At 41.3% G+C, this 540,152-nt stretch overlaps 5 protein-coding genes across 10 annotated transcripts; 3 read left to right on the forward strand and 2 right to left on the reverse strand.

Annotated features, from left to right (window-relative positions):
• Positions 1-849: 849 nt before the first annotated feature.
• Positions 850-283,176, reverse strand: CHCHD6 (coiled-coil-helix-coiled-coil-helix domain containing 6). Of its 4 annotated transcripts, XM_089521307.1 has the most exons (10): positions 282,993-283,176; positions 271,781-271,904; positions 268,952-269,021; positions 268,299-268,443; positions 186,376-186,396; positions 177,593-177,676; positions 153,588-153,659; positions 126,359-126,429; positions 90,069-90,204; positions 850-1,485 (listed from the first exon to the last, which is right to left on the reverse strand). In XM_089521307.1, the coding sequence occupies exons 1-10, from the start codon at positions 283,080-283,082 to the stop codon at positions 1,462-1,464; spliced, it is 837 nt and encodes a 278-aa protein (XP_089377433.1). In that variant the 5' UTR covers positions 283,083-283,176; the 3' UTR covers positions 850-1,461. The 4 variants fall into 4 exon arrangements, with proteins under 4 accessions (XP_089377433.1, XP_089377440.1, XP_089377446.1 ...); XM_089521314.1 differs by lacking the exon at positions 186,376-186,396 and having other exon boundaries at positions 282,993-283,174; XM_089521320.1 differs by lacking the exon at positions 153,588-153,659 and having other exon boundaries at positions 282,993-283,166.
• A 5,237-nt stretch (positions 283,177-288,413) lies between these two features.
• Positions 288,414-325,690, reverse strand: TPRA1 (transmembrane protein adipocyte associated 1). The gene is made up of 11 exons (XM_089521341.1): positions 325,401-325,690; positions 313,428-313,636; positions 313,175-313,307; positions 307,570-307,656; positions 306,246-306,318; positions 304,872-304,951; positions 300,542-300,652; positions 300,323-300,383; positions 298,277-298,379; positions 295,723-295,803; positions 288,414-291,811 (listed from the first exon to the last, which is right to left on the reverse strand). Exons 2-11 carry the CDS (start codon positions 313,622-313,624, stop codon positions 291,577-291,579), a joined length of 1,161 nt encoding a protein of 386 aa, XP_089377467.1. The 5' UTR covers positions 313,625-313,636; positions 325,401-325,690; the 3' UTR covers positions 288,414-291,576.
• Positions 325,691-327,295: 1,605 nt separating this feature from the next.
• Positions 327,296-356,487, forward strand: MCM2 (minichromosome maintenance complex component 2). Its single transcript, XM_089521354.1, has 16 exons — positions 327,296-327,372; positions 331,161-331,348; positions 333,076-333,251; positions 333,821-334,084; positions 335,230-335,449; positions 336,722-336,929; positions 337,876-338,010; positions 338,705-338,896; positions 341,648-341,741; positions 342,392-342,642; positions 344,009-344,135; positions 344,541-344,653; positions 345,003-345,245; positions 346,121-346,303; positions 353,077-353,232; positions 355,571-356,487. Exons 1-16 carry the CDS (start codon positions 327,367-327,369, stop codon positions 355,679-355,681), a joined length of 2,667 nt encoding a protein of 888 aa, XP_089377480.1. The 5' UTR covers positions 327,296-327,366; the 3' UTR covers positions 355,682-356,487.
• A 22,742-nt stretch (positions 356,488-379,229) lies between these two features.
• PODXL2 (podocalyxin like 2) lies at positions 379,230-444,841 on the forward strand. 2 transcript variants are annotated; one of them, XM_089521368.1, is made up of 8 exons: positions 379,230-379,315; positions 409,744-410,028; positions 424,790-425,730; positions 428,503-428,577; positions 434,903-435,059; positions 439,685-439,746; positions 442,558-442,737; positions 442,875-444,841. In XM_089521368.1, exons 1-8 carry the CDS (start codon positions 379,270-379,272, stop codon positions 443,082-443,084), a joined length of 1,956 nt encoding a protein of 651 aa, XP_089377494.1. In that variant the 5' UTR covers positions 379,230-379,269; the 3' UTR covers positions 443,085-444,841. The 2 variants fall into 2 exon arrangements, with proteins under 2 accessions (XP_089377494.1, XP_089377502.1); XM_089521376.1 differs by lacking the exon at positions 379,230-379,315 and adding an exon at positions 414,116-414,275 and having other exon boundaries at positions 409,986-410,028.
• A 13,451-nt stretch (positions 444,842-458,292) lies between these two features.
• On the forward strand, positions 458,293-512,451 carry ABTB1 (ankyrin repeat and BTB domain containing 1). 2 transcript variants are annotated; one of them, XM_089521388.1, is made up of 12 exons: positions 458,293-458,459; positions 463,391-463,453; positions 466,061-466,116; positions 469,462-469,606; positions 470,605-470,764; positions 473,309-473,354; positions 475,252-475,368; positions 482,530-482,645; positions 488,083-488,181; positions 489,204-489,371; positions 494,323-494,523; positions 508,442-512,451. In XM_089521388.1, exons 1-12 carry the CDS (start codon positions 458,404-458,406, stop codon positions 508,646-508,648), a joined length of 1,434 nt encoding a protein of 477 aa, XP_089377514.1. In that variant the 5' UTR covers positions 458,293-458,403; the 3' UTR covers positions 508,649-512,451. The 2 variants fall into 2 exon arrangements, with proteins under 2 accessions (XP_089377514.1, XP_089377523.1); XM_089521397.1 differs by lacking the exon at positions 489,204-489,371.
• Positions 512,452-540,152: the final 27,701 nt, after the last annotated feature.

Here is a 540,152-nt window from a genome sequence, read left to right on the forward strand (position 1 = left end):
GACAGCAGTCTATCAAGCAGCTGGCCTGTTAAGTCTTGGGTGTGAAAGCACTGCATTCTGCTTACTCAAATGTCAAATCCCTTGAAGTAGGAAAATGTTTTGAGGAGAATCATTTTGTTACATGTGTAACTGCAATGAGACCATATTTATGAATATATATAGTGTGTCATGAAATCATTGTATCTGTTCGTATTCTAATAGTTTGGAATTTGTGTATATACCCAAATTCAGCTATTTCTCTTCCCAATTTTCCTTTGATTTTTTTTGTTCTGTTCCAGAATAGCTGCTAGTGCGTCAGAGACTGAATGTTCAGGAAGGCTGAAATGCTCTGAACCAGGTTTTTGGTTCAAAGGTCAAATTTGTGTCTTATTTGTACAGATACTGTCCTTTTTGTCCAATGTAGAGTGTAGAGGGGCACTGCTGACAGGGGATGGCATATATCACATTGCTCATTGGAAGATGAGCAAGTGAAAAGCACCTCTGATGTTGTGAGTGACATTATTAGGACCTGCAAGGTTGTTGCCAGAGTATATCGTGTTCTTTACATCAGGGGTTCCCAACCTTTTTGACTCACGGAGCCATTTTTAGAATCAATTTCTATGGCAGAGCCCCTAAGAGGCCTACCCTATGTCTATCAAATTAATGGTGTTTATGATTAGTGTTTCTTATTGTTTAATTTCATTCAATGTTTATTTATTTCATTTTCCTGGAGCAGTTGCAGAGCACCTGGGAAGTGCACACAGAGCCCTAAGGGCTTTGCGGAGCACAGGTTGGGTGTTGTCTCAACAATGAGACAAGGAGAGTCTTCCTAAGTTCATGTTGGAAATAGAAAACACTAGGTTACAGATATTGACCATTAAACACTCTTTATTGTTCTTAGGAAGAAGCTTTGGAGGGGAAGTGGAGGAACTCTCTTTCTTTCCAAACAAGATGAACTCTAAACCAGTGGGGCTCTAGCATTGTCCCATGTATTTCAGATGCCTTGTTTGAAAGAACGTGAACACAGGCAACATTTCTTAGACATATCCAAACACACTGGATAATACTGAAACAAAGGATTTCACAGACTTCTTTTTTGAAAAAATTGAGGCTTCTGACTTACCAGCCAATTTTTTTTTTTTTTTGGGGGGGGGGGGGGCGATCTGTTTGTGGAAATTCATCTCTCAATGACAGAAGAATAATAATGATGGTGACTTACATTTTGAAGACCTATGCTTCCCCAGGCATAAAGCCCTTCACTTCCCCCCCCTCCCCAGTCCAAATTCATCAATTAAGACTGACACATAGAGGCATCTGGATATGGATTCATGATGCTTTTGTGAACCACTACAGAGAGAAGGCACTCATTGCATCAGCATGAATTTGGAGGATGCTGGGCTTCTAAGAGCTTCTGTGGTCCCCTGTATTCTGCACTTTGCTTCTGTGGTCCCCTGAATTCTGCACTTTGCTGGCAGCTGGGCTTTAATCGAAATGGACCAACAATTCCTAAGAGAGATAAAAAGAGAAGAGATGGTCATTGCTTGATTAAGCTGCAGAGCTGGCAATGTAACACGGAATGCAGCAAGAACTGACTTGTACCAAAACTTGAAAAGAAAAGCACATCCTCTATATCCTGAGTAGCATCTCTTTTCTATAGCGAAAATTAATTTGAAATGTTGAAAATTATGAAGCTTATTATTTCTATCATATTTATTTACATAGCACTATCAATATAGGGGCCTAAATACCCTAAAGGCATCAGATCCTGCCTAATCTTGGAAGCTAAGCAGATTCAGCCCTGGTTAATAATTGGATGGGATGCTGCCAATGAATAGCATGTGCTGTGGGTTACATTTCAGAGGAAGCAATGACACCCTTTTCTGAATATTTCTTGCCTAAGAAAACTGTATGAAATTGATGGGGCTGCCATAGGTGAACAGGCAACATGAAGGCACATGTGCACACGTACACTTAGAGAGCCAGCATCATTAATACACCCAAAACCTCTATGCTGTATACTTGGTTTCATAGGCGCGTTACAGACCGCCCCTTTGGGGCGGCCTGTAGGCGCACCTTTCCCCACCGGATTGGGGCCTCAGCGGCCAGAGCGGCAGCCGCTGAAGCCCCGATCCGCCGCTTTCCGGGCTGCGGGGAAGCGGCAAAAGGCCCCTTCCCTGCAGCCTGGAAAGGGGTGTCCTTGGGGCTTCAAGCCCCAAGGACACCCCGCGGCGGCAGGGAGAAGGAGAAAGCGGCCGTTTGGCCACTTTCTCCTTTGGTCCGCTGGGCGCAGCTGTCTAAAGGCTGCGCCCAGCGGACCAAACCAAGAAAGAGCTCCGAAACGGAGCTCCTTCCGGGGTTGCGGAAAGGGCGCCCTAGGCGCCCTGCCGCAACCCCAATACGTCACAACCGCGCGCCTCGTTTGGAGGCGGTGCGGCCGTAATGTATCGATGACGGTGGCCGTGTGGAACGGCCGCTGCTATTTTGTGCGTGCACAGCGCGCACTAGGGTTAGGGTGGTGCGGAAGCACCGCCCCACCTTAACCCTAGTACGTGCTCTGCGCGTACTTTTAAGCCTGTGTGTAACGGGCCATAATTTCTTATTGTGACATCTGGAGCCAGCCATGTTTTAAGATATCATTATGACCTTTGGAACACTATGAAGTTTCATGTGGGAAAAGCACATTGACCCAAAGACATGCAGAGAGTCTAGATAATACAATAATAAATGCAGAATGAGTTGCTAACCACTCTGCCCTCCCTCCAGGCTTTCCACATATCCTCTTGCACTGGAGACAAAGGAGGTCCCATTGCACTAAGGTGAGTAAGCCCATTTCTCCTACCTACCTTGTGCTGTGTTCCCAGCCAACTTCCTTTACTATCTATCTTGAGGTTGGCCCATATCTAATCAATGTTTTGCTAATATGGAATTAAGACCATCAATCAAAACTGCTCTTTTTGTCAATTCCATTGGAAAACAATCCAATTCTTTGTACTTTGTGTAGGCATGTTAAGTATCCCTTGAGGATACATAATAGGATATAAATATCCACTCCAAACATGTCCAGTTTGTGAACAGTGAAGCTCTGTCCAAGAGTCCAGAGCTTCCTTCTTCTATATCACCCTCAGACGCTGTCTGAACCACACACTGCTTTCTGTGGATTCTTCTTTAGGAGTTGGAAAGGTTACCCTCTCTAAACTCTATTTATTTATTTCCAAAATTTATATCCTGTTTTTCTCCCGCAGTGGAACTCAGGTCAAAACATATCAAAAAATACAAGGCTAAAACATTGAATACAAAAGTTAAAATAAACACTACTAACAACTAAAACATAGATAAAAACAGTCTAAATCAAAAAATAATAATAATCATAAAACATTAAACATTAAAACAGCATTTAAATAGAATCTAGCCATCAAACTCTTGCCTGAATAAAAATGTCTTCAGTTGCAAACCTGTACTTTGATTAGCCTTGTAAGGTGCTTCTGACTGAATTGAAATTTGTATGATTGTTTGCATTCTTGCATATTCCTAAATAAAACTTTCTTCATTCACGAAATCTGAAGTCGTCCCACAGTTAATACTGGTATACATAGGTGAAACAATTACCCAAGTTGCTGATCTCTCTCAAGCCTCCTTTAAGCTAAGTAGTTCCCCCAATATTTAAGTTAGACACTGACACAATTGGTGGAGTTCCCAAGTCCCTCTCACCCCTTTTTGGATAACAGTGTAGTATACTGATTTGGCTAGGAATCTGGAGACTAGGGTTGGATTAGCCATGGAAACCCACTGGGTGACTTTGGGCAAGTCACACCCTGTCAGCCTCAGAGGACGGCGAAGGCAAAGGCAATCCTCCCTGAACAACGTTGGCCAAGAAAACCCCATGATAAATTCACCTTAGGGCCACCATAAATCAGAAATGACTTGAAATCACACACATTACTGCCACCAATATGCTCTATATACTTCCCCTCATGTAGAAAAATAGGGTGGAGGTTGAAAGCTAAGAGGAATTTTGAAAGTATGGTGTTTGTACTTCCCTTAGTTGCAAACTAGAAGTCAGTGTAGTTCTACAGAATGAAGTAACAAGCTCCTTCCTGTCCTGAATCCCATGCTTACAACCATTGCAGTTCCAAGCATCACAGTGTTGCCAACTACTATTATTTACTTGGACATTTTAAGCCACCTTTCCACTACAAATTCCCTCAAAGCAGCTCTAGGAAATACAAAACTGAAAAATAAAGAACACAGACTAAAAAAAGGAATCTCTGGCGTGTTACAGACTGCCCCTTTGGGGCGGCCTGTAGGCGCTCCTCTCCCCGCTGGATTGGGGCCTCAGCTGCCAGAACAGCAGCCTCTAGGGCCCCAATCCGCCGCTTTCCAGGCCGCGGGGAAGTGGCAAAAGGCCGCTTCCCCACGGCCTGGAAAGGGGTGTCATTGGGGCTTCATGTCCCAAGGACACCCGGTGTCGGCGGGGAGGAGGAGAAAGGGGCCGCTCGGCCCCTTTCTCCTTTGTGTCGCTGGCGCAGCTGTCTAAAGGCTGCGCCAGCGATGCAAATTGCGGAAGGAGCTCCGTTTCAGAGCTCCTTCTAGCGCCATGGAAAGGGCGCTCTATGCGCTCTTGCACGGCGCAAAGTCTTCACGTCCGCGCTGCCCCGTTTGGAGGTGGCGTATTCGTGACGTCATAATGGCGGCCCTTGTGTGGAACGGGTGCCGCCATTTTGGATGAGCAGAACGCGTATTAGGGTTGGGGGCGTCCGGAAAGGACGCCCCTTTCTAACCCTAGTACGCGCTCCTTGCGTACTAGGATGCCTGTCTGTAACGGGCCTCTGACTCTGAATACTATTAAAAGATCAAACAGGATTGACTTAGTGTGACATCTCAAAGTTAGCTGCAGTGCTACTAGATGAGTGGATCTAGGAGCTACCACCCCACAGAAGGCCCTTTTTCCACAGCTATTCCCATTAACATCCAGAGGTGAGAGAAATGCAGCAGGGCCCAGAAGAAAATCTCAACAGATGGGTAGGATCATGTAGAAGAAGACTTTCAAGCAGGGAAAGAAGATTCTGAGTACTGTTTAAGGAGTACTGCTCCTTAAGCCTGATGCCACCTCATTCTCTAATGCTTTTATCACTCCTACCTTCATTCCTGCTAGTAGCTCTCAAGAGCTAGAAATTTACTTCCTTTATTTTGGGCTTTTCCAAGCAGCCTTCTCTTACTTTTATTCTCATCCTTCATTGTGCTCTGCCTCCTATCTTTCATTTCTTTAATGCCTAAACAGTTCTGTGAAATTTCCCCAGTTTTCAGTTTCAGCTTTTCACACAGCCCTGAAGCTGGTTCTACGCTCATGCTTTATGAGCTGGTCATAGTTTCAAACTTCTGATTCCTTTCTTCCTCGCTGGGGCTATCTTGGCAGAAAGAGTCAAGCTATGTATTTCCTGATGGGAAAAGTTCAGGTTTCACTCTTGCCTGCTTTTGCTCAATTCTAGCAAAAAGATTCTGAAGACACAAAGTAAACCTCCAGCATCAAAAGAGCTTATTATTACTCTGAAGACCTCTGCTTAAAAACACCACCATTACGTTGACTCCCATTTAGCCACTGAGCAGCTACATACACACTTCTTTGAGAACCATCCCCAGCAATAGCTCCTGGTTCAGTCCTCCTTCTCCTACTGATCAAGGTGAGCCCTAGAACACAGCAGGTGAGAGGTAAGAGGAAAGGACAGATAAAATGCTGTTGGTCTATCTGTATCTGATGAAGCAGACTGAGTCAATGAAAGCTGATGCCGTGAGCTAGTCTCAAAGGTTAGTCTCTTTCTCCCAGTTAGTCTCAAAGGTGCTACAAGACTTCTTTGTATGCTGACTAAAACAACCATATCTTGAATACTGTCTTAAGACGGAGTTATCCTCCCGGCAACAGAGCTGTAAGCATTCCTTTTGCTGTTAGGTTATGGCAAGTTGTGAGCCCCAAAAGGATCAGGGACTGATTTACTTTGACTTGGCAATTGCATCACTTCTTAGAAGTACTGAATCTTACAGAAAAAGCCATCAGAGACAAGAGAGTCTTCTTATAAGGATATATTCTTCATAGGCCAGAGCCAAAGAGACTATCTGCTGAAGGATAATCCAGTATTCACTGCATAACTTTCAGTTTTTAAACCTGATATTGTCATGTAAGGAACTATAATATTATTCATCTTTGGAAAATCTGGGATTTTTGGTTTTCCTCTTGAGAGATTTTGTCTTTAAATTTGCTAAACAATCTGTGTTCCTCTATTTTTAGATGTTGGGCCAAAGAGTATCAACTGGCGCATCTCTGCAAATCTCACTGACAACTGTCTGAACAGATCTACTGAGGAGAGATGTTAAGGCTTACATATCAATTGGATAAACAAAAATTCCATCACAAAATTATCAGATAACAAGCACCAGTCCCTAAAGAGGACTGAAAACAGGGCCAGCCACCGGCTTCTTAATCTGTATCTTATGTCCCAAAAGGTTTCTTCAAACAAAAGCTGCAGTTGATGGTACAATCAATCAGAAGATGCTGCTCCCAATGGAAACATGGCAAAATTATTCCTATGAGCAGCATGTTGTGGATGGAAGGACTAATTGCCATTTCCCCCTCAGAAATGTGTTGGGCTGATGAAGGTTATGCAAGTGGCACTGTTTTGAAAATGAAATGCTTTCAATGTGAGGCTCATTAAACACTGCAAAACTATCACAGCCATGTCTTCTATGGCTGCATGGTGTGAGGGTTCAGACCCATGGGTGGCTGATGTTTTTCATGTCAGCGGATTTATGAATTCAGATTTTAGTCTGAATTTTCAGGGAGCTAGCTAAAGTGCTGAATCCTATACCTCAAACAGATCCAGCAACTGGCATAATTCCTTCAAAGTTCATATTAGAATCCAGAGCAGATTCACCACCCCACTGATGATGGAGCCACCAGTAGTCATTGCCCAGATACATGAATTTGTCTGCATTAGATTTTTCTGATCCTTGGAAGATTGGGCTAAGCCTCCACTTTGTAGTCAACTGCTTTTCTTAATTCCTAAAGCAGCCAAGATCTCTTTCTCCTTCAGGATCTTCAAAAGATTACATAATAGGACAATATCCCCAATCCTCTTTGCCCCAAAGAAGCACAATGTAGTGTTGCATGGGCAAGGCCGCTCCTTCTCACTTTTACAGAACTTTTCTTATTGTCCATTCACAAATGCAAAAACTTTGTTTTTAAAATTTTCTCAGACTTTGAAAATGTAGCTTCAATCCTACTTAAAGTTCTATACTGGTTTTATGATTTTTCATTTATTGCATTTTCCACCTGTACTCCTTTTACTCTTTCTGTAGACAGTCCCAGTAATATTATATTTATACTAAGTAAATAAGCAGCAGGCAGACCATTTCTCTTGCAGTTTCACTGGCTGCACATAATTTGCCCTTTGCTATTTCTTCTGTGCACAACAGATACAACTGGACACCTTGACAAGCTGGTCATCATTCCAATTTAAACCACTGTCACTTGCTAGTAAATGTGTGTCAAGTAGCAGAGACTTCACACAAATCTTCTACACCAGTGAAGAATTGCTGCCCTCAGAACAGTATTATCTAAAATATGCTCCAGAGGTTGTATCCATTATACACGTAAATAACTGTAAGATTGCAATGCCACTCATCACTGTACTTTCAACTCCTCTATTTTCTCTCAGCCTTTTGAGGACATGCGTTAGTGCCAAAAAGTTCAGGAACAGTAGGGTGAATTGCCTAAGAGTCAGCATAGCATAGTGGTTTGAGTGTTGGACTAGGGCTCCAGAAGGCCATGTTTCAAATCTCCAATCAGCCACAGAATTCTACAGGCTGATACTGGATAAGGGTACTCCATGGTACCTTGATCAAACAAACAGTGAGCTAACCAGCAAGACACTGTCACTTTTTCCATAGTGGTAGAATTGAAAGCTATAGCAATCTTAGTCTGTAGAATCAGTATGTACAGAGATCTTGTAGCACCTTTGAGACTAACTGAAATAAAGAAGTTGGCAGCATGAGCTTATATAGACTTCAGCCTACTTCCTCAGATGCATAGGCAAGCTTCTCCTTTAAATCAGCACAACTGATGCTACTTTTTAAAGAAGGATTTCCCCAGGCTATATTTGATCAGTAGAAAAATAACCTTCTCCTCTCCAGTGCTGCAAATCTCCAAGACACTAGAAACACTCAAGACCTTTACTAACTGAAACAACAATGTGGATGAGTAACAAGACAGTGTGGGAGCCACCTGCTTTAAAAAAAAACAACTGTTGTCCATTACATGCATCTGAGCTTTATTCCACCTTATTCTCTGTCCTTCAACCATGACTACCAGATTGACAATTAAGTTTATCACAGTGGCCCTGGAACGGGCCTGTAGCTTTCCAAAAGGGAACGTTCTGGGGACGCTCAGTGGCAGGGAACGGATTTTGCCGCACAGCGGGAATGCTGCAGCCACCACCAAGCATCCCCATCCCATTCCAGATGTGTTCCCCAGGAGGCGATTTCCGGGAACGCTTCTCAAGAGTTTGCGAAAATCGCCCCCTCTGGGACGCATCTGGAACAGGATGGGGATGCTCAGAAGTGGTGGCAGCATTCCCGCTATGCGGTAAAATCCTTTCCCCACCACTGAGTGTCCCCAGAATGTTCCCTTTTAGAACGCTACAGACCCATCCCAGGGCCACTGCGATAAACTTCATAGTCATTACAATCACTGAGACTTTTGATGCAAAGGGATGTCTGCAAGGTGGCTACGTAGTCTCAACCTTCTACATTTGCCTGGCATTACCGGCTTGCTTCTAGGTCTTGTCAGGATGCCAGCTTTGGCCATGCTGTTCTTTTTTAAATTCTGCAGTGACCTTCCCATCTGCCATAGGTAAGCTTTTTAGTCACCCTATTGTGTGAGGCACAGAGACCACAAAGAAGAACAGATTGCTTACCTGTAACTGTGGTTCTTCAAGTGGTCATCTGTGCCCTCACACAAACCCGCCCTACTTCCCCTCAGTCAAGTCCCTGCTGATTTTTTCTTTGTGGCAGTTTTGAATGAAGGTGGTGCTAGATTGGCGGGATTGGGCATGCTTAGAACATGGGAGAGGGTGGGGCCTCATGCCAATCTGCTCAGCTTTTTAGCTTCCAAACGGGATCTCTGCGCAGGTGCAAACCCCTATTGTGTGAGGGCACAGAGACCATGAAGAAGAAGGGATATTTAATCCTCCTCCCGCCAAAGCTATTTGCCTGCTCAATATTATCCATTCTAGCTGCTTTTTGCTCTGCAAAGGAAAAAGTGCAGTTATTCCCAAACTAAGGAGAAAAGCAGCTGGGAGAGGTGCTTTATTAGGAAACTGCTTGAGAAAAAAGGGTTAAGGGCAGGAAAAGGGGTTGCCAATGTCAGGATTTTGCTTGGAGACTCTGGTTTTGGGCTCCATTCTCTGGGTCTCAGGCATTGAGATGCTTTTGACCTGGCAACCTTATGTTTGAGGGTTATTCATATGCTCTCAGGTCCTGTCCTTCAAGACATATTCAGAAGCACCCTTATCTTTTATTATTTTGCATGCTTGAGCAGCTACTCAAACTCACATATCAACAACTCTGCTATTTTTCCCTTGCTTTTGCTGCAAGCATCCTGGATGAATGATCCAAATGTAGCATTCATTTAGCAATTTGAATGCTGTGGAGTACAGCCTAAGGAAGAACCATGACTTATGGACCATAATTTAAAAGAGAAATTATGTCTTGCAAGCACAGATCCCTTTCTAGCTGCTACTGGAGAGCACCTCTGTCTGAGATTTGCTCAGGTGAGCCATCCTATCATGTGTAACGTAGGACATTTCTGGATGCTACTGCAACTTCCACACTTCATGGAACAATTCCACATTGCAGTGGCCTAGGCAATCTTTTGATGGCTTCTTTTACAGTGACATCTGCTGTGAGATAACATCTAGCCCTATTGTATCTAAATAATTCCTTTATAAAGATGCATGAACTACAGTTGGCCCTCCACATTTGCAGCTTTGACTTTTGCATATTTGATTATTCACAGATTTGATTAATATGTTCTCTCTAGGAATCTCTAGGTCCTCCAGCATGACTCTGTTGTCAACTTCTGCCAAAAGTCACTTTGTAGGATCTAGAGATTCCTAGAGAGAACACTTCTCCAGGCATTTGTAGGTCCTCCAACACAATTTCATGGTCAACATCTGGCAGATCTTGACCAAAGAATTGCCCTCGAGGACCTAAAGACTCCTGGGGACGTGTTCTCTCAGGTTTAAAAAAAACCCCACAGTGTTCTTAATTTGCCGTTTTTCCACATTCACTGAAGTTCTGTGCCTGTAAACCCAGTGAATGTGGAGGGTCCACGGAATTTAACACTTAGTACAACACCTTTAGGAGTATTTCTTTTATATACAGTCAGCCCATCTTATACATGGATTTTTTATACACGGATTCAAGCATCCATAGTTGGAAAATGTTCCAAAAAAGTATAAATTTCAAATATCAAAACTTGATTTTCCATTTTTTATAAGGGACACCATTTTGCTATGTCATTATATTAAATGGGACTTGAGCATCCAAAGATTTTGTGATACACGGAGGATCTTGGAACCAAACCCCAGCGTATAACAAGGGTCCACTGTATGTTAAGTTTTTAAAAGATGCTTCTCTCTTTTAAAACATTCAAGGTTGAAAAAAGTCTTAAGAACAGCAATAGTGTTAAATGAAACAAACTTTTTTTCATTGTTAAATACTGAGCTTGTATGAATTTCTTTGGCAAAACACACACACACACACACACACCAAGTAGTAATCATCACAAATACAGTCCAGCTTTTCATATTCATGATCTGAGTAGGGCTTATACACTCAGCCAGAGTCAGAAACCTGCAAAAAATAACAAAAGGAAATACAGGTACTCTGAGGATTAGAAGAGAGTTGAGCAGAATTCAGGCTTGTGAGATCCAATTCATTTTTTCATTAGAAAAACCCAGGCACTGGTACAAAAAGACACATATACAGAATTGCAATGCTGGTTTCAGGAATTTGAATACCAAAATTGAATGAAATCCTTCCATACAAAAATCCACTCCTATTAACTCTGTGTTTTTCATTTCAGCAAAATAGAGTGGGCCCATGATATCCACTGGGGTTTGGTTACAGGACCCTCTGTGGATACCAAAATTATTATTATTATTATTATTATTATTATTATTAAGCTTTATTTATATAGCGCTGTAAATTTACACAGCACTGTACATACAATCTCAGGCTTACAGACTAAGAAGACATGACACAAAAGGAGAAGGGAATGGTTGTGGGGAAGGGGATCAGGTCCTGGAGTTCATCTCTCCCTGGACCAAGGCATAGTTTACCATAGTAAACTGGCATAATAAAATGGCATTTTAAGTCAAGGTTTACTTTTTGGAATTTTAAAAATATTTTCAAGCCATGGATGACTGAATATGTGGACAATGAATCCATGGATATGGAGTGCCAACTATCAATCAGATTTTTAAAACTGGTGGTGGGGAGACAGAAATACTTGCTGCAGATCACTCAGTAATCTAATGGTAAATTCAAATTTATTTTTGGTCCATCATCAGTTTAGGAAATGGGATCCTGCTGACCTAGGGCCCCATTCACACTACTAAAATAATCTGGGATGAATCTGGGTTGAATCCTTGTTCACAAACATCCCGAATGCACTCAATACACTTAGGAGTGGGGGTGGCAAAAAACCCACTTAACCCGGGATATTCAATACCAGGTTTCCCCCCTACTTTTCCTGAAAGATCCGCATCGTCAGCAGTGTGAATAATCTTCTGAATCAATTAACATCAGTCTGTATCATTCAAAGGAAGGGAGGCAGCTCCATTTAATTCTGAAACAATGGCCTGTGTGAATAACACAGGAGTTACTACAAAATGGGAACAACAAACCCGATATGCATCCCTGTGACGATCCGCATTTCCTCGAGACAAAAAAATGAGTATGAATGCTCCCTTAGATAGACAGTGCCCCAGCCGAGCCCCTATTGGTAGTCTGCTTGAGATTAAATGCTCCCTCGCTTGCTTTTCATATTTTTTTAAAAAAATAATTTTAAAAACTGCTTGTAATGTGTGGTCTGGTCCTGAGAACCAGGCCAGAGAGGACTCTGAAAGAAATATAGATTACTTGAATCACAGAACTGAACCAAGCAAGAGATGTAATACACAAAAGATCTTTGTTTTGCTCTGTAAAGCCTGGATAACTCTGAAGACTTGTTTTTTTTGTTTTGCCTGGGGTAACAGCCATTTGGATGTCTGGAGGCAATCTTATGTGAAAAATCAACCTGTTAATATACCCTAATAGTTGTTTGCATAGTGTACATGTTTCAGCAAATATGCATTCTACTATCACCATGCCTCTCTCATCCCTGAGGACGGTGCTTTACTTGACTTCTCTGAAGTCTGTGAACTGATTTCTATTCTCACAACAATTTCCTTTTCCAAACTGAGAGGGGACATGATAGCCATCTTTAAATATCTGAAGGGATATCATGTAGAAGCTGGAGCAAAACTGTTTTCTGCTGCTTCAGAGACTAGGACATGAACTGATGGATTCAAACAGGAAAAGAATTCACCTAAACTTTATAAAGAACTTCCTGATGATAAGAACTGTTTAATAGTGGAATGGACTACCTTAGAGGGTGGTTGATTCTCCTTCACTGGAGGTCTTCAAAAGCGTGGATGACTGCTCCTCAGAAGTGTTTAACATGTATTACTGCATGGCAGAGGGCTTTCAACTCTATGATTCTATGATCCCCCAACACATCCAGTCCAAAATAGGTACCCAAATAACTTCATGGAGCATGTTAGTGGGCTACTGTGCTTAGTTAAATTTCTTATCTAAGAATTTGTATCCCACCCTGATTGTTCTCAGAGGGGCAGGATACAAATAAATATCATCATCATCATCATCATCATCATCATGAACTAAGTGCCTAAAAGATAGTCAGTGCACCTTAACCACTGGTTATATCAATGAATCACGATAGACCTCAAGTTTATAGGGAGAATCCTCCATCTTAATACTTCCACTTTCCCATGGGAAAGAGGAAAGAAATAAAAAAACTAGAATACAGCTACACCTCCTTGCACCTGTACTCTACAGAATAATTCACATCATCTACTAATCTCTCCCTATTCTAAACCTTATCTGTTTGTTCATGCATTACAACATATTGATTTCTGAAGGACAATTGCTCTGATCATCATTATCACCCAGAAAGAGACTAAATCATTACCCCATTCACAGAAAGGTTTTTTCCCCCCAAAAATCTGTTTGAAAGCCTCCACAATTTCCAGAAAGCTGTTAAAGACTGACACCCTGGACCCCTATCACCTCCCAAAGCAGCCTCCTCCCATGACTCACTGCAGGGAACAAAACCTCTATTATGGTCGCAAGCTGGGAAGCACTGGGGGAAAGGAAAAAATGAACATAATTCTGCCTTGGGTCTCTACTGTGATGATGACTGCTAATTAACAGTGGCATCTATATGGAGACTGCTTTTGCTAAATTAATGTTAACTGTATTTAATCTTGTTTCCACCATTAAAAAAGCTCTACAAGGCTAGAATGATGTTTGTTGTGTTTGGTGTTTCCCCACCCGTCTACTAGTGAATATTTTAAAAGGCTATAAAATGTTTCATCTGTAAATACATGTCGCCTTTTCTTAAAACCTGTGTTTAAAAATTACCAAAGCCTTATTTATCAGGGATATAACAATTTATAGCAAGGTATTTTACAATGATAGTTTTTGTGGGTCTTTCAGGCTATGAGGCTGTGTTCTAGAAGAAGAGTTTATTCCTGACATTTCGCCAGCAGCTGTGGCTGGCATCTTTGTCTGAAGATGCCAGTCACAGCTGCTGGCGAAACGTCAGGAATAAACTCTTCTTCTAGAACACAGCCTCATAGCCCAAAAAACCCACAAAAAAACTAAGGATACCGGCCGTCAAAGCCTTCAACTTCATATTTTACAATGGTTATGCCAGTAATTACTGCAACAACCCTGTAAGATGCTATTGTTCTTATAGTGCAGATACAAGATCTGCACTATAAGATACAATGTAAAATGCCTAATGCCAAATGAAGCTAAGAATGCCCCCATCCCCATCCCTGGTTAAAGTCTCATCCTGCTGTTTAGTGGATGACAATGGTCACTAACAAAGACAACATGTTGCTGAATACTTACTTAATCAGATGTAAGGTGACTTATTCCTGAGTAACTCCACATAGGATTGTAGCTGTACTGCCCAACCTCATGCATATATACTTGGAAATAGTTCAATAGGGTTTAGTGCTAGGTAACTGGGTACACAGACAATAGTGTATAAATGGTAGAAGCATCATTTCCTTGATGGAAAGCTACTGTCACCTATGGCCAAATGTATCTTGAGGAGCTTTAAAACAAGCCAGAAAAAAGCAAGGCAAGGAATGCACACTAGGAGCAGCTATTCTCCCCTCAAACTGCCTTCAATCGTCAGAGATGACAGAGATTACTACACACAGCTTTTAAACCATGATTACACCCAAAAAAAAGCGGCTTTGGTGATGCTTCTTGCACAACAACAGCACCGAACCATAGCTGCTCTATCCCCAACCCGTCCCTTTTCATTGATGGAGCAAACTCATCAATGACCTCACAATCGTGCTAGTCCCCAGTGAAACATCACTGCTGGGGCAGTTGTGGGATTGCAGGATTGCCAGTCACATGGTGTCAATGTCCCCTCCTCCCCCTGCCCTGCCTCACAATTCCCAAGCTGTCTGAATGCCTTTATTTTTTTCTATTTCTAAAAACTTAACTGACAGTAACACACAGTAGCAGAGCTCCAGAATTGTGTGGAAAAAAGTGAGAAAAAATTAAAATTTAAAGGTAACAAAAAGGCATGCTAGACAGGGCATAAGGCAGGGAGACAGAGTTAAGGGAGAGTCAGGAAGAGAGTGCAATGGGGGCAGCAGCCTTAATCCTGACACTGAGAAGAAGTGCAGTGGTGCCTGCTTCGAAAAATATATGTTTTCACTTTAAAAAAACCTAATGTGACAGCGGCAAGATTGGGGCTCAAGTGGTAAGGCCTGAAGAAAGGACCCTACCATATGGCTTCGGATACAGCATGCCACCAGTGGGGCCAAAGAATCTGCCCTCTACACCTACAACAGAGTACAACTGAGAAGGAATGACACCTTGGATCTCCTACAAATTCATCGAACACCCAATTATTTTTGCAACAGTTTTCTAGCTGTAGGCAGTGGGGTTGTAACATCTACTGACATGTTTTACCTTGTCTCTGGTGGTCTGAATTGGTTCCACTACTACATGCCAAGTTTCCTTCAAAATGCAGCTGTCTTTTTCCATTTTTACAGCACATAGAATGATTCCATACCCCACTATAAATTCACTAAATTAAACACAAGCACTACCACCTATTTCACAAGGCATAAAGAGTTTATAAAGCAGCGGAAGGAACTTTGACTACTCCATCCTGGTGCAATTGGATTAACCCCCACTGTTCTCCTAGTCCCCTTAGACCCCAGGAGGGATAAAGGAATCCAGTTGGTACATGATGTTTTCTAAAGTGGAATAATGAAAACCTGCACAGATTCCACTCTAGTTTTAAGGGGATTAAAAGAGGCTTTAGAAGAATTTATGACTAAGACCTCTGCTAGCGGCAACAATGGAAGGAATACCCTCTTTTTAAAAGGTAAAAAGGAAAAGAAAAATGAACTAGGGATGCAACACAACTTTTTTATACACAATGCAAACCCCAAAAGGTTACAGAACAGATGACAAGTAAATGTTGAGAATATTTCTTGCATTGAAATCTAGATATTCAACACTCCTGAATGTGTGCATGTGTTACTGTATACATGTCCACATGCATTTGCAGCTTGCAAAAATGGAGGTTGGGGAAAAGTGACTTTTCTAAAGCTACTGAGTAAGACACTGTATCTGTATCTAAATATGGAGAGAGAACTTCTGATGCAGAGGACTCTGTGGGGCATGCAAATACTCCAGAGATTCATTATTAAGGAGAAGTTGTGTGTATGCATGTTCATGTACACATCTGTGTGTGTGCATACAAGTGTGGTTGTCCATGGCTGCTCCCTCCTCCAGTGCCTCTTCTTGTAGTAGTAGCAATGGAACAAGGCACAATGGCACCAATCTTCCCTTCATCACCCTGATGTCCCTGATAGTAATGGTACTCAATGTTATAACATGTATAGAAGGTAAAACCACCCCCAGATCTTTGACACTAAGACTGCATCTTCACTATACAGCAGAAGATGTGGAAACAATTATCAGCACTTCAATAAAAACAAATCTGTTTTCCCTAGAAGATTTTAGTTGGTGCCCAAACAAGAAGTGTGTGTTTACTGGTACTGCTACCCAGCTCACTTTCTTTCTATTTAAATATATCTCTGAATGTCTTGTTTGTTTCATTTCTTGGCTGCTGCTTGGTTGACATTTTGAAACCAGGAGCAAGAATAACCACTTTTGCACTTCAGACTCGTACAGTGAAAGCAGCAGAGGGCAGGCAGGGGGTGTCTCAAAGAGGAATATCCTTGGATGGTGCCGCTAATTCTATTTCTGCTCAGTGATATAGTGAAATTCACCCAGAAGTATTATGAGCTTGAGTGCCTTTATTTGTTTAACAGTTCACATTTTCATTAAGCCGTTGCCATTCGGCAGCCAGTAATTTTATTTGTATGATAGCTGTATTCATCTCGTGCCTACAGGTGCCAATGTTGCTCTCTCTTCTCCTGGGCAGGAAAACAGTGTGTCAGCAGAGGTGGAAGCAATGAAAACCGGAGAAGGTACACTCTGAGGAGCATCTATCTGTACATATGTAAGAGGGACTACCATCAATATTAGCAAGCTTGCAGGTAGAGACAGCGCCCTAATGGGCAAATTTACATTCTCTATGAAAGGAGGTAATTCAGCTAGACAAAACAAGGCCTTCAGAAGAAAGGCATTCTTTTTGAGCTAGGATAATGCTATCAGGCTGCTTCCTAAAATCTTCACTCAGCTACAAATTGAGCTACGGGGGTGGGGGTGGGGGCACATGTATGTATCCTGCTTATATTTCAGCTATCCCAAATATACATGAGCTTCAAGAAGAGAGGAAAAGGAAAACAAGTCAGACAGCCCCTTCTGCCATGCTCTAAGCTCCTGCCTGATGGGTCCTGGGAGAACAGAGCCAGCCAAGGACAGGAGTACAGCAGACTGGTGCTGTCAGGATTATGATGTGAACAAGATGACAAACTGAGTTACTGCTAAGATTAAACTCTTCTTGCATATGAAGAAACACACAAGCTACACTTCTGAAATGGCAGTCTCTCTGGAAAGATTCTGACATTTAGGGTTGCTTTTTTGTGGAGATGGGTAAGCTATGGAAAGTCACACCTCATGTCCGGAGATGTCTGACTTACCAAATGGGAAAACTACCATCCACAGATTTGTCTTTGAAAGTTGCTTTCTGGACACTAGAGCTGGCTTTAGAGTTTATTTCACTGCTCTTTTTTTAGAGCAGGGGTGGGCATGCTCTGGGCCCCTACAGGTTACTCTCCTCTCAAAATATTTTCCCCTACATTTCTTCCCAAAACTTTGAAGTGATTTGTCTGCAAAAACTGCAGGAAACACATACACACAAACATCACCTTACCCCAATTAATACAAAGATAGATCATGGCTCTTATGCTTTTCCTTGATATAACTGCTACTTATAAAAATTCCTTGGAGCATAGATTCACATTTTTGACCACTTTTTTATGGGTGGTGGCACCTGAGAAGTGCTCAGAATCTATAAAAATGGCCTTGGGTCCAATATGCACCCTGTGGGCAACATGGTTCCCACCTCATCTCTGAGAAGGAAATTTGTATTTGTGCATACTTTCAGGAAAAGACATGATTCAATTATAAAAATTATCAGCATAATTATAATCCACAATCTTTTGCACAGATTCTAGCCACATACAGAACAAATAATTTCATTTTTGTACTGGTGCAAATTTCTTTTTGTTTTGGGGGTGAATAGCCAACCACTTATATACAATACAGTTAAATACAATAATGGAGCTTGTGAGACAGAGAGAGTTAGCCTTGAAACAAAATGCTAAACATAAAAAAGAGAAAGCAGTACCAAACCAAAAGCAACACAACCATTTTTCAATCTTTTTTTGCTTGAGCCAGAATCATTGAAGAGTCCGAGTCTCTTGCTACAATTAAAACCTTTGTTTTTACATTCTAATATTCTACCCCTAATTTTGCAGTGCCCTGTGTTTTTTGGCTGTTGAGATGGATAATGCAGACATCAATAAGCCATAAACATCTCCGCTTTTTTTTTTTTAACCTTCTAATTAGAGTGGTATGGCTTGGTACAAACAAGAAGGCATTAGTTTAGCATCAGTCTTTTTAGAAACACAATCTGTGGTGAACTGTATAACTCAAACCCCTTAAAATATACAAAGCAAGGTTTTTTGTTTTTATTTTAAACAGACTTAATAAATGTGCTGCATTTGTATCTGCTGGACATGGCTTCAGCCAAAAAAAAAATCTTCCTGTGTTTTTTTGACAAATGATACTAGCTGGTTTTTGTAATTCACTTCACTGTGCAGTGTACGTCTGTTTGTGATAGATACCAGCACAACTGCTTGGGTGTCCAGTTATCTGCCAGAAAAGTATTGTCTATTTGGAACAAAGTTATATTGAAGCAGGAGCCCCAGAGGCAGAGAGAAGGACAGGAGACAAGCAAGTTGTCAATTGGGAATATATCAGTGCTCCTGATGTAAAAAGTCTCTAGGGGGAAAAAGGCTCCACAGTTAGTTTTATAGTTATCCTTTCCTCAGTTCTTCCCATTCTTAATGTACTGCTTTCTTAGAGTGTTTAATATTTCCCAGCTCACATTTCTACAGAGCATTTTAATAATGCAAAACTTGTGACACAGGCCTCTCTTAAGAGGCATGGGAAATCACTTCAAGCTCTATGGGGCAATCACACATAGCTGCTGCTTGCACAAGGATACCTTTTGCTGTGGAAGGGAGGTGTCTCAAAGAAATACACCAAGACGCACAGTTGGAAGGAAAAGTCCACAACTTTATTGAGTACAGCTAACAGGTAGGGTTGGCCCAAATGCATGAGGTCTGGATCTACCATTGACTACTGCCTGTTGATCGATGAATCAAGTTTCCTGGTCACGGCCAGGTCCTGAGATGACAAAAGGGGTAACAGACTGATAGCACGTTCGCATCTCCACCCCTTGTCACTGGGGATGCTGATCCGGAGTTTCCTCAACATTCCAATAACATTTCAACAATTGGGGGTCCCTGAGGGATTCCCGATTCAGTGCTCCAGAGCACCAGAAGCCACACTCACCAGATCCACAACTCATGCAACCGACACAAAAGCTCCCCCAGAGTGGGGCCCCACCTTCTGCCAAGGTACACTATCCCTGACAGCTACACTACCCCTGACAGCTACACTACCACCCAACAAGGGGGCCCATCCCAGCAGTTCTCACAGCTGCCCTGCGCAAAAGTCCAGACCTGAGCGGACATAACCAGCAAAGCCCCAGGCTTCCATTTGTCCATTCTTTTTATGGAATCCATGGGCAGGCCACATCCTGTCGCGGTAGTAGCCACCCCTATGCAGAATGTATGTCCTCCAAAGTCCTCTGCTGGCAGCCCAGCTTGCTGCAAAGCCTGATGAAGCACCGACACTAGTTGGAACTGCGTAAGTGGAGTCATGAGTTAAAAGAGGGGTCTTCAGTCAGGGGACAGGATGCCAGATACTTGCACAAAGTCAGAACAGGGCACAGCTGGTAGCCACAGAGCCTGTGAAGTTCTATGGTGAACCCATTCCCCAACTAGTCACACTTAGATCTGCGAAGAACTAACAATACAGCGTTTCCCACAAAAGAGACATCCTCCCTCTGAGGAGAACGCTTAGCCCCATCTGCCTTGGAAGATGGGACAAGCTCACCCATTCTCAGTGCACCAAAGAAGGTAGTTACAAAGGTGGCTCGGAAAAGGTGAGCCTCAGCTCTGAAATGGTACACCCTTTTTAAATGATGCGAGAGCCTGGACAGGAGATTGAAGCAATTGAGTCTCCTCCCATCCAACTGCCTGAGGGATGTCCTCTCCCAACCTTTAATGGACTTCCCAAGAGAATAATGTAGGACGAACGAGGGAAGCCCTTTAACATCTTTGTCCCCCCTCCAGCCCCAGTCCAACTCAGTGTGGGCAGTGGCCCATAAAGCCTTGGGCTCCTCATTCCCAGCAATGGACTTGCCAGGAGGAGAATGTAGGATGAGCAAGGGAGGCCCTTTAACATCTTCAGGCCCCCCTCCAGCCTCGGACCAACCCAGCGTGGGCGGTGGCCCATATAGCCTCAAGCGATACTAAGAATATTATTTTGTTGCTAATGTTTAGTCTCCCCCCCCCTTTTAGGGTGTTAGATTGTAATCTTTTAATTGTAACTTTTTAACTGTTATCTTGAAAATTGCTATGCTGTATTTGTTTTATTATTTCATTGTTTATTGGCATTTGCTTCGTTATTTTTTGAATGAGGGGCTGGAAATGGGGATTTCCTTTTGATAATTATTGATTTGAATGTAATCTTTTGTGTTATCCTTTGTTGTTATTGAATTGTTATGAAATTATTATTATTATTATTTACTATGTATTGCTATGTTATATTGTTTTATTATTTTCATGTTTATTGTTATTGCTTTCTATTTTCCGCACTGTTGTAAGCCACCCGGATTCCCAGTGATTGGGCGGGATATAAATAAATCCTATTATTATTATTATTATTATTATTATCATCTATTATATTCTAATGATAAAGGGCACACAAGGGTCCTGGAACCCTGCGGCCTTGGAAAAGAAGGAAATACTGGCAAGGTGGACCGACATGGTGCGTGGTGCAATTCTAGTCTCCTGCAACCAACTATTATTATTATTATTATTATTATTATTATTATTATTAAGTTAATATAATAATATTATATTATTATATTAATAATAATTAATTGGAGAAGGCTATCGGTGCCATCGGGCTAGCCTGAAGAAAGAGGCTTCTCCCTCCCTAACTGTCATCTTTCACCCTCTGAGGGAGAGAGAAGGCTGGCCCAGTGCCATCGGGCTAGCCTGAAGAGAGAGGCTCCTCCCTCCCTGTCATCTTTCGGCCTCTGAGGGAGAGAGAAGGCTGGCCCAGTGCCATCGGGCTAGCCTGAAGAGAGAGGCTCCTCCCTCCCTAACTGTCACCATTCCCTTCTCCTTTTGTGTCGTGTCTTTTAGATTGTAAGCCTGTGGGCAGGGAACTGTCTGTTATCCCCTCTATTGTAAACCGCTCGGATTCCCAGTGATTGGGCGGTATATAAATAAAACCTATTATTATTATTATTATTATTATTATTATTATTATTATTAAGGCACCTATTGGATTTAAAAACCACTGTATTAGAAAGACTCTCCTACACATTTGGTGTAACTATAAACAGCGATCTTTTCCTAAGATAATATTACCTATTTCACCACAGGAAGCACAGGAAGCCTTTTTTTTTTTTTTTTTTTTTGAAAAAAGGAAAGAATTGGTTAAAAATTGGAGATGGTTGTTCTATGGCGTTCTTTTGTATTTTGATCAAGATAGCTGGAAGTTTAAATCAAGAGAGATTATTATTAATGAATGTGGGGCCATAACAGACCAGCAAAAACTCTGGCTTCAGGACGGTGTGAGGGCATGGTGTACACACGGGGCATGCCCCGGTGCTGCCCCCAAGCCGGCGCCATGCACAAGGGGCACCTTTTTTCCACCCGAAAAAGGAGGAGCATTTTACTGCTTCTTTTTGGGGTGGAAAAACATCAGATTGGGGCTGCAGCATGTAGTTGCCCCAGCCCTGATCCGGCGCTCAAAGAGCCACCCTTTTATGGCTGTCTGTCTTCGGGTTTGCTTATATGCAACTTAAGGACAGATTTAATCAAGACAAGAGAAATGCAAGCATGGACATTAGAGAAAATGAGTTTTATAGTTGTGTAGAGATGTTGACCATATAATTTAAAGAGTGTAAAAATAGCTACTTAAACTAGAGACAGAAGATGAACCTGTGAAGGAGTACTTGATAAGGTGGACTCAAATTTTGGGCATAATGTCCTTGTGGATGTATGGCAGGAAATGTGGTCCAAAGATATACTTTGTTCCATAATTTAAAAGAAAACCTGTATAAATTGATATATAGACAGTATCATAAGGAAAATGGAGTGGGAGAAGACAAGAGTTGGAAGGGAAAAGAAGGATTAAGATAGGTGGAACAACATGCAAAGTACTATCAGAGAGAGAAAGAAGGGGAAGTAATAGAATGTAACAGAATGGAGGGAAACTTGATCCAAAAACTGCCTTGATTAAAGGTAATATGAGCGAGGCAGGCTATAGGAGGGTTAGGGGTGGGAAAGGATATGAATAGGAGGGAATGTTTAAATGAGACAATTTTAGTATATTTGCTGACATTGAGAAATGGGTTGTAATTTGTATTATGTACTGTGGTACAGTAGGTTGTATTGTATTATTATTTGCATTTTAATTTATTTGTACCAATTAGTTGTTTTGTCTGTTGTTTGTCTGTTTTGTTAATTTTGAATGTTAATAAAAACTCAATTAAAAAAAAGAAGAAAAGATATATAGATGGTATCTAACTCCAAATAAGCTGTTGAAAACAGCCCAGAACATTTCAAATCAATGTTGAGGATATCAAGATAACGAAGACTTCTTTTTTCATATGTGGTCAACTTGTAAGAAAGCAAAAAGATATTAGTGTGTGCCCGTGTCATATGCAGGCGTGCTTTACGCGGCTTTCAGCATATGCTGAAAGCCGCATGGGGAGAAAGGGGTGGCACGTCTCATAGGGACGAATGGGGCATGTGCCTGTGACGCACGCGCGCTGCCGCGTCACCGCATGCACGAGCCCCATTCATTTAAATGGGGCTCGAGCACACACATTATTTGTTTTACGCGGGGGAGTCCGGAACAGATCCCCCACGTAAACAAAGAGCACACTGTAGTCTAGGATTTATATGTTAATTCAAAAAATTATAAAGGCAGATTTTATAACGTTACCAGAAATGTTCCTTTTCGGCATTACAGCTAGAGAACTGGATAGCAAATATGGATCATTTCTTTGATATATGACAACAGCAGTGAAATTACTGTTTGTTCAAACTTGGAAATGAAGCACCGATGACAGAAGAATGGATTGTTAAGACTGCTGAAATGGCCAAATTAATGTGAGTTCTAAAAGATAAGCCAATTGAAGACTTTTTGAAATACTGGCAACTGTTTATTAATTTTTTGAGCAATAAGAAATCTAACAATGTAATAATCTGTGGTTATGGTTTTTAGTAATTTTTTTAGGATTATCGTATATACTCGACTATAAGTCAACCTCATGTATAAGTCAAGGGCAGGTTTATTATGAATTTTGATATGACCTTTGGATAAGTCGAGGGTAATAATTAGGGCATATAACAAAGGACCTGAAGAAAGAAACAAAGCAAAACAATGTCAAAGAATTTACAAAATTCCAGCAGACATAAATCTTTGTGCTCACTCCTTAAGGCTGGATGGATGAGAGAGTAGAGGGGGTCAGTGTTTCCAAGACAGATTATACTCTTTCATTTCACCAGGGGATGGTTCCTTCTTTTAAATAAGAGATAAGATGCAGTACTTCCATTGACCCATGGATAAGTCAATTCAGGTTTTTTGGGTCAATTCTCTGACCTAAATTTCTAGACTTATACATGAGTATATACTGTACTTAGTTGGAGCTGTCCTGATACTAATTTTTTTCTTTTTTATTATCTTTATTGAAATTTTCCATTAAAAACATAAATATACTTTTCAACAATAGATCTTATATTCTGATGTATAGTGTGTTGGTTTTGGTCACTTTCACTTGTTAGGTTAGGTTTTTTTTTTCCTGTACACTTTCTGCTCCCTCCTTTCCCCTTTTTGAACATCGTCTGTGTAAGATTTCTTAACTCTGTAAATCAACCAAAGTTTTCAATTACTTGTATCTCGTAATTAATTTATATTGTAGATGATACTTATTGCCCTATCCTCTACACTTATCATAATACTGTACACGACATTTACCTTTGGTATCCTTTAACTAGGAAAGCTTTCTTAAATCAAAATAGAGTGTAAATCAACTTCTGAACATACTCTTTTCTAATAGTGTCCTGCTTAGTTCATTATATTCTTTCTTTAAATAACTCCTTCTTAACCCCCCAAACTTCTTTCCTGTAATCTACTATAGGAAGCCATTCTTTTTCAAATGTTTCCATAGCTAAATTTTTATTTTGTGGGACATCTTATCCATTTCTCTTAATTCATGTAGTTTTTGGAGCCAATTTTCAATTTCTGGTGTCTCTTCTTTTTTCCAATTTTTGGCTGATAAATCCAGCGGCTGTTATTAGATGTAGTAGAATCTGCGAGTATCTTTTTTCTTCTGGACCATTCATCGTGGAAGTCATGTTGAGTAGGTATATTTCTGATTTGAAACTGGGTTTTAAACATTTTTTGAATTATTTTGTGTATCCTTCCTGGTATTCTTCTATTTTCTCAGATGACCACCACATATGTTAGAGTGTCCCCGCAGCTTTCCTACATCTCCAGCATCTGTCTTCTTTTAGACTGTAATTTTTAAAAAATTACTGGAGTGTAGTACCATCCGTTGAAGATTTTCAAAATATTTTCTTTAAGGTCTTGAGAAACTGTGAATCCATGTGTCTTTTTCTAGGCTTTCCCCCAGCTTTCTAGATTGATTGTATGGCCCACATCTTGGGCCCATCTGATCATACAATCCTTAATTGTTTCCTTTTCCTTTCCCCTTCCCAATAAGGTTTTATATAAGTTTGCTATTTTCTTAGTATCTGGTTTCCATAGTATTTAATCCATTTCATTTTTTCTGTTCTTTTCGCATAACTTCCAGATATTTGCCTTTAATTTGCATATAACTGACCCAATGTAGTTTTTTTTTCTCCTTGTCTAGTTCTTCTCTTTCTTTTAGTTTTAGATTCCCTTGTTCATCCTTTTTTTATTAATTTTTTTATGTTAGCCATTCTTGATTTTCATTCCACCATCTGTAGAAAGCTTCCTGGGTTGATGTACACATCAGTCCAGTGGTTCCCAACCTGTGGGTCGGGACTCCTTTGGGGGTCGAATGACCCTTTCATGGGGGTCGCCTAAGACCATTTGAAAACACCTATTTAATTACAGTTATGAAGTAGCAACTAAAATAATTTCATAGGTTTGGGTCACCACAACATGAGGAACTGTATTAAAGGGTTGCGGCATTAGGAACGTTGGGAACCACTGCATCAGTCTTTTATTATAGAATTTTTCCTTTACTTGCTGCCATTCTTCAGAAGGGCTTTTCTGATAGGGTGGTTATTAAAATCACTAAGATTTTTTGATATCATAAATAAGCATGTCACCCATATCGAAAGAAAGGACACGAAATTCACAATTCAGAAAGGATGTTGACAAGCTACAGCATGTCCAAAGGAGGGCAACCAAAATAGTGAAGGGTCTGGAAACCATGGCCTATGAGGAGAGACTTAAGGAGCTGGGTAAGTTTAGCCTGGAGAAGCGAAGGTTAAGAGATGATATGATAGCCCTGTTTAAATATTTGAAGGGATGTCATATTGAGGAGGGAGCAAGCTTGTTTTCTGCTGCTCCAGTGAACAGGACCCGGAGCAGTGGATTCAAACTACAAAAAGGGGATTCCACCTCAACATTAGGAAGAACTTCTTCACAGTAAGAGCTGCTCAACAGTGGAACTCACTTCTGTAGAGGGTGGTGGAGTCTCCTTCTTGGGAAGTCTTTAAACAGAGGCTGGATGGCCATCTGTCAGGAATGCTTTGATTGAAATTTCTTGCATGGCAGGGGGTTGGACTGGATGGCCCCTGTGGTCTCTTCCAACACTATGATTCTAGATTGTTTGTAGTAAAAAGTAATAAACAATTAATCTTAAATAAGTGCCATGAATAAATTTAGGGATGAGAAATGCAACTCCCATATCGATTATGTTTTGGAGTTTCTGAAAAACTCCCTCTTTACAGCTACCTCACCCCCTTGTGAAGAATAGAGAATAATCTCTAAAATACGTTGGATGCAGTTATTTTGCAGACTTGAGAATGTTTGAAATCTGCTATGGAAATACCTTTTAGAAGTATTGAATGCCTGTTTGTTTCTTCTTCTTCTTTCTTTTAAAGCCACTTATGCTGACCTTTCAGTCTTTGCTATGAGGGGTGTAGATATGTAGGCTTCAAAATAACCTCATAAGTCCTGATGGATAAAATGAAGGCAGGATAATTCATCTCATTGAGAAACAAACAGTTTGAACCTGGGGCAGAATTATTAGATGACTTTTCTTTATCTCTAAGATCAGGTGCCTATATTAACTTACGTAACTACTGCCTTTATCAAGGAGAAAAAGCACCTGGAAATACCTGCTCCTTTTCTAAAGACTAATGATAGTACTAGTTACATTCCCAAAGTTAAACAAGGCAAAGTGTTCAGAAGTGTATGTTTCTATTCGCTACTATTAAAAGCAGTACTGTGTGTGTAGAAAGAAATTTCCATAGCCCATTTCCCATTCATACCAGTGACATGACATGGGGAATGTTAACTCCCACGCAAAAGAACAAAGCAAGCATGTGGCTTCAAAATACCTATTGTTTTGAAAGATCTAATTTTGTGTTAATTCAGGAGTTCATTAATCATTAAATGAGGCAAAAATTACCCTTGTTAACTAATGGGGGGGGGGGGGGACCTGTCTCTTCAAGTAAGCTTTTATCTCTGGAAGACCCAATTTCCTCCTGCATTGCCATCTAGCCACAACCATAATGTTAACAACTTATTGTGTAATATTAAAAAGCTCTGCTAAACGAAGTGTGGCACATGTGTATCTATATCAATGTTCATCTACATATTGCCAGAAGATTTCCTCCTATGTACATATTCCTCACCTAAAATAGATCTCATTCACCCACCTCTCAGCCAACTGAGTGTGCAAGAGCCAGCAATGTACAGCAGGAATGTTGAAATAAATCCAAGCTTTGCTGGGCAGCAAGCCACTCAGCCATAGCTCCCTGTTTGTAAAAACGGAAATCAACATGATGTAAGGAGTGTATGGCACTTTGCACATCAGCAGTATCAGAACATTTCATGTGTATCCCTGTATTTACAGTGGGTCTTCCCAAATGTAGCAGAAATCACTCCGGAAAGGGACGTATGTCATGCTGTTGGGTTTGTAACACAGCCAAATGCTCCCTTCCCCACAATACTTGTCTATGCATGCAGTTTCACAGATGGCCTTGAATGAATCATCTTTGTTTCAAACCCATCCTGCTAAAGGTGTTACTAACTAGGAGCTCTCAGCAAGAGCCCTTGAATTACAGCAGTCAAGGCTGACAGGACTGAAATAAGCCAGTCTCTGCTTTTTCATTGGTCTGCAAAGAAAGTAATCAAAACGCCGTCACTCTCCTTGCAAAACCAACCTACCAAAACAAAGAGGACAAGGCACTTATTTGATTTGTAGAAAGCTTTTCCATTTGTCCCACTCCACTTACTGTGGCATAAGTCCAGACAACTTGCTCCCCCTTTTCAGGAGCTCTGCACTGGCCATTTCTCTAAAATTGCCCATCGTTTCCTTATGAAGCAGGAAAAATGACGGAGTGCTAGAGACACCGTTCAGCCATACTGAGATTTCACTCTCTCAGTGGGCTGTAAATGCCCCTATAATGTTGGCTTTTAAAATCTTGTGTTATTATTACCTGCAGCTGCTATTCAATCTGTGGAGAATAAAGCACCAGGGCTTTCAAGGCCCACACAATAGCACTGTGCATTTGCCAGCGATTGGGCAAACAATGCCATTGTGTTTCAACTACATTGGAAACCTTTACATTGTAGGCGCCTAGCTGTGTACATCCATGTGGGCATGAAATACAGGTAGGTGGGTAATAGTTCCTATGAATGTAGCAGTTATTTTAGGAATGTGTTCCTTGGTATCTGGCTGAGTGAGTGTATATTATAATGAATACTGCTGTGGGTGGTCATATCCACATGTGTATCTACATACACCCATACCTTTAGTCTGCATCTTTTCAGAAGCATAATCAGCAAAGGAGACACCTCTTGATCTACAAATCCAGCTATCAGTCTTTTGGTATATCAAGCAAAACAAGCTCTACTCAGACGTCATTCAGGTTGGATACCAGCAGGATTGTAGTCTTTTTGGGTCCAGTCCAAATTGGATGATAGTAACATGCCTGCTCTCTAATACCAGGTTCAGAGGCAGATATATGCAGTTCCAATACAGCCTTCCCTAGTATAATATCCTCGTGTTATGTTACATTCCACCATCACCACACAACCAGTAGTCATGCTAGCTAGTGAGTGTTGTAGTCTAAGTACCCAACACAGCTGAATGGCTTCACATTGAGGAATGCTGCTCCTGCATATGAACATTCTCACATAGAGACTTCCAAAGGTATTCTGCTCAGGAGTTCAAGCCAGCATAACAAAAAGTCATGGATTGTGGGAGTTACAGTCCAAGAACACTGGCAGAGCCACAGTTTGGTCTTTATAAGGAAACAGTATTGTGAGGTACACAATTGCTCATGTTGTGTCATAGAAAAGATATACTCGAGGGTGTTGTGTGTCTCTTAGGGTTCATTTCTGCAAAATAAAGAAAGATGTAATCTATGCTAAAGACCTTGGTGAAGTGGCAACGGTGGGATACAAAAAGCCTCATCTACTCCTACAACTGAAACAGATCACTCCAAAGATAAGGTATGACACAATCTTTCACTGGTATGAAAGTCTGTAAAATTGAGAAGGACTGGAAGAGACTTTAAAGTTTCTGGCTGGAGTATCTTCCTCACATATTCTATACAAAGTAACCAATGTCACCTGAGTTGGTCTCCCCATTATTATACTCAAACTTTATGTCAAAGCCACAATTTGCTCTCTAGTCTATCATAGAGAAACGTACCTAGCCCTAAGTAGAAGCAACAGCAATAGTTCCTTAGGAAAGGACACAAAACATATGCCCAGTTAGTTTTCTTGATGCTTCAGATATACTGACAGAATAATGCACTGCTAACCTCCGTGTAGCAACCACCATTTTAAAAAGAACTCTTTAATTGCTTTTACAAAACAGGAATAAACGCATCCTTTCAAAATTTACTGTTGAAGGTACTGGTACTGAACCATATATAAATATGATGTCAAGCTAGAAATTAATGGACTATTTTAAAGTCAAAAATCAAGTCAGAGGTGAACTGATTTTCCCAGGATGAAACAGTAAATCAGACCTAGTAAGTGCTTCAATCCAGATCTCTTCACATCTTTGTTTCTGCTTCAACCACAAGGATTATCCTTTGTTTTACAGTATGTCCTTCCTTCCTTCCTCCCTTTTCATCCATCCACCCTTCCTTCCCCATATTACACACTCTTTCCAAACTCCCTTCTGCTCCCAATGCAGATCAAATAGAATCTTTTTCTTGCTATACTGTTCAAAGCTCTGTGATAAAAGCTTCCAATGTGTCAATTAATTAACAACAGAAGTGGCACTGTGCATCTACACCTCATTAGTAGCCACACTTTCTGGGCACCTTGAGACCTCTTTCTCTCACCAACCCACCAGTATCCCTAGTTCCTCCATCAATTTATAATATACCTTATGTCACACTCTTTTTACCCAGAAAATGGCGCTTTGGGTTTTTTTTTAAAGAAAAAGTTAACAGCAACTGGGAGAACGATACTTTGCACAGGAGTATTGCAAACATGTCTCTCAGGCAATGCCTTGTAAAAAAGTAAGTCATGGCGAGGGAGAACTGCATTTGGATTAACTACAATTAAACCAATGTGTTGCATCCAAAAATCAAGCCATTTATAAAAAGAGAGATGCTAGGGATTAAGCTCATAACAAACAATGTCCTCTCTGGAATGGGCACAGATGTATCTTTAATTCTACATTTTAAATACCTGTGTTGAATTTTTAAAAATATAAATGGAAAAAAGGGGGGAATGTTAGTTAGATAAACAAACATCATGACTTGGTATAAAGCAACTTCTGATGTAACAAAGGCTCAAAGGGGAAATAAATACAGGACAAACATGGGCTTTGATATTCTTATTATTTGTTATTATGGAAAGACATATGTGCAGAAATTACCCCCCTCCTATAGTTCAGGTGCAAAATCAGCAGCAGATCGTACAAATCTTTGCCAGCCTGGACCCACCCTGGGAATGTACACATTTGCTATTTTCCCCATCCACAACATCATATTTATATTAGGGCAAAATTCAGTAAAGCTAATTGAACTTTGAGAAAAAGCCACATTCATAACTACCATGCCTGTTCAAAATATAGATGCATGCACATAGCCTTTGGGACTGGGTCTTTTAATGAGCACTCGGTACTTATCTTGGTCTTTTTGTCTCTTCTACAAGATTCTAAACTTGTCCCTAACCTCTTGCTGAAGAAAAGCTGTACATGCACAGTATAAATGGCTGCAAAATCCAAACCTAAATTCCTAAAAAAATTGAATTTATCAAGTGTATACATTTGAGATATTAAATTTAATAACATGTTACCCAAGTCTATCCAACTTCCAATAACAAAAAACAGGATACATTGGGTGGTATCCTTTTAGTAACATATGTGTTCATAAGTGTGATTTTTGTATGCATATGTCTTGGTGCCATGGGTGCTATTCTCTAGCCCTTTTTGCTCTGCCCAAACCTTCTAGTTCCAGCAGCTGTCAAACTCTGGGAAGAGTTGTTACCACTGGTGCTTATCAGTGAGAAGGGAAGGGAAGGGAAGGGAAGGGAGGAGGCAATTCAGATCATGAAAATGTAGTTGCTTTGGGCTCCAAAGGGAAGGAAAAGAAGGGTAGACCCCCATCTGTGAGTGCACCATCACTTCCCCCTCCAAGCTAAGACCAGCTGTATGGTAAAATGATCCCTTTAAGGTTCATGAATGGAGACTTTTAGTAGATTGAACACTGCAGTTTATTTAGACAGACACTGCACTGAGCAGGACCTAGCATGCATGCTTAGAGTCTACTGGTTACTAAGCAGTTAAACCAAACTTAATATAGAATTCTTACAAAATCATGTACTGGCCTCAACTGAACAACAAAAGTGTTTGATAGCCATAGAAATGTATGAGTAATGAGCAAGCATTATTTCCAAACTGTGTGCATCACACTTGTTATTTGTACCTTATTCCAGTCTTCTAACTGGTATTTTTATCATCAGAATGCTTCCAGATGTTAAGGGATACAGTTCAGGATGCCTTGTACAAATCTGACATAACTTGAGATCTCTCATAGCTGACAACTTTTTAAAGTAGATTTTTTTCTCCAACATAGCTCTATCTTGCTTCAGCTTTATGGTCACTCAGCCCTTTCCTTTTCAGGCCCCTCCTGGGGTATGACAGCTGCCAGGGCAGGGGGAGGACATAAAAGTCTGATTGCTCAATCAATGTAGGATCTCTGCCAAAATCTCTAAATAGAGTATACCATGACAAAGAGCTTTAAGATGGGATGTTACCACAGCAGTTAAAGAACTACAGTGGACCCTTGTTATACGCTGGGGTTTGGTTCCAAGATCCCCCGTGTATAACAAAATCCGTGTATGCTCAAGTCCCATTAAATATAATGACATAACAAAATGGTGTCCCTTATAAAAAATGGAAAATCAAGGTAAATTTATACTTTTTTGGAACATTTTCAAACTGTGGATGCTTAAATCCATGTATAAAAATCCATGTATAAGAAGGGCCGACTGTATAATTGTTTAGTGTAAACCAATTTTGAAGCCTTTGAATTCAGAATCCCTTCAGGAAGAGGACTGTACTCTGCCAGTGTGGTGCAGTACTTTGAGTGTTGGCCTACAACTCTGGAAATCAGGCTTGATGCTCATCTCGGCCACAAAACTCACTGGGTGACCTTGGGCAAGTCACATGCTCTCAGTCTCAGGGGAAGGCAATGGCACACCTCCTCTGAAGAAATCTGGCCAATAAAACCCCAGGGCAAGCCTTGGGGTTCCCAGAAGTTGAGTATGACTTGGAAGGCACATAACAAAAACTGACACCTGGCCATCCTGTAGTATAGGTTCCATCTGATTGTGTTAGCATTTGGCACATGCTTTTGTGTATACGATCATTGTCATCAATGAACAAGACAAAACATTGAACTACAAAGAGAATACAAGGTATTAAGAGCCAAGACCTTGACTACTGCATGTGTTTGCAACAACATATAGAAAATAAACCTTTTTTTATTTTAAAAAAGTGGGTGTATAACACTGTGACAAAAGGTTTTGATGCTCTTGCTAATAAATCAAGTTTTGCAAATACTTCAATTATTTTCCTGTAAGAGAGGGAAGAGTAATTTGGGTGGGACCAGGGATCAATTGTGCTTCCTGGGGACATACTGTTTGCAACCAGAACCCTTGCAAAACAGCAGGCTTTTAATTTTTTTAAGAATTACTATGAGCAGAAGTGTCTAAATCAAAGTTGTTAATCCACAAGTAGAGTTGACTCAATGAATCAGTGAGATTTACTGAAGAGGACTTGCCATGCAGCTGTTGATTCAGCGGGCCTACTAAAATTATGACAAACAATGAGATTTAGGTTCGCTGTTTTTTTAAATGATTAAAAAAAAAAACAGAGAGGCTGAGACAGCCCCATCCTTGTTCTCCTTCTGTTGGAAGGTCAAAACATTTTTGTGCCATCCGGTTTTTACAAACTGAGTATGGTTGGGCTTCGCTGTGTAGTGCTGATTTTAACGTTTGCATATAGTCTTCTAATGAACTTTAATATTTTTTTTATTTTTAATGCTTTAACTTAATTGTTTTTAAATCTTATATATACCCTTTTATTAATGCTTTTGTATTGTCTTAAATTTGAATTGTTTTAAACATGTTGTTAGCCTCTTTGAGCCCCATTATTGGGAGAAAGGACAGATATATGTGAAGAAAACAAGCAAACAAAGAAACCTATTTGGGACTTTTGCTTTTGTCTTTAACACTTTTTAAGTTGATTTGGCATATAGGAATGTGTCATATAATATTTGAAAGTCACACACAAAATACAGGGATCTCATACACAGAGCTGGCAGACTACATCAACCCCAAGTAGCCTTGGCTATTAAATATCACGTTCAATCCATGCACACTATTTTATTAATAACGTGTCTGAGTCAAAGATCTACAATAAAGTACTCAGTGTGAATAATAAAACATCAGCGAAACAACCATGAAGAATCCAACAGACTACACATATGCACACACAGCAGACCAAACTATTAGCAGATGATTTTAAAATAAAACCATGCAGGACTTTGAATTTTCCCACAAAAACTCAGAATAAATAGCATAAAGATTCAAGCAGGCAATACAAGGCGTATCATGTGAGAATAACAGGGGCTTGAGGTGGCACTATATGTTGACAAGCCTCACCACTGTAAAGGGCAGGAGGACAGCTTTATTGCCTTGCCTTAATGAAAGGAAGTATGGGAGAAAGCATTCTGCAGGTAGCAGAAGTTTCAACTTCAACTTGCAAATGAAAGACTGATGCTTCTGTTCAGATAGTTCTTTAAGGAAATACAAATACAAATGTATTTGTTGCAAATATATGCAGTACAGTAAAATGTATTTCTATCAACAGCCAATGTACGCAACCTTTGTAGCTGTGAGCTGCTTGGTTGGGAGCATGTGAATATAGACACAATGCATTCAGGACCACTGAAGTGGTAGGAAGGCTTAGGCATGCCATTACCCAAGGGATCCTACTAAAGACACTGAGGTTGGGGAGGCTATTTTGGGTTCACTTAGGGAGAGGGAAGTTCAAGCTTTCTGATGCCCCAGCCCCTTGCTTACGACTGGAACTGCAGAATTCCCAGGCATAGAAGCAGCAATCCTATCCCTAGCAATAATTGGTGGTGGAGCTTTTCGGTGTTGTCAGCGGCAGGGATTAGCAGGGGCAACAGATAAGGCCTTGGGGGCTGCGTGCAGCCCATAGATTAGACTCATTGAATCACAGAGTTAGAAGAGACCTCAAGGGCCAGCCAGTCCAACCCCATCCTGCCATGCAGGAACTCACAATCAAAGTACCCTTGATAGATCACCAAACAGCCTCTGTTTAAAAACCTCCAAAGAAGGAGACTCCACCATTCCCCAAGGTAGTGTGTTCCACTATCGAACAGCTCTTACTGTCATGAAGTTCTTCCTAAAGTTGAGGTGGAATATCTTTTCCTGTAGCTTGACCCCATTGCTCCATGTCCTAGTCTCTGCAGTAGCAGAAAACAAACTTGCTCCATCCTCAATATGACATCCCTTCAAATATTTAAACAAGGCTATCACGTCACCCCTTTAACCTCCAGGCTAAACATATCCATCTCCCTAAGTCGCTCTTCATAGAGCATGGTTTCCAGACTTTTTACCATTTTGGTTGACCTCCTCTGGACACTCCAGTTTGTTAATAAACTTTTTGAATTATGGTACCCAGAACTGGACACATTATTCTAGGTGAGACTTAAGCAAAGCAGAATAGAGTGGCACTATTACTTCTCTTGATGTAGATTCTAATGGGGTAGGCAACCTTTCTGAGCCGGGGGCTGGGTTGCTGTCCCTCAGACAACTGGGGGTCTGAAGCCAAAAAATAAATAATTAAATAATTTTTTAAAAAAATTAAATAAATAAACAATTCCTACATACACTGCACACATCATATTTTGAAGTAAAAAACAAAACCGGTTTCAGGTGTCTTGCACCAACTATACTTCTCAGAAGTGTGTACTAGGTCAAAGTACTTTGGTTTTTCTTCACTGCGCATGAGTTTGGCCATGCCTCAGAAGCTGGCTGATATCAATATCATCATCATCATCATCATTGTTAAAGCAGACCTTTTAGCATTAAAATCACCGAAAATACACAGAAATGCACTTTGGAAAATCACACTGTCTTGCCTTAAGAAAGAGTGAGCACATGCCTCAGAAACTGACTGATATCATCATCACCACCATCATCATTATCACTATCCAAGGCAGACCTGTTAGCATTAAAAGCTCCAAAAATACACAGAAAGCACACTTTGGAAAGTCACACTGTCTCGCCTTCAGAAAGAGTGCATGCCTCAGAAACTGACTGATACCATCATCATCACCATCACCATCACCCTCATCATCATCATCATCATCATCACCACCACCACCACCACTATCATTGTTAAAACAAAGCAGACCTGTACAAATGGAATGGAAATCCTCCTCCTCTTCCTCTTCTTCTTCTTCTTCCTCCTCCTCCTCTTCCCCCACCCCTTCCTTACCTCCTCGTGGCTGCCAGGCAGCCGTGGGAAGGGAGGGAAAGGGCAGGAGGACCCCCGCCCCTTCCTGCCCTGCCCGCGGCTGTCAGGCAGCTGCAGGAAAGAGGAGGAGGACCCCTGCCCCTTCCTGCCCTGCCCGAGGAGGAGCTCCTCCTCTTGAGGCTGGCTGGCCAATGGGGGCAGGCTGGAGCTCCAACAGCCCGCCCCCTGCCAGCAGCCATTGGCCAGCCAGCCCCAGGAGGAGAAACTCCTCCTATTTAGCCCTGCAGGCACGCGCAGGGCTACAGGAAGCCACCGGCTGGTGGTGGCACACTGTCTGCAGCTTGCCCTCCTCAGCACCACCGGCGCCGCGGTACCACCTGCGGCAATTGGCGGCAGGACCGGGCTGAGGCCGGTCCTGCCCCCTCGGTGAGCCGGATGTGGCCCGCTGATCTAGATACTACCGTTATTGATGTAGCCTAGAATTACAATGGCTTTTAAAGCTACCACATCACACTGTTGGCTTGTGCACACATGTACAGCTTATGGTCTACCAAGAATCCCAGATCCCTTGCACATGTACTGTTGTCAAGCCAGGTATCCCCCATCCTATACCTGTGCATTTAATTTTTTCTGCCTAAGTGTAGTACTTGACATTTTTCCCTGTTGAAGTTCTTCTTGTTAGTTTTGGCCCGGCTTTCTAATCTATTCAGGACATTTTGAATTCTGATCCTGTCTAATGGAGCTACACCTCCTAATTTAGTGTCACCTGCAAATTTGATAAGTATGCCCTCTATTCCAGTGGTTCTCAACCTTCCTAATGCCGCGACCCTTTAATACAGTTTCCCATGTTGTGGTGACCCCCAACCGATGGTCTTGGTTCCTAAGACCATCGGAAATATGTGTTTTCCAATGGTCTTAGGTGACCCCTGTGAAAGGCAACGGACCCACAAGTTGAGAACCGCTGCCCTATTCCCTTAGCCAAATGATTGATAAAGATGTTGAATAGAACTGGTCCCAGGACAGAACCCTGGGTCACTTCTCTTGGATGAAGAGGAGCCATTGTTGAACACCGTTTGGGTTCAGTCAGTCGACCAATTGCAAATCCACTCAACTGTCACATTGTCTAGATCACTGTGTACAAGCTTGGTTGTCCATGTCTATTCTGGATGTTTCCAATGCCTGGCCACTGCCCATAAAGAGTAGCTAAGGGTCAAATGTTGACCCTTGGTCATCTTTAAAAAGAAACTGGTGCAAATACCACTTCCCACTATGCTTTGGATACTGCTCCCACCAAAAGTCAATGGGCTCTTAGTAGTTCTGAGTTCCTGGAATGCAATCTTTTCATTTAGAAATGAATAAAAGGGAGAATGCTGAACTTGTTCAAGGTCACTAGGCAAGCATGTAGCAGAGCCAGGAATCTCTAAACAGCCTGATAACTCTCTCCCCTTGAATCACAAACACAGAAGTTTAAACTGCTTATCCAGGTGTGCAGAGCCTGCTGAATTCCATCCAGCTTCAGTGAACAGCAATTATTCTCGCTGCTGGCTCATTTGTGCTAAAAGGTATAAAAACCAAAAGCCTTCACAGTGCAAATGCTTTCAGCGAGATGCAAATAGGGACAGGGATTTCACATCTGGGTTAAGTCACCACCTTCCACACATCCCATTTTGTCTGTCAACTTCTAAATTACCCAGAATCCATTGACAATTTTAGTCTCTTCCCCCAAGAGACAGAGATTAAGTAGGAATCGCTATGCAGAAATGCTGTCTTGTCTGTGTGCCTGCTCTCCAGGAAGAGGAGCCTCAAGACTGCCTCCCTCCCCCATCTGTTTAAGAACCAAGGTGGGTTTTGAAAGTGGCTTTTACTAAAAGCAAGGTTGGGGAAGGGGGAGAGCTGGGAGGATGTGGCAAAGGAAGGAACGGGAAAGAAGAAACATGTCAAGCGTGTAGGTACTGCAAGGCAGGAAGCTTATCTAGAATGGCTTTCAATTCCATACCGCAAACCAAGCTGTGTCTTTTATTGAACTAATTTTGTGCCTGGAGAATGGAGACGTGCACTCTGGGTCCATGCATTAATGCAAATGAGAATTTCTGGGAGAAGGGGGAACATACACATACACACACACTGAAGCTAGTATGTAAATATTAATTTAACAATCTACTTGACAATGCTTCAGCTGATTCTATAAATAGCTGCTTTATTAAAAAGGTGATGCTCAAGGCAGCTAAACCTGATTCCTGTTCCCACAATTCCCTGTGCCATCACGTTTCCACTGTCCCCAGAGACACAGGCTCTCACTGCATCCTGTTTGCACTCCGCTCCCAGCACCTGCAGATTCAAGAGCTCATACCTACAGTAGAATACACACTGATGGAGCCTTTTACAAGATAAAAATCCTGAGATGCTATGCAGACAATGGCTCAATGCTCAATTAAGGAGCATATACTGGGATGAGGGGGGAAAACAAGACCACCACACATTCTAGTTTAAAAATGCTACTAGCAAGGGAAGTATCTGTCTGATGCAGAAAGGCAGTCAATAATAAATTTGGCATGCTACTCATTCAAAAGCTATGCTGGCAAACTAAATCCTGGCAAGATACAATAAAAAATAACAATCAAAGGAAATAGTTCTGAAACTACAGTTGGGCATAGTTAGGCAAAGTATGAAAAGCCTGCTCATATGACCACATTATTCTTCCTGGTCACGACCAGAATCAATAGCAAAGAGGAGCCCAGGATTACTGGATGAGACGGATTATCTTCTTCCTTTTCAACATGATTGCAGGTCTCCTTATGGAAGAGAAACAGCTTTGGTCACTGAAGGGAAATTTCTTTCCCCTGAGACTAGGGAGTTGCATTCATCCCTCCACATTCTCTGGGGTTAGCGACCTTGGTGAAAGTGGAAAAACTGTGAATTAACTCTAGGCTCCCAACTGCAGATTCAACTCACCTTGGATGCCTTTGAGGTGGCTGGGTTCCTTTCCAAGGCTGAAGGAGACAGCTGACAGGGCTTCCTGCCACCTCCACTGCTGCTCTATGCCATTTTAAATAGGGGCTTACAAGCCTTCTTCTCATGTTTCTCAGTCTTGTGAGACTTGAAGTTCCTATTACAAACAGCACAGAGTAGCAGTGGAAGTGGCTGCAAATAACCCATGAATAATTAAATCTGTAAAAGGGAAACCCGCAAATATGGAGGGCTAACTATAGAAGACCAGGCCTTTAAATCAAGAATCCAATTTTATTTAGGGAAAGAAATGCATTTCTGCCTCAAACCATGGCAGATCACAATCTGGTGAGAACTGGAATCCTGAGCCCTGCACTCTTACATTTGAATATAGGCCTGTTCCGCACGGACCTCTGCGCCGCCCCCGTCACATGCTAGGGGTTGGCCGAGGACCTAGCGTCCATACCAGCCTCACTCCTAGCATGTGCCGGGGGCGTAAAAATGGTGGCGCCCTATACACACGGGTGCCACCATTTTTATGTGCCAGGTGCTTAGCATCCGCACGTCCCCCTTGCCTTGTGACGTCACATTTGCGCACTCGTGCGTCACAAGCGCGGCACGAAAAGAAGCCACTTTTTGCAGCTTCTTTTTCCGCCACCGGGAAGCCTCCCCGTTTGGAGGCTGCAGCTTCCTGGCGGCAGAAATGGAGGCGGCAGCAGACCGCCCGTTCTGGGTGGTCTGTAACGCACCATGGTTTGCCAAGGTTGCCAAGTCTCTACTACACTGTGCGTGTGATGGGAAAATTCTATGAATCTAATGAATTCAGTGTCACTTCACAGAATCATAAAGGTGGAAGGCGCCAACTGGTCCAACCCCCACTCAATGCAAGATATTCAGCTAGAGTATCCCCAGCAGCTAGCTGTCCAGCCTCTTTTGGAAGACACCCAAATAAGGAGACCTCTCTAGGCAACTGATTTCCTTGTTGAACCGTTCTCACTCTCAAGCAGTTCCCTTCTAATGTTCAATCAAAATTTACCCTCCTATAACCTAAAACCATTAGGCCTGATCTTACCCTTTGGGGCAGCAGAGAATAAGCCTGCCCTCTTCTCTCTGTGACAGTCCTTGAGGTATTTAAAGAATACAACATGTCATCCCTCAGTATTCTCTTCACCAAACTGAACACACCCAACCTCTTCAACTTCTCTCCTCATGCGTTTTGTTCTCTGTATCTTATCATCTTTGTTGCCATTCTCTGAACTTGCTCCAAGTTGTCTGTGGCCTAAATGTAGAATTTTGCTTTTGTCTCAATTTAATTTCATTTTATTAATTTTAGCCCAGTTATCTAGTTTATCAAGGTCTTTTTGAATTCTGTTCTTATCCTCCAATGGGTTGGCTACTCCTCCCAGTTTTGTATAATCTGCAAACCTGAAAAGGATTCCCTCCATCTATCACTTCAATCATTGATAAAAATATTGAAGAGTATCAGCCCAAGGACAGAGATTTCCTTCCAATGTGAAGCACTGCCACTGATGACAACTCTTTGAGCATGGTTCAATGTTGACCATGGATAGATCCAACCAATTATGGGTTGATCTGATGGTGTTTCCATCTATTCCATATTTAGTCAGTTTGCTAATCAAACTATCATGGGGGGAGGGGGGCTAGCAAATGCTTTGTTAAAATCCAGATAAATGACATTCCCATTCCCATCTTCTACACTAGTGAACTGATTAAAAAAAAGTTACAAGACTAGTTTGACAGGATTTGTTTATTTGTCATGTACAGTCTCCTCTAAGGTAAACAATCATTTCCCAGTCTCTTGGCATCACAGGGAACAAAGTATGCTATGTAACCTTCACAGTGTTCATTTGTTATTTTAGAAGAATTTCCCTAGCACCAGGGCACACAAATAAAAGAGAAGCAAGCATTTTTAGATTAGCATATGTGAAACCATTTTAGGATCCCCTTCATATTCTTCCCTTTTTCAGTTCAAAGACCTGAAACCCAGTCCACCTGTAACAACTAATTCATTTCAGATCTCATCAAAAGCTTGTTGCCTTAAGGTCTTGTTGTTTGTAGAAAACTACCAACATCTGTCTCACTTCGGTTGACGTTAACTAGTCAGCAGTTCTTTTTATAAATAGATTTCCACATATAAGGCATACATTAATATTTGCAAACAGTACTACTATAATAACTACGTATATAAGTAATTTTATGACATTTCTAATGGCAATACCCACTAGCCCCCCCCCCCCCCCCCCCCCCCCCCCCCCCCCCCCCCGGTAAGGTAACTAGTCAAATCAATTTCCTGGAGGATGTTTCCTAATAGCCTCTTTGGCTTTTTGGTCTATCAGTTATATTAATTGGTCTCTTGGTGGATTATCTTTGCCAGGAACCAAATGGAGGAGTAGACCCATATTATTTCTGCTAGACCTCTTAGTCGTTTTCAGTCCCATAGACCATGGAAGTATCCTTCTGAGTTGATTTGCTGGACTGGTGCCTGAAGGCCCTATTTTACAGTTGCTCCATTCTTTCCTAGAGGGAAGCGCCCAGAAGGCAGTGATGGGAAATTCCTTATTGACTTGGCATATGGAATTCCCGGGGATATGCTTTGTCCCCCACACTATTTAACATATACCTGAGAGTTCTGGGAGATGTTGACTAGAGGCCTGGGTATACTGCTGATACTCAACCTGACTTCTCTTTTCCAGTGAATTCCAAGAAAATTGGCTTGGTTTTAAACCAGTATGTCTGGTATTAGTAATGGACTGGATAAAGGTGAACAAATTAAAGTTTAATTCAGATAGGACAATGGTGCTCCTGATCACTAGAAAGATAGATCAGGAAACAGGGGTTCATCTTATACTGGATGAGACTACACTCTCCTGAACACAATTTTGCAGTTTGGAGATACACCTGGCTTTCATTGTGACCCTGGATGTCCAAGCTTCTACAATGGCCAGGAGTGGAGCATAACTTAACCTGTTCCTAGAGTAGTCAGATCTGGCCACAATGATGTATGTCTTATTTATAGCATGTTTGGATTACCATAACACATTCTATGCGGGACTCCCTTTGAAGAGTGTTTGGAAAGGTTGGCACAAAGAGTAGCCAAACTGTTAACTGGGGTTGTTTGCAGGGTGCACATGATTCCTGTGTTTGAACACTTCCTCTGGCTGCTGGCCTGTTTCTGGGCACAGTTTACAACTGTTTTTCATCTATAAAACCCTATGTGAGTGAGATCCATGCTCTGTGATGGACTGTATTATTTTACACAACGCTGAGCAGGTCCTGAGTTTTTTGGGAGAGGCCCTTCTCTCAGTCTTTCCATCCTCACAGGCATGTCTGGTGTGAATATGAGATAGGATATTTTCAGTAGCAAACCTTGCAAGTACTTGGGTTTTCTTCCTGGGAAATACTGAATAGCTCCTTTATGTCCTTCTTGTCAGCGCAACTGCTGGGGTCCAACAACCACTATCAGCAACTCAAACGAGTCCTGGGGTTAAATCAGACCCTTGTAGCAGAGCTGGCATTTTCCAGAAGCTGAAGCGTGGCTCCAAAGTCCAATTGGGATGACAGCAACTGGATGTCTTCCAGGAACTGCAGCAATGCAGGAACCTCCGGGGACACACACAGCAAACTGATGCTGTAGCTTCTTCTGATAAACCACCAGAGAAACAAAGTCCCCAAAGTGCTCTTTATTAACAGTGCTATAATACAAAACCAGATCTCTAAAACTCCAAACCATACCAATCCAACTCCTACTTCAAACCCACAAGCTATCCCTTGCAACCCCTGGGTTTATATAGTCTCCAGACCATGTGGTCTCCCAAACCCAGTGAGTTCAGGTGTGTAACCATGTCATGTGTCTCCTGTGCAATCCAGACACATGGTTTCATCATCCATGGCTACGTGCACTTGGACACTGAAGTGTCCTTGAGCCAATGAGCTTCAGCTGTACTGATCAGCCTTGCCATTCTGCTGAATGCTCATGGCCAAACACACACACATCAAGCATTTCCCTGTGTGCTGTGTTTTAACCCTTCAAATCCCTGACACTTCTGTCATCAGAGAAAGATTTGTTTTTAATTTGGACACACTTCTGGAAACTGATAATTAGGGAAAAATTTAATACACTGCTGTCTTCCTCTTAACTGCTTTTTTGTTCTTTTAAATGTATTTTAAAATTGTTTTGAATTTTACTGAATTCTTAATTACAGTTTAATGTTAAGCATATGTTTTTAATTATATTGTATATGTTTTAATTTGTAACAACCTAAACTACTCAGGTGTATCAGCCTTCTCTTAATCTTAAAACTGTCTAAATTGGCAGCTAAAACCTCACCTTCTAGTCAATTTAACATAACAAAATAAAACAGAAAAAAAATTTTTTGGAAGTTAACAGAATTTGCCAGTTACTAGCACATGAAAATGAACATGGGATGGCAAGACTCATTTTTCAGAGAAAAGCGGAGTGGTTAAAATGGAGCCTCAGTTGAATTAATCATTTACATTATGGCATGGCACAATGAAAAAGGGATCTCTGTCCAGGAACTGATGCTAGAGAATCAGTTGGGCACATCAGGTCATATTTAAAAAGTAAGATAGCTCACAAGACAGACACAGACCAAAGAAGGCTGATCTAACAGCAGTGCAAACTTTATAGAATCAGGGAAGGCAGGATGGTGTAGTGGTTTGAGTATTGGACTACAACTCTGAAGATCAGGGTTTGAATTCCTGCTTGAGCATAAAAACTCAGTGGCTCACCTTGGACAAGTCACACTCTCAGTCTCAGAAGATGGCAATAGCAAACTCCTTCTGAAGAAACTTGCCAAGAAACACCTATGACAGGTTTGCCTTAGGGTCGCTATAGGTCAAAAATGACTTGGAGGCACACAACAAGGATGGGATCAAGGTGTTAACATAGAAAAAAGAGAAAGTCAAGCAGAAATTAAAAGGAAAACTACATGTTGATAGGAAATGCAGAAAGAGTTGATATACAGTTGGCCCTTCTTATACAAGGAGCCCTGGTGGCGCAGTGGTTAAATGCCTGTACTGCAGCCACTCACTCAAAAAACCATAAGGTTGCGAGTTCAAGACCAGCAAAAGGGCTCAGGCTCGACTCAGGCTTGCATCCTTCCAAGGTCGCTAAAATGAGTACCCAGATTGATGTGGGCAAATTAGCTTACAGTTGTAAACCACTTAGACACTGCTTAGGCGGTATGAAGCGGTATATAAATGAAGCTTGTTTGTTACACGGATTTCTTACACACGGATTCAAGCATCCAGGGTTTGAAAACGTTCCCAAAAAGTATAAATTTCAAATATCAAACCTTGATTTTCCATTTTTTATAAGGGACACCATTTTGCTATGTCATTATATTTAATGGGACCTGAACATACACGTATTTTGTTATACACAGGGGATCTTGGAACCAAACCCCAGCATATAACAAGGGTCCACTGGACCTGGTCTGTTAATGGGGGGTAGGAGAGATGAGCTGAGCAACTGCCACCAAGTTTGATTAATGTCAATATATCTGGAAAGGTTCTAGAACAGATAATTAAACAGTCAATCTGTGCAGACCTGGGAAAGAATGTTGTGACTACTAAGAGCCAGAATGGATTCTCAAAAACCAATCTTGCCAAATTAATCATATCTCTTTGTTTTTATATGGAGTTACAAGCTTGGTATATCAGGGGAATGCTGTGCATGTAATATAGCTTGAGTTCAATTAGGCAGATCCTGTAATCAGCTGATGGACTAAACCCAGAAAGTGCTCACCAATTTTTGCTCTTCATCCTGGAGAGAAGTGGATGGTAGTGGTTCTGTCCTGGGCCTACCGTATATATTCGCGATAAGTCGAGGGCAGTTTTTAGGGCCAAAATCATGGATTTTGATATGACCCATGGATAAGTCAGGGGTCAAACAATGGCGCATGTTACAAAAGATCTAAAGGGGAAAACAAAGCACTCCTTCCTACATTTCCCTCTCTGGACCTCTTCCAAGGGTCACAGTCTTGGCATGGAAAAGGGGAAACAAACCTCGGCACATAAACTCTTTTTCTCTCTCTTTTCTCTTTACCAAAAGCATCTCCAAAGCTCATGACTTGCAAAATGGGATAGAAACCTCTCTCTCTGTGCCCTTCATCCCCAGGATTTCCAAGGCTTATGGCTTGCAAAAGGGGGGGACAGACCAGGGCCGGCTCACCCATACAGGCAACCTAGGCAGCTGCCTAGGGCAGCAAAAGTTTAGGGATGGCACTGGCACGGCAGGTGAGGCCGAGAGAGAGTGCGTGCACAGCCCAGGCAATCCCTGGGGCACCCTTCACTCTCCACTGGCCCTGCGCTTTTGCTCTTTGCAAAGAGCAAAAAGGAGCAGGGTCAGCAGGAGTGCGAGTGGCATCCCGGGGATTGCCCAGTGTCTGCACACGCGCGCCCCAGCCAGGCGCCCTTCGCTGTCCCCTGGCCCTGCTGCTGTTCCTGTTCTTGCTGCTGCCTGCAAAGAAAAAAAAGCAGCAGAGAGGGGAGAGCTTGGAGGAATCCATAAATTATATATGGGACAATATTAACTTATTACCCATGATTTTGGAGTCCATTTTGGGGCATAAACTTTTCAACTTATAGTCAAGTATATTGGTAGTCTTGTTTAAAATCATTTTTATACATTACTTAGATGTTATAATAGAAGGTATGTTTAACACATCTGAAGATGACATCAAATTGGGAGGAAGGTAGCTATTATCCAGAGGTTAATATGTTTAATCCTGTTTTAAAGGGGGGGGGGGGGGATTTGGGACACAAGGTTGTAAATGTGGATTTTAATGTGCTGTGAGCCGCTTTGATTATTTATTTATTTATTTATTTATTTATTTATTTATTTATTTTTTACTGTTCTGTGCCTTCAAGTGATTTCCAACTATTGGAGACCTGAAGACTAACCTATCATGGGCTTTTCTTGGCAAGATTTGTTCAAGGGAGCCTTTGCTCTTCTTTGAGACTGAGAATTATTGATCTGTCCAAGGTTATCCAGCAGGTTTCCATGGCTGAGAGGGAATTCAAATTTTGGTCCCCAGAATCATACTTTGGTCCCCAACACTCAAACCACTGCACTACATTGGCTCTCAATATCCAGGGTCTGAATTTAAAATGACCTTGACAGATTGGAGCAGGGATAGGCAACCTGCGGCCCGGCGAGGCCTTGGGACCGGCCCCAGCCCGGTCCTGCCGCCAATTGCCACTGGGGCCTTTGGGGGGGTAATTGTCTATAGAAGCCTCAGAAACATGTACTTATATTAACATTTTTTTAAAAATCAGCAAATTTTTTCACATGTCCTCCATTATTTTTAAACAAAGTGCCCTCCATTTGAAAATTTTGTCCTACATTTGTCCCGGTTTATTTATATATTTAATTTTTAAAAAAATCATTTAATTATTTATTTTTTTACTTTGGCCCACCAGTTGTCTGAGGGACAGCAACCCGGCCCCCGGCTCAAAAAGGTTGCCTACCCCTGGATTGGAGACCCTGGGCCAAAACTAACCAAATGAATTTCAACAGGGATAAATGTAAGGTACTATATCTAGGCAGGAAAATGAAATGCACAAATACAGAATGAGTGACACTTGGCTTGAAAGCAATATATATGAAAAGGATCTGCTGCATCACACTGTTGACTCATGTTTAGCTAGTAGACTAGAAACTAAACATGAGCCAACAATGTGATGCAGCAGCCCAAAGAGCCAACACAATTATTGGCTGCATCAACAGCTGTACAATGTCCAGATCTATGAGGAATATTTTAAAATATTTGAGGGAGTAAAAATAGTCAGACTCCACAGGGATAAACTCTACTGTAACTACGAACTGTGCTGTCTGCCCCAAAGAGTTTCCAATTTACTACTTTCAAAATCAAAAAGGTAAGCTGACAAGGGTGGAGGAGATGAACATAGGGTATGATATCCTAAAAACCCAGACAGAGTAACAGAACAAAAATTGTGCAAAACTGTAATTTACTGTACCAACAACACTTCCAGGATAGCAAGTTCCAAGCTGAACACAACTCATAAATGGAATTAAGATGGGATTTATAGCACTGTGTGGACTCCAACAATATAGCTAGCTCCAGCTGCCTGCCTGAAGAAGAAAAGCCCTCCCTTCAGCCACCATCTTGTGAGGAGAGAGGCAGGCTAGCTCCAGCTGCCTGCCTGAAGAAGAAAAGCCCTCCCTTCAGCCACCATCTTGTGGGGAGAGAGGCAGGCTAGCTCCAGCTGCCTGCCTGTAAGAAGAAAAGCCCTCCCTCCAGCCACCATCTTGGGGTCAGAGAGGCAGGCTAGCGCCAGCTGCCTGCCTCTAAGAGGAAAAGCCCTCCCTCCAGCCACCATCATGTGGGGAGAGAGGCAGGCTAACGCCAGCTGCCTGCCTGTAAGAGGAAAAGCCCTCCCTCCAGCCACCATCTTGTGGGGAGAGAGGCAGGCTAGCGCTAGCTGCCTGCCTATAAGAGGAAAAGCCCTCCCTCCAGCCACCATCTTGTGGGGAGAGAGGCAGGCTAGCGCTAGCTGCCTGCCTGTAAGAGGAAAAGCCCTCCCTCCAGCCACCATCTTGGGGTCAGAGAGGCAGGCTAGCGCCAGCTGCCTGCCTCTAAGAGGAAAAGCCCTCCCTCCAGCCACCATCTTGTGGGGAGAGAGGCAGGCTAGCGCCAGCTGCCTGCCTGTAAGAGGAAAAGCCCTCCCTCCAGCCACCATCTTGTGGGGAGAGAGGCAGGCTAGCGCCAGCTGCCTGCCTGTAAGAGGAAAAGCCCTCCCTCCAGCCACCATCTTGTGGGGAGAGAGGCAGGCTAGCGCCAGCTGCCTGCCTGTAAGAGGAAAAGCCCTCCCTCCAGCCACCATCTTGTGGGGAGAGAGGCAGGCTAGCGCCAGCTGCCTCCCTGTAAGAGGAAAAGCCCTCCCTCCAGCCACCATCTTGTGGGGAGAGAGGCAGGCAAGCGCCAGCTGCCTGCCTCTAAGAGGAAAAGCCCTCCCTCCGGCCACCATCTTGTGGGGAGAGAGGCAGGCAAGCGCCAGCTGCCTGCCTGTAAGAAGAAAAGCCCTCCCTCCGGCCACCATCTTGTGGGGAGAGAGGCAGGCAAGCGCCAGCTGCCTGCCTGTAAGAAGAAAAGCCCTCCCTCCGGCCACCATCTTGGGGTCAGAGAGGCAGGCAAGCGCCAGCTGCCTGCCTGTAAGAAGAAAAGCCCTCCCTCCGGCCACCATCTTGGGGTCAGAGAGGCAGGCAAGCGCCAGCTGCCTGCCTGTAAGAAGAAAAGCCCTCCCTCCGGCCACCATCTTGGGGTCAGAGAGGCAGGCAAGCGCCAGCTGCCCACCTGTAAGAAAAGCCCTCCCTCCGGCCACCATCTTGGGGTCAGAGAGGCAGGCAAGCGCCAGCTGCCCGCCTGTAAGAAGAAAAGCCCTCCCTCCGGCCACCATCTTGGGGTCAGAGAGGCAGGCAAGCGCCAGCTGCCCGCCTGTAAGAAGAAAAAGCCCTCCCTCCGGCCACCATCTTGGGGTCGGAGAGGCAGGCAAGCGCCAGCTGCCCGCCTGTAAGAAGAAAAAGCCCTCCCTCCGGCCACCATCTTGGGGTCGGAGAGGCAGGCAAGCGCCAGCTGCCCGCCTGTAAGAAGAAAAAGCCCTCCCTCCGGCCACCATCTTGGGGGGGGAGAGGCAGGCAAGCGCCAGCTGCCCGCCTGTAAGAAGAAAAAGCCCTCCTTCCGGCCACCATCTTGGGGGGGGGAGAGGCAGGCAAGCGCCAGCTGCCCGCCTGTAAGAAGAAAAAGCCCTCCTTCCGGCCACCATCTTGGGGGGGGAGAGGCAGGCAAGCGCCAGCTGCCCGCCTGTAAGAAGAAAAAGCCCTCCTTCCGGCCACCATCTTGGGGGGGGGGAGAGGCAGGCAAGCGCCAGCTGCCCGCCTGTAAGAAGAAAAAGCCCTCCTTCCGGCCACCATCTTGAGGGGGAGAGAGGCCTGTTATGTTTTATTTTAACTTTGTATTGTACTTCCTTGTTGTACACCGCTTTGATCTAATTTGGAAAAGTGGTATATAAATGAACATTATTATTATTATTATTATTATTATTATTATTATTATTATTATTATAGCTAGCAGGATGTATACTGACTGACATTATAGGTTGTGATGCAGCATGTAAATAGAAGTGAAAGCTGAGCAGTTGACTAGGCAAATCAGTATCTGCAAATGACCTTGCTTGTGTTTTGCATTATTTATGCAATGGGAGCTGGAGTTTTGCCAAGCAAGATAAAAACAAAAAGCAGAATAGTGGGAAATTCTGAGGACTTTAGCATGCAGCAGAATCCTGCAGGTATCCCAGATAGGTCTATAATTTTTATCACATTAAAATAAAAAAAAGATCAATTATTCTCAAAAGCAAAAGCAAGAAGTAATACACTTTGCTGTTATGTTTACTGTGCTACTTGTTTCAATAAAAATTTTCTAAAGCAAACAGTAATAGACTTCAGCTACAGCAAGGAAACCACTACAGGAGCTCTGCAATTAAGACAGTGCAAGTGACTGAACAAGTTGCCAAGACAATGACTTTTCTCTAGAAAGACTGCATTAACAATACAACCCTATTCATGTTTATTCAGCAGTAAATCCCAATGTGTTAATGGGACTTACTTCTAGGTAAGCAAGTCTAGGATTGCACCCTTCTGCTAATGGTACAGTCTTAGGAAGGATCTACGCAAATCCTAAACCAAACACTTTTGCAATGATTCTGCCCAGTTTAGTGGATGTTTGAATACTCTCCTCCCATCTTGTTATTTCACTATATGTATCTTTCATTGTATGGATGGATGGATGGTGCTTACTGATTGTGTTCACTCTTCTATAATTCCAAGAGTCTTGGATAGTAAGACTAGGAAGTTTTTAAAAGTTTGCATTACTCAAGTTTCTTAAATAAAACTGGACCCAGCTTTTGCTCAGGTGGAGTAATTTCTTTAACTTTCAACATGGTTAGCAGTCAAACCCAGAACACCAGCCTTCTTTGTAGTCTGCAGACTCTGCTGTGCTATACAGAGCAAAGCCAAGACAGGCCCACATCATATGTCAGTCAAGACAAGGCTGAAATCTTTCAGCGCTGGTATGGAAAGATCAAAGTACCAGATGGGCTCTGTTCCCTCAATGAATGTGCTGACTTTTATCAATGGAAAAACCAATTAAAGCTGATAAAGACATATTCTCCGCCAATTTTCTTACTGCCCACTGCTCTGTGCTAAAATAATGGATAGTATTCTGCCTATGGGTGTATTTTTCTAAGATCTGTCAGTGCTGACAGCATTTTGGCACCTGAATAACTCAAGATTTATGCCAAGGGTCTAGGAACACACCATTTCTCAGTAGATGATGGGTACATTTTTCAGCAGGGCTTCCCTAATTAAAGAAATAGAGAGAGATAGAGATCAGATTGATAGGGTTTGCAGTCAGATATTTCACGCTCAATTTGATGAAATATAAATCACTCACAGAACATCTCTTAGCACACACAAGTGGAAGAAAAGTCATACTGCAAGTAACTGAGGGTGCAGAAATATAGCAGTGGGGTCCAAACAGACTGTCACAGCAACTTGTTTTTAACTTTTATCTGCAGAAAGTTCTGGGCAAGAGATGCTTGGACAGCTGGTTTGCCATAAGAGTTAAAAATAATGCCCAAGTAGAAATAATGGGCTGCAGGTGACATGGCCCAAGAAATTTACTTTGGCCTGGCTGGTATAGTGCGACCTTGGAAATTGCAGGAATGCTAGGAAAAGCAAAAAATGTTATGTCTTAGAACTCTTCTGACAGATTAAGGGACATATTTTAGGCAATATGGAATTGCACAAGGGGACACAGGTGCTGCGTGGTTAACCATAAACATATATAATGTGTATGATTCAGTATAGAGCACTTTGTTTTTAGTGCACCACTGTATTGTCCCAGTATGCCCCTTAATCTGTCGGATTTGTGTGCTATAACTTAGACATAAAGCCATATCTCCCTTTCTGCATCCATCACACAGCTATACCTCACAGTAGTATGGGCCACCCTGCAGATTGGCCAAGCTGTTCCTGAGTTTCAAATCTTGGCATTATCTCTTTGTTACTCAATGAGACACCAGTCATCATGGCAGGAGCAAAAAAAAAAAAAAAAAAGATTGCCATGCTCTTTACTAATCATTACACGGTTGGGAGTCCAGTTTCATTGGGTTCTACACTGAAGTATAGTTAGCATAATAGTTAATTTAACCTAGGGGTGGATGTATACATTAGCTCTATTTGTCACTAATTAGCTACTGCTTTAATTGTGCAAGGAAGCTAGGTCAAGACCTGTCCTTAATGCCGACTGTTAAAATACTTAGGCAATAATACCACCTGATGGGAAAACTAGGGTACAGCTGAGTACCAAGACCAGAAATGCTGCCCAAATTCTTCTGAAACAACTTAAGTGGCTGAATTTGGATATTTTAATTTACAGTATTTCTTACCTATTACCTCTCTTGAAATGGAATATTAAATATCTATCTAGCTATCTATCTATGAATCAGCGACATTGTACAAAAAAGCATAACATCTGCATAGAACCAAACCATTCAACAGATGATCATAGCTCAAAGGCCATTTTTGGGAAATGTGTGTTTGCATTTCTTTCTGATGATTAAATAAAATTTGATATTCTGCACTTGTTCAAGGTGGAACCATTAGAGATAACGCCCTGCTATCAAGTGATCTGTAAGAGAAGAGACTTACATGCATCCACTTGTTTTCTGATTATCGTTTTTAACATTTTGAGCTACAGTTAATTACACCCTTGGGGTTTTTTTTTTGGGGGGGGGTTGTTGGTGTAAAATGGAGCAGACATTCTCCATTAGCCCTTATGACTTTATAGGATGGTAGCTTAAATAAATATTCACAGAACCAATAATCTGTTGAATTTGACAGTCGATTTGTTTAACTATAGAAAGGTGAGTCTGACATGACCACAGAACTCTGGAAGTCAAGCACACGATTATTACATGTCTTTAACATTGTACAAGGTTGACATAGTGCCCAGTGCTTCAGTTTCTCATACTGATCTTGAAAGCAACATCAGCAATAATAACCTAATGGTACCTGTTCTACAATACCAACCTTGGTTTTCACAGAATCATAAGGTTGGAAGGGACCCCAAGGGCCATCCAGTCCAACACCATCCTCCACCACTCTCTGAGGGAGTGTGTTCCATTGTCAAACAGCTCTTACTGTCAGGAAGTGCCTCCCAATGTTGAGGTGGAATCTCTTCCTGTAGCTTGCATCCATTATTCCAGGTCCTATTCTCTGGAGCAACAGAAAACAAGCTTGCTCCATCCTCAATATGATACTCCTTCAAATACTTATACATGGTTATCATATCACCTCTTAAAGGTCTCTTCTCCAGACTAAATATACCCAGCTCCCTAAGTCTTGCCTTATAAGCCATGGTTTCCAGACCATAAAGCTTTTGACCACCTAAAAAGCTCAGGTGGATTAGACAGGATAGGGAGATTCTTTTGCTGTCATCTCCACAATGGATTAGGATTTCTAATAAACTCTAAAACAGATTTGTACCATCCCTCAACATCTGTCCAGATTTGTTAAATCATGGGAAGAACTGAAAACTGGCCTAGGACTTTATGAGGAAAGACTGAATGAACTCGGTATATCCAGGTGGGAGAAAAGGAGACTGGGGGTGGGGTGGGGGCAAGATAGTACTCTTCTGAAGATTTGGTCATGTAGAAAGGATCAAAGACCTCCGTTGCCCCTGAAAACAGGATTTAGATCTCACAGGCTTAAATTACAGAAGAATAATTAGGTGAAATGTCTTAATGATAGAAGCTGTTTGAAGATGGAAACAATTACCTAAGAGGCAGAGAGATATCCCTCCCTGGGGGACTTTATGGACAGGTGTCTGTTTTGGATACTCTAGCATTTGTTTCCATGCATTGTGTAAGAAATAATGTCCTAAAAACCCTCTTCAACTCTATGATTCTCTCTCTCTATAGGCTCCTTTCCAAGTGTAATCTAAATAACTGACCTCCCTCAGCCTTTAGTGGACAGAGGTCTTGTCACAATCAGATAATTAAGAGTGCCCTGATACAAATCTGGAGGTGTTCTAATGCATTGCTTCTAAAGTTATGTGATTTGGGGAACTTTTCCCCAAGTACCATATTAGTGCTCATTGACTACAATTATTTTTCACCTGGAAATTAGTTGTGGATTGACAGCCAATAGCTGTCACCAATCCATGAACCACCTCACTGTATCACTGTTCTAATGGATACCTCACATATAATGAGCACCCCATGGCTATTTAGCTTCACGCACACACACCACAACTGAGTACCATTTCTAAGGATATGTGTACTTGTCATGTTAAATTTGTGGTGCGAGAACCACTGGAGCAAAGCTGTAGTTCAAGCAAAAAAAGTATTGCCAGAATCCCTGAGTTGTGCTGGAGATTCCATACTTGCTTTGCCTGTTTCCAACTGGGACAGCAGTGTCCTGGCAATAGAGGTGTAGCATGAATAGCTAAGTCCCTTATAGTCAGAGGTCAGGAACAAGCCACACTGTGGCAACTGCAAATGCATTATCAAGACAGGAACAGAGGGAAACACCCAGGTGTTCTGAGAAGACAGAATCTTACGTGTCTTCTTTTGTACAAGGCAACAAAACTCATAAAAAGAAGAAGACTGTGTCAAGTGGTTCTCATTTTCTACAAACCATGGCCACACAACTTTTTCTTCTTTCCTCTAGAGATACCAAAAAACAAAGCAGAGGGTTCTTTTGGAAGCATAGGGAGGGGGACAATTTCTGTCCAGATGTCTTCTCTTCATCCATTTTCTCTTTCAGTTCATCAAATGAAATCACATTGTAAACTGTCTAAAGATATTTTCAAATATATCATCTGTCCAAACATTTTACATCTAGGAAAATTAGAAATGTGAAACAAACATCCTTTACGCTGAGATCAGAATTGTCAGCACCCTAATCTGTGCTCAGAGAGACCACCGACAAGGCAGAGAGAGAAATACACAATATAATTCTCTAGGGAAGAGGGATAAAAAAATACTCTTGAGTGCTATAAAAATGAAATGGAACAATTATAATGCAGACCAATGGGGATGGGAAAAGCACTAAGCTTTCAGACACGGAGAGGTTAAAACAATTATTTGAACAGCTGGGAAAATTAAAATGGTAAAATAATAGCTACCCTTCGAAATGCTACAGATGCAAAGAGACTCTTCAATGAATAACTGATAAAGGGGAAAAACATTTTAAAGGAAAACCATTTCATGCATGAAGGTCGTACAAGTAACAGTTTTTTCTGATGTACCTGGATTTTCAGACTTTCCACTTTCTTTCTAGAATTTACATGACATGCAAGATCAAAAGGTATACCTTAAACCTCTGCAGACCTTGGGTTAGCAATGGGAATTATGTGGCCCTCCAGATGTTGTTCAGCTGAAACTCCCACCATTTCTCATTATTGGTTATACTGGCTAGAGCTACTAGGAGATTATGTTTAACACCATCTGGATGTATGTGATTCTCACCTGTACCTTCGGTCAATCACATAAAATCTACAGCACAGAAAAGCTATTCCAGTAGAGATGGAATATTTTACTTTAAATCAAGAGGAAATAACTCTAGGACTAGGATCCTCTAAACCCACTGGGGAGCTCACCTTACTGTCACTGCAGTGCCTTTGAAATTTGATGGTACTACAGCAGCAAAACAGCAATTTCCCCTTGAAACATGATGTGGAGGAAGTATGTGCCTCGTTTTCAGGCTGAATTGTATTGTCCCTTAAGTGTGATATACTGTAGTGTGAAAATATGGTGCACACTTCCTTTATGCCTCGTTTTAAGTGAAAATAGCTGGAGGGGGGGGGGGTTACCACAACCCTCTGAATTTCACCTTGTTTTTAAAGGAAAATTGCTCTAAAGCATCCAAATATAGGCTCTGTGCTCCACAGTGAAATCATGGAAATGGAATGATACAGTCCAGCAAACAGACCCAGGTCATTATCAGAAAGCAACCCAAATGACAATGTTGTTGAAGCTAGGCAGAGTTTGGTCCAATCTCTCTCTCTCTCTCTCTCTCTCTGTGTGTGTGTGTGTGTGTGTGTGTGTTTTCAAGTCGGTTGTTGACTTATAGCAACTCCAATGAATTTCATAGTCAATACAACCTTATGAACACTGTTGCCTTGAGTTCCATGATGGAAGAAAGGTGGAATAAAAGATAACTATATATAATTTTACAGTAATTTCTTTCTCTGATCTCACAGCAAGCGAATGATAGCTACCTTGTATTCCTACTAAGAGAGACTATTGAGAATCTGATAATGAGCTTCTAAGCCTGTCGCACAAGTATGCTAGAAGTGCATCATATTACTGTTTTTCTCAAAACCAACAGAATCACTGGAAAGGAAATCTTGAAACCCTCTTTACTATTAAGGCTCCTGCCACACACTTTATAAGAGTCAAAACCCTGATGTTCTGCCAAGTGGCCATTTCGACATTTGCATTAACCAAATGAAAACCATTCTTACATTTTCATGTAATGCAGGCAAGTATTTTTAATTTCCTGTTGTAAAATGTTCCCACAACCGACATGAACTGCTATAGCTCCCGAACCCAGTCTGTTACAGCATACAGTGTTTCATCCTTTAAACCTAGCTGCACAATACACAATTTGTCATACAAGGAACCTAATTTATTTCCTGTGCATGGTTTGGGGGGCATCTATCAAGATGGTGGAGCCCAGGGCCTTTTCTTGTTGGCAAGACTAGTTCTCCTTTCAATGCCATGGCTTCACCTCAGTTTGTCAATCCCATGCTCCAGCGTGCCCTCTGTAGCTATGGGGAGCATGGAAAGATCCTTGATTTTCTGAGAGCTTATGGGCAATTAAGTAGGCTGCAAAACTGATGGAATGTGAATGGCTCATGAAATGCTCTTGATATACCTTGAGTCCCTATATTGGAAGAAAGGCAGGATATAATAAAATATAATAATAATAAATAGAATAAGAATATAATTACCAGTGAGAATATCTAACTATTTCAACTACAGTGGCACTGAAGGTTTATTTCTTTCTCTTATTTGCAACCTTGAAGCATAAACAGCATTCTGAATAGCTGTTCCCAGACTGTGGGACTCCAAGTGAACTTGAGTTGGACTCCATCTTCTTGAATGTCTGCTAGCAGGCAAACACCTTTCTATTCAGACAACTTTGGCAACTGACTGGCTGCCGAAAAAGGGGCTTTTTCATCTTGGGTGCTGCTGTTGTATTTCCCCCCTGCTCTGAATAAAATATGTAATTTACATCAGATGGATGCCATTTTAACTTTCAGGGCATCACCTTAAGGAATATTGGGATCTGTAGTTTGCTGAGGTACTTATAGGGTTGAGGTACTTCATCCATATAGGTGAACCAGGCAGCCGCCTAGGGCGGCACAATTGAGGGGCAGCTTGGCGGCTTTTTTGTACAGTATGCCCTGTTTTTACATGGGGGATCCATTCCGGACCCACCCCCGCGTAAAAAAAAAGCATATGCTGGAGACCCAGTGAAAGTAATGGGGCTTGTGCATGTGGTGACAGCGGCGCGGCGGCTCTAAATGGGATGCACTGCCCTGTGTGGCTTTCAGCATATGCTGAAAGCCGCATATGACATGGGCGCACTGTATAAGTTTTTGCGTAATTAAACAATATTAAAGTGAAAATTCATTACAGCAAGTGACATAAAAGCAAACTACCGTATGACCGTTTCTTTGTACAATGGCCAAAACATAAATGTGCACATACACCCTGTATTAATGGTACAGACACATGGTACATCATCTGCCTTCCGCATGCGCCTTGAATATAACCTCAAGGTCAACAGTCCCCTCTCCTCTTACCACCCACCCGCCTTACCCTTGGTGCCACAACACGGAATGCTAGTCGCCAGTTGTCTTGAGTTTACTGTTTACAACAAACAAACTAGTCTGTTTTTGTGTTCTGCATGTTTGGTAGTGATCATGCAATAGTGTTTCAGTGTTTGTATTTGATTTTGAATGTTTGCCTAATACGTCTAATACTGTGTTGCATTTTTACAACAAGTTTTAAACTAAGTAAAGAGGAAGCTTTAGTTGTTTAGGTGAGTACCATTAGGGTTTTAAGCCTTATTGCTCAATTTCTGGTAAAAATAATTTTTTAGGGGTCATAACCATCTGTTGATATATTGTTTTTTATGGTTTTGCATTAAAAACACCATTTTCCTGTGTTTCTGTGTTTTTTTTAATTGAAACTCCATTCCAAATGTCAAAACAAAAAAGTTTTTAACCTGTAAAAATCTAATTGGCTTCTTGACTAATTCTCAATACTATGACGAGAGATTGGAACCTAAGTTTTGTGTCATGTTTACCTTTAACAAACGAAACAGTGGAAATCAAGGGATGAAAATAATTATGAGGGGCAACCCGGGGGGGGGGGGGCAAAATATTTCTCGCCTAGGATGGCCAAATACCTAGAGCCGGCCCTGGGTACTTAAAATTCTCAACTCATGTCAGGACACTACAGCTCTCCAGCAAGGAATGCTAAGTACCTCAACAAACTACAAATTCCACAGTTTCACAGGAGCCATGACAGTTAAAATAGTATCAAACTGCAATAACTGTATAACATAGATGCAGTCTTGTTTTTAAATTGTTTTAAATTTGATTGTTGTTTTAAATTATCTGTCTAATTGCAATTTAATATTAGAACATACTGTATTTTATCTGCATGTAATTATTTTGTGAGCTGCCTTGCATCCCACTATCATGGGAAAGGCAGAATACACATAAACTGAATCAATCAGTAAAATAAAAAGATAACTTCCCAACAGAGATGTTTTTGGGTGGTAAACAAGCTGGGAATATCCAATTTAAGCAGGAACCTGATGTCAGAGTTGTCCAAAGCACTTTCAACAGCAAAGGTACTCATATGTTTCAAACTTGGTGCCCCATTTGAGACAGGCCCAGCAGAGATGTTCAGAGCACTGGTCAGAGGTTATGGACGACTTTCAATTATTGCAGCTGGAGGATGTGAAGAGTCCACTTGCAGGAGTCACTCAATAGATGCCTTAGCAACCATTTTCCATGATAGATATTAAGATCTAGCCAGGATGGACTGACTGGGTGAATTCAAGGAAGGCCTCAGTAAAGAAGGCACACTTCAGCCACTACAATGAAAGAAGTGGTGGCACATCTGTTTCAAAAGAGGACCTCCCTGGACACAAAGGTATTTTAAAACTATTTCTCAAATATCACTATCTAGACAAGAAGACCATGTAGTGGGTCCATTGCTTGTGAGTGCTCCTGAATACTGAGCTGATCATCTTAGTAATATGTTGGATAACTATTGCCATTCCTGGACTGAGCTAGTTTGGCTGCAGTAGTCCATACTTTAATGACTTGGACTACTGCACCTGAAGACAGTTTGGAGTCTGTAGCTAGTGCAGCATGTAACTGCCATGTAGTTATCTAGATCAGCAAGGAAGGCCAGTGTTAATTTAATTTTAAAAGTTCTACGCTACTTGCTAGTGCTATCAGGCTCATCATCATCATCATCATCATCATCATCATTTTGTATTGGTTTATAAAGCATCACATCACTAGTTCCTTTCCCAGTTCATGTACTAAGAACTGTAGAATATATCCTGCTAGTAGGTTCACTTACAGAGGTGAAGCCTAAGACAGAGATTTATCTGTGGATGCTCTAACTTCATGGAAATTCCTCTTGATTGAGATTCAGTTACCCTTGGCACTGGTGATCTTTTGACATTATCTTAAAACACTATTATTTTACCAGACCTTTCATAGTTAGTGCTGCTGATAAAGAAGGCAATGGTAATTTCTTCTGTAAATCTATTTTGATTATAAATATATGGGTTTTAACTATGAATATAAAAACCAAAGAACTGTAAATATTATAGTGCATTTTTGTATTATTGTGTGCTGTTTTGGGCTCTGATTAGGATGACAGATGGGATATCAGAAAAACAAACAAATATATAAATTAGCAGTGTGGCTGCCAGCCATCAGGGTACATACTTCCTTTTTCTTCATTGAGTGAGAAGATAGCACAAGTATAACACAATGATTTTAACTTTCCAATTGTAGGAGCATTTATAAATGTTTTTAAATTCAGTTACAAGGGCTAGAAATTTGCTTCTTTAGACACCTGTGTGTCCAATATGCCCTCATTTCTATTAGTATGTTATTATATTATTATATGTTATTATATGTGAAAGAGGGCAGTCTTAGCAGAAACCTAATCAATTCTTTATTTTCTACATGGGAATGAAAACTGTGCCCCTGTTCCTACAATTTTTTTCAGTGCAACGACAGAAATAAATAACTGTGTTAAACAAAGTTAAATAGTATGCTTGGACACTGAGGTAGAGGGCAGAGACCCACATGTATCAAACCAATTTGCTTATTGATCATGAAGATGAAGAAATTCTTCTAGAATTTTGCATACACAATGTTGTCCTCTTAGGGGAAAAAAACATAACATGCCAGGGGCTGGTTTTCCAAGACAAACAAAAAAAAGGTCATATAGCCATTTAAGGTACATTTAAGATGGTAGGGTAATCCAGGACTGTAGAGGCAATGAAGGCAATAAACAAGGTGGTGTCTTTTCTTTCTTTCTTTGCAAACTTCACCTAGTTTTTCCATATTACTACATGAATGTAGACACATATCTCAGCCACAGCATCAATAACCATAGTGATCTATCTTACAGCTTATATGGATACAACCAGGTAATGCACATGAATTACCTGCCTTGAATCCCATTATTGGAGAAAGATGGGATATAAATCCTTGAAATAAATAAAATAAAATAAAGTGCTTTGACTACTTGAAAGTGTTAGATAGGTCAGTGGTTCTCAAACGCTGCTCCTCCGAGTATTTTGGACTTTAACTCCCAGAAGTTCTCATCAACTTGGACAATGACCAGAGATTCTGGGAGTTGAAGTCAAAAACATCTGGAGGACCACTGATGTAAGGATTTTTATTATGGATAATAATAACTGAAATGCTTACAATACTGCCAACAATAATACAATTATTATTTAATCTTCCTTCTGTGTGTTCAAAAAAGGCATAGAGGGAATACAAAAGTATATCCCGTGTTCTCCTCACTGCCAGAAGATTTCCTTCCTTCTCATATCAGCCATATTTCAGTATGAATATTTAAATAAAAACTGGTCCTGCAGCTCCTCTGAATCCCTTAGGTAGCCTCCTATATTTAAACTATCAGGTCTGTCCCAGTTCCAAAGTCAGCTTCTATGCAGTTATAACATTAACATACAAACAAACAAAAGGTAGGGGAGATGAGTAAAGGTAGAAAAGGCAGGGTGGAAAGATTAAGAACAGATGTAGAAACGTAAAACATAGGATAGTGGAGGCATAGACCAACAGATATGTCGAAGAACTGTGCACTGTCCTTGAAAATAAGTTGATCAATCCCCAGTGCAGAAGGAAAATAAATGACTTTGAGGAAAAAATAAAGGCCATTAAACTAGTGGTCCATCTTAGCACTCTAATAAAATTCTGCAACATCAAGAGAAAGGAAGGCCTAGAATTGCAATCAGTTGCTTTTAAATTACTATTGGGCTAAGGTATATAGTACCTTTCCCTAGGTTTTATAGAATTATGATAGTCTTTACAATATGTAGCTTTCTAGAGTTGCAAGTGAGGGATATTTGGGCACTCCTCACTTAGGAGTCATCCATTTGAGCATACTAGATTCTTCTCCTTCACTGGAAAGAGCAGTTCATTTATCTGTATTGTTAAAGAGAAAACTGATGATAATACTCCTCATTCCACGTGTGTAGGTACCATTAAAGATAGGTTTAGGAAGATATGTCTCCCTTTTCCCCTCCCCAGCCCCCAAGTCATGGATTGTCTTGGTTGAACAATGTGTCTCCACAACAAACCATTAAGAAGCTGACAGCTAACCGTGAATCCTGCTGATCAGCAGGAAAAGGTGCTCTGTCCTCCTACAATCAGCAGCTCCATTGGTTACTTCTGGTTCTGAATGCTTACATTGCCCAAGCATGAAATAATAAGACTGGACACCCTACCAAGGGCATAGGGAGCAATATCAGAAACTGCTTTCAAACCACTGTCATCTTTCCTTTTAACACAAGGAACACTGACAGGGTGATTTATTCTTAATAACAGCTACTAAGGTCTGTTTATGGAAAGAATGGTGACAGCATACTCATCAGGAAATGCATAAAGCAGCCATTTAAAAAAATCCAGATTTTGGAAAAAGAAGAGACACAAGTTTCCACTTTTGAAAAAAGAAAAACTGTGGCAAATAGATGTAAAATCTTTCCCTTGTGCACACAAAATCTGTATTTCACTACTCCATTGATTTTAATTTATCTGGTGGCCACAAAGATTTATCTTGCTTGAGCTATACCAGGTAAGATGTAAGCCAGTGATTCCCAAAGTGGGCGATACGTCCCTGAGGGGTGGTGGTGGTAGTGGAAAGATACAGGGAGTGGCAGGGGGGCCTTGAGTCAAAGTTGTGCAAGGAAGACAAGGGGAACCAGCAGCATTTAGGACCATAGTGTTGCATGAGAGTTGCATGAAACTTCTCTTCAGGGTCCCTTAAAACCACAATGCAGCCTTGCTGATCATTTAATGTGGTGGTGTCTCCCACTCTTTGCCTGCCTACACGAGCCTTAGCTGCATATTTCACTGGTGGGCGGCGGCAGCTGGGAAACTCTTGCAAGGCTTGGGCACAGGATATCACTTCTATGTCCCACAATGGTGCTGTTCTGACTGAGCAAGGTATTAAGAGCACATGGCAGTGGGGAGAATTGGTGGGAAAAGGAGCTTTTGCATTTTGGACCCTGTTTAAAGCTTTGGTGGGACTTTGTCAACAAGTTAGAACTACTCTGCTTTGCCTGTTTTCTTTCCTAGGACAGGCTGAGAGAAGAGGTACGGTAATAAAAGAAATGATGTATGGGTATGTGTGTAGGAGCACTTGAAGATATGTGGGGAAGACATGTCTCTAGGGAAGGAGTATCAGGGGCTGAGTCTTCAAAAGAGTCCTTTTCCTCTCTCAGACTGAGAGAAAAGTGGGAAGCTGGCTGTGCCCCTCTCTGCCATGGCAAAGACGGACTGAGAGTCCTTGCTCACTTGGAAGCAGCAACTGAGCAGCTGGCTTAAAAGCAAGGGAGAAGCCTCACTCATATTGGCCTTTGCTCACTCAATTGGGTGAGAGGCTTCTCAGTCACTGCTCTGCCAGCTGCTTGGTTGTTGCTCCCAAAATGACGGGGTGCAAAGGGAACAGTGACCCAGATTGGTTGTTTTGAATTTGCAGTATAATAGTAGTCCTAATATCCAGAAATACACATGTGGAGGGGGGGCAATAGGGTCATCGCCCAAGACAAAAAGGGGCGGTTTGGAGAACACTGATGTAAGCAATAGTAATGATAGTGGGGCAGAAAACATGGGGGTTCCTAGCTTGAAAGTGGTGAATTATGTATTTACCCCCATTCAGAACCTTATGTTAAGAGATGGGGTCATATATACCACAAAAGCCCCAGGGGGAAAAATTCAAAAAATCTGTGTTGGTCTTGCTCCAGGTATTTCACTATTTACAATACAGTGGAACTTTGTTATACGCTGGGGTTTGGTTCCAAGATCCCCCGTGTATAACAAAATACGTGTATGCTCAAGTCCCATTAAATATGACATAGCAAAATGGTGTCCCTTATAAAAAATGGAAAATCAAGGTTTGATATTTGAAATTTATACTTTTTTGAACATTTTCAAACCGTGTATGCTTGAATCCGTGTAAAAAAATCTGTGTATAAGAAGAGCCAACTGTACATGTGAACTTCCATGTGGTACTTCTGAGACCTCCTCCTGTCCATTTAAATCTAGAGAGACAAACAATATTATTATTCTTAGATGTTTAGGGTTCAGTTTTATCCCTAAGTAAGATAATTGAAAAATTATTCCCATAATTTGGGGTCAAAATGACATTAACATAATGCTGTTTATATTCTTTACTCTTCAAATCTACCAATGTTGACTGTATATACTCATGCATAAGCCTAGAAATTTTAGTTAAAAAATTGACCCCAAAAAAGTGAGTCAACTTATCTACAGCTCAATGTAAGTACTGTACTGTGCTCTTATTTTAAAAAAGGAATAATACCCTGGTGAAAGGCAAGAGTGTAATCTGTCCTAGAAACACTGATCTCCCATCTACTTTCTCATCCATCCATCCTTAGGGTGAGCCCAAACAGTTGTCTGCTGGAACTTTGTAGGTTCTTTAGCACCATTTCCCTTTGTTTCATCCTTTATATCCTTTGTTACATGCCCCTAAATTTTACTTATCCATGGGCCATATCAAAATCCATAATTTTGGCCCCTAAACCTGCCGTTGACTTATATATCAGGTCGGTTTTTCTTTTTTAGACTTTTGTAATTAAATTTTCAATTAAAAAAAATCAGGTCAATTTATAGTCTAATATACAGTATATGGCAGTCCACCATTTGTTATGTTTTTTGTGAGAAAGGAGTACAGGGGATGATGTGGAGTGTTTGCATCTACCTCCATTACAAATACATTACTCACTTTCCTTAAAATTATTTATTTATTTGTATTTATTTTATTTATACTCCACTCCCCCCCCCCCCCATGGGATTTAAAGAGACTCAATATATGAATAACTATTACGGATTATCAAGTGTAAAGGCATACCATTAAATATCAAAGTCTGAATCATACAGGTTATAGTATTTTGATTTGCTATGTATGATTTTGAAAGCTGACAGGAAAAAATCAACTCATTTGAAGTGTGGCACTGAAAAAAAGTTCATGGACTAAGATTATGTACAGCCAGAAAAGAAAAAAGGAATTAATTTTCAAGCAACACAAGCCTGAAGTCACTAGAAGAAAAGATGGCTAATCTGAGGCTCTTATACTTTGGACATATTATGAGACAATGTGACTTACAGGAAAATATGATGCTGCTTGGTAAAGTAGAAGGCAGTAGTAAAAGTGGGAGATTGCACTATGTTTTTACCTAAGAGAACACCTCTCTAGGAATCTCTGGGTCCTCCAGTGCAATTTTTAGTTAAAGTTGACCATACAGTTGCACTGGAGGTACCTATATATTATATTCCCAGAGAGAAGATATTAATAAAATCCATGAATAATCAAATCCACAAAAGTCTAAGCCACAAATGTGGAGAGACGTGTGTAGTTTAATTGCAATGTAGCAATAGACGTTTGTATGTTTTTACCTATGTCTTTGCATGTGCTTTTAATCTCTGTTTAAATTTCACAAGTTCCCTTTTGTCTTGGGGTGAAAGGCATAATATATATGAAAAAATAATGATATTTATGTTTCATGCAACAAGATGGGACATTTTAGTACCCACTTTCTCTTTACAGAAAATAAGTCACACTATGTAGACATTGTCTCCTGAACAGCTGTAAGTAATTTCTCATACAAAACCCCCCATAAAACCTATTGCTTTTTTATACTTAGGTGGTGTGTTTTTTTGGCGGGGGATTGGTCCTAACCAATGTGATGGGTTGAAACAAATAAGGTCTCATGTCATTTTTTGTTAAACCATGATGCAGCAAAGCAGAAGTGATATGCTTTTGGTGTCAGTAGGTTGGTTTCATTCAAAGGACACTGGAACTCTCATTGGAATCAGAAAATAGCTTTCTGCTCACTCAGTGCAGGGAATTTGTGTAGTTGTTCTTATTTATACCTCGCCCCTTCCTCAAAACTGGGGCTCAAGGTAGAGGTGGTTGTCTTGGTTTTATGTGATGCATTAGCCTTTCCAGTGATGAGCTGACCTTACTTTACTTTCTTATATACCCTGACTACCAATAGTGTCAGGCCTCAGCAGAGTGATTTACTGTCACACCAAGGGAGTGTCACCTACCACTCTACAAGAATATTACAGCCTTTCAAGCATCTACTATAACCAAACAATTAAAAAAAAAACAGAACCAGAACCAGATGAATAAAAGAATTAACGACAAATTCAGCTGAAATGAGTATAAAGCTTAGTACAGTATATACTATACCCATTGTAGGTGAATGGATAATTCAGTTTTCTCTGTCTTCTTCCATCTGTCTGAATAGAGATACTACAGTGGCTACAGCCAAATTATTTGTGTAGCTGCTGTTTGCACTGGATTGTGTTCTTGGGGCCATTTCAATGGGCAATTTCTTCATTTCTGTGCACTTATGTGATATCTGACATTAAGCTGCTGCTGTATACTTTCACTATGGCTCTCCCATCCTTCCACAATTAGTAGGGAAATGTAGGATACTGTCTTTGAAAAGTGGATTCTCCACATAGTTATTTTGGGCCTAGGAGAACACAAATAGATACTCTATATTCTGAAACCATTGGTATTGCTTTTTTTAAATGGTGGTTCTCTTGAGATAAGAAAGGAAACATTTGCCACTGGAAATTGAAGCAATAATGGAATGTGAATGAATACTGACTTGTGCAGTACAAATACTACATTTGTATTATATATACTATAAATCTGGTGTAAGTTGAAGCAGTAAAACAAACGATAAAGCATTCATGATAAATCAGGCACAACAAATAGAAGAAACAATGTGTTATGTGTATGTAGATCAGCAAACATGAGAATTTCCATGTTTCTATATATGAATTTTCTGTGTCTAGAATAGCCCAATAACTCCCTTCCTTTGGGAAAAGTCACCTTCTACTTGCTGAAATGGGTATGGTAGCTTGTTCCACAAGAGACTTATTATGTCATAAACTTTAATCTACAGCTCACTTTTACCCCTTTCCTCTAAAACTATACACAGGAACAAACGTATGCTTTACTTACTTACTTACTTACTTTATTTATTTATAAAGTAAATAAAAAAATAAATTTATTTATGGTCTTTTAGTCATTCCATATAGGGGACATTTGTTAAAGATTGGATTGAACAAAAAAAGCAGCTTCTAATTTGTTTAAAATGCTGGCCTTGCAAGTACTAATTGTCTATACTGTCTTGCTTTCATACTTCTTGTATGAAGGATGGAGAATCTATGGACCTTCAAACATTGACAAATTGCTGCTACCATCATTCCTCACAATTGGCCAGGCTGTCTGCTGGGACTGATGGAACTGGGAGTTCAACATCTAAAGTATCACAGTTGCTCAGCTCAGATATATACACTTGTTTGGACTTTGGCTTGCTTGCTTGCTCTGAAGTATCTCTACTTAACTTCTGAAATATATTACTGGAGCAAAATAAATACTGTGACATTTTCTCAGGAGATATAACACATGTTCACACACATTTCCTCCACACAGAAATAATTTAATGCAGGAGAATGGCTATGTATGAAGTAGCCTTTGGACCTATTATGAGTGTGATGTTTCTGTGTATACAGAAAAATAATTCCTTAACAAACTGGTATTCTTTCTCAAGTTCACTCTATGTTTCTTCTCAGAATTCTTCCATGAAGAGCTTGAAATGTAATGTGAAGTGGAAATGTGTAACAAACATAAAAGCACAGAAATTGCTTAATAAAAAAAAATAATGATTTTATTTTGTTGAATGCTCATTGTGGAGGCTCTGACAAGTAGGGAAAAGACAAACATGGTGTGTAAAATTATACAACATCTCCATGAACCCTTTTTCTGGGCTTGGGTCCTGCTCTACTTATGCTCATATTGGGTTAACCCATGCTACTCTAGATACTGATTGCTTTTTTGCATGCTATATAATGGACATAAAGATCACTACTGTGACAACCATACAATAATTACAATAATCCTGAAACCCAGACTTTCCCTGGTAGTGATTCTCTTAGGCAGATAATACTGTCAAAAACCAAAAAAGTAAAAATAAAAAATGCCTCCCGCCCAAAAGCCCCAAACATACACACACAGAGAGATACACATACAAAAACTGCAATATTTATCTGAGCAGGGTTTAAACTGTTCAGATAATATCCTCACAATGCTCATTTGATGCATTCAGGACTGCTGAGAAGCTCACTATATTTCCACAAATGGGTCAAAAAATGGTGTATGATTCTGTGAGTGTGGAATATGACAGAACCAGAGTCGTACATCCCACATATGAAAGACAGTCTTTTGTGATAGGACAGCTGCCTGCATTTCTAGTACCCTATGATACTTTTAAAAAGAAGCACATAAAATGGGATGACACTCTTCTGGGCTGGAAAGAAGGGAAAGGGAATTAAAGAGAATTAAAACACATGCTAGCTAGGTTATTTTGACTTAAGGAAGCACAGCATGTCAGAGGCAGTTAACATCTTTTTATTTTTGAACTTGCATTTTATTCACTTTGCCTATGTTTTTTTCCACAGAGAACATTTAAATCTCTGGAAAGGGAAATGGGACGCTCAGCAGGCTGGTAAGGATACAAGCATCTGAAACCCATTAATTCACTGGAAGGAACTGACTGGAGATCATTCATTTTTGACAGCTATGGAAGGCCAAGAGAGAAGTGAATGGGTGGGCTCAACCTGGAAATCTAGCTGCAAGTATCACCAAGGATAATCCCCAAATGGACAACAGAGACAAGAGATTTTATTTCCTAGTTAAGTCAATCCTGCAGGTCAGCTCAGAACTGAAGCTCATGCTGAGCCTTGTAGGGAACTAAAGAGACTATGAAATCTCAGCAATCATGGACCACTTTCTATCACAGCTGAGTTCAGTTTTTAAGAGATACTGCAATTGTGTTCATTTGATTAAAACAGTCTCAAAAACATCCAAGGCTGACTAGTAATTTGAAAGATATGGAGACATCTAGTAGCACAGGATATCTCATTGATAAGAAAAATAAAAACTACCTAACAACTGCAAAAATCAATTTCACTGTTTTGGGTCAGGGCTTTTGTGGCAGGGCCTGCTATTTTGGGTTATGTGACCCAGTAGATGATCAGCTTGGTGAACTAAACTGACTCACTCCATGGGGACAAGAGAACGGATTGATAGTTAAAGTGGAAAAATTCACAGGCAGATGGGCAGAAGGTAATTCTAGTGACAGAAAGATAAGCTGGTAGAGAAAAGGAAAGATAAGCTGGCAGAGGAAGAGCTTCTAGAAGAAAAACCTATCACAATTTTATATCAATAAAAACACAGATTTTAATTAAAAACAGAAAAAAGCCAAGGAGAAGTTTTAATGACTTCCCAGTTTTATCTAGAGAGCCACTGTAGGTAGATAATTCTGGACATCTGTCACACTTTCCTCAACAAATTAGTTTAGGAATGTCAACAAAAACCACTTTGCATTGTGGTTTACACTTTACAGACTATAGCAAAGCATTTGACTTAAAGACATGGGAATGCCAACACATCTGATAGTTCTGATGAGGAATCTGTACTCAGGCAAAAGGCTGTCAGAATAGAACACAGAGAAACAGAATGATTCCCAACTGGTGTCCTTTCACCCTATCTGTTCAACCTGTACGCAGAACATATTATAAGAAACACAGGCTTGGACACAGAAGAAGGAGGAGTGAAAATAGAAGGAAGGAATATCAACAATCTATGAAATGCAGATGACACCATAGTAATAGCAGAAAACCTCACAGACCTGGAACACCTACTAAGGAAGATCAAAGAAGAAAGTGCAAAGGCAGGCTTAATGTGGAATGAATGAATGAATGAATGAATGAATATATATATATATATATATATATATATGTAAAATAGTGACCACTGAGGACCTTCAGAAGTTCAACCTAGACAATGAAGAAAGAAATCTCATGGCTGGGATCAAATATTGATAGAAATGGGGACTGCAGTCAGGAAATCAGAAGAAGATTAAGAATGAGGAGGGCAGCCATCAAAGAACTAGAAAAGATTTTAAAATGTAAAGATATATTAATAGGCGAAAAGTTAGAATCATACAAGCCATCGTATTCCCTACTACCATGTATGGATGTGAGAGTTGGACAGTTAAGAAAGATGATAGGGAAAAAAAATCCATTCCTTTGAGATGTGGTGCTGGAGAAGAGTGTTGAGGATCCTGTGGACAGCCAAAGGGACAAACAAATGGATCCTAGAGCAGATCAAGTCAGAAATCTCCCTGGAAGCCAAGATGACTAAATGTACTTCAGACACATCATGAGAAGGGAGGACTCAATGGAAAAGACAATAATGCTCAGAAAGATGGAGGTAAGCAGGAAGAGAGGAAGGCCACATTCCAGATGGATGGACTCTATTAAGGAGGTTACAGGTATGAGTTTGCAGGAATTAAGCAGAGCAGTGGAAGACAGGGGGTCTTAGAGATGTCTCATCTATGGGGTCGCCATGAGTCGCGATCGACTCGAGTGCAATTAACAACAAAATAGGGTACACCAAGAAAGAATACCTTATCTATATATGACTATCTTCTTTGCATTTCTCTCCATTCCAAAATCTATAGGTAGAAAAATACCTCTTTACAAAGGCATCAAGTATTAATTTACTAAAAGCTTTGCATTAGAAGTTTGATTTCTATTATGAAAGGTATTAAGTTCAAATGCTAGCATGTGGGCTGAGTCACAAGTAAATTCTAAGAACACTCTGCATTCATTAAGATCCTTTCACAGATCCAAAAAACACTCTAAAGATGTAGAAACAGTACTATAAGTACCTTAGTAAAGGCTACAGAGAGGTAAGGGAGCCAACGCCAGCCTTTAGAAACCTATTACTTACCTCAAATCTTTTTATACTTGCATTTGAAAATGTCTAACATTCATTAGAAGAATGTTATTTAGGGTAATCCAAGATGATACAGGTATGACTAACAGCATGAATCTACTTTGGTAAAGGTCAGAGGATTGTTAGGAAATACCTCCTGCTCAGTAGATTTTTTGGGGGAGGTGAACAGATCCATGAAATGGTGGAGGATTCCATTACAGGGATGTAAAATATCTAACTATCACTGTACATTTGGGTTATTCTTTTTACAAAAAGAGAGTATCACTAAACAGTACCACTCTATAAGAGAAAAATACTCATAACAAACATTTAAAAGAATAAGTTGAAATAATGACCTATAGAGAAGGAGGCTAAATCTGGGAATCTATCTGGGATGGCTAAAGGAATTACAGACAATTCACTCTCAAACACTAGTACAGCCCGCCAAAACCAAAACCAAAAAAATGTAATGATGTCCATTAATTTAAATGAACATTTTCTGAATGGTCTAATAACAAAAAATGCCGAATAACAAAAGAGTTAGGGAAGCTAAGGCTCTCCAGATGTTGCTGGACTCCAGTTTCTATCAACCTCAGCCAGACTGGCCAATGGTGAGGGATCATGGGGGCAGTAGTTCATTAACATATAATAATATAACATATCTAGCTGCTTGAAACCACAATATTTAAATGCAAGTGAAAATCAAGAGCCATATTTCAGCAGACTATTTTCTACAGGACTCTTGGGAAACGAACAAAGAATCTAGCATATTTTCAGTTTCTTATGGTCTGTTTCTTATGTTCTGCTTCTTGATGCCACTTTCTGAACCTACAGTAGAATATATCCTCATTTTTCAAGAACAATAATAACAATTTGTTGAACATTTCAAAACTGTGTTCAGATTCAAGGAAGGTTAATGCCATTTGGACATTGAACTTGTTTAGTTGATGCCAGCAACTATTTTGGAATAGCCTCACATTTTCCCTTAAGGATGGATGATTAGGGAAACATCACAGAGCTTCCACAGGTGGATTTTAAGTAAAAAGGGAGGAAAAAAAGCCAAAATGAGCAGCAGATAAGAAAATGAAGATTTTCTCTGTCACATCTTATATTCTACAACCAATAAAAAGTCCATGGTGAACCGTCTACCTGTCTATAACAACAGAATCAAATAACTGGAAAATGTGGGATTGAGATTAATAACTACCAGCTTTCACAAAAATGATGAACTCATGGAGATGAACCAACTTTGGAGACAGGGATCTGAATGGGCTTCCAGATAGTTCTGAAATATTATTTTGAGGTTTTTTTTAATGTAGCTAACGTGACTGATGATTCTGTTAGTTAACCTCTGGAACAAGAGGTTTAAATGGTCATATTAAATAAAGTCTGAGAAACAGAGAGGCCTTCTAGGACATCTAGTACAATCATTGCTTGCAGCAAGAAATCCAGTATTAGAGGGTACCAAATAGATGCTGGGAAAGGGGAAAATATAAAATCAGAGACTTTCTGTTAAACTGTCAGATAGGGTCAGTGAGCCATGGAAATAGAGGCTGGGACAGGGGCATGCGATATGACTCATCAGGAACAGAGGAACTGATAAATTCTGAAGAAGGAAGTTTGGTTTAGTGGAAGCTAAGAGTGTTAAAAGATCTCAAGGAGAAATGTTTACATATCCAGCATAATATGAAACATTTAATTTACTTGTTATACAATAAACCTTTATAGTCATTATTTTCTACATCTCCATCTCTAGATGCTTTCATTTAAGAATAGATAGTAAGGACTGGCCATGCACTACCATGGTGAAATCAATGATCACCACATCTCCTCTTCTACTGTTTTAGCTTGATACCTGAGACCCAAACCCAGGAAGGGAATTTAAAGAGGAAAGAGCAGGGCAAGTGATAGAAGCCCAAGGGTTGACACTTCCAGACCCACCTGGATAAGGGATTCTATCACAGATGCCTGCTTGAGAACTTCCAGGAAGGCAGAGCCCACCGCCTCTCTAGGTGATTGGTTCTATTATCAGACTGCTCTTTCCTCCTGTAACATAAATCTGTTAGATCTAGGCCTGCCCTGTGGCATCAGAGACCAGGCCTTTGAGAGTCTGAAGAGAATGCTGTGGATATAGTATATCTTGATTTCAGTAAGGCCTTTGACAAGGTTTCCCATGACATTCTTGCAAACAAGCTTGTAAAATGTGGGCTAGACAAAGTAACTGTTACATGGATTTGTAACTGGTTGACCAGCCAAACCCAAAGGATGCTCAACAATAGCTCCTTTTCATCCTGGAGGGAAGTGACCAGTGGGGTCCCACAGGGCTCTGTCCTGGGCCCAGTGCTATTCAACATCTTTATCAATGACTTGGATGACAGAATTGGGGGCATACTTATCAAATTTGCAGATGACACCAAATTAGGAGGAATAGCTAATACTCCAGAGGACAGGATCAACATTCAAAATGACCTGAATAGACTAGAAAGCTGGGCCAAAGCTAACAAAATGAAATTCAACACGGAGAAATGTAAGGTACTGCACTTAGGGCAGAAAAATGAAATGCACAGATATAGGATGGGGGACACCTGGATGAATGAAACTACATGTGAAAGGGATCTGGGAGTCCAAGTAGACCACAAGTTGAACATGAGTCAACAGTGCGATGCGGCAGCTAAAAAGGCCAATGCAATTTTAGGCTGCATCAATAAAAGTATAGTGTCTAGATCAAGAGAAGTAATAGTGCCACTGTATTCTGCTTTGGTCAGGCCCCACCTGGAATATTGTGTCCAGTTCTGGGCACCACAATTTAAAAAGGATGTTGAGAAACTGGAGCGTGTCCAAAGGAGGGTGACTAAAATGGTGAAAGGTCTGGAAACCTTGCCCTATGAGGAACGACTCAGGGAGCTGGGGATGTTTAGCCTGGAGAAGAGAAGGTTAAGAGGTGATATAATAGCCCTGTTTAAATATTTGAAAGGATGTCATATTGAAGAGGGAGCAAGCTTGTTTTCTGCTGCTCCAGAGAACAGGACCCGGAACAATGGATGCAAGCTACAGGAAAAGAGATTGCACCTCAACATTAGGAGGAACGTCCTGACAGTAAGGGCTGTCCGCCGGTGGAACACACTCCCTCAGAGTGTAGTGGAGTCTCCTTCCTTTGAGGTCTTTAAGTAGAGGGTAGATGGTCATCTGTCGGGAATGCTTTGATTTGGATTTCCTGCATGGCAGGGGGCTGGACTGGATGGCCAGTGTGGTCTCTTCCAACTCTATGATTCTATGAGTGTTATCACACTTTTTTGGGAAATGTAAGAGATAGTACCGGATCTCTTAAGCAAACTGGCAAAAGAGAAGCTGAGCAATGTTGAGTCCCATGCCCCCAAGGTCTATCAGCAATAACAACTTCTGCATAATCATAAACATGGTCTAATAGAAGAGCGAGAAAAGAAAAAAAAACTTTCTGTTTTTCATTTTATTGTTCTTTTAATGTTGTGAGTCACAGTTAGGGTTGCCATTTCACAGCAACAGGCGGGATTGGCACACCTTCTGGGGGCGGGCACGGTCCCTTCCCACCCTCCTCCAGTTCCCGGGTGGCTGCCCGACTCAGGACTACCAGCCCTGCTGCCTCCCTTTTAAACTGTGCTGAGCCCAGCAGGGAGTGCAGCACCAGCAGCAGGGCTGGAGCTGGCAGGGGGTGGGGTCTGCTGGTCTGCCCTGCCTCCTATTGGCCAGCCCTCTCAAGAAGCCAGCCCTCTGCTTCCTTATTTGGGCATGCTCCAACTTCCAAGCCGGCATGGAAGAGCAAGAGTGAGGAGGGGTGGGCATCTGGTAGGCTGCTGGGGGGAAGGAAAGGGGCCTTATTCATGGCTCCCCATGGGACCATTTTGGACCTTTTTGGTCTCTGGGGCAGCCTGGCCTAGGGGTGGTGGTGGTAGAACAGGAAAGGACCCTTTCCAAACTTACCTGGTGCCATGTGACTGTTTGTTTTGTTTGCTAAAGGGGCTTGGATTTGGGAAGTCTAGTTCGCAAGGGCACTGACTGCAGAGATTTCTTCTATTTGGAATCCTAAAGGGGTTTGCATTTGGGAAGTCTAGTTTGCAAGGGCACTGGCAAAACACCTTGACATGTTCAATATGCATAGCCATGTTAACCCATGTTTAGTGTTGAACCCAAAGGGTTTGGTTATGGAATAAGCCTCTGAAATATGCAAGAGATTGCCATGTTAAATGCTCATGTGTGTTTTGGAATTGTGTGTGGGGGGGTTGTTTGGCCAGAAAGGTAAGTACATTTCTGCCATCTGTCTAGGAATAATGCCTAAATGCCCTCCATTTTGATCATACCTAAGAAACATGCATTTATATTAACAATTTTAAAAAATCATCCCATTTTTTTGCATGTCCTCCATTTTAAAAAATGTGCCCTACATTTGAAAAATGTTGTCCTACATTTGTCCCAGTTTGGAGGTCCTGACTTATGGCAACCCTAGTCACAGTGGGTCCCAGTTCCGGGAAAAGAGTGGGATGATAATAATAATAATAATAATAATAATAATAATAATAATAATAATAATAGCAGCTTCTAGTTAGAGTGATGCAGAAAGAGAGAGGATGGGGTGGGGGGAACCCTAACAAACAAGAAGTTACCTGTTTAGATTGTGCTTAGATTGTGACTACAGATATACAAAGGTTGCTAACATGCTCCCTTCCTCACTATTTTCTGAATCTTCCTAATATCTTCAACTTTGTCATCATACTGTTTGCCTTCTAAACCCGTGATAATAACATCTACGCATTCTCTCCTGACTGCCAGCATTCAGTCCTCCTTGAGGTTTAGTAAAGAGGTTTAGGGCAGGGGTAGGCAACCTTTTTGAGCCGGGGGCTGGGTTGCTGTCCCTGAGACAACTGGGGGGCCGAAAGGGGGGGGAGCTTCCACCCTCCGGGGGCAGGGCCGCATGCCGGGGGTGGAGCTTCCACCCTCCGGGGGCGGGGCCACATGCCGGGGGCGGAGCTTCCACCCTCCAGGGTGGGGCTGTGTGCCGGGGGTGGAGCTTCCACCCTCTGGGGGTGGGGCTGCATGCCAGGGGCGGAGCTTCCACCCTCTGGGGGCAGGGCTTTCTCTGCTCCCTTTCCCAACCTCCTGCTGTCTGAGAGACAGCTAGAAGGGGATTGGGAGAGGGGGTGACAGGCGCGCGCCTGCTCCTCCTGCCCTTCTGTGGCCCCCAGCTGCCTCTCAGAGGGGCAGGAGCAACAGGCGCGCGGCCCCAGCTCCTGTCCTCGGGGCTTTGCCAGGCCTGAGGTGTCCTCCGAAAGACACCTCAGGGCTGCCAAAGCCCCGCGGGGAGGAGGAGGCATGTGCCTGCCCTCTCCTCCTTCGCCCCTTCTTTCAGCCGAAAGGGCTCCAAGGGGCCCTTTCAGCCGAAGGGGAAGGCCGAAACCACTCTCACTGTTAAAGCAGGCCTTTTAGCATTGAAAGCACTGAAAATACACAGAAATGCACTTTGGAAAGTCACACTGTCTCACCTTCAGAAAGACTGCATGTCCCACAAACTGACATATCACCATCACTACCACTCTCATTGTAAAAGCACACCTTGCAGCATTGAAAGCACTGAAAATACACAGAAATGCACTTTGGAAAGTCACACTGTCTCACCTTCAGAAAGACTGCATGTCCCACAAACTGACATATCACCATCACTACCACTCTCATTGTAAAAGCACACCTTGCAGCATTGAAAGCACTGAAAATACACAGAAATGCACTTTGGAAAGTCACACTGTCTCACCTTCAGAAAGACTGCATGTCCCACAAACTGACATATCACCATCTCTACCACTCTCCTTGTAAAAGCACACCTTGCAGCATTGAAAGCACTGAAAATACACAGAAATGCACTTTGGAAAGTCACACTGTCTCACCTTCAGAAAGACTGCATGTCCCACAAACTGACATATCACCATCTCTACCACTCTCCTTGTAAAAGCACACCTTGCAGCATTGAAAGCACTGAAAATACACAGAAATGCACTTTGGAAAGTCACACTGTCTCACCTTCAGAAAGACTGCATGTCCCACAAACTGACATATCACCATCACTACCACTCTCCTTGTAAAAGCACACCTTTCAGCATTGAAAGCACTGAAAATACATAGAAATGCACTTTGGAAAGTCACACTGTCTCACCTTCAGAAAGACTGCATGTCCCACAAACTGACATATCACCATCACTACCACTCTCATTGTAAAAGCACACCTTTCAGCATTGAAAGCACTGAAAATACACCGAAATGCACTTTGGAAAGTCACACTGTCTCACCTTCAGAAAGACTGCATGTCCCACAAACTGACATATCACCATCACTACCACTCTCCTTGTAAAAGCACACCTTTCAGCATTGAAAGCACTGAAAATACACAGAAATGCACTTTGGAAAGTCACACTGTCTCACCTTCAGAAAGACTGCATGTCTTCATCTTCCTCCTCCTCCCCCTCCTCCCTCCCTCCTCCTGCTCCTTCCTTCCTTCCTTCCTCCTTCTTCCTCCTCTTCTTCATCCTCCCTCCCTCTCTCCTCCTCTTGCTCCTTCCTTCCTTCCTCCTTCCTCCTCTTCTTCATCCTCCTTCCCTCCCTCCCTCCTCCTCTTGCTCCTTCTCTCCTTCCTTCCTCCTTCTTCCTCTTCTTCTTCATCCTCCCTCCCTCCCTCCTCATCTTGCTCCTTCCTTCCTTCCTCCTTCTTCCTCCTCTTCTTCATCCTCCCTCCTACTCCTGCTCCTTCCTTCCTTCCTCCTTCTTCCTCCTCTTCTTCATCCTCCCTCCCTCCCTCCTCCTCCTGCTCCTTCCTTCCTTCCTTCCTCCTTCTTCCTCCTCTTCTTCATCCTTCCTCTTCCCTTCCTCCCTCCTCCTCCTCCATTCCTCCTTCTTCCCCAGCGCTTGCCCCCGCCCCCTGGGAGCCCAGAGGCCATCCCAGGGGGCGGAGAAACAGAGCGCTCGGCGGCCCCAGCACTTGCCCCCGCCCCCTGGGAGCCCAGAGGCCATCCCAGGGGGCGGGGGGAAGGAGCGCTCCGGCAGCCCTAGCGCTTGCCCCCGCCCCCTGGGAGCCCAGAGGCCATCCCAGGGGGTGGGGGGAAGGAGCGCTCCGGCGGCCCTAGCGCTTGCCCGCCAGGAGCGCTCCTTCCCCCCACCCCCTGGGATGGCCTCAGGGCCTCCCAGGGGGCGAGGGGACAAGCGCTCGGGCTGCCCGGCAGCGCTCCTTCCCCCCGCCCCCTGGGAGGCCTCCTGGAGGACGCTCCCGGGCGGCGGGGGCAAGTGCTGGGGCCGCCGAGCGCTCTGTTTCTCGCCCCCTGGGCTGGCCTCTGGGCCTCCCAGTGGTTTAGGGCAATGAGACAGCTTGGATGAATGCAGGTGAGGAAAAGGCATGATGAGTCATGACTAAACATGGCTTAGAACTCATTAGAAGGCCTATTCCATGGTGGAGATGGCAGCAAATAAAACTTACTTCTCTGCTATCATAACAATCATACAACATCATCCAGCTGAGTTTTTTCAGTTGATCAAGACCATGTGAGGACGCTCTGCAGAATAACCCTCAGGATGTTTTTACTGAAGTCTTTGCTTCAAAAGCCCAGCATGGGAAACTGAAGCACCTGGGCACTACATAGATTGTATGATACATATGTGGAAGACTTGAAAATGAAGAATTTATGCCTCCAGCTTCATAAATGCTGGGTGAATGCAGCAACCATTTCCATTTTAAGTAGGCTAGCATTTTACTCTTGGACATGCCTCATATATTAAGATGGCACTTTATGTCCTTACAGGTAGCTCCATATTTTTAGTTTACCCACCAATGAATGTTAGAGCATACAAAAAGCTTTTGCATATGGACTGATTGGAGATGTTTTGGAACAGGAAAATCTGTACCATAGGGAACTACCAGTAACCCATCTCTAGCTTTCTGTCCTTTGCAATTAGAAGCACAATGTGGATTATTTTCACCTCTACAAACATGCCATGAGAACGCCTGGGTACAGTTAATCCAGTAATACACTCCTCGGTGTTTATGACTAAATAAACAGCAGCTGCTTGCTGCTTGCGGCCTCTTCACTCATTCCCTTGTGGGGGGCCATTTATTGAGTCATAAACTCCTCCAGTAGTGTTATCACTACAGCAGTTTGCCCAGATATAAAGTGGAAAAAATATGGATTAAAAAACTAACCCAAACCACAGCAACCTAGAATCTAAGTAAGCTAGGAACTTAATCAGCATAAAAATGCTGTAATATATATAAAGAATCAATAAGACCTACTAAACAGGCAGCTCATGGTTCAAAAGAAATTACAATAGAGACTAAAAAGGCAATTTTTAATGAAAGCATTTTTGTTTACCTTTCTTGTGATGCACAGAATAAATATATGTCTATATCTGTATCTATCCTGAAGGCACCAGATCCTATCTGATCTTGGAAACTATGCAGGGTCAGCTCTGGTTAGTACTTGGCTGGAAAACTGCCAACAAATACCAGGTGCTATAGGCTATATTTCAGGGGAAGGAATTGTCAAAACCACATCTCAATATTTCTTCCCTTAGAAAACCCTATGAAATTAATGAGGTTGGCTTAAGTTGACGAACAACTTGCAGGCAGGCAGGCAGACACACACACACATACACATGTAGGTTACTGTGAAACTGTTTAACCACATTTTCACAAAATCACTTAAAAATACCAGTGGGTAAGTAAGTCATCACATAAGTAAGGTACAGAAATCTTCCCAGAATGACTTTTGTATAAAGAAGGTCTCAAGTTCACTTCCTAGCATCTGCCATTCAAAGGATGCCAGGAAGCAGTGAATGTAAAAGCCTTTTGCCTGAGGCTCTGCCAAAGTGCTGCTAGTCAGAGTAGCCTAGGTCAGGGTCAGTCCTCCAGATGCTGTTGCACTGCACCTCCTGGCATTTCTTACCACTAGCTATGCTTGAAGCCCCCAAACATCAGGAGACCTGCACTTTGCCCACCCCTAGGTTACACAGACAAATCTGATACAAGACAGTTTTGTTGTTCATTATGTGCCAGTCTTTCTGTTTCCATATTGACCAAGAAACATCCAGTCTGAGATTTGCAGATCCTTTAGTTGAGAAACTTTACCATAGCTACTTTAGCAGAGTAACTGAAATTTGGCTTGATAAAGAAGCATCAACATTTATTCTTATTTAGAGGGGGAAAGCACTAAAGACCAGAGCTTGGGAATAATTAATTAAAATGCATGTGTTACCCCTAATGTGTTAATATTTTCAACAAAGGTTTAAAAATAACTGTTTTAATTGTGAAATGCCAAAAATTTTTGATTTCTTGGTGGTCCATGTGCTGAAGGTATATCCTTACTGTAGAGGAGAAATGGTGAACAGATTTCTATAAAACCATCTTCCTTTATATCTTCTCTAGCCAATTACAAATGGTAACTTAATTTTTAAGATAAAGCTGCTGACCAGACTCTGTGCAGCCAAACTCTTACTGTGAGAGATCTTAAAAGATTTTCCAAAATTTTGCAATTTCCATCTAGGCAACTCCCAGTAATAGAGAGATAGGATTTTTATACAAATGCTTTTCATGTTCACTATCGAAGATAGAGAAGAGTAGTAGTAATAAGTCAACTGCAGTTCTGGAATAGTACTTTTGACACAAAGGTTCATTTTTTAAAAAGAAATCCAAGAGTTGTATCTGAACTTAATGTAAACATGCTAAGTGGTAGATGTAAGACTCTGATAGTTAATTGTATTAAATTAACAATTTTTGGGTGATGGTGTTTGTTTGTAAATATACTTAAAAGCTAAATTAAAAAGCAATGAAGAAAAAACTAAATTAACAAGAGTGACAATGAACCATTATTGTTAACTAAGGGGTGAAACAGATGGCCCCGAAGGCAGATTGGAGCTGTGGCAACCGCACACCATGACCCCAATCAGCCTTGAAACTGGCCGAAAAAGGAGCGGCAAAGAGCATGCAAACGCCACGCCACCGGAGTGTCCAGAAGCCGGACCATGTCTGGGCAGCAGGGCGGCTTGAAGCCAGCTTCTGGGCATCTTGGGGCATGCATCATCTGTATGCAACACCCCCAAGCCGGCTGAAAGCCAGCTTTTTATGCTGGTCTGTTTTGCCCCTCAGTTTGTTATCAGTGTTTTGGTCATTTTAAATGACATATTTAATGATTTAACAAACTGTTTAACAAAATCATTCTATAACTTTCTTAATGTATTCCTTAACATTAACATAATACCACTAACAGTAACATTTTCAAGCTCTCTTAATGACTTCAACTGCACAATATTCTCTTAATGACTTCAACTGCACAATATTTTCTATATGAAAACTGCTTTGATTTAAGAAAATGCATTAAAATCCCATGTAAAGCATCACACCTGATAATCATATAGTGTACTGGAATATTTCACTTCATAGATTTGCACAGATAAGCTGTACCTAATCACAGCCTGGCAGAGCATGTACACATTACATACATCCTTAAATACAACCAAAAGTTATGAGCTAGGTGATCCTATCTGTCCTATCTGGTGGAGCATTTTCATATTAAAACTTTTGAAGAAGCTATAGCAGTCAAGATAAACCACCACATTGTAGTTGTGTTAACCCTCTGCAGTAAGATTGTTGTTGTTGTTAGATGCCACTGGGTCAACTTCAACGCACGGTGACCCTGTGTATGAGACATCTCCAAGCCTCCTCATTCTCCACTGCTCTGCTTAAGTCTTGTAGATTCAGGCCTCTGACCCCCCTGATTGAGTCCATCCATCTGGTGTGTGGTCTTCCTCTCTTTCTGCTGCCTTCTGCCTTTCCTAACATTATTGTCTTTCCAGTGACTCATTCCTTCTCATGATCTGGCCAAAGTACGACAGCTTCAATTTAATCATCTTTCAGGCTTGATCTGTTCAAGGGCCCAATTGTTTGTCTTTCAGCTGTCCACGGATTGTCAGTACCCTTCTCCAGCATCACATCTCAAATAAATTGATTTTCTTCTTATCCACTTTCATTACTGTCCAGCTCTCACATCTGTATATGTGATGGTAAAGACATACCATCACCATGTACAGTGGTGCTATCTCTTTATATTACATGGTAAGGAGATACTGGTGAGATTTTCTAACCAAAGATTATACTAACCATTGATTCAAAGTTGCTGAGTGTTTATCTTTACTTTCATTTAGTTCAACTTCATTTTAATCTTGTTGTTAGTATAAAACTTTTTAAATCACAACTTTTTGTATGTTTTAACGCTATGTGTTTCTGTTTGAAATGCTCTCTGCAAGCTGCTGTAAGTCCAGTTTGGTGGAAAGGCCAGGTATAAAAAAAAGGATGAGTAGATGGATCTTGAGGAATGTGATTTCAGAGCAAAATTAAAATCTGATGGCATGAATTATTTTAAAGCAAGGACTAGCTATTGATCACCTAGACCCTCAGAATGCAAGGATTTAGATATGAGTTCAGGCTCCAATGTTTAGAACTCACAATCCCTATGATTCTGCTTAATTTTTAAAACAAATTTCAAGTGACTTAGTATGCAGAAACCATTTTTACAACATTTTTTAAAATAACCTATCTCGGTTAAACAGGTTACATCTCCCCCCACCCCGCCCCAAGAACTGGGGAGTTGGTGATGATCACTGTTTTATTTGGAATGTGTCAAATGGCTGCCCATCAGACCTACTTCTACATTTCATTAAGTCTAACCAAGTAGGGAAGTTGTTTGTGGAATTCTGGTGTCAGCAGACAACCTTGGGTCAAAGCAGAAGAGAAATGCCTTAAAAAAAAACAACCTCACTTTCAGAGAGCAAAATTATTGTGCAGAGCCATCCTTCCTAGTCAGATAGAACAGAAAGTCACAAATTTTACAACAAACAAAACTGCAGCTGTGCAAATTATGCAAATATGCAAATTTTAATAAAATCCATTCAAGTCTGCCCAATCTGCATAATTTAATAGAACAGCGTATTTGGGGCTCTAGTTACAGAATTTGTGATTTTAGAGCAGTTCTTGAAGAGCCTTTATCAACAATCTGGGCCATTATACAAAAATAATCTACCTTTTTCTGCAAAGCGTGGGTGTTGTCATTCATGGTGTTAAAAGTTTATGTTCAAATAAGCTGCAAATTAGATGTATACATTCCAGTGAAGACAGGAAGAAATGGAAACCAAAAAATGTATCTCCAAATATGAAGTTATATTAAAAATGTTATCAATTCTGCATTTCAAAAGGTGGAACAGTAAATCTGGATATGGGGAAAATAGCTCTCTGAGCTTTTAAAAGATCCACACTGATGCAAATGGATTTATGTTTTAGGGCCATATGCTAAAGGAGTATTCCATACAATCAACATGTATGGATTCAAGTGAGGGAAGATGGAATTAATGTTTGCTCTTTTCAAATAAAAGCTGATTAGGTATGCATGCCAGCTCAGGAGGAGAGCCAATGCAAAAAATTTGGGGCAGGGGGTAGGTTTGCCATAATTCTCTACTAAAAACCGGGACAAAATGTAGGATAAAATTTTAGCCCAAAATGTAGGACATTTAAGGTCCTCCATTTTTTCTTAAATGTCCTACATTTTGGGCTAAATTTTATCCTACAATTATCCTATATTTTGGTCTAAATTTTGTCCTACATTTTGTCCCGGTTTTTAGTAGAAAATTATGGCAACCCTAGCAGGGGGTGAAGTCCACCAATGCATTTGGAAAGTCTTGGGGGTGATGTAAGGATACAAACAAAACTGCAAGTAGAAGGAACAATGTCTTGAGAAGCCCCTTGCGCAAGCATTTTAGCTAGCCTTAATGCCTAAAACAAGACAAAACTAACAAGATTTTCCAGGAGACTTAAGGGACAACTTGAAGAGATACTAACTAATAAGAAAGAGGAAGAGAATATCAGAGAGCAGACAGACAGACAGACTTGGATCAGAACTACAGCACTGCGCTAGGACTGAATCCCTTCCTTACATGCTTGTATTACCGATTTAAACCTCCTCTCTCCACACTATTTGCCCTATACAGTGAAAATATACAGACAGCACAATGGAGATGACAGGGAAATTATCTTACAGCAAAGTCCCCCATTCCCTGCTGGCAAAAAGACCACAGACCCACTTCCATTCATAAGAGAAACCCCTGCACGGCTGGCATGGATCATGGTAACAGCATTTTTAGCACTAACATGTTTCGTGCATTTCCCTATGGTCTGGAATGGCTGTAGCAGCAAGTTCTTAGGATCAAGTGTTAGAAGAATGTATAACTGCCACTATTTTTGAAGGCACTACTGTTATGGTTTGTTGTTGTTCTTTCTTGTTAGTTGTTGGGTGATTTAATTTTCAACTGTGCAACTTGAAATGGAACGCTGGCTCAAAATATAAATACAGATTAAAAAACCTATTTCATTTAATTTTCTAATTAAGGGGGGATGCAAACGGCAGAAAAGGGCAATTGAGACGCCACTCCTTTTTCCCCGCGATTGTTGCCATGCGTCTTTCCTAGGGATCGTTGCCGCACATTGTGGCAATGATCTACGATGAAAACAGAGCAGCAAAATGCAGCTCCTTTCTCTGCTGCTGCTGAGGCACCATTAGTGCCCTGGAGTAGCGCGGTGACGTCCCTTGCACACCATGATGTTTGGATGCAGCGCATGAGGCATTTCATCAGTGAACACGCCATGTGAATGCAAAATTGCACCTGGACAGCGTGGTAGGGTTTGGGAGCATGTGGACACTCTGCTCTCCTGAGCCCTAAAGACCTAAGATTTTTTTTTAAATATATTTTTATTGAGTATTCAAATTAAAACATAATACATTTATACATTCAAAACCCTCCACCATCATCATATTTCTATTACAATCTCATATATTTCTTTAGAATTATAGTTACCTTATATTTGTGTACTGGGCCTAAGATTTTAATTTGTTGCTGCTGTTGCTATTTACCATCAAGTCAACTTCAAACAAGGCCCTATGAAAGAGAGATCTCCAAGACTTTTTATCAGCTGACCTGCTCAGGTCTTACAAGCTCAGAGCCATGGCTTCCTTGCTTGAATCTATCCTCCTGTAGTATAGCCTTCCTCTTTTACTACAGCTTCCTACTTTGCCAAGCATTATCTTTCCCAGTGAGTCACATCATCTTATGATATGTCCAAGGTAAAACAGTCTCAGTTTAGTCATCTTTGTTGCTATTAAGAGTTCAGGACTGATTTGCTTTAACTTCCATTCATTTATCTTTTAAGCAGTGCATGATATCTGTAGAACTCTTCTCCAGCACCACATTTTAAATGAGATTATTTTCCTCCTGTCAGCTTCTTCACAGCCATATATAGAAATCAGAAATACTATGGCCTGGATGAATCTGCCTTTGGAATTTAATGCTATAATATTAATACTTTACATTTGAATACTTAAGATTTTAATAGTTTATCTCATACCTTGGTGTGTGTATTTTATTCTATCAGGATAACTTGCACTGAGTCTTCATACTGAATAGTAGAGACTAACTTGTAACTATGAGAAGTGCTGGCTGATTATTTATTCGTTGGGCGAGAAATCAAGCAAGTACGTGTGCAAATGTGCATGATTCATAAAGTAAAACATCCACACTCCCCAACAATTACTCCTTATATTTCTACTTACAGCTACCAATATCAAACCATTCTAATTGCTGGGGGGGGGGGGTAGGGATGAAGAAGCATGTAGACCACTGTTCTCCAAACTGTGCTCTTTAAGAGATTTTGGACTTCAGCTCCCAGACGCCTCAGCCATGTTGGCCAATAATCTGGGATTCTTGGAGCTGAAGTCCAAAATCCCTTAAAGAGCACAGTTTGGGGACCACTGGTGTAGACCTTTATTATTTACCTAAGACCCCAACTTTTCTCTTTCTTGTAACCAAGGATCGCATTAAACAAAATTTTGATGCTCCCATTGGCAAGGAAGAAAATACTGGTGGAAGACTGCAGCATCAACTTTCTATCCTAATTGCCTACAAGCTGTGGTAGACTCCCAATAAATCTTGCAGCCGATAAACTACAGATAATTTGAAAAGCCGCAATAGAAGCAGCCCCTCCTACAGCTGCACTATTATCTCAGCTTTTATTTAGACCTAAAAGCGGCAATTTTTGTGCTCTTGTCTGAAACTCTGCAGCAATATGAAACCAAACCCCAAAGATAACAAAGGATCCCAAAGAAAACATCTAAGTCGGTTGACACATTTCTCTCTCAATGAGGCAACGGCATACTCATATACTTGGTGAGATGCATACTGCAGGCATTAATAATACTGTAAAAGCAGATGAAAACCAGTGATATGAGACCAGTTCATGCAAAGTTTCACATGTGTAAAACAGAATCATGTCCATCATTTCTAGCCCCCTACCATCATGTCTTTAGCCTAATCTCAGGGCCCATTCACACTACCTTTTAAACCGGTTTTGAAACCGATTCTTCCACGTGAAGTTCATATTGGGCTGATTCTGTCACAATCCATGTCGAGGCTCACACAAGGAAATGCCCCTTAGTGTGGGGTAATGAGATTCGGGCTAAAATCCGTCTTTTCTGAAAAGACCCGGGTTCCGCGAAATATGAACTTGCCCTCGATCATGATCGGGGCAAATTCAAGGAGGGATTAAGGTCAGAGGGCGGGCAGACATCAGAGCATTCCCTCCCCTCATCGGAGGGGAGGAGAGGAGGAAAGAGCCAAAGGAAAAAGGGGAATCTGGAGGCAAAGGGTGACAGGAAGCAAAAAGGGGTTGACTGACGGGGTCAATTCAGGGCAGGGCAGGGGGCCACAGCAAGCCAAGCCTCTACTGTCCAGGAGGGACCTTTTCCCTTTGATTTTGATTTTTTAAATTATTTTTGGCAAAAAATGTGCATGTTTTTGGCAATAGATATATAGATAGAACGTGAGGAGGAAGGAAGGGTCAATTCAGGGCAGGTCGGGGGGGGGGGGGGCAGAGCAAGCCAAGCCTCTGCTATCCATCAGGGATCTTTTCCCTTTTATTTTTTATTATTATTTTTCTCTGTCTATGCACATATTTTTTGTAATGGGTAGATCTATATTTAGATCTGGCTTACTCAGGAGCCCTTTGCAAGAAGAGTACTTTGCAAAAACCTTTTTTTCCTTTGGAATGAATGCTGCAATGCGAATGAATGTTACAATTTGAATGTAATATTTCTCTTTGCAATTAGGCAAATTGGCAAATTGATACAGTTTTTGCTACTGTCTCTAAAGAATTCAGGGGTAGCCTAGGGAAAGAAAAAAATGCATCCTTTTCTGGAATTCCGAGGTGAGGAATTATTATTATTATTATTATTATAATAATTATTATTATTACCTGTGTATGAGGCATTCTGGGGTGGCAAGGGAGTGGGATACAGGATACAGAGATGGCACTAGCTTGCATTTTGGGATTGAAAATGGGGCCAAGGGCAGATCATAACCTGCACTGACCCACATGCCCACAACACACACACACACCCCAGAGGTTTTTAAATTTGACAAGTGGTGCCTGCTCCTTTTTAAAAAAGGAGGGGCGGAAAGCACACTTCTGATGCCCCAATGAGTGCTGCAAACGTCACCGATGACCATCACGGAACTAATTTGACTGACAGTCAGGCACCTTCACCTTAAACCCGATTTCTCCCAAGAGGGCATTCGGGTTAAAATGCCCGACTGGTAGTCAGCACTTGCTTCCAGAGGGATCTGGGGAGGGAGAGACCGAAACTTCCCAGTTCCTTCCAGCGCAATGGTGCCAGTGAGAATGGCCCCCCAGAATGCAGTCTGTGTGCACAGATTTAAACTGGGTGATCATTCCTCAAAAGTGGAGGGGCGGGGATGGGAGGACAGGACCATGAACAAGGCCTAGGGTCTTTGGATTCAGTCTGTCTAAGCTTCGTTGTAAGATCTACTTCATACTCAGAAATCTGAATTGCCTGAAAATAGCCTAATGAAAAACAGACTTCATATTTCATGATTTATTTATTGGTTATTCATCTGAATCTAAATTGAAGCTCCCAAAGAAATATGAATTATGATGTGGCAAAATCTGATTCACCAACGATATTCTCCCAATTTCCCCTTCATCATCTTATTATGATGACTACAGGTACTATCTCAAACTCTACATAGCAAGGCCATTCTGGCATATAGCTGTGACAAAGCCAGAAGTTCCCACACTGTAGGTAATAACTAATTTCTGTTTCTCCAAAGCTGGTATTTCTTTTGAGCCCCGCCTTAAAATTAAATATCTTCATGGGAATCTTAAATTCTTAATTTTAATAGCCAAGCCTAGGATCCTAGGTATTGGACTTAGATCAACGCTACCACATTTGAAGCCTGTGCTACTAGCTTATTATTTTATTTACACAAATGAAATAATTGTTACCCTTGACAGGCAGATAATGGATAAGAAAATTCATCTTGTGAGGGAGGCTTCTGCAGACCCAACATAACCACTAGGACAAAACATTGGCTAAGGCTCCTTATTTCTTTGGCCAGTAGACCAGTTTCAGTTGTCCATCTGTACCCTTTTGATCTCCCTCAACCTCTGCTGGGAAAGACTGCTTAAACCAGTTATACTAACCCATGTGATGGAGGCACTAACAACCTCTTGTTTCTTTTTCTTCTTCTGTTCTGTTTCTTACCACTTATGTGATACTGAAACAATATTATCTGATACCACACAACAATAGGAAATGCTACAAACACTCTGGGGATTTTTGAGCTATTTCAATTGAGTCAAAACCAGGGAAAATGTGTCTTACTGATGACAAAGATGAAATGCCTCTTTCTTGCTAGATCTACCTATTTACAGCAAAGTCTGCTAATGCCAGATTACAAATATGTGTTGAGGTGGGGGAGGGAGAAGGACTCAAAGAGGACTCTTGCTGCTATATCTTCTTCTTCCTTCTCACTCCACCATCTTGACAGATTTTGCTGCCCCCAAACCTATCTTCACAGATGGTGGATGGCACAGGAAACCTGCCACAAGTTTTTGACTTGTAGAAGGAAAAAAAAATCACAGCGTATTTTTGGCTTTCTGAAATGACAGCTTTTGTGTTCAACTCTGAATCTTGCAATCTTTCATGGCATCCCTGCTGAGCATCTATCTGATCTCACAGCTACCTGTTCAGTGGGAAATAGCAAAAGAAGAAGAAAGTAAATTTAAAAAATATGTTCCTGCCATCTTACTGTCCCTTCTTGCAGATCAATGGTCTTCAGTGTAGCATCCAGCTTATTTATTTGATATCTCTCCTTTCACTCAGAGCTAACACTCAAGGTGGCATACAAAATTAAAACAAATACAATATGGATAAACTGTCTACTAATCCTGTGGAAAAATCTCCAGCACAGCTTATAGATGATGGTATGTCCTTGTGAACTATCCTGACCCAGGAACCGATTTAAAAAGTAGAAAGACATCTTGAAGTTAATAAGATCTTTCAGTGGCCTCTACTGTTACCAGTCACTCAGTTTCTTATTTCCTCTACAATTCAGTAATGGCAGGTTGGGGTTTTGGCTGGCAGTGTCCCAGCTTCCTTCCTCAAGCACAAATATGCAGAAATTTAATGCAATCCGTCTTCTTTGGTAATCACATTCCTTTAGCACTGTGTGCTATAAAGATGCATTGGTAAACACATTTACTAAAGATATACTTCCAGAAAGAAAGAAGGAGAACGAGAGGGAGAGGAAGAAGACTACAAGCCTGAATACAGGAGGCATAAGGGAAGGCTTGCATATCACAGGCTGGCAAGAGATGAGGCATGTTCTGTAAAGAACTACTTGGGGGGAAAGGCTTGTGCAACGGTGAGGCAAGGTCTGCTTTACTTTAAAGATAAGGCTGAAAAAAGCAAAGGACACATTTTGGGAGCTGGAGACTTCAAAAGATACCAGAGAAAAGCCCTTTCCCTGGCAGCCCGAACCTTGCTGATTTGCAGATGTACAAAGACCTCCTTTGTAAACAGAAAGGGGAAAAATCCACCAGGACCGGGAACAACATTTGAGCTAATATATCCTGACAATTTCCCCATCTCCTTCTGTCGAGGCTTCTTCTGGGAGTTGGCGGGCAGTTTGTTTCATGTTATACTTAAATCAAGCATACAGCTTTCCCCTCACAATATTAATGGGAAGGAAAAAGGCTCTCTTACACACCCTCAGATTCTCCCCAATTCACATAACACTCCACCCAGTGAAATCACCTCAGCTTCCATGTCCTATATTCACATTTCATTCCTTTCTAAATTTGAAGTTCCACAATCCATGACAGACTCCAAGGAAATGCATTGTCAGCCAGGAATTGTGTATAGAATCAGATGATGCTATAGACAGTGATTCTTCTGCACACTAGAAACTTTGCAGGATATTTTCAATCTTTTACCAGCCTGACATTACTTTTGTGTTCAGAGGGGATCCATTCTGTAATCCCAGTTGGCACCGTCAAAATTGTCCTGAGTAAGGTCAATTTCACGCTAACCCAGCCAATACACTATCTAGAGCAGGAGTGGGTGAAGTGCAGCTCAAAGTGAGGCTGCATGTGGGCCCCAGAGTGTTTTTTTTTTTTTTTTTAGAAAGGGAGAAGTAATTTTTTGCCCAAAAGTGTTTTTGCTCTAAAATGCCCCAAAATGGAGATGCCACCATGTCTAGAAGCTGCCCAGGCCCCCAGGGTTCAAAAACATTATGTACTTTTTCTTTCAAGGAAACTTTTTTTTTGCCCAAAGGTCCCTCCAGGATACATGGGAGGCATTTCCACATTTTCGTGGGTCCCTGGACCAATTTAGGCCCCAGAGGTCTCTAAAAAAAAACATGATGTAAAGAGATAACTTTTGCTCACTTCCTGTTGTTAAAAAAGCACCAATGCTAGACCTGGCAATAATGGGAACTGAAAGACGCAAATCATTTAGTCTATTAAAAGAAACAAAGTGGTTATCCCAACAACAACAAAAATCCTATTCAGAGTTGTGGGGTACTTTTCAGTAATGCCATGCAAGAAACAAGGTTATGTTCTATTGAAAAAAGTAGGTAGCTGTGCACCTGAGGGAATGAAGGACATACTAAAGAAAGCAAATATCTACACAAAACACAATGGAAGTGAATTACACTGCCTTGGATAGCAACTTAAATCCTTCCTAACAGGACAAATCCATTCAAAGCAGTGATTATACATTTAAAAAGACAGGTACATATGAGAAGAAAGAAACCTTCAGATAACTCAATCCCCAGCCCTTTAGGGCTTTTAAGGTTAATCTTAGCACTTTGAACTGGGTCTGGAAACAGGCTGGACACCAAGGTAGATCACAATGCATTGGTGTAAGATAGCTGTTAAAGGCCAGTCCTTGCTAACAATCTTGCTGGCCTGTTTTGAACTTCTGAAGGTTCTCAGTGGTTGTCAAAGGCAGCCCCATATAAAGGTGCATTACACTAATAGAGAGAAGAGGGTACTAGCATCTGGAAACTGTTAGCAAGACTAGTTCTGTCCAGACTGGGCCATTGCTAACATATTTATGCTGTTTATCAAGCTCAAGGTCATAAAAGGTGCTCTGCACCACCAAGATTGCAAGTGCCTCCAGTGACAATGCTGGTTATACTAGCATACCCTAACTATGAACCTGATCTTTCAGGAAGTGTGTTATTAGGTTTTTGTAAGATAAACAAACTAGAACATGTAAAGCCTGCCCATGTTGCAAAAATAAATAATAATACAAATGTGTTATCAGAAATTTTAGCTTTCTTCATGACTGAAAGTGCCTGTGATAGCCAGTTCATGCAAACTAGTTTTTTCAATGTATCAGTCAACCCTCCAGTTGTGTGATTTGAGCAGCAGAGGTATTAATATAAAAGCAGGACCTTGTGACTGAATTGCAAATCATCAGGAACGTCAGTAAACAGAGCAGAACATTAAGTTGGTGTAAAGCAAAAGTGAATTTGGTAGAAAATCAACAGCTACCTTTTGTGCTAGCCTAACACAACGCTGATATTCCTTGACCAGCTCTGAGCAGTTGAGCACTTGGTGTTTGTTTTCATTGTAGCATGTTAGGATAGCTTCTTGCAAATTTGCACATATAGGTTGTGTGTTCCTCCGCCTGTAGGGACAAAAAAAAAGAAGAACCTTGTCATTGTCTCAATTCTCACTTATTCCATCAATGTTACCAAGGGGATTGGCTATGCCAGTGCCCATGGGTTTTGGCCCACAGTAGTCACAACACAGTACTCCTCTTTCTAGGTCACTGTAACTCCCTTAGCAAGGCCTCAGCTTCAGATGTGGAGGTAGCAAGTTAAACCTTGAAGTACCCCACACATCCACTTATCACAGGCTTTATGATGATGCATCCTCATACAGCTAAACTGGTTTGGGGGGGGCTCAACATTGGCACATATGATTTGCAATGTAGACAGAGTTAGGTTCAATTCTAGCATCTCCAGTTAAGAGGTGGTTTAATTATCAGTGCTAGTGAGATAGGGGAGGGGGGGAGCTTTCTGCCTCAAATGGGGTTAGGCAGACATTTGATTACAGCAAACCCCTGGAAAGGGTTTTTGATTTATCATTTCATAATACATCAACTGAATTGTACTGATAAAAAGAAGAAAGCTTATGGTAAACATGAGTAATACTTTATGAGGCAGGATAATGAGCTATATTTAGTTCAATATTCAAAACAGATTCATGGGCTCCGAATATTTTTAATTCCAAATGTATCTCTTGTATACCAGGCTCTGTTTGGTGGATCTTGAGATCTTGATAAAAAGCATAGTAGATCTCACAAACCTGAAGTTTCTCAATCTTGCAACCATGCACAACATACAATTTTAGGGTTGGATGGAACCAATGGTCTCTAATTCAATATAAAGCTGTTTCATATGTTCTTGTACATAAGATTAGGAAATCTTAATCAACTCCCTTGATAAACAAGGGGAACCCTTAAAAACATTCTAGCAACTAAAGGAATGTAGGATTTACCACTTACTTATCCAGTTACTTTCTTCATGTGGTGACAGGAAAGCAGATTGACTCAACAAACTGAATATACAATGGTTTTAGTCTCACTTCAGTAGAATTCTGGGACAGAAGTACAAGCCATAGAATCATAGAGTTGCAAGAGACTGTAAGGGCCATCCAATCCAACCCCCTGCCATGCAGGAAATGTAAATCAAAGCATCCCTGACAGATGGTCATCCAACCTCTGTTTAAAGACCTCTAAGGAAGGAGACTCTACTACACTCCGAGGGAGTGTGTTCCACCGGCGGACAGCCCTTACTGTCAGGATGTTCCTCCTGATGTTAAGGTGGAATCTCTTTTCCTGTAGCTTGCACCCATTGTTCTGGGTCCTAGTCTCTGGAGCAGCAAAAAACAATATGACATCTCTTCAAGTATTTAAATAGGGCTATCATATCACCAGAACTGGACACAATATTCCAGGTGGGGCCTGACCAAAGGAGAATAGAGTGGCACTATTACTTCCCTTGATCTAGACCAGGCGTCGACAACCTACAGCCCACGGGCCTGATCCGGCCCTCTGAGGCCTTCCCGCTGGTCCCTGCGCAGTCCTGCAGCCAATTGCCCCCGTTTTTGCGCCGCTCCGGGCGCCATTTTGTTTTTCAAAATGGCGGCCAAAGTCTCGCGTGACCTCAGGATGGCAAAGGTCACGCAAGGCTTCACCGCCATTTTGAAAAACAAAATGGTGGCGGCCCTCTGGGAGGCCTGGTGCGGCCCCTGGAGCACTCCAACAGGGCTCCAGGGGCTGCAGCGGGCCTGCAGTGGGCTCCACCTCGCCCTCTGCCCTCCTCCTCCTCCCTAAGAGCGGGGAAAGGAGGAGGAGGCAGAAGGAGTACAGAGTGAGGGAGAAAGGGAGCCAGAGCCGCAGCCACAGCCAGGCGAGAGGTTGGTTCATGGGGGTGGGGGGGTGAGCTGAAGCTACACCAACTACTTCTGGCTTTCTGGGTGGAAACAGTGCATGCTTTCTGCCTGTTATTTTGAATTGCATTTTAGTAATTTCCATGCTTGTAACATTATTATTATTATTATTATTATTATTATTATTATTATTATTATTTTTACTTGCCCTGGGTGTTCTTTGTGCAAAATCCCCTTTCAGCACCTTGTGCTTTTCTGGGTTGAAACAGTGCATGCTTTCTGCCTTTTATTTTGAATTGCATTTTAGTAGTTTCCATGCTTGTATTATTATTATTATTATTATTATTATTATTTTCACTTGCCCTGGGTGTTCTATGTGCAAAATCCCCTCTCAATGTGAAAGAGGAGGAGGAGGAGGAGAAGGAGGAGGAGGAGGAGAAGGATGAGAAAAAGGAGGAGGAGGAGGATGAGAAAGAGGAGGAGGAGGAGGAGGTGGAAAGGTAAGTCATTTCAGGTCTGCCTTGGTTTTTTCCCATTAATTTTTAAAAATATATAACACTTATTTTTGTTTTTTTATTTCATTATTTTTATTATTGCTTTTTATTGTATCTCATTATTTTTATTATTGCTTTTTATTTTATTTCATTATTTTTATTATTTATGAAGGTGAGACAGTGTGACTTTCCAAAGTGCTGTAACAAAGGTCTGCTGTAACAATGATAGTGGTGATAATGATGATGATGATGATATCAGTCAGTTTCTGAGACATGCACTCACTCTTTCTGAAGTTGAGACAGTATGACTTTCCAAAGTGCATTTCTGTGTATTTTTGGTGCATTTATTGCTGAAAGATCTGCTGTAACAATGGTAGTAGTGATGATGATGATGATGCTTTGGTGGAAGCTCCGCCCCCGGCATGTGGCTCCGCCCCCAGAGGGTGGAAGCTCCACCCCACGGCTTCGGCCCTCTAGTTGTCTGAGGGACAGCAACCTGGCCCCCGGCTCAAAAAGGTTGCCTACCCCTGATCTAGACACTATACTTCTATTGATGCAGCCTAAAATTGCATTGGCCTTGTTAGCTGTCGCATCACACTGTTGACTCATGTTCAATTTGTGGTCTACTTGGTCTCCCAAATCCCTTTCACATGTATTCTCGTTCAGCCAGGTGTCGCCCATCCTATATCTGTGAATTTAATTTTTTTCACCCTAAGTGCAGTACCTTACATTTCTCTGTGTTGAAATTTATTTTGTTAGCTTTGGCCCAGCTTTCTAATCTCTTAAGGTCATTTTGAATTTTGGTCCTGTCCTCTGGGGTATTAGCTACTCCTCCTAATTTGGTGTCACCTGCAAATTTGATAACTATGCCTCAAATAGATTACTAGATCCCCCCCCCCCCCCCCCCCAAAGATCAGAGAGTGAAGGGAAAGACTTTGGCATTTATCCACATAAAACATTTCATTTGAAGACTCAACATTATCAGCAATACAACTATTTTGCCGAGCAACAATCAAAAGGCTTCATTTCTCTGGGCTTCTCAGAAACTCACATCTTGGGCAGGAGGTCACCCCTAACAGCAGTTGCAAGAACTGGGGGGAGACGTTGTTTCACAGAGATAAAATCTTATGAAATACTTTGCAGAACTTTGGAACAGGAAAGAACTTAACGGGGAGCTTTAGAAATTCATAAGGTTGGCATTTTGTTCTGTCGCTGCAATTTTAATATCACTCTAATAATTTGAATGAACCCCTTGGAAACAATACCAAATAGAGCTAGGTCAGGAAATACCACAAAATCCCTCAATTCATTGCAAAAGTTAAGACCCTTAAAATTAGGTTTTTAACTCTGAAAGTTTATTTTAAAAATCTAGCAGAACACTTTGTAACTTCAAGGGAAGCTGAAAATGTGTTTAGTAGGAAGGTCAATGACATGGCCCCCATACTATAACTGCTTGGTTTGTAATCTCATGATTTCTAAGAGACAAATGGATCTCTTTATAGCCTCAGTTTGGGTTCCATCTGCCTGCTCACTATGCAGAGAGAACTTAGGTTAGGAAATAAATCTTCATCCTAATTGTTAGTGTGAGGGCTCCTTGATTTAGAATATCCACCCAAAGGAACAGGGCTTGTGGTTCAAGCACTTGTAGACTCAGGTGGGTGGCTAAAGCCTAGAATGCCTTTGATCAGCTTTACCCACTTAGTCACATTTGACATTTTGTGGGAAGCTGAGACTTCACTTTCATCATCCTTAGTTCTGTAGCGCTACGGACAGACTGTGACTATACACAGTAGGTGGTTATATGTAGTGAAAGTATACATGGCTGGTAAAGCTGGCAGCATTATGTAACTTTATATTATTATTATAACTGCAGAATAACTCCAAATTAGCAAGGGTAACAATAGTGATTCGATAAGCTACGATGGCAAAATGGATAAGGAATGGACTTGTTCTGGTCTTGACTTTGAAATGCCACTCCTATCAACACCAACTCTCTATAACTGTAGGTCCCAGACTTGTGGACTTGTAGCTATTGCAAGCATGAAAGCTACTAATTTGTTTTTCTTTGGGCTGCAAACAGATTCTATCAGTTAGGAAATCTCAGTAAGGAAGACCCAAGAACTCCTCTGACTCAAGCTTGATGCTATTTTCATAATATCCAGTTAAGGAAGTATCCAATGAATATGTAGTCCATTATCTAGATTCAAGATCTACTTAATATGCTCTAATGCTTCTTGTACTGATGTACCCTGTCCCATGATACTCAACATGAGCAGGTACAGTATATTGGCACCATCAAGCCAAGTATTGTTAACTAATGCCCAGACACCTACTCACATGTACCAGTTAGTAGTTCAGACCTGGAGACAGGCCCCACTTTTCTAAGCCTCCACCCCGCCTGCACTGGGTCACCTTGACAGAATGTTGGCATCTTGCGCCAATTAAAAGTGCTGCCAAAATTCCATTAGCATTCTGGGATTAAAGATTTTTGCCATGTAGTTCATGGCTCCTTAAGAGTCATGGGAGAGTCTTTGGTGCTGACCATCTTCCAGCCAGTGGCTCTAGCACTGCGAGTGTTCAGTCCTTCACTATTTCCTTAAAAAGCACCCCACTAATGGCACACATGACCCAGTCGTCAGACTACTTCAGAAAATGTCAAAATTGGAAATGCAGGTTGGTGATGGCCCAAGGGCTATCCAGTCCAACCCTCTACCATGCTGGAACACACAATCAAAGCACCAATGACAGATGGCCATCCAGCCTCTGTTTAAAAGCCTCCAAAGAAGGAGACTCCACCACTCGGAGGGCACGTGTTCCACTGTCAAACAGTTCTACTGCTGAGGTGGAATCTCGTTTCTAGTAGTTTGCATCTATTGCTCTGTGTCCTAGTCTCTGCAGCAGTAGAAAACAAGCTTGCTGAGAATGACATCCTTTCAAATATTTAAATAGGGCTATCGTATCGCCTCTTAATCTTCTCTTAAGTTGCATGGGTATAATTTCCAAGATCCCCCGTGTATAACAAAATCCGTGTATGCTCAAGTCCCATTAAATATAATGATATAGCGAAAATGGTGTCCCTAATAAAAAATGGAAAATCAAGGTGAATTTATACTTTTTTGGAACATTTTCAAACCGTGTATGCTTGAATCCGTGTATAAAAAATCAGTGTATAAGAAGGGCCGACCATACTGCATTTTGTCCTAAGATGTTTTAAGACAGTAAGCCACCACTGTGGCTACAAAGTAGTTTTGGAAGTAGGTTCAAATTCCTAATCAGCAATGAATCTCACTGAATACATTTAGGCAAGTCTTTATCTAACTCTTACTGTTACAAAGGTCTCCTTCCATCAGCTATCTCCTGATATAAGCAAAGAACAAAAAAAAAAATGTTTTGATACACTAAGAGTTACCAAATTCTGAAATCCCCCGTCTACTTCTCCATGTCCCTTTATTTAATAAACGAAATCTCATCAACTTATCCTTCTTCTATTATCACTGCTGACATCAATCTGATAATATTGGCTTGGTGCGGAATCATGCTATTATATGTCCTCCTGATATTTAATTTAAGAGAAATGTCTGCAGTGGGGTGAATATGTGAAGCAAGCTTTTTATTACTGGCAGCAGTAAGGACAGTGGGAGTGAATTAGACATTCATCTTAGTCAGGGCCAATGTAGTAGCTCAGGAGAGCTTCTTTCTTTAACTCTTTCCTGACAGCTTAACAGTGACAGGTAATAGCTGCTTTAGCCCAAGGCTGCATTCATGTTTCTCAGAAAAATTGTCTTCCTGCCTAAGTTTAAAAGGCAGGGAGAAAGTATCATGTGTTGCAGAAGTTGAAGCAAGAATCCACATAATCATTTCCCAACAAATGAACCTTTAGAATTGCACATGTGACAGTTCACTCAATCAAGAACATACTGTTTCACCCCAACATAGACAGAGCTAGCTTGTATTTGGCATTTAGTGGCATCCACAATTTAGAAAGAGAAGACCTAAGATGCCATCTACAAGGCAGATCAGCCATTGCTTGCTAGCAGTTCAGCAAACTGTGCCTGGCAGTGTATGTTCTGTGGAAAAGATATCATAATAATAATAATAATAATAATAATAATAATAATAATAATATGTTTTATTTATAGACCGCTATTCCGCGATGATCATAGCGGTGTACAGTAAAATCGTTAATACAATAAAAATACAGTTAAAGGAGGGAGAAGTCTCATCCTTCAGGCAGTCCAAGATGTTGCTGGTCTGCCTGATGGCTCCCTCTGAGGCCGAGATGACAGTTGAGGAGGGAGGGGCCTCTTCCTTCAGGCAGTCCAAGATGTTGCTGGTCTGCCTGATGGCTCCCTCTGAGGCCGAGATGACAGTTGAGGAGGGAGGGGCCTCTTCCTTCAGGCAGTCCAAGATGTTGCTGGTCTGCCTGATGGCTCCCTCTGAGGCCGAGATGACAGTTGAGGAGGGAGGGGCCTCTTCCTTCAGGCAGTCCAAGATGTTGCTGGTCTGCCTGATGGCTCCCTCTGAGGCCGAGATGACAGTTGAGGAGGGAGGGGCCTCTTCCTTCAGGCAGTCCAAGATGTTGCTGGTCTGCTTGATGGCTCCCTCTGAGGCCGAGATGACAGTTGAGGAGGGAGGGGCCTCTTCCTTCAGACAGTCCCCGATGTTGCTGGGTCTGCCTGATGGCTCCCTCTGAGGCCGAGATGACAGTTGAGGAGGGAGGGGCCTCTTCCTTCAGGCAGTCCCTGATGTTGCTGGGTCTGCCTGATGGCTCCCTCTGAGGCCGAGATGACAGTTGAGGAGGGAGGGGCCTCTTCCTTCAGGCAGTCCAAGATGTTGCTGGGTCTGCCTGATGGCTCCCTCTGAGGCCGAGATGACAGTTGAGGAGGGAGGGGCCTCTTCCTTCAGGCAGTCCCCGATGTTGCTGGGTCTGCCTGATGGCTCCCTCTGAGGCCGAGATGACAGTTGAGGAGGGAGGGGCCTCTTCCTTCAGGCAGTCCCCGATGTTGCTGGGTCTGCCTGATGGCTCCCTCTGAGGCCGAGATGACAGTTGAGGAGGGAGGGGCCTCTTCCTTCAGGCAGTCCCCGATGTTGCTGGGGAATGAATTTGGATATCAGAGACAGAGAGGGGAAACAATTGTGCTCCATCAGGTATTAACAGCCCAACATGTTCAGCACAAGAGGAGGGATATGTTGAAAGAACACCTAACAAAGAGTTTTAAATTAGATTTCTGGAAAGGTAGGCAAAATAAGTCCTCATTCAATTATGAATGAAGAATGCAGAATTTTGACAAATCTCTAAGGAAGAGAATTCACATGATGCACAAGCCATGTGGGGTGACAACTTAGTGCTTGCAACAAATATGGGTGGATGTCTCAGCACTGGAAGGATAACTCCTCAGTATCTCCATGTACTATCCCTCTTAATGCCTAGAGGTTAGACAGTGATCTGACATCTCTCTGTGTGACCTGCTTTTGTATGCCAGAACTCTCTCTCTCAGCATACTTCATACTTTGGTTTAGTTAGAGGTCTGAAACAGAATGGCTGCTTTAGCCAACTTCAAGCTGTCTTGGGAGCATGGCATTTACACACGCCGCCACCCCCAAGTCACCTGGAAGTCGTATCAGCAATTACATGCTGGGCGTCCTCTGGGTGACTTGGGGGACTGGGTGAAAAGCCAGCTCCAGAGGCAAAGGGGAGGCTTTTTTCCACTCCTATTTGGGGCAGAAGGTGGCTGGATTGGGACCATGTGTCCAGCCAAGCTGCCTCATAGGGGCTCATCTCCGTTTCTAAGCCAAAGAGCTAGCATTGTCCGAGGACTGCTCTGGTGGTCATGTGGCCAGCATGACTGCACCAAACACTGTTACTTTTCCACTGAGAAGTGGTACCTATCTATCTACTTGCATTTGCATGCTTTCGAACTGCTAGATTGGCAGAAAGATTAATCTACAGAGCCTCATATGAAGTGTGAGTGATAGGAACAGGGTAGAGATGTGCACACAATTCGTACAGCGGCAAGCATTTACAAATTATGGGCCAAGTGGAGACTCTCCTCTGTAGCATCCTTTGTGTTCTGACTCTTAAATAACTGAGATATTAGGTGAAGGTTTCTTTGAGCCTGACTTTGCCTACTGAGCAGACTGCTTTATATCAAGAGCACCTACTGGAAGGTATCACTGTGATATATAAAAAGTGTGTGTATACTGTTAGTGCATGACAAATGCTTAAGAGTTGAGTTTGCCATGTGGTGAAAGCTGTGATTATTGATGGAATCCTGCCACAGACTCACATAGAAAAAAAATAGACATATACATTTGTGACACATTACAGTGTACAGATGGTAAGCAGACTGCTTCCCAACACATAAAAGAAGTGATATCTGTGTGACAGGTGACCCTCAATGGTAAAGGAAGAAAGATTATCCTATATTATGACTGCAAAAATGTATTGGGGCAGGAGTTTATACTAAAAACAGGTTTCAGGTAAATCTTTGTGGAATCTTAGCTCATTTTAGCCTGGCAAATAAGATCATCTTAAAGGGTTTCAGTAGATGGAATGAGAAAATCAAATACTTTGCATGAAGTGCAAATTGTTGCAAAGTCCAGCATTAAAGCAATGGGTACTTTATGGCAGGGATAGACAAACTTCAGACTTTGTGTTTTACTAAAAAACCTCAAATCCACCAACCAAAGCCAGGGCCAAAAGATTTACACTTAGAATTAAACTCAAGGAACATTGAGTACCAGTACTGAATGGAGCATGACTTGAATGACAGAATTGGGGGAATACTTGTCAAATTTGCAGGTGACACCAAATTAGGAGGAGTAGCAAATACCCCAGAGGACAAGATCAAACTTCAAAATGACCTTAGTAGATTAGAAAGCTGGGCCAAAGCTAACAAAATGAAATTCAATAAGGAGAAATGTAAGGTACTGCACTTAGGGCGGAAAAATGAAATGCACAGATATAAGATGGGAAACACCTGGCTGAATGAAACTACGTGTGAAAGGGATCTAGAAGTCCAAGTAGACCACAAGTTGAACGTGAGTCAGCAGTGTAATGCGGCAGCTAAAAAGGCCAATGCAATTTTAGGCTGCATCAATAAAAGTATAGTGTCTGGATCAAGAGAAGTAATAGTGCCACTATATTCAGCTCTGGTCAGGCCCCACCTGGAATATTGTGTCCACTTCTGGGCACCACAATTCAAAAAGGATGTTGAGAAACTGGAGCGTGTGCAAAGGAGGGTGACAAAAATGGTGAAGGGTTTAGGGAGCTGGGAATGTTTAGCCTGGAGAAGAGACGGTTACGAGGTGATATGATAGCCCTCTTTAAATTTTTTGAAGGGATGTCATATTGAGGAGGGAGCAAGCTAGTTTTCTGCTGCTCCAGAGAACAGGACCCGGAGCATTGGATGCAAGAGATTCCAGCTCAACATTAGGAGGAACTTCCTGACAGTAAGGGCTGTTTGACAGTGGAACACACTCCCTCAGAGTGTAGTGGAGTCTCCTTCCCTGGAGGTCTTTAAGCAGAGGCTGGATGGCCATCTGTTGGGGATGCTTTGATTGAGAGTTCCTGCATGGCAGAATGGGGCTGGGCTGGATGGCCCTTGTGGGCTCTTCCAACTCTACGATTCTATGATTCAAATACACTTCTTGTTACTGCCACCTAGCTTTCTTCATTACAGTGTATGATTGTGTTGCTGATATTAAGCAAGTGAGAGTCAGAAATCTTAGTCTATCTGCTTAAAACCACCTAGAGACATATCAGTAGATCCTGATTTATTTCTACCACTACCCTTACTTCATGGCATTATAGATCCAGTATGACACTTCATGCTGAAGATGGCTCTGCAGAAATGATTAAGAAATCTGCTCTTTGTATATCATCTCATGAGACTATGTTAACTGGGAAATAAATGCAAATGGGGAAACAAAAAATTCAGCAGATGCTCAAGGAAGGAAGCATTCCTAAGAAACCGATGGTTTATAGCTCTTCTTGGTTCAGCAGAGGCTGCAACAGACCCTGTCTTAATTCTTGACAAACACTATTGAGTAACTTTTGTTCCATATCAGGCAAAGCTCAAGAGCCATGGAATTTCAGCACCCTTCATCTTAAGAGTCTCCCAACCAGATAAAAGGATTCCATTGGCAATCACAGCTGATAAAAAAAGGCAAAGCTGAATGTCGTGAAGAAATATTTACTTTACAGAAGTTAAATACCTAGCTGTAAAAATTCCTGTTGAAAGGTGGCAAAGTTCCTATTCTTCAGAGGAAAAGAAAATAGGCATTTGTTCACTTCCATACCATACCATGGTAGAGTTAAGAAATGAAATCTCATGCCTACAATCACCACATGCCTTTTAAGCCGAAGACAGTAAGCCCCTAAAGTTGCCTAGCAAAGGTTAAAAAAATATGTAAAGTTGAGCTCTAACTACACTCAAGACTAAACAAGAATGAGACAAAATCTTGGTCTTAGAGACAGCAGTAAATCACAATTGTAAGGTGGCTAAAATTCCACATGCTAAAGAGACGAAGCACAATATACATAAGCAAGGAAACAAACAGTGGTGGTATCTTTTTTGTTATGGCTTAAATTTTCTTTTTAGAACTCCTTCAGCAGTTCTGTAATCTTATTTGTGAAGGTGGTACATACACCCCCATATGCATAGGCTGAAGGCTAAACTTACACAATTATCAAATGAAAGGGAGCTTGGGTGCAATACAAGGTCCACAGTGAGAGCATATACAGATAAATCAACTATTGGTTAGGTGGAACAAGGCAAGCAGTGATGGCAGCTATAACACTGAACACAGTCCTACAAATGCAATTAAGCAAAGCTTCTGCTCTCCTACCCTAACAATGCACATGCAGTAATGAAATGTGTAACCTGAAGACTGATGCTGTCTAGGTTTTCTTACTGCTTTCAATGGGATGCACATTTGGATCTTCATCTCCAGAAGGTGGAGGGTGTGACATCTGGATGAGCATACCACTTATGAAGAGCATCAACTGTTTCCTCCATATTTTCATATACCCATCATATTTAAGCGATGGCTCCTGATCAAGTAAAATTATAGATGTGAAGAAGCCCACTTCTGTACAACAGTCCCCTTACTTGAATTAACTGCACTGTACTAGTAGATTAACTACCTTCCAGCAAAGGCTAGCAAGACAGATATATTTACTTGATTGTTTTGACCTATGAATTAGTCTGTGTATTTTCTCTTCTTACCCTCCATGCAGAGTAAAAAACAATGTGAGTGTTTCATCTGCCTTCAGGGATGTCACCACATACTAAAATCTGACTGGCTGGAATCATACTGACAATCAGAATAACTTTTTTGTTTTGTTTTTAAATTACCTAAAGTACTTGACAGGAGGCACAGTAAAAAGGTGTGAAAATATTTATTGAATATTTTCCCTCCCTCTGCCCCTAGTAATCTTTTAACCAAAAAAAGGGGAAAAACACCCCTCATTCCTGACAATTCACTGAAGTATACAACCTGACAAAAATAATTCTTGGAATCAAAAGATGTTGATGCTGCTTTGGGACTATTACTACTTTCTGTGTGCCTGTTTTGCTCCAGTGTTCTCCTCTCAAAAGAAAACTGGCATTGAAAAAAACAAAGAATCCCATGAACTGAGGGAACAGAAGACTAAAAAAATTCAAAGAAGAAAACTCCATTTTGAAATAGATTTGTTAAAGAGTGTCAGAATCAATGTAAGGTACTTTTTCTTTCTTTCTGTCAACAGTAATATTTACAATCAAATTCAGTCCACACAAGACACCAACTCTATTTCTCTCTGTATGTGCCTTCAAGTCGCCTGTCAACGTATAGCAATGCCATTAATTAAATTAAAGGATATCAAAGAAGAGTACATTCCTGTATTTTAGAAAGTCTTTTGCATTTCAGTTTTGCCAGTTTAGACCAGGTACAAGACAATGTGCATGTCTTGCAAACAAGTGGCATTTTCCCAAATCAAGGGCTGAAAAGAACAGGTTGCTCACCTGTAACTGTGTTTCTTCGAGTGGTCATCTGCGAATTCACACAAATGGGTTTATTCTGCGCCTGCGCAGCAATCCTCGGAAACTTCTAGAATCTCTAGGCAGAAAGCAATGTATCTTTCTGCAACTTTTTGGCGGTAGCTCCGCCCACCCATATATAAGGCCCCTGGTGGCCCGCTCCTCTTCAGTTCTGAATGAGCCGCTAATCAGCACGGCAACAAGCGGACACTGCGGGGATGGATGGGCGGGTTTGTGTGAATTCGCAGATGACCACTCGAAGAAACACAGTTACAGGTGAGCAACCTGTTCTTCTTCTTCGTGGTCTCTGCAAATCACACAAATGGGTTTAGACTAGCGAGCTATAGTCTGTGGAGGAGGGAGTGTCAATACCAAATAGTCAAATGACAATAAATATGTAAACCAAATACCTGAGTGATTTATTCACAGTACACATGTTAGTGCATGGCAGAAAGTAACACTGCCCTCCCAAAGGCTGCATCGTGCCTGGCCCTTGCGTCCAGCCTGTAATGTCTAATGAATGTCAATGGCTGGGACCAGACAGCTGCCTTGCACACATCCTCAAGGGGAATCCCCGTCAAAAAAGCTGAGGCTGCGGCTACAGCCCTAGTTGCATGGGCTCTAACCCGACCTGGTAGAGGCTTTCCTGCCAGTTCGTAGCAGAGGTGGATGGTGTTGGCCACCCACTTGGAGAACCTCTGCGGTGACACCGGCAGCCCCTTCTTGGCTTCGGAGTAGCACACAAAAAGTCTCTCAGAACGCCTGGAAGCAGATGTCCTGTCCAGATAGAACGCCAGCGCCCTGCGGACATCCAGGGCATGGAGCTGACGCTCAGAGTCTGTGGTCGGATTAGGAACCAGAGTCGGCAAAACAATGTCCTGGTTGATGTGAAAGGCAGACACCACCTTAGGCAAAAAAGTGATGTCTGTACGGAGCACCACCTTGTCCTTATGGAAACGGAGGAAGGGCTGGTCCATCCTCAGGGCACACAATTCACCAGCTCGGCGGGCTGACGTGATAGCTACCAGGAAGGCCGTCTTCCAAGTCAGGAGTCTCAGGTCCGTGGTAGCTAAGGGCTCAAAGGGCTTAGACACCAAATGTGCCAGGACAGTGTCTAGACTCCACTGTGGTGTAGGGTCTAGAATCGGTGGATGCAAATTGTTAAATTCCTTAAGGAACCTCTTTATGAGAGGATCCCCAAACAGAGAAGGCTTGTCCTGAAATAGGTAGTGAGACGAAATGGCAGACAGGTAGCACTTGATAGAACTCAAGGAGAGGCCTGCGTCTGCTAAAGTCATAAGAAAGTCCAGGACTACAGGGATGGAGACACGGGATGGTGGAATGTCCTTTGCTTGTAGAAAGGTTATGAACCTATCCCATTTGTAGGCATAGGACCTCTGTGTGGACAGTCTCTGTGCTGCCTTGATAATATCCTGTACACCGGATGGAAGTGTCCTCAGGATCGAATCCTCCATGCTACCAATGGGAGAGATTGCATCTCGGGATGGTGAAATCGTCCGCCGTGGAGCGAGAGCAGGTCGGGCCGGTGCTCCAAGTGGAGATGGTCCTGCGCTCATTGTAGGAGCGGAGCAAACCAAGGCTGCCTTGGCCACCACAGAGTTATCAGGATTGCATCCGTATGGTCGGCCAGCATCTTCGAGAGGACCCGTGTGATCAGAGGAAACGGAGGAAAGGCATACAGGAGGCCTTGAGTCCATTTGAGCTGGAAGGCGTCCCCTTCCGATCTTGGCTCTCTGTACCGTGAACAGAATCTTGTGGCATGGGCGTTCAGCCGGGAGGCAAACAGGTCGAGGAGGGGGGTTTCCCAGCGATTGAAGAGTTGGGTCACCACCTCTGGATGCAGCCTCCACTCGTGGCAAGTGGAGGATGACCTGCTGAGTTGGTCTGCAAGGTCGTTCTGGTCGCCGGGCAGATGGATGCACTGTAGCAGAATCTTGTGTCCTATGCACCATTCCCAGATGCGGATGGTGACTGACAACAGAGTCCTCGACTATGTACCCCCTTGTTTGTTGAGGTAGTACATAACGGTGGTGTTGTCGGTAAGGAGAAGCACCACCTTGTCTGCAAGGACCGACTGAAAGGCTCTGAGCGCTTTCTCCACGGCAAGCATCTCCAAAACGTTGATGTGGAGAGTAGCTTCTGCCGGTGACCATTTGTCCTTTATTGTAAGGTCCAGTGTGTGGGCGCCCCATCCTTGCAGGGAGGCGTCCATAGTTAGAGAGATATCTGGCTGAGGGGTTAGAAATGGCATCCCCACACAGACGTTGTCGGATTGGAGCCACCATCGTAAGCACTTCTGTACAGTCCTCGGGATGGTGAGCAGCTTGGTAGATGTGTCTCGGACGGGGTCGAACACGGAGAGGAACCAAGATTGAATGGGCCTGAGGCGCAGTCTGGCCCACGGTGTGACGAAGGTGGTGGAGGCCAGATGTCCCATGGCGACCTGCACTGCACGGGCCGGAAGGCACCTTTGGCGAAGGCAGGGCTGTAGAGATGGACAGAGAGTTTGGAACCTTGTCTCTGGAAGGTATGCCCTCATCTGTACAGAGTCCAGCGTTGTTCCTATAAAGTCTATCCGCTTGGTAGGAGTCAAGTTGGACTTGTCGAAGTTGACCTGTAGTCCCACTGCTTGCAGCAGGGACAGGGCAAATTCCAGCTGCTTGAGTAGAGTGTCCTTTGAGGATGCTGCGAAGAGCCAGTCGTCCAGGTATGGGAAGACTGTGATTCCCCTTTGACGCAGGTATGCCACCACGGGTGCCATGCACTTGGTGAAAACCCTTGGGGCTGTTGAAAGGCCAAAAGGAAGGACCTTGTACTGATAGGCCTGGTGGCCGACGGCGAAGGCGAGGAACCTGCGGTGGTCCTCCAGGATCGCTATGTGGAAATAGGCATCCTTCAAGTCCAGTGTCACGAACCAGTAGCCTTCCTGCAGGAGTGGTAAGATAGAAGCAAGGGTTACCATCCTGAACTTCTTATAAACAATAAAGTCATTGAGGGCCCGAAGATACATTATGGGTCTAAGGCCAGAGTCTTTCTTCGGTACAGTGAAGTACCTGGAAAAGAAGCAGCGCTTGAACTCACAGGGGGAGACGGGTTCAATAGCGCCCTTATCTAGAAGAGTGCGCACTTTGTCAAGAAGGGTGTCCGAGGGGACAGTTAAAATAAAAGCTCCAGTAGGTGGGAGCTCAGAGAACTCAAAGGCATAGCCCCTGCGGACGATGTTAAGTGCCCAAGAGTCCGTGGTGATGGCGGCCCAGGTGTTGAAGAAAGGGCTCAACCTGTTGGAGGTGACGAGGTGTGCGGGGGCACATCAGAACCTTTTCTTCCCTCTGCCGTCTTTCTTCCTATAACCCTGCTGGTATCTAGGTTGGGAAGACTGGCGCTTGTCAGCTGATGGGGCAGGCGACCGGGAGGATCGGACTTGAGGCTGAGTGTCCTGATGGAAAGGACGATCTTGGGGCTGGAAGCGGTACTGGCCACCTGGTTGCCAAAGGCGCTGACTAGGGTACCTCTGGCGTGAGGACTTGGACGCAGTGGATGACATACCGTGCTTTCTGGCCGTGGTCTTCATCCTATAACGGAAGCTGAGCTTCTCGTCTGTGTCCCGGTGGAACAAGCCCGAGTTGTCGAAGGGCATGTCCTCTATAGCTGCCTTTGCTTGCGGGGTGAGATCCGAAGATCGGAGCCATGCGTAGCGGCGGAGAGCTATAGAACCAGAGAGGACCTTTGACGCACAGTCCGTCCAGTGCCTGGCAGAGATGATCTGCTGTCCGCCTATCAGGTGAATCTCATTCCTGAGTGCAGACATCATGCGCCTCCTGTCGTCCGGCAGGTCAGCGATGGTAGGGTCCATCTTTTCTACGAGGTACTGCACGTAGGCTCCCATGCAGGCCGCGTAGTTGGCCACTTTCAAGTCCAGGGCCACTGAGGCATAGAACTTCTTGGCCAATCCGTCCAGCTTCTTACTGTCCTTGTCAATCGGGGAGGACGAGGACTTCGGAGCAAAGGTGGACTGGGCTCCTTCCACGATAGTCGAGTTCAGCTTAGGGTGGTTGGAAAGCCAAGATGGAGCAGAAGGAGTGACCCGATAGAGGTTCTCGATCCTACGGGACGTCGACGGGATGGTGGCCGGTGCGTCCCATGAGCTTAGCAATCTTCTCCAGTGACGGCAGATATGCTAAGGCTGGTGGAGCTGGGGCGGAACCGTGGATCCTCCTCTCTACAGGATCGAGGGCATCGTCCTCTGGATGGGCCACTTCCAACTTCAGGACATCTGCCATCAGGATAACCCTGTCAGCGAAAGACCTGACGTCTGTGGGCGACGGGACTGACGGTCCCTCCGGGACGAACGGAGCCTCGTCGTCTTCGGAGAGGGGCGATGCGGAACGCGGGGACCTTGACCTGGACCTTGAGGGCGATCTACTGCGCCTTCTGGGCGAAGGGTCAGTGGCGCCCAGATCATCCAGCCCGTGGGAAGCGCCAGTCTGGCGATGGTCCTGTGTTTAGGCCCGGATGTTGTGCCGCAGGCGGGACGGGTCCACGGGGATCAGGTACTGACCCGTACGGTGGTCAAACACCAGGTCCGGAAAGGCGTCGAACAGGTCCAGGTCGCGCTCCATGGAGCCTGAACGGCCTGACTTCAGGGCAGCATCTGCCTCGGCTCCCAGTGCGGCCCGATCCTTCCTCGGAGGGGAACGAGGACGCTCTCTATCCCGTGGTGCGAGTTGTGGCCTTGCCTCAGGGGAAGGAGAACGAGTTCTGATCCTCTGAGGAGACAAGGGGGCATCCGAGTTGTGGAGCTCCCCTTCGGACTCGTCCACGTCCACAATCTGTAGGGCGTCCGCCGGTGCAGACAGGTGGCTGGCGAGCAGGACTCTGGGCTCGAGAGGCAGCATCCGGGAGGCAACCGGTACAGGAGTCGGGGTCTTTGCCAGCTCGGTGACCGGAGATGTAGATGGTACTGGCCTCGACTCAGGCGGAGGCACTGAGACTGTGCTCGGAGGTCCCTTGCGACAACTCTTAGCGGGCAGCTTCTTGTCACAGTCAGCGTGTTTGTCTCCTTTCCTCTTGGGGGCTTTGGGGGCGTCCGCATCCCCAGAAGCTCCAGAACCGCTAGGCTGGCTCAGGACCTTTTTGTAGAGCGCAGCCTTGAGTGTCCGGTCCCTATTTTAGAGGGCCTGGGCAGACGTTGCCTTACAATGGGGGCAGTTGCCCAGAATGTGAGACTCCCCCAGGCAAAGGACACATCTCTCGTGGCCATCGGCCCTGGGGATTTTCACCCCACACTTAGTGCACTGCTTGAACGAGGCCATGGTAAACAAATCCGTTACCGGTCCGAGGTCAAGCCGTAAGATCAGAGAGGAAGTCAAGCCGATTAGGGAAAGTCCGAAGAATGGTCAAGTGAAAGTCCAAAGGTCAAGCCGAGATTCCAGTACATAAGAGCAAGCAGAACGCTAGCGAAGTTCCTCGAGCTGCTTAACGCGGCGGAATGAAGGAACTGAAGAGGAGCGGGCCTGTAACTGTGTTTCTTCGAGTGGTCATCTGCGAATTCACACAAACCCGCCCATCCATCCCCGCAGTGTCCGCTTGTTGCCGTGCTGATTAGCGGCTCATTCAGAACTGAAGAGGAGCGGGCCACCAGGGGCCTTTTATATGGGTGGGCGGAGCTACCGCCAAAAAGTTGCAGAAAGATACATTGCTTTCTGCCTAGAGATTCTAGAAGTTTCCGAGGATTGCTGCGCAGGCGCAGAATAAACCCATTTGTGTGATTCGCAGAGACCACGAAGAAGAAGATTAATACAAATTCTATAGACTTGATGGCATACTGACATAAGATTGAAACAGAGGAAGAGTGGTGGAAATCAAGAACTATAGATTATACAGTTGGCCCTCCGTTTTCACAAGGGATCCTTTCCTGACCCCCTCCCCCCATGTGAAAATGGAGGCTCATGCATATTCAAGCCTCATAGGCTTGAATGAGGCGCTCCCCCATGCATGCGGCCCGGGTGCATGTGTCATTGGAAATAGTGCAGGTTGCCGCTCCATAAATATTTGAGGTCATAGATCTCAGATCCACCAGTTAGGAAGGGCGTCTGTACTTTATTTGATTTGGCAGGAGGCAAGAATCCCAGAAACTGTTTGCTAACTCTCTTAAAAACTTGCTAATAACATCTAGAGTTTTATTTTATTTTTAAATTTTCCTTTGTGTGTGTGCATGTGGTGTTGGGGTTAAAGAAGAGCTATAAATTAGGACTGCCTTCAACAAAATGTGGACTTGGTGCTTTGAAATCTGAATTATACTTTCAGGTCTCATTGGCTGGAGGAACCTTGATGGTTGACTGGGAGCAGCAGTAGTTCAGGGGACCAAGATAGTCTTTTCCTTTACAAGTAAAGATGAACACAGCATGAATACAGTTCTGCAAGGAAGTTTCTTCACAAGGCCTTGCCTACATGTTTTCAGTGACACCATCCAAAACATTATGATTTCTGTCTTGCAAAAGACTTCAGAAATTAAAAGCTTCATGACTTAGCCTTAATCTCCTGTCCTGTTCAAACCTTCACCCTCTGAGAAATTTTCACTTTCCATAATAGAAGTATCACACATGCACACAGTGTATAATTGAAAATCATGAATACCATTACTATTCAAAGTAGCAAACAATGCCCTTGAAATCAGTTGTTGCTGAATTAATGACCAGATTGTTAAAAATGTTACCTCAGCTTTGCCTTGGGCTGCTAATTAACCAACAGGCCATTAATTCACAGGTAACAAGAGGTTTCTCAGGCCTTATTGCTTTTGACATATTTAATTTTGCCATTCTTTTTGGAAAATATTCCCAGATGATTCCAGGCAGCGGGAGGGGATGTCCTTTGGGACAAGTGGGGCAGAGGGTAATAATAATAATAATAATAATAATAATAATAATAATAATAATAACATAATTTATTTCTATACCGCTATTCCACAACAAGCAAACAAGCAAACAAAAACAATTAAAACATCATAACCCAATTCCCCAACATACACAATATCCAATTACAAAAAACAATAAAACAGTTAATAATTAAAAACAGTTAAAAACAGTTAAAACCATGCAAAACAACCCCGTAAAAATGGCTGGATAGATGGAATCCACCAATTACATTGCCAGGGGAGGAAGAAAGATGCCAGCAGGCTCATGGGGGAAAAGCCTGGCGGAATAAAAAGGACTTCAGGTTCTTCTTAAAACCATCAAGGGTGGTGACTGTACGGAGCTCATGGGGGAGAGAGTTCCAGAGCTGAGGGGCTGAAACTGAGAATGCCCTCCGGGATGAATTAAGTCGAGCATCTGGAACTCCTAAAAGATGTTTCCCACCCGACCTGAGTGTGCGGGGCGGACTGTATGGGGAGAGGCGGTCCTCCAAGTACCCTGGGCCCAAGCCATTTAGGGCTTTATAGGTAATAACCAACACCTTGTATTCAGCCTGGAAGCGAATAGGCAGCCAATGGAGATCTTTCAATACTGGTGTTATATGGCTGGCCCTGGAACATCCAGTAACCAGCCTAGCAGCCATATTCTGCACTAATTGAAGCTTCCGGGTCTGGTACAAGGGTTGCCCCATGTAAAGCGCATTACAGAAATCCAATCGAGAGGTTACCAGAGCGTGTACCACGGTTTCAAGGTCCTCCTGGCCCAGGAAGGGACGCAGCTGGCGTATCAGCCGAAGCTGATAACAAGTGCTCCTGACCGTCGCATCCACCTGAGAGCTAAGGTGAAGCAACGAGTCTAGGAGCACCCCCAGACTGCGAACCGAGTCCTTCACAGGGAGCGTGACGCCATTCAGGACAGGTGGAAAAATTTCCTTACCCGGGCCAGGAGAGCCTATCACCAGTACTTCCATTTTCTCTGGATTCAGGCTAAGTCTGTTTTCCCTCATCCAGCCCATTACCGACTCCAAGCAGGCATTTAGAGGAGAGATGCCATCCCTAGTCACTGCATCAGTCGGAGACACAGAGAAAACTATTTGGGTGTCATCAGCGTACTGATAACACCGCGCCCCGTGTCTCCGGATGATCTCACCCAGTGGCTTCATGTAAATGTTAAATAGCATGGGGGACAAAATCGAGTAGGACATCTAATGGTTGACAGAGCCAAAGGAGGAGCGTAAGTGGAGCCACACACTGAGGCATGCTAGTTCATGACAAGCTTATGAGTTCAAAGCATAGAGCTGAGCTGCGGGAAGTCCTATAACACATATGACAACATAAAAGCAGCCCTTTGGATTCACATGTGTCTGCTACAGTAGCCACCTGATGCACGTAAATTGCTACTGAACCATGTAGGGTTGCCATAATTCTCTACTAAAAACTGGGCCAAAATGTAGGACAAAATTTAGACTAAAATACAGGGCAATTGTAGGATAAAATTTAGCCCAAAATGTAGGACATTTAAGGTCCTCCATTTTTCTTAAATGTCCTACATTTTGGTCTAAATGTTATCCTACAATTGTCCTATATACTGGTCTAAATTTTGTCCTACATTTTGTCCCGGTTTTTAGTAGAGAATTATGGCAAACATATACTGAAGCAACTTAATTCCAGAATGAGTGCAAAGGGGAGGATGTGGGGGGCTCCTCTAAAACAATCTGCTTTCTCATATTCTCTTGAATATAATCCTCAATGTTGTTTTGCTAGTTCACATGCTCTTTCCAACATCCTTGCACACATACCCTGACATACTTTCTCTTGTATTCACTCCCAGCACATACATTCCCTGTTTTTCTCTAGCTCCCTCACATACATTCCCTCCACACACACTCTTTCACAAGCACTACAAACATACACACACTTTTGCACACTCTACCTCTTTTTTTGTTTTGTTTTGCACATTTTGCATCTCTGCCTTTCCCATGCACTTCTCAGTTCTCTAGCTGTCAGGCACATATTCTCCCTCAGTCTTTCTTGCATGTTCTTCCTGGTGGCACCAACTCTCTCAACCCACTGTCAAAAACTTAAGCTGGGAGGATCCAGAAACAGAAAAATACCCCCTCTCTCTCACACAAACTGCCACTGCATAGTCCAATCAACCCAAAAATACCCCTCTGCTCAAGGTACAAGAATATGCCCCAATCAATGAAATCAATTAATCAGAAATAAAACAGACACACACAATACAGTGCCAGCAATAAAGAAACCAGAGGGAGACCAATCGCACCCATTTTAATAAGGAAATATATTACCACAACTGTCCAGTAAGATTTCTTTGAAAGCGGGAAATATCAAATGTAGCAAAAAATTAAATTATCTCTCTGAACACATTGTTAAAAGTAATGATAAAATTGCTGGTGCAATCAGAACAATTTCTATAACTGTCAAAGGAAAAGCAAATGAAATAAGTACTTTTAGCTCTTAAAATCCTGAAGTTGACGAATTCAGGGACCTAGCTTTGCCTTCTGGTATATGCACATACAAGCAAAAATAGTCACTTCTAAAAAAAATTGTTTCAAATAAACTGAAAGAAACTGGTGCTGTTGTCACTGGCCTGCTGCTTGCAGAGTGCTCACAAGTGGCCTCATTGACTTACTCATAATGCTCAAAAAAAGATGTCACTTCCTGTACATATGCCCAGCAAGAGGATAAGTATCAATGACTGATTGTATGAGCAGCTGTGTCACTCCCCATCCCTCCTGCCTTTCCTGTGGAAGAGACTCCCAAAAGAATCACTAGACACTTGTCTATCTCCCACTGCTCCTAGGACATTCAGTGGCTCCAGCACTTGAATTCTGCCTAATGTGAGTCCCCACTAGAATAGACCTAGTAAACAAAGTTAGGTAGCCCACAATAATTTAATGGCTCTACTCTGGATGGAAATCTAATAAGTAGATTTAGCTCATTTATACTGTGTGTGTGTGCGCGCTTGCGCACGTGTGTGTGTGTGTGTGTGTTGTGTGCCTTTAAGTTGTTTCCGACTTATGGTGACCCTAGGATGAACCTATCATGGGGTTTTCTTGGCAAGATTTGTTCAGAGGAGGTTTACCAATGCCTTCCCCTGACACAATGTTTATTTCTACATCAGAAGACTTTAAAGATCTACCAAGCCATCTCCAGACTGACTTCAGACCAGAGCTGCAGTAGCAAAAAGGATGTAGAATAGTTACTACACTCTTTGCCACTCTACAGATCTCCCCTTTAACCAAAATAAAATCAATAATGTAAACACTTTGAGGGCAATACTCAATAATCTTGGAAAATTGTTCACAACAGTAACAGGTGTTAGGACATGTAGTAGCGTGGGATGAAAAATCCGGCAGTTTAATAGAAGCATGCTTTCTAGAAACATTTCATTATGTCAGTGCCTGTTTAAAGATGAAGAATTATTGAGAAGAGTGACTAGATTATTTTTAGTAGAATGGCTAAGACAGGATTTTTTTCCACCAAATACACATTTCAAGTTAAAAGCAGAAAACTTCATATAACAATCAAAACATTTCTTGATATTGATCTTCTTCACATTTACTCCGATTCTAAAATAAATGAATTTTAATTTTTATACTTTTAACTTATAAATGTTCTTTACACTAAGAAGTGTCTCTAAGATCCCAACAGAATTAGATGGCAAATTTAAATTGAATGGACAGAGTCAAAACACACAAAACAAGAAGAGTGCATGTCCACAGTGCAATATAAAATCCTGTAGCAAATTGTTAAATATACATGCAAGCAGTTCAGTGGAAAATGTTAAACTGTCTCTGATTGAAAATGATCTGAATCTGATACTGTCTCGGAAAATTATTTTCTATCCATCACCGAACTAAAATTAATAACCTAAAAATAAGCTTGCAAATTTCTTGGTTATGTGTGTAAATAGATACTGTATGTGACATAAATTGATTTATGAGACATAAATATAATCATGCTCTAGTGGGTATTTTATAGATATACCTTAACTGGAAACCTGGATTTTTTTCCTTGTTCATGACATAAGATCCTTTTGTGGAATATATAAGGGCAATGGTTATTCAGGTCAAATTATCCATAGGAACAGTTAATATTATATAGAGAGAGCACTGTAGATTTACAACAGTTCCTTCATGGTAGTATACTGAGTATTTTTGCCATGTAGTCACCATGTTTGCTGTGATTCATGCAGATACACACAAACACACACACACACACACAGTGGATCCTCCCCTATTCACTGGGTTTAGGGGTACAGGAAAAATCACAAATAAAAAACACTAATTCTATGAATCCCTAGGTTTTTCAGGGCAATTCTATGGTCAATATCTGCCAGAAATTGACCATAAAATTTTCCAGGACGTGCAAATGCCTAGAGGAGTGTTCTCTCTAGGAATCTCTAGGTCCTGCAATGCTGCTTTTAGTGGAAGTTGATCATGGAGTTACACTGGATCACCTAGAGATTCCTAGAGAGAACACATTAACCAAATCAGCAAATAATCAAATCTGCAAAAATCAAAGCCACCAATGTGGAGGCCTAACTGTATATATTTTCGTCAATGGGGTGCTCCCACATGGGTTTCATATGGGTTTTCTTGGCTATAGTTCAGCCACTATAACAGACTGACCAAGACTGTGGCAAGTGCAAGCTTTACTAAAACTGACATCTGAATATAAAAATAAAAAATAAAAACATGCCACTCAGGTTATTGTTTTCTTTCCTTGGGGGCTAGTACAAAGTAGTCCCAGGTTGGTGGCTGGGAAATACCACACTAGTCCATTTCAGTAAGTCAGGAGTGGGGAGTATGTGGTAGCTCCAGGTGTTGTGGGATTGCAGTTTGCATCAACTTAAGTCAGCATAGCTAGTGATGAAGAATCGTGGGAGCTACAGTTCAACAACATATGGAGGCCCATAGGTTCTCCATCCTTGAACTAGATTATATCACCTTCTCTGTCCAAATCTGGTTATCATTCTGTTCCAAAGTGCGAAAGAGATCTTTTGAATACCCCAAAGGAACTTCTTCAGTACTTTAACTTCCATTTTGCCCTTCAACAATAGTTCAATGCAACAATATAACAACAATAACAACAACAATACAATAATATGTATTTTAAAAGGTACAGGCAGAGAAAGGAGAGAACTGTCTTGGTCTTAAATGGCCACTGTTGAGGCATGTATTACAGTTTACAAAACAAGTGTTACAGCATTAATTGGATATTACCATTTGATCACTTGATTGCCCATAACTGCCTAAAATATCATTGGAAAAGAAAAATCTACTTAACTTTCCATCAGATTATCAGACACCTGACAAATACTTTCTTCTTTCATCTTGTTGGATACTTGAAGTCAATATGTCTAACATCCTGGCAGATTCCAAATCCACAGGGCTTAAGTCTCCCATTCAACAGAGCTTTGCAGTCCATCATTATCTCCAATTTGGTAGCAGACACAGGTAGCGGTTCACATGCAAAAATGGACTAAGTTTTCCTCCTCCACAGCAAGGCCCCTTAAAACTTAACCTTCTATTTCAAGCAAGATACTTAGTCTTTGAAAATAATGTTTTAGTGTGAGCATCACAGAACTGAGAGCCAGCGTGTGTCATAGTTTGAGCACTGTATTGGATCTCTGGAGATCAGGATTTGGTTCCTGGCTCAGCCAAGGAAACCCACTGGGTGACCATGGGCGAGTCACTCTCAGTCCCAGAAAAACTCATGATAGAGTCTCCTTAGAGTCACCATAAATTGGAAATGACTTGAAGTCACACAACAAGCACAAATTACAGAATTGTAATCAGCAGTAGGCAGAAATCTCATTTGGTATGGGGTCTAGCCTTTGCATCTGTTCTCAGTGTTTGGTTCTACTAATATATTTGATGTTGCTCCATTAAATTTCACATTTGTTTAGTGCCAACAGTCCTCTAGCTACAGTACAAAATCCATTTAAATAACAACACATGTTGGAAAACATCGTCCCTGCCCAACATTTCTCTGGATTTCAGCCAGCCAACCACACCCTTCTTCAGCAAGCCACTGCAATCCCCCCTCATACTTACGCCATGTTTTCTGGTTTTCTTTTCCATCTGAAAGGCAATAATGGTTATGGAATATCTTCTCTTCTCACTAGGTTATTTGTTTTCTTCTGAAGTTTGGCTCCTTTTGTACTTCTGCACATCTCAGGATTTCCTTAAGTAAACTGCTATCCCCTTATTGTTTGTCCCCAAGGCACATTTGGGCTACAATCGTGTCAGCACTTACCACATGAATGTCCTGTTAGAATAATGTATTCTGCTAAATCCAATGTTAAGTCCTACCTGCAGCACACCCATTGAAACCCGTGGGACTTAAGTTGTGATTAACTTCCCATTCATTTAATTGGATTTACTCTAGGTAGGATTAACATTGGATTTTGTCCCATATCAATTACATCAGCATCTCCTCTCACAACTGTTTCATAAGATACAGACTGTACAAGGGAAGAGAGCATTCTAACTACAAACAGCAAATGCAAAGTCATTCTGAAGACTAAGGGCCTGAACAGACAGGCCAAATGAAGTGGCTTTGGACCACTTTGGAGGTGTGCTGTTTAAATGATGTGTCCGAAGGACTGGAGTGCAGCTTTGGTGCAGCTTTTGAACTCTTAAGATTCATGTGTCATTTAAACAGCACACCTCCAAAGTAGCCCCAAGCCATTTCATTTGGCCTGTTTGTTCAGGCTCAATATAAATTTACTACCAAAAGCTTCTTCAGATTAGAATTTACTTTGTCCCTGCCTACAACATATGCATTGCATTTGTATGCATCTCCATAGTGTTTGATAAAACAAATATTGTAGTGTTTCATAGTACTTCTTTCTGTCTCTGGAAAAGGCAGAAACTAGCCCTTGAAAGTATAATCGCCATCACTTTGTAATAAATGCCTTTATATTTTGATGTGATTCCCATTGGTACCTACTGGATACTAGAATGACAAAAAATACATGTCCCACATTCTTAATGCACTTTTAATCTGTCTTTAGCTGAAAGTATGAGTGCCTAGGATTTGTAATAGATTATTTGTTCAATGCTTAGTTTTTAAGCATTACAGAAACAGAAACAAACCATGGTTATCATGGTTTACTGTTCACTCACCCCAAAGAAGAGAAAGTGTGTAATGTGTGCATGTACATATGTCTATCTGTTCCTTCCCAGTCAGTGCCCCATTACTTCAACAAAAATGTCTTGTATTTCAATATCCAGTTTTCCTTGAACACTGCCAGAAGATACTTCTGCTACAATGTTTAGTGAATTTTATTTGTGATTCAAGACAACTGCTGCAAGTCATGATTTATATTTATACAGTACCTTTGTTGCTCTATGAAACTTTCACACTGAATTACAGTCTTATTCTCCTTCCAGTACCTTGTGCAAGTGCACACACACCTGAGGAGGAGGAGGAGGAGGAGGCGGCACAGTATAAAATCAATATTCCAATACTTTTTACACCAATCCTGCACCCCAAAAAAAACTATTTGGCAATATATTGCTAGACAAGAAATATAAAGCTGTTTTCTTAGAACCCTAGCATGTTTGGAAACTGTCAGATCCCAAAGAAAAGAAATTATATTGTTTTCTTTTAACCCATTGGAGAGGTGTAACAGTGTATGAAGTCGAAGGCTTTCATGGCCAGCATCCATAGTTTTGTGTGGGTTTTTGGGCTATGTGGCCATGTTCTAGAAGAGTTTCTTCCTGATGTTTTGCCAGCATCTGTGGCTGGCATCTCCAGATGCTGGCGAAACATCAGGAAAAAACTCTTCTAGAACATGGCCACATAGCCCGAAAAAAACACAAAAAACTATGTAACAGGGTACCTTTTCAGTTGTAGAAATTATCCATAATTCACTGTTTCCACTTCAGAGACTACCAAAAAGTCTTTTATCTTATGTTAAAGTCTGTATGGTTTTCCTTTCTCTAACAGAGCCCATGGGGATACATACCACTTGTCAGTTTCTCCAGTGTAATAACTTTAAATACTGCTGCCCATTAAGTTTAAAGATCCTACAATCATTAAATGGAACTCACAGATATGTGGTCCCATGTGGAGTAAATCTCTCTGGCAGCTTATCCATTGGAACAGTGCCTTGGATTCAGTGCTGATTTCTAGGGGGACAATAAGATAAAGAGCATCCTTTAAATGAACACTGATAAAAAGTGCACAGAGAGAGTAGTAGCCTCCTCAGACAGTCATGCAAACAATGGAGCCCTTGGTAAGCAAGCTTCAGAAGCTCATAAAAACGAGGCAGGCCTCTGCGGAAATATTGACTTCACAGCAGTTTTATCTTTTAACAACTTCTTAATCCGCCAAACACCATCATGCTTGTGCAGCTTTACAAAGAAGGTGTCAGGTGTCCACTTTCATCTTGCTGCTTCCAAATATTATAATGATGGTGGTGGTGGTTGTGAAGAAGAAGAAGAAGAAGAAGAAGAAGAAGAAGAAGAAGAAGAAGAAGAAAGACAGACAGACAGACAGATAAAATTTTACACGAAAAATAATATTTTCAGTAGCCTTTAGAGAATACATTAGGAACACCTGCACTAAGCCAGAGCATCTTTACGGATTTTCTCCTCCCTCTTTTCCACCCCCTAACAGATTCAGAAACTGCAAAAACATTTAATCCGCAAAAGCTAATCTAAATGTAACACTCAAAAGAAGACAAAGAGGATGCAGAAAGGGAGGAGGGAATTGGCCACTGCCTTTTGGGAGTCTTGCTTTATCCCAGGAGCGAGCGCATTAATAGAACTTGGAATGAAATGCTATTTTATTCTCTGTAGCTAGGAGGGGATTAACAAGTTGTCTTCTCTAAACCTAGCCTGCGTCATGGCTCTCTGAGCAGCGAGAAAAGGACAGGGAGTGAAGTAAAAGGTGGGGAGAACTGGCTTTCTATTTACATGCAGCTTCTTTTGTTGGTGATCGTTGATGTGAAGAGTTTGCTAAACAGCAGAATGTGTGAGAGAGATTGAGAGAGAGAGAGTTTAGATCTAAGTCTCCAGCCTTTAATTCCACTGGTTAACACATACACACACAAAATGATACAGCTATTGTAGTAAAATCAAACAGACAATATATTTCATGGCAACTCTCCAGACCAACACAGCATGCACGCAATGAGGGCACATCAAGGAAGGTGGGGGAAAAGCTGCTACTCCTCCAAACGCTGATCAGTAGGTGCCTGTTGCTAGGTGTCTCTTTGTTAGGAAAAAGAGACTAGAGAACATCCAAACCAAAAAGAAGTGAAAATGTGTTAGGGAAGAAATGTCTTAAGAAGTTGTACAAGAACATGGATGTAAGATATCCAGGTGTTAAACAGAACCAGTCATATTGGATCTGGTTACCTGCAGGTCAAGAGTGATACTCTCCTGTGATAATGGGTCTTCTCATTGTCTGGGCAGCACAGCTGGGAAAATAATCTTCCCTTCAGGTAACAAACAGTTTATGATGTGATGAGATTAAGTTACATTTTTATTGCAGGGTCAGTCAGAAATATATCAGAGATCATGAGAGTCAACTGACAAGCAAGATGGCCAACCTGGGAGAAGTTTTCAGACCTTCCAAGGAAATTAACAAATGCCTCAGGTGACTACAAGGTGACGAAAATCTAACAAAGATTATTTGAAAACTGGAGGTCTGTCCCACCTGTGTGGGGTGAACTCCAGACTCTTGAGTACCCTAATGAACATCCAGGACTCATGATTCTACTGCAAGTAAAATAGGAAATGTATTTAACTAGTCATGTCAGGGCTTGCTAAACCATGGCTGAAATGATTTAGACTATTCTGTAATTTGTAACTTTACTAAGTGTGCCTAAAGGGAGGTGCCTTCATGTCGCAGATAACTTTTTGCTAATGTTTCTTGTGCAGAACAAATCCTTCCTTTAAAAGTACTGCTCCTCTTCTATATTCCTTTCACGTGCCTTTTGCTCTGTAGTAATTTCTCCACAGGGGTGGGATGTTAGTCTCTGAAGGGTCAGAGATGGAAAGTGCAAGTGGAATCACAGGAACATCTTATTGTGTTGCTATGCAAGTGGTGGCAATTAAGATAGATGGCCTCTGGAGGTCCCAACCACCTCAGGCAGATGTAAGAAGGGATTTTGAGACCTTCACACCTCTTTTCAGCTGTTGCCACAGGTTAATATACCTGTCATTTGATTGTTGCAGATGCTTTGGCACAAGCCAATTATTGTCCTTTCTGTACAACCCCCCCCCTCCGGCCACTGTCTTAAAGAAAGAGCGTGACTCGTCCTCCACACACACACACCCCAAAAAAACCATTGTTTTTTATCATGTAGACTTGTTAGAGGAGTTTTGAATGACACTCTGGACTGGTGAAGTGCTGTCATAAATACCAGTTAGCATTATTCATCCAGAGAAAATAAAAAGCCCTTTAATGCACTAGGCCACTTGTGCCAGAGCTGCAGATGGTCGAGAGGACGAGAAAATGAATGGAAAGGGATGCTACAGAAGCTTAGCAATGCCAAAGAAGCAGCCTCCATAATCCGTGCCTCTTCTACTCAGGCTGCCATTTGGTTTCTAAAAAATAGGAGCTGCCACTGGCTGCTGAGGAAATTCTGTTTATAGTTTATCCAAGTGCAGTAAATGGGACATATAAAAGATGGTGCCAGGCAGAAGGTGACAAAAACAGAAGGAGGTGTGTGTGTGGGAAAGAAATAGCCTCATACTTGTAATTCACCATGAGAAATGGCAAGTGAGTGGTAACTTTAGAACTAAAGAGTAGGAAAATCCTATTTCCTATCACAGTTTTAAGAGGGAAAAACAGCTGTGTTTATATATGAACTGAACAAAAGGGCTAGGGGCTAAATCCAATTGCTCTGTTGAACAGAAAACAAAAAGAGGGCAATTCAGTAACCCACATACTAGTGCAGCAAAGGGGTCAATCGGTTTTATTTTATTTCAAAGCATTTATATACTGCTTTACTACACAATGTGTAAAAATATAAAGCTGTAAAAATAAAAAATGATAAAATCAGTTGAAAACAATTCATTGGAAATCAGAGGTAACTTGCAATGTTAATACCCAACAAAATGATAAGGACAATGCATTGTTAAATAGATCATTAACTGACAGCAGAAATATACAATGCTGAAAGCCATGGTATATGGGGAGATTATTCCACATGGTGTTGCCACAACACAGAAGACCCTCCTCTGCACTACAGTCAAACAAAAGCCTCCTTAGGCTGTGATGTAGTAAAGATAGCTGTCTCCCCTCAAAACATAAAGACCCCAGCATCTGTAATGGAGAAGGTAGTGTGTCAGATCGTTGGTTCGGAGCCTTGTAAGCCAGAAGTAACACCATCCCTATGGCTAATATAGGATGCAGGAGGCATTTCGAGTAGCAAATAAAAAGTCCGGGTCAGGAACATGGAAGAGGGGACAGTCTTTTGAGGTCTAGTGGAGGGTGCATACTATCCGTGGACTTTTGGTAGCTGCCCAACACAGCTCTAAATAAGCTGTAAAGTAGTATACCTTAATCTACCCTGGACTGGAATATCATGCCTAAACAATTCTAAATACAGACACAACTCTGAGCATATAAAATAATTCTCCTACATTCCATCTGAAAAAATTAGTAGATTGGCCATATTTATCTGTGGCTTAATCACTCCTGTTCAGTCTTCTGTAATCTATAGTTTAAACAGCATTATTAGACTGAGACTGCAATTAATGTTGAGTCTTCCACTACATTAGTACTGTCTACATTTAGTGGTGTATGTGAAAAGATAAGAAAGGATACTTATCAACAGGGCTTCAGAAATAATGAACAGGACCAAACATCCCAAGAAGCTGTGCCTATCAAGTCCTACTGATTTCAATCATAGAATTTCACTAAGGATAAAGAGAGAAAGGGCCCAAGCTCAACTCAGGCTTGCATCCTTCCAAGGTCGCTAAAATGAGTAACCAGACTGTTGAGGGCAAATTAGCTTACTTGCTAATTAGCTTACTTGCTAATTAGCTTACTTGCTGTTCACCGCTATGATCTTTGGAATAGCGGTATATAAATAAAACAAATTATTATTAATTATTAGAAAGATGCTCACTTGTTGCCTATCTAAACCATGCAAAATAGATATGTGCCACTCCATGAAAAATTAGGATTGCCAATCCCAGCACAACTGGATAATACTAATATTAAAACTGAGGTAACACTTTGCATGGTCAAATCACTTCATCTACACTAGCCCTGTAATGATAGCTTGTTACTATCACTTCCATATTGTATATGGTGAGCTGAGGCAAGTATGTGAGATTTGCTCAATGAAGCTACCTATGCACTCCATGGTCACTTTGAACCAGGGTCTTTCTTGCTTCTGGCTCACAGCTCAGAGACATTATAGCATCTTAGATTAGCACTACCTAGACTTTTCCTTTTACATTTTTCCTCAGATGTATAATATACATTCTCCTACAAACAGTAGAAGACACCTCCCATATCAGCTGCAACTCTATGCAGCTTTAGGACACAGTTCTGCCAAGTTATCAGTTTTAGTTGAGTAAGTATGATATGACAGGCCAGTGAGATCCCAAAACATGTAATTTGTTGTTGTTCTGAGTCTTCAAGTCATTTCCAACTTATCTAGAGGCAAGCCTATCATGGGGTTTTCTTGGCAAAATTTGTTCAGAGGATGTTTGTCATTGTTTCAAAGGAGATTTGTCATTGCCTTCCCCTGAAGCTGAGAACATGTGACTTGCCCAAGGTCACCCAGTGGGCTTCATGGCCACATGGGGAAGAACCCTGGTTTCCAGAGTTGTAGTCCAGCACTCAAACTATAACAACAACAACAACAACAACTTTATTTCTTACAATATATAATACATGGCTCACAACGTATAATACAATGGTATTTTAAAATGTGTAGGCAGTGAGAAATAAGGAAGTTGAATTGATAATGATACTGTACTAGATGAAATCTGATACTGCTAACAGAAAATACTGTCATAATTGCTGAGGTATAAACAAGGGGAAGGTGGAGAATTCTTTCTAAAACTGTACTTGACCTAGTCTTGCTAAAATAATCAGGAAGCCATTGACAACAATCTTAATTTTGAGCAATGCCTCCCTATTCAAGTTAGCATAATAAAGAAAATGTGGATAGCTCAGATAATGCCTCAAATGGAATGTGCTAAAAGTATTCACACAGACAATTCACACATTGCCTTGACACAATAAACAATAGCAAATTGAAGACACAACCTCATATATTAATCTTTTCACTTTACTGTTTATTGTAGGAAATCCTGAACAATCTCTGTATTTCTAATTGTTTTCTTGGCAACTAGAAACAGTTCGTGAGACATATTTGGCATCAATATCATGAGTTCAAAGATTGAAGACAACTGGTGAAAAGGCCTTCATAACTTAATGACTGCTTTCCAATGTTTAAAATATTTACTATAAGAACTTATTTTTGAGAGTGCACACTTCAAAAATGTATGTAATATGTTAGCAACTTTGGTTCTATGGGTGTGATTTTGCTTTCTGTCACTTTTTTGGAAGATTGGCATGTCCTGCCTGATTGCTCCATTGTCCAAGCAACTCTAGCAATCCAAAAACAATGTGCCATTGATTGATTGATTGATTGATTGATTGTTAAACCACTTTGAGTCAGGAATAAAATGGGGTACAAATTAATTAATTAATTAAACTTAAAAATAAATAAATAAAAGTATAATGGAAACAGCCGTCAACATTATTGTTGCCTTTATAGGATGCCCAGCACTTATGAAAAACACTGTCTGAAGTGAAGTCGAAGGCTTTCATGGCAGGCATCCCTAGTTTTTTGTGGGTTTTTTCGGGCTATGTGGCCATGTTCTAGAAGAGTTTATTCCTGACATTTTGCCAGCACCTGGGGCTGGCATCTTCAGAGAATGCCGGCCCAGAAGAGAGCTGGATATGGACAGGTTGCTCACCTGTAATGGTATTTCTTCGAGTGGTCATCTGCGAATTCACACAAAGACTGCTGCTTCCACTGATGTAGGGATATGAAAAAGTTTCAGTCTTGATTTCACTGGGTTTCTCCAAACTCATCTGCACTTTTATTCTAACCTTGCTTCATGTCAGCTTGTGAAACATTGTTGGTTTTTTTCTTTCTCACATACCAATCTGTATGCATTTTCTCTACCCATTTTCCATAGTGTACACATTTATTTATGTATGTTTCTTAAAATACACATTTTTGTAGATGTTGGTGTGCACTTGTGCAGATTTTACAAATGTACATATTTTAGCCATTTGTGTTTTGTAAATGTAGGCAGAATATCACAGAATACCACAAGGATCACAGATATGCAAATTTTTGAGGTAAGATGTGGATTTGGTAATTTGGACAAAAATACTGAAACCACTGAGATGCTTTTCCATTGCCACCCTGATGTCACCAGCAGCAGCAACTGGTCTCTGGAAGGAGAATGGCTTTGAGCTGGAGTTCTATGCAGATGGAATTTATTGTATATTTAATTATTTTTTTATTCAAATGTTTATATGTTTTTATCTATATGTGTTTTCTATCTGTATCTATTTTAATTTCTGTAATATGCTTTGACTCCCAGTTCTATTTGAAAAGGCAGGATATATAAAAACAGTAACAATAACAACTCTATGCATATAATTATTATAAAATTCTTGTGGCTAACATTTAAGAATCTAAATAGACCTCTTTATTTTGCCCTCAATTCCAAACTGTATTTCTTTATAGCCAGCTGCTTAGTAAATGCAATATGGCTTATCATGATTTTAAAGTGTGATTTTAATATGGATTGTCACGATCTTACAAGTATAACTGCTCAGACACTGTAAGAGCTTTCAATTGGGATGATATATTTTCTTATTAAAACACTGCAACTGCTGTCTTCGACATTGTCACCACCATATAAATAGGCTTAAAATATGAAACATACATCACCATATAAACAGACATAGAATATGAAACACATATTAAGTGACAAAAAGATGGAACAAAGTAACAAAAGCCATCTCGGTGTGAAGATAAATACAATATTTTGAGAAAAGTAGTTTGTGTTCTTTTAATTAACACCTAATGTCTAATTTGTCACCATTTATTTGTCTATCACTCCACCTGCCCCACGTTCTTTAAATTGTCTACTTGATATTACCACTCTGAGGGTTACTGCAGACTATGGCTGAGATCCTCTTTGAGGATAAGGATAAGGTTCACTGGTGTACTCACATAGGAATCTGGGATGGCAACTGCTGCCATGAAGGTGGCAGGCACAAATGGAGACATTTTGGGCACCTCCCTGGCCAATCAATGGCAGTTTGGCCCTGGGGTTCAAAGCTGTATACAGCACCACCTGGTCGCCACCACACAGCCAGGATGAAATCATGGCCCAAGGATAGACTGAAATGATTTAGGATACCTGAGCTCAAATTGCCCTCCTTAAATTGGAAGAGGGGGAAGACAGGGACTCTCAAAAACCTTGTAGGGGAAGAAGACTGCATCAGAGCACCAAAGTGAGGGACCGCAGGAATTAAAAAGAAAATGAATGGTTACCAAACTGATTCTCACCACAAACGCAAGCGAGAAACATGCATATTTCTCTGGATGCAATCAATTACTTTCCTCATACTACAACAATAAAATACCATTATTTCTCATTTGTGCTCCAGCAAACTTTGGAAGAGTGAGGTATAAGGCAAGATCAAAGCCAGGCCAAGGTAAAATAGACATCTAAGTAGATCCCATGTGAAAAAGAGGCTGAACCAAAATTGAACTTCATTCACCCTGATCAAGCAGATTTCCTATGTTATGCTGCAGAATCCTCTTGCTTCCAAAATAAATGAGTACATGTATGCTACAAACTTTGTAAGAGGAGTAGGCAAGAAAGATGCATGCCCAGCTGTCTTTATGTCACCCCAAGGTCCTTGAGAGCTTTGCTACAGTGCTGTCACTGAAAGCAACCCACCCCACTCCCAACAAGCAACATACCTGCTTTTAAACAAACTGCTTCCATGTCAAAGGAAGTCATGCAGAGTGAAGCAAGTGGTATTCCTGTAAACTTTCTGGAAGTACTAACCCACGCCCAGCAAGGCATGTGCTCCCTTGCTCAACTTGTAGATGTACTGTGGAAAAGGTAAATGGAGGCCCTTTTTTCCTGGTAGTATAAACTGAGGGATTCAGCCTCACTGGGTTGGTGGTTACCCCCTCCCACCCCCAGTTCCCAGCAGTAACCCAATATTGCTTTGCAGCAATGAATTCTACTTCAGAGGTGTTTTGGGAATGTGTAGGAAAAGAAAGACTGAAAGTATCAGCACATTTTAAATTAAAACTCTTACCTCCAGTAACCAAGGCTTAATTGGTAGTACTAAAAATGTCAAGCTAAAATAGTTACTAAGCCTTAGGAGAAACATTTCAATCTTTAAAAATAAGAAAGCTTCTAATTCAAAAACTGGGATACCACAATGACACCATGGTGTCATAGAAAAGGGGGTATAGTTTTCTGGAGAATCTTTGAGGAATAGATTCAGCTCAGGAGCTTGTGGTCCTTACTTTATAAAGATTAGAGAGAAATACATTATTATCTATTCTGGTCTGGTCTTTTGTTAGCTTTCTTTGCTGATTTTACCATAGTGCCCTACTTTGAACAGTACTGGCTGGTGGCCCACCATGTAGATGGAAAGGTTGGTCCTTATTTTTACACATCTAGACCATGAGTGGGAATAATACAGGACTTTGAATCATGCTGGACTAGAAGTCCCAGCAGCTCTAGCCAGTGTAGCTAATGGTGAAGAATACTGGGAGGTGCAGTTCAACAACATCTGGAGAGCCATATAAATCCTATCCCTGGACTAGACAATATTTTTAAGCATGAAGAGCAAGGTTAGAAATTGGTTTCTTACCTAATCTGATCTTCTGCATTGGTAACTGCATCACTGTACTGAGCCAAAGTCATCTTGTAGATTTCAGAATTCTGAAAATCAAGAAAAGCATCAGTCAGCATAAAAAAGTTTCTAAAAATTCACAGTCCAGTACTACAATTCTTAAATAATTTTTAAAAATGGAGCCATCATAGATTAATGGATTTATTCGTGAAGTCAGTTTTCACCAAACTGGTGCCCTTCAACAGTCCCTAACTTTGGCCATGCTGTCTAGAACAGAAGGGAATTGTTCAAAACATCTAGATGGAGGGGAACAAGTTAGGAAACACTGTACCAGGGCACCAAAAGGACCCCCAGAATGAAAAAGCCCATCAAAACAAACAATTACCAAACTGATTTACATTACAACCAATCAGTCTGCATCTGTATAGCTGATATGTGTCCATAGTATGAAATAGCATGAGAATAATCCCATCCATGCTTATTACATTCAGTATTAAAGGATAAATTAGTCACACACACACACAAAAACAAATGAACTGTGAAGGGAAAAGTCAGTATTTTCCCTAACAACTGTCTGTCCCTTCCTGGGAAGTATAGTTTATGTGAAGTAAAACCCATGAGTCTTAGGAACCACATGACCAGTAATTTATGAGTAAAGCTAAAGACCACAATAAGCACATTAAAAGCATCATATACAACACAGGTGAACTGAAAGAAAAATTAGCATCAATAATGTAAAAGCCCAGACAGATTTCTTACAAGTGATTCTTTGAAAGTATACCATTTTTATTTTCATTAAATACCACATAAACTTAAGATACCACAGCAATTTTGCCAGCATGACAACTTCATTGTATAAAGTAAAACCATGCAAAGAAATCCTGCCTATATTGGGAAGAAGGAGCTCATTTCTAGTTGACTAGATAGCAAACAACATGCAAGTTATACCGCATCCCAAACTAACAAAACAATTATGATTGAGCTTAAGGAAAGTGAGAGGGTCTACTTACTGGCTTGTCTTGTGATCTTTAATTATGTCATACGCTGTTTTACTGCCTCCGTGTTTATCTCTTGTATTATAGGCCTCAAGACAATTACATCCAGATGCTCACATTGTGGGAACTTTGCCCCAAACACAGTTATCACATAAAGCAAGGATCCCCAAACTTGGGTCCCAAGATGTTGCAGCACTAAAACATCCAGAAGCTCTAGCTGGCACTGTCAATGGTCAGGGCCCCTAAGAGCTGTAACAGAGCAACGTGGGAACAAAGGCCCCATTCACACTATGAAATAACCTAGTGTGGAACCCAGGTTATTTCGCTGGAGTTCATACTGGCCCCAATTGCAGTCAGTGCAGTTTGCGTGGCGGGGGAGCAGGGCACAAAAACACCAATTTAACCTGGTTTGGCACCGGGTCCCTTACCGCACCTTTTGGTTGATCCCGCAACGATCCGGATCTTTTGGTTGTGAGAACACACAACCGGATCTTTTGGTTGTGAGAACACACTACCAGATCGATCAGGATTGCACAGGACTCTCAAATGCTATCCTCCCTTCTCCTCCTCCCTGCTCTCCATATCGCAGCGGTGCCACTTTCCTCCTCCTTTCTCTCCTCACTTCAACATGGAGGACATTTAGGAATTCCTCCTCTAGACAGGAGGAAGTGGAAATGGCCTTCAGTTTCCCCTTCAGACCCACATACTTAGAAAGAGTGAGGGCTACTCATTTCCCCAACAGAGCTGTAGTGGTTTGTGTGTTGGACTATGGCGGGATACAGACCGCCCAAGTTTGCTGCGCAAGGGAGCCGCAGCGGACAAACCGTGCAGCTCCACAGCGCAACAAAAAGAAGCCGCAAATAGCGGCTTCTTTCTGCGCTGCCATTATGATGCTGCAAGACGCCAATGGTGCACTTGCAGTGCCATGAAGGCGCCGAGATGTGCGGACACTAGGCGTCTGTCACGTCAAAATGGCAGCGCCCATGTGTATAGGGCGCCGCCATTTTTTCACCCCCGTCACATGCGAGGGGCGTTTGAAAGTGCTGCCCCTCACACGTGGTGGGGGTGCCTCATAGCGCCCGTTTAAATCGGGCCTGTGACTCTGAAGACCAGGGTTCATGTTCCCCTACCCCGCCATGTAAACCTTGGGGACAATCACACTCTCTCAACCCCAGGGGGGGATAACCATGATAGGTTCACCTCAGGGTTGTTCCCATTAGTCTGAAGTGAGTTGAAGGGCCTCTCAGCATCCTGGAACTGGCAGTGGAGCCCCTTCTGGAGCAGCAGCCCGTGCTCCTGTTGCCTCAGCTGTTGAACAACGGCCGCCCTCTCCACTCCCTGAGACTGAGAAACCAAGTGCAGGTGAGTCAGAGGGGAAGAAGCCCAAGTGCCGGCTTACGGGCATTTGGGGCACAAGGCTGTTTTTCTTCTCATCCGCTCCACTCCCTGGTTTCTCTTTTAGCAACAGTTGAGAGGAGAGCGCCCCACAGACAGGGGTGACCAGGTATCCTCCTTTCCCAGGACCTGTCCTACATTCCCCACTCCTATCCAACAGTAGTGTCACGGGGGGTGCGGGCCATACCGGGTGACACCACCAAAGGCAGGTGACACCCAGTGGAGAACCCAGTGTCCCCAGTTCCTGCCCTGCAAGGCTGGGAAGTCAAGCCTCGCAGGGGGTAGGAGCCTGCCAGAAGGCATTGGGTGATGGTTGCTCTTTTGATGCCACCCTCAAGCTCTACCCCAGGAAAGCCAACCCCCCCACACTAGGTCTCACCCAGGCTGGGAACGCCACTGCTATCCAAGTGTCCTCCATTTTGAGCACAGCTAAGAAGCATTGGATTTGTCTGATTCCTTGCTGGGCCATGAAACCCACTGGGTGACCTCGGGCAAGTCACACTCTCTCAGCCTCAGGGGAAGGCAATGGCAAACCTGTTCTGAACAAACCCTGCCATGAAAAGTCCATGATAGCTTCACCTTAGGGTCGTCATAAGTCAGAAACGAGGCAAATCTTCTGAGGCTGAGTGTGGCCACTGCCTGACATTGCCTCTTCTTCCTCCCTCTTCCTCCTCCTTCTCCTCTCTTCCTGAGATGACACATCCCTGCTCTCCTTCCTCCGTCTTCCTCCTTTCTCCTCTTCCTCCTGGCCCCTCCAACCACTGCTGCCACTGCCGCTGCTGTTCAAGTGTGAATGGTAACAGAAAATTCGATTGTGGTAAACATAGTGAGAACTATGATCTCAATCAATGTGGGATGGCATCGCCGAAGAGACCCGGATCTTCTTGGTACAAAATCATAAGTATGAATGGGCCCTAACTTTGAGAACCACTGACATAGTGTGGAATGTGATTCTTCTCCAGTTCATCTACATTAACAGTAACAAATATTACATGGATACATTTTCTCTGTAACTTACTGTTTTAATGGTGACAGGCTAAATAGATTTACACAAATTAAATAATCCATTCAGAGTGTGTGGGGTGGATTAAACACAGTATGACAGATAAGAAATACATTTACAGCCAACCCTTCAGATCCACGGATTCAAGCTTCCATAGATTAGAAAAAATATTCCAAAAAGATGAAAATTCCCAAAAGCAAACCTTATTTTTTGCTATTTTATATAAGGGACATCATTTTACTATCCATTGTATTTAATGGGTCCTGAGCATCCAAGAATTTTGGTATCCACGGCAGTTCCTGGAACCAAACCACAGCAGATATCAAGGGGCCACTGTACATTTTCTTTCTGCATTCTTGCATGTCCTTTACAGATTTTATCATGATTATTTCAAGTTTTATTTTCTCTCCGAGTTCTCCTTGCCATGGCCACTCAGATAAAATTTTCCTACTGTGTTTATTCTTACTTTCTTGCAATGTCTTGCCAATATTTAAGGGGAAAAAACCAGGACTGAACACAGAAAGGTCACTAATTCTTTTTGTAGGTCTGCCTCTCCTAGATACATTTGTATTCTATGTTTCTTCCTACCACTTTTCTTGCAGAGTTCATAAATTAACAGGTTTATATAAGCATGCTTTGATATTCTTTTCAAACCTGTTATATGAAAGCATTATTGTTAAATATATTGTTATGTATTATGGAAAGAAACCACAGTAGGGAATCATTTTCACAGATTTTGACTTCTTTTTTTTACTGTTTCTCAGGAACTGACAAATCATAGATGAGTACTCACCTCAAAATGCATTTTGGCAGTGAACTACTAAGTGATTTTATTGGTGTTTTTGTTATATAATAGTCATTTTTTTTAAAAAAAATGTTCCCTACACACACCTGTTAAAAATTTGGAGCTCAGAGATTTTAACGGCACCTTTTTTCACTGTCCTGCAGTTCCTTTCTACAGTATCTCTTACTTGAGACTCAGAAAAAACCAAAGACCTTTGATCCATTAATTAAAACTGCCATTAAAAATTAAATATTGCGAATAAGTAGGTGCAAGCATTATCTCCATGGGTTTCATAAGTCTCACTGTTTCTCCAATTACATTTCAAGCAATTTTCATATTTCATCCAGTCTGATTTCTCCCAGGACCTGGATTTGCAAGATCAAAAAGATGACAAAAAGACAGAAAAGGAAGCAGGAGTGGAAGGTACCCTAATGAAATATTTTGCAGGAGTCCCATCAGATACCATTAGCCAACAGCAATCTGCAATGAAACAGCAGCAGGAAAGGGAAACAGGAACAAATATGTTGTACATGAATCTCAGCATGAAGCTGACATTTAACCTACCAAGGACAGAAAAAAGAATAGAAAAGAAAAGCAGCCAACAGGCTTGTTCCCAGGCAAGAGTGTTCTTTATGTTGGTTGTAGAAGGAATTTTTACCTCCAGAAAACAGAGGGTACAAGAATATGGTTCTCTAATCATGTTGAAAGGATAGAAAAGGCTATTAGCATGTATTTATCCACCTTATTTCTCAGCTACCTTTCCATGGGGTTCTCAAGGCAATACATCATTTTTAAAAATAACTTTCAAATACAACACAAATGAAGAAACAGCAATAAAATCACACCAATTAAAAGAAGCTAGTTAAAAAAACGCCAAAAAGTATCTAGATTGGAATGGCTTTTAAAAACAAAAAGGTCTTTACCCTCTAGTGTAGGAAGGTACCCTATGGAAATATACCTGCAGCTGTTTCAAATGTTGGAGTGTAATTCTCATAATCCCTAGCTAATGCTGAGGAATAATGGGCACTGCAATTCAGCAACATCTAAAAAACCACAAGCTGCCCATTCCTGCTACAGTGGAATAAAAATAATTATGGGTTTCATTCAATATCATGTGAGCAGACTGCTGTTTATTCATGGGAACTTCCCACCTTCTACCACCACTACAAACCCTGAGCTATGACTCTACGACAGATACTGCCTGGCCCATGCATATTAATCTCCAGTCCACTTTACTACAAAGGCATACAATATTGAACTATCATTCAAAAGAGTCCACAGACTTAAAGAATGTAGCATAATGAAGACAGACCGCTCACTGGAAGTTGACATTTTTCAAGATGATAGTCCAGGGCTGCATTAACTGCACTGGTAACCAGTCAATTGCCAGGCCAAATTCAAAGTGCTCAGGTTGATTTTAAGGCTTTCGTTTTTTAATAGCACTTCTCTGGATGCTACAATTCATTATGGTGTAATGAGCAGCTCTTTTTTGTAGTGGTCCCCCATGGAAGAAATATGTCTTTCCCTGTTGTCCTCACTATGTCCATTTAGATGATAATCTAAGATCTTCTCTTCAGGCAGGCATTTAGTGTTTTCATTGGTTGCTTGTATTAACAGTTTTATTGCTAGCTTTTTAATATCTTAATATGTTAGTCAGCTGTATCATTGTTTATTTTTATCTTGGGGTTTGTTTACTGTAAACTGTCCAAATGGTACATGCTGGTAGGAGGATACACACATTTGATAAGTAATTCTGAATTAAATCTGCTTCAGAGGGTCACCCAAGTCTCTGCAGCACGCTTAAGGGCCCTGTGAAAAACAGCAGGGAGATGGAGAGTCCATTGGCTCAGCAATAACAATTTTGCTGGGAAATGGACAAAACCCTATGACTGGCAAATTCTTGCAGGAGTGTTCCATGATGTGGGTGCCACTACCAAAAATTCCTTGCTCCATGCAGAAGTACATTATGCAATCCTAATGAATATCACGTGGAACATATTTTCATCCTTGGGTCCAAGAGTTGAAATTACAATTTATAAATGAAGGTCTTTGTTTTGTGTGTGTGTGTGTTTTTAATTAAATTTTTATTGAGTTTTTACAATGAAATGTACAGAGTCCATAGAACAATGACAAAAACAACAACAACAACAATTGATAACACGGGTCAAGGGTATGTAAGGTATTTGTTTTATATTATCACCTTTCCCAATTTCTTTTATGCCACCCCCCTATTAATATTGAGTAGCTTTGCCCTATCTATCAAACGAAGCCCCTCATTTTCATTTCTCCTCAAAGCCTACCTCTCCTACAAAACTCTACTGAAGCAAATGAGCCTCACCTTTACAGCATTTGACAATTATCAGTTATGCTTCCATTTAGAACCAGTGACTGCAACAAAACATAGTCCCTGCCCAAAGGACTTGAGATAAGCTAGGATGTAAACTATGTGATAAAGAATGGAATAAAATTTGGGAACAAAGACACTTGAAAAATCTATCGGTACGGATTAAAGAAAATTATTATAAATTGGTTTGGAAATGGTATTTGACACCAACATTTGGGGGAAAAGTGATATTAGAAATAGAAAATATTATGAATATAAAAATAGATAGACAACTAAATATAGTTTTGTTATCATTATATAATTCTGGGGAATGGAAAAAAGAGGGAAAAGATTTGGTAACAAATTTGTTTACAGCAGCAAGATTAATCATCGCAAGATATTGGAAAATGAAAATAAATGTAGAATTGGAGGATTGGTATAAAGAAGTATGGAAATCAGCGATTAATGACAAATTAACATGTAAACTGAAAGTGAAAAAAGGATTATGGAAAAGAAATGACTGATGAAATATAGAAAAAAATTATTGAAAAAGCACTGAGAAAAGAAGACAGGAAATTACCTTCATAAGAGGAGCTGAAATTTTGGATGGAATATAAGGATGGGAATGGAGAGCCCTGAGGTGGTAAATTAAAGGTATTTAGATATAATGTATTAGAACATAAGATTTGTGTGTGTGTGTGTGTGTGTGTGTGTGTGTGTGTGTTATGTATGGTATAAGTTTAAGAATATTAAATTTAAAAAAATTGGGGGGAAAAAGGACTTGTGATAGGCACAAGCCATCAGGAGAAGGGGGCAGAAAGAGACCAGGGCTTGATGAAGATGCTCTCGGGTGCAGTGTTGAGGCACAGACAGTTTGATGAAGTGCTGTCTCAAAGAAAGAGAGCAGGAACAAAATGAGAAAATGCAGTTGAGGTCAAAGTTTCCTCATTGGATCCTAAAGGGTAGACATACATATCTATTCAATATAAAATACCCTTTTCCATGGCTCAATATATCTTTATTTGGATTTAATAATTTATGTCCATCTATTTGATTTCCTTCTGACTTGGGAGTACAGTCTTCAAGCATGGTTAGTTGCTCATTAACTTTACTAATCTCTTCTTGAAGCCTAGGAGACAACTGTGTAATAAATTGGGAGATTCAAGATGAAACCAGTTGATTCTACAAGTCAAAGCTCTTTCAGAATAAGGCCTGAAGCCTGAGGATATTACAGGCATTTGTGTTCTTGATTTTATGTGCTTTGGCTACATTTGCTTTCTATTAAGTAACAGTCCGTTCTAAAGAGTAGCATTAGATTAAGTGAGCATACCCTTATGGTTTTGATATCTAGCATTTGACAGCACAGAAAATCCAAACACGTTCTAAATTTTAGAGTTAGCCAAGGTCCTGCTATCATATGTCCTCTGGCTTTTATCTTGACTTTGTCCGCCATGGCATGATTTTGTTTACTGTATATACTCACATATACATCTAGAAATTTTAGTCAAAAATTGACCTCAAAAAAACCAAGTTGACTTATCCACAGATCAGCATAAGTACTATACTTTAACTCTTTTATTTAAAAAAAGTAAGCATCCCCTGGTGAAAGGCAAGAGTGTAATCTGTCCTGGAAGCACTGACGCCTCTACACTCTCATCTACCTGGCCTTTAGGAAATGTTGGAATGTTCTAAGTCCTTTGGCATTGTTTTCCTTTTCTTCATCCTTTAGATTCTTGGATTTACCTTCGACTTATCTGTGAGTGATATCAAAATCCATAATTTTGGGCCCAAAACCTACCCTCAACTTACACATGAGTTCGACTTATAGTCAGTTATATACAGTACTTTCTCTGGACTTGACTGGCTTTGTTCCCTGGTGAACTTCAAATACCTTTGAAACAGTATAGTAGGGTGAACACCTCAAACACACCATCTTTGGAAGGATGAACCTTTTCAATTCCATTTTATGGGAAGGAGCTCTTAATCACAGTGTTCAAATTAATGCAAAAAATGGGCCAGTGAATAGAACTTGTTTCTCACCCATTTTAGGCAAAATCTGATCCCCTACTTCAAAATGAAACAGGAAATATGTGAAACTGTTTTTTCAACTCATGATAAAGGTTGTTTCATTTTATTTCCATAAGAGACACACTGTGCTAGGTGAAATATGGGGAAGAGATTTGACTGGAAAAAGAGCAAGACAAATCAGAAATCAATCTTTTAAAGAAAAGGTGCTTTTCTAATATTAAAGCAACAGCAGGAGATGACAAGGGTACCTGAACAACATTGACAGTGTAGTACACATTTATCCATTAGGTTAAGAATGAGGTCATGGATCAGAGGCTCTTTGGATTAAAAAATAGAAAAGAATGAAATAGCTAAAGTTATATCAAGGTATTTTGACACACCAGCATACAAAACCTTGTCAGTGGTCATGGCGCTTAAAGATACAAAGAGGATTAATGGCTGTTGAAATGTTGCCATACCAGATGAATGGTAGCGATCCCTGTGATGAAACAGAGCAGGCCAACAGAGGCCTTGACAAATGCTGCAGACGACAGCTGCAGGATTACATGCTGCAATCTGCCTAGCACCTGACAGGCACATCACTTAGAATGCCTCCTCCCTTGTTGTGAGTTCTCGCTTCTGTTCAGAATTGGACCCCACATCTAGCTGAAAAGCATGCATATCTTTCAACGTGCACAAAAGGCAAGAATACCACACTGTTTTGTAGAAGGTAACAAAACAAATGAGAAAAGGCAACAAAACCAGGGGTAATTAAGCACCAGCTTACTTCTGCTCTTCCATCCACTGTAAGGCTTTTCAGGGGCTAACCAGGGTTATTTAAATTGGAGATTAAGGCCCCTTGCAACCTCATACAGCTGCTGTTCCCTTTCAATTTTATGCGAAAACTAGTGGCATAATTGTAACAGTTATTCAGAAAGCACAAAAATCATCCATAGAAAAGCAACACGAGGACAAAACTCCAGCAACAGCAAATGCAGAATGCAGCTGTCATTATCTCCCAGGGGTGCCTTCTACAGCAAGCATTATATGCCCAAATTCCAGAAGACTACCCGGGCTTACCAATTTATTTCAAAATACAACTTGCCTCTTATAATAATATTTTTTTTAAAAAATCAGCATGGAACACTTCATAGGTATTTGAAACCTTCCTGGTGCTTTTCAATTAATCAGTTAAGATGTGCAAGATAACTACTCCCAATATGTAGCTTTCTGAAGAAAGGATTCTTCAGAATAATTTCCTGTATTCACTATTTTTTTAAGACAGCAATGCCGTTTCTTGAATATTTGAGCACAAGGGAACATCCAACTATTTAGAATATATTTGTAATTCTGTTGATTTTATATTGAAGGAATGTGCAAATAAATATTCCAAAACTGTAAAGTAGGTCTCTCCAGGCAACTGTTATGGGTATTAAGCATAATTTATGCTGACTAGCTTCTCAAGGTAGCTATTATTAGCATCAACAGTAATTCATCCAGAGTTGTTAATGCACGAAATGTTTACAATCCATATTTCATTGATATCTTCCTAGCAAATCTGTAAGGGCAGATTACAGTCATTCTCAATTTACATCTAAGGCACTGGGATAACAATTATGCTGGCATATCCACTGAACTCAGGTTTACCACTCAACTCAGGCCTAGTAAACATGACCTACCAAGTATATATTGTGGCTTACCAGATGCTGAATATCTCTCTACTCCATTTATGCAATCCCAGGCAAGCAAAAATAGGTTTACCAAGCCACTGGCCAAGTGATTTGATGGGTCACAAATTAAGACAATTCTACCCTAACAATTTTTCAGTTGTATGGTATTGTACACATCTATATTGATTTCCTTTTTTCTTTTTGGACAACTGCTTTCTTTTACACATGGCCTTCATGCTGGAACCCATTCCAAAGACCCCAGAATGAAAAATCCAATTTCTTCTGCACTGGGAGACAACTATAATGAATGGAACAAACTGGAGTGAAAACAGAGAGGAAATATTGCAGGGTTAGGATGGCAAGCCTAGGAACTGCTATAGACAGGAAGGTGAAAGCTAAGAAAAATCACTTAAAATGAATCAGTTACCCTTTAATGCCCTTTAACCACACAGTCATGTAATCAGGAAATTTAAAACATAGCTAATGAGTGGATTTTCCAGACCATTTGATGCATTTAAAGGAGTCCGGAGGTTAGTGATTATTATGGATTAGTGAGGCTAAACTAAAAAGCACATGTCTGTATGTATGTGGCACAACATGGAGCATTTACTGATAAGTTTGAGACAATCACTACCTGGCACAGGAGAATCTGACACTATGGCAGATGATAGAACTGAGTAGACTGGCTGCTATTTAATGAGACTTCTAAAATGAACTCTTGACATCATCTGTCAAGGATGGGCTCATCTATTCTCATTCAGCATCAGAATGGATCTGCAATTCCAGGGAGAAAAAAGGGGATAAATTTAACTAGCCAATGTTACTTTGAAAGTAATTCTTAATTGACCCTTTCCACATTTCCAGGCTTCTGGCAGGGCACAATGGCAGAATAGGACCATTTCAGTATGGGCAGTCCTAGCAAGGGGGCCACCACAGCTCTCCAGCACATGGATTAATCAGTATAGAAGAACAACATCTACAATTTAACATCTAAATTAAATCCATGGTTAAATCCAGCCAGTATGGTGCCCTGGTTGAGTGCTGTGCTGACTGCTAGGGGAGATCAAGGTTTTAGTTCCCAGTGAGCCATGAAAGCCTTTGCACTACATCACAAGCAGTGTCAAGGAGACATCTCAGCCTGAGGAAATCCAGTGAGATTCTTTTGCTCAGGACCCGCTGCTCCATTAAATGCATCCTTAATCTCACCATAAGCAGTGTGCATGTGAAAATGATAGTTAATACCTACACAGTCCTCTCAGCATGTAAGCTGTTTATATTACTTTGATTTAACTTTATATTACTTAGGTTATTGATTTATCCTGTTAGAAAGGCCAGAAGTAAACTCGTGGTTTCCTGAGGCACATCATACTAGTAAACCCTCTGATGGACTAGCTTTCTTCACAGGGCACTCCTGAAGATGAAATGAAATGTGAAACACCACATTTGTTGCTTTAGTTTCCTAGCTGAAGGGTAGCATAAAATATTACACAAAAATTTGACAGGGCTACCTGCTAGGCCTATGACACTGACACTGACATAGAGTTTACCCATTTGAAATAAAAAGCAGAATGCTCTTTTCATATATATTCATCAGAACTGTATCTCTGCTTTCTAAAATAAAATCCAACCCAAACCAAGCTAGACCAGAGGTTTACTTGTGACGTAGTCAAAGGATGGAGCGTAATGTTCCCATAGCAAGTTGCCATGACTCTGGTCTGGCTTTCTTGGCCCTATGCTATATGAGCTATCAAAACAAAGGGCCATTTAGAGTTAGGCAGTTTGGCCAGTCATACACACTATATAAATTAAGAGTGCCTTGCTATTTATCACTAAAGAAAGTAGCAACTTACTCTTTTAAAAGAAACCGAGAACAGTTCAATGAAAAATGGAGAGAAGGATCCAGTTTTAGTCATTTTCAAAAGCAACTACGTAAAGTGTAGGGTGAAGGAATAACTCTTTTACAGTCATTCTCAGGGATAGAAACAACACTAGTGGTACAAATCTACAAAATATCCAGAACTGTAATTTATGTAAAACACAACTGGATTTCAATAGGCTGTATTAGATTTTTCCCACAGGAATTCATATTTCAATATAATCCTATGAAAAGATAGGTGGAGAGATTTTGTAGCACATTTGAGACCAACCGAAAGAATGAAAGCACGAGCTTTCGTAGACTTCAGTCTACTTCCTCAGATGCATTTGAGGAATGATTCTACAGACTAACATGGCTATTATCTTTGAATTATACCCCTATGAAAAAGATCACTCTTAGCTCTAACTAAAATCTGTCAACAAATTAGGGGGGATGGCCCACAGACTGGAAATTCTCAATATACATTCTAGGCTCCAGAAAGGAAACACCAGGGATTGCAATAGCCCCAGAACCATTGCATTAATTTCCCAGGCAAGCAAAATGATGCTCAAAATTCCAGAACAAGGACTTTTACCATACATAGAGCTAAAAATACCAGATATCCATGCTGGGCTCAGGAAAAGAAAAAGCACTAGGGATCATATTGCAAACACATATTGGATAATGGAGCACTCCAAACAATTTTAGAAGAAAATCAGCTTGTACTTTATAGATCCTTTGTGTACATCATGAAACTATGGAGCGCTTTTAAAGAAACAGGTGTGCTACAACATTTGACTGCCCTGATCTGTAATCTGTACTTAGGGCAAGAGGCTACTAAGTCATACTGTACTTAGGACAAAACAGAATATCGAGAAATGAATGGTTTCCAAAAGGCAAGAGGGTCAGGCAAGGCTGTATTTTATCACTATATTTTTAGCTTGTAAACTGAATATATTATACATAAAGCAGAATTATACTTGGAGGAAGGAGGTGTGAAAATTGGAGGAAGGAACACCAACAATTTAAGGTATACAGATGACACCATACTACTAGCAGAAAATGCAAAAACTTGGAATGGTTACTGAAGATAGTCATGAAAGAAAGTGCAAAGGCAGGTTTAAAAGCTAAACATTAAGAAAACAAAAATAATGATCACAGATTATTTACATAATTTTAAAGCAGATTATGAAGACATTGAAATAGTTCAAGATCTTCTATACCTTAGCTCAGTCATTAATCAGATGAGAGGCTATAGTCAAGAAATCAGAGAAGACTAGGACTTTGAAAGGCAGTTATAAAGGAACTAGACAAGAACTTGAAGTGTCCAGATATATCACTGAATACTAAAGGTAGGATTGTCCAAGCCATTGTGTTTCCGATTTCTATGTAGTTATGAAAGCTGGACAGTTAAGAAAGCTGATATGAAGAAAATCAACTCATTTGAAATGTGGTGCTGGAGAAGAGTTCTACAGATACCGCAAACTGCTAAAAAGATAAAGAAATGAAGTAAATCAAGCCTGAACTCTCTCCAATTGCAGAGATGATTAAATGGAGGATGTTGTATTTTTAATGTATCATGGAGAACACCCACTTCACTAGATAAGACAATAATGCTTGATAAGGTAGAAGGCAGTAGGAAAAGAGGAAGACCATATTACCAATGGATGGACTCAATCGAGGAAGCCACTGACCTTTTATATAAAATAATATATAATCTATATAATCTGCTATATGCAATCAGTAATCAGTGATGGTTCTGTCGTTATCTAGAGGACTAGAGATTCCTATTCAGCTCCACATCTGTTAAGATCTGGGATTCCATTTTATACCCCCCTTAAAAAGGTAAAGGTATTTCCCATTGACAAGGTTGTCAAATCGTGTCCAGCCGTGCTCATCTCTATTACTAAGCCTCAAGGCAGGTCACAGGTTTGAGAGCCAACTTTAACAGGAAAAAAAAAGGTGGTAAAGTATTGGGGGGTGGGGGTGGAGTTTCAGTAACTAGAAAATCAAGACATGCACCAAGAAAGGTAAAAGAAATTCTCAGAAGGGAGCAGCAAACAAATTAGGCAACTGGCTTGAAGCAGAAGGATCTTTCTAAAGCTTTTCAAACACTTTAGAAGGCTCCAACAATTTGCAGTAAGGAAAAGCTGCTGGGCAGATTTCAAGCCTTACATCAAGCCCGCTGCTGTTTCTGGATGAAGTTGGGCCAGATTTCTGTAATGCGCTCTACACGGGGCTACCTTTGTACCACATTCGGAAGCTTCAACTGGTTCAAAATGCATCTAGGTCGGACCATATAACACCGGTGTTAAAATTCCTTCACTGGCTGCCAATTAGCTTCCAGGCACAGTACACAGTGTTGGTTATCACCTTTAAAGCCCTACATGGCTTGGGTCCAAGTTACTTGAGGGAATGCCTCCCCCTACACAATCCGCCCCACACGCTCAGAACATCTGGGAAGAATTTATTAGAACATTCAATGACCAGGTTAACAACAACTTCCCACAGAGCATTCACTGCCATAGCCCCCAAGCTATGGAACAGCTTGCCAGACGAGATCCATCTTATTACCACCTTAGATGCCTTTAAGAAGTCACTTAAGATGGATCTCTTCTGGTGGGCCTATCCACCTGATTTTTTATAAGAGAGTCTCTAAGAAAACATCCCACTTCTGGTTATAATTATGCATTTTAGATGATGATTTGTTTATTGTATTGAATTAAGAGCAATGTTATTATTTTATTCTATGTATTTTATATGGTATTGCTGTTTTTATTGTTGTAATCAAGCTTCGAGCCGTATGGAGAGGCGCGAAACATAAATAAAAATTTATTATGATATTATTATTATTATAACAAGATTGTCACTAAAAATATACAAGCCCCAAGTTGAGCCAGTGTATCATTTAATGCCAAGTTGAGTCCACGTGAAGTCATCAAAGAGACTTGAGTCCAAGTCAATTGACTCACATCTACATCACTGGTTGAGTTCTGGGCTATACATTTTAAGAAGGATATAGACAAGTTGGAGTAGGTTCACAGAAGGGCAATGTAGATGATAAGAGGAATGGAGAACAAAACATATGAGGAAGCATTGAAGGAGCTGGGCTTGTTCAGCTTGCTGAAGAGAAGACTGAGGGATGACACAATTGCATTTGTTAAATACCTCAAGGACTGTCACAGAGAGGAGGTGACAGGCCTGTTCTCTACGAGGGTAGAACCAGGTTTAATGGTTTGAAGTTACAGGTGAGTAAGTTTCAATTTAACATTAGAAGGAATTTCTTGATAGTAGGAGTGATTTGGCAATGGTACTAATTGCTTAGAAAGGTGGTGGAATCTCCTTCTTTGGACGTCTTCAAAAAGAGGCTGGATAGCTACCTGTTGGGAATGTTTTAGCTGAAGATCCTGCATTGAGCAGGGGGTCCGTCTCAATAGGCCATGAGGCTCCTTCAAACTCTATGATCCTATGACTCTATGAGGAAATACATGAAAAACTTCTAAAGCCAATCCTAGGAATGCTATCCACCCTCTCATTAATGTTATTGTCCAACAGACTGCAACTGCTTCCCATGTAGCATTGAACTAATCATGCATTGCTTAATAACCCTGGCACATGCAGGGCTAGGAATCAGCCAGACAACAAGGAAATGTCCCAGAAATGATTAAAGGAAATGCAGTACACCTCCCAGGTTAGACATCCAGCCTGTTATAGTTTCCCCTCAATACATCAGCAAAGCGGCAAGCACTGCTCCTAAAACTTCTGATATTCAAAGGCTCATTTAGTTGACAGGAAGCCTGTGGGTTAGTGGACAGATTGTCACACAAACTGTCAGGTTTTTAGAGAAATGATCAGACCCTCCTTTGCTTGTGTTTCAGAGCACATCAAAGGCATAGAAGGCAAACCAGGCAGAGACTGAACAGATCTGACTGAGAGGTAGGTGTACACATTCACGGCAGGGGAGCATGCAATGGGGGGGGGGGGGTGAGGGGGTTGGAAAATAAAGTGTTTTGAGGGTCCTTCATAAAAAATGTGAGTAAAAAAGGAATGAAAGTTCGAGGAACTTGACAGACTCTGGCAGCCACTCCCTTTTATATACACAAACATATATATTTATATATACATATAGGAGAAACAATTCTATACTAAGGCAAGCTTGGAGAAGAATAAAATTATACAGTGGGCTCTCCACATTCACCAAGGTTAGGAGAAAATATATATATGTGGGAATAATAATTCTATGCTAAAGACAAGCTTGGAGAAGAATAAAATTCTACAGTGAGCCCTCCACATTCACTTGGGTTAGGGGAACAGGACTCCCATGAAAGTAGGAAAACTGCAAATAAAAAAAAAAAGAGTTCTTCCTGAGAGAATAGCACTCTAAGAATCTCTAGGTCCTCCAGCACAATTCTATGGTCCACATCCACCAGAAATGGACCACAGAATCATGCCAGAGGACCCAGAAATGCTTAGAGACGTGTTTTCTATAGGAACCTCTAGGTCTTCTAATGTGACTCTATGGTAACTTCCAGCAGAGTGACTCCAGAGGAACTACAGATTCCTAGACAGATCCTATTCATCTACCTATTAATAACCAAATCCACAAAAGCCAAAGCTGCAAATGTGGAGAATTGACTGTAAATGTAGCAATTAAATTTTTGTTCCTACTTTACTCCTTTCAGTTATTTGGGGTGATGACTCCTATCAGGTATAAGCATCCCCTTTCCCAGAAAGCCTTAAGCTCCTTTTCCAATTCAATGTGCTGTGAAAGAGTGTGGCCTAGAACAGTGGTTCCACTAGTGATCTCATCTTCTCAGTGGACCACAGTTTGCAGCATAAGGCAAGACCACAGAGGAGGAGGCACTCAAAGAATGCCTTTGCTAAGCTGGGGCAGAACTGGAAGTAGGATCTAGCAAAGAACAAAAAGCCAATTAATCACAGATGTATAAGGCAAAATTCCGGGAATACTCCTCCAGTAATGGGAGCATAAGCCATTTGTGCATAAAACAGCTGCTATATCACATGTTTTCAACTTCATCTCCCAGTATCTGAGATCACTGGCCATAATCACCTCGGAAAAGCGGTATAAAAATAAAGCATATTATTTATTATTATTATTATTATTATTATTATTATTATTATTATAATGGCTCAGGTTTCTACACAAAACATGTAAGGAAAACATGCAGCTCAAGTGCAAAACATATAGAGGGGAAAAGCAGAAGGAACCGGAAACATCCAATAAACCAGACGTGAAAGAGAAACTGAGTCTTTGAGTTTCCAATGCATTTCATCCAATGCATTTCATCCAAAAAATATTTGTATGGCCTTCTTCAAGGGCTTTAAAAGAAAAAGAGGGAGGACAATAAATACTGGTATGCATCACCAATTATAAAAGGCAAGGCATAAAGATAAAATACAAATAAAATCTAAATGTATACATATTTCTTATATGAACCTGCATCTACAGTATCATCATTAAGAAATATATTGGACCAGTTAAAACTGGACGAGTGTAAAACAAATCTCCCTAAATCAGGGGTGGGCAACTGCCAAGGGCTAGAAGAAGCTGCACAGTCTTTGCAGGAGACCTGGGAGGGGTTCTTTGCTATGCGATACGTAAGAGCCATAGATGTTTTTTCTAAGTATGACTGATTCAAAGGACAACTGATAACATAGATCACAGAGAAGGTGTTACAAGCAGGAAATTTTTTGAAAGTGTATATGCTTTCAGTACTAGGGATTATAATACTCAAAAGAAGATTTTCTGTCTGAAAACCACTGTACTATATAGAAGCCATTTTAAGATTGCTTGCTGTGAGAATTGCTTTGATAAAGCCAAACCATTCATGAGCAGCAGACTGGGTTGTGGTTGTACAATCTTCTCTGTGCTACAGCAAAATTTTAAGGCAATTGGGGGGGAGGGAGGGTTAGGTAACTTATATGCATACAGACCTCCCTACCTTCATACAGAGAGACTGCTGCCTCATGAAAGAATACAGAATTGGACTCTACATTGCAAGAACTTGGGCTCTGTCTTCTTATCCTTAGAAATTCTAACTTGCTACAACTTTCCAGTCCTGAATACAAAGAAACTTCATCAACAAGAGGATAGAAGTTGCTTGAGCAATGTACAAATACAATATTCTCCGTAACAAATGACTGCTAGGTTCCAAGAAAATGAAAGAATGAAAAAAAAAACCCACAACAGTTATTGTCCAGTTTTAATTTAAATCTGAAGAGTTAAACGCCCTGCTCCAATTATGCTCTTGAGAATATTATAAGACTGTGCAGTGAACTAGAAGAGCTTTGATTGGAGCTTTATGAGGAGGTCACTTGGCTGCAAAAGAATGCAACTGAAAGATCAAGAGGGTAGTTTGTGAAGGAGGGAGCAAGTGCAGCTGAGAAGTCTAAATAACCACCGGTTCTGCTTCTAAATGCCCTTGAGACAATTTGGAAATCAACAACTTTGACCCAAGCCGTTTTTATAAGCATTTAACAACTCTGAGAGCAAAATGTATGGATATCACCATGAATATAAAAAGATTTTTGTCATTTAAATTCTGAGATAAGCTCCTGACTAAATCAGCACACCTGCTCTGTGTGTACACAAAAACAAATGGATGGCTCTAAAAAAAACTAAAATGGATGAGCTTGTCTTTTCCTCCACAAGCTATTGGCTCAAGGCCATGGCAAATGTAAAAAGGCTGGGTTAAAGTGTTAAAGAGGATGGTGAGCAAGGCAGGAGGTGTAACATGTTGTTTCATAGTGCATTTCCACTTCTCCATTTTGCAGTATGTAGAGAATCTACTACAGATTGGCTACTGGCCCAAGGACACTGTTTTAGACATACTGGAACTGTGCAGACTTAATATATTCTGCACACATGGACAGAGAAAGACTATCTTCTCAGTATTAACTGAAGCAAGAATTTGGGCTCCGTTTTTCCTACCAAATTAGGCCACTGTATCAGAGAAATGCTCTCTTGAAAGTGTTGTTCTCAGGCTTTGAATACCAAAGTGTATACACTATAAGCGCTGAAAGCTTTTTGCAATTGGTTGGTTTGCAAAAAAGTGAGGGCCAAAATAAAATTAATGGGGAGGATATTTTTACAGTGACAAGTTAACAAAGCCTAAAATTCTAATGTCAGTTGTTAAGGCAACAAAACATTTGTTCTTGAACACGAGACATTATTCCATTTATTGATTTTAGTATTCATTTTATTTTGACTGAAATAGTGAAAAATAAATAGGCAAGAAATTAGTTAAAACAGCTTTTTATTGGGAATTTTTGAAAATGATATAGAAAAAAATATGGAAATGTACTTTTTTATATGACTTTTAGTCCAAAAATGGAAAACGAAGGATATCCATCCCAAGTAAAGATGATTGGATAATGAAATTATTAAAAATAATAGAAATGGATACATTGACACAAATTTTAAAAAATAAAACAACAGGGAAAATTAAGGAAGACTAGCGTCCAGTTTGTGAATATATGAAGGAGTAATGGGGTAATATTTTTATAGTAGAGTATGAGTAGAAATAGACTGACTAAGAACCATACAAGGTACATATTGTAGAAAATGAAGCATTCACATTAGAGGACAAATTTATAAGATAAGCTGGGTTAACAAAAAAATAGAGTATTATGATATTGAGACATCTTCTTTATAAACTCAACGTACATGAATATAAAACATATAGAGAAACTCTTTAAAGATTTTGATAAAAGAGATGCAAAACAAAAAAAACAGATAAACAAGAGAGGAAGGAAGTCAGAAGTATGTAGAATTAGGAAGATGGAAGATATAAAGATAGTGAGGATTTGGTCATTTGTACAATCTACTTTCCTTATCTAGCTCCTTATCTAACACACATTTCATTTTTCCTGTGTTGCTACCTACTGGATCAGGTTAGAATAGCTGGCCTTGGATGTGGGTGCATGAGGTTTGTATGTTCATTTCCTTCCAGCAGTCTTTTTTAAATTAGCAAATAATTCAGCTCAAATGGGTTTATTTCAAGCAATATAGATAGGACTGAGCTAATGCATCACCAAAACATCATGTAAAAAAATAAGATTTTTACTTGTGTATTTATTTCTGTGAATAGTTACGTAAGTGCAGAAAGATCTGTTTTGGATGGCAGATTGCCAGCTTTTTAGACTCCCCTCTTCCCCTACCAGTCTGGCCAATGATTAGGGATTGTCAGAGTTTAAATCTGAAGCACTGAAGATCTACTTGGTGACCACCCATGGCAACAGTTGTCAAACCTGGAAAAATGGCAAGTCGCATGCTCTCAGCCTGGGGGGATGGAAATGGCAAATCCGCTCTGAAAAAACTTGCCAAAAAAAAACCACCCCTCATGAATCTTAGAGTCACCATAAATCAGAAATCAGATGAAGGCACACCACACCAAGATTTATCACAATCCCCAAATGTCCTTTGGAATCGTCCCAAGGAAGCAGCATATTTAGAATGTAGACCAATCTGTTGCAGATACAGCAAACAAGACTGTTGTCACGCTGAAATACTGTTTCAGCAACTGACTTTGTATAATTTATATTATGGAATAAATGAAGCTATGATTGAAGCAGGCATACATATAACATCTGCATTATGAATAACAGAAAGGAGGGGCATTCTAATGATTTTTTTTTTGAAAAAAGGTTAATTTGGATCAAAAAATCATTGCTTAAAAGTAATTATTTTCAGGGCTTGACTTTCTACATTTAGATTCTTTCTGTGTTTCAAAGCTGTTTCCTGCTTTTCTTCTATGTAATGCCTATGTTGTAACCAACATAATCTAATGGAAATGAAGCAAAGATGTGTTTTGTTGCTGACACAAAGCATAAAAATTCTAACTCAATAAGCCAATAAAGGACTATCAGCAGCCTATCAGATCACATATATGCATAGATGTAATGGGGCTATTAAGATGTAAACCACATGGAGATTATGCAAATCAGGCACCCACAGCTGGAGCACAGGGAATTGCATAACTGAAGAGGAAATCCACAATCATGCACTGAAGCTGAGGCAATTCCATCACTGAACATTGTTACTGGCAATTTTGGTGCAGGATATCATCACTCATCATGGGTGCTTTGGGTTTATCACATATTCTGTTTTCCGTAAGGAAAAAATGCAGGGCAATTTAACTACAGCCTAGTAGGATGCCTCTGAGCATAAACAGCTTAACTATCCTTTATATTTTAATGTTTTTAAACAGGAAATTCCTATAGAGATGGGGGGGGAACCCTCATTTCCAAAGACATCCTAGAGGCATGAACAGAAGGTGACAATGGACACATTTATAACAAACACACAAATAAAAGCTAAACACACTGTCCTATGAAGAGTGTAAGTCTTTCTAGATACTCGGAAGCTTCCTCTCCATAAAAAAGGGGCACTTTATCAAGCCAACAACTGAACTCAGCCCTAAAGTGACAGAAACATGAAGCTATGAAAAACACTTGCTGATTAAAAAAAAATACATTTTAGCTAATAAACATTTAGGGAAGGATTTTTTAAAAAAAATATGGAGGAATCATCCAGGTTGCCAATAGTGGGTGTGAGGCAGCCAAGGTATACTGAATCAGATGCAACCTAAGAGGGACAAGGAAGAAGAGTGAAGATAATGGCAGCTTCAAAAAGGCACTCATTTCATAGGGGCAGTACTGACTGCCCCGATAGGGCGGGCTGGACTCGCCCATTTTACCTGCAGAAGGACACCACAACCACCAAACCGCACAGTATCCCTGTGCAGTAAAAAGAACCTGGTTCTTCTGGGTTCTTTTTGCGGCACCTGACTTATGTCACGAGTGCACCATTGGCAAATCAGACACCCATTGGTGCACTCATGATGTAAGCAACATGCAGCGACGTGCAGATGCTGCATGGCGGCGACATCATCATGGCAGAGTCCGTGTGGACGGGACACCACCATGAAGCCGTTGCCATGACATGCTAGGCTTAGAGATCGTGCGGTTGGTGTTTGGTCCCTAACCCTAGAACCACCACCGCCACAAAGTGCCCGTCTGTATCGGACCATACACTGCTATTTGCTGTAGTGAAACTCAGCTTACAGTGAAACCTTTATTAAGTCATTATGTGCAGAGAAACGATAACAAACAACAACAGTAGCACCACTGCAAACACTTGTTAATACAGCACAGGAGGAGGCAATGTAAGCCCTTTTTGAATGTCTTTGAACATAAAAACCCAATGAAGAGACAATCCAACCCCTGAATTCACCCTAGATGCCATGCAGACTAAACTAAAATGACTAAGCTGAGACTATCATGCCTTGAGCATATCATGGGAAGACATGGCTCTCTAGAAAAAAAAATGATAATCCTTTGTAAGGCTGTAGGAAAAGAGGAAGAGCAAATTGCAGATGAAAAGACTTAAGAAAGCCACATCCCTTAGACTACAAGACCTGAGCAGGGCTGCTGCTGATAAGGTAAGGTGGAAGTCTCCAATTCACAGGGCTGCCATCAGTCAAAGTCAGTGACAGCAGTTATCAACAGCAGGGGTACATGTGCAAGAGCTCTGCTGGTGGAAGGATGCTATTGGCTACCATTCCATATTTGTTCATATTTGTGTGTTAAAAACTGAAGGAGGAATTATATAAAAAAAGAACACAGTTAGGACATGTGTATCTTGCAAATAAGAATAATAGTAATGGTAGACTTTCGGGGGCGAAGGCAAGCGAGTAGGAGCACGGAGTACGAACTTGTCCCGCTCTGCTTAGCGGCTAACCTCAACAAACGGACCTTCGGGAACAAAACTGAGGTCTACTTCACCGGATAAGGTGCAGTATAGTGGGGCCTGTTGCAGGTCGATAGTACCTCTATAACCTTCCAGAAGCCTCAACAGGTGATGGGGGGCAAAAAGGGCCAAGAAACCACAGAGCAGGCAGTGCCGCTGACAGTAGCCTGAAGGCACCAACTTGCCAGTAATCCTTTAATTACATCCATAAGAAGCGAAAGCGAAATTTATCCTTTTGAAGATACAAAATATAAAAGTATAAAGACAAAGACAGAGGCGTATATGAATTGAGGACTGTGTAATAGCTTACTGCTGTGAGAGTGATGGCAGGAAAGAAAGAGGAGAAGCTGTGGCAGAGAACAGCTGAGAAGGGGACGGGGGAAAGAAGGACTGGCCAAGGCAGAGAACACTGGAGAACAGCAGAGAAGGAGACAGAGGGAGGAAGGAACTGGCGGGGGAAAGAAGGACTGGCCGAGGCAGAGAACAGAGGAGAAGGAGACGGAGGAAAGAAACGCCAACGCGGGAGAGAAGGAGCAGGCCAAGGCAGAGAACAGTGGAGAAGGAGATGGAGGAGAGAAACAACAACACGGGATAGAAAGAGTGGGCTGAGGCGGAGAACAGCGAAGAAGGAGACGGAGGAAAGAAACACCGATGCGGGAGAGAAGGAGCGGGCCAAGGCAGAGAACAGCAGAGAACAGTGGAGAAGGAGACGCAGGAGAAAAACGCTGACGCGGGAGAGAAGGAGCGGGCGGAGGCGGAGAACAGCAGAGGAGGAGACGGAGGAGAAACGCGGAGGCAGAGAAGGATTAAATAATTTGAGATAGAGACAAGAGATCAGGAAAAAAAGACAAGAAGAAAATGGCATATAGCACAAAGTTAAGATCACATACTCAGCCAAATCCACAAGGAGTAACTAGCTCTAGAGGAGGATTAATAGAATCAAAACAAACAAATATAAATGTCATAATATTACAAGAATTAAGGCAGTTCAAAAAAGACTTTAAGAAGGAATTTAGGAAAGAGATGAGACAGGAACTAAAAGACAATAGAGAAGAAATAAGATCAGATTTACAGAAGGGCCTGTCTAAAAAGATAGATAAATTGACCAGTGAAATGACAGGAATAAAGACAGATGTAGAAGAATTGACAGTTAAAACAAAAGAGCTAGAAAACAGAACAGAATGGATTATAAGAGAACAACAGATAGAACATTAGAACAACCTCGTACAAGATAGTAGAAATATAGAAAGTAGAAATATAGAAAGATGTATTAAGTTAAGAGGAGTGATGGAAGTACAAAATGAACAATTATTAGAAAGGATGATACCAATATTGGCACAATATGTGGATATGCCAGATGAAATGATAGATCTACAGATAGAAAAAAATCTTCAGAATTAATTCTAAGTGAGCTAAGGAAAGAAAAATCCCAAGAGATATTGCCATTTGCTTCACAAATGCTAGAATAAGAAATAAAATATGCCAACAAAGCTACTCTCACATTGTGATGATTGAGGAAAAAAAGATTGAAATATTTAATAATAATAATAAATTTTATTTGTATACCGCTTTTCCACAGATCAAAGCGGTTTACAGCCGTAGAAAACCATTACTCCATAAAAAACCGTTACAAAACACCTCTAGATAAAAACCAATTATACAAAATTTAAAACACTGTCATACAGCAAGGTAAGGCAGGGAATCAATGGCATCAACATACACAACTTCATTTATCAGGGGGGAAGGCTTGACAAAAAAGGAAGGTTTTAAGCCTTTTTTTAAATGTTTCTAGGGGGGTCGTCAAACGGAGCTCCTCGGGAAGGCTATTCCAGATTCGCGGGGCCACCACTGAAAAGGCCATCTGGGATGTAGAAACATATTTGGAAGGTGGAATTTCCATAAGATTCTTCCCGGATGTTCTGAGTGTGCGGGGCGGATTATATGGGGAGAAGCGGTCCCTCAAGTAACTCGGGCCCAAGCCATGTAGGGCTTTATAGGTAATAACCAACACCTTGTATTGCGCTCGGAAGCAAATAGGCAGCCAGTGAAGATCTTTTAAAATAGGTCTTATATGGTCAAACCTAGATGTACTGGTGACCAGTCTGGCTGCCATATTTTGTACTAACTGAAGCTTCCAGGCTTGGTACAAGGGTAGCCCCATGTAGAGCGCATTACAGAAATCTAGACAAGAGGTGATCAGAGCATGTACCACAGTTTGAAGGTCCATTTGGCCCAGGTAAGGTCGCAGTTGGCATATCAACCGAAGTTGATAGCAAGCACTTCTGACCGTCGCATCTACTTGAGATGACAATTGCAGGGACGAGTCCAGAAGTACTCCTAGACTGCGAACTTCATCCTTCAGGGGAAATGTGACTCCGTTCAGGACAGGTGGACAAATTTCCTTCCCCATGCCTGGGGAACCTATCACCAGTACTTCTGTTTTCTCTGGATTCAGACTGAGTTTGTTTTCCCTCATCCAGCCCATTACCGACTCCAGGCAGGCATTCAGAGGAGAGATGCCATCCTTAGTCACTGCATTAGTCGGAGACACAGAGAAACATATTTGGGTGTCATCAGCGTACTGATAACATCACGCCCCGTGTCTCCAGATGATCTCTCCCAGTGGTTTCATGTAAATGTTGAACAAAGTGGGGACAAAATAGCTCCCTGAGGGACCCCAGATGTTAGTTCCCTCTTAGAGGAGCAAGTGTCCCCCAACTGCACCATCTGGAATCTGCCCGAGAGATAGGATCAGAACCACTGGAGCGCAGTGCCCCCGATACCCAGTTCCCTCGAGTGTTCCAGAAGGATACCATGGTCTATGGTATCAAAAGCCGCTGAGATGTCCAAAAGCACCAACCAAGTCACACTTCCCCTGTCGATGCCCAGATGGAGATCATCGACTAAGGTGACCATGGCAGTCTCAACTCCATATCCTGCTCTGAAGCCAGTTTGAAATGGGTCCAGATAATCAGTTTCATCCAAGACTGCTTGGAGTTGGAAGGCGACCGCTCTCTCGATCACCTTACCCAGAATTGGTAACAATGAGACCGGTCTATAGTTATTCCTTACCAGGGGGTCTAGGGAGGGTTTTTAGCAACGATTTAACTTAATTTAAAGACACATCCCTCCAAATTTTGCAAAAAAGACGAGAATATAAATTTCTCACAGTAATATTACAAAAGAATGACAAAAGATATAGATGAGGGAAAATAAAAGGCATGACAGTAGCATATAAACAAAGGAAATACAGAATAGACAGTATAGACAAAGCTAAAGATTTTCTCAGAAAATAAAAAGTAGGAAAAAGGATTTAGGCGAAGGAGAAGGAGAAAAAGATGAAGGAAAAAGGAACGCTGGGGGAAAAGACCCAATAAACCTGGAGGAAGGAGAAGTACAACTGTTAGAAAGAGAGGAAGGATCGGATACAAGTAATACAGATCGAGAAGAAGAAGAGAGTTAGCTAGAAAAGGATCTAGAGAGGGCGGGAGTGTGTGAAAAATGAAACTTAAAATAGGACCACTAAATGTTAGAGGACTAAATAAGACTCGTAAAAGGAAAATAATATTTCATTACTAATAATATTAATAATAAGTGAAAACAATGGGACAAAGAAGAAGAATATAGTAGCATGAATGTTGTGAAATTTGTTATCTGTAACAACCACAATGATGAGATGTCAGCAATATAGTTCTATTCTCCAATATCCATTTCTCATATTCCCACAAAAAAAGGGAAAATGCAACCAGAAAGAAGCTAAACCGAGTCTACTTATTTTCTAGCTGGAAGCATTAAGATTACAAGACATGCATTCACTCCTCTAGGAATTCATGCTGGCATAAAACTGACACTCCAACAGAGACTGAATATCAAGGGAGGACAACAAAGTCACAGCTAATACTTGGATGTCCAAGGCAGTGAGAGCTCATTTGCATGAGAGAAAACAGGCTAATAATTAAAAGTTGAAGGAGATTAAGACCTAAAACTTGTTCTGGGGAATTTAGCAACAAAAGGAGAAAATGAGAAGCAATAAAACAAAGTGAATCACTGGACACCATGTATTAGGAATGTAGTATGAAAGGCTGTCAGGGGTTAAAGTCAGCACACTGGGAAATGCTTAGATGTGTGTGTGTGTCTGACCATGAGCATCCAGCACTGGAAGGACAAGGCTGATCAAGCACAGCTGATGCTCATAGCCTCAAGGACACTCTGGTGCCTGCATGCACTAAGCCTGGATGATGAAACACCTAGCTGGATTGCACAGGGGGACACTTTAGAATGTAACACAGGAAGTCACTGGGTTTGGGAGACCGCATGGTCTGAAGGCTATATAAACTCAGGAGCTTCCAGTGACTGCTTTGTGGGTTGTAGTAGGAGAGTTGGTATTCGTGTGTGATCTGTATTATAGCACTGTAAATAAAGCACTTCGGGAGACTTGGCTTGCCTGGTTGTTTATCAGCTGAAGCCTGGCATCAGTTGCTGAGAGTCCCCGGAGGTTCCTGCATTTCTTCAGTTCCTGGAAGACATCCAGTTGCTGTTATCTCAACTGAGGACTGAGAACCACGTTTCTGAATTTGCCAGTTTACTCTGCCGTATGCCAGCATTGGCTACAGGGCTCAGATGAGTTGCTGACAAAGGCCACCACTTTTCACAACACTGCGATGAGGAAGTCATGAAGTCAAAACACACTAAACACTACCAAAGCATACAATATCTTAGAAACAGATTTTAAAAAATAATATCAGAATTCATGATAGTTATGACAGCTGTTCCCCCTTCCTACCAGTGAAAACTGACAACTAATGGCCTGAACAGACAGGCCAAAATAAAGGTTGCTTCAGGTCATTTTGGAGGTACAGTATGCTGTTTAAATGATGCATATGTCCTAAGAAGCCGGAGGCCATGCCAAAGCCACACTCCAGTCCTAAGGACTAGAGCACAGCTTTGGCCCAGCTTCTGGCCTCTTAAGATGTTTGTGTCATTTAAACAGCATACCTCCAAAGGGACCCAAGGCATTTTTATTTTGGCCTGTATGTTCAGGCCCTAAGTTAAACAAAAAACTGTCCCTTAATTTTATTATATGTCTTTACATTCACTAGAAATGAAATAAATTAGGAAATATCTGGTAAAAATGTTAGCTTCTACTGCTGTTAAGGGAATCATAGAATCCTAGAGTTGGAAGCAACCCCAATGGCCAGCCACCCAACCCCCTGCCATGCAGGATTACACAATCAAAGTACCCCCTGAAAGACAGCCATCCAGCCTCTGCTTTAAAACCTTCAAAGAAGGAGACTCCATCACATTCTGAGGTGGTGTACTCCCCTTTATTTTAAAGCAAATAAATGCTGGAAAATATGGAATAACAGAGTCAAGAAGCTTCAACTGAGTTAAAAACAGCATCTAATTAGCAAATGGGGTAAGTGCACCATTTAGTGGACTATGAACTCTATTTTTATAAACTACAGTCTCCCCTCCAAGTCCGCAGACTTGAGATGGGCAGATTTGAAAATCCGTGGAGGGCCAACCACCATTAATGCCAATGGGACACGTGCATTCAAGCCTATGGGGTTTGAATAAGCACAGTTTTTGGAACTCACAGGGGGGTGTCCAGAATGGATCCCCCACGATTTCCAAGGGTCAGCTGTACTCTAAAATGGGAATAAACACTATCGTATCATCTCACAGCTAATAAAAAGAAACCGAAAAGATACAACCCATTTTACAACACATCCTGAATTAATTTCTTGTTTTTACATTTGGTCCTTGGACAACTAGTCGTTTTTCACTTCACAGTGGCAGGAGAACTAAGGTATTTGCACCATTATCACCAGGAACAGGAGCAATAGCATTTCAGATGCCACCAAGTAAGACTCTGTGTGGCAATAGGACAGCTTAAAGGAATACAGTCTACCTTCCACATTCATGGGGATTAGGGGCGCAAAGACCCTCACGAATACAGGGAAAAACCCAGGAGGGAGTGCATGCACACCCTTCCCAGCTGTGCAAACTTGTGAATAATTTAAACCACAAATGTTAAATCTGTGAATGTGGAGGAACAACTGTACATACTTAGTTTAGTTGCAGTGGTCCTCAAACAATGCCCTTTAAAAAATGTTGGACTTCAGCTCCCAGAAAGCACAGCCATGTTGATGAATAGTCGGGGATTCAGGGAGCTGAAGTCCAAAATCCCTTAAAGAGAACAGTTTGGGGACCACTGGGTTAGAAGACCATGTTGCAGAATCCCAGGTTTATTGCCCCTGGTGTATTTGAAGCACTGTTTATAGAAAACTGGATAATTCAAAGGGAAAGTACAGGCAAAAATAGGAGGATTGCAAGGTTAAAAACTGGAGAGGGCTCTGCACCTTTAAAGGATACACAAAAGAGAGAATATCAGCAGGTGATGCTTGTCATACAACCAGGTAACAAGCAACACCTGTGAAAATTCTCTTTTCTGCACAACCATTAAAGGTACAGACACCCTCTCCAGTTTTCAGCCAGGTAACCCTAGCAATAACCCTTTATCAAATGCTAAATGAACACGGCATAAAAACAGGAGTAGGCCTTGCCACTGAAGTGCTGCTATTCCCCTGTCCTCTGTACTTTAATTGAGTTCTGTTTGAAAGTCTGAGAAAGGGTTCAGTATTTCAAACCTGAATAACTAAGAATGGAGCATACATGACTGTGTGGGCTGCATTTTTGTGCCATTATACTCTGAGGCAATATAGTGCACCTGCAGTTAATCCATCTCCACCAGGTGATTTGAAAGTAAGACAGTGATTGGCCACTACTTTCTCATGAATAATGCTTTTGATACAGTGATCCCTAGGTTAACTTCTTTGGACTGAAAATATTCTTTAATGGGACATTTGGAGCTACTTCTGTTTAAATGAGGAACAACTACAAGTACCAAATTGCTGCTCTGACCTGTTCCTCTGCTCATTACTCAGTTCTGACCTTTAGTTTACACCTCTGATGCTGCTGCCACTTGGTTTGCTACCAGTCTTATTCACAAATTGTGCACAGCTACCAGGACAGGACATTTTGCCAGAAGTTCTGCCTTTGGACTTAGACCTGGGAGCTTATTGCACACGCTTTTGTCTCCGTTCTGGGCATGGGGAGGGAATATGCATGGCTGAGTGAAAAGTGAGTTTATCACATGCTAAGCTGTCAGCAAGGTGTTCCCATACCATTGCCGATCCTAACCCATCCCCTAGCTGGGCTGAGGCGTGTGAATTTTGTTCAGCTGGAAAGGTTTCTTGCTCAGCCAGAATCTTTCCAGCGGAGCAGAATTCACGCACCTCACCTGATTCAGGGACAGGTTAGGGTCGGCGATGGCATGGGGATGCCTTGCCATGCACATTTCCTGCTCATGCCCAGAACGGAGACAAAAGTGTATGCAATAAGCTCCCTAATCCTTTTCAGAAACTAGTGCTTTGCTTTGAATAAAGGTATGGGTTCAAAAAATAAGGAAGGAGGTGGGAAAGGACCATAAATAAAGTTAATAACAGCATTCAGTGCATGATTTTTCCATCCTCATCCTCATAGTATTTATAATATTTGTTACTGTAACTTCAGTGTTGTCTGCTCCTCAGCCACCACAGCCATTTCACTGTGTTTTGTAAGGTAGTTGTATGTCATCATGTTTGTTTTTTTAAACAGGTGTTTTCTATGTAGTATACTTCAACAGCCATCATTGTAAGGTACATACTCACCTCTGAGTTTTAAAATGGAGTAAATGCTGGAATTGTCTATCGTTTCAGGCAATACAAAGTTCTAGCTACTTTGGGCTGGCTCTGTTTCGGGGGAAATATGAAAGCAAGACTTCTTGTACTTGCCATATTTCTAGGGTTGCCATAAGTCTGGACCTCCAAACCAGGACAAATGTAGGACAAGTGTAGGACAAAATTTTCAAATGTAGGGCACGTTTTTTAAAAATGGAGGACACACAGCAAAAAATGATGGTTTTAAAAAAATGTTAATATAAATATATGTTTCTTAGGCATGATCAAAATGGAGGACATTTGGGTATTATTCCTAGACAGATGACAGAAATGTACTTTCCCTTTCTGGCCACCCCCCTCCCCCCATTCCAAACAGCACATTTGGGCATTGAACATGGCTTTACTTAACATGGCAATCTCTTGCATATTTCAGAGGCTTATTCCATAACCAAACTCTTTGGGTTTCACACTGAATATGTCAAGGTGGTTTAACAAGAAGTTGGTTTGCCCTCGGATTCAACTGTACTTCTCAGAAGTGTGTACTTGGTCAAGGGACTTTGGTTTTTCTTCACTGCGCATGAGTTTGTAAAAATCAGAGCAACTTACATTGGTCGTGCCTCAGAAGCTGGCTGATATCATCATCATCACTATTCTCTTCCTCCTCCTCCTCCTCCTCTTCTTCCTCCTTGTCCTTCCTTCCTCCCCCTCCCTCCTTCCTTCCTCCCTCCTCCTCCTCCTCCCTTCCTTCTTCCCTCCTTCCTCCCTTCCTCCCCTTTCCTCCTTCCTTCCTCCCTCCTCCTCCTCCCTTCCTTCTTCCCTCCTTCCTCCCCTTTCCTCCTTCCTCCTGCTTTCCTCCCTTTTTCCTTCCTTCCTTCCTGCCTCCTCCTCCTCCCTTCCTTCTTCCCTCCTTCCTCCCCTTTTCTCCTTCTTCCTTCTTTCCTCCCTCTTCTTCCTCCCTTCCCTCCTTCCTCCCCCTTCCTCCTTCCTCCTTCTTTCCTCCCTCCTCCTCCTCTGCCTCCCAGCCCAGGCCCAAGCGGAGGAGGAGGTGGGTGGCTGCCTTGGCGCGTTCTCCCCCCGCCCACGTGCCAAGGCAGGAGGCAGGCAGCCACCCACCTCCGCCTCAGCCTCCACCTCCCGGGCCCAAGGAAGTGCCCAGCATGGAGGCGCGCCAGGCAGAGGAGGCGGTGGGTGGCTGCCTGCCAGTGCCTGCTGCCACAGGGAGCGCCAAGCCAGGCAGGCACCTCTGCCTCCTCCTCCGCTTGGCGCGGCCTGCAACGGAGGAGGAGGAGGTGCGCCTCCTGTGTGCGCCCGCGCCACCCTCCCCTGCCTCCCCGCGCACCGCCTCCTCCTTCGCTTCCTCCACATGGCCGCACGGCCTGGAACGGAGGAGGAGGAGGAGGTGGGTGGCGTGGCCGCGCAGGGAGGCAGGGGAAGGTGGGTTGGTGCCGCGTGGGCCCCGAACCGGGGGCTGGGGGCCAAACCGGACCGGGACCGGGAGGGGCCCCCCAAAAGCGGGCTTGTTACGGGGGCTGCCGGTTTATGTCATCCCTACATATTTCAAAAGGCCACTGTGACTGTGGCCTGATTCACTCAGCTGGTACATGTATAGCACTGTAGTGAGTCCATCTGTGAAATAAATCATAGAAAATATCTGTTTTATTTTATTTTAACCTCATAGAACAACTCTCCCTGGTGATCTAATATGAATGAATACATAAATCTTTAAGTTCTATGAATTAGAAAAAAAATTTAGTAGCAATTTGTAATCAACTATTTTGGTACATAACAATATCTAACTTTCATTCATTATTAACTGCCCTTGGGTCAACCTCAATGCATGGGGACCTTGTAGATGAGACATCTACAAGATCCCCTGTCCTCAATTGCTCTGCTCAGGTCCTGCAGGCTCAGGCCCATCACCTCACTGATCAAGTTTAACCATCTGGTGTGTGGTCTTCCTTTCTTTGTACTGCCTCCTACTGTACCTTTCTGTCACATTCTCTGCTAAACAAGCTCTCCCCTCACCAATAACCAAGCTCTAGATTTTTTCTCAGAATGGATTTATTGAAGAAAAGAGGACATAGAATAACGGGCACTTAATGACATTAGAAAACTGTCAGCTCTAAAGCACATTTATACAGTTATTTTGGGGATCCCACCCCCAAACTCAAACAACAGCGATCATTGGTCAGTTTAATTTAGAGGTTCTTGCTCAAGTAAACTTTTTACCACATTCATGTTGTTTTTACAGTGCTACCTCGGGTTACGAATTTAATTTGTTCCGCGGCGCCGTTCGTAACCCGATACATTTCGCAACCCGAAAAGCCGCTGGAAAGCCGCTAGCCGCTAGCCGCGCTTTGAATTTCGCGCCGAAAAGATTTTCGTAACCCGCAAAATCCTTCGTAACCCGGAACAGTTTTTTTAAATCTAACTTTTTCGTACCCCGGAAATTTCGTAACGCGGTGAATTCGTATCCCGGGGTACCACTGTATTATAATTCCCAAACATTCCATTCTTTCACATAGGACAATCAAGCTGTTTTCACTTCTCCCATCTCTTCAAGACAGGGCACTAGAATGGCACACTGAGGATGAGGTAGTAAAAGAAGCCATGATTAAATGGGCACAGAACTGTGGTAAAACAATTCAATTGGACCAATGGGAGAGAGCATGGAACAAAAGATTAAGATACTCACAATCACAATATGTTAAAGAAAATTACTACAAGATCTTATATAGGTGGCACTTATCCCCAGAAAAAATAGCCAAAATCTACAAAACGGGTAAAAGGAAATGCTGGAAATGCCACAGAGAGATAGGAACTTACTTCCACTTATGGTGGACGTGTGACAAAGCTAAATTGTTCTGGAAACAAATGCAAGAAGAAGTCTATAATATTTTGGGGATTAAGTTAGAGTTGAAACCTGAAATTTGGTTATTGTGTATGTTGAATGATGATGTAGAAGCAAAATATGGAAAAATCTTTTTTTACATGTTGACAGCCGCCAGATTAATTTACGCTAGATTTTGGAAAAGTGATAAAGAAATATATATAGAGGACTGGCGTGTAAAAATATATGAAATGATGGAAACTGATCTGTTATCATCCAAACTGAAAAACGAGGATAATACTAAATGGAAGAAAGAATGGGAAAAAAACCATGTTATATATGGAGACGAAATGGGGAAAAATAGCAAACATGTTTTCTAATAGAGATATATTGATTTAATGTGTAAATATTTTGGTATTGTTAAATTGACACTGACGTTACAATGTGACTTTATAAGAGCTCAATACAATACGGATTAACAAGACAGTAAGACATTGTTTAGAGCTTGTAAAACGGACGGATCAAATTTAAGGAGGGATCTGGATAACAAGTACAAGTATTGAGAATACTGTTGTAAGGAGAAACTCCGTTTGTTTTATTTTCATTTAAGAATTAGGTTGTTACAAAGGAGGGAGAATATTAAGATTTCTGATTATAGAAGTAGATCTCTCTCTAAATCCATAGATTAGTATGTAATAATAAGCGTATTATAGCGTGGGAGGGAACTAAAATATATATATAAAAAATTCTAAATGGAAGATAAGAGTCACATGAAGCACAAAAAGTAGAAACAGGTATTAGAGAAAAAACTCCAGTTACTAATGGGAAAGGAAGTGTGTTAAAGAAACGATAAAGAGTTAAATTTTAATATGAAATGAAAAGAAGGGTTGTGGGGCTTTATTATAATTTCTTTAAGGAAAAGTGTTAATGATGTATGATATAGAAGGTATTGCATTGTGGAAATACTTTAATAAAAATAAATTAAAAAAAAAAAGACAGGGCAGCATCCACATGGACAGAACCATAAACATGTCCCTCATCTCACAGTGATAGCTCCACACTTGACTCTCTCACAAACAATCCCACATCCTTTTTTTAATGAATTACATCTCTTTTTTATTAATAATAATATTCCATGTACAATAAGTTATAAATCACATAAACTATCTATTCTTAATTAATTTATCTAATCCTTATTCATATTAAACCACTTAATATTAACTAAACCAATAATTAAAAAATACATAAAATTATTATTGATATCTTCAATCTTATTTCTATCTTTTTTAACATGTACTATTCATAATTCCACTAAAATGTAAAACTATTACTTTATCTCTAATTAATTTATCTTTATAATCAAGTGCTCCCCATCACCAGAGCCTAATATCTTCATGTATTCTACCCTCCAAAATTGTAACTCTTCCTGCTCAGGTAAACCACCTTCCTCTTTTACTAAAACCTTTTTTACAAATATTTTCCATATTGCTTCAAAATCATTCCTCTTCATCGTTCCTTTTTTACCTTAATTTCATATGTTAACTTATCATTATTTGCCATTTGCCATACTTCTTTATACCATTCTTGTATTTGCAGCTCTTCCTGAACTTTCCATTTTTTGCTATAATTAGTCTTGCTGCTGTCAGTAAATTTGTAATTAAGTCCTTCATAGCCTGGGTGCAGTTGATCTTATCGTATATAGACAATAATGCTACCTTTGGGCATATTTCTAACTCTATTTCTGTTATCTTTTTCATCTCTTTAAATACTAATTGCCCAAATTTCTTTACAGATCTACAACCCCACCACGTATGAATATAAGTACCAATTTCTTAATCCCACGTTCTTACAAACAACCCCCTCCCATCCCAGCCTGCACTGGGTTGCACTGTTATACTGGTATAGCACACAATAAACCTTCTAGCAAACTCTATAATATAATCTAGCACTGATCCTCTGATGAACATTATCACAATATATATCTACTTCATACACTCTCTTCCCCCCCACATACTATGGGGTTGACTCCTTTCATTATACATACAATCGACTTCTCTTTATATAGGCAGGCATCCATTTTAGCTAGCATTCAAAAGGCAATTAATTCACCACTGCAACATCAAGCAACTAAAGCAAATAATATCCTTATGACTGGTAGATTCCCATACACACTTTATAACAACTAGGTTGGACACTGGGTGTTATGCCACTTGCAATGTATACCATCTATGCACTCCCAATTATATTCCTAAAGTTCTCTTATCCAGTTCTTTCATAGCTGCCCTTTCCAGTCCTAGGTCCTGTGGAAACCGACCATTAAGGCCAGGCTGGGGTTGGAGTTAGGGTATAGTGCCTACACGACGCATGCCCCGGCTCGGCCCCCAGAGCACCGTAATGCTGTGCACCACACAGCGTGACAACACTCCTCTGGCACTGCATCCACAAGATGCAGTGCTAAAGGAGCATCTTCAAGCCATGGCGCCGCAGCTATTGCACCCTTTTTGCTGCTCCTTTTTGCATCCTGGAAAGGCCAGATTGAGGCCGCAGTTTGTGGTTGCCGTGGCCCTGATCCAGAGAACCTGAAGGCAGCTGCAGGCTGCCTATTAGGGCCGGTCTGCACAGTCCCCTAGTCGTCTTCTTATTTCTTGACTGCAGTCTCCAGTCTGGTCAATATTTGATTCAGTATATGGGAACTCTTCAACTATTTCAATTTTCCTATTATCTAGGATGAATCCTTGTAGATGGTCATTATTTTTGCTTTCTTAATGTTCAGTGTTATGCCTACCTTGGTGCTTTCCTCCTTAACCTTCTTCAGTAATTGTTCCAAGTCTTTGTTTTCTGCTAGTAGCATCATGTTATCTGCATCTTATAGGTTCTTAATGTTCCTTCCTCTGATCTTCACTCCTGCCTCTGAATCTAAGTCTGCTGTGCGTACAATATTTTCTGCATACTGGTAAAATAAATAGGGTGATAGTGTGTAGCCTTGCCTGACCTCTTTGCCAGATTTAGGCACAGGTGATTTGAGTGTTGGATTGTGACTCTTGATTCCCAGCTAGCCATGAAACCCACTTGGTGACCTTGGGTAAGTCATATGCTCTCAGCCTCAGGGGAAGGCAATTGCAAACCTCCTCTGAACAAATCCTGCCAAGAACACCCCACGACAGGTTCACCTTAGGGTTGCCATAATTGGGGGGAGGGATGAAAGTACACCACACACACACCACACACACACAAGTATACTCATGTTTAGGGCTTGATTTTAAAGCACACACAAACACACACAGACACATCCATCTTTTGGTTATTGTCTTCTCTTAAAATTTACATTGCTTGCACCTTCTTATTTCTTAATCTGACCTTACTCTGAAGTGCTAACAAACACCAAAGCACAGAGCTACTGTGCTTCACAACTCAGGTTGTCAGACTGGAAGCTGGAAGAGGACTCCTATTTACCTTTGATGGCTGTGCTGAAATTACCTCTTCTACACCTTGCAACGGGCCTTTTCCATCTCAGCCCCAAGAATATGGAACAATCTCCCTGATGAGCTCCGCTCCACTACGTCTTTAGACCTTTTTAAGAAGAATCTTAAAACCTTCTTCTTTTCCCAAGCTTTCCCCCCATGAGATGTGACTTTGGTTATTTTCCCCTCTATCTTGGTATCGACTGTGACATGTTTCTGGATTCCCCCACTCAGCTGGCTGAGTATTAGTTTTTTATATGCTGTTTTTATATATTGTTTTATTGATTGTACTGATTATTATGTATTTTATATGAATTTGTACGCCGCTTTGATCAAATTGGAAAAGTGGGATAGAAATAAACTTTATTATTATTATTATTATTATTATTATTATTACACAACATTAAAGGTACATGAGCCCCCCTCATTTTTCAGTGTGGCAATTCCACTCACAACATACAATAGACTGGCTACTCTGCAATAATTCAAAAATTATTGCACACATACAGTATATATTTGCAATTGCTTGGTTTGTGGAGGGCAACGCATCCCCCCAGTTTTATTCTTGCCTTCAATAGAAGAACAAACACAGGCTCAGGCAATTTTCCCTTCAGCACAAGAGTTCCAAACACATCCCTACAATAATCACATGGACGAAAAGGGAAGCAAACACTTTAGCTGTTGTTTGCATAGAAATCGTTTGTAATTTGATGTAATGCGCTGTACATCAGTCAACACAGTACTTAATACTGTGCGGGCACACACACATGCCAGGCAGGCAGCAATGACATCTAGCGCATTTTATTTACCCTAATATAAATGCTCTTTGAATTCATCAAATTACCAATCAATTTCACTCATCTTTGAAAGCAGGTGCACTGAGGTATATTAACAACTAAACTTTACAAGCTTTTAGTGAAACAGCCATTAATGGGGAAATCAAGCAGAGAGCTCTGAAAGCCACAGCAAAAGCCGAGGCAATGACAGAACGCAACAGTCTTTCCCAGCAGACATGCAGACTGAGTGGTGTGTGGGGGAGAATTAGAAGTACCTAATACAGCTGTCCTGAACACTAATGCAACATACAGTATACAACTAATGTGTAAGAGACTGTCATGCATAGCAAATAATAACAATAATAATAGTGGAGATAAAAAAGAGCTGAGGAATGTATGTGTATGTCCTTATGTTGCCTGTTGATTTATGGCCACCCTAGGAATTTCATAGGGTTTGGTTGGGCAGAGAATCCTCAGAAGTGGTTTTGCCAGTTACTTCCTCTCTGGTTGAAAATTCTAAATGCCCCTTCCTAAATTACAAATCTTAGGATTCCCACAGTGTGGAACCATAGCACTACAACTCTTCAGTGTACAAAATCCCTGATCAGAAAGTGAGTGGGATTGCTCTCAGCTTCAGCAAACAGGAGTATTGTTTCTTCGCTGTTGCTGATTTTATGGTCAATCATGTCAGACCAACAAGCAGGAAAAGAACTCAAATATATGTTATTCATGGAGGCACAGGAGTGACTCTATACTTCAGATATTTCTCACACATGATTTAAACCATGAAAATGTTATTCCTTGCAATACTGAAATGATCATACTACCAATTTGTGTTGTTTATTTTTTGTGGAGGAGTTGTTTTGAAAAAGGTACAAGGAGAAGACTGATGGGAAATGGTTCTGCTGCAACATTTTTGGGGGGAATGGAGAATCCTGCATTCAGTAGTTGCAAAATGTAGCAAAACTTGCACAGCCAATCTTTCTCTTCCCTCCCCTTCAGCAGCCCCCAACAGCATGTGCAATGTCGCAAGGAAATACAAGGGGATGAAATAATTGTCCAAAACTGGGTTCAGGACCTTTCTACAATGATCTACTCTCCTAAAATGCCCAGATCTACATAAGTATTTCTGACTGGCTTCAAATAAATAAATCCAACATTTCATAGAGGAGAAAAAAAACTTCACTTTGAGAAAAGCTAAGACTTTTACAAATGCACTCATGTTCTACAAAGCATGGAAGTTAAGATTTCAGCATCAGCTTGTACACTATATGAACAATGCAAGATGTTAGTAGATATTGTGCTTAGTTTCCACCCATTCACACTTGGTCTTTCAACCGCAATCTTCTTTCTCTAAAGGATTTAGAGGGTTCAGGAAATCTCTCTCTCTTTCTCTTTTTCTTTCTTTCTCTCTCTCTCTCTCTCACACACACACACACACACTCAGATGAGACTGACTCTTAATGCCCTCTAAGACCATTATGGCTAGATCCACTATCTCTCCATTCAGGCATAATGATAGGTCTTTTTTTTTTTTAAACCAGGTACTTTCCAGTTCTTGGGGGGGGGGGGTACCTCAAGTCTTTTTTTAGGGGGAGCCTGGAAAAATTGTTCCCTCTTCCTTTTTAGAGGGCACAAGGAGCTTTTTCATAGAATCATAGAATAATAGAGTTGGAAGAGAGCGCAAAGGCCATCGAATCCACCCTCCTGCCATGCAGAAAATCTAAATCAAAGCATCCCCAACAGATGGCCATCCAGCCTCTGTTTAAAGACCTCCAAGGAGGGAGATTCCACTACACTCCAAGGGAGTGTGTTCCACTGTCGGACAGCCTCACTCTATGTAACCTCTCCCAGAGATGTGCGCCTAACAGCCTGTTTAAAAACCTCCAAAGAAGGAGACTCAACCACACTCCGAGGGAGTGTGCTCCACTGTCTAACAGCTCTTACTGTTAGCAGGTTCCTCCTAATGATTAGGTGGAATCCCTTTTCATGTAGCTTGCATTCATTGCTCAGTGTCCCATTCTCTGGAGCAGCAGAGAACAAGCTTGCACCATCCTCAATGTGCTATCTCTTCAAATACTTAAACAGGGCTATCGTATCACTTCTTAACCATCTCGTCACCAGGCTAAACATCCCCAGCTCCCTAAGTCTCTCCTCTTAGGGCTTTATGATTTTCATACCTTTCACGTATCTTGGTTACATCCCATTTGGACTACTGCAACACTCTGTATGTGGGGCTGTCATTAGAAACTGTTTGGGAAACTTCAGTAGGCCCAAACTGGTGCAGCCAGACTGTTGACAAGGGCTGCTATAAGGATAATGTGACCTCCCCGCATCTCACCCCCCCCCCCCCACAAAACAGCTGCATCGGCTACTGGTCTGTTCAGGGGGGAAGAATTCAGATAGCTGGTTTTGGCCTTTAAAGCCCTTGGGTCCAGACTATGTGAAAGACCATATATAAGCCTGGGCATGTGTTTTCACAGTTCTTCACCCTGACAGGTGTGGTTGGTGAGGATGTGTGAGAGATTCTTCTCCCTGGCTGCTCCCGGGCTGTGGAAATCCCTCCCATGGGACATCCACACATTCTAATTTAGGCAGCCCTTTTGAATTTTAATTATGGAGTTGTAGTCTGTGTGTAATGTGGTGTGCTATACAGTGCGCCTTTTCTTTACGCGGGGAATCCATTCCGGACCCCTCGCATAAGGCAAATAGTGTGTATGCTTGAGCCTCATTGGACATAATGGGGCTCATGCATGACGTGCAGTGTGGCGCATGCACCATACATTTCCCATTGCATGGCTTTTAGCATAAGCTGAAAGCTGCATAAAAGGTGCGCACGTATGATACGGGCGCACTGTATTTTTAAAACATTTAATCTTTAAATAAAATGACCATATGTTTTATTGTAAATATGTTTAAAGTGTTTCTAATTGCTTTAACCATTTTTATAATAATATTGTTATTTAATTATCTTTTAACCTTTGTAATCAATGTTTTCACTGTTATTGTTTCTTAAGCTATAGTAAGCCACCCTGGATCCCATTTTGGGAGAAAGGCAGGTTATAAGTGCATTAACTAAATAAATACAGAGAGACATACAGAGAGCAAGAAATCTTCATCCCTTCCCAGACCCTAGTTCCAAGATGCAAGAGACAAATTTGGGTTCTGATTTCTGTGAATACTCTGACTAAGCACTGTATTTATCTGTGTTAGATGCCAAGGTTTGACATTTCAGGACTTCTTGCAAAAAACAAAACAAAACATGGGCATCAAGTATCTCATAATCCATCTTGGATTCTAAAAATTAATTTTCAACATTTATGCACTCTTCTTAAAATACAATTACTTTCTAAGGCAGTTTACAAAACAAATTAAGACTAACAAGCAAAAAAGCCTGAATAAAAATCTATAAAATGAAACCAAGTTATTAAATAAGTCATTTGGATCAGCTACTATAGATTTTCTTATTTGATACCTCTTCCAGGAAAAGCAAGATGTGTATGATAAACAGCCATCAAAACTCAGCTAAATGTGTCCTGCAGTACCTTTCTTATCTTTTTTCTACATTAATGGACCCTAAAAAAGAAAATCAGCATGCACTTTATAGACTATAGCAAAGCCTTCAATTGCATAGGTCATGAAAAGCTATGGATGCTCTTAAAGACAAGGGAGTGCTAATGAGGAATCTGTACTCTGGACAAGAGGCTACTGTTAGAACAGAACACAGAGAAACAGAATGGTTCCCAGTTGGCAAAGGGGTCAGGCAAGGCTGAATTCTTTGACCCTACCTGTTCAAGTTAGATGCAGAACTTATTATACAGAAAGCAGGCTTGGAGAAGTGAAAAGAAAGAAGGAATATCAACAATTTATGTGATGTCCTGCCAGGACTGATTGAATTTCCCCTGCATTTTCTTTCATGTTGGTTCAGGCCATAGAATATTTTAGTGTAGGAAAGTTCATTGTATTAGTTGTGGGAAGAGCTATAGGATCCCCTGCATTATTTCCAGGTTTGGTTTGCCCTTTCTCAGCATGCTCTTTTGTAGCTGGAAGCTTTTAGTTTGGAGCAGTCTTTGCTGTGAGCAGGCAGAGAGCTGTCTTTTGGTGGCAAACAGGCCCAGACAGCCGGAAAGGGCATTTCTTACACTTTAGCCAAATCAGTTACCAGGTCTCAGCCAAATTAGTTACCATCAGCAAGCGAATAAAGGAATTCAGGAGCTGAAAGACCCTGCACCATTGAGTGAGGAGAGCAAACCAACATCAGACCCAGAAAGATGACATCCGGAAGATTGCTGAAACTGTAAAGTATCTTTTATTTAGAGCTGGGGAGGAGAAAACTCTTTATTTTTGTCCTTTAAATTAAAATTTCCCCCTTTTGAACTTTACATTCAGCTTCAGAGCCTTTTTGGGTAAAAGAGTTTGATCTCACCAGGGTACCGGCGTTGCACACCCAAACCTGCCACCACCTTTAGTTAGGTGTGACTTCACAATGTAAGATATGCAGACGACACCATATTACTAGCAGAAAACATCACAGACCTAGAGCAACTACTAAAGAAAGCCAAGGAAAAAAGTGCAAAGGCAGGCTTACAACTGAACATAAAGAAAACAAAAATAATGACTATGGAGGATCTACACAAATTCAACCTAGACAATGAAGAAATAGAACTAGTAAAAGAGATCTCATACCTAGGATCAAATATTGACCAGAATGGGGACTGCAGTCAGGAAATCAGAAAAAGACTAAGAATGGTGAGGGCAGCTATGAAAGAACTATTGTAAGCCACTGTATTCCCTATTACTATGTATGTGTTTGTGTATCCATGTATGAATGCGAGAGCTGGACAGTTAAGAAATTGGATAGAAAGAAAATCAATTCATTTGAGATGTGGTGCTGGAGAAGAGTGCTGAGGATACTGTGGATGGCCAAAAAGACAAGCAAATGGGTCCTTGAACAGATCATGCCGGAAATCTCCTTGGAAGCCAAGATGATTAGGCTGAGGCTGTTGTACTTTAGCCACATCATGAAAAGGCACAACTCATTGAAAAAAACAATAATGCTAGGAAAGATGGAGGGGCGTAAAAAGAGAGGAAAGCTGCATGCTAGACGGATGGTCAAGTATCACTTACTGAATTCTGTATGTCATACAGCTGGCAAGACATAAAAATGATGATGAGAGGACACATTAGCAACCCTAGTCACTAGTGGACCTGTATAAAGAATACAACTCCCTAAAAATTAATGCAACCGACCCTCCATATCCATGACAACTGCACCTACAGATTCAACCATCCACAGCTTGGGGGGAAAATAATTTAAAAAGCAAACCTTGATTTTTCAATTTTATATAAGGAACACTCTTTTACTACCCCACTTATATAAAGGACCAGAGTATCCACTAATCCTGATATCCATGGCAGGTGTGTGTGTTTGTCCTGGAACCAAGCTGCAGCAGATATGAAGGGCCCACTGTAATATAAATTATCCAGGCTATGCAGTTAACCCAGATGTCCATAGCATGATTTTTACCTGAAAAGGACCTCAATGATCCAAAACACACTGAAGAAATAATCCAGTTTGAGACTGCTTTAACTGCTCTAGCTCAATGCTAGGGAATTCTAGTAACTAGTTTTGTGAGACGTTTAGCCTTCTCTGTCAGACAGCTTTGGTGCCACAATAAACTAAAATTTCCCAGGACTCCCTAGCACTGAGTCAGGGCAGTTAAAGTGGTCTCAAACTGGATTGTTTCTGCAGTGTTTTTTGGACCCATGTTACCATAAAAGTAACTCCTAAGTCTTTTTCATGACCTGTCGAAAAATTTACATTCTAAAAAGGCAACGACTCCTTGAAAATATAAAACAATACATTCTAAAAAGGCAACGACTCTTTGAAAATATAAAACAATACTAACAGATATCACTTTGTACAAATTAAGAGTGTCTTTTAGTGCCTAGAGAAAATTCTTCCTAAGATTTTCTGGGAAAAACAGGTAAGATACACAGCAAGAGGTGTATTGAATAATACACTTTTGTCTAGTTCCTGAGTAATACACCTTCGTCTAGTTACTGAGTCAGCTTGTTGATCAGATCATAGAATCATAGAGTTGGAAGAGACCACAAGGGCCATCCAGTCCAACCCCCTGCCCCCCCAAAAAAAGGTCCTACATTTGAAAATTTTGTCCTACATTTGTCCCGGTTTGGAGGTCTGGACTAATGGCAACCCTACTCCTAATGTTGAGGTGCAATCTCTTTTCCTGGTGCTTGCATCCATTGTTCCAGGTCCTGTTCTCTGGAGCAGCAGAAAACAACCTTGCTCACTCAATATGACATCCCTTCAAATATTTAATCAGGGCTATCATATTACCTCTTAACCTTCTCTTCTCCAGGCTAAACATCCCCAGCACCCTAAGTCGTTTCTCATAGGACATGGTTTCCAGACCCTTCACTATTTTAGTCGCCCTCCTTTGGACACGCTCAGTGGACAGCCACTGTAAAACAGTATCCAAAGTGTCTAATTAGCATTGGTTCTATTTTTTAAAATGCGTATTTTTTTAAAACGGTAATGTGCATTTGCCTTCACAAACTTCTAGTTTGTATCTTACTAAAAGGGTTCAACTTTTTCTTAAAAGTGCAACCATTTGAAAAAACAAATAATAGTAAACTTTAAAGTGTATTCATATTTAGAGCTAGAAGCTGTTTTCAACACCTGAAATAAATGAACCAATAATAAAGGAAACTATTTAGAGATATGTGCCAAGTAAAAATCCTTCTTTAAGTAATAACAGCTTTCTGCTCGTGCACAGTCCTCCTGGGATACTTGAAGCCTGGTACCGACCACTGAGAACTTAGCAGCATATCTAAAGGATGAAGCAAAGCAAAACAATATCAAAGAACTTACAAAATTCCAGCAGACATAACTCTTTGTGCTTACTCTTAAAGCTGGATGAATGAGAGAGTAGAGGGGGTAAGTGCTTCCAGGATATATTATACTTCTGAATTTCACCAGGGAATGATTCCTTCGTTTAAATAAGAGTTAATACAGTTCTTACAGACCCACGGATAAGTCGTCTCAGGTTTTTTGGGTCAATTTTTGACCTACATTTCTAGACATACATGAGTATATACAGTAATTCAGAAAGGTCTGCAGCCACAAAATTATTCCTTAAAGATCTATTTATCCATATTGTTGGTTTTAAAAAATCAGCAGTTGCCTTGTAAAAAGAAAAATTAATTTCTCAAGTGATATAAAAAGTGCACCAGATATGTGTAAATTTACATCTGAGAGCCTCCAAGAAATTTAGAGGCCCTCTAAATATCACATACTTGGTTTGTTCAAACACGCAACCCTGCAGAGGTATCAATTTGGAATGGAATGGAATGGAATGCTAAACTTCTAGATTCAAGAATGTAAGAGCACTCAACTCTACTTGCAATGCTATTTCAGCAAACTATTTAGCTCCTCAAGAGATACAGCTTTTGCTCTGTATGTTATGTGCTTTTCCTCCTCATAAATTAATTAGTTGCTTTTAATGTATATGCTTTTTTTCATCAAACATGAAAATGTACCTGCTTTTAGGCAGTATACATTTTATGCTAATTATGTGATGATTAGGGCTTCCCAGTAGTAATCAACCTGTTAACAATGTCACCTTGGCATTTGTTAATTGAATTTAAGTTTATCCAATGTCACATCCTTCAGCACTTTCTCAATAGCCACATTTGGTCTTGACAGTTCCAAAATAAAGACTGGAAACAGCACACATAACTCTCTCATCCCACCAACAATGAAAAATAGATAAATCAGGGAGTACAAAGTTTGTTTTTAAAAATATTCTGCTTAACCTGGAGGTATATTTAGTTGTTTTGCTTGTGTGTTGTGTGCCTTCAAGTCATTATGACTACCCTAAGGCTAAGAGAGTGTGACTTGCCCAAGGTCACCCACTGGGTTTCATGGCTGATCTGGGAATCAAATCCTGGTCTTCAGAGTTGTAGACCAACACTCAAACCACTACGCCATGCTGGTTTACATATTTAGTTCACATATTTATAAGTGTAGCATATTTAGTTACGCTTAATTAATTTAAGCCATTTATATAGCACAATTTCTTAATATTTATCTTGGGCAGTAAGGTCTACCAATCTTAAACAGCAATTATAGATCCTGAATGTAAACAAGTTAATTCCAGAGGTAGAATGCAGTATTAGTGAAAATTGGTTATATGAATGCTATTGTTCCTTTACCACTATGAAAGCATCTTTTATCATGAAAACATAATGCTCCACACCCAATGGCAGCTGTAAGAATACACAAGATTCCAGAACCCATAAATTACTTTTTTATAAGAAATAAATAGTCACCATTACAGTTCCAAGCCCCCAAAATTATTTAGTTGGCATTTATCACTCAAATTCCATGAAGTATTTCACTTTCCCCCATTTGTTATCCAAATTCAGTACTAGAAGTGTTGTGATGTCACCTCTAGTTGTGCTGGGAGTGACTGTGGCAACCCTCTTCAGTTGCCCATCATAGTGTACGAAATGCAGACGCTCAAACATCACAAGGCATTTACTTAAGAAGCTAACTAACACAAAGAAAGGTTTTTGGTCCAACAGCTTTAGAAATCCAAGCTTATTTCTGAAAACAGTCCCAAAGAAATTCTCTCTATGGACATAAAATTGTACAGTTATTCATAATATGAGATGCTTCCAGATAAAATCCTTCCACTGACAAAGTAAAATCAGTCTCTCTAGCAGCATTTCTCAGCAGGCCCCTCTCTGAAGTACATCTGCTTTTTTGTTTGCAGCAGAATGTGGCTAGCAGTAAGTGGGCTTTGGAAGAGCAGACAACTAAATGATATCTGTTCTTGAAAGCCCTTACTCTATAAGACCATTGGAGGGCTCCATAAAGCAAGTACCTCAGCTGGTAACAAAGATTCTCATCCCTGACACAGAGTCTGGCAGATCAATGAAGTACAGCATTATAGGTTCACAGTGCGATTCAAGTCCTTGAAAAGGAAGCAAATGCCTCACTGACCATCAGCACCAAGAATCAGCTAAAGGCAGAAGGAACATAAAAATCACACTTCATAAGGATGACACTGGAAAATAGATGACATCTGTAACAACTAAGTGCGCCTGCACTTCCATACCTGTGAGGTGGAACAAGCCATAATCTGTAGCCTATTTCTCCAATATATAAACCACTGTTATTGATACCTTTAATAACTGTCATGTCGTGCATACATGAACATGCAGGCTGTTATGGAGAAGGATGCATTTTCAGAGCATTTTAAACACTGTAACAACTAGGCTAGCACAGCCAACATGCAGATGGAGCCAACCATCAGACTAGACAAGAAACTCATTATTAATTTCCATTTGCAACTCAGTACTGTAAAGAAAATCAAGATGAGAGATGTTCAGAAATAGCCAGTTGTTTTGTTTTTGGTTTTTGTTTTTTTTTTAAAAACAACAACAAACCATTACTATATGTTTTGTGAGCTGCTTTGAGTCCAATTTAGGATAAAGGGGGCATAATAAATAAATAAATAACAACCCCTAAAAAAAACTAGGGGGAAACTAACAATAAAATAACAGGAAACTATTATTCATCTGCCTGCTCTACCTTGGAAAGGACTGCCTCTCAGTTTCTAAATTATAGCACCTGATGAATGTACTAAGCTGATTTCTGAACAATCTTAAGAAATTCATCTCCTTTGGCCAAGCATTCCAATAGCCTCTTAAACACACAGCAGTTTTCCCTAGAAAACAAACAGGTCTCCCACATTAATCAGAACTGTTAAGGACTGGAATTTTATTCAGTATTGAATTTTATTGATCTACTGATCTATTGTATTTGTATTGATTATTATTATTTTAACAGAAGCTATAAATTTTATTTTATGAGGTGCTTAGTACATGTAATAAAAAATAACCAAACCAAAAAAGCACATTCTCAACAGAATCATCAGCCATGACTTATGTCAAAATAACATCCACTGAAATCAATAAGACTTGTAGTTTACAACGGGAGGACAGTGCTGATAATCCATGTGGTCAGGGACCAAACCATATCCATGCCTTTACCAAAAAAAAAAAAAAAAAAAGCACAGATGCGGAAGGAGTGAGACTCTTCCCTTCAAAAATTATTTTGCCCTCTTGTTTCTATTCTGAATCACCACCTTGCATTTCACCCCCTCTCAAACTTCCACAAATGCCCCAAAGAGCCTAGCTTTCTAATTCCAGAACATCCATCCGTGACAATCTAGCCAAACAACAGCTGTTCAGAAGTTTCCCCTTCAACTTGTCTCTCACTGAGCCTCATTTTTAAAAAAATGGATTTAAAAGTTCCAAAGCAGTAACCACAAAGGCAAAAAAAAGGTTTGTGTGTATTCAACAAATGAAAGAATTATATAAAAGCAGCAAGTAATATAAAAGATTGTTCAGTGCTGCATTTTCCATCTTTCCAACCATTATAGGAATAAAATTATCCATGAAGAAGATCGAAAATCTTTTTCAAAACTAATACAATTAAGCTTTATTACACTGTTTCAAGTACATTTCTCTCATCTTTTGGCCCCCTCCATCTCTGGCTCTAATCTATGTTCGCTTTATAACCGTTGAAGGCATTCTTCTATTTTATTGCCAGAAAAATGCTGGTGTTTAAGGGTGAGAAAACTATCTAATGCCATAAAGTGTGGAAACAAAACCTGCCCTTAATATTGACTTGCCATTGTGCAAAGAATACTGGGGACAAGGAAGAAAATATCTGTCAACAACATGCAATGAGCCTGATGGTTTTCTGTATCCACTTCAGGATGAATCTCATGTAGCTAAAGAAAATATATTAAAAATCTATTAATCTTATTTTAAAAGCCTCTTTATAACCCAATCCTATGCATGTTTCCTCAAAGCTAAGCCACACAATGGGATTTACTCCCTGTAGGATTGCAGCTTTCAATTTGAAAAGGAAGCTAAAAAAGCCAAGTGGGAACATGAAGATATGATATCTATGTTCAGGGGAAAAACTACACAACACCAAACAATAATTCTATGGGAAAGGGGCAGTCCTTGACACACTTTCTCAATAAGCAATGAATGCTTGGTGCATATATAAATATTATCAGTCCCTTTCACGCTAGAAAATACAAATCTAGAAAGAAGCATTAAAAAGAGGCAGTGTGAGAAAAAAACCTCACTTTCCTGTGAACATATGGACAACTGTGATAATTAGAGTGATGATTGGTGGAGTGCTTGAAATTTCATTCCACCATCTCGATTAAACATTAAATCCAAGCCAGCAGCATTGGCCAGCTTTAATTGTTCATTTTTAAAAATTAACCACACAGATTAGATGTAGGTAAGTGTACTGTGTGAACCTGCTTGTGAAAATGTTTTACACAAAATAAAAACTATGGCTTACATATAGAAAAGACACCAGTGAATCTGCCCCTTTTCTACAAATACCAATATAGTATGATTACTAGCTGCTAGGAACATGAGAAAGTGGCTTTAAATCAGGTCATGCTGTTTTTTCCATCTAGCCCACTATAATTTACATCGGGGCAGGGAACATGTGCCTCTCATGGCAGTTTTGTATCCTTCAAGTCTCCACCATACATTTGTCAGCGAACCAGGAAACCCCCCATTCAAAAACCTCTATTGCTGGGAATAGCAAAACATTTCCTGCTTATTTTCCAGTTTATTGAAAAAAAATCTAGAAGCATGGTCCAGCTCTAAATTTCAGGGTTGTAGCAGCGCCAAGAGATGCAGGCTGTAGTGGGTCTAGTCATCTGGACCTTCCAAGCTAGCTCTGGTCTGAGCTGAGTTCTGGGCACCACAATTTTAAAAGGATGTGGAAAAACTGGAGCATGTCCAAAGGAGAGCAACTAAAATGGTGAAGGGTCTGGAAGCCATGCCCTAGGAGGAACGATTAAGGGAGCTGAGGATGTTCAGCCGGGAGAAGAGAAGGTTAAGAGGTGATATGATAGCCCATTTTAAATATTTGAAGGGATGAGCAAGCTTCTTTTCTGCTGCTCCAGAGACTAGGAACCGGAACAATGGATGCAAGCTACATCTCAACATTAGGAAAAACTTCCTGACAGTAAGGGCTGTCCGACAGTGGAACACACTCCCTCAGAGTGTAGTGGAGCCTCCTTCCTTAGAGGTCTTTAAACAGAGGCTGGATGGCCATCCATCGGGGATGCTTTGATTTGGATTTCCTGCATGGCAGGGGGTTGGACTGGCTGGCCCTCATGGTCTCTTCCAACTCTATTATTCTATGATTCTATGATGCTATGATTGTATGACTGGCCGCAGCTCTCCAGTGTCTCTGACAGATCTCTTTCCCACCATCTACTACCCTGAGAACCTTTTTACTGGAGATGCAAGAGACAGAACCTAGCACTGAGCTACATCCTCTCTCCTAATATGGTGGTTGTTCTCATGGAAACATTTTTATCTAAAGCATGGGTGAGCAACTTGCAGCATAGGTGCCATAAATTGTTCAGATAATACCAATCTGTGATCTACTTCAACGACACCAAGGTGTAAGAGGATAGCAAAACACCATCCACAGCTGGGATTAGAACAACACTTCCATTTACTTGATTTGTAGCACTTAAAGTGGGACAAGGGAGGCTTTGATCTTCTACACATATAGCCTATATCTCAAATTAGGTCCACCCAGCATGTCCCCTGGTAAACAACTATGGGTCAAAACCTCTGGGGTGTCAAAGATTTCCCAACTCTTACAACAAAGATGTTTGGCTATTATATTCAAATATATCCCATTCCCTTCAAATAAACGCAGCAGCTCCACTAGGAATCAGATGCACAAACCCTGTCAAGAAGTCTAATTGCTTTCAAGTTGTGGAATATTATTCTTCACACATTTATTAAAAACCAAGCTAACGAACAAGAAACAAAATCTTCTGTGAACATTGCTTCATTTAGCCAGGAAATGAAAGGAACACATTAGTTCCTAAGGAATAGCGTGGTTGTTCCAATTCTTATGCCATTAATATTTAAAAACTCATCATGGTAAACAATTAAACAGAGAAGCAAACGCCACATTCAAGGGAGAGATTCAAATCCCTAAATGGATTTCCAAAGGTCATTTCAGGCTGAAAAGATGCTTGATAGTATCTCTTTAAATCATGTTCATTTCAAAGGCTTATCTAGCAAAGAAGCAGACAGCAGTCTGCAGCAACACACTTTGATCCATTGGTTTCCCCAGAGATAAATTAATAATAACAACTTTAATTCATATGTATAAAATGATCTGAGGTTACTTTCACAGTTTTTTTAAGCTACAGATTTTATAACAAAGGGAATTTTAAAAAGGTAACTTTGCTTTCAACCTAGCCTCACAGTGGTGTGGGGGATGGAGGGTGGACACTATGAATTATAAACCAGCATTTAAAAAAATTCATCCAGTTAAAAACCAATTATCTTTTAAATGCAAGTTGTTTAAAAGGTTTGGCTTGTGAAGTAGTTTAACAGTGTGTGATGAGGAAGAGGGCCTCAAGGGATACATAATAGAACCTGACAGTTCCAAGTTTCAGCACAATGGTTCTCATTTCTCTTTTCTCCTGATCCACTCAGATTGACATCTGATCCTGTTAGCATTCAGCAACTGCAAGTAACAGACAACACAACCTCACCTTCTTCTCAATGTGGGCCAACTGCTCCTTATAGAAGGTGTCTCTGCGCTTCAGCTCTTCATCCTTAAACTGTAGCTCCTTGGACTAGGAGAAAATACAAAAAAAAGATGTTAACAGAAGAGAAAGCCAAACCAGGAACATTAAGAAAGGAAGTGCACAGGGAGGAGGAAGGCAGGGCACAGATACAGGCTACACTACACCAGGCTGTTGAGAAGAAAAATAAACTCTTTTTAGAATGAAGGTTTCAGGTCAACAATTCCATTTAACACCTTTATCTTGAAAAGGTTGGCAAGATAAGAGTCTGAGATACTCTGACTTGGACTGATTGCATGTCTGTTCTACAAGGCTGGACTATCAGTGGTGTAACTGAAGAAAATGTTCCAGGTGGCTAGCTATTACGTATTCACAAGCATCATGGAGCTGTGTGATGCGGCCAAGAAAGAAATGGGCAAGGGAGAAACAAAGCGCAGATGTCTTTTCTCTTTATCTCTCCTAAGTTTGGTAATATTTAGTCTCTTCTAATCCCCATCTCCCAGGTGTGACATGAGAGCAAAAGAGGGTGGTGAATTGGTGTTGCTGCCTCTGAGACCCCAGCCTCGGTCATGCCAGCTGGGATGGAGACATGAGGATGCCACTCAGGGTTGACAGGGCTGCTCTGATCCTAGAGAGGGCTCCTCTTGACCTGTCACCACCATTAAGCCTGATTCACCAGCAAAACCAAGCTGCCAACAAAAGAGCTCCCATATGTACACCTCCCTTTTGGAAGTGATCCAGGGCCCCAGCTACCCCAAGTCACTCTTGTTCTATAGTGTTCACCAGGTAAACTTTTACAATCAGCCCCCGGCGAAAACGGAAACTCGCAGATATTCAAGCCCCATAATCTTGAACAGGGGTGCATGCCCATGAGTGGCCTCGGGCGTGCACCCCATTTTAACCCTCTCCTTTTGCTCCTCACGAATATGCGAAGTTGCAGATCTGAAGTCAGTGAAAACAGAGGGGGAGCTGTACATCAATGTGGGAAGCAGAAAGAAAGTATCCCATTGTAACCCATTAAGAGGATGCCAGATAGCATCTAAAAATACTAACTGCAAATAATTTTCTTCAACCTTCTCTCTAATGATAAACAATAGCATCACCAAGGATAGGTATTTCTCTAGTCTCTCTCCTCCCACCACGGGTGTTTGGACTTCAACTCCCAAAAGCCCTAGCCAACTTGGCTAGCAGTCAGGGATTCTGGGTGCTGAAGTCTCAAACATCTGGAAGAACAACGTTTGGGAACCTCTGGCTTAGGTAAATCTTTTTCATCAGGGAGCATTCTGAACAGTGGCATCACTAGAGTAGGTGTTATCCGGTGTGGTGACTCATGGTGTCACCCTCTACCCCCTCATTGACCTCCTCCCAGACTACACCATACAGAATCCTTAGTAATATTTATTTTTGTACTAATGTTATCCATAAATCATAATTCCCATATATCACCGAATGTAATCGTAATAGTTGTGACATAAACAAGCAAAATTAAAATGATACCTTTAAATGACAATATCATAAACACAGAATAAATGTATTTGCATATGCATAGTTTCATATGGTTAAAGTGAAAATTTGATAAAGGTAATGTTTTTAAAGAAAATTAAAAATTATTTTTTTAATTATGTATTTTAAATTTTGAAATTTATTTTTAAAAAATGGGGGCTTCTCCTTTCTCCCCTCACTGACCTTCACCCTACTAATATTTTCAGCACTTTTAAAGAGACAAAGGCAATTGCCACAGCATATTTTTGCCAGAATGCATGTTTGAGAAGCAGTGGTGTCACCCCCTCTTTGGGTGTCACTTGGTGCGGTCCAAACCCTCCACTCTCCCTGGTGACGCCACTGATTCTGAACATGTAAAGGACCACAAGCTCATAATGTATCACCTTTTTGGTAGCACCAGACCCTCCGAACCTTAGTTCATATGCAATACACACCACAATTCCATCAAGATACTGTTTACAAAAAGTTTTTAAAAGCAAACAGATAGAGTCATAGGCTTACCATCTGACTACTTCTTTGCTAGCTAATAGGCCCTTCCAAAGTCAATTAAAATTAGGCTAGCAAATTCTTATTACTGCAAAATAACTGTTTCAGTCTCACTAGTTTCCAATTTAAGTCAAGCAAACTATTTCCAGACTGAGTAATTAAAATGTATGTCCCAGGCAGTCTGGTATAATACAGTGATGGGGAATGTCTAAGCCTCCAGATGCTGGACCCCAAATTCCATCCTCCCTCAACACTGAATGTTCTGGATAGGACCAATAGGAGTTTCAGTCCAAGAACATCTAGTGCAATAGATAGCAATTTTATACTTCTGATTTTGACCATACTTCTGGTTTTTATTCCAGCTAGTGTGGGAAGAAAGTGCATCCCCATCCATGAGAAAGAGATGGTATGAAAGACGAATATGATTTCTTTACATAATAATCACAGCTTTTCCTCAAGATTTCATGACGCAACAAGAGACTACCATCAAATGCAAAGTTTCCCTTCTAGAGCAATGAAGATCTAAAACTAAGAATCTGGAAGGATAGAAGTATTTACACAACTATGCTGACAAATCTCTTGAACTGTCTTCTCACCAACTCCACAGTATGGCTTACATTATACATTAGAGGGGGAGTTTTTACTTGCCAACTTGTTCTCAATAACTTGTTCATTTTAAAATGATCCTTGTGGGAAAGCTATGGAAGAAAGGGAAATTAACTGCATGATATTCTATTCAGCTTTAAAATATGCTTTGAGGTTCTTTTTTCTTTCTTTTTTTACTTTACCTTCAGCTGTTATTCCTGAGAAGTAAAATATATGATCTTGTTGTTTTTGTTGTGATGCTTAAAATATGTACGGTACAGCTAGAGAGGGTGTCATTTGAAAAATTCACCATATCAAACATTACAAAACTGGGTCAGGCAACCAGGGACATTTTGTATGAATACAGGATATCTATTAAGCGCCCCCCTCTATTCTGATACTTATTCCCTACCTAAAGTGAGAAGTCTGTGATGTCCCAGAACAAACTGACGGCTGCAGAAATTACAATTTCAGACACCACAGATGGACACCACAGATAACCAACAAAGTTTCAGATTTTTTTTCTTCATGTAAAAGGCCTATACCAGCAGGGGGGGAAAGGATATTTTGATAGAAAAATATTATATCCTGATTTTTATTTAAAAGTCTGAGTTGCAGTTCTGTTGATGCAAGGCCAACATGGACATGAACATTATGCATTTGATATTCTAAACACTACACAATGTGAGAAACTCCACTTGGCTGAGAAAGCTTTCCAGATTTCCTGGTCCAAATCCTTAATGTGATAATGATAACTACCATTCCTAACCTCTTTGCTAATGATCAAGTACACCGATCTTTGCTGATTTATTCCTTGATTTCCTCACCCCACAAATGCTATAAGTATAACAAATGGAAAAGAAAACTAACAAGATGCTCAGAGCTGGCTACCACAGCAACACCCCAACAATAAGAAAAAAGGAGGTGATAAAATAATTGACTGATGTACTTAAGAGCCAAAAAGATCTGAATTAAAACAAGACATGTGATTTCTTAACCACAATTAACTGCTAAACAAGTAGTAAAAATCTTCTATCTGAGCTTTAACTTTTCTTCTCAGGAAGACCAAGAGGTTTGAGACATTTAAAACTTACAGTAAGGACACTTGGGAACAAATAGAACGGTGAAACTGAAACACGGAAGCAATCATGCACCTGCTTTTAAAGCTTCACAAAGCAATTCCTTCCTCCTCCTGAAAGTACTGTCAGCTCAAAAGCTTGTTATACATTACTATGAATTCGTTTAACCAATTAATGTTACCATCTGAACACTTCTGTATTGCCTGCATCTTCAAAATCAGCACATTAATCACTCTTGTGGCTCACATAAATATCAAGTCAAGTCAATTCCATAACACGAACTACAGCCATTATTCCTGTAACAATGGGGATTCAATGAGGATTAATGTGAAGGGCTGCAATTCCATTCTAAAGAAAGAAGAGTCCTTAAGTGAAAGCCATTTTGCTCCTCCAAGAGCAACTCTTATCATCTTCCTTCTCCTAAATCCAGAAGCAACAGCTTGACCTAAGAGGACTTCACATATTCCATTGTGATAAATTTTGTGAATAGAAGATGCAAGTGATTTGGAAGATAATATTTCCGAACAACCACAAAATTAATGCCCAGCTATGTGTCATTTATTAAAGTGTTCATCAGCTAGGGACAGTATTTAACTCTTCAGAGAAACAGAACATAGATAAGGGGATTATTCCCAGACAATGGGAGTGACAGAAATATATGGGTGAACATTTGATGTATTTGAAATGATTTAAATTAACTCCAATTATTATACATGGACACTTACATCTGTCCAGAATTTAAACAATCTGACACTAATTCTCTAATAAGAAGGTTTTTGTTTGTTTTTTTACATTATTTCAGATCTTATGGTAGACAGAAGTACAATTCTATGTTTTGTTTTCTTCAATAAGGCACCCAAAACCGGTGTCACAATTTTACAGAACATTTATGGCAAGAAACATAAATTATTTGAACTTCTTGTGTGGTGCCAAAATTAGTGTGTCATACAATGAAATGCATAGTTCTATAGCAAGATAATCAAGCTCCAGACTTCTAAAAAGAGTGGGTGGCAGAATCTGTATTTCTGAGACAGTGATAATCAGCCCTACTACCTCACTCTATAACACTGCAGAAGAAGAAACAAAGAGAATCAGAAAAAGATTCCTAGAAGCCTGTACTGAAAGGAGCACCATATCTTAATATGCTGCCAAGTTGTGTTACAAAACACTGGTGTGGCAGGCAAATACCATATATACCCACTATAAGTTGACTTCCTGTATAAGTCAAGGGCAGGTTGGGGGCCAAAATTATGGATTTTGCCATGACCCATGGATAAGTCGAGGGTAAAACTTGGAAGCTCTTTCATTGTGTGTATGTGTGCACATAATAATAATAATATGGCAAAAGGGACTCTAATTGAGGCTTTTTGCTTCAGCGTTTCATTTTTTGTTTTAGCCTTCATTGCCCAGACAGCGAGGTGTGTGGGCGGGAGTGGGACTCTTAAACAAACCGCAATATCCATCACTCACCCAGGACGCTTTCTGCTTGGCTCAAAAGAGAAAGAAACTGCTCTCCTGAATGCATGGGGAAATCTGAAAGAGCAGCTATCACATTACCATACTGACCTGTAAATAAGTTGACCTGGGATTTGGGGGTCAATTTTTGGGCATAACTTTTTTGACTTATAGATGAGTATATACGGTAAGCTGTATCTTTACTGTGGTTCCACCAGCCATTGTGCTTCAGCAAAACTGAGTTGGGAAACAGAATAGTCCTAGCCCAACTGGAAGGAGCCCAATCAGGGACAATCCTAGTACACTCATACTTCTTGACCCCTTTCTGATCCTTACGACTTTTTAGTCCCAGCTTCCACTTCCTTCTGATTCCACAAACTGCTACTCAGTGCAAGCAGGCTTGCATGTCATCAAAATACAAAACCCCAACATCAATTCATAAATTAGCCATGAAATTATCAAACCATTTTTCTTTTTTAAAAAATGGACTGTGAGAGTGTGCATATAGAAAAAACAAGGAAACAAGTGCCCAAAGAAGAGGGAAATATGTAGGGGAGCTGGGATCATGCCATACAGGGGTTGGGGGGAAGCAAGAGGAGAACAGAGACACCACCTTCTGTTTTGCAGTTGATGATGATGATGATATTTATTTCTTACCTACCTATCCCTGTGGATCAAGGCAGGGAAGAACAAAGAATACATCACATATAAAACCATATACCTGTATCTTTACTGGTTTTATACGTGGTTTTATAAATATAAAAATATATAAAAACGTATAAAACAAATACCTATTGAAATCCATAGAATAATAAAAATATGTATTGACTTTCCCTATATTCAACAGAGGACAAAAAGGAGCTTCATTTTTCAAAAATTATTCACATAACCCAGATATTTCATACAGTGGACCCTTGTTATACGCTGAGGTTTGGTTCCAAGATCCCCCATGGATAACAAAATCTATGTATGCTCAAGTCCCATTAAATATAATGACATAGCAAAATGGTGTCCCTTTTAAAAAATGGAAAATCAAGGTTTGATATTTGAAATTTATACTTTTTTTGAACATTTTCAAACCATGTACGCTTGAATCCATGTATAAAAATCTGTATATAAGAAGGGCCAACTGTATTTCTATACTCAGATTGCTCAGAAAGAAAGGAGAGGATCTTACCCACCTCTAATGTAAATGTACATGCCAGCAAGTTAAGAGAGAAAAAGACAAGAGAGAGGGGGGCTGGACAGACCTCCCCAAAAGGGTGGGCTGGAGCCACCCATTTTTGTTCCCGAGGGACGCCGCAGCAGCCAAACTCCGCGGCATCCCTCCGCACCAAAAAGAACCCAGAAAAAATGAATTCTTTTAAGTCCATGAAGCGGACGTCACAAGTGCGCCATTGGCGCACTGTGGCGCATCAGTGATGTAAGCGACATGCAGCAATGTCTGTACACTACGTGTCGCTTACGTCATGATGGCGGCACCATCATGGGGCCGCTGTTATGTGCTAGGGTTCGGGAGCGTGCGGTTGGTATGCGCTCCCAACCCTAGAAGTGGCACCAGCACGCTGCTTCCTGCCTGTCTGTCTCGGGTCAGAGTTCTTCCATAGGAAACCAACATAAAAGCAAGATTTTTCAAATTAATACCCATCAAGTTATTTGCTTGCTCTTCTTACAGCTGGCTATAAATAATGCTGGTGTCTGTGAACAAGCATTGAAATGACTTCTTTTTCCCTGCTCCCTCCAGCCATGTTATTGGAAAGAAAGTTCACTGTATATCGTGTGAATTCTTTCATAAGACATGGGGTTTTCTGCACCAATGTACTTCACTTTAGCTTAATTTACTCTCAAGACTCACTCTATATGAGAATCTCCTACATTCCTGTATCACCAAGCACAAGAACAGGCAGCTGGTAGAAATACAAATATGACAACAGGAGAGTCTTTTTTGGTCCTGTTCATGGTTACTTGGTAGCTAATACTAATGGATTTTGTGGAACTACTTTCTAAGCGCATAGGCATACAATTGGACTGTTAAGAACAAAACTTTTGGTGAAATACAACTGAGGGGGAAGGACATCTGGTAGATATGGACTGTATGTGGAACACAAGGGCTTTCTGAATAATCAAACTGACAAAGTCACAAGAACATTAATAAACAGCAAATACACATGGAAAAATAGCTGAAATTATAGTGATAGATTTTTGAAATAATTCATTTACATTAATCATGTACAGGCTGCATCTGCACTGCAAAAATAATCCAGTTTGTCACCAATTTAACTGCCATGGCTCAGTGCTATGGAATTCTGGGAATTGTAGTTTGTTCTGGCCCCAGAACTCTCTGACAGAGAAGGCTAAATGTCTCACAAAACTACAGTTTCCAGAATTCCATAGGGCTGAACCAAGGCAGTTAAAGGAGTATCAAACTGCATTATCTCTGCAGCTGTAGAGAGTTGTTTTTCATCACTATTGATGACTGTTTTCCTCTTGTCTATGAAATTTATCGCACCGGGGTTAAAACGTTCCCCGGTGCATTCTAATGTGCCCAGGCAGGGGCGCGCACGGAGCGTGATGGGAACACGATGGGGCCCAGAACGCCATTTTACCACACACTGGAACGTTGCCTTTGCCGCCGGGTGTTCCCATTGCGTTTCCGTTGCATTCCAGAGGGCACCATTTCTGAGGACACTTTGAAACAGTTCCCAGAAATTCTGCCCTCTGGAACGTAACGGGAACACGATGGGAATGCCCAGCAGCAAAGGCAGCGTTCCGGTGTGCGGTAAAATGGCATTCTGGGCCCCATCGCATTCCCGTCATGCTCCATGCGTGCCCCCACACGGGCACGTTACAACGCACCAGGGGACGTTTTAACCCCGGTGCGATAAACTTCATAATCTTTTAACAGCAGGAATATTTGTCAGCTACTGATGCTTGATACATAATTCTAGACTGAGACCTTACACCTGGCTGTTAAGAAGTAATAAACAGCTACTGATCCAAACCTACATCCAATCTGCAAATACTTGTTAGGTTAGTAACTTTCTTCTGCAAATGAACTCCATGCTTGCAGAGTAGAAAACATAAATATAGTTCTTGGCGCACAGGTCTGAAATAATGGAGAGGACTACAAATGATAACTGCATTTCATTAACTTTTTGCCTGTTAGAAGTATTTAATAGGGTTCTCGCTTATTATTCTTCCAGACTTCTCATCCCTGCCAAGTCATTCTGAAGTTTTTTGTCTCCTCCTCTACTTCCTATCAGTGTAATTCATTCAGGATGCCAACCCTGCACTTCATGTTGAAGGAAATTAAAAATATATATTATTACAGTTGTGAAAAACTAGTATTAAAGATATCTTTACTCATTCCATCCATCCACTCACCTGTGGGTTTGGTCAATAAACTCACCAAGCCAAGCTTGGTTTTAACAGTTGTTAAGCATCATGAAGAATATTTTATAAAGTTTTACACCTTAACATCTTTTAAAACATAATGACCAAAATTCTGCCACGATGATTATAGTGACTGTATTTGTCTAGTAGCAGCACAAATAAATGAAACAATTGTATATCTAATAAAATGACCGCTAACAAAGTGTAGCATAGAGAGAGTACATGCAAGTAGAGACAAGAAGAGCTTACCCAGGCATCTAAATCTGCAGGCTTGGCAACAAGAAGAGAAAAGAAAAGGAAAGGTTAGTGATTTATGGAGAGCACCAGCAATTAATATGATTTACATGAAGATGCAGGAAAACAGCTTTTTAAAAATGAAGAGCATTTTTAACTATGAAGTTAAGTTTCCCACCAGCTAATATTCTTAAGGCAAGGAGCATAAAAAGGAGTGGTATTGTAAGCCGAGGTAGGGGGGTAGGGATATAGCTGCCAGAGTTTGACTCTGTAAAGTGCTGTACAATGCTACAGTGACTTATAACTAACAGCATATAAAATATATGGCATATGTGATAAGAAAGAAAAGACCAGAGGACATGCTGTTGCTCCCTGAGAAGAACCAGCCTGAGATTAGCCTTTCTCAACCTTTTTACTCTGGAGGAAGCCTTGAAATAAATAATAATAATAATAATACTTTATTTATATACCGCTTTTCCAATGATCAAAGCGGTGTACATCAAGAATATAATTACATTCAGTTAAATATATATATATCTTCAAATACAGTATTAAAATACATAAAAACACAGTCAAAAATCTATCAGTAATAAAATGCAATTCTATCAAGAATAATAATATAATAATAATAATAATAATAATAATAATAATAATATTTATTTATATACCGCCCTGTGGCAAACCAATCCGGGCGGTTAACAACAGTAAAATATAAAATATAACAATTAAAAACACTTTATCCCTCCCCCCCTTAAGACAATATTAAACAGTATAACATATTAAAAACACAATATCAGCATAAAAACAGCAATTAAAACTAAAAACCCTGATATCCCTCTGTTGATCCTCGACCATCACTAAGATGGGGCCACGGGAGGAATGAGGGCATCAGGGAACCTGGGCCGGGATGGTTAGTCTGGAAAGAATAGTGACTACAGAGAGTCAGATGGGTATGCTAATCGAAATAAATATGTCTTCAGAGCCTTCTTGAAGGCATCCAAAGTAGGACAGACTCGAATTTCGTCAGGAAGATTGTTCCTGAGAGTCGGTGCTGTTGATGTATATGATCTCTTGTGAGTTATTGACAATCTCACTCTCGGACATTCTAATAGATGTTTTCCTGATGTTCTGAGAGTGTGGGGCGGATTGTGTGGGAGGAGGCGCTCCTTCAAGTAGCTCGGGCCCAAGCCATGTAGGGAAATAAGGTTTGGGTCTCAGGGATTCCTTGCATAAATATTATTTTATCTTCAACACAAAACAAGTTTGTTTTTGGGGGGGGGGTTTCAGTCTCTCATGGAACCCCTAGTAACCTTTCACAGGACTGCAGGGCTCCAGGGAGCCTTGGTTGATAAACTCTGCTTTAGATGAACAAAGTTATTTGGCTATTAACCCACCCACCCTTCCTGGTGCTAGACAAGAGCTTCCAAAGCCTCTCTGGACTACAAAGCCCCATAAGTTTGAATACATTTTCTTAAATCTTATCTAAATACAGTATAATGCACTACAACTTGAATGTATCAATTTGTGCCTTTGATTTTTGGTAAACACCTACTTTCCCAGTGCTCTGCAGCACCCTTTTGTAGAAATTGTGCCTGGCCTTTCTCTTCCTGCTCAAAACTCCCTAAATGGCCAGCTCACATTCTCAAGAGATGGTACAATTACACAACCACACAAAGACCTGCAATGGAAGGAGCTGTATGTCCTTTTTCAAGCACCCGTGACAATGGAAATGGCAGCCAGCTTCCCACAGTTCATCCCTATCTTTCTCCAAGTGATCAAGCTGGTGTATCCATGAACACAAAAAAAGGAGAGCTGTTCAAAGTGCCCCCAAATAAACAGCCAGTTGTTTCTCCATTTTGCTTCCTAAAAGTTTGCCGGGCTCTTTTGAATGAACAGAGTGATCCTTGTTCTAGCAGCTCTAGCTAGACAGTTGTTGTACAGTCAGACCAATGCCAAGCTGTCTTTCTTCTTTCCTTTTCTTAGCAAGCTGATTATTTAAAGCCTTCATAGTGAAGCCACTAAGACTGCAGGGAGTCCTGTCTGCTCACAAAAATAAATCGCTACACACACACACAATTTTATTATTATTTTTGACTTAAGCAATAACCCAGCAGCAGCAGTAGAGTAAGTACAAGACAATAAACATCCTTCATGCCCATAAACATCCTGGCTTGAGACCGAGGTGTTTATGAGGAAGCCAGAGTCCTCATTTGTCGTCAAGGGCTGCTGAGTCTCCCATTCTTCTTGGGGCTACTCTGGTTTGGCAGCCTACTCGGTAAGCGCAACTTCTTCTTGAGGGCTGGCCTTTATTATTACAATGATTTATCAGAGGGGGACCGGTGAGGTGGGACAAATGTTCTTGCTGGCCATAGTTCAGTTCAGCACTGGAGCTGACAGAAAGGCACAAAACAACTCACTGTTTCTGTCTTTCTAAACAGCACGGAGAAGCAACCAAAAGTAAGGATTCTGTGAAATTGGCTGCCTGACACCTGACACTATCCGGGATGAAATTAAATGCTTGCCGGTCAAGTGGATGAGCTAATTTCCTCCCACCCCAAGGAGCAAAAAACCCACAAAACTACCTTTAGCTCGCATCACCTTCTACACAGATCAGTTCTCGGGCAGTCAATAACTTCATTGTGACAACAATCTGATTCAAACAATTTGTTTTCCCTCTACGTGAATTTGTAGTCTACATATATACAAGATACACAAAATACACTATACAGTGGGCCCTTGGTATCCGCTGGGTTTTGGTTCCAGGACCCCTCATGTATAAACTAAAACCCATGGATGCTCAAGTCCCAAAAATACAATGGCATAGTGAAGTGGTGTCCCCTATATAAAATAACAAAATCAAGATTTGGCTTTTGCAATTCATTATTATTATTATTATTATTATTATTATTATTATTATTTTCAAGCCATGGATGTTGGAATCCATGGATAAAAAAATCCATGGATATGAAGGGCCAACTGTATTAATTTGAATCACATCACAACAAGGGACAATGTAGCTACAGATGTTGGGAAAGAGGATGAAAGAAGAATATGCTCTGAAAGGATAATTAAAAAATGAAAGTGTGGGACTCGCTTAATACATAGCATTAATCTTAATGTAAGTTGAATATAGGTAGCCATTTACTAAGTGGGAAACACAGCATACCTATGACCATTCAGCAAACCAGTCACATATCATCCCACCAAAATGACAAAGAGAACAGTAACACACGTCACCTCATCAGAAATAAAGGGAAACAGAAATGTTCTCTGCATTCCCTATAAGGGTGTTGCAATAAAAGACCTTACCAAGTGGTTATACTCATGACACAGTAAGCTACATTCACCCGAGTTTGCTACATACAGATGTCATTCTAGGGGATCTACATCAACTACTTATCCATCCCCACAATTTATTTTGTGCAAATAGTCTTTCCATAGCTCAGAAAATGAAAAAGTCAGCCCTCTTAAAAAACAAACAGTCCAAGAATAGAATCTCTGTCAATTATCCAAGAAATGAAGCAATTCGTGCTCTTCTTTTCTTTTAGTGTATTACACAGATACTAAAGCCTCATCTTTGGGGGCTATAGGTTCATTCCTTCCAGAGGGAATAAAATTAAAGGGTAATACAACTGGAGAAACTTTATGAAAGAGATTAGGTGAAAAGAATATGATATAGCTGTGAAAACAGCCAGAAGAGTCTGATTAGGGAACTATTTAAGAAGGTAGAGAGACATTACAGAGAGGTTTCATTACTATTTTCATTTGGCAGACAATGTCCAAGCTGCATTGACTAATATTGACTGACAACACATTCAGTATGCCATCTATTGGTTTTCAAACTTAAGGTCGCTTGGCTAAGAGTCAAACCTTATTTTTTTCTTTTATTATTTGGCCAAACAGGCACAGCTTTTAGCTCTGCCAGTACTTGAGCTGTATAATAAGTCTTGGCTAAACACTGCTATATCTCTATGCTAAAGTAAATGGTACCAAATAAGCTCTCAAATAAAAACCCTAAGGATGTGTTACAGCAAAATATATTGGGTGGAGGGTTATTCCTTTTTGCTTAAAGAGGACAAATAACCCCAACAAAATTTCACTCTAGATGCAAAAGATCTACTCTGTCTGAGGCACACTGCAACCTTCCAGATGTCGCTGGATTGCAACCCTCTTTGCCCATTCCTCATCTACATTTATTAAAACTTCCAGTGTGGCATTTTGGACCATACCATTGGAATTTTCAAACAATTTTGGAATACTATGTTACACAGAGAGAACTCCACAGAAAGTACACTGCAACAAGTCTAGGTTGGGTATGAGTGATCAGGGCTAGATCTTTCCTGTCCCAGAGAGGATACAAATCATCTATCACCTAAGCTGCTTTGTTTTGGGGGTTTTTTAAAAAAAAAATCTTGCCCACAATATAAGCTAAGCACCAAGGAAGAGGGTTAGATAAAAGATCACTCCCTAGTTGAAGCCCTAATCCATTAAGGAAGGATACAGCTCCATTCAGAACTAATTTACACTCACCCTTCCATATTTGCGGCTTTGATATTTGTGGATTTGATTATTCACGGATTTGATTGATATGTTCTCTTTAGGAATATCTAGGTCCTCCAGTGCAACTCTATGGTCAACTTTAACTCAAAGTTGCACTGAAAGACCCAGAGATTCCTAGACAGAATACTCTACTAGGCATTTGTAGCTCCTCCAGTGCAATTCTGTAGTCAATGTCTGGCAGATATTGACCACGGAGTTGCACTGGAGGACCTAGAGATTCCTAAAGAAAACACCAGGTAAAAACATGGTGTTTTTGTTATTTACAGTTTTCCCATATTCACGGGGGTCTTGTGCCCCTAACTCTAGCGAATATGGAGAGACAAGTGTATTTCCAAATGTTTTGCCAACCATCAGCATCTGCACCATTTCTAGATAAATGTATTCACTATCAGTCAGGTCACAACTGGTATCAAGACTCTACCTACCACACTTTAACTTAAAAAAAAATCTCCACCACAGTTTTAGGTGTATGTTAAATAATACAGAGAACAAGATGGAACACAGAGGCATTCTATTGGCCAATGTCCCAAAACAGAGCAGATACAGTATTTCTCTGCCCATCCTGGAAACTGTTTGTTGGGAAGAACTAAACCACCACTATAGAGTTCTATTTGAACAAGTAACTTTAGAAAGTTGTCACAGTTAAATTATTGGTTATTAGTAAAAAAAATCTAGGAGAATCAGTGGAATTTCACATCACCTACAGTCCCATTATAGGTCATATACCAGAACCATGAAAAGCAGTTAATTTCAAAGTGGTGATCTAAGTAACACAAAGGGCCTCAGCCTGTGTGTCACTGTAGCAAAGGATCATCCACACCTGACAATGAAGCTTCCTTATATCAACAGAAAGCACAATGCATGGAATATTCCCTGAGCACTTCAAACGTTCCTGTGTGAAATTTGCTTACTGGTCTCATATTATCATGTTGGCTGGTGATCACCAATGGTATTCCTCTGCCCTTGTCTCCCTCTGCCTTCAGTTTCAATAGAAGCCAGGGAGAACAACTCAGGGGGGAAAAGACAGACAGATAAAGAGACCTCAGAGATGAGACTTAACAAGATACTTCTTGAAGGAGATCTCCCAAGCAGGTGTTCACCTCACCCCCAAAAATATTTCTTCGCGTTCCTTTCATGACTCCAAAAGACTAAGCACAGTACATGGGACAATGTAATTCCCAAAAATGAACTCCTGGACTTGTTTTTGTAGTGTGCCAACATCAAACTGATTTCCAACATTTCTATGGCACGATTCACTGATCTAATCTATATATGACTAACCTCTTTGGTAGAAATAAGAATCCCCATCATAAGTTTCTTTACCTCTTACTAAGAAGTAGGACTCACAGTGTGAGCTGGGACCATTACTCAGTGAGCTTCCTCATCCTGGACCCAATGGCAGCATCTGGTGGGGCAGCTATAACTTGTGGCAAGAAACCTTGTGAGGCATCTCATAAGAGGGAGGCGAATTCTATAGCAAAAGTAACATTGACAATTCAGTTTGAGATAAGGATTCAGTATGAGAGATAAGAAGGTGCATCTAGCACAGAGGAAAGTGTCAAGAGCAGACAAACTGAACAGTGTGCACTCAACTGGGACAGATATAGAAGAACAGGGGGAAGTTTACAATATTCCCCAAGTAGCTCCCAACAGCTCTTCAGTAAAAGGGATGTGCATCACACCAGACTATCTGTGGGCCAGACCTTGTTTCCTAAACGGAGAAAGATTTGATAGCTTTTTCTTTGTGAAGAATCCACACGGCCCAAGGTGTTTCTATGGTGATGTGTATTAGAGAACATCAAGGCTGTGACTGGGCCCTTATTTTCTATATAGTCAATTCTTTTCCTTTCCCCCCCTCAAACACTTTCATTGTAATGAAAGAGTGAAGCCAGTGCTGGTATTAAATGTAATGAGAGGTAGAGATGCAGCCAGCTGACAAGAGGAAGAAGCAGGGAAAGAAGAAGCTGACTGTACTAGGATCAATTTTGAAGAAAGGCTCTGGTAAAATTGCCCATTCTAATATATCCGAACTTATACATTTTTACAAACACTGAAGATGGAAGGCCTGGCTCCCCTTTGTGATTCAAGGACAACAGCACTTTCAGTACTTCTGGAGCAGCTGCAAATTGGCTTGCCTTGCACAATGCTAAAACGTTCACAGTGAATAGTGTAAACTCTATACAAAATTCTGAAATAAAGCAGATCTTCACATATTTCTTTGAACATTTAAACACACACAAACATTTAAAGGGCCTCCCTTTCTCTACCTTTAACAGAAGGTTGTCAGAGCCAGGAAAAAAATTAAAGGCCTAGAAACCTCAGAAGAAAGTGAAGGAGCAGGAAATAGACAATATTATCTACATCTTTCTGTTCACCAGAGCAACTGCACTGAAAATTCAATGTAATTATTCATTCAGTTTCCTCTACAGTTTTCTTATATATACTGCACCTTCTGGGTCACTTCTTCAGGGCCATGGAGTTGCCTTCCACTGTACGAGAAGAACAACCTGCACTTTTCTTAAAGATGGCATCTTTAAGCCTATTTCATGTTTGAAACCCTGAATAAAAGGTATCCTAACAATGCAAGCTAAGGAGGTTTTTCGCCCCTTCTTCTCAATTTATGCCTAATACTTAAGAACTTTTACCTCTAAGGAATCTTTGCAGGGACCCTGGAATTATTTTTCGGGGAGAGGGGTTCAATATTGGCAGGCATGTCATTATTCATTTTGCCTATTTACAGATGCCTTTGCAAAATAAGAACACAAATTGCATTGCATTAAAATAGCAACAATAAAAAACTGAAAGAGGTAACCCTCAGACTAGCATGAAAGCTGTGGTAAAAAATAAATGAAATATACAAACCTGCATAAATAAAAATGAACAAACACAATATGTCAAGTAAAGAGGGAAATATATAAGAGCATATTAAATAATGTAGTGTATATGCCTATAACATCTTCTTTCTCCCCAGTGCCCTTTTCCCAGCTTCCATCTGTCTTAGAGAGGCAGCTGGAAGCCGGGAGAAAGCAGAGAGGAGGAGCCAGAGGCGTGTGCCTGAAGCTCCTTCTCCCCAGCGCCATTTTCCAGCTTCCAGCTTTCTCTGAGAGATAGCTGAAGGACGGGAAACAGCAGGGAAGAGAAGCAATGGGCACACACCTATTCCTCCTCCTCCCTGACCTGTGTCAGGCAAAATGGCATTGTGTGCCACCTGTGGAACTCATGCTATACGTTAGCCACCATGGCATTAGTGGATCCATTTACACATTATCAGTAAAAAAGAGAATATACAAGGAATGAGGGGAAGAGGAAGAAAGCATGAGTGAGAAAGAGAGAGAAAGGACACCCATTACCAAAACAGATAAACAAGGAGATATATATGTGTATGCTTATTTATACATATAGATAAAAACTGAATATACGGTGGGCCCTTCCCTTATGTGGGGGATCTGTTTCGGATCCCCCCCTTGTAGGGGGAATTCCACATATGCTTGCACCCCATTGAAAACAATGGTGTGTGTGCTTGCACACCATATATTTTACTGTCACGTGGCTTCAGTGTAAGCTTGAAGCCTTATATAGTGTGCCTGCATAGAGCATGGGCTCACTGTAATAACTATACTTTGAATAGAAATACTGTACATATTGGAGGAAACTGATCAAGTGATTTCTGTGCCTGTGTCTGCTTTGTTCAAATATCATCGTCAAGACCACTGTGCTATCTTCTTATCCATAAACTGAACCTTGATTATACAGCACTTCAAATTGTGGACTAACCTGTCTAAAGAAGGACACACATGCACAGAAATAGCTGAATAATTAGGAATATAGGAAGTTGCCAGAGGCTGAGCATGACTTCATCTAGCTCTGCAAAGTCTTCAGGGTTCTGGACAGTCTTTCCAAGCCAAAGCTGGAAATACCAGATACAGAATCAAGGACCACAGTGATAAGGTCCTTCTCCCAGTTAATTTAGGATTTCTAAAAGACTACAACAGCATTAGGTAAGCTTTATTTATTTATTTATAATATTACTTCCAGCCCACTTTTTTTTCAGACTGGGATCAAACCACACACACACACACACACACACACACACACACACACACTTAAAAAAACAAACACAGAGAGGCACAACAATAAGCAATATTACAATTACATCTTACAATTGTGTAACATGGCCTTATGTAGTCACTCATCAAATGCTATCAGAATAGAAAAGTCTTTGCTTGTCTGCAAAAAGAAAGCAGGGATGATACCAGTCTAACTTCTCTGAGAGAGGTCCACAGCCTGGGGGCAGACATGGAAAAGGCCCACTTCCATGTTCCCATCAGATGTTCCTGTCAGGGTGGCAGGACAGAGAGAAGGGCCTCCCCAGCAGATCTCAGTGCTGGGGATGGTTTGTAAGAGAAAATATGATCCCTCACATAACCTGGACCTGGGCTGTGTAGGGCTTTAAAGGTCATACCCAGCTCTTTGAATTGTGCCCTTAAATGGACTAGCAGCCAGTGGAGCTGTTGCAATAAGGCAGTTATTTGCTATCTATAGCCAGCACCCATTAGTAATCTGGCTGCAGCTCTTTCAATCAGTTGAAGTTTCCAAACACTCTTCAAAGGCAGCCCCATGTAGAGCGCATTACAACCATGGATGTAACTAAGGCTTGTGTCACCATGGTCAGATCTGACATCTTAAGGAACAGATGGCACACAAGCTTTAACTGTGCAAATGTACTGATAGCTACCAGTGAAACCTAAGCTTCCAGACTCAGAGTTGAATCCAGGAGCACACCCAGGCTATGAACCTGCATCTTCAGAGGGAGTGTAATCCTATTCAACACAGGCTGAATCATTAATTCCTGAGTTGTCAGCTCTCATACAGTCCATTACTGGTAACAGGCATAGGTCTGAACCAAAATAGCTTCCTTGGCATGTGCTGGAAAGGTGTGATAGACCTAAGTGTCATCTGTATTCGGTTGGCACTGAACCCCAAAACTCTGGGCAACCTCTCCCAGCAGTTTCATGTACATGTTAACTAGCATGAGGACATAATTTTATTATTTTTTATATGTGATGTATTTTGGATTTTATTGTCTGTATTGTTGTTTGAAATTTTATACTGTAAGCCGCCCTGATCGAAGGAAGGTGCGGGATATAAATAAAAACATTATTATTATTATTATTATTATTATTATTATTATAATTGATCCCTGAGGGACCTCACAGGCCAGTGCCCAAGGGGTTGAACAGAAGCCCCTCAACACAACCTGCACAGAAGTAGCAGAAGGAACAAAGCCATTGTAAAACAGTGCCCCCATGTCCCATCCCAACAAAGTGACCCAGAAGGATACCATGGTAAATGATATCAAAAGCTGCCAAGAGGTCCAGCAAAGCCAATAGGGAGACATCTCGCTCCTGGTGTAAGTCATCCACCAAAGTGACCAAAGTCATCTCTGCCTCATAACAAGGTCTGAAGCCAGATTGAAATGGATCTAGATAATCTGTTTCATCTACAAACCTAAGAGCTGGGAGGCCACCACACGCTTCAGAACCTTGCCTAAAAATGGGATGTTAGAGACTGGCTAATAATTATCCACAATGGTGGGATCCAGAGATGGCTTTTTAAGCCATTGTTTTATTGCAGCCTTCTTCAGGCAAGCTGGAATTCTGTCGTGCTTTATTGAGGCATTCACAACGCCCTGGACCGACTCAACCAGCTCCCCTCTCACTTTTTTTAATAATCCAGGAAAGGCAAGGCTCTAGAACACAAATAATGGCTGTCACCTGTTCAAGAATCCTGTCCACAAATTTAAAAAATATCACTTGTCACTGGACAAACAGGGACCAGAGTTACATCCACTGGATCTATATCAATTTTAATTAAACAATGTACTTGGGGATTCTACTGATTCAGCAATGTCTTTATTTAACTCCACTCTTTCCTCGACTCTTGACAACTTTGCCCCTGTCTCTGTACACACTTCTTCCTCTATGACTAGGCCTCAGCCCTGGCTTACCACCATTGTTAAGTTTCTCCGGTCATGCTCTAGAGCAGCCGAACGTCTTTGGAGAAAGTCCAAACAGTGGGCTGATTTTATTCATTACAAATTTGTTCTTTCTTCCTCCTCATGCGCCCTGTCTATGGCAAAACAGAATTATTACAAATCATTGATCTCCACCAATGAGAGGCACCTGCAGCGTTTGTTTTCCACCTTCAACACTCTGCTTAAACCTCCCTCTCCTCCTGTCTCTTCATCATTCTCTCCTAATGACTTCACTAATTATTTCATCTCAAAGATTACCACTATTCGCTCTGAGATACTCCCTCCCGACTCTTCTTCTGCTCATAATCTTCTATTGCCCTCGCCTGAAAAAATTTCTGTGTTTCCTCCTGCTTCTTTGGATGAACTCTCTACACTTCTGAACTCTTCCAAACCTGCAACTTGTTCTCTTGATCCAATTCCTACTCGTCTTCTAATTTCCATAGCTCTGTCTTTTCTGCCCTCGCTTCTCCAATCTCTCTCTCTCTCTCTACAGGCTCCTTCCCGTCGGACTTCAAACATGCTCTCATTTCCCCAATTCTGAAAAAACCTTCTCTTGACCCCTCCTCTTTGTCTAGCTATCGTCCGATTTCTCTTCTTCCCTTTCTTTCTAAAGTTTTGGAATGAGTTGTTTATTCTTGCTATCTTGAGTTTCTTGAAGCCAACTCCATTCTCGATCCCTTTCAGTCTGGTTTCCGCCCACGGCATTCTACTGAGACAGTTCTCACTAAGATCTCAAATGACCTTTTACGGGCCAAGGCTAATGGCCTTTACTCTGTTCTCATCCTTCTTGATTTGTTTGCAGCCTTTGACACCGTTGATCACTGTCTTCTAGTTGATATACTTTCTGACCTTAGATTCTCAGATTCTGTTCTCGACTGGTTTAGATCTTACTTGTCTGGCAGATCTTTTGCAGTGGTCACAGGGGATCAGACTTCATCCTCTGTTCCTTTATCTGTTGGAGTTCCCCAGGGCTCTGTTCTGGGTCCCCTTCTGTTTTCTCTCTACACACTGTCCTTAGGTAAACTCATTAGCTCTTTTGGTTTTTCCTACCATCTGTATGCCGATGACACCCAGTTGTATCTTTCCACCCCTGACCTTTCTCCAAGGCTTGAACAGCAAGTTTTGTCTTGTCTCACAGCTGTCTCGCAGTGGATGCGCCATCGGCGTTTGAAGCTCAACATGTCCAAGACGGAGCTTCTTGTCTTTTCTCCTAAGTCCACCCTTCAACACTCCTTTTCTGTCTCTGTGGACAACATTTCTATTCAACCAGTCCAGCAAGCCCGCAGTCTTGGTTTTATCTTTGATTCTTCTCTGTTGTGTATCCCTTAGATCCAGACCACAGCCAAGAGTTGTAGATTCTTTTTGTACAATATTGCCAAAATCCGACCTTATCTCTCCGCCTCTACTGCCAAGATTCTGGTCCATGCCCTAGTGGTCTCACAACTTGATTACTGTAACATCCTCCTGGCTGGGCTTCCTCTTTCTCACCTCCATTTCTGTCCAGCATTCAGCTGCACACATTATCACATCTGCCTACCACTCTAACCATATCTCTCCTTTGTTGGCATCCCGTCACTGGCTCCCCCTCCCTTTCCGTATTCCGTATAAGCTCCTGCTGTCGATGTTTAAAGCCCTCCATGGGCTGGCCCCTCCTTATTTATCAGACCTTCTTCCTCCTCACCTTCTCACTCAGGCCCTCCATTCTGGTAGTCAGGGTCGGCTGTCCCAGCCCAGGATTTTCTCTGCCCCATCTCAGATTCGCCTCTTTTCACTTCCTGCCCCTCACTCCTGGAACTTTCTTCCTCCACGAGCAAGGGCCATCACTTCTTTAACCAGCTTCAAAATGGAGTTGAAGACCATCCTGTTCAGAGAAGCGTTCCCAAGCATCGCATGATTATCATTTGCTATTTGATGCTCTTTTTTGTTGCCTGTTTTATTGAACCATTTCCTGTATTGCTATGTATTTTATACGTATTATCCTATTATTAATTAGATTGTACGCCAGAGGCAGGTTTACTCTTATATATTTATTGTTTTTATGTACAGGGCTGTGCAAATCTACAGCGCTAAATAAATAAATAAATAAATAATACTGTGGAACTGAGCAATTTTATGTACAAAGCACCAGGCATGTAAGAACCAGTGGGCTGCCATGTGATCTGGATTTTCCATTCTTGAGCCTGTGTGTAAAGGACCCCTGACCACTTGAAACAGCTCTGCTGGCCAGCTCTCTACATATACAACAGAGGAGAGAAGGAAAAAAAATTGCTGCCTCTATTACTGCAGAATAAGCCCTAAGATAAGCTTTAGCCTGTGTTCAATCAGATGTATTCCATGATTTGTGCCAATACCACTTTAGTTGCCTTCGCACTTGTTTAATCACCACCAGCTCTGTGGAGAACCGGGGGGTGGTGCTGGCTGGGCTCCACGCTGTGAGAGGGGACATGAGACTGAACATGTCCACCACTCTGACTATTTCTCCATTTCGGAGATCAGCCAGAACTTCAACAGGATCACCTATCAAGGCAGCAGGAAATTCCCCAAGAGCCATTAGGAAGCCATCTGGATCCATAAGCCTCCTGAGGCAGACCATCTTATTGGAACCCTCTCCCCTACCCTTATAGAGGTTCTCAGTTCCAGCAAGTCAAAACACCACCAGGAGTTGATCTGTCCATCACCCATCCCATTCAACCCACCCGCAACAGAAAACTTGGTCCAAAGTGTGCCCAGAAGCATGAGGAGAGCCAGATACCACTTGGGACAGAGCCATGGTTACTGTACTGGCATGAACTGGAATGTAAGAAGCCTCTCTCCTCTTCCATTCATTCATCTTCTCACCACCACCATTCTCTCTCTTGCGCGCGCGCGCACGCACGCACACACACACCTTCCAATGCAGCATTATAAAATTGCTGTTTTTCTCTTCAGGTACTGTACTTCAGTTCCCAAGCCCAAGACTCTAGAGCAGGAAGCCCAATGGTATAATCCACTTCAACAAATCCTACGTTCCTGCCAAACTAGCTATCATAAGATTAGAAATCTAATTTCTCTTCATTTATGAGGCTTCTCACAAGCACTCTTGGGGTCTGAAGGGAATGCACTTAGCTCTGGGGCTACAGTTTAATAAAGGCCAATATGGTTTTATTATCTGCACTGCCTGGGTACGGAAATCCCACGAAATCTTCAGAAATCATGGCTTTGCATTCCTTCTTGCTCTGTGTAGTTGTTATCTCCTGTTCTGCTGCAAGGTCACATTGCAGACTGAATGTTTTCTTTCTTACTACACACACATATCATAGCTCTGATTTCTCAGAACCAATGAATACTGTCTTTTTCTTCTTGCTTTCCAGCTTGTCTTCAGCTACAGACAAGCATACACAGCCATTAATGTCTGGAGGCCAGAAGGCTGAACTCCAGTGGGAAGCACTTGGGTAATCACATCCAGCCAGTCAATCCTTTCCAGCTGGCTTTCTGGGCCTCTATGTTCCTCCTCTTCCACTGCCTGCACAGCACACTCTCTTCTGTTTAACATGGCTACTGGCATCATGGCCATGCTGTGTTACAAGACTGTCCATATACTTGTACAGTCATCCCTCCATATCCATGGATTTTTTTATCCACGGATTCAAGCATTCATGACTTGAAAATGTTTTTAAAATATATAAATTCCAAAATGAAAACCTTGATTTTGCTATTTTATATAAGAGACACCATTTTACTATGCCACTGTATTTAATGGGACTTGAGCATCCACAGATGTTGGCATTCACAGAGGGTCCTGGAACCAAACTCCAGCGGACACCAAGAGAACACTACCATACTTACATTAAAGTACAGATGGTACAGCTGTGTGGTCACAGACAATGTTATAATAAATAAATAATAAAAAAAATTTATATCCCGCCCCTTTGAGGTCAATCAGGGCGGCTAGACAAATAGACAAATGTTAGACAAATAGCTAACTGAAACAAACTAAGAAAAATTAAACTAATGAAAAAGCCATCAATAAAAATGTCTAAGTGTGAATAAGGTAACCAATAGTAAATTGGGGATCAGAGGTTCATGACAGAAAGACAGTGCTTCAAATGGAGGCAGAACAGTTTAGGTAATGTTAGGAATGAGCACCAAGGGCATAAGGGCAGGCTTCCCACAAAAGATACACAACTCTAAAAATGTCCTCAAAATGGATATGCACACAGCCCATTTCTGTCTGTCACAGAAACCACAAAGTAGTGTTCCTTCCCACAGCAATGCTATTTCCCTGTTTATAAACATACATTTTCTTTTCTTAATGCTCACAGCTTTGAGTGCCAAGATAGTTTATGCAGAATATATCAATAAATTACTAGTGTTTACCCTCTCCAGAATAAGCATTTCTGGTTTTGCTGTTGTATACTTGTTAAAACAAACAAGGGACACAACTGCTGCCCCCCACTCTCCACCCCCCAAAAGCAAGAGGAAATCTACCTAAGTACACAATAATCTCTACCCGCAGTAACACTATCATATTTACATCCACACACAATTCTGTAATGTGTAACAAATATGCCACTCTTCACATTCTAACAGCCTTAATACTACACACTGCAGATCCTTCTGCTGCAGCACTTCAAATCTACACCATAAACACTACAGGGAACGTCTGTGACTTCACTGCTAATGCCGCTTCTTCAATGGTCTAGCTGAACCCAAACATGCAATTTTCTAGCCTTTATTTCTACAATCATTCCTCATTCTTGACCTTTAGTGCTCCAAAATAGCCGTTAGTATTTCTACCAATACAATGTGGTTTTCTCTTCTAGTCAAGTAACTGCTCAATAGGGACTTGGATTGTTGCATCTGGGATTTTGCTTCCGACTGTGCATTTTCTAGACAGTGAGTGTCTTGGTTCTTGGCTGACTGCATTATCAACTCTCTGCTAACCTCCAATCGTAAGGAAGTGCTGCAAGGAAACATCTTTTAATGAAGCTAAATGTATCCTAATGAAGTCACAATGAGTGTAGATGCAGCAAGGAGAGAATTTCAAGCAATTGTACAGCCAGCCTTATTTTTACAATGTAAATCTCCAGGGCATGCTTGCATCAAGGAAAAAAAAACTTGCTAATCTATGTCACTGCCAGCAAAATTTTGATTTCCATTTGATAGCACAATTTGAAAACAGCAATTTTCCATGTTATGTGACTTCTTAACATTTTTTAACAGCTACAAGCATTTGATCCCAATTTATGTTTGTTAGTAGATGGACAATTTTTCCTGTAGACAGCACAGATTAGAGTCTTAGAAATGTGGGTTGAGACAACTGCAAATGAAATTGCTCTGTGGAAAGAATCAACAGTAATAACAAGCAATCATAACCAGTAATGAGTCCCAAATAGCCAATTATTAGTTTCACTAGTTAAAGAAAAAAGGTTATTGACCACTTAGCTCCAAATCACCAACTGGATTTACTCCCAAATCAAAGTAGCATCCTGCTGAAATCTAAATATACATGTAGGTAGACTCAGGAAAAACATACAGATTGTGGTTCTGTGCTAAATACAGTGCATTGGATATTAACAAAAATTATGTGAAAACAGAAATATACAGTAGTAGTTAGAAAATCTAAAAGAGGAAGGGCTCTTGATTGCAGCTTTTCTTTTTCAGGAAGTCAATTCAATTCTAAACATGATATGAAAGCTCAAATTCAACCTCTACAATTATTATAGTAGGTGTTATTTATAAACATACCTGCAGAGTTGCTCGCTAATTATAGCTATGGCTGCTATTGCTCCCTTCCTATGAACTCCTTCTGTTCCTTATAGTTTTAGTTCCTTTTATTCTCATCCTGTTGTTAAAAGCCCCTCCAGGAGCATACTAATTAATGTATACTTGAAAGACATACACCAATGTCTTGACATACAAGAATCCAATCTTCAAAAGTACAAGGATCCAACCTTCAAAATGGCTCCATACACTTTCCTTCCTGTTCCCATCACTAATAAGGAAACCTTCAACAAAAGCCATTCCCACATGCCTTTAACCACTGAAGACAACACTTTGCATTTTACAACCACAGCCACAATCCCACTGAACTACTTATAGGATATGCGAGTATGTGCATGTGCATGCACCTTCAAGTTGCCTGTTGACTTATGGCGACTCCATGAATTTCACAGGGCTATCTTAGGCAAAGAACTGATTTTGCTGGTTCCTTCCTCTGAAATATACCCACAGCACCTGGTGTTCTTTGGTGGTCTCCCATTCAAATACTAACAAGAGCCGACCATGCTTAGATTCATGATCAGACAGGATCTGGTGCCTTTAGAGTACAACTGGGAAGTATCTACTCGAGCATCCCAAGGTGAGACTAACAACTACTCACCAAAGAGCATTTACGGCCATGGTCCCTACGCACTGGAACAATCTTGCAGAAGAGATCCGACTTATATCTCCCCTAGATGACTTCAAGAAGGCCCTGAAAACTCACCTTGTCCAATTAGCATACCCCCGACTCTCTATAATAGAATATCATTCCCAAAAAGGAGCCTACCTCAAGATGCTAATTAGGATTGCATATTGCATGTTTTTAGACAGATGTTTGTTTTTATACTTTGTTTTTAATAATTGTTACTGGAATTGTTTGTAATTGCATTTGTATCTTTATTGTTGTACTATATATCCTGATTGTAATCCCACTTCAATCCATCGGGAGAAGCGGGAAAATACAAATAAAACGTATTATTATTATTATTATTATTATTATTAGAGTATTTAAGCCACAGCTCAAAAATAAATTATCTGGGCCACACAATATGTTGAGGAAGGTGCTTAGCAGAGAAAAAGGAGAGAAAGTGGATACTTCATTTTTTCCCACTGTGAACTAATTTTTTATATTCAGTCAGGAGAGTCTACACTGAAGAAGATAAAATCCAAAGAAAAGAACTGTGTAGTCTGATACTAGACCCAGGTCTTCATTCATCTCTGTTCACACAGGAAACTATGACCCTCAAAGAGATCCCATTTCAGAGCATTCACATAACAACTTACAGTCATAGCTAGGAGCAACCACAAATCTGTGTCTGTTACAAGTACACTAGATGAGATCCCCATCTGATCTCCTAGTTCTGGAGAGTGTATCTTTTCCATGTGCTTCCACATTCTGGTTCACATCCTGAGAAGCACATGAGAACATAACTGTGCTCCACAAATGACACCCATAGCAAGAATAATCTTGATTAATATCTTGAGCAAGGAATCAGAAGCATATGTAATCCTCACATCTGGAAACTCTGTTTCAACGCAATGCCAAAACAAATTCCTGTGTCATAATCCAGGCTTACAGTTTATAGAAAGCAGCAATAGAGACAAAGCACTCAATGGCAGTGAAGCAAGACAAAAGTAAATGAGGCTCTGCAGGATATGCACCACACATTACTCTAGTAAAGGAGTCTGTTTCATTTTTAGATTCAGCCTTAACTACTGAATGAATAACACTATTTCTAGATGAGATATTAGAGGGTGTGGGGAATCTCTTATGAAGATCATTCAGTTTTTTTCTGCACAAATCACAGAGCCTGAAGAGAGCAGGTCTAGATGTCAAAGATAATGTGGAAGTAAGTTTAAAAAGAAAAAAAATCACCCACATATTAATCAAGAAGCCATGAAACTAAGTAGCCGAGAACTGAGAAAAGGATAAATCCATCAAAACAAATCTCTGTTGTAATCAATTGTACTAAGTTCTTTATGTCAAGTGTACAATATTTGTTATTGAGTGTGAAAGGTGAACTTCCTCTTTAGGACAAATGACAAGTGTATGCTGTTCACAAGAATCCTACAAACCTTGCTTGAATCACCCTCAGTATGACATTACACTTGCCTCTAAATAATAGCATAAATGACAGAGTATATGGAAGACTAATTAGTCAGTTTAGCCTCAGGTCATTAGTGACTAAATTGTTACCATATGATAACTGTTGTGTGGTCTCTTCAAAGGAAATAGGAAGATTTATTTTGTTTTGTTGTGAACAGGTACCCACATCAAAACAACCATTACCACATCAGAAACCTCCACGAACAACCCCATGGAACCTACGCTCACTGGCAAACGTGTTTTAACTTGACTTTCAACAAATGAAGCACGACAGCTCTATTTCCCAAAACTGAAGACAACCTAATCTCAGTCCCAGAAGCAAGCAGTTTATGTCATTCAGATACATGCTGTATCATGCAGCCAAATGGGTGGAAATTTAGTTCAAGAAAGTTTTTTTAAAATATTGCCATCCTCAGCTTGGCTGAGGAAAGCTGGCATAGAGAATAATTTTCACCTCCCATCAGTTGGCTTCCACAGCTTTAATTTTTCTATGGTATCACCCTGAATGTACCTGATCATATCTGATTTTGGAAGCTGACCCTGGTCGGGCGTGGTTAGTACACTGAAGGAAGACCACCAAGATACAGATGCAAGGAATCTACTAGGATCTGGAAAAAGTCTTGAAAGGGCCTGACACCCCAGAAAGCTGCTGCAAGTCAGAGTTGACAGTGCTGATCTAGATGAACCAAGGGTCTCCCCCCACCCATCCCCCAGTATAAGGCAATTTCCCCTACTCCAATGTTTCCTGAATGGCTGACCGTCTATCTAACAAAGTGATTCCCAAAGTGGGTGGTATGTCCCCCCTCCAGGGGCGGTAGAAGGTTCCAGGTGAGCAGTGAGAGAAAAGTGGGGCAGTAAGGGGGCAGTGAAGGGAAAGGGAGTGGCAGGGAGGCCTTCAGTCAAAGTGGGTAAGAAAAAGAAGGGGCCTTTAGGACCATGGTGGGGATGAGGATTGAATGAAACCTCTTTTCAGGGTTCTCAAAAAATGACCACACAGTCTCTCTGATCATTTTGTGAGGTGCTATCTCCCGCTGAGAGAAGAGGTAGCGGAAAAAACCATTTTTTGACGGAGAGTGGACACTTGAAGCTGTGTGGGGAAGACATGTCTTCTCTGAAAACATTTCTAAAGAATGGGGTATAAATACAATTATTATTATTAACAGTAATAATAATATCTCTAGGGAATGAGTATCCATGCTCCATTATTGGAAAGAGTCCTTTGTTTTGGAGTGGTTCCTGTAATTAAAATCTCTCCCTTTCCTAGTCCAGACCAGTCTCCAGCTCAGAGCATGTGGCCTCTGTAAACCCTCTACATATGTACTGGCTGTGCCTTTCTCTGCTCCAATGAAGGATTGAGAGTCCCTCCTCTCTAAGGAGAAGCTTCTCCCTTGCACCTGGTCACCCTGGCAGCAGCAATACAGCAGCTGGCTGAGCAGCAAACGAGAGACCCCTTGTCTACACTGGCCTTTGCTGTAAGGCTGGCATGCGTGGGAGACTTCTAAGTCACTGCTTAGCCATCTGCTCAGTTGTTGCTCCCAGGATGACAGAGTGCAAAGGGAGCAGCAACCAAAAAGACTCTTACCTGTGCCAGCATTTGCTGCAAGTCTGGCACAAGGAAGAAGCTTCTCAGTTGCTGCTCCGCCAACTGCTCAGTTGCTGCTCCCAAGGTGACTTGGTGCAAATGGAGCAGTGACTGAGATTGGCTGTTTTGAATTTGTAGTAGAACAGTAGACCTAAAAAGAAAAATATGCCTGGGGGGGGCTAGGTTGTTGCCCAAGAGCAAACGGGAGAGTAGCACAGTCTTCTCCAGTGGCGTCCCCACCCCTGGTGTCACCTGATGTGTTGGGGGACTGCTGGAAGATAGCCAAAAGGGTGCACTTGGCTGTCCTCTTTGCTGCTGTGGTGGTGATCTCCTCAAGAGGAGGTCTCCGCTGCAGGAAGGACAGCAGAGAAGCACTTGACCCTCTGCTTTGCCACAGCAGCAGTGGTCTCCTCATGAGGAAGCCTCCACTAGTGCAGCAAACCAGCAGAGCCTGACTGTCACCCCTCTTCTGGGCTGCACCCCTTGCATCCACTTGAGTGACATTACTAGTCTTCACTGGACTGTGTTTAGGACTGATACCTGAGAGCTTTCTTTTCTAAATATTTTATCTACTTATGCAAACTTTGAGGTTTTACAGATGCTGATTAACTCCCCCCTGTGAATGGATCATGTTATTTTTGCTATATAATAAATAATAATAATAATAAAAACTTTATTTATAGCCCGCCTTTCCAAAGATCAAGTTGGGTTACAGCACTTAGACCAGGGGTAGGCAACCTTTTTGAGCCAGGGGCCAGGTTGCTGTCCCTCAGACTACTGGGGGGCCGAAGCCAAAAAATATGTCTCCAAACCAGGACAGATGTAGGACATTTTTCCAAATGTAGGATATATTTTTTAAATGAAGGACATGCGAAAAAAGTTGCTGCTTTTTTTAGGCATGATCAAAATGGAGGACATTTTGGCATTATTCCTAGACAGATGGCAGAAATGTACTTCCCTTTCTGGCCAAACCACCCCCCCTCCTCATTCCAAAACACACATGACAGCACATCTGAGCATTTCACATGGCTTTATTTACCATGGGTTCTTGTAAATTTCATAGAATCATAAAATCACAGAGTCGGAAGAGACACAAGGGCCATCCAGTCCAACCTCCTGCCATGCAGGAATTCTCAATCAAAGCATCCCTGACAGAGAAGCTTATTGCATAACCAAACCCTTTGGGTTTAATATTTAACATGGGGTAACAAGGCTATGCATACTGAACATGCCAACGTGGTTTAACAAGAAGTGAATTTGCCCTTGGTTAATAAGAATACAGAAAAGGGAAAATAAATGCACACAGATGGGGCCAAGAACCCACTCAACCACAACCACAACAACAATACACAGGGCAGGAAAATAAAAAGGCACACACACAGATGGGGCCAAAACCCCACTCAGCCACAACCACAACAACAATACACAGGGCAGGGAAATAAAAAGGCACACACACAGATGGGGCCAAGAACCCACTCAACCACAACCACAACAACAATACACAGGGCAGGGAAATAAAAAGGCACACACACAGATGGGGCCAAGAACCCACTCAACCACAACCACAACAACAGTACACAGGGCAGGAAAAGAAAAAGGCACACACAGATGGGGCCAAGAACAATACAGGATACATGTTGGAAATGGCTACCTACCTCCTCCTTTTTTTTTTCATTTTCGGCGCCAAACAGCACCCGGAAATGGCCCTTTTCCCTCCCGCTCGCCCAGGAGAGGCTTGAGCTCAGTGCTCCTCCTCTTTCTCCTCCTCCTGGGAAGCCATACCTTCCCATTGAGGCTGGCTAATGGTCAACTGGGGCTGGAAACAGCCCCGTCCCCAGCCTTTTCCTATTGGCCGGCCAGCCTCAAGGGAAGGAGCTGCTCTTTGTGAGCCACGTGCATGCGTGCGCACACAAGCTCGGCAGGCTGTGGAGGCGGGTGGATGGCTGGCCACATAAGCAGCCAAAGGTGCCACTGCAGTTATGGCGGCGGCAGGACTGGCCTGGGGCCGGTCCGAAGGCCTCAGCGGGCCTGATCCGGCCCGCGGGCCGTAGGTTGCCGATGCCTGACTTAGACCATCCAGCAGTACAATCCACAAAATACATTGAAAACATCAATCAATATTAACATCAGTTAAAACATACTACAATAGAAATAACTATCCAAACTAGCACAATAGTGCAACAGTGAGGGGAGAGAAGGGGTTATCACGGGGGTATTAGGGGTATGCCTGCTGGAAAAAGTGTGTTTTGAGCCCCTTTTTAAATTGGTCCAGAGAGGCGGCCGAGCAGAGCTCACCGGGAAGCGAGTTCCAGAGCTTGGGGGCCGAGGTGGAAAAGGCCCTCTGTGTGGTGGTAGAATATCTTGCTTCTGGAACTCTTAGCAATTGCTTCCCAGCCGATCTGAGTGTGCGGGGCGGATTGTATGTATATAACTAAGAGTAGAGATCTGAGGTTGCTATTTCAACATTTCAGAGCTGGGAGGGATGAAGAAATGCACCTAGTGCAACCCACAGCTGATCAGGAAATCTGCAGAGACAGCATGACAGTGGCCATCCAGCTTCTGGTTAGTCACATCTAACAACTGATAGTCCACCACCATCCAAGGCAACCTTGTTCCACTGACCTTCAGAAAGCTGCCCTTAAAATGTTGTAGAAGTCCTTCTTGTTACTGAAAACTTTGGTCCAAAACACACTGCAGAAATAATCCAGTTTGAGACCACTTCAACTGCTCTGGCTCAATGCTAGGAAGTTCTGGGAACTGTAGTTTTGTGAGACATTTAGCCTTCTCTGTGAAGAGAGCTCTGGAGCCACAATAAATTACAATTCCCAGGATTCCCTAGCACTTATGGACTTATGGACCAAGAAAATATTATGATGATTCACAGAACTGCCTCAAATAACCACTTCTCTAGAAAATTCCTTAAAATTAGTAATAGAGACAAGGGGAGAGCTGGAGGATGGGAACACAACTCAGTTGTGGACAATAAATGTGAAGCATGGCAGATTGCTTTTGAAGACCAAAATTCACAGTTTACTAATTAGTAAGGATCATTATTTTTTGTCTATGCAACTCCCCAGACTCTTTAAAGAGGGCATGTCTGACATATCAGAACTACCTTTAAACTAAATGGCTTTGAAGGCTGACTCACCTCCCTCCCTCTCTAAATATACAAGATCAAAAGCGAAATCCACTTAAAGAATTAAATGATCTGATGTTCCACTTTCTGTCTATCGCTGAAGTTTCCTCCCTACACAAACAACCTTACTCCTTGCCTGAAGAAACTAAGCTTTGCCTCATAATTAGCAACCCCTTCAGGTTGCCCTATATGCTTTCTATCCCTTCATAGCCGCCCTAGTGAATCAATTCTTGACAACTTCTGGCATAATTCTAGGCTCTGTCCCCTCCCATCCAGCTCTTCTCCCCTCACTAATTTTGTGTGTTCAGAACTGTGAAGCACAAAATTAGACAATTCAAATTAAGAGATGGGATGGGGGGTAGGAGAGAGAGGAAAGAAAGAAAATGAGGGAACCTTATTAAATCAACATTAGCACTAACAGAATGCTTTCAGAAATGAAACTTGGTCACAAAATATTACTTGCTTCTGCAGTGCACTTTTATTGCTGGCATAAGGGAGAGAAAATGAAACTTAAAGCACTCATAATAGAGCATGAAAGGACAAGCTACTGTAATACAGACAAATGCAACCAGTAGGGATCCATTCAACCAACATCTACCACCATTTTACATGCACGTGAAAGGTTTCCTTCTTGACTACTTCCTGCACTGAGACGTGCTTCAGAGGACTAGGAGCGAATCTATTCTTCTCAAACATAAAAATCCTATTGGTTTGCACAAATGGTCTAGCTAACCCAATCTTCCCTCAGATGTTTGACTGAAGACTCCATCATCCTTGTCTATCCTGACTGAATATAGTAAGAGCTGTACTCCAAAACATCCAAACTGGGATTCAGGTTGGCTTTAAACAAGTATTCTGTTTCCAGCAGCAGACAGACAGCCACCTCTATGAAGCTCACAGGCAGGGCTTGGAGGCAGAAGTCCTGTCTTCATTCCCCACAACTAGTATTCTCTAGACATCAAGGTTCCATTCAGATATTCTGGCTAATAGCCATAATTCCTCCTTAAATTTATCCACTCCAGATGGTGTCCTGCTCCACATCATACAAGTGTTCAGGGACAGCATCAGATCCTTCTAAAGAACAAGAAAGCAAAAATGTTGGCTTTTTGGCATTTAACTGCTCCAGCCAAGAGACAGCATTTTGACTGTTGGTTACTACTACAGGAACAATATATTACAGGCACTAAATGCAATATGGTGTCAGACATTGCACTGTTGTGCCATTGTAGTGAATACCCTCTTGCCAGTGAAGCAGAAGAAGTCATACTTGCTTTGGGGATACTGAGGATCATTCTTGAGTGGCTTATTTCTAAATGAGATGTACAGTGAGACCCTGATTAACATGGATTCATTTACTGCCATTTCAGTTAGTCATGAAGACCCCTCATACACTTCGTGTTGTTCATGCTATCTCATATTCAGCATTGATTGGCTGTATGCTACCTGTATGCTGTTCTGTGTTGATTTGTGATACACTGAGAGCCAACATGGCATAGTGATTTGAGTGTTTGTATTATGACTCTGGAGGCCACAGTTCAATGCCCCGCTCAGCCATGAAACCCACTAGGTGACCTTGGGCAAGTCACATGCTCTCAGACTCAGAGGATGACAACAGCAAACCTCTTCTGAACAAATCTTGCCAAGAAAAATCTATGATAGTTTTGCCCTAAGGTCATCATAAGTCAGAAATGACTTGGAGGAACACAACGACGACGACAACAACAACAACCATCAACCCATTCGCTGTTTGTGCTGGTACAATAGAGTGCTCATGATGGTGCCAGTACAGCACTTGTGTTGTTCAATTATGGGCCTAAAGTAAAAGACTGGTGATGCCAGATAAAGCACTTCCTTTCACTGAGAAAGTGAAAATTCTTGACTTATTAAGGAATGAATTTTTAAAAATGTATGCTGAGATTGCTAAAATCTATAGTAAGAATGATGCTTCTATCCATGAAATTGTGAAGGGGGCGGGATCATGGTTTTGCTATTACACATGAAACTGCAAAAGGGACATCTAGAGTGTGTGATAGGTACATAGGAAAATGGGAAAGGCCTTAAATTTGTGGGTGGATGACATGAACAGAAAACATGTTCACATTAATGACATGTTGTGCCACAAAACATGTGCCTATACAAAGACTTCCGAAGGCCTGCCACCAAGCAACCTAATGCAAATAAGGGATGGTTGCACAGATTTAGGGATACTGTAGGTATGAACGTAAAAATTTAAAGCCAACTGGAGCGGCTATGCCTGCCAATGAAGAAGCTGCTGCCGCATTTCCATATGAGTTTAAGAAGATGGTTGAGGAGAAAGGATACTATCCAAAACAGGTGTTCAATTGCAATTAAATTTTTTGGAGAAAAAATGACCACTAGAACCAACATTCAAAAAATTTGCAAAGACAGCACCAGAACATAAAGCATGGAAGGACAGATTATCTGGTCCTATGTGGAAACTCTGCAGGACATATGTCAAAACCAGTGCAATAGAGACAGACATACAAATTGACTGGTTGATGGACAGGTGGGATATAAGATAACAAGCCATATTCTGGGTGTGAAATTTTCTAAATTTCCTGCTTTCAACGTAATTTCAAGAGTCTCTTTCTTTTTTTATTTTGCAAAGCACATGCATTCACACAACTCAATATTCACAATAAACAGGCAGCAAGTTTAAGAAAACAAATATATATTGAAATATACAGCACATCTCACATGCTACTGAGTATAACGGTTTGGGGAAAGAACAATTTGTCTTTGAGTCAATAAAGCTTAAATGTCAAGTAGACAAAAGAATTGGACGGCTCACCTAATAAAGCACTATGTTTTCAGCCATAATGCAGTCCTCTGAACTACGTACAGTATGGTCTGTAACCATAATTAATTTAAAGGCATAAAATGAACTAAGCACCTGTATCTTTAGCGACTAAAACGGTGAAAGGTCTGGAAGCCATGCCCTACGAGGAACAACTTAGGGAGCTGGGGATGTTTAGCCTGGAGAAGAGAAGGTTAAGAGCTGATATGATAGCCCTGTTTAAATATTTGAAAGGATGTCATATTGAGGAGGGAGCAAGCTTGTTTTCTGCTGCTCCAGAGACTAGGACCCGGAACAATGGATGCAAGCTACAGCAAATGAGATTCCACCTCAGCATTAGGAAGAACTTCCTGACAATAAGGGCTGTTCAACAGTGGAACACACTCCCTCGGAGTGTAGTGGAGTCTCCTTCCTTAGAGGTCTTTAAACAGAGGCCAGATGGCCATCTGTCGGGGATGCTTTGATTGAGATTTCCTGCATGGCAGGGGGTTGGACTGGATGGCCCTTGCAGTCTCTTCCAACTCTATGATTCTATCTTGTGAGAAGCTCAGTTGAAAATGACAATTAAAAATTATTTTATCACTTTCAGCAAAAACTGCTTTTATAGGGATCCATATGCTTTTTCAGCCTTTATTTAAACATATATTCACTAACATCTCAGCCAAGTACTGTGAAGAATTATATTGTATTTACCAGTATAGCCCACTCTATCAGATGAACAGGGAACACTATTGTGTGGATATCTTACTATGGTCAGTTTAACCCAGGGGTAGGCAACCTGCGGCCCGCCGAGCCGTTGGGACCAGCCCCTGCTCGGTCCTGCCGCCGATTGCCGCCGCCAAAGGCCCCACGGGGCAGCCGCACAGGGCCTTGAGCCTCTCGCGCAGGCCCCTCAGAAGCCGGGAAGGAGCCTGCGAGGACGCACGTGCGGGTGTCCTCCACCTCCTTCCTGGCCTCTGAGGGGCTTGGAGGCCCCTCAGAAGCCGGGAAAGAGCCAGCGAGGACCCCCGCGCAGGCGTCCTCCGCCTCCTTCCCGGCCTCTGAGGGGCTTGGAGGCCCCTCAGAAGCCGGGAAAGAGCCGGCGAGGACCCCCGCGCGGGCGTCCTCCACCTCCTTCCCAGCCTCTGAGGGGCTTGGAGGCCCCTCAGAAGCCGGGAAAGAGCCAGCGAGGACCCCCGCGCAGGCGTCCTCCACCTCCTTCCTGGCCTCTGAGGGACCTCCCCTCATTTTACAGCAGGAGGGGCAGAGAGAGAGAGAGGAGTTGTGTGTTTGTATGTGTAAGAGCAGTGTGTATGTAAGAGAGAGAGGTGTGTTTTGTGTGTGTGAGAGAGCAAACGAGTTGTGTATGTGTGTGTGTGTGAGAGAGAGAGGGGGGGAAGTGGGTTGTGTGTGTGAGAGTGGGTTGTGTGAGAGGGTGTGTGAGAAGGCGAGGTTGTATGTGAGAGAGAAATGTGTTGTGTATGTGTGTATGAGAGAAAAGTGAGTTGTGTGTGAGAGGGAGAGATAAAAGTGGGTTGTGTGTGAGAGAGAGAGTGGGTTGTGTGAGAGAGAAGGAGGTTGTGTGTGTGAGAGAGAGATGGGTTTTGTGTGTGTGTATGTGTGAGACACACACAGAGAGAGAAGTGGGTTGTTTATGTGAGAGAGGGGGTGGTTGTGTGTGTTAAGACAGGGTTTGGTGTGTGTGTGAGAGAGAGAGAAGTGGGTTGTGTGTGTGAGAGGGCAAGTTGTGTGAGAGAGGGTGTATGTGAGAGACAGGGGGAGGTTGTGTGTGTGAGAGACAGGCGTTGTGTGTGTGTGTGTGTGCAAAATCCCCTCTCAGCACCTTGTGCCTTTCTGGGTTGAGACAGTGTGCATGCTTTCTTCTTCTTTTTTTTTTTTTTTTTTTTTTTTTTTTTTTTTTTTGAATTGCTTTGTAGTAGTTTCCATGCTTGGAACTATTATTATTATTGTTATCACTCTGGGGGCGGAGCATGTGGCCCCACCCCTGGAGTGTGGAAGCTCCACCCCCAGCATGCAGCCCCGCCCCCAGAGGGTGGAAATTCCACCCCCCGGCTTCGGCCCCCCAGTTGTCTGAGGGACAGCAACCCGGCCCCCGGCTCAAAAAGGTTGCCTACCCCTGGTTTAACCTTAATGGTACTGTAGGGCAATACAGATTAACATTGTGGATCCAAATTGGTCTATGACCACTAGACATACTAAATGTCTACTCACCCTATCAGTGTACTTTTTCATATGCTATAATCCATAGGTGTACTGGCAAATTGGATCAATGCGAAACCCTGTGGTGACCTGTTACTGTGTGGTCATAACTGCATCGAGGAAGGAAAATAAAACCATCGATGCTATTGTCCATATCTCATACACCTGACCAAAATATGTATGAAAAAGCTCTGAAATTGAAGTAATGTTGCATGACTGCTGCAAACATATGGGCACATTGCCCATCTATACCCACCACTGCGTGCCAACTAGATGGAACAGACAGATGTAGCCTCCAACTCAGCAGGACCACAGCAATAAAAAGTGGCTCCCACATGGCTGTGCACAAATCGCACTGAAGATGCAGATCCTCTTTCAATAGCTTGCTGACTTTATGTTTGCTATACATCTCTAGGATCTACTCAGAAGAGACAGACAAAACATAGGCCTGTTACAGACTGCCAAAATAAAGCTGCTTCGGGTCTCTTTGGAGGTATGCTATTTAAATGATGCATGGGTCCTAAGAGTCCGGAGGTCGCACCAAAGCCACACTCCATTCCTAAGCACTGGAGGGCAGCTTTGGTGCAGCTTCTGGATTCTTCGGATGCATGCATCATTTAAACAGCATACCTTCAAAGAGACCCGAAGCAGCTTTATTTTGGCAGTCTGTAACAGGCCCTTGTTACATTACTTGGAGATGGTAATGATGTTAATAAACCAGAAAGCGACACAGTTTAAACTGAAATGTTTTCAGAAATGGCAGGTACACACCTCAACCATTCTCTAAGCTACAAAATGTGTGAGAATGGTAACATGCCATATGATAACCAACATTCACATATCATATCACATATGCACACTGAATGAATTCACATTTTGGAAAGAAGACTCTCTGAAATATCTTCTCATTGTATTGCATTATGTGTTTGAGTAAGCTGGAAGTTGCAATAGTTTAAGAAATTTCATTGACCCTCAAAATAGCTTCTGAAGGAAGACACATCACTCCATGTCCAAGGTACTGGAAAAAGTTATCAATGCAAAATAGAAAGGAAGAGACCGCTGAGTTTCCACAAAAAAAATGGAAACAGAATTTTTCCAATTCCAACATCATCCAGCCTTGTTTCTTGCACACCATCTGCCACAGTTGCTTGCATAGGTACTTCCATAAAATTTGTTCTCATATACAACTGCCCAAGGGTAGAAGGGATAATGCTGCCACAAACAAGAACATGGCATAACAAAGTTTTAGAAATACACTGACTCTTCTGAGTAGATCCTAGAGATGTATAGCAAACATAAAGTCATTGATTTCTAAAAGGCATTTATACTTAAACTACCTTTAATTATCTTGGGAGGGGAATAGTAATCCAAAAAAGTTGATGTATTATATGCAACATTTTCTGCCTTAAAAGTTACTGCTGACTGCAATGGGCTTTCTAAAAGGATGGGGTGCATCATCATCTCCTTCAGAGTCCTTCCTCTTTGCAAATAGTTAACCACAGCATAAAGCTGAGAAAGGGAAAAGGATGCTCACTGTCACTTTAAAAAGCCCATAGCTATCAGCAGATGTGTCCCTACATATCTCTTAACTCTGAGACTGGATGACAACACAGAAATTGTAAGAGGAGAATGTGATTCTTTTAAGATAGTAGAAGCACTGATTTGGGGAAAGCTAACCACTCTTTCTAGGTAGTCTGTCTGATTTTGGCAGAAAGGTCAATGAAAGAAGTTTCAATTGGGAGAGAAACGAGAGGATCTTGAGAAGTATACAGATAAGACTAAAAAAATTAGGAGTATAGCACAAGAAGAATTCATCATGCTCAGCCTTTCTTTGCAAGCTTATATTTTGCTGGTATCCCTGAAGTGGGAGAAGCCCAGCAGTCTAACAGCCCTTCATTTTGTTTAGTTCTTCAGGCAGCAAATCGGGAATTAATGTTCACGAGTTCTGATGAGTGACATAATTGCAATTTAAAAAGGGCAATTAATCATCAGCCATGCTGCTGGCTGCCTTGTCAGACTGGAATATTCTCTCCTTCTGTGAATGTTGAAACAAACGGACTCCTCTCTCTCTCTCTCTCTCTCTCTCTCTCTCTCTTTAAACCAGTGAAGAAAAAGGGATGCCTTTCTTCCACAACCCAGTTGCACTGCCACAATACAGAATATTTTGATAAGACAAAGCATTCTTTCTTGTTTCTGTTTTTCTCCTGAGCCTGCCAGTGTAGGAGCTTCATACCTAAATGCAAACCAACTATGTTGGGAGATAACTGACACAGCCTTGCAAATAAATCCACAAAGACTATTGGCTTTTACCAGTATACCACCACACATATATTTGTCTAAGTAATTTGATAGCCAATGCAGTGTAGTGGTTTCAGTGGTGGACTACGACTCTGGAGGCCAGGGTTTGAATCCCCACTCAAGCATGGAAACCAACGAGGTGACCTTGCACAAGGCACACACTCTGAACCTCAGGGGAAAGCAAAGGCAAAACTCACTTTGAACAAATCTTATCAAGAAAACTTTGTGATAGGTTCACTTTAGAGTTGCCAAAGGAAACCATCTGAAGGCACACGACAACAAAATAATCTGCAATGGCCTGGGGGCTATTATTTCATGTAGGTGACCAGACAAGCGGCTGTTTACAAATCCTTAATCCTTACTGAGGACTTAATCCTTACAAAAGGACTAAAAGGAGACCATACCCTACAGCAGGGGTAGGCAACCTTTTTGAGTCGGGGGCCAGGTTGCTGTCCCTCAGACAACTGGGGGGCCGAAGCCAGGGGGTGGAGCTTCCACCCTCCAGGGGTGGAGCCACATGCTGGGGGCGGAGCCACATGCCAGGGTGGAGCTTCCACCCTCCAGGGGCGGAGCCACACACTGGGGGTGGAGCTTCCACCGAAGCATCATCATCATCACCACCACTATCATTGTTACAGCAGACCTTTGTTACAGCACTTTGGAAAGTCACACTGTCTCACCTTCATAAATAATAAAAATAATGAAATGAAATAAAAAGCAATAATAAAAATAATGAAATACAATAAAAAGCAATAATAAAAATAATGAAATAAAAAAAACAAAAATAAGTGTTATATATTTTTAAAAATTAATGGAAAAAACCCAAGGCAGACCTGAAATGACTCACCTTTCCACCTCCTCCACCTCTTTCTCCTCCTCCTCCTCCTCCTCCTCCTCTTTCTCATTGAAAGGGCATTTTGCAGAAAGAACACCCAGGGGAAGTAGTAATAATAATAATACTAATAAAGTTACAAGCAAGGAAATTACTAAAATGCAATTGAAAATAAACTGCAGCAAGCATGCAGACTGTGTCAACTTTTTTTCCTTTTTTCAACTTTTTTCTTCTTCAACTGTTTTTACTTCAGCTCACCCCCTCCCCAATGAACCTTACCAACCGGAGCGGCGCGAAAACGGGGGAAATCGGCGGCAATCGGCAGCAGGACTGCGCAGGGGCTGGCAGGAAGGCCTTGGCGGGCCGAATCCGGCCCGCGGGCCGCAGGTTGCCGACCCCTGCCCTACAGTATTCAACCCATGGTCTTCTCAATAGTAGTATCATAGAATCATAGAAACATAGAATTGTAGAGTTGGAAGAGACCACAAGGGCCATCACCCATCCTAATGGGTTTGCAGTTTTCTGTGTTGCTTTCAAAAAGCAACAACCTCTTCACATCTTCACTAGTAACAGAGGTGAGATTAAAAGTATGTATATTTACCAGGGAAAGAGAAGCCTCTCCAAAGCTATTTAAAACTGAAAATCTATTGTCTTACTGTCTACATGCTGAACAAATTAAGGCAGGGAAGGGAGGGAGTCTTAAAAGTGCAGTTTTAGCATTTAAAATGTTGAAATTGTTATTTTGTGGAGTTGAAGCAATCCCAAAGACAGCCCAACAACAACTAAAGTATCCCTTTCAGATGAACACACCACCTCCAGTGGTACCATTCTTCATGACCATCTGTTCTGTCAGTATATTTTTGCCCCAGGCTGTGTAAAATGTCTCAGATGTATGCAATGGGTTAAAGAGGAAATGCTGACTCAGAGGAAGCTGATGCAATTTGAGCATGGAGATGAGTCATAGCAGTTCCAAACTGCACTGTCACTGTGGCTACATGACAGGAAGCTGATGAAACACTAGCAGGGGGTTGGATCAGAATCCTAGTTGTGTTTGTGTATATAAGGATGAATGCTCCAGTACACAGTGTAGTGGTGTGGATGTCTGTTGGTTACAGAGCATTATGCTGGTTCATGTAAATATCGCTGTATCGTGATTGTAAATATTTGCTGCAACTAAGATTAAAAGCCTCTTCAGAAGAACCTCAGCAGTGAACTACTTCCAGACTCAAGTGTGGTGTTCATCTTCCTGGCTGGCAGTCTCCTGCGTGTGGACATGGTTGTACCACAGCACTAACATGTTCAACAAATGAATCCCTTTTACTATGACAGGGGCTCTTGCTGATGTTTAGTTGAAACCTTCTCCCCTGACATCAGTGTTCAAGTCCTATACTTTGGAGAAGCAGTAAAACAAGCTTGCTTCATCTTCTACATGCTAACACTTTAAACTTTTGAAGATAGTTACCATCTCACCTCACAGTCTTCTCCTCTGTGTTCCAGTGCATTACCCCTTTACCAGATAACTTGGTACCAGAATCAGAAATAACATGACAAGAATGGGTATAGGTTCCTACACCACAAACAAGAAGAGCAGTTCAACATGCTTTAACAGACATTTTATTAAAAACTAACACTATACGCACGTGAAATCAAACAACCAAGTCAGGTAAACCTTGCATAAGTACAAAAAAAATATTTTGAACCTTCTGTAGAGCACCTGAAGGCATCTTTTTTCTTTCAGCAGCCCCACATTACTTAGGATTTTGTTAATTGAGATATGCCTGTATAATGGAGGACTGGGTCTGTTTTCCCTGCTCTGCTGCAACAGGTGTCAGCAGCTGAAAAACATTACCCTGGACTGCTATGTACCTTTTTCGTGGATTTCCAGATCCATTTGTGGCAGACTATGTGGCTTCTCTGCAAAGCTGAGAACCCTCTTATAAAAGGGGCACAGACAGGAAAAAGAGATAGAATTGCATTTATGGCTGAAAACACAAAGCATTTTCTCTGTGTATGAACTACTTTGAACATGATGCATAGTGCAAAATGTAACATATAAATATATCATTGGCTATGACTAAGGAAACAGAACATTCACAAGGTGTAAAACAAAATAATCTACTCCTTTTCTTCCTTGAAAAAGAAGGAGGGACAGTGGTCTCCCAACCCTTGGTGTCACCTACTGGGGGGGGGGGGCTGCCAGGGAGGCTGGGGCAGCCAAAATGGTGCACTCAGCCCTCTCCTTTGCCTTCGCTGATGGGGTGAAGCCAGGAGTGGCATGCTCAGCCCTCCTCATCCTACAGTGGGAGGGCTCCCAACAGGGTGTCACCCTCTTCTGGGGTATCACCCAGTGCAGACCATACACCATGCACCCCTACTGATTCCACTGAGGAGGGAATACTTGTGATCTAATCTGCATTGCAAAGTTAATGCATTTTAACACTGCTTTAACTATGGCTAAATACTGTGGACATCTGGGATTTGTACTTTTGTGAAATATTTAGCCTTCTCTGTCAGAAAGCTCTGGTGCCACAACAAACTACAAATTCTAGAATTCTACAGCATCAAGCCATGACAGTTAAAGTGGTGTTAAATTTCATTATTTCTGCAATGCAGAGTAGACCTTGTGCCACCCGTTTCTACCTCTCAGGCAAGTACTGATAAGAATTCAGTGTCACCGGAGTCAAAACTAGAACTTGCAAAATGGAAACTCCTAAGGTGATGCCAGTGCATTCCTACTTCCTTAGCAAGCATTTCAGTGAAGAATTGGGTCTGGGGTTAGACTTAACACCATTCTATTTGAAGAGTGCTTCAGTTCTGGCATCTGAAGTCACTTGACATTATTCACATTAATTAAATTAATTAATATATACATTAAATTAATTAATTGTTTAGTTTCGAAATATTTACATTCCTGTCTCTCCATACTGTATTCACATCCACTCAAAGTGGCAACAAAAAGACAAAGCTTTATAAAAGTATCATGCATGAGGTAGAGTGGGGAGAGGAAGAAAAGACCAAGAGAGGCAGGTTCACCTCTGTGTTATTTCTTCAAGTTCTTTGTCTCACAAAGCTTTAGAAGTAAGTCTGATTTGTTGGTCTCCTGGGTTTTTCTAAGCAGTCAAAAAGATACTGCACCCAGATGGAGTGACTCAAGCTGACAGCTGTGCTAAATGTCAAGGTTAGCTATTGGCCAATCAGTCTGGAAGTTTTTAAAAACAACAACAAAAATCTGCTGCCTGGGTTTTCAAAAGAGAAAAGAAATCCTAGCAGTAGATTCATACTTGACAAGCACCCTTGATATCCATCCCCTCCATCATTTGTGGTATCACAGAGTACTAAGTGTTTTTTATGTGTACTATAGAGATTTGTATAAATGTTTAGAAACATTATTTTCCATTTGGCAATCTAAAACTGCTTTACAAGAGATTCAAAGGGTTAGTGCTTCTGATGATCATCCTTATTTTACAGACAGTGGGGAAAAATGGCATCAACTTGGTTCAAGTTATAAAAATACTCAGAAGCAAAGGAAAGATTAAAAAACATGGTTGCTGAATGGGGGATGACAATACTGGAAATACAAAACATTTTCCTACACTCTAGACAGAGGGACTCATACAGTCATCATTCATTCCCTACTTCCAGATTCATCACAGTCCCCCTTCTTTTTTAATAAAGACATTTCAGTATAACCTTTCACCCCTAACAAAGGCATCCAATAAGGTTTACAAAGCACAATAAAAAAATAACAGAATGAAAGTTAAGCACCAAGGCTAAGTCAAGTTAAAACTCTATTAAAATTTAAAGTTCAAGCCACATTAAAATAAAAAGTATTATGAGTTAAGAATAATATCAATGTTGTTTAATTCCTTTCTTTAAAAATTATCAATGATGGCACCAGTTCATCCTCTTTTGAGTGGGAATACCATAAATGGGATGCTATCACAGAAAGCCACAAGATCCACTTACCTGGGACTGATTTGCAGGCAAGGAAGAACAGAGGGGCCATCCCCACTTCTGACACAGCATCTTCTTCCCAGGTCCCCTGCATCATTTTGCAGGAAGAATCAGCCAACCAGCAGCTACACGAGCAGCTACTTCCCAGTTACGGGACCTTGAATCAGACCTTGAGTTAGGTCTGCCTGGAAAATACCTATGCATAGCAAGCCTACTTGGCAAGGCATTCCAACATGGGCTGTCTTCCTATCCTCCCATCCTAGATTTATATGGTTGCTGGAGTATGGCTTATGCTTGCTCCTATGTGTTACGCTGTCCCAACTTTGACAGTGTGGCATGAAGCAGGGTGCAATTTGTGGCAAGAGCTGGGATTCAAACTTCTCTTTCCCACAGGAGGAATTCCCTTGTGAGCACTGGGGAGGAGGCATACTGGCTAACATCCAGATGGAAGATTGTGACTTGCCCAAGTCCAGGCAACAAAGGAACATCCGAGTAACTTCCTGGTTGCCTTTGCCTTGCTGTCTCCTACCCCTAATCAGGAGGCCAGGTCAAGTCAAAAGCTCTGGGTCTTTCAAGGCCTGGTTCCATCTTGGATCCAGGCCTCATGCCTTGACAACCTGTGCATCTGTAATATCGATAAAAACTTGAGACCATTTCACTTCCAACCCAGTTGTCTATGTATTATTTGCTATGGTCCTTGGCTCCTTCTTCCCCACACCTAAGTCAGGGCTAGGCCCACAAAGGCCCTGCCTGTCCCCCTATCCAAGTACAGTGGATCCTTGGTATCCTCTGGAATTTGGTTCCAAGACCCTCCATGGATACCAAAATTCATGGATGTTCAAGTCCCATTAAATATAATGGCACAGTAAAATGGTGTCCCTTATATAAAATAGGGAAATCAAGGTTTACCATTTGGATTTTTTAAAAGTATTTTCAAGCCATGGATGGTTGAATCCATGGATAAAGGATGTGTGGATACAGAGGGACGATGGTAAGTTTTTGGTGATTAAGTACTTAAAAGATCATTGCAACTTACAGACCAGCTCAGAAGCAAATAAATAGTCTTTAAAATATTCTGCTCTTATATGTTTAGGGCTTAATGGGCAAGCACTAGCCCTTTTAACTGAACTCCAGAAATAAATCAGATGTCAAAGGAATTGACAGAAGGCAGGTTGAATATGTTCTGAGTTGAAAGTAGTATGCAAGAAAACATCCTGGCCATTGTTATCACTGTTAGCATTTGGCACCAGGTACAATTTCTAAAAACTCTTCAATGGCAGCCTCATGTAAAGAACCTTGCAGCAACCTAATTGGAAGATCACCAAAGCATGTATCTCTGTGGCAACAGCAGTCTTTTCCCAGAAGCAGCACAGCTGGCAAACCCATTGAAGCTGGGCAAAAAGCATTCCTGGCTACAGCAGCCACAGTAGATCAGGAGCAATGCCAGGTCCTAAAGCACTTCCAAACTGCCACACAATCCTTTTAAGGGAATGCAATCCTTTCAGTACAGACAGGAATCCCCATTCCTGAAATAGTGACTAGTAGCAGGAAGATCACAAAGTTTGGACAAGCTGCTTTGCTTCTCCTCTCCTTCACTTCCTACCCCACAACTATGGCCTTGGCCTTGGGACCTGTAAATGAGCAACAAGTTAGCTGTATATTCCTTCGCCATGGGGAAGTGGTACTTAATACCTCAGGAAAGGGTCTGTCTTGTGCAAATGACTTCAGAAAGGGTTTATTAACACAGAGAAAACATATTTAGGGGTAGCCTTACAGCAAATACATAAACATCTAAAATCCACAAAATAGTGATACCCTTACTGGGACAACCAAAAATGCACAAAATACATTATGCAAACTGTCAACTCTCCACTGGGTTTTTCATCAGGCAAAGGTGTTAAAAACCATACAGAAGAAAAAACAATGGCAATGTTAGAGTCACAGGCCTACTTTTCATCAAGATGATGTTTTTGATGTTCTCCAGATGGCCTGGAGGGCTATACATATATGCAAAGGCCACTCCTCTTTTTGGCCATGTGTGTTCTGGCAGACAAAGAGTCATAAAATCCAGGCAACAAAATTTAAACTCCATTAGCAGCAGAAAAAGAAACTCCTTCAGATCCAAGTTACTTCTGTCCTGGGTGAGATTACCTACCCCTTCCTTAGGCAGAGAACACTGAATTTCTCAAGAAGCCTCTGGACTACTACATCTGGAAACACCGTTATGTGCTGTATTAGTAAAACCACCAAATGCAACCCCAATGAGAATGTTTTGCCTTTGTTGGAAGTAGAACCCAGAAAGAACTAAGTCCCAGTCCCTTGACTCCCACAAATTAATTCTGTACAGAACTATGAAGCACGGGATGCACTGTGGAAGTTCTCCAAGTACCATCAATATTCTCAGATTTTCAGGGGAAAGATGCACATGTAGTATATATAATACAGAATAGCTGATCACATTATCACTGTCAACAATGAGGCCAGCTGACATGATCCCAATTATATCCTCTCCATTTATTTAGTCATCTGCACAGGTCAAGAATAATGCCCACACTCACTAACTAGTCTTGGATTTGCACCAGCTCAGTAGGGTAAAGCCTGAATGGCTTCACTGCAGTTCATAAGAAAAAAAATATATCTCCAGTTATTTAAGGAGTTTTAATTTATTAATAGCACACCTCTCAGCATGAAACATACTCCAAAGTGATTATCACTGTGAAAACAAATACCGTATATACTCAACTATAAGTTGACCTCATGTATAAGTCAAGGGCAGGTTTTGGGGCCAAAATTATGGATTTTTATATGACCCATGGATATGTTGAGGGTAAAACTTAGGGGCATGTAACAAAGGTTCAAAATGATGAAGCAAAAGAAAACAATGCCAAAGAACTTACAAAATTCCAGCAGACATAACTTTGTGCTTACTTTAAAGGCTGGATGGATGAGAGAATAGAGGGAGGTCGGTGCTTCCAGAACAAATTACACTCTTTCCTTTCACTAGGGGATGGTTCCCTTTTAAAAAAATAAGAGTTAAAATACAATACCTACATTGACTCATGGAAGTCTACTCAGGTTTTTGGGGTCAATTTTTTTACCTAAATTTCTAGACTTATACATGAGTATATGTCTATGTGTATATACAGTAGTTTTAAACACATAACCCAATATGATCAGAGAGCAAGAGCTAAAATCCAGAACACTAAAACAATGTCCAAAGTTCTACGAAAATCTTTGCTCTGAGGAAATGGATGTCTTCATAGCAGCTTGCCTATTGTGCCCACTACATTTTCAAACATCCCTCTGGAAGCAGTAGAACTGGTTGGAAAATCATTTTTCAGTGTTGCTACTGTCTGACCGTCTCCCAATTTCTGTAACTTCAATCTCTTTTTCTAATGTAATATCTCTGCCACTTTCTAACTGCCTTCTGCAGTGCTGTTCAATAAATATTCTCCCTTGCCCTTTCCTAACCCTTCTTCATTCCGTGCTGCATTAGTAGTGTTAACATGAGACCCTCCCAGTTGCCTGTGTGCATTAACCAACAACTGACTAGGAATTCAGGTAAAATCCAAAGTGTGGCGGTGTTGTAGCATGCTTATCTCTGCTGAAACATCCTGCACAAAGACAAATCTTCCTCAAGGGGTTGCGCTACTATGTGATAATTAAAGCAGAACGAGCATTGTCGCTGTTGATAATTATGCAGTACTGAAATTACTTAATCGAATTTTTTTTTCAACCATTTCATTTTAAAAAGAGGATTTAGTATTTATTCCAAGTGGCAGGCTAACAATCTGAAAAAACTCATAGAAGTACTCATTTTGAAGAAACTTCTATTACACCTCCAAATCCAAATGAATACAGAAGAGATGCAGCTTGTGGGAAAAGAGTTATGCCCTGACAGCCGTTTACATTTTGGTCCTCCAAAACATGATGAAGATCTACTCTGTATTTAACTAATTTTGTTCATATTAATGATAAAGTGAGATTTAAAGTGCAAGATATCTATTTAAAAAAAAAAAAGCTTATATTACTCTTGTTGATAGCCTTTGTTAGTAATACCTCTGCACTCCCTCTTTCCTGAGTGTGCCTTCAAACTGCCTGTTGACTTATAGCCCTTTTGCTCACTCATAAATAAAAAGGAATGCACAAGAAATAGATAACACATTATGAGAATAAAGCTAAGTGTTGATATCATATTCTTTTGAAGTGTAAAATAGTATTAGGTCCCATGATCCTGGTGCAGGGAGTAAATTCACACCACCAAGTTATGCTGGTGGCTGTATTTCCCTGGTCACTCTTTTTGACTTAATAAAGTAGATCACTATCTACAGACTGAAATAGACCAAATAAGTACTACTGGCTTTTCAATATATAATTGGATGCCTGTGCAACAAACCACCTCCTGATAACACATATGACAATTCTTGTGTTCATTTCTGTCAGTTAGTTTTTGCCTAATTACCCTTCCTGCATCCCACCGCATGCCAGTGATGTAATATCAGGAAGAAAACAAGAATGAACATTTTGGATTCAGTCTTTACTATATCATACAATATGCCACCATTTAGTGACATGAGTTTACCACAAACCAAGTTTGAGTAGTGTTCAGCATAATCTGTTGCATGTGTGTAGATTTCCATCAGCTATTGAGAAATGAAAGAGGGACTATCCCTTCTTAACCCTCATAAGCAACACAGATATACATTCCAATGCAGAATGCATGGGACTGGAAGTGTTTTTGATTACATATTTATTTATTTTATTTTATTGGATTTTAAAATATCTTATTTGCATATACGTACATATTGAGGTATCTTGGAGATGGGACCCGTCTAAAGATAAAATTAATTTATGTTTCGTAGACACCTTATAGACATACCCTGAAAGTAATTTTATACAATATTTTAATCATTTTGTGCATGAAACAAAGTTTATGTATGTTGAATCATCAGAAAGCAAAGGTGCCACTATCTCAGACACCTATGAAAAAAAATTGCGTTTTGGAATATGTTGAATTTTGGAATTCAAGGTAAGGGCAGCTCAACCTATAGTAGTTGAACAAATCAACAGAGCATACTGATTTGGGGTAGAACCAAGATCCCTTGAGGATACCATCAAACTGAAATTGATTTAATAAAACAACAGAAAAAAGTTATTTACAGGAGTACAGCATTTCTCTCAGTCTCAGTGTTGTGGGTATAATGATCTACTTTAATATGATATGTATTTTGCTGCTTGATAGAAATCTTATGCCCCTTTAGGATGAAAGGGAGACTAAAAACAAGCAATGGATAACATGCAGATGCTTTGAGCCTTCTCTGCCATCAAATCCCTGAAAGTTCTTCTCTTTCCCAAAATAATCACACCTGATCTTGCCCCTTTTCCCTTTTGCTCTCATCAAGATCAGCTCTCAACAGGGTTTGCCTGCTTGTTAAAATGAGGACTCTCAAGGTCAGTCAGAATTTATAAAGCAGCCATTTCATCTTTCCTGACTCTCTGGCTAGTTTCCTCCATAAAAGCTGCTGAATGCTAGAGAGTCTGTTGGGCTTGAAAGGCCTGCCAACACTAAGGCCAATTAAGAGTTTTTAGGATGCTGCACATTAGGGTTATTATAGGTGACAGTTATGCAGCCAGAATTAATCTTAGCTAAACCTTTAAAGTGGTTTCTCTAACTCTGGTTTCCTTTTCTAGCCAAAGAGACAGACAATATGGGATATAGCTCTTCCCCAAGGAACCCACAGCCACTCAAGCAAATCAACAAAATCACCCTCGTCTTATGATCTTGATAGGAGTATATTGTTCAGAGCAGCCAGATCATATGAAAGGGCTTTTTTTTTTAAAGGTAGCTATTTTATGTCAGTCTAGGTCAAGATATTTCAGTATTCACTGTATATCACTGCACCCAGTCGTTGATTCACAATGTAGGCTCTTTACCCAGCCACATCAACCTCCTTGATCTCAATGAATGAAGCTTCTGTTGCAAGTCATTACCACCACTGGGAATAAGTAAATTTTAAATAGGATCCCCAAGGGAGGAAGAGACTATGGACACTATACATGTGCCACTAAAATCTTTATCTCTGCTTATTCATTTCCTCGCTCTTTTGCCAACTGCAGCCTCCTGAATTTATAAAATGTCTCTAGCATTGTGGATTGTTGGTCTACCATCTTTCCATCTAACTTTCAATGGAAAGGACACAATTTGAACCCTATCACCTCTAGTTAGGAAGACTATCGATAACTGGGCTGAAAAGACCTCTGCCAAAAAGCCTAGAGAGCTGTTCTCACTCAAAGAAGACAATATAGGTTTAGAGACAACAATGGTATACACTAAATTTGTAATGCACTCCAAAAGCCTCTATGTTGCCATATCTATATAGAGCCACCGGAGACTATAACATCTGGCTATAGCATTTACAGTAGCCAAATGACGTGGAATGTCTCCATATCAACGACAGTACTGTAGCGGGAATGCAGTCAGAAACATTTATGACTTACTTGGGTTATTTTCTTTATTTCTTCTTCTCAATTTTCTGTTTAAGCTTGATTTTATTCTGCTTTTGTTCCCTTCCTTCCTTGAATTTCCAGATGCTTGTAATCAATTTTTCCTCCAATGCTCATTCTTCACTAGCTCATTTCACTATTTAGAAAATCCACTGCTCCTTTTATTTTATTTTTTTACTTTGGTTGTTGATCCTTACTTAGTCATGGAACCCCACTGGGGGACCTTGGGCTAGTCACAATCTCTCAGCCTTACCAGAAGGCAAAGGCAAACCCCCTCTGATCAATTCCTGCCAAGAAAATTCTGTGATAGGGTTGCTGTATGGATGCTGTAAGTCAGAAATTACTTGAATGCACACAACAACAACAACAACAACAACAACAACAACAAAACAATCAAGCAATCAATCCTCTTTTACCATCCAAGAGTGCAAGACTAACAAGAACACTGGGGATTTTCTCAGCATACATTACAAACAGGTTATTTGGCATAGACAGAAAACAGTGATATCAGAGAATCAGAAACTGAGGTGTGGGTCAAATTCAGCATATAAGAATTGAAGATATAGAGACTCTTGACCAGTGGCAAAATGAAGAAGAAGGAAGCTTACAACTAGCCAAAAAGGGCATAGAAATCAGATATATGCTTGAGAACTGACCTAATGACAAGGCAGGGACAACCTAAATAACTCAAGACAGCTGCCAGGAAAGGCTCAAGGTTCAAGGTTCTTCCTGACTCTCACAAGATTCCCTATTTGATTTCCTAGGATCAGGAGGCAAAATGGCAACCTAACCTCCCACCCCTAGCCAATTAAAACAGTGCAAGAGAATGCCGGATTCATTTCTTAGATTGTCTGTTGTGAGGATCTTTAAGAGAACCTCCTTTTGCCACTTTTCGCTCTGAAGAACCTCTCCCTTTTAGCACTGACTCCACCAAATTTTATTTGTTTTTTGTTTGTTTATTTACTGTTTACAGCAGGCTCAGAAGACATTCAACCTTCAAGAAGAAACCAGATCTCTATTCTGTCTTATTTTTCTAGGAATCTTTTAACACTCTATTTTTAATGTAAGAGATTCACCATAAAGTTTAAGAATACCTTAGCAAATAAGGTAGATAAATGCCATTAATAGCCTTAACTGATCACAATATTTTCTGTTGTACCTGCAATTCTCCTTCTTACTCCCAGGTATGCTAGCATCATGTTCCATGAATGCAAACTGAAAGACCTCTGCATCGAAATTCAACATGGTAACATTTAAAACCAAACAAACCCGCTTTCCATATACATTCTAAAACGGCCATTCTGAAGATGGATGGGTAAAGGGCCCAAGACCAGCAAGAAAGGTCAACACTCAAGAAAATGTATTTAAGTTAACAAACAAAGAAAATCTAATGTTACAGGAAATCAGCTTATTTTCTTAAGGTGAAAAACTGAAAAGGTTAATTAATGCTCTATTGTTTGTTTAGTTATTTCTCCCCTGTCCCCAAGGTTTGTGGCAGGATACAACATAGACAAAAGTGTCTGGGCAATCTAAACATATGACTAAAACCCATTCATTGTTGTTAACCACCCCCAAGTCAATCTCGACTCAAGGTGACCCTGTGGATGAGACATCTCCAAGACTCCCTGTCTTCCACTAATTTTTCTAGTTCTTTCAAGTCCCTTGGCCAGTTATGAAATTGATCCCAACTTTTCCCAATAATCCATGTGAGTTTCTTTTGTTTTATTTTATTTATTTATTTGATTTCTATGCCACCTTTCTCCCAGAAAGGGCCCCGTTTTGACAAATCATACAGCATGGCAGCAGGGACACTGCTGGCCTGAGTAGAGCTTGCAGATCAGGACACCAATAAACCTATGCCAATAAGTGTAAAACTGCACAAGAGAAAGATGGATTGTCAGAACTGTACAAGAGGCCTCCATTTGGATGAAAAATACAACATACTTTACAGCACCAGAAGCCCTAGAGAACCTAACACCAGACAAGACTTTGAGGTGGTTCATTGGTATGCAAAAGGATTTAAGATGTCATTCAGATGCTTTGCTTGGAAAGATAAGTTCCAGGTTAGAATTCTACTGCCACCCAGTGGAATATATCACACAATTGGCAAAACAAAAAATGTTCTGAAGACAAGAAAACGGATCAGCCTAGGAAGAGGTACATCCATCACTAATGAAAGATTTGTCAAATCCTTTCACATGAAACAAAACAAATAAAAATCAAAAAAGTGCTACAGCCAGAAAGAAATGCATTTCAATTATATCTAGGAAGCTTGCACAGAAGCCTTATGTTCAGAAGACTGAAACTGCAATGTTTATCTTACAGGAAAGGCATTCTGCATATTCAAAACCTAGTACATCAGGCAACCAAATCAATTACCTGAAATTCAATGTGGAATTTAGGCACTGCCTACTGTGAAATCTAGACAATATAAGAATCCAGTATTTTGCACAAAGGGAGCCGGCATGGTGCAGTGATTTGAGCGTGGGACTACAACTCTGGAGACCAGGGTTCAAATCTCATCTCGGCAATGGAAGCCCACTGGGTGACACTTGCTCAGTCTCAGAGGATAGCAATGGCAAACTCCCTCTGAAGAAACCTGCCAAGAAAACCCCATGATATGGCCGTAAATCAGAAACAACTTGAAGGCACACAATAACAATAACAACAACAAATCTTGCATAAAGTGGTCAATGGAGACAAACCTAGCCTCAACTAACCAGCCCAAGAGGTTCTTCACTAGAGGCCCCTCAAATGTTTCAAACTGTCTTAGGGAAGGCATCACAAATTTAGCCATGTTAACATGGTGTCCTTGTTTTGACACTCTGACTATGTGAAGCCCTGCTATGAAATTCAACTGGAACCAGCATTATATTATTTTCAGTGTCAGGTCAAAACCTATTTTTTGGCTCAGGCCTTGTAACTTGGTTTAAGAGAACTGGTGGTGAGGTAACTAGAACCACAGAGTCGGAAGATACCCCAAGCGTAATCTAGTTTAATCTCCTGCCATCCCGGAATACACTGCTGAAGTTCTCCTAAGAGGTGGCTGGGGTTTCAGGTTTGTTTTTGTATTTTCTACGTCCAGTTATAATTTGATACGGTCGCATTATGAGTTTTAAAATAACATTTCCTAAACTGGCTAGTATCTTAAAACAAAGGGCGATATTTTAAAGGATGAAAGTCAACATGGTATAGTGGTTTGAAAGCTGTAGTCTGGGAGACCAGGGTCTGAATCCCTGCTCAGCCATGGAAACCCACTGGTGATCTTAGACAAGTCACACTCTCTGAGCACTGGAGGAAGGCAATGGCAAACCTTGTCTGGTTAAATCTGGCCAAGAAAACTGCTGAATAGGTCAGACTCAGCTTAAAGTCACATAACCACAACAGTACATAAATATTCTTTTTAAATAAACTGACATATGTTTGAAGACCACAGTTGTTTTCCTGCATGGAGAAAAGCACATTGGTAGATGATCAACTGTGAAGTGAAGCATTCTAGTTTATTTTATTGTGTGCACAAAAGACAAGCAATTACTGAGCAGATGAGAAGACTCATGTACTAGAAGGAAAATAAAACACTTCACAAATCATTATGTGGAAATTGTTCCGCCTATATAGGAAAAGCATAATGTATCAAGCACCCTACAAAGTGTCAAAGGTTTATTTGTCCATACCGGTGTCTGAAGATATAAACAAGATGTGAATTTCAAAAGTAAGTGCTCACTCTCTGGACTACTGGTAAGGAATGACTGTTAGCCTCAAATTCCAGCCCAGTTTTGCAGCCTTTATTTTAAAAAAGGAAATACAGTAGCTAAACTCTGAATGTGAACACCACAGCTCAAGGGCAACACCTGCAGGACAATTTAGAAAAGTAGCATTATTGAGTTTTCATTGACTACTAGTCAAATTCTGCTTTTGTTGTGATAGGATGATTTATGACTAGAAAGCTTACATTTATGACACTTATGTTCACAAATTATAAGAAACACAGTGTCCCTATACCTTCAATAGCTGTAGAAAAGATAGAATTTCAGTGTGAAAAAGGGTAAAATGTATCTTTTCTGTAAACCATTTTAAAAGTACAGAATTTTTCTTTTGTATCTTATGATATGTGTGGCAGCATAAAAATACCACCTAAGACCACGTTAGTTCCAATGTCCACAAGTACAGGCTTCTATAAACATGATTCCACACACATTCAACTATGACTGCAATCTGACCAGGAAACTAGAAACATTTACCATATTAATTCAGGCCATGTGAATCAACTGCACAATAATCTATGGTAAGGCTCATAGTTCACTGGTAGACCATGTTTTACATACAGAGCATCCCAAGTTCAAGCCCTGGCATTTCCAGTTAAAGGATCTCCGATGGTAAAGTTTAGAAAGACCATGATCAGCGGGCTTTCTACATCAGGCTTTCTATCAAAATAAGCAATACTGAACTAGATAAGCTTTATATAAAGCCATTTCTTGTGTTCTTCATATTATCCAGAAAACCTTTCCTGAATTCTCAGCTGTTCCTCTTAAAACTTCTTTGAAGGATACCCTAAGGCCTCCATGTAGCACTGGAATATAACCAGGTAACCTTTTTTCAGGCTCCAAACAAAGGAATCCAAGACTATTAACATTTCCTTCCCTGGAGGCACTTTAACAGATTTCTCATTAACACCAGAAAAAGAACCTGTAATGACAAACTTATTTTAATATTGCAGCAGGGATATGGCTAATGGTGTTGCTTTAATTGGGACATGGAAGAAGTTACTCTTTCTGCTGGAATCATTACCATGAAAATTAAGCATTCAACTTCAAATTTCTGGACTTTGCCTCAGATGTGTAAAGCATGGCTGCCTACGAAAATTACTTATAAATCTCTTTGAAGAAAATAATGGGTCAGGATAGCTCAGTTGGCTACAAATGGGATCAAGAGCTCTGCATCTTTAAATCACCAGTTCTAATCTGGGTGAAGTCCAGAGGGACTGAAAGTCATTACACATGAACAACTTGGAGTATTCTGCTCAAGAGGGATTAGTAAACTCCTCCCCCCCTCAATTATCAGGGAATAGCAGCCACCTCTTACTAGAAACCTTCATATCAACCGATACTGTTGATCATGAAAACAGAATTCTGCCATTCAGTATTCGTAGTGTCATTTGACTACCATTCACTACTGAACTACATAACAGCTCATATTATATAGCAGGTGCTTCCTGATCTTCTACTTTATATCTTTATACAGTCATCCCTTCATATCCATGGATTCAGGAGAAACCAATTCCACCATCCACAGTTTGAAAAAAATAATTTTTTTTTTAATTTCAAAGAGCAAACCTTGATTTTATAAGGAACACCATTTTATTACATCACTTTATATTATGGGACTGGAGCATCCACAGGTTTTTGTATCCACAGAGGGTCCTGGAACCAAACCTAAGCAGATAACAAGTGCCTACTGTATAAAAAGAGAGGGAGACAGAGAGACCATAAAGTATGATTGGCTGCCTGTGCCATAGCTCCGCAGTCATGAAATCCAACTACCTGAAACTGAGTGCTTACCAAGGAGACCTTGGAATGAGAAGCAGGTACAGAAGTTGCCAGTGGGCGATATAACAATAAATAAGCCATCGTGTCTTAATGAAAGCAACATTATATCTTTGAAGTATATTAGCATTGATATTTGAAAATATGAACAGTATTTCAGTATGAACAGTATGAACCGAACAAGCAATAGGTCTGAAATAAATGCAAGACACATTTCCACATTTTCTAACCAAATATATCAAAAGCGATTGAAGACAAAAGATAGGATTCAACAGCAGGAATATTCACGAGTATAGCTGGAACATTTTCCCCTCTCTCTGGAACCATTTCTTAAAAGCCATCATATTCTGCAGGGAGAACTGACACTGGAAAGTGTGTGTGTGTGAAATCTGCTACAGAAGATCAGACAAGAAAGTGTTTCAGTTCTCACCACTTTCCATGATCAGCCACTGTTCATGTTTTCCACATCTGGATTTTGCTTCAATTCTCTGAAGAAACATAATGTTACTTTGTACTTATCTAAACCCTCTTTCGTTCTGGTCACTATCTATTCTTCACCTATTATCAGAGATTTTATAAAATTCCACAAAGATATTAATTTACTGGCCGGCTTCCCAAAAACTGCAGTGGGAACAACCACATCTGTACCCAAAAAAAACCCCTTTAACAATTACTACCAGTACAATGAGGAACAAAATTAAAATGAAAGAAATGTGGCCCATTCCCCAAAAAATGCTTAGTACTACACACTGTTAGAATAACCAGCAGTGTTATGAGTAAAATGTATGTTTCATTTCCTCAGAGACCTATAGAATGAGTTTCTGGAACTTATCATTCATAGAAGTTCTACTAATAAGATAATTCTACTGCATAAAAATATATATATTATGCATATCTTGTATATTGGACCACATCCTGATATATTCCAGACAGATATCCTACCCATGTCCTCCCCAATGCACACAACCTTTCTGGGAATTCATTCAAGTCATTTTCACAGCTATTCATACAGTGATTTCTGAGTGATTTTTTTAAATTCTAGAATACTTACATACAAGTCTACCAAAGCATGCAAATACAATTAGTCAGAAAATAAGCTGGCTGAGATGAAATGTTTTGAAAACCACCCAACCAACAAAGAGTTAAACATTCATTTCTCATGGAAACCTCCTCTAAGAAGGTTAAGCACACAATAGACTATCTAAAGCAAGAGCTAGAGAGACTGCTTGAAATTCTACACATGTGCCTCAGCAATGTATTTCTATTAATGTCCAGTGTGTGTCAGCATGAAGATAAGGCACCAACATCATGTCCAACCAGTCTGCTAGAGAATGGGATGCTGTGTAAAACATGGTCTGATACTTAGAATCTCACAGAACGGTACTGTTCAGAATCTCATCCTCCATTTGACCACCCACCCCCTTGCATGCCTGATAATACCACCAATGGGGGTGGGCCAGAATCACTCAAGTAAGCCATGGAGGTGAACAGAAATTGAGGGAGGTAGGAGACAAGACATTATGAAGGGAAAAAACTTGATCAGCAAACAAGTGCAGGTATCTGAAATCAGCTGTAGCAGCTGTACCAGAATGATAGTCTGTGCTTAAAATTAACTGTGAGAAACGTCTAAAGTGGGATTTTCTTCTCAAATCAACTTACTTTGATCTCTTCTACTAGCCCTCCACATACGCTTCATATCCTTGGTTTGATAGAGGAAAGTTATTCCCATTGCAAGCATGGAGTAATTGCTATCATCTGTTGCAGATCCTTGGCAACTTACAAGCAGAGCTTGCTGGAAAGATTTGGCTTTATCCCCCTCAGGTGGTGGGGAAACTTGGCTGTAAATAAGATTAAATCTAAAGCCTATGAAGGAGGAAACACCATAGATTATAGCACCAAAGATTCAAGACTTTGACAAAAAGCAAATGCATATACTATAAACACACTAGACTTACAAAGAGCTTGGAAGAAATATGTACAGGGATCAAGCTATGTTAAAAAAAGACAAAATCCAATGTGTCCTTCTCTTCAGTCTTGAAAACCTGAGAACTCCTTTGGTGAAGCTACAGGTTTTTCCTCCAAGTAGAGCTGGACCATCCAACAGAACATACAGGACAACTGAGAGAAAACAATAAATGGTCTCTTCAGGCATTATAATTTTGTATGTTTACACTGAAGCACACAGTGAGAAAAGTGTGAATGGAACACACTCTCTCACATACACAGTTCACCTCCATGCATCAAATAGGTAAGTTCATCAGGAAGCTCTTTCTAACTGTGCTGCTGTTTCATGTGTAAAACATGCATAAACAAGGTTGTTAATCAGAGGAAATAGTAAGAATGAATCAGCACACCAAAGAAAAAATTGTGACTGTATACCTAATTAGACACAAACTTTGGACATTGACACAATAGACATCAAAAGCAGTAGCTACATTGCAAAAGTGACCTGAACAGGACTGGAAGGCATATATAGGAGACAAGGGCTGCATCTTCACTGCACAATTATAGCTGTTTGATACCATTTTAATTGTTGTGGTGCCATCGTATAGTATTCCAAGGTCTGTAATTTGGTGCGATACTTGGAATTCCCTCATGGACCCCCTTCAATTACAGCGCTAAAGCTTTCTGGCAAAGAATTATAAGTGTCTCACAAATCACAAGATGCCATAGGATGTCATATTGACAATTAAAGGGTTATCAAAGTTCTATAATAATGTAATGCATGTATATGCATGAAAAAGATCAAGATTCTTTTGCACAGCTCCATTTCCAGATCACTAAGACACAGTATCCCTGCCTATATATAATCCTATAAAACAACAAATTTACTCAGAGGCATAAGTATAAAAGCCTATACAGAAGCTTGTTCAACCAGTAGGTTAATAAAAAGACATACTATTTTAGAGGTGAGGGCTGATCTGAAAACACATCGTTGTGACAATCCAAAAAAAAAAAAAAATGGCCAGTTTAAAGGAAAAGCCAGCTGTATATAATACTGACTAGCTGCCACTTTTGCAATCACTGCCAAAATGCTCCCCACACCCAACTCATAGGTCACCTTCTCTCCCTCCACTTTTAAGAGTGCCATTGGTTGGTTTGTCTTGGGGGGAAATGGACTGACAGATACAGTGCACCAACAATCAGGAATTACATTCAAATATTAAAGAAATGGCGAGCAAGCCCACTTGAGGCCTGAAAACAAGAGCCAAACTGCCAGCTGAGCCACCATCCAATCTGCTGGTATGCACATCTGTTAACCACGTGAATCTGAGAAGAAACCAGGCTCACCCTCTAGTAGGAAGACACATGGAGGGCAAAAATACACCCCAATGTTAAATTGAAGCTGCTTTTTAACAGTATGGTTTTTATTGGCAAAATAACAGTCATGGGGAAGAGGCAACTGTAAGCAGGATTGGGACCACAGCACGTTGGGTAAAGAATCAATCATTCACCTACATCACATAACCAATGAACAACACACAGTTGGCATTACACCAAGAACCAGAACTTCTATTAGAACTAATGGAAATTTCCTTGTGAAACATTATTTTATTTTATTTATTTCATTTGTATGCTGCCTTTCTCCCAGAAGGGACCCAAGGCATCTCACAGGCACCTTCAATGGTGAGAGGTTGTTCACTGGTTAAACCTTTTCCCTGCCATGTTAATCTTGCTTCCTTGCACCCACTACTACCACCACCACCACCTTAATATTTTGGTAGTAAAGAACAGCTATGGCCCAAACACACAGGAACTCTTTCTTCGTACCTGCAGATTCAACCTGCAAATTAAACACCCAACGAACCCAAAAGTCTTTATTATTATGAGATGAGCCATATTAGCAAAGAGATTCTTCAGAGAAGTGCCAAGTTAGATATAAACTGCATCATACTTTCTACAAAAAACCTGTTTGGTTATAGCTTTAAAATGCAGCTCCACAGATGGCAAGCCACAGGCCACATTCATACAGAACAGTAAACCAGGATACTGTACTAGAGAATCCTGACTTGCTTTTAATATGCTACATGCTGGCATACATAGACCATTTACTTCTGCTTGGCTTTTCCCCTAATTGAACCAAATAATAAACCAAAAGAGATTTGTTCAGATTGTGGGTTGAACCCAGGATCCCAGATTGTTTTCTTTTCACAAGTGAGAATCATAAACCAGGATTCATTCTTTTCTTGCAACATCCTGTCTGTTAAAGAGAGCAACAAGCCAAGATTCCAGGTCCAGGAAACAAGAAAATAATTAATTTCTGTGTGTATGTGTGTTTTAAGTCAGTTACTTGAGCAGAAGCCAAGCAGAAGCAATCAGGCTGTATACATTAGCACACATGTCATTTACAATGTATAGTATGGTATATAGAAAGCTCATCATGAACCTGGCTTATCATTGTCTGCATTGCATCTATAGTATTAAATGCTGCAGAATTTCATTGTTAGATGCAATAATGCTCTCTATAAGAAACGGTTAAAGTAAACTGAAGCCTTCCCAACTTACCATACACACCCCACAAATGAATTGAGTGTGCCTATAATAGTATAAATTAATAGCAGGTCACATATATAGAGAAACATGGAGAAGGCAGACTTAAAGCAAAGGCAGTGGAAATGAGACAGCTGCACAGACAGTTTGTTCCAGTCCTATGATTATTTAAAGAAGGGGCGGGAGAGAGGCCCAGTGATAACATCCTCCAGCCTAGGCAGCTACAAAAATTGGAAGCTCACGAGACCATCAGCTGCTGAAATCTGCACAAACCCTCCAAACACAAATTAACCTTCAGAGTCAGGAGATAAAAGGAGATGAGAGCAGCAGAACTCGGAAGATTTTTTTTTCAAGGCAAAGAAGAAAGATTGCTACAGATGTCTGACAAATCACACTCTTCATAGCTGGGAAAATTAAAAGCACAGAGGCAGTTGGAGTGGCAGCCTCTTATCCTCAGCCTGATAATGCCTTTGCTTTCCCCAGGGCCAGAGAGAAAAATGCTGAGTTTTTAATTTTTCAGGTTCATTGTGTGGCATATTAAGTTTCCGTTTCAGCCCAGTAGACCCCCCTACCCAAGCTCAATTCCCCTTCCCAGCGGTTCTGCCTTTGACAATCAAGCCATTTTTTCTGAATTTTGAGTCGTTCACTACCATCCTTTGCTTGAGCCCTCTAATAATGAGGGCTGACAGCACCACACTTGCACTAAAGCAAAGCCTGCTGTAGCATGCTCGTTTAACACTGCCTGAACACTTTTCATCCTAATGGACCCCTTAAATGTTTAAGAGGCTGCATACAAAGAACACTAAAATGTGCCCAACTCCCCTGGCAGAAACAGGCAACCACAAAGATAGCTCATTAGTGTGGGAATGGAAAGAAACAGCTTCTTCACCGTTATCACGCAATTAATCCTGCTCTTCCATGTCCTCCACTCAGCAAAAATAACCTTCTTCTTGCTCACTCCCATGTGCTACAATCATGGTGCATTATTGCAGGGATATACACAGGATACTCACCTGGTTGTCTCTGGCAAAAAAAAACACAACAAATTACTTCCAAGCAACCAGTTTGGAAAGCCTTTTCAAACTGGAAGAAATGTGGACTTGCTGGTTATGTCAGTGCTTAGTGTGACTACTGTATGTAGTCATGTGTAAGTCTAGAAATTTTAGTCAAAAAATTGACCCAGAAAATCTGAGTAGACTTATCCATGGGTCAATGTAAGTACTGTACTTTAAATCTCATAAAAACAGAAACCATCCCCTGGTGAAATACAAGAGTGTAATCTGTCCTGGAAGCACTGACCTCCCTCTACTCTTTCATCCATCCTTCAGTGCGAACACAGTTATGTCTCCTGAAGTTTTGTAAGTTCTTTGGCATCATTTTCCTTTGTTTCATCCTTTGGATCCTTTGTTACATGACTTATCCCTGGCTCATATCAAAATCCATAATTTTGGCTCCCAAACCTGTTCTCGACTTATACATGAGACCGACTCATAGTCAAGTATATACGATAACTTTGGTATGCATAGGCAGGTGGGTTATGAAATGTGAAAACCTACTTGCAATGCTGCAGAGCCTGGAATGTTACCTTTTCAGAAGGTCTATTTACAGTGGGCCCTCCTTATACGCAGACTTGCCATGTGCAGATTTGAGCATACGCAGATGGCAAGCCCGTGGGGGGTGGGCAGGAGGAGAAGAAGAGAAAGGAACACAAGCAGTGCAGCAAAAGAGAGGAGGAGGAGGAGGAAAATGTGGAGGTAGAGGTGGGAGTGGGAAAAGGAAAAGGAGCAGGGAGGAAGAAGAGGCAGCAGTAGAGGAGGAGGAGGCCACCCAGGAGGCCACCCAGGAGACAGCCGGTCCGGAGCCGAAACAGACCACGAGGTCATCCAGCCAGGCTCCAGAGCACCCCCAGGAATGGGGACTCTGGAGTGCCTCTCTCGGAGTTTCCATCCAGGTCCCTTGCTTCCAGCAAGAGAGGCCCAAGCCTCACGGTTCCTGCTGGTTCCATCAGGCCTGGGTGAGCGCCTCCAACTCTGTCCCAGTGGTCACACACTTGCCCAGGCCTAACGCTGGGGCAGCAGGAACCTTGAGGCTTAAGCCTCCCTTGCTGGAAGGAAGGGACCTGAAAGGAAAGCAGCTCCAAGGGCAGCGTTTCGGCCAGCGGGCCTCAAAGCACCCCCAGGAAGGAGCACTTGGCAGCACTGCCCTCGGAGCTTCCTTCCAGGCTTTCCACCAGGCTTGTGATAGGAGGGCGAAGAAGAATTGGAAGAGGAGGAAAGGAAGGCAAGGTAGGCTTCGGGTGGCTAGGAGGCAAAGTCCCTTTGTTCCCAATGGTGGCACAGCCATGTGGCTGTGCCACCACTGAAGTCAATGGGACTTGAGCATACATGGATTTTCCCATACGTGGGGGGTTCCGGAACGGATCCCCCGTGTATAGCGAGGGCGGACTGTATATTAATCAGTAGGTCATTATTTTGCTACTGTTGTTGCAGTCCAGAAAGGTGCTCTCTGTATTACCAGTTACCAACACCTGTTAATCTCTGGTTCTCCTCTGAGCTTCATAATTTTAAATGGGTTATTTATTCTGTCTTTATTTTTTATTCATTTATTTATTTTATTTCTCTCGTGCCTTTCTCCCCAAAGTGACTCACAATATAAAACACATTAAAACAATATGTTTAAAAACAATTAAAATAACCTAATTAAAAACACTAGGTTAAAATTTAAAACATGTAAAAGTTAAAAAATATAGTCTGGGATGGTGGCAGGACCAAGAGAAAGCCTTCTCCTGATGATCTTAGGGCTCTAGCTGGTTCATATGGGGAGATACGGTTTCTCAAATAGTCTGGACCTAAACCATGTATGGCTTTATAGGTCATGACCAGCACTTTGAATTGTGCTCAGAAACGAGCCAGTGAAGCTGTTTCAAATACAGGAGTCATATGCTCCCTATAACTGGCTCCAGTCAGCATTTTAGCTGGGGTGTTGTGAACCCGCTGAAGTTTTCAAACAGTTTCCAAAGGCAGCCCCACATAGCGTGCATTGCAGTATTCAAACGGGATGTAATCAAATCATGTGTCACTGTAGGCATGTGTCACTGACATCTCAAGGAATGGGTGCAGATGGCTCACTAGTTTTAATTGTGCACATGCACTCCTGGCCACTGCTGAAACCTTAGCATCCAGGCTTAGAGTGAAGTCCAGGAGAACACCAAAGCTGCGAGCCTGAGATTTCAGCACAGGTAAAGCCCCAGTTCCCTGATCTGCCTTACGACTCACCAAGAGCACCTCTGCCGTGTCTGGATTACACTTCAATTTGTTTGACCTCATCCAGTCCAGACACTGGTTTACCACAGAGACAACTTCCCTGGAGTCAGGTGGAAAGGAGAGATAGAGTTGGGAGTCATCCGCATACTGATGACACCACATCCCAAAGCTCCAGCTGACCTCTCCCAGTGGTTTCATGTATATGTTAAATAACGCGGGAGACAACACAGAACCCTGTGGGACCCCACAGGCCAGTGGCCAAGGAGTCGTACAGAAGTCCCACAACAGCACCTTTCCCTCCAAGAAAGCAGTGCCCCCAAGTCCCATCCCAGAAAGGCAGCTCAGAAGGATACCATGTTTGATGGTATCAAAAGCTGCTGAGAGATTTAGCAGGATCAACAGGGACACACTCCCCCTGTCCAGTTCCCTGTGTAGGTCATCCACCAAGGCAACCAAAGCTGTCTCTGTGCCATAGCCAGGTCTGAAGCCAGATTGAAATGGATCTAGATAATTTGTTTCATCCGGAAACTCCTGAAGCTGGGAGGCCACCAGAACCTTGCCCAAGAATGGAATGTTAGAGACTGGCCAATAGGTGTCCAGAATGGTGGGATCCTGGGAGGTCTTTTTCAGTAACAGCCTCACCACAGCCTCCTTTAGGCAGGATGGAAATTTGCCTTGCTTCAGTGGTGCATTCACCACTCTCTTTACCCACTCAGCCAGTCCCCCTCTAACTGATTTCAGAAGCCAGGAAGGGCAAGGTTCCAGTATGCACGTGGTGTCCCTCACTTCTCCAAGGATCCTGTTCACATCCTCAGGTTGCACAAATTGAAACTTATCCAATAATATGGGACAAGCAGGCATTAAGATTACATCCACTGGACCTGTCTCAAATACAGCATCCAAGTCAGAGCGAATCAGAATGATTTGACTGCAAAGTGTCTTGTGAATTCTTCACAGCGAGTTGTCGAGTGGTCTTTGTTTCCTTCTTGGGGGCCAGAATGTAAAACGCTCCTGGCAACTCCGCTGGACGATACTGTGCAGATGCAATGGTGGCAGAGAAGTATAGTTTCTTTGCTGCCACCACTACCACTAGGCTTTCCAGTGAGCTCTAGCCCATGTTTGGTCAGATTCACTCTGAGTCTTCCACCATCATCGCTCTTGTCTCCGTCCCACTTGTTTCATCACCATCAGCTCCCTGGTAAACCAGGGGTGCACATCTGGCTCCACTTCGTGGGAGGGAATGTTTAGGGGAAATCGTGTCCACTGCCCTGGCCATTTCCCTATTCCAGAGATCACCCAGGGCTTTGACAGGATCATCTGCCAAGGCAGCAGGAAACTCCTCAAAAGCCATCAGGAATCCATCCAGATCTATAAGCCTTCTGGGGTGGACCATCTTAATTGGCCCCCAACCCTTGCAGAGGCTCTTGAGTCCCAGTGCGTCTAAACCCTACCAGGTAGTAATTGCTCCATGACCGTGGAATTACAGAGAGTTCCTCCACTCCCAGATCACTATCATCCTGCCCTGAACATAAAATCAGGTCCAGCGTGTGTCCCGCTACATGAGTGGTCCCAGATATTAGTTAGGACAGACATGAAGCCCCGAACTGCTCCTGACAGTGTAGTCTCTGCATGAATCATAGAATCATAGAGTTGGAAGAGACCACAAGGGTCATCCAATCCAACCCCCTGCCATGCAGGAAATCCAAATCAAAGCATCCCCGACAGATGGCCATCCAGCCTCCATTTGAAGACCTCCAAGGAGGGAGACTCCACTACACTCCGGGGGAGTGTGTTCCACTGTCGAACAGCCCTTACTGTCAGGAAATTCCTCCTAATGTTGAGGTGGAATCTCTTTTCCTGCAGCTTGCATCCATTGCTCCGGGTCCTAGTCTCTCGAGCAGCAGAAAACAAGCTTGCTCCCTCCTCAATATGACATCCCTTCAAATATTTAAACAGAGCTATCATATCACCTCTTAACCTTCTCTTCTCCAGGGTAAACATCCCCAGTTCCCTGAGTCTTCAACTCCGTTTTGAAGCTGGTTAAAGAAGTGATGGCTCTTGCTCGCGGGGGAAGAAGGTTCCAGGAGTGAGAGGCAGCGAGTGAAATGGGGCGAATCCGAGATGGGGCAGAGGAAATCCTGGGCTGGGACAGCAGACCTTGACTACCAGAACGGAGGGCCATAGTGGGAAGGTGAGGAGAAATAAGGTAGAAAGAAAATAATCTCATTTGAGATGTGCTGAAGAACAGTGCTGAGGATACCATGGATAACCAAAAAGACAAACAAATGGATCCCAGAACAGATCAAGCCTGAATTCTCCCTAGAAGCCAAGATGACTAAATTCAGGTTATCATACTTCAGCCACATCATGAGAAGGTATGACTCACCAGAAAAGACAATAATGCAGGGAAAAGTAAAAGGTAGTAGAAAGAGAGGAATGCCACATGCCAGATGGTTAAACTCAATCGGGAGGTCACAGGCCTGAACCTGCAGGATCTGTGTAGAGCAGTTGAGACAGGAGAACTTAAAAATATCTCATTCACAAGGTCACCACAAGCTGAAGTTGACTTGATGGCAGTTAACAACAACATAACAGCTCCTAACACAGCCTGCTCTACACTACATTACTTTAAGAACAAAAGCTGTGGAGATATGTTAGAAGACACAGACCTGCACATACAATATTAGCAAAAGAAAACACAAAATGTTTATCTACCAAGCTTGAGGTATCGAAACTTTCTTGATGCAGTATCTGCAATTATGGGTATATAGTAAGGTGTTCATATTTGCTGTTTATAGTTATTTTGAGTGACGTAACAAAAAGTGACTATAAAGAGCTCCAAAAGCACCACTCTAAATAGGGAGACAATACTATAAAATGATAAATGAAAATTCAATAAAACAATGTTTTAGCATACTGGGAGAAAAGATTCCAACTTCAGATATACACTGGTAGGATCTACATTGGCAGGAACTGACCAAGGCATCTAGTAGTCATGGGTGATATCTCTTTGAAAATGTTTGTGGCTGCTGCTGTTGTCTTTTAAAGGGAAGGAGAGCAAATTCTAAGATGGACATAATTAGAAAGGGAATCAGAAATAATACTACCAATAACATACTACCCTTATACAAATCCATTATGCAATCATAACTTGAATACTATGGAGAAGTCTGATCAATACACTTAAAAAGGATGTTACAGAGATTAAAACTGCAGCCTAAATATCCTGAAGGCAATAGATCCTGTCTGTTCTTCGAAACTAAGCAGAGGCAGCTCTGGTCAGATGAGAGACTGCCAACGAATACCCATTTCAGAGGAGGGAACTGGCAAACCACTTCTGAGTATTCCTTGCCTAAGTGAACCCTAAGAAATCCATGGGGTCACCCTACGTCAACAGGCAACTGGAAAGCAAACAGAGAAAGAGATGGAAAATGTACAGAAAAGAGTAATTAAAATACCCCAAAGAGGGAGCAACTCAGATTTCAGTGTTTATAACTATTTTGAAAAAATAAAATTGGGAAAGTTCTGCAGGGTTTAAAATCAACCTTAAAAATAAACTGAAAAGTAGAAAATATACAAATATATGCTTATGAAGAAGCACAGTTTTGAGGGAGAGTGAATGAGCAGCAAAAGAGGGCCATCCCTTTTCTGGGTTAAGTCCCACACATCTTAATGAAAACAAATTAAAATCCATAAAGAGCCTCCCCCCCCCAAAAAAAAGGCAACTCTACATCTGGGTTCCATCTTAATATAAAGCTGTTGCAATCTTTGGTTCTGTTAGGAGTTTGTCACAGTTAAAGACTGCTTCTGTGGTAATTGATCAGGCTATTACAGTAACTACAAACCCAAAAATGTAGTTTATATTTTACAGACACAAAAGGCTTATGTGATTAATATACAGTACAGTCTTCCTCTGTCTCTATTATGCACAAAGTCACTTGGACAACTGCTTTAGAAAGTGGCAGACACTCCTGCACTAAAAAGTGCAGAGGTTGGAAGGCCACTGCTCAGAAAAGCTTTGCTATGGATTCCTTCCCCAGCAGAAATTAGACTAGATGACCCTTCGGATTCCTTCCAATTCTGTGACTGAGATCTAAGCCATCAATGTCCCAACACCCTGAAGTATTAAGAGAAGGTAGACCCTTTCAGCCATTGTCACCACCGCTTCACTGAACAGCACATTCACACAGCAGCCTCAGATTTCAGAAGGGAATTGGTGACAACAGTAACAACTGCTGTTGTTCCCCACTCCCAATATCCCAGGCTGTTTTGTGTATATTCACAGGGCAACTTCAGACTTCAGGAGGGGGGTGGAGGCCATGGTGATTGTTGGTGCTCCCTCCTCCCGAAGCTGGAGACTGTTGTGTTGATGTCCCACAGCAGACCCGGCCTTCAGGAGGGGGGCAACAGTTGCAGAGGAGCGGTGGCAAACCTATGAACAGTCAAATCCATGGATATAAAACCAGTGAATGTACAGAACTAACTGTACTTAGAAATCCTCTCCATATGTTCAGTGTAACTTATTTCCAAGTAAGTGTTCATAAGATAAGCTGCTTGCATTTTGTATGTGTACATTTAGTATACCTTCCGATTGATAACTGTCACCTACATAGTAGTCTTGATGATCCAATTTTGCCTAATCATTTCAGATGGAGATGAGTCCCATCCCACTCCGAGGGGGGGGGGGCGCTATTCCAAGGACCATGTATCCTGAATCTCATACAACTTAAATAATCTTTAGACAATCTTTGGAACCACTTTAGAAAATCAATTTCTTTCTGTGGCTTGGCTCAAGATGTGTCTTACAGGTAACAGAGAAGGAAAGCAAATTAAAGAGGAACTCAACTTACCATGGATACAGTATGTGCATAACAGATATAGTTGTACAGTTATTGTTTTGTATTGTTACTTTATTGTTTCCCTTCCATGCCCATGCAGCCTTTCTCCCATAAAGTGTTCGATATTCATGCAGGAGTTTTAAAATGGGCTGTTCTTAGAAAACATCCCCTATGAATAGTATACACTGTGCTCCTCTCTGAGGACAGACCAACAGACAAACACACCTACAACCACCTCAACCTGCACATTTGGGTTGTGGGCTGCTTACCTATTAAGCTAACAAGCAGTTCTGACCTGCTCAAAATAACAGAGCAACCAGCAAGTAAATTTTGTCTCTTAGAATGGCCCTGGTCTGAAAAATGATTTATTGAATCAATCAACAGCCAAATTATTACTGCCAGGGTGGGTCCAGCAATTGCCCAGGGCACTCTCTCCTCATTAACTGGGATAACATAGAGGGGAGCATGTCACTACCAGCCAGAGTGCCAAGGGCCGGCACAGGAGCAACTGCAGCCCTCATACAGTGGCTATAATTACAGTAAGCATGAGTTCATTCTACCTGCCTTCATTCTCACATAGCCTAAGGCTGGCAGCTTCTTCAGGCCCTCCACACTACGCTTCAAATAATATATGAACCATTAATCAGGAAAAATGCTACAGTCGCCCATTTGCCTAACCATGTCAGCAGTTTATAAGAAATTGGGGTTTGCATCAGCAACTTAAACAATGCTACATGATCATTAGCAATTCTGTTCTCCACACCAAAAGAGTGCTACATAATGGAGAAACTTCTTGCTAAATGGATGTCAATGTTATATTTCTTACATTAATGCAAAATGCATATCCCCCATTAATTTATGCAGAGCAGAAATTCTTCATTTTTATTCCAGCATCAACAATGCTTTTCTCAATGGAAATGGATTACAATTATTCATAATACCAATACAACCAATAATAATTTAAGAGGTAAGTACAAGGGAATCATTATTTGGAGCAGAAAGAAAACTTTTTCCTTAGTTAGTGCAATAGTAGCTCCAATTCTTATATATGAGATTCCAACCAATTTAACTGTGGATGGGGAGTGGAGGCATTGGAGGCAGATGAGAAGCTTGGGAATGTCCCCTGACCTGTTGTTCTTTCAATGCCAATGTGGTATTCAGATGGCTAGAGGCACATATGCCTACACACATACTTATTTTATTGTACAAGCCAAAGGCCATAGCAAAATTAACATTCACAAACACAAGTAGCTAAAAAACTGAAAATTTATAGACTATAGTGTAGACCTTTTGCACCAGATTTCCCAGCATACTAAAAATGCTTGCTCTGGCTTTCTTTGCTGATAATGCAAAGGCAGATTCTCTACAAATAGTCCAGGCCTATCGGTAACAGGCAGCTTCTGCATCTGAAAGAAATCTTTGAGGTTCTACCATTTATATTTTGATGCCAATGAAGAACAGACATTTCAAAAAGTTAATGCACCAAATTCTCAATCTGATATAGACAGATTGGACACACCTACCAGTCTCAGGGCACCTGCTATTCCATTACAAAACCTCTTCAGAAAGTTGATCAATTGGTCTCACTGATCTATTGGCTAAGCACTAACATAGGCCATCTGTATAAATTGCTGGGATGACCAAGCTAGGATGCTCTCATGAAACCTCAGTCTGCAACAACTAACTTTTTCAATAATATAGGGGTGGGATATGAAGCAAGCCTACTGAAATCTCTCTGGATTAATTCCAAGGCACAGTTAAGAAGTCTATGAGATCTCAGAAAACTAGGAAGAGAATGCTTACCAGTTTCTTCCCTTCTTGCTTCCAAAATCATGGGGCAGCAGTAAAGCCTTTGGATAAAAATGTCAAAGGCCACTCTAACAAGGACAAAAAGAAGGGAAATCCTTAAGCTGAATGATGGGAATAGCCATCAGTCCTACTTCACTTTCAAAGATGACCCCTTGTATATTGCAAATAACACTGCAGTTCAAATCTCCTCTTGTCTATAACATGTTTTAGTAGCTGAGTTTAAGTTGGAACAGCAGCAAATGCTGAGAATGTTACAAGGAAAATCACATAATTTGGAAACACAACTGGATCCTTGGAATGTGACAACACTGGACCACCTAACATTGGGGACCTGAATCAACAGTTGCTTCCAGGTGGATGAACAGTTGCTTTCAGATCAACAGCTTTAATCACTAAAAATCATGGCTGTTTTATAAGCTATAAACAAATTTGCACCTGTAGTTTTTTGTGGGTGTCTTGGGCTATGTGGCCACGTTCTAGAAGAGTTTCTTCCTGATGTTTTGCCAGCATCTGTGGCTGGCATCTTCAGAGAATGTTTGCCTGGAAAAAGTTGGGTGTATATATACTGTGAGCGCCTGGGAATGCAGGAGTGATTTGCATGTGTATTGTTCTGTTGCTGATGGCAGGCCTCAGGCTGGAAGGCTAATGCAAGAGAGGATTAGTATCTGCTAATTGGTGATCATTATCTGCTGGGAAAGCCCCTGACTCTGAGTGGTTTCCCATTTGCATTTGCTGAGTCCTTATTTTGCTATTCCTCAGGACTGGTAACCAAATTTTGTTCACTTTAAGGGTTTCTTGTTTCCAGTTGAAATTATCCAGATGTTTGTGAATTTCAATGGCTTCCCTGTGCATCCTGACATGGTAGTGGTTGGCATGGTCCAGAATTTCAGTGTTTTCAAACAGTATTTTATGACCAGGATGGTTTGTGGCATGTTCTGCTACTGCTGATTTTTCTGGCTGGCCCAGTCTGCAGTGTCTCTTGTGTTCCTTGATTCTTGTTTGCACACTGCGTTTGGTCGTCCCTCTGGTCCTTGGCTGAGCGAAGCATTTGCTGGATTTTCTTCGTCAGTTTGTAAACCATTTAAAGGTTGTGCTTCCTCACCACTTTGCCTATTCTGTCTGTGACTCCTTTGATGTATGGTAAAATACCTTCCCTTTTGGTGGATGTTTGTCTTCACTTCTCTGGGTTTTGCACTTTACACTTGATTTTTTACACTATCAGGGAATACAGTACTGTACTTTTTGTATAGTCATTCCAGTAAATTGTCCACCTCAACTGCTCTAGTACTACTCTTCTGTATTTCTAAAACAGAGTGGGAATCATGTGCCCAACCCCCGATACTGTACAACTCGCAGCACTCCTCCACTGGTAACTCAAGCTGCTGGGAGCTGGAGTACAACATCCTATGAAGGTCTGCATGATTTCCAACCCTGTTCTTAGGAGACACAGGTTTGATGTGGACAGCAATTTCTCAGGCAGCTGTACCTATCATACTTCAGTAAGTGTACTTTAAAAACCAGTTAAAAATAAAAAGCAAGAGATTACATGTTAATAATATGGTACATGCCACAAACATTATAATGAATGTGCACTGAGCTATGATAGGTTCTCCTGATGTATAGTCAATGACAATGTAAAAACCTCAACTTCTTTCAATTCAAGAACATGAAAGAACAGCTCTAAGGCTGTATATACCTGTGGAGACTGCATTATTTTTCTTTCTCAAAGAAATCAGAACTCAAAGAAGAAAGAAACATAGGAGGATTAAAAAATAATGATGACATTGTCTGGAACCCTGTGAAATGTGGGTGAAAAAGCCATGGCAATTCCACACTAAGGGTCTTATCCAGAAGCAGCCAATGTATGCTGACATCCAACTTGATGCTTCCTTTTTCCCTTCCAGTTTTAACTAAAGCGGATTTCACAAAATAATCCAAGATGATGAATGAAAGTACCACCTTCCACAGCAAAGCTCTTAAGGATCCTCTAGCGGGAAACAATCTGTAACACGGGTGCTTTGACACTTTCTGCGTTTGCAGCAGTGACAGTAGCAACTTCAGGAAGAAGAAGTAGCTGTCTCCAAGTCACATATTCCTTGAATGCTTGGCTTCAGAATGGGCTGTCCTCTGAGTCAGGATGCTCTGGGAGGAACAGGCTGGACGATACCTTTCCCATGACCCGAATGCCTCTCCAATGCTTCTCTGACTGACTTGATCCTAAGGGTCTGATCTACAATCCAGACACTCAAGGAAAAGGCAACTTGAAGGTGATCTGTCACCATAGAATCATAGAATCATAGAGTTGGAAGAGACCGCAAGGGTCATCCAGTCCAACCCCCTGCCATGCAGGAAATCCAAATAAAAGCATCCCTGACAGATGGCCATCCAACCTCTGTTTGAAGACCTCCAAGGAAGGAGACTCTATCACCCTCCGAGGGAGTACATTCCACTGTCGAACAGCCCTTACTGTCAGGAAGTTCCTCCTAATGTTCAGGTGGAATCTCTTTTCCTGTATCTTGCATCCATTGTTCCAGGTCCTGTTCTCTGGAGCAGCAGAAAACAAGCTTGCTCCCTCTTCAACATGACATCCTTTCAAATATTTAAACAGGGCTATCATATCACCTCTTAACCTTCTTTTCTCCAGGCTAAACATCCCCAGCTCCCTAAGTCGTTCCTCATAGGGCATGGTTTCCAGACCCTTCACCATTTTTGTCGCCCTCCTTTGGACACGCACCAGTTTCTCAATGTCCTTTCTGAATTGTGGCGCCCAGAACTGGACACAATATTCTAGGTGGGGCCTGACCAAACCAGAATACAGTGGCACTATTACTTCTCTTGATCTAGACACTATACTTTTATTGATGCAGCCTAAAATTGCATTGGCCTTTTTAGCTGCCGCATCACACAGTTCACTCATGTTCAACTTGTGGTCTACTTGGACTCCTAGATCCCTTTCACACGTAGTTTCATTCAGCCAGGTGTCACCCATCCTATATCTCTGCATTTTATTTTTCCGCCCTAAGTGCAATACCTTACATTTCTCCGTGTTGAATTTCATTTTGTTAGCTTTGGCCCAGCTTTCTAGTCTATTCAGGTCATTTTGGATCTTGATCCTGTCCTCTGGGGTATTAGCTATTCCTCCTAATTTGGTGTCATCTGCAAATTTGATAAGTATGCTCCCAATTCTGTCATCCAGGTCACTGATAAAGATGTTGAATAGCACTGGGCCCAGGACAGAGCCCTGTGGGACTCCACTGGTCACTTCTCTCCAGGATGAAAAGGAGCCATTGTTGAGCACCCTTTGGGTTCGGGCGGACAACCAGTTACAAATCCATGTAACAGTTACCTTGTCTAGTCCACATTTTACAAGCTTGTTTGCAAGAATGTCATGGGAAACTTTGTCAAAGGCCTTACTGAAATCAAGATATATTATATCCACAGCATTCCCTTCATCTACCAAGCTGGTAATTTTATCAAAGAAAGAGATTAGATTTGTCTGGCATGACTTCTTTCTCTGAAACCCATGTTGAGTTTTTGTGATTATGGAATTGCCATCTAGATGTTCACAGACTCTTTGTTTAATTATCTGCTCCAGAATCTTTCCTAGAACTGATGTCAGACTAACTGGACGATAATTGTTGGGATCCTCTTTTTTCCCCTTTTTGAAGATGGGGACAACGTTTGCCCTTCGCCAGTCTGCTGGGATTTCTCCTGTTTTCCAGGAGTTTTCAAAGATTATTGCCAATGGCTCCGATATTACATTTGCCAGTTCTTTTAATACCCTTGGATGGAGTTCATCTGGTCCCGGAGACTTAAATTCATTTAGATTAACAAGGTGTTCCTCTACTATCTCTTTACTTATTCTGTGCTGAAATTCCCCTATTCTGTCCTCTGCTCCATTATCCTCAGGTTGAGCACCCTTTGCCTTTTCTGAGAAGACTGAGGCAAAGAAGGTGTTGAGTAATTCTGCCTTTTCTCTGTCCCCTATTAACATTTTGCCATCCTCTCGACGCAGTGGCCCTACCATTTCCTTCTTCTTACTTTTGCTGCGGACATATCCAAAAAAGCCCTTTTGTTGTTCTTAACCTCTCTAGCAAGTCTGAGTTCATTCTTCTTTTCCTTATCACTAGTGGGGATCTTTTTCTTTTTGTCACCACCTTCACTATCACGTTCTCCTCTGCCTCCGCAGGTATAACTATGCTTGCAGAGGAATAGGGCCACAACCTAGGTTTTGAATAAAAGGTGCTTGAGAAAGAACACAAACATTATGAATAGGGTATGAAAAATGATCAGACTATAAATCCATCACATAAAATTTACAACATCAATTTTTGCACCCAGGATATTCTGCCCACAGGAAATAAGATGCTGTTGTGTTATTCCACTTGTTGAAGAACTCTATATAGCACTAGAGTTTATATACTTCTTGACCAACTGAAAGTGAACCAATACAAGGCATCAATTGTCTGCTCAATGGTCCACATAGCGATAGCAGGGATAGCTTTAAGACAAACACCAATTTGACTGCAATTGAAATGGTGCCAAATGAACTTAATTCTAAAAACACAGCCACAACCCAATTTCTGGGACAACTAACGAGGACTAGAGACAACACCTGAAGTACCACAAGAGAGATTCTGCCCAAAAATAAGGCAGCCTGCAAACCACAGATGAAGAAAGGAAAAAGAAGTTACTTCCATAATAATTAAAGGTACTGTTTTCCCCTTGCAACGCCACAGCTCTGCTTCAGTCTAATTGCTTTTTACAGGTAACCCTATGTCCTCTTTACCTTAGGACAATTATGAAATTTGTCCAGTACCCAAATTAATTTTTTTGGAAAGTGAAAAAAGGGAGGCAATAGATATTAGAGGAGTTCCTTGGTCAATACAATCTGACAAAGCCATTATCCTGGGAGGATTAAATGAGATAAGAACTTCAGAGCTTTGCACAAATCACATTAGCCCAATTCCTAAATATGGGTAATGCTTCTTTTCAGGGTATTAATTTCATTTATTCTATTTGCTCTCCCTCCATCCTTATAATAGTGGCATGCACACGCCCCTCCCTAAATGAGATCTCCCTATTTTATAGGCTATAATCCTTCCTTTCTAGAGTTGTAATGAGATGCCTTTGCTTAATCGCATTTATTTCTCCTCCTTCCCAGTTCTCCCACTGATTTGTTTCAAAGGTTTTACTTAAACCCATTAGGTCTCAGAAATTGATGATGATGCTGGCGACGACACAGAAGCCATGGACATGCTCAGCATCCAAGTGTAATTTAGGGACAGGGAAGGAAGCCTAAGATGCTGGACTGAAGTAAAACAAAGATTTTCATGAACAGCAAACTGAAAGGCAGCATTTGGACAAATAAAAGATTTACAGTACAGTCAACTGTTGATGTTCACAGGAGTTAGGGGCACAAGACCCCCATGAAAGTCAAAATTCATGAATAAAGCTGGAGGGGTGATAGCAGTGCACGCACCCATCTCCCTTTCAAAGCCTCAAATAGCTCTAGCAAGCTCTCTGCAATGCTGGAGGGGCAGGGGTGTGCAGTTCCCTCCTTCCCTGCCAAGGCTTCAGGGAGCTCTGGAGAGCTTTCTGAAGCCTTGGAATGGCAGGAAGGAGGACGCATTCGCTTTCTCCAAACGCCTTCCCAAGGCAAGAGAAATGTCTTTCCTCAGGCAGCTCCCTGTCTTGGAAAAGGGTGAGGGAGAGGCAGCTCTCCATACTGGAAAGGAACAGGATTGGCGCACGAACTCTTTCCAGCTTCTCCCTCCTGGGCTTTTTCCTTCCCCAGGAGAAAGGCCTGGGAAGGATAAGGAGGAGGAGTGCGTGCACTGCAGCCTTGACCTCACAAATAATCGAAACCGCGAATGTCAAATCCGCAAATGTCAAGGGACGACTGTAAATGGAAAATATGAAAAACAACTTCTGTTGTATTTCTTCTAAACTAATCTGCAAGCTTCACAAATTTAAAAAAGTGTACATAAAGAATCTTCCCATGAGACTATTCTCTAATTTTTCAGAAATTAAGGTTTTGGACAATAAAGTTTTGAGAAGCAAAACTAATGGAAATATAGAATTATATATATATATATATATATATTAAAAAATGGTACCAGGGTATATATTCTTTTAAAAATGGTACAATTCTGGAGACCAGGGTTCGATTCCCAGCTCGGCCATGAAACACACTAGGTGTCCTTGGGCAAGTCACATGCTTTCAGCCCTTGGAGAAGGCAATAGCAAACTTCCTCTGAACAAATCTTGCCAAGATAACCTCATGATACAGTTGCCTTAGAAGTCAGAAATGACTTGAAAGCATGCAAAACACATACACACAAAAGTAACATTTTATAAAGCTCCTATCTGAGAATAACAAAGCAATTAATGATCTGAAATATTTGTCATTGGACCTTTACTGTAAAAAGCTCCTATAGAAGTCATGCAATTCTTTGCCTTCTTTTGTGATTTCAGTCACAAAGAGGTACCACAAGTATTATTTAGGTTTACTTTAGCAAATAACAGAAGCTGAAAAAGATGATACATGTAGGGAAAAAAAAACGCTTTTTAATGGATGATGACCAGGAGCTGGCTTTTCATTTTCTTTGCCATTATTTTTTGTTTTTCATACTTGTTTCCATTTACTCGTCTGTAAAATGACTTAGGATCTTTGATATTTGAAATTAGGTATACAATCAGCCCTCTGTTTTCACGGGGGATCCGTTCCACCCCCCACAAAAACAGAGACTCACACTTATTCAAGCCCCATATACTTGAATGGGGCGCACTCTATTGAGGATAATGGAGGTCACCCCTCCGTGAATAATCAAGAACGCAGATCTCAAATCCATGAGAAAGGAGGGGCGACTGTATGTATATTTCATTTTATTTCAGTACAAAGAATGACACATTCCTCTGATAGCCTCAGGATAAGATGAACAATAAAAAAAGTTCACTGTTGTCAGGATGGGCAAAGGGGCTCCATGGTGGCCCAACGCTGTATCCCAGGACCTCTCAAAATACCATGCCAGTATTCTCAATGTCATTTCATTCTGCCCCACCCCTTCTGCCAGGTTTCACAGAGCTACTGGATGATTCCATAAGTGAGAGGATTTGTCAACATGACCTTAGAGCTCTTTGGGCACCATGCTAGGGGGTGGCTTTGCCCATCAGATTCTGTGGATCTCCTGGATGAGGAAGGTCAGGAGGTCCCAGAAGCTCTCAGGACAACATAATTTTCCAAGCCCCCTTTGTCCATAGACAGAAGAATGTGAAAGGAAGAGAACTTTCTCCCTCTGCCCACCCTTTATCACTCTCCTGGTGATTTCCTTGTGGGATGATGATGATGATATTTATTTATATAATGCCTTTCTCCCAAAATTCGGATTCATGGTAGCTTACAATTTTAGAAAACTATACAGCTCAGTCTATCTTTATACTTGTTTTTAACTTGTTATTTTTGAAGTACCCTGGTTCTATGATGTTAAAAAAAACAGAACCCTTCTTACAGGCTTAAAATTTAGCACTTACCAGAATTTTTCAGCAAAGAATACTGGTGTTTCTAACCCTCACGTTCATGAAGAATAGAAAGATGTGAAAATCCAGAAGCCAGGCATGCCTTTCTATTTTTCTTCTATGATCTCTGTTCTTGGTGCTAAAATAACCTTTATGGGCTATCCAAATGTAACCAGTCTACCCTGTCATTACTTAGGAGGTTTCACAACTTTTCAAAACCTCGGGAACAGAGTAAAATTATCCAAATGAAATGTAAGTAGATTATGTACTTAAATCTGGCCACCAACTTGGATGGCTTTAACAGGAGATTAGACAAATTCACAGAGGATAAGGTTGTCTTAGCTATTATGCCTATGCATTACATCCTGCATCAGTACTACCTCCAGCTGATGCAGAACATGAGTGGAAGTAAGTGCTGTTGCCCTCTTGCCTGCTTCTGGACTTCCCTGAGGCATATGGTTGAATCAGCTTGAACCTGGTTGACTTCTGTGGGAACAAAAAATGAACTATTCAAAATAAAAACACCTTATGTTCTTCAATGCATAATATTGAACATTTCGTCAAGTAAGACCATCAATACTGATCACAACACTCTGGAAAGGTGGACCTTTCAGTTGTGCTATCCCTATTTACCTATCATTTTTCTTCTTGTTGTGATCAGTCTTTTTGGTAGGAAAGATGAGGAACCCAGCTGTAAAATCATCTCATCCAGTGAAACACTCCCCATGCCTCCTGTATTTAAGCCAAGCATCCTTGGCTTTGTGAGTGTAGCAAGATTAGTACTATCAGAGACAGTGAGCAGGAGTTGTGTGTCATCAGTTTCATTTTAATTTCTGTATGTATTAAGATTTGAGTTTGTTGTTAACTGCCTTAAAATTGAGTTCAATTTACCTGCGAATGAGAGATCTCCAAGTCACCCTGTTATCAACAGTCCTTGACTGAGTCCATCTATCTGGAATGCAGTCTTCCTCTTTTCCTTCTACCTATCAAGCATTATTGTCTTTTTTTAGTGTGCCATGTCTTCTCATGATCTGTCCAAAGTATGACAGTCTCAATTTATTCATCTCAGCTTCTAGGCAGAGTTTAAGCTTGATTTGCTCTAGGACCCTCTTATTTGTCTTTTTGGCAGGGTACAATATTGGTAGAATTCTTCTCCAAAACCACATTTCAAATGAGTTCATTTTCTTCCTATCAGCTTTCTTCACTTTCACAACCATACAAAGAAATCTGAAATACAATGACGTGGACAATCCTAACTTTAGTATTCAACAATATATCTTTACACTGTATCCTGTCTAGTTCCTTCATAGCTGCCCTTCTAAGTCCTAATCTTCTTCTGATTTCTTGACAGCTGTCTCCCTTCTGATTAATGACTGAGCCAATATATGGAAAATCTTAAACTATTTCAGTGTCTTCATCATCTGCTTTAAATTTACATAAATCACCTGTGGTCATTATTTTTGTTTTCTTAATATTTAACTTTAAACCTGCCTTTTCACTTTCTTCCTTGATAATATTCAGTAACTATTCTAAGTCATTGCTGTTTTCTATTTTCCACAAGTGTTGACAGATTTTGGCTAGAACTTAAGTAGATATGGTCTCTGTAACTTTAAGCAGCTCTATAGGTATGCCATCTGTTCACTGTCATGTTATTTCTCTCATGTGCCCCGAGTGCAGCTTTCATTTCACTTTCTAAAATTGAACATTCATTTTCAAATGCTTCTTCATTGAATTAATCTGCCATCCTTTCATCTTTTTTACATAGTTCTTCAGTGTATTGTTTCCACCATCTTTCCTTGCTACTTGGTCAGGTAATGTGTTCCCCTGCTGGTTGCAGAGCATTCCCACCCTTGGTTTAAACTTCCCTTTGATTTCTTAGATCTTGTGGAAGAGGTCTCTTGTTATTCCTTTTTTTATTACCATCGTCTATTATTGTGCATTGATCATTATAGTAGTATTCTTTTTCCTTGCACACAAGTTGCTAAATGGTTGCATTCAGAGTTTTGACCCGATTTCTGTCCACATTTACTTTTTATTGTCTTCTGTCCTTAATTGCTTTAAAAGCTTCATTTGTCATCTACTGGAGATAGAAGAGAACCCTAAAGTACCTACATTTCTGGTTCATCCAAAATAAGAGGTGAATCTGAAATATAGAGCACCCTTAATATAATCTTGATGCTTCTCTGATTTACAAGCTATCTTACTTCTCAGCCTCTTTGTTGAGCAAGGACCTCTTGTGAAATAAGTAATTCATTATCTTCAGAAGACTGATGGGTTTTGGTTTGTAGTCAATTATCCAATCCCAGGGAAGCAAACTGGATAATAAGACTGAACCATCCCCTTTGTACAGATACTAATAATAATAAAAGTCAGTGGATGAAAACCATAAAGAACACAGATTAAACACCAAATGGCTTTCAGTGCAATCAAAGCAAAATCGTTTTTAAAATACAGCCATTGTATTCAGATTTATGGTCTGTTGAGTTGAAAAGTGAAGGAAGAATATTGCTGTTCTAGCTGCAGTGCCTGTTTGAGGAAAGTGTATTAATGATTGAATTACTGGTACAACTAAGGCACAGGGTATGTGCAGGTGACCTTTCCAATGATACATCGCATGACCTTCAACTGCGAATAGCTCAGGAGAAGCTACTCTACTCTACACAATTATTTTTCTGGTGCACCATAATGCACAGGGTACTCAAAGGCCTACTGCCTCTATCTTATTTATTATAGTAACTGAGATCTACGTTATAAATTCTTCCAAATCCTTTAGCATCCCAATCACTAAGCAACCTGTATTCATTGATCAATTACTGAACACACCAAGCTAGTAGCAGCTCAGGCTAATTCAAGGCCACTGGACTCACTCTCCTTATAAGCAGACTATTGCTAAGGTAAAGTGGGTGAGAAGGTGAAAAGTATTTGGGCATCTATTCTAGCCTGAGGCTTCCCAAAAAGCACAGTGAAACTCATAAAACTCACTGGGCCTACTAGGAACTGACTCCCCATAGTACAATACCGAGAAAGAAAAATAATCAAGGAGAGCAGATGGATATATAACATATATGTTGTTCCCTTGACTAATGGCTTTTCTTATTGGGGTTGTTGAATAGATTATGGAAGAACTATCTTGTGTATGCTTACAGCTGCTACGTTACACTCAGCCCTTCATATTCGTGGGGGTTAAGAGCACAAGACCCCCACAAATGTGGAAAAATAGTGAATAACTCTCTCTCTCTCACACACACACACACACACACAGAAGCTGGTTAAAGGGATGGGTAGATAAGGAAGAGGAGCAGTTACATGCACTCCTCTTTTTTCCCTGCCCTCCCTTCCCTTTAACTGGCTCCCCACCCCTTGCCTGAGTGGACAGGAGCCTGACTTGCCCAGGCAACCATCCACCTGAGAAAGATCCTTGGGCCTGTTACAGACAGCCAAAATAAAGCTGCTTCGAGTCACAGTAGAGATATGGTGTTTCAATGATGCATGTGTCCTAAGAGTCCAGAAGTTGCACCAAAGCCATACTCCAGCCCTAAGGACTGGAGCATGGCTTTGGTGTGGCTTCTGGACTCTTAGGATGCATGCATCATTGAAACACCATACCTCCACTGTGACTCGAAGCAGCTTTATTTTGGCTGTCTGTAACAGGCCTTGAAGAGGATGGACCCCTCCTCTCCTCTTTCCTAGGTGGATTGATGCTCGCCTTGCCCAGGCAACCATCCACCCAAGAAAGGGTCGGGGTTGACGCATGCATGCTTCCCGACTTCCTGGGCTTTTTCCCTTTATAGGAAAAGCCTGGGAGGGGGGAGGAAGAGTGCGCAAGCAGTCGGCCTTGATATGATGAATAATCAAAATCACAAGTGTCAAGGTAGCGAATGTAGAAAGATATTGATATCCCTTCAGAGGAAGAATCATTGATAAATCTGAGATAGATTAGTTGACAAATTTGATTAGAGAGTGGTCTTTTTTAAAGAGTGGGAATTGATAGTTGATTTTAGGAGAAAACATTGGGGGACAACAGCAATTTTAGGATTTGATTATTAGCAGAATGGAGTAACATGTAAAAGTATATCCTACATACGTATTTACAGGAATTAGAATAATTTGATAACTGTAACCATCAGCTATTAAGTCGGAAATCATATTATTCGCCCTTTTTACTTAATTTTATTGTTATTTTGTGTAGTAACTTAGTTTGTGTAGTTAGCTGTGCAGTTTATATGTGTATTGTGTAGTTAGTTGTATAGCTTGTATGTATATGTGTTTTGTATTATTAAAAGTTTTGTGTTACTAAAAATATTTTAAAGAAAGAACAGACTAAGATGCCATTTTCAGGGAGAGAGCTGTGTTAATCTGTTTAAGTATAAAAAGAGGGATGAAGTCTTGCAGCATTAATTTATTTCAAAATAATCTTTCATCAACTCCATTCCATTTCTTGACATGTATCTTAAGGGATGAACTGAAGTACATGAAAGCTTTTGGTGAAATAAATTCATCTTAAAAGGTGCCACAAAATTTCTTCCTTGACTGTAGATGAAGATGTTGATTACCATTGGACTACAGTGACACGATTGCCGTCTAAAATCTGCTTCAGTATAACTGGATATGATTCCATACAGATAACTCCCATTACTCAGTATCTACATTTTTAAAGAATTATCCTGTGGAATACCCCCAGCAACATCAGCAACTTCAAGGAGATGTACGGTAATTCTATATCTGTGTTAGAAACTCAACACCAGTCGTGAAATTCAAAAGAATATGTAAAGCTGACTTGATAACAATACAGGCCGCCATAATTATAGTCTCATAATTACAGTTATTCATTTATTTATTTTCAAAAGCATCATCAATTTTCATGTATCTCTCCCATATACTAGAATAAATAATTTACTTTAAAAAGTATGCAAAGGGATCTTGTAAACTAACTGAAAGAAAGATGTTGGCAACTAATGTAATCTCAGAGCCACTATCAATAATCTGTTAGAATTCCTGGAGAACAGGAAGTCTCAGCAGACTGGGAGTGAGCAAATGTTGTCCACATTTTCAAAAAGAGAAAAAAGAAGACCAAAATAATTATGACTCAGTCAGTTTGACATCATTAGCATAAAAGATTATAGACCAGATCATTAAACATACAGACTGTAAGCATTTAGGATGGAATAATGTAATCATTAAAAATTAATGTGGTTTCTCTCTCTTTTTTTCTCAAGAACAAGTCATACCAGACTAATCTGATCAGTTTTTTTTTTATAGAGGCACAAACTTGGTAGAAGAAGGGAATACTGTGGATGTAGCATATCTCAATTTCAGTAAGGCCTGTAACAAGATCCCCCATGGTGGAAGAATTCAAAGATATAGCCTTGTTAGTCTGTAGAATCAGTATGTAGAGAGATCTTATAACAACTTTGAGGCTAACTGAAAGAATGAAATTGGCAGTCTGAGCTTTCATAGACTTCAGTTTACTTGTAGATTGAAGTCTATGAAAGCTCATGCTGCCAACTTCTTTTTTTCAGATAGTCTCAAAAGTGCTACAAGATCCCCCACAATATTCTTGCAAAAAAGCTAGTAAAATGTGAGGTAGACAATGCTACTGTTAGGTGGGTCTGTAACTGATTGATCAACCTAACCCAAAATGTGCTCACCAACGCCTCCTCTTCATCCTGGAGAGAAGTGACTAGCAAGGTGCCACAGGGTTCTGTCCTGGCCCCAGTGCTATTATACATCTTTATCAATGACTTGGATGATGGAATAGAGGGTACACTTATCAAATTTTCAGATTACATGAAATTAGGAGGGGTAGCCAATACCCCAGAGGACAGGATCAAAATTAAAGATGACTTTAATAGATTAGAAAGCTGGGCCAAAACTAACAAAATGAATTTCAACACAGATAAATGTAAGATACCACATTTAGACAGGAAAAAAATGAAATGCACAGATATAGGGTGGGGGACACCTGGCTTGACAACAGTACATGTGAAAGGGGTCTAGGAATCTTAGTAGACCACAATGTCTGGGAAAGCTGCCAATGGAGAGCTGATAAGAGGGTGCCAGGCAAAGGTAAACAGAAACATGGATTCACAGCAGCAAAGAAACAGTTCCGAAAGCACAATATCAGTACAGTGTCCGATAGAGCAAAACCAAAAGCGAGTCCAGGGTTCCAGAGGGCAGTACCACAAGTCCAGTGCAGGGTCAAGAGTGCCAGACAGTAGGTCAACGAGTCCGGTCCAAGGTCAAGAGGTCTACGTCTATCAGAGGTCTAGGAAGTAAGGAGTCTCTGAGGGAGTCAGAGAGAGCAGCTTTCACAAAGGAATGCAGATAGACTCTGACAAAGAGGCTCAGCATCTGCCAGGTGTTCATATTAGACCAGCTCCTTCGCATCTGCTGAGTGATTAATGAGCGTTTCTCAGCTAACTTTCGGGAACACAGAAGGCACGCCCTTTCAGTCCTTCTTTGGCTGATGGCAGGTACCTCAGTATCTTGCTCCTCTATGTCTCCCAGGCCTGGAACCTCTTCTAGGGAAAGGCTGGGCTGCTGAGCCACAAGGTCCATTGGGGGTGATACAACAGGGCTAGGGCCTGGCTGAGCCAACTCTCCAGGAGCTGGGACCTGGAAGGTCACAGCTGGGGCCTGGCTCAGGTTCCCCCTGCACCTGAGGGACAAGTCCTTGTCATCATCCTCCAAATCCTCCTCGTGACTGGCCATGACACACAAGGTGAACATGGGTCAACAGTGTGCTGCAACAGCTAAAAAAGCCAATGCGATTCTAAGCTACATCAATAAAAGTATAGTCTCTAGATTGAGGGAAGTAATAATACCATTCTATTCTGCTTTGGTCAGGCCTCACCTGGAATACTGTGTCCAGTTCTGGGCACCACAATTCAAAAAGGATGTTGACAAGCTGAAGTGTATCCAGAGAAGGGTGGCCAAAATGATAAAAAGTCTGGAAACCATGCCTTATGAGGAGAGACTGAGGGAGTTGGTTATGTTTAGCCTGGAGAAGAGAAGGTTAAGAGGTGATATGACAGCACTGTATAAGTATTTGAAAAGATGTCATACTGAAGATGGAGCAAGTTTGTTTTCTGCAGCTCCAGAGAACAGGATTCAAACTATAGGAAAAGAGATTCCACCTCAACATTAGGAGCAACCTCCTGACAGTAGGAGCTATTTGACAGTGAAACATGTTTCTTCGGAGGGTGGTGGCCTAAGATATACAAGCCTTAAAAAGGAGACTCCAGAGGCAAAATGTTCTATAGCACATCTCCAGCTGGCGTAGAAGGCACCAATGGCTTTTTGGGGATTAAAAAAAATCACCTCTATAAGGCTGTGGGGACTCTCAGGAGAATATGCAGCCATGCAAAGAGGGGTGCAGTATACTTTGCCAACCTTGTTCTACAGAGTAAAGTTTGAACTGCTGTAAACGCCTGCAAAACCCTGCTTCATTAACCACCATGGAGGTTATACACACAAAACCTCCAACAACCTGAAAAGCTACAGCCGCTATTATAAACCTAATGTATGACTACTGTTTGAACAATATTAGCACTAGTTTTTGTGAATAATGTATGCACCTAGTGTTCATTAATTTCCATGTTACTTTCTTAATACTGTCCCAATACAATGAAGTATTTGTGGACTCTCTTTAGTAAGGATTAAAACACTTTTTTCTGAGTCAGGCTAAAACCTATTTGATTTGTATTTGAAATCCTTTCATAGGAGAACTGTTAAATCCATTAGTCCTTCTGGATTACAGTTAATGCTGTAGTTAATACAGATTAAATTAACATACTTTTCAACACTAGCAAGCAAGTGGCTTTTCACTTTATAGCTCCTGTGTCTCTTGCTCAAAATACACATGCAGACCCTCTAGGTCTCCTTGGGGAGGAATGAGCTAATTTAAATACATTTGAAATGCAGAACTATATTATTTGAGTGAAGGTAGATTTCATTGTCCATTTGCCATTATTTACTTATAGTGAGAACCAGTGTAGTGTAGTGGTTTGAGCATTGGACTATGACTATGGAGATCAAGGTTTGATTCCTTGCTCATCCACAGAAACCCACCAGGTGACCATGGCCAAGTGACACACTCTCAGCCCCAGAAAACACTGTGATAAGTTGGAAACAATTTGAAGGCAAGCAACAACAATTTACGTAACATATATGTGGCATTCTGCATAGAGAGGGCTGCTCCCCTGCTCCAAGGGAGCTGCAATACAGCATTCCAGCATACATCTTAATGACTTAGCACATTCTTCCTAATGATGACTGGAACACAAGTTTCTTACAATTTCCTCTCGCTGTAAGCATATTTCCTCTAGCTGCAGGCATATACTGAATTTCAACATCCTACTAGAGGTTATTTGTCATCTCTGCCACCTTACTTATTTGTTGTTGTTGATGTTGTGTGACTTCAAGTCATTTCCAATTTATGGCAACCATATATAACACCCTAAGATGGTATAGGTGAAACATTTTCAATAGTAAAAAGCAGTACACAAATAATATTATTGTAACTAGCACTGAGTCTGAAAATCCTGCCAGGTATTTAGTAGTTGAAATTATGCAAATTTACAACTTAAGTATGTAAAACTGTCTTTGGGCTAGGAGAAAGTTTGTAGTATGTAGCAGAATGTTTTAAAATTCTGTGTGAGAATATGCTACTACTTACCATAATTCACTTGTTTGGCTTAACTTTTATACTGTGAACTCATTGTTCAATTATGTCATCTAGCTTCTTCCACAAAATCTTAAAAGGTATATTGCCACAAGTCTCCATTTTGCTGATCCTTAATAGCAAAGTGTATGCGCATGCCCTCAAATTGCCTGCTGACTTAGAGCAACCGCATGAATTTCATAGGGCTTTCTTTGGCAAGGAATCCTGCGAGGTGGTTTTATCAGTTCCTTCCTCTGAAATATAGCCTACAGCACCTGGTACTCATTGGTGGTCTCTCATCCAGGTACTAACCAGGGTTGACCCTGCTTAGCTTCCAAGCTCATATGGAACCTGGTGCCTTTAGGGTATTTAGGCACCCCTGCTTCTAGTTTTTTTTCCCAAAACCCAAGAAGATGAGTGTGTGTATATTTGACACTTCTCAAACCCTTTTGCAATTTTAGCATGGATAGCAATGAGAAGCTCATCTGCCTTCAAGATAAACTTTGGTACCAGCCACTGAGGTTCTTGCTTGGCTCAGCAATTCTCATAAAACTGGGCTTGGCCACATTGCTTAATAACCCTCTCTCTCCCCAAATCTGAGGCAATAAAATCATCTGACGCATCATGGCCCTATCCTGCCCTAGATTCAGAGCATCTTTCCTTATTGTGTAGTTTGTGCTGCCATTTTAATGTCAGGACTAGTTCCTGGCCCAGTGGTTTTTCCCTCTTCCCTCAGTAGTGCCACCACCAGTGGCTTGCAGCAGAACCAGTACTGCCCACAGAGGAGGAAGAAAACCATTTGGGTTGGAAACTGGCCCAGACAAGGTTTGAAGGGGCGATGGGGATGGGGAGGGGGGCTACAGGAGCATCAACTCCATAGGGGCAGTCAGGTAGTGTAGACAATATAACTGATAGTTTTTTGTGGGTTTTTCGGGCTATGTGGCCATGTTCTAGAAGTTTCTTCCTGACGTTTCGCCAGCATCTGTGGCTGGCATCTTCAGAAAATGTTTGCCTGGAAAGGACTTGGGTATATATATTGTGTGACCTGGAAAGGCCGGAGTGATTTGCATGTATATTGTTTTGTTGCTAATGGCAGGCCTCAGGGTGTTAGGGTCTGCAAAAGAGGATTAGTGTCTGCTTGATAGTGCTCATTGTCTGCTGGGAGATTTCTCATTTGCATTTGTTGAGTCTTTATCTTGCTATCTTTCAGGACTGGTAGCCAAACCTTGTTTGCTTTAAGGGTTTCCTCTTTTCTGTTGAAATTGTCCAGGTGTTTGTGGATTTCAATGGTTTCCCTGTGCATCCTGACATGGTAGTGTTTGGCATGGTCCAGAACGTCAGTGTTTTCAAACAGTATTTTATGCCCAGGATGGTTTGTGGCATGTTCTGCTACTGCTGATTTTTCTGGCTGGCCCAGTCTGCAGTGTCTCTTGTGTTCCTTGATTCTTGTTTGCACACTGCGTTTGGTGGTCCCTATATAGACTTGTCCGCAGCTGCATGGTATGCAGTAAACTCCTGCGGCTGTGAGAGGGTCTCTCTGGTCCTTGGCTGAGCAAAGCATTTGCTGGATTTTCTTCATCAGTTTGTAAACCATTTGCAGGTTGTGCTTCCTCACCACTTTGCCTATTCTGTCTGTGACTGCTTTGATGTATGGTAAAAAATACCTTCCCTTTGGGTGGCAGCTTGTCTTCACTCCTCTGGGTTATCCTGGGCCTGACAGCCCTTCTGATGTCTGAGTTGGAATAACCATTAGCCTGTAGAGCTCAGTCCAGGTGCTTCAGTTCATCTTCCAAGAAGTGGGGTTCGCGGATGCATTTTGCTCAGTCTACCAGTGTTTTGATTGTGCTTCTTTGTTGTCCTGGGTGATGGACACAATATATATACCCAAGTCCTTTCCAGGCAAACATTCTCTGAAGATGCCAGCCACAGATGCTGGCGAAACCTCAGGAAGAAACTAGAACATGGCCACATAGCCTGAAAAACCCACAAAAAACTATAGATGCCGGCCATGAAAGCCTTCGACTTCACAATATAACTGATGTCCCTGTGGATAAAAAAGATGTGCATGGTGGCTCTGGGGTGGGTGCAGGGGGAGGAGTCCATTCAGACATTTGTCCCTAGCACAGACTAGCTCCTTGTCGGATGTAGATATTTGTCACTTCAGCCTGAACCCTCTTTTCATTACCTTTTAGAGAAAGTCTTCCATAAGCAAGAAGCAAACAGTATCATTCCTTGGTTTGTTGAGCCTAACCTGTGAACCAAATCTCTGAAGTAAGCTTATTCTGTAGCTCGAGAAATAATTCACTCATTTCCCCCATCCCTCTGAGAAGCTGATAATTATATTCAAGAAAGAAAGAAAGAAAGAAAGTTACCATCTTCATAGTGGTAACGTAATTAATGATGAAGCCACCAAGCGTGATGTCTCAGTCACCTTCCAAGTGCCTCAAACATTTGCTCCTTTTTTCCTATTTTAACTTTCCATTTCCAATTTCTCTCTTTACTGCACCTGCCTGAAATCCCCAGTAACATAACCAACACTTGCTGATACAACACATGTCAGATTAGACAGAGTGGTATAATAACTGTCTTCTTCAAGCTTTAAATTCTTTTTTAAGAGGTCATATTAATCAGAGAAAAGCTAGGAAATAAGCCTCCAAAACTTAATTTAAAAACATTTTGATTGACCAAATATATCCCCAATTAAACAGACAGCAGATTTTATTATTTTAATACATGCACTGGTAATTTAATACATGCAGTGATAATTAATAATTGTACTGATAACAATCTGCAGATGGAAATGTCATATTAAAAGGCATTTTTCCTATGTGAGAAAATGAGGTACTCTTTTTAAAAAGAAAAAAAAGAAAAAGACATGATACCTGACGTGATGATATATCACATACATACCAACCTTTCCAGGATTCTGTTTAATGAAACTAACAATAGGATGTGCTGCTGGATTTATCTAATCAGGCCACAGACCTATTGTGAAACTTCTGACAATTTTGACTGTTCACTGTCACTGGTTTTATATTTTTAAAAAAGTTCTCCTTCAGTTTTTCATCCAAATTAGGTGACACACCCACAAAGGCCAAAAACACATTGCAGAAATAATCCAGTTTGAGACAGCTTTAACTGCCCTGGCTCAATGCTAGAAAATTTTGGGAAGTGTGGTTTTGAGAGGCATTTAGCCTTCTCTGTCACAGAGCTCTGTGCCACAATAAACTACAATTCCCAGGATTCCCTAGCACTGAGCCAAGGCACTTAAAGCAGCCTCAAACTGGATTATTTCTGCAGTGTGTTTTGGCCCAAAGTGCCCAAGTCAGTTCTAAGATGTTTTCAAAATCCACTTCTTCAATAACAGAAAAGCAATGTGAAAACATAAAATCCACTTCTTCAATAGCAGAAAAGCAATGTGAAAACATAAAATACACTTCTTCAACAGCAGAAAAGCAATGTGAAAACATAATAGTAAACTTATCAAACACTTATGGTCTGCTGCACTGTAGCACCATAGGGGGAAATGAAAAGGAAGTGATTTGCTTTTTAGTGATCATATTTAGAAAATAAAGCATACACAGGACATGCGTGTGTCAAAAGTAAATTGCTTACACTATAGACTGCCGCAGTAGTTAGCTTCAATTTCTAACACACATACACACACACATAAACACAAACACACACACACACACAAAGCTAGAAGACAAGATTATGCTTAGCATAGGATCCATTTTACATCATTTCTGTATGCCTTTAAAACAGAGTCCAGCAATGGAAAAAAAGGGGAACAGCTTAGAAGATAGAAGACTGTGATAGAAGGGCAGTCTTTCATTTGGAAGAACTCTGGGTAAGTATGCCAGTTGCCATTGCCAAGTAAGACACATAAGCAAAACATGAAATGGAAATGACAACGCATTTACTTACACAAAAATAGGCTGTAAGAGAATGGAAGAGAGGGTAAGGATGACCAGCGCTATAATAAATTCCAGAAGGAAGGTAAGGCAGGAAGAAAAGAGTGGGATTGCAGTGGTGTTGTGATACTCACCAACTGGGTTGTTTTCTGCTTCTCTTCACTGGTGTTACTCCGCTCCCGCTGAAGAGTTACATTTAGACTCTCATTGGCTGCCTCCCGTTCCCTTTTGGCCAGTCGAAGAAGCTCTTCTTGGACAATTGCCTGCTCTTGTTCATACCTGTTAAAAAAAGAAAGAGATCACCAATCATTTATGTAAATGTTCCCAAATTAGGATGCAGCTCCCCTGGCCATATTGGAATCATAGCAAGCAGAGATGAAAGCTCTCTTGTACTGTTACCAGTTCAGAGCACCAAATCAGCATTGCATTTTCTGAAGTACAATAGGTTTTAATAATATTTCTGCAATAGGAAATCTATCAGAAGGTGACCAACTTAAGTTGGACAATGATAATTGTCCCATGTTCAGTTGTTCAATGATCTCACAAGAAGGAGATGTAATAAGCCATGTTCATACCAACCCAAGTGCTCATGTAGTCCATAATGTCTGAGAAATAACATCATTGTCCTAAAAGCAACAGAGGACATGCTCCTCAAAGCAGCCATTTCACAGCAACAGAACTCAGCCCACTGTGCTTTTCATCACTTAACAGCAGCAATACACATAGCATGTGTAATACCAAAATCAGAGATATCTAGATGATAGCCTGTGATGGAAGAATATCCCACCTCTTGTACAGATCTTCCTCTGCCTCAGAGGGCTTTCGACCCAAACTGTCTGGTGTAGGTGGATGGATCCCTCGAAAAAAGAGAAGAAAATAATTACTGTGGAAGGACAAGTTGCACATCTCTTTCATTTATAAGAATATAAGACATATATTCATCTCATTCATGAGAACATAAGATAGAGAAGCAAGAACTTAATGATTTGCTGAGCTAAATTAAAGGTAATATGTGTTAAGAGAAAAACTTTCTTTACAACAAGCTATTAAGAGAAGATATTTCAGTGAAATCTAACATCAAGGCTGAATAAATTGCTCCTGTTAAATTCTCTATAAGGCAAGTGGGAGTTGTGTAGAGTTAACTCTCACAGCAACATTCTGGAAACTCTGCCAATAGATTTTAAGAAGATATACCTATCCATTCATTTTAACCACACTTTGTTTAGAACAGAGCATACGTTCTCTAAACCACTAATCATTCTGGATCCTGTAAAATAATAAGATTAAGGATCCTGAGGGGACAACTGACAGATGAGCCAAGAATGCACATTTGGGCCCTGTTGGTGAAAATCAAGAACCAGCTGACGTAGATAAGCAAACCACTCACAAGAGACAGATCTCTGCAACAAGCCATTAAGCAGAGAATGAAACAGCTGAGCTCCCTCAGAATTCTTCCACTTTTTTCTCCCTAGAAACATCTGGAACTGGACTATCCAGGACCTCACCAGGTGCTTATGGTACATTCTTCACACACCAAGAAGCAAGTAGCTCACCTCCATTCTTCTAAATTGATACTAGTCACAAACAGTGCTTTTCTCTGTTTATAGTTGCTTTCCCTAAATGCTGCACAAAATATTATAATTGTCTTCTGAACACACAAAGAGCAAGTAGTATTGGGGGAGAGGGAGAAAACAAAGACTGACAGAATATATCAATGGTCTTCAACAAACAACCTACCTGCAATCTCACTCTTCTACATACGAATAACTTTTTTAAAAAAACATATACATTCATCTTTACATTTCCCTCCCGCTACCAACAACTCCACCCCACCCCTCGCAACTCTTTAAAAAAATGTAGCAGCCTACTGTAGGCTGCCCTGCAAACTCAGCCAGGGGCCTAAGCTACAAATTCAACACCAACCAGTTAGAAGATCTGCCCCAAACTCTAAAGTGATAATTACTACCCTAGCTTCTACCAGTGAAAAAGTAATTTGCCCTTTCAGAACAATACTACAGGCATTCATTGAAGGGTTGGTTGGTCAGTATAATCATATATACTTGACTACAGCTTGATGTCGTGTATAAGTCAAGGGCAGGTTTTAGAGCCAAAATTAGGGATTTTGATATGACCTGAGGATAAGGCGAGGGTACACCTTTTTCCCCCTCTGCAGCACCCAGATGTCACTTTGGAGGACAGCCGGAGGACAGCCAGACTGAGGAAAGGAGGGGAGCAAACATTTCCCTCCAAAGCCTTTCCTCAGCCCAGCTGTCCCTTCAGAGGCCATCCAGAGGACAGCCCGGCTGAGGAAGGAAAAGCAAACATTTGCCTCCCAAGCCTTTCCTCAGCCTGGCTCTTTCTTCGGGAGACAGCCTGGCTACGGAAGACGCTTGAGGGGCAAGCCTTATTACCATATTGCCTCGTGTATACGTCAACCCAGGTTTTTTGGGTAACTTTTGGGGCATAAATTTCTCAACTTATAATTGAGTATATACGGTATTTCCACATGACAGATAAGTGTTTCATGATAACAATACATCTAGCATAGGGCTGGGCAAGATAGATTCCTCCAAATCTTGTTGGACTGCATCAGCTCTAGGCAGCATAGCCAATAATAAGGAAGGCAGGAGGATGCAATCCTAACAACATCTGGACAACATCTGGAGGGCTAGAAGATTTGCCCATCCACCGCAAGCAAGAGGTATTCTTGAAAATGAATACCTGGCATTGGACAAATGCTTTGCTTCGCTTTGAAGTGCACTATTCCAGTCTAAAAAGAAGAACAAACCACTGCCTAACAAACTGTGAGATGGCAATGACAGCACTGGAAGGCAGCATGTGTTAGGTAAGTCAGAGTAGAGTATGCAAGCGAGGAAGCGATGACAGACAGGATATGTTTGATCTGTGTGTTTCACCTTTTGTTTGTGTGTTTTTGCTGGTACTGTTTGCATTTTGTGAGGGTAAAAATATGCTTTAGCATACTGGCGTCTGATCCAGACTCTGCTTTGTACACACCCACATGATTTTCAGCCTCACCACTTGACATTCTGTGAAATTGGTGTTTTTTTTTAATTACATTCCCACCAAAACAACAATTTTGCATATGGGCACATAATTTTGTCAGTCATTGTGTGAGCCATTTTATTTATCCACAATACACACACAAAACTCCAAATGTATCCACTTGCCTCAAAAGGCTGTGAATCCCCGTAGAAAATCAAATGGGAAAGTGAGAGGAAGTATCTAGTAGCTGATTTGAGACAAACAAAATCAAATCTCAAACCCCCTTCTCTGTCCTGTTCCTTTTTATGCTGCAACAGTTATCTCCTTAAACTGAAGCAAACTAGAGGCAACAGCAAACCGAGAATTTATTTGATACAAACATTTGATTCAAATCAGTAGACATCTAAAGACAATCATCTTCAGAATCTGAGCAAGATAATAAAACAATCTCTGCATGTGCATGCAGTCATCCAAGTGGAAGCAGTATGTAGTAAGGCAGCTGATTTCTCAAAACTGCCTATAGCTTAATTGAATACACTGCAAAATGGAGTGCCAGACAATATGTCATTCATATGGATGCTTTGAAAACCTAGTTCTAGATGACATGAAATACCTGTTAACACTTTAGATTTCCTTTCTGCAGGTTGTGATGCTGGTGGAGGACAGGTGGGTGGTGCTCGTTGATCCCTTTTAGGCTGGCGAGGCTCTTTCATTCGGTTCACCACATCTTCAGAAAGCTAACACAAATTTTAAAACGCACGAGGAGAAAGAGTTCGTGGAATTAGACTTTCTGTATCTCACAGTAAGGATGAACTCCCAAACTATCTTTTTTGAAGTCAAAAAACCATAACATAATGCTGCTTACATATTTCTCAATGAGAAAGAGATGCAACAACTTACTCAGTAACAAAACAATGAGAAATAATTGACAAATAAGTTTGCCACATATTTTTTTCACCACTGTTTACTTAAAACACAATGAACAAAACAAAATACATTTACAGACAAAAATAAAAGAAATTGCCTTGGAGAATTTTGAATCAATTTAGAAAAATATTTAAAATCTTTAGAATGCTAATTCCAAATTTACTTGATTTCTATGGCTTCCAGTGAGTTTTCAACAATTCAAACATACATTTTACATGTTTTATTTTAAAAGCTGAAGCTGAGATCTAGACCTACACACCTACATATTAAATTTGTATAGGAACTGCATCTGCATACTGCTGCTCTAGTTAATCATATTCAATTTTTACTTTATAAATTGCTGTGAGGTTTCCACCATTAATGGTGCTATAAAGCTATTTAAAACAATTCTAAACAAAATTTAAATAAAGTAAACAAAACATAAAACAAGTATACCAATTAATAATTGGTTTGTTCATTGTTCATTGGTTTGTTTTGTTCATTGTGCAGTACAGGCATATTTCAAATAACAAAGCTTCTCCCATGTGCATTTCTTTTTACAAACTCTTTTTAGCCTGTCTAGCCCCATTTTTCATTCTAATCCTCTTTCTAGCTGAACATTTTTAGCAGCATTGGTATGTGATGATGATTAAGGAGGGCTGGAGAAACATAGACTTTCAATGTCGGTCACAGAGGTGTGGCTGTAGAAAGCAAGGTAATACAACTTGAGCTGAGAAAGAATGGGATTCTGCTCTAATGAATTCTACTGTAGCTGTTATGTGCCTGCTTGTAACAGGCCAAGTAAACAGCAGCTGCCTCCAGAATCTCTTACTTGAGCATGTGTGAACAGCAAAACACATAGAAAAGGGGAAAGCAGATAAGCCTGCCACACCAGCTATCTCCAGCATGTTTTTAAAAAAGCATAGGTCTGTTTGCTTGGCAGCAAAATGGAAATCATATGGGTGGAGAGTGATAAAAGAAAAAAATAATTCCTGGATCTATTTAACACAAAGCTTTCAAGTGGTCTCTGGAAAGCTCAAAATATTTTTGATTACTTATGCAAGGCTTACCCCACCTGGTTGTTTTATTTCACATGTGCATATTACTAGTTTTGAATAAAAAGGTTGCTGGAAAAGATTGAACTACTCTGTGAAATCAAAGGCTTTCACGGCCAGCAAAACATCAGGAATAAACTCTACTAGAACTCAGCCTCATAGCCCCCAAAAAACAAAAAACTACTGAACTGCTCTTCTTCTTTGTGGTATAGGAACCCTATTCTTTCCACATTATTTCTGCCTCTGGTACCAAAGATTATATTAAAGAAGCAACGCCCAGGAACATATCTGCTTCATTAACTAGAGTACTGTTGTTGTGTGCCTTCAAGTCATTTCCAACTTAAGGCAACCCTATCATGGGGTTTTCTAGGCAAGATTTGTTCAAGGAGGTCTGCCATTTACTTTCCCTGAGGCTGAGAGCATGTGACTTGCCCAAGGTCACCAAGTGCGTTTCATGGCCAATCTGGGAATCTAGCCATGGTCTCCAAAGTCATAGTCCAGCACTCAAACCACTAGAGTATGGCTCAACTAGAGTATATTTGTATAATGTGAAAAGGACAAGAAGCTGCTCAAGCCTATTCCATGTAGGCAAGCCTAAAGTAACAAGAACAAGACTATCAAGCTCTTTTTCAAGCCATGGCCCATATTTTGTAAGGAGGAAAAAAGTTAATTTCAGCATTTAAACCAGAAGCCCTGCATTCTTCTAAAGTGTATTAAACTGCATCGTCTTTGCTATTAGTATATACCATGCACACTCACCACTGGTTTATAGGAGACTTCATGACCAAGGGCATCCACATATTAAAAACAGTTAAGACATTAAGCACTAAAAAAAGTAGTTTTAGTGCTTGAAAGCAGTAGTTTTAGTACTTAAACTATGAAAATGTACGCTCTGTTGAGAACAATATTGGCACTCTGAGGGCCAAAACATTATAAGCTCCAAACTACATGTTAAACACAGACATCTGTTGGAGTATTTATTTTCTATGGAACAGGAGATTTAGAAGGGGAAAAATTGGACAGAAATATAGGGAAAGGGTTTTTTACCTCTTCTCACACCAAACACGGGGAGAGAGAGCTTTCATGCTGTAACTCTTCCCCCTCAACCCAACCTCTCCCCATGTCTGAAACCCTTGGTACAAGAAGCAGCTAGAAGAGACTGCAGCCAGAAAACAACTAGCAGGAAAAAAGACAATAGGAAAAAAGGAAGACCGTGAGTGACCAGATGTCATAACTGCAAAGAAGGTCAAGGCTCCATAAAATGTAGGTCATTCAAGAAAAATGTGGGATATTACAAAATAAAAGCTAAAAACACTAGTAACTATAAATTCATGCTTCTTAGGAGCAAAACAGCCTGCGCCAAAGGAGTGGCTCCGCACCACCACTTTCAGCACTGGATCGGGGCTGCGGCAACCACACGCCACGGTCCTGATCCGGCACTTTGCCAGCTCTAAAAGAAACAACAAAATGCAGCTCCTTTTAGAGCAGGCAAAAAGGCTCCCTTACCACCACAGCAGCCCTTTTTGGTGCTCCTTTTGGTATGCATCATATAAATGCTGCACCAAAGGAGCACTGGGATACCATGCGGGCAGGTAGGTGGCGTGTTCCCAGCGTGGAAGCAGCATCAGGGTGTGCGCCATCCAAACGTCCCTATGCTGCCCCCACGCTGGTGTTTCAAGCCAGTCTGTACAGCCCCTTGGTCATTCTCAGAATGGAGGAAATTTTTGAATTCCTCCTGGACAGAAGTTTGAAATGTAGGGCATATCCTGGAAAAGAAGGATGTCTGGTGACTCTGGAAAGACCACTATATAGGTGGATACTCCATCAAAGAAGCCAAAGTTCTGGATCTGTAAGACCTAAGCAAGGCTGTTGGTACCAGGGTGACCTGGAGATCTCTAAATCATAGGGTCGCTATAACCCAAAATCAACTTGACAGCAAGCAACATCAAAAACTCTGGCCCACATTGACCTCTTCCAGAGATGCTGTTCCCTAAACTAAGAGTGGACCCTTTTTTTTTTCTGTTGAAGGCCACATCACCACAGAGCAATCTCTTGGGGATTTCTGCTCAGCAACAGGAAGGGCTGAATTCAGTGATTTGGATGGAGAGAGTTACAAGCAGAAAACTTTTTTTTTCTCTTTTTGCCACCTTCTCTCTTCCTTTCTCTTTTAACCATCCCATTCTCTCTCCTTTTCTCTCTTGCATCCCTTTCCTCCCTACTTGACAGGTTATGTGGAAGGGATAGATGACTTTTTCAGAGGCCTGAACTCTTCACCTACAGATGGCATTTACAGTTAGGTCAAGGGCAGCATGTAGCCTTAAGACCACAGTTTGCTCACCCTGCCCCATACAGAGCAACAATTGGAGCTTTAATTCCTATGTTTGCATCTAGCAGACTACCCTGAAACAGGGATGGGAACTGTGCAGCTGTCCAGGTGTTGCTGGAATGCAATTCCCAGCATTCTTCACCATTGACTATAACACTGGGCCACTGAGAGTTCCTGTCCAACAATATCTGGAGGTCTACATGTGTCCCACCCTTGCTATAAAAAGACACTTGAAACTTTGCATTTTATGCCACTTTCTTTCTCTAATAATTTCAAAGTATCTTACACCTTAAAATATACATCTAAGCCATGATCAATGACCTGGATGAAAGGATTGGGAGCATACTTATCAAATTTGCAGATGACACCAAATTAGGAGGAATAGCTAATACTTCAGAGGACAGGATCAAAATTCAAAATGACCTGAATAGACTAGAAAGCTGGGCCACAGCTAACAAAATGACATTCAGCACGGAGAAATGTAAGGTACTGCACTTAGGGCAGAAAAATAAAATGCATAGATATTGGATGGGGGACACCTGGCTGAATGAAACTACATGTGAAAGGGATCTGGGAGTCCAAGTGGACCACAAGTTGAACATGAGTGAACAATGCGATGCGGCAGCTAAAAAGGCCAATGCAATTTTAGGCTGCATCAATCAAAGTATAGTGTCTAGATCAAGAGAAGTAATAGTGCCACTGTATTCTGCTTTGGTCAGGCCCCACCTGGAATATTGTGTCCAGTTCTGGGCACCACAATTTAAAAAGGATGTTGAGAAACTGGAGCGTGTCCAAAGGAGGGCGACTAAAATGGTGAAAGGTCTGGAAACAATGCCCTATGAGGAACGACTCAGGGAGCTGGTGATGTTTAGCCTGGAGAAAAGAAGGTTAAGAGGTGATATGATAGCCTTGTTTAAATATTTGAAAGGATGTCATATTGAGGAGGGAGCAAGCTTGTCTTCTGCTGCTCCAGAGACTAGGACCTGGAACAATGGATGCATGCTCCAGTAAAAGAGATTCCACCTGAACATTAGGAGGAACTTCCTGACAGTGAGGGCTATTTGACAGTGGAACGCACTCCCTTGGAGTGTAGTGGAGTCTCCTTCCTTGGAGGTCTTTAAGCAGAGGCTAGATGGCCATCTATTGAGGATGCTTTGATTGGATTTCCTGCATGGCAGGGGGTTGGACTGGATGGCCCTTGCGGTCTCTTCCAACTCTATGATTCTATGATCAAAAACCAAATCCTTTCTAGACCATGTCCTCTACCACTGCCCTCTTATGTATTCTAAAGGCTTTTGCCAACAATAGGATATAGTACTTACCTTCTCATATATAGCTTTGTTTAACTAGAGTCTTATTCCTCCTAATCAAAGACAGTGATGTACTTGCCTCTACATTACAGAAGGGAACAGGCTCACACTGGCAGAAACTATAGCCCGTTACAAACGGGCAGGAAAGTACGTGCTCAGCACGTACTAGGGTTAGAAAGGGGCGTTTCTTCCAGATGCCCCTAACCCAGTACTTCTCAAATAGTGGGGCGGGCCCCCCGGGGGGGCGCAAGGCTCCATAAAGGGGGGCGCGAGGCTCAGGATACAGTGTTATACAGAGGTGTACTTATAACAATTTTATAGACAAATGATACTATTTACAGTCGCGCGGGGGGCACAAAATGTTTTCTTCTTCCTAGGGGGGGCATGACAGAAAATAATTGAGAAGCACTGCCCTAACCCTAGTACGGACTGAGTCCGTATGAATTGGTGGTGGCCATTCCACATGGCTGCCGCCATCTTGACGTAGCGGACGCAGTGCGTCCGCACGTTGCACCCCAAAAATGATGCCATGAGTGCGCGCTTCTGCACTTGTGGCATCTCTTGTGGGGCGCAGGAAGGAGCGCGATTTTCACGCTCCTTCTTTGCAGCATCTGGGAACCACGCCGTTTGGCTGCTGCGGTTCCTGGATGCTGCAACCGGCGGCGGCAGCAGACCGCCACTTTTCGGCGGTCTGTAACCTGCCTTCAAGTCTGTAAATGTGGTTGCAAGGTCAACCACATAGGCTTTAGAGAATACCTTTAAAAATTATTTATTTTGCACAGGTGTGCAGAGGCATGCATGTCTGCTGAGCTCTCTGACAGTGGCTGATTATAATTCAGGATCTGAAGTGTGTGTGTTGTGTGCCTTCAAGTCATTTCTGACTTATAGCAACACTAAAGTGAACCTATCCTGGGGTTTTCTTGGCAAGATTTATTCATTGCATTCCCCTGAGGCTGAGAGCATGTGACTTGCCTAAAATTACCCATGAGTACCAATCCACAATTCATACTTCTTTATGCTGGCTTTCACCCAGAAAGGAACCCAAAGTGGCTCACAGATAAAATCATTTTAATAATTGTAAAAACAATTAAAACCATCAGCTAAAAACAGTATAAAATGATATAAAACATAACAAAAGTTGGTTTTAACTTTTGTATGTTTTATACCTTTTTATACTGTTTTAACTAGATGATTTTAACTGTTTTTACAATTATAAAAAATTAAAAAGTTTGCTTTTAACTTTTGTATATTTTTATGTAAGTTTATACTGTATTTAGATTATTTTAATTGTTTTAAATTTTATTGTAATTTTAAAAAAATGTTTTTATCTGTGAGCCACCTTGGGTCCCTTCTGGAAGAAAGGCAGCATACAAATGAAATAAATAAATAAAATAATAAATACAGACATTTTTAAAATATCTAAACCACACATAACAACAGTGGAAGGAAGCCTATTTCCCTTAAGTTCTGCCTGTAGACCTCCACTAAGTATCTAATTGGCCATTGCAGGAATAGTGATGCTGGGCTACACAATCCTTTGTGCATCTTTGGCACATAAGGCAGTTTGGGCAGAATATGAGATTTAGGAACAATCATGCTGTACAAGTCACTTCTTCATTGTAGACAGTATTCAGATCTTTGATAGCACTGTTAATCTTGAACACAGAAAAGTCACACTGAGTTGTGAGGAATCCCTCAGATCTACCATGTATTTCTGAGAACAAACCATCGTATATTTGTATAGGAGTCCTTTTGAATCTAAATCCTCTTGCAAATCAAAATCCTATCTAAAATTTTATTAATGCTAGTATCTAACAAAAAACTCTTTTTTAATAAGTTCTGTCACTGTTTTCACTCCTCTTTTCTCTCCTTTTGATTTCTCTTTTATCTTTGTCTTATATTATTTAAGATACCACATTGATTAGCTCTCATGCCAGAAATGCTTGCAGCATGAGAATAGCTAAAAGAATCTACATTTTCACCTCCAAGTCGTGTACTGTATCCTGGGAGTTGACTAACCTTTTAAAAATTCCCTTAGTGCTGAGGGGAAACAAGATACTAATCAATTAACTCCAATATAAATAATATTGCTGAAGTCTGAATCAGTGTTTTTCATGTACTCGCACATTTGAACTGGTAACCCTTGCAATGATCAGCAGAGGTGCATATCTCTACTTGGTGCATATCTCTGTTTATGCTGTTGGCAGAGTAGTTGGCACTTTTTAAAATGGAAACTATAGAAAAGGTAATATAGTTGTTTGGGGCATTCAAGTTGTTTCCAGTTTACGATAACCCAAAGTTGAACATACCACAGGATTTTCTTGGTAAGATTTGTTCAGAAGGGGCCTTGCTTTTGCCCTACTCTGAGGCTGAGAGTGTGTGACTTGCCCAAGTTCACACAGACACAATGGGTTTCCATGGCCAGGCAGAAATTTGAACCCTGAAGCTCAACCCACTACAACACACTGGCTGTTTTTCATCAATTCCATGCATTAGAAACACAAGGTCTTCCCATGTATATCTTTGCATTCTTGCTCCAGTGTGCACTGGATATGAATTTGTTTTTCTTAGTTTATAACCATCTAGCTGCTTTTCTGAAATTATACTGCCTTTCCCCAGCCCCAGATACACAGTATTTATTGTTCTGGTAGCATATGTGTTTTTATTACATGTTTTTGTTCTTGTTGCTGTGTGCCTTCAAGTCATTTCTGACTTATGGAGGCCTTAAGATGAGCCTATTGTAGTTTTCTTGGCAAGATTTAATAATAATAATAATAATTTGTTTTATTTATATACCGCTATTCCAAAGATCATAGCGGTGAACAGCAAGTAAGCTAATTAGCAAGTAAGCTAATTTGCCCCCAACAGTCTGGGTACTCATTTTAGCGACCTCGGAAGGATGCAAGCCTGAGTCGAGCTTGGGCCCTTTTGCTGGTCTTGTTTGTTCAGAGGGACTTTGTCATTGCCATCCCCTTCCACCCTGAGGCTGAGAGACTTTGACTTCCCCAAGGTCATCCAGTGGGTTTCAGGCCTGAGCTGAGAACTGAACCTTGGTCTCCAGAGTTGTAGTCCAACACTCAAACCACTGCACCATGCTGTCTCTCTAATTATATGAACCATAAGAACATAGCACAACTTTTCCTAACATGCACAGAGAAAGAGAGAGAGTCCCAAATCCTTTTCAGAACTTTTACTGACTAGAGAACCATGGAACTTCTATTACCAGGGAAACACACTTCATACCTAATTGGGGAAACGCATTTTTACTTAATTGCCATGTAATATTAACAGAGAATGTTGGGTATTTAATTCAGTTCTTCATTCACATTGCCAGCAAGGCGGCAGAATTCAAAGCCATAGCTGGGTTAGCCTGGACCAGTATGCTAAGGGCTCATGTAGTACCTTTGAGACTAACTGTGTAATGTTCCATCCCTGGCTTGACATCCCTAGACGATGTAGAGCAACAGCCAAAGGTCAGGATCAGGCTGCCCAGATGCTGATCCGGTGGATCCAGCCCAACACTGGCCTAACCAGCTCTTATCTTGGTCTAAAAAAAGGTGAGCTGTTTTGCAGGGGTGTTTCCTAGAAACTTTGCTACAAGAGCCAGGAAACCAGAGGCATCCCACCGCCATTCTCTGTGAAGGTCCCTGCTGCAGCCTGTGATGGTGGCAGAAGGCACCTGGCCTTGTGGGTGAAGGCAGGCTCCCAGTTTCTGTACTTATGGGCCGTAGCAGAGGCCTTCATAGAGAACAGTGGTGGCAGGCAAGGTAGCAGCAGTGATGGTGGCTCCATGATGTGGCAGCCGGCAGGCATCTGAAAACCCATCCACTGCTGTGCCAGCCCAGGTGAGTGCCAGGGGCACTCATGGTACAGATTTGTGGGCAGAATACCACAGGTCTGGCCCACAGTATTTTGTCCATGCACGTTGCTCCTCAGAGAAAGAAGTTGATAGCATAAGCTTTCATAGACCTAAGTCAAAGTGTTATGCTACCAACTTCATTCTCTCAGTTAGGTCCAAGACACACTGCGCAAATAATCCAGTTTGAGACCACTTTAACTGCCCTGGCTCAATGCTAGGGGGTTCTGTGAACTGTAGTGTTTGTGAGACATTTAGCCTTCTCTGTCAGAGAGCTCTGGCACCACAACAAACTACAATTCCCAGAATGCCCTAGTACTGAGCCAGGGCAGTAAAATCAGTCTCGAACAGGATTATTTTTGCAGTGTGTTTTGGACCTTAGTCTCTGACATGCTACAAGATCCCTTTCCATAGTCAATAAGACCCTTCTTAGATGATTTTCCACACAGATAGTCAGGATATTAAAAAGAAAGTTTCCCTTTCAAACGTTGCATCCTCAATCAGTGTTGCAAAGGTAAGCAGAATCAGAAAGTTGTCTGAGCACTTTAAAGGAACAGAAAATGTACTATTAATAAGACTATTATGCTACTCACATTTAGCGGCAAGTCTTTCATTAGCTTCAATGCACTTTTATATTAAAGAAAAAACAAGGAGTCTTGGGGCATTTTAAAAATGAACAGATGTATTGCCCTACTACAGTTGTCATATTAAGGAGACCCTGGCTATTATTTTTAAGTAGATCATAGAGAGGAGGAGAGAGAGGCTTATCAGAATGGGTTTGAGGACTGTTAGGGCAGAGGAATTCTTCTTAAAAGAAACAGGTCTTTTAACACTAGGGACAGCCTCAGATTGGAAACGCTACTTTCTAGTCTCCAAGAAAGGGGAAACCAGGGACTGCAGTAACCAGAAGACCATTGCATTAATTTGCCATGCAAACAAAGTCACGATTAAAATTCTGCAACAAAGACTTTTACCGATTATGGAGCGAGAAATGCCAGATGTCCAAGCTGAGCTCAGGAAAGGAAAAGGCACTAGGGACCATATGGCAAGCATATACGTGTAACAGACCACGCAAAAGAATTTCAGAAGAAAATCAACCTGCATTTTAAAGATACCCAAAAGGAACCAGGTCCCATCTGCTCTGGGAAGCTAAGCAGGCTCTGCCCTGCTTAGTACTTGGATGGGAGACAGCCAAAGACTACTAGATGCTGTGGGCTGGTAAAACCACCTCTGAGGATTCCTTGCCTAAGAAAACCCTATGAAAATGGAAAACTGAGTTGACAAGCAGCTTGGAAGACGCATACCAATAGTAGGAAAAAAAGGAAGAATGCATCCTAGATAGACAGACTCAGGCAGCAGCCACAATGCAAAACGAACGGAGCTTGACACCGCTTTAACAACCATGGTGCCATCCTATGGATCCTAGGATTTGTAGTTTGTTTCATTTTATTTCTACGCCACTTTTCTCCCAGCAAGGGACCCAAGGCGGCTGATGGAGCTCTCTGGCACCAGGAGAAGGCTAAACATCTCACAAAACTACATATCCCACAGCACTGAGCCATGGCACTTAAAGGAGTGTCAAACTGCATTAGCTTTCCAATGCAGATGTAAACTCAATCAAGGGAAGGTCTCTCGTTCATGGGGTTGCCGCAAGTGGAAGCAGACCTGAGGACATTCAATAACAACTGCTACATATTAACCAAAGTAACTATTACAGCTCATCATAGCCCTAAATCACAAAGGCTGCATCCAAATATATATATATATATATATATATATATTGTCTTAATGTATTTTAAGCATTTTTAATAGTCTTGGGAGAAGGGCGGAGATATACATAAATATAAATAAATAAATAAAACAAAATTTCAGTTGTGTTACGTATTTGTTTATGCATTTTTGTTAATCGCCTTGACCTTTTGGAAAGGCGGTATATAAATAAAATTTATTATTATTATTATTGTCATGTTGGAATTATTATGTTGTATTTGTGAGGAGGGAGGGAATAGTGGGATTTATTTATATTGTATGAATTTTATTGTAGTTGTATTAATTTTATTATTTATTATTATTAATTAATAATGATAATTAAGAAGCATTAACTTACATGGATGTGACTGTTTCCAGCTGTTTATTTCCATCCCCCCCCTCCTTGAGTGCCCTCCATTATGCACTGAGGACATTACCTGGCCCCACTGCCTTGACAGGGAAGGCTCAAGTGCCTCCCAGAACGACGCTTCCCATAATTCCATAGCAAGGAGCCATGGCAGTTAAAGCGGTGTGAAAGTGGGTTATTTCTGCAGTGCGGACACAGCCCAGGAGATGCCACTCCATCCATCCCTCCTTCTCCTGCCCCTCAGAAGCCGACTCACCCTGATGCCCTGCAGGACCCTCACTCGCTCCTGCTCATCCAGCTCGAAGGAGACCTTCCTGCTCCCATGGCTGCTCCCGCTGCCCCCCATAACGAAACCCCAAGCCCTCTATATACCAAGTCAAGCTCTAGGATAAAGACACACACACATATATATATATATACACCATGCTCCATTCGACCGGCCAATGAGCTCGCGCCCTATTGGCCGCCGCCCTGAAAGCGTCCAATAGCACGGCGCGGTGTTGGGAGCCGGGCGCGAGGCACGCTGGGAGCTGTAGTCCTCCCTTAGCCATCCCCTTCCCCGGCTGCCTGTCAAGGAGGATGGGTCCCTGGAATGTGGGCCTCTTTCCCAGCCTCTTTCAGAGTGGCCCAGGCTGCATCCAGCACTGCAGCAGGAATACAGCCAGAGTGGCCCTGCTTTAACTGCCACAGCTCCATGCTATGGGATCCTGGGAATTGGAGTGCTATTGTGGCTCCAGAGCTCTCTCTGACAGAGGAGGCTACATGGCCCATAAAACTACAGCTCCCAGAATTCCATACCATGGAGCCATGGCAGTTAAAGCAGTGTCAAACTGGATTATTTCTGCAGTGAGGATGCAGCCCAGCCTGTCAGAAGCACAAAAGGGGGGGGGGGGGGGAAGGCATCACAAAATAATAATAATAATAAATATAAATTATTTATTATTATTGCTGATTATTATTATTATTATTTTGTGGTGCCTTGTCCCCTTTGTGGAATGATAATAATAATAATAAATCTACAATGAATAACAATGAAATGAATAAAATGAAATATGAAACAAATTTATATGAGTGTTTTTAGCTTTTATGTGGTAATGCCCCATGTTTTTATTGAATGCCCTACCTTTCAAATGCCCCACTACAATGTTTATCTCTTCATTGTTGTTGTTCCTCACCTTGATCCATGGGGAGATGTAAGAAATAAATGAATAATAATACAAAGATATAGCTGTGTTAGTCTGTAGAACCAGAGGAAGTAGAGTGAAGTTTGCAAAAGCTCAGGCTGCCAACTTCTTCTTTCTTTCAGTTAGTCTCAAAGGTGCTCCAAGATCTCTAATAATAATAATAATAATAATAATCATCATCATCATCCTCTGGGAATTGTAGTTTGTGGTAGTACCAGAACTGTTGTGGTAGTTGATCAGGTTTTGGAAAAGCGGGATACAAATAAACTATATTATTATTATTAGTAGTAGTAGTAGTAGTAGTAGTACCAGGCACTGCACAATATTATTACTATTATTATTATATTTATTTTACAGTGCCTTGCCCCCCCCCCCCCCCCTTGTGGTTCTGACAGGCTGGGCTGCATCATCCGCACTGCAGAAAGAATATGGGAACTTTAGTTTTTTTGAGACATTTGGCCTGAGAGTTCTGGTACCACCACAAACTACAATTTCCAGAGGACGATGCTGATGACAGTGATTATTATTATTATTATTATTATTTAGAGAAATCTGGTAGCACCTTTGAGACTAACTGAAAGAAAGAGGTTGGCAGCATGAGCTTTTGCAGACTTCAGTGTGCTTCCTCTCTGATTCCACAGAGTTTCCTAACCAGTAAAAGATGTGGCTAAGAGAATGAGCTTGTGCAGAAGAGCAGAAGACACCACCGCACAAACTCATTGGCAAAGCTGGGTTGTGGTTTTAAGGAGCACTGAAAAGAAGCTTCATGCAACCCTCATGCCCACCATGGCCCTAAAGGCTGCTGGTTCCCCTTGTCTTTCTTGCACACCAGTACTTTGACTGAAGGCCCCCTGGCTGCCACCCACTCACTGCCACCTCACTGGCCACCCACTTTGGGAATCAATGCCCTACTCTGGCAAGCAAGCCCTGCAACTGGAGACTTCTAGGAGAAGGAAATCACCCTTTTATTTAGGGCCAGAAAAAGAGAGGAGGAGTGCTGGAAGGAGACACAACAAAACAGCCTGCTTAGGGCTTTTGTCCACCCCTGTTCTATTAGATTCCATGAAGTTTTCAGATTGTATCTGACATTGCTCCAGAATCTCTGGGACAAATACAAATAAAATAGTTGATCCCCCTTTCTAAAAAAAAAAAAAAAAGTCAAATCCAGCTGATAACGGAGATCTTATCTCCATCCATAAACCTCTGCTCAAATACTTTTTCCCCTTTTTCCCATTAAAATACTGTAAAGTTGTTCTTTTGTGGTTACCAGCTTCTAAGCTATGTAGTATTTTATGCAATAAACCAAGTCTCTTTAATTTTACAACTAAAAGGGGGAATTCAGATGGGCCCATCAAGTTTATTGTACGATAAGATAAAAATGCCTGCGCTGAAAAGAGCCTGAAGGAGGAAACCTGAATATCCAGACAAAATAATTGTAATGTTTTTGTCGTCAGTACAGAGTGTGGGAAGGGATATTGCCATCAAGCTTAAACAATGCTAATAGATGGAATGCCTCCTGTCAGGTATCCTTTCTCCTGGCAGCAATAGAGAAAGAACCATGTATAATCGCACCTATCAACACAATTAGTAAAAAGTGAACTTTTGGAACGCAAGGTGCTTGCAAGCCCCAAATATTTTGCTGTTATGTTGTAATGAAGGCTCATCACCTCCCATGAAAAATAATGGAACAGTTGCTATCTGCTTAAAAACTTGAAAGAGCTAATTGTAGGCTTAGGAAAGGTTTTAAAACAAAATCTATATAGGGACTTTGGTTTGCATTGCCATAGCAACCACAATAAGGAACAACTGTTTACTAAACATGAAAAGCGCAATAAAATAAAATTATATGAATTCAAGATATTAAAAAAATGCTATCTACTCCTCTCAAGTTGGATTGAATTAAATCACCAAGAGAAAAACTATGTTTAAATTACAGAGTTAAATCATGTCTCTTTTTAACCAAGATCATACATTTCTAAACCAAAACAAGCTTGTAAAGCTGATCGCTGAAAAACAAACAAACATGTAGATTTACAAGTAGCTGCGGATTTGACTCAGAAGTCCCATAGTCAAATTTTGAATAGATTTATTTATTTTAATACAGTTTCGCTATATATGTCCATACTATTTATGTTACCTAGGAACATATTTCACAGGCCTTTTGTAGCAGAGTGTTATATCTGCTTGGAGGCAATGGGAACATGAAGAAATTTAATTTCTGAATGCCCTGTGTAAACACAGACACAAAGCAATGTGTGTTACTTGAAAACTAAAACCAAAAATTGTGCAACAGTTCCATTAACGGGAATTTAAGTTTTATACACCTCAAAAAATAACCCTTTATAACACTAGCTAAACCACTTTAGAGACAGTAATGGCTGCATAAAGGCTGATAAAGTTGTTGTATTCTGGGTAACCTGATGTGTGTATTGTGTAAAATTGCATAATATGCAAATTAATATTATACTAAGAGCCATATTATTCATATTGTTAGTGTTGAGCCCTAACACCTTTAATATGTAGTGTAACCATTAATACATCTATTTGTGAACTATTATTATTATAAAAAAAAAACTATATTTAGATTATAATTAGATTCGTGGTGTAGTGGTTTGAACATTGGACTATGACTCTGGAGACCAATTTGAATCCTGGCTCGGCCGTGGAAACCCACTGGGTGACCTTGGGCAAGTCACGCTCTCTCAGACTCAGAGGATGGTAATGGCAAACTCCCTCTGAAAAAATTTGCCAAGAAAACACCATTATAGGGCTGCTGTAAGTCAGAAACAACTTGAAGGCACACAACAAACAACAAATCTATATAACGTGCACATATCAGAAAGACTGCCTCCACTCACTTGAGCCTGCTCAAAATCTAAGGTTCTCAAGGGAGGCCCTGAGATGTGTCCCATTGCATTATGAGGCTAGGCTAGCAGACACACTTGATGAGGTTTTCTTTGCAGCACCACTCTGACTGTGAAGCTCTTTCCCAAAGGAGATCAGGCTGGCTCTATTCTTTCTGACTTTCCAGCAGGCAGTGAAGAAGACTATCCCGCTTTGGTCTTTGAATCTTAAAATTAGTGGTGCTCTGCTCTGGCTGTTGTTCAAACAGTTTACCTGAGTTTACAGCTGTTTTTAAAGAGAGGTTTGGAGTATTTTAATTGCCTCTAGTTGCTTATTTGATGTTTTTAAAGAACTTTTATCTATTGTGCATCATCTCAGGAACCCTGGTGGGTCAGTAAATGCCACAAAGCAAGCAATGATCTAAGATAACCAGTATAAAATACTAGACCTGCAACTTAAGTTTAAATCCTTACTTAGTCATAAAGTTCACTTGATGACTTTCAGCTACTCACTCCTGTCAGCCAAAGCAATTTTAGAGGGCTCCTGCAGGAATAAATGAGGAAAGGGGATTAAAGCAGCTATATAAACTGCTGGTGCAAGACAGAACCACTATTTTCTACAAAATATGGTATTATTTTAATTTTTCGCCATAAATTTAAAAAACAGATCTATGAGAATACCACAAGGAAGTCCTGCAAGTGATGCACTGTCATCTGATTCACAGGAGGGAAAGGGAGAATAAAGTGAGGGGGAAAAGGTGTGATTTCCTTTTGATAGGAAATATTTTATTTTAGTGACAAAATAATTTCTTTGTCCTGTTCAATTTTCAGCACCACAAATATGTTGAAGGACTTATGTATGCCAGTATACCTGTGCTGCCACCCAGCCACTGTTAATGACCAGAATTTGTCTGGCTTGCCAAAGGAGGGGGAAATACTTTCCACAGGCAACTGTGGCAAATGGCACCAGTTCCAGATTAACGCATCATTTTAAAACAATGTAAAGTCATCACATCAACATCTCATGTTACTTGAAGCCACCTGGCCAAGAAAAGGGATATCATGCCAGATAAAAATATTGTGCTTCTGCATGAGTAAACATACATTGTCACCAAATTTCAAAACACACATTATCTAAAGCGGGCACAGTCCAAACATACAGTTATACTAGCATTAATAGTTTTCTTCCCAAAAGATGACAGTGGGAATGCTCCTTTATTCAGTTGGATGCCAGTCTAGTGGAAAGTGGTGAAAAGCAAATCTGCTCTCAAAAAAGACAAAATACATCTTGGACTTGCATATAGAGAAGTTATTATTTTAAAAAAGAATTTCCTTAGAAGCCACATATGCAACTCAGTTTCAGAAGAGCTATGGTTGTGCATGTATGCACTGAAGTAGAACAGACTGCTTTGAACAGTGCTGGACTCTCCTCCTTTGGAGATTTTGAAACAGACCGAAATACATGGCCCTTGTGGGCCCTTCCAGCTCTATGATTTTATAATACAGTTCTGCCTCGTTTCTCCCCCGGCTTTTAAAACCTAGCCAGATAGAAATAAGTGAAACATCTCCTTGCTCTCCCTCAATATGAAAGCATTTAATTACTGGCAGGTTTCTGCCAGTAAATGAAGGGACAGGCAAACGGATTTGCTATCAGAAGAAAAAGGACATCTTTCTTTATGTCAAAGTTCATTTATTTTACAGACAAAAATATACATTGCTCTACTTATAATCTCTGTTCCACTATCACGTGGCACCCGCAACATGTTCATGCCCACATTCACACAAACATTTGTCTGCTGAAGGACCTTACTGTGTGCTGAACATGGAAGCATTTTAATATATACACATTAAAAAAAATTCTTGAAAGGAGATAATTCCTTCACTTAGTGCAGATAGTCCTCAGCAGCAGAAGACAAATGTGGGTTTATAGAGATGCTAAAATGTCAGGAGAAAGGGGGGAAAGAAAATTTTGTAATGAAAGAACTGACTGCAGCTTTGTGATTGTTTGGCATGGATCAATGTTAATAATAACCCCAAATCAGACTGATTCACTCCACAAGAACATATCTTCATATTGAGGATTCCTTATTCTGCTGCAGGCAGAGAGACTAAACCAAACACGCACGCACGCACGCACGCACACACACACACACGGCAGTTGTACCCAACCTGGTACACTTTGGATATGTTGGACTACATCATCTTCACTACCATGACCTTTGGCCATGATAGTTGAGAATGATAGCCCATTATATCTGGAGACAGTTGGACAGGAGCAAACTGCAGCTGCAGGGAATCCATAGAAATTAAGGTAATACTAGTTTGTTATCAAAAGTCCAAATACTGGATCATTTCCAGCATTTTGCCACCATGCAGAATTCAGTCAAAGGAATGAATCTATCACTGATGAGGATGCAAGGAGATAAATAAATAAATAAGCCTTGAACTGAACCTTATGTCTTGCATCCATTGAATACAACCTTCTCAAACACACATACACAAATCTAAGGTGCAACATTAGGGGCAAGGATGTTCTTACAATAGGCTAGATAACAGCACAGTTCCCTTTGCTGAATTCTGTTTTAAGGGTCACTGTATGACAGGGTGGGTATAGTTGTGAGCTATAAAAATTCTACCAGCCTGCCCATGGCCAGCACAATAAGCATTAATGAGGCTTAAACTACATCGTATATAAAGATACCTCACCATAAAGGAGATCACATTGCTAACAGCAACAAGTATGAATAAATGATTGTGGTATCAAATTCACACATTTAGGAAAGGATAGTTTGTACAGTAACGCAACTAAAGGCAAAGTGCTGATCTCCACAACAATCCTGTTGATCTCCTCTGCTAAGTCATCAAAAGGAGAGACACCATTAAATGTTTTTTTAAAGTAATCAAAGCAAAAACAAGGTCAGTCTGTCTTTAGAATTCTGGTGTGCCTTAAAGGAACGGAAAAGAAAGGAGGGATATTCACTGGTAAGGAGAGGAGAAGAGAGGAGAAGCAATGAGCTTTCTGTTCTTGTTGCTTCTCAACCCCTAAGATCTTTACATGGAAGCCTGGTGTTTACTTCAAAGGAATCTCCATCCAAGTTTACAGAATCACTTCCTTAATCACTCATACAGAACATATCTGACACCAAATCACATTACCACATTACTGATAACAAGAGCAGCAAGGAAGGAAGAAACCCCTGTGTACTTCTCATGTGCCCCTGCTTTTTCAATAAGTATCTGCATATCTAAAACATTTAAATTAAATTAACTACAATTACTCAAAGAAGGATACCTGTATTTCACACAAGGCCAAGAATTTTGTCAGGGGTATAATTCAGAATGTGACATAAACAAAGCACACAAAATACAGGTGCTTCAAAGGCTGGCTATTGTCATTGCCTCATGCCTCTATTATATGAAATCAGTTCTGAATTAGATATTCCCTTACCAAGTGTGCTGCTATTATTACTAAATAAAGGTCCTCTACTTTGTAGTTTCTGGCATTAAATCTCAGAAGGTCCCTGCACTTAGAAACATTTCACGTTTGGACTATGCCTCCCATAATCCCTCAGCCAGTGGCCATGCAGGTTGGGAATTTCTAGGAACTATAGTCCAAACATGTAAATTTGTTTATTACCACTCCTGTAAGATTGTAGATCTATCTATTGCCATTCTTGCCAAGAGAATAGCCAGCTATGTGATAGTGTGGGCTTCAGGAAAGCCAAGTCAGCATGCCATTCCCCTCAGAGATTAATGAGCCTCATTGCAAGTTCATGAAAGTAGAATCTGTTGCTGGACAGATTTAGAAACAGCCTAGATCTATGGCTGAGAGCCACTGCCACTATTATCCACTGAAAAACCCACCTGGAGTGAAGACCGCCTAGTAACTGCAACCTCACTCTCAACTTAGATGCCATTCCAAGCATCCTTAATGTGCCAAAATCAGGCTTCCAAGCCATTTTCCACTGGTCTTCTACTCTATTTTAAAAGCTTAGGAATTGTCCATGTTCTCTTCTCTTTTCCCATTTTCTCTAGAGTTCTGCTAGCATCACAGCACAGAACACCATTATGTAGCTCTCACTTGGCTAACTTTTCGTTTCAGAAACTTAGTGCATATACAGTGTATGAAACTCACGGCTGCACATCAACCAGCTTCAGTATTTAGTTGCACAGCAACACGTTTCACAGAGAACCTTCCCCAGTACTTACTCTGCTTCCTTCTCCTACCACAGTTGGCATAAAATATATACAGATGCATGTACACACCGAGTTTAGCTCCCTGCTTCTCCATGAAGAATTATCAGAACATTTTGCAATTCAATCATAAGTGTTCCTTCTATCAAAGGCATTTTAAATTTTCTCACTTCCCAGTTTCTGTCAAATTACAGTTGCCTGTGATCTAGGAAACAGTCCCATTCTCCCGCACGTTCTTTGTCAAGTCAATATTTCTGCTGGGAACTTAGTCTTGCTGGAAACATGAATGCTGAGGAAATTTAAAAATAGTATGGAAATAACACATCTAACATTGTGTACTGGTTGAGCCAACAAAATGCACTTGGAATGTGCAAGAAAATGAAGATTCAGCATTTGTATGTTTTCAAAATAAAGTCCAGTTTGCTCTTTTGTGAAGGTAAGTGTTGTCCTTCTAGGAAGACCATCATTTCTAATTTTATGTTCCATACATAATTTAAATATTTTGTTTAAAACTCATACACACAGAGAGGAAAGGCAATAACCCATTAAAACAGTTTTAGAGGAGAAATCTGTTATGGAGTTGTGAGGTGCAGAAGAGATGAAGGGAGCGATTTTTGACTTATGAGTTGATGGCTTTCCAGCGGTCACTGTCAATGCTGTTAATGCTGCCCACATGATAGGGCATGGAGGCCACATCATCCAAATAGGCTGCAGTGTCAATCTGTGTGCTGGAGTAGAAACTGGAATCCAGGCCTTCCTTCTTGGCCACACCATAGGCATGCGGGAGGTGCACATCAACATCCTCAGGCTCATCCACCTGGCATTTGTATGAGAAGAGGATCTTTGGCTCAGATCTGTAATTTGTTGAAAAGGAAAGCAGAAACAGTGTATTTTCTTGCACTTCTGAGCACAAAACTCAGTTCTAATTAAAGAAGATTCCATGCAGAACATGGCAGTTTCTGAAACAAGAAGTACTCTGCCACACGGTTCTCTTCAGAACCTAGACAAGTTACTTTCGAGGTCTACAATTCCCAGAATTCCACCAACCATGCTGGCTGGAAAATCCTAGGAACTGGAAATGTAACGTTCTAAAATGTAACTTTCCAAATTCTGAATCTTTTGTCTGGGTTACAAACACGAGGGGGAATCTAGAACTCAATGTGGCCCAAGACAGAATGACTCTTCAATTTGTTATCCATCTTTGTTAACTCTTTCTGTAACCTTTTCCACAGAAGCACACTGAATTTAGTGGATTAACTTCTGAGCAGATGTTCACCCCCCGACGCTGTAAAAATCATGTTCTAACAGAGAACCACTTCAGTACATATAGACAGTACTGATTATACCAGAATGACTGAATAGCTAAATCAAAAGGACTGTATATAATTTTACTTGAATCAAGGTAAAATTGGACTTACAGTTCTGCTTGACTGTATATAATTTTACTTGAATCAAGGTAAAATTGGACTTACAGTTCTGCTCTGGCTATATGCCCAATGCTAAGTTAAATTAAAGTAAGCTCGCAAAGAGACTGTCCCAGAATAGACATGATTTACATGACTGACTCCTGGCAAACTAATGGATTTTTCCATCCCACTGATCTCATGAAAGATACTTAAATATTCCACCTCTAGGTGGGATGACAACCTAAGTGTGTCACTTGGTCTATGACAGGAGTGGAGGGATCTGTGGCCATTTAGATGTACTGGATTAAGTTCCCATTGGCTCCTCCATATATGCCCAGTGAACAGAGATGGCAGAAGCCATAGTTTAACAGTATCTGGAGGTCTACAAGATCCCTATCTATCAGTCCATGTATTATGCTACTCTCTCTCAATGACATAGTCATTATTTACTTTCAAAGTCTTTACTACCACATTACCCAGAACACCAAGGCTGGTCCTGGTTAGTACTTGACCATGAAGGTAGTAAATCCTGCCTGGACAGCTGTTGCGAGTCAGAGTTGAAAATTTGGGACTAGAGAGACAAATTGTCTAAGTATAAGGCAGCCTCCTATATTGGCTCCCTGAAACTCAAAGCTGGGAACATACAAAAATTAGCAAAATTTAAAATAATATTTAAAAACCATATTAATAAAACAACCAACCATCACAACTGCTCTGTAATACTGCTTTGTAATAGGAGTTGACAATAACTAAACAAACAATCAATAAAAAACAGCAATGTCCATGGACTATTAAACACGATATGTACTATTAAATAGTACATATTGCCTCAAATATTATGTATTGTTTTGTGGGATAAAAATTCACTGGGGCTCCTCTAGAAGGCAGGGCTGTGCACTCTTGGTCAGGCACAACTGGAGACATGGGAGCTACCTATGGACTGCTCTCTCCAGAGCCTCCACCTTCTGAAAGAAACAAGACACAGCTCCAGATCTTTAGAAGCTCCTGATCTGAAGAGGAATTTCTGTAGATGGAGTTTGCAAGACGAAATGACATCACCTGCATTAACTATTAAAATAAAACTACCACTCCCAGAATGCTCAGTGGCCATGCTGGCTGGGGGACTCTGGGAGTGGTAGTTCAGAAAAGTAACCTTGCCAATCTTTCTGTTAAAGGTGCATAAGCCCTTTAACAAAGGAATCCTTGTTTGAGGCAACCACCATCCATTGTTTGAAGTAGCACGCCCATCTTCCTGAACCTGGAGTCCTCCACATGTGTTGGAAATGCAACTCCCAGAATCCCCTAGCCAGCACAGGGGCACTGAGATTCTGGGAGTAGCAATCGAACACCATCAAAGAGCTCCAACTTCAGGAAGGCTTCCCTACAGTATTTATAGTTTATGCTTTTCCCAGTCATAGACATGGACCAGCTCAACCCATGTGTCTCACTTGAGGCTCTGGTAATACGTACACAGAAATGATTATTCATACCCTCCAGCTAAAAAGCCAATTGAATTATTTGGCCAAAGCAAGTATTTCTCCAGTGTGGCCACATGGTGGCACTCTGAATTCAATAATAAGTTGGTCAGAAAAAACAGGTAAAAAAATGAAGATATCCACTCCTTTAAAGTGAAGGAATTTCTGACCTGAGTGCTTAGAAATTTATTCTCCAGCTGACCTTGTTAACTAAGTCCCTTCTTAAAATTCAAGAGCAAAAAATTACTCGTCTGAGTACATCAGAGATTAATCATTTTGTCACTAATCCAGAAAATAAAATCAGCAGTTCAGAATTTAATGAGGCTTTGCACAGACATTAAGAGACTAATCTATCTGAATCCCTGTGATGAAGTCAAATATCATCTCCATTTCATTCAGTCATTGAATAAAATAAAACAGAGAGAGAATGTGTGAGCTCCCTTGAAGACCCTTTGCTAGAACACCCACTTCTACTTCTTTCTGGTAATATTTCATTATTTAAAAGATTGGTAATCCAGTTTTTAGGATAAACCCTCAAAAGATGATACATAGCTAGAATTAAAACAATGACACAGTAAAAGAATAAAAAGCAGTGATAAAAACAATTATAAAATGAAATTAACTATTACACCGAACACCATCATAGGGGCTACAAGAGAAAATTCAATCATATGAATAATTTTTTGGCTATCACAGTTCAAGTTGCACCTCTCTTACTTCCCTAGTTTTCTTTCTCCTTTCCTTCCAAAATAGAAGGAGATGCTGCCTTGAAAGTCTGATGCCCTGTGACATGGGAAGACACTCTTGCATTTTCCTGCACCATAAAGAGTCACTGCAGCTGCCTCCAAATTTTGACAGAAGCTGCTACTGATTTTCAGGGACAAAACTGCAGATTCCTGGTGAGCTGATGATCTAGCCCTTCTCCACTGAGAAGTTGCCCAACCCTGCTTTAGAATCTGGTTGAAGGCTTCTAATGTTGGGCAAGCATCTGTTGGAACAGATTTTCACAGGCAGAGAAGTCACTACTAAAAAGACCTGATCCCTTGTGTCTGTCAGCTTAATTATTTTTAACAGACGCATACACAGAAACAAGACTTCAAGTCATAAGGTGTGAGGAGAAACCACTAGCTGCCTGCTTGTACTTTTCACCATTGTATGCTTAGGCTGCTATTTTAGTTATGTTATTTTGGCATAAGCCACCTTGGGCATTCTTGAATGGAACGTTAGAAGAAAAATATCTCAATCAATAAGTTACCATGTTCTCAGTGAAATGAATCATGCTTAAGAAGAGTCCTTTAGTCGCAAAGGCTTACATTATTGAAAGCTTGTGATTCGTTGTATAAGGGAGGTTCTCCTGGGGGCTATCTTGATGCCATTTCATAGCTAGGCAAAAGCTTGTTTGTTTTCCAATCTTCTTATCCTAAAATGACCCTAATCTAGTTATGGTTTTATCTGCTCTCTTTGGATCGTGGAAGAGATGATGATGATGATTTATAACACCCTTGTCACCAAATGGCAGAATATCAGACATAAATAATCAAAAACAAATGATAAAACCCAATGCTGTAAAATACTAAAATAATATACTAATATCCTAAAAAGATTTTTTTCAAACAACTCCCCATGTAGCCAACAGTCCTAATGGCTGGAGGGTTCTGGCAGCTGCAGTCTACAAAAATAACTTTTCCAAACTCTGGTTCCCTTTAGGAGTTGCTGCTTTTATACTTTATTATTGGATGTTTTAATTTTGTAGAGTTTTATCCTGAGGATGGCTATGAGGTTCTCCTCCCCCCCCCCCAAATTAGCTCCCATGGGAGCTTGTTGAAAGATAGGATTTTTTTTAAAAGCCTGTACTAAATCAAATTAAAAACCCTGATTACTCACCCAAAGAAACTTTTCAAAAATGCCACATAGATAAGTGGAGCAAAGAAGCTGAAATAGAGGAAGGTGGTGGCATCGACACAGCTGTCAAGAAAAGAGACACAAAAAATTCAGAGTTAGATACCAGAACTCTCAACGTGTCTGGGGCTGCCAGTGTGAAAACTGGAGATGCTACCTGTCCCTTTAATTGCTCTGAAGAAAAAGGAATTTAGCTGGTGTCACACAACCAGGTAGCAAGCAACACCAACACAAGTCCCCTCTGTTACACAGCCATTAAAAGGACAGGAAGCATCTCTAAGTTTTCATTCTGGCAACCCTATTTGTGGCATGGCTCTGTTTCCCGAACGTGCTGAGCCAGGGAGAGACTCACTGTAGCAAAGTGGTGCTTTCACAAGAACAGATACATTACCTCATTGGGAAGGAAATAATTTCTTTCTCCAAAGTGACTCTGGACACTGATGGACAGAACTAATTAGCCTACAGAGGCTCTGCATACTTCACCACAAAGAGTGCCTTCAGGTATTATCTTTATTGCACAGAGGTAGCAGGCCCCATTGAACTAAAGGTGCCGCACATACAGCCTAATGACTGCAACAGAGTATATTATCAGGCACAGGAGAAATTCCTCAACCTTCTTCCTGTAGTCATACATTGCACATACAGGTTTCTACTCCCTTCCCATTTCTATTTTTGTGCCAAAAGGAAGGGGGAAGCCCTCAGTCTTGAACCATTGTACTGCTCTTCTGTTGCATACTGCTGCATACCTACCAGAAACAAATGAATGCACTCCAGTTAAATAGTATTATTTATTATTTTGTCACAACAAGAGCAGAAACTGGTCTGCAAGCACCTGGGAACAGGCTGGCCTGTAAGTCCCTGCGGCTCTTGTCAGCACAGCCAATTTGTGAGATACAAACCAACAACATCTGCAGGTCCTCACAATTCCCACCCTTACACTACAGAAAGATATGGCACACATCCTAAACAAAAATATTATATTACAGTTTTTCAGCCAAGCAGTTCTCCTTCTTGTCCGTTATTCAAGGTAAAACAACTGGGGAATGGACAAGGGTAGCCTTTTATTTTTCAGTTCTCATTATGTGACCAAAATATTTTAGTTTTCTGCATTTTATATGCTTTACAATTTCTTAGGTGGGATACTCCCGCCGGCGCCATTTGCTCCGCGCGGGAGCTGCAGCAAAGAAGCTCCATTTCGGAGCTTCTTTTTGCGGCGCCTTTATGACGTCGCGAGGCGCCGCTGGCGCATTCGCGACGTCATAGGTGCTGCGACACGTCTGGACGCTATGCGTCCAGTACGTAAACATGGCGGCCCCCATGTGGAAGGAGCGCAGCCATGTTGTACGTATTCTATACGTACTAGGGTTAGGGGGGTGCGGAAGCACCGCCCCTTCCTAACCCTAGTCCGTATAGAATACGTACTATATGGCGGTTTGTATCCCGCCTTAGTCTTTTGTTCATTTTCTTCAGTATGTTTTTGCTGGTCAGCCACTCAGACCATGAAATTTCTCAGGTTACCACTTTTAAGTGGATGCATATTTATTTGTCCATTATAATATTTATAACCCACCTTTTGTCTAAAGATGTCATGTAAGTAAGAAGTAAAGTAGTAAGTAAGAAGTAAGGAACAAGAAGTCCTTCTACACAAGATCCAAAGGGTCATGCTAGGAACTCCACAGTGACAACCACTATGGAGTAAAGTCTGACCCATTTGCTCATCTGCTAAACCTGGAGCCTGGAAAAATTATCCTGAAGGACTGCAACACCCAGAATCCACTACCAGAATGGCCAGGTGACCTGAAGATTCTGACAAATGTAGTCCAAAAAAGAATTTCTGCAAAATTTGCGATGAAACACACCCACACCCACATACCGTACCCCATTTACTGTATCGGGAACAGAAGTTGTAGGAGAGGAGACTATGTATGATCAATCCAGTCTTGCTAAACAGAATATTCATCCAAGCAAGTGTGCTGGCAGGAAGAAGACACTGAGTGGTTATGCCCACAAGGAGAGAAGAGATCGTGGATCCCAAGTGAAATGTCAGGAAAAGGAATCTTGGTGGGCTGAGTGGCTGAAGTAGAACTTATATAGCCCAGCAAATTTGGAAGCCCACACTAATTACTGACCCTACCTAGCAAGTTTAAAAGCCTCAGTCCAAATTAGTCTGAAGTTCTTCTAAACGAAATACCGTAGCTCATATTATAAGGATGAACACAACAAGAATGTAACAGGGAGAGGGTGGATGGATTTGTAAATAAGTGTAAAATATTTCATGATTGACTGTTATACAGAAAAAAATTGTTGTTGAGGTTTGCATTCTATGCAAAATATAAACAATAACTAACTACATTATGATGGAAGCCAGACAAACTGATATTACTCTTAACTGTAGACTTATGGGAACTTAAGTATGCTACATGAACTTGACTTTTTTTCTATAAAAGATAGTGAAGATCAATAAATAAAATAAGTCTGAAGTTTTTCTGCTCAGTTCCCTAAAGGGCTGCTTTTTTGTAGTGGTTCTCAGCATACGTACCATAACCCTTCTGTGATACCAGCACAGAGTAGAGCACTGCCCACACCCTGCACCAAATTCAGCACAGCGAGAATCCCAGCATAAATGTAGAAACTCTTCCTTGCTGGGGGGGGGGGGGGGGGAAGAGGAGAGGAGAAAGAGACAAAGATGCTTATTCAGATCTAAAGCTATATAATTCCAACACTACAATCTCTTTGGTGGACAAATTAATTTTGAGCACTGGAAACATCAGATCATAAAAAGGAGACACTTGTGAACTGCCTATTTCAGAATATTCTCCATCTATGGCCATTTATGGTCATTACATAACTTTAAGTTACCTGAATTTGTTCACTTTCCTCTTTCCTGGTCTTCCTATTATGTTCTGTCTCCACAAGCATAAGCCATTCTAAAACCACTTGTCTATTTTGTTCATTGTACAGCACTTAGTAGAGTGTTTTCTTTTAATAGATCAACATTTTGTGCAGTGTAAAGTCAGAGATGTAATTCTGTACCATATAAAAAGTACACTGAGGAAAAAAGGCAATGTCATCCAGAAACACATAATCAATTGCACAGCTGCTTCTTTCATGAAGAAAAAAACTTGTAGAGCAGGAAATCAAACACACACATACATCCCGACCAAAGGAAGCACTTGAGCAGAGATTTCAAATTGCTTTTTCAAAGAATGCAGATGTCCTACAAATAGAATCTTGCCCAAAACATCCTTGTACTTTCTCCTCAGTAACACTTGCTCATGAAGATACAACGGAGGAAAAAACCTTCAAATATAGAGGACCAACTCATGCATTGAGTTCCCAGTCCCAGGACAAGAGCTGTTTGCCTCAAGGCAAGTAATTGCCAATCAGTGGCTACACTTTTTGCATGCTGTTACAACTCCAGACTGGAATACTTCCATTTGGGAAAAGGGGGAAATTGCTTTGAAACTTTTAATGTGATCAGGACTTCTGGTCACTTTCCTTCCATCACTCCTGCTTCTAGGATTTGATCTAAGAACAGCTGAACTGTACCATTTTTCTGGGGTTTAAGGAGTTGTAGATGGCGGTAACACAACATTGTGTGGATTTGGGGGAATTTTCAGCAAAAAAAAAAAAAAAAAAATCACCCAGGGAAAAAAAATAATCTGAGAAGGGATGTGAAAGCTTAATGGGTCAGAAAAAGACATCCTGGGGGCCACATGTGGACCACAGGTTGCACATTGCCCACCCCTGTTCTACTCAGTGGAGTTACTGATATCACATCTGTGCTCATAGCTTCACCTAGACCTTTAAAGAAGAAGAGGTGTTTGGGTGTGTGTTTTATCAGCAAGGCAACAGAAGGCTTTCTTAGTAGCTGCTTCTGAACCATCTGCCAAGAGAGGTCAGGGTTCCTCCCTACTCTTGTTCTTCCACCAGCAAGCAAACATCTATATTCAGTCCAGAAAGCTGTCTGTGGTTGAAGAGGGTCTAAACCAGTTGGGTGCTGGCTAAGTCCTTTATTGTTCTATTTTTATAATATGTTGAATAAATAATAATAATAATAATAATAATAATAATAATTTGTATTCTACTTTTTCACAGAGAAATCAAAGCGGATTCCAACAGTATAAATAAAACATCAGAGAATTAAAAATTACAATTTAAAACCCCCAAAATCCCAACCCATCCCCCAGTGATTAAAAACAGTGATCAACATATAAAAAAAGATTAAACATCAAAAGATTTAAAATTATCCAATAGGAGTACATTAAAAATTAAAATTTGGGCAGATTAACATGAGAAATGAATCTTCCTCTAAAGGGGGGGGGGATGGAGGTGATGATAATTTTAGTGTTGGTATCAGTAGAGGGGGGAGGCAAGTCTAATAGAGCTAAAGGATCTAACCTAGTCTGGGAAGGCCTGCCGGATTTTGATATTAATCTTTATTTTATTATGATGAGTCAGCCTGATTGTTTTTTCTGGTAGAAAGATAAGGTATAAATTAAATAAATAAAAGAAATCTGCTATTGGAATGAACATAAAGACAGAGAGTGTTGGCAGTGCTGGCTGAAAAACACAAATCACTTACATGGCAGAGAAATACGGTCCTTCAAGGGTGTTTTTGGAAGCATCATCACAAATGAATATACCTGTTGAGAAAGAAATCAGTAGGTGAGATGGGGAGGAGGTGACTAAAGGAAGATGGATGGAGAATACCTAAGATCCTGGCTCATTTGTCTTTGAATTTAATGGACAGGTTTATAATACATCAAAAATAAAGATAATAAATCAGAGAAAAATACCTTACCAGAAAAAAGAAACAGGAGCTTGCAAGCCAGAAATGCCTTCCTCCATGGCCATAGATATTGAAATCTTCTGCTGAGAGTCTGGCATCAGGATACCGGATTTCCAGAGTTCCCTGAAAGATTGGTAGACCAGTTCAGTGGGGTTAACAGAAGAATAACACAGTTTACAGATCTATCCCATTTCTAGCATGAGATGCTGAGGAAAAGGTACTTCACCTAATTTGGAAACTACTTCATTCTAGTACACCACAAGATGTGTCAGTCAATTCAGAAATACCAAAGCATCAGAGAATGGCCCATTAATCCAATTGCAGGAGGCCTTCAATGAATGGTGAGAGAGGAACTTATGAATCTACTAATATATTGGTAGTAGTGTTACAATATTTTTATCATTAGTAATCATTAATAATTATCATTTATATTTCTTGGAGAAATTTTAATCTTACAATTAAAATACCCCTCCTTATCAGAAAAAAGAAACAGGAGCTTGCAATTAAACTGTATAACTAAAGTGCAATCTTATAATTCAAATGTAAACAAATGAAAATACAATACAAATGATATATAATACCTCCCTCTTGTGTTACTCGTCATTTGATACGTAAAGCCAGCTTAGGAGTTATAGAAGGTGAGATAAAAAAATAAAAAGTAAAAATTTCTTTTTATTTCTTCTCCACTAATCACAGCCAATCAATCACTGCACTAATCACTGCAATCAATTGTAATATCTTCTCCTATAACATTTTCCAGCCTATCAGCAATGCTTGCTGAGATTAAGTGTCTCATATATCTGGGATAAACTTTCCAAAACCTCTACGCAGCAAGACTAAAGAATGTGTGATTTGCCAAATGTTGTTGGACTCCAGCTCCCATCATAAGTCAACATTGGCTGTACAGGTTAGGGCTGACAGCAGTTGTAGTCTTCGGGGGGGGGGGGTGTCATTCCATCCTTGCTGTAGAGTCAAGAAAGAATGAAACTGGACTCCTATCATAATCCTAAATACATTTGCCAGATTCCTGCTGAATGGAGTGGGACTGTCCCTCTCCTAATCATGTTTGCTCACTGCCAGAGAGTCAGTATGGTACAGTAACTAAGAGGATGGAAATGGCATTTGGAAGAGACATGTTTGAGTCCTCATTGTGTCATGTAGCTAGATAATCAATATCCTACATGGTGCAGCCAGAGTATTACTGTTTGTGCAGTTCTGCATCCCTCCCGATCTAGGAAGCCAATTTCCAAAAGCACAGCCATGATCATTTATTGTCTGAAGTGGAGAAGACTGCCAAGCAATACCCTCCTAAAGTCACTGGAGATTCAGGAGGGCAATATCACCTCTCTTCTCTTGGCTGAGGAACTATGAGTGTGTGTTTCTTGCATACCTCCCACCCAAACTCCAATAAATGGCTGTGGCAACATGCTTACTAGCTGCCAGGGGGAGGAAGTAGATGTCATGCAAAGTGGGGCTGCGTATTTCTTTTTGGAAGTCCAAAAGAAAATATGCACGTGTGTAACTATGCACACAAACATCACCCACAGGGTTTCAAAAAATGGGTAACTATGGTGCAGTCATTCTGTTATGAGGATAAAGTGGGGAGGAGTAGAGCTTTATGTATGTATCCTGCCTTGTGCAACTTACAGAAACCAAATACTTACTATAGGTCAATCTGCTTGATACTGTATATTAGTTCCATACTGCCTCCCTACTATATGGAACAACTATAAACCTTTCATACCTGTGAAAAAGGAAATCTAACTTCATAGATTTAGCACATGTTATGAGTGCATCTGCATAATGCTGAGACAGAAGCCAGCATGGTTACATCAGCACTTCTAGACAGTGTTCTGCCACTTAGTTTTAAATAGGAATCATCTGGAATATCATGTGGTAGCTGTACATTTCCTACATTTCTCTAAGAGATGCCAAAACAGCAGACAAGAACGCTCCTGTTAACACAATGGCATTCCATGCCACCAACAAGCCTGGACACCAGCATGATAGCAAAACAGAACATGCTGAAAATGTACAAATGCTGCATTGTTCAGACTTCCTTAATACACTAAGCTATCAAAGTGCCTCACAATCTTTTGAGAAGGAGCCACTTTCAGATCAGAAGTAATCTCTGGGGATGAACGTGTCTGAGCACAATAATCTTTTTTTCTCAGTTTAGAGAGAATGGAGAAGCCAAACCTCTAGCTATAGAAAGCTCTAGTCCTGGGCCCAACAGAGAGCCTCTTGAACTGAAGCTAAGTAGGAATCAGATATGTGGCATACATTCTCTGTTTGTTGCCAAGTAAACTAAAGCAGAACCCACAGGGCTAGAAAAAGAAAGCAAAAATACAATATGGGATCATTTTTCCAGGTCACCATTCAATCTGACCTATGAAGATTTTACAGGCACCTTCAACCAACACTACATGCAAGCAAGAACCCAGCAGGAGCTGAAGAAGCAGTGCCAAAAAAAAATGTTTGTATACAAGTAAAGTTGCCCTTTGACTCTTCGATTTCAGATACCAAAATGTTGTAGATATTCCCTGCAAGAGCATTCCCCTAAGATATTTTGTCTTAAACAGACATTTATGTGTTCTCTCTGTGGCATGGAGAAATATCCACTAGACTTGAAAGTATAACAGACCAGATTTGGAAGCATAACTGAAAGAAAGTGGTCCTTGCCTTGTTATGTTTCTGATACTGGTGTCTGTGTGCATGTACTCTGTGCAAATGTATGCCAGTTGAACTATTCCAGATATAATATTGTTTATCTAATGCTCCTCTGTGATCAAAGGATAGAATTGATAGAATAAAAACATCTCTGTGTTGCTTTTTTATTTCTATTATTTGGGGATAATTCATACACATGAAATCAATCTTTTTCTACACTACAACTAGTGTAGAAATACAGTCCGCCCTTCTCTTATGCGGGGGGATCCGTTCTGGACCCCCCCCCCCACGTAAGAGAAAAACGCCAATGCTCAAGCCCCATTCAAATGAAGGGGCTCATGCCCACAGCCGCACAGCGGCAGCACGCAGGGTGCACGCCATGGGAACGCGCCCCATTCATGTGAATGGGACATGCTGTGCCTTGCACCCCGCATGCTCAAAGCCGCGTATAACGCGGGCACACTGTATATTGATAAATGAAATATGTTAATGAATTTTGTATTGTTTTTGACTTGTTAATTCTTCCCTTTTATATAGAACAGAACTTCTATCACATTATTGTCCAATTTTTATCATTAGTTCTTTTTCCATAGTGCTTGGTTACTTGTATTTTTTGCTTGTCTTGTTAGACATCATATTTGTGTTGCTATCATTAAGCTATTCTGAACCTCTGCTTTCATTTTAAAATCATTTAATTAAAATTATAATAATATTTATTTGTTTCCTGCCCAATCACACGGATCCGGATGGCTAACAGCAGTGGGGAAATACAATATAAGAAAATACAATATTAAAAAAAAGAACCATAAATGCTAGTGGACTGCAGGAGCTGGGTGAACATTAGACGAATTTCTGAATCCTATAAAGCTTTCATGCTGGTTAGTCAGTTGCCTTGCCCTGGAGAAAGGGTCTCTCAAAACCCCAAGATCAGAAGCAGGCAGACTTCAAGTTAGTGGGTTCCAATTTGTTCATTTGCTAGAACTCCATTATTCACCAACCAGTGCATTTGTCAAAGGAATCAACCTCAAATGAAAGAATTCAGAGCCCAGAAACGTATTCCGAGAACCAAAACTGCATGAGACACCCTCCCAAGTCTGGTCTTCATGCTCATTTTCTTTCATTCATTTGGTTGTTTATATCCCATCTTCTCCTCTCAGAACAAGGACTCATGGCAACTTTCCATTTAAAACAAAACCAATAATTACCCCAAGTTGCCTTCATTTTAAAAATTTTCTTGTTTCAGGGTGATTTAAATATAATACATTCCATTTTTATAATGTATTTTATTGTTGCTGAAGTGTTTTAATTGACTGTATTATATATTTTATTGATTAACATTTTTATTTATGAACTGCCCTGGAAAGTCTTTGCTCATAAATAAATGCATAGAGAAGCAACTGTGGGTAAGAAGTCCTACTACAAATTACCTAGGTATCTACTAAGAAATCCAAATCTACCTTCTGTCCAGGCCTATTCCAAATGGTACCTCATGGAGGTGAGTTGGCCTATCCCATCTCAATGTTTTCCGTAATGTTGACATTTACTTGGCATGGGCTTTGTTCTTTTACACCCACAATAAATCCAACCTTGGATTTTTTTCACAAATAGGCTGTCCTCCTCCCTTGAGGAAATGAAGTAGAAAGGCAGGGGCTTCTACTTCCGTAGTGCTTACCTGGGTGACAGAATAAGCCAGAGACAGCACCGTTGTGATAGCTAATACACGCTTGACACTGGATTTGCTCTCCAGGTGACCTAAATGCAACAAAGATCATACCATGAATCATTCCCTTGACACACTTCAGAAATTTAACATTCTTTCTTTCCAACCTATTCAACCTATCTCAAGAATCCAGCTCTTTTTATCCAGAATGGACAATGTTTCCATCACATGTTTCCATCTCTCATCATTAGCTATGCTGGGAGACCTACTGGAATTAGTAGTCCAACAACATCTAGACAGCCACATATTCCCCACTTCTGCTTCTAAGGATGTAAACTGCCTCAAGAGTACTGTCAACAGCTGGGGAGAAGGCATTAAGAATGGGGTAGGATGGGATGTTGTTGCCTTTATACTATGCCAAAAACAAAACAAAACACATCCCCACAAAGACACACTCCATACAAAACCAAAGGTGGGAAAGCCCACATAAAACTGGTTACAGTCGAATAACTGCCATAAGAGCATTTCACTACATTCACCTTAACTTTTCTATTGGTTATTATAATTTGTCAAATGTACTCTTGCATGTGTCCCACAGCTATTGTGATACTATTGTGAGACAACTAGCTCCCTCTAGTTGCCAGTCATTATAGTAATATATGTACCATACCACTGAAGACAACTTAGGTTCTTTTTTATCATTCTGTGGTGGTTTGCATTACAATGTGTTGCATCATGACTGTGATAGTGTAATCGAAGTGGGACTTTACAGAGGGGTTTTTGGTCATATGTTTAGTGTTCATATTTTTGTATGATTAAATTGGTGGGCTTATTTTAAAAAATTCATTTATTCCCTACATATCTCCATTTTCTGTAGTACTGTAAATTGCTGTCACACTTCTAGGTCATCGTAAAAACATCTGTGTGATCACTGCTGGAACAGGGTGCTGGATTAGATGAAAACTTATCCATATTGCTATACTGTTTATTTGTTATATGAATCTGTAATTTAAAAAAATATGGTTGTTCTTCACGCTAGCTACTTTGCTCTATTTTTCAAATAAAAAATACAGTATTGCCTTTAGCAAGTACATCTGGATTCCTTGGAACAAATGGGCAACAGGTGCTCCTTTAATTGCTGCAGACTGATTGTCTGGAAATGTTTTTAGTTTAACAAGCTTTTGAAAAAAATTCTGCATGCACAAATGTCCTTTCTGTAGCCTGACTAATATGCCCAAATGACACCAAATGTGTAGCAAGTGAAAACAGGTTGTGTGCAAGCTGGATGGCTGAGGTCCCCACAGCAGAGCAGTATTCACCATGCCTCAATTGTCTCACCTAGGAAAAGGGCAAGTGTGCTAAGCCACCCAAAGGAAGAATCCTTACCAAATGCAAGGCCCAGGATCACCATGCTCAGCTCTATGGCTAGAAGGAAAAATCTTGTGATTTCCCAAAGGATCTAAGGAAGACAATACAGGTCAGAAAGAGAAAGACAAAGTCAAGACACAGAATGATCAGGCTCTGAAGAGAAGCTAGCACACTGATGCTGCAGCTTTCCTCTCATCAGAAAGCTTGCTGAAAATAAGAAATCCTTCTTAGTGTCTCCTCTTCATGACCTAATGCATGGACGCTCACTCACATGCATTTTCAGGGTTAATTACACTCAGGACTCTGCATTCTGCAATGCTACAGGATTGCAATGTTAATCTTTGTTGTGTTTTTGAACTTCTGGTCCATAGGCTAGGCAAGTGGGAGGAGAATACCCGAATCCTCATTCTCAGCCCCTGGGTGCAATATGTGCAAATTTTGGACTGTGAGAAGAAAATGACTGAAACTTTTAACACATTGGATAATTCTTGACTATACCTAGGAGGTGAAGACACAACATTATACAATTGGCTTCTTTCCCCTATAAATATTACAGTTCAGTTTTTTCTGGGCAGAGAACCAAAGTTGATTTAGCACATAAAATTGGCAGATTTTTTTAAAAAAATACATACAATGCTGGATTTTCAACAGAAATACAGAAATAGCAATGAGACACAATATACTAGCCATTCTCTGTCTTTCAGTCCCTGTAATCATCCTGTTTCCACTTTTGTTCAAATCCAGAAGCTGATTCACCCAACTCTAAAGCTTATTCGCCCTTAAAAATACATGGCAATCCCTGTCCATATAGTTTGATCCCTTAGTCCAATCACAATTTCTGTGCTTTGTCCCAAATCTTGCCACGCTGCTGGATTTCATCTGACCCATATGCACCCATCAACTTCTGACAGTTAACTGACACAGGTTATGTGCCTCTTTTCCACATGGCACAGAACTTGTAAGAATCATCCACTCTCCTAAGAAAGCTCTAGGAAATAGTCCTTGGTTGCTGGTCAACAGCAAACATCTATCTTGGCAATAAAATGTCTAATTAAGAGTTGTTGTTCTACTGTTCTTACTCTGAATCAGGGATGTGCAATTCCAGGACTGCCAAGTTGGCAGTTTACCCTGCAACCCACCACATAGTCGGGGCAGCAAGAATATGCAAACTGCGGTGTATATTTGAGGCACGCTGAAGGTGGGCAGTATCATCATTGATAATAACTGATAACTAAATAGAAGATAACTAAATAGAACTAAAACAGCAGTATGGTACTGCCACCAAAAATGGTGCTGTAGCTATCAAGTCCATCTCCCGCTCTGGTGCCAAAGCTGATCTCACCTTGTCTGTAACTGTAGCAGCTGTTGATGCGCTGACTGTCATAGAGACAACGGCCCGAGCGATCCCAACCACAGCTACTACAAAAACCTAAAACAGAGGAAGTGAGCTGTTCAAAGCATATTCAGTTACAGATTAGCTATTTTAGTTAAACACTGACAGCAACGATGATAATTAGTAGTACTGGGAGTGGAAAGCCAACAGACTGACCACAGAGGCAACCTTTTTAAATAAGTGCCAGGCTACCTCAGTCAAGAAACATTATACAGTTCTTACACCAAAGGGCAACAGAAAAGTTTTAATGACTAAATATTTTCAAGGCTTTGAGGGAAGGCACAATCTCTTTCTCTTGCCAATAACAGAATCATCATCCCTTCATGTTATCTGTCTATATTTTATGTAGGCAACCAACATTAGAAGATCAACTGATTGATGATGGGTGCTGAAACCAGGATATCTGAAGTTGAGCTGGAGAAGTGCCTTTGGCATCTAGCCCTTGCCAGCCTCTACTTCCATAGAGTTGCTGTTACTCCTCACAAGACTAGGACTGTGCTAACTGCTGGTATGGAAAACCTAAGCAGCTGTTCCTCCCTTCCCAAGCCTTCAGCTTCTTCAGTGGAAAGGGTATGTAAAAGCAAAGGCAGCGACAGGTGGCTCCTGGTTGGGGTCAACCCCAAAGAGGTGACATCAAAGAGGGTAATCCCTTGGGAGAAAGATAGGGGCAGAAATTAAGATGATATGCTCTGAGAGACTTGTGGAATCTGAAGGATTTCTAAATGATCTAGGGAGTCTTCCTACTGACAGGGCTGGCAGTCCTATCAAGGCCTCGTTTCACTATGGAATGGAGAATTGGAATGGAGAGAGGGCTATTGGTAAATTACTCCTAAACATCCAGTCTAGTGCTGTGATGCCTGTAATTCATCTTGATTTATAGAAGATCTGTGGGCAATGAAGCAGTTTGTATGATGGCTAGATTGCACATGGTGTAGGTCTTGGAGTGAATGTGATTGGAAATCAGCAAAGACTCTTTGTTGTGCCTACTATGCAGGAGTGAGGCCAAAAAATCATATTACACCTCTAAGATTACATTTTAACCTCCTACTCAGTGGGACTTTTACAATTGAAGAGATGTATTTTGGGTATAGACCTGCAACCTGACTACCTGCTGTAAAAAAATTGCTATGTACTTTGAGGAAAAAACTGCTCACATTCACTCTGAACTTGACACCACACTTGTTACAGAGCCTAGGGAGTTATTCAGTACACCGTTGGATCCATTATGTGATCAGTATCACTTACTGAGGCCTGCTGATGTGGACAAGATGTGTGAAGCAGTTCAGCCTACCACATGTAAGCTTGACCCAACTCCAGGATGTGGACGTATTTGGAACACTGATGGACAAATTACCTCCAGATGGTATTGGGTGCAAACATCCATCATTTCCAGCCAAGATGTCAAATGATGGGAGTTGTAGCTCACTTGCCCCAATGCAGTGTTTCAAGCTGCAGCTGGAAAGGGGCCATTGAAGGGCAACCAGAACAACCAAGCCAAGCAGCTCTTTACACAATTTCAAATGAAGCAGAAGAATGTGTGAACATTTCCTAAAGTAAAGATATTTTTGGTTTCAATAACTGGCCTGCAATGATTTATACTAGCTTCTCTTGGAATTTTTGTTTGTTTTTCTGGGTTTTAATATTTGTAAACTTTTTTATATAATTTTAATTGATGATATGTGTTATTGATTTGTTTTATTGTCTCACATTTTTGTTTTGTGTTGTACACCGCTTTGATCAAATTTGGAAAAGCGGTTTATAAATAATAAATATTATTATTATTATTATTATTTGTTATTACTGGGACCAAGTTTGCAATCCTGTAATTTTATAACTCTAGGCAAAAGCTGGTGTGGGTGTGTGTGTGTGTGCACGCATGCACACACATGCCTTCATATCACCCATAGATTTATGGCAACCCCATGAATTTCATGGGGTTTTGCTAGGCAAGAAATACCCAAGTAGATTTGCCAGCTCCTTCCTCCAAAACACAATCTACAGCATCTGGTATTCATTGGCAGTCTCCCATCCAAGTACTAACTAGGACTGACCGTGCTTAGCTTCCAAGGTCAGATGGGTTCTGGTACCTTCAGGGTATTTGGACCCTTAGGGCTTACAGTACTCAACATCTTGAAAATGTAAGCTTTCTGTCTTTCAGTGTTCAAAGTCTTTGATAGTCACTGAAGAGATATTTGAAACTGAAAAAGAACACACATCATGTATGTCTTTCCCCCCCCCCCAAAAAAAAAAAAAAAAAACACCACTCTGCACCCCTCTCCCCTGGGATTCACCCAATATTTAATTTATTTAGATCCAGTATTTCTTCTGACATGGGATGACTTACAACAAGGCATTTTTTAAAAAAGGAATAAGCTATAGCCCTAATGATAAAGGGGAAGAATTGTAGGTTAGAAAATCAAATAAGTATATTATGAAATAAAACTTTAGTGGAAGAATAGTAAGTTATGAAAAAAAATGCAGGTCACTTTGGTAGGCAATTTAAATCTTTGCTTTTTATGAGGCACACAATATTTAGAGCCTTCCTTGTAACAGATGTTATAACAGCAGTGTTCTGAGTCTCCCTTATTCAAAGGTCACACGTATCCTAATTCACCCTGTTCAAACAGACATAATGTTGTCCCCCACTGAAGCCCCACCGAAGCCGGGACTCCATTTGGCTGATACATTAATCTTACTGACAGATGCTGTAAAAAGACTGAGGCCATGAGGCCCGGATAGACAGGTCTCTGGCTGCCACACTTAACAATGCTACACAAAGATTCCAGCAAGACATGACACGGCCTTAGCATCAACTTCCACATACCTTCTTAACCTGCTGAAAAAACAGTGACTGAGAGTGGTGTGTACATGTGCAAATATCCTGTTTCACATTAATCCTCCCACCCTGTACTGTCTTCTGTTTATCCTGTTTTCCTCCCTTGTTATGTATCAGTAGAATGTATCTACTTCCTCTCTAAGATAAAGCCCCTGAAATAAGCAACTGCTTTTCCTGCCGTCACAGGCACTGCTGCAAAATGAAGCTGCTTTTGATGCTATAACGTTACAGTGCAAGGCAACTCTTACATCAGCTTCAGTGCAGTAGGGACCTTCAATATTATGTCAAGACCATAAATACTGCAAAGGCCATTACATTACTTCATTAGGGGTAATACTATACAGTTCATTGAGGTTAGGAACACAGTGCTCCCGTGAAAGCAGAAAAATCACAAATAATTTTAAAAACTCTGGTTTTTTAACCTGAGAGAATACCTCTATTGGAATTTCCAATGCAGGTCTATGATCCAGATCTGCTAGAGGTTGACCATAGAATCATGCTGGGGGTCCTACATATGCCTAGAGACGTGTTTCCTCTAGAAAACTCTAGTCTGGGTCCTCCAGTGTGATTCTATGGTCCACTTCCAGCAGGGAGACTCTACAGAACCTAGAGATTCCTAGACAGAACCTATTGATCAAATCCGTGAATAATTAAGACCGTAAAAGTCAAAACCGCAAATGTGGAGGATCAACTACATTCAGAACTACCATGAAAATGTCAAAATGTGTATTTTGACAGGCCTCACTGTAATACTGAGGCCTGGTTATGTTGTAGATGGACAAATTCTGGTTTTGCCTATGTAGAGAGAAATTTGTTGCAATTTGCAGCAAAATAATATATGCTTCAAAAAAGTATTCAAAGGCGGGTTACACACCGCCATTAAAGTACGGAGTCAGTCCGTACTAGGGTTAGGAAGGTGCGGTGCTTCCGCACCCCCCTAACCCTAGTACGGACTGAGTCCGTACAAAATGGTGGCTCTCCTTCCACAAGGGGGCCGCCATGACGACATCACGACCGCGCCGCCTCTATACGGGGCGGCGTGGACGTGACGTCGTCGGTCTGTGCCAGGGCGCTTAGTGCGCCCTTTCTGCGGACCAGGAAGGAGCTCCGTTTCGGAGCTCCTTCCTGGTTTGCGGCGCCGCTTTGCTCCCTGCCCTCCCCGCCGCCGCCCCAAGGACACCCCTTTTCAGGCTGCGGGGAAGCGGCGTTTTGCCGCTTCCCCGCAGCCTGAAAAGCGGTGGATCGGGGCTTCAGCGGCTGCCGTTCTGGCAGCTGAGGCCCCGATACACCGGGGAAAGGGGCGGGTACAGCCCGCCCCAAAGAGGCGGTCTGTAACCCGCCAAAGCCATTGCAGAACCTCTTCTCCTCAGCCCTTTTCTTCAAGCGTCTTGCTCCACCATTTCAAGTTAGCTTTACAACTGCTATTAACTTCCCAGACTACAAGGGGTATTGGGGTGTTTCTGAGAGAAGGAGCAAGAGAGAGAGAGAGAGAGAGAGAGAGAGAGAGAACTTTCTACTAGGTTCTTCCTTTGCTAGTAGGCATAACATAATTGTAGATCTGAGAAGGGAGGATAACATTCTTTTGAGCAGCACCCCCTTTTCAATTTAACTCTTTTCTCCTTTGTTGCTGTCATATACCACTCTGGGAAACATCACAGGCAAAAGGCAAGGGTCAGCTGCTTCCTGCGAGAAACCATTGCTGGTCCCAGCATTTTGCCCAGGGTGGTAGCTGTTGCTGCTCTTCCTCCTCCTCCAATAGACAGGCTTCCCTCCTTATTCCCTACAGAGGAAACTTTTTAGCTTAAGTAGGAACTGAAAGAAAGCAAAGGAACAGTGGGGTGGAAGATCATGCATGGATGTCAAAGCAAATGGAGACTTCAAGGCATCACAGCTGCTAATCTGCTCCACCCTGCCACACTCAAAATAAAAAGGGGTGGGTGGGAAAGAAGCAGGGGAAGAAATCCTCTCCCAAGATGAATAATTAGGTCTGAAGCAAGCATAAAGGAAATATCTCTCTACCACCACCCTATGCCTCTCTACATGTCTTCCAACTATTACCAAGGAACAGCTTCAGGTTTTTTTTTAATCTAAAATGTATTTATTATAGAAATGTGGAAATTGTGCAGACTGAAGATTAAAAATAAAAACCACAGAGATCATACCACATACAGATTCCATCACAGAACCCTTTTCCCCCAATTAATTCATTTATTATCTTTCAAGGTCATTTATAGGGATAGCCAATACATACAAAGGCTTTTGAAAGTGTATGGCTCCATCTGGATTAACCAGCCACAGGGAAGAGGGGCAGAAAGAAACCTGGATGCATCAGAGAGAGAAGCAGCAGCCACACCTCTCTCCAAGGAAAGGTATAATTCATTAACTCCCAATTCAAAAGGACAGGGAAGTTCTTATAAGGAGAAAACAGAAATATGTCTTCTTTGCCATTCTATTGAGAAAGAGCAATGTAATCTAGCTCCCAAATGCCCTTTCCCCAAAGGAATCAACGTTCTGATTATTTGTGCTGTATGGACAGATAACTCCAGATAGAGAGTGTGCAAATGCACAGTAACAAACACACTGTTGTGTAGAAGCTCTCCTGTTAGGCAGGATTGTCATAAGATTTCAGTAGACCCCAGGCATTAAATCCCTGATCTGGAGATAGATGCGTGTCAAGTGTCACCTGGGCTGTTTACCAGCAGAAGTGCCTTTACTCACCAATATGTAGAAGGTGGTGAAGATAGGACTGGAGGTGGCATGGATTTTGGCTCTGGCCGAAGGCAGCTTCCAAAGAAGAAACCCAAAGAAAAGCACATTGGGAACAAGCAGCAAAAGGTCCCAGTAACGAACTCTAGAACCAAAAGGAAAAGATAACATAGTTTTTGAAAGGACATTTTCCTGCCTCTGATCATACAGAAAGTCAGACAGCTTAGTCTATATATAAAAGACATTTACAAAAACAGCATCTCACCTGGATGTCCCAATGTCTTCATACAACAACAACAAGCACTTGTGTGGTACTGTAACATTGGTGTCATTAAAGAACTGTGCCGTTGTCAAGGGAACAGAAGTCACATTGTCCGGCAAAGTCACCAGTGTAGTGGCAGGCGTGTCAGTGACATTGTCATACCACGAGAACCTCTCTGCAGATGTCCCCGATAGAGACATCCTGCCACAGTTCTAGGAAGGAAGGCAAGAAAAAGGGTCAGTGGCATCAAGCAATGGATAGTGGCAAAGTAAAAACATACCTCAGGCCACCACACATTAAGAAGTTTAAAAATAATACCCAGAACCCCTCTTGTATTAACCTCAGAAATTAATAATGGCTTGTATTACTGAAGCAATTCTGAGTTCCCAGAAACCAACACAGACAATCCAATCAATTATAAATAATGCTTCCCCTTTCTTCAGAGAATCTCTAGTTCACTGCACTCTTTTAGTTCCACCTGTAATCTTAGACACCCAAGCAAGTGTCAGCACCACTTCATAGTGCTGTCACCACCACGTAACTTTCATGACTTTGTAGCAGCATACAGCTACTACTATGGGACAACCAGTAGTTCCCTTCTACCCATAGGACTGACTACTGCAGCCTGTCACCAGCTGCTGACTTGCAGTTGTTTTAGGCTACAGCTCCCACCATCTCTCACTATTGACCAAACTGGGTGAGAGCATGGGAATTGCATTCCAACACACCCAGAGGCCATCAAGAAGAGAAAGGCAGGACTAATAGAATATATTTGATATGGTGCTATCCTTGAAGAGTATTTGGAAACACCATCTACCGTTCAGTGCATCTGCTTCCCTTTTTATTGTTTTATTACGATTGATAACAACTTTCCCACTGTGATTCACAAGCCACCCTGTCGATTTTCTACTGTTGAACCACTAGGGAGTGGGAAGAAAAAATTGTTGAAGTCCTTTTAGAAAGCTTCCAATTAATTTCTAGCTTCTGGTGGGTTTTTTTTTATGTTTACCCAATGTTCACTTATACAAAATATTCCATGTTTTCACACTATAAGTTCAAACATGTTAAAATGATATTCATGTAACCATACATGGAGTTCTGGCTTTCTAGGGTCCAAAATTTAGAGTTATAGTCACCAAAATGCTCTAGAAAGGCATTATTTCACAGATTTGTCTAGGCAGACTAAGACTGCATTCGTTGCCAAGGCTGACAAGTCGACAACTAATTGTTCTTCCCACTTCTTGCAAAAAAAGGAGGCCATCACAAGACAGCTCCAAAGCACATTACCCAGATTTGTTTCAAGAGCTGATCATACCTCCAGCATCTTGCCTGTGTGTGTACGCCCATTTTTGCAAACTTGTGAGGGATCCAGTAAATTTTTAATGATTTTTGGCTGATTAGCAAGAGTAACTGGCACTTCTTCAGGGATGTGACATACTCATCTATCCCCAAAATGCATGGAACCCAAGAAACATCTCAATCCAGCTCTTGAACAGATTAATAAAACAAATGATTATATATTTTTAAATGCCGTATCGATTTAAATATACTGTGCTTCAGTTAGTACTAGGAAGAGAAAAACTCTTTAAATATCCCAAACTAGCAGCACTTTACTTAACAAATAATTGTGACTGTCCACTTAAGGTGAAGGAAAAAATAGTAAGTAACTTTAACAATCGTCACTTATTACTTCCCATAATCTTTTTTGGCATTTGCTGTCTTCAAGATGTAAACAAAATTTCCTGTTTAATAGAAATGTGATATTAAACAGAAAAACCAGTGTAGATATCAACAATTTGTAGATGATTCATAAAACATAAAGCCACGTGAGAGTTTGTTCCTACTATGGAATTAACTAAATATGAATGTTAATACTTAACATCTTTGTTTGCTTAATATCCCAGGTTCAATTCATAGAATGACTTGTACCTGAAACCCTGGAGAATCACTGGTCTTCCTCAACATATTACCCTCTCAGTGTTCTGGAATACAACTCCCATCATCGTGGCCAGCGCACAGCTTAGTACATCTGAAGAGCACCAGACTGGGGACAGACCATACTTGCCACGCTGGGCTTGTGTGGACAGTAAGCTAGCTAGACCACTGGTCTGAGTTAGTGACACAGTTCAAAAATGCATATATGAATTTAGCAAGATACTGTATGAAGAGGCCTAGTGCCATGACAGGCCTCTCTTCAGTCCTTGGCAAGTCATACCTGCCCCTGTTGTTTCTGTACAACACCCAACTACCTTCTTAAACCAAATTCAAACTGCGGTCTTAAGAGCCTAGTGTGCTCAAAAATTGGTAGCTCCAGTGTGCTATTACCTCCAAACCAGACAAGTATTGCTTACTGAAGACTTTCTGGCTTATCATGGTGCACCAAGAGGGAAAGGGAACAATGCAGAAGAAAGGCTACACAGCCTCAGGGCTCATCAGTTCCTTGGCTAATTACATCCAGATATGTCTGTATTGTTTTACGTGTTCTGTTTTAATTCACACTGTAAACTGCTTTGAGTCCCATTCAGGTGAAAAGCAGGATATAAACCAAATAAATGAATCAATAAAACACCTCTAAGCTAGGAAAAATTAAGGCAGCTTTCTGTGATCAAAGCAGTGGTAACACACCAAATTCCCATGGCTGAATAAACACACAGAAGCTGTGCCTACCAGGGCCATTCCCCTTATACTTGTCTCTTTTAGATAAAGACACTGTGTAAAGTCACTGTGCACGCTCTGCAGCCCTTGCAAGGACAAAGAGAGAATGGCAGTCTGTAAAACACCATTGTAATGAATAGCTGCTTAGGAACAAACTAGGGGAGTAAGTCATAGCCTCCACCTCCACTGCTACTGCAGTGGCAAGCAACTGCTGGAATCAACCTTCAAAAGCAGCAGACTAAATTTTAAATAAGATCTGCAAGATAATTAAGTTTTGAATGTTAAGGCCTGATGAAATACAACTATCAGACAACAGTGACCAGTGAGTTTCGAAACTTATTATTGGTTGATTTATTTTAATTTTAATTACAAAGAGATAATGTGGTGTAGTGGTTTGAGAGTAAGACTTACAACTCTAGAGATTACGGTCCAATTCCCCACTTAGCCATGGAAACCAACTAGGTGACCTTGAGCAAGTTACATGCTCTCAGCCTCAAAGGAAGGCAGCCTTTGAATAAACCTAGACAAGAAACTCCCATGGTAAGTCAGAAATGACCTGAAGGCACAGAACAAACAAATATAGTGGGCCCTTGTTATCCACTGGGGTTTGGTTCCAGGAACCCCTGTGAATAACACAATCCGTGGGTGCTCAAATCCCATTAAATACAATGGCATATCAAAATGGTGTCCCTTATATAAAATGGGAAAATCAAGATTTGATACTTGGAATTTATACTTTTTTGGATATTTTCAAGCCATGGATGCTTGAATCCATGTATAAAAAATCCATGGATAAGGAGGGTCAACTGTACTTCCATCTCTATAGTTCTGTAATTTCCATCTCTGGGATTTGTAGCTCTGAGATAGTTAGCCATCTCTGTCAGAAAGCTCTGGTGCCACAACAAACTACAAATCCCAGGATTCCATAGGATTGAACTATGCCAGTTAGCCAGTGTCAAACTACATTATTTCTGTAGTGCAGATGCAGCATCAGAACTTGAAATTTCAACATTATATTTGTTGGAGAATTGAGTGCAAGTCCCTGTAATAAACTAATACAGGTGCTGCAATCCTTTGCGCTGGGTACAGAATTGTTACTGTGCACAGAATTTCAAAATGGGTCTCTACCATCAGCTTAAAAAAAAACCTCAACAACAATAGAAATCTCAAACCTGAAAAACAGTTCCCTGGAAGATAAAGCTAATTTATGTCTTTGTGATTGTTAAGCGATCCTGATAAAGAACTCTTATTTTACTGCCTCTTTCTGGATCCCTCCCCACAAGACATCAACACAGCTGACTGCATTTTCTCTGCACATCCTTTCAGTGGTATTTCCAAGGTGCCTCCTTCATTATACGCAACCATGGTATCCATCCAGCACTGTGACTAACTGGAGTAATAACCTGAACAAGTAACCCCAAAATTTCAGTTAAGCTGGGATGGCGACTATGCAGCTCTCCAGATGTTGGGTCTCAACCCCCAGCATGCCTGATCCTTATTATACTGTCTAGCATTGCTGGGAGTTACAGTCTGGGAAGCCATTTAATTTTAGCCTCTATTTTAAACAAGTACTTACCTTCTAGGAAGGCAGGTACCTGAGCTCAAGTTTGCCAAGACCTGTAAGGTCCTATCACATATCACATACATTTGTCCCTCCATTTTCATGGACTTTGAGTCCACAGGGAGGGTTAAAACGGCACCCACAGACACACACACAAAGCAACACGTAGGAGTGTGCATCCATTCAATCCAATTGGGCTTGAATATTGGCGAATTTTCATTTTTGTGGGGTGGGGGTCTAGAATGAAAATGGAGGGATGACTGTATATATGAATATATTAAAAGCAAGCTAGAGTAGCTCACTAAAAAAGGTGGACCCTGAACAAACTTAATGCTGCTTTCTCAGTACCTTCATGGGCACCACAGCAAAGCACTGACAAAAAAGTTAAGGTCAGGCCTCTTGCTCTATTTATATAACGGAAATTGTATTAAATGTTCCAGGCTAATTTAACGAGAGCCAGTATGGTATAGCATTTGAGTGTTGGACTATGACTCTGGACACCAGGGTTCAATTCCTGGCTCAAGAATAAAAACCCACTGGGTGACCTTAGGCAAGTCACACCTCTCAGCCTCAGAGGATGGCAATGGTAAACCCCCTCTGAAGAAACTTGCTATGAAAGCCCTATGATAGGTTCATCTCAGGGTCACCATATGAATCCATTGCTCTGTGTCCTAGTCTCTGAATCTGTGGAAAACAAGCTTTCTCCATCCTCAATATGACATCCCTTCAAATATTTAAACGGGCTATCATATCACCTCCTAACTTTCTCTTCTCCAAGCTAAACATCCCCAGCTCCCTAAGTCTTTCCTCATAAGGCATGGTTTCCAGGCCCTTCACCATTTTAGGCGCCCTCCTTTGGACACGCTCCAATCTGTCAACATCCTTTTTGAATTGTGGTGCCCAGAACTGTACACAGTATTCCAGGTGGGGCCTGACCAGAGCAGAATAGCGTGAGACTATGACTTCCCTTGATCTAGACACTATACTTCTATTGATGCAGCCTAGAATCACATTGGCTTGGAGGCACACAACAACAACTAAATTTAACACTTTCAGTTACAATCGTACTTATTTCAGTAGGGTCCAAAATACACTGCAGAAATAATCCAGTTTCAGACTGCCTTAACTGCCTGGGTCAATGCTAGGGAATTCTAGGAACTGTAGTTTTGGGAGACATTTAGCCTTCTCTGTCAGAGAGCAATGGTACCTCAATAAACTACAGTTCCCAGGATTCCCTAGCACTGATTATTTCTGCAATATGTTTTGAACCTACAGTAAGTTACTTATTTGTCTTACTTTACCACTTGCTTTTGAAAATATTTATCCTCCCAAGGCAATTAAAAAATCAATAGAAGAATACATCACTGGAGCAATAAAATAATAAAGCCACAAAATTAACATTTTCTACAATAACTCTGCATGCTGTTTGATTACTATAAAACTGCCACAATGCTATTTAGTTTAGTGTGATTCTTTCCCCTTCATCTCTGTGAGAGGTTTGTCATATAAAAACCAAAACAAGTCTATCATCTGATCAGTGCAATCTATTCAGATGATGCTGATGATGATACACCTATGCTTTTTGAAAGACACTACCATAAGTAAGTTGTTCTTTCAACCTTGTTGATGGCAATTTACTAATTAGATACTACTTATATTTGAGATCTGTTTCCACATCTATATCCCTACTGAATACAGCTGAGGTCTCTTCTTTTAACCACATGTGAAAATCAAATGTTTGTGTTTTCTTCTGGAGACACTTTAAATGAAAATGTTACAACTACAGTATTATTCTTCACCCCATGTGTTAATATCTTGCTACTTACATTCTTCTTGATTTTTTTAAATTAAAAAAAAACTTTCTAAGCATCAACTGCCTCAAGAAACTCAGCAGCAGGAATATGCTACAGTCAGCAATTGGGAAATGAGCTTCTTCTAGAACTCTTTCTTTCCTGTCCTGTATTCTGAAAATATTCTTGCACAGTTTGTGGTTCAAGGTAAGACATGCTGTCAAGATGTTATAGGGCTGTTGTGCATGTATCTTTTCTGCTCACCTTTAAAGCAGGTGGGAAGAGTTTATGTTATTTTAAAAGTAAATGGAGGATATTGTGCTGGAGCATATTCCCTCATGAACTTTACCTCATCACTTTCAGTCAGTAGAGGCATGATTCTCCATTCCCACCTCCTTTTGGTATAATGACAGCCCCATAAATTGGACCCAGAAACAAGTAAGCAATGAATGTAATGCACAGAGCAGGTGATCAAAATGCCTTGTTCCTCTTAAAATTTTAGGAAGTGGTTAGTTTTGTACTTCCATCTGAGAGTCAGTGGAGTTTATCAGACATGGGAAATTGGAAGTATAATCCAATGGCAATCTGAACGCAATCATGGGGTTTAACATTATTGCATGATAGACTACTACATGCAAATTCAGGCAATGGGAAGTCAGTCCGAGCCAATCATGGGATTTCACGTTATTGCATGATAGACTACCACACACAAATTGGGGCAATGGCATGCTATTTTCGGGCAATTGGGAGCCAGTTTGAATGCAATTCACATTCACGTAAATTCGCTGAACTAGCAAATTCACGTGAATGCGTTCTGGCCCCACTTTCTTTTCATCCGAAATTAAGAGAAATTCCTCACGTGTGATAAAGTCCAATGTGGCGTAGGGGTTTGAGCACTGGACTATGATTCTGGAGATCATAATTCAAATCACCACTCAGTCACTCATTCTGTGACCTTGGGCAAGTCATACTCTCTCAGCCTCAGAGGAAGGCAAAGGCAAACTCACTCTGAACAAGCCTTGCTAAGAAAAACCCATGATAGGGTCACCTTATCAGTTGGAAAACACTTGCAGGCACACAACAACAACAAATACTTCCATCTCTGGAGTAAAGTTTAATATTTGTATTAACCCTTAATAGTTCCTCATAGAATGCAAACCACTGACTGGTCTTTATCTTGCTTCATTTATTATAATTGAATGTATGTACAGCACTGTGGAAAGTTACTGCGCTTCATAAATATATCTTAATAATAAAAGTACTGTATACAGTTAACAGTCACGTTTCCATGTTTGTAAATAAAAGCCTCTTTTGAAAACCACTATAGATTTTTGCTCATGAGAGTACATATGGTATAAAGTACTATTATGTACTTTCATATTTTACTTTCCAAATGAACAGACAAGCACATGAAGAAGAAAAAGAAGAAGAACAACAACAACAACAAAGAGAGAGAGAAACCTTTTATTTAATCAAGACATTCCTACTCCACGCCTTCACATTTGCTTCCCAATTTTGGCCAAGTCACGTACTGGCTGACCTTAGTTCAGAAATCCAAACTTCAGTGCAAAGACAAGAAGCTTTATTTTCACAACATGGCAATGTTGCTAAGACTAAAGTAATTTCAGTTACACGTTACAGGTGGAGTCTCCCTTATTCAAAATGCTTGGGACCAGAAGAATTGTTATTGTTGTTTTGAATTTTGGAATATTTGCATATACATAATATCCTGGAGATGGGACCCAAGTCTAAACATTAAATTCATTAATGTTTCTTATACAAATAGCCTGAAGGTAGTTTTATACAAAATATTTGTAATAATTTTGTCCCTGTACACTGAACCATCAGAAAGCAAAAGTATTGCTATTTAGCCACCCATGAAAAAAGTTTTGGATTTTGGGATTCCAGATAACAGACACAAACCTGTATGTTAAAAGCACAAAACAACTCAAACCTTTTCACACACATTCATTCCTAAACCAACCATTCCTCTTTCCAGGAAAGCCCCATGTTTTCTACCCATAACAGACATTCCCACAGAACTGACCTTGGCAGCTCCTGGTGCCTGTTTCCTCTTTTTCCCATCTGCTCATTACTCAACTGAAGAATAGATAATCAACCTTTCCACCCTGCAATACCAGAGCTATGACATAACCCATCATCCAGTAATGCAAGGCAGGTACAGCATAAATGACAAACAAGCATGACAGGAACTCAGAAGGATTCAGATTCTGACAGAGGAGCTCTTGAGACTAGAGGTTTCAATCTCATTACAGTGAGCATCTGTTCCATTTTATGTCAATGGAAACTTAAAATTTCAAACATTTTATCGGCAGGGGACTGTGAAAAGAAGAAACAATGCACACACAGACCTTTGATCCAGAAACTTGTCTTCTTAAGCCATTAATCTTTAACTAGACTTGTTTCTTCCCTCAGACTGTGTAGCAACTCTTTCCTAAACCCACATACTGTACAATAAATATATGTATAAAAATGCAGTAAGAAATTTTCCACAACCAAAGAGCAGTACATCTAAAGTCTAATCTGCACTGTGGAAATAATGCAGTGTGGCACTTCATTAGCTGCCATGCTATGGAATTCTGGGGTTTGTAGTTTTTTTCAGCTATTTCGTCTTCTGTCAGAGTGCTCTGGTATCACAACAAACTACAAATCCCAGAATTTCAACAAACTACAAATCCCAGAATTTTATAGCATTGAGCCATGGCAGTGAAAGCGGTGTCAAACTGCACTATTTCAGCAGTGCAGATTAGACTTCAGAGAAAATAAAGGTGTTCAAGTTTAATTATGTCCATTCTGATGCACCTTTCATAAGTGTCATTGCATCCACTGCTGAGTGAACCTTGCTTGTCTGTAGACTTTTAAAGACTTCTGTAGCCTCCAACATTTCATTTCCAAAACAGAGTAGCACTTAGATAGCCAAGGCTGTAATCCTTAGCATGCTACTCAGAATTCAATTCTAGCTTGGTGAATAGGACTGAATTTCAGTGTACATTTTCAGTCATCGCTGGAATCAAGGACCAGTTATTGCACATCTCAACTGGGGTGCAAGGCAAAATAAATTACAGTCTAGCACCCACAACCACCATGCTGACAGCTGTCAGTTGCTGTAGGAATCTACAACAGCTTCCCCTTCCTGAATTCCTCAGCTTTATCCCTTCTGTTTGTTCTTCCTCCAGACGGGTCAAGCAAAACTCTTAGTCAATAAGTTGTTTAGAGGCTTTGCTTTAATAAGCATGAATACCTGGGACTTGATTATGATACAATTAGTTCAGTGAAATAACACCTGCACACAGTCAACAATTTAGTCATACTATATGCTACAATTGCAGTTCTCATAATTGTCAGTACATGTGTCATGATGATCATGCTTCCTGTCACACCACAAAATATGGGCACTGTGAGCTTTTAGCTGGCCACAGTAGCATCTACAGGCCAGCCTTACTAATAAGCAGAGTGGTGTGAGGAGAGGAAATGGGCAGAGAATGGCAATGAAATGTCAGGGGGAGGGAATCAAAAGCTGTCTGTGGTTGGTAGCCCATCTTCTTGCACCTTCTAAACTAGCCTACTGCCCTCAAGTGCAATGTGGAATATTGCTTCCATCAACAATGGAAAAAACAATGTGATCTGAACTGGGAGAAAACTGCAAAGAAAAGAAATCTGGGGATGTAGCAGATAGCTTAATATAAATACTGATCCAAAGCACAGCTGCTACAAAAGAGATAAATATCATTTGATGATCATTAGGATAAGGAATCAAAAACTCTAACTACTGATATCCTCTGTCAGCAATGCTGCTTGACACTCTACTAGTAAATCTTCCTCAGAAACTTACATATATCCTTTTGAAGGGTTGTGACCAGTGTCCCTATAAAACCTTATAAAATTAATCAGATCACTGTTAGTTGACAGGTAGCTTGAAGGCACAAACCCACAGAAAAGGCTACCAAATGGCTACTGGCCATTATACACTGCAGACATTATCAAAAAGATTGATGTCTACTCTGAAAGGCAGCTGCTGGCAAAGAAAGTGGGGTGGAAGGGATTTCTCTTTCTTGGGGGCTTCCCACATCTGGGCACTACAGGTAGAGAGTATCGGATCCAGCAGGCTCTTCCCATGTTCTTAGTGATAAAGAGAAGCATACTAACTAACAAGTCAATGGAATAGTAGTGTGATAAGATTCATGGGTATCTTATTATCAGTTTGCAATTGCGTGGTAATGTGTTAAGAATCATTGCTGTTTCGGGTGTTTCCTGGAAACCCATCATGCCAGCGGCCCATGGACCCTCAGTTTGAATAGTTCTTTCCTGGGATACAAATTACTCCAAGTCTGGATTCCTCAAGCAACAAGCATTTTCTGGGCCCTTTTCTCATCATCCCTATGCTATTCACATGGCCTCTTTACAAATTTAAGTACTGTAATGTTGGACTTATGGCCAGCACTGTGAAGGAAGATATCGAAAGCTGCGGATCAAGGCCCTAGTACAAAGACATCTTGCTGAGAAAAGGGACAATGCAGCACCCCACTTCATTCCACATGTCCTCCATAACCCATAACCCCTCATTAAATTCCACTCCAGTAGCAAACCAATGGAAAACACTGGGAAGACCTTAGCAGAGATTCCTAAACTACAAAGTTCAGTGTAGAAATAAATAACAGAAGAGGTAGAAGAGGATTTCTGCAGCCAAGCATGAAGGACTACAGCCCACAGCAAGCCCTGTTTTTCTATCAGGGGTGCACAGCCGAGCATAAAAGGGCCTGGGAGCAGGTGGCACCATCCACACTTTCCATGCCATGGCTCTGCTTAGGAAATGAGATTTCAAGGCACACAAACAGGGAGGGCAGGCCTCCTGGAGAAGGGAAACTGGCACCCAGGCTCCTCAACCAGAATTCCTGAGGGCCAAGCCACACCTTTAACGCCTTTGCCTGAGGGAGAAGCCACTGGAGCCTCAAAGGTTGGCACCATGTATCTTGTGGATTTTGGTTGGTCCGATGGAGGAGGGATCACCGCTTTGTGAAGTCAAAGGCTTTTGGGCCGGAATCCATAGTGTTTTGTGGGTTTTTCTGGGAGAGTTTATTCCTGACGTTTCGCCAGCATCTGTGGCTGGCATCTTCAGAGAAAGATGGCATGGGGGTGAGTGGGGTATGTATATTCTGTGTGCCCCTTGGCTGAGGGGAAGTGGTTTAGATGCCAAGCTCTGTGCTGGTCTGTTGTGGGATGGCAAGGGCTCTGGGTGTCCTCCCAGGGTCAGGGGGATTCCCAGCAGACAATGGATCCTTGGTTAAATGAACGCCCTGAGCCCTTGCCATTCAACCACAGACCAAGAGATGGAGTAACATCAGCCAAGGGTCACATAATATATATATATATGCACCCCACTCACTGCCACGCCAGCATTCTCTGAAGATGGCAGCCACAGGAATAAACTCTTCCAGAACATGGCCACAGAGCCCAAAAACCCACCAAAGCTATGGGCCATTGCTTTGTGGGTTTGGGGTGTCGTTGTACTTGGAAGAGACAGCCACCATCCACCAGAGAGGGAGGGTCCCTGCTGTTTGCCAGCCAGAGGCAACCCACCCTCAGCCCGAAGGGGCACCTGGTGCCCACCCGCCCTCGACTCGCATGGGAGGCTGGATGATGAGAGCACTACCAATCCCCCCAAAGTGGGAGAAGGGGGCCAAGAGGAGCCCAGGAACAGGAGAGAGGCCAGGGGAGGAGGTGGGGAGCCGCATGGGTCAGGGAGCCCAGAGCTCGCCCAGCTGCGGGGAGACTGAGGGAAGAAAGGCAGCCCCCGACCCGCCCTCCATGTCAGCCTCCTCTCCCGGAGGGCCCCAAAGCGTGGCTTCAGAAGCATCATAGATCCATATCTCTCTGAGTGGCTTTTGGGGGGCTCTTTATTGGGCCACCCTCCTTGGCGTCCATGGGGCCCTGCTGGGCCAGGTCTCCTACCTTCCTGGCCGCTCTCCTCCTCCTGCTCCTCTTCTTCCCTTCCTCCCTTCACTGGGAGGCGGAGGGGCGGGGAGGCCTGGCCCGTGCCTGCATTCCCCGCTTGGCCCAGAGATTGGAGCCCAGCGCCGGAGGCCGGCCTTGGAGGAGGACCAGGCCCCCACTGGACGCCACTTCCCTCGGCCTTCCAGACAGAGAGAGAAAGAAAATGCCCGCCTCTCTTCGGCTCTCCCTCGGAGAGGGAATTGAGCGACGCTCCCTAAACTCCCCGACCTGCCCAGCCCTCCAATCAGGAGGCGCCTAAATGGAAGCAGCGGGACTCAAAAGCGAAAGGAAGGAGGGGAGGAGCCAATAAGGACAGCCGAGGGGCGGGGCTTGGGAGCCAAAAGGTCGCTGGTTTAAAGGGGCCGCTGCTCCCCCAAAATGGAGGGAGGGTAGATGGCACAAACATACAGACACAACTCCCTCAGTCTGATCCACGCTATAGAAATAATGCAGTTCGACAAGGCTCTGGTTCCCAGTCCTCCTTGTGTTCATTCCTGCCCTAAAGAGTGGCTTTAGCTTCCCAGTGACAACTATGGGATTCTGGGATTTGTAGTTTCCTGTGCCGTTCGGCCTTCTTCGCTGTCTCTGTGGCCACAAATGCATCTGAGGAAGTGGGCTTTAGTCTAGGAAAGCTCGTGCTGCCAATTTCTTTCTTTCAGTTATGAAGGTCCAAAAACACACGGCAGAAATCATGCCGTCTGAGGCTGCTCCAGCTGCCCTGGCTCAGTGCTGGGGAATCCTGGGGAGTGTACTTTTGGGGACGACGTTTAGCCTTCTCTGTCCAGAGAGCTCTGCTGCCACAATCAACTGCAATTCCCAGGATATCTCAAGATGAACTGTTTTCTGCGGTGCTTTGTACCAAAGAGTGGGGAAATCCAGGCCATAAGATTTCAACTGCATTAGTGACAAAATAATAACCCATGGCCAAAACAAACCTCTGCCTACTCCTGACCTGAGTCCTGGCCATCAACAAAAACAAGGCCTCCACAAAAAAACCCTGAGGCCTGTGATGATGCTAATATAATTTATTTTCCTCTCCTGATTACGATTATTAACCCCTTTTCCTGAGGAAGAACCCAGTGGAGCTTCCAAGGCTTGTGTGACATACTTTGTGCATTTTTGGTTGCCCCGTAAAGCTATTGTTGTTTTGTGGATCTTGGACGTTTTTCTAAACAGATGACACAACCTATTTGAAGAGGGAGTTCTTCTGGGGGAAATATTGCTACTATATACCCTGCTGCTCTTCAGAAACAGATGCTCTGGTCCCCCCAAAGCTCTCCTGAGTCTGGCAGATTTAATAACTCAGCAGGTTGGCCTTAGGCTGCCATAAATCGGAAATGACCTGAAGGCACACAACAAGAAAGCGTGGTTGAGAACCCGTGTGACACAGGGGCCTGAGTGTTGGGCTACAGCTCTGGAGACCAGGACTGGAATCCCAGCATGGCCATGGAAACCCACTGGTGACCTTGGGCAAGTCACACTCTCTCAGCCTCAGGGGAAGGCAATGGCAAATCTCCTCTGAAGAAACCTGCATGGACCTGAAGGTACACAACAACAACAACAAAGGGTTTTTCTTGGCAAGATTTGTCCAGAGGAGGTTTGGAAATTGCCTCCTTCCCCTGAAGGGGCTGAGAGAGTGTGGCTTGATTAAAGTCACCCGGCGGGACTCGAACCCTGGTCCCCAGAGTCGCAGTGCAGTGCTTCAACCACTTGCGCCACGCTTGGACACCCATAATAGAGTTCCTTCTGATTCGCGTCCAGCAGGCGGCGCTCCAGGAGAAGAAAGGCTGCTATCTGCATATTCATCAGGGGCTCCTTCATTATTCATGAGCTTTCGCGGGCTTTTTGGGCCACGTGACCCTGTTTCGCGCGGAATTCAGCCCTCTGAGTCCCAAAGAGAAGGAAGAGGGGGAGGAGAAGCGACATGGCGGTGAGTTGACTGGGGAGCCTTCCTGGGGCTGGGAGGGGAATTGCTCATCTTTTCCTGGCCTTCAGCCTTGCCTTGCCCATTGTGACCAGGCGTCCTCCTTTTTCCAGGACCTGTCCTCCATTTCAGCCTCCTGCATAGCAGGGATTCACAAATGCCCACCATTTTGAGCGTGGCTAAGCAGCATGGATGCACGTTTCTTGGAAGTTGTTTTGAGCTTTTATTTGGCCATGTCCTCCATTCCCCCCAAAGGTCCTCTATTTCGGTTGTCCTCCTTTGTGGTTGTGACATCCCTGGGCTCAGTGTGCCCTCCTTTTCCAGGACCTGTCCTCCATTTCAACCTCCTGCCCAGGAGAGGTTCCCAAAATGCCCTCCATTTTGAGCGTGGCTAAGCAGCAAGCATGGGCCCACCTCTGTTTGAAGTGTTTTATTTGGTCATGTCCTCCATTTCTCTCCCCCAAAGATCCTACATTTTGGCTGTCCTCCATTGTGGTTCTGACATCTCTTTGCTCAGTGTGACTAGGAGTCCTCCTTTCCCCAGGACCTGTCCTCCATTTCCTGCCCAGGTCCTTGTGTGCCTTGAAGTTGTTTCTGACTTATGGTGACCCTAGCATGGGGCTATTTCCTTGGCAAGATTTGTTCAGAGCGTTGTTGTTGTTTTGTTGCCATGGCCATCCTCTGAGGCTGAGAGAGTGTGACTTGCTCAAGTGGGTCACCCATTGGGTTTCCATGGCTGAGCCAGGATTCGAACCCTGCTCTCCAGAGTCATAGACCTGAGGCTGGCCTGACCTTCCCTCCTGATTGGGATGGGATAGACAACCTTTGACCTGATCTGATCACCCTTCTTCCTAGAAGTCAATCTGCTCCAGGGATGCAACACAAGGCTAGGGTTTAGGAATAATATTACTCCATAGAGCAGTGGTTCCCAACCTTTTCTGTGCCCCACAGCCCTTAGGAAACAGTTGGTTGATATTCGCACCCCCTGCAAAACTATTAATCACATTTCAAGGTGAAGAAGTCGGATTTCTAATGTTTTGCGGGTGAACAAACAGAACTGGGGGGGAAATTAACTTTTTTTAAAAGGCCAGTCTAAACTGAGCAATTAGGAAAATAAAGGTAAACTATTATAAATGTAAAATGCTCTCCTTTTGATTAAATAAACAGTCAGGCTACTGTCTATGCGCAACACGGTCGAGGCACACTGGCAGCTGGCTGAGTGGTGACTTGTGATACTTCACTCAAGGGTCCGAAACACACTGCAGAAATAGTCCAGTTTGAGACCACTTTAACTGCCCTGGCTTAATGCTAGGCAATTCTGGGGCCTGTGGTTTTGTGAGACATTAGAGTTCTGGTGCCACAGTAAACTAGAAATCCCAGGATTCCTTAGCACTGAGCCAGGGCAGTTAAAGCAGTCTCAAACTGGATTATTTCTACAGTGTGTTTTGGACCATTGTCGTACCCTCTGAAATTCCTTTTTTGTTCCCCAGATTGGGAACCCCTGCCATAGAAAAGAAGTATTTCCGAAATACAAGTGTGTAAGAATAATCCTTGGGAGAGGCAGGAAATATAAATAAACTTTATTGTTGTTGTTATTATTATTATTATTATTATTAAAGTTTATGGTTTTTAAGTTTTTTATCTTTTTAAATTGTGTTTTATTTATTTCAACAAGTGATCAGTTTTAATATAATAGTTTAATTCTATTTTAATTACCACTTTTGAATGTTTTTAATTGTACTGTGCTTTTGAATTATAAGCCATTTTGGAGATATAAATCAATGTTGTTGTTGTTGTTAATGTTTATTTATTTCATTGGAGACTAGGCCACCAGTATTTTGCTTTGCCCTATTTTGACAGTACTGAGAAAGGCTAACTTTTGGGACTATAATTCCCAATAGCCACATTGGTTGGAGGATTCTGGGAGCTTGTAATTCAAAAGTAGCTTTTCCAATGTTGGAGTGAAACCAATAGGACCTATGGCCATCCTGGGATAGTCCCCAAAAGCAACTTTCTGCAACTCTTCGAGGAAGGGTGCGTAGCACATTGACAAAGAGGCTACAGTTTCATTTTGCTAGAATTTGTGTGTGGAAAATGAGTTTTGCCCAGTACACCTTTGGGCTGTTCTGTGCCTCTAAAATAGCATTTCTCCAACCTGTTTGCATTTGACACATATCAGCTGAAAAGGATGTATTAGCTCTTCTGTGGAGTGTCATTCTTTCTCTATAGCACTTTGTCCATCTCTTTCAGCACTTCTTATCTAGCTTAGAAGATTTGAAAATGGCTCTGCTTTCTCTCTTTGCATTCATTGAGTTGTATATTAAAAATAGGTAAATGAGAAAACTAAGTACAGGTTGAGTCTCCTTTATCTGAAATACTTGGAACCAGAAGTGTTTTGGATATTTATTTAGTTTTTTTATTTGCATTTTTCAATGTCTGTATTTGCATATACATACATAATGGGGTATCTTGGAGATGGGACCTGAGTCTAAATACAAAATTCATGTTCAGTCTCCCTTATCTGAAATGCAGTACTTGGAACCAGAAGTGTTTTGGATTTAGGATTTTTATTTTATTTATTTATTTATTTGTATTTTTTGAATGTCTGTATTTGCATATACATACATATCTTGGTAATTTTATGCATGATATTTTTTAATTAGTGCATGAGACAAAGGCCGGTTACAGACCGGCACTTTAGTGCATGACGAGCACGCAGTAGGGTTACAAAAGGGTGGTGCTTCCGCACCGCCCTAACCCTAGTGCATGCTCATCACACACTAAATGGCGGCGGCCCTTCCATACGGGCGCCGCCGTGAGGACGTCATGGCCACACTGCCTCTAGACGGGGCGGCGCGGACGTGACGTCCTTGCTCCGCGCCAGGGCACTTAGTGCGCCCTGAACACGAAGCAGGAAGGAGCTCCGTTTCGGAGCTCCTTCCTGGTTTAGTCCGCTGGGCGCAGCCTTCAGATGGCTGCGCCCAGCGGACTAAAAGAGAAAGGGGCCAAGCGGCCCCTTTCTCCTTCTCCCCGCCGCTGCGGGGTGTCCTTGGGGCTTGAAGCCCCAAGGACACCCCTTTTCAGGCTGCGGGGAAGCGGCGTTTTGCTGCTTCCCCGCAGCCTGAAAAGTGGCGGATCGGGGCCTCAGCGGCTGCCGCTCTGCATGCTGAGGCCCCGATACACCAGGGAAAGGGGCGGGTACAGCCCACCCCAAATGGGCGGTCTATAACCCGCCAAAGTTAGTGTACACTGAATCATCAGAAAGCAAAAGTTTCAATATCTCAGTCACCCATGTTGACAAAATTGAATTTTGGAATATTTTGGTTTCTGGAATTCTGGATAAGGGAGACTGAGCTTGTAAATGCAAGTACAGTCGGCCCTCCACATTTGCAGATTTGATTTTGCGGATTTGATTAATATGTTCTCTCTGGGAATCTCTAGGTCCTCCAGTGTGACTCTATTGCCAGTTTCTGGCAAAAGTCATGCTGACAGCCCTAAAGAGAAAACTTCTCCAGGCATTTGTAGGTCCTCCAGTGCAATTTTATGGTCAACGTCTGGCAGATCTTGACCATAGAATTGCCCTGGAGGACCTGGAGATTCCTAGAGAGGTGTTCTCTCCAGTGTAAAATAAAGTGTTTTTTTTATTTGTATTTTTTTCCACTTTCACGAGGGCCCTGTGCCCCTAACCCCAGCAAATGTGGAGGATCCACTGTAAAAGGAAAAGCTAGTAGGTAAAAGGTAAGAGATTCTCAACCCATGGTAACATTTAAAGTTGGCACTTTGTGTTTCTTTAGGAGTCCTCAGAGTCCAATGTGGCCACCAGCCCCCACCCCAGCTCTCGGCGAGGAGATGCCTTGACCTCCAGCCCTGGGAGAGATCTGCCCCCCTTTGAGGATGAATCTGAAGGACTCTTGGGGACCGAGGGGCTCCCTGATGAAGAGGAGGAAGATGGAGAGGAGCTGATTGGAGAAGGGATGGAAAGGTGGGAGGCTTACACTGCTTGTAATATCTGGACCCTTATTGGAGCCTCTTTTTCGGGGCAGGAGGGAAAATGTGGGTGATGCTTTAATACTTCAATATGGCTGAAAATTGGACATCTATAAAACCATGCACTCGTAAGATGCAAATATTTTGTATCTGGTTATGTTCTTTTGCCTACAGTTAAATAAGGTTGTTTTTTTTAAGGTCAGATGTTACGGAGGCTGCATCTTACTTCATCAGGATGTATTGCTGGGAATAAATTTAAGAATTGGCAATCCCATTCTAATATTATTTCCCCGTAAAGTTATCAGTAGCTACAAATGTCTTGGTCATGATGGTTATGTCTGTTAATTCTTGTGTCAAAGGCAATATACCTCTGAATGCCTGTTGCTGAAGTATGTGATTGGGAGCTTGCTGTAACTTTTGAATCCTGTTTAAAGGCTTCTCATAGCTATCTGATTGGATTCTGTGGAAGATGGTTTGGTAGACTTAATGAACATTTGTTCTGTTTATTATGGCTCTTATGTTTCTACTGTTGCCTCCACTCACTCTTTCAGCTACAGTTATGTGTAGCTAGTCACATACAATACCCAACAGCCCTGAATGCAGATGTACATCTCCATGTGCATCAAAAGATGCTTCCATCCAGCTTTGATAGATGGAACATCATGATACTGATGTGTCCAGATGTGCATCCCTCAGTGGCAGCCTATATGTAAAAATTGGATTTCTCTTCTTGGGTGACTTTCTTGAGCTGTTGTCTGTCAGCATATCTATCCAGTTTATGCATCTTTTTTCTCCTTACTTGTGAAATTACCTTTTGAGAATATCATAAACTCAGAATCTGTGTTCTGTTTTAATTATTTTGATTGCTTAGATGCTTTGCTCACTCCACTATCTGTTTATTCTAAAGTAAGGTTTTTATTAGGACTGGGTTATGTATGTTTTTTAACACTGTAGTGCACCACATATGCTGAGGCTGTTACATTAAAGAAATGTCAGCATTACATGCTGGAAGCTTCACTTACAATATTCTATACACTTATCCAAGGATCAGACATATGCTGGTATTCTTAGAGCCAGTTCCAACACAGTGATCAGTTAGATGTGGTGCAGGAGCAGGATTGCTTACATTCTACTCCTTCCATCACAACATTATCTTGGTGAGTTTCATTTGTCTCTGTCTTACATTATTACTTCTAAACACTTTACTGACATGAGGCAAATGTACAGGAAACATATGGTGGGCATGTTGTGTAGAAACAAACTGCACACTTGTATCAACTGTCTGTATGTACACTGGCGTTCGTGTGCAAGGGAAGTGCCCACATATCACACTACACTGTTATAGTGCTTTTATTTCATTTTAGCTGCTATGGCTGCCTCCTGTGAAATTCTGGAAATTTGTACAGTAGTTTAGTTAGGCTTAAAAGCTCTCCAGCTGAGAATTCTAAATGCCCCACTCTAAACTACAAATCCCGGAGGCAGCCATAGCAAATAAAAGTGGAATAATAGCACTATAACAGTGTATTATGATATTGTCCTACATCTGGTGGGTCTAGAGTAGGATGACTGCAAAGTTTCTGCCCTGCAAAATAAGTGGTGTGTTCAGATTTATTCACACTCTGCAGTGAATTACATATGGTCAGAGCTTCAAAGCAAATGTAACATCACTAAAGAGTAACATGTTTAAAAGTAACTATTCTAAGCTCTCTGTGTGGTGTATAGGGACTACCGCCCTATTCCAGAGCTGGATGTCTATGAACCTGAAGGTCTCGCCATGGAGGATGAAGACCTGGAGGAGCTAACTGCTAGCCAAAGAGAGGCAGCAGAGAGGGCAATGAGGCAGAGGGACCGTGAGCTGGGGCGCGGCCTGGACCGGATGAGGAGTGGTCTGCTCTATGGTATGTTTTTGAAACAGACTTCTTTTGCATGGATAGCTATATATCACACATGGATAAATACATAATTTTTTAATGATATTTATAGCCTGTTGGTCAGCAGCACTCTCTTTGAATAATAAAATGACAATTAAAATAATCACTAGTTGTAAGCCATATTGTGGGATGTCCAGGTAAATTATATAGAAGTTAGCATAGAATCATAGAGCTGGAAGAGACCGCAAGGGCCATCCAGTCCAACCCCCTGCCATGCAGGAAATCCAGATCAAAGCATTCCCGACAGATGGCCATCCAGCACTTTTTGTATGTCCCATTTTATAGTTAAGTAATGAAATTTAAGCCCATGAATATTTTGAACTAGAAGTTGCAACACAGTTGGTTACTGCATTGCTTCACTTAATGATATAAGAAATGCAGTAGTCAATGAAAAGCATGAGTTGGCGATCTGCTTGAAACAATGTATCTAATACGCCTTATGAAGACAACATTAGTTTGGTATTGTCAACAGCTCCATTGATTATGCTGTCTTATCTGTCTCTTTTGAACATCCCCTCTTCTTCATCGACCGCTAGAGAGTGATGATGAAGATGAGGATCGTCCCTTGCGGAAGAGGCGCCTGGCTGAACGTGCTGCAGATGGCATGGAGGATGAGGATGAAGACATGATTGAGAGCATTGAGAATCTGGAAGATATGAAGGGACACTCAGTGAGGGAGTGGGTGTCTATGGCAGCTCCTCGGCTTGAGATCTACCACCGCTTCAAGAATTTTCTGAAGACTCATGTGGATGAGCATGGCCACAATGTCTTCAAAGAGAGGATCAGTGACATGTGCAAAGGTACAACTCTAGGAGAATGTGGGGAAAATATGTTAGAAAGGAACACACTTCTCTGGCCGATCACTGTTTTAGCAGAGCACTAGTTTTGCAACATTTTTATGTGAACAGGCACATCTCTTTCAAACCCAGGACATCCTGACAGACCAGGGATGTGTCTCTGTGTGCTTTTTTAAACATCACCAATTTGCTTTCTGTGCAACTTTTCCCCTCAGAACATGATTTTTGTTTGGGGCTCAGACCCAATTCTGCATTATAGTAAGTTCCTCAATCAAGTTACTTGTCACTTAATTTCATCAGTTTGCCTTTTGTGAATCAATCTGATAGACAAAAACATACTGTTTAACTGTGCTTTTGTATCTTGGCACGTATTCAGATTCTTAATGTCAGTAACTTTTCTTTCAGCCTCATCTATTTGCCTTCTGGGAAGTGAATGCTAACCATATGACTATGCTCTCCATGACAGCCATTTTGTGAGAGCTCTTATGAAACTCTTTAAAATTCCAAATGATCCTACCAGCCTAGAAACATTGGAGATTCCTTCCCTAGTATATGAATTTAGTGGAGGATTACTGTTTCAGAAAAAAAGGCTTAGAATTTTATGTGCTAGCTATAGAGTAGGGCTTGTGTTGTTTTTTAAGGCAGTATAATTTATTTTATGATAAGAAGCATCTGTGTTTCATAACATCTAAATGCTTACACTGGACTTTTGAAATTTATTTGTGTAACAAAATACAGTTTGACACACCATGTAAGAAAAATGGAAAATAATAGACTAGTTTTTGGTTCAAAATGTGCTCTTATATGTTTTTTTTTTATTAAAGACTACATTGTGTTTTAAATAACCAACTGTGCTAGATTTAAAGTTCAGCATTGTCAGTCAGCAATGGAAAATGTTATACCTGATATTCAGAATAGATTATATACCTAATGTTGCTGTCAAGTGATATGCTACACATTAACTCAGTAATAAGCAGATAAACATTGTTGTTTAATATGTAGCAGATTTACAGTGCATTCCTTCACATGTTTATGCAGAATTCATTTCAGTTCATTGAGATGTATTTCCAGTTAAAACTATATAGGTTTGCAGTTTTGTTCTTTACCAGTGGGTTGGAAGAACTTAAGTACTTATTTTGTTTTGGCAGAAAACAGAGAGAGCCTGGTGGTGAATTATGAAGACCTGGCTGCACGGGAACATGTCCTTGCCTATTTCCTTCCAGAAGCCCCAGCTGAAATGTTGAAAATCTTTGATGAAGCAGCCAAGGAAGTGGTGCTGGCTATGTACCCCAAATATGACCGGATTGCTCAAGAAATCCATGTACGCATCTCACATCTGCCTCTGGTGGAGGAATTACGATCCCTCAGGTGAGGAGACAGTTTGGTTTTGGTAACAGGCAGCAGTCTTTAATGCATGCACTCTTGAATGAACTGTAGTTGGCTAGTATGTATATGACCAGACTTGGAAATAGGTGCTTGTCATGGTCTGTGAAATTAGTATACATTCAGTAATGGGAGAAAAACTGAGGAGCCAAACTCAGTGCACAGCCTTTCCCAACAAAATCTTTTCTCTGTAGCACCCCAATTAACACTCCATTTGTAACATAGTTATTAAGTTTTAACATAGTTATTAAGTTATTAAGAAAACATAGGCCTGTTACAGACTGCCAAAATAAAGCTGCTTCGGGTCTCTTTGGAGGTATGCTATTTAAATGACGCATGGGTCTTAAGAGTCCGGAGGTCGCGCCAAAGCCACACTCCATTCCTAAGCACTGGAAGGCAGCTTTGGTGCAGCTTCCGGATTCTTAGGATGCATGCATCATTTAAATAGCATACCTCCAAATAGACCTGAAGCAGCTTTATTTTGGCAGTCTGTAACAGGCCATAGTGATTTCAAGATTTACAATGAAAGAAGGATGTTTTGTGTTGCTGCTTCCAAAAAATTATAATTCATTTGTTGTTGTTTTCCCAAAATGTAATTGTAATTGCTGTGCTGCTAAATAGCAATCCATCCCCCACCCCCAGTAGAAGGAAGACTTGAAGAGAGCTTTCATGTGAACCTACCATGCATTGTTGAGCCAGATCTTCTAGTGCAGGAGTGGAATCATTTGGTCCACATGCAGTCCTCAAGGTCACTTTTGGGGTCGCAGAGCCCCCCATTTGCTTCTAGTTCCAAAAGGCTCTAGACTAGAGCAATGATGTCCAAACTCTGGCCCTCCAGCTATTTTGAATTTCAGCTCACAGAATCCCACACTATTGGCCAAAGTGGCTGGGGCTTATGGGAGATAAAGTCTAAAACACCTGGAGGGCCAGAGTTTGGACATCACTGCTCTAGAGGATGTGTGATTGGCCTCCTGTTTTGGGGGGAGGGATACACAGGGGTTGAAGTATTGCCCGTCTCCATCTTGGATAGCAGGATGCTGATGGCTTCATCTTGATCCATTAGGAGCTGTTATGAAAAACAAAAGTACTGTATTTTCTCAAAACAGTAATTTCTCAGGCCTTGCGCCTTTCTGAATGCACATTCTTGCAGTCCCCATACAACATCCTTAGATGCTGTGACCACCCTCAGGAGATGGTATTGGTTAGGTTTCCATCTCAGAAACACATTTTATCCTTCTTCTCTTCCTTTTCTCCTAGGCAGCTTCATTTGAACCAGCTGATCCGGACAAGTGGGGTTGTCACAAGCTGCACAGGGGTCCTTCCACAACTCAGCATGGTCAAATACAATTGTACCAAGTGTAGCTTCATCTTGGGGCCTTTTGCACAATCCCAAAACCAGGAAGTAAAGCCAGGATCCTGCCCTGAGTGTCAGTCTGCTGGCCCCTTTGAAATCAACATGGAAGAGGTAAGTGCCCCAAAATCTGCTTCCTGTTCTAATGTTTTTGCACATTAGGTTGCACTGCACTTTTCTGCTGAGGATTTCCATGGACTTGCAGCATATATCTCTATTCCTTGGAGGCTGGCATTCTTATTAAAAGTTTAAAAAAAGTGCTTGTGGCCCTTACAATAGTGCTGGTGGTTTGGGGATGTGGTTGTTTGCTATGCATAGACATTTCACAGAGATGTCAGTTCTTACCTATGAAGATGCATATGATATGTTTCCTAGATTCCAGGCTGCCCTGCTATTATTTGTCAGTTTGCAGCCATATACTAGTCTTCTAAAAGTTCATTATGTGAATAATAGAACAAGTAGCCTGTTCTTGATTGAAGTCATAAGATAGCATGATGTTACATAATTAGACACTTTTAAATAACTTTCAGTGCCAAGGTTCAAAATGGAAAATCTTTGTACCATTTGAAGAAGCCAGCCACAGATGCTGGCAAAATGTCAGGAATAAACTCTTCTAGAACATGGCTACATAGCCCCAAAAACCCACAAAAAACTTTGTACCATTTGTTTCCTTTATAAGCAGGGATAGGAAAGGTATGGTATTCCTGATGTTGTTGGACCCAAACATCAGCCCTAGCCAGTAGTGAATGACAATGGAAGTTATGGTTCAATAACATCTGGTGAGGATTACAAGTTTCCTGCCCCTGTTCATAAACCTCTTCCACAGTAGAGATGCTTACTGGCAAAGCCTTCTTTCATTTGGTAGCATCCTTTAATGTCAGCTGTGAATATTGTGGAATTTGGTGTCAAGGCTTGAAGTTATTTTGGGTTTGCTTTTTTGTGGGGTTTTTTTCTTTTTCTTTTCTTTTGCAAAGCCGGAGGCTAATTCTGTGCAAATCCAAGCCACTTGGTTCTGCTGTTGTTTTTAACCTTTCAGTAATGCAAATTGATTTTCCCACAGACAGTGTACCAGAATTACCAGCGTATCAAAATCCAAGAAAGCCCTGGGAAGGTGGCAGCTGGACGGCTCCCTCGCTCAAAAGATGCCATTTTACTTGCTGACCTGGTTGACAGCTGCAAACCAGGGGATGAGATTGTAAGTCCCATGTCAGAAAAGAAAGGTCCAGAGAGATGATGGCATTCACAGCATCTTACAAATGTAGTCCTGTCATTAGAAACTGAGAAGAAAGTTCTTATCTTGAGAAGAACAGTACTGGCTGTGAAAGAAGAATACACCAGACAGTTTTTGGAAATCTGTCCCAATGGCGACACAGGGCAGCATTGCGCACTTGCAGAATGTGCACAAAATTAAAACTTTATCTTTTTTTTTTTTGTATCAATTTTTTTTTCCTGCCTAGCTCCCCAACCTCACAATTTTGGCAGATGTCAGCTGTTAACTCTGTTCATTAATGCTGTTAGTAGAACGGTTTCAGCTGTACTATTTATAAGGATTTTTTATCACTAGAAACAGTAGAGTTTATGAAAGTGTCCTGAATGCCACAATGATTTTATTTTATTCTTTCTATCCTCATTATCCTAAAATGATTATTTTCACCAAACAGTGATGCTCACACAACTCAAAGAAAGTTGCTGCAGATTCTTAACTACCATTATAGAGAGTGTTGAATACAGTACACAGCTTTGTTCCAGAAGTAATGTGCATGCCACAACAGTGTCAATTCAAATTCATGCATCTACAAAAACTGACTGATTATCCTCTCTTCCTCTCTGAATTACACAGAATTGTTCTGATGACTGAATAAATAATATTCCTTTTTTGTGCCTTTCAGGAGCTAACTGGGATATACCATAATAATTATGATGGTTCTTTAAACACAGCCAATGGTTTTCCAGTGTTTGCCACAGTAATCCTGGCCAACCACATTGCCAAAAAAGATAACAAGGTTGCTGTTGGGGAACTCACAGATGAAGACATGAAGGTCATTGTAGGCCTATCCAAGGATGAGCAGATTGGAGAGAAAGTGAGTTGAGAATCTAAGAGGGAAAGAAGATATGGCATGCATTAAACAGTGCAAGATTACTAGACAGAATTTTCCATGTGATCAATATCTTGCTTCTGAATAGGAATGGTTTCTAAAGCAGGGGTGGAGAAGATGTGGCCCTCCAGATGTTGGGTTGCAGCTTCCAGCCAGCATAAGCAATAGGGAGGGATAATGGGAGTTACAGTGCAACCGCATCTGGAAAGTTGCATGATTCCTACCCTGTTCTAGAGGATAACATGTTCTTTGGGGATATTTCTTTTTTTTTAAATAAATTTTATTTAACAAAAAAACAACTACAAATACATACATATATTACACAACACATAATTGACATTAAAGACAATAATAACAACACAAAGTAAACAAACTATAAAATTAGTCTCCTGATCGAAAGGCTCATTTGGCTGTGCTATATTAGTTGTTCAAATCATTAATACATTAGTGACATAATCAAATTTCTATTTGCCGATTATTATCTTACAAATTATCTTATATGATCTTTTAAAAAAAAAATTTTACTCTGCTGAATACATCAATATAATCCAACCTATTTTTCTATTCTTTCAAGAGACAAATTTATTCATTTTTCTTTCACTTTTAATGAATTCTATTAATGGGATCCAGTTTTTTCCCCGTTTGTTCCAGTCCTTATCTCGAATCAAGCAGGTAAGTTTATCCATCTCAAAATAAGTCATCAGTTTTTGAAACCAATCCTCCCATGTCGGAAGGCTTTTGCTTTTCCAATGCGCAGCGTAGACTGTACGTGCTGCCGATATCATGTAAAATAAAATTACGCCAAAATTATTCTCTAATTGTATATTCTCTATCATATTTAACAAATAACATTTTGGATCTAATTCAAATTTACATTTTAATATGGTTTGTACTTTCCCCTGAATTTGATTCCAATATTTCCTTGCCAATTCACAGTTCCACCACATGTGAAACAAAGAACCTATTACTTTCCCGCATTTCCAACAAATTGGATTGTTATCTTTATGCATTTTAGATATTCTAATAGGAGTAAGATACCATCGGTTTTGCATTTTGAAATAATTTCCCTTAATATCTATACATACAGTGTGGTTCAACCTAATTTTCCAATTTTTCCACATTGTTCCAGGGGTATAACTTCATTTAGATCTTGAGCCCATTTAATCATTGTAGGTTTCACCGTTTCTTCATACATCTCCATTTTCAAAAAGAACTTATAGAACAGTGAAATCTTTTTAGTATTATTATCAAAGATAAATTTGTCAAAATCTAATGTGGCCATTTCTATTCCTGTTGTTTTATTATCCAGAACAAACCTCTCTTTAATTTGCCGATATAGAAACCAATGTAAAGAAAAGCCATTATCACAAAGCTCTTCTTGCGATTTTAATTCAAGGGCATTATTCCTATAATCATATCTAGTCAGATCTTTATATGTTATCCATCTTGTAGGAGAAATACTATCGTTCTTATGGAAAGCTTCATTAACTGACACCCAATATGGGAGTTTTTTATAAATTAGGGGTCTGAATTTAATCCAAGTTTTAAATAAAGGTTTCCGTACACAATGACTATAGAAGATCTTGTTAACTTTAGCTTTATCATAGAAAAGATATGCATGTAATCTGTAAACCAAATCCACTGATTCTAAATTTAATAATTCTCTATTCTCTAGTTTAAACCATTCAATCAGCCAATCAAAACAGCAAGCATAGAAATAAATTTTAAAGCTGGGTGAACCCATACCACCTCTCTTCCGGTCGTCTTGCATTGTTTTGAATCTCACACGGGGTTTTTTCCTGTCCCATATAAATTTACTAATTTCCCTATTCCATTGACTGAATAACTTTTCATTTGTTATAATCGGGATGGATTGAAACAAAAATAAAACTTTAGGTAGTATATTCATTTTAACAGTAGTAATTTTACCCATCCACGACAACCCTTTGGGGATATTTCTTGTCACTCCCTTTCTTCCACCAGCATTTATTCATGGAATAGTTGGATTCTCTGGTTCAGGCTTCCCGCCTGCAAGCCTCTTATGTTGTTACATTGTGTATTGAAAACTTAAATGACCTGCATAGAACTGAGCTGTGATTCAAATAGGCATAAGCTACCAGAGGGGGATACATTCCGAATGGTGACCACTTAGTTATAGAATAGGCTTGTTAGACCAATTTGCATGCAATGTACTTCATTGTTCTTTTAATGTGAGACATAGGCCTGTTACAGACTGCCAAAATAAAGCTGCTTCGGGTCTCTTTGGAGGTATGCTGTTTAAATGATGCATGCGTCCTAAGAATCCGGAAGCTGCACCAAAGCTGCACTCCAGTGCTTAGGAATGGAGTGTGGCTTTGGCGCGACTTCCGGACTCGTAGGACCCATGCATCATTTAAACAGCATACCTCCAAAGAGACCCGAAGCAGCTTTATTTTGGCAGTCTGTAACAGGCCATAGAGCCATCTATTTTATTTTCTTTAGCATTTTAAATGCAATTTAATATCTGGTGATATCTCTTGTACACATTGGAGTTAACACACATGCTGTTTACCCTTCCCATGCATAGGACTAATATTGCTTGGCAGGTGAAACAGGGACTGATCTTTAGAGGCTTCTGAGCAACTACCCATTATTGTTTCTCAGTGCTGTTTCTCTCATCCACACATACACATTCATTCACACACATACTGTTTGGTACCAATAATTAGCTTCTGAGAACTCTGCTTTTGCTTTCAGATCTTTGCCAGCATTGCTCCATCAATCTACGGACATGAAGACATCAAACGAGGCTTGGCCCTAGCCTTGTTTGGGGGAGAACCCAAAAATCCAGGTAGATTGTAGTGCTAAATTCAAGAGGAGTATCATCTATATTACTTTTACATGAATTCTCTTAGCTGCTGTAGAGAGGAAATCTCTAGATCTCAAGAGTACATTATACTGAAGAAGTGTAGTTTTGAAGAAATGAAAGACCATACTCTGCATTTTCATACATTTGGTATACCATAATGAGGAGAAATGTGTTACTTACCATTCTGAATTGGATTTAACTGGAATTCAGCCAGCTTCTGCCACTTCCCATGTCTTGCAAAATATGAGTCTGTTCTGAAATTTATAGAGTTTTGTTGAAAATTCTGTCTATGTGAATGAACACGCCAATTGATTAGTTGCTGGTTCTTTTTCCCACATGGAAAAATCTATATAACTCTCAGTTTGGGTCTTTCTTCTGTCGAACTAATTGCTCAGTGTTAGCACACCCAGAGAGAAGATTGTTTGGCTCTTAAGTGGGATGGGGCGACAGCAACTCAATATGTTGGCAATTCTTTTTTTACTGTTAACATCTCACTTTCAAAAAATTATTGTTCCTCTCGCAAGAGGATTAGTGAAGTTGCAGTTGAGAGGACTTTACCAAGTTCTGCTCCAAATAGTTCACTACACTGGGTATAGTTTCATTCACTAAAGAAAATTATTGAAATGTCCTAGGAGGAAAACACAAGGTCCGTGGTGACATCAACGTCTTGCTTTGTGGAGATCCTGGAACAGCCAAGTCTCAGTTCCTCAAGTATGTGGAGAAAGTATCCAGCAGAGCCATCTTCACCACTGGTCAGGGGGCTTCTGCTGTTGGCCTGACTGCCTATGTGCAGAGGCATCCCGTCAGCAAGGAGTGGACCCTAGAGGCAGGAGCCCTGGTGCTGGCAGACAGGGGAGTCTGCTTGATAGATGAATTTGACAAGGTGAGCATCCTTCTGAGCAAATGCCAGGGTTTCACCTAAGGACCAAAGCATATGTCATCTGTGGACTGCTCAAGGCAGGGCCTATGAAACTGGCAGTTGGGAAGGTGAAGTGAAGGAATGGTTGGACTTAAGGCCCTCTACTCATGCTAATACACGTTGAATCTCCCTTATCCATAATGCTTGGGACTAGGGAATTGAGCGCACAGCTAAAAAAAGCAACTTACCACTGCCAAAATCAATTCTAATTCAAGATGTATCCTGATATTATCACACACATTTTGCCACTGACACCACCAGACAGGTGAATCCCAGGTAACTTCTGGCTAGAATCTTAACTCAGTCGACTGATTTGCAAAGCCGGGACCCAGGATTCACTTAGTCAACAGCAAAATGTGTGTGATAATATCAGGATACATCCCGAATTAGAATTGAATTCAGTAGTGGTAAGTTGCTTTTTTTAGCTGTGTGCTAAACTCCTAGAAGTGTTTTGGATTTCAGATTTTTTTACATTTTGGAATACTTATATTTGCGTATACATACATAATAATGTGATATCTTGGAAATGGGACCCAAATTCATGTATATTTCATATAAACCTTATACACATAGTCTGAAGGTAATTTTATACAATAATTTTAAATAATTTTGTGCATGAAACAAAGTTTGTGTATATTGAACAATCAGAAAGCGAAGCTTTTGGAAACTATTCGGAAACTTCAGCAGGTCTAAAATGCCGCAGCTAGAATGCTGACCAGAGCCAGTTACAGGGAATGTATAACACCTGTATTGAAACAGCTTCACTGGCTACCAGTTCATTTCCGAACACAATTCAAAGTGCTGGTCATGACCTATAAAGCCTTACACAGCCGAGGTCCAGACTTGACCACAGTGGTAGAAATATCACAATTTGTGGATCAGAGGTGTTGGATAACATAATTCATTAATATTCTGGGGCAGGAATTTTCTTGGGCAGCATAGCTGGTTTGGAACAGATCTTCCCCCTGCCAGCCATTCCTCCTTGCTGGTTTAGGTAACATCCTTGGGTAGCCATGACCCCTGCCTGGACATCACTGGCTTGCTTGCTAAAAAACCAGATAAAATTTCCCAGCAGGTGCTTCAGCCAGGAAGCTGATTTGTGCATGGTAGAACTGAATGAAAACCTTCCCCTGCACATCTCAGAACTGGGGCAGACTTCTGTTGGGCACTACAATCTTTGTGATTGTCTGGACTCAGACTGTAAAAGGTTCCTCCCTTGTAGAGAGGTGCTAAGGTTCTGAGTTGCCTTGAAATCTGTGTCTCTCAGACCCTGTCTTATCAGTTGCATACATCAGCCAGCCAGAGTTTGAATATGTTATTAATTCCTCAGATGACCGATCAGGACAGGACCAGCATCCATGAAGCTATGGAGCAGCAGAGCATCTCCATCTCAAAGGCCGGCATTGTCACATCTCTGCAAGCTCGCTGCACTATTATTGCTGCTGCCAACCCCATAGGTATGGCACTGAGGGGCTGTGGGAGTGAGAAGCTCCTCCTGTTTGGTAGTGAGTGAAACTGCCTCACATGGATTATTTTATATGGGTGGGGAACCTGTGGCTCTTCAAATATTTTGCACACCCATTTCCCAAAATCCCTTCCTGTTAATTATCCTGGGAGAGGCTCCTGGAACCTGAAGTCCACAACATCGAGAGAGCCAGAGATTCCTCCTTCCTGTTTGGCAACATCTTGTATTCTCTGTGTTGTTAGCACATCTCTGAAAGTAATGGGAGAACAAAATCTGTGCTATAAGCAATGAAACAAAAGATTAGAACAGGGCCAGAGGAGAAAGAGGAGAGTGCTGTCTGTTTCCCAAAGCTTACATTGAGCTTCTGTGTCTGAACTGGTTTCTTTACTTGTCCTAGGTGGCCGCTATGACCCATCTTTGACTTTCTCAGAAAATGTTGATCTCACTGAGCCCATCATATCTCGATTCGATATCCTCTGTGTGGTCAGGGACACTGTGGATCCTGTTCAGGTATGAACTTTGCACATCTGCCTTTCAGGAGAATAAAGAGTGAAGACATAGGGACCTACCTCCTTGCAGTGTTAGTGTAGCAAGAAGATGGATGAGAGAAGCTGAATCTTGACATGCACATTCTTAGCTTCTGGGATCTGTCCAGTGCCCCACAGATAAATGTGGCTACTTAGAAGACAGCCCAGCCTGGCAAAGTCTTTGTATATTTTCAGACTGGGGCTGTGTTGCTCACTTTCCTTCTGCCTTATGAGTTGCCTGGTTTGGTTCAGTTATGAATTTATCTCTGAGATTACTACTTGGTAAATGCCATGATCTGAACCATGATTCCCTCTCCAATACTATTTTGCAGGATGAGATGCTGGCTCGGTTTGTGGTTAGCAGCCACATCAAGCATCATCCCAACAACAAGGATGTTGTGAATGGGGACTCTCAAGAGATTATTCTCCCAAATACCTATGGTGTAGAACCCATTCCACAGGAGATCCTGAAGAAGTACATTATCTATGCAAAGGAAAAAGTCCACCCCAAACTCAACCAGATGGATCAGGACAAAGTGGCCAGAATGTATAGTGAACTTAGGAAAGAATCCATGGTAAGCATTCAACAATAGGAAGTACTGTATATATTCATGTATAAGTCTAGAAATTTTAGTCAGAACTTTGACCAAAAAAACCTGAGTAAGCTTATCCATGGGTCAGTGTTAAGTACAGTCACCTCTCCTTTTTTGTATCAACTTATTCATGAAGTCAACGTGGAGTTGAGTATATACAGTAAGACATAGACAAGTAGGGGTGCTTCGATGCTGTCTTGCCTGATAATACTGGGAGCTGAATCTTAGAACTGTATGCATGCCAGAAGCTGAACTGCTGCCCCTATCAGTGAACCAGTAGGACGTTGAAAGTTTCAGTTTGGATCTTGTGTGTGTCCATGTGTGCATGCACATGCCTGTGCCTTTAAGTTGCCTGTTGACTTGGTGACCCCATGAATTTAATAGGACTTTTTTAGGGAAGAAGGTGCTGTTTAAGAACTCAGTTCAGTAAACTGATAGTAGAGTTCTGCTTGCTTTCTTCTTGCCAGCAGGTGGCACAATATCACTTCATTAACCCATTTTGAATACTTCATCCGCTTTATTAGCTGTCTTCCTGTTTTCCACTGCCTGTGGGTTTAAAGTGCTTTGCTTTGGTTTTGCCAAGTTTTTACAGTTCATAGAATTGAAAAGTGCCCATAATATAGGAGGCAAATAGAAAAGAGAATAAGAGCCAGCATGGTGTAGTGGTTTAAGTGTTGGACGACAACTCTGGAGACCAGAGTTTGATTCCCAGCTCAGCCATGAAACCTACTGGGCAAGTCACACTCTCTCAGGGGAAGGGAATGGCAAACCTCTGCTGAACAAATCTTGTCAAGAAAACAACCAACAAAGAAAGGAAAGTATCTTGCAATTGGGCTATTCCTTTTCTCTTTCTGCAGGCAACTGGAAGTATCCCCATCACAGTGCGTCACATTGAGTCCATGATCCGAATGGCTGAGGCCCATGCGCGCATTCACCTGCGGGATTATGTGGTGGAAGATGACGTCAACATGGCCATCAGGGTTATGCTTGAGAGTTTCATTGACACACAGAAATTTAGTGTCATGAGGAGCATGCGGAAGGTATGTGGGAATGCAGTTGTGTGGCCTGGATAGATTGGGTCCTTTTGTTAAATGCTTCAGTGGGATCAGTGAGGAGTACCACCAGAACCCTAGGCCTGGTTGACCTCTGAAGGGGATGCACAGTTTGGCCCTAAACCAGGGCTGAGGAAATGTCTGCTCCATCCCTGCCTGAACTAGGGATGGGGAAATGTCTGAACTGCAACTTGCATCATTTCTAATGTGAAGTCGAAGGCTTTCATGGCTGGCATCCATAGTTTTTTGTCGGTTTTTCGGGCTATGTGGCCATGTTCTAGAAGATTTTCTTGCTGACGTTTCACCAGCATCTGTGGCTGGCATCTTCAGAGAATGCTTGCCTGGAAAAAAAGCGGATACGCACGCACGCACACACACACACAGTGTGAGCCTGGGAATGCAGGAGTGATTTGCATGTGTATTGTTCTGTGCTGATGGTAGGCCTCAGGCTGGGAGGCTAATGCAAAAGAGGATTAATGTCTGCTAATTGGTGATCACTGTCTGTTAGGAAAGCCCCTGACTCTGAGTGGTTTCCCATTTGCATTTGCTGAGTCCTTACCACATACCATGCAGCTGCGGACAGGTCTACATAGGGACCACCAAATGCAGTGTGCAAACAGGAATCAAGGAACACAAGAGACACTGCAGACTGAGCCAGCCAGAAAAATCAGCAGTAGCAGAACATGCCACAAACCATCCTGGGCATAAAATACTGTTTGAAAACACTGAAATCCTGGACCATGCCAACCACTACCATGTCAGGATGCACAGGGAAGCCATTGAAATCCACAAACACCTGGATAATTTCAACCGGAAAGAAGAAACCCTTAAAGTGAACAAAATTTGGTTACCAGTCCTGAGGAATAGCAAAATAAGGACTCAGCAAATGCAATTGGGAAACCACTCAGGATCAGGGGCTTTCCCAGCAGATAATGATCACCAATTAGCAGACATTAATCCTCTTTTGCATTAGCCTTCCAGCCTGAGGCCTACCATCAGCACAGAACAATACACATGCAAATCACTCCTGCATTCCCAGGCTCACACAGCATATATATACCCACTCTTTTCCAGGCAAGCATTCTCTGAAGATGCCAGCCACAGATGCTGGTGAAACGTCAGGAAGAAAATCTTCTAGAACATGGCCAGGTAGCCTGAAAAACCCACAGAAGGAGGAGCCCTGGTGGCGCAGTGGTTAAATGCCTGTACTGCAGCCATTCACTCGAAACCACAAGGTTGCGAGTTCAAGACCAGCAAAAGGGCCCAAGCTCGACTCAGGCTTGCATCCTTCCGAGGTCGCTAAAATGAGTACCCAGACTGTTGGGGGCAAATTAGCTTACTTGCTAATTAGCTTACTTGCTGTTCACCGATATGATCTTTGGAATAGCGGTATATAAATAAAAAAATGACTGAGCCACCAGTCATTTGAGGACTTCTCTCAGACAACAAAGGGTTAAGCTAGGGGGAGGTACATGCTAATGAGAGTTTACATCATATACTAATGAGATTTACATCATAGCTGATCTAAGGCCAAACTGGCCAACTGGTTGAGCAGGATCAGGAGTATCAAGAACCTTCCAACAGACGTCTTGAAAAGGCCTCTGAGACCATGCGGCTGACTCTTTCCCTTGTGAGGCCATGTGGCCTTGTGGGTCTTCTGTTGTTTTGGAAGCCCAGCTGTTGGGCCTGTGCCAAAAGGGCAGGCTTAAGGGATGCAGTTTGAGCTAGGCAATGGGGGCCAGCTCCTGGCATCCAAAAACCCTTCAAGGACTGCAGGTCCCATCTCTGTGTGAGTAGCTTAGGAAATGTGTTAGGTAGTGCGTCTTCATTTTTGTTATGTTTATCTTTTGGCTTGCCTAAAATGAACATCTTGTAATTATGTATTCTGTACCTGCAAGGCAAGGAGGCCTTGCATGAATGATACTTTATTGCTCTATTCTGTCTACTTAGAATTAATACTTTCTTTAAAAGTATCTGCTGTCTCTATACTCCTATACACGTGCCTTAGCTTGGTTGTTGCTTGCTTAGGTTAGCAAGGGGAGGGAACTTAAGTCCTTAGCAAGTCCCAGTGTGTGCTAAGGGGAGATTCACTGGGTGGTGGCAGCTTGACTAGAGGATCTCAAGGGGTCTCATTCAGCTCAGCAGGGAGCGGGAACAGAGACCCAGGAGACTCTAGGACAGGGGTAGCAACCTTTTTGAGCCGGGGGCCGGGTTGCTGTCCCTCAGACAACTGGGGAGCCGAAGCAATGGGGTGGAGCTTCCACCCTCCGGGGGTGGGGCCACATGCTGGGGGTGGAGCTTCCACCCTCCGGGGGCAGGGCCGCATGCTGGGGATGGTCTGCCCCCGGAGTGATGATGATGATGATGATAATAATAATAGTTACTAGCATGGAAACTACTAAAATGCAATTCAGAATAGAAGGGAGAAAGCATGCACACTGTCTCAACCCAGAAAAGCACAAGGTGCTGAGAGGAGTTTTTGCAAAGTGAACACCAAGGGCAAGTAAATAATAATAATAACAGTTACTAGCATGGAAACTACTAAAATGCAATTCAGAATAGAAGGCTAACCCCCCTCCCCTAATGAAGCAACCAACTTCTCTCTGGCTTGCTCTTGCTGTTGCTGGCTGGCTGGCTCCTCCTTCTTCCTCCTCCTCCTTTCCCTGCTCTTCTATTCATAGGGAGGAGGAGGAGGAGGGCAGAGGGCAAGGTGGAGCCCGATGCAGGCCCACTGCAGCCCCTGGAGCCCTGTTGGAATGTTCCAGGGGCTGCACCGGGCCTCCTAGATGGGCGCCGCCATTTTGTTTTTCAAAATGGCGGCCGAAGTCTCGCGCAACCTTTGCCATCCTGAGGTCACGCGAGACTTCAGCCGCCATTTTGAAAAACAAAATGGCGCCCGGAGCGGCGCGAAAACAGGGGCAATCGGCGGCAGGACTGCGCAGGGACCGGCGGGAAGGCCTTGACGGGCCGGATCCGGCCAGCGGGCCGCAGTTTTGCCTACCCCTGCTCTAGGAGAATTTAAAGGGATCCGCTGGGTCTAAGGGCCAAGAACAGGGTGGCTGTTTGGCTGCTTGGACCCCAGGGATCATCACAGGCACATTTTGGGCCCCATGACCATTAGAGGCTCAGGAGAGGCCTTTTGTAAAGAGCTCCTCCTAAATCTAAAATGGTCTAGAAGTGTCCTCAAACCATGGCAAAAATGTTCCCAGAGGGTGTTTAGGGGCACTTTGGGGTAAAACAAAGTTCTTGAGGGGCGGGAGAATTATTTCTAGGGAGCACTGGGGCCACAAAATGGTCCTGGGTGGTACACTTTGCCCAACCCTGGATGGAGAAATAATTTTGAACATTTCTTCCCCCAACAATATCATGATTTCATAGCCAGATCCTCTTGGGTCAGTGTGCCAATTCAGAGACTGAAGAGGAAACTTAGCTTTCTGTACAGTCAGCAGTCATTTCTTTTATATTATTCCAAATAGCATCTGGGGATGGGACAGCTGAGTTGACCTGCACCAGGGTGTCATGGTGCTGAACATAAGAGGGTGTTTCTGCTTGGCACAGGAATGGATTAAATGCAGTAAAAACTGAAGGCCTTCTAATTTGAATGGAATGGCTTATGGGATGGATGGGGTGAGACAGAATGTACTAAAGCTAAGGTCAGTCAGGGTGGTTTTCGAGGTCGTCAGAGCTGGCATAATGCAGAAGATTGTGGGCCATTGTCTAAAGTTCTGGACTTCAGCAAGCCCAAAATATTGTGGCCAGGCTGTTGAGCAAGACTGGTTGCAGGGAATGTGGCATTGCTTTGCTGAAACAGTTTCACTGCCTTCTGGTCCATTTCTAAGTAGAACTGAAAGTGTTGGTTATGGCCTTTAAAGCCCCACAGATAGTCCAAACTATCTGACATATTTCCCTATGTGAGACCACCCAAGTTTTAAGTTTTTGAGGGGAGGGTTTTCTCTTTGTTCCACTACCATCACATACACATTTCATGAGAGCATGAGAGAGGGCCTTCTCAGTGTCTGCTCCCAGGCAGTAAGACTCCTTCCCATGGGAGAAAGCTCAGCCTTCTCTCTGCTCTCTCTGTTGGCAGGCAAAGACTTTGTTTTAAAAGCAGATTTTTGACTCTTGATTCATGTGCCTGAAAGGTCCTTTAATGGAATAATCTGTGCTTTTATCTCTTACTATGTTTTACACCATTCTAACTTTGTGCTTTTAATAGAACAGTTTATTTTATTGTTTTTAATTACTGTGTAATAAAATTTTAGCTGTACATCATTTTAATTCATTGTAAACCACCCATGGTGGCAGAATGGTAGAATATAAATTAAATTTTTAAATAAAAAAAATTGTCCAGAAAGGTCAAATCACCATATAAGTATGAAGCTCACTAGGTAACCTTGTGTTAGTCATGGTCCCTTAATCAGGGCCATTGTGACAATAAATTTGGGAGACCTGTATACATTCTCCCTCGTCTTCCTGGAGGAAAAGTCAAGAGTTTTTAAAAGTAACAAAGTAATTAAATATTTACTTAGTTATTTAGCTTTCTTTAAAAAGAAACCCATTACCGATCTCATGGTTTCAATTTAAGCAAATAAAAACTTTCTCCTCTAGCTTACTTAAGAAAGGGGAAAGATTGAGAACTATGACTCCCTTCGAAATTTTATGCAATGATCCTGTTGGAAATAGTAAAGGTTCAGTCTCCCAAATATATCATCTCATTTTGTTGAATTCATATCAAGATACCATATGTATCAAAGCATTGTGGGAAAGTGAACTAAATATACCAATTCCAGAATCAGACTGGTGTGCTATTTGGTCATCTTCTGTGCCGAAGTCAAGATCAGCTTTAACCAGAGAGAACTTTCTAAAGCTAGTACATAAATGGTATCTGTTACCTGTTAGGAAATCACAGATGTTAAAATCTATATCATCTTTGTGTTGGAGAGGTTGTCCAGTCTTAGGGACTTATATCCATATGTGGTTATACTGTTCCAAAATTACCCACTTCTGGCAAGATGTGATCAACCAAATTTCTTCAATTACAAAACAAAAATTAATTTTTTGCCCAGCTCTTTTGTTACTTTCAATATACACAAAAGGTAATAAATCTTTAAAAAACAGAAAGTTGATATCTTTTTTGCTGACAGCAGCTCATCTAGAAGTGGCTAATAATTGGAAAACAGGTCTTGTATCCCTGACTAGCTGGTGGAAAAGAGTTTGGGATCAATGGCTTATGGAGAAATTAACATATAACATGAAATACAACTCAAAACAACAAAATCAAAGACCTGTTCAGGAAAAATGGTCTCCTCTTATAGATTACATTAATACAAATTTTACATCCATTTCTCCTCTATCTAATCACTGTTCTTTATGGTCAGATTTATTCTAAATGAATTGAATTATGTAAAATTTTAATAAGGAAAGTTTTTAACAACATGAAACTTTTTTATACCATTGTTTTATGATTGCAAGTTTTTGTATTTTGTATTATGAATAAATTATTTTTATTTTTTTAAAAAAGAAAAAGAAACCGTAGACAGTTTGCAAACTAAAAATGAAAGTGAAATTATATAAATTTGCATAAAGTGCATATTATAAATGTGTTTATCTACTTTGTAAAATATTATTAAATTGTTTTTTATGGGTTTTCGGACTATGTGGCCATGTTCCAGAAGAGTTTATTCCTGACGTTTCGCCAGCATTTGTGGTTGGCATCTTCAGATAAATTATTAGATTGTTTGGATTAGGGTTGCCTCTGTTGGAAAGGAACTTGACAGTTGTTGGACCACAGTAAGACGAGCGCTACTGCCTGCTCTTACAGCTCATGCCACCTTGTTTGGACACAATTTAGGGAAAGGTCCCTGATATGGTACTTGGGAAAGTTCCTATGGAAAAAGGAATTTTCAAAATACTGACCTCAGACTGTTTACCAAAATAGGGACAAGATTCTGAAAACCTATATCATGTTTAGGTTCCTTATTTATTTACTAACAGTCTGAGTAATTTGTATCCTGTCTTTCTCCCAGCACAGGATTCAAGACTGCTTAAAACTACTTAAAACACGGTAGAATTGAAAAAATACTGAACACTGCCCCTCCTAATACAAATGTTAAAACACAGTTCTGTTTAAAAACACATGTTAAAAACAGCATTACAAACACTTTTTTCATTGTGGAAGTTGGTCTCGCTCACTCACTTCTGCACTGAAAAGCACTTCTGCTTAGGTCTGTAAAGGGGCATTTTATTTGCTTTCAGTGGCCTGGAACTTCTAATTAATATATGAGGTTCAGCAACTTAATATGGGGTTAAATAACGGACATGCTGTAATGGGACCTTTTTCTTCTCTCCATAACAACTCAGTGGCCACATTTCTTTGCAGAGTCCAATGTTTCCTTCCTCAAAAGGCTGAGAGCAAACTGGTAGTGATGTGCTATGTTGACCTCTTTTGATGTTTTTCTATGCCCTGGTGGGTTATACCCTCTTCTTGACAGCATAGTCATGCGGAACTTTTTCTGTAGTCTGGGGGTAAAAATCGCCTGAAAATGGCTGATATTTATGAGTCTGGGAGTCTTGGGGGCAGCATCAGTGGTGAGAGGAAGTGGAGTTCAGGGACCACACGTGACCCATGGAGCACACTTTTCCCATCCCTGATGTGAGGGGTATCGGAACATATCTTGCCATCTTCCCCCCCCCACCTTTGAACTGTTGGTGATGTAGATTATTTTGTCTTCTTCTTTCAACTTTTTCTCCCCACTCTGCAGACTTTTGCCCGATACCTTGCCTTCAAGCGAGATAACAACGAACTCTTGCTGTTCATTTTGAAGCAGTTGGTATCAGAACAAGTGATGTATCAGAGGAATCGCTATGGGGCTCAGCAGGATACCATAGAAGTACCAGAGAAAGACTTGGTTGATAAGGTACGGGGCATCTCCTCCTGCCCCCCCCCCACCAGCTTCTATGCATTGTGGTGGGAACCTACATCTACCTTTTCTAAAGCTGTCTCCATTTCTGCTTCTAAACTTGAAGCAAAGGGTCTGTGAGTGACAGCTGATGCACAGCAAAGAAAAGCCTGAGATCCTAGATTAGCAGGTAGAATTGTGGTGGTTTTACCTGTGCAGAAAAGTTGCACATAACCTCAGGCTGATTCTTGAACAGAATATGAGCTAAGTGTGTCCTTGGTGTAAAGCTAGGTAGAGCCATATTCATCACAGCTGCATAAAGCCATATGGTTAAAAATTTAGCCTCATCGAATTTGACAGGTATTCTCCTGGAAAATATTAGGTGTATTATTGGACTGCAAATCCCATCAGTCACTGCCAGTGGTGAGAGGTGCTGGGAATTGCAGTACTATTGGGCAGCTGCATTTTGCCCGATGCTGAGCTCAGAGATGTCATCCTTTCAAATGTAGCTATAGTCCTCAGACCTCTGAAGCCCTTCATACCTATTTTTTCACATAATTTTTTGTTGTTGTCGTGTGCCTTCAAGTCATTTCTGACTTAAGGCAACCCTATCACAGGGTTTTCTTGGCAAGTTTCTTCAGAGGGGGGTTGCCATTGCCATCCTCTGGCTGAGAGAATGTGACTTGCTCAAGATCACCCAGTGAGTTTACATGGCTAAGCCAGGATTTGAACCCTGGTCTCCACAGTCATAGTCCAGTGCTCAAACCACTATGACATCTCAGTTCTCTTACATGAAATATGCATATTGTGCATTGTGATTGAGGAAGAACTCAGAATGTCAGCTATGTGGAGAATTGTTGTACATGTGAACAGTGGAACATGCAGAGATGCACATCAATGCATTTCCATAATATGAATATTTCTTTTTTCTTTTTTTGCATTTCTTTTACTCAAAATGTCCTCCATGGACTCTAAGGCAGTGCTTCTCAGGCTATCCAATATGGGGAGCTGGCAATTATTATTTTCCATTGTGCTAAGGAGTGGCACAAAATTTGCACCCATTGGATACAGTGGTTTCTTTCCTTCCGGGAAACTTGCCAGGAACTGGCAGCTAGTTGCTTAGGGGCTGGCACCAGTCTAGGGACCACAACTTCGAACAGCACTGCTCTAGGGGGCATTAATGGACAACTTCACCTTGTTCCCTCCTTCCACCTCCAGCCTGATTTAGACCCTAGAGAAATCACTTTAGAACAGAAAGTACTGTAGATAAAAGGGGGCATTTGGGTGGGGGTACCAGAGGTTGAGGTGCATAGTGGGACTGTGTGTGCAGCCCATGCACCTCAAGCAGTTGCCCACTTCTGCTGTAAAGCAGACATAGTTACTGAAAAATAGTGGTGTCTGTGTGGGGCATTCTTCCAAATTTCCTCTTTTTAAAAAAGGAAAACCTCAGTCATCAGTGTATCTGGAAATTAAAGCTGACATCATTCTTGAGTGTTAAGGACAAATAGTTAGACAAAGTCATAGACAGTATAGGCACCTGTTACTTAACATAAATGTATATTTTATAAATACTAAATGTATACTAAGTACACTATTTGGTTCTTTGAACCTTTTGCCCTGGTGGAGAATATGGTGCCTCTAAAAAACCTGCATGCTTTTACCATTAAGATCATAGAATCATAGAGTTGGAAGAGACCACAAGGGCCATCCAGTCCAACCCCCTGCCATTAAGATGACATTTAATGAGTTCTCCGTTTCAAATGATCATTCATTCCCCAGGAACTAGGTAGTGGCTTTGTTTTTAAAAAGATTCTAATGGAGGAATCTTCCAAAGATGGCTCTATTAACCCTGGCCTCCAGAGTCCTAATCCTTTGGTCAAACCACTATACCAGGCTGGCTCTCTTAAGAAGATTTTGCTGGATCTTAATAAAAGCCTATCTGACCCCACATCCCGTTTCCCACAGACTCCATCCAAAAGTCTCAGGGAAGTCCACAAGAAAGATACAATGGCACTAATTCTCACCCACTCTTGGTTTTCCACAACTGTAGTCAGAGACAAACTGTCTTTGATCCTGAAGGCAGCATATAGCCATCATGACAAGTAGCCATGTTTGCAAGATGAGGCAGACACTGTGCACACAGTTACTATGCCCTGTCTATATACTTGGCTTGTAATTAACTCATGTTGTTGTTTTTTAATTGATGAAGTTCTTGATAATGATGGCTTTCTGTACCATACTGCTGTATTTTCTGCTAAATCTATAGGCATTCATGGTAGTAACTGTTTGGAACATCTCATTTTTGGGTAAGTCTGACAGATGCTTCTCTTCTTTTTCTTCTCATCTCTTTGCCCAGGCTCGCCAGATCAACATCCACAACCTTTCTGCCTTCTACGACAGTGAATTGTTCAAGATGAACAGATTCAGCCGTGATGTGAAGCGGAAAGTGATTGTGCAAGCATTCTGAGGGCAATGAATTCCTGAGTGACTGCAGAGAATAAGAATTTGGGACTCTGTTTTATCTTGCATTACAGCAGTACCCAAACAATGCCACCCTCCCTTCAGGTAGCATAGAAAAAGATCTGAAAACTCTTCTGAAGGACTTGTGAATAGAACAAAATGAAGCTGAGTAGTTACCCTGAACTACTTACCTTATTCTTGTGTTTAATTGTAGTTTAGCTTGCTGGATGAAACTTCTCAAAGAGATGGTTTTTCACTGGCCCCAGTTTGGAAATGTCACTTTATTTGGGTAGAGCAATCAGGGCAGGGAATGCTGTCAGCATTGCTTGTTGGAACAATTCACATTGTTTGGAGATTGTGCCCTATAACTGAGGGTCACCATGGGTCATTTAAAGGGAGATAAAGTATATATGGGTTGTGTTTCCTCCTTCTCTCTTCTTGTTTAGAATGTCCAAAGCTGAGCCGATGCATTTTTCATTGTGAGGAAAATGTATTTGCCATCTCTGAATGTGGAAGTAATGCATGCATCTTCTACAGGATAATGATGTGTGGAGTCCACTTCAGATATCCAAAGCAGTTTCTACACTTTTGTCAGAAGATCTGGAGTTTCTCATTTCACAGGTCCAGATACCACATAGAAGTTCATATGTTTCAGAAATTGCCCCTATGGAGACCCCCTCCTTCCCATGACCATAATATGTATGATAATATTTAAAAAAAAAACAGGATTAGGCTGTTATGTGTCTGCCCAGTAGGAGATAGATTTGGAGAAGTTTTAATGTGGAAGAAATAAAGGTTTAGAAATAGTGTTTTGCAAAGAAAGCAAAAATGTATTGGTCCTTCTTTAACAGAGTACTAATTCCTAAATCTACAGTGGTACCATGAACAATATTGCCAGCTATTCCCTCATATGAGTGGTGGAGAATCTTTTGGTCACAGGCTGCTGCATGCTTTCACAAGCTTTCTGGCAAATTGCTTATCTCTCCATTCATTTCCTTGCTTCTTCAAAGATTGAATTAGGAATGAGTGAACAAAATATGGTTACCTCTTCTCTTGCACTGCCTCCTTCGAACCATCAGCTCTTAACACCAGGACAGGACCCAAATATTTTTCTGCCCAAAGGAAAGATGGCACATCACTTCATCCCATGTACAAAAGAAAGCGACAAAACAGTCAGTTGGATCTTCAGTTCTGGGCATGGAATAGGATTGTCTGCCACACCTGAGGGCAGTAGGCCTACTAGTTTATGGAGTGCCAGCCAGGCTGTGTTGTACACAATGAGAATCTATCTTTTCTGTTCCTCCTGCAGCATCTGCCAGTTGAGATGGCTACCTCATGCTTCCTAATGCCAAGGCTGGCCAGGAATATTACTGAAACTACTTCATCATTCCCATTTGTAGAATACATTTAATTTGTTCGCTATTGCATTTTCAACGAGTACTTTCTATAGAACTATGAGTGGGCTGTGTGTTTGTCTCTGACTCCAGTAAGGATAGCTGATTTAGGGCCAGTCATGGTTTATGAGAAGCTCAAACTCATTTGTCTTTCAGCTTTAGCTGAAGATTGTCACTCTTCTTAAGTCAGCACATATATCTACATAGTTAGTATTTCTTTGTGTTCACATCAACCATTTTAGTGAACAGAGCCAAAATGTTTTGATGAGAGCACTTCCCACTAATCAGAAAAAGCCCAGGTATCCTTGTGGAAGAATATTGGGGGTTTGGCTGCTTTGTTCATAATTAAACATGACCCATCCTGAGCCTTTGAAGCTGAGGCAGGACCAGCAATCCAAATTGAAGACTCCAGAGCTTTTGTCTTTCACTCTGCCAATTCAGATAACAAATAGAAATTAGACTCCAGCATTCACAGTAATGCTGTCATAGCTTCCATCTCGTATTATGACTTGTCTTTTCTCTTCCTCTGCCCAGTCTCATCTGCTATTAACTAGAGCCTTGTATGCCTCCTTGTTAGTGCTCCAGAGGGCAGAACTAAAACTGATGGGTGGAAATTGCAGGGAAAGAGATTTCAGCTAAAGATTTGGAGACGCTTCCCATTAGTATGAGCTATTCAGCAGGGGAAGAGACTGAATCAGGGGCCTGTGTGTTCTCTTTCACTTAAGGTATTTCAACAAAAGCTGGAAAGTTCAGGATGATATAGTTACAGATCCTGCATTGATGGAGGGTGGAATACTTAGCAGTGGGTGGAAAGGACATGACAATCCACTTGTACCTCTGGATAACCAGCAATAAATCAGCAGAAGTTCATGCCTCCTAGTTGCTTAGCCACAGCAAGATCAAAATTGCCTTTTCTAGCAAAATTAGGGCACTGAAATTAAGAAAATTGGAAATAACCTGGAGTGGGATTTTTGTGTAAAAGACCTGTAAATTCAGTTCTAATTTCCTAGCTGGGATGGTCTCAAAGGCCTTCTTTTAAAAGCCCCGTGGATGCCTTTTACGCCTGGATCTGACAGGTGGCTGTTGGTGTTTTAGTCAACAAAGTAGACTTGACAGATCTGAGGTCTTCCCACTTGCAGTGTCCTTTTTAATTTAACTCTCATCTGTATGCCAAATCAATATGTTTCCTGATCATTCACAGTACCAATCTATTCTCTGACAAGATAGCCTTTACTGTTTAACACTTCACCATTGTTCAGACGTAAATTCAAGCAAAATATCTGGCTAGAGACTATCTACTTGTTGGTATCCTGATTACACATAAATCCAGTAGAAAGTCCAAGATGGATACTTAAAAGATAATCTTGACTGTAGTGTATTATAGTCCATATGCTATTGTACTATATATGGTTTATTCAAAGACATAGCCATGTTAATCTGGAACTGGATGAATAGTACAACAATCCAACAGTAGGAGGAAAAAACTTTTAAGAGAAATGCCCCACAGTCTTAGATGTCTCTCTACTAATGCACTGAGCATGGGAAATAAACAAGATGACCTTGAACTTATAACAGCAAAGCAAATATAATAGGCATCACTGAAACCTGGTGAGATGGAGCTCATGATTGGATTGCAGTAATAGAGGGGCATAACATATTTCAAAGAAATAGATCAAAAAGGAAAAGAGTATGTCAAGGATGCTTACGCATGTGAACTGCTCCATGATCCTTATGAGCATCTGGATAAAATTGAGGAGAGAAACAACAATGATGTTATTGTGTGGGGTCTACTACAGACAGGCAAGCCAGACTGAGCACTTGGATGCTTCATTCCTAGAACAGATGACCAAATGTTCAGAAAGCTGTAGGTAATGATGGGAGATTTCAACTATCCTGATATTTGTGGGATGGTAAACTCTCAGGAATACAGTGCACCCTTTTTATACATGGGGGATCTGTTCCGGACCCCCCTCCCCCGCATATGCTCAAGCCCCATTAAAAGTAATGGGGCTCATGCATGGTGTGGCGGTGCATGCGCGTCATAGCGCGCCCCATTATATTTAATGGGACACGTTGCCGCTTGCTCCCTGTGCGCTCCCTCGCAGCTTTCAGCATATGCTGAAAGTTGTGTATAATGCACCCGCGTATGGCACGGGTGCACTGTATAAGATCCAACAAATTCCTCACTTGCCTTGCAGACAAGTTTATTATCCAGAAGGTGGAAGAGGTAACAAGGGGAACAGCTATTTTAGATGTGATCCTAACCAACAGTGATGATTGGGTTAATAGGGTGGAAGTGGTGGGATTCTTAGGTGGTTATGAACATGTTTTGCTGGAGTTTGCTATACAGTGGAAAGGGGAAGCCAACCATAGTCAGTCATGCATTCTTGACTTTTTAAGAAAGCTGATTTCAGTAAACTTAGATAAATAATGAGTGTGATCTCATGGTAAGGGATACCAAAGAAGAAGAGAGTTCATGAAGGGGTTTTTCTTAAAAGTGAGAAACTGAAAGCACTACAATATTTCAAACTGTTCCAATGAGGAAGAAGGGGAAATGGGAAGTGTCTAAAGAAACCAGAAGGGGTGTACAAAGAACTTTAAGCTGAGCTAAGATTTAAACGGGACATGTACAAAAAATGGAAAAGGGGGGAAATCACCAAAGAGGAATTCAAATAAATAGCCAGGACACATAGGGAGAGAATTAGGGAAGCTTAAGTGCAGAAGATGCTCAGTCTTGCTAGTGACTGAAATAGAAATGGACCTCTCTGTTGTTGTTGTTGTTGTTGTTATGTCCATAACAAAAGAAAGAAAAAGGAAATGATGTGTGGACAAGATAGTGAAATGCTAACAGGATACAGAAAACACCTTCTTTGATTCAAAGGGAGAACAGTGCTCAGTCTGGGGAAAAGGAGCACATAATGTAGTAGGGAAAATGCAGCACAGAATAAAGAGGTGGTACAGGAATACTTGGCTACTCAAAATAAATTCAAGTCTCTAGGCCCAGATGACCTACATCCAAGGGTATTTTAAAAACCCTGGCAGAAGTAATCTTGGAACCATTGTCAATAATCTTTGAGAATTCCTGGAGAACAGAAGTCGCAGAGACTGGAGGAGGCCAAACGTTATCCACATCTTCAAAAAAAAAAAAAAAAAAAGGGGGGGGGGGAGAGGATCCAAATAATTTCCTCTCAGTCAACCTGATATCAATACCAGGAAAGATTCTAGAGCAGATCATTAAACATACAGTCTATAAGCACTTAGGAAGAAACGCTGTGGTCACTAAAGTCAACATGGGTTTCCCAAAAACAAGTCATGCCAGACTAATCTTATCTCTCTTTTTTAAATGGAGATACAAACTTGGTAGATGATGGGATTGCTGTGGATATAGCATATCCTGATTTCAGTAATAATTTCACTAGGTCCATGATATTTTTGCAAACAGGCTAGCAAAATGTGGGCTAGAATATGTAACTGTTAGGTATATTTGTAATTGTTTGACCAGCCTAATTCAAAGGGTGCTCACTAATAACTGGGAGAAATGTAAGGTACTATGCCTAGGCAGAAAAAAAGAAATGGACAGATATTGGATGGGGGACACCTGTATTGAAAACAGTACATGTGAAAGGTATCTAGGAATCTCAGTAGACCACAAGCTGAACAAGAATCAGTGTGATGTGGCAGCTAAAAAAGCCAATGTGATTCTAGGCTGCATAAATAGGAACATAATGTCTAGATCGAGGGAAGTAATAGTACCACTCTATTTTTGCTTTAGTCAGACCTCACCTGGAATACTGTGTTCAGTTCTGGGCACCACAGTTCAAGACAGCTGGGACATGTTTGGAGGAGGGTGACCAAAATAATCAAAGGTCTGGAAATAATACCATTAAGGGGTAGCTTAGAGAGTGGGTATGGTTAGCCTGGAGAAGAGAAGGTTAAACTTAAGAGGTGATATGACAGCTACATTTAAATATTAGAAGGTACAGTACATCATATTCAAGATGGAGCAAGCTTGTTTTCTGTGGCTCCAGAGCAATGGATTCAATGGACACGGATCAATGGATTCAAGCTACAGGAAAAGAAATTCCACCTAAATATTAGGAAGAACTTGAATAGTAAGAGCTGTTCACCCCATGAAATACACTGCCTCAGTGTGGAGGAATCTCCTCTTTTGGAGGTTTTTAAACAGATTGGGCGGCCATCTGTCAGGAGTGCTTTGTGAGTTCCTGCATGGCAGGGAGTTGAACTGGATGGTCCTTGTGGTCTCTTCCAACTCTGTTTCTATAGAATATCAGTACGCAAAGGGATCTTGTAGCACCTTTTGAGACTGAGAGATGCATCTGAGAAAATAGACCAAGTCTACAGAAGCTTATGTTACAACTTCCTTCTCTCATGTCCAAAACACTGCAGAAATAATCCAGTTTAAGAGTGCTTTAACTGCCTAGGTTGAATGCTAGGGAATTCTGGGAACTGTAGTTTTGTGAGACATTTAGCCTGTCAGAGAGATCTGGTGCCACAATAAACTACAGTTCCCAGGATTCCCTAGCACTGGGCCAGGGCGGTTAAAGGAGTCTCAAACTAGATTATTTCTGCAGTGTGTTCTGGACCTTCATTACAAACATGCTACCAGATCCATTTGCATATAAAGGCTTTATTTAATGAATTTGCTTTATTTTCCTAACATGGGCCCCAAAGTGATTTAAAATATAAATGAAAACAAAATGGCTAAAACAGTATGTGGTACAAAAGTTTTAAAAGGCATTAACAAACCAATCCAATTAAAACATTAATTCCAAACAATTAAAATACCATAAAACACATATTACAAATAGCCCAACTATTGCACATCCTTCTCATCCAACCAGATAAAGGCTGAAGGCCTGCTTCAGTAAGAACCAAGAGGGGTCCAACTCCCCTCAGGGCAGAGTTCCATAGCCAAGGGGCAACTGAGTCCCATGTCCTTATCAGATGAGCTAGGAAGGGTGGGATGGAGAGGAAGACCCTCCGCCAGAAGACATCAAGGCCTGTTACAGACAGCCAAAATAAAGCTGCTTCGAGTCACAGTGGAGGTATGGTGTTTCAATGATGCATGCGTCCTAAGAGTCCAGAAGTCACACCAAAGCCATGCTCCAGCCCTAAGGACTGGACCGTGGCTTTGGTGTGGCTTCTGGACTCTTAGGACGCATGCATCATTGAAACACCATACCTCCACTGTGACTCGAAGCAGCTTTATTTTGGCTGTCTGTAACAGGCCACAGTCTTTCAGGTAGTCTGGACCTATGCTGCATGGGGCTTTTTAGGTCCTAACCAGCACTTTCAGCTGTGACCAGAAAAGAACTACCCAAGTGAAACTGTTTTAACAAGGGAGCTCTATGCTCGCTGTAACCAGGCCCATAGGTTTTTCTGCTACTTCCCAGTACATCATCTACGGTACTCCTTTCTGATTCTGAATGTGTCTCACTTTAGTTGTTATTTTACCCTCAACCTTCAGAGTGCTCAAGATGGCAAGTTGTTTAGTCTACAATAAAATATTTAATGGCAGAATGTTTGCTCTTCTGCACTGCAGTAGGCAAATGCTTTCTCTTGAAAGACTGGAAGTACAGCTTTGGATATTTAGTGATCACATCTGCATTAAAATAGGCCCTTGGCTTCACTGATGCTGAATGAAAATGACAGCAGCTTTTTGGTTTGTGTTTGCTGGAACAGCTGAGTTGTGTCCTCCTCCTCCCAGGCAATTTCCAACATGCATACATGATGTGTGTATAATGCAGCTCTAGTGTTCAGACCTAGAACTCTTGGTCTCCTGCCAAGGACCTTATCACACATCTTTATAACCACCATAAAAGTGACAATAGCACCTTTGGTGATACTTATACCACAATATTGTCTCCCTCCAATCACTGCCTTATCTTCCAATCCTGGTTAGCCCGCAACTTGCCACCGACAGGGAAAACCTGCCAATACACTCCCAAGCATGTTGGCATAGCGCTAGTTCACAGGTCTGATAAATTATCCCATGGCAGTTCCAGGACTGTACAGTCACGTAATGTGAGTATCTTCTCCTCTCCCCCCACTCCTTGCTATTCCACAGTGGCTGTTGGGTTTTTTAATTTACTTTTTTGTTGTTGCTGTTAAACCACATTAGTATAACTCTGGAATTGCAAGAAGAAGAAAACAATCAACCCCCGACAAATTAAAGGCATGTGTGATAAATAAGTACGAAAACATTACTAAGGATTCTGTATGGTATGATGTGGAAGGAGGTCAATGGCGGGGGTGATACCATGAGTTACTGCACCGGGTGACACCAACACTAGTGATGCCACTGCAGGGAGTCAGGGTTGAGGGCGACAGCTAAAGAGAGTGCACAGGGCCAGCAACAGCCTAGAAGTGCTAGTGAAGGGATGTTTGGTATGGCATGGTCCTATTCCAGTATGTATGCACTTATCATGATAAGTTCCCAAGTCTGGTTGTTCAAGAACTTAATCACTACTTGCGCTGGAAATAATATTGCACATTTCCAGGAGACAGAAGGTTACGTGTGTAAGGCTGATTCAGGAGTGTGGGTGTTATTTCTGTATCTACCCTCACCATCACAACCACAGAGGGAAGCATGCTGTGCATGGAATTGTTGACCATCTGTGGGGCCTTGGTAGGGCCCTGGGACAAAGAAAAATGATCCTTGGACCTGCAACAGTCACCCACCCACCCCAGATGAATATGAACGTATTTGTGCAGTTTGTGAGCATACAGAAATTCTAGTACCTCATAAGAGGGACTCAATATTTAATGCTGACAATCCTTGTGTGCAGATGTATGTATGTATGAAACAGCGAAAATTATAGAACCAGGCATGTCAAAAACAACTATTTCTTTATAGATTTACTGTTTACCTTGAGATTATTTATTTATTTAGTCTCTCCTGCCCTTCCTCACTTCTGTGTGCTTGTTCTGCATTAATACTGTTAAGAACTTGCACGTTAAATTTCAGTATTCTGGAGTTTTGTGTTTCCAGACTGCCTTGCATATCCTTGATCCAAAGCACACTGGAATCTGGGACTAACCTCCTAGCAGCTCTTCTCAAGATTACCTCAGGCTGGAAGTGTGTATTTTCTTAACCTGGGCAGGAAGTTAACTATGTCTGTTTGGCAGTAGAACAGAATTACGTAAGCAAAAAAAACTCCCCAAAAAGGGGAAAGCAATTCGTTATGCTTCTACATACCTAGGTTTACCTCCTATTTTCTCATCCACCCATGCGCTTTCTTGCACTCTCCCCTCAACCTCAAGCTATTCTGTTATTTTCTTCTTTGTCATGATCTCAGTGTAATCCCACATAAGCATTCAATAGCTCTGAACAGCAAACTCTGAAACCTTCTAGAGCAGCTTTTTACTGATACCTCTTTCCATGATTGCCTGTACTATGACCAATAGTTCACCTTTACTCCATATGCGAGGCAGCATACACACTCTGAGATCTAATCTGCACTGCAGAATTAATGCAGTTTGACATCGACACCGCTTTAACTGCCATGACTCAATGCTTTGGAATTCTGGGATTTGTAGTTTTATGAGATATTTAGTCTTCCCTGTCAGAAAGCTCTGGCAACAAACTACAAACCCCAGGATTCCATAGGATGAGACCATGACAGTTAAAGCAGCGTCAAAGTGCATTAATTATGCAGTGCAGATTAGATATTACTGTAGTCTTCATTTTTATCCTCAGAACATTCCTGTCAGGTAGGTTACAATTTTCAGGCCCTGGAATGAATGTCTAACTTATTTGCAGCCAGTTTTGAAATAACATAGACAATGTCATCTACACAATAGAGCAGAAATTAAAAGTAATCAATAGTATTTTACATTCCACTCAGAGCAAAACATATGAGACTAGTTGTGGATAACTGCAAGATGTTGTCTACTTCACCAGAAACACACCAATATGCCTTATAATTTTTGTTTTAAAATTTTGCACCTTACTCATGATCACGCCTGGACCTATGGAGAGTTGCTAGTTGATTGGCAAAGAGCCATTGGTTGATTCATTTACTGGTACTTTCTTGTGTGTGAATCTGTGGACCAAACACTTAACATAAGTTTTGAAAATCTTATTTTTAAAGAAGTAATATGTAAGGCCTGGAGCACTTCTCACCTGTTATGTTAAAAAAATGTTACTTTACCATATTGTTAATGACCCAATAAACTTAAAAGGGGGGGGGGGGTTCACTTGAAAAACAATATTAAAGTCTGTTCTTTGAGGGGGGGGGATATTACAACAATTTATTACAGGAGATTTTACAAGAAGCAGCAGAAGCTAATTTTCAGAGAAATGTGAATTTTTATATCCTACCTGTGACTGTGGCAGAAGCTGAAAGGTTTCAGCAAACTAGCACTCACCAAAAACTACAATGGGACAAGAACAGTTAAGCCACTTAATTATCTAGACTACTGAGTTTTAATTTGCAAGTGAAAATTGACTTTGGGGGGGCTCATTTATGATTTTGCAATGAAAAAAGCCAGAAAAATAAACACTTTAATGTTAATTGACTTCATTTTAGCAGCCATGTTGGTCCTTTAGAACAGTAAAAAGATGTGATTATGATAATCTTTTAATAATGACCCCAAAAGTTAGAAGCTAGCAAATCTGTTGGCCTCTCAAACTGCATGTTTTCTTTAAAGCAGCAATGGTAAACTTGTTTCAGAAGTATAAAATAGATAACAGTAACTACAGATTTAAAAGATTCTTTCCATGGCCCACAAGATTATAGGTGTGAGATGAAGGACTATGATATTTATAAAGGCCTATGATATAGGTCTGTACAATTTCCACACCTCGATGATGCTGGGGACCTGGTTAGAGATGGAGTCCAAATATGAAAGGAGAAAGGGAGAAGAAATCTCCAGACATGACTAATTACATTGCAAAGCATTGGAAGAGGGAGAAAAAGATAAGACAAAGTATCTTCTTAGATCCTCTGAATCAGTAAATTCTGCCAAGACTGAGTCATGCTATCTTTAGGGCCAATCTGTACTTCACCTGAAGAAAAATCAACTATGCAGTTCCAAGCTCCTAGCGCCTTACTATGGCAAAGAATTTAGCCATTTCTAGAGAAGGACTATCAACATAAAATCGTATCAGTAAGTGCCAAGTGATGATCTAAGATCAAACTCCATCTGCCACCATTTTGTGACTGACTTAGCCCTTGATGCACCATTTTGCAACTGATGGGTGTTAACAATTTTCACCTTTTTAAAGAAAGCTCAAAAGAGTCAGAAAATACTCAAACTCCTGTTTTAGAGTTAGGTGAATAAAACATTTCTGTTTGGGAATCCTGCCTTGCGGTGCCAGTTTAAGATCATTTTTGGCTCTGAGGCTTCCAGGCCAAATCCTGAAACTTAGAGACAACCCTTGGTGATATGTTGAGGATTTTGCATTAACTACCAACCATAGTGGCACAATGGTTAAATGCCAGGACTGCAGCCATTCACAGCCACAAGGTTGTGAGTTCAATACCAGGTAGGGCTCTAGGGTCGACTCAGCCTTACATGCTTCTGAGGTCGCTAAAAGGAGTACCCAACTTGTTGGGAGCAATTAGATTACACATTGTAAACTGTTTAGGGAGTGCTTAAGTGAACTGATAAGCAGTATAGAAATGTACTTACTATTGCTATAGTTGCTCATAGTTTATCATTCAAACAGATAGAGAGAGAGAGAGCATATATTTTCCTGTTTAGAAATTAAGGCATAAATCTTGGCTGCAGAGGCTGCTCCCAGTCCCAGATCAAGGTGAAATGAGAGGATTAACCCTTCTTGTTTACATGGGAAGCTAGAAGAGGAACATTTAATCTGACCTGCTGGCTTCAGAGAAAGGGACTGGCAAAGCCACGTCTGAGTACTTGCCTAAGAAAACCCTATTAAGTTCATAGGATCACCATAAATTGACAGGTAACTTGAAGGGAGTGTGCATGCATGCATGCATGTACACACACAGATGCACTTACTTCTCACCAAAAAGTGGCTGGATGCAGAATAGAGCAGAGGGTGAGCCCTGTTGCTACAAGTGAAGCAAATAGCAATAGCAAGTACATTTCTATACCACTTATCAGTGCACTTAAGTACTCCCTAAGCAGTTCACAATGTGTAAGCTAATTGCCCCCCACAAGCTGGGTACTCATTTTACCAATCTTGGAAGAACGCCAGGTTGAGTTGACCCTGCTGCCCCTGGTTGGTATTCAACTCACAACTTTGTGACTGTGAGTGAGTGGCTGCAGTATCAGCATTTAACCATTGGGCTCCTGAAGGAAGCTAAGTAAATGAATGCACAGAACCATCCCCACCCCTGCAGAGTATTTGCAAGTTGCAGCAAGAAATCACTTAAGATTTGCTGGTGCTCTACTAAGTTAGATGGACATTTACACACAGCCCTTTCCTCTTACCTGGAGCTGAGGCTGCCAAAACTGGAGAATTTGCAGCTTCATCTCCTGCCTGGAGATAGGCCAGGCCTTGAGAGCTAGCAACCCTAATCCTGCCACTACTCTTCAAGGTGTACAGCTAAAAAGCAGACTAGCTCCCCTGAAGGATGCATCATTCAGAACTTTTTCTACAGAGTTTGGTAAAGTCTTTCCCTATTCTTCCTCTCATTTGGTATCAGTTTTCTTTTTTGCAATTTCTTGTGGTTTTTGCATTTTATTTCACCTTATTGAGAGGTTCTAGAGAGGGGGTTCACCATTGCTTCCCTCTGCACAGTACAAACATGAGTTAGTTATGGCATTACTGCTGTTGTCTCTGAAAAATCCTCCACCAAAGTCACCCACTGCTACAGCTGCTGCAGAGTAGCTGCTTGATCCCTAGTGCTTCACCTACAGTTGTTTAGACTGAGCATGAGTAATCTTTACCCCCTTCTCATTTGATGAGTGTGACATGTTACATCCTTTCTCAGGGTCTTCCCCCTCAATTCTGCTCCTCTCAGGTCTGGCCCCTCTGTTGCCATCACCTCTGTCTTTGTTGCCTCAAATATGTCTTCTGTTCAAGTTACATTTCCATTTCCTACAACTCTTCTCCATCCTGGAGCAGGTCCCTGGGCCAGTCATGGCAGTGGTGGCATTTGGCCAGTGTCTTGCTCTGCCCTCTGCAGACTTTTCCGGGCTTCCTTATAGAGAAGGGAAAATAAAATTCAATGGGATTGGTGCTGGTTCTGCTGGAGCCCTGGCCAAGTGACAGGAGATTAATCTGATTGTCCAAACTGTGGAACTCCCATCCTTTCCAGCACCAGCTGTTCATAATGGTAATGTGCTGCAGACAGGGAGGTGCTTTCCAGCCATGGGCAACGGTAAAGTGTGCAGCCTGTGTGGCTTAAAAAAAAATGGGAGGAATAAATTAGCAGGAACAGATGACATACCAATAGAGCTGCTACAATCTACACAAACAGAATCCACAGATTGGATATTATCAATATATATTCATATCTCCCAAAAAAGGAGACATAAAAGACTGCAGTAATTACAGGACCTTTGCACTAATTCCTCATGCATGACTTACTTGAAAAGAATAATGATGAGAAAGATAGAAGAAATTAGAAAGAGAGGAAGACTGCATACCAGATGGATAGATTTAATTAAGGAGGACTTGGCCATGAATCTGCAGGACCTGAGCAGAGCTGCGGAGGACAGGGTATCTTGGAGGTGCCTCATACACAGGGTTGCCACAAGTCAAGGTCAACTTGAAGCCAGTTAACAACAACAATTTGCACCATTTGCTGGGCTGTCAGCACCTGTAGACCACTTATGACACAGCAGCTGCAGTTCAAAAAGGCAGCAAGCTTTCTCCCTTTAGTGGAAGCAACCACTTTATCTTTTTGTGCATGTGAGGGGTATTGGTTAGTATACTCCATGGTCAAATGGTCACCAGGCAGGAATGCTAATTATCTGGGCAGCTTTTAGCCACTCTTCCACTATTAGAGGAATGGCCAACAGTTTGGAGGTGTAACTTTGGACAGGCACTAGATTCTTTTTATTACGATTGTGACAGGTTCCGTCTCACTGAAATAGAGGCAGGCAATGTGCCAGGTTTTACATGTAAGATGGGATCTTGTCTCTAAAACGAGTGGGCATCCTGCCATCCTCCAGATGCTGTTGGACTGCAACTATGAACAGTCCTAGCCAGATTAGCCAATGGTGATGAATCATGGGAGCTTCTTGTGCAACAAAATCTGAAAGCATGCATTTTCCCCACTCTACTCTAAAGAGTCATGTTTAGTTTTCTGATGGGTTTACTGTCTTACTGCATATTCCTGTGATCAAGATAACTGATAGGTTAGTTGATTCCCTGAAGCCTGCAGAATACATTGCAATGACGGGGTGACCATCCTCATGAACAAAGCAATGTCTTGGATGAATGAAGAAACTCATACTAGTTTGAACAAATATGCCTCTCCTTTACCAGGAGCTGTTCTTAGAAGACAGTGCTGGAAGGTCCTAAATAAGCCTCCATACTATGAATGCCCAGCAGCCAATAAGTAGCTTAGTGATCTGTGGTATCTGGGAGAACATGACATGCTAACTAGTTCACTGTCCATTTTTTAAAAATACTGTATAGTCCTAAAGGCCAGGACTAAGTATGTTTGCATTTGTATTATTTGCCCACAAAGCTGGATTAGTATATTTGCATTTTGTAGCTATGAACTGGTCTCACAGTAAATGTCCCAGTATTTTTCCCATTTCCTGAATTCTGAGCCTTGCCACTTAACCACTCCATGGCAATTTATTGATAAGGCTCACACTGTATTTTTTCATCAATTATGCAGTTGTTACTGCCATGATTATGATTTAGTATTTCCATTATGGACTGAGCAAAAGCCTGACCATGGTGGTCGCTCTCTTGGCACAACCACAGAGCTATGGACTGGAAGTCCACAGAGAGCTCTAAAACTCATCTTAGAATTGCATTCTTACAGCAATGAAACTGTCAGCTGGCTAAGTAAACCATGCAGAGGTTATGTCTGGCCATCCTCTTACCTTCTTATCTCATGAGACATGTAGCTGTAAATTCAATACATTTGTGTAGCAGCTAAGAACAACTAATAATTGTTTTAAAAGTGATCACCAGCAATTTGAATTAGATGATGCAAAGAATGTAGTTCTTTCAAAATTGGTCCAACATTGCACCATCTAGATACAGCACTCAAAAATCTAGCAGGTGAATTACATAACAGTTGAAGCTTCTGTTGTTAAGAGCAACAGAATATTATCATAGATTGCCGTAATCTAACCTTAAAGTTTCCAGAGCATGGATCACTGTGACCAAATTATCCCCATCCAGGGCAGGTGGCATCTGATGAACAAAAGGTGGTGGATCACCCAGATTGTCTAGTGACACTGGCCTGTTACAGACAGCCAAAATAAAGCTGCTTCGAGTCACAGTGGAGGTATGGTGTTTCAATGATGCATGCATCCTAAGAGTCCAGAAGTTGTGCCAAAGCCATGCTCCAGCCCTTCAGGACTGGAGTGTGGCTTTGGTGTGGCTTCTGGACTCTTAAGACGCATGCATCATTGAAACACCATACCTCCACTGTGACTCGAAGCAGCTTTATTTTGGCTGTCTGTAACAGGCCTATGTTGGCATGAAGTAAGAACCTCATCAGAGCATCTGTACCTGTGGTAAGTACAAACTCTTCTGGAACAGGCTGAACATCAGATCCTTGGATTGGCGAACTCCTTTCTCATCTCACTTCTTCTTCTCAGGCTCTGTATTCAGTGTATTGTCCCTCATCCATTCTACTTGTACCTATACATTCAAAACCTTCATGCACTCCACTGTCTTTGCTTCAGTATTTATACCAGGACAGTTACTAAACATGCCATCCAATCACCATCCTACTAGAAATAGAAGGCAGCTGTTTCTACTAGATTATTGCTTGCACTTGCATGTTTACTTTTTCAGATAATGTGGACATAATTCAGTAATCAGGCTTGTGCTTTGCATATGTAAGGTGTCATTTATCAGTACCTCTGCTTACAACATGTAGAACGTAAGATGCACCCTGCTGGATCAGATCAAAGGTCTGTCTTGAGCAGCATCCTGATGATGGCCAGTCAGAAGCCAATAAAAAGCCCTCTGTCTATCTAAATTTGAATAAAAACAGCTTAATAATGCATTAATATTAATTATATATTGAATTGATATCCTGACTTATTTTTTTGTGAAAAATGGCATGCAAGAGAGCTAACAGTAAAATTCAAATAAAAACAAATATAATTAAAACATTACAGCCTTAAAACATACTGCAAAAATATGTAAGTTAAAAAAAATAACAGCTTCCTTCAACTATAACCCAGCTGAAATGCCAAAGGCCTGTTTGAATAACAAGTCATTTGCCTTCTGGGTGGCAGGGGACTAGTCTGGGTGCCTTTGGGAAGGACCTCCAGGGGTCCTTCCCAAAGGGGGATACAAAGGAAATGCTTTCAGATCCGCTCCAAAAGTGCCTCTTTGGGGTATAAATTGGAAAGACAACCCTCCTCCAAACATTTTAAAACATAGATAAGTTAATCAGAGAAAATATTTTATTTTAAATAGTTTGGTTGCATTTCATACAGAGATGTCATTTGATCTGGTCCAGATTCAACTTCAGCCCCAAACCTGAATCAAGATTGAGAAATCGAGACCATTAGTCCTTCCTCATTGACTTACACTGGGAGAACAAATATGGCCAAACATTTAAACATTTTCCACATATATACGCATAAAATTTGGAAATATGGTAGAGCATAAAGAGGAAATTATCCTAGCCAAGTTTTGGATAGTAACTCCAGGAGTTTTCTGCTGGGCATCTGCACATTTTTTTAAACAAATTTTAAAAAACTATTGACTGCTCAGTCATTAATGCTGCTTTTATCCTGTCAAATAAGGCGGTTAAAGTTTGGTCAAGATGTGATAATGAGAGGACAGGTTATTTTATTTATTTATTTATTTATTTATTTATTTTTATCCTGCCATTCTCCCAAAGTGGGACCTAGTTTAGCTGAGAAGATACTTCTGCTTTATTCCACCTGGAGTCAGTGTGGCAAGTTTCAATGATACTGCATAAGGAAGCAGATGGGTAACAAGAGGATGCTTTACCAGCGTTACAAATGATGAGATCCTTTAATGGATTCCAATGCTCCACCTTAAGGCATTTGTTAGTCTGGCTAGCCCTGTCATTTTCTTTCTTAGGACTCTCAAATTCCCTAATCCATACCTTCCAGAGTTACCTGCCTACATCTTAAGGAAGGGAAAGGAGAGCTACTACTGCCAGGGGATTCCTCACCTTTTGTTCTTGTTTTCTAGGTCTTGCCACTGCTTCCTGGTTATTGAAATGTGTTGCCTCTGTTCTAAAAAAGAGTAATGGGTATTGCTTTTTGGAGAAGGTCTCAGGTACTGCCATGATAATTCACCCTTGCTCATGGGATGCTTCCAATGAAGGCAGATAGCAATCCTGGGATCAGCTCCCACTTCATAGTAGTCTCAGACAATACTCTAACTTTTTTTGCCTGCCTTCTGCACCTTGCAGAAATAACCAAAGATAATTAGATGGGGCAGAATACGTTTTTCTACTTGAACACACACAAACAAATGAATATGAAGATTAAGGATATTTAACAAGACAAAAGGAAATAAGAAAGATGAGACTCAGAGAGAATACCTCAGGTGACAATAAATGGCCCCATTTCATAACCTCCATCATATTTAAACCAACCAAGCAAACAAACAGATACTGAAACAGATGATTGACTATATAATTTCAATTCCTCCACATAAACATTGATTCTTATTTTGTATTTTACCACAGCACTATCAATAAAGAAAATCTAGCTCCTCTCCTTTCCCTGTGCATCACACCACATTTAGGTTTTCCTGATCATATTGGAGGAACACTTAAATATCTGCATCAGCCTGAAGTGCTTTGGGCAGTGCTGTTCCACTCCAGAACTAAAACCAGATCTAGTACAAATCACACTAAATCATCACAGACAGTTTTGTTAGTTGAAAAGAGCCTTATTTGTTTTACAGATTTTTCCATACAACCTGGCTTGCTTGTGAGCTGAGCACCTCTGGGCATGTGCAAAACATTGTCTCCCTACAGCCTGCTCTCATTTGAATCACTTGAGGATACACTTTTGAGAACTCCATTCTTATGTGCTTTAGTTTCATGCTTTCTTTGCTCAGCTGCCTTGAATGATTTGAATTAAACAAAGCTGACAGAAAGCACTCTGACAGAAGCCCAAAGGAGTTGCTGTATCACACAAGGTCAGCATTGTCCTGTATGGAAAACCTAGTATCTGATGCAACACAAATGATGAATCCTAATATGTTCTGCAAAACAGATTCTAAAGACTGAGCTGTGTGGCATGTCAGTGGGAAAGAGAGTGCCACCAATTTTAAATGTATTATTGGTATGTAGCATGGTTTGTTGACAATTAGGAATGATTAGGCTTTCTTAAAACATAAGACTCAAATAGGACTACTGAAAGGGTCAAATGGTAAGAGCCAAATGGCTGCAAAAATACTTATGAGTTAAGGAGCCAGGAAGGAAAAGCAGTGTAGAGGTTACAGAAGTGGCACTGAAGGATGAAATATGCCAGGGCCTGGAGGGATGAGAAAAAACTAGGTATTAGGTATGGGGGGGGGGAGCAAAAATGAGGGCATTGCCCTCTCAATAAGAATTCTGTCTCTTCAAATGAATTTTTTCTTCAGTGTCTACCTTTGCAGAGAGTAACACTGTTCACATCTAAAACTCAAAATTGATATTCAGAGATGTAGCCATGTTAATTTGGAATTTCAGTTTGCAAAGGGATCTTGTAGCACCTTTGAGACTAATTTAGAGAAAGATGTTGTAGCATAAGCTTTCATAGACATGGGGGCTGTGTGGACCACCCCTAAGGGGCAGCCTGCAGCTGTCCCTTTTACACCAGATCAGGGCTGCGGCAACCACTTGCTGCAGCTTCAATCTGGCCTTTGCAGGGCACGATAGCCATGGTGCTATGGCTTTACGGTGCTCCTTTGGTGCTGTGCTGTGCGGACACAGTGCCAGAGGAGTGCTGTAACACCATGCACTGTGTGGTGCTTAGGTAGAAAAAAATGGATTTGCATAGACATAGGATGCATAGAAATGCATATAGATATAGGATGGGGGACACCTGGCTTAATGAGACTATGTATGAAAGGGATCTCGGAGTCCTAGTAGTCCACAAGTTGAACATGTGTCAACAGTGTGATGCAGCAGCAAAAAAAGACAATGTGATTTTAGGCTGCATCAATAGAAGCATAGTGTCTAGATCAAGGGAAATAATAATGCCACTCTATTCTGCTTTGGTCAGGACTCACTTGGAATACTGTATCCAGTTCTGGGCACCACATTCAAAAAAGATGTTGACAAACTGGAGCATGTCCAAAGGAGGGAGACTAAAATGATGAAAGGTCTTGAAACCATGCCCTATAAGGAATGACTTAGGAGCTGGCTATGTTTAGCCTGGAGAAGGTTAAGAGGTGATATAATAACCTGGTTTAAGTATTTGAAGGAGTGTCACATTGAGGATGGAGCAAGCATGTTTTCTGCTGCTCCACGGACTAGAACACAGAACAATGGATGCACGCTCCAGGAAAAGAGATTCCATCGAAACATTAGGAGGAACTTTCTGACAGTAAGAGTTGTTCAACAGTGGAACACATTCCCTCAGAGTATGGCAGAGTCTCCTTCTTTGGAGGTCTTTAAACAGAGGCTGGATGGCCATCTGTCAGGGATGCTTTAATTGAGAGTTCCTGCATGGCAGGGGGTTGGACTGGATGGCCCTTGTGGTCTCTTCCAACTCTATGATTCTATGAACAAGAATAAATACTATCATTTTGCCCTGCTCCAGCTACACCCCTAGGAAGAATCTATGAGGTGTGGAGGAAACAGGTCATCCGTAATGAGATCTTTCAACTGATCAGTTTTTTATTTTATTACTGCCTAGACAAGAAGATTAGCATAAGACCAGCAAAAGGCATTGGCAATGATAAGCAGTCATCACTCACAGGTCCAAATCACACTGCAATTCCTGGGAATTTTGTTCTGATACCAGGGCTCACAAAACTACACAGAATTCCCTAACACTGAGGCAGGGCAATTAAAGTGGTCTCAAACTGCATTAATTCTGCAGTGTGTTTTGGACCACAGTCTTTATTTAAAACCTATATTTCTGTCTTTTAAATTCTGGATTATTACATGACTGACTGGATGTGAACCTGTTCTTTCCTAAAGCCACTTCAGCTATGTTTATATCACTGTAAATACAATACAGAATATTCTATCCCAGGTCCCAGAATAAATCAAAAAGAGAACACCAAAAGAAGCTTCCTGTTAGAACAGATGAAAGTTTTATCATTTTAATTTATTTCTTGCTCAAGAGAGACTGCACTCTCTTCTCCAATTCATGTGGTGCAATGCAGCCGCCAGCACGTTTACCCAGACATTCTTGTGTGCCTTGCCCAGACACCTGCTGCCACTGGGTGACAATTATAAAGGCATCTGTGAATAAACTGGACTCACTTGATAGTATCCTAGGACTACAGTCTCACTAATATGCAAGCATACGTAACTTTAGTCAATGAATTAAGATTAATACCCAGATAATTAATGCATAGAGAGCCCAATAATAATAATAATAATAATAATAATAATAATAATAATAATAAATTTTACAGTTTATCAGGTTTTACCAACTAGAGTTTCAGACTATCATTGATTTGGATTTTATCCAAGGATCTAGGAATTATTATGTTAATATAATTTTGTGGTTGTGTGCTTTCAAGTATTTCTGATTTATGGTGACCCTAAGGTGGACCTATCCTGGGGTTTCCTTGGCCAGATTAGTTCAGATGGTTTTTTGCCATCTGAGGCTGTGAGAGTGTGACTTGCCCAAGTTCACCCAGTGGGTTTCCATGGCTGAGTGCGAATTTGAACTCTGGTCTCCCGAGTTAGTGCTCAAAACACAACACCATGCTGGTTCTCATCATCATCATCATCATCATTGCTACTTACTATATAGCTTATAGGACTGGAATTCAAAGACATATCTGTGTTAGTCTGGAAAATCAGTATGCAAGGGGCTCTTGTAGCACATTTGAGACTAAGTGAAAGAGAGAAGTTGGTATCCTGAGCTTCCTCATGCCTCTGAGGAAGTAGGCTCAAGTCAGCTCATGCTTTTGTTGTTGTTATTCTCCTTCAAGCCATTTCTAATTTATGGTGACCATAAGGTGACCTTATCCTGTGATATTTTTTGGGGGGATAAGATTTGTTCAGAGGTTTGCCATTGCCTGAGGGGGTGTGACTTGCTCATAGTCACACATTAGGTTTTATGTCTGAGCTGGGAATTGAACCCTGCTCTCTAGAGTTGCAGTCCAACACTCAAACCACCATGCCACATTTGCTTGTCAAGCTCCTGTTACCAGTAGTCAATCCCTTTCCACAGTCAGCTTCCCAAAGTTGACCGCAGGAAGCAAGAGAGACCTGCGGGTGCATCTACATTTTAGAAAGAATGCAGTTGGACACTGCTTTAAGTGCTGTATCTCCATTTAATGGAATCCTGGGATTCATAGTTTTACGAGGCCTTTAGCCTCCTCGGCCAAAGAGTGCTGACGCCTCACAAAACTACAAACCTCGGGATTCTGTAGGATGGGGCCATTGATGTTAAAGCAATGTCAAAATTGCATTATTTCTGCAGTGTAGAGAGGAGGACCCACCCTGGCCTCTACTCTCGAGCTAAGAGAGGCCTGCCTGAATCCCTCCCAAACAGGGTGACAAAGGAGGACAAACCATCACAAAAAGATGGAAAAATGGAGGACAGGACCAAAGAAAAGCTCAAAGCACTTCAGAGAAATGTCTATCCATGCTTCTTAGCAGGATGTACTAAAACAAATTAACAGTACTTGCCCATAATCATTGGTGAATTCTTGCCCATAGGGAAATATTGGAAATTACTTGCTCATAGGAAGACATTGGGGAATACTTGCCCATAGGGACACACTGGAAATGACTTGCCTATAGGGGAATATTGGGGAACACTTGCCCATAGAGAAACATTGGAAAATACTTGCCCATAGGGACACATTGGGAATTACTTGCCCATATGGAAATATTGGGGAACACTTGCCCATAGGGAAACATTGGGAAACATTTGTCCATAGAGAATCATTGGCGAATACTTGCCATAGGGAAATATTGGAAATGACTTGCCATAGGGAAATATCGCCTTGAGTCCCTATATTGGGAGAAAGGCAGGATATAATAATAATAACAACAACAATAATAAATATTGGGGAATACTTGCCCATAGGAAAACATAGGAAACATCTCCAACGATCCTCTATGGGCAAATAACTACCTACTCTTCTGTATGGGCAAGTATACTCCAATGATTCCCTATGGGCAAGTATGATTTCCCTATGGGAAAGTACAGCCATTTGTTTTGGTACATCCCCTTCTTCGTCATGCTGAGGAGAATGGAGGTCCTTTTGGGGATTCCTCTTGGACAGAAGGTGGAAATGGAGGGTGCCTGGTCCCTCTGGGCTGGGCGAGGGGAGTGGGTCTCTCTCTAAGACCCCCGTGGAAGCGCCGGCATGACTATTTTGAGCATGACTGAAAAGCATGGATTTACAATTCTGTGAAGTGTTTGGAGCTTTTGCTTTTGGAAGTGTCCCCTAATTTTGCCTTGTAGGCCTTCCTTCCCTTTGAGGTTGCCTCATGGTCCTCCTTGGCAGTTCTTGGGTCAGCCTGGGCTCCTCCTTTTCCCAAGACCTGTCCTCCATTCCCAAAACGCCTTCCCTTTGGGGCAGGACCAAGAAGCACCCATTTATTCTATATATCCAGTATATAGTATATCTATATACTATAGAGTATCTATATACTGAGTATATAATATATCTGTATACTATAGTCTATATATCCTCAGTATATAGTATCTCTATATAATATAGAGTACTGTATATCTATATACTAGAGTATCTATATATACACACACATACAATATATATATATATATATATATATATATATGGTATCTATATGGTCAGTATATAGTATATCTATATACTATAGAGTATCTATATGGTCAGTATATAGTATATCTATATAATATAGAGTATTCATATCCTCAGTATATAGTATATCTATATACTGTACTTTAGAGTACCTATGTACTCAGTATACAGTATATCTATATACTTTAGAGTATCTATATACTGAGTATATAGTATATCTGTATACTATAGAGTATCTATATGCTCAGTATATAGTATATCTATAGAATACAGAGTATCTATATCTGAGGAGTATATATACTATATACTGAGGAGTATATAGATGTAGTTCTGAGGAGTATGTAGAATATATAGTAGATAGATAGAAGTCTTTGAGAGCTTTTTCTTTCCTCTCGTCCTCTGCCATCCCCCCCGAAGCCCCTCCATTTTGCGGTGCCTAGTGGCCCTCCTTTGCAGCTCTGTTGGGCTGAGGGTGAGCAGGGTGTGTGTGTGTGTCCTCCTTTTCCAGGACACGTCCTCCATCCCCAGCTTCTGCCCACAGGACAGAGAGGGATCCCCAAAGGGAGCAGGCGCCCCATCCCCAATGGGGGGAAGCCTTGAGGGGGGCTTTCCTCTTGGGCAGTGTGTCCCCATTGGCCCCCTTGAGGCGGGTCCTCCATGTTGGTTCTGCTAGGCCCCTCTGGCTCCCCTTGGCTGGCCTTCCTCGCCTGGGCAGCAGCAGCAGCAGCAGCAGCCAAGAGAGAGCAAGGCATCTCTCCTTCCTTGTGGCTCCTGCTGCGGCTGCTGCGGCTCCTGCCTGAGCCATTCCTGGCTGGCTGTTTGGTTGGGGGGCAGCAACCCGGCCTCCCCCTGCCCCCCTCCTCCTCCTTCTTCCTCCCCTTTTCCTGAAGGAGGCAGGCAGGCAAGCAAGGAAGGAAGGATGGAGCAAGAAGAGTGAAGGGCTGCGCCTGGGAGGCAGCAGGGGGCTTGGCCCTCTGGGTGGCTGGTCTGGAGAGGCTGGGGCCATGCCTTCTGGGCTGCTGCTGCTGCTGCTGGGGAGAGAGGGCTTGGCTCTGGGCAGAAGGGGCAGCAGAGCCCCACCGGCAGCTGCAGGGACCGGCTCCCACTGAAGGAGGAGGAGGAGGAGGCTGGCACCGGAGACAGAGAAGGCGCATCATGAAGGCTTGGCTGCCCCAGGCGCTGGGCTGCCTCCTGGCTTGGGGTGAGTCTCTCTCTCTCTCTCTCTCTCTCTCTCTCTCTCTCTCTCTCTTCCCCCCTTCTCCTTCTGGAAAGGCTCCGAAGAGGGACAAAGGAGCCCCCCTTCCCCCCAGCCCCAAGGCTTCTCTCACCCTGCCGCATGGAAGGCAAGCCAAGGCAGGGGATGGGTCTCCTGGGGGGACTGGGTCTGGGGGGGATGGAGGTGAGTGGCTCCTCTCCATGGGGAGCTGCTGGGGTGGCCCCCTAATTCCTGGCCAGTGCTTGAGGGCCTGAAGGTGGGGGAGAGGGAAGAGCATCCCCCCAAGGAGCCCCTTGGGAGCTCAAGGGAGAAAGGGAGAAGGGCAAAGAAATCATCATTATCATCATCACCACCACCACCACCACCACCACGCATCTTGAGCCACCTTGAGTCCCTGTACTGGGAGGAAGGCAGGGTATACATCAACAGAATCATCATCTCCATCCTCCTCCTCATCCTCCTCCTCCTCCTCCTCATCTTTGTAACCTTTTCTTTTACCTTAAGGAGGGTGGGGACAGTCTGCCAAAACAGGGCAGTGCTTGTGTTCCTGGCCATTTTGTTTCCAGCAATAAAAGCTCCAGGGGAAGAAAGAAAAAAGGACTATTTCTTGTCCTGAAGGCTCCACTGTTGCGCCAACATGCCCTTGGAGTGCAGAGCATCTCTGCCTCTGTTTCCTGTGAGAGAAGACAGTCGGCCTCTGTTTCTTCCAGCTTTGCCACCCTGATAGGCCTTTTGGTACTTAGCTGAAACTAACGTGCCTTCTCCTAAAACACACTTGACCCTAGACATAAAGTTTAAACTTAAAGTTTACATTTGCCATTCTGAAGGCAAAGAGTTACCTTTTCTCGACTTTTCCTTTCTGGTGATCCCTTACCTGGGAGAGTACAGTATGGTGCAGTTCTTTGAGTGTTGGACTATGGCTCAATAGAGACCAGGGTTCGATTTCCACTTGGGCATGAAACTCACTGGGCAGGTCACATGCTCTCAGCCTCAGGGGGAGACAGTGACAAACCTCCTCTGAACCAATCTTTTCAAGGAAACCCCATAATAGGTTCGCTGCAGGGTCTCCATAAGTCGGAAGCATCTTCAAGGCACACAACAACAACAAATCTTCATGTGAAGAACGGTGTTTCCCTCCTGTCACTTCTTTTACTTATACCTCTGGTAAACTGCATCATAAGATGGCTTTAAGCCGTTTCAATTCATGCAGCCTGAAAGGAAAGTTCTCACGCACCTGGCCCTGCGTGACAGGATTGTGTCTCGGTATGGAAGAAGTGGGGTGGGTGGTTGAATTAGGTTGGGCTTTCTTTGAATGTAATGTAACTTCATTCTACAAAAATCCTAATCCTAATTCAAGTGTTAGCCTAGCCTCAGTGTTGTGAAAATTTTAGGGTTAGTTCAACAGTGTTGGGAAAAGCTGATGTTTTGCCACTTGGCTATAAGCTGCAGTGAGCACTGGACAAACTGGACATTCAGTTTAGCATTTGGAAAAACCAAATGATGTATTTTATGTCTTGAACGTATTTGTACAAAACAAATACAGGCACAGTCAGCAGTGCTTGACCTTTCCCACTGCTAATGCCCCTTGCCTGCCCACCTCCAGCCCAGAATCAAAAAGAAAAACTAATCCACTGCTTCCACCGTTGGTTTTACATGGGCTTTTGCATGGCACAGTTTTGAAGAACATCATGGACTAGTATGGAATTTGCTAACGACAGCAAAGATTTTAATTGCTGAGAATTGTGGTGAATTAACTAGCCCTTCTTTGCAAGAAAAATTAGTAAAAGACTAAGTTAATTTAATATGTTGGTTTGAGACATGAGGAAAAAAACTTAACATAAGGAACATTTGATATAATTGGATATTGGCATATATAAGAATCATTCTCTGGTGAGACCAATGGTTTAATACTGATTCATGTATGTCAGTATTTGTATTTTTAACCATTTTGTCACAGAATGTACAAAGTTAGCCTAGAGCCTTGATCTTAGCATGCTTTCTGCAGATTCCTGCATACTTCTGCATTTCCCTTCAGGGACAGCACCCAGAATCACTCCCTACAGCACTGAGACTCTTCATTTAAATGAACTCATAAACTTCTGCATCTCCTCTGTCTTAGTTTCCCCCCTCGGGTTGTTTTGACTGCACACCATAAACTTTCCGTTGCCCCAAAATATGGTATTGGAGTGGGACTGACACCAGATTAGATGCCAGCTCTAAGGAGCCTAATCTTGAAATTTTGAAAAGGGGCTGGTGTATTAATTAAAGCCGATTAAGTACAGAAGTAATTATAATTAGAATAGCTAGGAAGGCTGTGCTTCTAATTTTGTATATACTGTAATCTCACTCAAGATATTTAAAGACAGAGACTCCTTTCACCCCCCAAAAAAGAATGGTGGATGGGGATTCTTTTTAATAGTCTTAGTGAACAGTCTCAGATTGTAATCTCAGTAAACAGTGTAAAAATAGAAAAAGTCATTTTATTGTTTGTTGTAATTAAAAAAACATTTTTTTTTACAGCAGTGGGTCTGAAAGAATAAAGACCATCTGGTTGTTCTGGCTGTGATGGGATTAATATGGCGAGTAATAGCCCTTCTGCTTGCAAACTGCACCCTTGATTTACCTATTATCGTGAAGGTGTGCTTCTGGAAAGGAATAAGTATAAGTCACTGCGGTCCAGTTGATCAGTGGTTTTTAAACTATCTGAAGTTGGGGATTGGCAGGTTCCTCCCCCCTCCCAGTTGTTCCAGGGTTTGGCATCATATTTGTGCCCATTGGTTACAGCTGTTTTGTTCTTTCTAGGAAAATTGCTGTGGACCAGTAGCCCATGGTTAATGGACACAAACCTACTTTTAGTAGTGCTGCAGTACATAATGTGATGAGTACAAGGTCCAGAGGAAATTAGGTATTAGGACTCAAGCTATCATGGATATCATAGCCATGTTACCTGGAAATGACAGTTTTTAGCCACAGGCATTTGGAAGTGTATTACACTTAACCTTCTGGACCAGGGAAAGAACTCTGTATGTCCTTAGAGGCAGACTGATATCTATCTATCTATCTATCTATCTATCTATCTATCTATCTATCTATGTTATTATGCCACCTAACTAACATGCCCAGTCCTTATGATGAATGTGTGTGAGAGACAGAGCACAGACATTGCAAGGGACACAGCTGCAGAGTGCTGCTGTTCTTTCCACGTGGTCCCTTTCAACGAGTGCTGAAAACCGAGGCTCCTACATACAACAATGTCCTAAAGTGCAGCTCTTTCCTTTTTGAAATCTGTCCCCCAAACACACACACACAATTAGAAATTGGCACAAGGAAAAAATGAAACGCAATCAGTTTGCAGATATAAAAAAGCAAAACGAAGCCATTATTGGAACAGAATGATGAGACACAGACAAAACAAAAATATAAAAACCTAATGGGTAAATGGTTGCCAAGAGCAGATGGAACAAGGGTAATCTATAATGAACAATTCCAAATCACTTGGAATATCCATTTGGGATGCTGTAGGCATAAATGCAGAGGGAGGACATAATATATAATATATGCTGTCGATGTGAGAGTAGAGGATGATGCTTGGCAGAGCTGACTATATGTTGATGTGTCAATCTAGGCATGAAATATAAACTCCAAAGCTGTATTGGTTGGCCTTCCTCCTTTTGCCTGCTGCCTTTGGCATAGTATCTCTATAGTTTCAATTCCTGATTTGTGAAATTGAGCTGTTAAGGGCTTTTGTCATGGAGCTGTGGAAAGAATAAAACAGAGAACCATGATAAAAGGGCCACAGAAATAATTAACCATTTATGATGTGATGAAGTGTATAGCTTCTTGATATCACTGCTGTAAATACATACATCCTCTGACAGTATGTCAAGGTTTCCAACATGACATTGCAGAAAACCTAAGCTCTACCAGTTCTTTTATCAAAAGGTCATCTTCCATAAAGGAAGATATATATATATGTGCTAAAGCATTCAAAGTTGCTCTTATGTTTTGCAAATGTAACAGTATGGTATGTCGTTGTTCTTGGACCTCCTGCAAGTAACAGCAGCTGATGGATAAAACATGAAATGAATACTTTCTTTCCATAAAAATCACCAATTTTTATAATAGCTGAAAAGGATGGAGAAATTAATTAAGTAATTCATATTATTTTCCAATTGTAGGGATATAGATTGCATCTTATTAAGTGGAAGTCCTTTGATGTAAAATAAACAAGAAGATATAAGTATAAACCTACAAAAGGTCATCAGTTCTTCTTGCTTGTAATTTTTAAAAACAAAATCCACCATCTTCCCCCACCCAAATTCACATTCATACTCTTTCTTCCCTCTGGCCCATTCTTTTATTTGATTATTAATTTATATTATTTATATTATTTATAGGCATCCTTATGACAAAAAGTTATTTGAGCAATTCCCCCAAAATGCAACAAATCAAAATACATCAATAATGCATTAAATAGTGGCAGTGAGGATCAGTAACAGATAAAGGATAATGGAGAGCAGAAAATAATTTTTAAAATTAACTGAACTAAAGGAACATTAAAAATCTACAACATGATTTTAAAGTGCTGAGAAGATAAAAAGTTGCTTGCATGTACACTACCCAAAAGATTTTAAATTAGGCACTTGCAGACCTTTTGGAACTGCAGTCTGCAACCATGGTGCTGCCACTGAAATGCTCTTCCATTGCATTTGACACTCTAACCCCAGTAAATGCTGAACACACTTTGACTAAGCTTCTTTAGACTTCCGACGGGCCTTTCCAGAGTAACCTCCAGCTAAATTAACCAAATTGATCTTTTTACTCTTTCACCACCTCTCCTGATGGTCTCTTGGAATAATTCGACCTGTGTCGATCCTTGTAACTAAATACATTGTACTGGGGATATTGTATTGTGTCTTGATGTTTATGTGTAATTTTAGCAAAAGGAGGGAGGGTTAAGGGAATTAGGGAAATTTTATTATTGTCTGTATATCTGTTTAATTGGACTGTTGTTACCCACCTAGATCCCAGAAGGAAGAGGCGGGATAGTATTATTATTATTATTATTGGTATATGACATAGCAAAGAAAAAACAGGGAACAGAGGGGAGTAGCAGAACAAGGCAATGGACTTTATCACAAGTGGCTTTTAAACCGCCATAAAAAAATCAGTAATAGCGCCTTTGGCCATATCTATCACATGCATTGTCTTTCTCTCATCAGCTTTATTGTATTTTAATTGTTGTTAGTCTGTACTTTGCGTTGATGGGATTATGTTAACTGCTCTTGACCCTCAACCTATGGTGACCCTGTAGATGAGACATCTCCAAGACTCCCTGTCCTCCACTGTGTTACTTAGTTCCTGCAAAGTCATACTTGTGACCACCTTAATAGAGTCTTTCAATCAAGCATGCCACCTTCCTCTCTTTCTACTTTTCTCCACCTTTCCTGACATTATTTTTTCCCCATTGAGTTGTGCCTTCTCATGATGTGTAAAAACTATTTTTTTTTATTGAGCTGTGCCGTCTCATGATGTATCCAAGTATGACAGCCTCAGTCTTGTCATCTTGACTTCCAGAGAGTAAAACCCATCAGTAAGCTCCCAATTGTGTTAGTCCACAGGTGTGGTAAATTATCCTGTTGTAATTTCAGGACTGCATGGTCACGTGGTGTCAGTGTCTTCTCTCCCCATCCCCTTGTGTTATTTCAGAACAGCCAGAGTTTTTAAAAAACTTTCTTTGGCGGGGTACAGACGGGCAGGGGAAGACGTCTTGGAGGTGTATTCTGCTGAATACGGAGCCTCCAGACTGCCCGCCCCGGGGGCGTGGCTCAGGTGTATGGGGCTTCCACATGGGGGACAGTGAAGACGCCTCACCTGGGGCCGTTTCTGACCCGTACTTTCCATACCGCCGCCTCGGAGGACGCTGCAAAGAGAGAGGCAGCTTCTGCACGGGCGGCCAAAAACGGGGCTTTTTTTTCTTTTGCCGGCTGGCGGATGCGCAGCTGCAGCGCTCAGCAGCGGCGGCAGAAAGCCTATGTGCACATTTAAAGCGCCCAAGCCCCTTTAAAACTTTTCCCCCCGCTCTGCCCAAGAACAATGGTGGTCTCCTGCCAGCTGGTGATCAGCTGGTGTTGGCATCCTTGTCCGCTTGCACGTTGCCAATGTCACCAGCATCATGGATGCCTCCTCTCCTTTGGTCCCCGCGCTCTTGCTGAATCTGCAATGCACAGCCACAGCTGTCACCGCTGCCACCACTGTCCCCCTGCCATCCCCCATCACCTCCCTTGTACATATGTAAATATTTAAAGTTTTAGGGGTTTTTTATTGTTAGGTGAAAATGGCACAGGAATGTGTGTAGGGGTTCACTTTAAATTCCAAACTTTCCCCAATTCTAGCAGCGCATGCGTACATGTTGCTCTAGGGTTAGGGTTAGGGTTAGGGTTAGGGTTACGAGCATTAAAATATCTGCATGGCATCTGACACTCTAATTAGAGCCTCAGTGCAAACTGCGCATGTTCCAGGACCCCAACTCATTATGCGACGCAGCTGACTCGGAGCTTTTAAATGGGCAACTTAAATTAGCGGCGTAGCAATTCTGGCATACCGGTGCAGCTGCTTACAGACAGAGATGCGTAGCTGCGCAGTATATAGAAAAGAAGCGGGGAAAAGCAGCACCTTTTTAATGCCGCTTCTTCCCGCTTGGGGCGTGCGGGCGGCGTGTTCATGGCGGCATTCAGGTAAGGGCCGTCTGAAGGCTATACCTTCATGACGTCATGAACACACCCCTTTTTCCCCGTCTGTAACCCGAGTGCAGTTTAAAACCATGGAGTTAGCATAACTCTGGAATTGCAGTAAGAACACCCCACCCACACACACACACACACTCTAAAGGCACACTGGATAAGGCATAGGGCAGAGAGGCAGCAGGGTTGAGGACAAGGGCTGAAGAGAGCATGAGGGGCCAGCAACAGACCCGGCCTGCTAATAGAGGGGCGTGTGATAGGGAGTGCTTCCAAGCTGGTATATATGCACTTCCCCTCATTATTTCAGTTGTGGAGAGCATGGGAGTGGTATGATAAAGTGCAAAGTGAAAGAAATGGCTGCTGTTCCCTTTCTTCAGTCACCAGCTCCCATGATAGCTTCAAAGCTAAAGGGAGTGGTTGGATTCTTGCTCCCTGAAGTGCTGAGGTATAACTTGTGGATGAATACAGCTCTGTAGTTGTGTATATTTGAAGATTCCAGATGGGATACTTATATTTTTGGATAAATAAGTTAGGTCCTACAGACGAGTGTCTTGCTTGCCCATTAAGCTTCTTTACATCATGAACAATCAGACCAGAAAGTCAAAGCTTCCCATTTTCCTCTGAGCCTGGAAATTGTGATTATCAGCTTCAGAAAAGCCAGGATATTTTTAAAAAGCTGGGTAGTTTTGAAGCAAGGGGACATAGTTTTCAGGATTGGATGAAACAGGAAATACTAGAATCATAGAGTTGGAGGGGGCTTCATGGGCCATTGGATCCAACCTGCTGTTCAGTGCATGATCTCCTGATGATCTCCAGAGAAGGAGACCCCATCACCTCTCAGAGCAGTTGGCTCCATTGCTGAACAACACTTACTGTTAAGTTTTTTCTAATGTTCATTTGAAATCTACTCTTCCTGTAACTTCAACCATTAGACCTGGTCTAGCCCTCTCCAGAAGCAGAGAACAGTCATGCCCCCTGCTCTGAGACAGCCACTGAGATATTTAAAGAGTACCCTTCAGTCTTCAGTTCACCAAGTTGAACAAGCCCAGCTCATCCATCCTCTCCTCATTTGTTTTGTTCTCCATGCTTAGCTATTTTGTTCTCTATACATAGCTAAACAGGTTTTCAGGTTTAATTGTGAGTGGGAGGATGCACTCTGGCAATAATCTCATTTATATTTCTTATTTGTTAAAGTAGATATGACTGCCCAAACTGAGCTTCTATCACTCCTTGCCTCTGGCCATAGAAAGCAGAAACAAACAGGAATAGCTGGTGGGGTTCATCCTGCAAACATAGGATGAACAGAATATTTTCAGGCACATTCTAGTTTGCACTGTCTTTCAATTATGAAGATAGTAATAAGTAATGTTACTGTATTCCCACTGGATGGTCACCTGATTCTTACAGGTTCAGAAGTATGTCCCACTGAGGCTTAATTTCAATTAAATGGGTGCACGATAGTATTTATCTTCTAATATGTTTTTTTGCCCAGGACTAATGTGTAAGGTAGTTTCAACAATAGTTTTTTTTTTAAAAAAACTTAACAGTAAAAAAATGCAAACCTTGAAGTCCAGCACAGCCATTTAAAAATACTTGACTACAACAGTAAGTCAGTTGCTGAAGACCTTGTCTAAATAGAAAGGTATTTGCCTGCTGATATAAGGTCAACTGAGAAGGAACTAGCCTAATTTCCCATCCTCATGCATTGGAGGAAGTACACTCAAGTCTATGAAAGTTCATTCTACCAACTTCTTTCTTTCAGTTAGTCTCAAAGGTGCTACAAGATCCCCTTGCATAATGATTTTCCAGACTAACATGGCTATGTCTTTGAATTACCTTTGAAGGAAGTTCCATAGTCTGGGAGCAACCACCTAGAAGGCTATCTCACATCTTCACAATATTTAACTCTGACAAGGAGGGAACTAAGAGAAGGACCTGTCTTTTAAATCTTATATCCAAGACAGGCTTATATGGAAATATAAGATTTTTGAGATTGTTTACATCTTTTTAAATCATTAGTTTAACCCAGCTATTGTTGTAAAAATTTATGCGATTCTCCTGGTCGATGTAACACTGTTGAGTAAAAATATGTAGAAAGATGGTTTGTACAATTTTATTTCAAAAAAGGTGATAGTTTCCTCCATTAAGATGTGTTTAGCTTCCCATAATGAGATCCTCCACCTGCCGAGCACAGGATTGATTGTGGCCCTTGGAAATCCCTGGAGTTCTCATTGATGTAATGGCTCCTAAATAATTTCATGGTGATGAGAGGTGGCAGATACAATCTGGAGTTAGCTACATTCTTTACCTAATTAATAACAAGTGAAGGTTGTGTCAGTTCAAAGACTTGAATTAATTTTCCTGCAGTTTTTGGGAACATGGACTTTATTTTGCAGAAGTCATGAATGGAGATCCCCTCTTTTACCATAATAAATTGTCCCTGGTTAACTCTGGAGATTAAGAGTGCATCTACACTGTAGAAATAATGCAGTTTCACACAACTTTAAATGCTGTAGTGCTATCCTGTGGAATTCTGGGATATGTAGCTTTACAAGGCCTTTAGCCTTCTCTGCTGAAGAGTGCTAGAGCTTTGTAAAATTACAAATCCTAGGATTTTGTAGGACGAAGCCATGACAGTTAAAGTGGTGACAAACTGCATTATTTCCACAGTGTAGCTGCACCCTAGATGCACCCACAGTTTTGTGCACACTTGGAAGTATCAGAGCATGTGTATGTTTTTATGTATGTAGAACTGTGCTGTAAGGTTGTGCTTTCCAATCTATCTGGTCTGGAGGACTGGCAATTTTTTTCCTCTCCAATTTGCCACAAGTACTGTACTTGTGGTCATTGGTTACCACTGTTTCTTTATTTTCTGGAAGGTCACCAATGACCTTCAGTGGCTCATGGCTCATGGGCCAACACCAGTATATGGGCTACTAGTTTGGGTAGCACCTCTGTAAGTGTACCTTCAGACAGATAGCACCCAGCACTACTAGTCAAAAAACACTATAGTTTTTCTGTCTTTCTCCTCCTAAAAGATTTTTTGTGGTAAGGAAAAAGATGGAATAGAGTAGAAAAACAAGGGAGGATTAGAAAGGTGTTGCCTCAACAGTGTTGTCATCTGAATCCTCCTGTAAAATTTCTTAAATATGGTAGGATGATTGCTCAATACATGTTATGCTTTATTTTCTTCCCTCCTGATGAGTGTGTACAGTGGACCCTTGCCTTACGCGGGGGATCCATTCTGGATCCCCCTGCGTATAAGGCAAATTCCGCCTATGATTGAGCCCCATTCAAGTGAATGGGGCTTGTGTGTGTGGTGGCGCAGCGGCGCATGCGTGCCATGGGCGCACACCCCATTCATCTGAATGGGGCACACCGCCCCTTGCGCCCTGTATGCTCCTGCGCGGCTTGAGCGCATTTGCTCAAAGCCGCATATAACGTGGGTGCACTGTATTACCTCCATTATTATCAGTATGCCTCTGAATACCTGTTGCTGGGAAACATCAGCAAGAGAGTAACATTCCACATGAGGGTCTTCCAGGAGGTGTCTGTTTGGCCACTATGGGAACAGAATGCTGTACTGGGTAGCTTTTTGGTTGGATCCAAGTTAGCAATAGCAAGTACATTTCTATACCGCTTATCCGTGCATGTAAGCACTCCCTAAGCGGTTTACGAATTGTAAGCTAATTGTCCCCAATAATCTGGGTACTCATTTTAGTGACCTTGGAAGGATGCAAGTCTGAGTCAAGCTTGAGCCCTTTTTCTGGTATTGAACTCGCAACCTTATGGTTTGTGAGTGAGTGACTGCAGTACAGGCATTTAACCATTGTGCCACCAGGGCTCATGTGATTTGTTTGTCATCAAGTAGTTTCTTACTCATGACAACCCTAAGGCATGGAGTTTTCTTGGCAAGATTCATTCAGAGGAGGTTTGCTTTTGCCTTCCTCTGATGCTGAGAGAGTGTGACTTGTCCAGGGTCACCCAGTTTATTTCCATGTCTCAGTAGAGATTCAAACCCTGGTTTCCTGGAGTCTTAGTCCAGCACTCAAACCACTACACTAAACTGGCTTGTCTGATCCAGGAAGGGGCTCTCATATTCTTAAAGCACTCTTCTGAAAGCCTCTAAGTTTAGTTCTGGGCAGCTGAGGATTAAGAATGCAGACATCATTAAACTAGCTATACTGAAAACTGAAGACAAAGCAACATGATCTGCAGGTTGTGTTTAAACCTGCCACTGTGACAAAGCAGTAGCACTGGATGAGAATTTCTTTAGCTAAGTTCCCCGGTAGTTGGTTGTATGACTGTGTTTACATAACAGCCTTTGTTGCACCCACTTGAATGAGAACTAGAGGTAAAGATTTCCCATTGAAAGAGGGATCTTCACTTCCCTAGATGCTTTTGTGTGATCAGTGGCTTCTGATTGCAATGGCTATTTAGGATCTGCAGGGTAACATGCAGTGTGACTCTGAAAGCCAGTTGTTCAGAATAAATAATGAGAGGGGACTATTACCCTCATATCCTGTTTGTTGGCTTCTGGTAAGTATCTGGTTGGCCATTCCCAATGTAGAAAATGGGAAGCTGGTCTAGGTAAACATTGGTCTAATCCATCACAGCTTTCCCACTATTATATAGCTTTGTTTTATATTTATTTATAACCCACTTTTCCCCCAGTTCAAGGAGATGTTGAAATGAATATAGCTAAAAATTCACAGAATATGAAGTCTAAACATGTAATTCAGCTATCAAAAAGTTAAAAGCAGTTAAAAACATACACCGTTAAAATCAAAACGGACAATGCAGCATATTACGTGGGGTTTGTTCTCCCTTAGCAATCAGTCCTCAAAGTCCTGTTGAAACAGAAAAATGATTTTCAGCTGCCTGCAGAAAGATAGCAAAGAGGGTGCCAGCCTTACCTCTCTGGGAAGACACTCCCAGAGCCTGGGAACTATATGTGCTCTAATATGATAAGTGGCATTAGATGAATTTTGCTTGTCTATTTTTGTATTGGTTAATCTCTTTAACTCATGAAATTGGGATGGCTGCAAGCTCTATGAAATCAAGCTTTTAAAGGGAATGTTCCTTAATTATTGGCATTAAAATTGTGAATAACGGTATCCATACCTTAAAAATCAGTATATGTCATTCATATGACTATGTGAACTTGCATACAAGGAAGGGATAATATAAGTGGAAAACCTGCTTTGTATTGCCTTGCCGGAAGTGTGTTGTATATTTACTCCCTACAACCTGGCCTCCATAGTGCCTTGGCAGCAAACCACAGTGCAACACAACCCTGAAAAAACTCTTGTTTGGAACTTGTAAGGTGCTGAGATTAGCATTGGCCTTCCCAGAATTCTTTTGTTTGAGGGCTCCCATCCAGGATTTTTTCTACTGTCCTACAGGACTGATGGCTTTGCATTGCATTTGGCTGTTGAGGTGTTCCTTGGCACCACAAGCAAAGGACACATTCTGTCAAGGCAGTGTTGGAGGCACTACTTCCCTGCAGGAATACAGGATCTCTACTTTCAAGACTCTCTTCACCCTAATTTAGGATCCATGGATGTCCATGCACAGACATCCTACTTTAAAATTGACAGAGAAGTATGACTTTTACCCTTTGCTATGAAAAAACCAGAGCACAACCTGCTAACACTCTCTGCCAATAGATCAACACAGGTGGACAAAGGTAGGATTATACTCTTGGAAACTCATGACTCTGTGTGTGTGTGTGAGTAAAAATAGATTAGTGATTGCTGGTTTGCAAATGAGTTCATATTCCAGTAGTCAATATATAACTGTCCCCAACACTAGCTACATCATGGGTCATAAGACTAACATTTGCCCCCTCCTTTTTTGCCACTAGTCTGGATAATATACAGGACTTTTGAAAATGTGTGTGTGCTAGAATCTCTGTGGGGTGCCTGCTTCTTTCCCTGCTTGGTCTGTGCCAGAGGAATGCTGACCTCTTGCCTGTGTTTTCTGCAGTTCTAATTAGAAGCGATTGCTCTGTTGGGCTTCCTAATCCTGCATTCTGAATGTTCTACTCATAAATAAGAGACTGGCATCAAAACGCAAGGGGGAGGGGGAGATAGATATGGGATGCAGGCAGTGGCAACTCATGGCTCCTATGTTAGTGATGCCATTCCAGGTTTTAGTGTGAACTTTAATGGAGCTATCCAAGGTGATGACCACTTTTGTGTGTGATAGAGTTCAGGTCTTTGGATAGCTCCTTTCAAATTTAGATTAAACCCAGGAACAGATTTACTGCCCCACTGACATGGATGCCAGCATTGCCCGTGGATATGCAACTCATTTCCTATAAGGGAATTATCAGGATCAGATACTTTGGAATAACAGTACCAGGGTGATGGACAAAAGAGCTCTCCCTGAAGTCCAGACCTCCTCCATACACACAGTGGAGGCCACTGAGATTGTGTCTATTCTGATATTCAAACCTCCAGATGAGCATCCAGCATGTGTATGCAACCTATACTTTGCTGTATATACCTAAATGTGTGCAGATATGATGCCAACTCAATAAAGGCAGCACCTGCACCATTGCAGGGGCTCTGTAAATATGGAGTTGTCTCATACTACACAATTTCTCTGTCAAGATAAATACTGCTCCAGCTCTGTCTGCAGAGGAAATGTGACACATCACGATGGCACAAAGTTTGTGCCGACTCACTGTTGTTTTTTATCCACTCAAGCTGTGATGTGCTGCAGAAAACAATAACGGGAAGAGGGTGGCTGAGATTGTAAGCCCACAAATCCTTCAAATTCTTCTTGTAATAAGATGTCCCCCAGCCTCTTTCAGCCTGGGGGGGGGGGAGAGCATATTTTGCCTTTCAGTGATCAAAGGGCGTGTTTGCAAGAAGCTTCTCAGTTTTCACAGAGCCAAATATTCTCTTTTGCTCTTCCATCGATTCTAAGTACTCCTTATGTGCTATCTGAAGGGATGGGATTAAAATGAATCTTATCCCATCCCAGCTCTCACTCTATGCAAAAGGGCACAGTTAATAGCAGGGGAAAGACAATAGTGGGTTGACAAAGGGGTTTGTTTTTAGCACTAATTCTACCTCAGTTTTACAACTAGAATAAGAATTGTTTTGCTCAGTCTACCACCCTAAAGAACTGCCTGTTGAAGACACAGCATACTGGGTTACAGTGGCTAGATAGGGCTGAAATGATCTCAGAAAGAATGTGATGGGCACAAACACCCCACTTGTCCCCAGCTACTGGTAACCAAAGCTTTATTGTTTCTGAACATGGACGTTCCATTCTTGGCTATTCTGTTTAATAACCAGTGACAGATCTAGCCTCCAGAACCTTACCTAATCCTTTCAAAAAGCCATCTAAGCATTTAGTGGCACTGAATTCCATAAGCCAATTATATATCTTGTGAAGAAGCACTATCTTCAATTTGGGCTGAACTTATTGCCAGTCAGCTGCATCAAATTCACCTAAAGCTCTTGTTTGATGAACAGCTTACTCTCTTCACACTTTACTTAGTTTTATTCTGCCTTACTGCCTTTCCCCCTAAAATGACTATATGTAACAGGCATTTTTTAATATCTCTTCCTGCTTATTCTTATCAGAAGCCTGTGTGGAAGGGGACACCAATAGCAGATGCTGCCTTTAGCTGGCCATTGTTCTCCTGTCTCGTGTGATTATCAATAAATGACCGTTCTTGACCCAGCTCCCTGTTTTAAATAACATCTGCTCCTGGACAAATGCTTGGACATCAGTTGGGGTCCAAATAAAGCTGGATGGAAACAGAAGCAGGTTACCATGGAGACCTTGTCTAACCACCTCACTTCCAGTTACAGAATCTTCTATCATGACTCTTTCTAGGTTAGGTATTTCACATCAGGCCACATATCAGGAGGAAACATAAAGAAAAAGACATTGCCAGTCTCTGAGTTGGTTGTGTTCAATTACCCTACGGAAATGGGCTGGCCTGCAGATGACGTTGGACTGTGATTTGCAGCATTCCTCAGCATTGGCAGGAGTTGGTCAGAGATGTTGCAGTCCAGCAACATCTGGGATCCTACATGATTCCACTGCCAGTTTGCACTCTTTGCCTAGTTAATTGTTATGGTACCTCAGGACCAGAGGTGAAGGGCATAACTTGGAACAAAATTAACCCAAACAAACTCTTGGTGCAGCAGCAGATAGATTTCTCTCACAGGAAAGGGCCATGGACAAAACATGGTCTCTTTTCCCCCTCTTTCACTTTTATTTATGCTGCTGTTCCTAAGGATGCCAGGCTGGAAAGACTGAAGCTTGTTCTCCTGCTCTTTGTTTTGTAAACATTTTTCTATTGTACAACATATTTCTGTGTGGCAGGAATTTGCCAGAGGACAAAGTCTTTACTCTTACAGGACATTACTTATTTATCATATGTATTAAGGACATTTAATTATACTTGCTACTGTGATATTGCTCTGGTTCCTTGGCTCAGGTGGTATAGATAAATTTTTGTGGTAATTCTGGAAAAGCTTACAGCATATTCCACACCATCATGTTTAGGCTATATCGGTGCCATTTGCTCATTCATTCATTCATTCGAATCAGGATGTCATTCCTCCCAAACTCTTGCATTCCTGTTTTTCCCCTTGCTCCCAGTTTTTATTTTATTTTATTTTAAAATCTGAGTTTAGTATCTCTCTTGGCCCTGATTAGTACGTGGATGGGATACCATCAACAAATATCAAGTGCTGTAGACTGTATTTCAGAGGAAGGAATTGGAAAAAAAGTCACCTGTGATCATTCCTTGCTAACAAAAACCCGATGACATTCATGGGGTCACCATAATGTGACAGGTGACTTGAAGGCACATATACAGATGCACAGAGTAGAATTTGCCTGCAGTAGTATTTCATTTTATCCTAAACTTACTGGAATGTGCATTATCCACAAATCTCATGATTACACAAAGCTACTGTGTTTGTTGTATTCATTTAACACTGTGAAAGTAATGTTAGATTTCACATTTTTGAACAAGTATAAACTGAACATTTTGAATATGCTTCCTGATTAATTTTGCAAATATGCAACATGTTTCTTTGTATGTGACTGGTAGCTTTTACCATTGGAAATATATGGTACAGAAGATTCTTTAATGTCATATGGTACTTTTGAGGGGGGAAAACCCACTTCCATGCCACTTCACTTAACTGACAGAAATTGGCAAAAAACATGTAGAGGCCAACCATAGGCTTATGCAAAATGCATTCTTGTATTTTGACTCTTACCAGCATGTCTCCTTTAGCCACAGACAATATAACACTTGGAGGTTTAAAGAACTGTAAGATATGTGAGGGATATTTTTGGGTGAATTGTGCCAGAGATCGGCACAAGATCTAGTTGATTTTATAGCTTTCAGTGAACAAATTAGATGACATTGAAGGTACATGTTGGCATGAAATGGTGTAGAGAAAAGTAGACATGTTGAAATTCAAGACTTCCAATGTTTCTTTTTGAGAAATACTATCCATTCCACTGACAGGACAGGTTCAAGAGGAGGAGTGGAAGGATTTTATTTATTTATTTATTTATTGTATTTATATCCCACTCTTTAGAAATGCTCTCATAGCATGTGGATGAGATGCATGGGTGAGATGGAAGAAACAGAAGTTTGATTTTGTTAGATACCACAGGCATGGAAGTTGGCTAAGGGGCTCTAGGAGAAAATGCACACTTCAAAAACATTTTGAGAACACTATGTACAGGTGTCTGTATCTTAGTGCTAGTCGCCTTTGAACCAAGAGAGGGTAACTGGAATGCTTGGTTTTAAAGAACAGCATAGACACAGTAGAAATAAGAGAAATTAAGTAGAATGGAGTGGGGTAAGATTGTCTCTGGTACAAAAGATACCAGATTTAAAAGAATGTCAGCAAGGCTAATCAGCCTAACTAAGGAAGAGCTAGGAAGGCTTCTTTAAAAAAAGAAAGCCTTATTCACATGAGGAAAACAAAAATAAGCACAAACACTGGCTGAAAACCCTCCTCACAGAAATACATGCATAGAATAAGGACTTTTTGAGGAGCATGTTGTAAAGACCATTACGACCAACAAGAAAAAAAAATCTTCCAATACATCTAAAGCAGTCAAATAGTGAGGTGAGTGGTCTCAGATTGCTGGAAGACAAAAAGTTAAAGAAGTGCTGGAGCTGGTGAGAAGCTGAATGAGATTTTTCTGCAGCTGTCTTCTGTGTATTCAGCGCGCACCAGATAATTTTTTGCCAGAAACACACTTTGTCAAGAAGATCATTTGAAGGCAATTAGTGATGGTGAGATGAAGCTTTACATTAGGGTGGGAAACTATGTGTAATCTATCAAAAGGATTCTCAAGGCAGCAATGGGTAGAGCTAGAGAAATGTTTCTTTTTCTTGTTCTCTTCCCTTTCTATTCTGTAGGCTTCTAGGACAGGACTTACTTGCATATGATCGAAACTGACTGCTTTAATAGTTTTTTTAAAATTAAATTGAAAGCCACATACCCTTTACTTTAGGTCTTGCTGACAAATTAATTTAACAAAACCCTGGGTCTTGATGGTATTCACCCACAAGATCTTAAATATGTCAAATGTCAAATTGTTGATCTTCTAGCAAAAGTATATCACTTATCCCAAGATCAGATACGATACCTGAGGACTGGATAGTGTCCAGTGTAATAACAATTCTTCAAAAGGGAGCCAGGGCCTAAATACAAGTGTTAATCCTAACTGTTGTAGGCCCATTAAATCAGGGAGCAGTTGGTAAAGTATATTCTGCTAATTCAGTGACTGTACTCAAGTTGGAACTACTGTATATACTTGACTATAAATTGACCTCATATATAAGTAGAGGGCAGATTTGGGGGCCAAAAATATGGATTTTGATATGACCTGTGGATAAGTTGAGGGTAAAACTTAGGGAAATGTCACAAAGGATCTAAAGGATGAAGCAAAGGAAAATAATGCAAAAGAACTTGCAAAATTCCAACAGGCATAACTGTTTGTGCTCATACTAAAGGCTGGATGGATGAGAGAATAGACAGGGGTCAGTGTATCCATGACAGATTATGCTCTTGTATCTCACCAGGGGATGGTTCCTTTTTTAAAAATAAGAGTTAAAGTTCAGTACTTACATTGAGCCATGGATAAGTCGACCCAGGTTTTTGGGGTCAATTTTTAGACTAAAATTTCTAGACTTATACATGAATATATAACAACTTAATGTAGGAGGAGGAGAATAAGGCCCCATCATGGTACTGCCTGCATGTAATGTAAAGTGCATTGAAGAGACTAATCACTCCGGTGATAAGTAATGCAGTCATGTGAAGAAAGAGAAGTGTGATAAGAAATGTTTTCATATGATATGTTTCTCTTTCTTTTCATAATGTGATTGCTGCAAGACACAAGGCTCGTGTGATAATGTCTTAAGTGTAATGCTGATGTACAATGGAGAAAAACATCTGATTTTCACATGTAGATCCACTTGTAGTCATGGTGAATAACTCTCTGAATGTGCTGAAGTGGTGGAAAAAAAACCCAGTGTTAAGGATTATCTTGTGCCTTTTCACACTCTGCAATTATAGCACTATTCCTTCATTTTAATTGCCATGTCCGTGTTCTATTATTTATTTATTTATTTAGCACTGTAGATTTGCACAGCGCTGTACATAAAACAATAAATATATAAGAGTAAACCTGCCTATGGCGTACAAATTAAGAGATAATAGGATAATACATATAAAATACATAGCAATACAGGAAATGGTATGCTAAACAGGCAACAAAAGAACATCAAATAGCAAATGATAATCATGCAATGCCTGGGAACGCTTCTCTGAACAGGATGGTCTTCAACTGCATTTTGAAGCTGGTTAAAGAAGTGATGGCCCTTGCCCGTGGGGGAAGAAGGTTCCAGGAGTGAGGGGCAGCAAGTGAAAAGGGGTGAATCCTAGATGGGGCAGAGAAAATCCTGGGCTGAGACAGCTGACCCTGACTACCAGAATGGAGGGCCTGAGTGAGAAGGTGAGGAGAAAGAAGGTCTGATAAATAAGGAGGGGCCAGCCCATGGAGGGCTTTAAATGTCGACAGCAGAAGCTTATACTGAATACGGAAAGGGAGGGGGAGCCAGTGAAGGGATACCAACAAAGGAGAGATATGGTCACAGCGGTGGGCGGAAGTGATAATGCATGCAGCTGAATGCTGGACAGAAATTAAAGGACAGAAGTGAGAAAGAGGAAGCCCAGCCAGGAGGACGTTACAGTAATCAAGTCGTGATATCACTAGGGCATGGACCAGAATCTTGGCAGTAGAGGTGGAGAGGTATGGTCGGATTTTGGCAATATTGTATAAAAAGAATCTACAAGCCTTGGCTGTGGTCTGGATCTGAGGGATACACAACAGAGAAGAATCAAAGATAAAACCAAGACTGCGGGCTTGCTGGACTGGTTGAATAGAAATGTTGTCCACAGAGACAGAAAAGGAGTGTTGAAGGGTGGACTTAGGAGGAAAGACAAGAAGCTCCGTCTTGGACATGTTGAGCTTCAAACGCTGATGGCGCATCCACTGCGAGACAGCTGTGAGACAAGACGAAACTTGCTGTTCAAGCCTTGGAGAAAGGTCAGGGGTGGAAAGATACAACTGGGTGTCATCGGCATACAGATGGTAGGAAAAACCAAAAGAGCTAATGAGTTTACCTAAGGACAGTGTGTAGAGAGAAAACAGAAGGGGACCCAGAACAGAGCCCTGGAGAACTCCAACAGATAAGGGAACAGGAGATGAAGACTGACCACCTGTGACCACTGTAAAAGATCTGTCTGACAAATAAGATCTAAACTAGTCGAGAACAGAGTCTGACCACCCAAGATCAGAAAGTATATCAACTAGAAAAGAGTGATCAATGGTGTCAAAGGCTGCAGACAAATCAAGAAGGATGAGGACAGAGTAAAGACCATTAGCCTTGGCCCGTAAAAGGTCATTTGATATCTTAGTGAGAGCTGTCTCTGTGGAATGCCTTGGGCGGAAACCAGACTGAAAGGGATCAAGAATGGAGTTGGCTTCAAGAAACTCAAGACAGCGAGAATAAACGACCCATTCCAAAACCTTAGAAAGAAAGGGAAGAAGAGAAATCGGACGATAGCTAGACAAAGAGGAGGGGTCAAGAGAAGGTTATTTCAGAATTGGGGAAATGAGAGCATGTTTGAAGTCTGAAGGGAAGGAGCCTGTAGAGAGAGAGAGATTGAAGATATGGAGAAGAGAGGGCAGAAAAGAAGGAGCTATAGAAATTAGAAGACGAATAGGAATTGGATCAAGAGAACAAGTTGCAGGTTTGGAAGAGTTCAGAAGTGTAGAGAGTTCATCCAAAGAAGCAGGAGGAAACACAGAAATTTTTAGGCGAGGGCAATAGAAGATTATGAGCAGAAGAAGAGTCGGGAGGGACTATCTCAGAGCGAATAGTGGTGATCTTAGAGATGAAATAATTAGCGAAGTCATTAGGAGAGAATGATGAAGAGACAGGAGGAGAGGGAGGTTTAAGCAGAGTGTTGAAGGTGGAGAACAAATGCTGCGGGCATCTCTCATTGGCAGAGATCAATGATTTGTAATAATTCTGTTTTGCCATAGACAGGGCGTGTGAGAAGGAAGAAAGAACAAATTTGTAATGAATAAAGTCAGCCCACTGTTTGGACTTTCTCCTAAGACGTTCAGCCGCTCTAGAGCAGGACTGGAGAAACTTAACAATGGGAGTAAGCCAGGGCTGAGGCCTAGTCTTAGAGGAAGAAGTGTGTACAGAGACAGGGGCAAAGGAGTCAAGAGTTGAGGAAAGAGTGGAGTTAAATAAAGACATTGCTGAATCAGCAGAATCCCCAAGATTTAGGGAAGAGAGAGATGAATCCAGGGTCTGACCAAGATGGTTCTGTGGAATCCTGGTGTATATAGTCTGGTGAGGCAGTAAAGCCATCTGGCTAAGAATTCTAAGTACTCCCCTCTAAACTGCAAATCCTAGGATTCCATAGAATGGATAGACTAAAACTGCCAATATGTGTATCACAAATCTATGGTGTGACAATGGTTGATATAGTACATACACTGCACCTCAAAAACATTATGCAGCTGAAGAAGCTGGGGAAAAGGGCAGCCTCTAAAGTGATTAGTAGGTGGTAACAACTCCTTATTAGGAAGAACTACAGTGTATGTGTCTTCAAGTTGCCTGTCAACGTAATGGCAACCCCATGCATTTCATAGGGTATTCTTAGGCAAGGAATACTCTGAGGTGGTTTTGCCAATTCCTTTCTCTGAAATACAGCCAACAGCACCTGGTGTTTGTTGGCAGTATTCCATTCTAATACTAACCAAAACTGATCCTGCTTAGCCTCCAAGATCAGATGGGATCTGGCGCCTGTTAGGGCACTGTAGGCTTTGGTTTTGAAAAAGTGACCAGTTAGGAGAGTCATGTTGCCTGGTGTAGAGCAGAAACCCTTGGTAGCATGGAGAAGACAGAGGGAGTCTGGGTTAAAAAAGAGAAGAGAAAATAGAAGCAAAAGATATGTCTGTATGAAAGGATAGCCTGCTCTTTTTCTTTACTTTGTTTGACATGGTGGGGACTTGTGACTCCGTCATCCTGCCCTAATAAATATACATTGGCACACAAATAGGAAGACAAGAATTGAGGAGGAAAGGAAGCTCCACACAAAATGTCATTTTTCTCTGTGCCAAAGTGGAAGAGAGGGAGACACAGCAATTGTGGGGAGACCTACCACTCTGGCCTACCATTCCAGGATTTAATACACCATTAAGGTAGCTGGAAAAGAAACATTTGTTCAACCTTTTAGGAAGTCAATGACTTTATTTCCAAATTATCCATGTGAATCTCAATGCAAAGAAAGAAAGAAAGAAAGAAAGAAAGAATATCGTCTTTGGCAATTCACCCTCCCATATTGAATTAATTCTTTTAAATGGTGTGCAGGGACAAGACTACAACAACTAGTTGTGATCCCATAGTCAGCATGCTCCTCTCACCATACCAATGATGTTCACACATTCAGTTAGACATGTCAGAGGGCCCCTTTGTGTACAAGCTTTACATAGGTTGGGTCTTTCAGTCAGAATCCTGTTGACCATGAGAAAGCATTGACAAGTGGGGTGTGTATAGGTTGTATGGGTGTGTATTTACATTGGTGATGCAGATTGGTGATGGTTACTCTGTTAGCTGTCCCCCTTCCCAGTGTTCACACACTAGACATGAAAGGGGAAGGGTTCTGTCAAAATCTTCATTCACTTCCTATTCCTGTGATGCTAGAAAAAGTGGAAAAGCAGATGGTTTCCAGACTTCCAGCTAAGAAGGCATTTCTGCTGCTGGTGATTCATGGAGACTGGAGAGGAAAGTGATCCCATGGAGAAAAAAACTTCCTATTTCCATTTTAAGTTTTAGTAGAGTGTTTGCCCCTGTGGATCACTGGCATATGTCCAAATTAGATTTCTTCATCTGCTTCTTCCCTTTTATCCAGTACATATGGCAGTATCTTTTTATAGTTGGAAGTACTGTGTGTGTGTGTCTGAGACATACAGAGAAAGAGAGAGGGAGTACACTTTTCTCAGATGCATGGTTACTGTGGATTCAGGAGCTGGCAACTATCCTGAAATCCTACCTTTATTATTCCCTTTTGATTGGCTGTGGGTGCATGTTGGGTGCTTTCAAGTCATTTCTGACTTATTGTGACCCTAGGTGGTTTCCTTGGAAAGATTTGTTCAGGGGGGAGGGGGTTGCCATTGCCTTCCTCTGAGGCTGAGAGAGTATGACTTACCCAAACTCACCCAGCAGGTTTCATGGCTGAGCAGGAATCAAACCCTTGTATCCAGAGTCATAGTTCAATACTCAAAGTGTTATGCCACACTTGTTCTCTGTGTTTGGCTATATGACATATTTTATAGGTGGCAAAAAACAATGTAAGCCTTAGGTCCTGTGCAGGGAGGAAGGAAGGTTATAAAAACAAACAACAAATGTAAGAGAAATCAAAGTTTAACATAGGGAGGGTGGGAACCATGCAATCCTCTAGCCGTTGGACTGTAAATCCAAGCAAACTGAGCCATTATAGCCAGTGTTTGGGAATGCTGGGAGCTGTAATCCAGCAACTTCTGGAGGGTTTCATGATCTAGCCTTACAGGATGAGGAAAGCTGGTTCTACTAAGTCAACATAAGACATTAAGCTTCCCAGGCAGGAAAAAAAACCCATTGATAAGAGGGAGGTTGTTCATCCATTAAGCAAAACCATTTCTGTTTTTGTTGAATAATGCTTAGAAGTCAGAGGTATCTGGTATCTTAAATAAATACACCTTGCATTTGAGTATAGGTGGTGAGGAAGAAAACATTAGAGAAATTAAATATATATTTCTAACCAAATTCCTAGTGTAGGAAGCAGAACTGTATGTGAACCATATTTTGTAGTTTAACATTTGCCCTATACAGTGGGCCCTTAGTATCTGCTAGGGTTTAGTTCCAGGATTCTCTGTGGATACCAACAGCCATGGATACTCAAGTCCCATTAAATACAATGGTATAGGGAAAGGGTGTCCCTTATATAAAATGGCAAAATCAAGGTTTGTTATTTGGAATTTATACTTTAAAAATATATTTTCAAGCTGTGGATGCTTGAATCCATGGATAATAAACCAGAGCCCCAACTGTATATTACCTGTAACGCCATTTTTAGCACCCCACAAGACATAGTCCATCTTGTTGGACAGGTTAGCCTGAATGCTGGCCATGAGAGTGTAGAGTGGCCAGAACCAAAAAGAAAAACAACATTTAAACAGCATACCTCCAAAGTGACCCGAAGCAGCTTTATTTTGCCCTGCCTGTATGGGCCCTGAGTCAAGAGGGAACTGCAGACAGGAGATGTGTGTGATGCCTGGTTGTGTGTGTGTGTGTTCTGATCTCAGGGAGATCAGCTTGTTAGCGCTTGCCCAATTTGCCCTACCTTGAGACTCCAATCTTACATTCTGGTTGGTGACATTCAAGTTCCATTACACTGAAGTGTGTTCCCCACGGTGGAATTGCCATATGGCAGGCTGTAAATCAATTAATCCCTTACTGTTGGCTGCCCAGCTTCAGTCTGTAGCTCTACTTTAATGTGGCTCTGTGATAAATTCTAATTCTTTCAAATGGAGAAGTTAACACAGACAACTGAGCATTGGCATGTTCAGTCTAGTTTTCACTTTTGTTATGACCCTTATGGGCTGTTGTATGGTTTATGGCTGGTCATGGGTTCACTGTGCATCGATTATGGCATTGTCAGAGTAGCTGTGCTCCTTCTGTCTAGGCTACTTGCCATTAAACAAGTAATGATTTCCATATTACGATTTCCATATTACCTGCCCTGTTGGAATCCCTTTCACAGTTTTATTTTGTTTTGTTTAAATTCTGCAGGCCTTTCCTGCTTTCACTTGTCTTATCCTGCTGGATTCTTTTTCTGCCTTTCGTCAATTCTTGACCCAGGTCTCACTTAACTCTCTTGGTCTAGTCTGGTGCCTGTCATGGCTCCAGCCTTAAGCCTCCTGACTCATTTAGTCCCTCTGCCCGACAGGTGGTTCCTCCAGACAGGCTTCCTTTTGGCTCCGCAGTCAACTAGTGTTTCCTTGGGATTTTTGTTCTTTGCTCTTTTACTGTTTCACGGCTTGGGGGATACCCTGCATCTGCTGTCCTTTGGGAACTGGCTGCATTCCCCCCTCCCTCCTCACAGCTGTTAGCTTGAAAAACAAGTCTCCCTTTCTTTAACAGCTATTCCTATGTAGAAAAGAAAGTATGATACAATCTACCTCTGTAGTCTTCTTGCTCCTATGGGTAGAATTTAGATTTCCTTTTCATTTCCTGGTATATTCTTTATGGGGGTGGGGGAGAACTGACCTCAGCTGCACCCACTTTCCCAGCTGAGTTCTCTGAGTGATTCCCATAAATGCTGAAGCTGTGATAAAGCTTCTCTCATTCTGCTCCTCTCTTCCTCCTCCTGGTGCGTGATTTGACTTTTAAACAGATGAAAGGAAGTTTAAGTCACACATGCATTGCTTTTTCATGATTCCCCTCCTTGTGAACAGTCCCGGGTCATGACAAATAAGGGTTGAGCCCCTTGATGTTACTGAACTCAAATGCTTCTAAATTTCATTTTGAAGTCAGTCAGTCTGGTTATGTGTGTGTTGCATTTCTTTGTTGTTTTAACCCTGCCTGGTGTTTGAATTATGTGTTCCTAAATCCATCAATAAAATCAGTTTTTCCAAAAGCCAATATTCTGCAAGTGCTGTGCTTAGTAGTCTCTTATATTTCTCCTTCCAGGAGCTCTTGAAATATCCAGAGGTAAAATCATGCTTAGATCCAGCGTGGTGAAGTGGTTTAGGTGTTGGGACTAGCACTCTGGAGACCAAGGTTCAAATCCTTACTCAGCCCTGGAAACCCACTGAGTGTGAACTTGGGCACGTCACACTCTTTCAGCCTCAGAGAAAGGGAAAGACAAACCTACACTTAACAAATCTTGCAAAGAAAACTCCTAGGTAGGATCACCATAAGTAAGAAATGACTTGAAGGCACACAACAAAATTCATACTCAAATGAGAAAGAATGAGCCTAGTGTCAATTAAATAGGATCCTTTCATTTTGCAAGCCTTCCCAGTATATTTTCCCTACTGTGCCTTTTCTTCATTTTATATCTTGTTTTGTACTTCTGTATATACTGTATACAGTATATATAGATATGTATACATTGTTATATATTCTGAAATTTTCATATGTAAGCAGTTTATAAATATCCATAAATAGAAAACAGCTACTTACTTTTGTGTTTCAAACAGTGTAATTTTTTTCTTTGACTGAGGATTATAGACTCTTGTGGTAAAGAGGACCATGCCTATTACAGCCTTTAAACGGCATAAACAGTTGAATGTTAAATGAGGGTAAACAAATTTCTGAGAACTGAACCTCCTACACTGATAGGATTAACTTTCCTGAAACACAGGTCCATCACAAGTTCCTGGAGCCTGTTAAGTTGTAGGCCTTTTACAGAGATTGTAAGACGAAAAGAGAAGAGGTAAGAAAAACTTGAAAGTTTGAATTGGCACCAGAGGATCTTCTTTTATGGAAATAAAAATGCATGATGTCAAGTCTACAATTGTTCCCTCTCTATAAATCTTATTTCTAAGATCTGTTCTGGAGGAGGAGATGCCCCTTACAGTATCTCACATATTTACTGATGAAACACAAAACTCAGTAAGCAGTCCTCTTCAACATACTGCTCTCCAAATGTTTTGAATTTCAGCTCCCATCAACTTCAGCCACAATGGTCAGGAATTCCCTGAGATGCAATTCAAAATCTGTAGGATGATGGCCTCACTTTGGAAAATTGTGCTATGAAGCATCTACCTTAAGACTTCTGGAGTTTCATGCATCAGAATGATAAATGAGTTTCCCTCCTTGCATAGCTACATAAACAATAGACAGAGAGCTCCGATGAGCTCAGTGGAGTTTATTTCTGGGTAATCATGGCATAAATGTTATGAAAAGAAAAAAAAAAGAATCCTATTACAATTAAAAGCTGAGAGCCACTCACTTAAACACTGAATATAAGATGGCCAAATGGTATCCCTGTTGTACATCACACACAGGAATGGAACAACACCTTTCTAACAACAAAAAATATGAAGCTACCGCTTCTACCAGCTTTCTAGGGATTTGTACTGTGATTATTTTTACAACTGATTTATTTGGTGTTTTTTTTTTCCATTACTGTAAAATATTTATATCCTGCCCTGTCCAAAGATCTCAGTGTGACATACAATAAAGTCAATTTAAAGTATGAAATAGTAAAAAATAATATAGTCTAAAATGTCTCAGTGCTTCAGGAAGGAAAAGGGAGGCTGATCTTGTCAACGAGATTGCATTTTTTATGGATAGGTGCAAAATTCCATGTATGCAGGAAATGTGTGTTTTAGTCATGTATATCTTAACAGCTACATGCACCAGGGATTTGCCGTGTATGTCTTCAAGCAGACCCTGGAGACCACTGCCAGATTTATTGTACCTGTACTTTGTGATGTTGCTCATCACAAAAATGAAAGTGAGAATCCCATGCCTTTACCTATCCAGGAGCTCACCTTACATTGGTAACTGGTGGCTCTGATGTCACCAAGGCAATGGATTTGAACCTAAACTTTAAAAGAGCTGTCCAAAGTGTTGAACCTGTTTTGGGAATAGTGTTCAGAACCACAGATAGCTCTTTCAAAGTTTGGACTCAAATTGAGAGCAGATTTATCATCCTGCTGCTATTGAACCAACCATCTGCCACAAACAAAGCCACTTATACAACTGGACAATTGGGTCCTTTCAGGACCAGCACTGGGTTCTAACTCCACTACCAGTGCAGCAGAAACCAACCGCCTTAAGGGTTGGTCCTGCCTTGGCTCCAGTACTTAAGGAGGGTTTTGTCACTTGGGTGGCAAAGGAGTTTGGCCTGGAATCCCACTGGTCTCTCAAACCTGATGTATTCCATTCTTACAGGAAAGTCATGGACAATACAGGAATGAAGGATGGATTTACTCAACCATCAAGGGATCCTACCAGTCATGGTCATTTGTATGTCCATTGCTCAAGATGAATTTGGAATGATCTGTTTTGGGCAAAGCCTGTGTGTTTTCACGTACAATTTTAGTCTCTAGTACAACAAGGGTTTTTTTATATATCTGTTTTGGGGTTCTCTAGAGGCAGCTGTAGTGCTAATAATAGCATGGTGACAGCTGCTACACAAGAGCAGAAAAATTCTAGATGCAACTCTGGCCTTCTCTCTCCTTCCTCCTCTCCCTCCCTCCCCACTTCTCTTTCTCCTTTTCTCTCAAGCTTCCTTACAGACTGAGCTAGGAGAGTATTGGAACAAGATATAATTTGACCTGCAAAGGCATCTTCTGTAGTGGAACATATTTTGGGATGTTTTGGCCTTAGTGACTGACTGACTCAGCCATGTGCAAATAACACTGGATGAGGTTGGTCCATCCCTTGGGATGGCCAGAGATGACTTGGTTGGCTGCTTTATACTGCAGTATTTTTCTTTCCAGGACTGCTTATTTCTGCCATCCTTCTGCTTGTCTTCAGTATTTAGTGTCAGTCTAAGCTGATCTCCTTTTAGCTCATTTTGTGCTATTGATCTAAAATGAGATACACTGATATGGGGGAGAAGAATATGGGGGCAATAACAATTTCCAAAAATAAGGCTGAATCAGTTGTGAGGTTGCTTGTACCTTGAAAAAAGACTGAAAAAAGCACTCTGAAGTTCCAGTAATTAGTTACGTGTTCTTTCTGTCATATTTAAAGCCCTACATGGCTTATGTCCACACTATTTGGTAGACCGTTGCTCCTGGTATGAACTGGGCCGGACTCTGAGATCCTCTGGAGAAGCCATTCTCTCCGTCCCAACACCATCACAAACACAGTTGGTAGGGACATGAGAGAGGGCCTTCTCGGTGGCTGCTGCTAGACTCTGGAACTTCCTACCCAGAGAGAGCAGAATGGCTCCCTCCTTCATGGCCTTCCGCCGGCAGGTAAAGACCTATCTGTTCACACAGGCATTTAAGGAATTACTATAAGAATAGGCTGGGATGTTGGACCAGTTTAAAAATTCTTTTTAATGTACATTTTTTAAAAAATGTTTTAAATTATACTGTTTTTTAATGCTGTGAAGCCGCGCTGAGTCCCAGTCCTGGGAAAAGAGCGGGATACAAATAAATAAATAAATACATGTCCCAATCCAAATACTGTTCTGGGTGCCATCCTCACCCTACTGAATACCCAGCAATTCTATTTTATGCTAGTTTAACTTGGGTAGTTGCTACTTGGGACTCAGTGGCTCAGTGGTTAAGACTCTGATGATTCCAAGATCCGTAGTTCGAGGGCCAAGTGCCGTGTGATGGAGTGAGCTCCTGTCACTAGTCCCAGCTTCTTCCAACCTAGCAGTTTGAAAGCATGTAAAAGTGTAAGTGCTTCAGCGAGAAGGTAACAGCACTCAGTGTAGTCATGCTGGCCACATGACCACAGAGTCGTCTTTGACAACGCTGACTCTTCGGCTTAGTAACAGAGATGAGCATTGCCCCCTACAGTCGGACACATCTTGACAACCTTGTCAAAGGGGAATACCTTTACCTTAACCTAGCTGCTACTAATCTATCATTTGTTAATTGTAAGCATATATGGGCTAAGATCCAATTGGATGTTGATAGTGTGTACAGCTCTACCAGGGTACTTACACTGACATGTTGGAAAAGAAGGACTACTCCTTTCCCCCAGGTGCACAATGACTGCTGGACAGTAACAGAGGGCCCTTTCTCAGCCCGTCACCAGCCATTAGGATCAGGCAACTAGTCATAGTCTACCTATTGTTTTGCAGCCAAGGAAAAGATATTGCACAAAGATGTACTAGATCCCTCATTACAAAATGCCTGAGAAAGTACTTATACTGACATAACTTGGACATTTCAGCTGCAGATTCAGATCCCTGCTACATTGCTAGAAATTTTAAACAGTCAAGAGTCAAGTTAACTTGAGTGCATGCACCATTTGGTCACTTAGTTCACATGGCATTCCAACCTACTATTTTATCTTTTCTCTGTAATTTTAACAAGAATAGTAAAGCTACGTAGTTTCAGATAGTTTAATAAAAAAAGCACAAATAAACTCTTAAACAAAAGCAGGATTTATTTAGCAATACAGAACAGAAAAACAGGCACATCAAAAAGAAACAAAATATACAACTCTAAGAAATCAGACACAGAAATCTGTGTAAAGGCTTTGGCTTGGGTTGTCATTCTTAGTCTTGCTGAGTTCATAAGATATCATACCATTCCTTGTGTCAAGTACACTCTGAATCTCAGCAAGTGGAGACACTACCTGTATCCTTTGTCCACGGAAAGTCACTATTTCAAACTGAGGAAACTCATTATCAGTGGGATTGCAATTCCAAATTAATGTATGATCTATCCCTATAGATCTTTGAAGCTATATTTTGAAGCTATAATGAACAGAGGGAAGTTACTGACACACTTTAATACCTGAGGAAGGTTTGAGGAAGGGAAACTGAATGTTAGATGTCTTGTTAACATGGTAAACCAAAGTTGGCCAAAAAGAATCTAAGAGTGTTTGCTATCTAAAGGGTAAGATAAAACATTGGTGATGGTGTCAGTGTATGTTCTTCAAAATAATTAAAGAGAATATACTATTGTTCAGATAGGTCTTAGAAATGTTCAAGTTTTGTCTCTGAGACCTGTGGATTGTGTTTCATTTCATTTCACGTGCAGCATTTCAATTTATCCCTAAAGAGAGATTAAACTCTTCCAAGACAATTGGTTTTCAATGCAATTAAATGCACTATTACCTTTCTGTACCATGGAGGTTTTGAACTACTTTCTTCAGGCTGATTCTGTTGCAATTGTGCGTCATTTCCCAAGCACTGGATACACTATATTTTTCTTTCTTGAGAATAACATTGTTCCCATAGATAATCTGTTCATTGCAGTTGTGATGTTGCTGTGAATAATGTAGTCATGCCAGGGGATGGGGAGGGAAATGCTTCTTCTGATTTTTTTGCTTTCAGATCCCTCATCTGTTCTCTTCCCTACTTCTGATGAGACTCTCATTCTTGTTTGTAGGCTCTTTATGCATCTGCCTTCCTGTATTGGAAGACCTTGGTACAGAAGGTCTGAGCTCAACTTCCCTGGTGGATTTTAGAGCAATATCCCAGCTGGAGTCTTTAGATTCCAGTGAACAGACCAACCTGGAAGTGTCTGAGCTTGTCCCAAGTGCCCTGCAAGCCTCACCTGGCTCAGGTTTCTCTAGTGAAGAGAATGAAGACTCCAAGGTTCTTCAGTCCCAGTTTTTCTGGGAAGATGGTGGGGACATCAATGATTCCAGCTTGTATGTGGGACCAGCATCAGGTAATCTATTTGTGTTCATTTCTTCCCCCTTAGTTTTTCACTTCAGACACTTCTAATGCCATCCTGATGCAATTCTGGCAAAGGAAAGGTGGAATTCAAACCTGTATGTTTTCTGTGCCATGTAAGTTTAGGAACCCCTCAAAAGGGAAATGGATTAAGATGTTTCTAGGCAGACAGTTTCTGGTGCTAACTAATTTTCCTGAACAACAAGTGGAGTTGCAATTGGCTTTCCGCACTTTGAGGGTAAGAAAGCAGCATAGGTTCATGTCCATGTATCCTGTTAAATTCTGTCCATGATATAGCTGTGTGAGTGGGGATGAGTCCCTAAAGGTGAGCATCCATTTCCTTTCAATGAAAAGAGTTAGGTGGTGTTTTTTTTTAGTCATGTTCAAGTGCTTTGTAAAATTAAATCAAGATTGTGCAGGAACTTTAATATATGTTCAAAACACTGACATTCAACACAAATCTGGCAGGGTTTCAGTTAACATCTTAGATTTCTAAATATTAGTTCAAAAATGAATAAAAGTATTCAATTAAATAAAAGTGATTAAAATGACACTGACTGGGAAGGAAACAGAGATGGTGCACCAAGGTGCTGATGGGTTCATCTGCCAAGTACATCTCTTATATATTAAGTTACCATATTTTGAAAAGCAAAAAAAAAGACCACCCCCTTACTGACTACTTCAAACCATTGGTTGTTATGACATCTCTCACTTTAAACACCCCCAATATCAACTGGATGATTGCTACTAGTAATAGTCCTAATTTTCACTATATTTAAATAATAATCTTTTTAATTGATTGTATAGCAATATTTTATCATACTAACTATTGATCTGGTTACGTCAGTAACATTCAAACACAACCTGTGATTAGAAGCCCATTCATCGCACTTTTTCATCCATCCCTGTAGCACAACAACCCTATGAGGTAAGGCAACATCAGGGAAGACTGTCAAAAGGACATTAAATTCACAAGCTATAATTTTGGTCATCCAGAATATTTGCTATATAGTGCTTTGTTTTGTCTCATAGATTCACAGTCATTAGACTTACAAAGACTGCTTGCAAACCCCCTCTGAACAATTCTTGTGGAGAAAATCCTGTGATAGATTTGATTTGGAGTCACCATAAGTCTGAAAAGACTTGAAGGCAAACAATAACAAACATTATAGATAATAGAAATAGACATTTTTCCTCCTCTCACACAAGGAAATAATGCTGCTTCTGTGATGAGTACATATGCATTGTCTGAAAACAAAGGAAATATGCTTGTTGCTCCAGAAGGTTGTTTTTATTTGTGAACAAATTTAATTGATATGTAATCAAATGGATGCAATTAACTGATTTTGAATGTTCTTTCTGTTGGTCTCAGTATATCTTACCATATAATTCTTTGTCCTTAATTCTAAGTTCCCAAGGTCACCAAAACTGAAAGTGGAGCATATTCAATGCACACACAAAAAATTTCATTTGTTTTCTGTCTGGGTTTCCTTTTCAATATTCAAAAAGCAATTTTGCTTTTTTTGATGGGATGCTTCCATATAAAGTGTGCATGGTGCTGTTCCCCAGTTTCCCAGATTGGCAAAATTTTCTCAGGCCAAGTACAAATGGGCAGGAATCGCTGTCCTGGTGCCGATTCTAGGGTTTGGGAGCACGCTCCCAAACTCTAGTCTGTATGGGTGCCACCATCATGGCTGACTCCTGTCCCCATGGGGGCCACCATGATGACACAAGCGTGGCGCAGCATCCACACATCGTGGTGCTGCTCTTGCGTCATCAATGCATGACAGTGTGCCAATGGCGCACTCATTGCATCAGCCGCGTGCACTTAAACGAACCTGGTGCGGAGGGATGCCACGTGGTTTGGCTGCTGTGGTGTCTCTCAGGATCAAAAATGGGCGGCTTCAGCCCGCCCTTTTGGGGCGGACTGTCAAGCCCCTCAGAGACATCTTGCATGAAATTCCCAAACCATTCTCATGTTTTTGCCATCTAATGAATAGGAGAATGTGATCTCTGAGGCAACAGCTGGGTAGGATTTTTCAGACAATAAATATTGCATATTGTCCTGCATTGCAATCAATATAATATCTATTTCTTTCTACATTTTTGTCTCTCCTTGTCACCATGCTCCTTGCTGCACACAATCCAGGAAAGCTACAGCTGCATCAGAATTTGGCAAAAATGTTTACAAAAATCTAATTCTACCCTTTATGACTTTCTGTGTTACAGGGAAATGTTAATTCTTTCTCTTAAACCATCTTTCTCAACAGCTTCCATGATCTCCCTTGTTGATTGCTAATTATTTCATGGGTAACAATAAACAATGATATTTGGCACATTAAATCGCAATGGGTATGAGCAGCCTGTTGATGTAAAATCTTGGCCTCTGTCTTCATGCAACCAGGTGAACAAATTCAACAGGATTCAAACAATGATACCTTTTTGGGCCAATCAAAATGCACAATTACATGTTGCTGCAAGCTTTTGAAGTTACACTGGTTTCTTCTTCATCAGGCAAACAGGAGAAAGAAATTGAAGATGTTAGTCATAGGTCTGCATTTTCTGTTTCTGGTCTTAGTTCAGATGCTAGGGAGGGCGATCTGCAGGCTGGCACCTCTCCCTTTGGCCATGTGGTCACTGGTAGATTTTCAAAGTCAAGGAAATTTAATGTCCATTTGCAATTCAAAGAAGATGTTTCCTTGGAATCCAGCATGTCTCCTTCCTTTCTGAAGTCACAGGCTCCTATGTACATAGAGAAGACTGAATTTCTCAAGAAATCTTGATATTTTGCCCTCTGAGGCTTCTGCCTCCAACAAAGGTAAAGCACACCCCCCCCCCCCAATATTGGCATGTTTTGCATCTATACCACCTAAAGTTTTCCTAATGCAAAATATGAAGACCTCTTGAGAAATTCCATATTCTCTACCTGCATAGGAGCCCAGCTTCACAAAGGAAGGAGACATACTGGATTCCAGGGAAACATCTTCTTTGAATTGCAAATGGACATTAAATTTCTTTGACTTTGGCAATGGGGCCATGGTAGATTTTCAAAGGAGGAGGTGCCAGCCAGTAGATAGCCCTCCCCACGATCTGAACTAATACCAGAATTAGAAAATGCAAGCCTATAACTAACATCTTCAATTTCTTTCTCCTGTTTGCCTAATGAAGAAGCTAATGTGACTTTGAATGCTTGCAACATGTAATTGTGCATTTTGGTTGGTCCAATAAAGGTATCATTGTTTGGATGTTATTGGATTTGCTATATGGCCAACACGGCTCCCCCTAGATGTTTTTTTTTAAATCCAACAGGGTTAGCTTAATGCAAGAATGTGCTTAAGGCAGGGGTGGGCAAAATATGGTCCATGTGCTGCAAGGGGCCATTTTTTGTGGCCCTGGGGACCTCTAGAGGCCAAATATTTGGCCCAGAATATCCCCAAAAGCCCTCTAGGGGATTATGATAGCATTTTTGCCATGTTTTTGATCCCCTGGGCCAATTTACATCCAGGAGAGGTTAAAAAAAAAGGAAGTGAGCAGGAAGAGGCCCTCTTTAAAAAGGCCTTGCTTAAGCACAGGGAAGTTCAAATTCATGAGTTGGAAGCCACCCTGAGAGTTTCTTTGAAGAGCAATGAATGAATGAACAACTAAAGGCCCAGGGGACCTAAAAACATGGTGAAAATGCCCCCTGCCCCCAAGGCCATTTGGGGCCAAAGATATTTTAATTTTTTTAGGTGTTGGGAATATAATGGAGGGTACAGTTCTCCAAGCCTTCTGGGAATCTAATGCAGCCCTTCCACAATTGCCCACCCCTGACCTAAGGGTTGAATTCAACTGCAGGAGGGTTGCAGGGGGAGTGACTTTCCAATAGTGGATGGATCCTAAGGCAAAAATAAGAGACCATAACTGACATTTTTTACTGCCAGTAATTAAATCTTAGGCAAGACATTTCCACCTTTAAGAATGGGGGAAAATCAGTACAGAACCCGGGGAACCATCAAACAGTAGTGCCATGAGCAAAGGGGCATGACCACTATGGGAACCCTAAAGAGTGAATAGTTTTACAAAAAGGCCACATTCAACCCTAGGATTTGGGATTCCCCACCCCCGGCTTTACCTGCTTGCATAAAGGAAGGAGCAAAGTGGGAGCAAACAGTCTTTCTGTGTCAGAAGGTTGGGATGTCCAACCCAGGACGGTGCTTTTTGTTGTTGCTGCCAGGATTTGTAAATCCACAGCAATCCCTGGAGGTAAGTCTATTTGGATGTAATACACTATAATCATGGATTGAAATGTCAGGCTAGTCTGCCTGGTTTGTTTACCTGTTCATGAAATGGATGGTGGGAAGAGAGAAGTTAGTAGCCATGTACATGAACATACAACTAACATGTGCTCTGCTTTAAGAAGTCAGATTTTTTTGGCTAGGTCTGACAGAACAGAACATGACTTTAGGAATGTGGTTTGAGATGCCCAGGGAGAGGAGGTGGGGAAATTGGAGTGGGGGAACATATTCAGGTTTTCTTGAAAGCTTATGAGATTATCCTGTGCAATCTTGACCTGATTTTCAGGCAGGCCATATTATGGTAAGTACAGCATGAAAAGTTGACCTTGGGCTTCTGTCTTTTTCCTTGATATCTTCTGTACTTTCCTTTTTTTATTTTTTGTTAGAGTAGGCAGCTGCCCAGTCTGACTCCAGTACTGAATTAGAAAGCAATACCATTTCTACTTGTATCTCAGTGTGCAAGCTTCAAACTGAATGAAATAGCTGAGCATCCTGCTGGGAAAAACACTGTGAGAGTGCCAACCTTGTACACTGTGCTTCTATAAGCCCTTCTTCTTCATATAATTTCCCCTCACCCTATATTTGTGGTGACATTTTTTGTCATGTTTTGGGAGTCTCTCTCTGGACTCTTGAGTTCCAGAGAGACCTTTAAGCAGAAAGTAAACCATAAATCCACTTCTCGTTAACTTCCATTAAATTAAAGTCCTTTCCTATGCATAAAACACCTCTGCACTGGGCCTTCAAAATTGGCAAAGTTGCTCTGTATTCCCAGCAGGGTATGGAAAGGGATATGAGCAGGGATAAAGCTCTGCAAGGTCCTGCTGAGGGCCAGTGAGGCTTCTGGACTCCTGACAGTTGCTCACCCTTGTCTTAAAGGGCAAGGAAAACATACAGAATAGCTTTATTATGTACTTTCAATGTAACTGAACTGACCAGTTCAGTGATGAGTGTCCAGGTGTGTGTTGCAGTGCTTAGTGCTAGATTATGACTCGGCAGAGGACCCTGGTTCAAATACATTGTCTGGATGTTCTTAGGCCAGTCACTATCTCACCAGACTTGTTACCCCAAGGTCAGGCCCCTGATCACCCCTCAGTTTTGATATCAGTCTAATTATAAAAGGGACACTGGGGTGGGTGACCTGGAAGGGCAAACCCACTGTGGAAACCTGGCCATACTACATTTGGAAATCCGTTTGGCTCTAGCAAGGGAGGAAGCAAGCACCCCTCACAATTCTATTTTGTGTTGAACCAGAACTAGCACCCTGGATAACATCTTTAATACCTGAAACCTGGAATGTATTCAGAGCTGTCACTGGTGAACACTGTGCTACAGTAAGCATATGTACGTGGTATAGTGGTTTGAGCATTGGACTACAGCTCTAAAGATCAGGGTTCAAATCCCCACTCAGCCATGGAAACCCACTGGATAAACTTGGGCAAGTCACACTCTCTCAGCCTCAGAGGATAGAAATGGCAACCCTCCCCCATGAAGAAACTTACCAAGAAAACCCCTTAATAGGTTTGCCATAGGGTCAACATAGGTCAGAAACAACTTGAATAAATCTAACAGGTTAACATGGAGGACAAGAATATAATCCACTTATGACAAAAGTATTTTTTTCTAGGTATAATGGAACTAAGGTTATATCCAATCGGTAGAGGTTCAGGAAGTCATTTTATTGTTTTATTGTTTAGTAAATGTTGTTAATGTGGTTATTGTCTTATGTAGTTTAAGTTTTTGCTCATTTTGTTGTTAAATGTTTGTTGGTTTAAATTAAATTTATAAAAACACAAAAATATCAGGAAATATATTAAAATGGATTTTTTTTTAAAAAAAGAAACAACTTGAAAGCTCACAACAATAAAAACAAGTGCAGAAGAACTAAGCCTGTTATAGAAGAATCTTGCAAGGAGCAATGACAGAAGCTCGCCCCCAGTTCCTATGGTGGTACTAGCTCTTTCTATAATGGTACAGATAAAACAGAGATGACAGTGGGAGATGCCTGTACAAATAAAGTGGACATGACAGTGGGATATGCTTGCTTGTTTTATTTCTTAGTTGTTTAGAAATGCACACATACATATAAATGCACTTATAATTATACTCTAATCTCTGTTTATATTAAACACAGGCGCGTGTGCACACACCAAAACCAGGGGAGCCTTTTGCTTTTCATGAACATTGTCCCATAGTTGCCTACAATACTCCTTTGCTTCTGGCGTCTGCTGGAAACATCTGCTTCCTGTGCACAGACTGACAACAAATTTACTTCTTTTAATCTTATCTTCAGCCAAGCGTTTATAAAATTTAAGCACCTTTTAAAGACAACACCTAAGAGGCTTAGTGATGAACATCTCCCTGCCTGGTGCTACTGCTGTTTTCCTCAGTTGATTCTGTGTCCTGTGTTTATGAGGTTTCTTTAATGCCAGCATGAACTCTGCTGCTATTTCCAGGTGAAAGCTCTTTGGCGACCCAGTGCTATGGTTCCTATGGGTAGGTCTGCTTCATCATATAGATGGTTTCCTTTCAGAGAAATTCTAAACAAGAGGCACTAATCACTTGGTGGCTATTAGAGGTCCTGTACCATAAGATTAGAGTGTGAGTAGTCACATTCTGGCTAAATTCCAATTCTAGTAATTGCATTCTGCTTCCTTAATACCATCCTCTTGTTCAGTCCCAAGGCGACTTTAAAAATGGCCTTTCCCCTACATATAGGTTTCTGAAGGAAAAGATACATAGCTGTTGTTTTCATTATCATTTGTGGAGTACAGCGTGGGGGTTTTTTTATGAGCATAACAGTGTGGTATGTCTTCCTAGCTAGCATTTTTACTGCAAAATAAAGGCATGTGTTACACTTTGCAGATGCCAGTTTTGCCTCTATGTGAAGATGATTTATATGTAAGGAAAATAGAGTGTATTAAATTGTCTTAATTTCTCTTTTCTCCATGTATTATTAATGCCAAAATGTACTGGCCCAGTATCAAATCTTAACAGTAGACAAAATGTTTCTTGCATTATTCTGGCTGACAACTTCTGTTGAAGGCATAATAGAAATGGGTGTCCTCTTGATGGAGAAGCCTAGTTTATTATAAGATGGCTTCTACTTAACAGTAATTCAATTGCTAGTTAATTTGATTTCCCTCAATTTAATTAGATAAATCCATTATAGCCAGATTGCTTCCCTTACAAGTAACACAGTGATCCTCCCTTTTACAATTATGGGTTGAGTTTGATTTAAGCCTACTATAGGTAGATAAGAGTGAGTGACTAGGAAAAACTAATTATCAGATCGACATTGCTGTGTAAGCAGTCTCTGTATCTACTGCTGGTAGAATGTGTGGGACTGAACAGAAGAAAGAGCCTTGAGATGACCCTAGAGATGTTGTTGGACTGCAACCCCCATCACCCCAACAAGCATAGTTAGTGGTAAGGGATCATGAAATGTGCATTCCAATGGGGCCATATGTTCCCCACTGATGGTCTAGAGAACCATTCTGTTTGTTTTCACTGGCAAATCAGATACCACTTTGAAATACACAACCAGGACATGAGGGCGATTTCCCTTTCCTGCTGTAGCTGCCCAACAGTATGTTTCTGATCCTGGAGGTTGTATATAGCCATCTAAATTAGAGGGAGCATGGTGTAGTGCCAGGGTTCAAATCCCTGCTCAGCCATATAATCCTACTGAGTGACCCTGAGCAAATCACATTCTCTCAGCCTCAGAGGAAGGCAAATTCAAAGCCCCACTGAACAAATCTCACTAACAAACCCCTATGATAGGTTCACCTGAGGATTGGCATTCGTGTGGGTAGACAAGATGTTCATTTTTCTGTAAACTTTCTAGTTAACACTGACAGACATATGTATATCTGTATCAACATGGGCTGGCATCCTGGCATCCAGTTGGGAATTTATGACATTGTAAACCAACTTACGGTTGTGCAGATTTTCACAACAATTGTATTCCCAGGAGGGGAGCATTGTCATAGCTATACCATTGGGACCATTGCACAATTGGATGGAGTAGTGTGGCTATTTCACAATGGTCACGATGCACAGCAGTAAAGCACTTTGTGGGACAACCTGTCTTTTCACAGTGATAGCGCCAGCAGGAGAAACAGCCCCAAACAAAGCCACAGGGTACGGGTAATTTGGAATGAAGAGCAGTAGAAAGTCATAGGCACCCTGTGTCTGGCTGGAAAATTTTTCAAACTTTTGTGTATTGTTTCAGTGATATAGCTCCATCATCGCAAAGTTTTGCAACTTGGCCTAGATTTATGTCATTGTGTTTGCATTATTGGCATCTGTGTGTGTAATGTATGCTTGCTACACACACACACACACACACACACACACACACACACACACCACAAAACAGTATTCACAAGACCAAATCATCCTTTCATTATAAACAAATATATCTATCAGGGATTTTTAGGATTCTGCCAGATCCTTTCATAAGAAGTGGTTCGCTGTTGCATTGATTACTGATTTCCTTTTCTCTTTCTTATTGGTAATGCATGTGTTTTATAGAAGAGTTGGATTTAAATATAAACATGTTAAAGATATTATCAACTGGGTGTAACATACAATAGAGGCTTGGTAGTATAACTGATGGGAGGTGTAGTGTTTGCTCTGGAGAAAAAAACTGCCTGTCTAGAGAATGCACAGATGTGTGTGGGAGGATACTGGTATTGAATTCTATCAAGGTCAGTCTTGTGTGAAACCTAAAAGGGCCTAAAGTGAAAATATAGGAGAGCAGTGGGTAAGCTAGAAAGGGTGCAAGTATGTTTTGGCTTATGAACAAATCAAGGTAAAGCCTGCAGATTTAGAGGGTGGGGTATTGCTTATTCTATGCTTATGTTTGGGGATTATATTAGTTCTGTCTACAGAAGTCACACTGTTAATTTCTCTGGTTACTGAAATAGTTTTGCTGTTGAATACAGAAGACTGGTTTAGTGAACCAAAGGGAGTGGGCAGTTCTTGACACATATGGGGAAAGTGTTTGTTCTTGTTGTTAACTGTCCTCAAATCGATTTTTATTTTTATTGTCAAAATTATCAATCTTTGTTTTTATTTTTTATTTTTCAAGATGCTGGGGACAGCTGGTGAGTCTTGTCTGTTCTACCCCTTTCTCTCTGTTTTGCAGTTCAGGCATGCTCAGTAAGGAATCCCAAAGGCAGCTGCTGTTTAACTTGCCTATTGTAAGGAGGCACACATGGCTATAGCAGGATCAGCTAGAGCAAAATTGTGCTCTTTCCTCGCTCAGGCTTTATTGCATTGTTTACTACAGACAGGCTTTTTCAGCCCTCCCTCACCATCCTCCTAATGCCAGTTCTCCTTAAAAACACCTAGCTATACAGAGAACAAAGAGAGGGGCTGGGAAAGCATAAAAAGACTTTGAAAAGGAAACTTTTTTCTCAGAAGTATTAGGGTTGCTATATTCCAGTTCCTCATAACCAGGCATTTAATTTGCACATTATGCAAATTATTATAATTATGCACATTAATTTGCATTCTGATTATGCAAATTCAACACATTAATGATTGCACTTTTTCTACCATTATGTTTCAGCCACAGTATCAGTATCAAGCTATGAGCTCTTTATTCCTTCTTTTCCCCACTAGATGTTATGAAAAGAAGGAGGCTTCCAAGCAGCACCAGAGAGTAAAGCGACCGACCCCCTTTACTCTCTCAAGGCTTTTGGGAAGCAAAATTTCACTGTGCTGCCTAGACCCAGGCTGCTGGCACAATCATCACACAACACAAGGCCTTTCCTTTCTCACTTTCTGGGGAGGAAATGGAAGAATAAGGTGGAAATTCTACACCTGTGCAGTAGAACTGGAGCCTGCAGAGCAGGATGAGGCTCCCACCAATGCCAGTCCTCTTGCATAGTTTACTGTTTCATCGCATCTGCTGCTTTTAACCTACCCATTGGCCTGCCACAAAAGAGAAATCTAGGATCTATTGCTTCAACTGACCCAGCTGGCCAGGAGATTTTTAGACCCTTCAGTTGGGGATGTTCTGGGACAAATGGCAACCTTAAGAAGTATGCCTGTACTTTGTGTATTTGTTTTAACACCTCATTCACTAGAAGAGGAAATGTGATATTGATGACTGCCAATTTCACAAGTGAGAATATAGCCAGCAGACAGACTGATGATGAAGCAATGCATGAAGCAGCTGAATAACAAAGTAAACTACCTTAGATATGTCTTTTAACTTGCTACGTTTTCATTCTTGTGGATGTGTTTTTGTCTCCTGTTGGGGCTACCTTTATTTCAGCAAGCTATCCACTCCCCTTTCCAATGAACCTGAAACCATGACCACAGAAGAGTAGATAACCAAGTTTATCTAGAATTCATGAGCATGTTCAGAATTACAGGGATAGAGTTACTGCACAAATCTCATCCGTGCTCTCTGACCATTGCTGTTTAGATTAGGATTTTGATCTAGAGTTTAGTAAACTATTTGAACAAACACTGGCAAGGTGCTCATGGAAAAGGCAGCAGGCTTGTGTGTGTGCTAGCTTGTTCAGAGGAATAAGTTTAGATGTTGGGAATGTGGACTGAATAAATCCATGATGTGGGTGAAATAAAGGGAATTATGGTGTGTGAACACTACAAAAATGAAGATAATAGTTATTAATCATGACTAAAAGTTGGCAAAGTGCAACCTTTCAGATGATGCTGGAGTGCAACTCACCAAGTTTCTTACCACTAGTTATGCTATCAGGTAGGGCTGCTGAGTGTTACAATCCAACAGTGTCTGGAAGCCCATAATTTGCCTGTTGTGCTGGTTTATGAATAGAAAAGTGCAGGTACTCAGAAGTGGAAAACCTGTGTCCTGGCAAAAGGTAACAGACTCCCGAGAGATCAGATGATCTCCAAGTACAAGGTACACTGCACAAGTATAATGCTACAATTCCCCATTAACTTCCAAGAGCACATCCTGTGGAATCTTGGGATTTTTAGTTTAGGGGGGAGTATTGAGAATTCTCAGCCAGAGAGCTGTAGTGCCTCCACAAATTACATGGGATACAACTATGCTGTTAAAGTGTACTCCTACAGTTGCCCCGTCAATCAGTGGACTTGATGATCTGCGGAGGGGCGACCCGCCATTGAGATGAATGGGGCGTGCTCCCGCGCAGGAGCATATCCCATTCATTTTAATGAGGCTTGATTATCTGTGAGTCTCCTAAGTCACAGGGGGGTCTGGAACGGATCCCCCATGAGTTAGGAGGGGTGACTGTATAGTGCGAAAAGGCCCAATAGACAAGAAATACCTTTCTTAGGTGTCTATAACTGTATTTACATGGACACCACTTACTTCTGTTACACTCGTCCTTCCATATTCGCTAGAGTTAGGGGCACAAGACTCCCGTGAATATGGAAAAACCGCAAATAACAAAAACACCATTTTTTACCTGAGAGGACACCTCTCTAGGAATCTCTAGGTCCTCCAGTGCAACTCTGTGGTCAACGTCCAAGAGACACTGACCATAGAACTGCACTGGAGGAGATACAAATGCCTAGTAGAATATTCTCTCTAGGAATCTTAGGTATTTCAGTGCAACCTTTAGTTAAAGTTGACCATAGAGTTGCACTAGAGGACCTACATATTCCTAGAGAGAACATATTAATCAAAGCCGCGAATAATCAAAGCCGCAAATATGGAGGGATGAGTGTATTTTGATATTAGTCCAGAGAGGGCATGCCATTTTTTCTTGGGAGCTTGCATTCAGTGAAATGACACACTGATACAGAATTCTTGATTTCCCTTTCTCTGGTGTTATTGGGACACATGGTGCCAATCCAGCAACATGTGCACTGAACCAAGGTCAAGTAATCAATGACAGTGCTGCTGATCACCTGCTGCTGAAAAACTGAGCTCCTGCTGCCCCACTTGAGCAGGAGTTTTGCAATATCATTTCCCCTCTCCTCCACTCATGATCATTTCACGGGATTGGGTGAGCAATATTGGCCACCAAAAGTTAGTTCAAATGCTTTGCTCTTCTTCTGGTGAGCCTATTTCAGGAATGAGTTCCACATACAACTGCTCTTGAGAATGATATGCAGATGGTGTTCTTTTGAATTTGAGGAATATCAATCTGCACAGGTGCCTTCTTCACTTCCATTACATAACTTAAATGTGTAAAGCTGTAATATGGATAGTATGCTAGCTAGCTAGCTAGATTTTGTTTGTGTTTGTTTGTTTTTTGTATTTATACCATGCTCTTCAGAAATGCTCTCAGAGTGGCTTACAAATGGGTAAAGAGTCCCTTGCCCTCAGGCTTACCATTTAAAGACACAACATACAAGGAAAGGGGGTGGCAGTGGGAAGGGGATCAAGTCCAGCAGAAGCTATCTCTTATTTTTTCCCGAGGCCAAGGTGCTGGCAGTTGGTACAGAAGGAGGCCTTTCTTTTGCCTCTGGGTTAAGTATGGTGGAACTGTGCCTGCTTCTTATTCTCTCCCTCTGAGGCCAGGGCATTGGCAGTTGGAATGACAGAATGAGATGTCTTCTCTATAATAGGCCCATGGTGGCGAACCTATGGCACATGTGCCCTCTCTGACATACGAAGCCATTTCTGGGGGCACACAGAGTGGGGGAAGAGTAGGAACAGGTACGTGCCTGTTCCTCATCTTTGCCCTGCCCTCCTGGGCCTTCAGCTGTCTCCAGGGACCCCAGAAGTCCCACTCCCCATCATTGGGTAACACCCAGTATGGAAATACCTTTGAGTTTGGGCACTCGGTCTCTAAAAGGTTCATCACCACTGCTATAGGTGGTTAAAGATGTTTCTTCTGAGCATGTGGTACCACCTGGCACTCTCCACCTCTGATGTATAAGTGAACATTGGTTGTTCACCAGGGATCAGATACACTGATTGAATGCAATACAATACAACACCCAGTGGCAAAAAATATGCTCTATAGGCCATGAGGAGGAAGCCTGTAAAATAACGTTGGAAAAATTCCGATCTTCTGGATATTTTTGTACTGTTCCTCCATAATCTATCAAGATTGCTTATGATGGCAAGCTCCCCATCTTAAAAGCCTACTCACGCTTTAAAACCTTTCATTAGAACTATGAACATGTAGTATCAGTATTTATTTTACAATAAATATTTGAAGGGATGTCATATTGAGGAGGAAGCAAGCTTGTTTTCTGCTGCTCCAGAGACTAGGGTCCAGAACCATGGATGCAAGCTACAGGAAAAGAGATTCCACCTCAACATTAGGAAGAACTTCCTGACAGTAAGGGCTGTTTGACAGTGGAACATACTTCCACAGAGTGTGGTGGAATCTCCCTCCTAGGAAGTCTTTAAACAGAGGATGGATGGCCATCTGTCGGGGATGTTTAGACTGAGATTTCCTACATGGCAGGGGGGTTGGACTGGATGGCCCTTGTGGTCTCTTCCAACTCTATTATTCGATGATTCGATGATTCCAGTCTCCCAGTGTTTTGTACTACAACTTCCAGTATTCCTGAGCAGTGGCCAAGCTGGCTGGGGCTAATGGTAGTTAGCATCTAAGGCATCTGGTGGGTTCCAGACTGAATATATTCCAGGACCCCAAGAATGCAGGGGTGGAGAAGGCTTCCATCTTTTAAAAGTTGGTATGGTTATTAGGGTAATACAGTGTGCAAGATATCTTAAAAATTTTAACCACTGAAGTTGCAGAGCTGATAAAAGAGAGCAAAGGGCTTGCCCTGAATGATGCATGAAGAAGAAAATATTACTCAGTGTTTTTTCTACTATTGATTATGTGATCTATATAGCCAGCTGAATATAAATGACAGCAACAAATCAGTTGTTCAGTTATGATTATTGGTGTATGGTGTGTGTTATAAAATCAGAGTTTACCTCTCCTGTCCTTAAATGTGTATTAGATCAAGTGGGAAAGTGTTAAGAAGTGGGGAAGGGTATGTCTAATGTACATACCACTTGACAATATATGATTTTAAGCAGTGGTTAGTGCTGCAGGGAAAAATAGATCTTTGATGAGGAATTAAAAGAAAGCCATTCAAAGATATAGTTGTCTAGGGTTCAAAATACACTGCAGAAATAATCCTTTTTGAGATTGCTTTCACTGCCTTGGCTCAGTACTAGGGAATCCTGGATATTGTAGTTCATTGTGGCACCAGAACACTGACAGAGAAGGATAAATGTCTCACAAAACTACAGTTCCCAGAATTCCCCAGCACTGAGCTAGGGCAATTAACGCAGTCTCTAACTGAATTATTTCTGCATTGTGTTTTGGATCTAGGAAAGAATCAAGAAAGAAGATCTAATGGTCTTTTGAGACAATGTGGAAATTTAAGGTGAATAAGGATGGTAGATTAATTAGAATATGTTTTGCTAACTATACATTTGTATAACATCTCTGAGAGACAGATGTAGGAGATCCCAGAATTAAGTCTTTCAATTTCCTTGATTTTCTGGATTATTCATAATATCCCTTTTTTCTTTCTTTTCTTCAGACTACAGTTTTCCACTTGCCTCCCAGAAGGCATTACCTAAAGGAAATGGGACACAGATCAAAGACCCTCAGGAAGTGCCCACTTTCCGTCAGTCACTTGATTCTATTGAGCCTGACTCTGAAGTGCCTTCCACCAGTGCCCTTGAGGAAGAGGAAGGGTTGCTTCCTATAAACCAATCAAAAGGAGTGTCCCAGAGCAGCCAAATACCCAAAGTCAGTTTTTCTGAAACACCTGGGCAAGATGCATCACACTCTATGCTTTTCTCCACCACAGCCAGCACAACAGGTCTTGTGACTGAGGTGCTGGTTGACAGGCAAGAGGATGAATCTGCTCCTGAGCATGCTTCCTCAGGCCTTGACCTAGGGAGCAGCATGGGCCCCAGTGTCTTGCCTCTGTCCTCCATTTTGTCAGCTACTCCTAAAGGAGCCCAGCTTATCTCGGACATCCCTCTTAGAATAACCTCAGAAAACCAAAGGGCCACAGTAGGAGGGGAACATATGAAGACCATAACAACAACAGCTGCAATGCCATCTAATGTAAGAGAAGTGGAGACCTCAATGAGTGGAGACAGTCCAAAGCCCACAAAAGGAACAGGAATGGGGCATGCTGATTCAGCTGCAGGGACAGTAGCTATAGAGGCCACAGAAGAGGCTGAAACAAAGAAGCAGACAGGGGGAGATCTTCTCATAACACAATCTTATGGCGATGGCACCCAGGTTTCTGAGACTGCTTCCAGGACTTCTAGCAGCCCATCAAACCCCAGCTCTTCAGTGGATTTCTGGGACTGGACTGATAAGCCAGCACCTACTCCTACTCCCAATCAAAATATGACAAAGTTGCCAGTCACAGCAACTGCTGCAGGAGAACGAAGCTTTGCACCACAAACTGGAGATGCCCGCATGGCTGTGCTGTCCACAGGAGTGCCTTGGAGTCTGACACAGGTAACAGTGATGTTCTTGTTCTTTTCTGGGTGATGTGCATTTATAGTTATATAGTAACCTCTCCTGATCTGGGTTTCCAAAACGAGAACACATCAAATTATGGGAGAGAGGGGGGATTATACCACTTTCATTGTAATACTCACCTTCTGGATCAAATGTGAATTGTCTATAACTTTTTTCAATATAAATCCTGTACTTAGCCCTAAGAGACATGAATCAGAAACATAGCACAAATATTGTGCTTTGACCCTTTGGTTCAAAACCGTAAATGTTCATTGTTTATGGCAGCCTGAAACTATTCTGAGGAAATAAAATCATATAAATGAATAAAATAAACAAATAATAAAATAATTTCATATTATTATTATTAGCTTTATTTATAAAGCGCCGTAAATGTACACGGCGCTGTACAAAACCAAGTAAAATCGAGAATATATAGAATATATAAAAAGCCTGCCTATGGCGTACAATCTAGAAGTTAAAACAACAAATTAAAAATATCATAAGAAAACAAGTTAAAACAGCAACTATCCAATATTGAGTCAAGCATCAAAACAACCAGGTCATAATCACAGACTTCCTGGGTACCCGTGGTACCCACGGTGCAAGAAATATGTTAGTGCTTAAGGTACCACAATGCTAGAAACGTGTTCTATGTATGACAAGGTTTGTTATTTTAGAAATGTATCCCATACATTTCATGCTTTGTCTGTCTGTCTGTTTTGGCCTTTCCAAGGGCAAAAAATGATTATACTATATCTGGTTTTAGGCTTCAGTATGCATACTTGGCAACACAGTGTTTCCTGTGAGCACTATTAGGTCAGGCACTATGATAGACCACCAATAAAAGATAATCCATTGGAGAGTTGGGTACATGATTTGGGATGGTCTAAAGCAGGGGTAGGCAACCTTTTTGAGCCAGGGGCCGGGTTGCTGCCCCTCAGACAACTGGGGGGCCGAAGTAAAAAAATAAATAATTAAATAATTTTAAAAAATTAAATATATAAATAAACGGGGACAAATTGGAGGACACTTTGTTTAAAAAATGGAGGACATGTGAAAAAATTTGCTGATTTTTAAAAAAATGTTAATATAAATACATGTTTCTGAGGCTTCTATAGACAATTGCCCCCCAAAGGCCCTGGCGGCAATTGGCGGCAGGAACGGGCTGGGGCCAGTCCCAAGGCCTCGCCGGGCCGGATCTGGCCCAGGGGCTGCAGGTTGCCTACCCCTGGTCTAAAGCTTGGATTTGGGTACCCAGACCCACTTAACTATTATGCATACATGTCTTTTCCCCCACCAAAGCACTGAACCAAGTTCAATGCTATCATGACTCACATAGGATGTCATTCTGAAGCTTCAGTACATTATTTGTGTGTCTGAAAATTTTAATGTTGAACGTGTCATCCATATTGAGTACATTAAGGATATCAGCATGGGGATACTATTTTTCAGACCATCTTGTGTTTATATGAAAAGTTGAATGAGAGGCAGTGCTATGGTACCTTATAAAAGCCAGTTCTCAAGAAGTTTGGATGCATTCTTTGGAGTAGTAGACAGCACATTTATAGAGCACATGTTGACAATATTTTTCCCAATTCTCCATACGTGCTCTGGTAACCTCTTGGTTGGATTTCTGTAATGCGCTCTACATGGGGCAACCCTTGTACCAAACCCGGAAGCTTCAATTAGTACAGAATATGGCAGCAAGATTGGTCACTGGATGTGCCAGGACTAGCCATATAACACCTATTTTACAAGATCTACACTGGCTGCCCATTCGCTTCCGGGTGCAATACAAGGTGTTGGTTATTACCTACAAAGCCCTAAATGGCTTGGGCCCAGGGTACTTGGAAGACCGCCTCTCCCCATATAATCCGCCCCGCACTCTCAGATCAGTCGGGAAGCATCTGTTGAGGGTTCCTAAGGCGAAATATACCTCGTCTTTACAAAGGGCATTCTCCTTCTCGGCCCCGCAGACCTGCTCCGTCGCCTCTCTTGATCTTTTTAGGAAGAAACTAAAGACCTTCCTCTTCCAACAAGCTTTCCCCCATATGTCCTGATGTTGTGTGGTTCTCCCTTTTGATATACAACAGTTTATCCAGCTAGTTTTTGTGTGTGTGTTTTAAAGGTTGTATGTTTTATAGTTTTTAAATTGTATTGGGATGTTTTTAACATGTTGTTGGTGATACTTGTTCGTTAATGTTATAATGTATCACTTCTGTTGTACACCGCTGTGATCGAATTTGGAATTTGGAATAGCGGTATATAAATAAATTTTATTATTATTATTATTGTTATGAGCCTGGAATTGCTATGCTTCACAATATTTTGTGACCTAGTAAGCATTAGGAAGGGAACAAAGCTGTGGCAATTCTCAGAGATCATCTCCATGGAATTTGGGGGTGACTGAAATGTTAAATTTCAACCACATACACTGTTTCCTACTCATTTATACAATTTTGGCAATTATTGGTACAGTGACAATATGCTTGACTGTCTACTACTCAAAGCATAGGACAGAAGTGATGTTGTGGCAGCTCATAGTTAACACTGTACTGGATACATAGGTGACTGTTACTCACCAAACAACAAATCCCAAGATTATATAAAATGGAGCCATAGCAAATAAAGTTCTGTCTTATATTCTTCATGGTTTCAGAATGAGATTTGAGAAATCTGCTGCCAGTTGTGAGTACAGAGAGCAAATGTTCAGAAAAGCTGTACATCTTTCCATATAATTTCCAGCTAAATCATGTTATTATTTTCCAGGTGACCTGTAAGGACTGGAGCAATTTGGCAGGCAAAAACTACATAATCTTGAACATGTCAGACAACATTGACTGTGTGAGTAGATTGCTCCCTCCCCTTTTCAAATACAATTCTGCTTTCCTTTCATATCAAGATAATTCAAGATGGTTTGTAGAATTTGATATAATCTGTCTCTCTCAAGTAGCAAAAACAAACAAATGAACAAAAAGCCCTTGTACTAAAATCTCCATATGAGTTAAAAAGGGACACTGTGCATATCTATTTGAAAGTAAATTAAATTAAATTCGATGGGGCTTATTCCCAAGTAACTCTGGTATGGTTGCAGCTGTATGCATCCAAATGTTCGTGGAACAGCTTGAAATCCATTCACGAGGAACTAGAAAATACACCACTTGGGGAATGTATGAATTAGGATTTTGAAAGTTCATTGGGATTAGATGTCGATTTGCCTCAGAAACAGATGTGCGGAGCTTAACTTTTTCACATTTCTGTGAAACAATTGTATAAGGAAATCTCTGTATAGTTGAGACTTGAGATGGTGTATTCATGTCTTTAAAAAGTGATATGAAAAAGAACCTGGTGATTTGTCTTTCAAGACAAATTACAATGATTCCATACTGAGGAATATAAAATAATATCCTGATACTACTAGATATTCGATAGCTATGACTATAAAACAGACTTCATGGTTTTATATGTTCTTTTATCTGGTTTATGAGTTTTAAACTGATGTCATGTGTTGTATTTAATCTGTTATTGTTCTGTTCCTCAATCCATAGGGAGAGGCAAACAAGAAACAACAACAACAACCACAAAAACAACAATAGCAGCCTCTGCAGCATTGTATAAGTTAAGCAGGCCTGTGATGGATATGCTGCTGTTGCTGCTCACCATCTCCATCAAAGGCCTGCTTAACTTATCTCCTGGAGCTGCAGAGCTGGCCACATATGGTTTGTGACCTGCTTGGGCTTACTTGCAGCCCACTTTAGGAAGTGTTGTGAAGGAAATATTGTGGTGAACCCTCCCTCCCAAATACTGCACCATTGTGTCTTGAATCAGCCAGTCACTTTTCTTGTACAGTGCGCCCTTGCTTTACGTGAGGGATCCGTTCTGGACTCCCCCGCGTAAAGCAAATTCCACCTATGCTTGAGCTCCATTTAAATGTTTAAATTGTTCCCTATAGGACGCGCCGCCCCTTTTCCCTGCATGGCTTCAGCGTATGCTGAAAGCTGCGTAAAGCACACCCGCGTATGATGCAGGTGCACCGTATACTGTCTTCCTATAAACACAGTTCACAACAGAGTAAAATAACTACCATATATACTCGACTATAAGTTGATCTCATGTTGAAATTGAGGGCAGGTTGTGGGACCAAAAATATAGATTTTGATATGACCCATGGATAAGTTGAGGGTAAAACTTAGGGCCATGTAACAAAGGATCTAAAGGATGAAGCAAAAGAAAACAATGGACTGTTACAGACTGCCAAAATAAAGCTGCTTCGGGTCTCTTTGGAGGTATGCTGTTTAAATGATGCATGCATCCTAAGAATCCGGAAGCTGCACCAAAGTTGCACTCCAGTGCTTAGGAATGGAGTGTGGCTTTGGCGCGACCTCCGGATCCATGCATCATTTAAATAGCATACCTCCAAAGAGACCTGAAGCAGCTTTATTTTGGCAGTCTGTAACAGGCCCATGTGAAAGAATTTAAAAAATCCCAGCAGGCATAACTGTTTGTGCTCACACTAAAGGCTGGGTGGATGAGAGAGTAAAGGGGGTAGTCAGTGCTTTCAGGACAGATTACACTCTTACCTTTCACCAAGGGATTGTTCCTTTTTTAATAAGAGTTAAGTACAGTACTTACATTGACCTCAGTTTTTTTGGGTCAATTTTTTTTACTAAAATTTCGAGACATACAGGAGTATGAACAATACAACTGAAGAAAAATCAAAATAGTTTCATAAAAAGTAAATAAAACATCAGTAACAAAACAACTACAGTGGGCCCTCAATTTTTGCTGGTTTAGCATTCATGATTTTGGTTATTCATGAATGTTAAACCTGCCACTTACAGAAAGGGGGGGGGCAAAGAATCTGAGTGTGTGCGAGTGCTGCTCTCCCTGCTCCCTCTCATCCCGTAAGTAGCTTCCACATTGGAGGGGGGGAGGTTTATTTGCAGTTTTCCCACTTTCATGGGGGTCTTGCATCCCTAACCCTTGTAAAAGTGGAGGGCCGACTGTGGTTAATAATTTCTTTACCAGCTAAAACAAATTAAAGATCCCTTGGCCTTGCTGGTTAGCAACAGCAGGAGAAAGATCTAGAGAAGAGTTAATGACTGAAGAAGTGTTTTAGAGAAAGGCAGGGCCAGTTGCCAATTCCAGGTGTAGGTAGAGACCAGACAACTGAGCTCTGCTTACTATCTAGGCCAGATGATGTTTCACCTGTTCCTTCTAATATAATGGACCAACTCCATCTCTTTCTGCTGTGCTTCAGAAGAGAGAAGCATTGTGGCAAACATTAATACACACTGTGCAACAGTACCAGATATCTATAGCAGCCAGAAGGGGGAAAACACACATTACAGTACACTTGTTGTAGTAATTGGCACACAAAGCTTAATCAAGCGATTTCTTTTACATAATACAGAACTATTGACATAATTCATTTTAAAGTATCCACACGTGTATACAGAAGACATATCCATCCTTAAGTATAGCTAGAAACACAAACACATTTTCCAATGAGAGTCATTCAGAGTGCCAGCCTGCTGCCATTAAATCTTCATTGTGACCTTTTTGCTGCCCTTTATCTTGTTTACTATTTAGTGCCTGTTAACTAGAGACACTCCACTAATCCATTACTCCTCCAGCAATCCCATAAAGCTGCAGTTAATTGATTATCCAAAATCCCTTTCTTGTTAAAGGTTCACAATAACTTTAGATGAAACCAGTTCACAAGATCTTTAGATGAAACAATTATAACAAAATGTTTTTTGTTAACAGTGGGGAAGAGTCTTTTAAAAACTTACGGTGGATATGAAATCATACTGTTGAATGATTCAAAACAAAACAAAACTAATACACAACACAGAGCATCCACCCCTTATCTACACCTCTCTTCCCTGAACCTTGTCCCCATTTCTTTTTTGACATGCTATGTTTTCCGTGTTTAGTTAAATTTCAACACTAGAACTCTGTACAGATGTAGTAATCTGGTACCACAAGAAACATAGCAATGCGTGTGTACAGGATTCTGATTATCTTCATTTTTTAAAGGTTAGTTCTTGTTCTTATAGCGGTAGAGAAGGGCTTGAATACACTGACACTAGTTCTGTCTCAGCTAGGTCTTCTGCAGATGCTGTGAGGATTTTGGCCTGCTAGATAAAAAATACATGTTTCACTGCCTATCCTACACACTAATGAAAAACAAAATTTCCCTGCATGCTAATCTTTACGTAGCTATGTGGCACTATCTGAAGCAAGCATGAGAGGACCCCAAGATTTGCAACATTAAAAAATGTAGAATAAAAAACTGTAAAGGAGGTGACTCAAAAGTGAGTATTTTTGGTGGCCTCTATTACTTGCTGTTAGTGGAAGAATTAAATTGAAAACCAGAGAGTTGGGGAATTGGCAGTGGGCTGCACTAAGTGACATTTGAGGTCTCTTCTGACTTTGCCATTTATGATTGTAAGCAGGGGTGTCCATAGGGGAGTGCAGGGATGCTGACTGTACTGGGTGAAGGCCTAGAGGGGGTGAACACCAAGTGGGGAACTCACTCATCATCTGTCTTAATTCCCCCCCCCCCCCCAATTGCCATCACCAGCCAAGGTGCCTCTGCCAAAAGGGGGAGGATTTTCACATTGCAGGACATTGTCCCACTCTCCTTTCCCTCTGGGAAGAGAGGGCAAGGCAGTCTGTCTGTTGGTTCGCCCATCTACTTGTCCAGCTGCCTAGCCCTTTCTGAAACAGGTTGGGTAGGCAGGCAAAGCAGAGGGAGAGAAGGTGGCAGTGCTGTCTGCTCCTGTCACTGTCACCCCACATCAGGTGACATCACTCCACTGATACCACTGGAAATTCTAAGGCTGGCTGAAATTTTGAAGTGGATTGTTCCACACTGAAACATTTCATTGCACATCCCAGTCATGGCCCTGAGTCTGCAAGGAGGGTGACCAGATGCCCTCCTTTTACCCAGACATGCCCTACATTTCAACCTTCTGTCCAGGAGAAATTTCAAAATGTCCTCCATTTTGAGCAAGACTATGAAGCATGGCTTTATCTTTATATGAGTGTTTCTTAGCTTTTAATGTTGTGATGTCCTCAATGTTTCTTAAATACCCTACATTTTGTGATGCGTCCTTGTCCTCCTTTGCAGTTATGACATTTGGTTATTCTGTCTGCAAGATCTTAGCATGGCTGTTAATAACAGGATGTCTTGTAGGTCTCATACTATAGAATCGCTATATACGCTGAAGCCCTTTTGATTTAACAAGAAGTCTTCATGCAGTGGTGTGGTTACCATGTACACTTGCTCTTTCTGGTTGTGCAGTCTAGGGCCTGGCTCTTATAGCTTAATGTTTTCTGCCTTTTCCCTCTGCCAAGTTGCCTGTCTTGCTGCACTGAGTTTTCCCCAGCCAGGGTCCCTACCTAACCTTTGCCTTGTGAAACAAGGTGCTGAGGGGCCTTTGTGACTCAGGTCAGACTCCTCCTTGTCTTTCCTAATTAGGCCTGAGTGCTTCCGGTTGCCACAGCAACCAGCAGCGCTAGCACATATTAATAATCTGGATGGCCTTTAGGTTGGCACGGCAACTGAACAAGAATTGAAAGGCAGAAGTGGGAGAGGTCTTGCCAAGTGATGAGCAACATATCGCTGAATGGGACCATCTCTCTGTGACCTGCAGTTTGAACTGAATCACCGAGGCTCTTGGCCCTTTAAAAACATTTATTATTATTATTATTATTATTATTATTATTATTATTCGTGCCTTTTCCTTTCTCAGGAGGGATGTATGCAGGATCCAGGTAACTTGTAGTTAAATCCACATTCACTTAGTTTCAAGCATCATTTGCCTCTCGACTGCCCTCTGGATTGGCAAAAAGTGGTAAATAATGGCTGAGAGCCTACAGCATGTGATGTACATATATCATATAGATGCATGTCTGTTGCTACGTCTCTCAATGCTAGCCCCGAAAAGCCAACCTTGTAAGCAGCTTAGTCTGTACAACATAGCCATTTTTGTGCCTGGACGCACTGTGACAAGTATTCAGCACATTCAGATACATGAAAATACCTGGGCATGTCCTTACTGAAACTGCCATGACAACAACAGGCAAATTGCTGTGTTTGTGGGAAGTTGCACTCCTTACAGTGTTGGTTGGGGGTGATCATTGTTTGGTTAGAACAGCATTTGAACTTCAAACTCAAAAAAAGTTGAGTTGGAAAAGCATGAAGTCTGGCTTATAATTCACTAACAGGACACCAGCTGATGTCTTTACATTGTGAGCTTCCCAGATCCCATGCTAGGACCTAAAAAGGGCTGAGGTTTCAGGATGCATCAAAGGAAGGAAGGAGCTTTGCTCCTGTCCTTAATTTTGAAGGGACACTTTCCTATTTCAGCATAAAAGCATTGTGTAATTGGACAATCCAAATTCTTTATTGTGTGTCCTAACCTTACGCAGGGGATCTGTCCCGGACCCCCCCCCCCACGTAAGGCAAATTACACGTATAACAAAGTTCCATTCATTTGAATGGGGCGCATCTCTGCGGCGCACAGCATGGCGCCCCCCATTTACCATATTAGGGCTCGCCATCTGCATGACCAAGTCCGTGTGTGGTAAGCCCGTGTACGGGCGTGCTGTATTTAGAAACCCTGGACTGTACAACCTGATTATATGAAAAGAACTACTGTATATCACTTTTTGGCCTAAATCCAGTTTGCTAGTCTCAGAGAGACTAGTTTACTGAATCAATGGAAACGTGATAAATCAAAACTTATATAAATTCCATGGATTCAGCAGGTCTACTCTAACTGAAACTGGAACAAATCCACAACTGGATTTGTGAAATTAGGACTGTGAAATTTGTATGATCTGTTGCAGCTGGTAAATTTGAATGTTGAAAATGGCAACAGCTAGGATGGAAATACTCTGTGTGTAGGAAGTACTAATGGACCACACGAGGAAAGATTTTGAAGAGAAGAAATGGGAACTGAGATACATATTAATTTCCAAATTACCATTGGTGCTGTCTTGTGTCTTCCAGAAGCTTTGTCTCTTTGGATATCTCTTCCTCAAAGCCTGCATCCACTGCCATTTTCTATGAACAATTGCATTTCAGTAAAGAGGTGTATATTCATGGTATCGATAGGCCTCCGTTTTACAGACTGAAAAATATTATTTGTTCTAGGAGGAGTTCCGAATGGAGAGGGGCCTCCAGTTGTTGGCACTGGTAGAGGATGCTTTCTCAAGGTTTGAAAATGGACTGCAGGGCCAATGGTTGATCTCCCTAAGCAAACCCAATGAGAACGACAAACACCTGCTCATGACCTTGGCAGGAGAGCATGGTAAGTTTTTGTGGAAAACAAAGATGATACTTCTTTCACCAAACGAAGTTGATCTTTGATGACTCATCTTCTGTGTGAGAAACATCCTTTCATGCTGTATATCAGGGGTAGGCAACCCTTTTGAGCCGGGGGCCGGGTTGCTGTCCCTCAGACAACTGGGGGGCCGAAGCCAAAAAATAAATAATTAAAAAATTTTTTAAAAAAATTAAATAAATAAATAAACCGGGACAAATGTAGAACAAAATTTTCTAATGGAGGGCACTTTTTAAATAAAAAATGGAGGGCATGCGAAAAAATTTGCTGATTTTTAAAAAAATGTTAAGATAAATGCATGTTTCTGAGGCTTCTATAGACAATTGCCCCACTATGCCCCTCGTGTGAGACACCAAAGGCCCCGGTGGCAATCGGCGGCAGGAGCGGGCTGGGGCCGGTCCCAAGGCCTTGCCGGGCCGCATTCGGCCCGCGGGCCACAGGTTGCCTACCCCTGCTGTATATCATGCTATATCTTAAGTAATATGCAATACTATGGTATCTGAATAGTGACTGTAACTCTTTTCATCAGTAATTTTCAAGCTATATTGCTCCCTGGTTAATCTTTTAAATTACTCCTGTTCTTCTTTATTAGAATCTATCTTCTGACCTTTCAAGCTCTGTGTAGGTTTGATCTTCACCGTATTTCTTGCATCACCATCCTGCTCCACCCCTTTATCCTTCCGTAAATATGTGCTGGTGTACCTTTTCCGTGTATTTCTTCATATTTCTTCCTTTTTTTCTGGGACAGAATGGAGCTTTGTTTACATATCACTCATGTTTCTTACAGCTAGGTGTCCAAGTTGTGCTGTCTGACTATAAAAGATCTGTTACTCCTTTAGAGAGAAATGGCTAAACAAACAAACAAAAATCAGGAATATGATCTGTAATATTCTTCACTAACTCTTGTAGTGCTGGAGTTGCTAGAAGTTCCTTATTTTCAGCTGAATCTATTGCAGCAATATATTGACAGGCCCAAAAGAAATGAATATAGGAGATAGAAGATGGTCAGCTCTCATAACTGTGACAATAAGGTATGTGAGGTTGGAACTACATGTTACAGTTGACATATTCACGGGACCAAAAGCAGTGTCTCCACATCTCCACCACCTTCTAATCACTCACATAAGATTTAGTTGGGCACAAAAGTGCTAAATTATGTCTTTACATTCTGAGCTTCCCTGCCTCCACAAGCTACAGCTAACAGAAGAAAGTTGTTCTGAAGAAACTTGCAATGTGAGGACACTGTGCTCCACTTTTTGGTCTCACTACATATGCAGTGTGGGGAGGAATGGGAACTGTGCAGTAGCCTAAACTGAGAATTAAATTAGAGTCAGGAGATCAAATTAGATGAAAAGGAGAGATGTGTGAAAAACATCCTAATGTGTTTTTCCCCACTGAAATGTAGTTGAGTATGCATGTTAGAGGGTACGGTTTGTAATGTTAAATCATCACAGTTTGTAGTGGGCCACACTGCAGGGATGTAGCCATGGGGGGGGGGGTCCTTGGGGTCCGCCCCCCCTTCCGTTAGATAAAATGAATGGTGTGTGCTGACGCACCGCCATATCCAAGCCCCATTATAATGGTGGCACTTAGTCTGGACCTCCCCCTTCCCAAAATCCTGGCTATGTCCCTGCACACTGTCACACCAAGCATAACAGACCTAAGTTCAGCCTGGTGCAGTACGAGCTTTGTGTGAAATCTCTCATTAACCACACAGATTTTAAAAAATTCTGCTTCCATTTGTAACTACTTTTCTCCACTTAATGTTGGATATTAGCATTGCTGCCCCACCCAGAGTATCATAACCATTCTGTTAGCCACATTTCTTGAGTTATATAGGAACAGGCCAAACACCTACCTTTACTCTTCCTTAATCTGTCTTGATTCTGGTTTGAGCTTTTTGATATTCTTTGACGTGAGACCTCTTAAGCCAGATAGTGGTGACAAATCCTTTGCCTTCCTCCTCCACAGAAGGTGACAAGCAGAAGAAGGATGGTGTATCTCACTCTGTAGTAATATGGTAACGGTCAACCCTGTTACAAGAAACATTCAGGGCTTTCAGTTGTTGAGGAAGGTGGTTGCAAAATAACTGTTCTAGTTGATTTTTTTTTTTAAAAAAAAGCAAACTAATTATCTTCGAAACAGACCAGAAATGATTTTATTTGTTTTCCTAATACAATTTTTGTTTTTCATCTCTGAGTTTAAGCCCCTAAGTCTGAATCCTATAAATACTAAATAGCATGATAAAAGTCTGTCACAGTGGCTGTTAAATAAACTAGCCTTTTAAATGGTGATTTTCTGCATCCTTGGTATGAATGAGTGCTTTTCCAGTGATATAAATTGATTCTGAGTTGTCTGTTTTGTACTCTGTTGAACCTTCTAGTAAAGGCATTTTTGTGCAATTGGAACAGTCATTTTGGCATCTGCCAGAATTGGGGCTCCAGTTCTGTGATACACTTGGTAGTACTGTGAATGGAAGTGATCGCTGCCTTACAAACAGATAAATTTTGATGCTATTAAGAGGCATAAAAAGAGATGGTGGACATTATTTCTAGGCCATGGTTTTTTATGTTATTATGTGGATTAGTTTTAGAAAGGAGATAAGGGGATCATGTAATTATTATGTATGTGACATATTTATTTATGTAATTTTGGTTGTGACTCGCCTCGATCCTTTGGGAGAGGTGGGATATAAATAAAAAATATTATTTTATTATTATTATTCCTGCCCCACCCACAACTGGATGGTGAAAATATCATGTTTAAATAAGAAAAAAGGAACATGAGAGGCAACAACTGGTTTTCTAGATGCTCCATTGTGAAGAACTTGCTACAATGTTTCCCATTTGTCAGGATATCTGAGCTAATTTATATGCTATCCATTGGTAATGTCCATCCAGAGATTTTTGAAGATTTTTTTTGAATTTTTATTTTTCAACTTCCATTTTCCATCAATAAAATTCTCTAATACACATTCTACATACATACTCCGTCTTTTCTATCTTCCCTCCATCCCTTAATTCCCCTGATCTTCTTCCCCTCCCTTCATTCATACGACTTCTTTACTAACTTCCTAATACCTCAGCTCAATAGTTTTAGCTTTCTATTCATACAACAACTATTTCACAAAAAAGACTTTATACATAATGTATAATCAAGGGAATTTTTTTTTACTACATCCTAACCATAAATTGAAAGGGTCATAACACTAAATTTCTTTCTCTAACTTTTCCCCTTTCTTATTCACATTTATAATTTATTTTACTTCTCCCATAATTTAATTATCTTTTCTCATTTCTTCTCATACCGTTGTATAGTTTTCCCATTAATATACATGGTTAGTCTGTCCATAGTTACCATTTCACTTAATTTCCCTAACCATTCTTCTACTGTAGTACAGTTTTAGATTTCCAGTGTCTGGCAAGTGTCACTCTTGTTGTGGTGATCATGTATAGTAAGACATTCCTTTCATCCTCTTTTAGTTTTATTTCAAGGATGTCTGTTATGTTCAGGAAAAATAATTCTGGTTTAAATGGTATATTCCATAATAGTTTTATGTATAGCTTTCCAGTAAATCTGTATCTTGCTACACAACATATGATACAGGGTTCCTGGTCTTCTTTCACATTTCCAGCATGTGTTATTATTATCTTTTCTTATTTTGGCCAATTTGGTCGGAGTGGTATACCACCTGAAGAATACTTTGTAATAGTTTTCTCTTAAATTGTTACATTTTGAGAATTTCAAATTTTCTCTCCAGACTTTTTCCCAGCTTGACAATGGAAATGGTCTTCCTAGAATTCTGCATCCATTTAAGCATGTTGATTTTGATAGTTTTCTCTTTCAATACAAAATCAAGTAGGAATTTATAAAGTTTTGTTATTAGTTTTTTCTCACCTGTCTAAAAGATTTTATCTATTTCAGTGTTTTCTGTTGCTATTGCATATCTTTTTGTATCCTTTTTAAAGGTTTCCATTAATTGCTGATATAGAAACCAATGAGTATTCATCCCTTCTTGCTTTAAATCTTCTCTTGTTTTTATCTTATCTTCATATTTTATCCAATTGCCTCTATTGAGATTTTCTCTTTTATGGTAAGCTTCATGTACAGATGTCCATTTGGGATTTTTGAAGATTTCAGTGACAATTGTGTATGCCTCGTTCTGATGTAATTATAAGCTGGAATCACTAAGAATACTAAGACTTCTGGCTTATTTATAGACAGTATGCTGAATGCCACCTCGGCCACCTGGTTTCCTCCACCAGTAGAAACATCTATACTTAATGAGAATGCAGTGAACCTTCTGTTGGATCTGAATCTGGACTGGTTTAATAGTTCCCCTAACAAATTAGGAGTGTGTGACCAACTTTATAATTTGGCTTCAGACTTAGATGGTTAGGGAAATGCCAAGGCAGAAATTTGGCTTCAAATCCAATGGGAAAGGTTTGCCCTGTAATGAAAGGAGTGTCTTGCATTACTATTTTATACAGAGAATATTGCTTTAATCCTAACATGGTATTTCTCTATATATGAAAGTAACTTTTTAAAAAAGCACATAGAACTAATTTTTCTATTTCTATTTAATTTCCTAGGGGTTGTCCCAACAAATGATGTTCTTCTGGCACTAGGTGACATGCGGAGGAGTTTAGCTGAAGTAAGATCTTGTTCAATCACAAAGGGAAAAGTACAATTAAATTCACTACCTTGACTATTAACCCAGAACTGGGCTCTGAGCCCAGAACAGGCAAACTGATGGCACAGCAGTTTTACAGCAGAAATCCTTTCTTTCCTGTCTGATAAATGATGAGTCATCAAATGTCAATTTTCATTAAGTGTGTGACTGATTCTGTGGATGGTCTCCACACTGTTCATGTTTTTAAAAATGTATTATTATAATCTCTTGGGATCCTTCATGCTGTTCATAAGAACATGGAGAAATACATAAATGACTTTCTTTACTGGTCATACCAACATGAGTTACAACTTTTGCAGGTACTGCTTGTGGGGACCTTTTAAATACATAGCACACTAAGCTCTCATCTGTTCTCAGTGAGCATGGGCTCTCATCTGAGATTTCCCATTCAGTTTCTGGGATGCCTTTGCTGACTAGGAAGCTCTTAATGCTTTTATCATCCTCTGTTTGAACTAGGAAATATGACATTACAGAATCCTTTGGCTTCTATTATACCCAATCCAACATGTTAAAGGGTAGTGTAAGACTTGATTACCCGTTTAGTAGCTAGCTGAGGGCCATTCACCAAGATTACTGCAAGTTACTTCAACTGTGTTTCTGTCATAGCAAATAATTTTACAGTGACATCAGAGAGATAACCACTCTATGCGTAATAAATGGTGTGTTTGTGTGAAAGTGTATCACTGCAAAAGGAAAGCTGTTTCTATCCAAGAAATGTGATTAATTTCTAAAACATAGTGCCTGCTTCTGGAGGGGCCCTGTGTTAGTGTGAACACAATTTTCTTTAGTGCCATGCCAATGAGAGAAGGAAGGCACCTAAAAATAACTTTGGACCGGTACACATGGGCCAAAAGCAGTGTGCCGCTGCTGATACTAGGGTTCAGGAGTGTACAGTAATCACACTCTCCCTAATCCTAGTACGTGTGGGCGCCGCCATGATTGCACAGCCCCACCCACACGGGGTGCGCATCCATGACGTGTCCTGTGAGACACGTCCAAACTGCACGTTGCACAGGACATGTCACTGTGCCTCTGGAGGGCACTTATGGCGCCTTACCAGTGGCGCGGAAAGGAGGTGCATTTTGCAGCTCCTTTCTGTGCAAGCATCACTGGAGCAGTAACCACACAGCCGCGCCAACAATGCAGAGGAGAAAAGGTTTGCCCCTTTCTCTTTCTTAGGGTCAGGGTGCCGGCAGGCATGAAGCCGCAAGGGCACCCTTCTCCCAGGGTAAACAGAAACGGCATTTTGCCGCTTCTCTTTGGCCTGGAAAAATGCTGGATTGGGACCACAGGGCTGCATGTGCGGTTACTGTGGCCCCAATCCTGCGCTTCCAGGGCTGTCTGTACAGCCCCTATGTTTCTAGTGTTCTGCTAGCATTGCGGAGTTTCTGCCAAATCCTATATCCCTCAACCAGAAATACTTGATAGGATTATGCAGTGATAGGGAAGTTAGCAGGAAAGGTTAATGCACTTAATTAATTACTAATCAGCTAAAAAAAATCAAATTCAATGATATTTCTGTTAGAAGAGGAGGAAAATGAACTATTAAGTTATGTTAAACTGCCATTAAATTAAAAAATCTGCACTAAAAACTTTACCAGAATGAAACTAAAAAAATGTCAGCCTTGATTTACTCCCTGCTTCTTTTTCCCTCCCCCCTTTTTTTGGTTTTTACTTCATGTGGCTTTCTAATGCTTCTGCAATTTTCTAAAATCTTCCAGACTTTATATATATAAAAGTGTTGGATTTCAGTAATATGGATTTTTAATATGTTTAGAAATATAATGGGGTAGAGTAGGATCAGTTACTGAGACTGCTGAAGTCAAAACTCTTTAACATGATTCCTCCCACTGGAACTACTCTTGAACAAGTGGTTTATATTTTAAGACCTAAACATTGTTATTCTCCAACATAGAGGGAATAAGACTAACACAAAAATCAATAATGTTTTTTTTTTAAAAAAATCCAAGAGAATTAGTTTTGGGGTAATGAACAAGCTGTGAAATGTAACATTTGTTGGCTCTCTAGTGCACTCTTAATTAATTCTGGCATTCTGTTCATGCTAAAATCTCAATGTAAATTAGTGAATTGAATTTTTAAAAAATTAATTGCCTCTTTTTGTTAGAAATTTTAATAGACAATTAAAAGTAATTATAATTAAAACACAGGTTTTTAACTGAGCGGTCTAAACTAAGAAAGCACATTATTTACAAGGTTTGGATTTAAAAAAAGGTCTTCGCTTGATACCAAAAGACCATAAAATTGCTACCAGTTAACTCTGGGAAGGCTGTTCCCTAATCAGAGTGCCCTTACCAAAAAGGCCCCCCACAGTGATAACTTGTCCTGTTGAATTTGGCAGTAGACATGGAACAGGGCTTCTGCAGAACATATTGAAGTTCAGATAGATAGATAGATGGATAGATAGGTAGGTAGATTCAAGAGTCTTTCTGGCTCAGGATCACCTGAGACTTTTTGCCTATATCTGATTGTTAGTTCTAATTAGGGTAGACTTACTGAATCAAAGAAACATACACATGACAAAATTACTAAATTCCCATTAATTGAGAAGATCTATTCTGCTTGGATTGATTCCTCTACAGCAAATATCTTTGAAATAATCTTACTTACCTAAACAATGTGTGCATGTGCCTTCAAGTCATGCGTACATAGTATTTATTTGTTTATGCATGTGTGTATATATTGTTCAGCGATCCCTTGTTTAACCTTCAACTGTGTAGATTGCATTGAGTTTCTGTAACTATTTGTTTTTAGATTGGCATCCAGAACTATACAACTACATCAAGTTGCCAGTCACGTCCCAGTCAGACCCACAGTGATTATGGGAAACTTTTTGTGGTGCTAGTAATCATTGGCTCAATCTGTGTCATCATCATTATAATGGGACTGATTTACAACTGCTGGCAAAGGCGCTTGCCCAAGATGAAGAACATGGTGAGTCCACATCTAGTATATGGTTTGAATATTTATTCTTTTTAGGACTGAAATGACTAGGGGGCTGCTTACAGGATGCTCATTTACCTTCCTGTATATCAAATTTTTGTTTCCTATTCCCCCAATTTTTTTTTCAGTCACATGGTGAGGAGCTACGGTTTGTTGAGAATGGCTGTCATGATAATCCCACCTTGGATGTAGCCAGTGATAACCAGTCAGAAATGCAAGAAAAGAAGCCAAGCGTGAATGGTGGAGGAGCTGTTAATGGACCCGAGAGTTGGGATGTTCTCATTAATAAGCGGCCAGGTGAAGAAGGAGATGTGTTTGAGGAAGACACACACCTTTAAATGAGGGGCCCATGTATCTGACTGCATTCTTACTTGACATCAGGGCCTTATGGGAAGGGGGGCTCCTCAGGAATGTATTTTCTGGTTTGGAATGGATCTGCCCATCATGGTCCCAAGGTACCATCATAGACCTGGAGCCGGAAGGACTGCCCTGAGCAGAGGGGTTGGGGGTGGGTGGGCGTGTTTTTGTGTTGTCAGTAGCGCCAATGCTTTAATCACTTTTAAATGCACTTGCTCTAGTTCTTTTGTAGAAGTGGAGGATGGCCAAGTTTGGAAGATAAATGGTATCAAGACTTAGCATTGCCCCTGAGTTTACAGAAGGATTGATCAAGGAGGGACCAGGCCAGTTTCAAACAGAACAGCTGGATTCACAGTTTGTCTCATTAGGTGCAATAAGAAAAGCAATGAAGGAACCTGCACATATTTTATCTTGGATTGGCAGTGCATCACGATACTCTTGTAATTTGCCACTCCTGTTGCTCAGCATGAGTGGTTGTTGGACTTTTTTTTCAAGCCACCACATGATGCATTGAGGCAAGCAGCTGGGCTAATGCATCGTTTTGTAGGTTTATAATGTTTTGTTTAACTTCTGTGTGAGGTTGCATTGGCAGCATGTGCATTCTGCACAGGTATAAAATGTTCTGTAATGCCCTAACTCTTAAGTTCTAATGTGATAGATTACATTTACCTCAATACTATGGTATGATCTTGGCAGCAGAAATTCATTTTGTGATTCTGAAACTTTTTGTGGACAGAAGTTGATGTGGCCTTGAATTGATCCAGCTTGGTTGATCTGAATTCTGAAAACAATTTTCTTAATACATAATGAATCCTGCTATTGTTTCAAGAAGACCAGTGGACTGGCAATTGGAGAACTCAGAATAGCCAACAGCAGGAACAAAAAAATTATCCTCAGCCTGGGAGCTCTCTGTTGCTTCATTTAATGTGCTTAATTATAACACCTGGGGTGATTGCTATTTCTCATGTTGTTTGATTGGTCTTGAATTATCCATATGGAAAATATCAAGCCCTATTCTGTACTTGTGCAGTAGATTTTAATTTGGTCTCCCTGTCAGGAGTAGATCACTTTAAACAAATGAGGCTAGCGTATGATAGCCCTTGAGATCAGAATTAGACTCAAAAGCACTATGAATGTGTGTCTGGCATGCTTTGAGAAGCACTTGAATATACAGAATGTTACTTGGCCTTTCATATTCAGTGCTGATCACTGATCTAAGAAACTTTGCTCTATTTCACCAGAATGTTTCCTTGTGACACACATTCCATGTTTCACTTTGAAAAAACACTTGCTTTATGATTCCATTTCTAGTAAAGAGCAGGTCTCCACATATATAGTCCTTAAAATAATCTCTCTCTCTCTCTCTCTCTCTCTCTCTCTCTCTCTCACACACACACACACACACGTGCACAGTTTCATGTATTAATAAGGACTGACAATGAACTTGTATCTGAAAGATATTGATATCTCATCTGCAGATCTTGCTGAATGCTCACATCTCATCATAAGCATAAAGTACAGTAGTCTTGTGAGTAAATTTCATATGTAAATATAAAAATATAACTGCTGCACAAGTGTCATCTCTAAACAGCATTGTGATTTTTTAAAAAAATGTGAGGATATAAAAGGTAAAAATAATAAATCCCTAGCTAAATTCAAGTTGAGATCAAACATATTTTATGTTTCAGAATTGTATTTTCCTTTCTTTTGGGGAGATATGTGCCACTTTAAGCAACCTCTAAGTAATGCTGTTTTTAGATCTGTAATTTCTCACTCATTTGTTTTATTCTAGCCTTCCTTTTTCTGCCACTATAGGCTTCTCCATTTTGTCTTGTCTACAACTTGATGGATAGCAGTTTGTCACAGCATGTCATATATCTTTAGATGCATATATATACAGTCATCCCTCCCGATTCATGGTCTTGCCATTTGTGTCCCTCGGTCTTTCACAAGTGGCAAGCCGGGAGGCACATAATGGTGCGAGTGTGGGAACATACCCCCATTAATTACAATGGGGCTTCAATATTGATGATTTTCCCGATTCGGCAGTGTGTGTGTGTCCGGAACAGATCCCCTGTGAATCGGAATGGATGACTGTATATGAATGTGTACACATATACATATATATGAGAACCACGTTTACTTCATTAGCCAATCTGTCTTCTTAAATATGTTTTACTATTCTTTGTTTTTTTAATCAATTGATTATATAAAATGTCTGCCTGTGTGCTACTAGGGGCCTATACAGATGGGCAGGATACCTGTGGTTCTGACCTGGGTCAGCCCCTGGGCCAGTGCTCAGATGCACGCATGCCACCATGCTGTGGATTGACATGTCTGCTCCAAAGTCCCCCACCATGGCCCATAAGAGTGGATTAGCCTGGAGCTAATTGCCTTTGTCGTCCATACAGGACAATGCCAGACCAGGGTGAACATGGGTCTTTTGGCTCATATGTTTGGCCCCCTAGGAAGTCAGCTGCCTTTCACCTTTAGTGTAGAATATGAGAGCCAGCAGGTATAGTGCTTTGAGCATTGAACTAGGTTTGGTTCCTTGTTTGGCCATGGAAACCCACTTGGTAAACTTAGGTGAGTCACACACACTCAGCCCCAGAAAACCCTTTGATAGGGCTTCCTTAGAGTCACCATAAATTGGAAATGGTTTGAAGGCAAACAACAACAACTAGTAGAATATAGATGACAAAAATGGCACAGTTTTACCTTAATCATGAAAGCAGAATATATAATTAAGAGGTAAAATTATTTGCATGGATATACCTTGTATATAGTGTCACAGTCAGCACTCCATTACAATATAAAGTACATTAATTTACATTTAGATTCTGTATAGTAGATTAAAGGATCACAGAAACTGTATGCATGATGCTCTAGGCTGGTAGTGGGTGTCAAGGATGTCAAAGTGGGTCTGGATACATATAATCCACTTCCATGGTATGATGCATAGTTTTTTCCACCAATTTTCTTTTTTCATGTTACTTTGCTCACCCTGTGGCTTCCCTCCATGTATTTCACACAGACAAGAGTGGAGTTAGCATGAGCTTGAGTGGAGGTGCCATATAATTTAGGGGACTGAATGTAATGAAGTTATGATCAAATTAAGTTCTACAGTAAGCAATGGAAATAATAAATTATATCACCAACTAATAACATCTAACCAACAGGGAGGATGCCCCTCTGAAATGGTGGGAGGAGGCACCCCTCTATATGAACTACCCATGCCTGCTATAGAATCCCCACCTCTAACAACCATCTTGTGTATTTGATCATTTTGGCACATTCTGTTCTTCCTTGTCATAATGCACACACGGAATTACTTGTTCTCTTCCTCCTACTCTATCCATATAGTCTATAGACTTCAGGTATCCTTGGCATTCTTACTCTGTCTGCCTTTAAGGTTAGTCCCAAGAGTTCATCCATCCTATTTAGGGCAACTTGAGTTTGACATCAGAATAGTACCTGGAGCTCCACTGACCCATACGAGCTTGCTTGTTTGATGATAGTGCTCCTTTTCTGTATGTTAAGGAATGGTATAATTTCACTACCACCCATTGAACTATGTTCGTTTGGGGGGCAGACATCATGTATCTTCTTACATCGTTTGTCCTCACCTAGCTGTTGTATATCTGATTAAAACTTCACAAGATGGCCACTAGGGGCGTGTTGCTTTACATTGCTCCCCATAATAGTTCCCTATATTAAGTGGGGAATCTTCATGATAGCGTAGGTATTTGGTTGGGAAGGGTTGCAGTAGGATGGAGTACATCCTCCAGTCTGTGTTTGAAGCTGCAGGATGTGGATGGCTTGGCAAGTGAATATAGCTGCTGCAAGAAGAGATTTAAAAATGGTCTTCAGATGGCCACCATTTGGGTTTGTGCTGGAACTAAACAATTTGTTATAGTAATCTAATGTATTTGCTGTTTGACTTGAAACTTAATAATAATAATAATAATAATAATAATAATAATAATAATACCTTACATAAAAATGTTGCTACCTTGAAATGTCTGGTCTAAGGCAGGGTCATCACACAAAATAATCTGTTCACTGCAAAGATTCTGTGATTTTACGCATTCTTAGTACATAGAGACGGCATGGGGAAGGGGGGGATTCTATAAAGAAAAATAGAGTTCATAGATGACATAAATGGAATGAAACCTTACTTACTTTCAGCTGAAGTTCCCAAAATAAATTCTTATTTTTCACTTTAATGGGCCTTTCAAACATCAAAAATTATCTGGGCTGCCATCTTAGTGCATTATTATCATTTATTGTGTGGGAAAGCCACTGTTTGCCCTTTCTAGTTATTTTTGAATGGTGAGAATATTGCTTTACCATGATTTTCTTTTTTAAATGGACTACATGGGGGTACATTTGCCACAGATATAAAAAAAGCTGCTTAGTGATAAAATACTCTCTATCTCTTCATTTCCTAATGGTCATAATTAGCCAATATATTTTGTGCTTTTTTCTCTCTCTGAGAAATCAGATGGAAGGTGGAAGGTTGCAGACAGCAGATAAGGAATCCTCCAAAAAACAAAACCATCAACAGTTTTTGAAACCAAAAGTGCTACATTAATCATCAGGTTTTCATCAGAATAAAACAATGTATTGAAGAGACAAGAGATATTAGAAATGATCAGATGTGTGTTGTTAATCATGTTTTTTATTAACTGTCAATATGCTAGATTTTTTAAAAAAAATGTTTAAAAGCAATTAATGTTCAATTTTAACAATATTTTTTTACATTAAATTCAAAATTCAAGTTTGAGTAATACCTTTATGAGGTCAGTGCAGAAGCTGCTAAAACTGTGCAGGTTTTGAGATATTCAGAGCTTTTCATGAAGCAAGATGTTACAAGAAGAGATTGGGGAACAGAAGAGATTCAGAATCTTAACAATGCTGAAGTCTGCATGGTCAGACTTTTAAGAAGAAATGAAGGAGAAGGTTGCAGAGATGCAAAGCTCTGCCAGGTGTGTTGTTTTCAGATTGCCACTTTCAAATAATGCTTTTATTGTATGTTGAGCTACACCGTCCTCTTGTGGTAGCTGAGAAAAACTGAAAAACTTGCCTCGGTTTCAAAACCTGTATCTGACAATCATTTAGTCTTATGCTTAGCATACTAAAGCGACTTGCAATAAAAATGGAATGGAACAAAGGGCAGAAGAAGGACTGGAATGTAAATCAATCTGTAGGGGAAAGATATGTTGTTTGAGGGTTGCGTATCCAAAATCTAGGCAGCTTAGTGAGCAGAAAGTAGCCCCTGCCCAATTGAATCCAGCAGGAGAGTGAATGTGATTGGGATATTACTGATGGAAGGGGGCTTTCAGTGACTTGTAAACTATAATGAAGATAAACTGTCCTTTTATAAAAGGAAGAACAGGCCAAGTGAAATTAAATGAAAGGAAGCGTGAAGAACAACACACTGTAAGAATGCCATTAAACATGTCTGTAATTATTACAGACCCGTTTAATGACATTCTTGCATGTGTTGTTCTTCATGCTTCCTTTCATCTCCTTTCACTTGGCAGTGTATATTACAGTGTAATATAAAGAGAGAATGGATCAAATCTTTAATAGATCCAGGGAAGTTTTGCTGCACCACTGGTTATATAAAAATCCGAGGAAAGGAAAAAAATACCTAATAATAATAAAGATTATTTATCTGAAGATGCCAGCCACAGATGCCGGTGAAATGTCAGGAAGAAACACTTATAGAACATGGCCACATAGCCCGAAAAACCCACAAAAAAACTAATAATAAAGATACATAATAATAAAGATACATTTTACTGGACCAACTTTTCTATAAAGGAGCATGCAAGCTTTTGAACAATACAAAATTGGTTAAATTTTGAACCAATTAGAATAACACAGAAGAAAATTTGTTGAAGTTACCTCCTTATCTAGTTAATTTACCATGCTACATATAAAACACGGGGCCTGCACAATAAGCCGGCTTCCTGGCAGTGTGGGGTCATGACATTTGCATGATGCACACCCCGATACTGTCCTGAAACTCCACTGTCCACATGGGGGCAGCTTTTTGGTGCTCCTGTGGCACAGTATTTAGACGCCACATTCCACAGGAGCGTCAAATAGACGCCACCGCAGCATAAAAGCCACCCTTTTTCTGGAGCAAAAAGGAGCGGCATTTTGTTGCCTCCTTTTGCGCTGAAAAAAAGCTGGAGTGGGGCGGCGGCATGCGATTGCCACTGTGCCCACCCAGTTATTTCAGGGGCAGCATCACACCAGACCGGTCTATTTCGGCCCCAAGTTATCATACTTTTAGCCCATCATTTTAAGGAGTGTTGTTTGGCTCGGTTTTTGATAACCAGCACGCTGTCTTCAGAACCTGTACTTTCAGAAAAATAGGAAGCAAGTTTTTTTAATGGGTTTTGTTTTGTTTTTGCTTTGGTTTTGGTTATGGATACAGGACAACAAGCCTTGAGAGGAGATGGGGAATTTAAAGTTCTCCTGGACTTAGGGTGTGGAGTCATGCAAATAAATGTGTTAGTTGGTTTTGACTTAGGCTTAGTTCAAATTCAAGCCCAAATTCCATCGATTTAGATCAGGGATGAGAAGGATATAGCCTTCCAGATATTGTTGAAATCCAACTGCTGCAATCTGTCCTAACCTGTGTGTTCTGACTCAATAACTTTTGCCATTTTGACCATGCACTAATGTTGCTTGGTCATGTATGTCTGGTTTTCATCTATGAACTTTGGAGGGCATGGCATAATTTAAGCTTTTAAACAGGCAAACCAGTTTGCTTTTGTTTGCCACTTGGCTTACATGAAGCCTAATACATTCATTCCTGACTCCTGTAATCTTCGTGAACTGAGGCATGGCAGTGGCCTTAAGTGATTATGTAACAACAAATTACAGTTAGATTAAACTCTGGCCTGTTAACAAGTCTTTCAGCAGTGATTTTTAATATTGTTTTGGCAACCCGCACAAACAATGGAGATTTTCAGACCTGGGAAAAAAGCCTGAAGTAAAAGGCATACTCCTGGAAAAGTTGCACGATTGTCCTGAAGATTTTCAGACACATCGCTCTTATCCAGGACTTATCCAGTGAAGATTCAGGAATCCTCCAGCAACAAACCATTCATGGCTACATTTTGTAGTGTGAATTCTTATATGATTTACTGAAGCAGTTGTAGTCTTTTAAAAACAAACAACAGTGACCACCATCCAGATATCTAAAACTGATTGATCCAATGAAATAACAATGACTTTGGCTTCACGAAAGTCTCAACACTAATTATTGCATTCTTGCTCTTTATATCTTTTTAATTTATACTTGGTGAGATGAGAAGCTATATCCTGGATCATACATAAAAGTCACTCTGTGGTCCTTGAAACTTTCTTATCTGGCAGCTGTAACTCAGGTGATGAGCTTCTTTTGTTGGAGAATCCTGAATTGATCAAAGGAGAACTAGTAGCATTCACTGCAGTTCTCTTTTCCTTTGCACTTGACCTTTCTCTGTAAGGTAACAGCTTAAGTTGTGAGGTGGTCGAATGATGTTAGCAAGTATTTATAGTAGACATCCTGAGTAATGATGGATTCTTAAGCTGTCTGAGTGGCACGCTGTAGGTTAAACCTGTTCAGCCCTCCTAAGGGCCACAGTCCTTGTGATGATCCACTTTTAATCATGACAAATGATCTCATAGAGGTACCATGTGTATGTAGGGAATTCTACAAAAATCAATGTGTATTTCTCCCAGAGAAGACCTGCAGTAGTAAGGTTATGTCTAGGCTAAAGCATTTAGTATTACAAACAGCAAGAGATTGTCATGTGATGGAATGCTCTCCCATGAGAGGATTCTTACAAACAGCAACTAACCATGTTTGAGAGCAAGCCAAGGTAGAACCCTTCTGACGTTTGTCTTCATTGTGCAGGTTTGTTGTGTGTATGTCATTTTTTGTTTGTTTGCTTTAGGATGGAGGGACATTCAACCTGCTAAACCCACACCTTTAAACTTACATATTCACTGTTGTTGGTAACAATCCGATTTCATCCTTTGCTTGGAATTTTTTCACAATGAACTCTGTCTATATAGGAAACTTGCTGAACTTAGTAGTATGTCTGCCAATATTCAATCTTGGCTTCAGTTTGGGGATATGGAGCCAACAGGGAAAAGAAGACAAAAAGACAGGACTCATTGGGATTGTGATAAGCTTTAATGTCCTCCAGTCAGGAATGGTCCTTGGGAGGAAACATTCAAAGAAAGCAGAGAAATACACATAATGTAGTGAGCTGCTATCCTGATTTTATCTTTTTATTAATTTAAATATTTATATCTCATCCTTTACTCAAAGATCTCAGAGCTTACTATAAAACCAACTTAAAACTATAAATAATTACAAATGTTTTAAAAAGAATAAAAATACATGAAAGAGTTTCTCAATTTAAAAAAGACAATTTAAAACTGGTGAATACTATCTTGAATAATATTTGCAATGTAATAATATAAGGAGGATGCTGGAATTAAATTGGCACAATTGTTCCCCCATAGTGCTATGGGAACCATTGGCATAGAAGACTGAGATCCTGCAACTTGGGATAAGATTGAAATACTTTTTTTAATAAAACAAATAAAATCTTTGTCAACTAATTTAGAATCTAGTACAGAAGCCTCTTAATTGATTTTTCGAAGAGCTAGTGGAGTACTGTGCACAGATTACTTTAAAGATGCCATTCAGCAGGAATACCTTGGACACTGACTTCTCCTGAATTGCTAAAGAAAACAAAGCACACTTATCCTTTCCCAAATAAAACCCTTCTCCCATGAAAACTATTGGAGTGGAGGAATCTATTATTCATTACTTGCTTGAAAAGATGACACTTTAACCTTATAATCCTAACTGCTAGATTTTTATATTGCAATCAAGATGGAGTGGAGTGGACTGACCATCTACTGCAGTGATTCCCAAATGGTGAGCTGAGGGTGCATAGACTACCACAAAGCATCTGGAGAAGAAAGAAGTAAGAGGTTGGGGATTTTTTTTTATAGATTTGAAAAAGACTGAAGCTGAAATCCTAATTTGGGGGGGGGGGGTGTCAATTAAACCTAATAATTCTTTCTTCTGAGAATTGCACTGTTAATTTTAAACATTTGGGAAACACTTCATGAGTACAGCCTCTCTTCTTGTCTGCGTCTTACTTTTCTAAGCAATCTGTCAATGTTGGCCTTCATTTGGAAAGTTTCCTTAATATATGTAAGGGCAGGATTCTTTTCTCAATGGAAATTTTACACATTGGAAAATGTGATGGTTTTATCTGTCATTTCACTTGCCAGCATATGTCCCTTAGTCACCAGTGGCACTTTTTGAAATAAAGTTTCTGGTCAAAACACAACAAAAGTCTCCTGTGCTCATTCCCTCTGACCCCCTTATTTATGCATGCATTCCCAGATAAACGTATTTTAAATAGAATGCTATCTTCAGTGCATAACACGATCCTGCAAGTATGGTGTGTGTATATATATATATGTATGTGCAAGACAGCATTGCACTGTGTTTAGATGCTGAAAGGTGCTAGGACATACTGGAATTAAGGAAACGGCATAACATCAGGACCTGACATTTATTTGTCTTTGTATGAATATCAGGTAAATTAAGCTAAAAAAACAAACAAAATAGGCTGCTGCCACACTGCAGAAATAAAGCAGTTTGACTCTGCTTTAACTACCATGGCTCAATGCTAGTGAACCCTGGCATTTGTACTTTGTTGTGGCTACAGGACTCTGAAAGAGAAGGCTAAATATCTGACAAAACTATAAATCCCCAAATTCTATAGCATTGACCCATGGCAGCTAAAGCAATGTCCAACTGCATCATTTTTGCAGTGCAAATTAGACCTAAGGTTACATAATCAGCTTTACAGTTGAGGAAAGATTGGATATTAAAACCTCAATTCCATTCCAAATTATTTTGATTCCACTGGACTCAGTCTGCTGTAAAAACGACATCCAGTTTGCTCATCTGTACAGGAAAACACAGAATGGCTTCCTCTAGTAGGAACTGAAACCAGTTAAATTGTTATGGTCAGGCAGAAAGAAGTCCACAAATAACCATTGGCTCAAGGGCCCTGAAATGAAAGAAACTGTTAACAAAACAAGGCTGTGCTAGTTACAATACTGACAGGTTTCATTATTTTCGCTCACTGAATATACAGTACTCATCATATGAAAATGCTCTGGAAGGATTCATGCCTACATCAACAATATTAGGGTGCTTCACTACCCAGAAGATGAGCTGAAATATGATACTTAGGTACTCCAAAATAAGATAATTACTGGAATATTCTAAAAACAGAACACCTGCAGCTCTTTGGGAATTGAAGCATTGAACTGATCAAGTTATTGTCACATGAACTAGAAAACTAGAATTTTATACATGGAATCCAAGAAGCATTAATAATTGAAACATACATAAATGGTACAATCCAGTCCAAAAATGTATTGACCATAAAGATCAGCCCTTTGGAACTGAGCATGACAATCTATGGTACTGGAAATGGAGTGCTACGTGGGAGTTATGCCCTTGCCTGTTCATATATTTTTGACTATAATGATTAATATCCCACCTTTCAAGACATAATATCCTTAGGGACTGTGATCCCTGTGCCATAGATAAAAGTACTGATGGCAACAGAGCCAGTGTGGTGTAGTGGTTTGAGCATTGGACTATAACTGGAGACCAGGTTTCAAATCCCTGCTGGGCTATGGAAGCCCACTGGCTGACCTTGGACAAGTTGCACTCACTAGCTGAGAAGAAGGCAAAGGCAAATACCTTTTGAACAAATCTTGCCAAGGAAACCCTGTGAGAAAACCTAAGGCTAATCACCTTACAACTGACATAAACCAGAAAAGTCTGAAGCTTCACAACACACATAGAACATGGAATGTAAGAAGCATGAACCAGGGAAAACTAAACATAGTACAGTATATCACTGAATACTAAACTTAGGATTCTCCATGCCATCATATTACCTATTTCTGTGTATGGCTGTGAAAGCTGGACAGTGAAGAAAGCTAATAGGAAGAAAATCAATCCATTTGCAATGTGGTGCTGGAGAAGAGTTCTATGAATACCGTGAACTGCTACAAAGACAAATAAATGAGTCCTAGAACAAATGAAGCCTGCATTTTCCCTGGAAACCAAGATGACTAAGTTGTCAAAGAAGGGTAAACCCTCACTGAACAAATTTTGCCAAGAAAACCCTGTAATAGCTTTGCCATAGGGTCGCCATAAGTCAGAAATTACTTAAAAGAACACAAGTGTATTTCATCCCTTCTTCCTCTTTGTTTATATTGAAGAACAGTTCTATGAAATTCAAATATTACTCTATTGGTTTACAATATTTATTTGATCCAAAGTCACAGTTGTTTAATTTAAAGCTGTAGTCTAGTGGTGTACTGATCTGAGCATTGGACTATGACTGGAGACCAAGGTTCAATTTCTAGCTCCAGCATAAAAACCCACTAGGTGACCTTGGGCAAGTCACATTCTCTCAGCCTCAGAGGATGGTAATGGCAAACCTCTGAAGGAACTTGCCAAGAAAATTTTATGATAGGGTCACCTTAAGATCTCAATGAGTCAAAAATATCTTGGAGGCACTGAACAACAACAAATGTCTTGTGCACAATTAATTTGGAAGAAGTTCCATTTAGCTCAGAAGGACTTAGCTTGGGTAAGCCTTTTTTAAAATATTCTAACTACAGTATTTAAGTTTGTTTTGTAATCAAATTTTTATCAGTACTGCTTTCATCAGGTTGTGAGTCACCTAGGATCCCAATCTAGGGGAAAAGTGGAATGAAGTTCAAACAGGAGTAGCTTTTACATCTCAAGATATAGCTCTGTGATCCTCCATTGTCACATTTCTTCCCCTAAAATTACTTTTAACATCTGTGGCTGATGAAGAAACTCATGTGCTTTCAAAGCTTGTGTAATGTATTTTGTGCCTTTTAATTGGTCTAATAAATGTATCATTACAATGTATTTTTTAATTTGCTACAAATACAGTACAAATTTTAGGAGTTTTTCCCCACACCTCTAGCTGAAGGTGGAGGGGTGAAGTTGTATTTTTCTCACAGTTCCCAACCAAATACGTTGCACATATATATCACTTGCATTGTGATTTAAAATATATCTTTAATTTAAATAGCTTCTTCTGGTTTGCTACATTAAGCATATTCAAAAATAGCCCACAAGAAACAAAAAAATAACAGGACTGAAAAATAGTTTTTTGTGGGTTTTTCGGTCTATGTGTCCATGTTCTAAAGGTTTCTTCCTGAAAAATGTTTCTTTAGTTCAAAACCAACTTTTCTTGTAAAAAGAATCATTTTCTTCCAGAAAACATTCTCTTCTAAAGATCCTTTCCCATACAAATTATTTGATGCCTATCAGTTCTGAATGCTGTAGCTCCAAAGGAAAAAGGCTGCAGTGTCTCTCCTCCACCTTTTCTTCCCCTGCTTCTCTTTTTCTTTTTAGCTCTGATTGACTGAGCATCTTGTTCTATTCTGAAAAATAGTAAATAAGGAGAACTATAAAATTCATTGTTAAAATGTTCATTATCTCACACCCATTCTATTAAAATTCCTCTCTTATATGAAAATGCAACAGAAAGTCTTTATTTAGTATTTAGAACTGTACAAGGGATGCACGCTAGGAAAAATAAAAACACTCTTCTGGCTTGCATGAGTCTTTAAGCTATCACATGTTCCACAGTTGCATGCACAAAAAAGATAACTTCAAGATTATTTATGTCCTGTCACTCTCTCATGCCTTACCACACAGAAAGTAAAAGGAGGGTTTCCTTTATGCCAGAGAACTTATTTGGTTTAAATACTGGTTCTCAGTAGACCAGAGTCCGATTCCCTGCTTGGCTATGGCAAGTCACACTCACAGGAGTTTATCAGACAAGGGAAATTGGAAGTATAATCCAATGGCAATCCGAACGCAATCATGGGGTTTAACGTTATTCTGTGATAGACTACCACACACAATTTTGGGCAATGAGAAATCAGTCCGAATACAATCATGGGGTTTCGCGTTATTGTGTGAGAGGTGGTCACACGCAATTTCAGGCAATGTCAAGCTATTTTTGGGCAATGGGAAGTCAGTTTGAACGCAATTCGAATTCATGTAAATTCGCTGAACTAGCAAATTCATGTGAATGCGTTCTGGCCCCACTTTCTTTTCATTCGAAATTAAGAGAAATTCCTCCCATGTGATAAACTCCTCAGCCTCAGAGTAAGGCAAAGATAAACCCCCTCTGAACAAACCTTGCCAAGAAAACCCTGCAATAGGTTCACCTTAGGGTCACCATTGGTCAGAAACAACTTGAAAGCACACAACAACAACACGGTCTCATTCCTAGCTCCGCTGTATAAACAAAGGGGATGATTCAAGATGAAGCTTTTATTGTGTAATTCTCTTACTCCATTCACATCATTTTACAGGTAGCCTAGATGTCACCCTTTTCAGTTTGCAGCCCTCCTGTATCTCGCCTCACTTCATGTCGATGAATTCATCTCAACATCAATTGAAGACGATAAGACTAAATAACAACAGAATGCCTTTTGATTGGTAGAACTAAGTATAAGTTGGCAGCATGAGCTTTCTTAGAGTTCAGTCTACTTTCTCAGATGCATATTGACAAAGATCAGAAAGCAAAAGAAAAAAGGGAGGCCAAGTACACAGGATATACCAAAAACATGTATCAAAATACATTTTCATAGTAGTTGACATATAGGAACTACACACGAGTAGCCAGAAGAATAAGATCTGACAGCGAAACAATAGTAGAATGTTTATCTTTCTGTCCTTGGAATATACAAATCTTTTAGCAACACTAAAACCGTGAAGGATTCAACCACACTTGCCATACATCACAGGAATAAAATGTAATCAAATATAAGCAGCCATAAATGCCATTTTTCTGCCCAATATAAAATTAATGTGATGCACTTAACCAGTCAGAAAGGAGTAACCACTGAGCATGCCCATATCATGTCACAAGGAAGCATTATCTGCATTATATCACCAGCATATAATGATTAAAAAACCATTTAAAGCACCTTTGAGACTAAATTTCTAAGATAAGCTTTTGTGGGCTCCAGTCCACTTCATCGGAAGTATGGAGATCCAACAGTTTTTCCAATAAGGTGTTGTTGTATGCCTGCATGTTGTTTCCAATTTATGGCGACCCAAAGGCAAACCTATCGTGGTGGTTTCTCGGCAAGATTTGTTCAGAGGTTTCCCACTGCCTTCCCTTGAGGCTGAGAGCATGTGACTTGCCCAAGGTCACCCAGTGGGTTTCAGGGCCAAGAGGGGAATTGAACCTTGGTCTCCAGAGTTGCAGTTCAATACTCAAAGCACTGTGCCATGCCAGCTCTCTAAAAAGGCAGAGTGGTGACCAATATATTTGAAACATCCATTTTATCTGAGCCAAACTTACTTTAGATCTAAAGAGATATTAGATATTTTAGGTAAGATGGAGCAGTTTTAGATCTAAAGTAAGTAAGAAATAATAGCATAATACATATAAATAATACATAACAATACAGGAAAGGATACAATAAAGTAAAGCAGGCAACATTTCTGGACAGTATTTGTCAGATCTTGACCACAGAGTTGCCCTGGAAGACAGTCCTAGGGATCCCGAGAGAAGCCTTCTTCTCTCAGGCAAAGGCATAGGGTTTGGGGTTATTTAGGGTTTTTCCAGAGTCATGAAAGTCCAGGGCAACTGTTTGTGCCCCAGACCCCTGCGAATCTGGAGGGAGGGAGGAGGAGGACCAGGGTGGCAAGTACTCATAATAACCATAAAGGAGGACTACTAGGCACCACAAAATGGAGGACATCCCACCAAAAATGGAGGACACGGCTGAAGAAAAGCTCAAAACACTCCTAGAAATGTAAACCCCTGCTTCTTAGCCAGAATGGAGGACAGAGGAAGGTGGAGATGGAGGGCAGGCCCTGGACCAGGAGGAGGAGGAGGAGGAGGAGGAGCGGGGCCTGCCTGGGAGGCTCCTGCTGAGTCCTGGGCCTGTGGTGCCTGCCCTGCCCCCAAGAGGGCGGCGAGGCCTCTGTGGCGCCTCCTCCTCTTAAAGGAGGCTGGGGCTGTGTTTACTCGTTCCGACTGGGCTTCCTCTTCTTTCTTCTTCTTCCTTCCCAGCCAGGAGCGAAAGGGAAGGCGTCCCCTGCCCTCGGCTCCTGCCCTGACCCAGGCTCCTCTGTCGCTGGGCCAATGCGGGCCTCCTGGGGCCAGGGCCATGGACACCAGCGACCTCTTCACCAGCTGCAAGAAGGGCGACGTCTGCCGAGTGCGGTGAGGAGGAGGAGGAGGAGGAGGAGGAGGAGGAGGAGGAGGAGGCCTCCATCGGAGGGAGCCCGACGGGGGGTCAGAGAGAGGGCCACGGGGCGGGGAGCACTCCCTTCCTCCTCCTCGGCCGCCTTCTCTCCTTCAGAGGGACCCCAGTAAAGGCCCTCCCTCCCTCCTTCCCTCCCTCCTTCCCTCCCTTCGGGGCACCACCGAGGAGCCTTATGATTATATCTAACTATTGGTATATATGAGTGTGCTTAGAGGCCTTGGTCAGCCTCCTACAGTTTGTTTTTCCTTTCAATGGCCTGCTACGTCTTTGGGTGTCTCTGTGTGTAAGACTGCTTCTCCTCCCTTGTGCTTCTCATATCATATATACATATATACATATATATATATATATACTAATGTTATTACTATTCATTTAACGTACAAACATAAATTCTCTTCACTCACCAACAAAAAACAAATCCTCATAACATATATCTCCATACATTTACAATCTCTTCCTTTACTTTACAGCCTTCTTTATCCTCTTCTCCTCCTTCCCAGCTCTTTCTTCTTCTTTTTATTCTGATTATTCCCTCTTCCTTTTTCTTTTAATAATAATAATAATAATAATAACATTTATTGTTATCCTGCCCCTCTATGCAACATTAAAATATACAGTCCATATCCTCCAGTCCCACCCTCTCTTAAAATACAATTAAATAATTTACAATATAAAATATAACTTAAAATAATAACAACCGTGACTGCAGCAATAAATAAAACTGGGTCCAACAGTTCGTTTTTCTTCTTCTCTTCTCCTTTCATTCTCCAGTTGTGGTTCTGACATCTTTACAGGGTGAGCAGGCGCCCTCCTTTTGTAGGACATGCCTTACATCTCCACCAGTAGTTTACATTTATACGTTCCACCATGGTTTCAATATAATAATAATAATAATAATTTATTTATATCCCGCCTCTCCAGTTGGAATATCAAGGCGGTTTACAGCATAACATAAAAGATATATATACAATACAGAATGAAACCCATTATCCCTCCTCCCTCCCCGGCAACTCTTAAAATTCCCAATTAGCAGTCACTCACAATAATAACATTTTATTCAAGGAATAGTGTGCACTTATATGCACTGTATAAATTTATACAAGGGATAGTGTACATTTATATACACAAGATAAATGTATTCAAGGAATACTATATAAATTTATACAAGGAATAGTGTACATTTATATACATGATACTAAGCGTTTTGAGCTGTCCTTGCGTCAGGTCCCTGCGTTATTATTTTTCTTGAAGACCTAGTTGCCCTCTTTTGTGGTCCTAGAGGACCTCTGGCCCCCCTGGGCCCTCCTCCTTTTCCAGGACCTGTCCTCCATTCCCACCTTCTGTCCAGGAGGAATTCTCACATGCCCTCCATTTTGAGCAGGTCTAAGAAGCATGGATTTAGAATTATAGGAAGTGTCTAGAGTTTTTGTGAAGTTGAAGGCTTTCATGGCCATAGTTTTTTGTGGGTTTTTCGGGCTATGCGGCCATGTTCTGGAAGAGTTTCTTCCTGACATTTCTCCAGCATCTGTGGCTGGCATCTTCAGAGCCACAGATGCTGGCGAAACGTCAGGAAGAAACTCTTCTAGAACATGGCCATATAGCCCGAAAAACCCACAAAAATCTTTAGAGCTTTCCCTCATTTTTTCCTTGAAGGTCCTTCATTTTGTGGTGCCTAGTTGTCCTCATTTGCAGCAAGGACATCTGCTTGCCCTGGGCTCAGTCAGGAGGACCAGAGGTCCTCCTCCTTTTCCAGGACATGCCTTACATTCTAACCAGAAGGAATACCAAATGTCCCCCATTCTGAGCATGACCAAGAAGCATGGATTTCTATTTCCTTGAAGTGTTTTGAGCTTTTCTTTGGCCACGTCTTCCCACTTTTTCCTGAAAGCTCCTCCATTTTATGGTGCCTAGTTGTCCTCCTTTGTGGTTCGGACATTTGGTCGCTCTGGGCTGAGAGAGACGGTCGCCTTCTGCGCCCTTTGGGCCAAAATGGCTCGGGGGGGGGCCTGACAAAATGGGCCCCTCACGGGGTGAGCACCTTGTAGACCCATAAAAGATTTGGGGAGAAACTGGAAGAAATGGGGGAAGGTTGAGGTAACTTTACCGTGCCTGAGGGCTTCTCCTGATTCTGTATATTTACTCAGATATGTGTTATTTTCTGCCTTCAGAGTCGTTTCCTACTTATGGTGACCCTAAGGTGACTCTATAATAGAGTTTTCTTGGCAAGATTTGATCAGAGGAGCTTTACCAATACTGTCCCCTGAGGCTGAGAGAGTGTGACGTGCACACAGAGCTTTCAGGAAGAGTTAAAAGTCACCCTATGCGGTAAAAACCACTACAACAACTGGGAAATAATTCGAAACATTTCTTGGTACTTGCACAAAAGTAGTAACAGATGGACAAAAATGTTCTGTTCAATAAGAGAGAGCCTCTTTTATTATTGCAGCCAACTCTCAAGTTTGAAAAGTTAGGCTGAAAAGGTAAAATGGTAAGAAGTCTTGTTGCATCTTACTGCTTTATCACACTAGGGGGCAAACGGGATTTAAACAAGAGTTAAACGAGAGTTAAAACGAAATGCCTGATGTTTATCACACGACATTTCCTGTTTAACTCTTGTTTAAATCCTGTTTGCTTTAGAGACTATCACATTTATTACCTGTACAATAACATCCAAAATCCAGAAAACAGTAATACAGAGAATGTGCCAGGGACCCATTCAGTGACTGACACTGGTTCAAGGACCGCCATTTTGAGTAGCACTGCTGTAGGCCACTGGAGGAAAGGAAGACCTCTCTATCTCTCTTCTTTTTTTCCCAAGCTAGTAAATTTTTTACAGACCAGAGAGCATTTTTTTAAACTTTTAAGTTGCATATGTTTACCTTTAAAAACAACATAGCAATAGGAAGTACATTATCATCCTAGAAATTGTTAGTTTCTACAAGTGCATAGATCTTTCTCTTTTCGATAACTAATGTTTTAAGTATTTTAAAGTCTGACTACAAAAATTCTGTTAGAACCCAAGGAAAATCTAAAATACATTGTTGAAATACCACAAAGAAAAGTTTTGGGTGATAGAAAGCCAGTCACATTTCTGCCTGCATTTGTCAATCTTCCCTGTCCAGCCAATGCCATTAGGTAATATGACTCTTACCCTGTTGCTTCATGTCTGGTAGGAGGTCTCAAGTTCTTGCAGTGTTAGGAAAAAGAAAAACAACTTTAGCCTCTATTTGACTATCAGTTCAGCTTGTATCCTAAAACAGCTGAGAACTTTAGATATTTCTAGAGAGTGACAAGGTGAAGTGACAGATTAGTATGAAAGAGGAAATGTTATATTAAGATTTTATAAGTATATTTCCTCCTCTTCAAAGAAGACATAATTTCTATACATTATTTTCATCTTTGATTTGTATGTTGCTTTTCAGCATCAATGTGCACTGTGTGGATTCACAAGAGAAGACATAAGAATACAGTACTTGTTAAAAAGCTTTCGATGTTGCGCAACACACCAATGTTTGGAACCAGATTTTCCACCTTTGTGACTGTAATCAGCAGCTTGTTAGCTGGAGAAACACCTCTCCCTTTCTCAATGAGCAAAGAGACACTGTAAACTTCTCTCAGATGAGGCTTTTATTCTTAGAAGTTCCACTGTGTGCAACAATATATACATCGACACCATCCACCATCCACACTAGTAACAACCCTCTCTAAGGTGAAATGCTCGTCACTACTCTAGCAAAGGCTCCATGCCTTGCCTCTCCCTCTGGTCTCACAAAGAGTCCAGCCACCCTGCCTGAGTGACTTTTCAGACTGGCAGCAGTCTACAGTACTTTACAGCACTTGTTGACTATCTTTTTGATGCCACTTCCTGTTTAAATGCCTAATCATTATGGCTCACAGTAACCCTTTAATGCCTGGTTACTATTAAAACCCACATTGTACATTTTCCTTGTGACTCTATATCCCAACAGTACTGCCACCACATAGCAGTACAGGGTTACAAAACAATTCCCATTATAGCAATTTCTATAGATAATATTTTGTGCTATAATAACTATCTCTTGTAATTTCATCACATCATTATCAAATTAGAAATGCATTGCATAACAAAATAACAATCTAAAGTAGTACTAATTACAGCTAACATTTCACATTCATGGCACAGTATCAGTCAGCTAGCAAAAAGTTTCACCTATAATAATGTTTCCCAGTCCAAACACACAAATGTGAATAGCAACACTATGACCTGTCCATAGAATATCAACCAGTGTTTCCCCCAGATTTTTACTATGTCTGTTATTGCTCATGCTGCTTAAATTGCCTTGATAATTCTGTCAAGGAACTCTCCCCCACTTTCTCCTCACACCAACCCATCGAAGTTTGGTAGGCTAATCTACTCTTGATAGTGAGTGATCTGTGCAAGCCTCATTCCCAGTTGCAATTCAGCGTTAACCATTACACCATGCTTGTGCTCATTCTTTCAGTTTTTTTCACACAGACTGTATTTTCTTTTCACATACTCATAATAATCTACATGTGCAGTATTTGGTCACCATAGGTTGGAATAACCTTGATGTAGAATGGATGGACTTCCAAAAGAATTCTGGTTGTCACTAATTTCAAGGGAGATTCATGCTCTAGTAGTGGAGAAAGGGAATCTCACAGATTTAAAAATCCAGTGAGTTGGAGAGCGGGGTGGGGGGTGGGGAGATGGAGGGAATTGGTGTCACACAGAAGAAGCAGTATTGGTAGTATCTCACTTTTTCTTTTGCATGAGGACTGGAAAAATGTTACTGGGAGCACTTTTAAAAAATGAAATTAGCAAAGTTGTGCCTGAAGTGGGTCTGATGAATTCCTTAATGTTAAAGCCGTCCCTTTGTTTCTATTTCAGATACCTTCTTGAACAGAGAGATGTGGAAATCAATGTCCGAGATAAATGGGACAGTACCCCTTTGTGAGTGCTTTGTTTTGAGATTGTCTTTGCTATGCTTATAAACCTGTACACACTCTTTAGAAATATTACCTTTCAAATTTGCAACATTTCTTCATCTTCTGGTTTCTGCAGAGGAAATTTTTTTCTTGTAACCTGCTTTCACTCTTCCACCTGCCCCCCTTCCCCTCTTCAAACAGTTGGATTATGCTGTTCTGTTGTTTGCTAGCCCCCCTCTTAATGGCCATGCCTTTTGTCATTTGGCAAAATATCCATAATAGCAATGGGGTTTCTTCTTTTGATGACAGTAGTGGAGTATAGCAACTATTTTAATTGCTTGCTAAGCCACACTCTGTCCAATTGGGTGAAAGGTCAATCTACTCCCATTCTGTTGCTAAAAGTGGTCAGCCAGATGCTTTTAAGAAGCATGCTGTTAGAGTGTGAAAATACAGTGCACTCTTGGTATCTGCTGTGGGTTGGTTCTAGAACCACCGCCACTCCAGATACCAAAATTTGTGGGTGCTCAAGTCCCATTATATACAGTGGGTAGCCAAATGGTGCCCCTTATATAAAATGGCAAAATCACATATGGTCCTGAGCTTGCAAGACTTGAACAGGGCTGTTGATGACCTGAATTCTGGGAGGTCTTCATTCATAGGGTTGCCATAAGTCAAAGCCGACTTGATAGCAAATACTATATTATGGGGTTAGTGCTATAATAGAGTTTCATTTAAGCACTACTTAGAATCATAGAATCATAGAGTTGGAAGAGACCACAAGGGCCATCCAGTCCAACCCCCTGCCATGCAGGAACTCTCAATCAAAGCATCCCTGACAGATGGCCATCCAGCCTCTGCTTAAAGACTTCCAAGGAGGGAGACTCCACCACATTCCAAGGGAGTGTGTTCCACTGTTGAACAGCCCTTACTGTCAGGAAGTTCCTCCTAATGTTGAGGTTGAAGCTCAACAACACTTCACTACTGTTGTATTTTAAAATTAGCTAGAAAAATGATTTAGCTTCACTTAAAAGTTTGGGTGTTTTTTTAAAAAAGTGATAACAATGACACCTGCCACCAAGTTTATACAGAATGTGTGGTGAACTGTGATACGCTGACCTCCTCAATAGGACACTGCCATACCTTTTTCTGATTGCAGCCAGGAAATCAGAAGAAGATTAAGAATGGGGAGAGCAGCTATGAAAGAACTAGAAAAGTTTCTAAAATGTAAAGATATACAACTGAGCACAAAAGTTAGAATCATACAAGCCATTGTATTCCTTATTACCATGTATGGATGTGTGAGCTGGACAGTTAAGAAAGAAGATAGGAAGAAAATCAATTCATTTGAGATTTTTGCTGGAGAAGAGTGTTGAGGATCCCATGGACACCCACAAAGACAAAAAAATGGGTCCTAGAGCTGATCAAGCTGGGAATCTCCCTGGAAGCCAAGATGACACAACTGAGGCTGTTGTACTTTGGACACATCATGAGAAGAGAGGACTCATTAGGAAACACAATAATGCTAGGAAAGGTGGAGGGAAGTAGAAAGAGAGGAAGGCCGCATGCTAGATAGATGGACTCTATTAAGGAGGTCATGGGTATGGATTTGAAGGAATTAAGCAGAGCATTTTGGAGATGTCTCATCCATAGGGTTGAGACTAAGTCAAAGGCAGTTAACAACAACAACACCTTTTAAAAACAGACCGGTATATGGCGCTTAGGGTATCTACATTGGTGGGATTGCATTTTCCTGCTCAAATTGAGCTTTCTCCACTGAGAAAAAAATGTAATCCTTGTGTGTTCTTCCAGTATTATTTCTATCTTTCTTAATATCAGTGGAGAAAGCTTTACTTTGAGCAGGAAAGTGGATGATATCATGCTGTTGTGTAGTTCTGTGCTTTCAAGTCATTTCTGACTTACGGCGACACTATATCATGGGGCTTTCTTGGCAATATTTGTTCAGATGAGGTTTGCAATTGCCTTTCTCTGATTCTGAGAGAGTATGACTTGACCAAGGCTACCTAATGGATTTTCATGACCAAGCAGGGATTTAAATCCTGTTCTCCAAAGTCATGGTCCAGTGCTCTGACCATTATACCATACTGGCTCCCTGATGTCATGTTGACCTCCCAACCTGGCCTCCTCTGAAAAGTAAACTAATGAACCATGGTAATTCCATAATAAATTATCTGGAAGCATACCTGAAAATGAGCCCATATGTGTGTGACAGAGCAGTTTGAAAGAATTTTGCCAGGTGCCTGTCTTGGATACCTGTCAATCATTCTTTTCTGCTTGAATATTACAGAAGTGAATGCCTTAGGATGCTTTGTAGCCCCTTAGAAAAGGAATCTGTGAACAAACCTCATTCCCTTGTCACGAAAAAGGTGTGACAGTTGAAAGTTGAAGGTCTTGGCAAAGATGGTGCCATGCACCTCCTCTTCCAATATTTGTCTAGCCCTTAACATCTATAAAGGTACAGAATCCAAATTTTGTAAAGTTTATTTTACACAATTCTAGAATGTTCATTACATTGTCAAGTTGGTATTGTGGGTGGACTCCTGAGAACATTAATAATTCAGTAACATTTTCATTTTTAATTGTATTTTTCTGGTCTTCTTACTTTTCTCAACAGATACTATGCTTGTCTCTGTGGACATGAAGAACTTGTACGGTACCTTCTGGCCAGCGGTAAGAGAAGTCAGTAGATACCCTTATTCATGGGGAGATTGTCTGTGCAAAATACAGTCACCTATCTCTGTGAAACTATACCAGAGGAAATAACAATGCTGGTCTGATAACTTAACATATTTTTCTTGCAAGAAAGACTTTTTCCTTTGTGACAGTGGTCTTAATGGAGAATTAGGTCATAAGAGTTATAGTACTAGCTTTTTGGAATTAGACCTTGGCCAGCAGTAATTACTGCTATTTTTATCCAACCTTCTTTAGTATCTTTTTGCCATAAATAAGTGTCAAATTGTTTTTCAGGGTTTTTTTTAAAGGCAGCAAATGTAATTCATGATTCATTGTTGGTACATGTGACACCCTTGGGCAGCAGTAAGCAGGGCTAAGAGCAAAGAGGCAGGACAGATGTAGTTCTTATTTGTCCATTTCCCCACCAGCTCGTTTCATGCAAAACATTTCTAGACTGCAAACCCAAGCTAAGTTCATACAATACTTTTCTGGTCTTTTAATGTCTCTAATATGTTATCTGCTGACATCATGTCATCAGGAATCTCACCATACACCAAACACATCTAGCCTCATTTGATTTCAGAAGCTTTGCAGAGTCAAGCATGGTTATATTTGCATGGGAGACCACTGGAAAGTAATAGGGCTTTCAGTGTAAAGAGAGCAAAGTGTTTGAGAGCTGTTTTCATTTAGAGTTGGCAGTATTGGACCAGGTGAATCAATGGTCCGAATCAGTGTAATTAACTGGTAATAAAACAAACATAAATACCTCTAAGAGGAAGAAGTTGTTTGCAGCAGGATTACAATAGTAGCATATATGAAATATGGATCTTTTTACAAGTGTACATAACCACAGTGTGACAGACAATGTTAGAAACATTACTATCTCTGTGGATTTTTTTTAAATGGTGGGTTTTCTAGTTTTAATTTGACTGGGTATTGTTTCAGGAGCAACTATAATCAAATTATTTGGTGTTTTTTAGCATATCAACTGCTTTTTTGTGTTGTGATCTGGAAATGACAATTTCATTGGATGTTTGTGAAGTCAAAGCAGACTTTAATCCTCCTTTGCATTAGCCTCCCAGCCTGAGGCCTGCCATCAGCACAGAACAATACACATGCAAATCACTCCTGCATTCCCAGGCTCACACAGTATATATAGACCCACTTTTTCCAGGCAAGCATTCTCTGAAGATGCCAGCCACAGATGCTGGTGAAACGTCAGGAAGAAAATCTTCTAGAACATGTCCACATAGCCCGAAAAGCCCACAAAAAATCATTGGATGTTGTTGCTATATGTATTTTCAGTTATATAATATTGGTATAATCTTAGGGACTTTGCTGAAAAGGCAAAAGTGTAAATGTGGATTGGAAAAGCTTTGTGAACCCTTCTCCCTGACATCACTCAAGTTTATCAGTGTTTAATTTTAATATGTGCGAAGAATATAATGGTTGCATTCAGAAAAATAAGCAATTTTTTTTTTACAATTTGTTATCAGTAGACAATTGTAGTGGATTTACTCCCTGTAGTTCTTCCTGTGATAAGGAGTCAAAATCTTACCCTGGCAGTGAGCACAACTGTTAGTCATTCAAACACAGAAGCCTCTTTACAATAGTTGATTGTTGCCTTATGGAATGCTTAACTGAATAATTATCCCAAGGACACAGTGTAATCAAGGAAGCTATAACTTGAGACCAGAAGAGCTGTGCTTTGTCCTCCATGTATCACACAAAACAGGTGTTTTACTGGGAACGTCACTGCATCTTGACCCTCTTAGAAATGGAGGTTCTCTTGCCAATGCCACTATTAAAAAGTATGTATGCAAAGGGATCTTGCAGCAACTTCAAGACTAAATGAAAGACAGAAGTTGATAGCCTATGTAGGCTCAAGTCTCTAAAAGTTCAGGCTGCCAACTTCTTCCTTTCAGTTAGTCTCAGCAAGATCAATTTGCATTCTGATTTTCCAGACTAACACGGCTATTTCTTTGAATTAAAAACTGTGTTGAACTTGGACAATTTTATATAATACATTCCTAATACAGATCCATCTCTTTCCAAGTCTCTGGTATCCTCTGATCTACCACAAGGGATATGCTTTTGGTAGTATTTCTAATGGACCAAAGAGTGTAACCTTTCCCTATCATAGTGTTTCAGATATTCCCCCCCCCCTCCGTTTTTCTGTGTGTTTGATAAGTTCACACATCCTTTCTTTATGAATATAGCAGTAAAATACTGTGTGGTTAACTGAAGTTCATGTCCCATCCACACAGCATTTTTTTGTTAATTGATCAACCTTGCATTTATAGCAAGACAGAAAAGAAAGAAACTTTATGTTATAGGTAAGGTTTAATTTTATTTCATTAACTCTGCTTTGAACCTGAAGAACATGTGAATGCTTGCAGTGAAACCTTTATTTGTTTGTATTGGACCTTTGTTTTTGTTTTGTGTTTTGGCAAGGTGGTAGAGCATTTTGGTTTTCCTTCTGAGGTAAAATATCATCTATTACTTTTAGTTTTTTGGAAGTATGAACATAATCAAAACCATGCTGGATCAAACCATAGACTTGTTTAGTGCAGCATCCTGTTTCCCTTGTGATCAGACTCATGCTTCTGGGAAGCCCCCGAACAGGACATGAGCACAACAGCAGCTTTCATGTTGTGCTTCCCAGCAATTGATATAAAGAAGTGTACTGCCTCTGGTACTGGAGGGAATATATATCCTTCCAGACTATCCCCTGATAGCACTATTGTCTATGAATTTATCCAAAACATTTTAAAAGCTATTCAATTTAGTAGCCATCATTCCATTTTATGGTGGCAAATTCCATAATTTAATTATGTGTTATGTGAAGAAATCATTCCCTTTTTCTGTCCCAAATCTCCTGTCATTCAACTCCAGTGACACTGGGTTCAGTGAGAGAAGAGCTTGGCACATGCATACTCCTTCTTCAAATCTGTAAGTTTCTATATAGTGCGAGACAGACTGCCTGAAAAGGGCAGTCTGCCAGCAGCCTAATTTCCTCCGGAGGGAAGCCGCAGCCTCCAAACCGCACGGCTTCCCTCAGGAGGAAAAAGAACCTGGAAAAAAGGGTTCTTTTTGAGCCGCAGGGGTGGCGTAACAATGTAAGTACCGTGCAGCGCTTACGTAACAGTGGTGGTGCCCATGTACACAGGGTGCAGCCATTGTTACACTGCCCACACGTACTAGGGTTAGGGACTATGCAGTTGCCATGCGCTCCCTAACCCTAGCCTCGGTGCCGGTACGCTATTTTTGGGCAGTATGTACCACGCCAGTGATACTTATAATAAGGTTTCATAGCTAAATACATACTTGTTAACTTTATAGGTGCAAAATGTGAAGCAAACACTTTTGATGGGGAGCGTTGTTTATATGGAGCCCTGAGTGATACTATCCGGCGGGTGCTGAAAGAGTACAAGCAGATCACAGCAAAATGCATGAAAAGAGACTACTATGACGTCTTCCTTCAACGGTGAGATGTATCCTGCTGTCAGCAGAAGGGTTGCTATGTATTGGCATGCTTTCTCCTGTTTCCATTGATCTGCCGTGCCTGAACTTGAGAAGAGTGACTTCTTGGTTTTACTGTAACACATTATACATGGGCCTGCCCTGGGAGACAGCTCAGAAGCTTCAGGTAGTACAGAACTTGGCTGGCAAAATTTTAATTGTTTAACTGAATCAAATTGCTTCAGTTCTGGAATATTTATTTAATTTATATTCCACCTTTCTCCCAGCATGGGATTGAAGGTGGTGTATCATAATATTTTGTCTGTCCATCTGTCTGTCTTCCTGCTTCTGAAACCAATTCAAAGTGATGGCACTTCATAAAGAGTTTAGGACATGCATGCACCTCCTTCCATTTTGCCCTGCCCGTGTTTTAAGATCATTATTTCAAGTGCTTTCTTTCCATACCAGAGACGCACTGTGGTATGCACTAAGGGGCAGACCTTTTTTTTTAAATAATGAAACACCACTTCAGGAATGCCCTCTTAAAGTACAGTGGATGCCAGCATTACAGTCTTCTTAAACTATATTATGACTGTATTGACTCAGTATGCTTGCAGGTTTTGATTCTTTATGTTAGTTATAAAGGATTTTGTGTTCTGTTTAAGTAATATTTGTCTTCTAACTTTAAAAGTGGACAGAAAGGTGTCAAAGGAGCTGTTGGCAGTTATGTTGGTACCAATAGATGCCATGTTGAAGTTTCCCATACATAAGATGAAACTTATGAGCCACATCACAAGTGGAAGATATTATGTATACCTCTACATGCATGGGCATATGCATGTTCATTCTCTGTGTCTCACATACATTCAATATTACTAGTATTTTAGGACTGCACAGCCTTTTTTGCTTTTGATGAACAAAATGCTTCCAAGTATTGAATTGCCCAGCATGTGGATCCTTTCATTCCAGTTTTTCCGAATTTCTCTGACGCCTCCCCCCCCCCCCCCCCCGCTTTCATTGCAGGCTTCTGGAACAGGGCTATCAGAGTGACATTGTCTTTATTGTCCATGGGAAGTCTTTCTGTGCTCATCGCTGCATACTTGGTGCTCGAAGTGCATATTTTGCAGAAATGTTTGAGACCAAGTGGAAAGGAAAGAATGTCATTGCACTGAAGCATCCACTGGTGAGAAAATCCACACTTTGTTTTTTCCAGGGTGTGTCAGGTGGTGCTTTTGTATCTATCATTAACCATGAGTTGGAAGGCCCAGAGGTTGTGCAATAAAGAGGAGGAGCAGTGTAATTTCAGAAAAGCCTATGCTAACAACACATTTGGTAATATTTTGGCTCTGCCTGCCCTCTTGTCCCCATTTACAATCTTACCTTGTCATACAAGTTGAAGGCAGAACCAGAAAGTGCTGTTGGTTCAGCATATCTGATTAGCTTTGGGCTCTAATGTTAAGCTAATCTTAAACAAAAAGATACAGATTTGGCAAACATGATTGTATATTTGTATACTTCCATGAAGTGGAATCAAAAATTAGTACAAGAGTAGATTCTTTTTGACAGCTCTCATTCCTTAAAGCCAGTACTGTTTTTTTTAAAAGTCCTAATTGAATAGCATAAGGAGCTCATGTGTACTCGAGACCCTTTGGTTCTTTTAACAATGGACCATTGTGGGTTTTTTTTTAATGCTCTTCTCTAAAATTGCTAAGGCACTTACAAAAATAAAAATAGTTTTGCTTCCTACAGGAATGTTTTCAGAGACTCACCAAAAAAATCTGTTTAAGAGAAACATCAGTGTCCATATAGAATTCAAGAGTAGTCTTCATAGTTGATAATTCCAAAGACAGCTGTTATATAAGTGTATGTATGCATGTTCAAACATGCATGCATACACAATATATATTTTATTTTTGTTTTTAAATGTTGTATCTCCCTTTCAACAGCCATCTGTATGGCTTTGTCTTATATGTACTACATGTTTGCACTGTATATTGTATGTGCATCCATGTCCTTACATGGTGTTCAGGAAAATGCCTTTCATGAATTACACATACTGGCATATGTGGCTGGACTAAGGGTGAAAACAAAATATGTTTTGTTTGTTAGAATGCACATTTTCATTTGTAGCTTTCATTTCACAAAAATAAACAGAGTAAAAAGGTGGTGGGCTTCATTCTTTTTAAGGTCTCATAAGACACTGTCTGGTTTCCTTTGTCAGACTGAGGTGGTGAATTTGTCGGGTGCTTTATGAGTGGAGATCTTTATTTACCATGCACTGAACTATCTTTCTATGTGTTTTGCTATGTCTTGTCTTGTGAAAACTTGGATAATTCAAATACGTAATATGAAGTTTTTAAAATGAATGAAAAATGAATGTAAATCTGTTTGGAAGGGAAAACAAAGAAATGGTTTGGGATTGTATTAAATAATATGCAGATTATGGAAAGAGCAATTGTGGCAATTAATATTTAGCTGCAGAAAAATGCAAGAGTCATCTTGTTTTATTGTTCCAAAGGTTTAGAATCCTTTTTGTAATAGTCTACCTGTCATTGCTTCTGTATGACCATTTCTCATTTTAAATCTCCCGATTATTACCCATTATGTTTTTATCAGCGATACACTGTCATTGTACAGGGAGGTTCATTCAACAATTAAAATTAATAGTAATTTAAACATTCTGCATATATCAACACAATCTTCCCTCTCATACTTTTGGTTTTGAAATTAATGTAGTGCACAATTGCTAGAATAAATTACAGAACATCACTGTTTTCATCTGTATTGAGGTTGGAGTACTGTAGGTATAAATAAGTGCAAGATACATATCAAAGCCAGTTGGGAAAAGCTCTTCATATTGAATTGTAGAAATAACAATCCACTAAATAGGATGTACAAAGCAAATTATATGTTTTATCAGTTCTCTTCCATGGTATTCAGTCTTTCTAAATAGTGCCATTCTTTATAAATAAATACATATTGTTGCACATTTTACAAAGGACAATGTATTGAAAATGGAAATCTCTACAAAATTTTGTTCCAGTGTAGAATGCTGTTTTAACCCATGCTTGCTTAAAGTTACAGATGTCAAATCCAGGACCTGTTCTATACATGTAGCAAAATAATGTGGTTCATATAATCCTGAAGTGTACCACTTGAGACTGCAGGTGAGGGTGACATTTGAAATGTTCCCTTACATTGTTTTTTAAAAAACTTAACCAAATTTCTTGAAGTAAACAATCCTCTATTGGGGGTATGCTCTAGGCTACCCTCCTTACTTAGTTCTAAGCTGATTTTTTTTGCAGATTTTTCCCCCATATTTGGGTACTCAAAATGTGATTCCTTTGCCTATGTCTGAAGGGGAGTACTGCATTCTACCATCTTATCTTGCTGCATGTATACTACACAGTCAGCAAACCAGCTTCGGCATCTCTAAAACATAGTCTTGTTTTTAACTTCTTGAAGAAGACAGTGAGACTAATACAGCTCACTGCTCCCAGGCTAACATTACCATAGAATCTACAAGACATAATAGATAGGGAACCGCGTTGTCCAAACTGGCAAATGCTGATTGGAATTGGAGTTCAGAAGCACAGAGAGATCCATAGGATCCTATCCTTGTTCTAAGCCCTCTTTAACATTTAGGTTACCTCAGTAATATTAGTGTTTGTTTCAAGCAATGGCATGGTACAACCTCTGTAAATAACCAGTTTCATTCCTTATGTAGATCAACCCAGCTGCCTTTGGCTCCCTTCTGCAGTACCTCTATACAGGTAAATCTGGTCATGTGCTGTGATGTATTATAGCTATAGTTGCTGCACTTGAGTTTGTCCTCATTTGAAACAAATCTGTACGTATGTAAAAGTTAAGGAAATAAGTGGGAAGGGGGACGTCTTGTTGTACATTGAAGACAACCCGATTCATTTATTTTAGTGTGACATGTTGTGGATTAAAATCCAATTCCTTAAGTGTGCTGAACTGATTTTAATTCACAGGAATGTATGATACATCATTTAGTCTTGAAGGTGCCATTAGAAAACTTTCTCCTGTTACTTCTTTTATTTTTACACTGAAACAGACTAACGCTGCTATGTTTTTGAAAATCCATAAACCTATGTACCCCACATAATTTTCTGCTCAAAATGTGCTGGTTTCTCAGATGAAGACTAAGCTGATGGAGTCTTTTAGGTATAAAGAGTAGGCAGGTGAAATGAAATAATAGCCCTGAAGCAGAGGTATGGAGCTGTACAGGATGTTTCAACCGCTGATCATTCTTCAGTACTTTACTGAGACTTACCCCAAGTTTCTAAGGGTTCTTCTAAAAGATCAATTTAAAATAGTCTAAAAGTGTACTTCAATCCTTTATGGGCCAAGAACCTTGATGATTGAGGGAGCATCTCAAAGACTGAAGTTTGTTGGGTTTGGAGTGGAGGGAATCCTGCTGTGAGTTTCAGTAGTGGGGTCTATATAGTATGGGAGGATGTGGGAAAGGACTTTCTTGGCTGTGGCACTCCAATTGTGATTTTAGGGCTGATTTCATTTCAATGCCAGGAAAAACATGGCTATTTATGAAAGTCTCTGGGACCTTACACATTATCTCTGTGTGGTTTTGAATTGTTGTAACCTTTTCAATCTGTTTTTAACTTGCTGAATTGTTTAATATATTTTAATCTATTTAAATTATGTTTATTGCTTTAAATTGTTTTGATCTTCTTAAATTGATTTTATTTGTGCATCACCCTTGGATCTCATGATAGAGAACATAAATATTTTAATAAAAAATACCAATAGTTACTTTCAGTCAATTATAGAGAATCCAGACACTTTCCTCCACCATAGTACTTTGTTGATGGATTAGTCCTTTTATTGAAGCATTTGAATAACAATATGTCATTTCCTGAACAGACAGATATTCTTTCCTACCTCAGTGCTTTTGGAGGTGCTATATGGAATATACTTATATTAAGGGCTGTAACATCTCTAGCTAAGAATAAAGCTTGAAGCTGTATAGTGTATGTTTTAGGGAATTGCCTGCAACATTCACCAGATACTGGCCAAAAGATTTTGGTTATGCAGTACACTTAAATCCCATATGAACTTGTCATTCTCCCCTTTCTTCTGTGAAACATGATTTCAATACTTTAGTCTTAAAATACTAGAAATATAAAAAAGTAACACATACCTGTACACATGTTTTTGACAGATAGGTACATTGGGTTAAGCGTCTAGAAGAGATTTTGCTTTGGTCATTCTGTTTTTAAAAGAAATAGATTTAACAAATTAAACTGGACATGGCATCCTTCTGGACATTTTTATAAATGGACATGTTTTGTTAGAATATTGATATATAGCCAGTTCACTCATTGTAGATTAATTTTTTTTTATTGTAAAACAACGAAAGATAGAAACATCCAAATGATGAAACAATTTTTTTCAGGCCTTGCCTTTGAACATTTTTGTAAGAGTGAATTCTTACTCAACTAACTATACATGGTTAGTTTTGGAAAACATAAATGTAGTATTTCCTCAAGCCACAGTGTGTTACTGGAGCTAACATTTGGAACTTCAGTTTGTAAGGAAGGGTTATACCTTGCTGAATAACAACAGCAGTGACAAAAAAAGATACTGATTGAAAGAATCATTTGTTTTTGTTCTATTTCTCTTTGCCAGGCCGATTAGACATAGATGTTGAATATGTGAGTGACTGCAAAAGATTGGCTAAACAATGTCGGCTCCAGGATCTCATTGAAGACTTGGAAACCAAGTGTAAAAAGGTCTATGAATTTGGTAAGTCTCTCAATCACGCTGCTGTTCTTTATACCCCAGGGTTTGGGCTGCTACATTAATCCCCCTTGAGACTGGAGAACCTCAGCTCTCAGCTGCACCCCATGCCCAATAGAAATAATGTTACTGTCACTCCTATACTTATGTTTATATTTATATTTATGTTAGCTTGAGCAGTAAAGTAAAAACAATGGCTACTTTTTCATATTCATGTGAAGCTGGAGTGAGCTGCATGAAGCTCTGAAGTCCCTTTTGAATCCTCTTTTTCACAGCAAAAAGAATGAAAGCGTGGGCCTGATGAGTCTTAACTATGGGGCGAAGCAGACCTCTCCGAAGGAGCAGCTTCTGGCTGCCCCTTTGAGCATCAGATTGGGCCGTGGCAACTGCACTCTGTGGTCCCAATCTGGCATTTTTCCAGCCCAAAAAGAAGCAGCAAAATGCTGCTCCATTTTGGGATGGAAAAAAGATGCCTCTTTTGCCGCACCAGCGACTCTTCTGCAGTTCTGTGGCATGTGGCGCCTAATCGCTGCACCACAGGAAAGTCCCAAGGCAGCCTGCTGTCTGGTCAGGTGGGTGGTGTGATGTCAGTTTAGAGGCAGAGTCGGGAAGTGCAGCATGCGGTCCCACACCACCCTGAAGCTGGCTCTTTTTGCTGGTACTGGCAGTATAATAGTATTCCACAGCCATGGCACTCAAACAGAAAAAGATATTTCTGTGTTCACACAGTAAATGTTTTAGACCAGGTACCATAAGGCTAAGTTTAATGCCTGCACAGGCTATTTTACAAAAGAAGATAGTTCTTAAAATAATCTCAGCTTAGTTCATTTAGTCCTTTAAAGCTCAAAAGCAGCATTTTGAATTGGATCCAGAACCAAATACCAACTAAGGATCAGAATTATATTGCTGCTACATTTTGGACTAATTGTAGCTCCTAGATATTCTTCAAAGGCAGGCTCATGTAAAGGGCATTTCAGTAGTCTAGCCAGGAGGTGGACAAAGTATGGGTAATTGAGGCTATGTCTGTTGCTGTCAGCACTTGTGTAGATCAATCATAAATAACTTCTTAAAACTTTCAAAATGCCTTTCCACTGATGAGGGGTAAGTTGGTTTGTTACCTATTCTGAAGAATTGAAATATCTGTTCATTACAAATTATAGCAATAGCAAGTACATTTCTATACCGCTTATCAATGTACTTAAGCACTCCCTAAGCGGTTTACAGAGTTTAAGTTAATTGCCCCCAACAATCTGGGTACTCATTTTAGTGACCTCGGAAGGATGCAAACCTGAGTTGAGCTTGAGCCCTTTTGAATTCACAACCTTATGGTTTTTGAGTGAGTGGCTGCAGTACAGGCATTTAACCACTGCGCCACCAGGACTCCTAATTCAGCCTCCATTGTAAGTGGGTATACTATGCATGTGCCAACAACACCCTTATGGGACTGTAATTGTTAACTGAAGTGCTTGCAGTACTCTTACATTTAACTTTTCTCATGCCATATCAGATGGCACCAGGGTGTGGTTTTGTAATCAGTTTCTTGATTAATATCTTTAAAGCACCATGTTATCTTCCTTGAAGCTAAGCATTCACTAAGTTTTTTAGCTAATTTTTTTTAAAAAAATCCTTCACTCTCCTTGTTGAGGATGCTAGAATCCCCATAGATTGATGTGAACCTTGCATAATCTGGGATATACATTTCCTGCCAAGCTTCTTTTTTTGTGTTTTTAAATGCTCCCCCCCCCCCCATCCTAAAGAGCCTTGAGCCCTTTGGTTGTCTCTTTCAAATACTCCCCTCATTCTTGAAAAATTAAATATGTGGTCAAATGCAAGAAGCTACAGTCTCTATGTGTCTGTTATAGAAGTCATATTTAGCATTATCTTATGAAGACAGAGGATGTGCAAGCAAGATAAATGGCTTGCCAAGCTTTTCTGCTCATCCAGGCGTATGTCCTGCATCTAGTGGACTTGCCTGTATTTATGGCTGGAAACATTTATTTGGGTCTATGTGTACTTTGTTTTCTTCAGAATAATTGGCTAGTTGTTCTCTTAATGTAAGGGTGAGGAACTGCAGTCATTATCAGTCTTTACCAGCATAGCTACTGTTAAGAGATGATGTGAGTTGTGGAGGGCCACACATTCTCTGCCCCTGCTGTAATACCTTGAGAACTACTGGTACCTAACTGATGATAGAAGAAAGTTTTTGGCATGAAATAAATAGAAATGCAGAGAGAATGCACTGTTTGCAACATAATATACATCACAGGATTGTGTGGATGCTTTCATGCCATAAAATCTATTCTGCCTGTGTTTTCTGCAACAGCATAACCCAGATGGAAGCTCCTTCCTACTTTCAGGGACCATATTAAGAAGTTAGTGTTCTCTCTTGCCAAGGAAGGATTGGGAAGAAATAGTGTCAGCAAATTCAGCTGACTGCCCCACCTCCAGTCTAGCATATTCTGGAACAAAGTTTCAAGAGGCAAAAGGTATAATTTCCCTATCTGCTAATGACAATGGTGCATCTTTTTAATGGTGATTTGCAGTTAGACTGTGGTAGATATCAAACAGCATCACTGTAAGATGTATACACACACACACACACTAGGTTCTTTGTCTCCTAGTAATTGTAGTAGCTCTGTAAGCAGGACTTGCTACCATTTGAGGCATGTCTGATTGAGCTGATTGCTTTGAGAGAAAATTGTATTGTACTGTAGCAGTCTTCTTTTGCCCACTACTAGTGGTGTGGTAAGATGAGAGTCACATGTGGTAATCTGTAAAATGTCATGAACACTGACATCTCTTGGTGATGTGAGTCACTTGAGATTGGTGGGGAGCTCAGTTCAAAACTCACTGAGTCATGCTTGCCAGACTAGCTTTGTTTTTGACACAGTATTAACTTGTTAATCGGCACAGGAATACTTTCTTATGACTCTACTTTGTAGACTAACCAAGTTTTCTTAATAGCCACAGTGATAACTGCTTTATTGTGTCTGTTGGTTAAAAAACCTCACAAGCAACAAACATTTTATACTGAAGAGTAGAGTCCCTTCCCCTTGTCTTTTAAATCTGCTTTATGTGTGTTAATCCCAAGGATAAACATTGCTTCCTGAAATAAAGACCATGTGGCAGAAAGCTGGCAAAATAGGGTTATAAGGATGGGAGACAGGGAGATAGCCCAGTGCAACAATCATAAGTAAAACTAGTGCTACACCATAAATTCATATCTCATGTTAATGATTTAGTATTGAGCTCAACAGATTATTTCACTATACTGGTTATTCTGGCATCTCTTTATACAGCAAGGGTAACATGTATATGCATAGTGTAATCCATAATACAACTGCTGAATATAACCCTCAGTCTACACTGCTCTTCTTTAGGTACCCTTGTTTGTACTGAAATGAATCTCTTCTGCAAGTAGAATTGGCTACAGTTCATCTGGTAGAAGCCAAAGAATCTTAGTTTTCAATGAAAACAACACTCATGGTTGTGGAACTGGTTTGTAAATATGTAGGCAGTGTTCACACAGTAGCGCTATACCAAGTTATTTCCTAATCTCTCCTGACATTATTTCTGTGGCTTCATTGGATCCATTTACATAGCAAAGCAATCTTTAAACCCAAGCATTTGGTTCCTTAGAACTTAAACGTGGCCCAAATAATCCTAAACTATTTGCCCTACTTTGATGTGTTCTGATGGAGGTGGGAGTGAGTGGCTCTATGTGAGATTTTGGTTTTTGCTTGTATTTACATGAGCTGGGGATTGGGGCATTCTCAGCCTCTTCCCCCTGCATTCTGTTTTCTCCTTTATAAGTATTTGGGGCACCACGGGTGGATCTTTTCTGTAAACTGTATAGCCTAGGTGTAAGTCAGTGAGTTTATCCTCATTCTGCAGTACTGGGAGTGAGTCCAAAAGAGACCAACTGGCTGCTCCAGCCCCAGTCGGCCCACTCATCCTGGGACCATGGAGACTGAACGCTGTGGTCAGAAGCCACACTTTTTGGTCCGTGTGTTTTGGGCCTGATTTGTAGAAAGCTATCCAGTGACGTTTGAGGCAAAATTAAAACTAGGACATTGCAACTCTCATGCTTAGCAATGATACACTGGGTTTTTTTTTCATTGATTTCCCCCCTCTCTGAGGTAGTGCTAGCATTTCTAACCTTGGATGCTATACAAGAGAGATCAGAAATAAGCAAACTTGCCCAAAGATTCATGCTCACTAGCTATGATTTGTTTGACTCCTCTCAGTTATAAGGATCTGAGGAGGAGAAAGAGGAATAATAATGGCTTACCAACTCAAGATTTATGCTGAATAATTATAGCTTGCTTGTGGCCCCTGTTTGTATATTTTTCTATCCATCAGAACCTCCATATAGGAAGCATAGCCTTCATTAATAGCAGCATTGGGAATCACGTAGCCCTCCAGATTTTGGACTGCAATTCTCAGCAACTCTAGCCAGCGTAGGGAAGATACTGGGAGTTTAAGTGTAGTAGCATTTGAAAGGCTTCACCATTCCACCCCACCCCCTAAGCGATTGAGATCTTTCTTATGAGGTTGTTGATCACCAAAGTAAATGTTACACACACAGTCATTGCATGTAGTAGTTTTTATGGTGAGAGGAATTTTCAGGCCCCAGCCCAGATTAAGGAAATTTAACCTAATGTGTGAATTGGGAGAGTGGCAAATCTTTCATTGGAGTTTTTCCAAAATGCAAATAACAGGTCTTAACTGGGATTGTGGTATATTTCATTTATATCCTGTTTTCCCCCAATACTGAGTCATACGAAGACATAAGTTAAAATGTATGAAAAGTTATTGTTAAACAAGCTATAGAATTAAAACCCTTTAAAACAAGCCTGCTAAAAGATAAATAAATTCTTGCAGTCAATTCCTAAAAGCATTTCACGACAAAAGAATTTTCACTTGCCCATAGAAGGATAGCATGGAGGGAGCAATCCTAGCTAATGTAAAGAGGAAGTTACAAAACCTAGGAGCAGCCACCAAGAAGACCCTCTCCTGTGTTCCTCCCAAATGTGCCTGGGAATGTGGTGCGACTAAAAGAAGAGCCTACCCTAAAGATTTTGGAGCTTGGATAGGCTGATTTAATGAGATAATGTCCTTCAGATAGTCTGGACCCAAACCTCATAGGCTTTTATCAGTTGTGACCAGAACTTTAAATTGTGCTTGGAATGGACAGCAGCCTATGGAGCTGTTGCAACAAGGAAGTTCTGTGATCCCTGTAGACAGGCCTAGTAGACAATCTGTTTGCAGCTCTTTTTGCATGCTGACGTTTCTGAGCATTCTTCAAAAACAGCCTCATGAAAAACATCACAGTTATTCAAACAGGATGCAACTGTGTGCCACTGTGGCCTGATCAGAGATTTCCAGAATTGAACTTAGAATCATAGGCGGGATACAAACCGCCGCTTTGCGGCGTTCCCCCGCCGGCGCCATTTGCTCCACGAGGGAGTCGTAGCAGCCAAACCGCGCGGCTCCCGCGCGGAGCAAAAAAGAAGCTCCATTTCGGAGCTTCTTTTTGCGGCACCTCTATGACGTCGCGAGGTGCCGCTGGCGCATTCATGACGTCATAGGCGCCGCGACACGTCTGGACGCTATGCGTCCAGTACGTAAAGATGGCGGCGCCCATGTGGAAGGGGCGCCGCCATCTTGTACGTATTGTATACGTACTAGGGTTAGGGGGATGCGGAAGCACCGCCCCTTCCTAACCCTAGTACGTATACAATACGTACTATATGGCGGTTTGTATCCCGCCATAGAATAATAGAGTTGGAAGAGACCGCAAGGGCCATCCAGTCCAACCCCCTGCCATGCAGGAAATCAAAGCATCCTTGATAGATGGCCATCCAGCCTCTGTTTAAAGACTTCCAAGGAGGGAGATGCCACTACACTCCGAGGGAGTGTGTTCCACTGTCAGACAGCCCTTAGTGGAACACACTCCACTGGCTTTAACTGTACAAATGCACTCTTGGCCACCACAGGAACCTGGTCTCCACAGTGGAATCTAGAAGTACACTGGAATGAATTGCATCTTCAGGGAAGAGTAACCCCAGCCAGCACATGGTGATTCCTTATTTCCTAGTATGCCTTTTGCTGACCATGAGCACCTCTGCTTTATCTGGAGGCAGATATTTTTGCATTCATATAATCCATTGCTGATGCCAAACAGTGTTTTAACACAAAAACAACTTCCTTGAAATTAGGGGCAAAGGAGAAAAAGAGATGGGGGCCAACAGCATAGTATTGACATCTGAACTCAAAACCGTGGAGAGCCTCTCCCAATGATTTAATGTATATTAAATAGCATGTGAGACAAAATTGAACCACGAGGGGCTCCAGTGGCCTGGGAATCCCCTAGCACCACCACCTTTGGGGTTCTTCTATCTAGAAAAGAATGGAGCCACTTAGGAGCTGCTTAGGGAGCTGGGTATGTTAAGAGGTGACCTGATAGCCATGTTAAAATATTTGAAGGGGTATCATATTGAGGATGGAGCAAACTTGTTTCTGCTTCTCCAGAGACTAGGATACAGAGCAATGAAATCAAACTATAGGAAAAGAGATTCCACCTAAACTTTTGGAATAACTTCTTGATGGTAAGATCTGTTCAACAGTGGAACATGCTACCTAGGAGTGTGGTGGATTCTCCTTTGGAGGTTTTTAAACAGAGGCTGGATGGCCATCTGTTGGGAGTGCTTTGTTTGTGTTTTCCTGCATGGCAGAAGGTTGGACTGGATTGCCCTTGAGGTGTCTTCCAACTCTATAATTCTACAGTAAAAAATAGTGATTCCAAGCTGCATCCCAATGAGGCTGCCCTGGAGTATGCGATGGTTGGTGGTATCAAAACCAGCAGAAACAACAGGGACACGTTCCCTTGTCCAGTTCCCAGGGAAGGCCATTAACTGGTAAGCAGAACTGTCTCTGTCTCATAACTAGACCTGAAGCCAGACTGAAATAGATCTATACAGAGATGAAAAGGATCTGGGTTAGGCCTCCCCTGCTTCAGTTTACTTTACAGATGTCTTGCTTAGTGTGGGCTGAAAGTGCATTGATATGTTTGATTGCACTCAAATAATTTGCATAATAAAACAGTATTCATGTTTTTTCTGTAATTAGAATTTTTGAATTTTGTTTTTGTTTTGCTTCTTCCAGTCTCTTCCAAGCCAGGGACCTGTGTGAAGGTGCTGACAATTGAACCTACAGGTAACTCAAGGCTACAAGAAGACCTGGCTCTGTTAGCAGACTGTGCCCTGCCAGCTGAACTCAGGGTAAGGAAAGCATTAATTTTCCTTGACGCGATCCCCTTTCCTTACTGAATCCTTCCACTTCTGTATTCTTCTCCTTTGGCTGTTTTCTTTGGGCCACACAGTTGCCTTTTGGGTGCTTTTGAAGTCCCATTTCCATGCTGCAAGGATGACAATCCATACATTATTTCTTCTTAACTTCCCTCTCCTTTTACATTTGATCCACTCTTAGATCTACTCTTTGAACTGCATGCATGTTCCTATGGAAGAGATTGTCTTGCAGTAGACCTGCATGGGAATATCTTAACACTACTATACTGTGAAAGGGTCTGGAAAGATGGTTCCCATGAAAGAAATTAGTTTGGAATGATCTGCTTTTCTGTGTTTGGTTATAACATTCCCACACACTTCCTCATTTCCCTATAGTTTACATTGCTGATGGGTGTGAGCAGGGGAAGGAGAAGCAAAATAATAATAATAATAATAATAATAATAATAATAATAATTGTATCCTGCTCTTTTCCCAGAACTGGAACTCAGAGCGGCTTCACAATATTAAAAGAACAATACAATTAAAAACATAAAAAGAGGTGCATTAAAAAGGAATTAAATTATTACAATGTTAAAATAGATAGCTATTAAAATAAAAAACTACATTTTGAAAAGATAAAACTGTGTAAAACATTTTAAAATGAAACAACAAAAGGAATGAATTTCAAAGAGATACTGAAAAATGCAAATTATAGTGCAGATATTAAGATACCTAGGCACATTTCAGTGTTTCAAGAGCAAAAGGTGGTCCTAAATCCTCTCATAAGAAAGCACTTGAATTCCCATGAAAAGTCGCCTGTCAACCCCATGAATTTCATAGTTTTCTTAGGCAAGGAATACTCAGAGGTGATTTTGCCAGTTCTTTCCTTTGAAATATAGGCTATAGCAGTTAATATTCATTCGTGGTCTCCCATCCAAGTACTTACCAGTGCTGACCCTTCTTACCCAGTGCTGACCCTGCTTACCCAGAGGGGATCTGGTGCATTTGGGATATTTAGGCCCTATAACCATCTCAGATAATTTTCTTGGAGAAGGCTTTTTCTTGTGGTTAGGAAAGGCTGTATTGTCCTTTTAGATTTTTTTCTGGAAAAGCTAAATAAAAAGAGTATGTTGTTTGAATATCAATCTTCTAATCCATGTGAAATTGGATTGATTGACTGATTGATTGATTTCAAGGATTTATATCCTGCTTTTCTCCGAAGCTACTTTGCATATTACAGTATAGTACACATATACTCATGAAAACTCTTATACAGTTCTTGGCCTCTGCTGGGGTTTGGCTCCAGGATGCCCTGTGAATTTCAAAATGTGTGGATGCTCAGGTCTCATTGTATACAATGGCTTAGTAAAATGCTGTCCTTATATGAAATGGCAAAATCAAGATTTGCTTTTTGAAGAGGTTTTTTGATACTTTCAAGTTATGGATGGTTGAATCCCTGGATGCATAATCTCTGGATACAGGGGGCCAACTGTATTTCCAGCTTTCTGTCACACATTTTCGTAACTGAGAAGAGAACTTGGTAATGGGAAGATATTTGTTCTCCCAGACATCTTTACCACCTTCGAAACATCCAGTCTTGTCTTATTTTGAAAGCTAAGCAGGATCAGACTGGATGCTAAACCAGTAGGTGTTAATAGAAATCTTCAGATAGGACTATGAAAAAGTTCTTCAGGAAATCCTGGACAGCCGTCACAAACTAGAGCTGACAGTACTGGACTGTATAGACGAGTGGTCTATCTTAATATAAGACAGGTTCCTATGTGAAGTCGAAGGCTCACAAAAAATTACAGGTTCCTATGTTTTCAAATGCAGGTGAAATTGAAACCTGTACTCAATGAGTAGGTTCCAGAGTTCCTATTTTCAGTAGTTAAGATATGCATCAGAAAATCAAAACGTCTGTGCATTTGCTTCACAAAAGTAACATGTGAAGCTACCCCTGATGCATTCATCCTGTGACAACATGTGAACTGGATAGACCAGTATTTTAATTCTCAGCCTTTTAGTATTTGTTTTTAATTTATAGTGTAGAATCATAGAGTTGGAAGAGACCACAAGGACCATCCAGTCCAACCCTCTGCCATGCAGGAATACACAAGCAAAGCACTCCCAACACATGGCCATCCAGCTACTATTTAAAAACCTCCTAAAAAAGAATCCACCACACTCCAAAGGAGTGTGTTCCATGGTTGAACAGCTTTTACCATCAGGAAGTTGTTTCTGTTCTGTGTAAAACCATTTTCTTATTTTAGTGTATGTAAATTTTCGCCTTCCTTTTTGGATTTCTAGCAAAAGTCAACTAATAAAATGTGGCCTTCGTTTTAAGAAGCTTTTATGGACTGTAAATTTCGACAGTTCAATAAAATTGTTTTCCTATGCTCAGAATAAGCTCCCTAAGGCAGATTCATTGCAAGACTTACAGTGTAAGGGAAGAGTACTTCATTATTTTGGATTTTCTAATTTGGAATGTGTCTTCCAAAGTCTTCCAAACACGGAAGTGAATGGTGCAGATTTCTTTTACTTTCCCTGAGAAGTAATTTATATAAAGCTGAATGCATTTCAACATATGGTGAAACAAACCTAACCATTTCACTGGTTGTTCTATAAACACATTTTCATTTATATTGCATTGCACAGTTGTGTTTTAGTTCTATTTCAGGAGTGCTATGACCGCCAACAAATAACAGGTGTTGTATGCTAAATTTGAGAGGAAGGAAATGGTAAAACCTCTTTTGAGTATTCCTTGCCTAAGAAAACCCTATGAAATTCATGGGGTCACCATAAGTTGACAGGAAGGCACATACACATACATGTGTGTGATGTCCCATTGTTTTATTAAACCCTTTCACTGTGCTGAAGGCCCTTACATCAGAGTGCCTCCTTCTTCCATTTCCATTTCTATGTCCCAGGGCTGTGCCAGGACATGGTAGTGCAAATAAGATTTAATATTGGGAGCCATTTTTGTGGGAAAGTAGGGAGAAAAGGTACCCACTGTTTCTCCAGTTGCCTTTAGCTTGTGGGGTTGACTGTACTTTTTTATACGTGATTCCTACAACATATTAAAGGAAAATCATAAGGAAAAAAAAAAAACGCTGGAGAAATGTGTGGTAAGAAATAGCCTAAATTTATATGTAAGCTCTATGTTATAAAGAAACAAAATGATATATCAGAAATGCTGGAGGCTTGTGTGTACCTCATTTGCCATACTATCACCCCAAAAGATAATTGGATGTATGTGCGGTATGTGGACACCACTCCTTCTTGAGCCTGGTCCTTAGTTTAATGTTGTACACAAAGAATTCTGTATTGTTTTGTGAGAATGGTAGGTGGGGAGCAGGATGATACATGTGTGCCTCCAAGTGGAATAGAAATGATTTACAAACATAAAAACTCAGCTATGATTGAATTTGGCATTTTTGCAAGTTACTTTATTAGGTCTTTAACCTCTTACCCTTCTAAGCATATTCAGGGGTAGCCGTGTTGGCTATACAGCATATAGTAGTAACATCCAAAATCCACAAAATAGTGAAACCTTTATTGGCTGACCAAATGCACAAAATACGTTATGCAAGCTTTCGAAGCTCCACTGGCTTCTTCATCAGGCAAAGATGTTAAAAACCAAACAAGAGAAAGATAAAAAAGAGAAAGAAAGAAAGAAAAACGAGAAAGAAAAAAGCCCAATGATGTTGCAGTCATAAGTCTGCATTTTATGAAGATATTGTTATAGTTCTCAGTTAAGATGATACATAGGGATATTCATGTAGGCAGAGGCCATTGCTCCTCCTTGGCCAAGCGGGGAGACAAAGGGTCTTAAATTTCAAGAAATAAGATTTAAAATCCATTAGCAAAAATTAAATTTTATTTCCTGGACTTTACTCTTTGTCCCACATGGCCAAGGAGAAGTGATGGCCTCTGCCTACATGGATTTCCCTCCATACCATCTTAACTGAGAATAACTATAACAACATTTTGAAAAGGCCTATGGCCTTTTTCTGCTGAAGAAGCCAATGGAGCTTGGAAAGCTTGCACCGTGTATTTTGTGCATTTTGGTTGGTCAGTAAAAGGTATCGCTGTTTTGTGGATTTTGGATATTATTGTATGCTTACTCTTCTTTTACTCTTAATGTGATAAAGCCCAGAATTGAGATTTAGTTGTGGGAAAATTGCTGAAAAAAGCTCCCTAATTAATAATATTGCCTAAAGGATGAAGCTACTAATCTGTGATGTGTCAACAAAAATATACTGAGTGACATGGATTCATTGTGATACTGAAAGTTACTGATCTGCTAGAGCATTCTGGTTGTCCTACACTAGTACATACAGCTTTGCTTGCTGGTTTTCTCTTAGTTTTACATCTGAAATCTCAAACTCTTATGTCCTCTCACAGCTTGAAACATGGAAATTGCCTTTCTGTCATAAGATAATAAGAAACAACTATTTACAGACACATGGTACTGTTTATGTAATAAATATGTAGTACATTTAGGATTCCTTCAGGCATTAAGAAGAGAAAAATATATATTTTAGAACACATATTTGCAGCAGGAGATTTTTGCTAGTTGTCTCTGTATTTTTTCCTGATAGTCTGAAATACCGTGTTTATTTTTTGGTATTCTCCTTACCATTTACTACTGTATAGCTTCTTTGGAAAAGAATAAGCATGACTAGAAGGCCAGTATTAACTGCTTTCTGTCCCCTTCTCCCGATGTATAGTTGTGGGCATAAATATATGCATTTGTAAAGGCATATTTCACTTCCTTTTTCATAAATTGACCATAGACCAATTTGCTACCTGTCAGTCAGGATAATGTGTTCTCTATCTGGCAACACTGCATAGACTCTGAATCATATTTTTCTTTAATGCAATTGTACAAACATATCTTTACCTATCCATGACAACCCCAGAAAAAAACTATAGTTACTAGATTTGAAACAAGCAAAGATCTTAAACCCACTTTGACTTACTTTCTAAGGACCTTATTACACGGGAGGGAAGCGCCCCGTCTCACAAAAGCAGGATAGTTTTCAGATGACGTCAGGCTAATTGAGCATTAACCCGACACTAACCAATGCAGAAAGTGGTAAAATTGACACCTTTTTACTTTTGGGATTTTCTTGAAAGTAAAAATCAGCCAATTTTGCCCACTTTCTGCACAGGTTAATGTCAGGTTAATGCTCCATTAGCTCGACGTGTCTGAAAACAATCTTGCATATTCCTGGGATCTAAACCCCGTTTATCCTTGGAATTTGGGCAGTTTGCCTCCTGTGTGAGAAGGTCCATAGTCTGATAACACATTCTAAAGTGGAATGTTTGTGTCTCATTTTCTAATTATATGATTGGTATTAAAGCACCATTTTATATGGATTTTAATGAAGAAACAATAACAGAAAATCTCTGTGTGTGCTTATATAGGTGGGTTTTGGAGAGTTGCCTTTTGACAGCACAGACAACTTCAGCAGCTGTCCTGATGTATGTTTCCGGGTGGCAGACTACAATTTCTTGTGCCACAAGGTATGTATTTATTTTTCACTTAAGGAGTATAGTTTTTATTTGAATCCTATGATACAAACAAGTTTGACATTGTTTTCTAAAAGGGGATAACTGTATTCTTGCATTTTATTTTTTCATGAAATTTTTAACTCAGCCTTTTTAGCTCCAGCAGGAGCACTCAAAGCAGCATACACTGGTTTTAAGACTAGCGCTCCGATAAGGACGCACATTTATCCTGCTGCTGGTTTTTAAGCTAAACTTGGGAAATCATTTTTCTAAAGAAATCACTCCCGGTATTTCTTATTGCAACTCACAGACAAGCATCCTGCCTAGTAAGTGACGTGTCTACCACACAATCTTACACATTTACTTGTAAGTCCCACTGAGTTCCATGGACTTTTTTCCTATAATAGTGCTAGGAATAGTGCACAATAACCTAAATTTGCAAGTTATTATTGGTAGAGCCCTGTTTTACTGTGTGGCAGAAAAAACTCTTATCAAGGTACAGTAGGTGACTAGATCCATAGAAGTAATGTATTAGTAATCAAATAACGTGTTCTTTTAAAATTCTGGCTGCATTTTTATCATATTTAAAATGTAGAACTTATTGTATTTCCAGTCTTTCTCAGTACAGATTTACATTAAATGTTTCTGTGTAGTTATTTTTCTGAGCCACACGACTGCAGTGTTGTGTAACAATAAAAACAGCAATTATGCATCTGCAGCTGCTTGAAATGAAGCCTCTGCCTGAAAATCAGAAAATCACTGCATGCCCTTGGTCTCCTGGAGCAAGTGATTGAACTGGCTAATGTAGCTGTCTAAATCCAGTAACGTGTTGGGATTAGCAGTTCTATAGATGCATAGAGGTGTTTGTGTGTAGCTGGAAAAAAGAAGGAACTAAGTAACATGAAACAGTGTGGTAGTGTATTTAAGGTATCAAATTCTTACCTTGATAAATCTAGAAAGGCTTTATGCTAGTTCTTACGTTGCTTGCTTTAGCCAAAAAGATTCCAGTGTCTTAGGCCTATTTTCTTTGCTTACAGGCATTTTTCTGTGGCCGCAGTGACTATTTCAAAGCCCTTTTGGAGGATCATTTTTCTGAAAGCGAGGAGCTGCAGACACAGCCCAGCATTCCTGTGGTGACCCTTCATGACATTTCAGAGGAAATCTTTATTAGGGTCCTCTATTACATTTACAGTGATGATACAGAGGTGAAGCTTGACATCTTGTTCGTCTGTGATCTGTTTTTATAACCCAGCAAGAATTTGTTTCGATCCAGGAGAAAATTGCAAGGGCAGAATTGGCTCTGTGTAGTTCTGGTGTCTGTTTACATTGCCATGGCAAAGAAGTGTGATGAGCTCTAGACAGGGACCAATAGGTTTCCATATGGCCTAACCTCTTGAGGGTATCCCAACCATAGGATGATGAAAAGTGCCGTGAAAAGTTGTACTTGCCCATATCATTTGTCACCGAAATGAACCATGGTTCTGCAGCAGCTCCTTGTTAGTTCATTAAACTATGTCTCTAAATTCTTGCTTATTCTGGGGAATCTTGAGTACCCCATTTATCACTCAGGCCTGTGTTTTACTTCAGGCTAGAAAAAGATTATCTTCCACTGTAGGGCAGTGCAGCCATCCATAATTGTTAGTGGTGGCTCTTTCTCATCAAAAATATTTCTTTTAAGTCAGCATGTTTATCCAGTTGACAGGACTTGTGCCTCAAGCAGTTTCTTTTTCTGATGCCAGTGGGGAAGTATCTACCTATGGAATCCTAACATCATTACAGTACACAGTGTGATACTCATCTGCCACAAGAGGGCAGTACCAATACACACTTAGCAAAGTAGCTAAAGTATATTTTATTTTGCTCTTTGTCTGCTGCCACATTGAGAGCAAAATTATGATTGTACTTTTCCCCTTAAAAGTCCTAATTGGGATTGCACCCTACATTATTAACACTGCACCTGTTGCACAGTAGTTCTGACAAGTCTCAGCATAGCAGACCTGAGAAGATACTGTATAGAACATGTGTTTTGAAATAGCAGCAAGGTTTGCTTAATATAATAGAAATAGAAGTATATGTGAAAGTGCCCAGTGTCATCTGTGCTGTGCAAATTGTTATGAAAACATGGCTTGTGATATTTAATCCCATGAATTTGTCACTTGAGGGTGTGAGAAGGTGTTGTAATCATTAACATCAGCAGTCCATGGTAGTGCCATTTCAGTGCATGAATGGCTAGGAGTGCTGAGTCTGCGGGGAAAGTAACATATCAGCAAAGGCCCTTCACAGTAAGGAAGACTTTCAGATGAAATAACCATGGAAGGATTGGCTTGTCAAACCTCTTGTTAATATCCTGAGAAGCAAATATCCATTAAGGATGATCCCTGTCTCCTGTTAGCTACAGGAGTGACAGGAAATGTGGGATGTTGAATTATCATCCCCAAGGAAATTGTATCCATGTCATCCGTTGTAGTGTGCTTCAATAAATTGGAAAGTAGGAGTATATTCAGAACTGAAGAATAGCTGACACCGTCCCTCTCCATGAGACTATAGGTATTTGCTGTTTTTTGCCAAGAGCCACCTGTTCTTTTTTCTATGTCATCCTTATATCAACCACATTGATCCCCATCTTAAATAAAAGACAGTGAAAGTGATCCTTTCTTTAGCTGCTGTCCAGGTTTCACTCCTAAGTTTATTGATCTCTAATGGAGTTCATTCCATAGGGATTGGGATGCTTTTCTAGTAAGTATAGGTAGGGGAGCACACTTTGCTCTGTGGAGTACTCTGAGGCTGTGCATCTTCCCCTTTCCTTTGATCTGATTTCCTGCAGGGCAAGAATGAGCCTGCCAACCAAACCATCTGCGTTTGTTTTACTTTAGTTCCCAAGGGAGGTTTGAAAGAACTCTTGCCTTTGGCCCTTACCCATTTCTTTAAAAAAAGGTGGGAGTTGTAGTGGGGCTGAAGCTGTTTTCTTCTTGGATAATGCTATAGACCATCACAGAGATAATACTCCTCTCTAACTTCTAGTGGGCATCTTTGCTACCATCTTGGAAGTGTCAGCTTCATTGTGGAATATTCTCTCAGGTTTATGATGCTTCTTATGGTATCTGTTCCCGCTCTGTGTTTTGTTTTCAGTGTTAGCCTTGAAAAACTAATGTTCTGTGCTGCCCATTAGGCTTTTTAAAACTGTGGGGTATGTTGAAACATTTGCAAATGTTGAAAACCTAAAATTAAAATGTATATTGTTGGAAGAGGCATCTCTACCATCCTTAGATATATTCCCTAGGAATTCAGTTTTGGCCATTATCCTAGGCTTTTAAAAAAATCTCTGACAAATCTTTTTCCTCCCATTTCCAGGTTTCTCACCATGGAGAATTCTAACTTTGGGTTTATCCATGTTTCCTGTAGACATCCTTTTTCCCCAGATAGAAAAGTGGAGAACTCAGCAGTTCCCCTAAGCAGCTGGGTCCAGTGTTTAGTCCAGTGATGGCGAACCTATGGCACCCGTGCCAGAGGTGGCACTCAGAGCCCTCTCTGTGGGCACATGTGCTGTTGCCCCAGCACAGGGTTTGCCAGAGTTTGTTACTAGAAAGCTAGAGGGACATGGCACTTTGCAATAAATAAGTGGATTTTGGGTTGCAGTTTGGGCACTCGGCCTCTAAAAGGTTCACCAGCACTGGTTTAGTGTGTGAACATCAGACTCTTTCATACCTGCATTAGTCAGACCCTTTGCTGCAGTGCTGCAAAGTAAAGCAGCTGCGTTCAGGCAGTACCATGGTGGGTGAGCAGAAGAGTTCAAGGCAGGAGTTGGTGTTTGCATCAGGACTTAAAAAGTCCTAATGGGTGGTGAGCAGTATTCGGGGTCATCTTCTGTCAGCAAACTATCACAGGCAAATACCAACAGCAATTTTTCATAAATTATCACTGTGGAAGAACTGTGGAAGAACAGATATTGGGGAGTTGAAATTACACAGGTCCATTACATAGATCTTTGCCATTAAATCTATAAATGATATATATCAAAATACTTCATCGGCATATGCCGTCTGTTTATTTTATTCAAAAGTGTTTCCTTATGATAGACTATGGATTCATGTTGTATTCATCACCCCAGAGGCTCCTTCAGGAAATGCTATGTGAAAGGCACATCCCACCATAATGCATATACAAATATTCATGCCACTCTCCCTTGTAAAACTACATCCATCTATTCAAATAGGGATCAAAGTCTGTAGCCTACCATCTTATTTTCATTGGTAGAATTCAATCCAGGGAGGTAGGAAGCAACAAAATCATGTGCCTTTCCTGCTGCCATTATGAGACAAATCCTGAATTATCCTCCTAATATATACTTCTATTCTTAGATCTGATTTTTCACTCACCAATGTGATACTAGAGTGGACACGTGAATTTTTAATTTTATTAATACCACCACAAAATGGCTCCTGTAGAGTGTGCCCACTCACAGATGGGCAGTTGTGCCATACACGAGTCACACAAATGTCAGACAAGCATACACCTGGCACAAACACAGGAGAGATGGAAGTATGGACAGAGACATATGGAGGAAAAAGCAAAACAGACATGGGCTCACAGTATGTGGTGTGGAGTGGAGGGGGACACAGACATGCAAACAGTGGTATGGGCTGGGGGAGAACACAGACACAGAGAGATACATAAAAACTCCATTCCTTCCCCTTTGTGATCACTGCTATTCCCACACATGTCATTTTTGATTTCTCTTTCAAAAACATTTTTACAGGGTGCTTTCCCTGCTGGTTCCTTCATTTTCTGCTTGACTGCTCACCTCAGCTTGAAAAGTACATAAAGTTGAAAGTTGCTCTTTTGTCTTCCTCTCTCACTTCTGTGTACTTTTCAACCCCCCTTCCAGCTGATGACAGAGGAAGGTGGGGAAGGAATGCAGTGGTTTTGTAGAGCCTTAGGAACTCTGTGGGTGCTGTTTTTGGTCATCAGCTTCAGGATGACTTTAGTGGTTTGCAATAAACTTCAGTGTAAAACAGCCATCATCAGGCGTCTTGTCAGTTTTGTCAAATCCTAATGAACTCAAGTTCAGTATATTGCATGTTGTTTTCCTGTTGTAGAAAAATGATTACCATGCTGCAATGTATTGCCTTTTAGCTGATTCAGTAATAAGTTACATACTGTATGTCCAGAGGGAAAAAGCAACTATGATATTGGAAACCAATCTCTTGAGGGACTATTGTCTGATTATGATTGAATGTTTTTCCGATTTAATTTGCATGTGCGTTCTGCTATTTCATGTAAACAAAATATTTTTTTCTCAGACCGTGCAGTATAATTGCTGGTTAACATGGCTTTGGCTTTGATGTGGGCAGTGATCCTGTGACAGATCATTATTATAGAACCTACATTAGCCTTATACGCAGCTACACTGAGCTGATTTCTGAAAGCCTAGACATAGTGTGGTATTAAAAAATAGGCCCTCCTTTTCTTCCTTTTAAAAAATTAATAATAAACTGTATTTTTTTATTTCCCAAATGAAACAGAGTAAAAATATTAAATGTTATATCTAATGTAATGGAAGACTGTTTCTGTAAAACAGATTAGAATTTGAGAACATCATGAAGCTATGAAGCTAATCAGAATGCAACTTATGGGGCTGATTATTCGCTAGATCATACCATGAGCTGACTGTAGAACTAGATCCTTCACTGTCATAAAATAGCTGTCCATGTCTGACATGGTTCGAACATACATACTAGGCTACCTTCTTTCCTTAGACCTGTTCTAATTCCCAAGGCCAGTTGAGACCACCTTCTTAGTGATGGTGTTTATGCACGGTTCAGATATTACATCCCTAGAGAGAGCTGTCGTTGGTGAATGGCACTGCAGATCCTTGCTTATATGACCATCTTTTAAATAAGTGTCTTTGCTGGTATTAGGGTAAGCTGGGTTGTGTCTACTCAGTTTAGCTTTTCTCTGTGTAAAGTTATATGGGTGAAGACGTTTAACACGTTATAACTCTTAAAGTTATTTATTTATATCAAGTCTCATGAGTGCAAATATAAGTAAAGAAAATTAACAGAAGAGATGGTAGTGAGTTGTAATTTTGTTTCTAGGCAAAATGTTGAATATGATTGAAGTGCTCCAATTCTGACTGATGTGCCTTCTTTCTAACAGCTGTCTCCTGAGAACGCTTATGAGGTGCTCTGTGTTGCAGACATGTATCTGTTACCTGGGCTGAAACGTCTTTGTGGGAGAACTTTGGCACAAGTTCTTGATGAGGACAGTGTTGTCAGCATCTGGAAGATTGCAAAGCTGTTCCAGCTTACCCGGCTGGAAGATCAGTGCACAGAGTACATGGCAAAGATCATTGAAAAGGTAACAGGAGGAAACTTTGCCCCACTGTGGGGCGCATATGTCAGCCAGAAAACGGCTACCATATTTCTTATGAACTTTCAACTGGATAAGACAGTCTCCCTTACTTGTAAGAAATAGGCATTCGGATCCCTGTACAAAAATGTGCTTACAACAGTGGTAAACAGATGTAGCCCTCCAGATAATGTTGGACTGCAACTCCTGTGATCCATTATTACTGGCTATTTTGGATAGGGCTGATTGAGGTTGCAGTCCAACAGTGTCTGGAAGGGTACACATTTTCTATCCCAGTTTACAGAATAGCAGTGAATAGTGGAGAGTGAAGCTGTCCCACAATCTGTCCCTTCATTGGTAAAGGATTTGGCTGTAGAATTATTACATGGAGTTAGCTTTGAAATGAGCAGTAGGATCTTTTAAAATATTTTTATGTGCGAACTATCTTGGGTACCTTTCCAGGAGAACGGCGGCATAAAAATGAAATAAATAAGCAAATAAATAAAATCTGTGAGTCACAGACCTTTCTTTGTGCTGGGATTCTCACATTATCCTGGTGGTACAGTTCCTTCTTAAAGCAACCATGCTTCCGGACTCTGTTCACAGATTAGTGGTAGAATGCATTTTTTGTGAGAAGAAACACCATTTGATCTCCAGTTAAAAGAATCTATTGTTATTTATTTATTTCATTTACATGCTGCCTTTCTCCCCAAAGCAACCAAGGCAGCTCACAGATTTAAAACAAAACAAAAAACACCATTATAATAAAATTTAAAACAGTTAAAATAATCTAAAAACAATATAAAATTACAGTAAAATATAGTTAAAAGGCATGACAAATACAGTGGAGCCTTTCCTTATGCAGGGGATCTGTTCCAGATGAACCAGTAGCCAGTGAAGCTGTTCCAACAAGAGAGTTATATGCTCCCTATAACTGGCTTCGGTCAGCATTGTGGCTGCAGCATTCTGGATCTGCTGGAGTTTCCGAACAGTTTCCAAAGGCAGCCCCGTACAATAGAGTGCATTACAGTAGTCCATTAAGGAACGTAGAACCAATTACAGTAGTCAATTTAAGGAAGGTAGCATGAAAGACCTCTAAACTGACTCCCTTTTCCAGAGAGCTGTTGCCATTCAGAATAATCAGTATTTGGGTTTCAATAATCTGATTTTGAAGAAGATTATGTGCCTAACTCACATCTTTGATGACCATTCTATAAAATTAGTTGTGCTTTGTCAGTTGGGAGCCTTGTAATTTGGGCCAGTTTTAATTATGCCAAGAAAATCTGCAAAATTAAGGGATTGCTCAGTGTGATTTAAAGTTTTCATGAGTAGTATGGATACCACTTCATTGGAAAAGCAAATTTCATTAAAAGTATGGTGATAACCATGTGACACCAGTATACTTGAGAGTTGTTGTTGTAGCGTAATGGCTAACACCTGAGTTTAAGGAAGTCTCATCTTGACTATGAAACCACTAGGTGATTGTGGAGAACAGCTATATTACTGGTGTAAGTACCCTCCCTGCCTGAAAATCTGTAATGTGAGAAAGAATCCCATTTTGATGTAGAATGGCTATGCTAGAAGAATGTGTGAAATATATTGAATATTTGAAATATACAATATAAATACTAAGTACAGCCAGACCCCGTATTATGTGCAGGATAATATGTCATACAAAATTTGTGTATAATCTGCAATGCTATTTTTTAAAACCTGAAATGAACCATGAAGTGTTCTCTCTAGGCATTTTCTAGTTCCTCCAGCATGAGTCTATGGTATGCTTCCACTGGAAGTTGACCATAGAGTCACACTGGAGGACATAGAAATGCCTAGAGAAGTGTTGTCTCCAGGAATTTCTAGGTCTGTGTGCAAGTCTCTGGTCAACTTCCTATGGAAGCATACCGTAGAATCAAGCTGGTGGACCTAGAAAATGCCTAGAGAGAACATATTTTTTGATTGTGTATAACTGAAACCGTGTACTCTATGCTTGTACAGGATCTGCACTTGTATTTGTTTTATTAATGACATGGTGGGCTTAGCTCTGGCAAGTCTGTGACCTGCAGCATTTGTGAACAATCTGTGACTATTCTAGTTACTTTTATTTATTAGCTTTTTCCCCGGAACAGGGACTTAGCATGCTTTACTTAACAAGATGCAGATATTCTTCTTCATGATAGTGTCATGCCCAGCCTGGAAGATGGCTTGGAGGACTCAGAGGATGAGCTAGAGCCTCTGGGATCTGAACCTATAACGGAGGAGCCAGAGCCCCAGGGGCTTGAACCTGTAATGGAGGAGCCAGAGGCTGGCCCTAGTTCTGCTGGAGCAGAGTCTGTGGCCCCTCCAGAGGTTCAGCAGTCAAGTTTGCCTGGTGCCGAGGCTGTGGACATGGAGGAGGATCTGGGCAGTGTGCCTACCTTCAATGAGCGTCGAGCAGAAAGAGAGGGCCTTCGAAGATCTCGGAGGCTTTATCAGAAGCATCTTCGCAATCAGGCACAGCTGAAGGCCAGCTCCTTGCCTTTATAAACACCTGGAGCATGTGTGGTTCTTTGCCAGTGGATATCTGACTCTTTTAGAGGAAAGACTCTGTCTCTGGCTCCTTGGCTTCTTGTCTTGAATACCCGGAAACCTTGACCTTGGACTGCTTCATCGACCTGCCTATCTGTTGCCCTGAACCTCGGACTGTCTGACAATTCTCTTGGTAATCCCTTTTGGTAAAGCTACTGCATCTCTCTAGGACTGACTTTGCTGTGCTGGGAGAGGGTTGTTTGTTTGGGAACTAGCTGCCTTATCAGCCTTTGGCTGCTTTCCCGGACAGAATATCCACTGGCCTTGTAATTAGGCTGATAGCAGCATCATGGCAAGCGAACAAGCTCTGGCCGAGATGATGCAGATGAATTTGCAGCTTTCTGCTCAGGTGCAGCAATTGACTGAGACTGTAGCTGCTATGCAGAATCAAGGGAACCCTTCTGCTCCTGAACGCCGACGGAAATGTTTTGCTTCCCTTCCTGATAAATTCCAGGGAGACGCTACGATGCTGGACAGTTTTCTTGCTAATTGCAAGTTACATTTTAAGCTCCGGAGGGAAGATTTTCCTGATGATTCCCATAAGGTGGCTTTTATAATTAGTTTGCTTTCTGGGCCTGCCAGCAAATGGGCTACCCCTTACCTGAACCAGGACAGCCCCCTCCTCAATAGTCTGCAAGACTTTATTGCAGAAATGCAAGCCACCTGGGGGAATCCTGTAAAGGCTGAGTCTGCAGAACGTCAGATCCAGGCTCTTCGCCAAGGGACAGGAACTGTAGCTGAGTACTCCACCAACTTCCGCTTGCTTGCTCAGGACTTGACATGGAATGATAGTGCTTTGCAGGCTCAGTTTCGGGCAGGGCTCTCTGAAGCTGTGCTGGATGAATTGGCATGCTCTGAGCCTCCTGATTCTCTGAGCTTGTTGATTGCACAAGCTACCCGATTGGACTGCCGCCTCTCTGCTCGTAGACAAGCTCGTCAGAATGCCCTTCCACCTCTGCCGCGTCCTGCTCGACCCGCTCCTGCAGCATTACCTGTGGCTGTTCCCTCTCAGCCAGCTGAGGAACCTATGCAGCTGGGAGGAGCACGACCACGGCTCACCGCTACAGAGAAGGAGCGCAGGAGGAGGGAGGGTCTTTGCCTATACTGCGGCCTCCATGGACATTTTGCTCGGGAATGCCCTGCTAAGGGACGCCGACCCACCCCACAGGGAAACGGATCCTCCCAGGTGTAGAGAGGGTTCACCACCTGGGATTGTCCCTCGAACCCACTTCATCCACATCAGCTTCCAGGAAGGACCCTTTGCTAGTGGCCGCCAACCTGAGGCTCCCCTCCATGGAGCTCCTTCCTGTGGGAGCCATGATCGACTCCGGAGCTTCCAGCTGTTTTATGGATCTGAGCTTTGCTCAACGTCATCACATCCCACTGGAGGCTCTGGCTGAGCCCAGGCCGGTGGAGACTATTGATGGACGGCTCCTCCGGTCTGGTCCTGTGACGCACCAGACCCCCGTGCTCCACCTCGAGATCCAGGGCCATGTGGAGCAGATCCGGTTCTTGCTGGCCGCAGTCCCGCACTTCCCTTTGGTTTTGGGCATGTCGTGGCTCTCGCAGCACGACCCACACATATCCTGGTCTCGGAGGGAACTTCTTTTTGGCTCGGAATATTGTCAGGAGCACTGCTGGCCAGACCGGATCCCGGCTGCAGTGGCTGCGGAGGCTCAGGAGTGTTCGGTGGTGTTGCCAGAGAAATACCGGGACTTTGCCGATGTTTTTGATAAGAAGGAGGCAGACCGGCTCCCTCCACACCGCCCTTATGACTGTGCCATCGACCTGGTGCCGGGGGCCCCTATTCCAGCGGGGCGACTCTACTCCCTCTCGGAGCCTGAGCTGGCAGCTCTGAGGGACTTTCTGGAGAAGAATCTGCAGAGAGGGTTCATCCGCCCCTCCAAGTCCCCTGCTGGGGCCCCTGTACTGTTCGTGCGCAAGAAGTGTGGGGAGTTGCGCCTCTGCAACGATTACCGGGCCCTCAACAAGATCACCATCCGGAACCGGTACCCCCTGCCTTTGATCCCAGAGCTGCTAGAGCGGTTGCGCCACGCCAAGGTGTTTACCAAGCTGGACCTCCGTGGGGCGTACAATTTGGTGCGGATCCGGGCGGGGGACGAGTGGAAGACAGCCTTTCAGACCCGGTATGGGCATTACGAGTACACCGTGATGCCCTTTGGACTATGTAATGCTCCGGCTGTTTTTCAACATTTTGTGAACGATGTCTTCCGGGACTATTTGGAGCATTTTGTTATAATTTACTTGGATGACTTTTTGATTTACTCTCCAAGCCAGACCGCCCATGATGCCCACGTCCGTGCTGTTCTCCAGAGGCTCCGGGAGCACAGGCTTTACGCAAAGTTGGAGAAGTGTGCCTTCGACCTCCACGAGGTGGACTTCCTGGGTTACCGTGTCTCTGCTCAAGGTGTGGCCATGGACACATCCAAGGTGGAGTCGGTGCTATCTTGGCAACTTCCTCGCAACAGGAAGGATGTTCAGAGGTTCCTAGGGTTTGCAAACTTCTATCGGAAGTTCATCAAGGACTACGCCACCCTAGTGAGCCCTATCTCTCGACTGTTGCGAGGGAAGACCCGGTTCGAGTGGACAGCTGCTGCACAGAAGTCCTTCGAGGTCCTGAAGGTGAAGTTTACGTCAGCCCCGATCCTGCAACACCCTGACCCGCGCACACCCTTTGTCCTGGAAGCAGATGCCTCTGATGTTGCCATAGGGGCTGTATTGCTTCAGCCAACGGGGCCCAAGGCGCACCTGTTGCCCTGCGCCTTTTACTCCCGACAGCTCACCACCCCAGAGCTTAATTACACCATCTGGGAGAAGGAGCTGTTGGCAATCAAGGCGGCCTTTGAGACCTGGCGGCATTTGCTGGAGGGAGCGGCTCACCCAGTCCGGGTGCACACGGATCACCGGAACTTGGAGCACCTACAGACAGTGAGGAAGCTCTCCGAGAGGCAGCAGCGATGGTCATCGTTCTTTGCCCGCTTCAACTTCCAGCTTCAATATGTGCCTCGAGCCCAGAACCGACAGGCCGACGCTCTCTCCCGGAAGCCAGAGTATGATACAGACCCAGAGGGGGAGATTCTGTCCACGATTCTGCGTCCAGAGAACTTCGCCGCTGCTCTGAGGGAGGCTACACTGCTGGACCAGATCCGGAAACTCCAGGGCCAGGACCCATTTGTGGCACAGCATTCGGCGGAGGGGGACACCTCTCCCTTCGTGATGCGGGATGGCTTGCTTTACCACCGGGATCGACTTTATGTGCCAGCAGGTCCTTGTAGAGAGACGGTCTTGCAGCTTTGTCATGACTCGAAATCGGCTGGGCATTTTGGCTTTTGTAAAACCCTGCACCTCCTCACCCGGGAGTTTTGGTGGCCTCGAGTCCGGGCAGAGGTGGCTCAGTACGTGGCCACTTGCCCAGTGTGTCACCGGGCTAAAGACCATAGGGGACGACCTGCAGGTTTGTTGCTGCCTTTGCCAACACCAGCAGGGCCTTGGAAGTTAGTATCTATGGACTTTATCACGGACCTGCCCCCCTCTGCTGGTTGCACTACCATTTGGGTGGTGGTGGACCTTTTTTCCAAGATGGCCCACTTCGTACCCTGCATTGGCCTCCCCACGGCGAAAGAGACGGCCCGGATGTTCATCCAGCATGTCTTCCGGCTTCATGGCCTTCCCGAGGGTGTGATTTCAGACCGCGGTACCCAGTTCACCGCCCGCTTCTGGACCAGCTTGCTCCGCCTCCTGGACATCGCGCCTCACCTGTCCTCGGCACATCACCCTGAGTCAGATGGTCAGACGGAGAGGACCAACGGGACCCTGGAGCAGTATCTCCGCTGCTATGCCAGCTACCGGCAGGGCAACTGGGTCGACTTGCTCCCGCTGGCCGAGTTCGCCTACAACAACTCGGTCCATGCCTCGACCCAGCAGACCCCCTTCTTTGCCACTGGGGGCTTCCATCCTCGAGGATTCCCTGCTGTGGCTCCTGTCTCAACGGTCCCAGCGGCAGATCAGTGGCTCCAGGAACTCCGAGCGGCACAGTCCCTGTTGAAAGAACAGCTTGATGTAGCCAAGGAGGCGTATAAACGGGGAGCGGATCGGCGACGTCAAGAAGGTCCACCGTTGCAGGTGGGGGATTCAGTCTGGCTGTCCACAAGACACCTTCCTCTGCAGCGGTCGTGTCGCAAGTTGGATGCCCGGTTCATGGGGCCATATAAAATTGTGGCCCAGATTAATCCCGTGGCTTTTCAGCTCCAGCTTCCCCGGACATGGCGGATCCACCCAGTCTTCCACCGCTCCTTGCTGCTCCCTGCCTCAGGGGTTCGGCCGGATGCGGGTTCAACTCCTCCGCCTGATCCAGTCCTGGTGAATGGGGAAGAGGAATTTGAGGTGGCTGAGATTTTGGACTCCCGTCGACATCGGGGTCGCCTCCAGTATCTAATTGACTGGGTTGGCTATGGGCCAGAGGAGCGCTCCTGGGAGGATGCCTCAGATGTTCATGCCCCTCGTCTGGTTCAGGCCTTCCATCGTCGCTTCCCTGACCGGCCTCGTCCTCCTCAGGGTGAGAGGGAGATTGATGAGAGGGGGAGTAATGTCATGCCCAGCCTGGAAGATGGCTTGGAGGACTCAGAGGATGAGCTAGAGCCTCTGGGATCTGAACCTATAACGGAGGAGCCAGAGCCCCAGGGGCTTGAACCTGTAATGGAGGAGCCAGAGGCTGGCCCTAGTTCTGCTGGAGCAGAGTCTGTGGCCCCTCCAGAGGTTCAGCAGTCAAGTTTGCCTGGTGCCGAGGCTGTGGACATGGAGGAGGATCTGGGCAGTGTGCCTACCTTCAATGAGCGTCGAGCAGAAAGAGAGGGCCTTCGAAGATCTCGGAGGCTTTATCAGAAGCATCTTCGCAATCAGGCACAGCTGAAGGCCAGCTCCTTGCCTTTATAAACACCTGGAGCATGTGTGGTTCTTTGCCAGTGGATATCTGACTCTTTTAGAGGAAAGACTCTGTCTCTGGCTCCTTGGCTTCTTGTCTTGAATACCCGGAAACCTTGACCTTGGACTGCTTCATCGACCTGCCTATCTGTTGCCCTGAACCTCGGACTGTCTGACAATTCTCTTGGTAATCCCTTTTGGTAAAGCTACTGCATCTCTCTAGGACTGACTTTGCTGTGCTGGGAGAGGGTTGTTTGTTTGGGAACTAGCTGCCTTATCAGTCTTTGGCTGCTTTCCCGGACAGATAGTTTCTGTGACCCACATAAGTGGGATATTCTGCACATGTGCAGCAGACATCAGAAGCTAGCATAGCTCTCTGCTGTGTTTGCAGACACACCCTCATTCCCCAGTGCACATGTTTGGTGTTGGTGGCACCCGCATATCAGTTTGGTTTTTTTACTACCACAGTATTACCAGCCTGTTTTGGAACTTTTGTCCTCACAGCTTCTTACTCACTTCCCTCTTTTGTCCCAAAAATTGTAGTACTGTATATACTCAAGTATAATTTGACCTCATGTATAAGTTGAAGTCACGTTTTGAGGCCAAAATTATGGATTTTGCCATGATCCGTGGATAGGTGGAGGGCAAAACTTTAAAGCCCCTTCAGTGTGTGTATGTGTGCATATCGCAGTAGAGGCTCTCATTGAGGCTTTTCTTCATTGTTTCAGCTTTTGCTTCAGTCAGACATCCAGGGAGGAGTGGGACTCTTAAACAAACAGCAATATCAATCAATCACCCAGGACTCTTTCTGCTTGGCTCTTTCTTGCTAAACTTCTCTCCACATCGCATGGGGAAATTTGAAAGAGCTGCAATCACGTTTCCATAGTAACCCATAAATAAGTAGACCTGGGATTTTTGGGTCAATTTTTGAGCATACATTTTTAGAATTATAGATGAGTATATACGGTATGGCCTCTGGGCTCCCCTTTAAAAATGTGAATGTTGTGTGTCGGTCTAAAATCCTGGTTACTGATGATCACGCCCACTGCCTGTTTTGTGTGGGTGAGGGACATACAGTAGGAAATTGACAACGGTGCAAAGTCTTTACAAAGCAGGCTCTACACAACTGAACAGCCATCTCAAAGCCGATGTCTTAGAGCAGACCATCCAATTGCTGGGTCTGAGGTCAGTGACCCCCCCCCCCCCCTTTACAGTGGCTGCAGCACAAATGACAGATAAGCCCTCAGAATTGGTTCTATATATTTCAGGACTGATCCCAACATGAAAGCTGGTCTGTCACCTCTCCTTCAATATTGAGGCCACCTCTAATTCAAGGCCCTCGACATGCCAGTATAGGTCCAAATGCTGGCACCTGAGCTCCAGCACAGAATTCTCGAGAAGAAAAGGAAGGACAAACACTTGAAAGATCTCTCCTGCGAGAGAGATAGCCAATCTCTCTCAGATATCTTCCCCACAAAAAAGGAATACTATGCTAACCGCAATCCTCTCAGATTTATGGTTTTTTTTCCAGCAGCCCGAAATCCCTCCAGATCAAGAAGATGTTTTTGACACCGACTTGAACATCCAAGAACTCTGTACAGCCATCCAGATAAGCCATTTTCTGGATGAGGAAACAGTGCCACACTTAGCTATTGGTCAGCCTCACCAACTCCCCACCCACCCTTCACTGGAGCACATGATATTTCCAGCAAAACCTTCCATTCATTGATCACACTACCCAGGAAACAACACATGTCCAATCTGTGGGCTACTTTTTATGGTTGTCCTGCTCAACCACCTCTCCTATCAGCTTGGAACCTGTTCCCATTTCAAGGAACTTAGATTCTGCCTCTTCTCTGACCATGCAGACATTGTTCACTCAATGGTCGTGGTTGCTTCGCTCAGTCGTGCTATTGTGTCTGTGCAACTCTAGTATTGGTCTAGCCCCCCAGGAACCTCCATCTCTGTGCCCTCAATTCAATCAACAGCCATAATCTTCCCATACATGCAGCATGTCACCAAAGATCCACCTAGTCCTGTTCTCTTGCCTACTCCACTTGGGCGTCTACCTTGGAGAGCACATACGACTCATTGTCTTCAGGTCAAACCACCATTGCGAAAACCTCCCATGACTCAAACCACCTCAGTCCAGGCCGAAGAGGTTAATTCCTTCACAGACCCAACTCCTTCAAATGGCAAAACATTTAGACCTTCAAATTATGCCAGCAGCTCCCATCTGTTTCAGAGCCTGTTTTCAAGCGGGTTTGAAAACAACTGATAAATCCATAGTGCTCCCCATGTTACCATCTCTGCTCCATATTGCAAAGCAATCTTGAAAGAATCCATCATCGATTGCCCCTACCTCTCAGTGTCTTGATGACTTCTATAAGGTCTAAGATGAAAGCTGCAATTTCTTAACTGAACATCCATGTCCCAACTCATTCCTTGTCAAGACAAACACAAGGAGTAGCTATAGGCAGAGGACAAGGAGGGCCATAGACTTGATGCCCTACACTTCAAGGCCTATTCGACAGTCATCCTTTCTCTTAGCATGGCAAATTGTAATGCATGCCTATTGGCATATTAGCAGAAATTCTGGTGAAAAGTGATCCCATGTTTTGCCATGGGGCTTGATTATAGGTGAAATTTGCCTTACGCAGGGGTGTGTGTGTGTGTGTCCCCGTAATGGATCCCCCGCATAAGATGAGGGTGCACTGTATATACTACCCTCACAAATCTGGGCTTCACTGTAAACCTCAGCAAATCACTAATGGAACCAACTTACATGCTAACAGAACATAGGAGCCCCACTTGACTCCTCTATGGGCTCCAAAACAACAGGGCACATAGATTTGTCTCTTTCTCCTGAACCATTGCTCGGAAGCCTCTCTCTATACAGCAGTGGTTCTCAACCTTCGTAATACCACAACCCTTTAATACAGTTCCTCATGTTGTGGTGACCCCCAACCATAAAATTATTATGGGTCTCAGTTCCTAAGACCATTGGAAATACGTGTTTTCCGGTGGTCTTATGCGACCCCGGTGAATAGGTTGTCCGACCCCCAAAGGGGTCATGACCCACAGGTTGAGAACCACTGCTATACAGGAAGTGACATCTAGGTGCCCCTTGGGCTGATGGTGTCAACTACGCCCATCACCCAAGCATGATTTGTGATGAGACCCCCCCAGTGGTAGTTCCTGGGAGCATTTGACCCCAAAATGTACCACTGTCATGTGTAGCTGCACCCACCACAACATGTCAGGCATTCACCACTCTGCACAAACTCCAAAGAAGCAGGTCCTTCAGCATCCATCAGTTAACCCTCACCTCAACAACAGATATCTCCATTTCTGACAGGGGGCACACATCAGTTCGCTTACTGTCAAGGGCTACTGGTCTAAGAAGGAAACACAGCCCCACATAAGCCTGCTGGAAATGACAGTAAAATGCAAGGCACTGTGAGCCTTCAAACCACTGGACCTCAGCAAACCAATAGTGATTGTTTCAGACAACTGAACTATGGTATCAACAAATAAGGAGGCACCAGGTCATTTCACTTCCTACACCTATGTACCCAACTTTGGGACTGGCATATTCCTCGAAGGATGTGACCAATGGCCATTCACCTTCTGGGAATCTCCAACATACTCATGGGCTCATTCAGCCCATCAACCTCCATGTTCCTCAAGAATTCCATGGCTCACATGCGCTTCCATAAATGGGGCAGACCATCACTAGATCTCTTTGTTTCACCAATGAATGTACAGGGCCCCTACTCTTGCTCCAGGGACAGAGCGACACCCCACACCCTAGGAGATGTGTTCCTGTACCATTGGAACAGTTCGCTGGCATGCACTTTTCAACCCTGTCCACTGATATCTCAGATGGTAGTCAAACTCTGTTGCAATGTAACAGACACCATTCTTCTCATGCCCTAATGGCCACAGCAGGCTTGGTTCACTGACCTGCTTCGGTTGTCACAAAGGACATTTATTTGTCTTCCTCAAGGCCATGATCTCCTCTCTCAGACTGAGGGCTAAATTCTCCATTCAGATGTCAAAAACCTCCATCTCACAACTTGGAAGATTCGACTGAAATACCCCTCCCACTAAATACCCACTGTGTAAAACGCCCACTGTGCAAACCACCCACCCACTATTCTTACTATAAAAAATAGCAGCGATTCCAGAGCCTTCTGTGCCTCACAAATTGGCTTGGATCCACATTTTCTGTCTCACAAATACTCTTCTGCTTGACTGCCTTGGAAGAGGAGGGTCTTTCCCTCCCCTCACTCCAAGTCTGTCTAGACAGATATCATAGCTCACTTTCTACCCCTCACAGACACCTCCTGGTTTGTCATTCCTCAGGTCAGGGCCTTCTTCAAGAGGTTCAAGAACCTGCAGACACTAATCCTCTTTTGCATTAGCCTCCCAGCCTGAGGCCTGCCATCAGCACAGAACAATACACAGGCAAATCACTCCTTCATTCCCAGGCTCACACAGTATATATACACCCACTTTTTCCAAGCAAGCATTCACTGAAGATGCCAGCCACAGATGCTAGCGAAACGTCAGGAAGAAATTCTTCTAGAACATGGCCACATAGCCGAAAAACCCACAAAAAACTAGGAGACTGAGGTTTGAGCACCAACAACACTGAACATGTGCACTGGGGAAGGGGTCTGCAAGCATATCATGCGGAGGGCTATGTTTAGGTTCTGATCATAGTGCTGCACATGCACAGAATATCCTACTAGTATGAGTTCATAGATGACCCCTTAAAAAACACTACAGATAAGCAATATGTTTTTTTCAGATGCCAAAGTAAAATGTGAAGGAAGTAGTCCTGAGGTGTGTTTACACTATTTGAGAAGCGCTTTTCATCTACCTACATTCTATTTTTTTATATAGACAGTACCAAATTCAGTATACCAACCACTGCTTTACAAATGACTGCAAAGCAAGCTTCAATGAAGAAATATTGACCAAATTATCATTGCAAGGCATATCTAGCTATATTGACTCTGTTGTATGGACCATTTTAAGCCACAGTTGCATTCTGCTTTCTTCCAAATGGTTCCTTACGCAAGGAGCAATATAAATCACTCTAACTAAATTGGAGCAGAAGTTAATTCTCAATTATGCTTTAAATGGCCAGTAGTTGCCCAGAGCAGAATGGACTCCCGCTTTCTGTTTCATTTCACACTTTACGAGCTGTAGTATGGACAGATCCATGAGGCAGTCACAACATTGCTTCTACTAAGTATTTTGGAGCCTAGTCAATTCGCTGATTTTTATAAATGGATCTAATTAGCACTCCCACATGAGCTGCAAGATTTTTTACTTAACAGACTTTTGAAGAAGTGTGAAAATCTTTCCTGCTTGAGAAAACACACTGAAGAAAATTTTCTAACAGTTTCTCTTACACAAAAGTTATTTTCCTTCCCACCCCATCCAAAAGGCGCAAGCAGTTTTCATTGGCTTGTCATGGGCCCTGAACTGGCTCTCAGTTTTGTTCCTCTACTCTCTAAATAAAAATGAGGGCTTGCCTCTGAACCTCACCACTGTTAAGAATTCTGGGAGGTTCTCCTTTTGTTATATCCTAGTTGTCCTGATTATAAGCGGTAATTTTATTGTTGTGTGCTTACAGCAACCCTAAGGTGAGCCTGTTGTGGAGTTTTCTTGGCAAGATTTGTTCAGAGAGGGCTTGCCTTTGCCTTCCTCTGAGGCTGAGAAAGTGTCACTTGCCCAAGATCACCCAGTGGGTTTCCATGGTTGAGTAAGGATTTGAACCCTGACCTTCAGAGTTGTAACCCAGTGCTGAAATCACGCTGGCTCTCAAGAGGTAACCAGCAGTAGCTTTTACTTTAATTGCTTTACTTTAATTGATACTGGACTTTAGAAGCATGAGAGAGAGAGAAATTTGTTATGGTCTTGTGGGTTACCTAAAATATCAAACCAAAAGGTGTTAAAAATCTGTTTCTTTGTTTCAGGGAAATGATGTAAGTGTACTGTTGTCTTTTCTAAGTGAGTTGGAGGACATGATGGAGAGCTTTGGAAAAAAATGTTTTTAGTTGGACTGTTATTCACAAGGAAGAGAGAATGGTGAAGAAGCAGATGCCTTCTTCCTTATCTGTTCTGATCATTGTCAATGGCCAAAACATTACTTCTTGTGGAAGAAGGACCCTTTAGAGAGTATGACACTTGTCTTACTCTTCCTTCTGAAATTTTAATATAATAGTTTGATTGTGCACATCTTTGCAGGGAGGGAGAGTTTTTATATGTATGGTGCAGAGTGTGCATTGAATCAGAATTCTTCCTTTACAGGTGCTGCTGCTTGAAAATACAAATAAAAACACTGTGCAAGGTGCTGTGCCATATTTTTCTGGTTTCTTTATGCCCATCTCTCTTGCCTTTCCAGCTTGTGGAGCTTGATGAGTTTGCAGTGGCAGTGAAAGAGAATGCTGAGGCAGTGGAAGAACGGCAGGAGACAGACTCCATCCCTCTTGTGGATGACATCCGTTTCCACATAACCAGCAATGTACAAACGTACAGTGCCATTGAAGAGGCTAACCAAAAACTGGAGGCTCTGGATAATCTTCTGGCCAGCATCGGCCTTGAATGCTAATCTGGGACAATCTCTTCTGTGACTTAATAGAAAATCAACTCAGAGTTCAGTTATCGGTGCTCCCGTCATTTTTTCTCCCTCTCTTTGCCCTTTTTCAATATCTGTGATATCTTTTATTCTCCCAAGAATCATCTCCTCAAACACAGCTCAGGTTTAACATCTTTGCTGTTTATACACAATATTGTTAATGATACCTTGAAAGCCTGATTTAATTAATTTATTATTTAATACATGCAATATTATAGACTGGTGATGTTAATTGAAAATTGGTGCAATATGCGGAGTATTGGCACAAGAGCTTCCAGCAAGGAGACTAAAGCAATGTAAATTCAAGGCAATGTCTGGTTAGAACGAAATCAGATTGTTCTTCGTGGTCCATATTATGAAGGGTAAGCAAGGTAATAGATAGACACTTTTACAGAGCTACAAGGATGTGGTGTTTGTGCAGTGGTAACTAGATTTTCCTGCTACTTACCTTGCAGAAATAAATGGCTGTGTTTAATCATCCTGCAGCCTTATCTTCCAGACTTTCACAACAGGGGCAGAGCAAAAACCCAGCAATTCAGACCCCTTATTCTTCAGAAGCTCACGTTCACTCACATTTTTGCTTTTCATTTCACATTTTCTGCTGTACTTATTAAAGTACAGTGCTGTACCAGGATGCATGGCTCAAAATGTGTCGAGTGTAAAATGCTTGGCCACTTCCTCCTTTATTGTTGCTTTATTTAAACATGGAGATTTAGCAAGAACTTTAGATACATTTTTCTATCCCATTCCAGGTACAGTAGTGGCATTTCTATGGTTTCCCTGAATCTGAAGGTTTAATTGAAATTGGCATTGAGTATGTGTGTATGGGACATGGATCTTTTCTCCTGAAGCAGAAACTAGTCTTTTGCAGATATTAATATCCATTGGAGTTTGGAGGAACTGTCATGCTGCTTAATTCTAGTTTTTCACTACCCACTGCCAAAACATTTTATATCATTTTTAAATATATACATATATTTAACATGGCATGATCTGTATGTTGCACAATTTATTAACCAGACAATTCTGGCTTCTATCCATTGGGGTATAGACACTTTAGTCCCCATGCAACTATGCTAATCACAGCATTAGCTGTTTGTTGTACTGACTGCATGGAGCTAATACACAAGTGTAAACATATAATGATAATCAGTTGTTGACAGCAGAAGTTGTAACTGGCAATGTCAAGCTAATTTTTATGGTTGCCAAGAGTGGTAAGATAACTATAGTGGGAGGTGCACTATCAATCCTTTTTCTCTGTGAATAACACCTAAGGAGTAATTAATACTTTCATACAGAGCAGCAGGGGAAGTACATAGAAGTATCCTCAACCAAACCAGCATTAGTTATGAGCTCTTCAGATTGGCCTTCGGTAACTTGCATTACCATGATGGACAGATGTGCTACATACTGGTTGAGGGTTTGGGGGATGTTAGCTGTGGGAACTAAGTGGACAGAGCTAAAATATACTCCCCCTACCCCCCAAAGCTCACACTCAGAGTGTGATGTGTCCTTTCTCTCCAGTGCTCACATAAAAATTAAATGAAGGGCTGAATGGAGAAGCAGTTTGGGCTGCATAATGTCCATTCCAGTTTGACTAGTATTTCTCCTTTGAATTTAGTAAAATACCAGATTTGCTAAGGGATGTCCCTTAAGGCTGCCATGGGTTGGTGGACTTTTAATACAAGAATGTCATGTTAGAAAGTATTTTGGCATCTTCTACCTGGGTGAGGTAAGAATGTGAGAGAGATGGGGTGTGGTATAGCATGGAAACATTTAACACTAGCCAAGATCATGCAGGAAGTCTGTACTGTATTGCCGTTCTAAAATTATGTACTTAAATATACAAATTTTAAAGGGAAATAAATGAGATTCATTTTGGAATAAAATTGTCCCTCTGGTAATACTACTATTAGTTGTTAAATCAATTGCTTTAGTAGATTAACTTTAGTGAACACATTAACCTGGCAGATGTGGTTAACTCATTAACATCAACTTTCCATGTGCTAATAAGTATTCACAAGTGAAGCTAAGGATTTGTTTCTTCCTTTTCATGGCTGTGACAAGAACCCTTTTCATTATAACTAGAATCTAGGTAGCATTATGCAATCACAAAAGTGGAGTTAGTGCTCATCAGAAGGTACTGTCTGCCAAGCTAGACATACATCTTTGTTAAATGCTTTGTGGAAAAGCTAAAATTAAATGGAAGGAGGGAGGTATGTGTATGTTTCAGATTTTACAGGTCAACAGTTCATAATACCAGAGAGATATAGTGACAGAACTTGAGTAATTTGGTCTGGATATCTCCAGAAGATCAAATATCATCTGTATGTAAGTACGTATGACATTGTTTCCATTTGGGGTCTCCCAGAGGTGCTGAGGCATTTTGTCATGTTTCACCTCTGCTCTGAAATACACCAGAGCATTCCTTAGCAATGTTGATTTTCTAAATGAGTCTCCCTCAGGCCCAAGCACATACAAATCTATGCAGCATGTAACAGTTTGGAGCTACAAAATTAAATGCCTTACCTTGATAAACGATGGAGAATTTGGAGGCTGATTTTGTGCTAAGGAAGACAAACCTCTTAAAGGAACATGCAACTTCAGAATCATTTGACTAGGTCTATTATGCAGGAACTGTAAACGAATGACCCAGCCAATGTGTTAGCTTCTTAGGCGTTTCACCAAAGACATATTTCAAAGCAAAGTTTGATGTTGCAGTGAGGAGAGCCTAGGTTGGGCAGCCTAGAAGTGGGCAGCATGGCCCTCCAGATGATGCTGGACTACAGTTTGCATAGTTTTCAGCAGTGGCTACATTGTCTAGAGTTAATTGGATTTACAGTCCAACAGCATCTGGATGGTACAGGTTGCTCACCCCTGGTCAGAATATAAATAATCTCTATTAGAAGTGGAAGTTCCATGAATAAAAGGGGAAGAGTTGAGCTGGAGATTTGATTCTGTTCCTCAGTCTTCCTCTTAGCGATCTGAAATATTTTTTCATGATATCTGTTAAATTCAGCAAGCCAATGGTTATAAATCTTTATTGTTTATATGAATTACTCTGCCACTGAATTACTGGAATAAAAATAAACACAAAGATGAAAAGAGTCCAGCAAAGTCAAAGTGAAATAAATACAGGAAATTAATGAAATGTTGATAAAATACAATATTGGGTTACATCCAGTGAAAGGACTTTCTTTCTTTCTTTGATTTTTTAAACAATTTTATTGCCAGTGGAAAGGTCACTAACTTCTGGAATAAAAAGTCAGGTTGGCCTTTCCCAGTAACAGCTTTGCTCAAATTGTTCAGTGTGCTGGATAAAATCAGAATGGATGACTAGCATGATTACATTTAGTAGTTACGCCTCTTGAGTTCAAGATCCTCAGTGAATTGTCCCAGCATTCCAACTGTCTGATAGCATTTAATTTATTTCCCTTTGCAAAATGGGGGAGATGAGGTGGGCAAATACTGCTCAGCCTTTCATCAAAAATCACATTCTTTAAATGCAGGGAGGGGACCCCGGGGGGGGGGGGGAGGGCGATTATGGGATTCTATATTTATTGAACATATTTTTCTTGCCTTTTGGTGTAACCGTATTGCAAAGCAATTTTAAGATCTTTCTTCTGATTATTTATGTCCCATTTTGTTTACATTGGCACCACCCTTTGATATTTGTTAAAGAGAATGTAAAGCTTTCCAGAATGGCAGTATAATAATATATTTAATAGCTTAATATATAAGCATGTGTGAGACAATAAAGAGTCTATTTCATTAGATCTGCCTTTGCCATGCCTCATTTATTCTTTCTATTAACGAATGCTATAAGGCTGGTTTGTCTTGCTCTTGTCTGTGTATGTTTCTTTAGCTCTAAGTGTGACTTACCACACATTAATGAACACAAACCTGAAGAGAACCTCCTATGCATGCAGAAGTTCTCCATGTGACAAAGAAACCTGTAAAATTCAGGGATTTTGCTTGCATGGAAACACCACCATGTGAACAATGACTTCTCTTCTTCAGATAGTCACTTTCCATGTAGGGGAATCAGTGATTGAGGAGGGCAAAGCTAAGAACCCCCATGAAAAGCCCTCCAGAGATAATGGTAATTCTCTCTCGCTTGCTTATTGTTGTTTGTCTGTCTGTCTATTTACCGTTCCCATGCATACAAATAAGCATATTCACATACTGTATATCAGGTATTCATAATGCTTTATCACAAAGAAAACATGGGCCTAAAATCGTCAAGTGTTAATAATGGAAAGTGAGTATAGCATTAGATGTTATTTTTTCTTTAGCAGTTGTATATTTTGATACCTATCTCATTTGCTTGGGCTCTTTCCTAATGCACAGAGGTTTCATCAAATGTTATCTTTACCCCAGCATTATGAGTTTGGCTGGAGTGTGAGCTTATCTACATGGGTGACTTACCCTAAGTTCCCCTCAGGCTCACTGTGTCCTGTTTGCATGATGTCGGGCCAAAATCCTGAACTGGTCTGGGCTGTCTTCACAACTCCTGCATCCAATTTGGAGCTTCCTCCCCCTAAGCAGCATTTAAATAACTCACTTTTTGCTGTGTGTTTTTGGCTGTCTTTATAGCAGTGGCAGTGGCTGCCTTGTCACTTGTGTTCCCTGTAAGCAGCCCATTGCTGCAGCTGTGGGTGCAAGTTTCTCTGGGGTCAGAATGAGATACTGTACTCAGTATCAATAGTATAACTGGGCACCTTGTTCTGATGTCAGCAGCAGTGTTGGGGCTGCAGGGGCCGACAGCTTCCCATCATTAGCTGTGGAATCAAAAAAAAAAAAAACACACACAGCAGGAGAACAGGGGAAAATTGGGGGGCAGCCTGGAGTATTCTGGCAAATGTAGATACACCCTGTGATAGCAATTTGCCTATTGTCCCATAAGAAACTTTGTGATGGGTTGGCTTCTCCCGCAGCATTTTGTATCATATTTTAAATGGATGCCAACTGCTTAATAAGCCAACTTTGGACTGAAAGTTGGCATAAAAATACAATGAATTTAAAAGGGAACATTGCATTTTACCCCTGGAAGACAGGTGGTGCAGGATTGTGGTTCTCCCAGCTGTGTGAAAATTTGCATGACAAGTCTCTCAATTCTAACTATATTTTTATTTCTAGCTTGGGATCTGATGAGATAAATCATTGGTTAGTTCATCTCCTCAAAACAGATTGAAGGAGACTGTTTTCGCTCCACATTTTCAGTGCTTGTGATCCTGTAAAGAAAGACTTTTCTCTCTGTCCTTGGGTTTCTATTAAAGTATTTAAAAAGAGAGGAAGCCTGATTTGTTTCACTTCCAGAAAAAGTGTCCCTCCCTTGAGATTGGTCAAGGTTGTAAAATCCGTTGTTGAAATATGGCCAAAGGAGAAAGCCCAGTGGCTTCTTTCTGAGCTCCAGTTGTTTGATAAGTAGGTGAAGGCACTTCCACTTCCGTGGCTTTCACTCCAGGGCTTCATAGGAACAGCATTAAACCAACATGAATAATTAAAGACACCAGAGAGGCTTGCTTTAAAAAAAAGAAGCAGCCTCAAGATTCACAACATGCAACACTGCATTTTCTCCCCATTACTGCTGAAGGGTTTTTATATCTAACTTCATGGGTTGCATGAACTGTAAGTGTGAAAATAAATGGTCACAGGAGGATAAAAAGGAATAGTTTGAGGAGAGAAAATTCAGTGCCTCACAAGCCAGTAGATTTGTGTTCTTTATTGTTTAAGACTAGAGGTTTTTAGGAGGGAGGAGGAACCCAGAGGTACAGTTCTGAACTCTGACTTCAGGAGTAAGAACCAGCAAGGCGAGATGAATCAAGTATTTCAAGAAACACTTAAAAACAGGGCTAGGGAATTTTGATCCTCCAGATGCTTTAGACTACATTTCCTGTAATCCTTTACCATTGGCTAAGCTGTCTGGGGATTGTGGGATTTTAAAATCCAAAACAACTGGAGAGCCAAAGATTCCCTTCCAGATACAGAAGAAGTATATTGTGTTTGGGGAGAAAATACACAAACCAGGATGTTCTCTTGCATACTTAATAATGGCCAAGTGTTCTCTTAATAAGAACAATTGGCAGGCAGCCCTTTTCCATTGCAAATATGGCCTGCAGAGCGGGATAGTGCCTTGCCTAGAAAGCACTACTGGTTGCACTATCCCAGGTCTGCAATCTGTAGATCCCTATTTGTATTGTCAGAGGCATCACGACGGGGGTGCAGATCACACTGGGTGACAACCCAGAGGGGGGTGCATACCCTGTGGGGCAGTACACTTGGAGGGACTGGCACGGCTACTAGGCAAAAGAGAAATGGCATAGCTGTTGGCTGCCAACTTTGCTGGCAATGTTGCCTTGTGTTTGCCATTCAAAGTTTAGCTGATCAAGGCAAAAAAAGGGGAGGGAGTGATATGTCGCTCCGTTCTAACCATATATCTCTAGCCTGGTGTCTGATGAGAGAAATTCCCTTGATTTTCAGTAACAGCCAGTTTGCCTCTGCATCCACTACAGTGAACTGTAGAACCCCAATGTTAGTAGAATTGCACAGCGACGCAAAGGAACATAGAAAATGGCTTTCCAAGTCAGAACTTGGGGCCTGTGATGCCCAGTTCACTGCACTGGCTTAGGGCAATTCCTAGTTACATCTGTTGCTCAACAAGACAGAATGAAACACAAAACATAAGGTAATGTAAGTAAGGTAATAACTGCACCTTATGTTTGCACATTTTGTACAAATGTTAAGTACAACTTAGTACCAATTCAGCCCTACAGAGTTATCTGCTGAAGAAGAATCTCATACACACACCCCATCACCACCTGGAGTGCCATCTGCAGATCTTGATCACAGGCAAATAAAGGCAACATTGCCGCAGTTGCCCACCCTGATCTAAATTAAGATATAACATCTTTGGAAGTAAGTGTAGGCCAGGTGCTCCAACTAATGTAAGTGACTATTCTCACTTACTTTTATAAAATCTATGCAAACCTACAGCCATGAAAAAACGATTGTTACTTATTTATCAACATTCACTCTGTTTCTTCTTCCCATTGATTGGTTTTTCAATATTCGGAACAGCTTCTGATTACAATGTCTCCCCTCTTTTTTAAAGCATTCTAGTAGAGGTTACTTTCATATATCAAGTGGTTACTTCCACCACCACCTTTCTCAACCAATGCCAAGTCTGGCTACCCCTTGGATCTCCACCTGCCTTGAGCAGAGGAGGCTGTAGTGGTTCCTGCTCAGCTCCCACAGTGGTTTTTCATGCCAAACTGGATTCCTTTCTTTCCATGGCCCTGCATTCTTAGTTAAAGGCTTGCCCTGAGCTGAAGAAATGAATATGGCAAGCTACTTTTGTTCCATGACCTTATGAGATTCAGGTTTGCACAGTGGTATTAGACCCCAAAAGATTTACTCTGCTTTCTATACCTTTTCATCTCAAAACACTACATGGGAGGGTGTGCCAGGATAGACAGAGAAAGCAGACCAAATTAAATAAGTGTCTACTGAAGACTTGTTTCTCCTCTTTAAATAGTAAAAGGAAAATTATATTTCTTACCATGGCATTACCTTTCCACAGTGGTGGGATTATGTACTCTGTGGGGCAAGAGGCTTTGCTGATGGCAGCTGTGTCATTAGTAGGGCCTCCCTCATCAGACAGGCTTTTGCTGAGGAGCCAGGCTAAATGTGCCAAACAGCCACTGGGCAGTACCAGTACCGTGTGTGTGTGTGTGTGTGTGTGTGTGTGTCACTGGCAGAAGATCTCAGAGAGAACGCAAACAGCACCGTAGTTAACACTGTTTTGGTTGATTTCACTGCAGCTTCACTCTGCTAACCCAGACAAGTTTGGACATGGCATCCAAGCAAGGGGGTGGAGTTCCTAAAGGAAAAGGCCCAGCCAAGAAGCCCCCATCTCTGAAGTCCCCTCAGTCCTCAAATGGAGTGGGGGGAAGGATGACGGTGATAGCTAAACAGGAAAGAGCTGGAAAGACTTCATCATGCTGCCAAGTGGTCAGCTATACAGAATCCTGGGCAGGATAAGAAGTGGGACAAGGATAATTTCAATACATTTGCCTTGTCTCCTTTAAAAACATTGGAAAAGCACATTTGGGTGGAGGATCTGGCTGCAGTAGTGGTGGGTGAGGAGGAAGGTGTGCCTCCTATCAGTAGTGGCAACAGTGAAACTGCTTTGCATTGGAGCCACCAGATGAGTTTCAGACACTCCTAGATCCTCTGGAAACACACATACTGAGGATTTGGGTTCTTAAGGGTGCCCTGGAAGGATGGAGTGCTTCCTAGTCAGGCTAAGATGAGCACTGAGGGTGTGAAAGGATGTCCAGGGTGAGGGGGCAGGCTTCCCATTCCTCAGGGAAGGTGTGTGGACCCTGTGCAAATGCCCCTCCCTTGTTATGGCTCACAGATGCCTTACCAAGCACCTTATCCACAGTGGTGGCCTTATGGCATTCAGGGCAACCGACAGCAGCCTTCTACTGGCACATAAGGTGTCGTAGCTTACAGGGACATGCCTTTTAGAGATCTGACTATGCCCTTGGGCAATCATCTTGCTCAGACGAGTGGACTGGATCTTGAAAGGACAATACATAGATGTTTTTTCCTTGCTGCATGTACTGTGCGATGGAGAAAAAAGATCGGGAGAGACTGGATGAGAAAGAGAAGGAAAACATTAGTAAAAATAAGAACACGGAGGAACTGGCTTTCAGGTTTTTTTACATTTATGTGGGGGTTATTGCAAGGGTGCAGCCCTGGAGACCATATCTGCTCATTCAGTATATGGACATAATATATAGTGCTTATGTGGATTTTTCAGGCCCTGCATGACTATCATGTGATGAGGTTTCTATGCTATGGTCCCTGCTAGGTATGAGACCAAGTCCATTCACAGTTGTGGATGCAGATTATGACTTCTCATCCTACCTGGGGGGAAAGGTCCCACACCAGGCATTATGGCGACCCAGTGAATTTCATAGAGATTTCTTAGGCAAGGAAAACTTGATATACATTTGGTTATACATCTCTTGATATACATTTGGTTATATGGTACACTGGGGGCGGGGGGGGGGACCTGAGGCCTTCACAACTATAAATCTTATCATCCTTGATCAATGGCCATATTGGCTTGGGGTATTGGGAATTTCAGTGTAACAACATCTGGAAGGCCACATTACACCTGCTCCTGAAATGTAACATGAGCTGTCTAATTTCACTTGATCACCTTCTGCTCTTTCTTTTTGCTCTGCTGTTGCTTTTTAGTAGAGGGAGTTACACATTATTAAAATTCAGTTCAGTCTAATTAGCTCCTCTTATCAAGCTTCAAACTGCAGGATTGTTTGTCTGTTTGTTAGTCCTTCTAAATGGCTGGAATTCTTCCAAATACCTGAGAACACCCACTGGCCAATTTAGTACTTCTCCAGTACATGAAATGAGCCCAGTATTTTAATTAGAGGCACTGTTTCATAAATGGCAGTTCTGACCCTGTAACTTCTTCCAGCCAAGTATTGGCATTCTGATGGCTGAATTATGAATGTGTGAGGACTTCAATCACTGTTGATTGCTATATGTAATTGCTTTACCAGTTTGAGGCTAATCTATGGATTAGAACAGAGCTAGCTACACTGGATTTTGTATGCCTTCACGAGCTGCCATACAGTCCCCTGTACTTAAAGCATATGCAATGTAAAATTTAGTATATTATAGAACCATAGGTTGGAAGGGACCACAAGAACCATCCTGTCCAGCCCCTACCATGCAGGGCACACCTTTAAAGTAGTCCCAAGAGATGACCTCTGTTTAAAGGCTTCCAAAGAAGGAGACTCCACGACCCTCCAAGGCACTCTGTTCCATTTACTGGTAAGAATGTCTTCCTAATGTTTAGGCAGCTTCTCCTGTCTTTCAATTTGAATCTATTGGTTTGTGTTCTAGTCTCCTGAGGAGCTGAAAAATATGCATTCAAGTATGTATTTGGAGGGAAAATAATATCTAGTGGCTTAACTTCTTAACTTATCTATTATGCTGAGAAGATTTTTTTTAAAAATTGCAGATTGAAGTGACTTTAATTTTGAGCAAAACCAGGTAAAAATGGCATGAGTTGGAAACAGGTACACTTGTCTGTTCCTAGGCAGAGTACAGCCTTCCAAAACCTATGATTAATATCTGAGATAGTGGGTAGCAGTGGGCATCTCTTTTCATATATGTGCTTAGAGATTCTTTCCATGATTATTTGATTTCATTATCTCTAGAGTTTTGCATATTTCAAATCATAGTCTTCAGCTGGTTCTGAACTGCATAGTTGCCTTATGCATGTAGTCTGTGTGGTGGCATCCAGACACAAGCATGTTGGGCTGGCTCAATGAATTTCAGTGCCACTGATTAATTATCCCAAAAGCACCTTATCTCAACTCCGTGTTGGCCATATAGCAAATCCAATAACATCCAAACAATGATACGTTTATTGGACCAACCAAGATGCACAATTACATGTTGCAAGCTTTTGAAGTGATGATCTGTGAACTCACACAAACAGGGTCTCCTGAACCTGCAATGTGCCTTTTTTGGAGCATAGTTTTCTGAAGTAGCAGCCCTATATAAGGGGCTTCTTCTTGGATCCCGCCAGTTCCACAGGATGCTGATGCAGCCATTCATGTGAACCAGCATGACACAACAAGGGGAGGACGGACAGGGTTATGTCAGTTCACTGATGTCCACATGAAGAATTACAGTTACAGGCTTGCAACCTGTCCGTCTTTGTGGTCTCTGTGACTCACACAAATGGCAGACTAGCAAGCTATAGGAAGTAGGAGGTGGGAGTGTCAGTGTAAACAATCATACTGACAAATATGGATACAGCCCACAATCATAAGCATAACAACCACCTGCTCTTCATGTCATACAACAAAATGACAGAATCAGTAAAGTTTCAAAGGAAGAGAAAATCTCTGAAACAGTAAAACATGTACCAAAATAAGGCTGGATCTAAAGGCATCCAGCAATACACTACAGAAGTAGAATTCAACAATTCATCCAAGTAAGGAATGAATGAAATGCAGCCTTGTCAAACACCCTATTGATCTGAGACCTTGGGTCCACTCTGTAATGTGAAATAAAAGTCATAGGCTGGGACGAAGTAGCTGCATGGCAAATGTCCTTGATCAAAATACCAACCAGGGAAGCATGGGAGGTGGCACCAGCCCTGGTGGAGTGGTGGGACAACCAGGTAGTCATTGCTACCCACTTCAAAAAGCATTGCAAGGAGATAGGCAGTCTCTTCCTTGACACAGAGTAGCAAAAACTCTGGGATAGGTATGAAAGGCTACTGTCCTGTCCACATAAAAAGCTAAAGCCTTTCTTATATTAAGGTGATGCCAATTCCTCTCACAGTCCAAAGTGGGGTTTTGAAACAAGAAAGTAAAACAATGTCTTGGTTCTAATTAAAAGATGACACCACCATCAGCAGGAAGATGATGCTGGGTATCAATACAACCCTATGTGTATGGAACTGAAGTGGCAACTCATCCACCTGGAAGGCACAAAGCTTGCCAGCTTTCTGAGCAGTCACAATGGCAACCAAAAATGCAGTCTTCCAGGACAGCAGCCATAAATCACAAGTTGCCATCATCTCAAGGGTCTTCCACTGAGCTGGCCAAGCATCAAGTCCAAAACCCACTCAAGTGTTGGCCCCAACAACAGAAGGATTAAGGTGTTTGTATCCTTTCAAAAACTTTTTAACCAGAGGATGTGTAAAACAAGAAGACTTACCAAGAAACATAAAATGTGCTGAAATGTTAGCTAAGTAACAACAAATCAAAGACAGAGATCTCAATTTGACAAAGACAATAGAAAGTCTAACATGTGTGACAGTAGCCTCAGCTGCATCAATTGACAATGGAAGTAAGGAGGTAACTTCTTCCAATTGTACTGATAGGACCACATGGCCAAACGATGTGGCCTCAATAATCTCTCCTATCGTGATCTATAAGATATCTACGGCAAGCTGACAGGTGGAGAGTTTTGGGTCTGGGGTGCCTGACTCAGATGTTGTACAGAGTGAAGAGAACTGGTCTGCATGGTTGCTGAACATACTCTCTTTGGGATAGATGGAGCAGATGTGTGAACCATTGCTGTCTGGGCACCACAGAGTGATCAATATGCAGCTTGCTGGATCCTGAAGAAGCTTGGCAATGACTCTGGTCAGGAAAGGAGGAAAGGTGTACAATGCAAGGCTGTGCCAACTGAAGTGGAAGACATCTCCTTGAGACCTGTCCTGATGTGTGGATGCAGCCCTAGTTATCAGTATCAGTTTCAGTCTCTGCTTCTGCTTCTGTTATGTTTGTCATCATCACAGTTATCATTGACTTCTAAAAACCGAAGGTTTACCCAGGCTGAAACAAGCTTCCTTACCTTTTCACATGTCAAGTTTATTTCTTGATTTAGTGTGACTGTTTCCAAACAGAGACCAGACTTTTTCAGTGCCCTCCAAAGGAAGAAATACATCTTGCTCTTCCATTGGAGAGTTCATTTTGTAACCTAAAACTTGCTTGTCCTCATTCAGTGCACAGAAATTAGAATAATCTGATACTGTATATAGTTTTTAGAAATGATCTGGAGAATATATAAACACCTTGTCTTAAAATTTTTATTCATCGTGCTAAAATAAAACATTCTATAATCGATTTTCTTCCTTTTTTCAATTTTAAATTTTTTCATTTTTTTTTCAAATTTTTCAAGGCTCTGGGGGGAAAATGGAGAAAAAAACTTTTTCCCCTGACTTTTTCTGGTTTTTTTTCCTGAGCCTTGACATCTCTCTCCTCCCCACCATTCCAGAGTGACAAGGCATCTCCTTTCCAAGAACATGTCCTACATTTCAGCCTTCTGTCCAGGAGGAATTCCAAAATGATTTCCATTTTGAACACGACTTAACTTTTATTTTGTAACAGAAAACTGTAATTACAATTTTCTTGAATGTCCTACATTTTGTAGTGCCTTGTCCTCCTTTGCGGTTATGACATCTGATCACCTTGCATCTCTCTGCTACTGTTGTCTAACATTATCAGAAAGCTGGCTTGCAAGTACCAAGGTACATTTCCTAAGATTTCATAAGGTTGAGATGTTGTAATTGTGCTTAAGGTACCCTCCTTCTTTCTTCATCCTTCGCTTTTGTTTTGGTTGTCTGGTTTTGCAGCAGACCTTTTTCTTCTTGTAGCATCCTGCTACTGGCCCTTTCCCTCTGTTTGAATACCCCAGCTTTGCTGCACATTCCAGAAATGGCCTACTGTTTTTCAAAAGGGTTAATCATGAATTTGCATGGGTAGCTGCAAAGAGGATCTCCTTGAGCTGATGATCTAAGTATAGAATTCCCCAAGCAGGAAAACGTGGCAAGAGCTGGCACTTAAATATGTGCTTTTGGAGCTTCAAAGAGTACTGATTACTTATTAATGCTGTGACACAGGTGTATGTATGCACAGTGCCTTGTGACACTGCAAAAGGCTTGGAATTTTTTTTAAAATGTAGCAGAGTGGTAGAGAAGAAAAGAAGAAAAACTAGGGCTTGGAAGTCACACATTACTCTGGAGAGTAACCAGGGTGTGTAAGTATGGAAAGGGATCTTGTAGCACCTTTGAGACTAACTGAAAGAAAGAAGCTGGTAGCACTGGCTTTTGTAGACTTGATCCTACTTCCTCAGGGTGTATATGGTTTTATTTGTGAAACAAAAAGTTGGAAGAAAGGGGAAGGAGGGCAAAGAAAAAGAAATGTGGAAGGACGTTTAAGACTAATTGGCTTTTATTTTCGCATGCGCTTCCATGGACATATGCCTACTTTCTTGGATGCATTATATATCTGAAGAGGTGGGTTTATATCCACGAAAAGTTATGCAAAATTTTTTAAAAAACTGTTAGTTTTTGAAGTCTGCTGCCTCTGTGGACACTCCACCTTAAGACTACTACAAAATGTAGACTCTGTGGCTTCAGTGCCAGCCAGCTTTTTTTCCTGCTTTTCTCATACCTGCAGCCTATTCACATTGGGCAATTGTAGCATGATGATTCCCCTGTTCCCATCATGTGGAATTCTGGGATTTGGAGTTTGGGGGGTATTTAGCATTCTCAGCTAGAGAGCTCTAGTGCCTCACTAAACTATAAACCCCAGGATTCCATAGGATGCCTCCGCAGCAGTTAGAGTGGAATCATAGTGCTATAACTGTATAGCATGAATGGGCTCCTGCTTTGTTTAAGATCTAGCCTAATAAACTGCTTTGGGGAACTGAAGAACTTGTTCATTATTTTGTAGTGTGTTCATTGACCTATTATTAATGTTATTGCCCTGTTAGGGACTTTCAGCATTTTTCTTATGGTCTGACAGAGCAGCGTGTGCTTTTAAAGAACCAGAAAAACAGAATTAGGCCATCCATAGAGTTGCCAGAACAAAAATTGGAGACAGTTCCTTTGCCTTTAACAGTTGCAGAGAAAAAGGAATTTCAGCAGATGTTGGTTGTTACCTGGTCGCATGACAAGCAGCACCTGTTGAAACTCTCTCTTCTGCACAACCATTCAAAGGCATGGAGCCATACAGGAGTACACTTTTCAATCTGGCAACCCTAGCTATCTTGCAGAGAAACCCTCTTCTTGACAGTTTTAATGTCACAGTCCACCCGCTGGCCATTAGTAACTGTTTTGGCTCGTAACAAGCAGTTGAACTCTAAGAGTAGAAAGAGATATCTCTACAAGAAAGGACTACTCTCCCTTCAGCCTTTGACCTCAGATGCTTCAAAGACGCAGGAGGCAGCTTCTTTTTTGTGGGGCAGGCAGATGTCCCCCCCTCCTCTAGGGTCAGCATGACCAGGGAAAACTCCCATCGAAGCCTCACTAAACAGCTGCCAGACGGGAATGGCTGTTTTGCTACAGTCCTGGGAAAATGTCAGCAGGCTGTACATCCTGTCAGCAACGCCTTTGCAGGCCTGTGAAGCACACAACCCTCAACCTTCATGCAACCAGCTTTAAAAAAAAAAGAATGGAGAGAGAACAGATTAACAAATCTGTGGAAGAACAAAGCTAGGAAAACAACCGCACCCATCCTTCTTCGTTCATTATCTGCCTTCCTGAGGCAGGCGGCAGGATATGCTGTTGTTTTGTCTCCTGAATATGGGGTGGCAAGGAGGGCTCAGCACACCACGAACCACGGTGCTGTCTCTCTTTTTGCTTTGGGGCTCCTGCATGCGGTCTTGAACTCTACTAGCCAATTTGTACAATTTGTGTGTAACAAATTCCCCAAAGGCCCAAAATTTAGCTGTAGGGCTTACAGGTTTTTCCAGTACTGATTTACATGAAAATAAAGTTGCTCTCTTTGAAGGCTTGTTGTTCTCCACCTGAGCTGCTTACATGTTGACCACAGGGCTGTTCCAGTAAATGGAATCTAAGCCTTATGTGGAAATAATGAAACAGGTTGGGCCTTTCGTCTTTTGTTCAGACAAAGGGGGAGCTTTCCCCATCTCTGCTCTGCTCCATGGAGTAAAAAAGGAATTGCAACCTGTGCTTTTTCATTGTTTCATGCCTCTGCTCCATCTGTACCCATCGGCACTTCAGGGGAAACCTCTGCTCCTGAAAGCAATGGCAAGAGCAAGAGGGTGGTGGGCTGGAGTGCCTACTTAGCATCCATTCAAAAGTGTGCAAACAACGCTCTTGGCTCTGCACTTGGCATGGGCTTATAGCAATTGCAATTGAATAGTGCGTGGTAAGGGAGAGACAAAGGAGCCACCTGTGCAGCAGTGCAGATGGGGAAAGGTGTGCCCCAAACAGGGTTGCCATCTTATTCATTAGCTGGCATTCTGGGCTTTGAAAGCTGGCTAAGGGAGAGAAATGCAGCAGGTGGTACTTTCTCCACCCCTAGGGTGACAGACTGCTGGGGAAAAGCTGCACTTGTAGGTTCCTCCTGTCATCACGGATCAGACTAACAACATAGAGCCTCTCTCCCTTCCCCCAAAGGGCAGCAGCCGTATTTACAAAGCATCCAGGATACTGAGGGGAGAGGCTCCCTGTTTGGAGTATTGGGTGCCTTTCCTTGGATTGGGCATCCTCTGCTTATTTGATTCAGTGCTGACCTCATCCTGTTAATTTTGTGAAAGGATGCCTGCTGCTCCCTTTCCAAGGCTGTTGCCACACTGCAAAATAATGCAGTTTGACACCACTTTATCTGACATGGCTCCATTTGATGGGATCCTGGAGTTTGTATTTTGTTGTGGCACTCGAGCTATCTGACAGAGAAGGCCAAATAGCTGACAAAACTACAAATCTCAGGATTCCATAGCATTGAGCCGAAGCAATTAAAGTGGTGTTAAACAGCATTAATGCTGCAGTGTAGATGCAGAACAGACTCCCAGCTAGATCCCTGGTATCAGGCCAGGCTGGGAGTGGTGCAAAACACAGCAATTCTTATGTGTTTAACTCTACCCTTTAAATGTCTTTCTGTGACTCCTGGTGGTCCCATAAACAAGTTGTAGGAAGATGTGAACATTTAGCTCATTTAGCTACAAGCAGCTTATCTGTTATTGTTAAACCAATGGAAGTCAGAAACCTTAGCTAGTCTGCATCCAAGTCACACAGAGATTTTTTTTTTGGTTATTCCAGATCTGTTTGCTGTCTGCTTCCATCTTGGGCCCTTTCTTACTATGCAGCCATAACACTATGATTCATTCCACTTTAACAGCCATGGCAACTTCCTATAAAATCTTAGGATTTGTAATCTGGTGAGGCACTCAAGTTCTCTGGTTAAGAAAAATTCTAAATACCATTCTCTTAACTACAAATCCCAGAATTTCATAAAACATAAGTTGCCATGGCAGTTCTAATAATAATAATAATAATAATAATAATAATAATAATAATGTTTATTTATATACTGCTTTTCCAAATTAGATCAAAGCGGTGTACAACAGGCATCGTAGTGCTATAATTGTGTAGTGTGAAAGGGCCCCATTTTAAGAGTATTTCCAACAATGTGCTGTCAGGTATATTCAGTGCCGAAGTTTCACTGAAACAAGAATCAAGATTGGTAAAGTTTTAGAAACAGGAGCAGACTCATCTGGTATTTGGGATGGCAGGTCATAGCACAAAATGTTTGGTTGGTGTTATTAGCCCCTTGTGTGCCTTGTATGTGTTTGCTACATTCATTTTGTGTCTTGTACTGGAAAATTCTGCAAAGTCAAAATATTTTTGCATCTTTCTTATAATGTCTTGTAGTTGCTCAAGTATGTAATTGTAGCGATCAGCTACTTTTCTTTTAGCTCCACCTCCGCTTTCCATGCCAGTCCCTTATACAGTTATGGACATGTACTAAAAATGTACTGTTACTTACAGGATCTTCTTCATGACCTTGTGAACACATTCCATGTGTTTTGAGATCTCACATTGGAGGTCATGTATTCATCCTGTGGATGTTTCAGCTCAACATTTCTTCTTATAACTGCCAGTTTAGAAATAATTAGAAGGAGGCGAGTAAATAGATGATGAACTGGGATCTTTTGTGGTGATGACTTTTATTTTGTACCAGGTTAAATTTGAAACTCTACTCTCTTGAGTAGAAGGAGAGGAATCTTAAGGTTACATATAATTTAAGGCACATTACAGCTGTCCAGGTGCTGCTGGGAATAGCTTAGCTGTCAGCAGGGAATCAAGCAATGCAGAAATACTGTTCTGTTCCCTGTGTTGCTTTTATTTGCTCTTTCTAAATTTAAGACCCAATGGAAAACTTAAAAGGCGAAAAAAAATTCTCAAGGCTGTTAGATGTCAGTGCTATAATAGAGCAGCATGCAATTACATACTGGACATGTCATGCTTAGAGAGCTGAGAAAATTAATACTTTTTCCTTGGGCAGCTAGGAATCTGAAAGATGTGTTTGTCCTACTGCTGGCACTTAAAGAAACAATGCTGTTTCTTATAAGATATTCAAGTTAATTTTTCCCCTCTCTGATGCCTAGCAGGCTGTCTCCTAACTGTTGACCAGGGCTGGGAATTATACAGCCCTCCACATGATGCTGGGTTGTAATTCCCAGAATTCCTCAGAATTACTTGCGCAGCTCAGAATTGCTGGGAGTTGCAGTTTAAACAACATCCAAACAACAGTTCTGACCTCTGCTTTCAACTAACAAGTGAGGCTTGCAACAAAATATTGCAGTGTGGAGTGATTCTTTTCAGGGTGCTAGCCAGGCAGCCATACTTTCTTTAAGGATGTTTTGGGCTAGTCTGTTCTGTTAATACAGGGTCAGCATCTTATTCTGACATTGAACTTTCTATGGCCACTGGGCATGCTGGCTCAATTTGTGTTTTGCTGTTAATTGACTTCAACGTATGGCAACCCTATGAATGAGAGACTAAGTCACCCTGTTATCAACAGACCAAGACCCTGGCTTCCTTGATATTGGGGGCATCCACACTTATATACTCAACTAAAAGTCGACCTCATGTATAAGCCAAGGGCAAGTTTTGGGGGTAAAATTATGGATTTTGAAATGACTCATGAATAAGTTTGAGGATAAAACTCAGAGGCATGTAACAAAGGATATAAAGGATGAAGTTTACTGTCTTCATACAGAAACGTCTTTTTCAGATTCTTCTAAGTCCAATTCCTCTTGGTAATCCACTGAGGGGAAGCACCAAAGAGGTGCCACCACTGCCATTTTTCCACCCAAGCTTTCAAAAAAGGCCAGAAGCAGCAACATGGTGGAAAGAGTAGAATGTGTTGGTGCTCCCAGAAGTTGCAAAAGATAAGCTCATACCTTTTGCAACTCTACTCAGAGAAGGGGAAGACTGAAAATACAGTACTTACATTGACCGATGGATAAGTCGACCCAGATTTTGTGGATCAATTTTTTGACTAAAATTTCTAGACTTATACATCAGTATATACAGTACATTTTTATCCTGAGGAGATCTGGATCTCTAAGGTGACACAATACCAAATCAATGTTCCCACTACAGTTTATGTGTCTGAATCTCTCCATGGCATTTAAACCCTGGTTGACACTCACACATGCACCAGATTGATTCAAAATGGAGGCACCTACATTTCCAGAACCGATACTGCATGATCTGGATTAATTTGGTAGCGTATTCATTTTACCAAAGATCCAGATCACTCTGGATCTTTACAAAAGACACAGTAAGGGACCTGGTGTTGAATACACTGGGTTAAGTGGGTTTCTCTATGCCCCCCCCCCCTGGCACTGGGTGCATTCAGGGCCAGTGTGAACATCGTGGAAAAAATCCAGTTTCATACTGGGTTATTTACGTAGTATGAATGGGTATAATGGGTATAGCCACCTGTATTGTATGGTTCCCTTTCCCCTTTTCAAATAAAATGGCTTTATTTCTTTATTATTTCCGGCAAACTTTGGACATCTTCTGAATTTGTTTGCTATCTCATTCTTATGTATAAGGGTAATAAAGTTCTTGTAATCTCTCACTTGTAATCCCCCACTTTCTCTCTCTTGGCCACGACCTCTCCCAAAAGTCCAAATGTGTGCCCACTGTTTTTTGACTGGTAGTACTAGGCCTCCACTACTGGAAATATCTTTACAACAAAGATTAAAGGCAGTTTGGAGTGGACTCAGTGGTAACTCCTGAACAGAAGTGACATAATAACCAACTACTAGCAGGATTTGGGAGAAGATACGAACTAGATTAAGAAAAGAAAAAATGTGAGATGCAAGTGAGCAGAACAGATTTAGGAAAAGATGGGTGTAGTATAAGGAGGGGTCAAAGAATAAAAGAAAGCAATACAGTTGCACAAAACCAGTAACTCCACAATATAACCAACAAAACTGAATACTGAAAAAGCTGACCTTGCTACTGAAGAGATGTTCCTTTACATCCTTCCCAAGGAAACTGAATTGGAAATCAAAAGGAAAGCCATGGCAAGGTTGTTGCTGTACTGGAAGAGACAGTTGTTTGTCACAGAACTACATCCCTTCTTTTCATCATCTCTACTCTCCATCTGGAGGAATATTTTGAGAGGTGAGGTAAAATGTTGTATCATTGGGTAAAAAAAAAGTATAAATATCTTTCTGAGGAGGTGATTCTGAAGCCTCAGGATCAGCCTGCTTCCCTTTGAGCTGCTCTGAACCGGAGCCACCTTGACTTCAGGGAGTGACTGAATAGGACTATTAGCCTCAGTTTTATGTTTCAGCCAAGACCTTTCCAAGGTCTAAATGTGAAGAGTCTTTCTGTATGTAGAATAGGAAATAACAAGGTGACATGCTGGTACAAGGCACTTGGTCATCCTGGATGAAGTACTGAAGGGGTTCCTTCTTTCCCAAAGCACGACAAGATTATCATCCCTTAACATCCAGTTTTTTAGGGTTACAAATCCCATAAGGATTTTTGTCCAGTGGCTGTACTCATGGACACAGTAATCTTAAACATCTGAATTTGTTGGGATGGATGCTGTATTTGAATAACACTGAGGAGCTTTTTCCCCATCCCATATGGCACTGTAGTTTCTCAGACGGATGTTAGGGCAGACAGCCCTGGATCCTCACCAGAAACCAAAACTACTAAAGTGGGGCTGTCATACTTTGGGCATATAATGAGATGACATGATTGATTGGAAAAGATGATGGCACAGTGGAAGGCAGTAGGAAAAGAGGAAGACCACATTACAGTCAAGCAGGATGACCAGATGTCATAGCCACAAAGGAGAATAAGGCACTGTAAAATATAGAACATCCAAGAAAAATGTAGGACATTATAAAATAAAAGTTAAAAGTGCCAATATAAACATAAATTCATGTTTCTTAGTCATGCTCAAAATGGAGGACATTTTGGAATTCCTCCTGGACAGAAGGTGGAAATTTAGGGCATGTCTTGGAAAAGAAAGATGTCTGGTCACTCCGCAGTCAAGGAATCTACAGTCCTGAATTTGCAAGCCTTGAGAAAGACAGTTGACAACTGGGGCTCTTGGAGGTTTCTCATTCATAGGATCTTCATAACTGAGAGTGTGTACATACTGACCGGAAACTCCAATTTATCTTTGGGTTACCTTGAACCATAGCAACCATGAGCTTGTCTACACACACTGAGGCTAGTTTGGGAAGCCTCTTCACATACAGTTCTCCCTTTCAAACCCTAGTCTGATAAATCTATGCATGGCTACATGTCCATGGCCACTCTAGTCCTCCCCCCCCCACCCCGATGCATGTGAATGCACGCATTTATGAACTACTACTCCTGGCCTCAGTGCACACTCATACACAGATATTTGGATTTTCCGCTCAAAATTTAGATAAATTTTCACTCCCCCACTCCAGATTAAAATCCTGAGGCAATGAAAAGACCCATATTTGGCCTCAATCACCTGGTATCTTGTTTGGACAGTTTGCTGTGAAGAGTATGTGAGACCATTTTATTTGGCCCATGTAGATGCACTCTAAATCAACCTGATGGTAAGTAACAACAACAGCTAGCCCTGTGGTTGACTTGACCCCTCAACAGACTCCTTGGTAATTTGAATAATTCATCTGTTCTCTGTTTTGCATGGATGCAAATATCTAGCCTGGGGCTCCTGGGACTGCTGTTCTTGGTCCTAAAACGTGCTCCGTGACATCCTTTCCCTGCCCCAAGAGGACAACGTTTCCTCTCCTTTGCTGCTGCACCAATGTTAGCACAAAGTGAGGCACGTGAGACAAAATTCCTTGCTGTATCTAAAAATAAAACAGCACATTTCATAAGGCTGTTGCAGATCTTTGGTGCACAGTTTTGACCATCATCGAAAACCAATTACAGAGTAGAGAAATTGCAGGAAGGAGCCCCATTAAAATGACTGGGGTGAGGGTGAAGAATCCTCTCTGTGGGGGAAAAAGGCATAAGGGAATCTTTTTATGTTTCAGCTTTTAATAAAACTGCTCTTAGACTGTGAAAGGAGGGGGGGAACCCCAACATGAAGAGAAACATATTTCAAAATATTCGTAGAACATAAATGTCCTGATTAAATTTTGCTGTAGCAAGTGCCGTGTGTGTGTGTGTGTGTGTGTGTGTGTGTGTGTGTGTGTGTGTAGTCTGAGAGTAATTAGGTATTCCTACCATGTGTAATTAAATTGTAGAACTAATCAGCACAAAATATGATGGTGGCTGCTAGGTCAGGCAGATTTGTATTGTAAAAATGAGACAAATTAATATAAGGCAGCATTATTGATGATAGAAGGTGCATTCAGACTGATTGAAAAGTCTCAGATTTTTATTCCTATTTTTTCTCATTTTATACTGGGTTAAAATAAACTAGCTGGGAGCTGGCCTTAAGAAGTCTCTGATCATACTGGAAACTGACAGAAAATATTCAGGGATAAACAAAACATGTATGGATCACCAAAACAAAATAGGAAAGAACAGGAAAAAGAATCTTGGACTTTCTGGTCTTTTCAATAAGTCTGGATGCTTCCAGAGTGTCTTGGAGAGACATTTGTGGTCTTTCATTCATAGATTCACCATAAGTCAAAGCGACGTGATGGCAATTAACAACAAAATCAATGTGTATTAGTCATAACAGCTAACACCCCATCACACAAATTCTGTTTGGACCTCTGAATACCAGATGTTGAGGACAAAGAACTGGAAGAAAGTGTGGGGCAATTACTAGCAATTTTTGCCTGTTGGTCTTCCAGATTATCCTCTGTTGAGACAGAGTATTAGGACTAGTGGGATCTTTGTTGTGATCTGACTAGGCAGTATTCTGCTTCATGATCAAAACCACAATGCCCTTCACATTCATATAAATGTTAATATTTATATATTAGATTATATTTTATGTAATATAAATGTTGCATAAATCTATGTAAAAACCTTCAGAAACATGTAGTTATAATGTTTGAACAGGTTGAGTATCCTTTATCCAAAATCCGTGGGCCCAGAGGTGTTTCATATTTCACATTTTGGAATGCCTGTATCTGCATATATGAACATAATGAGAGTTCTTGCAGATGGGAACCAAGTCTAAACATGAAATTCATTTATATTTCATATACATCTAAAATAGGTCACATAATACCCAGAAATGCAACAACCAATCTTATTTCTCTACACGTCGTAAAGCCGGGAGGGAAGGAAGATAATTGTATACAATATTTTAAATACTTTTGTACATAAACAAAGCTTATGCACACCAAACCATTACAAAACAGAAGTGTCACTATCACAGCCAACCATTTAAAAAAATTTGATGTTTGGAGGATTTTGAAATTCTGGATAAGGAAGGCTCAGCCTGTAGCCCAACTCAGTTTATCTACATCTCTTCCTGATTACATCAACATTGTGCTATTTGTGCAGCACAGGACGCCATGTAATGCATTGCCCTTAACCTGTCTCTTACCAATAATATATGGAAGAATGATTATACTTTTGGGGTTGCTGTTGGAGTACAATCAGGAATTCACGGAAGAATGGCTGAAGAACCTGGGCTTGATTTTACTTTAGGAACCATCTGGGGCTGCTGGGCAGACCTGGAAATTACTTCATCAAAGTATTATTTACTGTGTAAAAAATGCTGGATAAGATCCAGAGCATGCTGAACTAATTTCAAAGCAGAACTATATCCATGCTGATTTATTGGCTAATAGAACAATAATTATAGATTAGTTCAGTGAAACATACTGCTTTAACACTCTGTAGCTGGTATTTGATTAAGGCTGATGCAAAAATTGGATGCCAATCTCCAATCTCAATTCTTTATCTTACATTTCTGCTATGACAGTCCTGTCTCCAGACAAGATGGAAAAAGTGGTCAGCAAGATTGTAGTGGTTTGGGTGTTGGACTAGGAGTCTGGAGACCAGGGTTCGAATCCCTGCTTCGCTACAGAAACCCACTGGGCAATCTTGGGCAAATCACGTTCTCTCAACCTCAGAAGAAGGCAATGGCAACCCCCCCTGAAGAAATCTTGCCAAGAAAACCCCATGATAGGTTCATTTTAGGGTTGCCATAAGTTGGAAATTAATTGAAGGAAAATAACAACAATAACAATGCTGGTAAATCCAGAAAACTGAAATGGCATGATAGCAAAAACATAGTTGGCACAGAATTGGCTTCAGGTGAGTGGTGCAGCCTAGGGGCTTTGTATGCAGTGGAAAGAGGACTTGAATAATATTTCATTGCACATTTTATATATAGTTATTGATTACAGTGACTATATCTAGTATATTTGACACTATTGAGTTTATCACACGAGAGACTAAGTGCCTAAATCTCATACAAAAATGGGATTTAAATCCAGGAAAAATCCCACAAAAGCGGGATTGCTTTCACACTCAGAAGAGGCATTGGGCATTAACACAAAAATAAACCGCACAGAAAGTGGACAAAATCCATAATATGTTACTTTTGGGACAATCCTGAAAGTAAAATGCAGCTGTGTGTTAATGCTCAATGCCCAAGACGTTGTGTGAAAACAATCCTGCTTTTGCAGGATTTTTTTTCACTTTCTGTATACGTTAATATGTGACATTGAGTGAAAATGATCCTGCTTTTGCGGGAGTTCCCTGTTTTAAATCCTGTTTCTGCATGGGGAAAAACTCATGTGATAAACTCCTCAGTGAGGATAATTTTTTAATGGCCGCTGGTGGGGGCTGGGCTGTTCCTGCCACCCTCAGCCTTTCTGGACTCCTTCAACATCTTGCTCTACCATTGACTCATCCAAACCACAATCCAAACTAAACAACCCTCTAACCATCCAGCTCATTTTTTCTTCTTATACATATGCAGACAGGTCTACCCTCCCTCCCTCTTTCTCACACACACAGTCCCCATCTTCTCTTACTTCTCATCCTGACACTGCCATCCATGCACCTATGAGATTTTGCTGCACATTTATATCCCCTACCCACACATTTATGTGCAACACTGAAAACACAGCCAGGAATAGGAGTCCTATATATCCACTCTTAGTTCTCCACCCATCCATTAGTTGCTACTGCCCAGCCCTCACTTCCCATCATCAGTGCACTACCTCTTTGCCTGGTGCTTGTAATCAAAGCCCCCACTTCTCCATCCTGATCAAGAAGTGCTTCCCTTCGGCATTCAAATCCAGCTCTGCCTGCCGTCCCTTTGGTCTCTCCAGCCCACTTGCTGTGGTATGGTTATTCATTAGAAGGGAGAAAAGAGGGCCAGGGAAGGGGCAGAAAAGACCAAAGGCCAAGCCTCCCATGCTCCTACCTGGGTTTTGGGCTACACCCGGCTGGCAGAAGGGGGTGGACTGGGCAAAGGGCTGGTGGCTCCTGGTGGAATAGGCTGCTCCTGTTGCCCAACAGCCTTTCCATGTCTGGTGGAGCTCCTGGCCAAGCAGGAGAAGGAGGCGATTGTCTTTCCTGCCTTCCGGCAAAGCAACCAGACACAGAAAGCAATCTCTTCCCATCAATGGCTGCCCTTGTCACCCTGGAGCTTCAGGTCCACCAGACCTGCTGCTGGCTGGGTGGCAAAGGGAGGAGACTCACTTTCTCAGCCAGCTAGCAAAAGTATCAGATATGGAAGCCACCTCTTTCCAGTGGCACACCAGTGACACCCCCCCCCCCATGTGTCATCCAGTGTGATCTGCACTTCCTGCACCCCCTAGTAATGCCCATTACTGGCCACAATGCAGAGTCTAATTTTAAAAAGGAACATTACAGTTATCCAATTCTATGCTGTTCTGTCATATCTGTTCTGCAATCTGTTATTATACAAGACTGGAGCTGAGATTTAAAGGTTTTGAATTTTTCTTTGCATTTCACCATCAGCTTTATCAACAATTTATGAATTATGAACAAAAGCTCTTTTTGTGGAACAGTGAGTGGTTTTGTGCTACAAAAGACACCCTCAAGAGTGGATTTTGGGGGTTCCTCCTCTCCTCTGTCTCTTCACCTTCTCTGTCTGTTTCATGTAACTGATGCTAGCATTTGCCTTTTGATTAGTTTTGTAACTGTCACATACATACATTTCTCACATTTATATCTGTATTTCAGTTTAACAATTAGCACAGATAAATTGCATTGAAGAATGAACATTTCACAAATCTTAATGAAGCATCTGAAATGCCAGTGAATCAGACTGCAATTGTCCTCCTTTAGTGCTATGATGAATGACTAAATCCAGCAAGGAAAATATGCAAAGACAACTCAGAATGTCCCACAAATGGAAGATGTTCAGCATTTGAGCCCTACATATTTTTAATGGCTAATTTTAAATAGCACAAATAAAATAAACTTTGCACAAAACCTAAAAATGGAGGAGATCACATAGAAAATATGCATGAAGTTGTCTTAACTGCATGCATTGGAAAGATGACATATACTGAACTGATCCCTATCTTGCGTTAGTCACAGGAAAAGCCTGTACTTGTCTTATTTCTGTTTACTTTGATACCTGTCAATTAAAATGAGGAAAGGGATTATAAAATTGTTAAGACGTTGTTGTATGAAAGAAAAAAACATTCTCCTTCCGTTGTTTCTGAACAGTGTGTTTGGCTGATTCTAGTGCATAGATGAAGTTGTCGCTCATGGCCTAGATATAAATTTTAAATACCAAATGCTAAAAAAGTCTTTATTACTTTTTAAAAAGAAACTGCCCCAAAGAGCTTAGAACTGGGCAACTTGATGCAGATACAGAGCCCAGTTTCTGTCCCACATCGCTAACAGGTCAGAGAGAGAGAGAGAGAGAGAGAGAGAGAGAGTCCAATTTGTGATAGAGCCCAGAACATGAATGTTTGCATTCTCAAATCAAGAAAGAATCTTTTAACAGATAAGAGTGCTAATGCTATGCTCTACTGCTTAGGATGGTTGATTGGAGCATGCCAACTCCATATTTTCATGGAGCTAGGATACATTCACTTTAATTCTATCTAAGGATGACCAGTTTTAAACAGGTCTGATAATGGTCTGTGCAAATCTGGTAACTCATACCACTTCTCAGGGATCTTTGGGATTGGCAAAGTGTTTTTGATTACCTTACAATGCATTAAAATGGGAACTCACATCCCTATTCAAGAGTTGCTCCAGTGTCAGAACTTCACATATTTTAATATTTTTATATTGTCCATCAGGAGCATGAGATTTTTTTTCAGCGTGGATGCTGTAGACTGGCCGCTGGTCAATTCAATTTTGACTCAGGCTAATTCATGTAGACAGCTGACAGTTCTAGTTTGTATCTTGAGACACTCCAAAAATGGAGTGATTCAATGCTAATAATCTTTTACAAATTTAAGCCAACATCTGCCAGAGTCTAGCAGTAGTACTTGGTTATAGCATACAGCGTGTTATGTCTGTTTGCTGCCAAGAGAAGAGGTGTATGGGGTGAATTTTGGTTCATTTTTACTGATGTGAGCTAGCACTTCTAAGTGCATTCTTGAATGTGTCTACTCAAAAGTAAGCCCCATAGAGTTCAAATATTTACACCCTGAAAAAGGTGTATAGACTCACACCCTGAGCTGGTGTCACTGGTTTTAGTATCTGGATTTGCTTTTCACAGGGCTGGGCATTTCAATACTGAGTACGTCTATCCTTAGCAGATTTTACCTTCCCTCGCTAGGTCTCCATAGTCCATTCTGCCTCCAAATCTCAACCTCCTTCCACTCCCAGTTCCTTCAGTCTCTGAAACACTCCTTCTTCCATGTGGAAAGCCTTGCAGCCAAGCTTCAAGGCAGGGCAAATGCCCCAATTGATGGGCCAGCCTTGGCTGCTGAGAAATCCATAGCATGCTCTTGTTATTGTTGACATAAAGGGATGTGTTTCCCACACCTACTCATGGAGTGATAAAATCTTTCATGTCACTCTTTCATGCACCAGTATAGAAAAAGCAGAGCTTGGTCTTAATCAGATTATTGAGACATATTGAAAACTACCTGTTCTGTTTGCCCTCTGCTATGGGGACTTGATCTAATTAACGCTGCATGTGTTCTGCTGTGACCTGTCTTGAAGACCCAGTTAATCTGCTCCAAGATCTCCTCCATTTTAGAGTGGAAATTAATGTTGCTTTTTCAACAAGGTGCCCTGGGACTGCTCTTTGGAAATACCCAGCTAACAATCTTGCGGTTCAATAACTATGCCAAAAATTGGGATAGGATCCAAGGATGCGACAAATGCTAAAAGTGTTGCAGAAAAGCATTTCTGTGTGCATGGGTCCTTTCTTCCTATCTTTGGAGTTTATCAAATCCCATGCAGAAACTGGATTTAAATTCTGGGAATATTCCATAAAAGCGGGGTCATTTTCAGATACATCACATTGAGCATTCATCCAAAAGTAATCCTGAAAGTAAAAAGCAGCCAATTTTGTTCACTTTCTGTGTGGGTTAATTTCGAATTAATGCCCGCCTTTGGGGATTTAAATCCCGCTTCTGCACGGGATTTGGCCGATTCCCTCACGTGTGATAAACTCCTCCGTCTGCCACAGTCTTTCAATAGCCTTTGCTATTGAATAAGACATGAAGACTAGGTGAGATATTTAGAATGGAGTTTTATCACATGGGGGTCAACTGGAAGTATAAATGGTGATTAACCCATGATAATCTCACAATTATGCTAAAGGTTTTCACACGACATCATGTTCAAAGTAATATTATCCTGTGAATAACCCGTAATTAGTGCAATTGTGCTAATGGTTTTCACATGACATCGAGGTAAAATGTGATTAAAGTGCCATAAAGTGAATAACCAGGCAAGAAACAGCAGCAAATCATTCAAGGGATTTTCTCCTGAATTACTTTTTGCTGTTCACTGCCTGGTTATTCCATGGTTATTCACAGGATAATGGCTCTTCTATTAATCTCATTTTAATAGTGTTTTAATGTCAATTGTGTGATTTTCTCAGATTAATCACTGTTTAACGTCCCAATTTCCCCCCCGTGTGATAAACTCCAATGATAGCAAAACTAAAAATTAGGCAATGGAGTGAAGTATCTCCTAGAATGGGGTGAGAACAGCAACGGGGAGGGATAGGAATCATTCTAGCATCACCTATTTGTAATAGGAGATTTATTAACAGTAAAGGTCCATAGTTTCCTGAAAATGGGCTACTGCAAACCAACTATCCAAGCTGTGGCTGACAAAGATAGGGAGAAAGGATGTTTCACCAGGCCTGCTGGAAGTCAAGGTCCATATGTCTCTTATTTCCCTGACTCTTTCCATCTGGTCATAGAACTACAACTGAACTATAAGAATTATAGCTTAAGAATCATAAAATCATAGTTGGAAAAGACTGCAAGGGCCATCCAGTCCAACTCCCTGCCATGCAGGAAATCTAAATCAAAGCATCCCCGACAAATGTCCATCTAGCCTCTGTTTAAAGACCTCCAGGGAGGGAGACTCCACTACACTCCGAGGGAGTCTGTTCCACCATCGGACAGCCCTTACTGTCAGGAAGTTCCTCCTAATGTTGAGGTGGAATCTCTTTTGCTGGAGCTTGCATCCATTGCTCTGGGTCCTGTTCTCTGGAGCAGCAGAAAACAAGCTTGCTCCCTCCTCAATATGACATCCCTTCAAATATTTAAACGGGCTATCATATCACCTCCTAACTTTCTCTTCTCCAAGCTAAACATCCCCAGCTCCCTAAGTTGTTCCTCATAGGGCATGGTTTCCAGTCCCTTCACCATTTTGGTCGCCCTCCTTTGGACACGCTCCACTTTCTCAACATCTTTTTTAAATTGTGGTGCCCAGAACTGGACACAATATTGCATCTACCCTTTCTTTCCCCATCTCTTGATCATTTCCCAGAGCTTAGAATATTAAAAAAAAAAAACCCTCCCAGAACCCTAGAATTATCATGTTACATACCTGGCTTTATTTATTTATTTATTTACATTCCAGATGTGTTTCCTGGGGCCAGTTTGGACCATTAACTGGTCCAGAGTCCCATCTTTTATTAGTAAGAAAATAAGTCTCTGGCCTTTCTGGAAGCCAGGATATCAGAAAAATGTGCAATCCTGTTTGGCAAGAAACCAGCCTTTTACTGCCTATCAGCATTTAGTCATTCATTGAAAACTACAATGTAGATCAATCTTCTCCAAATTGTTGGTGTAAATGTGGCAGTTGTAGGGAAAAGCCTAGTCTTTTTGAGACATGAGTTCTGTTTTTAAGGAGACGGGGCACATGAGTCAGAGGAAAATGCAACCCTTCTGTCTTTGCTATAAAGAGTTCACATAGCAATATTATTTATCTCTTTCCAGAAACATACAAGTTATATTTTCCACAACTATGTTGTGAACTGTATTAGATGCTTTTAGGACAGAAGGAGGAGTTGGGAGAAGACTAGAGGAGAGGTGAAATCAGTTGAGAGAAGCTTGCTGCAAATTAGACTTCTGGAAAGTGCTTCCAGCAGTAAAGAAATAGTAATGTTGTTTTAGGACAATAGCCAGATAACCAATGAGGAGGCCAACTTCTGTGATTTCCCAGGTTCATCTGGTGATCCTTCAAGACAATGTCCTCACATACGTCTATGTATATTGACAGCCAGATGCTTCTCAGTCACCCCCCACTGTGCTACTTGCGGGGAGGGTGCAAGAGGATGGAGAATCTTGCAGGAAGGAAGGGGAGATTTTTTTTAAAGTATATCTCCTGACACAAGAACTCAGCCAGTTGTATTGATTAGGAATCCATCCCATTCTCTACTGCAATGCAATCAGAAGAAAAACAAATGGTAGCTATGGAGTCAGGAAGAAGTATTTACATTGAGGAGTGGATGTAAAATATAGATGTATGATATTAAGGGGAGGGGGGGGAGCAGTTCTGCCATATCAGATTGGCACCTAAATGGAAATATATATGCATTTAAAGACGGACAGATTTTATCCGGCATAGGTTTTTATGAACAGTGTCATCCCAAGTTTGTGGCTTGAGGTGGTAGAAAAGTAGCTGCCTCATTTTGCAAGTAGTTCCTCATTTTGGAACTACTTGCATGCCACCATCCTCCACTGCCTTCTTCTTCTTTTTTAAAAAAACCCCTTGTCCTATTCCTGCCAGCTCTGAGTAGGCAGCAGTGGTGAGTAGTCGCAGTAGTAGTAGTGGCCACCTGAATGATGGAGTGGGGCATCAGGATAGCACAATAGTAAGAAGGGGAGTTGACTGCCACCGTTGCACTAGCAAGGAGATGGGGGAACAGGAGGCAAGCGCAACACCAGGCAGGAGGTGAGCAAGTGGGTTGGAAATGGAGAGGGCAGAAGATGGAGAGCCAGGGAGTGATGGAAGAGCAGGGCTGTGAGAAGGAAGAACAGAGGTACCTCATGAGTACGTAGGTGATGGAAGGCTGGCAGGTGAAGCAAGGTGAAGGAGGGAGTTGAGGCAGCAGTTGGGGGCCCTTCCAGCTGGGGGTCAGAGCAGTTGGTGAGTCCTGGGATTATACCGCCTCTGGCAGTTGCCTCACTCTGCCTAATGGTAGACCAGTCCAGTGGCCATGCTGTCTGAAGGCCTCTGGGAACAGTTGTGCCAAAAATAACATTCCCAACCTCTGGCTTTCTCTTGTCTACTGTC

The sequence above is a fragment of the Sceloporus occidentalis genome, unplaced genomic scaffold, assembly GCF_023333645.1.
Source record: "Sceloporus occidentalis isolate IW3139 unplaced genomic scaffold, rSceOcc1.0.p SCAF_1, whole genome shotgun sequence".
In the NCBI taxonomy this organism is placed as follows: domain Eukaryota; kingdom Metazoa; phylum Chordata; class Lepidosauria; order Squamata; family Phrynosomatidae; genus Sceloporus; species Sceloporus occidentalis.

What these genes read in the sequence shown, in the direction of transcription:
- TPRA1 (XM_089521341.1), bottom strand. Translation starts at nt 313,624, where the DNA reads ATGTCTCTATCGGGGACATCTGCAGAGAGGTTCTCGTGGTATGACAAT. An exon ending in GATCCTGGGCCTTGCATTTG is followed by an intron (nt 304,952 to 306,245) that starts GTAAGGATTCTT and finishes TGTTGCATTTAG; the next exon opens with GTCACCTGGAGAGCAAATCC. An exon ending in GGTATCACAGAAGGGTTATG is followed by an intron (nt 295,804 to 298,276) that starts GTACGTATGCTG and finishes TTTTCTTGACAG; the next exon opens with CTGTGTCGATGCCACCACCT.
- PODXL2 (XM_089521368.1), top strand. Translation starts at nt 379,270, where the DNA reads ATGAAGGCTTGGCTGCCCCAGGCGCTGGGCTGCCTCCTGGCTTGGG. An exon ending in TGCCTTGGAGTCTGACACAG is followed by an intron (nt 425,731 to 428,502) that starts GTAACAGTGATG and finishes ATTATTTTCCAG; the next exon opens with GTGACCTGTAAGGACTGGAG. An exon ending in GACCTTGGCAGGAGAGCATG is followed by an intron (nt 435,060 to 439,684) that starts GTAAGTTTTTGT and finishes TTAATTTCCTAG; the next exon opens with GGGTTGTCCCAACAAATGAT.
- MCM2 (XM_089521354.1), top strand. An exon ending in GAGGAGTGGTCTGCTCTATG is followed by an intron (nt 333,252 to 333,820) that starts GTATGTTTTTGA and finishes ATCGACCGCTAG; the next exon opens with AGAGTGATGATGAAGATGAG. An exon ending in TCATGAGGAGCATGCGGAAG is followed by an intron (nt 346,304 to 353,076) that starts GTATGTGGGAAT and finishes CCCACTCTGCAG; the next exon opens with ACTTTTGCCCGATACCTTGC.
- CHCHD6 (XM_089521307.1), bottom strand. Translation starts at nt 283,082, where the DNA reads ATGGGGGGCAGCGGGAGCAGCCATGGGAGCAGGAAGGTCTCCTTCGAG. An exon ending in GGGTCCTGCAGGGCATCAGG is followed by an intron (nt 271,905 to 282,992) that starts GTGAGTCGGCTT and finishes AATTTGTGTTAG; the next exon opens with CTTTCTGAAGATGTGGTGAA. An exon ending in GAGGAAGATCTGTACAAGAG is followed by an intron (nt 268,444 to 268,951) that starts GTGGGATATTCT and finishes TTTTTTTAACAG; the next exon opens with GTATGAACAAGAGCAGGCAA.
- ABTB1 (XM_089521388.1), top strand. Translation starts at nt 458,404, where the DNA reads ATGGACACCAGCGACCTCTTCACCAGCTGCAAGAAGGGCGACGTCTGC. An exon ending in GGCGACGTCTGCCGAGTGCG is followed by an intron (nt 458,460 to 463,390) that starts GTGAGGAGGAGG and finishes TTTCTATTTCAG; the next exon opens with ATACCTTCTTGAACAGAGAG. An exon ending in TCTGCAGTACCTCTATACAG is followed by an intron (nt 473,355 to 475,251) that starts GTAAATCTGGTC and finishes TCTCTTTGCCAG; the next exon opens with GCCGATTAGACATAGATGTT.